Source organism: Mesoplodon densirostris, chromosome 3 (genome assembly GCF_025265405.1).
Source record: "Mesoplodon densirostris isolate mMesDen1 chromosome 3, mMesDen1 primary haplotype, whole genome shotgun sequence".
Taxonomy (NCBI): domain Eukaryota; kingdom Metazoa; phylum Chordata; class Mammalia; order Artiodactyla; family Ziphiidae; genus Mesoplodon; species Mesoplodon densirostris.
Genome location: NC_082663.1, coordinates 16606057 through 17182772, shown reverse-complemented (window position 1 = coordinate 17182772; position 576716 = coordinate 16606057). Strand labels below are relative to the sequence as shown.

Genomic DNA, 576716 nt, shown 5'->3' with positions numbered 1-576716 from the left:
TACACATAGTCTTGACAAAATTGCTTTCCTTCATTAGAAAGCAGCTAACCTGCAATGGTATTCATCAAAATATGATTTTACTAAAATAATATATATCAGTAATTTTTCTTATCTTATCTTTTCATACTTTGTTTCAGAATCATGTATCTTTAATGTTAAGGGAAATATGTTATTATTGCTAAGGAATTGGCTGTGTTTATATATTTAGAGAGTCAATATAGGTTAAGAGTTTAGTGTCTGGAGTTAAAGACTTCTCAAGTTGAACTCAATACTCCACCAAGCCTGTTGACTTGAACGAGTTACTTAACCTTTCTTTTAAAGGGAGAATGAGAGTCAAACCTACCTAACAAAGTCTTGTGAGGATGCACCAAGTTATTACATGTTAACTATTTACCATGCTACCTGGAGCATATTTGGGGAAAGAATTCTATATTAGTCTCTCATGTTTCTGTACATCTTCTGAGCAAGAAAACATTAGCATCCATGTATAAACCACAGATCAGAGATAAAATAGAGATAGAACTATAGATAATAAAGATCGAATCTCTCTTCAAGAAAGAGAAAATATTTATTTCCTGATCAGTATAATAAAGATAATATCTCTATCCTGGGAGAAGACTGAGCATGTCTTCTAGGAGCTAGCTTTCAAAGATTGGGGTTTTCTAAACTTGGGTCGTTTAGTATGTGTATGCATGTGCAGCATACACATGAACTGTTTCATATGGTCCCCATGGCATCTGTGGGGCCAGGAGAACTAATCTGAACATGAAGCTTATGCAACCTGCTGAGTAATGATGCCTTTTGTCTCTGAGTTGGGAATTCTATGTCATATGCCACTATTTATAAAAACTCATAAGCAGGTTAATTTAGCTTACAAGCAGGATAAAATCTTAAACTCTTCAGTTATTGATTACCTGATTAACACTCAATAACCACTAGTAGTTGTTTTTATGACTATAAATTCTAAAGAAGTCATAACACAAGATATACTCAATATAAAACTCCCAACACGATCAAGACCAATAGTATGCCAATTAACTACAATAATCCTGCAGCATTCTATTTAATATTTGTTTTTCTGTAATGAGTGAAACAATTTTCAGGTTAATCAGATTATGGTCTAACCATTTGTTTCCTTCATTTAAATATGGCCTTATTTATGCATATGTTTTCTATTTTGAAAATAAAATTTAATTTTATATCATTTTTTAAAGAATTAATTTGATTCCTAGGCATGAAATTTTGAAATCCCTAGGCATCTCTTCTCGAAAAGAGAAACAAACAAAAATACAGGAAAAAAAAAAACAGTAAGTAAAATTTGGAAATTGAATCACTGATTTTCATTTTGGTAGCAAAAGAAAGCCTCATGCTATACCAAATCTTTTGTAAACTCATTATATAGAAAATAAAGCAATAAAATCATACCTGAGAATAAATTTTATTACCTATAATTTGTATAGTCATTCAATTAGAAAAATGATACTGTTTTGATTGATAATAAAAGTTGAAAACCAGGGCTTGTGAACAAAAATATTTGTCTTATATTACCTTCAGGTTCCAAAGTATCCTTTTGCTTTGTTTTGTTCTGCTTTTGCAAAATTTAGAAAATTGTGATTACCTAACATAACTAATTACCTGTCGTCAGTGTTTTAAGACCATACTTTGCAAACTCAGGATACTCTTCAATTAAATGGGGATGGTTGAAGGAGCTTTATTCTGAGGCCAACATAAAAGTGAGTTAACAATTAGTTTACAGTGAATTAATGGTTGCCCACATGCTAACTTGGTATAAGATATATTTGACATTTTATTTTCATTACAGTTAAAAAAATTTTTTAAATATCTTACAAATGAAATTAAGAGCAAAGATTTATTGAGTCCCTAAAGTTTCTCCAAGTTTTGGCAGAATATATTTTAAATAGAGAGAGCCAAATAGAGCATATGGGAAATATTTGAGATGTATTTCCCTTGAGGAGTGTTGACTGGTTGCTTTTAGATTCCTAGGTTCTGCATGGGTTCCCCAGTTCTTTTCAGTTACCTCTGTTCTTTTATGCTCACCAGCCACCTTCATCTATGTTACCTCTTTTTTTTAATAATTAATTTATTTTTGGCTGTGTTGTGTCTTCGTTGCTGCATGCAGGCTTTCTCTAGTTGCGTTGAGTGGGGGCTATTCTTCGTTGTGGTGCGTGGGCTTCTCATTGTGATGGCTTCTCTTGTTGCGGAGCACAGGCTCTAGGCACACAGGCTTCAGTAGTTTTGGATCACGGGCTCCAGAGCACAGGCTCAGTAGTTGTGGCACACGGGCTTAGTTGCTCTGCGGCATGTAGGATCTTCCCAGACCAGGGCTCGACACTTGTCCCCTGCATTGGCAGGAGGATTCTTAACCACTGCACCACCAGGGAAGCCCTATGTTACTTCTTTGCTTCCTATATTTAGCTGGATTTTAACCTTATATTAGATGATTCCTAACATCCAATCAAAATTGAAAGTGCTATAACTTCAAGAATGTGAACAAAAGGAGAAAAAAATAGAAAACAATGCCAGGGGATATTTTGAAAATAGAAGGTAAACCTGAGTAGGGGAAGAAAGGAGGGGATATATGCTGGATTGTTGATTTAGGGAAAATAATCCAGTGTCAAAAGAACATCCTTCTGGAAGCTTACTTACCTCTCTTGTAATTGTTTCTATCATCAACTAAAGATATTATTTTTTACTGTTAGTAAGTGTTACAAGGTCATGTTTGAAAATACATTGTATTTATAGATGTACTCAGTGTATGAAAGTTATGTTCCATAGAATAAAATGTAAACCAACTATGGCAATGCCCCCAAGAAAATAATTATTTTATAGTTTCACTATAAAACACACTCTTCTTGCCTGTTCAGCACATAACAAAACTCTTATAGCTCCTGTGTCTCACTGGGGGCTGGTGTGTCACTTTTGATCTGCACCCAGTTTTCCATGAGAGGTGAACAACAGCTTTAGGTGCTTATCAGAATTTCTGCAGTCTAAATATGAAACTTTCACAAGCTGTCCTTTTGAGAAGAGTACATTGTGATAGAATAGGAAATCCTTTAAGTCTGGTTTCAGATTTATAAAGGGTTTTGATCATGATATTTAGGGCTTTACAAATAACTGCATTGTCAGTTATATACTATCCAGTTCAGCTCTTTGGCCCGAGTTAGATATATGTGATAAAGAAGTACAGGGAGCAAAGACTATCCAGCTTTTTCATGATTGTATTCTTATATTTTTATTAGAGTCCAGAGTCTAGAATCATAGGCTGGGTTCATCTGGGCCTGTCAGTTGGAATGCCTGTACATGGCCTTGTCAAGTGACTTGGGCTTCCTTACAATATGGCAGTCCAAGGATTTACATCAAAGGGCTTAAAGAGCAGAGAGGAAGTTGCTTAGGCTCCTCAGAACTAGACTTGTAAGTCAGTTCCACTGTACTCTATGGGTTAAAGCAACCAGTCTGCCCAGAGCCAAATGGAGGGTACTTTACTACTGAAGAACTGCTACAGAATTCATATTAAAACTGCCACCCAATCTAAATTAAAAAGAAAAAAAAATGAGAAGGGATAGCTTGCCAATGTCTCAAAACTATAGCAATATATAATTAATTTGGGGTAAATCAGTTTTCTCTTCTTCCTCTAAAAGTATCTCACAATGAAGGAGTATCTTGGGTATTTTTAATGATATAAAGAAAAAGATGTATAATGCTTTATTTATTTATTTAATATTGCTCAATTTTTTGATTCCTTAATAATTATTCATGTATTCTTTAGAATAATAATGGTAAGTAAATGTTTCAAAGACTAGTAAAATTAAACACAAGGAGTTTAAACAAATTGCCCAGGGTGAAAGAACAATTCCCAGGTAGAGAAGTAAGATTAAATGTAAATTCACCAAAGTAGTACATAGCATCTCAGTGATTTTACATTTTTCTATCACAAATCAACAAGGATCTCGTGAACAACAGACAAAGGGAGGAGGTTTGGGTTGATTTTTATGTCAAAAACTTAGATCTGCCAGGATCAAAGATATAATACTAAGCTTCACAATAGCATCTGATGCTTATGACAGGCTTGATCTCCTGTAATAGCCACAAAATTCTTTAACTGAGAAAAGTTTGTTGCTTCTATATTTAGCATTTGGGAACATTTCAATCATTTTTTAAAAGCACCATTTTGTAGTAATTTCAAGCTCATTTAACCATATCACAACCTGATGGAGAGAAGTATTAGTACAGCCTTGGTTGACTGAGCTAAAGCAGAATACACGTGAAAAATGAATAGAACAAGAAATGTTTTTGTTTATACTCCCTTGTTGAGCTACTTCCATTGGCAGTTTTATATTAGACAAATATGATTAATTACTATGAATGAAAAAAAAAACACTCTCTCCTTTCAAAGTGGGATTAGTTGTGACAGTTCACTGAGAGAAAAATTGTTCATCTGTGAAACTGTGTTAATTCAGCAGTACTCAACATCTTCCACCCTTTCTACCTTCACACTCCTAGAAATGACCTGTCATTGGTATTATCTTTCTCCTTAATAAGAGCCAGAGATAAATAAGATACACCTTTACTCTAGCCAAGGGTTTTCAAATGTTTTGGTTTCAGGACCTTTTAATACTTTTAAAAATTATTAAAGGCTCTAAAGAACCTTTCTTTGTATGGGCTTTATCTATTGATATTTTTTGTATTAAAAATTAAAAGTGAGGAATTTTTATATGGGAATTTTTCTTTTCACATTTTATTACCAACATAGTTTTGAAAAATTATCTTTGCCCATTTAATAAGTGAAAAATCTCTTGTAGTTTTAATTTTGAATTTTTCTAATAATGACTGAAGTCCCATGTCTCCTCATAAGATTCTACATTTATTTTGTGGCAAAATCTTTATATTCTTTGCATAATTTTATATTGAGTTTTGAATTTTTCCTTACTTTTTCAGGAATTTTATATGTTTTAAGATAGTTAACAATTTGTCCATGAGATGAGCTGCAAATGTTTCTCTGGTTTATGTTTTTACTTTGACTTTATTTTGTGTTGTTGCTTTTTATGCATATTTATCTTTTATATACTTGGGTTTATCAGTATTTTCTTTTGTGTTTTCCAATTTATAATCATTATGTTCTTTCTGACTTCAAGCCACAATAGTTTCTCCTTTTGGTTTGTTGAGTGCATTTTTTTTATATGTCTAAATTTTTGGTGTCTCCAGAATTTATTTTTGTATCATGTTTGAGGTAGTAACTTAATTTTTTTCTAGATGACTAAACAGTTATCACAACATCATTTTGAAATGATTTCCCTTTTCCCCATTGCTTTGAAATGATATTTTAGTCTCTCACTGAATTCCCCTATGGTTGTGTGTGTATGTGTTTACTTTGATTTCTGCCCCTTACTTTCAGAGATGAGAAAAGTATGGTTATATATCTTGTCTAATATGTATTATTTGATAAAGACCAGTTTTTGTGAATATACTCTGGACAAATGGTGATTTTAGAGGAGGCAGTGGTAGTGACAGCAGTGGTATTAACTGTATAGCTAGGACAAAGACTGGTGCCTCTTAATATCCAGTCTATAAGCTATACTTGTTCCATGGTACTCCATGAATTGGCATCTCTTTCTATTTCTGCTTATTCAAAATGGCTTAAGTCAAATGATTAGTTTTCTTGTAATTTCTTATATCTCAATTGTCTAATGCAAATCAGAGGCAAAATAGGATTTTCTATAGGATATCATGAATCATAACTTTCAAATTTCAAAAATAGCAAGATTTTTAACCAGAGAGTTATATTATGGTACTGCAAATATCATGGTATAGAAAATATTTTCTGATATTGTGCCTGTAATTACTTTAGAATGGGTTTTGAGAAAGAAACTAGAATCATAAAGTGACCTACCAATGCAGAATTTGCTCTTTATTAAGCCTCATCATTCACTTATAATATAGTAAATACTGTTCTCTGAATGTAGTAGCAATAGGAAGATAATTAACACAGAGGCACTTCAGTATGCTTGGTCTCTTGTAGGCCTATTTCTTCTTTCACTTTTTTGTTTGTTTGTTTCCATTTGTGTATTGGAAAACATAACCCAGATAATCAGTTATAAGTCTATACTTTGTAATGATCTCCTCATCTTTATATTCAAACCACCATTTTCTTTTCTCATATTGGATCAGAACTTCAAATATGTAGTCAAAGTAGAAATGAGTGTCTTGTCTTCCAGCAAACCACTTGACATCTGAAAAAATTTAAATAGGATAACTAGTCTACCACCACAGACAGAAAATTTACTTAACTTAACTAAATAATGCTTTTGAGGAATGCCCTGATTTCAATAAAGTAGTTGTAAAAAAAAGTTAAAACTTCTCACCTCATTTATTTAATTGTAAGATTTGTTCATTATCTATCTTTATTTTGGAGTTGATTTTTTTTTTTTGAGGACATAGTGCAGCTCTTAATGTACTACTGAACGAACAAGTGGGATCTCTGTGTTTGTGGAAGGACGTGAGCTCCGTGTCCTTCTATTACGCCATCTTGATCCCAGTCCTCGGATCTCTGTGATAATCCATGACTATGAGTCTTGATACATTAGGGTAAGGCTTAAGCACATGTCATGATAGATTATATTTACTTACTTACAGAGAAATTATTGTGGCATGAATTCTTCCATAGGTTTTATGTAAGCTAACAGAGTTTTAAACCCTTATTTCTTATATATGAAATAACTTTGATGGTATTAGATATTAGAGTGCAATAATATCTAATCAGTAAATGTTTCATCATTTTTTAAAGGTAAATGTGGATTCACATTATTTAGGAGTGTATCAACTTGCAACAGTCAAGTCATTGTCTTATTGGAAGTTATTTATTTTCTGAAATCATCCCACTTAAAATCAGACAGTCAGGCTGACACCAACATATTTTGACAGAATATATTCATGCCCTCGTACACATGCAAGTTTTCATCCATACCTAAAATTCTCTTTATTTGAAAGATGATACTAGAATATTAAGGTGCACATCATTTTAGATAATTATGATACAGCCTACTTTCCTATACAATTATGAGCTCCTGAAGAATTTCTCGTACTAGTATTTCTTTCACTTCTTACTTCTCTCTTTCAACTACCCAAGGATTAATATATATTAGTACTTGCCCATCATAGAGGCTTCATTCAAATTTGTTGAGTTGCAACAAAGGGCTAAATATGAAAAATGGAATTTTGACCACATTATGTAATGCATTATAGTTCAGCAAGTATTTTTTTTTATCAACTTGTACAGTCTTTCAGGTAATTAGGAAATGTGACAATAAATAATATAGGACCCTTCTTTCAAAGAACTTATAATACTAAGTTCTTGCCTTAATCTGATATGTATTAATGTGCATCTGTATCCATTGGTTCTTGTTGACTCATGAGAGATAAACTGAATGGATATCCCTGGCTGCCTTTATATAAAAGAATTTGCAACTCAGAGACATTTTCCAACACTCATGGCCATTAAGTGGGGGCAGAAAAATGCAAAACCAGGCCTTTTAAATCTTAAACTAAAGTCTTTCTGTTCTAGACTAGCTCACAATTAGGAAGCTGAGCCCTCCAGTTGCTTAACATTGTTTAAATCTTTAGAATCATTATTCTAAAAGAACGTGCCAATGTGATTTTTAAATCCTTACTGCAAGAAAAATGAAATGAGAAAAACATGAGAATGATGAAAAAATAAGAATGAAAAAAAGTCCAGAATTTGACACAGGATTCCCTGTTTTTTAAAGCACATAGAGAAGTGAATTCTAGTCACGGTGTCTCAATTTTCTTTTAAAATCCACAGTGCATTTGCGAACTCTTAAAAAAAAAAAGCAATGATAGTTGTTAAATGTCACCATGAATCAGTTCGATGAAACTGAAAAAGAAATGTTATCATGGGCCTAGTAAAATGAAGTTAAAATGCAGACATAATATATGTTGAATTCAGTCATGCAGCTGATGGATTTTCTTAAAATACTTTGGGGACATTTTAAAGAAATGTGGATTATGATTTTCCTGATCATTAAATATACTATTTTAATAGAATATTCATTAAAAAATTGTTTACTGGAATGATGCCATCTTGATTAACATGTGCATGGTACATAGCTCTATACTTGTTCTTAGCTGTGAGAAACAGAATTCTTAGCAGCAAATTCTGTTGAAACCATGTATGTAAAATATCCAAGTTAAACAAAGTTGCCAGGTTTGTCTTATATATTGGATAACAAGATCAAAAAATCAAATGCCCTACGTAGACTTGAATAATTATAAGAACTTAACAAAATTGTATAAGAATAAATGTGGAATCTGGATTAAAAAAACAAACAAACAGATACTGTGTGTCTAAGTTTCATGCACTATTTCAGGGACTTAGGCTACATCAGTGATATATAGGGACATCTGCCCCTATATTCATGAACCACGGATCTGCTCTTCTACCTGGCAGACACAGAAAATAAACAATAAGCATATCATACATTATTTTGAAAGTGATAGATAGTGTATGGGGGAAATGTAGAGAAGAATAAGGGGATCAGGATTGCTCAAAGGGTGAGCTGTGGAGATGCAGGCTGCAGTAGTAAATACCAGAGTCAAGAGGTATCTCACTGAGAAGGTAGGGATTAAGCAAGAACTTGGACAAGAGGAAGAAATAATCCCATGTGACTATCTGAAAGAAAAGTTTTCTAACAGAAGAATAGCTGGAGTTGGGCTTAAGAGAAGGAACATATACCTGGTGAGTCCCAGGATTTGCAAGGAGGCACGTGGGGTGGGTGTGGAGTGTATGGTGGGGATTATAGCAAGACAGGTTGTCAGAGAAGCAACAGGAGGTCAGATCCTGTAATGTCTTGTGGGCCAGCGTGAAGGACTTTTGGCTTCTGATGGTCTTCAGCTAAGTAGTGATCTGATCTGATTTATGATTTAAAGGGATCCCTGTAGCTGCTGTGTTAAGATTAGACCAAAGTGGACACAGTGGAAGCAGGAAAATTAGTTAGGAAGCTACTGGGTTATGTGAGAAAGAGATTAGTCAATGATCCCTCCCTCCGATACTGTGGCCTGAGCAACTTGAAGGATTTAACATGGATATATCCATAAATCATTCCGAAGTTTAACACAGGGAAAGAGTAGTTTGTGGAGTAAAATCAAGTCATTTAAAATATTTTTAAAGAGATTGCTGCATTTACCATTTGAGAGTTCCAGGAACAAAGCTTGGGAAACAAAAAGGGCAGGAAGTAAGGACAATATTTGAGGCAATTTGAACTTCTGAAAAGGTCAAATTTAATTGCTAAAAAGGAAAGAGGGCAACTGAAGTGGATCTTGTGCAGACAAATAGAAGGGAAGTGGACTGGGGTCTCATACTTTGCAGGAGAAAGAATTCAAAATTCTATAATGAGAGAGGGAAGGAGGTAGATAAAAGAGAGTCAATTGAGAAAGGATGGGAAAGACCAGTGGAAGATACAGCATTTTTCAAAAGAAAATAAATAAAGGAGTCTCTAAAGGGACTAGGAAATCAAAGGCAGACTTAGGCAAAAATGCCAATTTTTTTTTTCCTTAAGAGAAATCAGTATATTTTAGAGCAACATCAAAGCTCTCCTCTACCACTGATTTTCTAAGAGGGTGTTTTCTATCCTTTTAATAGGCATATATGTTTCTTTCCTTATGGGACTCTATGACACAGGGCATATAAGCAATTTTTATGCGTTCCTTCAGATAGGAAAAAAATATCCATTAAGACTGTAGTAGGGAAAAACTAATTTCAACAATATTACCATGAAAAAAATATTAAGTGACCATCTTCAACTACTATAGTGCTCATTTTTGGCAGAAAATGGGATTATGTCTGTGTGCGTGAGTGTTTCTTTCCAGCTATTATGAACTATTGACTTGCTGTTTGTTGTTTCTTGTGGCAAATTCCTGAACACTAAGGAATCCTGTATTGCTATGTGCTTAAATAAGCATAAAATTCAAGTTGTTTTTATTGTTTCTGATATTTTCCACTATCTTACTATCTAGCCATTTACATTTTTAACTGCTTTTGCCAACAACAAATCATACAAAAACTGCCAGAAGAGTTAATAGTGTGCATGTAGATATAGTTAGATAGATGGATATACCTAAATAAGAAAATAAGCAAACATATCAATGTCATGCTGATTGCATTTTCTTACAGGGAACATGGGGTGTGACTGGGCAGAGTATATAGCTGTATACAATTGATTTGGGCCCAGATAGTTTACATTACTCTAAAACTATAAAAGTTGGTATTCTTTTCTTCCCCACTGACTATACAGTTTCATGTTAGTTTGTATTTATTTTGAACCAATTCAGTCATCAGTTTGGTTCCCTCATTCCTGAGTTAAGTAAATTTTGGCACACGTTCAGTATTTGAGAATAATTGGTTACATGGTTATTGAGTTAATATCTATCTTCACCCCACCATCCAGACCATAAGGACCCAAAAGAGCAGGGTATTTCTCTAGTTGGTGCATTTTCCACCTCCAATTTTTATGACATTTAGTGGACCTTACTTAAATACTTTTGAGTTAAATGGTTATATCATGTAGTGCCTTTAGACATGTTTGTATTTTTATTTGATTTTTGTAGTATAATACATCCTTAGAATACTTATTTTTTCTCCCAGTTTCCTTCCCATCATGCTTATAAAGTTTAATTAATTATTAATATAAGTAAAGGAGTATTGATTGATTGCCTAGAACTATCTCTGACCATATCCATTTGTGAATCCGTAATAAGTGAACATATATACAAGAATGCAACAATGAGAGTCAAATTCTAAGATAGGAAAAGCACATAAATCCCCACCACATCAATTTATAATACAGAGCTTAATAGAGCACAGGCTCCTGCTGCTGTGTCTTTAAGGAAAATGTGTTTGTTTTCACTCTGGGGTAATCTAAGCCTGTGCAGATTTGCTTTTATTTAGGTAGCTGAGATACTTTAAAAGAATGATTGTGGTGTTGCTGACTAATTTGGGTTCCAGTTCACTAAGATATATTTCATGGTATATTGTATTTCCTCAATAAATGTAAATAACACCAATTTGCAAGCAGCACTTTTGTATATTTCCTCCTTATTACATCCCATTTTGGCCACAGTTACTGAGCAACACCGAGACTGATTTATTTCCTGAGAAGAAAATAAACTATCCACATTGTGAAGGTTAAATGATACATTAACAGGAGAGAAAAATCTATTTCGTGGACCCCTGAAGGATCTTTGACACAGCAAGAATGAACTCACAGATGGAACCAAAGTCCATGCTGATGCATAAAAGAGAAGAGGAAAATGGCATACAATTCAGCACACATAATTTCAGTTTTAAATTGTAGTAATTACCCTCAAAAGGAAAACAAAAGAAGGCACTAGGCCTCCTCACACTGTAGCTATTTTATTTGGATTACTGAATACATTATATATTTCCTGTCCTAAACTATATAGGAAGGGAGGGTGTATGTATATGCTAAGAGTTGTATAGAATGATGGTAGTTGGGGATGATGTCTTTCTTTCTTCTGTTACAATGACTGTTTACATGAAGGCAAGTTCAAAACATGCACCAAATAGGTGTACACTTCTATTTTATTCGAATTGTTTTCTGCAAACCTGAAGTAAAAGTTAAGTACTATGGGCAGATATTAACACGTGTGTTTTCTCTTGTTTTTGCCATTTCACCTACTGGTTACCTTTGGCATCATATTTCTAATGCAATAATAATGAAAATAAGAATAACATTTACCAAACAGTTCCAATATAACAGAAATGTAGGAAACCACTTCATTTGCTTGTTTCATTTATTTAAGTGGCTGAGATATTTTTTTAAAGATTGTAGAGTTGCTGACTAATGAATTTCAGTTCCCTAGGATAGATGTCATTATATGTTGTATTCCCTCAATAAATGTAGGAAACAGCAATTTCTCTTCTCTGCACTATTATGATTCTCATTTGGTGGTTAATAAAGCTGAAGCTTCTGAGGTGAGGAGATGTGCCCAAAATAACAACACAGGGCTCAGACACAGCTGAGCCAGGCTGTGAACCCAAGTCTGACCAACTGACACCAAAGATTGCTCTTACCTACTGCACTGATCTGCCTCTTATCATAAATATTCAACTTAATAACCAGACATGAATATTTGTATTTCATTTTGGACTTAGGGAAACACGCTCTTGAGCAAGCATATTTTAATATTAGATTATGTGTTAGCATTCAGGGCTCATAAAATATAATTAAATTTACCACTGTAAATGATTGTCCTTATACCACTGCTGGCTTGGAATAAATGGAAATCTCACCTCTGATGAAAAGAGGTCATACAACTGGTCACTGGCTGCCAATGTCTTTGGCATGCATGAGCAGTGCACTCTATCAGGAAGAGCTGTCAACAATCTGGAAAATCATGAATAAATTCTAGAATTTAAAAAAATATATTTCAATAGTCTCCAACTGCTAGAAAGCAAAGTTCCTGAAATTATATAAATTTATTTTAGAATAAAATTTTTACTGTAGAAAATATTAATGTTCTTTAAAACGATTTTAGATTCAGGTTTGTCTACATTTTCCTTAATATGTAACTAACATATAAAATAAATATAATGTTTTATCCTGACTTCTCATAGTACACACATAACTTTAGGTTAAGATTATAGAAAATGTTTATACCATAGGAAAACATTTGTAATTAAAATTTTCATGTGTAAATCTAAGATACATTGTCATTGTTCTGATGAATTCTAATATGGACAATCTTGCTTTGAAATGTGTAAGTACTTGAATTTCACTTTTCAGTGAACATTTAATCATATTAGTTCTATTGGCTTTTATCCTTATCAGAGTAAGTTAAAAGCGTGATCAGGTATTTCTGAAAAATTTTATAGTGATAGTAAATAAGCCTTCTAAAACAAGATTTTTAATTTCCTTATCAAGAAGAGCATAATGCAAAGAAAAGACTAGGCTATCATTGTTGCTAGGATACATCACTGAGAAATAATAAAGGCAAATTGTATATTAGTAAGCCATTTCCAATTAACTCTTCCTCATCTACATTCAAAGACTTTAAAGCATATATATCAGGTAAGTAAATGATGTTACCTTATTTTGACTCAAAATTTAAAATATTTCTTTTAAATATTGAGTGAATAGTTGTTGAAAATTATATCTATGAAGTTAAAGAAAGTAATCTTTGAATTTAGTGAATTCACTACATAAATTAACTAAGGCAAAGTACAGTGATATAATTGTATAGAAATTCATTTTGAGAAAATGTGTTCCTGATTTTTTTATAACAATTGGCTGTAGTTAAGAAACAAAGAAAATTATCAGAAATCATAGTAGAGCAAACATCAGTAAAAATATATTTATCATCATGATTTCTTAAGCTTTATAAAGTTATTTAAAGTTTTATAATACTATGATTTCTAACCAAAATGCAAAGTGTATTGTTTATCAATCTACAGAAATGGGTTGAGTGGATAGCATTTCTCAAACATATATATCCATGGACTATTTTTTTTTTTTCTTTAATGGAGATATCTTGCTGTACTGGTATTTTTAGGAGCCTATTAGTGGAAGGTTGCCTGTTTTGGAAAGGTTGCCACAAAGACAAACTAAACAAGAATCTATCTTTGACTTAATGAACAATTTTGAGCAGTTGTCACACTCTGTTTACATTTCAAGCATGCAGTGGTAGACAAACCACTTTTAACTTATGATAAATCATTAAACATTGAAAGTCTCTTTTTTTCATTGGTCTTTGTCTATAAAGTGATGTATCAGTATGTTTTAGTTACCAACTTCTGACACCTGGTGTATATGATAGCTTAGAGAAATAAAGAGAAAGGCAGACTGACTTGAGCAGATGATTATTGGGTTTTGGTAAGTTGTTGGTTTATTTGTCTTTACTTTGGCCCAATCATCAATATATTTATATTCTCAAATATGCTGTCTTTAATAATTGATCTTACAATGATGTAGTATTGACCACATTTTCTTTTTACATGGTACCATGTTATTTTGAGCTGGGATAATTTTCTGTTTATCTTATTTTCTTTTTCAACACCTTTATTGCAGTATAATTGTTTTACAATGTTGTGTTAGTTTCTGCTGTATAACAAAGTGAATCAGTTATATGTATACATATATTCCCATATCCCCTCCCTCTGGCATCTCCCTCCCACCCTCCCTATCCCACCCTTCTAGGTCATGGCAAAGCACGAAGCTGATATCCCTGTTCTATACAGCTGCTTCCCACTAGCTATCTATTTTACATTTGGTAGTGTATGCTACTCTTACTTCGTTCCAGTTTACCCTTCCCCCCACCCATGTACTCAAGTCCATTCTCTACATCTGCATCTTTATTCGTGTCCTGCCCTTAGGTTTAACAGAACAATTTTTTAAAATTATATATATATATGTGTGTTAACATACAGTATATGTTTTTCTCCTTCTGACTTACTTCACTCTGTATGACAGACACTAGGTCCATCCACCTCACTACAAATAAATAAATTTTGTTTCTTTTTATGGATTAGTAATATTCAATTGTATATATGTGCCACATCTTCTTTATCCATTCATCAGTTGATGGACACTTAGGTTGCTTCCATGTCCTGGCTATTGTAAACAGAGCTGCAGTGAACACTGTGGTGCATGCCTCTTTTTGAATTATGCTTTTCTCAGGGTATATGCCCAGGACTGGGATTGCTGTGTCAAATGGTAGTTCTATTTTTATTTTTTTTAAGGAACCTCCACAGTGTTCTCCATAGTGGATGTATCAATTTACATTCCCACCAACAGTGCAGGAGGGTTCCCTTTTCTCCACGCCCTCTCCAGCATTTATTGCTTCTAGATTTTTTGATGATGACCACTCTGATCAGTATGAGGTGATACCTCATCGTGGTTTTGATTTGCATTTCTCTAATGATTAGTGATGTTCAGCATCCTTTCATGTGTTGGCTGGTAATCTGTATGTCTTCTTTGGAGGAATGTCTAGTTAGGTCTTCTGCCCATTTTTGGATAGGGTTGTTCTTGTTGTTGTTGTTGTTGCTTTTTGATATTGAGCTGCATGAGCTGCTTGTATATTTTGGAGATTAATCCTTTGTCAGTTGCTTCATTTGCAAATATTTTCTCTCATTCTGAGGGTTGTCTTTTCGTCTTGTTTTTGGTTCCCTTTGCTGTACAAAAGCTTTTAAGTTTCATTAGGTCTCATTTGTTTATTTTTGTTTTTATTTCCATTACTCTAGGAGGTGGGTCAAAAAGGATCTTGCAGTGATTTATGTCATAAAGTGTTCTGCCTATGTTTTCCTCTAAGAGCTTTATATTGTCTAGCCTTACATTCAGGTCTTTAATCCATTTTGAGTTTATTTTTGTGTATAGTGTTAGGGGGTGTTCTAATTTCATTCTTTTACATGTAGCTGTCCAGTTTTCCTAGCAACACCTATTGAAGAGGCTGTCTTTTCTCCACTGTATATTCTTGCCTCCTTTATCAACAATAAGGTGCCCATATGTATGTGGGTTTATCTCTGGGCTTCCTATCCTGTTCCATTGATCTATATTACTGTTTTTGTGCCAGTACTATACTGTCTTGATTACTGTAACTTTGTAGTATAGTCTGAAGTCAGGGAGCCTGATTCCTCCAGCTCCGTTTTCCTTTCTCAAGATTGCTTTGGCTATTTGGGGTCTTCTCTGTTTCCATACAAATTGTGAAATTTTTGTTCTAGCTCTTTGCAAAATGCCAGAGATGGTTTGATAGGGATTGCATTGAATCTGTAGATTGCTTTGGGTAGTATAGCCATTTTCAAAATGTTGATTCTTCCAATCCAAGGACATGGTATATCTCTCCATCTGTTTGTATCATCTTTAATTTCTTTCATCAGTGTCATAATTTTCTGCATACAGGTCTTTGCTCTCCTTAGGTAGGTTTATTCCTAGGTGTTTTATTATTTTTGTTGCAATGGTAAATTGGAGTGTTTCCTTAATTTCTCTTTCAGATTTTTCATCATTAGTGTATAGGGTTGCCAAAGATTTCTGAGCATTAATTTGTATCCTGCTACATTACCAAAATCATTGATTAGCTCTAGTAGTTTTCTGGCAGCATCTTTAGGGTTCTCTATGTATAGAATCATGTCATCTGCAAAGAGTGACAATTTTACTTCTTCTTTTCCAATTTGTATTCATTTTATTTATTTTTCTTATCTGATTGCTGTGGCTAAAACTTCCAAAACTATGTTGAATTAGAGTGGTAAGAGTGGGCAACCTTGTCTTGATCCTGATCTTAGTGAAATGGTTTCAGTTTTTCACCATTGAGAACAATGTTGGCTGTGGGTTTGTCATATATGGCCTTTATTATGTTGAGGTAAGTTCCCTCTATGCCTACTTTCTGGAGAGTTTTTTTCATAAATGATTGTTGAATTTTCTCGAAAGCTTTTTTATGAAGCTATTGAGATGATCATGTGGTTTTTATCCTTCAATTTGTTAATATGTATCACATTGATTGATTTGCATATATTGAAGAATCCTTGCAGTGCTGGGATAAACCCCACTTGATCATGGTGTATTATCCTTTTAATGTGCTGTTGGATTCTGTTTGTTAGTATTTGTTGAGGATTTTGTATCTATGTTCATCAGTGTTATTGATGTGTAGTTTTCTTTTTTGTGTGACATCTTTTTCTGGTTTTGGTATCAGGGTTATGGTGGCCTCGTAGAATGAGCATGGAAGTGTTTCTCCTTCTGCTCTATTTTAGAAGAGTTTCAGAAGGACAAGTGTTAGCTCTTCTCTAAATGGTTCACAGAATTCACCTGTGAAGCCATCTTGCCCTGGGTTTTTGTTTGTTGGAAGATTTTTAATCACAGTTTCAATTTCAGTGTTTCTGATTGGTCCGTTCCTATTTTCTTTTTCTTCCTTGTTCACTCTTGGAAGGTTGTGCTTTTCATAGAATTTGTCCATTTCTTCCAGGTTGTCCATTTTATTGGTATATAGTTACTTGTAGTAGTCTCTCATGATCCTTTCTATTTCTTCAGTGTCAGTTGTTTCTTCTCTTTTTTCATTTCTAATTGTTGATTTGAGTCTTCTCTCTTATTTTCTTAATGAGTCTGGCTAAAGATTTATAAATTTTGTCTATCTTCTTAAAGAACCAGCTTTTAGTTTTATTGTTCTTTTCTATTGTTACGTTCATTTATTTTTCACTTATTTCTGATCTGATCTTTATGATTTCTTTTCTTCTGCTAATTTTGGGTTTTTTTTGTTCTTCTTTCTCTAATTGCTTTAGATGTAAGATTAAGTTGTTTATGTGAGATTTTTCTTGTTTCTTGAGGTAGGATTGTATTGCTATAAACTACTCTCTTACAACTGCTTTTGCTGAACCCCATAGGTTTTGGGTAATCGTGTTTTCATTGTCATTTGTTTCTTGGTATTTTTAATTTCCTCTTTGATTTCTTCAGTGATCTCTTGGTTATTATGTAGGGTATTGTTTAGCCTCCATGTGTTTGAACTTTTTTACATCTTTTACCTGTAATTGATAGCTAGTCTCATAGCATTGTGGTCTGAAAAGATACTGATACAATTTTGATTATCTTAAATTTCCCAGTGCTTGATTTGTAACCCAAGATATGGTCTATCCTGGAGAATGTTCCATGAGCACTTGAGAAGAAAGTGTATTCTGTTGTTTCTGGATGGAATGTCCTATAAATATCAATTAAGTCCATCTTGTTTAATGTATCATTTAAATATTGTGTTTCCTTATTTATTTTCATTTTGGATGATCTGTCCATTGGTGAAAGTGGGGTAAGTCCCCTACTATAATTGTGTCACTGTCAATTATCCATTTTATGGCTGTTAACATTTGCCTTATGTATTGAGGTGCTCCTGTGTTGGATGCATAAATATTTACAATTGTTATATCTTCTTCTTGGATTGATCCCTTGATCATTATGTAGTGTCATTTTCTTTTATAATAGTCTTTATTTTAAAGTCTGTTTTGTCCGTTATGAGAATGGCTACTCAAGCTTTACTTTGGTTTCCATTTGCATGGCATATCTTTTTCCATACCCTCACTTTCAATCTGTATGTGTCCCTAGGTCTGAAGTGAGTCTCTTGTAGACAGCATATATATGGGTCTTGTTTTGTATCCATTCAGCCAGGCTGTGTCTTTTGGTTGGAGCCTTTAATCCATTTACATTTAAGGTAACTATCCATATGTATGTTCTTATTACCATATTCTTAATTGTTTTGGGTTTGCTTTGTAGGTCTTTTCCTTCTCCTGTGTTTCCTGCCTAGAGAAGTTCCTTTAGTATTTTTGTAAAGCTGTTTTGTGGTGCTGAATTCTCTTAACTTTTGTTTGTCTGTAAAGGTTTTATTTTCTCCATCAAATATGAATGAGATCCTTGCTGGGTAGAGTAATCTTGGTTGAAGGTTTTTCCCTTTCATCGCTTTAAATTTTTTTTGCCATCCCTTCTGGCTTGAAGAGTTTGTGCTGAAAGATTAGCTGTTAACCTTATGGGGATTCCATTGTATGTTATTTATTCCTTTTCTCTTGCTGCTTTTAATATTTTTTCTTGTATGTAATTTTTTGTAGTTTTATTAATATGTGTCTTGGGATATTTCTTCTTGGATTTATCCTTTATGGGGTTTTCTGTGCTTCCTGTACTTGACTGACTATTTCCTTTCCCATTTTAGGGAAGTTTTCAGCTATAATCTCTTCAAATATTTTCTCAGACGCTTTCTTTTTCTCTTCTTCTTCTGGGACCCCTATAATTCGAATGTTGGTGTGGTTAATGTTGTCCCAGAGGTCTCTGGGACTGTCCTCAATTCTTTTCATTCTTATTTCTTTATTCTGCTCTGTGCAGTTATTTCCACTATTTTATCTTCCAGGTCACTTATCTGTTCTTCTGCCTCAATTATTCTGCTACTGATACCTTCTAGAGAATTTTTATTTCATTTTTTTGTGTTTTTCATCATTGTTTGCTCTTTAGTTCTTCTGGTTCCTTGTTAAATGTCTCTTGTATTTTCTCCATTCTATTTCCAAGGTTGTGGATCATCTTTACTATCATTATTCTGAATTCTTTTTCAGGTAGACTGCCTATTTCCTCTTCATTTGTTTGGTCTGGTGGGTTTTTACCTTGTTCCTTCACCTGCTGCATATTTCTCTGTCTTCTGTTTTTGTTTAACTTGCTGTGTTTGGGGTCTCCTTTTTGCAGGCTACAGGTATGTAGTTCCCTTTGTTTTTGGTTTCTGCCCCCAGCAGGTGAGGTTGCTTCAGTGGGTTGTGTAGGCTTCCTGGTGGATGGATCTGGTGTCTGTGTTCTGGTGGGTGGGGCTGGATCTTGTCTTTCTGGTAGGCAGGGCCACATCTGGTGGTGTGTTTTGGGGTGTCTGTGAACTTAGTATGATTTTAGGCAGCCTCTCTGCTAATGGGTCATGTTATGTTCCTGTCTTGCTAGTTGTTTAGCATGGTGTGTCCAACACTGTAGCTTGCTGGCCATTGGTGGACCTGGGTTTTAGTGCTGAGATCTTTAGTGGGGATATCTCTGGGAGAGCTCTCACTGACTGATATTTCATGGGGTCAGGATGTCTCTGGTGATCCAATGTCCTGGACTTAGCTCTTCCACCTCAGAGGCTCAGTGCTGACACCTGGCTGGAGCATCAAGACCCTGTTAGCCACATGGCTGTTAGTGTTGGAGGGTCTCCTCCAGAGGTGAAGTGTGGCTGTCCCTCACCATGGGGACAAGGACCTTGGCAGCATAAGTTCTGGAAATACTTCTTGGTGTGAGTCCTCTCAGCATCTGCCATTAGCCCCACCGAAGAGCCTGGGATACTTTTCTGAATATGTTTCTCAGAATTCAACAAGTTGGAATAGTACTTCAGAACTATCTTGTATAAAGTCTTGGAATTTCGATACTGTGGTTAGTTTATTTTGATGCTAATATTTGCAATAAAGTGTTGCAGTGGGTAGGTTGTCAAAGTATAGAACTTCTCATTAATATGTATTCTGATGAGAATTACCTTTAATATGATAAACAATTATTTTATATATTTTCTATGTATACCTATAAATATATATATAGATATCTACATATAAATGTAGATATATGTATAGATAAATTCAGGTTAATAAATTACCAATTCGTCTTGAGGTATTTTGCATGAAAGTTTAAACTTTAACATATATTACACACTTAAGCCTAATGGGAAGGATAAAGAGGTAGACAGTGTTTATTTGAAGTTTCTTTTTTTTTTTAATTTTGGAAATAATATAGTTAATGCCTATGGATTAAATTTGTTAGTCATGTGAAATTCCTGCTGTCATAGAATTTGTATCAATTTTCATTAATTATTTTCACTAATAATTATCACTAGATAATTAGTGATAATTTAAATAAAATTAAATAATATTTATCACTAGATAAGAGAACTACTGACATCCTGTTTTCATTTTTTGAATCATTAGCTGTTTATTAATTAATGAATTCTTTCTTCCACTAGCTCTAGGGACTATTAAATCAAAGTTTAATTTCTGAAAACACACATTTGTTGAGGAATATATTAATGACTAGAGGAAAAAACATGTAGCTTGCTGATTCTTACAGATAAGTATTAGCTTCAGAATGTAATTGTTTAAAAAATCTAAGTGATTAAGGATGACTAGTCTTACTGCTTATATCTTGAGTTTCCTCTATTTGGAAAAAAATTTTTAAAAAGTACAAATTGCAGAAAACTTATATAAATCTGTTACTTGTCAGTTTTTTCTGGGTTCTCTGCCAGCCTTAATTTTTTGATAATTCACAAGTCCTATTAATTCTAATACAGTTGTTTCATCGTCCAAGATCCATTTGGTCTGTGCTAACTGACACTTTCTGACAAACTTTTTTTTCAAAAGTTTTAAAAAAGGATATAGAAACTAACATGTTTTTTAGGTTACCTATTGCTAGTGTTAACCAATTTTTTGATAAAAGATGATCAGAAAATGTTCTAAAAAGAATTGCTGTTACACTAAACTGCAAGTCATAAATATACATTGAACTTCTGTAACTTTATTGTAAGTATGCTATATTTCTAACTGTTCATTCCTTTCCCAAAATTTTTAATGAACTGTGAATAAAAATAAAAAATTATGTCATTCCCGAATTGCAGACAGGTTGTGCTCTCAAGTTTATTTATAAGCCACTGTTAGAATTTGAAACATATTTCCCCATAAAACCTGTGTGATGAATGTGGTTAGGACAGGAAGCCAACCTGCAAGATTCTACTTATATCAAAATGTAATTAAAATGTAGCACCAGCATTATTATAGAACCTAGCCATTATTTATCTGTTGAAACTGTTTCCTGTTTATTGAAACAGTTTATTCAACTATTTATTGAAACAGTTTCCAATTTCTAACTTGGAAATTGGAGCACTTGAACTTCATCTTTCTTCTTCATATCTCCAATTGTTTGCACAATCCTCCCTGCCTTTCTCCAGCCCCACCGTCCAGAAGCTCCCTCTTCAGTAATATAAATTGAGGTCGTTTATCAGTACGGAGAAACATCTCTCAGCCAGAAACCATTTGCAGTTACAAGATCTTCATAAATCCTATAGTTATCTCTCAGACTTGCCTTTAATGCTGTGTTCTGTTTTTTTTGTTTGTTTGTTTTTTTGCGGTACGTGGGCCTCTCATGGGCCCAGCCGCTCCCCGGCCTGTGGGATCTTCCTGGACTGGGGCACGAACCCATGTCCCCTGCATCGGCAGGCGGACTCTCAACCACTGCACCACCAGGGAAGCCCCCTGTGTTCTGTTTTGTGGTCCTTTCTGTGTATCTGCATTTTTCAAGAAAGCAGATCCTCAATTATCATATTCTCAAAAGAATCAAAAACCTCCTCCACAATACAAAAATATTGTTTATATAAATTCAGGAAAGTAATACAATATCATAATCAAAGTATCTCTGTGGTTATTGAAATGTGATAGAATTGATCATAGGAAGATATTTCAAGATAATAAATTCAACAATTGTTTTTCAGATGAGAAAAGCAAAAGTGGTACTCATTTAGCCAATTAACTTAAGTACACAGCTGGGGAGAAAGAGCAACTATGTTTTATCACATTATCTGAAAACTTTAAGTATAAAGAAATGTGTGGTTTTTTTCCCTCTGATAATATTTTCCTAAGATAGATGTATATATTGTATTATGCCTTCAAGAACCTGCCCAGGTTCTCAGTCCTGACAGGTTTTGACCACTTGTGGTCACACATATAAATCCTTCTGTTTTCCTATATTCTATTAGATTATGCCCTATGCGGAGTAATCTCTTTCATAAAATGGAACCATTAAATTTTCTAGCACAAAAAGCAGTGCAAGAATCAGGTATTTCAACTATCCTATTTGGCAAGTAACAAAAAGATACTTAGGGAGATTGTAACTTTTTCCAGAGCACAGCCCACTTTGTCAGTGTGCAGTTTGGAAGGAACCCACTGTATTTTCTGAAGGAAGGGGAGGAATGAGGACATTCTTTGTTTCTCTCTTAGAGACAAGCAGAATCTTCTTCATAAGCCTGGCTGAATGCTGTCCATGTATTGCAAAATTCTATTCAGATGATTTAAATGCACAGTCCTTCAAAACAAACAAGAAATCCACACCCACACAAACAAAAGAAACTGCTTGTTATTACTTAAAAAACTAGCATGAGGGCTGAAGCTCCTGATTCCATCTTTAAAACTTTCTCTAGTGAGTCACTATTTTGAGTGTTAACTACCAAAATAGTGAAATGTTGCTCTGTTCATAAGACACATGAACTTTTTTTTTTCACCTGCATTGTCAAAATAACTTAGAAGCTAGGAGATAACAAAACACAGTCTTCTCACCATTATTTGGGATGGAGTGGAGAGAAAGGGTGCTATTCCAAATATAAGGTTAGTCACTGACAATATAAAAATTCTGACCTTTTGGTATTAGAAATTCTGAAGCTAAAAATGTTATGACAGTACTTTGTCTTTTAATTTATAACTTAAAAATGTCTAATGCTTTACTATAATGTGTGGATGTTTTACATTCTATGACTCGATTTATAGCTCCTTTTTAGCTTGTCTAATTTTTGTACAGGTTTGAAAGCTATATTATGATTATCCAAGCCAAACCCTAGTTAGGTAAACCTGTTTGTAGAGATATTTAGAAATGATTTCAAGTAAATTCTATTCTTTAGTTCTTCTTTGTTACATATTTGAACAAAAAAAGTTAAAAAGAAGATATTTGAAATAATAATAATAAAGATGGTAAAATCATAACATATACTATTTATTGATTACTTTCTGTATGCCCATTTACTTGATAAATACAGGATGCTTGATAAGAGTTAAATGTCATAACTACTCTGCAAGATACAAATAAGTAAGTTCTGGTTTTGAGAATGAGAAATTAAAGTTCTGAGAGACAGAGTAACGATATGCATTAGCATCTGGGCATCCAGCCAGTGATGTCACCAAATTCTGTATTCTTCCTACGTATATTAGTTTTCCTCAAATTTGGCAGGTTAAGACAACAATTATGGTCTCTCACAATTTCTAAGGACCAGGAATTTAGGAATGGCTGAGCTGGGTGATTCTTGCTCAGGGTCTCTCTCAAGATGGCAATTGGCTGGGTCTGCATTCATCTCAAAGCTTAATTGGGGCTGGAGAATCCACTTCCACCATCACTCACATAGTAACAAAAGCCTGCACATGACTTTCTGGTTGTTGGAATGAGGTCCCCAGCACTTTGACACATGGGCTTCTCTGTAAGGCAGCTGATGCCAGAACAGCTGAGTCCCCCAAGAATGAGTGATCAGGAGGGAGGGAGGGAGGAAGGAAGGAAGGGAGAAAGACCCAAAACAAAGGTGCAGTGTTCTTATCACAATCTCTAAAGTGATATGTCATCAATTCCACCATATTCTATTATTAAAAATCAGCCACTGAGACTAGCCTACACTAAAAGTACGGGAGATGAATCTCCATTATATTGATAGGGCAGGATTAGAAATTTTGTGGTTCTATTTTTAAGAGCACCACACAACTCTTATAGACTGTTTCCATCTATGTTTTGTCACAGGTAAGATACCACCTTTTTTCCATGGAAAATTATGAACATGGTAAATTTGAAGTCAGGAATCCCTTATTAGTTTTATAAGGACTAGAAATGAATTAATAACATGATGGATTACTGTACAAGTTTTGGTTGAATCAAGAAAAATTAGTTGCAAGGTAATGATACGTGTGGTAAAAATTAGAGTATCATGATGTTATTCTGAGACAGAAGCTAACTATTCCTTTAGATTAAAATAATTCACATGTTATTTATTTGGCTTTTGATTGAGATACTGGGATCTAGACCTCAGTTATTTTATGGTTCAAACACCCTATATGAAAAAAATACTTATTCAGTGATTGAGTGATAATGGCCAGTTACCATTTATTTTAAAAAATGCCATAATATTAACTACAGAAAATTTCAATATCAGGTTTTTTTTGTCTAACATTTTATTTATAAATTATCTACATCTACTATTTCAAATTATATCAGGCAGTATATTCTAAATTTAGGTTTCATAGATATTTTAATGCATTCTTATATGAATTTAAAAAAACATTGAATATATTTCAAACACATACTGCTTCATACATGAATAGTTATCTGTTCCAAATTCAATGAGCTGTCCAGCCTTTCTGAAACTTGGAACTATCCACCCCACGTTTAAGACTTATTCTCAAAGGTCACTCTGCTTCTGATGCAATTAATGTAGGGGATTCAAATATAAGTAGATAAACTGAAGGTTAATTAGTGTGGCTCATGTTAAGATGAAGAAAGATTTCTTGAAATGAGTGAACAAAAAGATAAAGTAACAAAAATGAAAATGCACAATTATATATTTTCTTTATTATAAATTTAAATATACACAGTTTTGAAGCAATTTCCTCTTAAATGATAAAGTTAAAAAGTAATTATATAAGAATGAAGTAAAATATCTACTTTTAGAAATATGTTTTGATTTGTAATTAGAGGTGATCAACAGTGAATCAAAATATAATGCCCAAGGGTTTCTCCAGTATATTAATAATAATGACAGTAATCATATAACTATAATTTAAGATGAGACAATAGTATACTCACCAAATCTTATACGATTATTTTATTTTACAATTTTATAGAGGAGATTGTCACCCAGAAGTTAAATAATTTCCAAAGGCACAAGTTTTTAAATACCAAGCCAGGGTTTTTAACCTACTCTGCTTGACTCCAGAGTTTGTTTTGATTTTTCCACTTACTCAGAAGAAATTTTTGGAATTCCTCTCTAAAACAAAGCCTTTATCAATATTTTTAAAATGAATATTATTCTTAGAGGAGAAAAGGCACTATAAACATAATTGTCAGTAAGATCTTAGCGCAGTCGGCCCTCTGAATCCAGGAGTTCTGCATCCTCAGATTCAACCAATCACAACTTGAAGATATTTGGAAAAACAATTTTCCAGAAAGTTCCAAAAAGCAAAACTTAGCTGCACACTGGCGACTATTTACATAGATACTATTGATGTTGTATTAGGTATTATAAGTGATCTAGAGATGATCTAAAGTATACAGGAGGATGTGCATGGGTTATACACGAACACTACACCATTTTATAGAAGAGACTTGAGCATCTGATGATTTTGGCATCTGAGGGGCATCCTGGAAACCAATCCTCTATTGACATCAAGGGACAACTGTACTAAAGGGTATATTTTTAAAATTCAGGAGAACAGGTAAAAATAATTAAACAAAAGTGATCATAGCCACAAGACTAATATATTATTATTGTCAATAATTAGTATGTGTCCCTTAAGACTTTTTTCCAATTACTTATATTTAATTTGGCTTACCCCACACATAACATTTATAACATGCTATTTCACTTAGCAATGATTTCTTCTCATTTCCCACATAATTAAATATTCATACACTACATCATTTTTATTGGCTCATTAATTCTTAACATGGTTGTACCCATTTTACTTAAGCAAGATTTTATTAGCAATCATTTTCCCTAAATTTTCAATAAGCAGCACTGAAATACATCTCCATAAAGCTCTGTATTTACACAATCCGTGCTCGATTTTATAGAATATATTCTGAAATCTGGAATATATTTCCTATATATCATTATTAACCAATTAGAAAATGTGCTAAGTTGAAATGTTTTCTTTACAATAGCAACAGTGATTGATATACATGTAAAATTAAGAAAATCACCTCACAAAAAATTCATATGACCTATGTAAAAAAGAAAAGCAAGTCTGAAAAACTTTTCAGAATGGACTCAATCCTGAATAAATGTAAAGCTATAGCATACTCCTGGATGTTATTATACAAAATAACAAGGATAAAAACAATTCCTGAGTCTATAAATTCAGTGCTATCCTTTTTGTATATTTTCTGGAACTAAAGTTCATCTAGAAGAGGAAGCACAGAAAAATCACATGTTCTTTTCAAATTAAAGTGTGGTGTATATGTATAAATATATATATGTAAAAGAGTAAAAATCTTAAGTACCTAGTTCATTGAACTTTAATGAGGTGTAAACTCACTCCTGTTCCCTTCACCCAGATTTAAAAAAAAAAAAAAACAACAGAATTGCATCAAAATACCAAAATAATGCTGGGCCCCTACTAAGCACTGCCCACCCTCTTCAAGGTAACTACTTCCTAAGTTTTAATTCCATGACCTAATTTACTATATTTTGAAATTTTTATAAATAGAATTGTTCATTTTGTACTCCATGTCCTTTTTTTCCCTTTAACATTCTTTTGAGTGATTTATCCATGATAGAATATATAATTGTAATTATTTAGTAATTTTTGCTCTATATTATTACTCTGTAGGAATGCAAGAGTGCTGAATGATTCAAACATAGAAGAACATTTGGGTTGTTTTAAGTTTAGTATTATTATGAGTAGTGTTGCTCTTACATGTATGTACCTTTTGGTGAATATATGTACTCATTTTTGTTAGACATAAATATGAGTGGAATTACTGGATCATAGTGTGTATAATTTAATCATTGTTTAATGTTCACTGGTTATCTGGATATGCCCTCTTGTGAAGACATTCCATTTAAACTTTTTGCCCATTTCTTTTCTCATAGTGGCTTTTGAATTGTTTTCTAGGAACTCTTTACATAGGAGTAATTTATCACATATGTGAATGGCAAATATTCTTCCATGCTGGATTGCCTTTTCATTCTCTTAATGGTGTTTTTACAGTTACATCTTACATTTCTTAATTTGAATGTATTTTCATTTAATGTATTTCGTATAATTAACTTTTTGTGTGTTGTATTTAAAATACTTTTGCATACCCTAAGGTATTGAAAAATATTCTCCTGTTTTTTTTCTTAATAGTTCTTAGTGAAACAACTCTGCCTCTGTCTCCCCCATTTCCACTCCATCCCTAATCTATGACAACTACTTAGTGTGCTCTCCATCTCTCTATTTTTGTCATTTTGACAATGGTATATGAGTGGAATCACGTACTCTATGACTTCTGGGATTGGCTTTTTTCATTCAGCATAGTTTCCTGGAGATTTATGCAGGTGTTGTGTTTATCAGTAGGATATCCTTATTGATGAGTAGTTTTCTGTGCTATTGATATACCACAGTTGGTGTAACAATTAACCTATTTAAAGAAATCTGCATTGTTTTCCAGTTCTAGGCTATAACAAGCAACCCTGCTAACAACATGTGTTTGTGGGTATTTGCGTGAACATAAGTTTTCATTTCTCTGGGATCAGTTACATTCCTGGGTCATTTGGAACTGCTAGAGGTTTACAACTCTGTCATTTTAAAATCTTGGGCCCCGGGCTTCCCTGGTGGCGCAGTGGTTGAGAGTCCGCCTGCCGATGCAGGGGACACGGGTTCATGCCCCGATCCCGGAAGATCCCACATGCCGCAGAGCGGCTGGGCCCGCGAGCCATGGCCACGGAGCCTGTGTGTCCGGAGCCTGTGCTCCGCAACGGGAGAGGCCACAGCAGTGAGAGGCCCGCGTACAGCAAAAAAAAAAAAAAAAAATTAAAAAAAAAAAATAATAAAATCTTGGGCCCCTTGACACTTGGGGTTTTAGAGCAGAGAGAAATTCAAATATATCTAATGCTTTCCTTAGATAATCTACTCCCTTAATAAGATCAAGTTCAGCATTTATGGCTTTTTTTCCCAAGAAGTTTCATTAAGCTCCCTTCAAACAGACTTTTATTGGGGGCCAGTTTGCATGATATTCTGTGAAAAATCTATCCATTGCAACTAAAATTCTTTCTCCAGGAGAATCTTCGTTTTATTCTCCCATTGCCACTTCTGCTATATTTTTCCCACAGGTTCAACTGACATGCCTCTACTCTGACAGTGAACATAGTTTAGACTGAAGCTAAAATATCTACTGCCAAGAACGATGAACTAAGTTTCCATTAAAATGAGGATATTAAATAGGCTACCTAAACCTAAATTTTGGCAGTGAGAACAAATATCCAGAAGCAAATCTTCAACAAAGACAGAATTATCTGTGTACATCAAAGAGAAAAATTCACCTTCAGAAACTCTCAGGGCTTAAATACTAACCTCATCATTCTTCTTGAGCCCCTAAGAAATTCTGCAGGCAAGTGTGACATAGTGATAAATTACTTTTTGGTGTTCACTAGTATTGGGCAAGTCTGAGAGAAGATAGAAATAGTCAGAGGTCAAATTTCACTGACTTTCTAGCTCCTGAATGTTCCCAAGAACAGTTGTGAAGATAAATGGGAATTCATTTGGAAAATGATGTATGACAGCACAAAAAATTCCAATTTTTTTACAGCTGACAATGCATCTATGGTTTCTTTATTTTCTCTAATAATGGAAAACACCTCCATAGTAAACATAAAGAATAAGTTACCATAAGGGAATTTAAACATATGTGTTTTAATAATTAAAAACTCAAGTTATACATTTTGAATCCCCCCCCATTATTTTGGATGTTCCCAGCCATGTACTTAATCTTAGACACCTAATATTTTGTCAGTACTATGTCACCTTTTAATATATCTATTTTCTTAATACTATGTCACTTTTTAATATATCTATTTCTCATATTAAATAGGTAATCAGAATACTAAATAGACATGAAATATATTTATTTATTTTACTAAAGTGTCTTGAATTTTTTAGAACCTATATTCATATAAAATATTAGTTTCATTTAATAATTATATATAGGTATTAAATAGTTACTAATTTATATTTTTATGTGCATACATTGAGATCTGTCATTTTTTTTCAAAAAAGAGCTTAGTAAAATTTAAATAGATCCAATTTGAAAATATCAGTGGATCTCCTTCTAGTGATTTCTGATTTTTATATTAATATGCTTTAGGATGATTAGAAATTAGAGAATCCTTACATCTCTCCTTTTATAAAAATAAAGATAAAATCTTACCCCATAATCAGTACAATTAGTCTATCTTAAAATCATTTTTAAGAATACAAGAAATTCAACATAATAGTTACACAACACAAAACTGAAAACCTTCATGATGCAAGTTTGTGCTGTAAAATAAGAGAACAATTTTTCCCACCTCTGGCCCTTATTATAGAAGTTTTCAATATGAAAACTTGTGTGTGTGTGTGTGTGTGTGTGTGTGTGTGTGTGTGTGTGACCATCTCTGCTTATAAACTATGGATACTTTTAAAAATCATTAAATTTGGTCAGTATTTCTGTGGCCCAAAATATATAGTTTGCTCTTTCTTTTTAAAGTACCCCTGTGGGATTCAGTAATTTGCCATGTCTAGGAATAGTGTGGATACTTGCAAAGGCTATTCAGGGAAGAAGTTTCTCACTAAGGTACTAATTCCGTGAACTGATTAACATAATTTACATAAATATTTGCATATTTACAAAAATGTTTTATGTTTTCAATTACCTATTGCTGTATAACAAATAACTCCAAACTTTAACAGCTTAAATATCAATAAATACTTAATACCTCACATAATTTTTGTGTGTCAAAAAATCAGGAGCAATTAAATTGGGTGGTTCTAGCTCTGGTTCTCTGATGAGGTCACCTTCAAAAAGTGCTGGCAGGGGCATCCATCTTCTGAAATCTTGACTGGATCTGAAAGATGGACTCATCTGTATGCTGTTGGTGATTGGCAGGAGACCTCAGTTTCTACCTATCTGGGCTTCTGCTTGAGTGTCCACATGATATAGTAGTTGACTTCCCCCCGAGTGGATAATCCAAGAGAACACAAGGTAGAAGTTTTCTTGAAAGTCACACTCCATAATTTCTACAATATCCTGATCATTTATACAGCTTGACCCGCCCCACTCAATGTCCAAAGGGAATACACAGGTACATAAATACCAGGAGACAAGACTCATGGAGGTCATAGATCATTACAGACAAGATCTTAGCTCAAATGGCCAATTCTGTTAAGAATTTAAGACAATATAATTGATAATTGTATGGGTAAAAACATCACAAAGCCTGTACCCTACACAAGTGTTTGTTTCCAACCCCTTTACATCCTGCAAAAGTAAATTTAAATTTGATTATTATTGATCATTTTAATATGCCAGAAAGTAGTGGTACTGTATACCACAGCATTAAATTTCCTTACTAAGGGTAAACTAATGTTAACTACAAGACTTTACAGATACTCTTGTCCATTGTATTTCTAAGTAAGTGGAATTCTAGTTGTATGGTTATTTTCAGCTGAGTCAGACAGTGTCTTCTAACTTTTGTTTTTGATAGAGTTAATCCTTTTTTATTCCTAACATTGACTATTGTATCAAATGTGCAAATTGAATTTAGTTTTTATTTTGCAGTTTAAGCTCTCTGATATCCACCCAGTTGTTCATTTTCTACTCATCCTCACTTCCCACAAAGTGCTGGGACTAGGAGAACAGAGAAGTCAGCTAGAAACACAGTCAAATAAACTGTTGGCAGAACAGTTCCCTGTAAGGCATTTCATTTGTGGTAACCCTTCATTTTATCTTTCTTTCTTCTTACTAAGAGTCCCTCTCTCCTACTTTGCACCTAGGCAACACTTTTAAAAATGAAAGTTGTAATTACATTCCATTCTCTTGGTGAACGTGTGAGTCAGTTAGAAAACAAGTGTACATACAACAGGGAGGAAAGATCTGTCCAGGCTGGAGTTTGTATCTTTTCCAAAGCTGATATTTCTATTCTGAAAACAAAGCACCTAAGCTTTGGGAGAAATTCAAAGGTTATATGGACCTCACACCAACCTGATGCTAGAATATTCTCCATTGTCCTGCCAAATATAATCCAGTCCATGTCATAGGGCATTTAGTCACAGGGAACTCCATTATTTCCTGAAGGAAGCTTGAACAAGTTGTTTTGTGAGTTCTTCCTTATACTGAGTTTTAGAATTATAATATTTTTCAGTGTAATCATTTTTCATTTATATGTATAATATACCTCTAAACCAGTGCCCATTCAGATTGAATGTCTCTAGTTCCTATAACTGTTTTTCATAAGAAGTCAGGATTATGCTCCAGATTATGTATCTTTGATTCAGGAAAGTCTCCCACCAGTACTTCAGGCCTAGCCCCATTCTTCTGCTGTTCCAGCTAGGAATTCTGAAATAAATGAAATTATATTGCCATTAGAAATTGAAACTATAAAATCACTCATTTCATAATGAAGATGTACTGTCACTTTAATGAGATAGAAGGGTACATGGGCTAGTAGGTACAAGCATATTGAAGACTATCATTTAAGAGGAATTGGTGAAACGAATGATACAGAGAGCAGACCCCAAAGGCAAAGGCTGCCAATGACCATGTTAGAAATTCAGGAGGCAGAAAGCATCTTTGGTAATTAACCTTGGATATTGTGGTCTTATTACGGATGCTATCCACTTTTGTGGAAATAGATGGTTCACTGTGTTTTTCCATTAATAGTAAAGCTTCCTCTCATGTAACTAAATCCTTTTCTGATTCCACACTTACTCAGAAACTATGATTTTTAAATTGGTTTCCTGTGTAGATCCAACTCTAAGAAATGACTGTAGTAATTATTCTGGAAAAAGTATTGCAATCTACATGATATCTTAAGCACATAATTTGGTGTTCTGGAATAACAGTATCCTGAGTTTGATTAATGTGAGTTGGTGACATTTTCTGTGTAATGTCAAAATTGTTGTTTCTCAACAATCCAGCACCCACTGGACTGAGCTAAGCCACTGAACATTTATCTATTTAACAAGTTTATTGTTAGAGGCTGAACAACGTTTGCCCAAAGATGTCCACATTCTAATGTGTAAACACACTACTTTATATAGCAAACAGAACTTCACAGGTGTGTTTAAGAATCTTAAAATGGGGGAGAATATCCTGATTATCCAGGTGGGCCTAATGAAATCACGCAGGGCCATGTAAGAGGGAAGTAGGAAGATCAGAGTCAGAAGAGATGTGAGAGTAGAAGCAAAGGCTGGAACAGTAAATTTGAGATGCAGGAAGGAGCCACAAGCCAAGGAAGGCAGGCAGCTTCTAGCAGCTAGAAAGAGCAAGGGAGCAGATTCTCCCCAGTCTCCAGAAGGAATACAGCTCTGCCAATAAATTGATTTTAGCCTGTAAGACTCATTTTGTACTTCTGACCTCCAGAACTGTAAAATAATAAATGTGTGCTGTTTTAAGACACCAAGTGTGTGGTAATTTGTTACAGCAGTAAATGGAAATGAATACATGATTCATCTTTTGAAGACTCTCAGATGGTACCCAGTTGACCTTTTCTTTTTAACAGCTCCATCTTGCATTGAAAAATTTCTTCTTAAATGTCTGCATATATATCTGATATCACAAGTAATTATCTTCTGGAAAGAAAAAAAAAACAACTTTTTGGACAGTTTGATATCTTACATTCCTTTTTATTAAATTCTATGTTTTATGTATGCATTTTTAAATCAGATGAAGAGCGTTTAAACTTATTTATTGGTAAAATAATAAAAATATTCCTGTTAGTCATGCTTCTCCAGAAACAGAACAAATATAAAGACATCATTCACTGTAACCCTCAAGTAGAAGCAATGCAATGAACATCAATAACAATATGAATAAACAAATATTGGTACATATATCAAGGCAATACTGTATAGCATTGAAAAGATCAAACTACTGCTATACATTATGGAATGAATATATATATATATATATATATATATATATATATATATATATATATGTATGTATAATGTTAAGTAAAATAAACCACACACAAATGATAACATCTCATACCATTTAGTTATGTCAAGTTCATATGCAGCTGAGGAAATCCATAGAAATAAAAGTAAAAGGTTATTTTTGGTAGGGAATCAATGATCTGAAGAAAACATGTGCACAGCATGTAGAACACTAGTAGTGTTCTAATTTTTGAGCTGGGCGGTGACTACACAGATGATTTTACTTTATAAACATCATTAATGTGTATATTTAAAATGTATATGCCCTGCTACATGTGTGTTATATTTCAATGAAAATTTATTACACAGACGGATACATTTTCAAAGTAATGCAAATATCTAAAGGAGAAAGATCGATGGTGAGGAAACACAGCCCCTCTTAAGAACATCCTAAATCAGGAAATACGGTTGAACTGGTTCATGGAAACTGAGACTGGATGTTAGTAATCAGGGTTGCTTCTTCCTATTTGGCAAGTAAACTGATTGCCTCTTGTCTTTGTTTCTCTTTCCATGACCTCTTCATAATTTGGGTTCTTTTTGCCAACTAGCTTTCTTTGCTTAGTCATGCTATTTCCACGTCTGCATAATTTTTGTGCTTGTGCCTGGCTTTGGTTCACCATGTCACTGACGTTAGATCATATACTAGGTTAATTTTCACTTTACGTACCTGCAATCACCTAATATACTTTATCAGTCAGAATTTACATTCTAGATTCCTAGGACAATATGATTAGCCAACTTGATTCAGGTACCTATCTTGGGCACAGTCTTAGGTAATGAAGATTGTGATAATTAGAGTTGCTTCAACCAAGGTATGTGAATTAAGCAGTTTTTGTTGTTTTTTTAAGAAGGAACATATGATTGGGAAGAATTAATTGAAATATCTGTTGCACTTGCTACCTCTGTGGGTGACTGAAATAAAATGGTAGCATACAGTGTTTCTCAAACCTTTTGTTCTCCTATTGTACAATCTTAATTTATTGATAACACATTGTTTTTATTTACATGGTTTATATCTATCAGTATTTTTCATATAAGAAATTATAAAATACTGCACTTACCTCTATAAAGTAAGAATAACATTGCATATTAGCATGTCACCTGTTTTATGAAAAATAACTATACTTTCAAAAGCACAAATATGTAGTAAGAAGAGTGGCATTGTTTCCCATTTTTGCAGATCTCTTTAATGCCTGATTTAATAGAGGAAATTCATTTCACATATCTCTTTATACTTTCAGTCTGTTGCAATATCACATGTCTTGTAGTCTGGAAATCTCCACTGTACACTCAAGAGGGAATGAAAGTGAAAAAGGAATTAACATCTTAGTAGTGTAATAGAAATATTTTTGATCTTCCAGGTGTCATAAAAGAATCTCCAGCATCCCCCCACCCCAAGATTCCCTGAACAACTTTTGCTGATGTGCTGGAGGAAGGGTATTTTGGGGGCCAAATAGACTCAAGTTCAAATTCCAGTTGAATCAGTTATGGTTTTGTCTCTCTAAATCATAGTTCCCTCATTTGTCAAATAGTTTGGTTAATACCTCACACAATTATTATTATTATGGTTTTGAAGATGACATGAGATAATATGAACTTATTTACTACTAATAATAACAATAACACTATCAATAGAGTTTTTCTTTCATTGAACCTTCACTGCACCTCAGTTTTTTTTGTATTTGTTTTACACAGATTAACTCTCAACAGACCTACGAGTTAAGCTTAATTTAGTTCCAGTTTATAGATACAGAAACTGAGACAAAAACATTACTAGCTTAAGATAACACAGCTAGTCAGTAAAGGAATGGAATATGAACTCAGGCCTTAAAATGCAAGAGAACTTTTTCTTGGTGTTGATATGCTATCTTTGAAATTACAGCTTAACGAATGTTAGTGTGTTTTCTTAACTAACATACTTTACTCTAATATAGAACCTAACATGTTGTTTTATTTAATCTAGTTAAGGTCAATAATGATTTCAATTCTACGTCTTTCTTGGACTCATATAAAAGCATGTAAAAGGACAGATTTACTCTCCTTCTTAGGCATCATGCCATATGCAGTTCTAATTTGTTTCATAACTAATACTTTAACATCACTTAAAATGAGGTAGATGCCATTCTAATTTAATGCTCAAAACAACCTTCCAAAGCACACACTGTTTTTATAGATATACATTTTACAAGTGAACATGAAGGAATTGGAGACTAAGTCACTTGTTCTCTAGAAGAGAGTCAAGTGAGGATAGAGCTAGAATTTGAACTGACATATTCTAGCACCAGAGTTCATTCACTTAACCACTGACTTATACTTCTCTGTTCACCTATAATATTGTATAAGGTGGGAAAAGAAGGCAGAAATGTAGTATAAATTTATTGCTCTTTAGTGATATTTTATTATTTTATTTGAACCATTATATCATAAAACATCAAAATCACACAGCAAAAATGTACAATGTCTTGATAGTGTATAATATCATTGTTGCAAATTACTTCTTTCCCCAGTTTGCTTTTATTTATTTTATTGAAGTATAGTTGATTTACAATATTGTGTTAGTTTCAGGTATATACAGCAAATTGATTCTTATTTCATTATTCATTATTTCATTCTTTTTTATGGCTGGGTACTATTCCATTGTATATATGTATGTATGTGTATATATATATATATATATATATATATATATATATATATATATACACACACACACACACACACAAAATCTTCTTTATCCATTCACCAGTTGATGGACATTTAGGTTGCTTCCATGTCTTGGCTGCTGTAAATAATGCTGTTATGAACATTGAGGTGAATATAAATATCTTTACAAATTAGAGTTTCCTCTGGATATATTCCTAGGAGTGGGATTGTCAGATCATATGGTAGCTCTATTATTAGTTTTTAAAGGAACCTCCATTACTGTTTTCCACAGTGGCTGCACCAATTTAGAATCTCACCAACAGTCTAGAAGGGTTCCCTTTTCTCTACATTCTCTCCAGAATTTGTTATTTGTAGACATTTTAATGATGGCCATTATTATCGGTGAGGTGGTACCTCATTGATTTACATTTCTCTAATAATTAGCAGTGTTGAGCACTTTTCCATGTAAATGTTGGCCATCTGTATGTCTTCTTTGGAGAAACATCTATTTAGGTCTTCTGCCTGTTTTTTGATTGAGTTGTGTGAGCTGTTTGTATATTTTGGAAATTAAGCCCTTGTCAATCATATTATTTGCAAATATTTTCTCCAATTCTATAGGTTGTCTTTTCATTTTGTTTATAGCTTCTTTTGCTGTGCAAGGTTTTTAAGTTTGATTATGTCCCATTTGTTTATTTTTGCTTTTATTCCTATTGACTTGGAAGACTGACCTAAGAAAACATTGGTATGATTTATGTCACAGAATGTTTTGCCAAGGTTCTCTTCTAGGAGTTTTATGGTGTCGTGTCTTACATTTAAGTCTTTATGCCATTTTGAGTTTATTTTATGTATGGTGTGAGAGAGGGTTCTAACTTCATTGATTTACATGCAACTGTCCAACTCTCCCAGCACCACTTGCTGAAGAGGCTGTCTTTTCTCCATTGTATATGTTTGCCTCCTTTGTTGAAGATTAACTGACCGTAGGTGTTGGGTTTATGTCTGGGCTCTCCATTCTGTTCCATTGATCTATGTGTCTCTTTTTATGCCAGTGCCATGCTGTGTTGATTACTGTAGCTTTGAGTATTGTCTGAAGACTGTAAGGGTTGTCTGTAAGTGATGATGATCAATGACACTGGAGTGCTATGTTTAGTTATATTGAACTGCTTTCATGGTAAAAATCTGTTGAGAGAGGGAGAGAGAGTGGAGGGTGGAGGAGCAAGAGGGTGCGGGAGGGAGATGTTGTTAGAATTCAGAAAAGATTGAAATTCCTTACTGCAATTTCCTAGAAATAACCCCCTCCCCTCCCCCTCTCCCCCTCCCTTCCCCCTCCCTCCCTTCCTCCCTTCCTTCCTTCCTTCCTTCCTTCCTTCCTTCCTTCCTTCCTTCTTTCTTTCCTTCCTTCCTTCCTTCCTTCCTTTTATAATGGTGAGCTACTCCAGAACCTTTGTATTGGGGTTAGTATTCTTGGTTTGCCTCTGCTAGATATTTACTTACACAAATATTTTTTCCAAATGCGAGTTCAGGTTTGTTGTTTTAGTTGTTGTATCTGTGTTATAATTTTGTCAAATATGGGAATTAGGGATATATTCATTTCTAAAAATAGTATCTATAAGTTTTATTTTTTTTACTTGAGATATTAGTGATATATAACATTATATTAGTTTGAGGTATACAACATAATGATTCAATGTTTGTATAATAATGATCACCACAATGTCTAGTTAACATTCATCATCACACATAGTGTCAAATTTTTTTCTTGTAATGAAGACTTTTAAGATCTTCTCTGTCAGCAACTTTCAAGTATACAATACAGTATTATTAGCTATAGTCACCATGCTGTACATTACATCCCCAGAGCTTATTTTATAACTAGAGGTTTGTACCTTTTGACCCCCTTCACCAGTTTTGCCCACCCCAACCTTCTCTTCTTTCAATTGGAAATGAAATGACAAAAGCACATAGAAAGTCACTCACACAGAAATTATTTTATTAAACAACATGTTGTCATAGGTGTTTTTGAAATTATGTGAGTAGTTTAGATTATTTACATTATTCCTTTCCCATGTATCTTTTTTTGAACTTATGTATATATTGTTAATTCATATAAAATAGTAATAATATACAATATAATTATTTCTCTTTAGATGGTTTTATTTATATTGTTAGGATTTTTATATTTTGTATAGGAACTCCCAGTAGTAAGAAACAAAATGATATTTCAAGTTAAAATAAGAAGTAGCCTCAAAGGAAAACAGTTGCTATGTTAGGCAGAATTTAATAACTTTTCCAATTTTCTAATTTTTTTCAGAACTGTTTAGTTTTCTTTTCATTGGTCTCTGTTCAATTAATAGGTCTTAAATTTACCTCAGGGTAAACCTCATCAAAGGTTTAGTGAAAACAATTTTGTTAACAGTCTTTTTATAACAAGGGATAATCTGAAGAAGGCAACCTTGTGGTAGAATTTATTTTCAGACTTTTTAGTAGTACATGGCCTCCAACTGTAGCTGTAATTTTAACTTTCCATTGACCGTCAGTTGAACATATATAGAAAAAGACATGCTACTTGCAGAATTCTTCATAAAAGGTTTAAAGATTATACGCTTCAACATATTCAACTGGCAACCCATGCTTTACTGCACATAAAAATAATCACACATTGAAAAGAAAATAAACACTTGACGAACTATAGAACATGTAGAACAAGTTGTATTCCTTAAACCATGTCTCAGAAAGTCAAATTTAAACAAAGATGACATAAATAAGAGCTTAATATTATATATTATAATGATGCAGCATAATATTAAGTGGTAGAATTATTTTAATACTTTAAAGAGTAAGCACATTCCTTCAGTTAACTCACTAATCTATTCATATATAACTACAAGTTGAGATTTATTTTTGCATTTAGAAGTAAAAACAACTACAATATGTTTTTGGTCTTAAAAACTGAAAATTAAAACCCTTTATTTTTCAGATTCCAGTTCATGTGGTATTTTCAAACCCTAGTTAATGTTCAAATTTAATCTTTATATAAAAGATATTACATTGAACTTATAAAAGGGAATTACTTTTTTTAAATGATATAAAATTGTGAAATAAATAAAAATGATTGATTCCAAAACAATAACTTGAGTAAAATGGTAACCTGGATGTTTGTGTCACAATCTATAGAAACTATGTCTCTCATTAGATATAGTAAAATTCTTGTAAATTCTGAAAGACAAAACAAATAACTTCAAAAATGTAATACTGGACAAAACAGTTATGACTCTTTCTCTAAATCATTAGAAATGAAAGTGCAAAAGTCAGCCTTAGAATAAATAAATCACAAATACCTAAGGGGAAAAAAATGAGAAATTTGTTGGTGTAATAAATGATTAGTGGATTCATTATGTGAGGTTCTCAATGCCCATGACTTGGTTTTGGAGTATAAACTGTTCTTTTCTTTTCTTTTTTTTTTTCTTTTTTCTAAATTTCATTGAACACTTTAATGGTATAGCAGAATTTTCCACAATAAGATCTCAAACCTAGCTTTAAGTAATAATTTATTCCATTGCTCAAGAACAACAACTGCAAACATTAGTTTTCAAACCTTACATTCCAAATGTTCATATGGATCAGTTGAAGAGCTTATTTAAAATGTAGTTCCTAGACCATATGCCCAAAGATTGGAATTCTGTAAATCTAGATTGGGGCTCTAGAATCTGCATTTTGGGCCATCTGGAGCATTTAGTAAGCATGGCATGTTTATAGTTTTTTTTTTTTTCTTTCTGTAATTAAGGGTTAAACTACCTTGAAAAGCCCAAGCATCCAAGCACACATTTTCTTTTTAAGGATTAAATGCATTTGATAGCATGTTACTACTGTTATCAATTTGAAAACACCAGGTATGTAAATTATTGTAGTTTTATAAAGTTGATAAAATACATTCAGTGATATCTTTATAACTGATAGAGTTAAATTTCACACTCCCTTCATTCCTTGCTTAAAGAGGGCTTATATATAATAAAATTCCTCCATAATTATGCATATGTATATTTTCTTCTGGAATTGTCATAGGGCATTATTTCTAAGACGGCAAGATCACATACTAATTAATTTTTCTTTGTTATTTCTTTCCATGTTTTGTTATCTTCATTTGTATCAAAATGAGTATATATTGATGCCATGCTATTAGGCATTAATACTTCAGGGAGTTAAGATACAAACTATTTTTGAAATTAAAGTGAAACTATGAAATGAATCTTTATATTTTGTATGTTTAGTACATAATTTCTACTTAGGCCATTTATATCAATAATCCAACCTATTATTCTAGTTCACAAAGTACTCAAAATACATACAACTTTTTAATGTGTATGAGTTTATCTTGTAAGATTCACTTTACTTAAGTGTACTAAGAAAATTAAATGTTTGATGTAACTTTTGAAATAAAACATCCAAAGGAGGAGTTGGTTTACACTTTATGCATATATTTTTTTAATAAATATGTATTTATTACTGATTGTGCATCTACAATGTTATATACAATGGAGGATGGAAAATAATGGGATCTTCTTGGAATAATTTCAAAGTGAATTCATGAAACTTAAATTCAAAAGAACAGTTAAAAAATTTTTGTGCATCACTTTTGAGTGTGCAATTATTTTCTCACAGGTGAGTAAAATAATATTGTAAGACTTCTTAAGGTGAGCTGCACATATGACTTTTAATCATATGTATTAATGGAAGGAGATCAAACATGGACAATCACAATGATGATATATCATTAAGAATTTTAATATTCACCATAGGATATGGTATCCCCTAAATTTAGATATTTGAAATGTTACTAAATAATAATAGTACACCATGAAGTTTAGTTTCAAAACTACCAAAAATTTATTCACCTTCATTTGCTTGCTAGGGTACAGACCACCTTGACTATCATATAATATAAAATGAGCATGTATAAAACTTGATTAAGCTCATCAGTGAGAGACACAACAGAATAATAAAGGTGATTCAAAAAGCACTTGAAGATGTGGGTATTTATCAGCATTTAAAAATTGAATGTTGAGCTGAAATAGGATTACTTGGTTAGACGTAAAACTGATTGATGTGCTTCAGAACAATTACCTTTGATATTATCTTTTCTAATGGACAGCCATTTGTATTTGATCTGACAAAAAATCTCCACGTTATCCTGTAACTTACACAGTATTGAACTTTAATCAATAGTAGAGAGCACATAAGACAGATATTTTTTCTATATATTTAGATAATCTTTGAGTACTCTATTAAAATAAGGTTTTGAAAGGGCAAGGCATCTTCCTGTTGCCTTGTTTCCAAGCTTTAGATAACTTTTAACATTTCTTCTGTCATCTCCTTTTATACACATCTCATCTATAATATTACTGTCTACTTTATGGCACCATTTAATAAACTCTTCCCCTCTCCTTTTGCCAGAATAGCACTTCCCTGGAGAGAAGGAAGTGATTCAGTGTGTGAAGTCAAAGGGGCTCCCTGCAGGGCTATAGGCATCATGCTAAGTAAGAGTAAATAGGAATTGTTTGAGATGTCAACAATTAGAGCAGACATAGTCAATGAGAATTTAGAGGTACGATTAGCAACGGATAAGCCACTATATAAGAAATATTTCTTTTGAGAGTTTATGGAATCTTTATTTGGAAAGTTCTGAGAGTCTTAATGTCTCTCTGTGAGCATACAAGTTTTTCAAACAGATTTTTCATTCTAACTTTAGATATTTTGGATGTTGCATTAAAAATACCTTCATGTTTTGAAAAGATATAATTAAATGTTATTTAATATGCCCTTCAAAATGAGACACTTTAGTAATTTACTGTACTTTATACCACAGTGCTTAAGTCCAGAGCAGTGATTACACCAAATTGATCTCTTGACATTTTTCACAGCACTTCATTTTCAAAGTAGTTGGTCTTGTACACATGCATTTCAACCAAAAATATTGCAATTCAGAGGAGCTCTTCAATAAACTGCCAGATAAACCTATCCTTCTTCAATGCTTCATTCACTTGAAAGCTAAATCCTATAGGTTTGATGGTTACCTAAATGAGTGTAATTACTCTTCATTTTAGGGCTTCTAAAAATGCTTATTCTTATTTAAAATTACTCAATTTGCATTCACCTCAGTATGTGTGGATGTTATTTGTTATTTGGAAGCCTAATTTAAATAAAATCTAATTTAATATATTTAAGTGCCTAATATAGCTAAGGCTTTGTTGTGATAGCATGGATTTTTTTTTCTTTTAACTTCTGAATTGTTTCATCTCTTGTTACCACAGAATGGAAATTAAGTGTCTGGCTCATGGGGCAGTTAAAAAGTAGAAAAGAAAAGAAAAGAAATAGAAATATATTTAGAAATTAATCTGAAGGTGACAATTTATTTGGTCAGTTCCCCAAAATAGGAGCTTTGTCCCTGCCCTTTAACACTCTCGAAGGCAGTGTATTAAGATTTGACATTGTGTGGATTATTTTCATTAACTCACCTGGTAAAATATAATGGGGTTCCAAGAAAAAAATTTACGATGTCACTTTTAAAATATATAGAAGATGACAGAGGAGTAAGACGTGGAGATCAACTTCCTCCCCACAAATACATCAAAAATACACCTACAGGGCCTCCCTGGTGGCGCAAGTGGTTGAGAGTCCGCCTGCCGATGCAGGGGATACGGGTTCGTGCCCCGGTCTGGGAGGATCCCATATGCCGCGGAGCGGCTGGGCCCGTGAGCCATGGCCGCTGAGCCTGCGCGTCCGGAGCCTGCGCGTCTGGAGCCTGTGCTCCGCGACGGGGGAGGCCACAACAGTGAGAGGCCCGCATACCGAAAAAAAAAAAAAAAAAATACACCTACATGTGGAACAACTCCACCAGAACGCTTCCTGAATGCTGACAGAATACCTCAGGCTTCCCAAAAGGCAGGAAACTCCCCACATACCTGGGTAGGGCAAATAAAAAAACAAAAGAATAAGGATGGGACTTGCACCTCTGGGAGGGAACTGTGAAGGAGGAAAAGTTTCCACACACTAGGAAGCCCCTTCACTGGTGAAGACAGGGGTTGGGCAGGAGGGAAGCTTCAGAGCCACAGAGGAGAGCAAAGGAACAGGAGTGCAGAGGGCAAAGCATAGAGATGCCTGCACAGAGGATCGGAGCCGACCCGCACTCACCAGCCTGAGAGGCTTGTCTACTCACCCACCGGGTTGGGTGTGGGCTGGGGGCTGAGGCTGGGGCTTTGGTCGGATGCCGGGAGAGGACTGGTGAACACAGACTGAAGGGGCTAGTGCTCCACAGCTAGCTGGGAGGGAGTCCAGAAAAAAGTCTGGACCTGCCTAAGAGGCAAGAGACCATTGTTTTAGGGTGTGCAAGGAGAGGGGATTCAAAGCACCACCTAAATGAGCTTCAGAGATGGGTGCAAGCTGTGGCTATCAGTGCGGACCTCAGAGATGGGCATGAAACACTAAGGCTACTGATCCAGCCACCAAGAAGCCTGTGTGCAAGCACCATCACTATCCACACCTCGCCTCCTGGGAGCCTGTGCAGCCTGCCACTGCCAGGGGCCCGTGATCGAAGGACAACTTCCCCAGAGAACACATGGCATGCCTCAGGCTGGTGCAATGTCACACTGGCCTCTGCCACTGCAGGTTCGCCCTGCATTCCGTATCCCTCCCTCCCCCCAGCCTGAGCCCCCTCATCAGCTTCTCCTTTAACCCCGTCCTGTTGGAGCAAAGAACAGATGCCAGAGGGTGACCTACTTGGAGAGGCGGGGCCAAAACCAAAGCTGAACCCTAAGAGCTGTGCAAACATAGAAGAGAATTGGAAATTTCTCTGTGCAACCTCAGGAGCAGTGGATTAAATCTCCACAATCAACTTGATGTACCCTGCATCTGTGGAATACGTGATTAGACAACGAATCATCCCAAAATTGAGGCAGTGGATTTTGGGAGCAAATATAGATTTGGGGGTTGCTGTATGTGACTGTGTAGTTTCTGCTTTTTATGTTTATCTTAGTTTAGTTTTTAGTGCTTGTTATTATTGGAGGATTTGTTTATTGGTTTGGTTGCTCTCTTCTCTTTTATTACATTTTTAATTTTTTTAATTTTAATGTATTTTTTATTGTTTGTATTTTAATAACTTTATTTTGTTTTCTTTTCTTTTTTCTTTTTTTTCTCCCTTTTCATCTGAGCTGTGGGGCTGGCAGGGTCTTAGTGCTCCAGCCTTGGGTTATGAGGAATGCTTTTCCAGTTTATGGTTTGTCTTGCCAGTTGTCTCTCTTGGTTTTTTGTTTATCTGTTTGCTTGTTTTTGATTGTTTCTTTGTTATTGCTTTTTTTTTCTTTTTTTTTGCCACTGAAGAGCTAAGCATTACCATTCTGTATTCTAGCTCTGGTGTCACACTTAGAAAATCAGTGTCTACTTCAAGACTATGTACATATTTACTAATAGGACATCATTTTGTACATCTCTTTTTGAATCCAGCTGGATTTTCCTTTCAAATAATAAAAACAAACAAACAAAAAACCCTCAGAGGCTCAGGGTTTCAGGCCTGAGCCTCTGAGGTGGGAGAGCCAAGTTCAGGACATTGGACCACCAGTGACCTCCTGGCCCCACGTAATATCAATTGGTGAGAGATCTCCCAGACATCTCCGTCTCAATGCTAAGACCCAGCACCACTGAATGACCAGCAAGCTCCAGTGCTGGACACCCCATGTCAAACAACTAACAAGACAGGAACACAACCCCACCCATTAGCAGAGAGGCTGCCTAAAATCATAAGTTCAAAGACATCCCAAAACACACCACTGGATATGGTCATGCCCACCAGAAAGACAAGATACAGCCTCATCCACCAGAACACAGGCACCAGTCCTCTCCACCAGGATGCCTACACAGCCCACTAAATGAACCATAACTGCTGGGGGCAGACACCAAAAACTACAGGAACTATGAACCTGCAGGCTGTGAAACAAAGACCCCAAACACAATAAGTTATGCAAAAGGAGAAGACAGAGAAATACGCAGCAGATGAAGGAGCAAGGTGAAAACCCACCAGACCAAACAAATGAAGAGGAAATAAGCAGTCTACCTGAAAAATAATTCAGAGTAATGATAGTAAAGAGGATCCAAAATCTTGGAAATAGAATGGAGAAAATACATGAAATATTTAACAAGGACCTAGAAGAACTAAAGAGCAAACTAACAATGATGAGCACCACAATAAATAAAATAAAAAATTCTCTAGAAGAAATCAATAGCCGAATAATTGAGAAAAAGGAATGGAAAAGTGACCCTTAAGTTAAAAGAGTAGAAATAACTGCTTCAGAGCAGAATAAAGAAAAAAAGAAAGAAGAGAATTGAGGACAGTCCCAGAGACCTCTGGGACAACATTCAAATTATAAGGGTCCCAGAAGAAGAAAAGAAAAAAAGAAAAAGGGAATGAGAAAATATTTGAAGAGATTATAATTGAAAACTTCCCAAATATGGGAAAGGAAATAGTCAAGTCCAGGAAGCACAGAGAGTCCCATCCAGGATAAATCCAAGGAGAAACATGTCAAGACACATACTAATCAAACTATCAAAAATTAAATACAAAGAAAGAATATTACAAGCAGCAAGGGAAAAGCAACAAGTAAACATACAAGGGAACACCCATAATGTTAACAGCTGATCTTTCAGCAGAAAGTCTGCAAGCCAGAAGGGAGTTGCAGGACATTTCTAAAGAGATGAAAGGGAAAAACGTACAACCAAGATTACTCTACCCAGCAAGGATCTCATTCAGATTCAATGAAGAAATTAAAATCTTTACAGAAAACTAAAAGTTAAGAGAATTCAGCACCACCAAACCAGCTTTACAACAAATGCTAAAGGAACTTTTCTAGGCAGCAAACACAAGAGAAGGAAAAGACCTACAAAAATAAACCCCCCCAAAATTAAGAAAATGGTAAAAGGGACATACATATTGGTAATTACCTTAAATGTAAATAGATTAAATGCTTCAACCAAAAGACATAGACTGGCTGAATGGATACAAAAAACAAGACCTGTATATATGCTGTCTACAAGAGACCCACTTCAGACATAGAGACCCACACAGACTAAAAGTGAGGGGATGGAAAAAGATATTCCATGCAAATGGAAATCAAAAGAAAGCTGGAGTAGCAATTCTCATATCAGACAAAATAGACTTTAAAATAGACTATTATGAGAGACAAAGAAGGACACTACATAATGATCAAGGGATCAATCCAAGAAGAAGATATAACAATTGTAAATATTTATGCAGCCAACATAGGAGCACCTCAATACATATGGCAAATGCTAACAGCCATAAAAGGGAAAATTGACATTAACACCATAACAGTAGGGAACTTTAACACCACACTTTCACCAATGGACATATCAACCAATATAAAAATAAATAAGGAAACACAAGCTTTAAATGACACATTAAACACGATGGACTTAATTGATATTTATAGGACATTCCATCCAGAAACAACTGAATACACTTTCTTCTCAAGTGCTCATAGAACATTCTTCAGGATAGATCATATCTTGGGTCACAACTCAAGCCTTGGTTAATTTAAGAAAGCTGAAATCTTATCAAGTATCTTTTCTGAACACAACACCACTATGAGACTAGATATCAGTTACAGGAAAAATAACTGTAAAAAATAAAAATATATCAAGATGAAACAATACGCTACTAAATAACCAAGAGATCACTGAAGAAATCAAAGAGGAAATCAAAAAATACCAAGAAACAAATGACAATTAAAACATAACAACCCAAAACCTATGGGATGCAGCAAAAGCAGTTCTAAGAGGGAAGTTTATAGTAATACAATCCTTCCTCAAGAAACAAGAAAGATTTCAAGCAACCTAAGCTTACACCTAAATCAATTAGAGGAAGAAGAACAAAGAAACCCCCAGAGTTAGTAGAAGGAAAGAAATCATAAAGATCAGATAAGAAATAAATGAAAAAGAAATGAAGGAAGCAGTAGCAAAGATCAAGAAAAGTAAAAGCTGGTTCTTTAAAAAGATAGAAAAAATGATAAACCATTAGCCAGACTTAACAAGAAAATAAAAGGAGAAACCTCAAATCAATAGAATTAGAAATGAAAAAGGGGAAGTAACAAATGACACTGCAGAAATACAAAGGATCATGAGATTTTACCACAAGCAACTATATGCCAATACAGTGGACAACCTGGAAGAAATGGACAAATTCTTAGAAAAGCACAACCTTCCAAACTGAACCAGGAAGAAATAGAAAATTCAAACAGACCAATTACAAGCACTGTAATTGAAACCGTGAGTAAAAAATTCCAACACACAAAACCCCAGGGCCAGATGGCTTCACAGGTAAATTCTATCAAATATTTAAGAAGAGCTAACATCTATCCTTCTCAAACTCTTCCAAAATATAGCAGAGGGGGGAACAGTCTCAAGCTCATTCTATGAGGCCGCCATCACCCTGATTCCAAAACCAGACAAAGATGTCACAAAAAAGAAAACTACAGGCCAACAACACTGATGAACATAGATACAAAAATCCTTAACAAAATACTAGCAAACAAAATCCAATAGCACATTAAAAGGATCATACACCATGATCAAGTAGGGTTTATCCCAGGAACGCAAGGATTCTTCAATATACACAAATCAATCAATGTGATACACCATATTAACAAATTGAAGGATAAAAACCACATGATAATCTCAATGATGCAGAAAAAGCTTTTGACAAAATTCAGCACCAATTTTTGTTACAAACTCTTCAGAAAGTAGGCATAGAGGGAAATTACCTCAATGTAATAAAGGCCATAAATGATATACCCACAGCAAACATCATTCTCAGTGGTGAAAAGCTGAAACCATTTCCTCTAAAATCAGGAACAAGATAAGGTTGCCCACTGTCACCACTATTATTCACCATAGTTATGGAATTTTTAGCAACAGCAATCAGAGAAGAGAGAGAAATAAAAGGAATCCAGATTGGACAATCTCAAGGAAAACAGTCACTTCTTGCATGTGACATGATACTATACATAGAGAATCCTAAAGATGGTACCAGAAAACTACTAGAGCTAGTCAATGAATTTGGTAAAGTAGCAGGATACAAAATTTGCACAGAAATCTCTTGCATTCCTATACACCGATGATGAAAAATCTGAAAGTGAAATTAAGAAAACACTCACATTAACCACTGCAAGAAAAAGAATAAAATAGGAATAAACCTACGTAATGAGACAAAAGACCTTTATGCAGAAAATTATAAGACACTGATGAAAGAAATTAAAGATGACACAAATAGATGGAGAGATATACCATGTCCTTGGATTGGAAGAATCAACATTGTGAAAATGACTCTACTACCCAAAGCAATCTACAGATTCAATGCAATCCCTATCAAACTATCACTGGCATTTTTCACAGAACTGGAACAAAAAAAATTCACAATTTGTATGGAAACATAAAAGACTCCGAATAGCCAAAGCAATCTTGAGAAAGAAGAGCGGAGCTGGAGGAATCAGGCTCCCTGACTTCAGACTACACTACAAAGTTACAGTAATCAAGACAGTACAGGCACAAAAACAGAGATATAGATAAATGGAACAGGATAGAAAGCCAGGAGATAAACCCACACACATATGGTCACGTTATCTTTGATAAAGGAGGCAAGAATATACAATGGAGAAAAGACAGCCTCTTCAATAAGTGGTGCTGGGAAAACTGGACAGCTACATGTGAAAGAATGGAATTGGAATGAAATGAAACTCCCAAACACCATACTCAAAAATAAACTCAAATTGAATTAAAGACCTAAATGTAAGGGTAGACACTATAAAACTCTTAAAGGGAAACACATGCAGAACACTCTATGACATAAATCACAGCAAGATCCTTTCTGACCCATCTCCTAGAGAAAGGAAACTAAAAACAAAAATAAACAGGTGGGACCTAATGACACTTAAAAACTTTTGCACAGCAAAGGAAACCATAAACAAGACGAAAAGACAACCCACAGAATGGGAGAAAGTATTTGCAAACAAAGCAACTGACAAAGGATTAATCTCCATAATATACAAGCAGCTCATGCAGCACAATATCAAAAAACAAACAACCCAATCCAAAAATGGGCAGAAGACCTAAATAGACATTTCTCCAAAGAAGATATACAGATTGACAACACACACATGAAAGGATGCTTAACATCACTAAACATTAGAGAAATGCAAATGAAAACTATAATGAGGTATCACCTCACACCAGTCAGAATGGCCATCACCAAAAAAACTACAAACAATAAATGCTGGAGAGGTTGTGGCAAAAAGAGAACCCTCTTGCCCTTTTGGTGGGAATGTAAATTGATACAGCCTCTATGGAGAACAGTATGGAGGTTCCTTAAAACACTAAAAATAAAACTACCATATGACCCAGCAATCCCACTACTGAGCATATACCCTGAGAAAATCATAATTCAAAAACAGACATGTACCACAGTGTTCATTGCAGCTCTATTTACAATAGCCAGGACATGGAAGCAACCTAAGTGTCCATCAACAGACGAATGGATAAAGAAGATGTGGCACATATATACAATGGAATTTTACTCAGCCATTAAAAGAAACGAAATTGAATTATTTGTTGTGAGGTGGATGGACCTAGAGTCTGTCATACAGTGTGAAGTAAGTCAGTAATGGAAAAACAAATGTAATATGCTGACACATATATATGGAATCTTAAAAAAATTGGTTCTGAAGAATCTAGGGGTAGCACAGGATTAAAGACACAGACATAGGGTATGGACTTGAGGACACAGGGAGGGGGAAGGGTAAATGGGACGAAGTTAGAGAGTGGCATGGACATATATACACTACCAAATGTAAAATAGGTAGCTATTGGGAAGCAACTGTATAGCACAGTGTGGCCAGCTCAGTGATTTGTGACCACCCAGAGGGTTGGGATAGTAAGGGTGGGAGGGAGACACAAGAAGTAGTGGATATGGGGATATATGTATATATTTAGCTGATTCACTTTGTTATACAGAAGAAACTAACAGAACAATGTAAAATGATTATACTGCAATAAAGATGTTAAAAAAATAATAAAAGGAGAAATAAAAATTAAAAAAAAAGGAATACAAAATCTCTACAGTGCATTTATTTTAATGATTGTAATCTTCTCCATATACAAACCCTATTTATGACATAATACCTTGTGATGTAGGGCTAGTAGATAGTGAATAATTTTTTATTGTTTAAAAAATAAAATAAAATAAAATGTATAAATAAGTCTTTATGTAAGTCTTTATTTAAGACGTAAATTGACATGCAGTCAAATGAAGCACTGGAAAGAGACCATCATTCAGACCCAAACAAGGAGCTCCAACTAGGTTTGAGTGAAACATCTTATTGAACAAATCAAATACATTTCTTACATATGTGTCTGATCTTTCACTGATGCGCACAACTTTCACTTATAGAATGTTTAATATTCTAGTATTTTGAACATGTCAACTACCATTTACCAAATGATTGCTACAGACATAGCATTACTCCAGTAATTATAGTAAATACTTTATATTTGCTGTTCTAATTCTACTCACAACAATCCCAACTAAGTAAATAACAAAGCAGATATTTCAAGAAATTCACCCACTGTCACACAGGTAATAAATGGAAGAACTGAGTTTTAAATAGTGACCTAGGACTTTTAGACCCATCTTTTTTCTATTTCATCATTTTCTTTACAAATATGGCAGTTGTTGTAAGGTCAGTTTTCAATGAAATTCCTCTCGGGTTAAGAAAAATAAGTTAGTTGGCACAAATATTTTTAAAGAGCTACAAGTCTTCTTACTTTAAGAATTCACACAATTTTTCAATTCACTTAGGGCATTATTATCACTGTATAAAAATCTCTCTTTACAACATTACACTTGTTTTTTTTTTCCAGTTGACTCTGCTTTGATTAAAGCACTAATGCATTAAGCCAGATAAACTAATTTTAGTTAAAAGGATTAAATCAGAATATCATTCATTGGGTGCAAAAGGAACATTAATATCATATCCAAGTTTATATTTCTTTAGTTTATCAAAATGGAAATACATATAATGGTGGATATTTGAATTCATGAAGAAATGAATAAATACATAGTAATAAGACAGAGAATCATGTTTCTTTTAAATCAGATCTTCTTTGATAGTATTTATTTAAAAATTTAGATAATTTGAAAATTAATTTTAAGAGAGAATTACTTTTTTGCCGATTAAAATTTAAGCACCACAAATAAAACTTCACAATTTTGTTTTAGGTATGAGACAGTATTTATTATAGACCCTTAAACAAAATAAGCTCTTATTTGTTACATCTACTGTGCTACTTATGAGATATAATTGTAGTTAAGTTACTTAATGCTTCTGAGCCTTGATTTTGTTTTCTTTCATGGATAAAATGAGTGTGTATTATACCTTCCTCTTTGAACAATTTCAAAGCTGAATGAGAGAATGAATATAAATTGTTTAACACAATGCCAAGCACCTAATAGGAACTCAGTACTTGTTGGGTCTATTAACTTTTTCCTTTCCATCATCAACAGAAATAACTTGGGAAGCATGACAGTATTCATAACTCTTTCTTCCAGTGATAGAGCCATTGTATAGGCAGCATGGAAAGTTGTATTGCCTGAGTTTCTTGTAATATTTTTACGTGCCTCGTTTTTATGTTGTGACACTTTAACAAAAACTGAATTCATTATATGAGTACCTCTAATTAGTATGTTATAGAATTATGGTTGAAGCACTGCCATTTTGTGTACTTAAAGCATAAGAGTTTTATTTAAAAATTAGAAATCTAATCAAAATATAATGTTTGATTCTGTTTTTCTTTTTCAAATATACTGGCAATTGTCGATAAGTTAAACAATTAAAATTTTTAAAAAAAGAAATAAAACGAGTTGAAATCCTTCCAATTTTCCATACCAAAAGGGAAGAGTATTTTAGAAAACATCTTTTATCCATCCTATACAGCTAAGTTTTCAAAATGGGAACATACTTCATACAGTGCTCTGTAGCCACCTTTATGCACCTAAGAAATTAGTATATAGTATTTCCATGTCAGTAATTAAAGTGATAACTAATCATCATAATAACCTTAATGATAAGTCTTTCTGAGCATCTAATGTATGTCATATACTGCAGGGGTCCCTAAACCCCCAGGATCTAATGCCTGATAATCTGAGGTGGAGCTGAGGTAATAATGATAGAAATAAAATGCACAATAAATGTAATGCTCCTGAATCATCATGAAACCATCCCTTCCTCCCCCGGCCCTTGGAAAAATTGTCTTCCACGAAAATACTCCCTGGTGCCAAAAAGTTTGGGGACCACTGAATACTGTATGCGACACTTTGCATGCGTTATAAAGGTATTCAGAATGATTTTGAGAACAGTTATTATCCAGTGAAGCATTTTGTCCTAGATTTCATTTGAAGCAGGTAGCAGAACCTGTCCTCAAACCCTTGCCTCTTAGGACCAAAGACGATGCTTCTAATTCCCTACTTTGGTGACTTCATCTGACACTGAAATTCCCTGTTGTGATAGTCAGCGTGAGTCTATTTGTTCTAGGTGTTAGCCTAGTCTATTTGTTCTAGGTCTAAGCCTAGTCTCTTTGTTCTAGGTCTAAGCCTACTTGTTCTAAGCCTACTTGTTCTAGGTTTTACATCCAATCTATCATGTTCCAAAAGAAAAGGGGTAATATCTGTTTTTTCAATCTATGCTACTACAAACACACGTGCCTTGCACATAGGCAGTTTTGGACAAGTCACTTGAAAGAAAATACACAATGATTTTAGTAGCTTCATTGTATTCCTTTGTGTGTACATGCTGTGAAGTATTCCACTTTAGCTCCTTTTGATTTATACTTTTGGGTCCTTATAAACTCTACCACCATGAACATCCTTCTTGTTTACATTGTTGCACAGTTGTTCAAGTTTTTCTTCTTTGGAAGAAATCCTACAATTACAGTTGCTCAATCAAAGCATGTACCCATTTAAAACTGAGGCATACTGTATGGTACTTCTACCTAGAAAGACAGTCCCAGTATTGCTTTCATAGAAGTGAATGAGAGTGACTATTTCCCTCACTTTTATTTTATTAGTTTCTGCTTTATAACAAAGTGAATCAGTTATACATATACATCTGTTCCCATATCCCTTCACTCTTGCATCTCCCTCCTTCCTACCCTCCCTATCCCACCCCTCCAGGTAATCACAAAGCACTGAGCTGATCTCCCTGTGCTCTGCGGCTGCTTCCCACTATCTATCTACCTTACGTTTGGTAGTGTATATATGTCCATGCCTCTCTCTCGCTTTGTCACACCTTACCCTTCCCCCTCCCCATAGCCTCAAGTCCATTCTCAAGTAGGTCTGTGTCTTTATTCCTGTTTTACGACTAAGTTCTTCATGACATTGTTTTTTAATTCCATATATATGTGTTAGCATACGGTATTTATCTTTCTCTTTCTCACTTACTTCACTCTGTATGACAGACTCTAGGTCTATTCACCTCATTACAAATAGCGCAATTTCGTTTCTTTTTATGGCTGAGTAATATTCCATTGTATATATGTGCCACATCTTCTTCATCCATTAATCCAATGATGGACACTTAGCTTGTTTCCATCTCCGAGCTATTGTGAATAGAGCTGCAATGAACATTTTGGTACATGTCTCTTTTTGAATTATGGTTTTCTCAGGGTATATGCCTAGTAGTGGGACTGCTGGGTCATATGGTAGTTCTATTTTTAGTTTTTTAAGGAACCTCCATACTGTTTTCCATAGTGGCTGTACCAATTCACATTCCCACCAGCAGTGCAAGAGTGTTCCCTTTTCTCCACACTCTCTCCAGCATTTATTGTTTCTAGATTTTTTTTTTTTTTGATGATGGCCATTCTGACTGGTGTGAGATGATATCTCATTGTAGTTTTGATTTCCATTTCTCTAATGATTAATGATGTTGAGCATTCTTTCATGTGCTTGTTGGCAGTCTGTATATTTTCTTTAGAGAAATGTCTGTTTAGGTCTTCTGCACATTTTTGGATTGGGTTTTTTGCTTTTTTGATATTGAGCTGCATGAACTGCTTATAAATTTTGGAGATTAATCCTTTGTCAATTGCTTCATTTGCAAATATTTTCTCCCATTCTAAGGGTTGTCTTTTGGTCTTGTTTATGGTTTCCTTTGCTGTGCAAAAGCTTTGAACTTTCATTAGGTCCCATTTGTTTATTTTTGTTTTTATTTCCTTTTCTCTAGGAGATGGGTCCAAAAGGATCTTGCTTTGATTTATGTCATAGAGTGTTCTGCCTATGTTGTCCTCTAAGAGTTTGATAGTTTCTGGCCTTACATTTAGGTCTTTAATCCATTTTGAGCTTATTTTTGTGTATGGTGTTAGGGAGTGATCTAATCTCATACTTTTACATGTCCCTGTCCAGTTTTCCCAGCACCATTTATTGAAGAGGCTGTCCTTTCTCCACTGTACATTACTGTCTCCTTTATCAAAGATAAGGTGACCTTATGTGCGTGGGTTTATCTCTGGGCTTTCTATCCTGTTCCATTGATCTATATTTCTGTTTTTGTGCCAGTACCACATTGTCTTGATTACTGTACCTTTGTAGTATAGTCTGAAGTCAGGGAGGCTGCTTCCTCCAGCTCCGTTTTTCTTTCTCAAGATTGCTTTGGCTATACGGGGTCTTTTGTTTTTCCAAACAAATTTTGAAATTTTTTGTTCTAGTTCTGTGAAAAATGCCAGTGGTAGTTTGATAGGGATTGCATTGAATCTGTAGAACGCTTTGGGTAGTAGAGTCATTTTCACAATATTGATTCTTCCAATCCGAGGACATGGTATATCTCTCCATCTATTTGTATCATCTTTAATTTCTTTCATCAGTGTCTTATAATTTTCTGCATACAGGTCTTTTGTCTCCTTCGGTAGGTTTATTCCTAGATATATTATTCTTTTTGTTGCAATGGTAAATGGGAGTGTTTCCTTGATTTCACTTTCAGATTTTTCATCATTAGTGTACAGGAATGCCAGAGATTTCTGTGCATTAATTTTGTATCCTGCTACTTTACCAAATTCATTGATTAGTTCTAGTAGTTTTCTGGTAGCATCTTTAGGATTCTCTATGTATAGTATCATGTCATCTGCAAACAGTGACAACTTTACTTTTTCTTTTCCAATTTGGATTCCCTTTATTTCCTTTTCTTTTCTGATTGCTGTTGCTAAAACTTCCAAAACTAAGTTGAATAATAGTGGTGAGAGTGGGCAGCCTTGTCTTGTTCCTGATTTTAGTGGAAATGGTTTGAGGTTTTCACCAATGAGGACGATGTTGGCTGTGGGTTTTTCATATATGGTCTTTATTATGTTGAGGAAAGTTCCCTCTATGCCTACTTTCTGCAGGGTTTTTATCATAAATGGGTGTTGAATTTTGTCAAAAGCTTTCTCTGCACCTATTGAGATGATCATCTGGTTTTTCTCCTTCAATTTGTTAATATGGTTTATCACGTTGTTTGATTTTCGTATATTGAAGAGTCCTTGCATTCCTGGAATAAACACCACTTGATCATGGTGTATGATCCTTTTAATGTGCTGTTGGATTCTGTTTGCTAGTATTTTGTTGAGCATTTTTGCATCTATGTTCATCAGTGATATTGGCCTGTAGTTTTATTTCTTTGTGACATCCTTGTCTGGTTTTGGTATCAAGGTGATGGTGGCCTCGTAGAATTAGTTTGGGAGTGTTCCTCCGTCTGTTATATTTTGGAAGAGTTTGAGAAGGATAGGTGTTAGCTCCTCACTAAGTGTTTTATAGAATTTGCCTGTGAAGCCATCTGTTCCTGGACTTTTGTTTGTTGGAATATTTTTAATCACAGTTTCAATTTTAGTGCTTGTGACTGGTCTATTCATATTTTCTATTTCTTCCTGATTCAGTCTTGGCAGGTTGTGCATTTCTAAGAATTTGTCCATTTCTTCCATGTTGTCCATTTGATTGGCAGAGAGTTGCTTGTAGTAATCTCTCATGATCTTTTTTATTTCTTCAGTGTCAGTTGTTACTTATCCTTTTTCATTTCTAATTCTATTGATTTGAGTCTTCTCCCTTTTTTTCTTGATGAGTCTGGCTAATGGTTTATCAATTTTGTTTATCTTCTCAAAGAACCAGCTTTTAGTTTTATTGATCTTTGCTGTTGTTTCCTTCATTTCTTTTTCATTTATTTCTGAGCTGATCTTTATGGTTTCTTTCATCCTGCTAACTCTGGGGTTGTTTTGTTCTTCTTTCTTAACTGCTTTAGGTGCAGGGTCTTGTTGTTTCCTTGAGATGCTTCCTGTTTCTTAAGGTGGGATTGTATTGCTATAAACTACACCCTTAGAACTGCTTTTGCTGCATCCCATAGGTTTTGTGTCGTTGTGTCTCCATTGTCACTTGTTTCCAAGTATTTTTTTTTATTTTCTCTTTGATTTCTTTAGTGATCACTTCGTTATTAAGTATTGTATTTTTTAGCCTCCATGTATTTGTATTTTTTACAGATCTTTTCCTGTAATTGATGTCTAGTCTCATAGCATTGTGGTCAGAAAAGATACTTGATACAATTTCAATTTTCTTAAATTTACCAAAGCTTGATTTGTGACCCACGATATGATCTATCCTGGAGAATGCTCCATGAGCACTTGAGAAAAATGTGTATTCTGTTTTTTTTGGATGGAATGTCCTATAAATATCAATTAAGTCCATCTTGTTAATGTATCATTTAAAGCTTGTGTTTCCTTAATTATTTTCCTTTTGGATGATCTGTCCATTGGTGAAAGTGGGGTGCTAAAGTCCCTTACTATGAGTGTGGTACTGTCGATTTCCCCTTTTATGGCTGTTAAGATTTGCCTTATGTATTGAGGTGCTCCTATGTTGGGTGCATAAATATTTACAATTGTTATATCTTCTTCTTGGATTGATTCCTTGATCATTATGTATTGTCCTTCTTTGCCTCTTCTAATAGTCTTTATTTTAAAGTCTATTTTTTTCTGATATGAGAATTGCTACTCCAGCTTTCTTTTGATTTCCATTTGCATGGAATATCTTTTTCCATCCCCTTACTTTCAATCTCTATGTGTCTCTGGGTCTGAAGTGGGTCTCTTGTAGACAGCATATATATGGGTCTTTCTTTTGTATACATTCAGCCAATCTGTGTCTTTTGGTGGGAGCATTTAGTCCATTTACATTTAAGGTAATTATCAATATGTATGTTCCTATTCCCATGTTCTTAATTGTTTTGGTTCATTATTGTAGTTATTTTCCTTCTCTTGTGTTTCTTGCCTAGAGAAGTTCCTTTAGCATTTGTTGTAAATCTTGTTTTGTGGTGCTGAACTCTCTCAGCTTTTGCTTGTCTGTAAAGGTTTTAATTTCTTCATGTAATCTGAATGAGATCCTTGCTGGGTAGAGTAATCTTGGTTTCAGGTTTTTCTCCTTCATCCCTTTAAATATGTCCTGCCACTCCCTTCTGGCTTGTAGAGTTTCTGCTAAGAGATCAGCTGTTAACCTGATAGGAATTTCCTTGTATGTTATTTGTTGTTTTTCCCTTGCTGCTATTAATATGTTTTCTTTGTGTTTAATTTTTGACAGTTTGATTAATATGTGTCTTGGTGTATTTCTCTTTGGATTTATTCTGTATGGCACACTCTGTGCATCCTGGACTTGATTAACTATTTCCTTTCCCATATTAAGGAAGTTTTCAACTATAATCTCTTCAAATATTTTCTCAGTCCCTTTCTTTTTCTCTTCTTCTTCTGGAACCCCTATAATTCGAATGTTGGTGTGTTTAATGTTGTCCCAGAGGTCTCTTAGACTGTCCTCAGTTCTTTTCATTCTTTTTTTTTATTCTGCTCTGCAGCAGTTATTTCCAGTATTTTATCTTCCACGTCACTTATCCATTCTTCTGCCTCAGTTATTCTGCTATTGATCCCATCTAGAGTATTTTTTAATTTCATTTATTGTGTTTCTAATTGGTGCTTGATTCATCTTTAGTTCTTCTAAGTCCTTGTTAACTGTTTTTTGCATTTTGTCTATTCTATTTCCAAGATTTTGGATCATCTTTATTATCATTATTCTGAATTCTTTTTCAGGTAGACTGCCTATTTCCTCTTCATTTGTTAGGTCTGGTGGATTTTTATCTTGCTCCTTCCCCTGCTGTGTGTTTTTCTGTCTTCTCATTTTGCTTATCTTACTGTGTTTGGAGTCTCCTTTTTGCAGGCTGCAGGTTCATAGTCCCCGTTGTTTTTGGTGTCTGTCCCCAGTGGATAAGGTTGTTTCAGTGGGTTGTGTAGGTTTCCTGTTGGAGGGGACTGGTGCCTGTGTCCTTGTGGATGAGTCTCGGTCTTGTCTTTCTGGTGGGCAGGTCCATGTCTGGTTGTGTGTTTTGGGGTATCTGTGGCCTTATTATGTTTTTAGGCAGCCTCTCTGCTAATGGGTGGAGTTGTGTCCCTGTCTTGCTAGTTGTTTGGCATAGGGTGTCCAGCACTATAGCTTGCTGTTTGTTGAGTGAAGCTGGGTGCTGGTGTTAGATGGAGATCTCTGGGAGATTTTTGCCATTTGATATTATGTGGAGCTGGGAGGTCTCTTGTGGACCAATGTCCTGAAGTTGGCTTTCCCATCTCAGAGGCACAGCACTGACTCCTGGCTGCAGCACCAAGAGCCTTTCATCCACTCGGCTCAGAATAAAAGGGAGAAAATGTAGTAAGAAAGTATTAGTAGAAGAAGGAAGAAAGAAAGAAAGAAAGAAAAAAAGAAAGGACGGAGGGAAGGAGGAAGGAGGAAAGGTAGGAAAAATAGAAAGAGAGAAGTTAAAGTAAAATATAATAAAGTATGATAAAATATAATAGCATTATTAGAATAAAAAATATTTATTAAAAAAGTTAAAAAAATAAACTGATGGATAGAACCCTGGGACAAATGGTGGAAGCAAAGCTATATAGAGAAAATTGCACACAGAAGCATCCACCTACACATTCACAAAAAGTGGAAAAGGGGAAAAAATCGTAAATCTTGCTCTCAAATTCCACCTCCTCAATTTGGGATGATTCATTGTCTATTCATGTATTCCACAAATGCATGTACATTAAGTTGATTGTGGAGATTTAATCCGCTGCTTCTGAGCCTGCTGGGAGAGATTTCCCTTTCTCTTCTTTATTCTCACAACTCCCGGGTCTCAGCTTTGGATTTGGCCCCACCTCTGCATGTAGGTCACTGGAGGGCATCTGTTCTTCACTCAGACAGGACGGGGTTAAAGGAGCAGCTGCTTCGGGGACTCTGGTTCACTCAGGCTGTGGGGAGGGAGGGGTACGGAGGCGGGGTGAGCCTGCAGCGGCAGAGGCTGGCGTGACGTTGCACCAGCCCGAGGCGCACCATGCACTCTCCCGTGGGCGCTGTCCCTGGATCCTGGGACCCCGGCAGTGGCAGGCTGCACAGGCTCCCTGGAAGGGGGGTGTGGACAGTGACCTGCGCTCACACACAGGCTTCTTGGTGGTGGCAGCAGCAGCTCCAGCATCCCACGCTCGTCTCTGGGGTCCCCGCTGTTACCCAAGGCTCGCACCCGTCTCTGGAGCTCCTTTAAGCAATGCTCTTAATCCCCTCTCCTTGTGCACCAGGAAAAAAAGAGGGAAGAAAAAGTCTCTTGCTTCTTCAGCAGGTCCAGACCTTTTTCCGGACTCCCTCCAGGCTAGCCGTGGTGTACTAACCACTTCAGGCTGTGTTCACGCCGCCAACCCCAGTCCTCTCCCTGCGCTCCGACCGAAAGGCGAGCCTCAGCTCCCAGCCCCGCCCATTCCAGCGGCCGAGCAGACAAGCCTCTAGGGCTGGTGAGTGCCTGAGGGCACCCATCCTCTGTGCGGGAATCTCTCCGCTTTGCCCTCCACACCCCTGTTGCTTCGCTCTCCTCCGCTACCCCGAATCTTTCCCCCTCCACCACCCGCAGTCTCCACCCACGAAGGGCCTCCTAGTGTGTGGAAACCTTTCCTCCTTCACGGCTCCCTCCCACTGGTGCAGGTCCCGTCCCTATCATTTTGTCTCTGTTTATTTTGTTTTCTTTTGCCCTACACAGTTACGTGGGGAGTTTCTTGCCTTTTGGGGGTTCTGAGGTCTTCTGCCAGCATTCAGTAGGTGTTTTGTAGGAGTTGTTCCGCATGTAGATGAATTTCTGGTGTATCTGTGGGGAGGAAGGTGATCTCCAGATCTTACTCTTCTGCCATCTTCCTTTCCTCACTTTTAACCATATAATATTGGGTTTTTCTGCACTTAAATTATTAGCCAAATTCAGTCCTTCCAAAATGGTAGCACACTTGCTTTATATAGTGAACTCCCAATGTCAAGCAACGTTGAAACCATGCAGTTCAGATGGGACTTGAACCCTTGGTCTTTAAACTGATATCACACACCTGGTCTCAAGACTTAATGAAGCTCAGGTTCTTGATGTCTTGTAGCAGAAAGATTTTGACAAGAGACAAAGTAATAGGTAAGAAGTGGATTTATTTAGAGAGAAACACACTCCACAGACAGAGTGCTGGTCATTTCATAAGGCGAGAGAGGTGCCAGTATATGGGGTTGTCAGTTTTTATAGGTGTGGGTAATTTCATAGGCTAATGAGTGGGAGGATTATTCCAACTATTTTGGGGAAGGGGTGGGGATTTCTAGGAATTGGGCCACTGCCCACGTTTTGATCTTTTATGGTCTTCCTTGGGACTATCTTGGCGCCCACAGGTGTGTCATTTAGCGTGCTGATGTATTACAATGAGTGTATAATAAGGGTCAAGGTCTAGTGGAATTTGACTTGTCTGCTGTCTTGGATCTAGTTTTTGTCATGTCCTATGGCTATGTCATTCTTTTAAATGTCCCCCTTCCCCCCTGTTTCAGCTTCACACAGGTAACTATATTTCTCACTCATCTGAAGTCTTTGGGAGCATTGAGGGCCTCTGCTCACATAGTCCTTCAGGAATTAGTTCCTTCTGTCTTTCTCTAAGGCCTCAGTGTTTTCTCTGTTCATCCAGGAGACAGTTTGAGCAAATGGAGGATTAATCACAAGGGAGGATTTTATGGGTCATGCCTGGGAGTGACTTAATCATTTCCACCTGGATTTCATTGGCCAAAACTGAGTCATCAGGCCACCTTTAACTTTGAGGGGGACCACGAAGTTAGTACAGCTGTGAGTCTGGGAAAACTGGAACATAAGTTTAGTAACCAATGAGCCAGTCTCTACCACAGTTTTCCCTTCTTGTCACCAGATATGTTTCAATCTTCATCTTCCATGTAAAGATTGAAGGCATAGTCATACCATCTCAAAGGAGACAGTCATACATCCCAGCTATAAAATGTCCAAAATGTCTTGATGGTTGTGTTCTCCAAAAGATCAAGGTCCAAAAGATAATCCCACCCACCCACCCACCCTATACCCGCACCCAAAGTCAAGGGTAGGACTTGGATAGGATCACCATAATAAAAATATTCTCTCCTGAGGAATAAAACAGAAAGGGAGGCAAGCAGAAGTTCCCAGTCCATATTAATTTTGAAATACTACTGGGGATGGGACTCAGAATCTACCAAATGAGAGATCTTTGGTCCATTGTTCTGTATAAGGCACCAGGTTTCACTTTATAAGTGATAATTTCCTTCTCTGTGTTCTTTCCTGACTACATCTAAAGCAGACACTGGTAACCCTTCTCCTCACCTGAGGACTCCCTCTTACAACCTGCTACCTGTATGCCAGCCTCAGGGTCCAAAGGTTGGTTTGAGTTTCAAAGTGCCAGAACATTTTAGTCTGATCTCCTTGTTTCTTTAATTAAAAGATTTCCTCAAAAACTGACAGACTTCTGATCAATTTGTTTCTAACCTTTCCATATGTCAGTAAGTGCAAAGTTATTACCTAGATGAAATTAATCTCTCCTTTATTTCCTTACATCTCACCTCTATGCCCCTTCCTTCCTCAGATCAATTTTGGCTACCTTGAGGTGATCTGGAACCAAAGAGTTGAGCGTGGAGGTGAAATTCTTAATCTATTTGTGCAAAGCATGTCATTTTGTTCAGCTGACACATCTCAACAAGTTGTTTTTTTTTTTTTAAGTCAAAGATATTTTCAAACCTACATTTCAGTTGTTGGGGTCCATATTGCAGTCAACTTTTACAAACTTTTAAATCTCTGGACTATCTCTATTCCCTTTTATCTCTTACTACTTAAATACAAAGAAATACTCACTGAGCTAATCTCATTCTCATAATACTTTTGTGAAGACAACCATTAATAACCATCATTGACTTGTCACTTAGCATGCTGTCAGCCTTACAAGTTACTGCAGATGATAATTCTACCAAAATTTGCTACTGCATAACATAACAGGTCCCAACTACAAGGTACTGATACTAATTTTGATATTAGTTAGAGGAATACTAGCAGCTCGAACAGACAAACCCCACAACATTAGTAGTTTAACACAGTAGAAGTTTATATCCAGCTCAAATAAGGCTGGATTGGGACTAAGGGTAATTCTGTTCCACAGTGTCATTCAGAGACCAGGGTCCTTCCATCTTGGCTGTCTTACTCTACTCTAAGGGTGTAGAATACTGTGGGAATCTTTCATGGGCTAGGCCTAGGTGTAGTTTTTACCACTTTCAGCCATGCTCTATTGGCAAGAACTTAGGGAACATAGCCACCCCTGCAAGAAAGGGAAGGAGATATAACACAGCTGAATGTTGAGGAGGAAAGAGAAAATGCTGGTAGACATAAGCCAGTTGTTTAACTGCTGGGAAAAAAGAAACACTTTAAGGAATAACTTTAATTTTAGCTGCCTTGTTGAAGTTGGGACATAGTCTGAATAGGAAGAAGGATAAAGTTACAATATGGTTCTTTTTAAAGTTTATTTTACTAAGGTATGAAATGAAAAGTGAATAGGAAAAATGTATCTTCATGAATACTTTTTTCAATGAAAGTGATTAAACTATCATGTGACTAAAATTTTAAAAATACATGGAGTTGAAATATATTTACACATAGTATACCAATTTAAATTAAAAGTTAAACATGTTCTTCCACCTTGATTTAACAACTTGATGGATCCAGTTTTATTTTGGTTATTTGAATTTAAAAAGAAATAAGATGATTATATATACATATATCCTTCATGGAAGAAAAAGCACAAAGTATTTTCACGTACACAATGGCAATTCCCCAGTTACACTAGAAAAAGTCAAAATTGATGAATTGGGAGATTGGGATTGACATATATACACTAATATGTATAAAATGGATAACTAATAAGAACTTGCTGTATAAAAAAATAAATTAAATTAAATTAAAAAAATTGACAGACAAAATAATGTACCTCTTTCCATAGTTGAACTTCCTGTTAATTTTGACCCCCATCCAAACCCATTAGCCAAGTATTATTATGTCACAATGCCAAACCCTAAATTCCTTCAATAGTTATGCATTAAGCATCTCTCATATGTGAGAAATGATGCGATTTAATAGGAATTCAATAATAAATGACACACATCTACCTTAAGAGGATTACAGTTGGGTGTAATGGTTATCAGATGTTATTTCTATGATAGGCAGAATCAGGATCACCTGTGAACTCATTAGATGAGCAGTCTCAGGCTCCACCAGCAATCTGTTTCTAACAAGCCTTCTGGGTGATTCTGATGGAAGCTAAAGGTTGAGTGTCACTGGTCTAATGAGATCCTCTAGGGGCAGTTACCATGTATCAGAGAATACACTTGCCTTCCCACCCTGTCTTGTCCTGAGTATCTTTCTAAATTACAGCAGTAAACAGTCAAACATGTAAGAAGAGAGCTTCAGTTTTATTTACCTGTATTATGTCCTATGCACATTATGAAGGTAAATATTCCTATCAGTAAGTGACAGCAGAGAAAGCCTTGTGTGTATTTGGTAAGCAGATTCATAAAATAAAATATATGTATATTGAGTATATATAAAATAAAATTCAATTCAACAAGCAGGCTTTTACTTCTCTTTATATCAAGTCTGCCTTTTTCCCCTGGAAAGTGTATAAATATATAGCTAATGGGGAACAAATCAAAAGGAAATATCAAGACACTAAAAGAAAGAAAACTAGTCTGTTAACTATGATAGTATATATAGATGGTCTGACTGAGAAAGATTTTGTTCTTATCTTGATTTGAGCTAAGATTAAAAAGAAAGCATGGGCTTCCCTGGTGGCGCAGTGGTTGAGAGTCCGCCTGCCGATGCAGGGGACACGGGTTCGTGCCCCGGTCCAGGAGGATCCCACATGCCACGGAGCGGCTGGGCCTGTGAGCCATGGCCGCTGAGCCTGCACGTCTGGAGCCTGTGCTCCGCAACGGGAGAGGCCACAACAGTGAGAGTCCCGTATACCGCAAAAAAAAAAAAAAAAAAAAAGAAAAAAAGAAAGCATGATTAGTTACATTGAGATTGTTACTGTAGAGACATGTAAAATGCTTTGTTGTATTTTCATAAAGATGTTGTGGAAGATATTATTAAAGACATTAAGAGATCCTAAACTCAGTAGCCTAAAGGCAGCAGGCAGATAACTTAAATAAGCAATTAGGACTTGATGAGATGAAAAATGAAGTAGAGAAGGCTCTGGTGACCTGGAGGTGACGAGCCACTTTAAAGTGAGCATGTGCCTCTCAGCTCACAGAGATCTTGCCAAACTGAGTAGACACCAAATTTCAACAGATCTCCAGGTTTTTTGAAAGAAGTTAGAAATTTGCATTTTTAAGTAAAATCTCACAGAGATCTTGCCAAACTGAGTAGACACCAAATTTCAACAGATCTCCAGGTTTTTTGAAAGAAGTTAGAAATTTGCATTTTTAAGTAAAATCTCTAAGTGCTTTAATATTTCAAAATAAGTTATATTTCATACCATTGTGTTGGAGAAATGACATGATTCTGAGTGAGAATATGCCCTAGACCATCTACTGGTTTACAAATTGTGTACTGCATCATATTTTTTTCAAATTCAAAAGAATTATTTCTGAGTTTTGTATCAGGAAAGATAATTTGTTTATATTTTGACACTATGAAATTCAAAAAGTGAAAATGCATCCTTTTGAACTTGGGTGCCCAAAGTCTTCAAGTCTTTTTTTTTTTTTTTTTTTTTTTTGCGGTACGCTGTCCTCTCACCGCTGTGGCCTCTCCCATTGCAGAGCATAGGCTCCGGACGCGCAGGCTCAGCGGCCATGGCTCACAGGCCCAGCCGCTCCGTGGCATGTGGGATCTTCCCGGACCGGGGCACGAACCCATGTCCCCTGCATCGGCTGGCAGACTCTCAACCACTGCGCCACCAGGGAAGTCCGGCTTCAAGTCTTTATCTTCAATTTTCAGTCAAATACCAGGAAATATGTAGGCCATTTAGGATTGCATTTTATAAAAGCCTTTATTTTCAACATCTTGTTTTTCCTATACCTCCATTTAGTGATCATTCCATTTTAATTTTGTTATATCTTATTTTATGGTATATAAACTCAAATATTCCTCTGGCCTCTTAAATTGGTAAGTACATGGGCAATTACATTTAAATACAAGCCCCTGTTACAGAGGCTTCCATCCATATTTTGAACAGGAAGTTCAGATTCTGAAAAGATTACACTCATAAAATATTTCTGAGATTTCTTAGTGTGCCCATCAGAAAGTCTGCATCCTCAGCCCATATTCCACATGGCAGGTGCCAGAGAGCTGCACCTGTAAGACTCTATTACCTAGAACACAAGCATCTTATTGCTGGACGTGAAGTAAAGTTGCAACATGATACAGTCATGCCAACGTACCCTGTGTCCCTGAGAGTTCTGGAAATTCCGAGGGTTCCCAAAGAAATATGTCTCCCAGTGACTATGCCTGCAAACTGTAGTGCTTTACTTGCTTGCTGTTGCCACCACTGATGAACTATCACTTATTCAGTTCCAGTGTAGACTTTCAATGATTTACATAGATCAGGACAATTATGGTACTTTAAGGTAAGGGGAAAGATTTTCCTTCGCTCTGAGCCATGCTTCGGCTTTTGTTGGTTGGTTCGTTTGTCTTTAATAAGATTACTGCCTGAATTCCAAAGTTAAAGTCCTTTTCATCTATACACATGGGCTTTTCCCCCAAATTCCCATGGAGTGACATCATGCCTGGATTGATAATCAAAATCAGCTTTGATCCATAACCAGAAAGACCACTTCTCTCCAGAAACATGTTAGTCCTTACCTTAAGTCCCCAAGACAGATGCCCCCTTCATGCTTTATGTGATTTTTTTTCTGAAAACTTTGTCCTTTAATGAAATTTTACTTCATTGACATCTCTCCAATTCTTTCTTTTATGTTCTTATATCTTTGATTACCTCAACAACTGATTAGGTACCTCAATTAAACTTGAAAAATCCTTTAACTTTTACCACGTAAATGAACATTTGTCATCACTTATTGACTAGAAACAAGTCACAGATTGTGCCTGTATTCAAGGGAGGAAGATGATACCAGTGCATGACCCAGAGGGGTCACCTTAGGGTGTGTCTGCCACAGGGAGATTCTGAGCTCTACCTGAATGTTTTAATACAGGTGAAGACTGACTTCCCCTGCCAATAGAATCTCAGTAGAGGCTCTTGATCATCTATAACATAATGTTTCATTTATATTTGAATAAGACATTTAAACACTCTATGCTATATATAGGGTGGGAATCAAATAAGTAATTAATTACTCCCATACACTCTACAAAAATATGAGACAATTTCCATTAAGGACTTAGCTCACCAGTTTCTAAGTGTAGGCAAAATTTCTGTAACATGCCCTATCTCCTTTTACTTTTACAAAAACCCAATATAGTAGCTTTTCATGTTGTAAATATAAAGAGATCACAAAACATATCTATGCTTAGGAATATATTACATCCTAGAAACGTGTTTGGAATCCAAATTTCTCTTCTCTGGAGTCGACATTCAATTGTTATGTTCTGTTTCCTTTCTTTGTGTTATACTGATTTCAGTGAGAAACTGAAGAGGTCAGGAATAGAGGTTTATAGACATAAAATATATGATAAGTTTATGAACAGATAGGAAATAAACTTTAGAGTATTACATGAATTGAACTACAAAAGTGTTAAGCTAAAATAGGCATGGGACCAGATCTCTATTTGCTATTTTAATAAATAAAATTTAAATATTAAAAAATATTTAAAAATAGTTTTTAATTTTAAAAATATTTAAATGATATTTAAAATAATAATATTTAAAAATAAAATAAAATTTAATAAAGTAAATCTGCGAGCTGCTTGTATACCAAGCAGCACTTTAGGTTCTGAGATTACACACATGATATATTTCTTACTAATGTTGAATTAAAAAAAAAAAGTTTAGGAACCTGAATTTTGACTTTTGGAGCCATGTGATCCTGGGACAGAAAGACAGATCTTCCACTCACAAATTACAGAGCTTTGGTAAGTTATTTAACGTTGCTAAGTCTGTGGATGATATATTAGTACTTATCTCACGAGATTGTTATAAAGATAAGAAAAAATAATTTATGCCCAGTGTTTGGTACCCTGCATATGATACAGTAATCAATAAATGTCAGCTAAAGAAAATGATGACAGGGAAGAGGATAATTATAAGTATAATAATAAAAATGAGCCCAAAATATGAAATGTAGTGCTGTGTGAAAGAAGCATACAAAGGAAAGCTGACTAAAATGTATAATGTTGATGACAAACTTATGGTAATTCCATAAGAGTAAATCTGGCCCACGGATGTATATTTCTGGGCTAGCATCATTTCCACACTTGGCAGAGCAGAATGGACTGAACACTTGGACTAGGCCACATCCAGCTTTCCTCAGTCTGTATTCACATTGTGTACTTGTTTTACTGTATCTGCCTGGGCATTTAAGTGTTATGAGTCATTAAACTTGAAGTAAAAGTGATGGTTTTCTCGCATGCCTGGACTTCTAGCACAATGAAAACATAAACTTGCCCAGGGGAAGATATAGCTCTAATCGAAGAAATGTTATTCTGTACAAACATTTGAGGAAGTCTTAGAATCTTACAACACTGGAATACTCCAAAGCTGAGTTAACAGAATATCATATAAGAAAATCAAAATGAACCCTGGCGTGGCTGAAAATCTTATATTATCAAAAGGCGATGGTAAAGACACTTATGAAAAATATAATATGGATAAAAAAAAAAGCAACATCTGATTTTGGAATATCTAGAAAAACCTATTTTCTCCTCAAATTACATCAGAATAGCACAGAATAGACCACGTTTAAAGCAACAAAGTGTATCCCTCATTTACCACTTATAACATTTATTTGGACAGTGAAATCCACTGGCTTTTTTGACAAGAGCTACAGAATCTCTAAGGGTCTAAAAAGACGTTGACATTCCTCACAGAATTATGAAACCAACTCAGAGTTATGGCATGGTGTGTCGTGGTTATCAGAAATCTCATTCCTCCTACCTCCACTTAAGATTTCATGTGCTTGTACAGACAGGACATATTTTTATGTTACTAGTATTGATATTTCATTTGATTTATCAGAGGCTTGTATGAACCTGTCAACTTTTATTTAGAATACTAGAGTTTAATATTAAAATATTTTGTGTGCTGCTTAAAATCTGAAGGACTTTCCCACATGAAAAATTTAATGGAAATAACATTAACAATTATTATAACTCTGAAATTGCAATATATGTTTAGCAAATCTCATAGGAACTACGTCAACTGGTATGAAAAATGACCAGAGATTTATTTGCTCATTAAAAACTGGGGAGATTGTATAACAGAGTTATCTAGAAATGTGAATTTAAATGGAACTTCCCATCAGCAATTCCAAACACCTTAGTCTGGATAATGTAATTATAGTTTTGACTAATAACAGTTTTAGTGAAGCTACTAATGTCATATATATATATATATATATATGTGTGTGTGTGTGTGTGTGTGTGTGTGTGTGTGTGTGTAAACTACTTCTGTGGTTTATAAAATGGATTATTTTGTTTAATCCTCACAGCCTCCTCTAAGGACAGAAAGACATAAAGTGAGATTGAAAGTTTTACTTTGGCAATTCTGGATAGAGTTATTTTTCATTAAAATCAGAGAAAATAAATATTTTACAAAGAAACATTGTTAGTGTTTTGGTAGAGAAAGTAAAAACAACTCTTTGTACATTGTAATTATAATCAAAAGATGCCTATAATATTCATTTGGGTGGATCATCCTAACAGGTGAAATTACAAGATGCTTATAATCAGCCCTTGATCCTCCAGAGTATATAGAATGAAATTAACACTAAGGAGTCTGGGATATGGCCTATCACAACTTTATTGAGTAGAGAATTAATGAAAGAGAAAGGGACCCAACACATAACTTCTTATTCTAACAACTCAGATTATTTTTTGAAAACTGGCATGTTGCTTAATGTGTTTACTCCTTAAAAATAGGGTGACACTACTATGTTTTAATGCCTGTGATTAGTTAACAAATTAATTTCCTGTTTATTTTCAAAAAGTGCTTAAGAATGCATACTAATGTGTAAATTACATAGTTCAATAAACTAAACAAAAATCATTTTTTAAAAATGTTTGTTTTACCTTCTCCATAATCTGCCTTCACAACCACTTTGCCATTTCTAACTTTGTTGTCCCTTAATGATATTTCTGTCATATTTTAGAATTTTTCTGGCCACTTACAGTTACAAAAACTTTTTTTTAAAGAAGTCTGGTAGAAAATATTAAACTTAAAATCCAATTTCATCCATTTCTATCCTTACCCCACTCTTGCCCCTCTTATTTCTTCTCTTTCCCCTCCTGTATTCTCCATGCCTGCAGTGCCAGCAGTAGCTGGAACCCTCATTTTTTGATTGAAAGGGATGAGGTGCAGTCATTTATCCCCTTTTCTAGACTCTGGCCTCCAAGATTGGGTATTGGGGAGGAATGGCAATGGAGATAGGGCTCATTTTATGGAGATGGGCAGATACTTGTGTTGGAGGACACTCCTCACTTTGTTCTGGTTCAGTCCATTTCCATCAGAGGACTCTAAAGATACAGTGGTCTCTAGTCATGTGACAGGTATGATTTTCATGAGGTGATGGATTTCTGCCTGACACCACACTACAATTTGTTTTTAAGTCAATGTACATTGATTTAAATAAGTGGCAACCCCAGAGTAAAATACAGTAAAGTCAGTTTTGTGTGTGTGTGTGTGTGTGTGTGTGTGTGTGTGTGCCTGTGTGATCTAGTATGCATGTCTGAGGGCCTGGATTATGACAGATTTTTATAATATATCTCTGAGTGGTGATTCTCTGCTTTTTAAAATATTAATCATCCTGGCTTCTCTAGTTCTCTTCACTTGGGTCAGTGTCCAAGTAATCATAAATAAAACTTACGAGCTGGGTCTGTCTACCCAGAGATAGGAGATGGTGTTAAATTTTGGGAAAGAGATGGAGGAAAATTTGTGGAAAATCATCTGTCATTAATTTTTGTTCCTTCAATACATATTTGAAATGTAGTAATTTATCTATAAAATAATTAAAATAGCACAACTCTAAATATGTATTTAGATAAACTGATTATTTTATAATCAGTATATATATGTTAGCTGTGTCATTTATATATATATATATATATATGTGATACAGTGATATATATATATATATAAAAAATCACATTTATATGTATATATATATATATCACATTTAGTGTCTTGTAAATAAGACCCTTTCTAAGTAAATCATATTTATAGAGTAATATGCTATTAATAAATATGCTATTAATAAAATCAGAAAGTAAGTCATTATGGAATAGCCTGTATTCCAAGCTTTTGATTTACACAAAGTCTTTTAGGTACATAGCAAATGCCACATTTTTCATGAGGCATCCAAAAGTTGGAGAAAGATGGATGAATAAATAGATATTTATATAGATATTCAATCTTTTTTTTCCTCACTTCATTGTAAGTTTCTTTACTTTCTAATTACTATCTTATACCTGTATATTTAATTCCATTCAATTCAACAAAATTTTGTGTTAGATGTATTCCTGGCAGGGTCAGAAGGGGAGATTATTTAGGTCCTCCTAACTAGTCCCACATATTATTATTAAAAAAATAAAACTGTCGAGCAACATGAAGTAAATAAGAATCTGATTTTTTCTATGATATCAATTTCAATACACCTTTAGAATTATTAACTCATATTATGGAAATGTTTTCTCTGAAGGGATCGTTGGAAGGGATGAGTGCACATAAAAAGTACACTCTTGGGGGGCTAAGAGTGTACTTTTTATGTGCTAAGTACTTTCCTGGATTGCCTACAGAGTAGAAAGACTCTATTACCCAAACCTAGACACCTTTAAGTATGAAAAGTGTAGACACGAATAGTCATGTCAGGACGACAGGGATAAAATGAGACCTTCCAAGGCAAACTGGGATGTGGCTACCTTATTGAGAAATCTGGCACCAAAAATAATAGGTTCTTTCCTGCACCTTTCCCCTGGCATCTTAAGTGCTGCTCTGATTACTTGATACCAGATGAGTTCTCCACACTTTTGCATTTTATGGATCTTGACTTTGCACCTGCCATGCTCTCCTCCCTTTCTTCGTTATTGGACAAAACTTAGTTGAGTTCCCTGCTGCTTCTCTTCCCCTTCCCCTCCTGGTGCCCTCAATGACAAGACTGCCTTTCCTCTGTATCCAGGCTGAACTGAGCAGTCACTAAGTGCCTGTCAGGTTTCCCTCGATGCTGGGTTTCGTAAGGACATGTTTCCTTCTTGACAGGATAATAATTTGATTATACTGATTATGTGTTCTTCATGCGCAATCCCCATTCCAGGCTGATTGCTCTCAGAGTTTTATTATAGAAACGCCTCAAGGCATAGTTGGTTTTGTGGAAAGGAAATGCTTTCTGCGTTTTAAGAGACTTGGTTTTGTTTTCGAGAGCAAAACTGGAGAACTCTAATCCACAAGTTTATGCCTTAAACAATGAAAAGGGTTTTGGTTTTGTTTTCCCCACATAACCAGATTTGTCAAAGATGCCTCTGGTTGTGGAGGGGAGAGAAGCAAACAAAGAAGCATTAATCTGGAAACTGGTGGGGTCTCTGAAAAGTTATCATGGTCCCTGTCATCCCTGAACTTTGTCTAGGGAAGAGGCAGCTGAAAAAGGTGGACACATTTGTTGATTCAAAGGCAGAAGTGACCTAAACTGTTTCCTAGTTGGATCCTGGGGAAATAAGTTCTGTCCCTTTATAAATACCAACATGCCTTAGTGACAATAGAATATAAATGGCAGCATTGCATAAACAGCAAAAAAAATATGGGAGTCAAGCCTGCTCTCCCCGCATCTCGAGCAGCCCTTGAGTGATGTCAGAATGAGCCAGATTCCCCATATCCTTGAAAGAAGCAAAGTGACAGCCCAGAGATATTGATGAGCATGGAGAGACATTGAGGACATGGGGAGATCCTCTAGGAGAGAGAGCCAGAGACCCACGGAGACCGCAGGATTCTCCTTTGGAACAAGCTGGGATGATTGCCTCTACCTGACACTAGGTCTTCCTCCACCAACCCCATCTGTCACCTTGAGAAGCGTAAAATCCAGAAAAGACGATTTTCATTTGCATAGACAGAATTTCCTAGGATTTGACTAAATTCAATCTTGAAATCGAGATTGAGTTTTTGTTTTTGTTGAAGTAACAAAAGCTATAGTTTATACATCTGGCTGTAGATTATACATCAAGCAGTTTCAAATTGAGAGAGAAAGGATCAGGAACTCAAAGACAGTAAGTAGTTGTAATTGGACAAGTCCTGTATTTGGTATTTTACATATATTATCTCATGTATCCTGCAAAATAACTAATATACTTCCAAGAGTTCTTGCAAAAGTGTGTCTTTATTCAAGGGCTTATAAGTAGATGGTTTATATTGAGATGCCATCCTAAGGAACACATGTGACCAGTTGGACATATGAACCCAGAGCAGAAAGGAGGGCCAGTCACAGCTTGTCCTCTGGAGTCGGTCATTGTGGCCAGCTAGGGCTTGATGCAGCTGGGTTCTGAGGGATTGTGGAGAAAGTACTTCAGACTTGTCTGCCCAGGGGCCCAAAGATGGGAATATCTGCCCATCAGTTAGCATTTCCTCTTTGATTGTACACTCCCTTGCACTTCAAAGTTTGTGCATGCCAGAATGGCTGAGTTCGTTCCCATAGTGTCTGTGTGCAAGAGTAGCAAGAATTCCTGGGACAGAAAATGGGAGGTATGCTGAGCATTTAAGCAAGGCTCTGCTTAGGTTAAGTTTGAGCACAACTGGTTGCCACACAAAAGTCAGAATAGTTAGGTCTAGAGGACGTGAAATAGGACATAAAAGTTGTCTCCTGGATCCAGAGCTGATTTCATGAGTGTACAACCAGGGCAGGCACACAGGGCCCTGTGCTCAGAAGGGCCCTGCACTGGGGGATTAATGCTCCGTGAACTTCTTATGAATGTTAGAAGTGTGTTTTCTAAGTGAAGTCAGATGGGGCAGTGGAACACCCATTGGGACTTGGAGTATCACTTCACGTCGGATCCCATGTCCCAAAGTGTCCCTATGTTTTTGGCCACTTGGTTGGTGGCTGCCCTCTGGTACCCTGAGCTCCATCAGGCTTCGTGCCCCTCTTTCCCATCCTGAGACTCCTGCTTCCTCTTCCTGGGACAATGACCCAGTTGAGTGGGCAGATAGAAGAGGGAGGACCCTGTTCTGTCATTGCCCTCTGTCCCAGTGGGAGCCTTGGCCTGGCCCCAGGGAGGTTCAGGGTCGGGCCCACTCCATGCGTCTTGGTGAGGGGGAGACAAGGCAGCGGCCTTCCTTTCTCCAGGGCAGAGCCATGGATGGGACATATGGCAGGAGACTCAGATCTCCTGAACACCTCCAAGCCAGGCAAGCGTACCTCAGTTTGGAAGAGAAGGCAATCCTTTGAGATTTACCATCTGCAGTGGGTTGCGGGTGTGGGAACAGAGATTGGCTTGCCCACTGTATTAACTAGTTCCTAGTTTCCAGAACTGTTTTCTAGTTTCTACATCTGACGTTTTGACAACTGGGACCTTGCTGACTAAAAAAGGGACGCTTCTCCCAAGGCTAGTGCATTCTTAGAGAAAGCAAAGGGCTCTCTGTTTTTCAAATGCAAAGTATACCAATGCCAAGTTCACACCTCCTCCCCCACGAGCCTGATCTAGCTCTTCTGCTGTAGGATGTATTGATTCTCCTGCCCAAATCACCCCAGGGGGAATCCTTCTACAACTGGGAGCCTACTGAATTCTTTCAAGGCACACTTATTTAGCTTATTTACCCTACCTCACCCATTATTTCCCTAGAAAACCATCATAAAGCCTTTCTAGCAGTTCCCCTGGCTCACTCTCTGCCTTGCTCTCTCCCCCCCGCCAGCCTCTGTCTTCTCTCGTGGTGTGCTGTGTGTCATCGTCGTACGGCACATTTTTCCCACTCTTAAGTACTGTGGGTAATAAACTGTCTTTTCTTTCTTTTTTTTTTTTTTTTTTTTTTTTGCGGTACGCGCTCTGTCTGTCTCTCACTGTCATGGCCTCTCCCGCTGTGGAGCACAGGCTACGGAGGTGCAGGCTCAGCGGCCATGGCTCACGTGCCCAGCCGCTCCGCGGCACGTGGGATCTTCCTGGACCAGGGCACGAACCCATGTCCCCTGCATCGGCAGGCGGACTCTCAACCACTGCGCCACCAGGGAAGCCTAGGAGAGAACCTCTTAAAAAGATAAATGATTTGGGGGCCATGGACAGTTCAGAACAAGCCAGGGATTTGAGGATGATAGCCTGGCAAGAGCATCTCAGAAAGCTCTGAGAATTGTTCCCCCTGTTCGACGTCAAGGCACAGTTACATACGTTGTTTTTGAGACACACGGCTATACATCAAATGATATAGTATTGACAGTTTACATAATCCAGTTCTAAGCAGCATCGTGGTAGCCCCTTACAAGATGAAGAAGGAATGCTTCTTTAAGAAGTTGTCTTGTTGGTGCTATGAGAATGTTGCTCTCTATGGCCGAGCAGGTATTCCTGCTGATGCGGGGGCTTTGGTCGATGCAGAATGCACACACACAACGCACAGTAGAGGGGAGAGAGGAGACCAAAGGACAGAGAAGCATTTTATGTTGAAATTTTTCTTGGCTTTCCATAAAATACGAATAAGTAAAATTTAAATTTATTTCACAGTTTTCCTCTTTTATGGGCATAAAATAGTATATATGAGATAATACAATATAGAACAAAAAACTTTTGTGACACCTGACACCTTTTCTTAGCATCTAGGAAAATATCTGTTTTAAACAATTGATTATTTTGAATGATTCTGTTATTTATTTCATTTTAAATATATAGTAATAATTTAGTCTTAGGTCATCAGATTAATATCAGCTTTTGAAAGAGTGAGTGCTTGTCTCCTCTGTGGGTCATGCTCTTCTTGGGGCCTCTAGGCCACCACATTCTACAAGTTTTTTCTTACCTAGCTAGTTTCTCTACCTCAAGCTTCTTTGATGGTGCTGCTGCATTTCCTATTCATCTAAATATTCGGGATCCAAGGGCTAGTTTCTTTCATTCATTTCTATCTATACTTGTTCCACAGATGATATTGTCCGGCTTCAAAGATTCAAATATCATCTTTATTCTGACAACTCACAGCCTGGAAATCTTTCTGAACTCTTAGCTTGAATAGCTTTCTGCTCCCTCATCATTTCCAAGAGCTGATCAAATAGGCACCAAAATTTCAACGTGCAGAAAACTGTCCTCTTAATATTTTCACCTATACACCATTAAAAAATGCTGCATCCTTAGAAACTTTACAGTAAATGGAAACATTTTGTAAATGAGAATGTGACCTTTCTGGTTGTTCAGCTCAAAGGTATTGGAGTCATCTTAGAGTTACTTCTTTTCTTTTTCTTTCTTTCTTTCTTTTTTTTTTTTTACACTCCATATTTTAATTATCAACGAATTCTCTTGACTTAACCTTCAAAATATATCCAAATACTGACCTTTCTCAGTATTTCAAGTCCAAGATGCTCTCATCTCTCCCCTGGCCTCTGGTCGCCATGTTTCTGCCTCTGTCCCTCTATAGTCTGTTCTCTACAGAGTAGCCACAACGTTCCTGAGGAAAAGCAAATCATGTCCTTCCTCTGCTTTAAGCACACTCCACTCAGGTTCAAAGCAAAGTTCTTACTGGGATCCTTACAGGATCTACCACTTCCTCACCTACCCACCTTTATCTCCTTACTCATCAGCCACCTTCCTGCTCCTGGAAACAAGGCTCAGGGCCATGAGGCCATGCAAGTCCTGACCCTGATTCTCTTCCCTCAGATTCTCTACAACAAGCATGCTCATCTCCTACAGCACTTAGATTAATGTCAAAAAGGAAATTTAAGCTCAATAGTTAATTTATGCCTATAATCTCTCTGTCCAATGGGAGGCAATTACTACTACTTACAAATTTATAAACAAATGTATGAGGCACTGAGACCCTCAGTTGCTAAGAATCTAGGTTCTGTCTGTGCAAAGATTTAATTACATTCTATAGGATAGTATATGTTCCTTTTTGATATGATGAAATATATATTTTTTATAATTGGTTATTTCCACCCACACATTGATATAAATTAGAATAAAGTCTTAGTCCTGATTTCAGATGGAACCAGCATTTAGTTTTCATCCAGACCTACTAGCCAACCTGACAGGTATTTAAAAAAAAAAAAAAAAAAATATATATATATATATATATATATATATATATATATATATATATATATATATATATAGATGAGCTAAGAAGAAAGAAGCAAATACTTTAAGAAATATTTTTTTTAAATCATATTATAGTAAGGTTATTAGAAGCTGTTTAGAGTGTATTGTGAGTTATGCAAATGTAAACACTTTTTTCTCCATACTGTGAAAGAAAAAGCAAATTGGAGTCAGTGTTGTTACGAGCTTTCTCTAAAATGCAGCCAAGAGGCCATCGAGGAAGTAGGACTTATGAACATTTCAGCCTGGATGGAGTCTGTACTTATGAACATTTCAGCCTGGATGGAGTCTGTACTTTCGATTGCTTATTATCTTAACATAGGCATCCAGAACATCTGTGCAATATTCTAGAAACTCAAAGTACTTATAGGACTCTTACCCTAAATAACTCATGACAGTGTATCCTTTAAGGACAAATATATATATATATATATATATTGCATCAGAACCAATCCTAATTCTTGCAAGAAAACTTTTAACAACCTTTTGGCTTTTGCCTTTATAAGCCCCTGACTCTTTCTCTTTCCCAAATCACTTGTTTTTATCTGAATCTGTGTCTCCCGTATTGCAGTTCCTAAGACCCCAAATAAAGCTGTTTGTTCTTTTGTAACGTCATACTGATTATTCAACAGCATCTATGTCCACATGGATCATGTTCAGTGGCAATCATCTTTATAAATAAGCTAATTTCTTCCTAAATTACAATGAGCTATTTTTGGATAACTTAAGCTCAAATAACACTAATATTCAAATATTTATCTAAGTCTTTGAAAACTTTTCCTACTTGGAAAATGAGGCACATAACCTTGAAGCATAAAATATACTACATACTTTAAAACATGCTGTGTAATGAGAGGGACAAGTCAGACCAATAGAAAAATGATATGTTTTTTGAAAAGCAAATGATACAAAGTAGAATAAAATTATCTGTAAATATGTGAAAATTGCCTTAAAAGTGCTATAAAAATTAGAAAGAAAAAGAGGCCAATGAGAAATGAACATGGAGGCAATTTGCTGTGATGGGACTTGGGATAATCTTTGAAGGACTTGGATATGTACAAGGAACAGAAGATGAGGAAACCACATGGGCAAATATGTGATAGTCGAGGTGATCAAAACTTGCCTTAACAATATTGAATGCAATGGAACAAGCAAAGCAAAGGATCTGGTTGAGAAATATTAGAAAATAAAGCTATTCTTTGGTGGGTTGTAGTGTAGAGATTCTTGAACCCTGGCAGGAAATTTCAAATTGCTAATGGTTAGAGCCGTTTAAAATTTTTGAATGATGCTCACAAGCAGATTATTATAAAGTTGCAGTAAGAAGTTAAATATGAGAGACACCTAACTAGCATATTTATCCATAAGCATGTCAAACAAACAAGGGCTTTTTTCTCACTCAGTGATATTGCAACAATCTTTTGCTTTTAGCCAGTTTAGAGTCTTAAGTTGGAGTTTGGTTTGAGGTGCAATTTCTAAACATGAGACATTTTGTTAAGTACATTTCTAAGTTGAATGTAGTGTATTGCATATGAGATTGAATTGTTTTTAATTTGTTGTTTTAATGTTTGCATAGTTTGTCCTTAGTAATTTCACTTTAGAGTCAAGAAAAATGAGAGGTCTGTTTATAGGCTTTTTCTTGGTTTTCTTTTTTGCCCCCTCCAGTTTGGTAACAATAATGGTTAGATTTAATGTAATTTAAAACAGGATCAATTAATTTTGATAAGTCCATCAAACTTTAACTCTAGTTTCTCATCTGGGACTAATTATTTTGCTACTTTTAGAAAAAAAAAATTGAGTTAGTAGCTGTATTAGTTTTCTAGGTCTGCCATAACAGAATACCTCAAACTGGGTAGCTTAAACAACAGGAATTTGTTTTCTCACATTTCTGGAGACTGGCAGTCCAAGTCAAGGTTCTGGTAGGAGCAGGTGGCCACCCTCTCGCTGCCTCTTCACAGGGAAAAGCAAATTTCCTCCTTTTTAAAGGACATGAGTCATCTTGAATTGGGGCCCCACTCTCACAACCTCCTTTTAACCTAATCATCTCTTGAAAGAAATTGTCACCAAATAAAGTTACATTCTGACGTACTGGGGGTTGGGACTTTAACATGAATTTCACGGGGATAAAATTCAGCCTGTAACAGTGGTCCTTCAATAGCCTTTGTATCCATCACCCTGATTTTGAATCCAATATAATTCACAGGTATTTAGTGTTGGAAAGATGTGCAATCTACCATCGTTAGAAATGACAGTACATATTTACATGTGTGCCCAGTCTTTTATTTTCTTATAGGAAGATTGCTCATGAGTTTTTTCTAACATGGGAGACGGGATACACTGTCATTTCAGATGCATAATACTTGGGGGCAGTACTTCTTAAACATCAGTGAGGATCAGAATCACTTGTTGAAACACAGACACCTGGCCCCATCTTGAGGAATTTACTAGATGTGGGGAAGGGGGCTTGGGAATTTTCATGTCTAATCAGCTCATAGTTGAAGCCAATGTTGATTGTGTATGGAGCACAATTTAAGTAAATACCAAAATTCTAAGACAACCCACTGACTCAAGTAAATGTCATTAACTCATTTAGCATGTTTATTGAAACCAAGTGAAAGCTTCAGACAATTAGAAAGTCTTTTGCTGTGATTCTTTTGGCTTTACCCAAGCAAATGTAATTCCTCTCAATAAAGAAAAGAAAAACTTTGCCTTCTCCACCATTATCCCTAAATCCTTCTCTTTGTCTAAAAATCACCTTGAAAATATCTTCAATGAGTTATCAGTTGAAAGACTCTTTTTTCTCGTTTAAAATCTGGCTTCCCAAATATAGCAACTTTTTTTTTTTTTAAAGAAGATGTTGGAGGTAGGAGTTTATTAATTTATTTATTTATGCTGTGTTGGGTCTTTGTTTCTGTGAGAAGGCTTTCTCTAGTTGTGGCAAGTGGGGGCCACTCTTCATCACAGTGCACGGGCCTCTCACTGTCGCGGCCTCTCTTGTTGCGGCACACAGGCTCCAGACGCGCAGGCTCAGTGGTTGTGGCTCACAGGCCTAGTTGTTCCAGGGCATGTGGGATCCTCCCAGACCAGGGCTCGAACCCGTGTCCCTGCATTGGCAGGCAGATTCTCAACCACTGCACCACCAGGGAAGCCCAACAACTTCTTAATCTACATACTAGTTGATGAGTTCTTATTTGTTTTAGTGGCATTAAATCAAAATGCAATTTTATCTGTTGTAGCTAAAATGGATAATAATTATTAAAACATTCCTACTGGAAAACATACTGTGTTTTGAAGATCAAGCACAGCTGGGAGCTGCATACTACCTCTAGCACCAGGTGCTGTATCTGCTGTCATTGACTTAGAATTATTTACACACATGAGCAGAAGAGTGGGGCAGTACCAAGTATTCTCATTACTGCAAAATTTGTTGTTTTTCTAGATAATACATTTATATGGCTTAAAATAATATAAAAAGGAAAAATAAAATATATACAAGAAAATGTCCTTTCTATCCAGTACATTCCACCTGATTCCACTCTTTTCCAAATAGGAGGTATTATAAATTTATCATATATTTTTCCGAAGATTTGCATGAGGAAGTAAATATGCATGCATATTTTGTTCCATTTTTAAAGAAACATTTAGTAGCCCACTAGATACACTATTCTGAAACTTTTCCTCCTTTAACAATGTATCTTGGAGATCTCTCCATATAGATACAGAAGGAGCTACCTAGTACTGGGGGACCTCTCATAATCCCTTCAACTAGTCATCTGTGGATAGATATTAACAAGTAAATGTTAACAGGTAAACTTTGGCTGTAACAAAACATTTCCTTTTAACATGGTGTTAAACATTGCATAAGTTTTACATAGATGATTTTCTGGGCCTATGATTAAATCTTATACAAGGTGTTCCTCATACGGCATGAAAATAATCTGCTGACTACCTTCTTTTCTTCTTTTCAATTTTAAATCACATGTTTTAACAATCTGTAGGACAAATTACTAGCGTAAATTTATTAGTCAAGAATAAGCTTTATAGGGCTTCCCTGGCGACGCAGTGGTTGAGAGTCCGCCTGCCGATGCAGGGGACATGGGTTCGTGCCCCGGTCCGGGAAGATCCCACATGCCACGGAGCGGCTGGGCCCGTGAGCCATGGCCGCTGAGCCTGTGGGTCTGGAGCCTGTGCTTTGCAATGGGAGAGGCCACAACAGTGAGAGGCCCACATATAAAAAAAGAAAAATAAATAAAATAAATAAGCTTTATAATTTTTGTGGAAACTGATGATTATCCTCAAAGGGATGCACCTATTTTATATAACCATAAGTAATGTGTCAGTAAAGTAATGTGGCATGTCTCCTCCCACAGGCTTACCAAAGGAGTTAGCAAAACTTGGGATGGATTGATTGATTTACAATCTATTGAGTGAAAAATTGGATGTCAGTGTAGTTTTAAAGTTTTAATTCCCATGTCTTTTATTATGAGTGAGGTTGATGATTTTCTTAACACATTTGAAAGTTTTCTTATGTTTTCTTCCTGAGAATTGTCCATTATGTCCCTTGCCAAGTTTGGGGGGATGGAATTATTGAGCATTTTGCCTCCTTTGCTTATTATGTTCAGGCCATGTAGACATATTCAGTTTTTATAAATTGTTCTTTGTTTTGTTTTGAGTTTTTTGGTTTGTTTTAGATTTTATTTTATTTATTATTTTTAATTGAAGTATAGTTGATTTACAATGCTGTGCCAATCTATGCTGTACAGCAAAGTGACTCAGTTATCATACATATATATATATATATATATATATATATATATATATATATATATATATATATATACAATTTTTTATATTCTTTTACATTATGGTTTGGATATAGTTCCCAGCTATACAGTAGGACCTTGTCATTATCCAGTTTAAATGTAATAATTTGCATCTACCATCCCCAAACTCCCAGTCCATCCCTCTCCCTCCCCCTTGTCAACCACAAATCTGATCTCTATGTCTGTGAGTCTGTTTCTGTTTTGTAGATAGGTTCATTTGTGCCATATTTTAGTTTCTAAATATTGGTATAAGTGATATCCTATGGTAGTTGTCTTTTTGACTCACTTCACTTAGTTTGATAATCTATAGTTGCATCCATGTTGCTGCAAATGGCATTATTTCATTATTTTTTATGGCTGAGTAGTATTCCACTGTATATATGTACCACATCTTCTTTATCCATTCATCTGACATTTAGATTCTTTCTATGTTTTGGCTATTGTGGATATTGCTGCCATGAACATAGGGGTGCATGTATCTTTTTGAATTATGGTTTTGTCCTGGTATATGCCCAGTAGTGGGATTGCTGGACTTTATGTTAATTTTATTTTTAGTTTTCTGAAGAACCTCAGAAAACCAACTTACATTCTCACCAACAGTGTAGGAGTGTTCCCTTTTCTCCACACCCTCCTCCAGCATTTGTTATATAAATTATTTTTTATCAATTTTTTCTTCTTTTATGAGTTCATTGGAAAAAAAAAAGAGGTTTCCCACATTATAGCCTAATACATTAATAGGGGTAGCACTACGATGATCAAGATTAGTTGGCTCATACAATTCAACTTCATCTCTCACTAGAGACAGATGACTTTCGGAATATCTGCTATTTGTATGATTCTGGGTACAGTCTTTCTTCCTCTGCTTTGCTGAACCATACTGGGTCCAAGAGGGTTTTTCTACCAACCTGACACCTTCCTTCCCCACTCAAGATCTCATTGCAGATAAGGTGTTACCCCAGGGTGTGCACCCTCACCCTCTGAAAGTTTATTTTGGCTGAGATTCATTACTAATGGCTCCACTTGCTTCTGTGATCTCTCTTCAACGGTTCGGTTCCTTGCCTCCATTCCCTTCTATGTAGCTCATGGAAAGTACTTAGGTTCATTTCTATGGTTTTCGGAAGCCCTTACATATAACTTAGGTTATAGGGATTAAATGTTGTTAAGGAGTGGGTGTTAGTGTTTCCCAAAATTCACATGTTGAAGCCCTAACTGCCAGTGAGGCTGTATTTGGATCTGGGCCCTCTAAGGAAGTAATTAAGGTTAAGTGAAGTCATAAGGGTAGTGATCTGATAAGATTACTGTGCTTATAAAAGTAAATAACAGAAACCTCTTCTCTCTCCCTCTCTCCTCACATGTGTGAACCAAAAGCTTGAATTCTAAGACAGATAATGAGAATTAGAAAATATATGAGTTTCAACATAGCTATTAGAACTGATGTGAAACAAAAACATTTTAGGAACACATGTCCCTCCTATTTGGATGTATGTACTGACATGTAAACCCACACGGTCTAGCCCTGCAGCAGATGTTTCACAACTGGCTTTTCTCCCCAAAGGAATTCAATAGAATGATCATCGTTTTACTGCCAATAATAATATTGTTACTAATTACAGTTGAGAGATTTACACATGCCAGGCTCTTGGAGATTTGATCTCATATACTAATTGTATTATTCATGCTGGATGCTGTTATTATACTCATTTCAAGCATGTGAACTCAGAATCTAGTGGAAGTATATCTTGCTTAGTTGACCCAGTTTACTAATGATAAGTGGCAGAGCCAAGACTGAAACTCAGATCACCCTGACTCCAAAGCCCTTTGTTTTCACGTGGTTAATCCATATAGTCTCTCTAAGGACAAGGTGAATCATGAAGATTTGCTCTCTATTTTGATAATTTATAAAGTTAACATGATGTAGGTGAAAAAGTGTGGACAATCCTTTTTTTTTCCTATTTCACCATATTGTAAATGAGCTTAGTTATCTACATTTGCAAAACCATGCTAATAAAAACACATTGCAGAAACAGACTGCTTTTTTCAAAATCATGTAACATAGTTTATTCTATCAAATAATAAACTAAAAGCCTGTTTGTTTTTTTCTTGAAGATTTTACATCTTTTGGAGGAAAAAATGTTGTCTACTGATTTCAAAGAGTGTATGCTTTTTGATGGTTCAGTATTTGTATGTTCATCAATAAGATAGGGAGTATTTAAATTAATGTACATTCTTACAATTGTGATTTGTGGTAGTTAAAATTAACTTTGGGGACTTCCCTGGTGGTCCAGTGGTTAAGACTGTGCACTTTCACTGCAGGGGCCTTGGGTTTTATCTCTGGTTAGTTGGGGAACTAAGATTCCCACATGCTGTGTGATGTGGCCAGAAAAAAAAAATTAAAACAAATAAATAAAAATAACCTAAGGGCTATAGAAAACATCAAATGCATTTACTATTTGGGCAAAAAGCAATTTCAAACATTAGTATAATATGATTCAGTGTAAAAATATATCAATTTAATACTCTTCTTTCATTTATCCTCTGTTGCTACAGCTATTATTATGATTTATCTTCAGGACTATATATGGATATTAATTTTTATATATGGAAAGTAGAACTTAGAATCAAGTGAAGAAAGAGGGTTTTTTTGCGGGGTTCTTTTTGTTTTGCTTTCTTTTTGTTTTGTTTTTTTTTTTGCTTTTCTCTTTATACCCAATTGTATTGTTCTTATTTCTTTATTTTCATACCTTGAGGAGGTAACACTTTTATAATATGAGGAAATAATAAAATCATCATCATAATAAATGCCTCCAGGATAAAAATCTAGACCTAGAGAATGTACTTTTAATTATTTGGAAAATGGATATAAATGCCTTCTAAATATTCCCAATAAAGATATATCAGTTAAAAAAGGCTTTATTTTTATGGGACCACAAGATAGCAATTAAGTTGATATTAACAATGTGGTAATTTCCACATGTAAAAATATCAGCAAGTTATCTACTAATACTCTGGAGGACATTTTACAGTTTTGTTGTTTTGTTTTCACCATAGTTCAACAAAGTTATACTTTAGCTGCCAACAAGAATTCACTGGAGTACCCACAGGGACTTTATTACAGGAGACCCTTCCTTATATTCAGTCTCTTGAATGATTTTATTATGCAAGCATATTACCTGCTTAATTCTCTAATTGCTAAAAGCTATAAAATAGCATATACAGGAAATTGCAATAACTAGAGATAAGAACACCAAATTGCAAATAAGAACTCTGAGATTTCAGAACGTAAAAGTAAAACCCTTTACTTTCTTTCTTTTTTTACGGTACATGGGCCTCTCACCATTGTGGCCTCTCCCGTTGTGGAGCACAGACTCCAGACCCACAGGCTCAGCGGCCATGGCTTATGGGCCCAGCTGCTCCACAGCATGTGGGATCTTCTCGGACCGGGTCACGAGCCCGTGTCCCCTGCATCGGCAGGCGGACTCTCAACCACTGCGCCACCAGGGAAGCCCAAACCCTTTACTTTCTAAGCTCCCTCAAAAAAACAAATATTTAATGTATCTCCTATTAATACATCAAAATTTAGTAATGCCTTGAAAATTTTAGGGTTAGTTTTCCTTTTATAGGTCTGAGAAACTAGTAACAATATAGATGATGAACGTCTTCTACAGTTTCCCTGTGTACTTTTTATTTACCGTAAATCATCTCAAAAGAAAATTTTCCTACCATTAAGGGAAAACCCACCTATGTAGAGTTTGTTCCTCGAGTTTATCCTCATTTGCAAGGATAGGAGAATCAGACTCATTTAAACCTTAAGCTCCTTATCTTATTGAAGATATTAGAAGACATTTGAATATGTATGACTTTCATTTTTCTAAGTTGGTAGAAATATAGATCATGGTAATGTGTGAGAAAACTCACATTTATCCTAAACATTATGTGTAGTTGAGTATCAGAGTGCACACATTTACTTTTTAATTTTAGGATAGTATTTAGACATAAAAAAAAAAAGGCCCTCCTTATCTTTATATTTAAATTTTGTGGATAGAAAAAGTAACATGTAATAAAAATAACTATGAGTCAAATGCTTAAATGGAATATCTATATAACAAAAAATTATAACATTACTGACTGACACATTTCAAGGGCTTATTATGCGTTAGAAAGAGTTCTCAATGCTTTATCTTCACTTGACTCATATAATACTAACTACAACTTATGGGATAGGTACTACTATCATACTCATTCAACAGCCAGGGAACTGAAGCTTTGAAATATCAAATAATTCTCATCTCAAGGACCAACGGCAAAAAGACAAGCATAGTGATTCAACCCTATGTCTATTTAAATCCAGTGTTAGAGAAAGACATTGAACTCAAATAGAACTGGCTTCAAATTTCATCTCTCAAGCAAGCTATTTAGATGCTGTGAGTCTTAGTATCTTCAAGTAGAAAATGATCATGAAACAATTTAGTTAAATAAGGTAATGGCTTTAACATATAGCTCATTACATAGCATGTAGTGTCCATGTTTAACATGCTAACTTCTGTACTTCATTCTATAAATATATTAACATAAATTCAATGTTAAGGTAGGCTGATGGTCTCTGAGTCTTGTTTAAAATATACTGTTTTAATTAGTTGTGTAATTCTTCCCCCCCCCCAAAAAAATACTTTATTCTCTAGGTTTCTATGGTATGCCACCTACACCCTACCACCACTACCATCACACTGCATATTTCTCCTCTTTTTTATACAGGCTATTGATCTTCTGCTTTTAACTCTCAATGTTGAATGCCCAGTACTGAGCCCTATGCCCTGTACCCTTACTTACTTTAATTTCTTCCAACATGACTTTATTACCCCGTGGCTTTAACTTACCTTAGTATCCTGCTGACTCTTATGCTAATACCTTTAGTCCTGATCTCTCCACTGAGTTACATACTAGTTTAGTTGGCTGCCCCCTTGACATCTTTTGGATGCCTCATAAGTAGCAGATACTAAGTTTAAAGACAAAAGTCTTAATTCCTACCTTGTTACTCTCTACTCCTTTTAATTCTTTTTGAATTTTATCTTCTAATCCAACAATTATATAGTCTAACACATAGTCTTAGCTTATCTATCTATCTTTATGCCCCCTTTGCTAGTAACTTATTCTTAGCTACTATCAACTTTTTTTTAAGGGAGTATTTTAGTTTAATTAATTTATTTTTTCTTCTTTTCTTTTTAAATTGAAGTATAGTTTATTTACAATGTTGTGTTAATTACTGCTGTACAACAAAGTGATTCAGTTATACATATATATATTCTTTTTTATATATATTCTTTTCTATTATGGTTTATCAGAGGATATTGAATATAGTTCTCTGTGCTATAGAGTAGGACCTTGTTGTTTATCCATTCTATATATAATAGCTTACATCTGCTAACCTCAACCTCCCTCTCCATCTCTCCCCAACCCCCTCTCCCTTGGCAACCACCAGTCTGTTCTCTATGTCCATGATTCTGTTTCTGTTTCATGGATAGGGTAATTTGTGTCATATTTTGGATTCCACATATAAGTGATATCATGTGGTATTTGTCTTTCTCTTTCTGACTTACTTCACTTAGTATGATGATCTCTAGTTGCATCCATGTTTCTGAAAATGACATTATTTCCTTCACTTTTGTGATTGAGTAGTATTCCATTGTATATATGTACCACATCTTCTTTATCCATTCATCTGTTGATGGACATTTAGGTTGTTTCCGTGTCTTGGCTGTTGAGAATAATGCTGTCATGAACAATGCTGTTATGAACATAGGCTTGCATGTATCTTTTTGAATTATAGCTTTGTCTGGATATATGCCCAGGAGTGGGATTGCTGGATCATATGGTAATTCTATTTTTAGTTATCTGAGGAAGCTATTATCATCTTTAACCTGCACTTCTGAAGTATGCTTCAAACTCTTTCTTTATTTAATCCTGTTGGTTTCCCCATATTCCATTCTTCCTATGAATGGTAGAGTGTTCTTTTAAAGCAGTTTATGTTATGCACTCCTCAAAATATTCCACTATCTTCTCATTTCAATTAGCAGAAAATCAAATGTCCTGAGTGATGTCAGCAAGATGGCAGAATATTAAGCTCCAGATCCTCCTCCTTCCCATGTAGACACTGATTCAACAACAATACACAGAAAAACTCCCATTATGAGAAATTCAGAAACTGGTTACAAGGCTTCTTCACTCCAAGCAAGTGTGAAACCAGACATATCAAAGTCAGTAGGAAAATTTGTGGTGCTCTTTCACCATAATCCCTCCTCCTGGAAGAGTGCCATGCAATTGGGAGGAAACTCTAAGCTGTTGGCTTCTCCCTGAGGAAGGACAGAAAAGACTGGACCATATGTCTATTGCTCTAAAATTTTTAGGACACTCTCAAGAGAATGGCCTCTATCTTCTGTCTTGGAATGTTGACAGGATGCACAGTAATGCCTACTCTCACCACATCTATTCAACATAGTACTGGAAGTCCTAGTCTGAGCAATTAGGCCAGAAAAAGAAAAAGGTGCCCAAATAGTAAAGGAAAATATAAAATTATCTCTAATCACAGGTGACATGATCTTATATATAGAAAAACCTAAAGATTCCACCAAAAGCAAAAACAAAAACAAAACAAAACACAACCCCCTCACAAAAATAATCCTGTTAGAACTAATAAACAAATTCAACAGTTGATGAATACAAAATCAACCAACAAAAATCAGGTGTGTTGCATTGCCGTAGGCTTACAAGCAGCAATCTGGAAAGGAAATTAAGAAAACAGTCTCATTTACAATAATATCAAAAGGAATAAAATACTTAGGAATAAATTTTACCAAGAATATGAAAGCCTTCTACACTGAAAACTATAAAACACTACTGAAAGAAAATTATACACAAATCGGAAAGATATGCCATGCTCATGTGTTGGAAGACTTAATATTGTTAAAACTTCCATAGCATCCAAAGCAATCTATAGATTCAATGCGACTGATACCAAATGACATTTTTTTACATAAATGGAAAAAAAAATCCTAAAATTCATATGAAACCAGAAAGAATTCTGATAATGAAAACAATCTTGAGAGAGAACAAAGCTGGAGGTATCACACTTCCTGATTTCAAAATGTTACAAAGCAGTACTAATCAAAATAGTGTAGTCCTTGCATAAAAACAGGCATTGAACATAATTGAGAATGCAGAAATAAATACAACTGATCTTCAAGTGTGCCAAAAATATGCAATGGAGAGAAGATAGTCTCTTTAACAAATTGTGTGGGAAAACTGAATATCCACATGGAAAGAATGAACTTGGATCTCAGTCTTGCACCATATAAAATATCAACTCAAAATGTCTTAAAGAGCTAAATGTAAGATCTTAAACTACAAAACTCCTAGAAGAAAACGTAGAGGGTAAACTCCTTGACATCAGTCTTGGCAAGGACTTTTTTGGATATGACACCACAAATAAAGGCAACAAAAGTAAAAATAAATAAATGGGACTACATCAAGCTAAAAAGCCTCTGAACAGTTTCCAACAAAATGAAAAGGTAATGTATGGTATGAGAAAAAATATTTGTAAATTGTATATCTGATAAAGGGTTAATATCCAAAATATATTTTTAAAAGCATACAATTCTAACAAAAAACAAAACAAAGCAAACATTCAATTAAAAAACTGGGCAGAGGATCTGAATAGGCATTTTTCCAAAGAAGACATACAGATGGTCAACAGGCACATTAAAAGGTTCTCAACACCCTTAATCATCAGAGAAATGCAAATCAGAACCACAGTGAGATATCACCTCACACCTGTTTGAATGCCTCTTGTCAAATGACAAGAAATAACCATTGTTGGCAAAGATGTGGAAAAAGAGTCCCGTTATGAACCAGTGGACAAGTAAAATGGTCCAGCTGCTATTGAGAACAGTATGGAGGTTTTTCAAAAAATTAAAATAGAACCACCATATGATCCAGCAATCTCATTTCTGGGTATATATCCCAAGGAAATGGAAACAGGATCTGAAAGAGATATCTGCATTTCCATGTTGATTGCAGCATTATTCACAATAGACAAGAGGTGGAAACAACCTCTTGTTGTTATATAAGGTATTTAAAGTAGTCAAACTCATTAAAAAAAAAAAAAAAAGAATGGTGGTCACCAGGGGCTTGGGGAGGGGGAAATAGAGAGCTGTTGTTCAATAAGATTTCAGTCATGAAAGATGGAAAATTCTAGAAATCCGTACAACATCATACTTATAGGAACAATACTATATGGTTAAGATTTGATAAAAAGGAGAACTCATGTATGTGTGTTTTACATTAATATAATAAACCACATGTTCTAAATGACAGGGCTATACTGCCTCAGAAAGCTTAAAAAATAAATAAAAAATAAAAATTTCATTATCTCAGAAGCTCTTAGTGCTCTTCCTTCTGTCAGTCTCTGATGCTGTAGCTCACCTCTTCCCCATCTCAGCTCCACTACCTTTGAGCACATCTGGGTTGCACTTTTTTGTTCATTATAAGCTCATCTTGAACTAAGGACCTTGAAGTTCACTGTTTTCTTGGCCTGGAATGATTTTCCCTTACATCTACATTTATTTTTTCGTGATTCAGGCCTATTCTCAAATATCAGGCCCACAGGAGAAGCCTTCTTTCTGAGCACTCATTTCGAACTTCCCTAAATTCACTCGCCTTTAAAACAACAGGTTGGTTTTCATTTGGTTTTCCTTCCATAGTATATATTTATACCTAAAAACTATTTGTATATTTGTTTACTTTTTAAGCATAATATAATAATTAACATAATAAAAAGAACATTCTTTTTTTAGTTAATCGTCCCCAGCTTTAGAGCAGTGACTGACCCATAATAGATATTCAATAAATCTTTGCTGAATATTAAATGAGTTTAATATTTGAAATCAAAATCCTTAGGTGAAACCCTTGAAAACCACATGAATTGGTATCCTCTTCTAAAACTTCCTTAACTCTTTCAAATATGGAAGATGCTATTTCTCATCTCAACTCCTTTTGCATGTTATTCACACATTTTAAAATATATTTTCACTTTCCAGTTACCTTACAGGATTACTGTGAAAATCAAATAATAAAGAATATGAGAATGAACTTACACATTATAATGTAGCATACAATTCTTTTACAGCAATGTGGAATTTAAGCTATTTATATATGTTCTATTTCTCTTGTCAGTCTCTGATTACTTTAGGGGCTGCCTTCATTTCAATTTTTAAAATCTTGCTGTCCTGTAAATCCACAGTACAGTAAATTGCATGTTTTGGAAGTTGATTAAAAAATTTTATTGGATACAAAACAGAGAGGCAGCAAATGTCCCTGCAGTATTGGATCTGCAATAGTTTGGTTCATATTGGCATTAGTGAGTATACTATAAATTATCAAACAATATCAAAAAACAGTTTAAATTGAAAACCTCGATTGCTGTTTGAACCTCTTAGGCCATTATTTTTTAACTATGTAGTAAATTAAGTTTATGTTTCTTATTAGATGATTCAGAAATTCATTCAAATGTATTTCTTTATGCCCACTCTGTTCCAATTATTTGAGAAATGACAGTGGATATCCATCTTGTTTTTAAAAATTCACAGTCTAGTTTGAGAAAACAAGAAAATGTGATAAATTTTTATAGAAATAAAATGTGTTATGTGTGGGTGCAGGGAAGAGGAAGTGGTGGGGATTTCACTTTGGGGAGACATAGAGTGAATGGTGCTTGTGTTTAAAGGATGAGTATAAAATTGTTAAGGGCTAAAATTGTTAAAGCATCCAAAAGAATGTGGGCAAGCATTGCGCATTCAAAATACTGTAATTATTAAACATATGGAGTATAGAGTTTTAGGGGATATGGCTTATGATAAAGTGTCTTCTTGATCTGTATTTTTGATCTTTGTGTAGGTTGTAGAAGTTGACAATTGGGTTATAACTAGAAAAATTGTACAGACAACATGGTTTATGACATGCACTAGGATAAAGGAACACTGAGAACCGTTCATGGTTGGAGATTATGAATCTCTGGTGACACCAGTGCACAGATCTGTTTGATTGTCTTCACCATGCAGATGGCATATAATGGGATAGTCTTAGGGTATAACGGGCTTATAATGAGATGTAAAATTTGGCTGTATTGGTAAGAGTATGATTGTAATGGTAGAAGGTAAATTTGAACCTGAATAGAAATATAAAGTTTTATTAATTATCAGACCATTTGAACATAATATTTTATGTATATGTAAAAACATCACACATGGCTTTTTCTGTGCAGGACATTTTATCATATTTTCTCATTAATTAAAATTCAGAAGTGCAATATCTCAGAGTTAAATGATATTATGACTCCTATAGATTTACATTTCCTAAGGAAAAATATCTGGAATACAGTTTTAAATTCAAAGTTGTGGGCTTCCCTGGTGGCGCAGTGGTGGAGAGTCCGCCTGCCGGTGCAGGGGACACGGGTTTGTGCCCCGGTCCGGGAAGATCCCACATGCCGCAGAGTGGCTGGGCTCGTGAGCCATGGCCGCTGAGCCTGTGCATCCAGAGCCTGTGCTCCACAACGGGAGAGGCCACAACAGTGAGAGGCCCACGTACTGCAAAAAAAAAAAAAAAAAAAAAAAATCAAAGTTGGTTTGACTCCATATTTTACAAACTTTGACATATATGTGGCATGCTAGAAAAATTTAGCACTTTATTTTCTTATAAATTGGAATCAAGATGTTATATTTTAATTAAAGCAACAAACTTTCATATAAGTTAAAGAAACTGAAATATTTCAAAAAAGGGAGGATCGTATTCCTACTTTTTATAGGAAAAGATAAGCCAGTTTACTGTGGAAATAGTTGAAGAAAATATACTAGAGAAAAGCTAAATTCTTTCCATTCCATTGTAGATTTATTATACCCACAACTAAGTATCTTTTTGGGTATGCGTCAATTTGAAGCACTTATGTAGTTACTTTATAAAATGTGTGTTTTCAAAAAGTTTTTCGGAACATATGGGAAACTGTTTTAAAATTACACACACACCATACATTATATGAATAGAGAACCAGAGCTCTAAGAAAAGGCACACAAGTATTAAATATTCATTATCAAGACATTATGCAAGTACTCTTGACTCTTAATGTTTAACTTTAATTTCCTTCCAAAAAATATAAAGTCCAAAATATAATTAAAATACTTTGCTGTTATCTGAATCATGGGAAATAATTCTAATAATACATGCAAGTTGCATGTATTGTATCATGTAAGGTGTATGCTACTGTTGCTTTTAAGAGACAGACTTTATTTTCTCAGCAGTGATGGTAGATTTTGACTGAGTCATCCAGGTAGTCTTGACTGCATCCCTACCTCTGATTAATTCTTACAGAGCTTTCATGAGTTATTAGACCTCTTTTACATATGAGAAAATTTGGCTAAGGTCACATGACTAATAAATAGGACACTCAAAACTGATAGAAGCACAAACCTGGTTTTGTTTGTTCATTCAACTGACTCTTGACTGCCTACACAAAGGTATTCTAATCATTGAGGGTATGAAGATGACAATTAAATTCTGGCAGGAGGTTGTAGTCTAGTATGGAAGACAGGCAAGGAAATGTGTAGGTCATGTGATAAATATCACTATAGGGGAAGAAATACAATATTTCCTTTTACCTTTTAGGTTCTTGACTGGGGCTCCTGGAATAAGACCAGTTAATAAGAGAAAAGCATACAGATTTATTTAATATGAGTTTTGTGTGACATGGGATCCCTCTTAAGGAAATTAAGACCTGAAGAGGCAGTTTGAGGCAGACACTTCCATACTGAGTTGGATAAAGGGCAGAAAATCATGAAAAAGTGACAAGACAAAGGGGCTTGGGCCACTTAATAAGGTAGAGAAGTGACTACAAAGATATGAATAAATTTAGCAAGGTTTCTTTATACAGATTTCTCTTGGTCTCCATTTGCCATCTCTGGTGAGAATGTTTCTTTCCTTCCAGAACAAGGAGAACATCTATATTTGAGTTTTATGTCCTGCTTTTAGTAAGATTGAGGTGCCCTTTTGCATCTGATGATTTTCAAGTGTCTTTAACTTAAAATCTGTACACCAGGTGGTGTATTTTGGGGTGGCAAGTTCTGAACTCCGTCATGATGGTAGAGAGAACAGGGGACCTTGGGAACAGAGTGATGGTCCCTGAAAACTCACTTGGGAAACTGGTGATGTGCTGGTTATTAAAACAGAATAATGAGCTTTTCATTTAGAAGAAACAATGTATACAGAGGCATGAAGGCTAGTTTCCCAGGCAGACAGCAAGGATGAGAGGGGAAGTGAAAAGCCACTAAATATTGAAAAGTCAGGAATTTCGTGTGAGTTTTTTCTTCTCTTTCGCAGGTGAGGCAAAGACATGAAGGAATTTCAAGCAGAGGGTTGAGGAGATGATAAGTAGCTAGAGGGTAGATTTCAAAGGGAGAGTCATTGAGGGAGACCGTTGTCAACCCTTCTGTTTGCATTGTGTAGTGGTATGTGCTGGGGTTGACACAGTTATAGCATAAGATATGGCTTCTGACTTCAGAGGAAAAAGAGGGAGAAAAGCAAGACCTGCACATTTTCATATTTGTGATAAAAGCTGCAGAGAAGACTGTCATGAAAAATAAGTTCTCTGGAGTTTAGAATAGCTGTCATCCAGCATTGTCCCATGTTTTTATTCTGATTTTCCTTTCCTTCCTCTGTATTTTATTTCCCAAAGCCTCCTTCATCTCCAAAGTCATGGAGGATATACTGTTTCAGCTCAGTGGTTGTTAAATCAGGGTTATGGTCAGCTCTGAGTAACAGAAGCATGAAATACCTGTGGCTTTACAAAGACTGAAATACTTTCTCTCTTAACTGAGCTCAGAAAGGCAGCCCAGGGCTCACATGGCAACTCCGCTCTACAGTGTTCTCTGGGATAAAGTTTCTTGTTCCTCTGTCTCCAGGCTATGACTCTCATTCTCACGGTCCAAAAGGGAGCTCCAGCCATCACATTCAGGATTCTAGTGGCGAGATGGAGGGAGGGGAAAGAATAGGTCAGACACATGCCAACAGTCTTCTAGGGAAATTTCCTGGAGGGTTAACAGACAGTACTTCTACTTGTATTCCATTGGCTAGAATTTAGGAATTTGACCATGCTCAGCTACAAGTGAGGCTAGAAAATGTAGTCTTTATTCTGGGGGAGTGAGGTACAGAGACTTACATGTGACATCCAATAGTGAGGCCACTAGGAGTCTCTGTACCAGTAGAATGCCTTTAGTATTTTTTCATACTTTAAATTCATTCAAATAATCCTTTTAAAAATAATTTTATGAATCCTATCATGTGAAATACAGACACACACACACATACACAAGAACATAAAACACAAAAATAGTGTGATAGGTAGAAATATTTTTGGAAGACATGAAGAAATTCAAAATATTCATCACTCTGACAAATACAGATAATCAAGGAAATATTGTATTTGATACCATCAGTTTCTTTTTCTATTTTCATTTTCTAATTTTTGGAATAATGTCCACTAGGCATTATGAAGATTAGAATCAGCAACATGAAAATTGGGACTAATTCTATGATATTAGCTGTTGTAGCCAGATCAAACAATATTGTGAATATCATCTTGTGAATACATATACTTTCAGGACATTGCTTTTCCTACTTCTATGTATAATTTCAGGAATATATGAAACATTAAAATAAAACTCTACATAAGCATGTTTTGCAATAATCTAAAAATAAAGTGTATCTTGAGACAGAAGTATAATGACAGTGTGAATGGTCTCTGTTTTATATATATATATATATATATATATATATATATATATATATATATATATATATATACACTTACAAACACACACACACACATGCTTATGCCAACATAGTAGGAATGTTCATACACGTATTTCATCTATCTATATATGAATAAAATATTACTCATAATGGCATACAGTATGTCATTTGCAAAGTTTACTCATGCATATTTGGCTCAATATTTGAACGGCTTCCTTAATTTTCTCTGTGTTAAAACAAGCAGTGAGAAAGCAGGATTTGATTGATGAAATGAAACTTTGTTATGCAGTACCTGCACGACTTTGATTGTGACAGGCTTTTTTTTTTTTTTTTTGTACGTGGGCCTCTCACTGTTGTGACCTCTCCCGTTGCGGAGCACAGGCTCTGGACGCGCAGGCTCAGTGGCCATGACTCACGGGCCCAGCCACTCTGCGGCATGTGGGATCTTCCCGGACCAGGGCACGAACCCATGTCCCCTGCATCGGCAGGCGGACGCTCTCAACCACTGTGCCACCAGGGAAGCCCGTGACAGGCTTTTAAGTAAAAAACAAAGTATAATGTTAACCACATCAAAGCATGCTTTTAAAAAAGTTGTGTTTTGTTTTTTTGTTTTTTGTTTTTTGTTTTGTAACACATTCTTAAAATTAAATGTTCTAAATTGAAACTTGGTATTTTAACACCACTCTTGCTACACAAACCCTGAATTAGTATGTCTATTTCCCATGTATTTATCCCTTCATTCAACAAATAATTAATTAGTTATTGGCTACAATATGAAAAGTACTTCACAGACCAATACAGGAAATGGAAAATATATAAGACACAATGTGAGAACTCTAAAAAATCTGACACAAAGAAAAATTAAATAGCACCTATATAAAAAATTAAAATGGTGGTCTGCCAAAGTAAGAAAGAATTAGAAAAATGTTATAGTAATTCAGAGAAGCAAGCAGTTACATTGAACTATGTTATCCAAACATTCAAGTGAAGAATTTGAGATTTTATTTTACCATGAATCTAATAAGTTAGGTTGCAACAGTTTTATAGATGCTGGCAGAACACACAAAACTCTGGATCAATGACTTTATTATCCACAGCACAGCAGGCAGTGTGAGTTTCCCTTGCCCCTCACATGCCATGGGGGGACAGGAAGTAGCCAGGTACATGCCACACACATAATATATTTGGATCACAGCTAAAGAACCCTGTTTTTTGAATCCCCTGTCTTATACAGGTCTGCTAGCACACCTCTCCAACCTTTTTTGTAGAAAAATACATTATCTTTATGATCCAGTCAGAAAACAAGTCTACCCACTTCCCCCAAAGGAGAGGGAAGTATCTCTTTTTCCCAAGGCTGTTTGATATACAGACATCCTTGGAAAGATAGTATGAAACAAAGCTGTCAGTGCCTCTTGCTCAGAAAATGTGCAGAAACACAAAAGACCCGAAGAGAATTGTCTCCCAAAATAGAGGAGTCTTTGTAAAGAAACACCCTTTAGTCCAGGCCTCAGAGGATAGGTTTTACTAAATAGAGTTTGGAGAATAAGGCTTTTAAGGCAAGCAACGTTGAATGAGCCATGTCAGGAAGTAATGCCTACAAGTACACGTGTAGTGTTGTTGTTGTTGTTGTTTTTTAACATCTTTATTGGAGTATAATTGCACATGTAGTAGTTTTATCACCATCTCTGTGAAACTTAACATTTCCAACAGAAAAACATTATGTAAAAGTTAATGCTTCTTGTTTTATGTATGTTATTATTTAGATATTTCATTATATTTTAAACAGAGCCACATTTTCAAATAATATAAAGCATTTTACCTTTAAATTCATATGTTTTAAATATATAATAAATATATATGCTTTAAGTGAATGCAATTGATTATATGCAAATCTTGGGACTATAAGAATATCCTAAATGGTCAGATTGAAATAAAAACTATTGATTTGAGAGTCAACCTGGAAATAAAACTTGCAACAAATTTAGGTGAAGCTCCCTGCAATTTCATGTGATTTATGAGTATTTGCATTTTGACTGTAAGCAAGAGCTGTTTAATCCAATGGAGAAGAGTAAAATGAATTATTAATCAGATAAATTATCAATTAAGGAAGAATAAAACACTAATGAAAAAAAATAGTAAAGTTGAGAATAGAGAACAGGAAGGTAAAGCCAAAATTTAGAAGCCAGTATCATTGGAAATTGAATAAGAACTAGACTTAGAACAAGAGAATGATACTGATATTATCCGTAATTGGATCTGAAAATGATGGAAACCATAGTTCCAGGGTCAGATATATACCTGAGAATGCATCTTGCCAGCAATAGCTATTATACCTGTAAACACCAACCTAAAGGATAACTTAAGATTTTAGAACACAACACCCTGAAAGTAGGTAGTAAGTACACACATACATACATACAAACACACATACATACACACACAGATAGATAGTAGTAAATTTATTTTTATTAAACTTAAAAAAAAAGCTTTTGTTCAGTATTTGTAACTTTTTCTTTATATATGTACCCCAGAATTCAAATATAATATAAATTTTCTTATATTTAAATCTGCCTGGCAGTATGATGGATTTTAATAATTTACCATGGAAAAATTAAGTTACATCATTTTCAAGATGTATCACCCTCTCATGAAGAACAGATTTCTCATCCAGTAGATTTACAGGTTTGACATTTGGGAAGACCCCTTCTGTGCACTGGGTATCATACTACCATTAACACTTATTTCCCCACACAAGATGTCCTTATATATCTACAATGAAAACATTCCAAAAATATGAACTTTCCATCATACTTTATCTTCTTTTGACATTTTCTACTTTAGCTAAGTTTGCTCTATACAAAGTCAGGTCAATTCCAACCAATAATATATAATGCTAAAGTTTAGAAGTTGGTAGCAATTATAATCCTAGGCTTTTTGAACTTGTGAAATAGTATCTTACATAACCCCACACATATGGAGAATGGAAAAATACATTCATAAAATGAAGTTGACAGAGTATTTTTTACAAAGAAATTTTCAAAACAAGCAAAAGAGCAGAGAAATCTTTTTTTAGAAAAACAAACAGAAGACATTCTCTAGACCTCTTTGGATTCCCAGTTTTATAAATTAAGAATGAATCAGAAAGAAAATCCAGTCAAAGGCCTAAGTTACAAGCAATACACTTGGAGTGAATATGACAGTATTTTTGAGAATGGTGCTTACTCAGAGCCCTTTGAAGGAATGACTATACTTATAAGCTATAAATGGCTGCTCATTGAACCTTGGGTGATGTTCACATAAGTCAGCATAAGGAAAGTCTTAAATGATACACAGTTACTAAATCATAAATTCAAAGAATTAACTGAACATGCTTAAATATAATCCAATAAAAAATTTTATTCATAAATGAGAGATGTGAAGCTCAGAGAATAAGATACTCATAAAGCGACATTTTCTACAGAATGAGCATTTGAGGTCATGTCTCTTAACTCAGTACAGTGTCATTAATTCTACTACAGAAGAGGAAGTAGTTACAAAAGCAAGATGACTAGTATCTGGAAAGCAGCATTGAATCACTACAATTAGGTACTGCAACGGGGAGAGAGGTCTGCATTACACATTAGTGCAGGTAATGCATCATTGGGAAAGAATTTTGTGTTTAGAGTATTATGGGAGTAATGCTTTTTATAAGAGAACATTTTCATTTTCAAACAGCAAAAGACAACTTTGGCCAAGAAAAGCAACAAATCAATTTATTGGAAGAATATTATGTAGCTGTCACTATTGGTGAGAGGCCTTAAAAATCAGGTTTGACAAGAAGTAGGAACAAACAGAAGTTAGGCAATAAGAAAAAAATGTCAGGTACTCGCCACTGAAACTGCACGTGCAAAGTGACCCTTAATTCATGCAGCTGCCACTGAACTCTGTCCATCATGGCTGCTGAGCTCACCAGGGCTACATCTGGGTCTTAAAACCTTTACCGCTGCTGTGAAAAATGTCTCATCTTTGCCTACATTCATCCATCATCTGCTCCGGGGTATGGGAGCCTGTAATTAATATGCATATGTCATTGGTGCAAGTTCTAACTAAAAGGTTAGAAGAAGAAAGTATCTGGTCTCTAGGTGTTATGCTTATGTCTCTGTTTATCAGAATTCATATATTTCCTGGAGTGTTCCAGGAAAGCAGGAAGGGTGTTTGAAGGCTGCATGCTGCTTAGTTTAAAAAAAAAAAAAAGGAAAATGGCTGTATCATATTTTTATTATGTTATTCTCAACCAGTGGTTTATTTTATTATTATTTGCATTTTAATTCTAACCTATACAGGGATGGATTTCTTGAAATAGAGCAGACAATTTTCACATTTGGATTTCTGTCCTCTCATTATGTAGTATATCAAATTGCTTTCAAAAGTACAGTAGTGACATTTACATTTGCTCTTTTGTTCTACGGAGCCTTACTTACCACTTCTCATAATAGAGATTCATAAACATATAATGCATAGGTAGATTAAAATGCATTTATGTATTTTGGGGATGCCATTCAAGATCATTTTTGTAAAGAAAACACTCATTCTACATATCTGTAATGCATTACAAAAGCCACTTTCTTCACCTTCTACTCATGAATTATGCTTTGTTAAATAACTTGGCATAAAGGGTAAAGATGTTAATTTCACTTAAAAATCACACCAAATGGTGTGAAAGTATTAAGAAAACAACACCTTTTATATATGAATCAACTTGACTTCTAGGAAGAAAGGCTAGTTAAAGTCTCTTTTTTGAGATCTGTGACTTGACAATTAAGTAATTTTTGATAAATTAAAAATAAAACTTTAAAAATATCCAGATAATTTATTAGGTGAACTGGAGCAAATATTAACATCAGTTATTCATCACAAATGAGAAAACTGAGACTCAAAATTAGATGTTTCACATAAGTGCATATTGTAAATAAATTGTCAAAAAAAAAGAGAAAGCCTCTGTTTTCTGACTTTCTTTCCATTGCTCTTACAATGTTGGAGCTAAAATGGTATTGCTCTTTTTTTATGTTAGAAAAGTTTTTGAGTCATTTTAATTTAAATCAATCAAAAATGTATCTTTGCCCTTAAAAATATTATAAATTTTAATTTATATTTGCCAGCTGACTAAAATAAAATCCCAGTTCAAATCCAGTATAATTCTTACACAATTGGTGAGGTTAAGTATTATTATTAACCCTAATTTATGGGGAGAGATACTGATGGAGAAAACCACCTTGCTCTGGGTCTTGTGATTTTTTTTTTTCATCCCCTACTTAGTTTTCTCAATTGAATAGAATAATTATACTATGACTGATTATATTCACTTTTTAAGATCATTTATATTTTCATGTCAACCACCTTGCAATTCATTTAGATCTAGTTTCCATTTGTGCTGATTTGCAAGGGTGAATTTTATGGAGTGAGAAAGTGATTCATCTAATTTTTTTTAGATGGAATATCTATAATCTTGAGTCATTATATATTTTTTTCTAAACACATGTTGAAATGCATATATAAAAATACAGCAAAACATGTTACACAGTTTTATGTGTTTTCGATAAGCTAATAATCTTAGTCAAGCTTTTCTGTCCCAAATCCTGTCTTTTGTCTTCCAGAAATGTTTCTCAAGTTTTAATTTATTGTCCAGTTGTACTAAAACCTAAGTCCAAGTCCTCAGCATTCCTTACTTGAAAATCAAAATATTTTCCCCTCTGTTCTTTTTGCCACCATCCTTTTCTTCCTTATACCTCTCTTGGCCTAGCTGCTAGAATTTTGTGTAGTGTCATTCCCAAGCTTGAATCACTGTCTTGCCTGGAGGTAAAGATCAAATCCTAGCACATCATCTACAGGCCTATTAAAACCCATGCAAGCTATGATTCGGTTGTTAATATTACTCATGTTCAATTGTGCCAATCTTATCCTCAAGCGTGGAGTAACTTTCAGTGACATACAATTTTTTCAGCCATCTTCTTTCTTCTATTTTACTTACTAAACAATTTCTGTACATACTTGATTGCTGTGATGGTTTGTGAAAACTTTTCAACCCTAGGGAGTATTTTGTTGAAATTGTGTGAATCATATGTAGTAGAAAATTAATGTACAGAATGTGCAGTAAGTTGTATCACATCTAACAAAGGCAAAATAAACACAAAAACAAATAAAAATTTTGCACTTACAGTGGAGTCCCTAATAGATCAGGTAGTGTAAGAGATCATACTAACTCAGTTCTATGCACATACTCGTGGTCAATATTTGAGCATTTTAACACTCCCTAGGGCTTCATTTTTGTTGTTTCTATGTATATATTATTTGAAACTATATATATATAATATATATTGATATATATATTCAATTATATATATACATATATAATTGAGAATTAAAAATACAAGTATGTATGTCCCTGTAAAAATGCAGCATGCAGGATTATGCCTGGATATGTGTATGTATGCTTGTGTTTATTTCCAAAATAACTTACATGTGTTCTTTTCTTATCATCATCACCCTTCAAAACAGTATAATTTGCATTTAGAGCAAATACTTAAAACTGCCATGTTTTGTAATGTATATAATTTTCTCTCTTTCGATTAGGTACAAAATGGTTGCCCCTGTTCACCAGTTGTGAAGACTTAGGATCACACAACTACAGCTTTGATTCTTCAAGTGTTTCAGGATGTAAATGTAGTCTGACCTTTCCCTGCTGGACAGTTAAATCATGGACACACTAAACAATTTAATTTGGACTGTCCTTCCAAAAGATGCTTTGGCTTCTCTCTCGAATGCTCACTAAGCATTTGTAGCTGACAAGGAAAAGGAAGAAAACTGTGAACTGGAAAGTTATCTTACAATGAAAATTACGAGCACATCTTGCATCTGTCCAGTCCTCGTGTGTCTCTGTTTTGTGCAGAGGTGTTATGGAACTGCTCAACACAGCTCCATCAAGGGGACAAGAAACCAAACCAAACACAGCGAAGGTGAAACCGAAGTCCACCACCGTCCCAAAAGGGGATGGGTTTGGAATCAGTTCTTTGTTTTAGAAGAACATATGGGACCAGATCCACAATATGTTGGAAAAGTAAGTTTTTCTTTATTGGTTTGTTTTTTTCCTCTCCTGGGAAATTGGGAGGTGGGATGAGGATGGAGTTGCAGTTGGATTTGAAGAGACATGGAACTTTAAGTGAATTATGTTATAGAATGCTATCTCTTATTTTAAACATTTTAAAATAATAATTATAAAAAAATGAACTTCGCCAATCATGTCACATCTCCCTAAACATCGGTTCATACAGACTAGACTGAATGTTCTTTACCAGCATATTACTCTGTCTGTTCTCTCATGTAAAATGGAGACAGTTAATTAAACACACAATTCAGTAATTTTGTCTTTATTACCATGAAGATATATTAGAATTCACCGTGTCATTTATTGGTATGTTGATACAACTTTTTTTAATCTATTGCTATTGCACATGAGGCTAAAAATAAGACACTATATACGACATCTACTATATTTCTGCTAATTGTTACAGAGACGGTATTTGAATTTAAGTCAGCCTTTAAAAACACATGGATATTTCTCCAATCCCCCAAATTAATTTCCATACAAATATCGATCTATTTAAATATAGATTAAATATAAACTGGGTGTACAGGTTTTGTTAAAATTCCAAAAGAATGAAGTTGACAAAATGATCAGTAACTTCAGACCAACTTCCCTTTCTCTCAGAAATGCAGACAAGACAATTTAATGGCTTGTCAAACCCTTTAGGAAATTGTACACTCAGTAATAAGGGACAGTTTAAGCACGTGTCAAGGCTCCAGGGTAAAGAATAGAGTGGGAAGTAGAGAGACCTTCTAATAGATTACTGACTGTTGGAAGCAGCCACAGTTAGGTTTGTTCAGTACCTATGGGAAAAGCAGCAGTCACAGCAGTAGAATCTTTATGACTTGCAGGCTCAATGACTTCTGCCTTGCTGCTTGACTATTTATTTTCACTTTAGCACTGTTAGTACTAAAAAAAAAAAAAATAGTATTCCATCCAAGCCACAGCACTTCCCTAATGTGTAGGCAGTACAGGAGCACAAGCCATCTGTTCTGCCCCTTTTCCAACAGGGACTGGGTTGCAGCTATATTTTCCATACAAGGCAGGAGTTATGAAGTCAGAATGTGAAACACAAAAGAGATCTGAAACAATTCTATAATTTTCTTATGTGCATATTAAAACAAGAAGGAAAACCCCTCATATTCGTCCTGTGCTTTTTTTCCTACAGACTGTTCCATGAAGTAAATGTAGATAAATGTACTAAAGTAAAAACATAATATATTGAATTACTATAAAGTTATTTTTGTTATGAACTTCAAAATCCTTTTTCTATAATCCTCTCAATCCTTGAGAAGGAGGGAGAAAAAAAGGAACAGAAAAGTGTTTCTTTTGTAGAGTACCAAAAGGAAAAATTATATATTATTAAAAAATTATGAATATTTATTGTCACTTAAATTTAACTAAAAAAACAGAAACAAAATTTGCTAGAAAAGGTTAGGGAAAGATCAGATAGCTTCTCATTTTTTGGTGGGTCACCTAGTTTGAGTGAAAAATAAAACCTCAATCAGTAGATTAGTTGCAAACAGTCTTTCTGGGCTTGGGTGCCAATGAACATATGGTTGAGAGCTTGTTAGCCATCAGGAGGTGGTGAGGGCTGTGAATCTGTTCCTTTGTGGAGGTTCTGCGGAAATTGGTATCCATTCTGTTGTAGTATTGACAGACAACTTTAAAGGGTCACACCTAAAGTTGTGGCCCTCCTATTCCCTATCTGACCTGGGGCCCCTCACTCATACATAATCTTTCTACTCAATATTCTTCTGCCTTTATGAGCAATTCTAACTTGATTGTGTGGATTCATTCCCCTCATTCATAACCCCCTGCATATGTACAAACACATGTACATACATACATACATATACACATACATATATATATGTACATACACAACTGTGACAGTTCAAAAAACCCTGCAAAGTTCAACAATCCACATGTACTTATAATAACCTCCTGTTCCATTATTTTTTTTAGAGAAGATAATTTATAATTCACACTTATAAATACATTCATAATGAACGAGAGCCATATATTTTCAAAGTGTTCCTGAATAGAAGATAGAATCATTACAGTTACTATAAGCATGAGAGGGGAGTACCTCCAAGGAGCTGAAAATTATCTCCTTTACTCCCTTCTGTCACTGAAATTCCAGCAGGAATTTTGTCAACAGAAACAAAATAATAATCACACAATACAAAATAATAATCATATAATACAAAATAATAATCATACAATAATCCAATGCAATATTTATTATTAAAATAATATATTTTCTACATGCATTATATACGTTTCTTTCCAGTCATCCTTGAGCTCTGGATAGTAATTTTGTGTATCTATAGTTATATTTCACATTATAAAACAACATCTGAAACTTTTGATAAGAGCTTAAGCCAAACTGTTTTGATACTTACCAATTTCTTTTATATTGTTTATAATAATTTTCTTTGAATTTTCTTAGTGATTGAGTTTATTATGAGGGAATTTATTTTGTTGACATTGGTCAATATGCATTATTCACTACTAAGAGATTTTTTTTTAATGAAGCTAAGGCCATGAACACAAGGTAATTTTAATGGTACATAGTATAACTATATGTACATGTATAATACATACACCATCTCACCATTAAAAAATATATATATATATAATTATACATGTATACAGATAAATATAGTTGACAATCCATAATTTTTTTTAAGACTGTAAAGGCCATGAGAAATCACATACCAAAACTAGTGTATGAATATATCTCATGGATTTAACCACATGGACTTATTAAAGATCTTTTTAAATACTTGAAAGATTAGAGTAAGGAAGCTATAAGTAGTAAGTAAGTCCTTTCTTTTTGGAAATACAGGACTTTTGTTTGCAAGTAAGTCCTTTCTTCTTGGAAAAAAATATGGTAATGTCATTATAGTTTTACAACAAAAATGTTCTCTCTTTTCCAAAATGTATGTATAAACTAATATAGACCATTTAAACTGTTTTTATTTTCAAAATTGAACAGAGCTGAATGAATTCCATTATAAGAACATAATTTTGTATAAAATATCACACACATCCTAAAGTGCAGGCCATGTATCACACCTAGCATTAGAGTAGACTCATTGCCTTCATGAGATAGTAATGATTAGTGAGTAAAGAGCTGAGTTTGAGTTAAGGCTTCTCTGCTTATTATCTGTATTACAACTAGCAAGTGTCTTAATTCCGTGAATTTCTGTTTCCTTACATGTAACGCTGAGAAATACTGTCTGACATTTGTGTTACTAATTCATGTGTGTTATAAAGTTTGGTTTATAGTTTAGATTATGGGTTAGTTAAACCACAGCCTGTGTGCAAACTCATCTAGTTGCATGTGCTGGTATTGCTTGCATACTAAAAAAATAAAACAAAAAAAAACAAACAAAAAAACCCAAACTATTGAAAAAATTTAAGCAATAATGTTTTGTGATACATGGAAATGAAATGAAATCCAAATTCAGTTTCTGTAAATAATGTTTTATTGGAATACAGCCAGACTTACATTTACATATTGTATATGGCTGTTTTCAATCTACAATGGTAGAATTAGGTAGTGGCAAGGGAAATTAAGGTCCACAAAGTATAAAATATTTACTAATGAACATTTACAGAAAATATTTGGAACCCCTCCTTAAGATATCTACCTTACCTAGTAGACTGTGAATGCTATGAAAGCAGGTTCTGGGACTACTTCATCTTCCATTTGCACAGAATCTACCTCAGCGCCTATTGTAATGATCAAATGTGGTAATTCACTGGAAAGGGCTCTATAAACTATAGCCTTTTGTAGTCATGTTAATGGTTGTGATAATTATTTGAAATTATTGACACAAAAATCTCTGTTTATAAACTCTCTGTTAATCTCTGCTTATTAACTTGGTGTTTTTGTTTTTATTGTTGTTTTGTTGCATTACATGCAGTAGTGTATTGAATGTTCTTTTACACACATCATTTAGCATACATATAGGTGTATCTGTGGGAGAGATTCCCAGAGTGGGATTCTCATTTAAAAATAAATAAATCTTTAATTCTGGTACGTGTTACCAGATCCTCCTCCATAGGTGGTGGTGTATTTTGCACCTTTTTAATGTATGAGAATAAGTATTTCTCTGCAGCAGTGCCAACAGATGGGATTGTAAAACTTGGAATTTTACAAATATTATAGGTGAAAAATTGCATCTCTGTGTACTTTCAATTTACATTTCTCTTATTATGAGTAAAATTGATCATCTTTTCATAGTTGAAGGGATATGAATATTTCTTTTTTACTAACTGACACTTCAGGCCCTTTTGTTAGTCTTTTTAACTTATACTTGTTGATATTTACATAATAGATGAAATAATTTTTTGCCAGTGATGTTACCAATAATTTTTTCACAGTTGCCGTTTGCCTTTGTTTATAATTTTTGCTTTATAGAAATGTATTATTTTAATTTGATCATTCTTAACATTCCTTTGACTGAAACTACATTTTTATTTGGTTTGGATTCCTCTGAAATTTGAGGATTTTGGTGTTCAGAATTCGTGACAGTAGATTAAAAATGCATTCTTCAGGTCTTAATATCTACAGTTTATTACATATACTAGAAAATATTACTTAATGAATAAAAAAGATGGTGTAAAACTGGAATAGCTTACTTTAGAGATCAGAAATTATAATTTAAAATACACATGATTTCTTATTTTTGGACACTAGTTATTGGCTGTATTGTATATATGTTTCATATTTACCAGTAGAATATATCCTAGTGTGCAGGTTGTAACTGCAAAGTATATTGACTCTTACTCGTACATGCTAGGAATATTTAAATATGTGTAACTATTAGAATTTAACTAAGGACATACTTTGGAAATAATGTCTTTTAACACACAAGTGCTGGAAATGAGCTTCATATATTTCAAGCGATAATTGCTTGTGATTAGCTAGGTGTTCTGCTCCATAAATACATGTTATTTTCATTTTAAGAACATTGTAGATGACTTCTTTATCCAAGAATTCTTATATGAGAAATAAAGGAAACTCTCTGTTTACTTCAGTATATCTTTAAGTGGATATTATCCACATTTCATTATTTAGTAATTAAAGAGAATAGAATAAAAAAATCATAAACAAGAAGTAAGACACCAAAAACTGTGTCTGTACTTAGTAGCATGTTTTAGGCTAAGATATCTAATCTATTAACAGTGTTACATTAGGGTTTGGGCTATATTGACATTAAATATATACTTGACCATAAAAGTTAATAAGAACTTAGATTTTTTTCAAGATAAACAAATTATAGTCTCTGTCTTCACTTCCCTTCATTTATGGTGTATGTTCTTATAACTGTTAGAATTTTTTCTAGATATAAACTGTAACATGGAGAAGATATTGCTTACATCTATGAAGAATTTAGTTACTAAAATTCTACCTCTCACTCCCCTCTTTACCCATGTCCTATATGTGTAAGTAGCTAAGTGTAGACTCTAGGCAATTATTCTCAATTTGCTTCATTAAAACAACAACAAACATATAGAGGGTAAGAAAGGAATTCTAGCAGTATAAAGGAACTAAGAAAACATCTTGCCAAATTCCTCAAGTAATAGAAGGCAATGATGCTCAAAACAGTTAAGTGATCTCTTCATGGGAAGGGGGATTAGTTATGACAGTGCCAAAGAGCAAATTGTAAGATGTCTGATTCTTTAATGAAAGTCAGTTTCTAGTATACAGTGCATGAAATTCCCCCTCTCATCATCACTATTTTTGCCATTAGTTTATATTTTTTACTTTCTTTAAAAGAGCACCTTCAAATCTCTTTTAATATGAAGTACTGTAGCTTCAAATTAAATAAATGATTTTGAGGTTGAAGAGAGACTAAATCATGTATGAAGGAATGGGAAGGCTCAGGCTTTTCAGAAAAAGAAAAGATAGCTTTAATGTCATCATGAACTCTGAATTAAAAATTAAACACACAGCAAGAAAAGGTCCCAATTGTCATCTGATATTGTAAAGACAATAATTTTATGAATATTTTTACCATAACTTGTTTGAAATGGAAAATGTCCTGTATTAAAACATGACATTTAAATTTTACACAAGTGACAATGTGATGACATGATGTCATTTGAAATTAATTCATGGCATACAGTTCCATTATGGATATAGAAATTTCTCAATAGTCATCATGGAAATTTAACTCTTTAGATCCAGTCCTAAAAGAAATTGGGTGCATAAAAAAGATATTTGATTTTGTATATACTTTATTTAATTTGTAGTGATATAGAACCTGTTTTTTTTTAAAGAAATCAGATTTCACTAAGTTTAATTTTACTTTTAGAGAAGAGTGACATTCTATCTGAACTGTTTAAAAATGTTGAAATTAATAGCATTAACATTCATTATATATAGTGTTTCTCAATGCTACGCCAGAAAATTTTTAAACATCATCAATACAAAGCAATACCTATTATGGACACAATGCATGCATTTATTCACCTGGTGAACTTTTTATCACTATGCAAATGCACCCACCTGTGTCTGTGTGTATGTGGACTTGAGTGTTATCAATGGTGCTAAGCCAGAGGTGACTTTAACCCCTGGGGGTGTTTGGCAATGTCTGGACGCATTTTTCGCCCCTGATAAATTGTCTGTTCATTTCATTTGCATAATCACTATGATTACGGCTCCTTACAGGGTTCAGGAAAATGTCATAATGTGTTTTCAAATCAGAATAAAATATGAAAATGAATATAGCTGTCTATGTTAGTCTTTATATAAGTGCAACTGCAAATAGAATTTATCATTTTAATTGAAAAACAAAAACAAAAAGGCCCACAAAAGCAAAAGGGCCAAGGGTCCCTGAAAGTTGTAATGTGGACCTGATTTTTTGCTGTGACAAGTAGGGATGTGGTGTTACTGGAATTTAGTTAGTAGCGGCCAGGGATGCTGCTACACATTCTGTAACACACAGGACAGCCCCCACCAACAAAGAATTATCCAGTGCAAAGTGGCAGTAGTGCCAGCCTTGATCCGACATTGACACCAATAGAACACGTTTTTCTTGATCAAAATGTTTTTGAATATATTGTCCATACTATTACATCACTATATTGACATTTTACATGTCATTTATAATACACATACGAATGACTTTTAAACTTAAATTTTTTAATGCAATCTGATGATTTATTTTTCTAAGCAATGATTTTATTCCATTGTTTATTTTGATTTCTAATATGCTTGGACTTATTACTACCAATTTATTTTGTATTTTATGGGCACTATGTTTTCTGTTTGTTGTTGTTGTTGTTTTTTCTTCTTTTATTCTACAATAATAACTTCTCTTGGGATTTTTCTCTGCTGGTTTGAAAGTTTTATGTTGTATGTTTTTGATATTTGTGCTCACTCTTAATTTTTTGTGCATTCTTGACTTCACATCAAAACTTAGTGTCTCTATCAGCCTCCTACACAATGACGTAGAATGACCACATTTTGATTACATTATTGTATTTTCTACTTTTTACATGCCTACTAGCCAAACTGTTTTTAAGCCGCCCAATCACTCATTCTTCTTCTTATTGTTATTGTTGTTAGTATTAATGTATAAAGTATATAGTTATTTATATGTTTAACATATTTAACAACTTTTTTACTCGCCATTGCTTCTATATCAAACTTCTTGGGTTCAGTTTACTTCTTACTGAAATATGACCCAATTTCTTTTTAACAGGTATTTTAGAAAGCTTAAATTTGATGCCATTACAGTTACCCTAAACAATATGAATATCTTAGGATGTTTCAACATTAATCACTTTCTCCTTTTTCATATTATATTTGTCTAGCATCTTTTTTTCTCATTTTTTAAAAGTAATTTCCAGATTTTTTAAATTATTATTAAAGTCATTTAAACATTGTCTTGCTTAGATTTACCCAAGTTTACCAGTATCTTTGTTTGTTACTGTGTCTACCACTGTTCTTTCTCCTGGTTTGATTTACTTATTGCCTATATATGGCCTTTATTTATTTATTTATTTTTCTATTTAGCATGAAAGCAGTAAAAATTTCCTTTCTTTATTTGAAGCATTGTTTTTTTTTGTGTATAGGATTCTAGGTTGAGTTTTTTCATTATCATTTTATTGAAGATATATTTTATTTTGGACCCTATGTTTGATAATGAGAAATCTGCTGAAATTCCATTTTAAATTTCATCTCTTTCTCTTAGGATGATTTCAGGATTATCTCTATGTCTCTTGTGGTCTGTAGACTTACTAATGTGTTTAGGTGCTGAAGACTTTTTTTATGGTGAGAGGGGGCTTTCTATTTTTATTGGTCTATGTATTAATTAGCCAGAGCTTCCATAGCAAAATACTATAAACTGAGTGGTTAAACAACAGAAATTTATTGTCTCAGTTCTAGAGGCTGGACATCAAATCAAGATGTCGGCAAGGTTGGTTGCTTCTGTAGTTTTTGAGGGAAGGATCTTTTCCAAGCCTCTCTCCTTGGCTTGTAGATTGCTGTCTTCATGTTCACATGGTGTCCTCACTATATGAGTATCTGTGTCCAAATTTCCTTTTTCCATTAAGACATCAGTCCTCTAAAAAGATCCTATCTCCAAATAAGGTACTGGGGTTAGAATTTCAACATGTGAATTTTTTTGGTACAAAATTCAATCCATAACAGACTGAAATCAGTATTTTTGTATAATTATTAGGATTTTTATACTTTACAGAAGTATGGCATCCCATCTATTTTTTTTTTGAATTTTCTTTTCTCATTTATTGTTTCATTCTGAAACTTCTATTTGATATAATTTCTCTCAGATTCATTTCTAGCATTCTAATCCTCTCTTCAACTAAGTTGAATAGTTAGTATATTCTTTGACTTAAACTCGAATATTACCTTTAATATAAATTTAATATATTTTTAAATTTTTAGCTATTTTTGGTTCCTTTTCTCCTTTTTATATGTGACCTCTCCTTTCATTTTGACCTCTATTTCTTCTCTTATGACTTTAATTATTGCAAGCCACCTATTTCAAAATCTTGTTCAAATTTTATTATTCTTTTTGTGCTTGATTAATTTGCATATTTCTTTTGTCTATCCACAGTCATGGAGATTTGATCCTGGTATGCCTTTTAAAATTTTATATTCACTTGTCTTCAATAGTGTGTGATAAGTGGGAATGAGGATTTTGATGGGATTTCTCTAAAGTATAGCTTGAGGAATATCCATAGAGAGTCACTTATTTCTTTGTTTCCTGACAAAAAATTGGTTTCATAAATCTGAATAAATTTTATTTTTATTTAACATTTTTTTAATCTTTTTGTTAGTTGATTTACAACATTGTGTTATTTTCAGGTTTACAGCAAAGTGATTCATTTAAATATATTTTAATTTTTAATTTTAACTATTGATTCTTATCCATACCTTTAATGAAAACAGCAACAAAAGAACACTAGCAATACAAAAATAAATATTGTATACCTTTCTTCTGGGCCGCAAGTTTGGGTTTCAATTTATCACAGGAAACTTTTTTCTACCAAGAGCTCTTAACAGACCACACGCTTCCTTGTTATTTTTTTAAGCTAGTGGGTAGATAGTCTAATTTTCATTTCATGGAGTTTGTTTTCAAGTAGTCTTGCTTTGTTCAGATATCTCCTTTCTAATTTTATACCTTGAGGGACTGAAAGCCATAGTTTCCAATCTTTAGGAGATGTAAAACCAAATCTTCCTGCTCATGGCCTGTATCCAGTTTAATTTCCCCCAAAGGCATCTGAATGTCTGCCAGTTACAAATGACTTTCCTGGTAAAAATCTTCTCTTCCTTCCTTTCTCCAGTGAATTACCTTTCACTGTTTATATCTCAGTTGTATTGTACTTTAAATTTATAATTGTTTATAGTAAGAGACGTCTTTATTAGTTTTGTCTGCCACTTTTATTGTCATATGTTACCTCAGGTTTTTCTTTGCATAAAAACAATCTTTGAATTAGGTAATCTTTTTAATATTTCTTCTATATATAAATAATAATATTTTTTTTTACCATGATTCACTATTTTCATGCAGAAGTAGAAATGAAAATCCAAATACTCCCAAAATGGGAAAGAGTAGAAATATGCATTCCAAAAAATCATATTGCACTTCATAACTAATTGTGGACTGATTTATTTCAACAGATATTTGCCCTAAGGAAATGAATAGTTTCAACATAGGTATTAGATTATTCTCAGGAAATGTTTCATTATTTTATTGATTTTTATCCAATGAGTATTTGAACATTTGATTGCACCAGACCTCACATAACAAAAGCATTTAGTTTGAAGTTGAGCCTAGACAGTCTTCAAATACATCTACTTTTTACTTTTTTTGAATTTCATACAGAAAATACCAGGCAATTGTTACAAGAATCAGAGTGAAATATAATGAATTTCTTTCCTCTAGGATTATTTATGTTTCACACACACACACACACACACACACACACATATATATATATAAATGTTTTAGCCATCTCTGCTTTTATTTTTTATTATTTATTTATTTATTTGGCTATGTCAGGTCTTAATTGTGGCATGTGGGATCTTTCGTTGCAGTGCTTGGTCTCTTTGTTGCAGCACACAAGCTTCTCTCTAGTTGTGGCACATGGGCTCTAAAGTGTGCAGGCTAAGTAGTTGTAGCACGTGGGCTTAGTTGCCCTGCTGCATGTGGGATCTTAGTTCCCTGACCAGGGATTGAACCCACGTCCCCTGCATTGGAAGGTGGATTCTTAACCACTGGACCACTAGGGAAGTCCCTATATATGGTTTATTTGTCACTATATTTATAGACATTAGAATGGTATATGGTGTGAAATCCTATTCTATGCTAAAAAATAAAATAATATAAAATATTAAAAAAATTAAAATATACTAACTTTATATAGTCTTCTCTTTGGTTTGCTTTGTTTGGAACCATAGCTTGATTTCAGTTTATTTATTTATTTTTTCAAATTTTTATTGGAGTATAGTTGATTTACAATATTGTGATAGTGTCAAGTGTACAGCAACGTGAATCAGTTATACATATACATATATCCACCCTTTTTCTTGGTTCTTTTCCCACATAAGCCATTATGGAGTATTGAGTAGAGTTCCCTGTGCTATACAGTAGGTCCTTATTAGTTATCTATTTTATATATAGCAGTGTGTATATGTCAATCCTAACCTCCCAATTAATCTCTCCCCCCCCTTACCCCTTGGTAACCATAAGTTTGTTTTCTACATCTGTAACTCTGTATTGTAGATAAGTTCATTTGCACCCTTTTTGTAGATTCCTCATATAAGCAGTATCATATGATATTTCTCAGCTGAGTTTATTTTGACAAAGTTTGGAGACTAGGTCATATTCATTCATTTAAAATTTATTGAATACCTCCTCAGTTCTCGTCACTCTACAAGGCATTGTGTATATAGTGGTAATGAAGCAGGTATCTTGGGAGACATTGACATTAAGCCAACATTCATACAAATAAATATTCAACTATAAACTGTGATGCAGATTATGAAAGTATGTTGTACTTGTGTGTAGTGTTAAACCTAGATTGAGGGTGAGGGAAGAACTCTCTGAGGAAGAACAGGCCAGCATCAAAAAATGAATAGGAGCTAGTCACACCAAGTTGATGCTATGCTTGTGTATGATGTTTGAGAATGGGGGAGTGTCCATTATAAAGGAGTAACACATATAAAGATCCTGAGATGGGAAGGAGTTTGTGTATTTGAGGGTCAAGGAAAGACCAGTTAACTCCAATTTAGGGGATGAGAAGTACAGAAGAGAGAGATGAGGCTCATAGATGTTACAGGGTCTCTGGAATAAAGAAATGTGGGCTTCATATTTAGAGAAATGTGAAGACATTGTTGACTTTAAGAAGAAAAGGATGTGGCATCAATATATTTGTTGCTAAGCAATCACTCTTCTATATGAGCAACGGAATTGCAGGGAAAAAGAATTTCAGGAAAATCAAAAGTAGGTTTCTGTAAAGGAGCTAATATAGCATAAAAAAGGGGGTAATAAATCATAGTTTGCTTATTTATTTTTCCATAATGATTTAAGGGATACTATATTTATGGACCATATAATGTATTATCGACTCAGGGCAACACTTGACACATACTTGCAACACATATATAAGTAGAAAGAAGTAGCAGAAGGAACAATGGACAGGTAGCCTTGATTTTTCTACTATATAATTTTTTAACCTGGGTAAATCCAAACTTTCAGAACAAAGTTTTATTATGCACATTAAAGAAGTGAATGAATGAGATGATTGCAAGAATCCTATTTCACTTTGAAAGTTATTGCTTCAAAATAAATCCATCTGTTAAAATAATAACAGCATGCCATACACTGTGCTAAATGTGGAGATTATACTAATGAAAGATACAATCTCAATAATTAATGAAACGAAGGCAGGAAGAGATGATTTCAAGAACAAATGTTAACATCACAGTGCTAGTGGTGCAGTAGAGGTGTTAAACATAGGAGATGATGGTGCAAGGGGTGGAGTAATATACTTGACTTAGCTCCATTTAGGGAAGGCTCCTCAGAAGAGGAATAATTTGAACTAATATTTGCCATCATTAGAAAATGGGACAGGTAAACTATATTGGTTAAGAGAGACCTGCACTGGAATTTTAGGAATGACATAACAAAATTATATAAGTATGGCTTCCCTGGTGGCGCAGTGGTTGAGAGTCCGCCTGCCAATGCAGGGGACACAGGTTCATGCCCCAGTCCGGGAAGATCCCACATGCCGTGGGAGCGGCTGGGCCCGTGAGCCATGGCCGCTAAGCCTGCACGTCCAGAGCCTGTGCTCCACAACAGGAGAGGCCACAACAGTGAGAGGCCCGTGTATGGCAAAAAAAAAAAAAAAAAAAAGTATATAAGTAGAAATTAAGGATATACAAATACAACAGTTGGAGCACAGATCACATGTTGAGAAGTGGAAGTGGGGAGGAAGCCAGACAGCATGACAGGCCACCGAGGGCCAGTGCTGGTTGGAGATTCAAAGGAGAATATAGCTTATCTCCAAGTGTTTGGGAATGAATTGAAGGATTTTCAAGTGTGAAGTGACATGAGACCTACAGAACAAGTTTGAAGGCAGAGAGGATGCTTTACCATTGCACAAATCTAGACATGCATTTGGAAATTGCAGAATAATTGGAGAGAGTAAATAGATTAAAACTTTTTATTTTAAGATGTAGAATTGACAAAATTTTGCATCTATTGAGAGTGAGAAAGGGGGATGCAGGGCTGTTTGAAGATGTTGGGCAGGCTCCTCCTTAAATTTGGGGGTGGCAGCTAAAGAGTAAAGGAGGAGGATCCCGTCTGGGGGTGATGGTGATGGAGCTAGGTTTGGATAGTCTATGTCCCAGGTGCTTCGTGGGCATTAAGGTGGGCAGGTATGGAGATATGCAGAACACTGGAGGAAGGATGCAGGCTAAAGGGTAGAAATGGGAGTTACTGGGGTTTAAGTGGTGATTGAAGCCCTGCATCAAAATTTAGGGAAACATACATAGACTTCTGGCTCAGAATGGAATTCTGTGGAACAAAATGTTATAAGGGAAAAGAGAAAACTTGGTCTAAAGTTTACAAATAAAATTCAAGAGGACTTAGAAACAATGGAACAGAAATGGAATCAGAGTTGATAAATAGGGAGAACAATCTCAGGGAGGAGCAATTCATCAACGAAATCTGAAGCATGAGTGAGAATAAAATAACACTGTATTGTATACTTAAAAGATTGCTAAGCAGGTAGAATTTATGCTATGCTCTTATCACAAATAATATAATAACAACAACAAAAGAGGGCAGGAGGAACCTTTTAGAGGTGATGGATATGTTTATGGAATAGATTGTGGTGATGGTTTCATGGATGTATAATTATTTTCAAACTCATCAAGGAGTATGCATGTATAAATATGTATAGTCTTTGTGTTTAATCATACGTCAATAAAGTGGCTTTAAAAAACTGGTAACAATAAAATATTTTTAAAAAATGAGGATTGTATTTCCACAGCTAAGTTTTTACTCAGGAAGTTATTTTCTCTGATGAACCTTATTATTTACAGGAGGCTGGTCCATATTCAAGAGGATCCAGTAGTGATAGAGAAGGAGGCTATAAATTAACATGAATCCATGTAGTCTTTACTTATTTGTAATAGAACTGTTCATCTTCTTCAGAACTTCTCATTGTTGCCCTCTAGCCATTACTAATCCATAGCATCTAAAAATGTAGGTATTCCTCTATATGGTACACATCCTGAACTGTTCTCATCTGCCTTAGTGATTGACATGTCTGTGTTGGTTTGTAATATCCTGCTGGCTGTTGAAAGAAACTATCTGATACTAGTGTAATAGGGGAATTGATTTACTAACTTGCATATCTGAAGAGTAGAACAGACTCCAGGCAAAGGCAGAATCAGAGATACAAATGATGTGATTAGGATTCTAGCCAATTCCCTACAGCTGCACACTCAGAAAATATGTGAAGCCCAAGCCCCAAAATTGGCAGGCAACAGTTCAATCAGTTTCTATGCTCTGTTATAGAAGGGATTCCCTTGCTTGCAGCTAGATAGAGAGTGAGTTTAAGTGCCCAAATATTTTTCAAATCCACATTTTAGGTTCTGTCTTTTAAAGCCTCCCATTTCTAGGTACTACTTTCTCTATGAATCAGAGTCTTATTGTTGAAAAAAAATCTACATTAGTTAACAAATATATATATATATATATATATATATATATATACATACATACATATACACACACACATACATATAATAAGATAAATTCATTTTATGGAGAAGGCATAATTTCTTTGAGCCTTATTGGACTACTGTTCAAGCACATACTGAATTAATGGCAGCCAAACTGTGCTGAATAACTTAAGTCTGGATTTCTGATTTAACCATGGAGAAAGCTGAAGTATCATAATGTGGTTAGACCAGAGCTGTCCAACAGAACTTTCTGCAGTTATAATCTCATTTTATATTTGCACTATCCATTATAGTAGCTACTAGCCACATGTGACTGTTGAACACTTCAGATGTGGCTATTGTAGTGAAGGTTCTGAATGTTTGTTTTACTAATTTAACTTTAAATAGCTACTTGCAATTTTTGATTAAAATGTTGGACGATGCAGGTTTAGACTGATTAGATAGGAAACCTAGCCCCATATTCATAATATACACAAAAATATGGGTCTGTGAAGGTCACATAAAATTATAGACAGACAGAATGAAATTAAACACCGTGGATCTAAAAGCTTGACTGGAATATGTAAAGAAGGTTATGAAGACTGGGAGGGTCAAGCCTGGCTCTCTTTCCCTTGGTTTCAGGCATCAGGCATTTTTATTGTTCAAATCGTTTGTATCTGTGGAGGTGTGAGTAGGTGTTGCACTCAAAGGCATGATTTAGTAAATCATTTCCTCGACTGCAACAGAATGTGACTCAATAACTTAAGTGTAAAAGTAACTTTCCAGATGGATATTGGCTAGATCACAGAACTGACAGAAAGGCCAGTGAGTCAGTGTTGAATCAGAGCAGGAACCAAGGGAAGTTTAGTGGCTATAAATGAAGCCAAGTTGCTACGCCAGGGACAGTTGAGTCATAAGATTGCTGTTGACACTTGTGCCCTCAATATGCACTGCTACTGTTCTTGATAACACAACCACAAATAATACCAAATCTGTCCCTTGGTCTTTTTGTCACTTGGTCACGTTTCAAAGCTCCAGACAAGAGAGCATATGTTGCCTCAGCCTAAGTCACGTGTCAGTGGTCTGGCTGCCCAAGTGGGGCAGATGCAGTCTGGCTCCTGAAGTTTACATAATTGAGGCAGAAATGTCTCCTACCAAAGCCTCACAATGGGGTACCAATTCTTGCAAAATAAGATGGGGTTCCATAAAAGATACACTTAAACCCACATGCACACACACATTTGGCACACTGTGTGAGAAAGTTTAATATATTTGACTTTTGTTTTACTTCATTATTTAATTTTACCTATTGTGTCACCAAGATATATTAAATGTCATTCATTCTATTTAAAAATAAACAGAGACTCAGAATAATTATAGATCACTCTTTCCTTTTTGAAAAAAAAAGAAATGTCCACCAACTTTGTATATGTATGTTTGTATATGTGTATATTTATATATCTGTGTATGTGTGTATAAAGCTAAAAGTAATGATTCATAAACTTGTTCTAGAACATCTTGTATGCTCAGTAATTGCTTGTTCAGTTCATTAGCTGCTTTGCATGCATGGGTTCTTTCTATTGTTTTATCAAAATTATAAGAAATAAATCTATCTATAGTGTTCAAAGCAATAGAAACTACTTTTAGTTAAAATAGGAGGACACTAAGCAGAAAGGAAATACTATAAGAGAGACATATATATTTTACTTGAAATTACATTTCTCTCTTAAATATGACCTATGTTATGGTCCCATGCCGTTTTTTTTTTTTTTCTGGCATTGCCATTGTTATTCTTGTTCTTTGAACCCTGTTATTATTGTTCCATTGAATTAAATTGACCATGATGAGTTTTTAGTTTTATTACTATTTTTATAATCATTGAGATGAGGAAGGGTAAAATAATATCTAATTACATATTGATTATCGGCACAAATAACACTAAGTAAATATTTATGTTTGGGGGGGCTGGAGTGTCAGTGCAGTACAGCTGTGAGGGAGTAAAGACTTTCTGGAGAACTGTTAATTTGCATAGAAGTTATTTCTGTTCTGCGCTTTGCAGCTGCACTGTCCTTAGTGTCTGTAAGAAATGTTAAAATAACAAGAATGAAGGTACAGAAAATCCTACATTTGGGTTAATGTATTAAAAACAAAGCTTTGATCTGGTATATATTACTAGAAGACAAATATTCATAAGATAGATACCCATAGTTTTCAGTCTTCTTTGAATATTAGAATTACATGGGAAGTTTTTAAACATCCACAAGCCCAGGGTGAACATCCGATCAATTAAGTCAGAAAATCTGAAAATAGAACACTGATATCAGTATTTATCAAGTTACCAAAAAAAGACTAAATTATCTTTCAGAACTACTGGTCTTTAGGTTCGTTTTCCTAACGATACATGAGGATACCTTGAATAAAGTGACAAGAATCTTTAATTGTGTTGTAAGTTGCCACTTTGTTTAAAAATTGACATCTATAAATGAATGCTTAATGTAACATATATGTGCTTAGTCTCATGGTCTTGAATAATTCCTCTTTTAAAAAAGAGGAATTAAATGAGACGAAGTATTTTTTTCTCTACATATATGTCTTCTTAACACCTTTATTATTTTAATATGTTTATTTTTATTTGTACTGATATATAATACATGTACATAGGGAAAAAGGCAAATAGTACAAAAAGCTATCACAAAATTGATATTCCTCTTTTTCCCTTCCATTCCCTTCTCAGTTTTTCTTACAGATAAAAAGCAATCTGTAATATTTTAGTTCTTTTATTTTAACTTGACTAGACTTTATCTTGATTTCCTACTGTAGTATCAACATATGAGGATCTACTACTTTAATATTCCTACCTCTTTTCCCGTTTCTCCCATGTCATCTATCATTAATTATATAGTTCTTCCCTTGGTTGTCTTTTTATTTAAAATATGTAAAATACCGACATGTTTATTCCTACTCTTGTTAACTATAGATAGGCTATAATTACTTCCCACCTTGTAGAATGAAGTACAGAAAACCCTACCATTGTAGAGAAGACTTTGAGATAGATGATGAGAAAGACCTTGAGACAGATGATGAGAGTTTGAGCTAATTTCATCACTATCTCCTTTTGTTAGTTGTCCCAGACATCTTAAGTTTTTCTTAAAAATTTCTTACATTTAATTTTTCCAAGAATGTGCACTTTTGTTCAGAGAGGTTAATGGCTGGCTGTTGAGTATTCTGCTTGAAGACATCTAGTACTTTTCTATAATTTTTCCATTTGCCTTTATGTTCTAGAACTCCATCTCACCCCTACCCTCCATTATACTTAGCATTTTTGACTCCTAAACTTTTCAGGAAATATGCAGGACAAGGCAAAATCCTGCATGGCAGGGCTCTTCCACACACGTGTTTAAGGATATAGTTTCCTTTGTCTTTCAATATTAGTCATCATTGTTTCATTTATAATTTGTCTTTGAGGGACTTACTAAAATGTCTTTTGTTTTGGGAGCAAAACTTACCATCTTTAATTTGCAAAGTATTTATATATTTTAAATATTTCTTATAGTTTAATGAGACTTCAAGAAGAAGAAATAAAATGTTTTTTTCTCAATCCCTCATCTTGAGCAGAAAGACCTCAGGAAACCTCACATAAAGGAAAATATGTATTGTCTGTGCTGTAATGTTCCTTGAAAATGATAGGTGGTTTGCAAACTTTACATGTGCTAAATATTGGGGTTATACAAATGTGTGAAAGATACATATATCAGCATTGCTATCAAAGCCAAATAAATAGTAACCGATTTTAACATATTGACTTCATTGATTTCCATTGTGTTAGATCTTAGACAAGAGGGGAAAAAAAAAATCCCCGGGACAGTAATGTAGCAGTGAAGGTATTATCATGCATTTTCACATCAACAAATAATTGTGTTTACATATGCTATGTAATAACTCTATATTCTACTCCACTTTTCCGTAACTTTTAATGATAGCTTATCATTTAATGTATGTTTTATAACATATTTATCTAAACATCCAAATTATAGAATTTAATTAACATCTGTATTTAAAGAATTAGCAGAAGTAGAGCTTTAAAAGACCCTAAGGTTTATCTGTTAGTTTTGGAATGAGTGGAAATTGATTCTTAACATCTGATACAGTTTACACTTAAAATTCTGATAAAAGCATGGAGTCAAATTTGATGGTCTTTAGAGATTTCTTCTAGACTTTCATAAGACTTATGATGAAGACTTATTCATGGTAGTAAGCAGAGACTCTGTTCATGCCGCCTGCTCCCACCTCAATTACACAACAAAGATGTTAATCCATTAAGAGTATTGCCAAAGTTCTGGAAACTCATCAGGATTATTTGGGGTTTTTTCCAAATAAGTATACCTATTTTAAAATTCAAGAGATAACTATAGGTCCACATGCACTTGTAAGAAATAATACAGAGAGATATCTCTTGAAAATTCTGTCTGTCCACTTCCTCTTAATGGTAATATTTTTGCAAAACTAGAGCATATTGTCACAGCCAGGATACTGACATTGATACAATTAATAAATTTTGTTCAGATTTCCTAAGCTCTCCTTATACTGATGTGCGTGTACGTGTGTGTGTGTGTGTGTGTGTGTGTGTGTGTGTGTGTGTGTGCGTAAGCTTTATAAAAACGTTGTCTGTGTAGCTTCATGTATCCCCACCAGGACAGTTCCACTACTGAACACTTGCAACACCACATTATCCCTTTTGTAACCACACCAATTTTACTCCTGCTACCACCTCATTTCCCTCACTCCCCAACTTTGTTTAACCCCTGACAAACAGTAAAAATTAACTTCCTTCTTCTCTACAATTTTGCCATTTAAGACATATTATAGAACTAGAAATAGAAATATATGACATACAATATGTAACCTTTTGGGATTGGCTGTTTTTCGTTTGATGTAAGTCTGGAGATTCACTCAATTTGGTGCATGTATCAATAGTTTGTTCCTTTTTATTGCTAAATAAGACTCCATGATAGACCTGTGCTACCAATTGGTTAACCATTCATCAGTCGGGGGACATCTGGGCTGATTCCAGTTTGAGCTATACAGTGAATCTGCTATGAACATTTGTTTTTAGCTGTTTGTGTGAACATAAGTTTTCATTTCTTTGGGAAAAACGTTTTTAATTTCAACAAGGTCCAATTTATGAATATTTTTCTTTTATCCATCTTGCTTTGGTGCCAAATCTAAGAACTCTTCTCCTAGTGCTATGTGCCAAAATTTTCTCCTCTTTTTCCCCCACCAGTTGTATAGTTTTAGGTTTTACATATATGTCTACAGTGTAATATGAGATAACTTTGTATACAATGTGAGGTTTAGGGCAAGGTTGTTTTTTGTTGTTTGCCTGTAGATATCCCGTTGATCCAGCACAATTTATTAAAAAGACTATCCTTCCCTCTTTGAATAATTTGTGCACCTTTGTTAAAATTCAGTTGAGCATATTTGTGTCAGTCAATTTCTGGTTCATCTTTTCTGTTCCATTGATCTACAAGTCTTTTTCTCAACCAATATCATATCTTCTTGGTTACTGTAGCTATATGGCCTGCATTGATATCAATGATAGCAAGGTTTCTTCTTTGTCAAGATTGTTTTAACTAGTTAAGAGTCTGTGTCTTCCCATAAAATTTTGGAATAAGTTTGTTTATGTCTATACAAGATCTTGCTGGAATTTTGATAGGCATTATATTAAACCTATAGATGAATTTGGGAAGAACTGACATTTTACTATGTTAAGTATTCCAATTCGTGAACATGATATCTTCATTTAGTCTTTGATATCTGTCATCAGCGTTTTGCAGTTTTCAGCATATGGTACATAAAATACTTTGTGCATATTTTATCACTGTGCAATTTATTAAATTTATGATTTTCTTTGGCGTGATTATAAATGGTATTGTGATTTAATTTTAGTTTCTGCATATTCATTGTTCCTACTGATTTGTGTTTGTTCATCTTCTGGCCTGCAAACTTGCTAAACTCATTTATTCTAGGAGATTTTTTTTTCTTCCGTTGGTTTGTTTGGTACATTTTCTAAATGAATAATGATGTCTTTTGCAAACAGGGAAACTTTTGATTCTACTCTTTGATGTGTGCATTTGTATTTCCTTTTCTTGTCTTAGTGCTTCACTGGCTAGCACTTAAGTACTATGCTGAATTAGAGTGGTAAGAGATGGCGTTTTTGCCATGTTCTTATCTTAGTGGAAAATTATTCATGATATGAATATGATGTTAATTGTAGGTTTATTATTTAGATGCTGTTTATCAAGTTGAGTTAATTCTTCTCTATTTCTAACTTGCTGAGAGTTTTATCATGAACAGATAGAGTTTGCCAGATGCTTTTCTGCATTGATTGGTATGACCATGTTTTTTCCTTCCTTATCTTATTGACATGGTGGGTTACATTGATTGATTTTCAAAAGTCGTACCAGCCTTGCATACCTGGACTAAATCCCACTTCATCTTTTATACATTGATGAATAAATTTATTAAGATGTTTTTGAGGACCATTGCATTCAATTTCATGAGAGATAATAATAGGTTGTTTTTGTATTGACTTTTGTTTTGGTATCAGGGCAATATTGGCTTGTTAAATTAATTAGAAAATGTTCCCTCTTCTTATGTTTTCTGAAAGATATTTTGTAACATTTATATTAATATTGATATTTAATATTTGGTAGAATTACCCAGTAACAACTAGACTTCCAACATAACGCTACTGTCTGGAGCTTTTAATCGTGAATACAATTTCTTTGATGGTCATAGACAATTCAGATAATCTTTTTCACTGTGGTAGTTTGTGGTTTTCAAGGAACTGATCCATTTCTTTTAAGTTTTCAAATATGTGAGCATAAAGTTTTTCATAGTATCCCCTTATTATTTTTTAAAGGCTGCAGTATCTGTAATGTTATCCATCTTTGATTCTGAATTCGTGATTTTTGTATTCCTGCTTTTTAAAAAAAATATATTTTTCATTCTTCCTAGAGATTTATCGGTTTAATTGATTTTTTGAATAATCAGAATTTTGTTTCACCAATTTTTCTATATTTTTCTTGTCTTCAATTTTATTGACTTCTGCTCTTATCTTTGTTGTTTCCTTCCTTCTATTTACTTGAATTTATGTTTCATTTTTTTCCCTAGGTCTTGAAGTAGGAACTTAAGTTATTGATATGAGACCTTATCTCATTTCTAATGTAAGCATATAGCTATAAATTTCCTTCCTAGCACCACTTTAGTTGCATTCCACATATTTTGATATGGTGTATTTTGTTTTCATTTAGTTATAAATATTTCTTATTTCCTTTGAGACTTCCTCAAATGAAATAATTTGTAAATGTCTTTTAAAATCTTTATGTATTTAGAGATTTTTCTGTTTTCTTTCTGGTGTTCATTTTTAGTTTGATTCTATTAAAATCAGATAACACATTTCATATAATTTCAATATGTTTTTAAATTTTTGGAGTTTTGTTTTGTGGCCCATGATATGGTCTATCTTGGTGAATGTTCCATGGGTACTTGATATATTATACTGTTATTTAAAAAGAGTGTTTTATATAGGCCAATCAGATCCTTTTGGTTTTTCCTATAGTTCACATATGTATCCTTGTTCATTTTCTGTCTATATTTCTATCAGTTGATGAGGAGGGGGTGTTGAAGTTCCCAACTCTATCAGTTTTTGTTTTATGGATTTTTGAAGCTCTCTTGTGCATCCATATTGAGAATTTAATGTCTTCCTGATGGTACTTTTTATCATTATTTTTGTCTCTTGTACTTTGCTTTGCTACAAAGTCTATTTTGTCAGATACTAAGATAACCACTAGTTTTTATTTTAATAAAATAATATTTCCATGCTATATCTTTTCCATTCTTTTATGTTCAACATCTACCTATGTAATTTAAATTGAATTGAGTGTTTCTGTAAACAGCATATAGTTGGATTTTGTTCCATTGTTCAGTCTGCTTTCTCTATATTATCATTATTGTATTTAAGACATTTTCATCTAAGGTAATTATTGATATGTTAATCAATAAGAGCTCAGTTTTCTTTTTTTTTATTTTACAAATTTAATCAGTTATACATATACATATGTACCCATATCCCCTCCCTTTTGCGTCTCCCTCCCACCCTCCCTATCCCACCCCTCCAGGCGGTCACAAAGAACCGAGCTGATCTCCCTGTGCTATGCGGCTGCTTCCCACTAGCTATCTACCTTACGTTTGGTAGTGTATATATGTCCATGCCGCTCTTTCACTTTGTCACAGCTTACCCTTCCCCCTCCCCATATCCTCAAGTCCATGCTCTAGTAGGTCTGTGTCTTTATTCCTGTCTTACCCCTATGTTCTTGATGACATTTTTTTCTTAAATTCCATATATATGTGTCAGCATACAGTATTTGTCTTTCTCTTTCTGACTTACTTCACTCTGTATGACAGACTCTAGGTCCATCCACCTCATTACAAATAGCTCAATTTCATTTCTTTTTATGGCTGAGTAATATTCCATTGTATATATGTGCCACATCTTCTTTACCCATTCATCCGATGATGGACACTTAGGTTGTTTCCATCTCCGGGCTATTGTAAATAGGGCTGCTATGAACATTTTGGTACATGTCTCTTTTTGAATTATGGTTTTCTCAGGGTATATGCCCAGTAGTGGGATTGCTGGGTCATATGGTAGTTCTATTTGTAGTTTTTTAAGGAACCTTCATACAGTTCTCCATAGTGGCTGTACAAATTCACATTCCCACCAGCAGTGCAAGAGTGTTCCCTTTTTTCCACACCCTCTCCAGCATTTATTGTTTCTAGAGTTTTTGATGATGGCCATTCTGACTGGTGTGAGATGATATCTCATTGTAGTTTTGATTTGCATTTCTCTAATGAGTAAAGATGTTGAGCATCCTTTCATGTGTTTGTTGGCTGACTGTATATCTTCTGTGGAGAAATGTCTATTTAGGTCTTCTGCCCATTTTTGGATTGGGTTGTTTGTTTTTTTGCTATTGAGCTGCATGAGCTGCTTATAAATTTTGGAGATTATTCCTTTGTCAGTTGCTTCATTTGCAAATATTTTCTCCCATTCTGAGGGTTGTCTTTTGGTCTTGTTTATGGTTTCCTTTGCTGTGCAAAAGCTTTTAAGTTTCATTAGGTCCCATGTGTTTATTTTTGTCTTTATTTCCATTTCTCTAGGAGGTGGGTCAAAAAGGATCTTGCTGTGATTTATGGCATAGAGTGTTCTGCCTATGTTTTCCTCTAGGAGTTTGATAGTGTCTGGCTTTACATTTAGGTCTTTAATCCATTTTGAGCTTATTTTTGTGTATGGTGTTAGGGAGTGATCTAATCTCATACTTTTACATGTCCCTGTCCAGTTTTCCCAGCACCACTTATTGAAGAGACTGTCCTTTCTCCACTGTACATTCCTGCCTCCTTTATCAAAGATAAGGTGACCATATGTCCGTGGGTTTATCTCTGGGCTTTCTATCCTGTTCCATTGATCTATCTTTCTGTTTTTGTGCCAGTACCATACTGTCTTGATTACTGTAGCTTTGTAGTATAGTCTGAAGTCAGGGAGCCTGATTCCTCCAGCTCCATTTTTCGTTCTCAAGATTGCTTTGGCTATTCGGGGTCTTTTGTGTTTCCATACAAATTGTGAAATTTTTTGTTCTAGTTCTGTGAAAAATGCCATTGGTAGTTTGATAGGGATTGCATTGAATCTGTAGATTGCTTTGGGTAGTAGAGTCATTTTCACAATGTTGATTCTTCCAATCCAAGAACATGGTACATCTCTCCATCTATTTGTATCATCTTTAATTTCTTTCATCAGTGTCTTATAATTTTCTGCATACAGGTCTTTTGTCTCCTTAGGTAGGTTTATTCCTAGATATTTTATTCTTTTTGTTGCAATGGTAAATGGGAGTGTTTCCTTGATTGCACTTTCAGATTTTTCATCCTTAGTATATAGGAATGCCAGAGATTTCTGTGCATTAATTTTGTATCCTGCAACTTTACCAAATTCATTGATTAGCTCTAGTAGTTTTCTGCTAGCATCTTTAGGATTCTCTATGTATAGTATCATGTCATCTGCAAACAGTGACAGCTTTACTTCTTCTTTTCCCATTTGGATTCCTTTTATTTCCTTTTCTTCTCTGATTGCTGTGGCTAAAACTTACAAAGCTATGTTGAATAAGAGTGGTGAGAGTGGGCAACCTTGTCTTGTTCCTGATCTTAGTGGAAATGGTTTCAGTTTTTCACCATTGAGGACGATGCTGGCTGTGGGTTTGTCATATATGGCCTTTATTATGTTGAGGAAAGTTCCCTCTATGCCTACTTTCTGCAGGGTTTTTATCATAAATGGGTGTTGAATTTTGTCGAAAGCTTTCTCTGCATCTATTGAGATGATCATATGGTTTTTCTCCTTCAGTTTGTTAATATGGTGTATCACATTGATTGATTTGCGTATATTGAAGAATCCTTGCATTCCTGGAATAAACCCCACTTGATCATGGTGTATGATCCTTTTAATGTGCTGTTGGATTCTGTTTGCTAGTATTTTGTTGAGGATTTTTGCATCTCTGTTCATCAGTGATATTGGCCTGTAGTTTTCTTTCTTTGTCACATCCTTGCCTGGTTTTGGTATCAAGGTGATGGTGGCCTCGTAGAATGAGTTTGGGAGTGTTCCTCCCTCTGCTATATTTTGGAAGAGTTTGAGAAGGATAGGTGTTAGCTCTTCTCTAAATGCTTGATAGAATTCGCCTGTGAAGCCATCTGGTCCTGGGCTTTTGTTTGTTGGAAGATTTTTAATCACAGTTTCAATTTCAGTGTTTGTGATTGGTCTGTTCATATGTTCTATTTCTTCCTGATTCAGTCTTGGCAGGTTGTGCATTTCTAAGAATTTGTCCATTTCTTCCAGGTTGTCCATTTTATTGGCATAGAGTTGCTTATAGTAATCTCTCATGATCTTTTGTATTTCTGCAGTGTCAGTTGTTACTTCTCCTTTTTCATTTCTAATTCTATTGATTTGAGTCTTCTCCCTTTTTTTCTTGATGAGTCTGGCTAATGGTTTATCAATTTTGTTTATCTTCTCAAAGAACCAGCTTTTAGTTTTATTGATCTTTGCTATCGTTTCCTTCATTTCTTTTTCATTTATTTCTGATCTGATTTTTATGATTTCTTTCCTTCTGCTAACTTTGGGATGTTTTTGTTCTTCTTTCTCTAATTGCTTTAGGTACAAGGTTAGGTTGTTTATTCGAGATGTTTCCTGTTTCTTAAGGTGGGATTGTATTGCCATAAACTTCCCTCTTAGAACTGCTTTTGCTGCATCCCATAGGTTTTGGGTCGTCGTGTCTCCATTGTCATTTGCTTCTAGGTATTTTTTAATTTCCTCTTTGATTTCTTCAGTGATCACTTCGTTATTAAGTAGTGTATTGTTTAGCATCCATGTGTTTGTATGTTTTACAGCTCTTTTCCTGTAATTGATATCTAGTCTCATAGCATTGTGGTCGGAAAAGATACTTGATAAAATTTCAATTTTCTTAAATTTACCAAGGCTTGATTTGTGACCCAAGATATGATCTATCCTGGAGAATGTTCCATGAGCACTTGAGAAAAATGTGTATTCTGTTGTTTTTGGATGGAATGTCCTATAAATATCAATTAAGTCCATCTTGTTTAATGTATCATTTAAAGCTTGTGTTTCCTTATTTATTTTCATTTTGGATGACCTGTCCATTGCTGAAAGTGGGGTGTTAAAGTCCCCTACTATGATTGTGTTACTGTCGATTTCTCCTTTTATGGCTGTTAATATTTCCCTTATGTATTGAGGTGCTCCTATGTTTGGTGCATAAATATTTACAATTGTTATATCTTCTTCTTGGATTGATCCCTTGATCATTATGTAGTGTCCTTCTTTGTCTCTTCTAGTAGTCTTTATTTTAAAGTCTATTTTGTCTGATATGAGAATTGCTACTCCAGCTTTCTTTTGGTTTCCATTTGCATGGAATATCTTTTTCCATCCCCTTACTTTCAGTCTGTATGTGTCTCTAGGTCTGAAGTGGGTCTCTTGTAGACAGCATATATATGGGTCTTGTTTTTGTATCCATTCGGCCAGTCTGTGACTTTTGGTGGGAGCATTTAGTCCATTTACATTTAAGGTAATTATTGATATGTATGTTCCTATTCCCATTTTCTTAATTGTTTTGGGTTCGTTATTGTAGTTCTTTTCCTTCTGTTGTGTTTCTTGCCTAGAGAAGTTCCTTTAGCATTTGTTGTAAAGCTGGTTTGGTGGTGCTGAACTCTCTCAGCTTTTGCTTGTCTGTAAAGGTTTTAATTTCTCCATCAAATCTGAATGAGATCCTTGCTGGGTAGAGTAATCTTGGTTGCAGGTTTTTCTCCTTCATCACTTTAATTATGTCCTGCCACTCCCTTCTGGCTTGTAGAGTTTCTGCTGAGAGATCAGCTGTTATCCTGATGGGGATTCCCTTGTGTGTTATTTGTTGTTTTTGCCTTGCTGCTTTTAATATGATTTCTCTGTGTTTAATTTTTGACAGTTTGATTAATATGTGTCTTGGTTTATTTCTCCTTGGATTTATTCTGTATGGGACTCTCTGTGCCTCCTGGACTTGATTAACTATTTCCTTTCCCATATTAGGGAAGTTTTCAACTATAATCTCTTCAAATATTTTCTCAGTCCCTTTCTTTTTCTCTTCTTCTTCTGGAACCCCTATAATTCGAATGTTGGTGTGTTTAATGTTGTCCCAGAGGTCTCTGAGACTGTCCTCTGTTCTTTTCATTCTTTTTTCTTTATTTTGCTGTGCAGCAGTTATTTCCACTATTTTATCTTCCACCTCACTTATCCGTTCTTCTGCCTCAGTTATTCTGCTATTGATCCCATCTAGAGTATTTTTTATTTCATTTATTGTGTTTTTAATCGATGCTTGATTCATCTTTAGTTCTTCTAGGTCCTTGTTAACTGTTTCTTGCATTTTGTCTATTCTATTTCCAAGATTTTGGATCATCTTTACCATCATTATTCTGAATTCTTTTTCAGGTAGACTGCCTATTACCTCTTCATTTGTTAGGTCTGGTGGGTTTTTATCTTGCTCCTTCTCCTGCTGTGTGTTTTTCTGTTTTCTCATTTTGCTTATGTTACTGTGTTTGGGGTCTCCTTTTTGCAGGCTGCAGGTTCGTAGTTCCCGTTGTTTTTGGTGTCTGTCCCCAGTGGCTAAGGTTGGTTTAGTGGGTTGTGTAGGCTTCTTGGTGGAGGGGACTACTGCCTGTGTTCTGGTGGATGAGGCTGGATCTTGTCTTTCTGGTGGGCAGGTCCACGTCTGGTGGTGTGTTTTGGGGTGTCTGCGGACATTTTATGATTTGAGGCAGCCTCTCTGCTAATGGGTGGCGTTGTGTTCCTGTCTTGCTAGTTGTTTGGCATAGGGTGTCCAGCACTGTAGCTTGCTGGTCGTTGAGTGAAGCTGGGTGCTGGTGTTGAGATGGAGATCTCTGGAAGATTTTTGCCGTTTGATATTATGTGGAGCTGGGAGGTCTCTTGTGGACCAGTGTCCTGAAGTTGGCTCTCCCACCTCAGAGGCCCAGCACTGACTCCTGGCTCCTCAATTTGGGATGATTTGTTGTCTATTCATGTATTCCACAGATGCAGGGTACATCAAGTTGATTGTGGAGCTTTAATCCGCTGCTTCTGAGGCTGCTGGGAGAGGTTTCCCTTTCTCTTCTTTGTTCTCACAGCTCCTGGGTCTCAGCTTTGGATTTGGCCCCGCCTCTGCGTGTAGGTCGCCGGAGGGCGTCTGTTCTTTGCTCAGACAGGACAGGGTTAAAGGAGCAGCCTCTTCGGGGACTCTGGCTCACTCAGGCCGGGCGGGAGGGAGGGGCACGGAGTGCGGGGCGAGCCTGCAGCGGCAGAGGTCGGCGTGACGTTGCACCAGCCCGAGGCGTGCCGTGCGTTCTCCCAGGGAAGCCGCCCCTGGATCCCGGGACCCCGGCAGTGGCAGGCTGCACAGGCTCTCGGAAGGGCGGTGTGGACAGTGACCTACGCTCGCACACAGGCTTCTTGGAGGCGGCGGCAGCAGCCCCAGCGTCCCACGCCCGTCTCTGGGCTCCGCTGAGCTCAGTTTTCTTATACATTTTCTATTTGTTTTCTCTGCTTCTCATTTGTCTGTTTCTTTTTACATGCCACTATGTGGGTTCCATGAACATTATTTAGGAGTCTGTCAATTTATTTATAGTGTTTTTGTGTGTATCTCTTTGAATAGTTTTTACTGTGGTTGATCTAGTTGTTACCATATATATGTATGTATGTATATATATATATATATATATATATATATATATATATATATATATATATACACATATATAATATGTGGCTTATGAGAGTCTACTAATGTCAACATTTTACCATTTTGAGTGAATGCAGAAACTTCATTTTCATATTGGCCCCTTTATTTTCTTTACTTTAAAATATTATATTCTTGGATATCAGATGATGTTATAATTTTTGTTTCAATATGTAAATATGATTTTAAAAATTCACAGGAGAGGAGAACCTATTGTATTTATTTGTATTTCTCTTTTTTTTCCTTATTACTTTGCCTTCCTGATGTTTCACAATTACTTAATCTGTTATTTCCTTTCTGTTTGAAAACCTTGTTTAGCCAATCTATAAGATTAGGTATAATGTCAACATATTCTTTTCTTTTTCCTTCATCTGAGAATGTTTTTACTTCACTTCATTCTTGAAGGATATTTCTGCAACATAGAATTCATAGTTGACTGTGCTTTTCTTTCAAACTTTCAAAATAGCATACCACTTCCTTCTAGTCTCCCTTATGTCATAGGAGAAATCCACTTCATTTGAATTGTTTTTTCTCTAAAGGTAATGCATCATTTCTCTCTGGCTGCTTCTAACACTTTACCTTTCATTTTCAGAAGATTAATTATAATAAATCAGAGTGTGGATTTCTTGCCTTTAATTTGTTTGGTGTTTTCTCAGCTTCTTGGATCTGCTGGGTGTGTTTTAACCAAATCTGGGAAGTTTTCTGTCATTATTTCTTCATAATTCTTCCAGCTTCAGTCCTTGCACCTCTCCTCTTATAATTGTAATAATATATCTATTAAATCTTTGAGTTCCTGAGGCTTGGTTTATTGGGTCCTGAGGCTCAGTTTATTTATTTATTTTTTCCAGACTATTTTCTCTCTATTTTTCACACTGGGCGGGTTTCATTCTGTCCTCAGGTTAATTGATTCTATCCACTGTCATCTCCACTATTATGCCTATACAGTGATTTTTTTTTTCTGTTTCTACAAATTCCATTTTTAATAACTTCTCTTTCTTTGCTGAGATTTTCTATTTTTCTTATTTTTTAATTTGTTTCAAGATAATTTGTAATTTGTTATTGAAGGATTTTTATAAAAGCTACTTTAAAATCCTTGTCAGATAATTCCAACAATTTCTTCATCTTGGTGTTGGCATCAGTTGATTGTCTTTCATTATTCAGGTTGTGATTCTCTTGGTACTTGGTATAATGGGTGAGTTTTTATTATTTCCTAGACATTTTTTTTCCTATAATTATTGGAGACTCTGAGTTCTGTTTAAATGTTCTATTTTAACAGACAGCCACCCAGTTTAAGTTTAGCATGTGGATCTTGGGTTAATTTTATGGACTGTGGTTCAAATGTCAGTAAATATTCAGTGCTTTGTAGTAATATTTTGGTCTGCTTGGTTTATCTAAAGTCACTGGAGTCCCCCATTATCCCAAATGGTACTCTTGCAATGGCCAAATGAGTTTTCCCAAGGCCAGTCTGCTAAGTGTCTCTTGGTAGTGGAGTGGTGTGGTGGAATTCCCCTACCAGTGACCTTTGGCTTTTTTTGCATCCTTGGACAGGGGTAGAGAATATTGCAACCATGAAGTCAAAGATATTTCTGGGGCCAGATCAGCTAGTATTAGGTCTCTCCAGCAACTCTACCCCCAGTCTCAGTAGCTCTTGGTAGAAAAAGGGGAGTCTCACATTTTATGAGGAAACAGAGTGCTTCCACTGGCTATTTATTCTTGTTGGGGCTCCCAAGCAATCCCCCTTATCAGTGTTGTCTGCTTACCTGATGTGGTCAGAGGGAATTCTGTTTGATCCAGGGAAGAAATGAGCCTACTCAGGTAGCTTCTTTTCTCAGGGTTGGGAGTCATGGAAAACGAGGTCTGGATGGCATTCCCGTGTTGCTGTCCTGTTCCTCCAGACCTAGGGTAACAGACAAGCTCTCCTTCTTTCCACCTTTCAGATTCCCTGATGATTGTCCCCAGTGCCATTTCCAGGGTCTATAATTGTGCTTATGAGGAAGGAATGGGAAAATTGGATCTACACCATCTTTTCTGAACTAGAAGTCTAACACATATTTTATACATTGAATTACCTTATTTACCAGTGTGAATACCCTATTACCAATTTATCTTGTTCTATAAGTGTGTTTCATGCATGTTTTTTAACAATAAATGCCATTAACATATGCTATTAAATCTGGTTTAATTATAGTGAGTCTTATTTCATAACAAAATGTTATTTACAGCACTATTTCAAACAAAACCGAGTCCATCAGGTTGTGGCTGAATCTTGGTAATTCCATTTGGATTTTGAGAAAGAACAGTTTGTTCTTTTATACATAAATATTCAAATGTTTTTCAAGAAGATACATCTTTGAATCTGGATCACTTTTCCAGTTGTAGCATCTGGGAACTAATTTAAGACAGGGAATAATTTATTACCAAACTTATCATTTCCTATTTAGGTGATGGCTTTCCATATATGCAGAGGTATGGCTAGTCCTTCTCCCAAAACCTGTATTGCAATGAAGCTTTACCTTCTTCCAGAATACATCCAAGCCAGAGCTGGTTTATCAAGTCTTCTTCTATAACCCTCTCCCTCAGACTATATCCCAACGCTCAAGAATACAGCACAAAGACCCTGTTTTTTTATCGGTTTTCCTCACCCTAAATTTTCTAAGGCTAAATTACAGACAAATTATGTCTGCTCTCTTATCCTCCTAACCTAAACTTTCACTCATAAAATTCTTTTTTTTCCTGTTGCTGATACCAGAAAAGTCCACAATGAATGTAATGGGTTAAAAGCAGCTAAGATTTTATTCTAGGATTGTTCTAAGTCAACCATCCTTCTATTTTCCCCATTGGGCCTGGTTTGTACTTGGTTTACACACTGCTATCCCAAAATAAAATATAGGGAACATTTGATGATAAATTTTATGATCACCTTAGCTCTGGGGCAGTAAATAGTAATTTTTGATACAGTCCCAATTATATTAGCTAAATGACTTAAAACACCCTTAAAACATTACACCCAGTTACATAAAACTCATTTAATAATTTACTTATGTTAAATATTTTGAAATTAGTACAATGTCAGTAACAAGTGACTAGTTTAGAGTAGGCTCAAGGTAGGTAACAAGTTCAATCTATTTACCACAAATAACAGCCACAGGTCACTATTTGAATGCTGCCTACTTTATCCAAGTTATATGGTTTGTCTGTAGAAGAAACCAGCAAAATATGAGTGGGAATGTAGGTGAAAAAAATATAGAATCATGGGATTTTCTTTCATAGCAAATGGAGCAATAGCAGTAGTTGTTGCAGAAGTATAGTATTATTTATTGATTGCCCAAGCCAGACTCTAGGCTAATCAAATGGTTTTATTGTTCTTAATGCCATGCTATAAAGTTTGTCAAAACAACAGGGAAATAAAATGCAAGAACCAGGCTTATAATCTGATATATTCAAGATTGCCTCTGTGCATAGATGTCTAGTGTCTTTCTCTTGAAGGAGAAGTAATATTTCTACCATAACTAGTTCATCTTTATGAAAGTGTAAATATAATTTGTTCACATAAATTATAGTTTTTGCATGTTACATATAAGTCTATATGATAATGTCTGTTGTCATAATTTTTTGTAGATATATAACAAATAAATTTGTACTTTATTGTGCACTTGTGCCCCAGCTTGCTTCTCTCAGTAAAGTGACAATACTTCTAAAAAGCCTGTGACAGAGACTTCCCTGGTGGTCCAGTCGTTAAGACTGTGCTTCCACTGCAAGGGGCATGGGTTTGATCCCTGGTGGGAGAACTAAGATCCTGCATGCTGTGTGTCCAGAAATAAAAAATAAATAAATCAACAAACACAATAATAAACAAATAAATGGTGCATTGCATTTCTAAATAAATAAATTAATTAAAAGCCTGTGACAGAAAACTATCTTTAAGTTCCATTGCCTAAATTTAGAAACCAAATAATGTCTGACATATTACTGTTTACCTGTCATATGTGGTTAAAAAGAAATATATACATTTAAATTCCTTAATGATCCTGTAAAAGTAGTCTGATGTAGAACACCACGAAATGAAGTGATGGAACAAGAGCTGTGGAAAAGTGGGGACCGTCTTGCTGAATTTTTCAGAGTATTGACTTCAGCAGCGGTAAATGAATAAGTAAATCTATTTATTTTCCTCCTGCTTCTATCACATTTCTGGTGAGAATCTGATTCACATTCAGAGTTTGAAATGGAAAATAAAAATAGAGCACTGTTTGGCTTCTGCTGTGTCAGATAATTACTTTCAAAATTCTGTAACTGGAAGCCAGTTGGGATAGGAACTGTGTTTTTATTCTTGTGAAACAGAAATTCTGTCATGTGCAGCTACAGGATTTGACTGATACCTCTGGAAGTTACCTCTCTACTGAGTGAGACTGAGTGACTATCTTATCAGTTACAAGTGATGGGAAAGCTGTTATAGGAAAGATAATTCCAAAAAGTTAATGTGTTTTCACATAATATAGATATTATTTGTTCAGTACATTTCTTATTTTGAATATAAAGAACAATGCATACAACTTTTATTAAGGGAAATATTTTTTCTTTCTGCCCCTATTAAATATATGTGGAACATTACATATGTGTGTATGTATGCATGTATACACATATATATTTTTGAAGGTGCAGGAATATCATTAGGCTCACACATCCTCTGTCTGTGCCCAGTGTTTTGTGCCTGGCATTTTGTACATGTTCATGTTCTTTTTTTTTTAATATTTGAAATATTTATCGTTGTAATTATTAACTACATAATAAATTAGATTATATTTTACATACTGCTTTGTAACCTAATTCTTTTTTCAGTCAATGCTTTCTATCTTTTTTTTAACGTCTTTATTGGAGTATAATTTCTTTACAATGGTGTGTTAGTTTCTGCTTTATAACATAGTGAATCAGTTATATATATACATGTTCCCATAACTCTTCCCTCTTGTGTCTCCCTCCCTCCCACCTTCCCTATCCCAACCCTCTAGGTGGTCACAAAGCACTGAGCTGATCTCCTTGTGCTATGTGGCTGCTTCCCACTAGCTATCTATTTTACGTTTGGTAGTGTATATATGTCCATGCCACTCTCTCACTTTGTCACAGTTTACCCTTCTCCCTCCCCATGTCCTCAAGTCCATTCTCAACATGATGGGAATAAAGACATGTTCATGTTTTTTGTCACACACAGTGCCATCCTCATTTTCAAAAGAGGACAACTGTTGACGATATAGACATTGATATATTTCTAACTGAAACCTCTCTTCTGTGCATCAGACTCCTATAGGTAACATACATTTAATATATATGTTTGGAGGCTTTGCTGGCACTGAAGAAATTAACCAGTACAAAATTGAGCTCTAATACTCTCTCCTCCCATTGGCTTGTCTCTGGTTTCCCTGCAGAGTCCTCTTTTCAATAATTATACCTCCATCCATTCAAGTGTTGAAGCAAGACACCTGAGAATCATTCTTGACACCCCTTTCACGCTCACCTCTCCCTCAACCCAGTCTGTTACTGAGTCCTGTCAGCTCCTCATCTAAAATGTAGCTCACATCTGCCTGATTCTCTTCATTCCACCTCTCTCCTCCCTAATTTATTTTGCCATCATCTCTCACCTTAAACACTGCAGTAACTTCCTAATTGGTACCCACTTCTCTTTCTGGCACCATCTAAACTCCTCCCAATCCTTTATAAACAGAAATCTGATCTCATCATTCTAGGGTTTAAAATCCTTCTGTGGCGTCTAAATGGATTTAGATTAAATTCCAAATCTGTAACACAGGCTGAATGGCATGGTCTGGCCTCTGGGTGCATACCCATCCTCGTCTATTGCTACTCCTTCTTCTAGTTCTCTCAGCTACACTTGCTTATTTTATCCTCTCATAGCAACTTCTATTGTTCCTTTATAGAACTTAGCAAATTGGAATTCTTTAATTTTAATTATCTGTGTATTAACAGCTGGCTTCATCATATATAGATTCCAAACTCCTTAAATGTAGGTACAATATGTCTTTTGTTTACCACGTACCGCTGGGTTGTCAGCAGATAGCCAAGCATTGGCATATAGTAGATAATCTGTAATCATTGAATAAAGGAAAGCTGAAGGAAATAAAATTTTAGAAATTACACACAGAGTAAAAGGAAGAACCAGAATTGAAACATAGGCGTCCTGGTTTCCATTGTTTCATCTCCTGTAACATAGTGACTAGAAAAGTTTAAGATTAGGTCTTGAAAAATTAGGGATTTTAAGAAGAGAGTAAAGAAGATTCAAGGCATAACAGGGGTATTTTGATCAGATATTTAGCCCATGAAAAGCCTGGAATATGGTTGAAACCCAAAATCGTGCAATACGCTTGGTGATGTTGACATTTATGGTATGGTGTATATGTTACATATATAGAAGAGTCATAATAATAATGGTAATTATATATAATTTTGTCAAGTGCTTTTATCTGCATCAACTGAGATGATCATGTGATTTTTCTCCTTCATTCTGTTAATGAGATGCATCACATTGATTGATTTGCATATATTGAACCATCCTTGCATCCCAAACTCTTTTCATGAAGCCAGTATCAACCTGATACCAATACCAGAGGGACATCACAAGCAGATAAAATTACAGTCCAATATTCCTGATGAACATGGATGCAAAATCTCTCAACAAAATATTAGCAACTTAATTCAATAGTACATTAAAAGGATCATAAAACATGAGTAACATCTTTCTGATTACAGTAAAAAAATATGAGAGCCACTATTAAGAATCTGAAAATTGATAAATAGGCAAGAGATGACACAATATGAACTTCTTCCAAATGAACATATGGGAAAATTTCAGAAAAAGCTTATACTGGGCTGGCCTTTTCCCATTCCTTCAACTGTGGAATTTGTTGCCTTAGAATTGGTGTTTTCCAGTAGTACTGGTTTCAGAGTTCTATGTATGGTTGTAAAGTAGCAACATTAGTAAAAATAATAAGCAATAACAGTAATTACAAGCATTTATATATAATATATATGTCTATATACAAACGTATTTTACAATTGCATATATTCTATATATATATATATATTTCATGCTATATGTATACCTCTGTATATATAATATATCCACTATACAGTGTATATTAATAACACATTTATTAGTATATGCATATATTATATATGATGTCTTTATATATATAAGACATATATAAGATTTCTTATATATAATTTCTTTAAAGATTTTAAACATTCCTCACAGATTTTAAAAGAAATACAGTGTAACCCAAGTTTGTCTTCTCTCCCTCTCCTTCTATTAGATATTTTTGGTACTCATGCTCTTTCGAAAAACATTTTAAAAATATATACTATGAACAGTTTTTATAGTGTTTTGCATATAAGAAGTAACAAAGTTGTTTTCATTTCTTTTTTTAATTGCCCTTTGTTCTTTGCTTTCTAATTGACTACTGAGTTGACAGCTTTCTAACTGATGTCTTAATTGACTACAGAGTAGCATAAATGAACTAGAATTATAAATGTATTATTAATAACCACTACAATTATAGTGTCTAATATTTTTAAGTAATTATTAATGCTACATATTATTCTAAATGTATGTATCAACTCATGTTTACCTCATTGCAACACTCTAAGGGAGATAGTACTATTGTTTTCACTTTGGAGACAAAATAAAGGCAGTGAATTAAATACCTCGCCCAAGATCATATCATCAGCGGTTGGAAGTCAGCATTTGCAGATGTGATCCTCCTGCAGAGTTCTGAGAGATTAATATTTGTAAAGGCAATTATTTTATGACAATTAGGGGGGACAAACTATCATTTTAATGTTAGCGCAGTCCAGACTGTTCCCTCAGATGCCTGAGCTCACTCAGAACCCAGGGAGGTGAGGTGGAGAAAATAACACAAATGGTTCAGATATAGGTGGCCCTTACCCTTGAATGTACATTGATTGACACTCTCACAGCTAGTCCTTATCATTAGGTAAGCAGTCAAAAAGCAGCTAAAACCCCCATTTGGGGGAACTGAAGAGAAAGACCATGGTGAATGCAGAGATACAAATATATTTTTTAAATTGATTCCAAAGAGTTTAAACTTCTCCATTAACAGCAAGTCATGATTTCACATCATGATTAAAATATATTGGAAGTTGGAGTCATTACTGTGAAGGAGGTACATGATTGCCCTTTATTCCATTGAATGGTGTTGATATTTTGATTATACAAAATTATATGTCATGTCACTTACATACTGGACACCAGTCTTGTCAATGACAAAGCACTGATACATAATCTAGTAAGAAGCTCGTTTTGCTAAAGCCAATGCAACAAGTGAGGTGAAGATGCTAAGTGTAAGTTTGAATGGATATAAATTCCAGTAAATTAACAACATCCATTTCACAGTAAAGCAAAATGTGGAACTAACCCCAGAATATATTCTTAGGTTAAAATGTTTGAAGAATGACACATTCCACCAGTTACATGTATTTATTTATTCTCCTTTCTCGTTAAGCACTTGAAATGAAGATTTTATTTTTATCATGGAGAATCTAATGATGTAAATGAATTAGCTGACACAAATTACAACAAATATTTTGTAAGAATGAAATCTCTCTTTTCATCTCAGGTCGTTTCATTTATGGCCTTCTTGAAAGTTCTATGTGTCTCCAAAGTAGACAAATTCCAGCCTCTGCTGCAGTTGCTTGGTACCAGTTCTCAGCATCCAGAGAGTAACATAGAATATTTGAGCATTTGAAAATAACAAAAAGGTTCAATTTTTCTGTGGCTTTTTCATATCCTATTATAAGTAAACTGGTAAGCAAAATCTAACAGATTTTTCCTTTGGCATTAGTAGATTATAGGCAGTGAGTGGTAGAAATTCGACAAGAATGGGGGGAGCAAGAGAGAGATTCCACAAACTGGTAAATATCAATAGGTGCTTTATCCAATAAAATAAGTATTACTTATCTGACATACTTTGGAAATATTTAATTGTTTTATATTGGTTTTAAAAATAATTTTAATGGAAGTTACTACTATTCACTGCACATTTTAGAGGTGTCTTTAAATTCATTTAATTTGCCACTCTACCTTGAACTTTTGTCTGATTTTTGCTATTTTATTTGCTCTCTCTCTCTCCTCTCATGCTAGATTTTTTTGATTGCTCTTTGAAGGTCTCACATCGGACTTTCATCTTTTCTGCTTTGTCACGTGGTCTTAGATTCCTTCATTTGTCTTTTCTCACTTCTTTAGCTTTATTTCACTCTTAGAGGCGTTGTCATGCAGCGGCAGCACCATTCAGGGATTTGGGAAAAGCCATTTTAAATAGTAATCACAGAACATAAATTTACTATTAAAATACAAAGTACAATGAAATATAAATTAGTGTTAATGTATGATATAGAATGGATATATTTTTACTTTTAAATGTTAATAGTATAACATATGGAAGTTATTGATACCAATATTTCAGTATGTAATGCACTGTTTTGATTTTCAACTATGCTAAGACAATGGTTGATGATATCCTTTTAGAACACATACAAGATATTTTCTTAAACATACAAAATCATTTATTTATAATCTTATTGTTTAAAAAATACTATATTTATTGCATCAGTGAATTTGAAATAATAGCTTATAAAATATGGTTTATTTCAGTTTTCTGGCAATATATGTATTGGAATTCTGCTCTTTTAAGTATTAATATTTGAAGAAAGGCTTTGGCATTTTTACATCTTGGATCACCGGAGAGTATCATATCATTTTAAAATGATACAATAATTGCCATACTGAGACTACAAAGATTGTAGTGAAATTTAAAAACAAATAAAAATAGCAGAGACCCAACACATGGGGAGGAGTAGTGATTAATGTAATGTGTGTTGCATGATCCTTAAACTTTTCAGCGGTTGTAACTTTCTTGCATCAGAGCTTCCCCTCTTAAACTTTAGGTTTTTTGGGTTTTTTTTTTAACTATTTCTATCATTGGGAATTACAATACTCTATGGCTACTATTTCTTAGATTATCCTGCCTTGTTAATTTTGTAAAAACTTATCAAACGCTATGTTTTATTAACATGACACTTGTCACAATTTACATTTCTACAAATATGTGTTTTACACTCTGTAGGTTTTTCTCAAGTAAGCTATTTGTCTGTTTTAAAAACTAAATTTGTTCTTCCATTGTTTACTATTGCTTACCATGCAAATTATTCCTGAGAATATTTTAAAACTTCCAGAAACATTTGCCTCAGGATATAGTTTATATTTTATATACATGTACTTTAAAACATGCTATCATTGGGCTTCCCTGGTGGCGCAGTGGTTGAGAGTCTACCTGCCGATGCGGGGACGCGGGTTCATGCCCCGGTCCGGGAGGATCCCACATGCCGTGGAGCGGTTGGGCCCATGAGCCATGGCCGCTGAGCCTGCGCGTCCGGAGCCTGTGCTCCGCAACGGGAGAGGCCACAGCGGTGAGAGGCCCGTGTACCGAAAAAAAAAAAAATGCTATCATTGACTTGCTATTTCAGATTTTATAAATATTGTTTCCTTCAGTATTTCACGAATTTTTTTCTTTTTGTTTTATCCTTTAATGTTGCTTTTTCTAATTATCCTGAGAGATTATGCATTCAGGGATACAATTATAAAAAGATAACTGAGAAAGAATGAACCTTGTGGTTCCATTTACACAGTTTACCTTAGTCCCCAAATTTTTCCCCATTATTTATTCCTTAAATGAAAAAAAAAAACCAAAAACTCTGCTTTTTAAAAAATAAATTTTGATTTTTAGTGCCTATTTTTTATTAGTGACAATTCTACATACTACTATGTAGCATTTTTTTAAATTACCCTATATGTGAATTTAAGTCTCTGTGTGAGATAATAACATGCAAAAAAAAATTAAAATTTTGCTATTGAATCAATGTGAAATTTTTGAGAGCCTATAGCAACAAGTTGCCCTAAGTAGTATTCTGGTAGTTTCCAGTGATCTCAATTGGTATTTACCAATATCTATTGCTACAGTAAGTAGTAATAGACAGATATCCATAATTTTGACAACTAATACGAATAATTATGCTCCTTTGCATTCCAAGATTCACTCATTCATTAAACAAATTTTGCAAGCTTTGCCATGTACCATCCTAATTTGGTATATTCAAAAATGAACATCTCTCTCCAAGAGGTCAGCCTAAGGTGAAAAGATCTTAGATTTGTGAAATGGTGCATGCCAGAGTCAGCTAGCTGCCCCCAAAGATTCTTGCTCTCCTTCTATAGAGGTACCCCCTCAGTGCCTACATTTCCCAGTCCTAATTCCATTTGTATCTATTTCCCTCAAACGGAGTAAGAATGGAAAGGATAAATTTACGCTCCATCCACAGGGGATCTGTTCTCCCTATTTTCCTTCTTTTGCCTGTGGGATGCTGAGGGTCCAGCAGAGGGCCCTGAGGCCCCAGGTCATGTCAGAGCTGCAAGCTGAAGGAGCTAGAATAGAATCCACTCCCATGGCTGCCGTCTGCCTCCAATGACTACTACACCGAGGCTGAACTTCATGTGAGCTGAAGTATATCTCTCTCAGGGTAACCCGCTGAGATTCTAAGGGTAGCTCTAGATGTACCTTAACTAATCAAATATCCAATGTGTAATGTATAGCATGCTGAGTGTCTATAGAGAGTGCAGTGTGGACATGGGGAAGTTAGAGTTCACGTGTATAATATCAGGAGCATCGCTGAGGGGTTATTTTGGAACTGACAGGAGCCTATACCATGCTGCCCTCTTCTGCTCACTTGAATTTCAGTTTTTGGTTATTTCCCTTTTTAGGGTTAGAGTCTGTGTATTCATGGAGACTGACTGGAAATACAGGTCAATATCTTGTAGAACTGATTGACTCACCACACTGACATAGCAACCCCAAACCTCATTAACAAACCAGAAGATGTTACTTTTAATTTAATAGGTTTGCTTTAAAATATGGAGGTGAAGCAATTACTCTATTTCTCTAAAATCAAACACAAAGTAAACTAATGTATTATATACCAATATGGGGTACTGAAAAGAGCACTCAGTGCAAACTAAGAAATCTGTCATGTTGACATTTTTACATCAATGTTGAAACAGCAAGGCCATCTTAATTTAGAAATAATTGAAGGCCTATTACATTATTTTTAGCATGCTTTATTGACTTTTTTGTTTTCCTTAATTGATTATTCTAGACTACTATATTCTTAATAGTGTACCATGAAGAGCTGGGACCTAAAGATTTTTTCCCCATTACTTTTGTTGTGTTGATGGTGGCACTGTTACATAAAAAAATACTGTTTGCCCATCTCTGAATGCTGAGCATTTTTTCTCTTCTGAATTCATTCTAGTTCTGAACGTTTTAGAACGGTGCTCCACTCATAAATGTACCCAGTGTCCATCCCATGCTTCACTGTATTTTACACTGCTTTTTGAAATACAAAAAAAGACTTGAATGTTCATTATTGCTGGGTTCCTGAACTTTAATGAAAGAAGATCACAGTGTGTATATAAGATGATGTTAGTTATGGCATGTTATAATGATTATAGATACATGTTATTCATTTTTATTTCACAAGTAATAAATGTATTCATTGTAGGAACATTGAAAATGTAGACAAAAGAAAATAATCATTTTAAAATCACCTTTTGTACTATATTTCAAAAAATTTTCCCATCAACACTTTTTTATGCCATTGTAGAACTTTTTCTGTACCTATAAAATACATTTATGTGGAAAAAATAGGGTCATTCCTGTCCTAATTATTTCTAGGATTTTATTACATTTGAAAACTTATATAATAAGTTTCCATCAATAAATGTATTGATACAATAGCATTCTTAATTGATAGATAAGATTTCACTTTCAAATATACCATAATTTATCTAACTAGTTACTGATATTCAACATTGTATTTGTTTTCAATGATTCATTATTATATAGAAAGTTGCAGTGAACCTCATTGTGTACCCCATATTATAAACTGACTTTGAGTAAAGTGAAATTTCTAGGTCATATGGTAAGTGTATGTCTAACTTTATAACAAACTACCAAACTATTTTTTTAAATGTTATATATTTCACATTCTCACAGTGATGTATGTCAATTCTTATTGCTCTTTATCCTCACTTGGAATTACCATTTTTTTATGTTAGCTATGTTAGAATGTGTGAAGGGGTATGTTATTGTGGTTTTAATTTCTCTGCTGACATCTTTTCTGGTACATATTCTGTATATATCTTCTTTTATGAAGTGTCTGTTCACATATTTTGCATATTTTTTATTAGGAGGTTTACCTAATCATTTTTGAATTAAAAGAATCCTTTATATATGCTGGATATAAGATCTTTGTAAGATGTATATGTTAAAAATATTTTCTCTTAGATTGAGGCTTACTATTTCATTTGAATAATGATATCTTAAGAGAAGGTTAAGTTTTGATAAAAATCTAATTTATATACTCTTCTTTACATAGTAGTGGTTTTTCTTTCTTTCTTCCTTTCTTTCTTTCTTTCCTTCCTTCCTTCCTTTCTTTCTTTCTTTCTTTCTTTCTGTTTCTTTGTTTGTTTCTTTCTCTTTCTCAGAATTATTTGACTTACAAGAGCCTCAGAATTTGACTGTATATTTTCTTTTAGATGGTTTACATTTTAGCTTTTGAAAGTCTATGATCCAGTTTGAATTGAATTTTGTATCAGATTTTGTTCATTTTTTTTCTAGACAAATATCTAATTGTTACACTATCATTTGTTGAAGGAACACCTTCTCTATTAACTTTGTCTAAACTGTGACCACATACGTGTCTCTTTCTGAACTCTCTTATTCTATCTCACTGACATATATTTGATTACTGTAGTTTAAAACTAAGGCTTGATGTCATGTGGTCCTGATTTCCAAGAGCTTAAAATTTGTTCTTTTCTTTTTCCCAAATGTTTTGGCTAATCTAGGTCTTCACATTTTCATGTGAAAATGTGAATCATTTGTTGAAAGAACATCTTCTCATTAACTTTGTCTAAACTGTGACCACATACGTGTCTCTTTCTGAACTCTCTTATTCTATCTCACTGACATATATTTGATTACTGTAGTTTAAAACTAAGGCTTGATGTCATGTGGTCCTGATTTCCAAGAGCTTAAAATTTGTTCTTTTCTTTTTCCCAAATGTTTTGGCTAATCTAGGTCTTCACATTTTCATGTGAAAATCAAAGATTTTTATTTGGATTCATAAATATGTAAAGTTTTTATATATATGACATATATATATATATATATATAGAAAAGATATTTTACCAATGTTGAGTCCTCAAATCTGTTAACATGGCATAATTCTTAATTCATTTGGGTCTTCTGTAATTAGATTCTCTTTGTAATATTTTATAATTTTCAGTGTAGAGGTTTTACACATTTTATTAAATTTATTTCTAATTATGGTGCTTTCTTGATGCTATTGTAAATAGTATTTTTAAAATATGGTTTTATAAGTTTTGCTGGAAGGTGGAAATGCATGTTTTAAAATATTGATTATTATTTTGTTACTTTATTAAATGCACTTAATTTTGGCGATTTTTTTGTATATATTTAGTATTTTGTAAATAGACTCTCATGCTCTCTGTGAAGATTGCCAGTGAAGTTTTGAATAGAAAGAATTAGAGTGAATATTCTTACCTTTTTTCTTAACTTGAGGAGAAAGCATTAATTTTTTTTATCATTTAGTATACTCTTAACTGTGCTTTTTAGTGGTAATTCATTGTCAACATGAGATATTTATTTCTGTTTCTTTTTATTTTTTTGACAATTTTATTATGAGTGTGTGTTGCATTTTTTCACCCAATGTTTTTTTTTGCATCTATTGAGTATTCATATGATTTTTATTCTTTATTCACTTAATGGGATGACCTATGTTGATTGAATTTCAAATTTTGAACTAATATTCCATTCCTGGGATAAACCTACTTAGTCATTTTATGTTATCCTTTTCATTTAGTGGTGAATTTTTGTTGAGACTATTCATGGAGAATATTTGCCTATAATTTTCTTTTGTTTAATATCTTTTTCAGTTTTGGAAATCCAAGTAATAATTATACATAGAAGTTGTGTATAATAATATTATTTCTTCTTTGAATGTATTAAAAAAGCTTAACAATGAAAACCACTGAGTCTGGCATTTACATTTTTTTAAGAATTTTGAATTCAAATCAATTTGTTTTTAAAATATCTTTTTGTTTCTTCTTGAAGCAGATGTGATATGTTATTTTCATATTGAATTTAACATGAGTATTGATGTAAAAATCTTCATACCTTTAGTATCTTTATTAAAACCACTTTATTGACTTGTAATGGACATATAAAAAGCTGCACATATTTAATGTATATTGGGTTGGCCAAAAGTTTCTTTTTTTTTTCCATAAGATGGCTCTAGTAGCACTTAGTTGTCTTTAACTTCATTCCAAACAATTTTGTTAGACTGTATGTGACAGCTGTCTTGTCAGCGTGCATTTAAAAAAATACTTACCAAAAGACTTTTTGTGTAACCATTTTAATATTGAAGTTGGAAGAAAAAGCAATATTTTTAGCATATTATGCTTTATTATTTCAAGAAAGGTAAAAACGCAACCAAAACACCAAAAAAGATTTGTGCAGTTTATGGAGAAGGTGCTGTGACTGCTCGAACATGTCAATAGTGGTTTGCGAAGTTTCATGCTGAAGATTTCTCACTGGACCATGCTCCATGGTCAGGAAGACCAGTTGAAGTTGATAACTATTAAATCGAGACATTAATTGAGAACAATCAACATTATACCACACAAGAGATAGCCGACATACTCAAAATATCCAAATCAAGCGTCAAAAATCATTTGCACCAACTTGGTTGTGTTCATCACTTTGATGTTTTGGTTCCACCTAGGTTAAGTGAAAAAACCTTCTTGACCATATTACCACATGCAATTCTCTACTTAAACGTAATGAAAATATTCCATTTTTTTTTTTTTTTTTTTGTGGTACGCGGGCCTCTCACCATTGCAGTCTCTCCCATTGCGGAGCACAGGCTCCGGATGCGCAGGCCCAGAGGCCATGGCTCACGGGCCCAGCCGCTCTGTGGCATGTGGGATCTTCCCGGACCGGGGCACGAACCCGCGTCCCCTGCATTGGCAGGCGGACTCTCAACCACTGCACCACCAGGGAAGCCCCAAAATATTCCATTTTTAAACCAAATTGTGACGGGTGATGAAAAGTGGATACTGTATAATGAGGTGGAATGGAAGAGATCCTGGGGCAAATGTACCACCACCAACCACACCAAAGGCCGGTCTTCATCTAAAGAAGGTGATATTGTGTATATGGTGGGATTGGAAGGGAGTCCTCTATGATAAGCTCCTTCCAGAAAACCAAACGATTAATTCCAACAATTACTGCTCCCAATTAGACCAACTGAAATCAGCACTCAACGAAAAGCATCCAGAATTAGTCAACAGAAAACACGTAATCTTCCATCAGGATAATGCAAGACTGCGTGTTTCTTTGGCGACCAGGCAAAAACTGTTACAACTAGGCTGGGAAGTTCTGATTCATCCACCGTATTCACCAGACATTGTACCTTTGGATTTCCATTTATTTAGGTCTTTACAAAATTCTCTTAATGGAAAAAATTTCAATTCCCTGGAAGACTGTAAAAGGCACCTGGAACAGTTCTTTGCTCAAAAAGAAAAAGTTTGGGGAAGATGGAATTATGAAGTTGCCTGAAAGATGGCAGAAGATAGTGGAACAAATGGGTGAATACGTTGTTCAATAAAATTCTTGGTGAAAATGAAAAATGTGTCTTTTATTTTTACTTAAAAACTGAAGGCACTTTTTGGCCAACCCAATACAATTTGCAGAGTTTGGAAATAAGTATATCATAATCAGTGCCATAAATATATACACCAGCTCCAGAACTTTCTGAAAGACCTCTTTATTTATGTATTTTTGTGTGTATGATAAGAATACTTAACATAAAATCTACCCTCTTAGCAAAATTTTCAGTATATAATACATTTATTTTTAAGTTTAGGGATGAGGCTGTACAGTGAATCTCTTATTCACCTTGCATAACTGAATCTCTGTACCCTTTGACCAGTACTTCCCTGTGCCCCTTCCCACCCCCAGCCCTGGTAACCCTCCTCTCTGCTTCTGTGAATTTGACAATTTTAAATTTCTCATCTAAATGGGATCATGTAGTATTTGTTCTTTTGTGTCTGGCTTATTTAACTTAGCATCAATGACTGAGTGAGAAATTAAAAGATGTGACTTGGATCAAAAATAGGCGGCATATATGCAGAGATAATGATATTTCTCACTTTCAACATTTCAGGTTTTTGTCCATCATCAACATAATTTTAATAATTATACTGGGAAAGTCCAGGTAAGATTTTATCCCTAACTGCTCCCTTCATGAACTCTCAATTTCAGACCCAGTGGGTCCTTCTTTATGTTTCCAAAGGAGCATTATTACTGCTGCTTCAAAGTTCGGTATTTGGCCTAATTTCCAAGTCCCTAAGTAGTCCAGTAATACAACAAAATTTTATTCAATACTCACTATATCAAAACAGTTTTGGAGTTTAGAGATTTTGATAATAACTACCATTTAGTGAAACCATGGCTTATAGGCTCAGATATATGTGTACACACATACACACACACACACACACATTTTATTACATGTATCAACTCATTAATCTTCATGAAAACACTATGATTCATTTATTCTGCATTTTACAGGTGAAGAAAATCAGGTTGAAATATTTGTGTTTCATTTAGTCACAAAATTCCTATGGGATGGTTACTATTTTGTGTTTCATTTTATGTTCTGATAGAAGCAGGCGATACAACACTGAGAAAGAGAAATATTCTCTCTGAGTTAATGGAGTAGTATGTCAGAAAATAAGTAAACAGGCAAAACAACAATAACAACAAAAAATATGTACACACACAAATTTTTACTATGGAAGTTTTAAAATAAGTCTGAAAATGCTTTGACATCCTTCTCTTTAAGAGATGATTGATTCTAAGCTGGCTTTTGTGACTCACTCAGTCTTGATGTTATGCTGGCCTCTGTGACTCAGTCTTAATTCTAAGGTGGTCTCAGTGCTCACTTATGACTAATGAAAAGTGGTGAAGGTGATGCTGTGTGATTTCTGAGGCCAGGTCAGCAGAGGCCACACAGTTTCCTCCCAGTTTTCTTGGGTCACTCACTCTAGGAGAAGCCAGGGACCATATAAGAAGGCTGAGTCCTGAGACCACTATGCTGAAGCCTACTTTTTTTGCAGGCTTCAGCTAGATAATCATGTGCCCAGCTAAAACCCAGGAAATATAACATTAATAGGAAGAAGTAAGAGGGCATACTGGAAGAAATTTAATAGTCTTTCCCCAAATGTGAATACTTATAGCCCAGGGTCAGCAATCTACGGTTCTCTTAATTCCTTATTTGTACTTATTAGTCCCCTGGATATCTTCATTTTGCTTTTTTGAAGTTATTTGGGTTCAACATGTCCTGATATAAATTCATATTACTCCAAAAGCTTGAACTTTTTCATGGTTATTAAACATATGTATATTAAGCAGCTACTACATGCCAGGAACTATGCTAAATATGCAATAAACTTTATGTTCCCCAACTTGAAAAGTACCATATTGATCACTCAGTCATGAAAGTTGGACACATCCATTCATTTGTGAAATTTTAATTTATGCCGTACTCTATGACAGGGCACTATTCTTGCTGTAGTGGTTGCAGCAGAAAACAGAAATACATTCCAGTCAGATGTAAGTTTCATAAAGGCATCCTATGTTTTGATTACTGCAGTGACTACTGTAGCAAGAATAGTGCAACATATAATGGTAATTGAAATGGAAAAATATAAAGCAAGGTAGAGAGTTAGGGAGTTCTAGGACTATGGATACTATTTTTATTACAATGGTCAGAGAAGAACTCATTAATAGATGACCTTTGCACAGAGACTTGAAGGTGGAGGCATCATGCTTATATATGGCATGAGAGCATTGCAAGTGAACCAGCAGAATATGTAGAAATCTTGAGGCAGGCAAGATTCCTCCTAGGGAGGTGTGAACTGATAGAAAATTAGGTTCGTGAGGCTGTGCAGAATTAGATCACATAAGTCTGCTGGAAGTTATGGGAAGAAGTCACACCCATCTAAACTCTGTAATTTGGCTGAGAGCTTTCATTCTTCAACCTGTTAATTTCATAGTTCAAGGTTCACCTTTATATAGTACATGTATCACAGATCTTCAATGGCTAGTGGGAAAAAAAGAAGGATATTCAAAGAAAGAAAAGGTATTGCAGTGGAACAGTAATTGCACAGTTTAAAATACAAACTGAAAAGGAAAACCACTTTTATCACATGGATGATGACCATAGACAGAGAAAAATAAATGTGAACTCAGAATGTCTCTGAAGTCCTTGACATTTCTTTTTTCATACTTAACACGTAATTGTACAATAAATAGTTTTGTCAATGGTCTGATAAATGGAATTACCATAGTTTGCTAGATTATAAATAGGGAATGTAAATTGAGAAACCGCTTTGGTGATCAATTTGGGCAATATTTCATAAAGTTAAAGGTTCTCCTGTTCTATAAGCCACTTAGAAGGAAAATTCACATGTGCAGATATTAAATATGCAAATATATTTAAACATTTTTTGTGATCAGTTCCTTTTTTTCCCAGCTTTATTGACAAGTAATTGACATATAACATTGTGTGAGTTTAAGGTGTACAAAGTGTTGATTTGATACACTGATATATTACAATATAATTATCACCATAGTGTTAGCTAACACCTCCATGACTTCACATAATTACCATTTCTGTTTTTGTGGTGAGAACATTTAAGATCTACTCTCTTAACAAATTTCAAGTATATAATACAGTATTATTAACTATAGTTACCATAGTTACCATGCTGTACCATAGAACTCCAGAATGTATTTACCCTGCATCAGTGAAACTTTATGCTCTTTGAACGTCTCCCCATTTCTGCCATCCTCAAGCCACTAGTAAACATTATGCTACTATTCTGTTTCTGAGTTCAGCTATTTTAGATTTCATATATAAGCTATATCATACATATTTGTCTTTCTCTGTGTGATTTATTTCCTTAGCATAATGTCCTCAAGTTTCATCCATATTATTGCAAATGGCAGGATTTTATTCTTTCTCCTGGTGGGGGGAAAAAAAATATATATATATATATAGATAGATAGATAGATAGATAGATAGATAGATAGATAGATAGATATAGATAGATAGATAGATAGATAGATAGATATTGTGAATATATGATTTGTCCTCCTTTGAGCCTTGATGATGCCCCATACATCTCTTCAACTGCTCTCTCTCTTGCTCATCTTGTATTACACCATATTTTCCATGAAGGCTTCATGTCTCATTCATCAGTGTGATCCTCAAAGTTCAGTGCCTGACCCACGGAAGGAATCCAGTAGATGATCAGGAATTTCAACTGGGCAACTGCTCAGAAATGGACTCTGCCATTCCTATAAGCTTCTCTGGTGCAGGCATCAGATGCAGGGCTAGCCAGTGACAGAAATTGTTCTTGCTGCAAGTGCAGTTGGATGCCATTTGAGCATTGTTGTTGTTGTTGTTGTTGTTTTGAGCATTGTTTTAATAGCTAAAAAACTGAAACAATCTAAAGTGAGAGAAAAGGCTTCAAAAAATATGGCGATCTTGCGTGATGGAATGCTGTGTAACAGTCCTGTCATATTAAAGTTAATATCAAATAATCTGATTTACACGTCTCAAGAAGATCATTCATCAAAAATAATGTTAACTGAAAATTTCTAGTTATAGGATGGTACATGGAGAATGATGTCTTTTTAATAAAAATACTTGAGCACAAGGAGAAAAAGTGCTGTATTTTGCTTGTAGATACATACATATATAGAAAAAAAGCATAAAACATTCATGAGAAAGTTGCCTATATTTAGATTCAGGAAGTAGAAATTAATCTTAAAAGGATTGCAAATGTACATGGTAAGACATTTCATTTGTTAAAATTGGGCAGCGAATTCAAAGGTGATCATTATATTATTGTCTCTACCATATATATATATATATATATATATATATATATATATATATATAATATGGCATTTCATAATATAAAATTAGGTAAACATAAGAACATACTTTTAACTAGGCACACTATATATGTATACGATATATAATACATATCTTTAAATAAATTATATGTAATATATAATGTATAAACTATAGTTTACATATCTAAACACGTTTGAAATGTATGAAATGAGTTTCAATATATATATTAACTTATTATATAGTATACAAGTATAATATATAATATTCATTATATAGTATATAAATTAATTATATATGCACATATATATATAGTTGCAAATAATAGTTTATCTTTGCATTCCAGAAAGAAATAATACAAGTTGAAGAGAGATATTTGGTCATTAAAAATGTATGCAGAATATTTTCTAGAGATATAAAATAGCTCAAAATATCACAAAGTATATTTTAAAAACACTAGTTATGTTATATGCTACACATATCCATGTGATGTATGGTTACGTCTGCAAATAAGTGAGGGAAATATTACATTAAATTTTATTCTCTTGATTCCCAAAAAACATAAACAAAGTTATTTTATGTCCTTTGTCTCATCAAATAGCATGTGGATTTACTCTGTCACCCAAGGTCAAAACATTCATTGATTTACAAACTTTTCATCATCATATACTATATCCCAGACTTTTAGCTCTTCAGAAGGTGTTAATTTGATGTAATCACTTTGCTCCAAACCTATTGGTCAAAGGACATTTTTTCTTTAACTCTTATCTAAAAACAGTTTAACCCTAATTTAAACATTTTTAATCTCAACTAAAAAAATGCACTTATGAAATGCTGAAATATAAAATATTTCAAAATTGGCACTATATATTTATTTGTGATTAATGCCAAAGAATTATAAAATATCACTAAATCCACAGTCTACCAATTAACAGCCCACATGACTTCATAAATATTTGAATTTCTATTGTACATCTACACATGAGTTCCTTATCAAAATATTGTAAGATGAATGCCTGGCGTGTAGAGAATAAAAATCAATAACTTTTCTAAATGATTCCTAATTATTTGTCTGTACTATAAATTTTGGAAATAGTCTAACACTTCTCAAATATTTATGCTCTTTTAAATATAGTTTTGTGTATATTTTTCTCCATTTAAATATATCATAATCTACAAAAGACAGACTATGCATTTTTAAAAAAATGCATACATTTGTTTAAAAAACAGCACCATGTTGTGCACATGGAACATAATTTAAATGGATATTGAATGAATAAATGAATAAACTTTTTTAATACAATCCTAGAAGTATGTTTCTACTTCTCTATAAAATGAAGAAAATATTAGTAATAACTACCTGTATGATATTTGTATATAAAGGACACCAGATTATATCTGGCAAAGAATGTACAGAACATTTTAATGTTAGTAATGTATAAATAATTTAAAATGCATGAAAGGCATATTACTTACAAAAAAAGTGTATCATTCTCAAATCCTCTAGTAAATGTCTCATAAAATTCAAGTACGTTTTAATTATTTGTACTCAATGCCATGACATCAAACAATGTGCCACGGTTAGATAAGACACTTATAGGCTCCAACAAATGAAACAAAACTATTCCTGAAAGCATGTGGAGAGGGGCAGAGGGAAGGGAGACAGAAGTGCATGTAGCTCCATTTGGTGAATGAGCTTTCCTCAATAAAAGAAATGTTTGTCTTTATTATCCAGAAATTCCTAATTGAAATGGCATTTCATTTGAAATGTAAGAGCAACAGCCCATGCCCATGGGTTATTATGAGAGGTTGTTATTTAAAATTAGTCATGTTCCCCCCTCACTCTTGCTGCTTTGAAAGTTGAACATAACTAAAATAATAATATATAGATATGAGTTTTATGAGTGTAATTTATGTCTTTCATGGTCTTATTTCATCTGATACATTATTTTCACGTCCATAGCTCTCTATAGAACCTATTTCAGAGAGGTTAAGAGACTTCTTATCTAAGTGTGCCTTACTAATAAATGGTGGAATTGGGATGTGAACAGAAGCTCATCAGATTCGTAATTTCATATTCTTTCCACTGCGGACTCCTGCATTCGTGCTATGAATGGGAGTGAGCAGATTAATTTATAATTCTGAAGTATAAACCAGCAAAACCTTCTAAAAGATTTTATCAGGATCTGCCCCTACTAATTAGGCAGAGACAAAGTCAATGAAGCTTAGAGTAGCAAAGAATGTTTATTCAAATAATTTGACATTCGTGAATCAGATGTCATATTCACAAGTCTCAGACTACGTGAAATATTAATACTAAACTACTCCCAAGAGAAGAGAGGGGTTTAGTGAAATTAAATATTTTATACAAACAAATATTGATATATTATTTCTATATGTAGGCAACACAAAGTAAAAATCTATTCCTTATAAGGTTTCCTGATAAATTCAGTAAGGTCTGAAGTTATAGAAAGGTTAACTGTGCCTTCTCCATCAGTTTTATCAGAACTAGGAGAAAAATAATTTATGTCATTAGGAATGGAGTTTGATCCAGTACACCTAGCAGTTAGGGAGAACTGTTTTCATCCTTATTTTACTGTGGAGGAAACTGAGGGACGGAGAGGTTAAGTAACTTATTTCAGATCACAGAGCAAGTGAGTATAAGCATCCTCCTGAAAATTCAGAAATTTTGCCCCCAGAATTATGTTCTTGACTGTCATTCTGCTATGTTGCCTCTGCTGTAGGTAATATAGTCTTAAGAATATGGCTTTTATTATGTAAATTTGGATTTGCTCCTTTCTGCATCATAACGCACTAATCTAGGCTATGCTACATGGAATATCCATTTTGTCCTCACTCATCTCTGGGTAGGGTGGGAGTGATCCTTTTATTTTTTCATTTATATGTCCCATGCTAATCTAATACTTGAATTGAAAATATATTTTAGGCCAGAATATACATTATCTCTGCAGAAAATAATTCAGCTGATTATAATGATAAGGAGAAATATATTTACTTGTTAGTAGAGGTCTGACACCTGTGTGCATTAATGAAGGATGCCTTAGATGTAGTGAAAAAAAATGCAGAAAATACCAAAAGTTATGGATGTGAAAAACTTACCTCTGTCTCTTGCTTTTCATTTAAAATGAAAGAGAGCTAACCATTCTTTCCTCCTCTGCTCCCATGGTGTTTTCCATTTTCACCTACAATTCTCTCTGGACTCAGTCTACTATGAGTTTTTTAATTTATATGCTAGAAACTCTAATGTTTTTTAAAAATGTAAAGATATCAAAATAACTTAATCATTCTTCACTCTGTAACGCAAATGATCTTAAAGCAGTTTTAGTAAAACCTAATTTTATATGAGTAAAAGATAAATAACCTGACAATTAGTTAAAATGTATTCATCAATCCCCTTGGCAATTATACAGAGTCCTGTATTAGAGAATTTTGGTACTGCTTACATTATCTGTCTTTTTATTACTTTGTTTTCTATAATGGTCATAATTAATTTTTCAAGAAAGTTCCAGGTCATAGCTACATTTCTATTTTCCAGTATCTTCTATGCGGTTAATGGTACCTATTTTTCCTCTCAAATGTAAATTTAAAGACTTTCCTGATATGTGCCTTGGAATAACACATTTATTTGTGAGGTTTTTTTTCCCTTCAAAAGGCATTTTAAATTTTTAATTTGCTCGATTTACTTCTATATCATTCAATAAGAAAAACACTCAACAGGCCTGATTTGATCAGTTAGAGCATTTATTCTCTTATAAAAAGTATAAGTTCTTCCACTTGTGCCACTATAGTTCCCACGACCAAATCTTTGTCCAAAGCCATTATAAAATGTGAATTGAAAGTAACTCTAGCCCATATTTTTAATTTAGGAGGCATTATTAACAATCTCAAAATAAATGTGGCCATATAGAAATAAACTTCAAAGAAAGAAAGAATTTACAATAAAGCTAGAGAGACTATAGGTAAATTTGTCCCTAGTGAATTTGCTGCTGGTGATAGAAAATCATTTCATTCTTCAGGGAAGCTTTTGAAGCAGAAAGGAAAAAAGAGTCGGCATGAACCAGGCTGTGATGTTCTGGTATTTTGTAGATTAGATATCTAAGAAAAAAAAAGTATCGACAAGCAGTATAAGGCATTTTCAAGGTAGAGATTTTTTCTTTTCTTTTTTAGGATTGTAAACTAAACAGATATATGTAAATATGTTATGAAAATTAATGTAGAAGATAAGGGTGATAGAATTTAATGTATTGATAAAATCAGAACAAAAATAACTCATGAAATTGAGACACTCTATTGATTTACGAAGAATGGGAAAATTGCATCATGAAAAGTACTAGCATAATAAGGATTCATTGTTACTTTTTACTAACAAAAAACATAGATATTTATTATGTACAATTAGTCTTAAGACTTAATACAGCAGGTTAGTTTGGTATCTGTAACTATGCTGAGCTAAATGATGAAAATCTTCTGTATTTGTGAAAGTGTGAGTAATTCATGAAGATGTGTATGACTTTGATTGATGGTTAAAAATAAAAACTATAGGGCTTCCCTGGTGGCGCAGTGGTTGAGAGTCTGCCTGCCGAAGCAGGGGACACGGGTTTGTGCCCCGGTCGGGGAAGATCCCACATGATGCGGAGCGTCTGGACCCGTAAGCCATGGCCGCTGAGCCTGCGTGTCCGGAGCCTGTGCTCTACAACGGGAGAGTACACAACAGTGAGAGGCCTGCGTACCGAAAAACAAAAACAAAAACAAAAACAAAAAACAAACAAAAAAAAACTATAGTTACACATTGACAATTAGAAGGGGGATGATGATAATGATGATGATGATAGTAGAGAGATGATATCTGGGTACAAAAATAAAGGATGCCTTAGAAATAATGAAGCAATGCAGCTTATTGACCTTCCTATCTTGGTGATTATGTAACAGGAACTTCAAGCTACTTTCTGCTGATTCACATTTCCTCTATATAGAAGCAAAGGTTCCCAGTTGTTAGGAACAGAGGAATTAAAAGAAATCTGAGGGATTGTGGTTAAGGCAGAGTTGGAGACATGAAATCTTACCCTCCTGATCTTACTTTCAGATGTCAAATGCACACTCTAAAAATTCCTCTCTGGAGGAAGACTATTATATATGACTAAACAGATGCTGCCCAATTCCCACTTCTGAAACTGGTAAGCTGTCAAGAAGATTATATTTAAGAGCACATTAAGAAAGTGATATAAGAAGAGGCTTTAGGAGTTCCTTTCTACATCTTTCTCAAGAATGCCTGAATTCTTGGCATATGTATAATTCATAAGTTTCCACTCTTCTATGGAAGCACCTCTATATCTAAGTAGAGAATAAATACACTGTGCACAGAACTAAACTTTGTAGTCTATGTCATTTTGTTGGGCAAAAATAACTTTTGAAATCAGACAAAAATATTCAATTCTATGAGCCACGCATTTTTAGCTATATGATGATGAGGATAGCCTGCTAGTTGTACCCTAATATTTGATCACCTGTTGTACAATTTAGTGATAAAAATATCCCTTTTGCCTGTCTGCCAGCTAGGGAATACCTTATTCATTATATTTTATATGGCCATGATTAAATTTTAGCAAGCTGGAAATTAGTACGGTGGTATGTGCAGCTCTCCTACAGAATCTTAAGGAGGAAACTGCATGCATTCTTCCCAGTTTCTCTTTACTTTCCCCCCTTGGTTGGGACGTGCAAATACAGGAATCATAATTTTGGACCCAGACATGGAAGCTATGAATTGAGGATGGCAGAGTTGCCATGCTAGAAATAGATTGTTTACCTCTAGAGTCAATAAGACAAAGTACTCTGATACTGTATTTTACCCCTATCTGTTTGTTACAGTAATTTATTCTCTACTTAAAACAATGACCTTAAGCAAGTTTCTTAATCTCTCTGATATTAGGTTCCCTCATTAGACAAAGTGGTAACAGCAAATTTGTAGGGGTGTTGTGACAATTAAAATAACCAAAGACATTATTCAACTTCTGTTTAGCGATATTATCCTATGAAAGTTAAGGTCATGGACTTCGGTATTTTACCAGCCTTTGTGTGAGTCTGTCTTAGCTATTTGCTGTCCTACACAAGTAAGATTAACTTTCCATAACCTCAGTTTACCCTCTATTAAATGGTATAATGCCTACCTCATAAGATTTTTAAACTATGTCCATATGTATTATTAAACTTACTGTGAAACATGAAAATTTAGTATTTTTTTTCTAGCCTAAAGGGAGAACATCTTTTGTTTATGCAGAGACAAAATTTTGGATAAGAGTATTGAATATGATTTCTGACCAGTAGAAGACAGCTTTGGATCCAGTGGAAGGAGGTTGTATCTTTATATAACACAAGTAGATAAAGACGGGATGGGCTGTTCCCTAAAATCCATTGGCTGGAGATGAGATACCAGTAAGAGAAGATGGTACCTTATTGGCCACAGCGTCCATGAGGGACTTACGGAGAACAGGGAAATATATTTTTGTTTCTGTGTTTTGCAGTGTGTCTGTCTTTTGGTGTACTGTCTTTTGAGTTTCCAGGTGATTCTTCATAGAGAAAGTTTCCTGAGCTCTGTGTTAAGACAGGAACACAATAAAACCAGAGGTTACCCATGCAAAGACAGCTCATATAGGTTCAACTATTAAAAACAATACATTAATACTACTTATTGCAGAACTGGAATAGCAGTTACTCAAAAAACACCTACTAGTTATGTACTATTATGTTTATTTTTTTAAGCTTAATTACTTTTTAAAAAAAATTATTTATTTTTGGCTGCATTGGGTCTTCGTTGCTGTATGTGGGCTTTCTCTAGTTGCGGTGAGTGGGGGCTACTCTTTGTTGTAGTGTGTGGGCTTCTCATTGTGGTGGCTTCTTTTGTTGTGGAGCACGGGCTCTACGCACATGGGCTTCAGTAGTTGTAGCATGCAGGCTCAGTAGTTATGGCACACGGGCTTAGTTGCTCTAAGGCATGTGGGATCTTCCTGGACCAGGGATCAAAACTGTGTCCCTTGCATTGCCAGGTGGATTCTTAACCACTGCACCACGAGGGAAGTCCCTACTATGTTTATTTTTAAATGTGAATAGCTTATGTGAACCGAGATTTTGCTTCTGTGTTCAATACCATATGCTCAGAACATAGATGACTACAGAGAGCATACTCAGTAATATTTCTGAATGAGTAAATAAATAACAAATGAGTGAATTATTAAATGTATGATTACGTGAATAAAATAATGGACAAATGATGACTGATTAAATAGATAGATGAATGATAGTTATCAAGATGTCATTTACATAGTTTCTTAAATATGAGGAATTTATGGTCTCATTGACATTTTTGTTGCTCTTTTGCATTTTATCAAGGTGTAAGTGACATGTAATAAGCTCAATTAAGCATGTGACTTTGTAAGGTTTGTCATACATATACATAGTCAAAAAGATCAGAATATCCACCACCCCCAAATTTCCTCATGGCCGTTGAGAATCCTTTCTGCCTGCTCCATCTATTACCATAGATAAGTTGCATTTTCCAGTGTTTAATATAAATGACATCATGAAGGAAGTGCTCTATTTTGGCTGGCTTCTTTTAATCAGAATAATTATTTTGAGATTTATCCATGGTGTAACATATATAAATAGTTGTGGTTTTGATTTTTTGCTGCAAATGATTCTACAGTGTGTATATAATGTGGTGTGTTTATCCACCCACCTGTTAATGGAGAGAGACTAGAGCTATTTCATGGTTTTGGCTATAACAAATAAACTTCTAAGAACATGCGTGAACAACTCTTTATATGAACACATGCTTTCCTTCTTCTTGGAAAAATACTTAGGAGTGTCAAGCCTGGATCATAGAGTGCTGTATGTTAATCTTTCTAAGAAATGGGCAACTGTATCATTTTACATTCCCACCAGTAGTGTACGGGAATCCCAGTGTTCCTTCACATCCTTGCCAGCATTTGGCATGGCCAGTCTTTATTATTATTATAAAAAAAATGTTGTGATATCTCATGACACTTTTAGTTGAATTTCTCTAATGACTAATAATGTTGAGTGTTTTACCTTGTGCTTATATTCCTTCTTCTCTGGTAAATTGTTTCATCAAATATTTTACTTACATATTTTATTGGATTGTTTTTTATTATTGATTTAGTTTCTTAAATATTCTGGAGAAAAGTTCTTTATGACATATATGACTTATACAAAATTTCACCCAGTATACAACTTATTTTTTCATTCTCTTAACAATATTATCCAAAGAACAATTTTTAAAATTTTGATGAAGTGCAGTTTATCAATATATCCCTGAATGGATCATGCTTTTGATATTGTATCAAATTTTTTTTTTTTTGCCTAACTCAATGTCACAAAGTATTTAAATATTTTTTCCAGTTTTACACTTTTAGTTTCACTGTTAGTACTATGGTTTATTTTGAGTTAATTTGTGTATATATGTGAGTTATTGAAGGATGCTTACTTAACTGTGCATTTATATCAATATCTCCTGCTTCATTTGCTGAAAAGAATATAAATTCTCCCCTGCATTGTCTTTGCATATTTGTTGAAAATCATTTGGCCATGTATGTATGTATATATTCAGGGTCTCAATATTATTTTTCAATAATGTATCTGTCTGTCTTTGTGCAATACTATACTGTCTTGAGTACAAAAACTTTATAATTAGTCTTGAAATGGGGCAGTGTTAATCCTACTGGGCATTTAAATGACAATATGTTAAACCTATGGATTAATTTTGGAGGCTAAACATCTTAAAATATTGAGTCTTTTGACCCATACACAGTTATTTCTCCTTATAATTATGTTTTCTATATTTTTTCTTAGCCATATTTAATTTCTCTTATTCATGTACAGGTACTTCATATCTTTTTAACATTTGTTCCTAATTATATATAATAGTTTTATACTATTTAAATAATATTCTTGGTTTCAATTTTTGTTTTTTGGTTACTCGTATACAGAGATAAAATTGATGGTTGATCTTATATCCTTTCATCTGGCTAAACTGACTTTTATGTTCTAACAATATTTTTGTAGATTCAATAGGATTTTTTACATAGATAATAATAATATCTCTGAATTCACACAATTTTACTTCTTTCGAATCCAGAGACCTTTTATTTACATTTTTTACCTTATTTCCTAGGGTAAATATTTCAGTAAAATGTAAAAACAGCTGATGATAGCATACACTTTTGTCATGTTCCTGATGTTAGGAGGGGAAGCATTCCATCTTTCAAATTTAATCATGAGGTGTTAGATGTAAGTTTTTCATAGATGACCTTTATAAGATTAATATGCTTCCTTCTGTTTCTAGGTTGCTGGTAGTTTTTTATTTATTTGTTTTTATTTTTTTGTTTTCTTTTATCAGTAATGAGTGTTGGATTTTGCTAGTGTTTTGTTTTATGTCTATTGAAATGTTTGTGTTTTAATTTTTAGTTTTAGTTTAATATGGTAAATTGCATTCATTTTTAAAATGTTAAATTTGCATTGCATCCTTGTGATACTTGCAACTTGGTCATGATGTTTTGGTCTTTCATATGTTGCTGGATTTGATTTGCTAATATTTCTTTAGAATTTATCTGTGTTCATGAGTGATATTTACCTGTACTTCTATAGTAATATTTTTGTCTTATTTTGGAATCAGGTGGAATTACAGAATGATTTGGAAAGTATTTTAGTCCATCCTCTTCTATTTTCTGGAAGAGATTAGGTAGAATTGCTTATTATTATTATTATTTTTTTAACGTTTGATTGAATTTACCAGTTAAGCCCTCTGGGCCTGAAGGCGTTTTTGTTCTTGGAAAAGTTTAAAATACAACTTCAGTCTTTTAATAGATACAGGGCTATTTGTATTATCAATCTTTTTTGAGTGAAGTAGAAGGGTATTACTTGGGAATAACAGAGAATTGCAATTAGGACAAGTAGGCTCTGTTGAACCATAGGCTGGTCCATGAACAGAGGAGAGGGGTTACTTTTATACAGGAAAGAAAGCACTTGGGGAGGGCTGCAGTGGTTCTTCACAGGCTAAAGGCAGTGGACAGCTGGTTGTTTCTGGGTCTGGGGAAATCTTTCTTCCTGGTGGGGTCTGCAAGCTGTGGTGAGTGATGTGTGGGTGAGAGTTGCCCCTTGGGACCTCACTACTCCTTTTTTTTTTTTTTTTTGAGGTACGGGGTCCTCTTACTGTTGTGGCCTCTCCCACTGCAGAGCACAGGCTCTGGACGTGCAGGCTCATGGACCCAGACACTCTGCGGCAGTTGGGATCTTCCCAGACCAGGGCACAAACCCTTGCCCCCTGCCTCGGCAGGCGAACTCTCAACCACTGCACCACCAGGGAAGCCCTCACTACTCCTTTTTAAATGAGGTTTCCTTTACTCATTTTCACACCTTCAATATGCATTGTGTAGGAAGAGAGAAAATAAAGATATCCACATAAACCTTTTTATAATTTAATATTTGCATTTCTTCCAATACTTGTGTAGAGATGTGAACATTTAAGTGCAGTTGACCCTTGAACAACTCATGTTTGAGCTGCTTGGGTCCACTTATATGTGTTTTTTTTCCAATAAATATACAGCTGGGACCTCCATATCTTTGGCTGAAGATTCAATCAACTGTGGATGGTGTACTGTGTTTAAGATCCACAGCTGGTTGAATTTGGGGCTGTGGAATCCACAGATATGAGGGCCTGACTATGGAACTTGTGGTCTGTGGATTTTGGTATCCGAGGCAGGTCATAGAACCAATCCCCTGTGGATACCAAGGGATAACTGTGTTATGTTGTATAATATTTTATTAATAGCATCTACTCTTGAAGGACTTGTTTTTGGTTACTAAGCATTCGAATATGTGATTTACTGACATCTCATGACTCTTTATCCCTGTGATTATCTTGACTGTTAGTTATTATTACTTATACTTTTTAAATGAGAAAATCAAAACTATGGAATATTTCCATTGTTTAATACTACAAAGATGTCACACTCCAAAGCACCCACTTTTATTGTCATATTTTAATGTGGTGTCAATCAGAAAAAGAGTAACAGCCTGTCATGGCTACATGAAAGAAAAGTCTATGGGCTAACTTAATGTAAATATAGCCCAGTAGATTGTTCTAAATCTACTCATTTTCTAAAATAGCCCATTGACAATATGTGATGCTGTTTGTTACTCCATTTTTCTTCCATTTTAATTTGAGCATAGTATTAGCATTGTGCCCTGTATGAATATTTCCTCTTTCCCCTTCCCTTCTCTCTCCCTGCCTCAATCCATTTCTCTTTCTTTCATTCCTTTCTTTCTTTTCTTCTTCAATATTGAGTACCTGTGGACAGATTATTTAAATAAAGAAGAAATAAGCCATTACCAATGCTTTGCATCTCTCTGAATTCCTACTGTGGTCAGTGATCCTTCTTCCTTTTGCATAAATAATGACTCTGGTAGAATAAAATACATTATGCTGGAATGTACGAATGCATTTGGGAGGCAGAAAAGAAAATTAGCTTTTGTCCCCCTTTGTATTCGTACTCTTACCTTCCAATTCACACATGTTTCCTCTATGTTGTCAAATCCACTGATAATTCACCCACTAAAAAACTTGATTCCTATGCTATTTTTTAATTTCCAGATGGTATTCTTTCAGATGTCTGTTCATTCTTAATGGCTTTTTGTTATTCAAGCATCTTTGTAATTACATCCTTTATTCCTATAATCAGTTTGTGTGCAGTATAATCTTTTTCCTATCTGATTGTACATCTGCAGTTTTTCTCAACTTCATTTCTCACTTGTGCTTGTCTAGGCGCCTTTTCATGTATTTCATTTTTATTGTTGTTGTGAATACATACTTAGTTTTCATGGGTAGTATTCCTGTGGGCCCCACTTAATGAAGCTTTCTTCTATAGAGCATGTGCATCTACCAATATCTCATCTGATAATAGGATCCTGTCCCTGTCCCTGGACTGCTTCAACTCAACTCTCTTCCTATAATTTTGTCAGAGAGATGGTGTAGTAACCATTCCAAGCATCTTCATCTTCACAGCCTGGTTGTCATGGGAGTTTACCTGTTGTTCCAGTCTGAATCTTTGCCCTTTCTGGTTCGTGGTCTCTCCCATTCACTGTTGCTCCTGTCCAGTCTCCCAGCATCTGCTGCCTCAGCTCTGAGCACCACTTTGGTGCCCAGACATTCCAAGGATTTTGGGCCCTGGCTTTTGGGCTCTGAAATATAAGCATTTGTCTGCTTTAGCTTCTCATCACCTCCCTACCATCCTAAACTCTTGTGGCTTTGGAGGGATTCTTGAAGACCAGCAGTATCTCCAAGTGATTGATACCCTGGATCTTGTTGAGTAGAGAAAGGGTTCCACAAAATGATCCAAGAAGTTCTTTCTTTCTTTCTTTTTTTCTTTTCAATATACGTGTATGGGAGGTGAGTGTTTATTGGCTTTTCCTTAAAATATTGATGTTTATAGAAGTGTTTTTGGCTCTCTTACCTGTTTTCTGGATTTAATTACCATCTATGAGAGTCTTTAGATTTATAGTCCATATCTTTTATTTTCTGATGTGCCATTTATCTCTCTACTGCCCATATCTACTTATGAGTTTCCAGATAGCTCAATACTCATTTTCCCCAACTATTATCATATTTGTATCTTCTCTTTTAAAACCATCGCCTACATTTTAGTGTCTCCTGCATTACTTTTCACCTGTAAAATACATAATCCTCCCAGTCTCTAAGTTAGTAAACAAATTGCCACCCATGACTCTACCTCTTCTTTCTTATGTTATAAAATCAATCTATTTTTAGGTTTTGAATATAATGCCTATTTACTGTCTCTCTAATGTGTCCCTGTGTTGCATCTCGAACCTGTGTGTGTGTGTGTGTGTGTGTGTGTGTGTGTGTAGCCTCTTAAATTGTCAGGCTTTCTGCAGTCTGCCCCTTCTAAATCAAATTCTACATTGCTTTATCACTCTAAAATTCAATTTTGCTTCTGTCATTTGCTCTCTCTCTCTATATATATACACCTCCCTTCCAAGGTCAACATAATTGCTCAGAGTTTTTTTCTTTTTTCAATAAAAACCTTTAAACTCCTTGACATGTCATTCAGGAACCTGACCCCTACCAACCTCTTCAGACTTATCCTGATCTGATCTTGTATTGTAGGCTCTAGAACTTAAGCACGAATGTCATTTTATTTGTCCTTGAATTTGCACTTACTTTTATATTGCCTAGTCCTTAATAGTTGTTAAAGTTAGTTGGTGCTTAGTAAGTGTTCAATATATAGCTGCTGACATATAAAATAGACAGATGAAGTCACTTTTATGTACTCTCCAATCATGTATATATAGATGGGATCTATGTAAATAATATAGGATACATTAAGAATATCAGAAGAAAAATATAATAGAAATATTATACAATTTATCAACTTTGTTCACATTCAAGAGGAGACATATAATTAATGTTTAAACTTAAATAAGTTGGATATTTAATGTATGACTATTGCAGAAGATGTGAAAATGTATCTACAATTTAGGACATTTAGACTTTTCATTAACTATATATGTGTATATGTAATAATGTCATTTGGCTAAAGTGTAAGAGTCCAGGTTCTGAAGTTAAAGGATTCAAAAATAAATTGTCTTACTTAATAGCTTTGTAACCTTGGGAAAAATTAATTAATGGCCACTTGATTTGGTTTGTTAATTTAAAAAATAGGGGTGTAAAAATAGTATTTAACTCATCGCCTCATCGAGTTACTGTAAGAAAATAAATGTCAGTCTTTTAGCAGGATATATGACGCAGGCACCTGTATAATATTCCTACTGCTGCCATAACAAATTATCACAAACTTAGTGGCTTAAATAACATGAATTTATTGTCTCACAGTTCTGGAGGTCAGAAGTCTTAAACTTTAAGTGGCAACATAGCTGCATTCCTTTTGGAGGCTCCAGGGGAAAATCTGTTTCTTTCCAAGCTTCCAGAAGCTGCCTACTTCCCTTGACTTGTAGCCCATTCCTAAATCTTTAAGCCAAGCAGTATAGCATCTTCAAATATTTCTCTCTCTGTGTCTCTCTCACTGACTTTTGCTTCTGTCATCACATGTTTTCTTTTACTCTCCTGCCTCTTTCTTTCTCTTATAAGAACACTTATTACATTGGGCACATGGGGATAATGCAGGACTATCTCCCCTTAATTTGTTCACATCAGCAGAGTCTATTCTTTCATGTATTGGGGTGGCCAAAAAGTTTGTTCCAGAACATCTTTGGCCAACCCAATAAAATGACATTAATAGGGCATGGGCATTTAGAGAGTATAGTAACTGCAAAATAAATGTGGTTTCTATATTGTTTGTAAGAAAAAGAGTGACAGTAGGGTTCTATCAATCCAAAGTTGTCTCCAGATACTAATTAATTAATTGTTGAATTTAGTTTTATAAGATCTTGGAAGGAACATTTTAAAGGAAGAGTAGTCAAATAGATCCCACAAAGAGAATACAGAATGGAAAAGAATCTGAACATTTCTTTATCTAGTAAGCTGTAGAAAAATTATAAACCTTTACTTTTGAAGGTAGAATTTCTATTTTCAAGCTCTAAGTTTTAAGTCCTACAAGGCAACTTGAAATAATTCATTGTTCTTACCAAATTTCTAAGTATTCTTTTTTCTTACCAGGCCTAATATAATTAAGAACAATGTCTGGGTATAAGTGAAAAGGGTCATGTTCAAAACCTTATTAACATTGCACCTGAAATGATGGGTCATTTTACCTCACTCATTTGCCAAAATAACCATTAGTAAGTTGAGGAAATTTTGAGGTAGGCTTTACAGCATTCTTGTTGTATTTCATTTTAGATTGTAAGCTCAATGGCAGGGATACTATATCAATGATTATGTTTTTATGTAGTAACCATTGCAGTATATTCTTGATGGTTAATACATTTTTATAATTGTTAATAATAAGAAAGAGTTACACTTACATGCAATATCAGGGACGTATTATAAGTGCATACTTTGAAGATATTTGAAAACTCTGTAAACCATCCCAATCAAGATAATGAAAACATTGCACTCAATCACTTGCACCCCTCATTCTGATAACCACTGATCTGATTTATCTAACTATAACTTAGTTTTATCTAGTCTATACTTTTATACAAATGGAACAAATATATATGCTTTTTTGCACTTGGCTCATTTTATTCAGCATACTGTTTTGAGATATAGCCTTATGCTTCAGCAGTGGATTAATTATTTCCCCAGTGCTCAGTGACTTAAAACCATAAAGATTTATTGTCTCATAGTTTCTGCAAGTCAAGAATTCAGGCTTGGCTTCTCTAGGTGTCTCTGATTCAAAATCTTTCATAAGCCTATGATTAAGTTGTCTGCTGGGGCTGCAATCATCTTAAGGAAAAAGTGTGCAGAAAATCCACATCCAAGTTCACTCACACATCTGTTAGCAGGCCTCAGGTCCATGCTGTGTACTGGCAGGAAATATCAGTTTTTTGCCAGGGATTCTTATGCATGATAGCTTGCTTCCCTCAGGGTTCCAAGAAGGAAAGAAAGTAACAAAGAGTTGCACATGACAAGAATGGACACACATGACAGAAGCCAATGTCTTTTTATAAATATTTTTTCAAAATGACATCCTATCACTTTTATCTAATTAGAAGGAGTTACTGTGTCCCATTCATACTTTAGAATGGGGATTATATAAGTGTGTAAACAGCAGGAGATGATAATTATTATGGGTAATTACAATAGCTGCCTATCACAGTCTGCTCACTGACACCCCAGAGATTCATGTTTTTCCTACAAAATACATTCATTTCCACACAGGGTACCCACAAGGATCATCCCATTACAGTGTTATCTCAACACCCAGCATTTTGTCATCTAGTTCAAGACCAGCTGTAGATGAGGCTCCTTGGGTGTAGGTCCTTAAGCACATATCCTCCAGTATAGTTCTTCTTGATCTGCCATTCTGTGAAAATCTAAAGATGTCATTTGCCCACCACATACACAATGATGGGAGAGGCATAAGAAAACTAATAAATATTCAGAAAGGACAAAATTGGAGACACAAGGGAGTACCTGGTCCATAGCAAATTTGAAATTCTGTCAGGCAAATACTGGCAGTTCCTTAATTAGGTCTCAAAGTGTAGGAATAATTTTCATGACACCACCCTCAGGATTCTCTTTTCCGCAGGCCATGTCATCCTTCCTCTTTTTGTATAAAAGTTAGAATGTGTTTGAGGTAAGTCATTTTATTAGCTGGCATCTTGCTATTAGAATTTTGGACATCATTAGCTTCTTTTCCTTAAATTTTTGAAGAAATGTCCCTATTAAATTACAGTGTTTCACTAAATTAAATTATGAAGTTTTGTTATGACCTTTGTTGAAATTTAAGTTATAATATATAAGTATGTGGGGTCTATTCTTTGACTCTCTATTCTGTCTCTTTAACCTGTATGTCTGTATTTACACCAATGTAGTTTTCTTTTGAGACCTGAAATCAAATAGTGGAAATCTGCCAATTACATTTCTCTTTTCCCAAACTATTTTGACTATTATAAGTCATTAGTAATTTCCATATATTTTTTAGAATCAGCTTGTCAATTTGTACAAACAGGCCCATGGTGGTATTGATTAGTATTTCATATACCCTATAGATCAATTTTAGCAAAAAAATATATATATATAATTTTGTGGACACTTCCAATCTATGAATATGCTAGAGCTTTCTTTTTGTTCTGTTCTAAAAAAAAAATAATTAGCAGTAGTTTGTAGTTTTCAGTAAAGAGAACGTCACATATCTTTAAAAAAAAATATTCCTGGTCTTCCTTGGTGACTCAGTGGTTGAGAATCTGCCTGCCGATGCAGGGGCCATGGGTTCGTGCCCCAGTCCAGGAAGATCCCACGTGCCGCAGAGCAGCTGGGCCCATGAGCCATGGTCGCTGAGCCTGCATGTCTGGAGCCTGTGCTCTGCAACAGGAAAGGCCACAACAGTGAGAGGCCCACATATCGCAAAAAGAATAAATGAATTAAAAAAAAAATCCTAAGTATTTAGGCTTTTGGGTGTTTTCATAAATGGTATTGCTAAATGTTTTAATTTTGTTTGTTGCTAGTATGTAGAAATGCATTCAATTTTTAAATATTGTCTTTGAATCCTCTGACTTTGTTAAATTCACCAGAAGTGTACTCTGTGTGTGTGTGTGTGTGTGTGTGTGTGTGTGTCTATGTGTCTATATACATAGATTCCTTAGTATTTTACAGGGAGATGAACATATTATCTGTGAGTACAGGGAGGTTTACTTCTTTCTTTCTAATCTGTAGAGTTTTTCTTTTTGTTTTTCTTTTGATTTATTGTAATGTCTAAGACTTTCAATACAATTCTGAATATAAGTAGTAAAAATGCATGTACTTACCTTCTCAGTCTTAGCAGGAAAGGTATTTGTATATTTGTCTTTCATGACGAAGTCTGATGGTTAGCTTTACCTGTTTAAGTACTGATTATGAGGTTGACAGTTTCCTTCTATTTTTAATGTGTTTAGTATATCATGAATGCACATTGACTTCTGTTGAATGCCTTTTGTGCATTCATTGAGATAACCATATAATTATTCCCCTTAATTATGTTAAAGTGGTTAATTTCATTTCTTGGTTTTTGAGTGTAAAACAATCTTTTCATTAATGTGATAGACTTCACTTGCTCATGGTATGCTACTCATTTCATATAATTCTGAATTTGATTTGCTAATTAATATGTAATGACAAATATTCCATTTATTTTTACAAGGGGGTATTGGACTCTAACAGTTTCTTGGTTTAATATCAGAATAACATTGTTTTCATAAAATATATTTGGAAGCAGTCTCTATTTTCTAGAAGGAGCTATGTCATGTTGGTATTTTCTTTTGCCTTAAATGTTTAACATTGCCTTAAATGTTTAAAAACATCCACTGGTGAAATTGTCTGTGGCTCAAGCAGGTGTTCTCAACTGGTGATAATTTTGCTCCACAGGTAAAATTTAGGAATGTCTAGAGACTGGAAGAAAATGCTACTGGCACAAAGTGGTATAGGCTAAGAATTCTAGTAAACATCCAACAACATGCAGGATGGCCTCCCTCAGTAAGAATTATGTGGTCTAAACTATCAAAAGTTTTGAGTTTGTGAAATACTGGCTTAAAGTTTTCTTTATGGCAAGGATGTAGATTATAAAAACAATTACTTTAAAATATAACTAACTATATATCAGATTCCTTATGTGGCCTTTTCTGACTTGGTTGTGTGGGAAGTTCTAAACTAAACTTCATATTTAATTGCTTTAGCAAGATTCAACCAGGATTATTTAATAGCATTCTTTCTCTCTTCCTTTTCTTTGTAATTTTAACCTTTCTTCTTTATCTTTTGGCTCTTCTATTTATTGGACCCGAAGTTTTATTGTAAGTTGTCTCAAATGCTTTTTGAAAGTCGATGAATGTAAAAAATAATGTAAAAAAATAAATATGTAAACTAAAAAAAAAAACCCAAAAAACCAAAAAAAAACTTTTTTTCCATTTTTTTTTAGTCAGTTTTGATGAATTGTGTTTTTAAGAAATTTGTCCATTTCAAATGAGTTAACATTTTTGGTAGAAACTTATTTTTATTTATTTTCTTATTGACATTTTAATGCTTGTGTTATCTGTCATGGGATTCCTGATACTGGGAAATTTCTTTTTCTTTATTTTAAAAATTTTATGTTTTTGTCTTGCTAGGATTTTGTAAATTTAAGAACTTTTTGTAATAACTAAATTTTGACTCTTAAAATATTCTTCATTTATCTTTTTTTTCCCTTTTAAAATGTCTTTTCTTAACTGTATTTTTTGTTTTTTAGTCTACATTCCTGAAGTTTAATTTTCTCTTTTTTCTATCTTCTTGATGTGGAAATTTAAATCACTGCTTTTGGGCACTTTCTGTAATACAGTGGACCCTTGAATGACATAGGTTTTAACTGCATGGGTCCACTTATACACAGATGCTTTTTCAATAAATACTTACTACAGTACTACACAATACATGGTTGGTTGAATCCATAGATACAGGACCATGGATATGGAGGGCCAACTATAGTTATCTGTGGATTTTCAGTCCCCCAATCCCATGTTGTTCAAGGGTCAATTGTATATACAGTTAAACCATAAATTTCTCTCTAAACATAGCTTTAGCTGCATTCCATACTTTTTGATATATTGTGTTTTCCTTATATTTCAATTCAATGTGTTGTTAATTCTCTGTGATTTTCCTTCCAGGTTTATTGAGATATAACTGATGTACTGCAGTGTATAAGCACAGCATAATGATTTGACTTACATACGTCTATGAAATGATTATCACAATAAGTTTAGTGACTACCCATCATCGCATATAGATTCAAAACTAAAGAAAAAGAAAACAATTTCCTTGTGATGAGAACTCTTAGGATTGAGTCTCTTAACAACTTTGATATATAACATACCACAGTGTTAATTATATTTATCATGTTGTACATTACATCCCTGGTACTTATTTATCTTGTAACTGGAAGTTTGTATTTTTTTTTAACCTACACGGAAGGTTCTGTGTTTTTATTGATTAGAATTGTGTACAGTTGTAATCCTTCCATCATACACATAATATACAGTAACTCTCAAATATCTGATACTAAAATAACTTACTGACAAATTCTAATATTGAACACAGAATATTTCTATCTCTATTAAAAATTAAAAAAAAACCACTGAGTATCTTGGAAAATTTAAATTCAGACTGTTATTTCACAATTTAGAAATCCGAGTAATCCAACTTTAAGATGACTTTCTCATTGTTGAAGCTTGCTCTGTCAGTGTGCGATTTGGGACTTCCTCTTGTCTCAAGCCATTCCTGCATATGATGTACTTTGGAGGTGGGGCCTTGCAATTGTCCTTGTACTGTGCCCTGGTCAGTGTTCTGGAGCCAGCCTACTAATCTGAGCTTTTTACTCTCAGCCTGAGTGTACTTGCGGAAAAAGTCACCTTGTACTTTCCCAAAAACTTCAAAATCCACTGATATCAGGGTGTACCCTTCTGCCATACTCATGCTCAGACCTCGTCCTCCTCTCTGGTGGACTACCCCAGAGACCACTAGGCCAATGGTTCCCCCGGTTGCCGGAAGTTTGTATCTTTTGTTCGCCTTCATCCAATCCCCACTCTCCCTACATCCACCTCTGGTAACAACAAGTTGGATCCCTATTACCATGAGTTTGCTTGTTTGTTTTCTTTGAAATATAATTGACCTTCAACACTATGTTAGTTCCTATTATACAACATAGTGATTCAGTAGTTCTATACACTTCAAAATGATCACCATGATAAGTCTAGTTCTATGTCACCAAACAAAAATATTACATTGTTATTGACTATATTCCCCTCACTGTACATTTTATACCTGTGACTCATTTATTTCACAATTGGACGTTTATGCTTCTTAATCCCCCTCACCTCATCTTCTTTCCTCTCTCCACTACCTCCCCTCTGGCAACCACCAGTTTGTTCTCTGTGTCTATAACTGTTTTTGTTTTGTTATTTTTGTTCATTTGTTTTCATTTTTAGATTCCACATATGAGTGAAATCATTCAGTATTTGTATTTTCTGTTTCACTTATTTCATACCATAATACACTCACGTCCATCCATGTTGCTGCAAATGACAAGATTTCATTCTTTTTTTTATTGCTAATATTCCATTGTGTGTTTGTATATACACCACGTCTCCTTTATCCATTCATCTATTGATAAGCATTGAGGTTGCTTCCAATATCTTGGCTATTGTAAATAGCCAAGAACATAGGGGTGCATATGTCTTTTCTAATAATGTTTTTGTTTTCTTCAGATAACTAGCCAGGAGTGGAATGACTGGATCATCTGACAGTTTTATTTTTAACTTTTTGATGAATGTCTATATTATTTTTCATAGTGGCTGCTCCAATTTGCATTCCCACCAACAGTGCATGAGGGTTCCCTTCTCTCCTCATCCTTGCCAGCACTTGTTATTTGTTGTTTTTTTGATAATAGCTATTCTGACAGGTGTGAGGTGATATCTCATTGTGGTTTTGATTTGCATCTCCCTGATGATTTTTGATGCTGAGCATCTTTTCATGTGCCTTTTGGCCATCTGTATGTCTTCTTTGGAAAAAATGTCTATTCAGGGCCTCTGCCCATTTTTTAATCAGTTTTTTTTGATGTTGAGTAAAATGAGTTATGTATTTTGGATATTAACTGCTTATTGGATATATAGTTTGCAAATATCTTCTCCCATTCAGTAGGTGACCTTTTCATTTTGTTGATAGTTTCCTTCTTTGTGTAAGAGCTTTTAAGCTTGATGGAGTCCCATTATTTTATTTTTGTTAAGTCTTCTTCTGACTTCTTTATGGCTTATGGTTTATTTAGAGGTGTGTTATTTAACTCCAAATATTTGTCATTTTCTATATATCTTGTTTTGATTCATTTGTATTTTTCCATTTTCATCAGATAGCACAATCTGTAAGTTTATATCCTTTTGAAATTTATTGTTACTTGTATAATCAAGCATGTGGTCTCTCTTGGAGAATGTTCCTTGTGAGCTTGACAAGAATATGTTGTTGAGCACAATTTTTGTAAGCAATTTTGTTAAATTGATAGATAGCATAATCAAGGTTTTCTCCCTCCTTTATAATTTTGTACATTTATTCTATCAATTACTGAGAATGAGGTGTTAAATATATCACCTTTAATTGTATTACCCTATTCCTTCTGTTAATTATGTCAATTTTTGCTTCATGAATTGTTGTGTTCTATAATTAGGTTTATGCACATTTTGGATTTGTTTTTGCTCTTGATAAGTCATGAAGTGGTCTCCCTTATCTCTTGTAATATACTTTGTATTGAAGTATAATTTGTCTGATATTCATAAGCTTTGCTTTTTTATACTTATAATTAGTCTGTATATCATTTTTCATCTTTTACTTTCAACCTTCTTATGTATTTTCATTTAAAATACATTAGTGCAGGCAGCATGTAGCTGAGTTATTTTTTAACTCCATCTAACAGTTTCTGCCTTTTACTTGGTGTATTTAGTATATTTATGTAGTTTATTAGTTTTTTATTGAGATGTAATTCACAAAATATAATATCTGTCTTTTTTAAAGTGTACAGTTCTTTGGCATTTAACATATATGCAGAGGTGCACAACCATCACAACTCTCTAACTCCAGAACACTTGCATTGCTCCAAAAAAGAAACCTCATACTCATTAGTAGTCACTCTCCTTTTCTCTTCTGACCCCCCAGTCCCTGGCAATCACATTTCTTTAGAGATTGTTTGAAATTTGTTTTCTAAGGATGACTAGAAGTGTCAAGAGTGGACATTTGTCTTGCTTTTGATACTTGGAGGAGAGCTTTCAGTCTTTCACTGTTAATTATGATGGTAACTGTTGGTCTATTGTAGGTGTATGTTATCAGGTTGAGTATATTCCCGTCTATCCCTAGTTTATTTATTATTTTTATTGTGAAAGGGTGTTAGATTTTGTCAAATGTTTTTTTCAGAATCTGTGAGATAATCATATAATATTGGTATGTTTTATGATATTGATTGATTTTAGTATGTTTTAAGCAACCTTGCTTTCCTGGATAAATCACACTTTATCATTGTGTATAATCCTTTTTTTGTGTGTTGCTGAATTTGATTTGCTAGTATTTGTTGAGGATTGTTGTATCCTATATTTATAAGGTAAATTGATGTGTAGATTTCTCTTTTTGTGATATTTCTATCAGGTTTTGGTGTCAATATAATGCTGGACTCATACAATGAGTTGTAAATTATTTTTTTTGGAGAACTTCACAAAGAAGTGATGTTAATTATTTCAGTGTTTGGTGGAAATCACCTGTGAGGCTATTTGGCCCTAGACTTTTCTTTGTGGGTTTTCACTGCAATTTCAGGATGTTACTTTCCAAGACTACTGTGGAGCTGAGGTGGGGGGGGAGGATGAAAGGGGGGGAAATTGAAAGACCACCAAAGCTAACAGTTCACACAAAGATTCAGCTGTTTTTCTTGCTTAGATTCTCCCTGGAATTCTGTAAGTTTTTGGTTAATTTCCAGAACTCTGAAAAAGTTGATTCTTACAACTTTTTGCCAGTGTTCTCATTGTTTTTATGGAGGAGAAATTTTTAGTTGTCCTTACTCCACCATTTTTGCTGAAGTCTATGGTATATTTACATTTAATATGATGATTGATAGGGTTGGTAGACATTGGCAATATTGGTTTTGTTCCTACTTTGTCTTATCAGTTTTTATTCTCTAACATTCCTTTCTACCTTCTCATGGTTTATTCAATTTTTTTTTATAATTCTGCTTAATTCTTCTATTGACTTTTAAGTTGTGCATCACTTTATTAAGTTGTCATGTTTGTTCTAGTGCCAAACAATGTACATTCACAAAGTATAAAAGTCTATTTGGAATCAACATTGTACCACTTCACACCTGACACTTCATGTTTGCTACACTATTCCCTCTGCCCACTTCACACATGATACTGCCTGCTTTTCAACTTCCACTTCACCCTTCAAATTTTCCCCTTCACAAATTCAATACCTTCATGACAGTGTCTACTGGAACAAAAGCACACAACATAAGAGCTATGAGTTTAAGTTTTGTTCAGGGTCTTACTGAAGACTGCCGTGGGATACAGCCCCCCAGTAACCCTTCTGAGGGGACTGTTCCAAAGGGATATTGGAGAAGCCAGGATATATATGATTTTTGGCTAGGAAGTAAGTTCAGTCAAGCATAAATCTTAGAAATAGAGTTACAGATGTAGAACATAAACTTATGGTTACCACGGGGTAAGGGGGGATGGATAAATTGGAAGATTGGGATTGACATATACACACTACTATGTATAAAATAGATAAATAATAAGGGACTACTGTAGAGCTCTTAATAAGAAACTCTAGTCAACACTGTGTAATGGCCTATATGGGAAAATGATCTAAAAAGGAATGGATATGTGTATGTATAACTGATTCATTTTGCTGTACATCTGAAATTAACACAACATTGTAAATCAACTATACCCCAATAATTTTTTTAATGCATACATCTTAGTAAAAGATTACTGTTACAAAGAACAGATATCTCAGGTAATGTTTTAATGCTTTTCTATATATGAAAAAATGCAAGAATCTGGGTACATTAAATTTCTTCCTGAGGTATACACCAAACTATCTAAGGGGCCTGTTTTTCCAAAGCACAGAGTGCCTCATCCTGTTTTTCATCCTGAGCTCCTCTCAGGGTGCAATGTCCGTCAGTGGCTGCAGTGGCTAATGCCTTAGTCCTTGTAGAACTGGGTGGTGAGCCACATTCTTTATTTTACAACAGGATAATTGTGTTTATCTGCCCATTCCATTTTTTTCTACTTCCGTCATATCTTTTAGTCAAATAACCTTATAAAACCCATCTTACAATGTTATTAATCTTGCTTTAAATAGTCAGTTGTCTAAGTTGATTTTTTAGGTGTTTTTTAAAAAAATGTTTACCTCTCCACTCTCCACTTTTAGATCTCTTCATTCCTTCCTGTTAAACCAAGTTTCCTCTTGGTATTATTTTAATATCTTGACTCTATTTTATAACTTTGTAATTTCTTTATTTCCTATTTGGTACACTATAATGTATCATGAAATTATTTGTGAAAATGTTAACAATCATATTTCATTCTTTGGTAATATTCATTGAAAAGATGTGTGTTGGGTACTGGAAACATGAAAACAAATGAAATGTGGCTCTTGCCCTCAATGAGAGTCAAGTAAATTGGGAGAGCTGGGGAATTTCATTGAAAAAAAGCAGTAAGTGCTGAATGACAGGTAAACAAAGGGTTCTTTGGCATCACAAAGGAATGGCAGCTTATTTGAATGAAAAGTTCAAAGGATACTTCACAAAAGATAGGAAACTACTTATCTCTGGGCAGATAAATAGAAAATATTGAGTTTGAAGGGGATCAGCTGTGGACAGTCTGGCTCTTTTGGAACTAGATTATCTAGTTTAATTTGACTGAAGTTTAGTATCCATGGTGAAGTGTGAAAAGATCAAGTTGGACACACAGACAGGAGCCAGATGGAGGGGAATTCCAGCTGAAGGCGGTGGGATGCTCTAAAATTGATTATTCAGGAAATGACCAAATTCAAATTTTATAAATAACACACTGAACTGTAGTGTGAATAGAACGTGGATGGAACAGAAACAGAAAGATAATAGGAACATTTAGGGGATAACAGCAATAATCAAAGTTAGTGTGAGAGCATGAATTAACTCAGTGGTAACTGTGATGGAGAGAAGGGGGTGGAGGGGTGGGAGGTTTTAAGGAGATGGAATCAAAGAATTTAGAAAGTTTGAATAAGGAGAAATGAAGAAAGAATCAGTATTAACACATAAAATTTCATCTTGAGTGACAGGAGAGTAGGATAGCTCTGGTTATTCAATCTGATGATAAACACAACAGAAGATACAGAAGATACAGAATGAGTTCAGGCTTGTAACTGAGCAACTTGGATTTTATGGTTTAAAAATTTCTGAATATCATTTCTATCCTTAGCAAGCTTAACCGAGAGGAAAATCTGTGCATAATTGTACACCACATAATTTTTATTTCAACATGCAGAGTTATGTGGGCTCAACGCTGTGTGGAATAACTTCATATTCCAGCACAGAAAAACTTAGCAAGACAGCTCGTACTGTCTTCCTCATTGATCCTCAATCCACAGTTTATTCCATTAAAACAAAAACAAAAACAAAAAACTTCACTATTCCCATTTCTGCATTTCCAGAGTGAACACTCAATATTTGAGAGTTTTGCACTCTGTGTCCTGTGTTGAATTAGCATCATCTTGTTCTTAAAATGGCCCTTTCCTTTAAAAAATATGTTATTCACTAACATATTCAATAACCAGGATATGTTTGCTGACCTTAGAACAATTTCTGTTGAGTGTTAGGGTTAAATCCAAAATGCAAATGCTTAAGGAAAAAGTTTGATGAGAATTTTTTTTTAATTGAAAATCTTTTTCATCTTTTTATAGAAATGGAGAAATACGTCTATAAATTGAGAGTCAGCACCCTTTGGGGAAAACTTCCAGCAACAGAAAGTTGGTTTCAACTCATACCTCTATCAGAACGTTGACTTCTTTGTGGGTCTGATGATCTTCATTGCTCACTGTGCTAAAAATCTTTATAACTTTATAGCTCTCTATGATTCGTCTCAGCATACTGCTTGCTACATAGTGGGGTTGCAATTAATTTCTCCCCTTTAATTACATCAAATTGGTTTTTAACCTAGAATAAGCACAAGGCCAGAGGGATAGCTAAATAGAGTTGTAGAAATAATAAAGCTTAGGTGAGGGACATATGAGATGGGAAGGGATACATATCCAAAAATTTCAAGATGGACTAAACATGCAGACATTTATTAGTAAGCTTTAGCTAGCAATGCTGGGCAACTTAATACCGTAGACTGAGAGATGTGGCTGAATTCAGGACAGAATTTAGCACCCTGAGGCATGGCCATAAGAAAGACCAAATTCTTAAACATCTCAGAATGAGAAGTAAACAAAGATTAAAGGCTATGCATGGAGACCAAATGGTACCTGAGATTTTCTAATTATTCTTACTGTTTTGAGAAACGGCTGCAATATATTATGGCTTTACCACACAATTGGCCTTAATAAAACCCAGAATCCTTGTTTAATAACAGCAGCAACATTTATACTAAAAAGTAATGGATACTCATTCAATAACTTAAAACTATGAAATAAATATAAAGGAAAATTGACTAGCTCACTGCAGTGTAGCCTCTTTTTCTGTCTTCCCTCTAGTGTAAGATTCCTGGATTATATCTTTCTCTAATTTTCTACTTGATCATGTTAATAAATAGGAATATATTATATATGTAGTTTTATTGTTATTTATATTTTTTCTCTAAATAAGATCTTGTCTTCTGTATTATTCTACAATATGATTTTCTCAATGAACAGCAAATTATGGATAGTTATTCAGAGCTAATATATTCACATTATTATTTTAATAATTCATAAGTTGTAAAGCTATCTCACTCCAGCTGAAACCTCAGATTTCTTTTGCCTCTAAAATAATCAATAATTATTATTTTTATATAGTTATCATTATACACAGGTGCTAAATTTTCCATTTTATTTTCTCCCCCAGGACACTAACATGCTTTATTGATTGTTCTTTCTCAGTATCTTCTGGTCCCTCTACCTTTTGAATTTTGAAACCCTACAGGTTTCAATCATCAGCCCTTCCTTTTTTTCTCCATTTATTTCATTGATAATATCATACTGTTTCATCACTCAAAATACTACCTTTGTCCTGATACCTACCAAGTTTATAAAGCCAACAACATTTGTCTTCTGAACTCCAGGCTGCATATACAAATGACTTCTTGGAATTTCCACTGTTATCTCTAGTAGAAATATCTCATTTAGCATGTCTGAAGTTGAATTCCTAATCTTCTCCTTTCAACTTCCTGTGCCTGGATCCTTTCACATCTCAGTTGATTGCAACTTCATACTTTTAGCAACTGTGACCAAACACCTAACATTTGTGCTTCACTTCTCCTTTCACTTATACCCCATATCATCTTTTTTAGGGAATCTTTGCTTGTTCCCTTTCTTTCATTTTTTTCCAGCTTTACTGAAATAATCGACATATGACGGTGTGTAAGTTGAAGATGTTCAACATGTTGATTTGATTGTGTATGGCAAAACAATTACCACTGTATCCTTATCTAAATCCTCCATCCCATTATATAATTATCATTTTATTTCTGTGGTGAGAACATCTGAGATCTCTTCACTTAGTATCTGATAGGCTCTTATTAGCTATAATCATTATGTGATGCATTAGATTCCCCAGAACTTGTTCATTTTATAGCTGGAGGTTGGTACTCTTTGACCAACATCTCTCTTCCCACACCCCTCAGCCCCTGGTAACCACCATTCTAGTCTCTGTTTCTATGAGTCCAGCTTCTTTAGATTTTACATATAAGTGATATACAGTATTTGTCTTTCTCTGTCTGACTTATCCCTTTTAGCATAATGCCCTCCAGGTCCATCCATGTTGTCACAAATGGCAGGATGTCCTTTCTCATGGCTTAATATTATTTCATTGTATGTATATATACCACATCTTCTTCATCCTTTCATCTCTTGACAGACACTCAGGTTGTTTAGTATCTTGGTTACTGTGAATAATGCTGCAGTGAACTTGGGACTGTCCCTATCTCATCAAGATCCAGTTTTCATTTCCTTTGTATATATACCCAGAAGGGTAATTGCTGGATCATATGGTAGTTCTATTTTCAATTTTTTGAGGAACCTCCATACTGTTTTCCATAGTAGCTGTAACAATTTATGTTCCGACCAATAGTGCAAAAGTGTCTTTTTCTCTACATTCTCACCAATGCTTAAATCTCGTCTTTTTAATGAGAGTTGTTCTAACAAGTGTGAGATGATGTTTCATTATAGTTTCGATTTGCACTTCCCTGATGAGTAGTGATGTCAAGCACCTTTTCATGTACCTGTTGGCCATTTGTATATCTTCTCTGGAAAAATATCTTTTCAGTTACTCTGTCCAATTTTGAATTGGATTATTTGCTTTTTTGCTATTGGGTTGTATTGCTTCTTTGTATATTTTGGATATTAAGCCCTTACCAAATATATGAGTTGCAAAGAATTCCTCCTATTCCCTAGGTGGCCTCTTCATTTTGTTGATGGTTTTGTTTGCTGTGCAGAAGTTTTTCAGTTCAGTGTAACCCCACTTGCTTATTTTTGTTTTGGTGTTGTTTGCTTCACTTTCAAAATATATTCATGATATATTATTTCCTACTATTTCCTACCACCTTCACTACTACCCCTGGTCCATGCTGTTGTCATCAGTCATCTTGTTACTGCAGTAGCATTCTGTCAGTGCCCGTTGCCTTCACTTTTGTTCCTCTATTTCCTGTTCTCAGTAATGAAGCCAGCAGGATCACTTTGAGATGTAAATTGATGATGACACTCCACTGTCATAACCATCCAGTGTCTCCATGTCATACAGTGATCCTTCATGATCTCACTTCCAGTAAGTTCTCTGATGTCTTGTCCACTACCCTCCTCTTTGCCCATGCTGCTCCAGTTATACTGGCCTCCTCCTGGTTTCTGGAACCTGCTAGTAATATTCCTAACCTGATCCTTTCACTCTTTGTTGCCCCTGCCTGGGATGCTCTTTCTTGAAGTATGCATTTGGCTATCTCCCTCACCATCTTCCAGAATTTGCTAAGATGTCATCTTTTTAATATGTCTTATCTGACTCCTTTATTAGTTTCTCATTGCTGCTATAACAAATTACCAAATTAGTGGCTTAAAACAACACTTTTTTTTCCTAATAATTATTTCGGTCAGTAGTTCAACATAGTTTTCATGTGGTTAAAATCAAGGTGTAGGCAGGGTCTCGTTCCTTCTGTAGGCTCTGGGGAAGAATCCATTTTCTTGGCTTTTCCCGCTTCTAGAGATGTCTCTTGGGAGTTACACAAAGTCTCTTACATTTCAGACCCAGCAATGAAGCGCTGAATCCTTCTCACACTTCCATTGCTCTCTATCACCCAGCTGGGATGGATTCCTTCCCCTTTTAAGGACCCAGATATTCAGATCTGTCCCATCTAAAAGAAACCAAGGTAACTTCCTCATCTCAAAAGACCTCAACTTCAATCATATATTTTTTTCATGTAAAGCAACATATTCAAACACTCCCAGAATAAAGACATAGACATCTTTGAGGGACAAATATTCTACCTACCATATTCCTTTATTTAATATCACCACTTCTATTTACCACCTGACCACTTCTGATATTACTTCATTTTTTCTCTCTTTCCTTTTTAACTGTGGGTCTTGCATATTGTGTATTGTCATGTTTTCTGCTTACTGTCTGCTTTTCCCCAGTGGAATGAATGTAGGCATTACCCAGGCAGGGATCTCAGCCTGTTTGTTCAGTGATGGATTTAAGTACAGAGTACCATGACTGGTACATGGTGGACATTCCAAAAAATGTTTGTTGGATGAATAAACTCCTCAAAGTGATTGACAGATCAAATGAGACTCTTACATTTTATTGTCAGATGAATTTTCCAAAAGACTGAAGCTATTCACACTTCCATTATCTTTCTTTGCCCTCCCTTCTCAGTGCAATTACTGCTTTCTTAACAAGGAAAAGGGGCTAAAATGAAGAGTGATGGACAAATTTAAATGGGGATAAAATCGTAGCACACTGGAATGTGTGGGCAGTTGTTTGGGCCAGTATTTTTATGGAATTATAATAATGTTTAGTATTTTGTGAGGTTTTTTTTTTTTCTTTAAAACCAGCTGCCAGAGCCACCCCTTTCTCAACTAGACCTTGACTGGGAGACAAAAGAAGACATGAGCTCTGACAGATAATAGGTAGTCCTGTGTCTTATATATATCTCCCTTCAATTCTAATCAATTGGTCACTTTTTGAGGCTTCCCAGAAATTAATAGCGAAATTCTCAACCACTGAATGCCTCCTGCACTGCCCAAATATTTGGCGCACCTGAATGGGGCTCTCTGAAGTAGAGCTGATGCCTACAGAATTAAAACCACCTCAGACTTTTTAGAGGTATTTTGTAGTTTTCCATCTTGTGTGTTAATAGCCCTAAGCTGCGATTCAGGTGTTATAATAGTTAAAAAATGTGTTCCTTTCTGCTCCTTTTCCCTTCCTCCTTTTCATTCACTTGTTTCCTTTTCTAAGAATACCAATAAAGCAGTTAAAAGCTAGAAACTAAAATTCAACATGTGACCTTTGCATGTTTGCAAAGACCTTGGATGTTTATAGTTAAACAAATGCAAACCTTATTTTCTTACCCTCATCTAATTTCTTAACCTTTTAATTGATTAACATTAGCTTTGTGGTTGAACACAACGCTTTACTGTTACTGTTTTTAACATACCTTTTTACGTATTGATGCATAATTAAAACTGATGGTTATGTATTCCTTTTTTTTTGCATGAAGAGGACGATGTGTTAATTACCAATAGGCTGTTACTCTTCGATGTGTTTTTCCTTTGCATCAATTACTTATTAAGAGTTCAATTGAATTTTGTTTTATCTGCTTATAGTTTAAAATATAACACATTCTGGAATGAGAGATGCATAATAAGTTTTAATGGCATGCCTTTCCTATGATCCTCACATAGGTCTCACATTGCATCACTTGTATTTTATGTGGTGGAGAAAATGATTATAATGGAATTACCGTATAATATTTCTGACTGTTTCTACTGGAATTATTATTGTAAATAGATTTCCTACTCATAAAAATGCATAAATTATGTAGTCCAAAGTATCACAATTTTAAGTTAGTGACCTATCTTTATAATATAGCTTGAAGTCCTAACTAAAAGCAACTTTCAAAATTAATTGCTTTGACACCATCTTCTTAACCTTTTAGAGTTATTCGTCCCCAAAGGATAGAATATTATCTCAGTGAGGAATTCTGCATTAGAGTAAAAGATATACATTTTTAGATCTGGATCCTAATGTGGTCCAGGGTGAATAATTAGTCTTCTGAGGGGAACTCATGTGTGTCACATTAACTTTCTAAGTGCTGTGGGTTACTCCTTAATACTAAGGAAGCGATAATTTATTCAAAGAATGTCAGAGAAATGTTCATTTTGCTTCACTTGAGTGACTATGTTTTCTTTCTGCATTCTCCTCCCCTTTTCTGTTCTTTAAAGAACAATTAATTATCCCTATGTTTTTATGTGATCAGATACACAAGGATTTTTTACTCTTGCTTTAGGACAGTATAATAACTCTCCTTTAGCATAAAAATATCACTCACTATGCAAAATCTCATGACTCTAAAAGTACATTTCCACCACTGTGTGTTACAATAACACCATGTTACTATTCTCTTTGTAGTATTTCTGAGCTATATATGATGAAAATCAACTTTATCTTCCAAATATTTTTATATATTTAATGTAAAAAAGATAGAAATCTCTCAAATCGTCTAGTAGCTAGTTAAATTTACAATGTAATAGTTTACTGGTTACTAAGTCAGTACCATGTTTATATCCAGAGCATTCCTACTTTACATACTAGACTCCCATTCCCTTTCATTTGATGTCTCATTGCTGCCCACCCTCGAAGATAGCACATTTCTAGTCTGATTATCTGTATAACTTGATTATTTGTATCTAAAAGTTTTCTCTCCATGTCTGAAGATTTCTACCTCTACTGCACTCATTACTGCTCATCCATTTCATTCATGTATTCATTCATTCACTCACTCATTCATCATGTTTTGCCTTACAAAACCTAATACAAAACATGTGTTCTTCCAGAATCTTAAAACCTACTTGTTAAGGAAAACAAGACAGTGTAGCCAGTGTTTCCCCCAACCTCTGTTGCAGAGTGCATGTTGTAAATAGAACTAAAGATTTGAAAATAGGTCCAATGGAAAAGAGGTAATCCTGAGGGTGGATCACTGAGAGGTGGGACGAAGTGGGAGATTAGGAATCACATATATACACTACCATGTATAAAATAGAGTCTGTCATACAGAGTGAAGTAAGTCAGAAAGAGAAAAACAAATACCGTATGTTAACACATATATATGGAATCTAAAAAAAAAAAAAATGTTTCTGAAGAACCTAGGGGCAGCACAGGAATAAAGACACAGATGTAGAGAATGGACTTGAGGACACGGGGAGGGGGAAGGGTAAGCTGGGACAAAGTGAGAGAGTAGCACTGACATATATACACTACCAAACATAAAATAGGTAGCTAGTGGGAAGCAGCTGCATAGCACAGGGCGATCAGTTCAGTGATTTGTGAGCACCTAGAGGGGTGGGGTAGGGAGGTTGGTAGGGAGACACAAGATGAAGGGGATATGGGGACGTATGTATACATATATCTGATTCACTTTGTTATACAGCAGAAAGTAACACAACATTGTAAAGCAATTATACTCCAATAAAGATGTTAAAAAAAAAAAAAGCTAGTGGGGACACACTATAAAGCACAGGAAGCTCAGCTCGGTGCTCGGTGATGACCTGACCTAGATGAGTAGGATGGGGGTGTGGAAGGAGGGAGGTCCAAGAGGGAGGGGATATATGTATACATATAGCTGACTCACTTTATTGTACAGCAGAAACTAACACAACATTTGGAGTAAAACAATTATACTCCAAAAAGATTTTTTTAATTAAAAGAAAATCATATAAACTACTAATCAATTGACCTACTGCTACTGTGCTGGGTTTCCACTAGTGTTACATGGTAACTCTCATTTCAAGATTCCAGCAGGCCAGATGAGAGATTTAAAAAAATCCATTAATAAAGTGATCATCTACCTTAGTAAAACACTCAAACTGAGTATTATCAACAACTTATGTAATCCAAATACATAGTTAAAATATTTTGATGTAACTTTGACTGTGTTGTAGAGTAATATAAATACTGGTGAAAAATACAGTTCACTGATTGTATTGCACATTTATTTTCTAATTAGACATAACTTCTGAAATATGCTAAGTTATATGTTAATTCTCAAAACTTTAAAAATGTGAAGTCAGCTTCAAGTTTTAAAATCTAAAGCCATAAAGCTACTGACATTTATCTTTTATTTGAATTATTTAGCATAATCAGTATAAAGCACAGAACATATAATTTTTTAACAGATGCTTTAGACTGACAACTTTACTACTTCTTTTACATATTTCTGTTTCTGGTCTACATCCATATGCTTATTTAAAAAAATATATATAGTTAACTCTTTTTAATGTGAACCTTTAATCCAAGACTAAATAATTTCAAATTTAGCTCGCTAAAAATATAAAAGAGTATGCGAATATATCCTGAGGAAAAGAGTTAATTGTCACCATTGTTTTGTCTTTCAAAAATTAGCTGTTAGAAGGCTTAAACCTTGCCCTCAAGTGTTTTTAATTAATTATATTTATAATATATAGATTTATAAGTTATATAAAGTATAGCAATAGCTATTAAAACGATCTCACCTTTTGTTAATTTAATAACACAAAAGTTCCAGAAAAGGTTTTAGAAACATTTGTTCAATGAATTTGTTGCTTTACTTTGCTGTGCTTTGGTCATGGATAGAGGCAAAGTTGGAGAATGTGAAACAGACTGTTCTATCAATGTTGCATAGATGTCTACTGCATAAATGATAAATCTTTTCTTGTAGGTGCTAAAATGATGTGTCAAGAGACATAAATAAATGAATAAATTCACTTTCATACATGCATGCAACTGTCTCTATGCAACTCATTTTACTGCTTCTTTTAGTAGTTAATTTACTAATGAAGTGTGAAACTTTGAAAGCTGTGTTTTTCATATTTTGCTAATGTATTTTTACTCCTTTTTAGAAAAACTCCAAAAAAGCAGTTTTGAAATGATTTAATTGGTTGAATCTAGCTGAGTGATTCCCATCAGAATTTTGTCCCTGATTATGTCCTATGTGTTTTCAAGAAATAAGTTAAACTTTTCCTGATGTACTATTATTTATGTTTCAGGTGCCTTCATTTTCCCATAAGAATAGTTCTTTCCTTATATTGTCTTTTTCTATATTTTATATGTATTTATTTATAGCTGCATTGGGTCTTTTAAATTTTTTTAACATGTTTATTGGAGTATAATTGCTTTACAATATTGTGTTAGTTTCTGCTGTATAACAAAGTGAATCAGCTATATGTATACATATATCCCCATATCCCCTTTCTCTTGTGTCTCCCTACCAACCTCCCTATCCCACCTCTCTAGGTGGTCACAAAGCACCAAGCTGATCTCCCTGTGCTATGAGGCTGCTTCCCACTAGCTATATATTTTACATTTGGTAGTGTATATATGTCAGTGGTACTCTCTCACTTTGTCCCAGCTTACCCTTCACCTCCTGGTGTCCTTTTTTTTTTTTTTTTTTTTTTTTTTTTAGATTCCATACGTAAGTGTTAACATTTGGTATTTGTTTTTCTCTTTCTGACTTACTTCACTCTGTGTGACAGACTCTAGGTCCATCCACCTCACTGCAAATAACTCAGTTTCATTTCTTTTTATGGCTGAGTAATATTCCATTATATATATATATATATATATATATATATATATATATATATATATATGCCACATCTTCTTTAACCATTCATCTGTCAATGGATACTTAAGTTGCTTCCATGTCCTGGCTCTTGTAAATTGTGCTGCAATGAACATTGTGGTACATGTCTCTTTTAGAATTATGGGTTTCTCAGGGTATATGCCCAGTAGTGAGATTTCTGGGACATATAGTAGTTCTATTTGTAGTTTTTTAAGGAACCTTCATATGTTCTCCATAGTGGTTGTATCAGTTTACATTCCCACCAACAGTGCAGGAGGGTTCCCTTTTCACCACACCCTTTCCAGCATTTATTGTTTCTAGCTTTTTCATAATGGCCATTCATTTCTGATGCAGGCTTTCTCTAGTTGTGGCGAGCGGGGACTACTCTTCACTGAAGTGGGTGGGCTTCTCATTGCGGTGGCTTCTCTTGCTGTGGAGCATGGGCTATATGGCACGTGGGCTTCAGTAGTTGTGGCATGCGGGCTCAGTAGTTGTGGCTCATGAGCTCAGTAGTTGTGGTTCATGAGCTTAGTTGCTCTGCGACATGTGGGATCTTCCCAGACCAGGGATCGAACCCCTGTTCCCTGCATTGACAGGTGGATTCTTAACCACTGTGCCACCAGGGAAATCCCTATATTTTGTCTTTTAAAATATATCTTCTAAGAGTTCAGAGACTTTAACATAAACCTTGAAAATTTTCACTTTACTGTGGCTAGAAACCAAAATGCTATGTGAACAAGGTTATATATTTTCAATGTTTGCAAGGGTCAGAAATGTGCAAAAAGTGAGTAGTTGAGGTTATGTGATGAAAAAGGTTTCATATGAAGGATAACTGTTCAGATCTCTTGGGAGAAACCATTCTTCAGGTATGTGTTTGCAATTTAAGAAAATACTGAGGTTGTTCTTAGCTAGAAATATAGCAGTAGTATTCATAGAAATATTTAACTGAACTTTGATGTTATAAGTTATAGCAAGATATTAAGTGTGAACCATAGGCAGTTTAAAAGAATTTGCTAATATATATATGATAAAAAGAAGCTTATAATTATCTTACCGTTATTTATCTTTCTTGTTGAAATCCTCTGCTGAAATATTACTCTATAATGTCTATTCAAAGAATATTCGATCATTTTAATTTAATAAGTGAAATTTTTTAGTGTATCTCAATTAATTAAAAATTAGGAGGCTTCCCTCATGGCGCAGTGGTTGAGAGTCTGCCTGCTAATGCAGGAGACACGGGTTCAAGCCCTGGTCTGGGAGGATCCCATATGCCACGGAGCAACTAGGTCCGTGAGCCACAACTACTGAGCCTGCGCTCCACAACAAGAGAGGCCGCGATAGTGAGAGGCCCGCACACCATGATGAAGAATGGCCCCCGCTTGCCACAACTAGAGAAAGCCCTCACACAGAAACAAAGACCCAACACAGCAAAAATAAATAAATTAATTAAAAAAAATAGGGCCTACTTATTGATTAAATCTATTACTGTTATTTAAATTTTGAGTTAATGTTTCATAAATTTTCAAGAAAGAAAATATTCTACCACAAGTATTTTTAAAATTCTAAATGTAAACAATTAATCTAGAAAATATTTATTTTTCTAAATTATAAAATTAATGCTTCTGTGACAAATAAGTGCCTCTTTTGTGGAATTTTTAATAAATAGTTTGAATGTCAATTTGTCTTACAATGTTTTAAAAAAATCCCTACAAATGTGGAAGGCAGCAGTGATTTACTGGTAGTTTCTTTTTTCAGTTCTATTCTATGTAGGTAGTAAAGTGTGGATTTAGTAGAATGACCACAAGGGTTATTGTTTTTCTTTTAATAAGTATTGCTTATTAATTTTTCTTCCATCAATAATTGTATCTTAGGCAGATCATAATAAAAATATCCATATTAATACCAACTGGAGAAAAACTGCACTCCTATAGATGATTGTAGCAACCCATGGGACACTGTGGAGAGAAGAAAAGTCACAGTCAAACTAAGTATTAAATTATAGATTTAATAGAGAGAACACCATGTGAATGAAGTTGGAGTATAATTTCGTGTTAAATTATTCCATCTTTATTTACAGCTGCACTCCAATTCTGACAAAGGTGATGGATCTGTGAAGTACATCCTTACTGGAGAAGGTGCTGGGACTATATTTATCATTGATGATACCACGGGTGACATCCACTCAACAAAAAGCCTAGACAGAGAGCAGAAGACCCACTATGTGCTTCATGCTCAGGCTATTGACAGACGAACAAACAAGCCCCTTGAACCTGAATCTGAGTTTATCATCAAAGTGCAAGACATCAATGACAATGCTCCAAAGTTCACAGATGGACCATATATCGTAACTGTGCCTGAAATGTCAGATATGGGTAAGAGAAACCATTTTTATATTTTGGCATTTAATATATTTTTGGTGATCCAAAAATCATCTTTTGAAGACCAGTTTTTAAATTTTTTGGGGGGAGTGAAGAAATCTGAAGAAGTTCCAAAATATTTTCATAATTTTCTATGGCCTAAGGTATTATAGAATATTTGGCCTAGCTATTCTAATATTTATTAAAACAAATTTCTGAATCTGTAAGTTTAAGAAACAGCTTGATCTCAAGGTAAAACAGCCATAAATGAGAAAACACTTGCAATTCTTGCTTAACTGGCATAATTCTTTGACCATACCAACACATTCAGTGACAATTTGTATAGATACATATAATATAATGTTGGAAATCAATTGCTATGTCTTTTATGCTTGCAGGTTATGATTAAATTATAATAGTATTAATAGTACAAGCAATAGCTACATTAATCAATAAACTTTGCTGATACTCCTAAGCATTTACATCCCTTATTTATTTTAAAATATATGACCACCCTGTGAAGTATTTTGAATACCGCTTTAAAGCTGTGCAAATTGGTGTACAGTATATAAGTAACTTTCCAAAATTCTTTCCTAAATTGCTAGAAGAAATTGACTCTAGGCTGTCCTGAATGCAGAGCCTGCACTGCATTTGACAAGTCGCGATTGAGGTCTCCAGTCTTCTGATCATCTGGGGTTCTCCCACCACTCACAGATTTCCATGGTTTAGCTATTTTAGTTTATTTTCATCTCAGATGATAAATTTCCTAAATATAATTAAAATAAAGTTCAGCTGTGATAATAATATTTTTATTACCTCTGTGAGGCTCTCAGTTTGAATTTAGAATGTATATTTTGAATAAACGTTTTACATATTTAAGTTTTAAGTTACATATTTAAGTATATGTATGGGTTTTAAATTAGGTATTATAGTCACGAATCAAATCACTCTGTGCAATTGGATATATATATATATATATATATATATATATAGTTTTTTAATTTTAATTTTTTTCCAGTTTTATTGAGATATAATTGACATACAGCACTGTATGAGATTAAGGTGAACAGCATGATGGCTTAACTTACATATATTGTGAAATGATTACCACAATATGTTTTGTTAACATCCTTTGTCTCATATACATAAGATTTTTAAATTCAAGATTGCAGTTTATATTTTTTTCCACACATCCACTCATTTTAGCTCTCCTGAGATTAGCAGATAGCTTCTGAAGCCATTGGGGAAGCAGGTTAGAAAGAGAGTGTAAGTTATCCTTCTTAACCAGAATCTCAGGGGAGAAAGCCATTGCTAATATGGCTCCCCAGGGACCAGAGTAGAATGCAGGGTCCAGACTCAGAGAGCCTGTGGAAAGGTCCAGAAGACACTCATGCTCATTGGTCTCTTAGGAAAGTTGAACAACTCAACACTATTATTTCTGGCAGGTGAGAGTTTGTGAGAAAACTCCAGAACAGACTTGCTCCTAGCACCTTGTCAAGGGACTGACAGCCCATCTGCCAGTCCTCTTCTCCTATAAAAGCAAAGAGCTCTATGACTCCACCACTTGTGAGAATGCCACTGGTAAGGTACTGCCAGGGGCCAAGTAAGAACCCCAGGGAGTGCAAAGGAAATGACGGTCACCAGTGCAGGCAAAGCACCATAGAGAGAAAAATGGGCACAGCAGTCATTACCAAGAAAGAGTATTGAACGGTAGATAATCAGAGCACTTAGTGTTTTAAGCACACTGCAGAGAGATTTCCGTAACTCAAAGCCATGTTTTCTATAAACAAGTAAACAACAAAAAAATCAATGTATGTATTGAAGCATGAAGGGTCACTGATAAGACCCAAATTATTTTTCTGGAACTTAAGAACATCCCAGACTGGAAGAAGGAGCTAAAAATCAGAGGACAAAAATACAAATATATGGCAATTGTGAGAAATAGATGAGACATAGAGTTTATGTTAATTAGACCTAGCATGTGAATAACACATGTTTCCAGAGAGCAGGAAACAGCAGATGAAGGAGAGGGTTATAAAAGTGTTATAAAAAAATAACACTTTTTCCTGGAGGTGAGGAATATACAGAATTTACATGTTTAACAGACTTTCTGAGTTCCTGGAAAGGGTAATAGAATAAGAATCAAACTTAGGCTTTAGGAACTTTGCCAGGATTCAACTAAGGATACAGAGAAAATTTTTACAAATTTTCAGATATTTAAAAATTACCTATTAGGAAAAAACATTTTCACATCATATTTATCACTTGAAATATTTGAAAGTGGTTAACAATTGAATACCACTGTCAGCCTACAGAGAAAAGACTGAAACCCCAAATCCTTCATTCAGGCAAAACATGATTCATCTGTTAGCATGAAATAAATATGTGGAGAAGGATCCAGAAAGTATATCATCCTCCCACCTTATCTAGAAAAATATTTAGGAAAACAGGTGACATTGAAAATAGTTGAAATGAATCAGAATAGAGATTGAAAAGCCAAGGAAAATGACAAGGGGAGGAAAAAAAGTTATCAGAAATGTACCCTGAAATATATACGTGTGTGTGAACACAGTGAAAGCTAAGTGGGTACATGTGAGCCTGTTAAAGAATGCTGGACATTTAGGAAGCATGAAGCCTAAAGGAATCATTGCAGCAAAGGCTGGAGGACTTAGGAACAAGCCAAGACATTCCAGTCCTCATCTAGGACTTGGAGAGAAAGGTAGGAATGGGAGGGAAATACTAGTGAAGCTGACCCTTGAACTACACGGGTGTGAACTGCGTGGGTCCACTTATATAGGAACCTCTTACACAAAGGCCAACCGTAATAGGTTATCTGTGGGTTTTTGACTGCACAGGAGGTTGGTACCCCTAACCCCCAAGTTGTTCAAGGGTCAACGGTATTCTTAAGTTCTTTTATGGAGACAAGTATGGTTGAAGGAGAAATATTTAATGCCTGAAAGTAGTGGAGAAAGGGGACAAAGCAGAGTAGGCTTTCAGTCTCTTTTGTACCACAGTTCCACGCATGATTTCTGGTGTATGGCAAGAAAGAGTATGGCAAGCTTTAGGCTGAATATTGGAAATCATATTGTGTGTGTGTGTGTGAACTCACTGTGGAAAAACAAATACATAAAAATCATTATAATAGCATCAAATGCACATTGTAATATGAACATATGGAAGGTGATATAAAAGTTAGTGGAGTGAGAAACTCACCTTACATTGTGGGCTTAAGAGTGAGTGGTATTTGCACTGCTTCTAATTTTAGAAATCAAACAAACAACAACAAAAAAACTAGTAATGTGGTGCAGGACAAAACAGTAAACCATGGCAGTGGAGACAAATGCAGCCTGCTCTCTGTTTCTGTAAACAAAGTTTTACCAGAACAAAACCATACCCATTCATTTAAATATTGCTATGGTACTTGGGCTTTGCGTAGCAGAGTTGAGTTTGCAGCCAACACTATGGCTCACAAAGCCTAAAATCTTTACTATGTTGCCTTTGTTTGTTTGTTTCTATTGGGTCACCTTTATTTCAACACTTGGGCGGAGTCTAGGTCAGAGGGCTTTTATATTTTTTTATTTTATTTTACTTTTTTTTTCTTCACTGGAGCATAATTGCTTCACAATGGTGTGTTAGTTTCTGCTTTATAACAAAGTGAATCAGCTATAATTATAAATATTTTCCCATACCTCTTCCTTCTTGCATCACCCTCCCTCCCACCCTCCCTATCCCACCCCTCTAGTGGTCACAAAGCACCGAGCTGATCTCCCTGTGCTATGTAGCTGCTTCCCACTAGCTATCTATTTTACGTTTGGTACTGTATATAAGTCCATGCCACTCTGTCACTTTGTCACAGTTTACCCTTCCCCCTCCCCATATCCTCAAGTCCATTCTCTAGTAGGTCTGTGTCTTTATTCCTGTCTTACCCCTAGGTTCTTCATGACATTATTTTTTCCTTAGATTCCATATATATGTGTTAGCATATGGTATTTGTCTTTCTCTTTCTGACTTACTTCACTCTGTATGACAGACTCTAGGTCCATATGTTGTCTTTTACAGTAAAAGTTTGCCAACCTCTATTGTAAGGGATTTTAGAGAATGACCCTCTAATACTCTTGATAGACAGTCATCTGCTGATCCAGGGCAGTTAGTGTTCTGACAGCCCAGCTGACTATATACACATATACAAAAACATGACATTTGTCACAAAAAATAGGATCATGCTTTTTCTTCCCTTTAGGTAAATGCTGTTAGTTATCCAATATTCAGCTTCCCCTTCCCTATTACTAAGAGGACTGAGTTTTGATCAGGGTGACACTGTACAGAATTAAATATTCACCTCCTACCATACCTTTTCATCTAAGAATGACCATGCAATGTAATTCTAGTTGGTAGGATGTTAAGCACAGGCAATTAGGTAGAACTTCCAGGAAAGATGTAGGTTTCCTGTCAAAAAATCACACCCGGCATAGTTCACCCATCACCATTTTCCTTTCAATTGTTGCCTAAAGCAGACGTGGTACAGAAATGTAGCAGCCACTTGCAATCATAAAGATGAAAGCCTGTTGCTTAGTGCAGAAAGATAAAAGGGTCCGGAAGAATGATCCATTACAGAACTGATGCTCCTGTTCTGGTCTGCGAATCCCAAGAGCCTTCTTACGAAAGTAAATCTCACCTTTTAAAGCTACCGAGTTGGATTTCAGATACATGCAGCTGCACCGAATCTGAATTGATAGGTGGACAAATTCTAGGTTTCAACATGAACCTAATAACCAAAGAATTGAAGCTAATACTGATCCAAAGGAGTGGTGAGTAAGGTTTTAGCATCAGAAAAGAAAAAGTGATGCCAGTTTCTATTAAGTGGCTTGATTTGGGAATGATACAGAAAATCATCCCTCCTTTCCATTTCTACTATGTAATTGTGATGCTAGATGATTTTGCTATGGCACCAATATTTCTTTCTGTATTTGTTGAAGCTAACAGTTGGTTTAAAATGTCGAAATCATGTTTCCTATCAACTGTAGAATCAATTGGATCCATAGAAGTTCTGATGAGTGGATAAAATGACTACAATCAAATAAACATGGGGAAATTACATTAGCAGAAGATTCTTAGGAAAAATAAACACATGTTAATTATACAAAAAAAATCTCAAATTTAACTAGTAATTTAAGAAACCACGAAGGAGAAGGAGATAGCAATGTTCACCTACCAAGTATGCAAATTTGATAATTCACAAAATTGTTAATGTGCAGAACCGTTAGCAGAAAGGTTGATTTTCATAGTTTTTTGGAGGGTAATTTGGCAATGTCTATCAAAATTTTTAAAAGAACATATATCTATTGTAGAAAACTATTTTTTAGATATACTGACATGGATATGCAAAGATATAAAAGGAAGGATGCCCATTGTAGTATTGTTCACAATAGTGAAAAATAGAAAACACACTTAAAGTACGCTGATAAAGAAGTTCTCAAATGAATGATTCTTCATATACTGATACCCTAGGCAGCCTTAAAATGAATGAATTTAAACGGTGTATGCTGACATTCAAAGATCCAGAGTATTTTAGTGAGAAAAAAGTTTTCAGAAATCTATGTGGAATAGAAACTACTTTATTTTTAAAAATAAATATGAGTTACAGAATATGCATACTCATACATAAGAAATATCTGAAGGAGACACACACACACGTAAAAGTGATTACTTCCACAAAGAAGGCTGCAGGTTTATTTGGTATGAGAGAAGTACATTCTTCTTTATTAAAATAATATATACATGGTATTTATAAAATGATAATGAAAAGTAAAATGTAGATTTGTGAAAATAGACATTAATAATATTTACATTTAAAACTATACCAGTTCCCAATACTAATAATAGCTAACAATATTGTGATAGGTGACAACAAAATTTTCACAAGAGAGGGTGACTGATAAGATCATTGTTTTTACCATATACACATTAATTGAGTTTTGAATCATCCAGTCATTAAAAAAACAACTGTATCCTTTAATCTCTCCAATTCTTTCTGGAAAGAAGGAGAGAGAGAGTGAAGGCATTTAGTGTGCCAAGAAATGTGATAGTGGCTAGTAATAAAATGGTAAATAAAACAAGACCCCTAAATTTAAGCAGGCTGCAGACGTGTAAACAGAACATTTCAATATGGCGTTTGATAAGCAAAAAAATAGAGGGCCCATACAGTTGGACTGGGAGCCCTGCTTGCAGACTAGAGAAGACATCCTCTGAATCTTATATAATGTATGTGGCTTTTTCAGTTAGACAAGGAGAAAAAAGTGCATTTTACATAGAGGACACATGATAAAAAACACTCCTCTCTCTTCCCTGTGGGGTTGTATAGTTTAGAGTGTGTGTGTGCATGTGTGCAAGTGCACCTGCTTGTGTGATTAAGGGGGCATAGACAGGATCATCATGCAAATGATGGATTCCCTATAGAGCTATGCAAAATGTGATATGAGAATACAGAGGGGGCAAGAGAAGGCAGTACTAGGGACCTCTTATGTATGCACGTTTTTATCAGATGACTGTTTCTTGTATATCCATTGCTAAGAAATGGTCGTGGAGCCCTCCAAGGAGTTGCTGGGTGTTATATTGCCAGTGAGAAAAACATAATGTGGTAGTATATTTCTGTCAGTGAGTAACAGAAAGCAGACAAAGTCTGTGGCATTCTGGATGTTTTCAAAAAGAAAGATGCAAAATAAACGGAAGTGGTTTTTGATGCATGTTTTAAAATAAGGTTTTTCTTTATCTCTTAGATTTACATACACCATGTAATTTCAACTATTATCTAGGGAATCATATCCCCTTAGAAGAGTTTTGCAACCTTTCCACTATTGACATTTGGGACTGGATAGTTCTTTGTTATGGGGGCTGTCCTGTGCATTGTAGGATGTTCAGTAGCATCCCTGGTCTCTCTACTTATTAGATTTCAATAGCATCCCTCCCACCGCTGCCATATCGTGATGTCTTCAGACATCGCCCAAAGATCTCTGGAGGCCAAAATTGCTCTCAGTTGAGAATCAGTGCCCTAAGAAACATGCAAAATAAAAGAATTAAAAGATTTCAAAATAGAAACGTGAATGGGAGAAAAGATATTTGTTAAATTTCAAGTCACTTCCGAAGAGAATCCCATAGTGTTGAAATGCTCATGCCATATATTTTGTGACCAAAACAAATTCTATCTGCCCAGGTAAGCAATTTTCGTGTTTAAGTATTAGTTGCCATATTTAAATGGATAACATTATGAAAACAGTGAGGAAAACCATTGAATAAAGTAGGGATATTTGTGCTCACAGAAAGAAGAGTAACAGTGTGGCTACATGACAGTCATCGTGGTGCTCATTTAAATCTGCCTGTTTTTGTAGCATTGATTTAGAAAAGGACAATTTGAATTATGATGGGTGTCTAGTAAGCTACTGGGTGTCACATTGCTTTTTTAAAAACTTATATAAAAATGTGATTGCCTTCAACAAAGTGAACATATGTGGACAGAATGGCATTATAATATTCTGGAGGGCAAATGTAACCTGATAGGACTGTGAAGAGACTGGTACATATTTTATCAATACACACTTAACAATTTTTGTTTTCTTTTATTCTCTGATATGTGGTTTATTATCATTCCAATCTTGATGACTTTACCACCTCCTACCGATTATTCTATAGAAGTGCTTCTTTACTTTGATTTTCCATAATTTTATTAAAAGTCTGTGTTTTTCAAAGAGGACAATAACCATGAGATGAAATTATTCCCTTTTTGGAGTCAGTGTTCGGGTGCATGTGTGGCTTTTTGAAAATGAAGATAGAATGAATAAAATATTATTTGTAAATAGCATTGCCATTCTCAGATGGAAAGGGAACAATTGTCTTAAGACTTTTAGTGATATTATGATAATATATATTATTATAAAAAAGCTAGCAAAGGTTTATTTTTAATTGTGTGTATTGGTAAATCTCTTTTTTAAAAAATAATAATTTTGTCTCTTCTATTTGTGTGTAAGTATACCCACATTTCTTCAATTCTAATATTACTTTTGCCTGGAATCGAAAGTACAAATTTAAATTTGGTTGCATTGCAATCACCTTAAATTTTCAAAAAATTGCTTTATATAGGGAAATTGTTTCAAAGAAAACCATGCCAGATCACAGTCTAATTTGCTTGAAAATAAATTTCACATCTTCTTTTTTTTTTTCATGGAAACATATTTATAAGGAAATATATAAATCTCTACCTATTCTCTTCTATATGTTAATAAAATATACCAATAATTAAACATTATTTAAAAGCATTTTTAAATTGTAAGAGATTATAGGAATAATTGTTTTTAATTAATTGGAGAGAGAATAGAATATACTTTATGAAAATTATGAATATATAATTTATGAACTCTAATTTCAGTGGAGTACTAAAACTTAATTTGGCATATCAGGAGAAGATACAAAGTTTTACTCTATGACCCTTAAATTCTGCAAGGTTCTTTGTCTTTGGAGATGTATTAATACATCCCCAATCTTTTTCATGTTTTCTTTGTTCCCTTCCAACCTCTAAACCCCAGACCTGTTTCCATTTGCAGCTGTGTTCTTTGTTGCAAAGCAACAAGAAGAGACACCAGCTGTGCTTATTTTATTGTGCTGTTTGTTGGGGAAATAATTTAATTCTTCCCAAGCATCTTGGGAGCTTCACCTGGATGTCTTCCAGGATTCTAGTAGCCATTTTATAATTATTACCCTAGGGCATAACTTCAGAATGAGATAATTTCAGTAAAGTGAAGCTGACACTGCAATTCTACATAGTAGATTAGAGTGCATATGAAGAATCATATAGAGCAAGTGGTGAATCATACATTGGACAAAATTTTCGAAGATTCATAAGTTTTTTTCTTCTTAACTTCCTTCTCATAACTTTTCTTCTGTATCAGTTAGCTTTTGTTCTGTAAAAAACCAAACCACAATTTACTGGCTCAAAATATCATCCATTGTACATGGACCATCAGAAAGAGAAATTAAGAAAACAATACTGTTTACAATAGCATCAAAAAGAATAAAATACTTAGGAATAAATTTAACAGAGGAGGTGAAAGATCTGTACACTGAAAACTATAAGACACTGAGGAAAGAAATTGAAGGAGACCAAATAAATGGAAAGATAGTCTGTGCTCATGGATTAGAAGAATACTGTTAAGATGTCCATATTACCTAAGGTAATCTACAGATTTAATAGAATCCCTATGAAAATCACAATGGTGTTTTCCACATAAATAGAACAAACAATCCTAAAATTTGTATGGATCCTCAAAAGACCCCAAGAAGCCACAGCAATCATGAGAAAGAATAAAACTCGAGGCATCACACTTCCTGATTTCAAACTATATTATAAACGTGTAGTGATCAAAACAGTGCAGTACTGGAATAAAAACAGACACATAGATCAATGGATCAGAATAAAGAGCCCAGAAGTACCCATGTATATATGGTTAATGAATTTATGACAAAAGAACTAAGAATATATAGTGAGGAAAGTATAGTCTCTTTGATAAATGGGGTAGGGAAAACTGGATAGCTACATGCAAAAGAATTAATCTGGATCCCTATCTTACACCATACACAAAAATCAACTCAAAATGGATTAAAAACATGTTGAATGTAACACTTGCAACCGTAGAACTCCTAGAGGAAAACATAGTGGATAAACTCCTTGACATCAATCTTGGCAACGACTTTTTAAATTTGACTCCAAAAGCAGAAATAAGCAAGTGGGACTTTAGAAAGTTTCTACACAGCAAAGGAAACCATCAACAAAAAGAAAAAAAAAAAAAACTTCATGAAATGGGGGAAATACTTCACATTCATTCTTAGGGCAGCATTTCAAGAGAGTGAGAGCAGAAGTTTCAAGGGTTTTCGAAGAGAAGGCTCAGAAGTTCTACTACTCTAATTTTGCTGTATTCTATTACTGTACATCACTTGAAACAATGTTCTGTAAATATTTATTGAATGATAATATGTCACCTCTTTCCACCTACACTTATGTTTGGAGGAAAGAGTTTGTAAAAATACAGCCTCTTAATTTTTTGAACATCATTGTTTGGATATCTGGTAAAACAGTTTTATTGCTTTATGGAGTAATGATTCTTTTTTATTTTCTTGTAAATAATTACATTTGTTTTTTTTCAAGAAGGACCAGAAAACCAATTTATTTTCTCACTTTTATTCAATGATTGATATGATCTACCAGATTGCATTTTATGCTACTTCAGATTCCTTAGTTTCTCCATTTACTTTTTTAGAAAGTATACTAGACTTGGAATTCCCCAATAAAACTGATCAATTCATAATAGAAAGTACTTCACTGGAATAGATAAATTATTTCACCATAAGTTGGACCCAAATTTACAAAAATTAAATCTCCACATTATGTTTTTTTGTTTGTTTGTTTTTGGACGCACCATGGGACTTGCGGGATCTTAGTTCCCTGACCAGGGATTGAACCCAGGACCTCTGCAGTGAAAGTGCACAGTCCTAACAACTGGACTGCCAGGGAATTCCCAAATCTTCATGGAATGTTTTAAAAAATATATTCAAAAATGATTTTCATGTATATGCTCCTCAGTGTAGGAAATGTGAATACAAAGCAAATCAATCAGTTTTGGCAATTCTAGATACAACTTATGTTCAAGTAAATGTAAAAAATATAATGGGTGAAATTTTCATAATGGCTAAAGGAACATTCTGGTGTATAAATTAGCCTTGGAACTTAATACTTCTCTTCATGGAGATAATGTCTTTTTTAAAAAAAAATACAACTAAAACTTTTTACTACACCTGACCTTAGGGCATCCTGGGCTTATTACAGTGGTCCCCAACCTTTTTGGCACCAGGACTGGTTTCGTGAAAGACAATTTTTCCATGGACGGGGGGTGCAGGTTGGGGGGGTTAGGGGATGGTTCATATGGTAATGTGAGACACGGTTCAGGCAGTAATGCAAGCAGAAGCAGTTAGCAGCAATGGGGAGCGGCAGATGAAGCTTCATTCTCTCGCCCACCGCTCACCTCCTGCTGTGCGGTCCGGTTCCTAACAGGCAGCAGACCAGTACCTGTCCATGGCCTGGGGGTTGAGGACCCCCAGCTTATATTTTATTGCTCACTACTTTATATTATACATTAATTTGAGCTTATCTGATATTTTACTGATTTGTAGGTCCTTCACATTTTTTATTATTTTATTTCTGTGTCATATGCACCTAACAAAGTATCACAAATATAATAGTCAATAAATAAATAGACTTTATATGGAATAAAGACAAATTATACTTTTTATAGAGGTGAAGAGCTATTATTCCATGTGATTTTTCCCTGTATACTTATCACATAAATGTATAGATATAAAATTTTCTTATTAAAATCATTCTTAATATTTACCAAAATTTACTGATATTTTATATAAATGTATCCTAATTATGGCCACTTTTGTTGTTTTTCTCCCTCTCCTCTCCTTTCCTCTTCTTTCCTTTCTTCTTTCTTTCCTTTCTGGAGAAATAGACCAAACCAAAAATCGCATATTAGACACTTGCCATTACTTAATTATCACCGATAAATTATAAAGTGAAAAATATGGGAATTCCCTGGTGGTCCAGTGGTTAGGACTCCGCACTTTTACTGCCGAGGGCCTGGGTTCAGTCCCTGGTTGGGGAACGAAGATCCCTCTAGCTATGCCAAAACAAAATGAAACAAAAAGCCTTGAAGCAGTCTTTCTGTCACTAAGCCTCTCTGAGTCTAGAATCACTGTCCTAAAATGAAGCAGCTATACATTCCCATCATTATATATATATATATATATATATATATATATATATATATGTGTGTGTGAAATCATTGTATTAGAGCACATACTGCTGAAATTTCATTCTAAAAACTCATGTGCAATAAATTCAACCTCACTTTTTTTGGTAGTTTTGCCATTTTCTAGGAGTCAGTTATAGAGTGAAGGCATAGCAATCAGGTGTGGGGTGAACGTTCTGTGTTCAAGTATACAGAGAAGGCTCAGCATGAGGTATAGGGAAAAGACTCAGCAAAGAGGACTAGAGTGAATACACAGTGCCCAGCAAACAGGTACAGAGTGAACATACAGGGATCAGGACCAGAGGAAGTCATTGTGACCACTTGTAGAATGAAGACACAGTGATTAAGTATAAAGTAAAAACACTGCATTCAAGTATAGCAAGAAGGTATAGTGCTGAGGTGTGACAGAAGGCAAAGTGATCAGGTAGAGAGAGATGGCACAGTGAGAAAGAGGAATGTCTGTGCCACCGTAGATTCCTGCTGCCATCTACCAGATGTCTTTATTCCCTCTGTTTTTCAGGGTTCAGTCCTTGAGAGTCATAATTGCCTGCCGTCTGTCTTAATTGAGAGTCCTCTTGAAGTCCGTTAAGTTTCTCTCAGCTAAATTTCATTTCCCACCTTAGTAAATGGAAAATATTTTCTTGCTCCCATACACTGGTAAGGAGAAAACTCTGTGAAGGTTAGTCTAGATCTTTTATGCTTTCACATGTTAAGCGGCCCCCTTATTATTAAATATCTTATGGTCTTTATTATGCTGAGGTATGTTCTCTTTATATCTACTTTGTTCAGATTTTTTTAAGATAAGGGAGTGTTGAGTTTTGTTAAACACTTTTCTGCATCTATTCATGTGACTTTTATTCTTCAAATTGTTAATATGTTGTATCACATTGACTGATTTGCAAATATTAAACCATCCTTACACTCTTGGGATAAATCCCACTTGATCATGGTGTATGACCCTTTTAATGTATTGTTAAATACATTAAAAAAGGGCAGTGCTGTGTGTGGGTGTGTGTGATTTTCCTCTCTGGTTTTGGTATCAGGGTGATGTTGACCTAGTGGAATGAGGAGTTCAGAAGCACATTTTCCTCTTCAATTTTTTGGAATAGTTTGAGAACTATATACCTTACTTCTTCTTTAAATGTTTGGTAGAATTCACCTGTGAAGCTATCTGGTCGTGGATTTTTGTTTGTTAGGTGTTTTTTTGATTACTGATTCAATTTTGTTACTAATGATTGGTCTGTCCATATTTTGTACTTTTTCTTGATTCAGTCTTGGAAGATTGTATATTTCTAGGAATTCATCTATTTCTTCTAGGTTGTCCAATTTGTTGGCTTATAATTATTTGTAATAATCTCTTATGATGCTTTATATTTCTGTGGTGTTGGTTGTAACTTCTCTTCCATTTCTGATTTTATTTATTTGAGCATTTTTTTTTCTTCATGGGTCTGGCTAAAGATTTATCAATTTTCTTTATCTTTTCAAAGAACCAGCTCTTAGTTTCCTTGAATTTTCTATTGTTTTTCTAGTCTATATTTCATTTGATTCTGCTCTGACCTGAATATTTCCTTTCTTCTACTAACTTTGGGCTTTGTTTTTCTTCTTTTTCTAATTCCTTTAGGTGTAAGGTTAGATTGTTTATTTGAGATTTTTCTTGTTTCCTGAGATAGGTCTTTATCACTACAAACTTCCCTCTTTGAACTGTTTTTGCTGTGTCCCATAGATTTTAGAACAGTTTTTCCATTTTAATTTGCCTGGCTGTTTGTGAGGCCTAGACATGACTTCTGTAGGCACGTTAGTGGGCAGGGCTGGTCCCCAGCTTGGCTGGTTTAGAAGTGTGCTTCTAAGTGTGATTCAGCTGCTGCGAGAGTGGTGATGCACTGGGCTGGCTCCAACATGTCTGACTGTGAGGCACCGCCACAACTGCTGGTGTGCTAGGCTAGACCGCAGAGTGGGAGCTGCTTTAGAAAGCCTCTGGTGGCAGCTGGGGACACGCACTGGATGGGGTAGGGTGGAAACTGCTTTGGAGGGGTGCTGGTGCCAGTCCTCAGGGGAACACCAAGGCAGGGCACATGGTGTTAACTAGTTAATGCAGAGTGACAGAAATGGTGCCCAGCAGTGCTGGGCCAGCTAGGTGAAAAGAGAGTAAAAAAAAAAAAAAAAAAAAAAAAAGAAAAGAAAACTGGCACCCACCAGCACTTCTCTCCCTGGAGAAAGTTTCACCTGCTTCCTGCTCCTTCAGTCCGTGTCCTAAAATTAGTCAATGAATCTCCTTCTCACATGACCCAGGCACATTTTAAGCTGTTTCCTCTGCACTAGGGCTTGGGGTGAGTAAGTTTGTATGTAAGGCCTTCGTTAGTGATGTATTAATTTCCTCTGGCTCCCCTAGACGTAAGCCCCACTGATTTTCAAATCCAAACATTATGGGAGCTCGTCTTCTCCATGCTGGTTTCCTAGGCTGGGGAGCACAGTGTGGGGCTCAGGACTCAGGGAGGCCTCTGCAGTTGTGATACCCTTCCCACTTGTGAATTGTCACACCAGGGGTATGGGTTTCATTAGACTGCATCTCTGCCCCTCCAATAGTTTTCATGTGGCCTTTTCTTAAATCCTTAGCTGTAGAAATTCTGTTCTGCTGGTCTTCAGGTTGTTCTCAGAGATTGTTGTTCTATATGTGGTTGTAGTTTTAGTGTGTCCATGGGAGAAGGTGAGCTGAGGATTTTCATCCTTTGCTGTCTTGAACTGGACTTGGAGTTATCTACTATTAAATTTCGACTAATCAATCCTAATCTGACTTTGCTATTGACTTTCTTCATGGAAGAAAATTAGTATTGAATTTTTGATAGCACACTGAACAGTTGTTGGCAAAGGAGTCATACAAGCCATGGTTCCATTTAACTAAGGCCATCAAAATGGAATGTTTCCCCAGTCTCACTGATGCGTTCATTAGTGTAAGTCTAACTAAATGATCTCAGTAAATCTTCCACTGCTGTATCACACTGAAGTGCCATGAAATATTGGAAAAATAGTGCTCCTTCTGAAGGGGACACTGCTTTGGAAGTTTATCACAACATGGCATGTATATATGGCAAGGAAGAAGCAAACAGAAAAATAAGAACATGGGATGGCCTTTGTTTTACCCAACTGTTTGTGGTAAGTTGTTATCGGCAACAGAAAGAAACTCAACTAGAAGAATCTAAGTGCACATCAGTAAACAATATGGACCATCATGTAGCTGTGAAACTTATATTTACAAAGATGACATGGACATTTCCATGCCATGCTCTGTTATTACAGAAAAAGCTGCATAGAGTTCAGTTTAGTATGTACATGACTACAAGACAGACCTTTGAATGAGTGGAGAGAGTTATGAAAAGACATGTAAGACACTGCTATGATTTCTTTTCTTAAGGGAAATAGGACAGGAGGTTTTTTTTTTCTTACTAAGATCATGCTTGACTTATTTAATTTAAAATATTCTGTAAGATAAATACAATTAACAAAAAGAGATTGCTTTGAGTAGGAGTATTTCTGTATTGTCCTCCCAGCAAAGAGATGTAAGAGCACCAGTCTTGGAATTGCTTTGTAACTAAATTTACACTTTGTGTGATTAAAGCAGTTACTGACAAAGTCACGGAAACCTTGGCGATTCCAAGCAACATTTCATAAACCTCTTCCACCAGGTTTAATTTTCAGTCTTAAAAACATATATATACACATACATATATATGTGTATATATGCACACACACACACATACACAAAATGACACATACACATTTTATAATAAAATTATGTATAATTATATATATATATATATACATATTTACATATATGCATATACACAATAATAATAATATAGCCAGCCTAATGAGGCAATAAAACTCTGTGGTCTATACTTTGATTTACCTGATTGAGTGCTTTGCAAACACCTGTATGTACAGAACCAAAGTAGCACGCATGTGATATATTTATGTTTGTATATTTTAAATAATCTAGATCATATGTTTAAATAATTTGATCTCAGGAATTAGTTTCGGTATACATCAAGAGAGAAAACAGGAAGAAACATTGAATATAGATGAGCCAAAGAGCAAGAACCATAATTATGAAACATTTTATGTAACTGTATCATAAAGGCCATTTTCCCCAAACATAGTGTAGTATTTTTAATTCAAAAGAGTCATTTTCAGCAAAGTTCCACAACAACATTGTAGAGGGTGGCAGTTAAGTAGACAGTGCCCTTGAAGGAGGATAACTTGATGCAAAGTAACACTAGCTCAACCATAGTTTGCAGTGTGAGTGAGAAATCAACTTTTATTGTTTAATGCCTCTGAAATGTAGGGATTGTTACTGCAACATAATTTAACCCACTCTTTCTGATATTTCTCCCCTTGACACGTCTGAGAGGATATTCCAAAAGTATTTTGAAATACATAAGTATTTCAAAAAGAAATCATAATAACAAGATAGGGTGCCAACAGTGGATAAATCCAGAGAATCCAAAAGTTCCAGAGCATTGAAAACATTAAAAATTAATTAATGGGGTAAAAGAGACAGATCAAATTTACAGGCCTAAACACTAAAGGTGAAAACTGTTCTGCTCCCAAATCCCCTGTAAATACAAAAATAACAGAGGAAGTCACTTGGGCAACTTATTAAAGATTTCAAAGCAAGAAAGAATTTTTTCAACCTATTCAGTACGTACAAAGAAAATGTGTTTTTATTATACCATTAAAGCCTTTGATTTTGGTTTGGTTTGATTTTCCTAAGGATGGCTCACAGAGGGGTATTGGGACATAAGGATGAAGCAGAAAATAGCTTCCAGTAAACCAGAAAACCCACATAAGAGAGAAACAAAAAAGAATAAAAGAGCTCTTACCAGTAGGTGAATATCACAAAGCCCTTTCTTCTGATGCAAACGACTCCTCCCCCTGGGGACACAAGAGTCCTTGATCTGTCTAGCAATATATGAACCCATTCTGCCACACTTATTAAGATGGAACACTCCAACTTAACAGGGGAAACATCAAATCCATTTTTAAATTTTTTATTTTAAATTTTATGTTTTCTGCTTTATTGAGGTATAATTGACAAATAGGAATTGCATATATGTAAGGTGTATAAGTTGATGTTTTGATGTATGTGTACATTGTCAAATGATCACTATGGTCAAGCTTATTAACATATCTATCACCTCACATAGTTACCATTTTCTTTTTCCCTTCCTTTTTTTAATGTATGTGTGTATGTAGTGAGAAGACTTAAGATCTACCCTCTTAACAAATTTCAATTATGCAATACGGTATTGTTTACCATAGTCACTTTGCAGTACATTACATCTACAAAACTCATTCATCTTGCATAACTGAAACATTGTATCCTTTTCCAACATCTCCTCATTTTCTCTCTCCATGTCCTACCCCTGGAAGCCACTATTGTATTCTCTGTTTTAGGAGTTCGAATATTTTAGAGTCCACATATAATTAAGGTCATGCAGTATTTGTCTTTCTGTGTCTGGCTTATTTTCCTTAGTATAATGTCTTCCAGTTTCACCCATGTTGTTGCAAATGGCAGGATATCCTTCTTATTTTATGGCTGAAATATAGCTACATCTGTATCACATTCTCCTTATCTATTCATCACTCCGTGGACATTTAGGTGTTTCTAATGACCTCAGATATATAAGTGAAAAAATATCAAAGATGAAAAGATGATGAATTATATATGTTTCCTCAGAAATCATTACAGGCACAACATCTGCTGCCTAAAATCAATGTAGCAAGAGATAGGGATTTAAACATTTTATCTATAATAATAAAAGTAATGCTACCAAAACTAAAATTAATAAGTAATTAAAATTGCATGGTGGGGGAGATATATTGGGAGGTAATGTAGATGCAGTGCATTCTTCATCTTTAATTATATCAATGACAATTTTCAATTGTGATACAATGAGAAAAATTTAAATTAAAATGAAAGAACAAATATTAGGGCAAAGAAGATGTTGTTACTTTTAATAGTAGATCTGGTAAGAGTAGGTATGGGACTAAGAAATAAAGAGGATTTTAATTTTATATCTGTATTGTTATGTTTTATTTTTGGTTACTGTAAAATATGGAGACTGTGCTATTAAAATATTTAAAAATCAATTTTTCAGCTAACTGGTGAATAAGAAATTGAAATTATTGTATTTATTCAATGATTGATATTCATGACTGTCAGTTGTTTATGTGAGTGGATATGTACACATATATTTATATAAGTATGTATATATAACACGTAGCATATACTTTATTATCTTCTATTAAACACTTCTGAAAAATTATTGCAACTTTTGTGAGCAAAGAAGGACAAAATATTTCTGTCCCTGGTATTCTGTTTGGTAGTAATTGTTTCATAGTTTACTGGTTTTGATTTTATTTCTGCTTTTGTTTTTAGCATTGAATGAAAATTCAGCTTAAATAATAGTGTGTTATTCAGAAAAATGCTGAACTTGTTAATAACTTTTATTTTTTAAATGGAATACTTTGTAAAGCATGAGCATTAAAACAACTTATAGATACAAATTCTAATTTTCAATAAGAAATTGATATAAAATCAGCAATTATGCAGTGCACTTGATTATCACACATGTTAAACTAGGGAATACTTTAAGAAGTATTGAATTACTATTCCTCTATATCTGTAAATAAATAGATTGATAGATAGAGTATATATATGTATGAATTTTCCTCCACGTTAAAAACATTCTCCCCGAAATTCTCATTTTAAAATTTTGCATAAAATAGACAGCTCTCCAAATGATATATTTGTCACTTTCCAATATGTTAAGTAATTTCAAGCTATTGAATGTAAAGAACACCCAGATTCTCATTTGAAAGTAGTAACTATATTAGAGTCAAGTACAGAACCTAATCTTTATATTTGGTAAAGTAGTCATTATCCAGAATAGAAATGAAGGATACTTGGGGAGAAACGTGTTAATACCTTCTTTATGCATTGGAGCTTAATCAGGAAAATCAAATCCACTGTCATTTAGTTCAATAGAAGGGACTGTGTCTGTGGAACAAGTTACAAAAATGGTAGGAGAAATGAAAAGCCAAATGGTGAACTGTGAGGCAACCACTGAAGGAATTGAGCATCCTTATGGTTGGGAGGGTGGTGTTACCTGACCCCAGGAGCTGGATTTTAGTGAACAGACATGGTAAGCACTAATTAATGTCAATGACAAGTGTTAGATTCCTACAAATAGCAGAACAGGATAGGAAAGTAATGTGAAAGCAACATGCAAGTGGATTTAGAAGATATGTAAGACTGGTGGGGATATGATAGTCAAGTCACTTTTTACTGCAACCATTTACTCTGTACAGAAATCAAGAGAATTGTGAGCATTCTATCAGGCTACAGAAGAGTACATCACTGTTGTCGGTACTTGGAGATTTCTTCCCCCTACGTATTTTATATACAGACTCAGCTGACAAAATATATTTACTGACTTGGCCTTTGGCTATGGTGTGTATGTGGGGTGAAATATAATTCTACCTCTCTACAAGTAGATGAATCTGGACAGGAATTACATACCACCAAGGAAACAGACAAGAACAAAGCAGAAGATCTTGTAACTATTAACACTCAACAGATCATGACTGAATGTAGCGATGGCATATATGGGAAAGAACATCACGTAAAACAGAGAGGACCAGCTTGAATTCTGCCTTCTCAAATTGTTAACTCTATAACCTTCATGTACCTCGATGCTCCCATCTGTAAAATGGCATTGGGTGTAATTTTCTCAATAGATTTATCTTATTATTAAATTAAATGACATATAGCAGAGGGATCCCACATTACTGGCACTAAATACATATTTTTTCCTTAATTTTTTCATTTATGGAATATGCTAAAAAGTTTACTTGAGTAATGTCAAATTTCACATTTGGTAGTTCCATAAAAAGGATCTAATTGAAAGAACACAGAAACTAACAATAGCTGTGATTGAAAATATACAATTAGAATAGTGAATTCTGCTCTGTTACCCAGATGTTTCATAAGTGTACTTGCAGAGGATTTTTTTTTAATCCAGTGACTCTTGTGTGAATACTCAAGGCTTTATAAAATTACATGATGACTGGAATACTGTGTTATTTCTCTGATGGTGAAATTACAGTCCTCCTGTGAGGAATGAAATTTAAGTTGTACCTTGATGACTATTACTTTTTCACAGTCCCTGGAAAAATCTTCTGGGAATTAAGCCCTAAGAGATTCCTTCAGAGAGATACTCTCAGCCTTCATAAATCTCCAGCTTATTTTTACTTAGAGTTCTTGCTCAATGTTAATTCACTTGAGATTTTAACAGAGCTGTGAACCCTGACAAGTCATGCATAATGATTTGCAATCCCAGAGAATATTTGTTTGGTACTAAAATGCCTTATTAAATATTTCAAATTGATCTTCTGAGACTTTCAGGAAAGTCCCCTTTGTTTCTCATTGATATGTAATGTTACAAAATGTATGCTGTTTATAAAACAGTAGTACAAAAAGAAACCACATGGAAAGACTGACACAGGGCAGTCCCAAAAGGAAACAAGACAAGTTTTATTGTAGAAAAGAGATCTTGAAAGCTTTTGTATGTACTTGAATCTTTTCAGATTTGTTTCAAACATCACCTGAGAGGCTCTAATCCCTAGCACGGGATTAGCTAAGTGTGCACCGTAGGAAATATTTAACGTGAAAATATTGTACACTAAATAGCTGATGAAACTTTAACTTTAAGATGCAATGTTTCTGTGGTTATTGTTTTTAATGAAAACAGTTGTAAAAATTTTTTTTTAAATGCTTATATAGCATTTTTAAAGTTTTCTTTGATTGGAAGCCAGTTATGTAGGGAAGGGACTGTTGATTTAATACCTATTGACCAAATCCATATAATAATTTCCAGAGAAAATTAGATTCTTATTTTAATATTTTAGTGGAATAATGGACTTTTAGGTATCTTTACGTCTTTTTCTTGGAAATCTAGCACTTTAGAGGATAATAATTTTCTCTTTTCTATTATGTACACAGTTAGGACCCATAGCATTAATAAAGGAATTGAATTGTCCAATGTGGGATACTTTTCTCAGACATAGATATATCCATACCAATAATTTATTTTTCACTTAAACTTTTAACCAGGAATAAAAAACGTCTTTATTAAAATGACCAATGTAACTAATTAATTTACTTAGAATGCTAATAGGTGGATCACTAGTAATGCCTAATATTCAGAAAAAAAATCAAATACCATTAATTCCTACCTAATTTAATTTTATCTACTTGTAAGATTAACTTTTGATTTTATCTCCTTTTTGATGTATCTGGCATCAAATAGTCTAGGATATTATCAATCATTTCTTTTCTTGGCTTGTAACTTCAGACTCTTGTCCAGAGTCAAAGAACAACCATAAATTCTGAGAATAAATGTCACTTCCTTCCACTGCAGCTGTAGCACAATGTATCAGTTTGCTAGGGTTGCTTGCACCAAAGGATCACAAACTCGGTAGCTTAAACAACACAAGTTTATTGTATCACTGTTCCTGAAGCTAGATGCCTGAGGTCAAGGTATCAGCAGGGCCATGTTCCCTCTTCAAGCACTGGGGAAGCATCTGTTCCAACTCTCTCCTCCAGCTTCTAGTACTTTGCTGGCAGTCTTTGACTTACCTTGGCTTGTGCAAGTATCACCTTTATATCTGCCTTCATCTTCACATAATGTACTTCCTGTGTGTGTATGTGTGTGTGTGTCTGTCTGTCTGTCTCCCTCTAAATTTCCTGTTTTTATAAGGACAGCAGTCATATTAGGGTAGGGGCCCAAACTACTGCAGTGTGACTTCATCTTAATTAATTACATCTATAATGATCCTATTTCCTAATAAAATCACCTCTTAAAGAACTGGAGTTCAGAAATTCAACATATAAACTTTGAGGGAAAACAATCCAACTCATAAAACACACCCTAAGGCGCTTTATGTTTTTATTATTTATATATTTCTAATTTAAAAAAGCCATTTTTTTCCTTAATGTAAAAGAACTTCCAAAAGCACCAATGGTTCTTAAAATGTTCCCATCAAACCTTCAAATAAACAAGAAAATAAAATAAGTATAATGTTTTCCTTTTGGTTTAGAACTCCTTGGTAGGTAATCTTTGAACAATTTATTTTCCACCCCTGCTATTTAACTCACTCCTGCTGTATTCTGGGGCAGGTTGATTTTTGGTTGAGTTGTGTTGTACATATACCTATGCTCCCTTCAACCAGCAATCTGTTTACTCAAAGTGGCAGACTGATACCTTCAGATGTCACCAAAAACAACGATAGAGATAATTTACTGTTCTTTGCTTTACACACAAATAGAATTGACCACTACCCTTGAGACCAACGGTACAGAAGTGTGTGTGATTGATAATGACCATACTTTTTGACCACGGTAGATAGAGAGTTAGTATATTTTCTTTCTCTCCTCTGGAACTCTTTTCTGCTCTGCCCACTTCTTTTTGGTACTTTAAACCATCACTTAGTCAACACCACCATACTACTTTTATTTCTTTTCTTCCTCCTTTTCTCCTTTTTGTTTATTTCATTTGTCACTCCACTCATGCATCTCAGCTTTCACTTAACAAGCCTGGGTTTTTAAAGACAGCTCAAGCCAAGAAGAGCACTCTTTCTTTCCTGTGATGGTCCATCCTGTCACAGTAAATGATGTGTGATCTTGCACTATTTGCCTTTCCCAGTTTTCTTCATGGAATGGTTACTTTGGGGCTACAGTATAGACATTAAAATTATTTAGACCTAAATCACTATTGTAAGGCCACAGCAAGTTTTAAAACCTGAGTATTTTATAACTGTGGTTTCTTAAAAGATGGCCATTATTTTACTGCTTTCTATCTATACTGCTTTTTTGTTGTTGTTGTTGTTTTCTTTTTTGAATCCTAGTAATTCTTGTATGCCCGGTATGATCAGCATTTTTCCTATAAGTTCAAATACTTGACTGGTATAATTTTATAACATTTTAACCATAGTATGGGCTTTTTTACACATTTTAGAGTCTGACGTAGGTACCTACTACAGATTTTAGTTTCTTCAATGAGGTACCAAATGAAAATGTTTCCTTCCTAAACCAACATTTTTGGGTAAATATCTACCTACTGGTATTCTCTGAACAAGCTGGAGATATGAGTATGGGTATGGAACAGGTGTTGAGATGTCACAGAAGAAGTCTCTAATGTTCTATAGTAATTATTATACTTAGTCACAGAAGAGGTAGTCTACAGGTGATTAGCCCTGGAAAGTTTATCAAGCCAGCAATCATAGTGATATAATAAGAAAAATTATGGTACACATCCAAGCCCAAATAAGGCTCTCTAAGAATGGACTAACAGTGAAGCAAGAAGATATAGATTTTAAACTTTAAAATTTGAGGTCATCATAGATTCACATGCACTCATGAGAAATGATATAGATTTCTTGTACCCTTTACCCAGTTTTACCCCATGCTAACATCCGGCAAAATATCCAATATAAAACAATATCATAACCAGGTTATTGAAATTATTTACCAATTTTATTTAGATTTCCCTAGTTTTACCTGTGTGTGTATGTATGTGTTTAGTTCGCACGTATCCTTAATCAAAATACTGAACAATTCCAGCATCATCATTATCTCTCATATTGCCCTTTTATGACCAAACCCACCCCTTTCCACTCCTTCTTTCCCAAACTCCGGCAACTACTAATCTGTCATCCAGTTTTAAAATTGCATCACTTCAAGAATGTTAAATTAATGGAATCATAGATTATATAGCCTTTGAGGATTGTCTTTTTGCCTCCTGAGTATGATTCCCTGAAGATTTTATCCAAGTTAGTGCCTATATTAATATTCTGTTCATTTTTATTGCTAAGTAGTATTCCATAGTAATAGTGTACCATGGTTGGTTTAACCATTTTCCCATTGAAGGATATCTGGGCTTCTTCCAGTTTGGTGCTACTAAGAATAATGTTGCTGTGAATAGTTGTAAATAGACTTTTATGTGAGTGTATATTTTTATTACTTTAGCATAAATGCCTAAGAGTACAATTTGCTGGATTGTATGGTAAATGTATGTTTGTTTATTTAAGAATTTTATAAAATTACATTTCCACCAGCAGTGTATGAGAGGCCTAATTTCCTGCCAGAATTTGGTGTCACCATTATGTTTTATTATCCACAATTAGAAATTTCTCTTAGGTATAACACAGTCCTTTTCTTTTGAGTGTGCATAATTACTAGTTATATTTTTGCTTAGCATCTCAATGTAAAAATACTATTTAGAGGCTAAAATCATAGCATTTTATTAAAAATCTATATACAGTCTTCCTTCAGTATCTGCAGGGAATTGGTTCCAGGACCCCCATGGACACCAGAACCTGCAGATATTCAAGTCCCATAGCTGGCCCTCCATAGCCATATCTGTGGGATCCATATCCAGAAATTCAACCACTGCAGATCATAACATAGTACACAATCAGCAGTTCGTTGCATTCATGGATGTGGAACCATATAAATGGAGGGTCAACTGTACATTTATGTTCTACTAATAAGGATTGTCAAATGAAGTTGGCATACTAAGTCTATTAACTTTTCTAGGATCCTTTGAAGGTACAGAAAAAGTTTTGCTTAAAGTTGTGTCTGAATTCCAACATAGAAGTAAAAACTTTGTAGTTAAGTAGATATTAGACCCTTAGTAGGTGTGTCAGACCTAAATTATAGACTTAACTACTAAAATTAAAAACTGAAAATTGTCAGTACCCCCAGCATTGTTCAATAGTCAACTGTACACTCTCAAAATACTTTTGATTTTTATCCCCAGTTAACACCTATTTGATTCTTGAGCATTGACCTAACCCGACACTGATTATGTGAGGGTTAAAAGAGACTCTTTATAATGGTATCAGCATATAAAGAATCACATTAAACTATCTGAAACCAAACACTCCATTCTGGGCTCTCATTTAGGACAATTAGTGGCACGGAAAGAAAGCAGGACCGTGTTTGAGAGATAAATCTAAGAAATACAAGAAATTATCACTCTCCATAAGTATTTCAGCATTACCTTTTTCTGTGTACAAATTAATCATGTGTTTAGTACCATCACACACTAAAATTTGTTTTCCTGAATGCACAGGTACCTCTGTTCTACAGGTGACAGCCACTGATGCAGATGACCCTACCTATGGAAACAGTGCTCGGGTGGTTTACAGCATTCTCCAGGGACAGCCCTACTTCTCTGTAGACCCTAAAACAGGTTAGTGTTTTTTATGGATAATTTGTGTGAAGATGCATGCTACACTAAAAGAAAGCAATATTTTCATGTCTGTGTACTCTTCTACATTAGACATTGTTATTTTAGCACATTAAAAAATGCCCTCGCTTTTTCTAAAACAATGTGATTGAATAATTGAAGATAAATTAACTGTTCTCCTTAATATTTAATTATCCATCATTTATATCCATACCAGTAAAATGCGTCTTATCTTTGCATATTTCTGTGACATTTAAATAAATGCTATTTAAAACAGAGGTTGCATAACGCTTCAGCCCTCAAGTATTGTGTTACGTAAAACAAATTAACTGAGAATAAAGCCAAACGTATATAAGCATTTGTTAAGGAAGAATATGAATTCGGCTCGACTTCTTCTCTTTTCTGTAGCCGAAATAATCATATCATATTATATTATGTGATGCCAAAATGAAAATGAAGGATACTCCAAAATTCATTTTAGGGCTATACTATAGCATCATCGTCTAAAAACCACAAAAACTTATGGCCTTATTGACAAACAATTTGTAAATAGAAACTTGGCTAAAGCTAAATATAAACCCATTTTTAATGTAGCTAAATGCTCAGTATGAAATGTTTCAAGCTTAATAAACAGTTGCAAGAACGTATATAATCAGGAGACACAGATGGAGCAGAGAGAGGTCCAGGATGTTCCAGCAGCTTCCTGGATCCTTTCTGGTCATGTGAGATGAATTCTGAATCAAGTTAACATGTGGGATCTTTGAGTAAAGGGCACTGTCACATAAGTAACACAGAAGAGTCATATTTGGTCATAAATATCCCCTTATCCTCATATTGTTACATAGCGTACAACAGAGTTTTGGGGAACCCTGCTCAGTACGTCTACAGATTACAGTTTATTAACCATTGTCTCAGTCAGTGAGGTACAGCAGCCAAAATGATGCTATGGACAATCATATTCCAATAGTTAATGTCATTAGATTGCTAGGAGGATTGTCATTATCATGTTTACAAGAAGGTGCCTTCTCTCTTTCCCTGGTGCACTCCAACACAAAGTACACTGGGCAGGAAGAGATCTCAGACATACTGCTTAACCCCTTAAATTTCTATAATTTAAGAAGAAAAGAATGAAAAAGGTGTATATAGATATGTAAATAAAGAATATACACATATTATATACATTACAATTATAAAATGAATTATAATATTTAATTAAGTGAAATAAAAAATAGGAGTTGGGAGATAATAGAAATAAACAACATAATGTAACCTAAAGTGAGTATGAGATATATAAGTTCTTGTAGTACTAAGCTATTACTGAATAGTTAGAAATAAAATTGTTTATTAACCGAATAATCAAAATTCTGGGACAAAAATTATATATATATATATATATATATATATGTATATATACATACACATGTATATATATGCATATGCATATATATATATGTATATATATATATATATACATATATATATGTACATGTTGTTTTGGTTGGAGACTTTTAAATTAATTGAAAATATTTTTTATTGAGGTGTATTTGACATATAACACTGTAAATTTCAGGGTTACAAAATGTTGATTTAATGCACTTATATATTGTAATATGGTAGCCATTGTAGTGATAGAAAATCTTAAGCCAAATCTTTATTTGATAATAGCATTGCTCATTTTGTGGTACTTTCCCAATAACCATGGTTCTTTTTTATATGAAAGATGTGTATTTCTCACTTTAAATATGCATCTTCCTGAAGGAAAGAAATGAGGAGACCATTCCAGTTACCTTGTTTTAGGATTGCACACACAAAAACACATGTTCATACATGCACACACGTGCACACATACATGGATTTACTCAACTGTCCTTATAGAAAGCCAATTTTTTATTTATACATAAATATTATATTTACTTAATTGAACATGGCTAGGATATAGACATCTTATATGGATTTTAAGACTTTCCACACATTTCTTGATCTCCTTTAATACCAAATACCAAATTCTGTGTGTTAGTGTATGTTTGAGTTATCTGTCTGAATGCATGTGTTGGTGTGAGCACATGCAGGTAGGTGTGTGTGTGTGTGCATGCATATTTACTTTGGACAAAGAAAACAGGCCATTGAGGAGAAGATTTGACTAGTGTTAGACTCTGCTGTAGCTTGTGTTTTAGTGAAGCAAATACATCAAACACAATATTCCAATAAAAATTGTATTTGGTTGTACATATATATTATGGGTTAATTAAGTACTTCAGAAAAAAAATAATTATCTGAAATATAAATAGGCTGCTATTCAGGTACTGTTCTATTGAAATGATCTTTGCTCCTACATTTTTTTTCTTCCTTTCTTTAAGCAAAATGATTTATTGAATGAAGTGTATGCCTCCACGCTGATGTTTTAATTGCAATATTGTATTGTCTGAAGCATCATGGGAGTCTATGGATATATACTCTACTACAAAGATTGTTTAAATATGCAAATATCTTAGCTTGTTGTCTGTAGAAAGTGCTAAGAGCGATTAGAAAACAAAATGCTGAGTATTCTCTTCAAAGCTAAGACTTTTTTGGTAATTTAAGCTTAAAAGACCTCTTACAATGCAATTAAACATCCTTAGAACTAATGAATTTAGTGAAAATTGTGCCTTAAATAACTGGAATAAAATACAAACATACTTAGAACTAAGGAATCAGTTGCTATAGATGAGATGTTATATAATAAATGTTGGGATAGTAGTTACTTAAAAATGTACATTTTAATAATAATACTTTAATTCTATCCTCTCATTTGACATGACTGTATGATAACGTTTCCAATTAGTACTTTCGATGAAGACAACTTATAATAAATCAGAAATTTTGTGCCCAAATAGAGTTGTGAGTGATTATGGTTAAAATCAGGACTTTGAATTGCCTTGTTTCCATCATGTTAAAAGGTACATCTTGGTACTTAACCTGATTTTCCAATGACAAGCTGCCAGTGAGGCCTTGCTTCCTATTATATTAACTATGTTTGAATTGCTGTATCCAGAGAAAAGAATTTTGTGGCTCTTGAGTCACTATACTATACACAATTTGTTTAATAAGGTATGTATTGTTTTCTACTGGAATCCCATTAATCAATATGATGAAACATAAATCTTGTGAATAACTTATTGTTTCAAATAAGTTTTGTTGTGGAAACTATTTCATGATGTTTGCTTAATGTATAACAACAAAAGAGGAATACCCATTAATGAGTGATTTAACATTAACTACTATTTGAAAGATACAGAAGACTATGAAAAAATAACTCAGATGATAATGAATTGTAAAAGACATATAATATTTCCAGCCAGACTCATGTAGAAATCATGTTAATGTAGGCTTTATGAGGATAATTCTACTTAAATATATTCATTTTAATTCAGCAAGAAAACACTTTTAGAGTTATTATATGGAGGAAACATTTCAATGTTCATGAAAACTACTAACCCTAAGCAAGGTAATTTGAGGAAGGCAGCTGAGTAAGAAAGCCATATGAAGTGGTTAGAGAACTGAAGTGAAGATAAATCTGGGCTTATGGTTGTTTATTAACACAACTCAAATCTCAATTGTACTCCAGTTAATACACTGTCAACTGCTTTAAAAATAAATCTATATGTACAAGAACTCTTTGCTTCTTTAGAAACTACAAAATTTAGGTCAGGAGGTGATAATAGAAGCTTGATGATTGAGTTGTTATAAAATAACTACTTCCCTTGACTTAGGTCGAAGACAAAACCAGAAACCTACCATGTTTCTTTCCAGGGTCTTAGAATGGAGGATTCACAAAGAGCAGGTATGAGGTTTTTAAATGAGAATGCATATCTTTTAATGGTCGTGGTATTTATAGCCACTTGATGATTTTCTCCACTAGCTGTTTCATAGTCCACAACTTATGAATTACTTCTTGTTATTTTAGCTGGTACATATATGTTAAAGTATGCCTGTACCTATTTCACATGGAAATGTGTTGAATCTTCCTTATGGTCAATTCAGGAAACATGAAAACCTGAATTAAGACCTGATGTCAGGGAAAACAGGGTATGCAGGTTTACAAAATCCGATTTATTATTTATTTACAACAGCTTACAGTGCTAGCAGTGGTGAATACCAGCTCTTTTGACCATAATTAGTATGAAACACAAATCAGTGATAGTCAATGATGGATTCTGCATAAATGGCACTCATAGTGGTTTTTTGCCACACACCTAATAAAGACTATAGAAACATTTATGCAGTTTAATATAGATGCACTTACATTTTAAATTGTGAATCATTTTTCATACAATCTTTATTAATTTTTATTTATTTAAAATGAATATTTAATTATAAAATATAGTAGCTTAAAACATTTCTGTTGATAAATTCTACATTTAATTTTCAGATACATATGAATAGTAAGACTAGAAAGACTACCTTTTAATTATATATTGATACAAAGAACATACCAGATTTTTTTCAACACTTCTAGTTCACTTTAGTACTTGAATGTTTCTGTGACATGATGTTAAAAAAGGGTAGACATTGGGTTTCAAATCTCTTGTCTGTCAAACTTTTCTGCATTAATGACATGCATTCCACAAGGAACAGGGCAGTTGACATCAAATAAAATGCACTACACCTAGTGATGCCTATTGGTTCTAAAGGCACAAATAATATTACTACTTATTTTTTAAAGGCATTGTTGTAAATATAATAAAGAAATATTTAATTGGCCTTCCTATGAAAACAAATATTTTGTCATGTTATAGTTTAATTAGTATAGTAAAGTAATTCATATTTATTATTTTTTTCCAAAATACCAAGGGTTATTCCAAAATGACTTGGGAATACTTCATGGTCAAATCTTAGGATGTACTTAGTATCATAGTAAATTGATCAAGTTACTTAAATTTTATGTTCTAGTTTCCTTGTATATATATTTATAATGATAATGCTGATTCCAGTGAGGAGGGTAATGCAATGCTGTTACTTAATCCAGTCATTGGAAAAACATAGGTACTCAGTAAGGTTATCTCATTTTGCTCTCTTTCCTTTAACATTGACAAGAATTTCCAAAATTACTATATAGTTCACCATGATGAGTTTGAAAGAGTCCATCTAAAGTAGGAAAAAAAAAAAAGATTTCATTTGGAAGATTTTTTTTAGTCCAAATAACCACACAAAATTTTAAAAAGTAAGAGTTCCACTATTAAATCTTAGGTAAATTCCTTTTCTGAAATTTCAAAGAAAGTTGTCTTTATAAATATAATTTTTCTTGCTTATTGTAATTTTTTTTTTTTTTTTTTTTTTTTTTTTTGTGGTATGCGGGCCTCTCACTGTTGTGGCCTCCCCCGTTGCGGAGCACAGGCTCCGGATGCGCAGGCCCAGCGGCCATGGCTCACGGGCCCAGCCGCTCCGCGGCATATGGGATCCTCCCAGACCGGGGCACGAACCCGTATCCCCTGCATCGGCAGGCGGACTCTCAACCACTGCGCCACCAGGGAGGCCCTATTGTAATTTTTTAATTTAGTTTTAAAATTTCCTTTTTTATCCCTTTTAATTCTCCACTGAAATTATTAATCTAGTCTTTTCTTTTTTAAGATGTTTCTTGGAGTATAATTGCTTTACAATGTTGTGTTAGTTTCTGCTGTGAATCAGCTATATGTATACATATATCCCCATATCCCTTCCCTGTTGAGCCTCCTTCCCACCCTCCCTATCCCACACCACTATGTGGACACAAAGCACCAAACTGACATCCCTGTGTTATGCAGCTGCTTCCCACTAGCGATTTTACATTTGCTGTTGCATATATATCAATGCTACTCTCTCACTTCGGCCCAGCTTACCCTTCTCCCTCCCCATATCCTCAAGTCCAGTCTCTATGTCTGCATCTTTATTCCTGTCCTGCCCCTAGGTTCATCAGAAACATTTTTTTTTTTAGATTCCATATATACGTGTTAGCATACAGTATTGGTTTCTCACTTTCTGACTTACTTTACTCTGAATGACAGACTCTAGGTCCATCCAACTTACTACAAATAACTCAATTTCATTTCTTTTTATGTCTGAGTAATAGTCCATTGTATACATGTGTCATATCTTCTTTATCCATTCATCTGCCGATGGACACTTAGGTTGCTTCCATGTCCCAGCTATTGTAAATAGTGCTGCAGTGAATATCGTGGTACATATCTCTTTTTGAATTATGGTTTTCTCAGGGTATATGCCCAGTAGTAGGATTGATGGGTCATATGGTAGTTCTATTTTTAGTTTTTTAAGGGACCTCCATAGTGGCTATATCAATTTACATTCCCACCAACAGTGCAAGAGTGTTCCCTTATCTCCACATCCTTTCCAGCTTTTATTGTTTGTAGATTTTTTGATGATGGCCATTCTGACCAGTGTGAGAAGATACCTTATTATGGTTTTGATTTGAATTTCACTAATGATTAGTGACGTTGAGCATCCTTTCATGTGTTTGTTGGCAATGTGTATATCTTCTTTGGAGAAATGTCTATTTATATCTTCTGCCCATTTTTGGATTGGGTTGTTTGATTTTTTTTGATAATGAGCTGCATGAGCTGCTTGTATATTTTGGAGATTAACCCTTTGTTATTTGCTTCATTTGCAAATATTTTCTCCCATTCTGAGGATTGTCTTTTGGTCTTGTTTATGGTTTCCTTAGCTGTGCAAAAGTTTGTAAGTTTCATTAGGTTCCATTTGTTTATTTTTGTTTTTATATCCTTTTCTCTAGGAGGTGGGTCAAAAAGGATCTTGCTGTGATTTATGTCATAGAGTGTTCTGCCTATGTTTTTCTCTAACAATTTTATAGTGTCTGGCCTTATGTTTAGGTCTTTAATCCATTTTGAGTTTATTTTTGTGTATAGTGTCAAGGAGTGTTCTAACTTCATTCTTTTACATGTAGCTGTCCAATTTTCCCAGCACTACTTATTGAAGAGGCTGTCTTTTCTCCATTGTATATTCTTGTCTCCTTTATCAAAGATAAGGTGACCATATGTGCGTGGGTTTATCTCTGGGCTTTCTATCCTGTTCCATTGATCTGTATTTCTGTTTTGGTGCCAGAACCATAGTTTCTTGATTACTCTAGCTTTGTAGTACAGTCTGAAGTCAGGGTGCCTGATTCTTCCCGCTGAGTTTTTCTTTCTAATGATTGCTTTGGCTATTCAGGGTGTTTTGTGTTTCCATACATATTATAAAATTTTTAGTTCTTGTTCTGTGAAAAATGTCATTGGTAATTTGATAGGGATTGCACTGAATCTGTAGATTGCTTTGGGTAGTATAGTCGTTTTCACAATGTTGATTCTTCCAATCCAAGATCATGGTATATCTCTCCAGGGTCTTATAATTTTCTGCATACAGGTCTTTTGTGTCCTTAGGTAGGTTTATTCCTAGGTATTTTATTCTTTTTGTTGCAATGGTAAGTGGGAGTGTTTCCTTAATTTCTCTCTCAGATTTTTCATCGTTAGTGTATAGGAAGGAAAGAGATTTATATGCTTAACTTTGTGTCCTGCTACCTTACCTGATTCATTGATTAACTCTACTAGTTTTCTGGTAGCATCTTTAGGAATCTTTATGTATTGTGTCATACCATCTGCAAACAGTGTCACTTTTATTTCTTATTTTCCAATTTGGATTCCTTTTATTTCTTTTTCTTCTCTGATTGCTGTGGCTAAAACTTCCAAAACTATGTTGAATAATAGTGGTGAGAGTGGGCAACCCTGTCTTCTTCCTGATCTTAGTTGAAATGGTTTCAGCTTTTCACCATTGAGAATGATATTGGCTGTGGTTTTGTCATATATGGCCTTTATTATGTTGAGGGAAGTTCCCTCTATGCCTACTTTCTGCAGGGTTTTTATCATAAATGGGTGTTGAATTTTGTCCAAAGCTTTCTCTGCATCTATTGAGATGATCATATGGTTTTTCTCCTTCAATTTGTTAATATGGTGTATCACATTGATTGATTTGCATATATTGAAGAATCTTTGCATTCCTGGAATAAACCCCACTTGATCATGGTTTATGATCTTTTTAATGTGCTGTTGGATTCTGTTTGCTAGTATTTTGTTGAGGACTTTTGCATCTATGTTCATCAGTGATATTGGCCTGTAGTTTTCTTTCTTTGTGACATCCTTGCCTGGTTTTGGTATCAAGGTGATGGTGGCCTCATAGAATGAGTTTGGGAGTGTCCATCCCTCTGCTATATTTTAGAAGAGTTTGAGAAGGGTAGGTGTAAGCTCTTCTCTAAATGTTTGATAGAATTCACCTGTGAAGGCATCTTGCCCTGGGCTTTTGTTTGTTTGAAGATTTTTAATCACAGTCTCATTATCAGTGCTTGTGAGTTGTCTGTTCATATTTTCTATTTCCTCCTCGTTCAGTTTTAGAAGGTTCTACTTTTCTAAGAATTTGTCCATTTCAACCACGTTATCCATTGTATTGACATATAGTTGCATCTAGTAATCTCTCATGATCCTTTGTATTTCTGCAGTGTCAGTTGTTACTTCTTTTTCATTTCTAATTCTGTTGATTTAAATCTTCTCCCTTCTTTTCTTGATGAGTCTGGCTAATGGTTTATCAATTTTGTTGATCTTCCCAAAGAACCAGCTTTTAGTTTTGTTGATCTTTGCTATCATTTCCTTCAATTCTTTTTCATTTATCTCTGATCTGATCTTTATGATTTCTTTCCTTCTGCTAACTTTATTTTGTTGTTGTTGTTGTTGTTCTTTCTCTAATTGCTTTAGATGTAAGGTTAGGTTGTTTATTTGAGGTGTTTCTTATGTCTTGAGGTAGGATTGTATTGCTCTAAACATCCCTCTTAGAATTGCTTTTGCTGCATCCCATATGTTTTGGGTCTTTGTGTTTCCATTGTCATTTGTTTCTAGGTGTTCATTGATTTCCTCTTTGATTTCTTCATGATCCCTTGGTTATTTTGTAGCGTACTGTTTAGCCTCCATGTGTTTCTATGTTTTACATTGTTTTTTTCCTGTAATTGCTATCTTGTCTCATAGCATTGTGGTCAGGAAACATACTTGATACAATTTCAAAATTCTTAAGTTTACCAAGGCTTGATTTGTGATCCAAGATATGATCTGTCCTGGAGTATGTTCCATGAGCACTTGAGAAGAAAGTGTACTATGTTGTTTTTAGATGGAATCTCCTATAAATATCAATTAAATCCATCTTGTTTAATGTGTCATTTAAAGCCTATGTTTCCTTATTTATTTTCATTTTGGATGATCTGTCCATTGGTGAAAGTGGGGTGTTAAAGTCCCCTAAAGTCCCCTGTGTTAGTCAATTTCCCCTTTTATGGCTGTTAACATTTGCCTTATGTATTGAAGTGCTCCTATGTTGGGTGCATTGTAATTGTAAACAAATATTTACAATTGTTATATCTTCTTCTTGGATTGACCCCTTGATCATTATGTAATGTCCTTCTTTGTCTCTTGTAATAGTCTTTTTTTAAAGTCTATTTTGTCTGATATGAGAATTGTTACTCCAGCTTTCTTTTGATTTCTGTTTGCATGCAATAACTTTTTTCCATCCCCTCACTTTCAGTCTGCCCCTAGGTCTGAAGTGAGTCTCTTGTAGACAGCATATATACATGTTTTCTTTTTGTATCCATTCAGCCAGTGTTTGTCTTTTGGTTGGAGCATTTAATACATTTACATTTAAGGTAATTATCAATATCTATGCTCCTATTCCCATTTTCTTAATTGTTTTGGGTTTGTTATTGTAGGTCTTTTCCTTCTTTTGTGTTTCCTGCCTAGAGAAGTTCCTTTAACATTTGCTGTAAAGCTGTTTTGGTGGTGCTGAATTCTCTTAACTTTTGTTTGTATGTAAAGGTTTTATTTTCTCCATCAAATATGAATGAGATCCTTGCTGGGTAGAGTAATCTTGGTTGAAAGTTTTTCCCTTTCATCCCTTTAAATATGTCCTCCCACTCCCTTCTGGCTTGCAGAGTTTCTGGTGAAAGATCAGCTGTTAACCTTATGAAGATTCCCTTGTATGTTATTTGTTGCTTTTCCCTTGCTGCTTTTAATACTTTTTCTTTGTATTTAATTTTTGATAGTTTGATTAATATGTGTCTCACCATGTTTCTCCTTGGATTTATTTTGTATGTGATGCTCTGTGCTTCCTGGAATTGATTGATTATTTCCCATGTTTGGGACGTTTTCAACTATAATCTCTTCAAATATTTTCTCAGTCCCTTTCTTTTTCTATTCTTTTTCCAGGACCTCTATAATTCGAATGTTGGTGCATTTAACATTGTCCCAGAGATCTCTGAGACTGTCCTCAATTCTTTTCATTCTTTTTTTCTTTATTCTGCTCTGAGGCTGTTATTTCCACTATTTTATCTTCCAGGTCACTTATCTGTTCTTCTGCCTCAATTCTTCTGTTATTGATTCCTTCTAGAGACATTTTAATTTCATTTATTGTGTTGTTCATCATTGTTTGCTCTTTAGTTCTTCTAGGTCCTTTTTAAGCTTTTCTTGTATTTTCTCCATTCTATTTCCAAGATTTTGGATCATCTTTACTATCATTACTCTGAATTCTTTTTCAGGTAGACTGCCTCTTTTCTCTTCATTTGTTTGGTTGGTTTTTACTTTGCTCCTTCATCTGCTGCGTATTTCTCTGTCTTCTCATTTTGCATAACTTACTGTGTTTGGGATCTCCTTTTCTCAGGCTGCGGGCTCGTAGTTCCTGTTGTTTCTTGTGTCTGCCACCAGTGGGTGAGTTTGGTTCAGTGGCTTGTGTAGGCTTCCTGGTAGAGAGGGCTGGTGTCTGTGTTCTGGTGGGTGGGGCTGAATCTTGTCCTCCTGTTAGGCATAGCCATGTCTGGTTGTGTGCTTTGGGGTGTTTGTAAATGTAGTATGACTTTTGGCAGCCTCTCTACTAATGGGTGGGCTTGTGTTCCTGTCTTGCTAGGTTGGCATGGAGCATCCAGCACTGGAGCTTCCTGGCCATTGGCTGATGCTGGGTCCTAATGTTGAGATGGAGATCTCTGAGAGAGCTCTTGCTGATTGATATTACATGGGGCCTGGTGGTCTCTGATGGTCCAATGTCCTGGACTTGGCTGTCCCACCTCAGAGGCTCAGGCCTGACACCCAACTAGAGCACTAAGACCCTGCCAGCCATACGGCTCAGAAGAAAAGGAAGAAAAGAAAAGGAAAGGAAAGAAAAGAAAAGAAAAGAAAAGGAACACATAAGACCCCAAACCAAATGGTAAAATCATAACTAAACAGACAAAATCATAGGAAGAAACATACACACACACTCATAAGAAGAAAAACAACAGCAACAAAAAAAGTGAACAGTCAGAACCCCAGAACAAATGGTAAAAGCAAACCTAAAGAGACATAATCATACAAAACAACATACCTATACACACTCACAAAAACAGAAAAAAGAAAAAATAATAATAATAAATAATAAATTTAAAAAAATATTAAATTAAAAAAATTAAAAAAAGAAGAGAGCAACCAAATCAATAATCAAATGCACCAGTGATAACAAACACTAAAAACTAAACAAAGATAAACATAAAAAACAGAAACAAATCTGAGACAGAAAACAAACCCCAAGTCTACAGTTGCTCCCAAAGTCTACCACTTCAATTTTGTGAAAATTCATTGTATATTCAGGTATTCCACAGGTGCAGGGTTCATTAAGTTGATTGTGGGGCTTTAATCTGCTGCTCCTGAGGCTGCTGGCAGAAATTTCCCTTTCTCCTGCCCCTGGGTTTCAGCTTTGGATTGTCCCTGCCTCTGAATGTCAGTCACCTGGGGGTGTCTCTTTCCCGCCCAGACAGGAGGGTGTTAAAGGAGCAGCTGTTTAGGGTGCTCTGGCTCACTCAGGCTGAGGGTAAGGAAGGGTACTCTAGTCATAATTGGAATGTGGGGTGAGCCTGCAGCAGCAGAGGCCAACATGACGTTGCAGCAACCTGCAGTGTGCCGTGTGTTCTCCCGGGGAAGTTGTCCCTGGATCATGGGACCCTGGCAGTGGCAGGCTGCACCTGCTCCCGGGAGGGGACATGTGGATAGTGACGGGTGCTTGAAAACAGGATTCTTGGTGGCTGCAGCAGCAGCATTAGCATTCCATGCCCGTCTCTGGGGCTGAAGCTGATAGCCATGGCTCACACCCATCTCTGGAGCTCATTTAGGCAGTGCTCTGCCTTCTGTGGGCAGACAGGGAAGGAATCTCCTCTCCTCACACATCCTGAAACAATGGTCTCTTGAGGCAGGTCCAGACTTTTTCCCAGACTCCCTCCCGGCTAGCTGTAGCACACTAGCCCCCTTCAGGCTATGTTCATGCAGCCAACCCCAGTCCTCTCCCTGAGATCTGACCTCCGAAGCCTGAGCCTCAGCTCCCAGCCCCCACCTACCACTGCGGGTGAGCAGACAAGCCTCTCAGGCTAGTGAGTGCTGGTCGGTAATGATCCTCTGTTCGGGAATCTTTCCACTTTGCCCTAGGCACCCCTGTTGTTACACTCTCCTCCATGGCTCTGAAGCTTCCCCCACCCCCACCCCCGTCTCTGCCAGTGAAGGGGCTTCCTAGTGTGTGGAAACTTTTCCTCGTTCACAGCTCCCTCCCAGAGGTGCAGGTCCCATTTCTATTATTTTGTCTCTGTTTTTCCTTTTTTTATTTTGCCCTACCCAGGTACGTGGGGAGTTTTTTGCCTTTTGGGAAGTCTGAGGTCTTCTGCCAGCATTCAGTAGGTGTTCTGTAGGAGTTGTTCCACATGTAATTGAATTTTTGATGTATTTGTGTGGAAAAAGGTGATCTCCACCTCTTACTCCTCCACCATCTTGAAGGTCTCCCCTATAAATATTATTAATAAGAGAAAAGTGTTTTAGAAAATGTGGAATGGTAATTTAAAGGGAAATAAAGTAGGTAAAATAACTAGCCTTTTAGCTTAAATATGAATGTCCCAACTCAGAATAGTGTCTCTAGATGAGGCAAAGTGTCATGCTTACTGTGAAGTAATTGTCTTAAATGCTTAGGTCTTAACCAATAATAGATTTGATGCTCAAAAATGAGATTTTCTTAACTTCTTGTAGTAGACATCAATCAGCTATTAAAAAAGCACTTAGTGGAGGGCCTCAATTCATTTCTTAGGATGTAACTGAAAACAAAGTTTGTAACATTCTTCAGTCTGCATGATGTATTTAAATACATCAACAATTTTGGTTGTATTTAATCTCAGTATTCAACTTCAGATGTATTTCATTTCAAAAATGAACAAAAAATGTTTGTAGAAGATCATTATGTATGTTTGGTTAAAAGATGTAAAGCCTCTTTAAATGTTTTATAGATTTCAATATTAATTTTTCATAATTCTATGTGAAAATCTACTTGCATACAGTTTTTCCCCAAAACAATATTTTATATTTATTAATAACTAAGAAGTTAAAACATTTAATTATGGCCCATAATATCTGTAGAAGGTAGAGTATTCCACAGTAGAATATGTTTTGTCAGTTTTTCTCCTTCATAGCCCATCCCTAATTCCTATAATAACAATAATAATAATTGCATGCACAAAATTTTTCAAATAATTTTCCTATGATTGAGTACATAACACACAAAAATGTTAATTGGTAACCCCAATGCTAAAAAATTTGCCTCTCTTAGAGAAAAATGCAATTCAGAAATTCAAAGCTGTGTCATGTCATCAATTTGCTGAAAGAAATATTGTCATGCTTTGTCTTCTTTAGGAAATAATTCTAAAGAGTTCCTGAACTGCAGCAGAGTGTATGGGGATTAACAACCCAAGAAGTCCATTTTATATAGCATTTAAGAAATAGTTAATGCACTATGGTAGACACAAGTGGTTGTCCACTCAGTACTGATTTCTTACTCTGCTGATCCTATCAGAACTCTGATTTTCTGTGTAGTGACATAACTCAGTTAAAAAATTAGATTTCCTAGCCTCCCCACAGCTTCTGTGACCCAGCTCTGGTCAGTGAGATATAAAGGAAAGACCACTGGGGTTTTTTAGGAAAATATTGTTTTCTCTATATAGGTGCCAGTGCTTCCTCTTTTGGTCTTTCAATCTTCTAGATTTAAGTAGCATTGACATATATACACTATCAAATGTAAAATAGATAGTTAGTGGGAAGCAGCTGCATAGCACAGGGAGATCAGCTTGGTGCTTTGTGACCACCTAGAAGGTTGGGATAGGGAGGGTGGGAGGGAGATAAAAGAGGGAGGGGATATGTGTATATATGTATATATATGGCTGACTCACTTTGTTATATAGCAGAAACAAAGACAACATTGTAAAGCACTTATACTGCAATAAAGATGCTAAAAAAAAGTAATTGTTGACAGTACGGTAGCAATTTTGTGATCCTGCAACAAGTACACAAGATAAAAGTTACATGCAAAACATTGCTGAACAAGAGGCTGTCAGGGTTGTCTCTCTGGATATGTTATTTTTAGGTACAGGCACATTCAATGCTGAGAGCTGGATCTTTGTGAAAGGTGCTTTGCAGGATGATAAATCACATTGATAACACAATGCACTGCCCAGGCAGGTGTAGAGCAGGCTCCCTGAGATGACATTCATTCCTCCCAATCCAAAATCCATGATACACAGAGAGCACTCTGCTCTCTGTGTATGAGTAGCCATTTTACAGTTCTCCTACCAGTACTAAACTGGAAAAGGAAGTTTGACATACTGGCTTAAGTTAAATATCAAAAGTTATACTAAAAGTTGATATTTGTGACATCAGAGAATAGAACCAAAGGCAGTTTACTCTGATACTCCATTGAGAATGCATATTTGGAAAAAGAAAAATACTGTCGTCTTGAAGTAGCAAAGTATTTTAAAGACACTATAGATGTCTGATAACTCTCCTTCTCGGTAGCAAGGATATCATCATGTCCTATGACATGAAGAAATTTCATAATATCTATTGAATTGAATTGTTATGGGTATAGTTCTCATGAAACAAAATTATAGATTAGTATTCTGAGTTAGTCAGTTAAACTGCTTGTTTTAGCCTTAGATGGATTCATATAATTGAATGGGTTTAAATTGGACACTTAAGTGAATTTCATAATATGTAAATTAAACTTAAATAAAGCTGTTGAACAAGCAAACAAAGAAATGAAACCAATTGAATCTGCCTTTTCACAAATATCAACTTCTTGTAACAAAGTTTACTAGCTGTTACCAGGAAGGGAAAACAATAATTTCACTGACTGTAAAATAGAAGTGATAGGAAATGATAGGAATCACTGTTGGTTAATTAGGACATGTTTTATACTATTTCTTCCTGGTAAAAAAAAAAAAGCACATAGATTTATCTTCTTTTGTACTTCACTCTGTGTATCCTGCTCCTCAATAGCGACTGTCTCAGAAAATGCCAGGTATTAATACATTGGTATCTTGAGTCCTATTAGCTGCATGATAATTAATTTTTGAATACTGAATAGATGGATGACAGGAAATATTCCAATTGTATTGTTTAGTCTTTAAACCTGATTAAGCATCATCTGTGGAATGCAGTCTCCAAGCAATTCAATTTTTCTCCATATACTTATATTTATTCTAAGAGGCTATTTCTTCCCCTGAAACGTGCTACAATCACGTTGACTTCCTTAGATTTTCCCCTAATCAAATATCTTAGATATTTAGAATGAAATCTAGACTGAATTAGGATAATATTATTTCTTTCTATCTATTTATCTATCTATCTAGTATCTATTATAATATGATTGCTAATGTAGTGATATCACATTATATAAATATGGTACAGGATTATCTATATTCACTATACTGTGCATTGGATTTCTAGGGCTTATTTACTACTTGTTACAAGTTTGTATCCTTAAAGACGATCACTCTTATCCCCTCAGCCCCTCCATCCCCTGGTAACCACCATTTTACTCCCTGTTTTTTACAAGTTTAATGTTTTTAGATTTACACATGTTATGTTATGACAACTCCTTTAAGATGTGGACATAACTATGTTTTTGTTGCCCTCCAAATCAGATCCCACATAGTGACTTACACCTGGAAATATGTTTCTAATTTTCTATACTCAGGGGATATATTATCTAGCTTTAACTACAAAATTGTGTCTATACGGGCTTCCCTGGTGGCGCAGTGGTTGAGAGTCCGCCTGCCGATGCAGGGGACACGGGTTCGTGCCCCGATCCCGGAAGATCCCACATGCCGCGGAGCGGCTGGGCCCGCGAGCCATGGCCGCGGGACCTGTGTGTCCGGAGCCTGTGCTCCGCAACGGGAGAGGCCACAGCAGTGCGAGGCCCGCGTACAGCAAAAAAAAAAAAAAAAAAAAAAAAAAAAAAAAAAAAAAAAAAAAATTGTGTCTATAAAAGTTCTGTAGAAAAAAATGATTTTTTATTACAAATTTGATGTTATGTCATTGTTATTTTTATTACACTTTCTAATGTGTGCCTCATCTTTGTGCTTCTATAAACATCCTTTTAAAATTTTCCTATTTCTGTCAGTCATCTAACTTTATAGTTTAGGATCTTTCTTAAATGAATGACAGAAAATTAGTATCTAACTGCTGTTAGAAAACTAAGAATTTGGGGGGATCATCACAAAAAAGTCATTAGTGAGTTGCAAGATCGCAAAGAAAACTATTCCTGACAAATAAAAAAAAACATATTTAATATGTATATAGTTGAAAAATGAATTCCTAGAATGCAAACTCCTTGAGAATTTCCATTACTCATCTTTATATCTTCCATAATGATTCGTACATTGTGTGACATATACATGAGAACACTATATTTATAGAAATAAAATGTGATTCATGGAGGGTGGTTTCCAAAATAACATGAGTTTCTAATATAACTCTCATTTTATGTTATTATCATAATTTACCATAATTATTTCATTTTTCAAACATTTTCCTCTTATTGAATTTAGACAGGTGGAGTGTCTGAATCAGAAAAGAATAATGAAGTTGTAGTCTTGAGAATATTTATTTTTTCCTCTCTCTCATTTTCTTTGGTCTTATGTACCTAACTCTTACAACTTTATACAATAAGCCTGTCTTTTAACTTTTACATAAATTGCTGAAGCTCCCATCCCATGCAGTTTGGGAAGAAAAGTGCTGTCCCCTATATATATATATATATATATATATATATATATATATGGTATGTGGGTCCCTCACTGCTGTGGCTTCTCCTGTTGTGGAGCACAGACTCCAGATGCACAGGCTCAGCAGCCATGGCTTATGGGTCCAGCCGCTCCGTGGCATGTGGTATCTTCCCGGACTGGGGCACAAACCCGTGTCCCCTGCATTGGCAGGTGGACTCTCAACCACTGCACCACCAGGGAAGAACCCCCCCACACCCAGTATTTTTTTGAAGGTTCAAGTAGAAACAGGGAGGAAGATTCTCTTTGGTTTGCCAGGTCCCAAGTCCAATTTTATCTCTTAGGGCTACTATCTTCAGTCTGCCTCTGCTGGAGAACAGAGTTCCTATTCCTTCAATGCCCAAAACACTGCTAACACAGGGTCCTGGAGGAACTAGAATTTTTTGAAGGTTCAGGAAGTGTGGGAGGTAATTATGACTCATGCAGAAACAAATCAACTGGAAACAGAAAAATGTTCCAAATTCTTCATTAATCTGTCTCATTGGAAATTTGAAACACCATTTTATTTCAATGAGGCCCCCTCTCACTCTTTGCACCACTTTTTCTTGTTTCCATCTTCTCAACAACTTCCAGAATATTCTACAGAAACTCAATTGTTATTATGCAGAGAAATATGGAACTTCTTTTACTTCTCTTTGTTCACCTGACACCTACAAGGGGGCTTTCCCCTTCTCCAAGCAACAATACAGTACGAGTGTTTTCTTCTAAGAGTAACTGTCCTTCCTTCACAGAGATAGATGCATGTCAGCCTTCTTTTAAAACACATGAATTTCCCATTTTGTTAACGGAATATTTCCCCAAAATTCATGGCTTAAGCATTTCAATAACTCAGCCATATTTCTCATCCTTTTCTGTATCTCTACTACCAGTTATCATTTTTATTTACAGTAATTTATGCACTACAAACACTATTTGTTCTCTTTGTATTTCTTGACCCTGGCTTGTTTTTCTTCTTCACCTTTTTTTTTTTCTCACTGTATTGCCCCACTTTAGTCACTAAAATTCCATATGCTTTTTTTTTAAAGGCTTTTCTATTTTTTCTCTAAATCTGATGATAACTAAGGAGTTTCACAGAATGAGAATTATAAAAAACTGCTATGATATTGACAAAGAATATGGGCTATCCTTGTGGGAAAACAAACAAACAAACAAAAAACTCTTCCTACTGGGAATGTTCAGGTACATGAATACATGCACAGCCCTGGGCATCTGCCAAAATGTATGGACGGCAAGCTTTGGTGTGGGAACACCTGTGCTTGCAAAAGACCCATAGGAGACTGTCATTCTTAGTTTGTGAAGCATTCTTCCAAAGCAGGAGTAAGTTAAGTATTAAAAGATGAGGTCTTTGTGGTCCCAATCCTTCCCTGTGCAGAAGCTGTGTGTGCAAACCTCAGAAAACTAAAATAAAAGCAAATGTCATAAATAGCTTTGAAAAGCCCTCTGCTATCTATCAACTTATAATGTTATATGTATTATAAATTGTGATATACTTATTAGAAATTATGTGTATGTGTGTGTCAGTATCATACACAGTTATGGCCCACAATTGACATTTGTTCCACATTCTCAAAGCATTTATTTATGTATTCATTGTGTGAATAAATATATATGATGCCTTATATGTGGCATTTCCTCTGTTAGCTGAACATTTATGGTTTTACTTATGGTTTTGCTGACACGGCCTCTACCCACTCAAAATGCTTAGTTCCCTCTAATATCATCACTTGAAAACAAATCCAGAAACAGCAAATATGCCTGTCAAGATGGTTCATTGTTGTTCACATTCCTTCAGTCCTACCAAACACTGGTGAACTGCTCCCTCCAGCTGACTGCTTGATTGACTGCTAGATGTAGCTGATTGATAGGGGTGGTAGACCCAAAGGAATAGTCTTTTGTTTAAGGCACTTGATAATTCTATGTAAATACAGTCAATAATGTTAACACTTTTGCTGCATTGAGTTTAATTAAAAGCCAGGCAAGTTGAATGACTCATGGAAACTGATTTGATTTTTAGAATTAATTGTTCTCTACCCAGTACTTCTTAAGTATATGACTTTTTATCTGTAGCTGTAGTTCTCAATCTTTATGTTGCCTCAACATCTTTCAGTATTCACATTTGTAGCACATTCTCTTCAGGAATATTAAAAATGATGATTCTCAATGGACAAAAGAGAGAAAGTATTGGACAGTAGGGCAGGAGCATAGAATACTCAACAAAATAATTTATTGAAACATGGAGGTTAAAGCTTTTAATTTTTTTCAATTTATTTTTTCATTGCTTTCTCAATGAACCATTCTGATATACTATTTGTGGGCTACCACAATCAAATCATGACTTTCAGTAACTACATTTATGTAAGAAAATGAGCATGGTATAGTGGAAAGTGTTAGTGGTTGTGACTTCAGAAAAGTAATTTATTCTGTCTGAGTCACTATTTTGTCTTCTATAAAATGAGGAAACCAATGAGTACCTTACATGATTATTTTAGAGATGAGAGACAATATATTCATGATACCCTGGATAACTCCGAATGTTTGCCTGCAGTTATGATTTATATACCCATTTTGACTAATGTAGTCATTGTTTGTATTTTTATGTTATATATGTGAATACACTATATTATTCTTGAGATGAAACATGCCTATCTTGCTTTTGTTTAAACACACCTCCTTGCATACAACATTACATTATGATAAGTGACTAAAACATGGCTGTTGCCATTTTGTGTTATGTGTATTTTACCAGAATAAAAAAAAAGAAGCAAATGTCTGTTGCCTTAAATTTAATTTTCTCATCTCCATAAAACTTTTCTTACCTTTGATATGGTTTTCCAACTGTTTAGATATGTGCCACTGAAGAGCACTGGTGTTGTTTGTTCCATGCAAGTGCAGCATGGTATTCTAAGCAAGCAATTGGAGCTTGATATATAACTCTCATTCATAGGATAAATTGTGCAGAGTCTTATATACTCAGAAGCTAAATAATTTTGATGAGACATAGTTTAATAAGTACTTTAGACAAATAGTAGAATCTATTTTTTTCAGAAGGTAAAATAGGACAGGGATATCTCTGGGAAAAAACATTGTAACAGTACATTAAGTAATATCTAGAATAAATTGAACATACAAAACACTTTTGGTCTAAAGGTGTGTCTTCATATCAAACATACAAAGAAGAATGTTTGCCGATCCTTCTCAAACTCTTACAGAAGATTGAAGAGGAGAGAACACTCACAAAGACATTCTATGAAGCCACCATCACCCTGATACCAAAATCAAATGAAGATACCACCAAAAAGGAAAATTATAAGCCAATATCTTTGATGAATGTAGATGCAAAAATTCCCAACAAAATACTAGCAAACTGAATCCAACAACACATAAAGAAGATCATACCCCATGACCAAGTGGGATTCATCCCAAGTTCACAAGGATAGTTCAACATATGCAAATCAATCAATTTGACACACCATATCAACAAAAGAAAAGAAAAAAAAACATGATTATCTCAATAGGTGCAGTAAAAGCATTTGACAAAATTCAACATCGATTCACGATAAAAACTCTTACCAAAGCGGATATAGAGGGTATGTATCTCAGCATAATAAAAGCTATTTATGACAAACCCACAGCCAGTATAATACTCAATGGTGAAAAGCTGAAAGCCATCCCACTAAACTCTAAAACAGGACAGGGATGCCCACTCTCACTTCATCTAGTCAATATGGTACTGGAAGTCCTAGCCACAGCAATCAGACAAGAAAAAGAAATAAAGTGTATTCAAATTGAAAGGGAAGAGGTAAAATCATCACCATATGCAGACGACATTATACTATATATAAAAAATCCTAAAGACTCCACACAAAAACTACTAGAACTGATAAATGAATTCAGCAAGGTAGTAGGATATAAGATTAACATAAAGAAATCGGTTGCATTTCTTTACACTAACAATGAAATAGCAAAGGAATGTAAACAAACAATATCTTATAAAATCTCACCAAAACAATTAGAATACTTAGAATAAACCTGACTAAGGAGGTGAAAGACTTATATGTTGAGGACAATAAAACATCAATAAAGGAAGTTAAAGATGATCCAAAGAAATGGAAAGGTATCCCATGCTCTTCGATTGAAAGAATTAACATTGTTAAAATGGCGATACTGCCCAAAGCTATCTACAGATTTAATATAATCCTTATCAAATTACCCATGACATTTTTCATAGAACTAGAACAAATAATCCTAAAATTTATATGGAACAATAAAAAACCCAAAATTGCCAAAGCAATCCTCAGGAAAAAGAACAAGGCAGGAGGCGTAGCCCTCCTAGACTTGAGAAAATATTACAAACCCACAGTAATCAAAACAGCATGGTATTAGCGGAAAAATAGACATGTGGATCAATACAACAGAATAGAGAGCCCAGAAATAAACCCACACACCTATGGTCAATTAATTTTCCACAAAGGAGGCAAGAATATACAATGGGGAAAATAAAGTCTCTTCAGAAAATGGTTTTGGGAAAGTTGGACAGCAGTATGCATATCAATGAAGTTAGAACACACCCTCATACCATACAAAAAAATAAACTCAAAATGGCTTAAAGACTTAAATATAAGACACGACACCATAAAACTCCTGGAAGAGTTCATAGGCAAAACATTATCTGACATAAATCATATCAGTGTTTTCTTAGGTCAGTCTCCCAAGGCAATAGACAAAAATAAACAAATGGGACCTAATCAAACTTACAAGCTTTTGCATAGCAAAGGAAACCATAAGAAAAAAGACAACCTATGGAATGGGAGAAAATATTTGCAAACAATGCAACCAACAATTGCTTAATTTCCAAAATATACAAACAGCTCATACAACTCAACAACAAGAAAAACCCCAAACAACCCAATTGAGAAATGGGTAGAAGACCTAAATAGACATTTCTCCAAAAAAGACATACAGATGGCTAATAGACACATGGAAAGATGTTCAACATTGCTAATTATTAGAGAAATGCAAATCAAAACTACAATGAGGTACCACCTCACACCAGTCAGAATGGCCATCATTAAATAGTCTACAAATAACAAATGCTGGAGAGGGTGTGGAGAAAAGGGAACCCTCTTATACTGTTGGTGGGAATGTAAATTGGTGCAGCCACTATGGAAGACAGTATGGAGGTTCCTCAGAAAACTAAAAATAGAATTACCATATGATGCAGCAATCCCACTCCTGTGCATATAACCAGACAAAACTCTAATTCAAAAAGATACACGCACCCCTATGTTCATAGCAGAACTATTCACAATAACCGAGATGTGGAAACAACATAAATGTCCATTGACAGATGAGTGGATAAAGAAGATGTAGTGCATATATACAATGGAACACTACTCAGCCATTAAAATAATAATAATAATAATGTCATTTGCAGCAACATGGATGTAACTAGAGATTATCATGCTAAGTGAATTAAGTCAGAAAGAGAAAAACAAATACCATATGATATCACTTAGATGTGGAATCTAAAATATGGCACAAATAAACCTATCTATGAAATGGAGACAAACTCACAGACCTAGAGAATACACTTGTGGTTACCAAGGGGGTGTGGGGGTGGAGGAGAGATGGCCTGGGAGTTTGGGGTTAATAGATGCAAACTATTACATAAAGAATGGATAAATGAGGTCCTACTGTATAGCACAGGGAACTATATTCAGTATCCTGGGATAAACCGTAATGGAAAAGAATAGAAAAAAGAATGTATATATGTGTATAACTGAGTCACTTTGCTGTACAGCAGAAATTAACACAACATTGTAACTCAACTGTATTTCACTAAATAAATAAAGATATATCTTTAGAATATGGATTATGATCCTTAGTGGAAAGACTTGGAGTCAGCATACTGTGGTCTGGATCCTGATTTCACTTCTTATTTTTGAAGTATAATTTGGAAACCTTATTTAACCTTTCACAGACCCATTTGAATGACATTTGGAAGCATTGAATAAGACAACATAGATGAGCATATACAACCCAGTACAAAATATGAGCATGTTAAGAGATTAAAGATGTGTATATAATCAGTGAGCATGCCTGTGCATGCAACTGTATTGAATAGATGCTGAATTAACCTGTTAAAAACCCTGATCATTGAAATATTTCTGTATTAGAAAAACAAAGACAAGTATCAGCTGGAATATAACTCATGTAGTATTTCAGGACAGAGGGGATGCTGATTAGGGTCCAGGTAGTGTGGTGCTCTACTCTGCAATTGTTGGAAAAGAGGGCCCTCAGTTATATTAGGGGTCCTGTAGATAAGAAGACTCAGTCATGTTTGGGACCCTGTAGAGAAGAGAAACAGACTGACTTTGACTATCCTAAGGAATACATTTGATGGAAACTACGATTATATCCTATGCTAAGAGCATCCAGTTCCTAGTCGTGTCCTGCTCTTTCACCTTCAAGTCAAAGTTGGTGAGCATTCCTCTGGAGTCCAAAGGGTGTAATCACCTATCATGATCTCTTCAAGGCACATAAACATTGAAACACATACATTCAGAACTCTCTCTTTCCTTCTCCCATTCCTCTTTTCCCAAAATTGTCATTTATATAGATACATTGTTTTATTTTAATTTCACACACATTTATCAAAAACTACAACTTTTTTATGGATGGAAATTATGCCTATTTTCAATTATTTCTATACTGTTTCCTATTTACAATATTCTCCTCATGCAATAACTTTGGATTTATGGTTATTTTTAACTCGTCATAATTTCAAACACATAGGTATTTAAAAGATAACTTTTAGAAATATTTTATTATTTATTGAGTCAAATTAGACACATGCAATATAGAAAACCACTTTCTTGACCTTTGGATTCCAAGGATTACTATCACAGATCTTATTATCCTATATATCTACTAAGTTGTAATACAATTAGCTATAAAGAAAACAATAACAAGTCTTTGATCTCAATGTGCAAAATTATAAAACGGTAGTGATGTTCTTAAGAAAAACAGATGAAACTAATAATTCTCAGAAGACTTCCATATTTGAAAATATGGGTTCATATCAATTATTTCACCAAAATAATCTCATTATCAAGAACATGACCAACTCTGGAATATAGACTGGAATTGCTGGTTCCCAAATGAATACAGCTCTTCACAGAAATGATAAAACAGCCAGAGTTTGAAAAGACAGGCATATATAAACAGACATAGAATTTATCTGCCATTGAGAAGCTGCAGCATTTACAGTATTTAAAAATGTTCCCACTTGCCAGGGACAGAAAGAAGATTCCATGTGGATTTCCATAAGGCATCCCTGACTAAGAGACCTGGAGCAGGCAAGACTAGAAACTACTTCCCTAGACGAGGCCCATGTTCATCTGAGGAAGATAGAGGCATCATAAAGGCTTAGATGGATTGACTCTACTTTCTCTCTCTCTGGGAACTCATGGAGCACATTCAGGGCTGTCCACATTGCTTTTCTCTTTTCTAATATTGATGAAGCCTTTTTTTAAAAATTATCATGCCCATCATGTGGGTCATTGGAATGAAAGGTTTTTAATCTTTCTTCTTGTGACTTGAAAAAATATATATATTCCCTTATTCTAGAAATATAGAACTTTCCTCCTTGTATTTTCTTCCTTTGTTCAAAAGCTAAGGCCTTTTCTCAGGAGTATTCAATCATACCACTGTGTCAATTTTCTTCTGATGATTTTATATAGTATCGTGAGAAGATATTGTCAGATTTATGAATAATCCTTATGTACAACTATCCACACTGTATAGCTTGCTAGTACCCTGACTAGTAAAATGGAATTTTTAAATCCATACATTAAGGATTTAAATATAAACCACTTAACTAATATGCCTACAGCCAAAATGAATACATATTTAATATACAATTTTGCATTTGGAATACAATTTAAATAATTATCAGTTTTATGTTCTATTAACATGAATTATGTGAAATATGCCTCTGAGATTGATCTATAGCTGATTATTCTCATTCCAATAAACCATGAGATTTAACTTTCTTTTGTATTTGAAAAGTCAGAGAATCACCTGCAGCAATTGCCAAATATTGGGATATATGTGGGAGGAGAATCATATTTTTAGAACATAAAACAAGTGTTATTTTCTACTTCTCTGGATATTTTCCTCTTTTTAAAAGTAACATGTGTTTCAACTAAAGCTTCCATTATTTCTATAACTCATATAAAAGGAAAATCACTCATAAGATTCATTTCAACTAATTCGTTCATTCAGTCAGTATTCGTTGCTTACCCTGTATGTGTAAGACTCTGAAATGTTAACTTTTGTTCAGTTAATAGAATAAAATCAGGGTCTAAATTGCTGACTACATCTTCCTTCTCTGATTTTAACAAAATACTACCAGGAAACAAAAATGAAGCTTCCAAACTGGCAATTACAATTATTTAAATTAACTATGCCCATAATATTTTCCCTGTAGAATGAGACGGATATGCCCAATCTTACTTGAAGCCACTTTTATAAAAAATAAATACGTTGTCTTATTGAGAACAACTGGGTGTCTCCTGTGCTCTCTTTGTAACTGATAAATCATGTTCAAAACAGTATTCAACTAAAAAATGTTGTCAGTGGTGACAGCATTTAGACAAATTCAGATCTCTGTCACTAAAGCTTATGTTGATTATGCAATATGCCTGTATCCTGTGTAGCATATCTTTGCCCATAAAGCACACTGACACAATTCCTTCTAAGATTATCATAAATGTATTTTTAACCTCCAAATAAAGACACAAGTTTTAAAATGAGTGTTTAGAGAATTATTTACATGAAAGCTTTAGAGAGATGAAAAAAATCTATACTTAAGCTAATGTTTTTTATTAAAAAATATGAATAATCCACTACAGTTATCTGAAACACAGTTGGTCTATAGTTACCTAACTTTTGAAATCTATGAAATAAAGCAATTGATTTGCTTTAGTAATTAAATTGTCTTTTCTGTGCGGACATGCAAAACTATATTGGGTAACAAAACTCCCTCAAATTCTAATCAAAATTCTAGGTTTTCATTGGCTTTCAGGGCTCTAATTTAAAGAGATAGTTATTTGAATGGGATGTAATATTGCATTTTCTTTGAAATCCAGACATGATCAGAAAAAAAGAAAAAAATTACTGGTGAGCTCTGGGAAGCAAATTTTACAAGGGAGTGAACAGTGGACCCAGATTCAGATGACAGAGTTGCATTTCTGCTCCGACATATACTCCTCATGTGGCCCAATTAAATTAGTTCTTGACCCTTAGCATCAACTTTCTCCTGTATGAAATGTGAATAAATATGTCTCCCTTAATTTCCTGTCAGGATAGATATGAGCATTAAAAATCTTACACACTTGGACACACACATGCAGAATCAGACACATGTAAAGCTTTATGTGTTCTAAGGAATTATTAATATAATTTAATTGCAGTAAAGTGGTGCTGCAATGTATATTATAAGTAAATAAATGTGGAAATGCATACTCTTATTTGACAGTAGGTAAACAGCAGTGCAATCAAACCTATTTTGACTTCTATGTTTGAGCTTTTGATTGGTGATGTTGAAGATGAACTCACTTCTGGAAGCTGTTTATCCACCTCACACACTTACGGAAATTCAACTTTGGTTCTAATCAAAGTTAAAGGTTGCTATACCTGGTGCTTGCAATAAATTCTGACTTTGACTCTTAGAGTTGAAGTTATCCAAAATGTCAGCTTGAAGAGCATTAACCTGGTCCTGATTGCAGCCCCCAGGATGCTGATTGCCATGGGGAAAGCTGTATAAAGGACAAGCCCATGTGTCACTGTCAGGGAAGGAACAATAATTGTGATTTTATGACTAATTTTATAACTGATTGTATGTCAGGCAAAAAAAATGCTATTACATTTTTAGGCTTTGAATGTGTTCTAAACTTTACATGGAGTAGACAAGCTATTTCTGCTGTATGAGCAGATCAGCGATCATTGATTTGGTCTCTTTCTGGCTGGCGAGATGATATTTAACATGCAAGAGCCCTGCACGCTTAGAGTTAACACTGCAGTGATATTTTAAAAACGTATCCTTTGTAGCAAAGATACAACATGACCACAATTTATGCCCCTAATGTGTACTTGTTCAATAAAAAAAAAAAAACTAACTAACAAAAAAAATTAGTTTGGAGACAGAAGGTCAAGGCAGGAAAAGAAAATAATTATGAGTGTATCCTTCCAACAAATTGTGGCATTGTTCTATATGCACACACAGTCCTAGAACTATAATTCTACTACCCATCCATTTCACACATGCATGCATGAATGTGTGCACAGAATCGCACACTAGGAAAGAGGTATTTTATTGCACCGCAGGCAATCAAGTGAAATAAAGGACAAAACTCTGGGTTCAGTCAACACTAATTACCTGAGACCCCCTCTGTTTCAGGCCTTGTCCTAGGTATGCACTACTCCCAAACTGTAGCAAGATTGCCTCTCCTCATGATATAATTTCTCTTCTAGATATCCTTCTTGAAGTGTCACCTAAGCCTCTGACCTTATTACATTATGTGATTCACCTTACATAGCTGACCTTGTCATTCATTTCTTCAACAAAAATTCATTAACATTCAATAAGCACTAACATTCATCTCCCACAAAATGCCAGAGACTCTAGTAGGCAATAGGAATAAAAGTTAAAGATTACTCATGCCACACACATACATATGCACACAGAGATTAATTATAAATTAATTATACCAATAATTTCTTTGGTATTTTATTTTAAGATACCAAGAATTTTCAGGAATGGATATGGAGGGAAGTACAGATTACTAATTATATAGAAATAATAAAATCCTTCCCAATTAGAAATTCCCAAGAAAAATGCATTAAATTATTTTAGATTGTTTTAAAAGTTTTGTTTTTTTAACTTTTCAAAACATAAATTTGATTTCAATTCTTTTACATAATTTCTAAGAATATTTATTGCTTGAAATTGAAAAATATGGTTTATCTTTTACTAATCCTGAAAGTGGAGATTTAGAGTTAGTACGAATTTAACAAACAGTAAGGTAATTGCTATTGAAATAGTTATATGTTTTGAAACTTAATTTTAAAAAGTGTTGTTTCTAAACTTCACTGTCTAAACTTCAAAGAAGGTTCAGATGTTGTTTTATAGTGCCCTTGTTTCTTTCTGAGTGTTCTTTGCATTTTCAAAGAATTTTATGCAAATACTTAATAAAGCCCTCTGTAGTTCAGAAATGTAGGTATAAACTTAGAATCTACAATACTTAAGATCATATAATCAACTCCTTTGGTATTACAGGTATAATCACTTGACCAAATTACACTTAAAGAAACACGAAAGCTACTTTTGTGTATACTGAATCACTTTTCCATCTTAGGTGATTGTCTTTGATGAGTTGAAATGGACAAAGTTTTCCATTTTTTTCAAATAAATTTAAATTAATATAGAGTTATTACTACTTTATTTAATATATCTACAGTAATGGCTTAATTAAAATCACATCATTTTTGAGACAGACTATACAATTTATTTTTGTTCATTCTTTGTAATAATATTTTTAATCCCCCAACAATTTTCTCCACATATTCTTATCACTAGCTTGAGGTAGTCCTTGATTGAGTGTTCACAGTGGAGAAAACATTTATATCTCTAGTTGTAATTATAAGCCCCCTGGGGTATTTTTTTGCAACAATGCAAATAGTAGTGATTTAGTGAATTTCAAATACAGTGAGTTCTGTTATAAAGCCTGTTTTGTAGACACAAATGTATTCCAATGTGATAATTTTTGCATAATGCAAATTTTGCATTTGTTTATGCACTATTTTATCCATAAGAAACACTAGGTGAACACAGAAGAATGTGTCCAGCGGAAAACACAAAATGTGCAAAAATGCACATTTCACACTTCTACTAGCTACCTCACTGCATTTGTAATAAGCCCCACACCTCCCCAAATCAGGTGATTTCAGAGAACCCTCCTGCCATCACTTGACTGTAATTCAAGTTGCAACTCTTGCAACACCCATTTTCACATGCAAATGTCAGTATTCTTCAAGGAAAAGTTCTGTATTTATTGCAGTATTCATGCATTTCTTAAGCATTTAACGGGTGTAAACAATTATCATTAAGTTTCTAATTTGTTACTGACAATCTTTCTGTGTATTATTTTCCCATCTGAACAAAGATATAATTTACATATTTCTACATTTTTATTATTCCTATTAAAATATTTAAATATATATATATAATAATGCATATAATTAGTTCTATAGCTGAATGTAATTATATTTTATTATATTAAAACATGGTTCTATTAATGGTTTTATTTTTTCTCAATACTTTTGTCTTGTAAATAACACCTTGATCAATATATATTTATTCATAGACATTAATATATTGGTTGGGGGGGATGAGAGAAACAGGTGAGAGAGATTAAGAGGTATAAATTTCTATTTACAAAATAAATGATTTGAGGATGATTTTATATAAAAAGCACAAAAAATATATTTAAATAATATTTTCATCCATTTATTCATATTTCCTGGGTAGAAAAATTTGTTTGCAGATTAAGTTGTTGCTATTTTTAATAAAATTATATATTTTACAGTATTTTGAATATTATAAACTGACATCTGTATAAAATGTAGGCTATGTTACTTTCTTAATTTCTCCTGATAAGTAAAAGCAATAGAGCAATGGGTTTATAGAGATGATTGGAAGAGTTTCTCAACTGGAAGGGAAAATGATTTAAAAAGGAAAACTGGGGAAAACTGTCCCAGTTGGGTGGGAAACTCTGTCTCAGGAAAACTGGGACAGAGAAGTTGATAGAAATGATGAAAAACTATAAAACAACTCTCTAGATCAGAGCAACTCCTTTCTCTTTCCTCCCTCACTCACTATGTGCCATTCTTAGCTTCTAGGTGCTCAAGGCTATTTGAGCATGCAGGCATTGCACAAATAAAATGGAGAGTTGTTTGAGCAATAGTAAAACAGGGGACAATGTATAGACAATGCCCAGAGGGAGGAAATTTGAACTATCTGGGAGGAAGATTAGAAAATGTGCCCAAGTAAAATTTTAGTGAATTTATATATCAGGAAGACCTTCTTACAGATGACACTTTGAGTGGACATGGAAGATGAAGCTAAATGACAAATAATTTTAATAGCTATCATCTGTTGTATTCCTAAATTATGTCCACTTCACTACTAAACAATAATTTAATTTAATATTAACAGAAACTCTATGAGATAATGATAATGATCAGATTATTGTTAAATAAACCAAGAGTTAGAGTTTAAATGACCCCTTCAAGATCATAATCTAGCAAGACTGAAAATTGGCTTTCTAAAACAATCTCTAACATTCAAAACCCATGATGTTAACCAGTATGAAATTCTACTATCTTTTCTCCCAAGCCTGCCCTCACTACACAACAATCACCAATATAGAGTAAAAGAAGAGATAAAGGAAAATTACATTACAAGGATTAAACCTGATGGATATCCATGAACCTGCAGAAGTGGCCACATGGATGAAAATAGTGATCACGTTTCTAAAGGACCCAGCACATACTAGGAAAATAATATATGAGAAAATTATTAAACTACTATAGTACAGTTTCTGATTATATAGAGTATAGGGCATACATAATTGCTAAGAAAATATAAGAGATTTCTTTAAGCAGCAATATCAGGTTAAGCTCTTCCTTAAGGATTAGTGATCAACAGCACAACACAAATCCCAGAAGGATTAAAGAGTCAAATGTATATGAAAACAAACCTTATAAAATGGAATAAAGTATGTGAGTACTGTTCAAATATCTAAAAGGGAAAAAGCTTTCTAAACAGTAAAGTATTGGAAAATATGACAAATAATAAACATATATAAGAGATAAGTAACTTCCATAGTAAAAAAATACATTATGCTTTTGTTCACCTATAAACTTATAATACTTTCACCTATCAACTGAGTTAACATGATGCTGCTCAAGAGGGCTTGATGAAACTAACAATTCCTATCCTGCTTATATAAAGAAATGTGGTACTATCAATTTACCAGTCAATATCTTGTCAGAAAAAAATGTTATTCTGCCAGTTATTTTAACAGAGAGGAAATAAGGAATCTTTCAAAAATGTGTTAGAGAACAGTAAATACAAAAATAAAAAAAGACACTGAATAACTCAAAGATAGTAACTGCCAGGAAGCACCTACCCTCTGCCCCTCCCCATCTAGGGCTTGGTAACAGAGCGGAGAGACTGGAGTTAATAGAACGTAGAAGTTTAGAGAATGGGACCCACCTAACTCTGGTACTCTGAAATGGGGAAACAGGTCTCTGAGGAAGAGATGCTGTCCAGATGCTATTGGCATTTCAGAAGCTTGGAAGAGGGACCTCATGGAGACATGAGGGCTCTCTAAGGAGTGATTCTGCATTACTGGGGCTGATACCTTTGAGGGATACACAAGCTGGTTCTGGAAGTTCCAAACAACAAAAACTGTATCAGAAAGGGAGACAGGAGCAAAGTGATGGAGCCAGGGGGACAAATGAAAAAAACAAGAAGGATCTTGTCCTTCTCCCTCCTCCTGCCTTCCTACTCCCTCTGGTGTCCCTATTGATAGAATCTAAAAGGGAACAGCTGTTAAAGCAGATCTGTCATTTGCAGTGTCTGACCCTTAGCCTCAGGAATCAAAATGTAAAAAAGTTGTAAATAAAGAGAGATGTGGAGTTGAGAAACAAGAGCTTTAAAACGACCCCATGTCTCAAGGATCTTAAATCCTTTATATCCTTCCTCTAGGACTCAATCTTAAGGGGATGATCAGAAACTTAAAGAAAATTTGTGAGTAAAGATGCTGTCTATGGTATTGTGTATAAGATCATATATTTTAAACACAACCTAAATCTTTAAGAATAAGAGAGTGGAAAAATAATTTATCATCATTTGATAGGATAGAATACTACGTGGTCATTAAAATGATAAGAGCAAAGCCTTTTTATGACACACAAACTGTTTAAGGAAAATGTGGATATTCTAGGTTAAGGTAATGTTAGTGTTGTGTGGCATAGAGAGTGAAAATATAGTAATTAAATAAAATAGAGGATTATTTATCTCTCAGAAAAGTAGCCCAGCTTGTTTGGGTTGGCGAGGCAACTCAACTTCATATGGGTATATAGGGTCTCATATTCCTTTTATCTTATTACTCAGCTCCTTATGAAGATATTTTTCTTGCCTGCATTTCAGCTAAAGGAAAGTTAAAAGATGCTTAAGCCCTGGAAATGCAACTGATCTTTAAGTTATTTTTGAGCTATTGCCACAATATAAGGAAGTAGTTTTGAATGATTAAAGTAAATACTATTTTGAGAGCATTGCATTGGTAGCACAATTGCTCAACTCTTTAGTGATGTTAAAGAGGAATTTTTGTGTCAGAAAAGTAAATGGGTAAAAAGACTGTCGAGTATCTTTTTTTTTTTTTTTTTTTTTTTTTTTTGCGGTATGCGGGCCTCTCACTGTTGTGGCCTCTCCCATTGCGGAGCACAGGCTCCGGACGCGCAGGCTCAGCGGCCATGGCTCACGGGCCTAGCCGCTCCGTGGCATGTGGGATCTTCCCAGACTGGGGCACGAACCTGCATCCCCTGCATCAGCAGGCAGACTCTCAACCACTGCGCCACCAGGGAAGCCCTGTCGAGTATCTTTTTAAATTTGTTTCTGTGATCTCATAAATTATAAAATATTATTATTTTGGAGGCTTTTTAACTTTTCAAATTTATGACAAAATTTTATTTACATGGACATTTGCAAACTAAATTATCAAAGCATTTAGCTATATTTAATTCAGGTTTATTTTTGATATACTTAATATCCATTTTACCCCTGTGTTGCATATATAAAGTTTATGATAATAATTGACTGGTGACATATAGTTAATGTAATTAAGAGACAATCAACTAGTGACTCATATAGTTAATATAAAGTTAAGACATGCAGGTACAAATGATAAAAACCTCCATCTGAAGAAAATCATTTGTAGAAAAAAAATCATAAGCACTATTAAAAAAAGGTAGAAAAAGAGAAATAAGATAGTTTGTTATAGAAGTCAAACTTTTAAACAAATTATGAGTGAGCACTTACTGATGTTCTTTCTTTTTTATCTTTCTTTGGATTTTATTTTTTGTAACAATGTTTGGATTTTTAAAATTAAATCCTTAAGTGAAAATCAGTTTTTATGTAGTTCCTTCATTTTGCAAAGTCAACTTTTAAATGTGCTGAACTCTTAGGTTTGCAAATCCTTGTGAAGAACATGTCTTATTTTCTTACTATTAAGTTGAGCCCTCTTCTACTCACCAAATTCACTATGATGCAAACTTATGAGTTTAATGTTATCTCTTCTGCTGCCACATCAGAAAAATATATAGAAGCTGTAATCTAAAAATTTGTTCCTTTTCCTCTTCAATTCCTATTCCGTTTGTGAGGACCTTGTGAAATTTGATTTGTGTAAATGAATTTCTATGTTAAATTATGATTTATATAATGGTTGAGAGGTCAGAATGCTGGGACCCTAGTGTGACTTCACACTTTTTGTCTATGTGAACCTGGCAAAGTCATTTAAATGGAAAATATAATAGCAGCTCTCTCACAGTTTTATTGCAACAATTACATGTGTTTATAATTGTGGAATTTATTGCATAGAAAACTACCATAGTGTTTTAAGCATTGTTATTCCAATTACAGGAGTAAGATAGATTTATGAAATTTAAACAATGAAAAAGTAAAATACAGAAAGCTGATTGAAGTTATGTGAGTCAATTAAAATAAATATTTCAGTAACACATTTTCTAGAGAACCCTGGATTCAGTATCCAAAGAAACAGCCACAAGAAATATCTGGAAATTTATATTTCTTCTCAAAATTCTGGTTTATATTAGTTTATATGTGGGTTAAGAAAGGCTTAAATTTTCCAAAATTATAGATATAAACAAGAACTAAAAACTTTCTACATTATAATCATCTGGTTTTATCAATAAAATACAGTTTAATTGCTAAAATAAATAGCTAGAAACACATAAATACCTACTTCAAAAGACTATTGGGACTTTTAAAATATTTCAGAAGTGATACAATATTACTCCTTAGTAAATAATTTTGTTGCTGCCAATATTCGATCTAACGATATTGAACCTGACAGTTTCTAGTAATTCCTAGCAGTCTAAGAAAAGCAAAACAAAGAGGAAAGAGCAAAGTATAGTGAAAGGACAACTCTTTATTGTATATTACATATAATAATAGAGTTTGAGTCTAAAAATCTTGGCTTTTAAAATACCCCTGACCAGCAGATTATAAACAAATACTTCAATCAAATATTATCACTGATAGTAACCCCATTCCCAGTAATACTATACTTCTGTTTTTCAATACAGGTATTGACAAAATACTTCTCACAGCCTCTAATCTTTCTGTCAGATAATACCTATATTTTTATCATATTGCTTTTTTTCACCCATATTACTATTCCTATGGGAGTGGTCTTTCAAAGTAAGCTCTCCTGAACTTTAAGGGATTGACACCCCCATCCAGTAAAGAAAATTGTACTAATTTACTTGGTCCTTTATTAATATTTCTGGGGATTAAAATGCTTATGGGAATCATATAGAGAAAAATGGTGAACACAGGTCAGTTTATTTCAGAGAAAATGAAGAGGTATGATTCGTTTTCTCAAGCGAACCTTCTCAATACCAAAGACTTCAGTAGGATAACATGAGAGAAATTGTCCAGTCCTCTGAGTAAAAGTAGTAATCATTGATTTACTAAGCATTTTTCCAACCACATTACTTTAATTCCCATAGAAGCTCTATCAATGCTACAATATTATTATCTGGATTTTATAGATGGGTAAGCCAGAACACAGGAAAGCGAAAATACTTCCTCAAGGTCACACAGGTAGCCAGTAGTGAATATGCAGTTCAAACTCTGCAGGCTGGTGCTTTACCAATACGTGATGTTGCTATTCTATCAGCCTAAGGGTTGTTCGTGTATCTTGATGCAGCTGTGGAATCAGATTCTACAGTGGCTTTGTTGAACACAGTTCCAAACATTGAGGTCTTAACATATATTTTATGCTTCTCAATCTTTTGCAAAACAACATTTTGTTTGGTTTTTGAGGGGAGGAAATCTAGGTGTACACTATACAATAATAATTAATTATCTGCTTGTGTTTATTGAAAAATATTCAGGAATTGGTCCTACATGCCAGCATTCCTTTCTCCATCCTTGGTGGTGACTATTTGTGACATAAAGAAATCATCATGTATGTGCATTAGGGTCTACTCAAGTCATGCTCTTGATCCGTCTTTGGAATTGAGCTAGACACATGTCTCGTTACATTTACATGCATTTAGGTTTCAAAATTATGTTTCTCCATTATATACGTGATTCTTCTGTCTTTACTCTGTTCCACTGTTTATTTTTTTCTTTGTTTTCATGATCGTTTATCCACCGTATAATTTTCTGTTATGAACTAAGACAAACTTTGAGATTGAGTTAAATTTAAATTGATTTACTTAATAAAATTCTACTTGACAAGGTCTCATGTCAAAATTCTGTAACCTAACACTAAGACCATAAGATTTCACCAATTTTCATCAGGCAAACTGCCCGCTTTCATAACTCTGAATGGGACCACAGAGGAGTCAGATGTGAAAAGCACAGTTAACCTAATATCAACCCTACAGTAGTCTAACTCTAACTCTAATAGAATATTAGGATGTGAAAGGATCTGCTAGATTTGATGAAACAAGCACAGAAGGTTGTGACCCGAAAGCACATTAATTCTCATAAGTTTTCTCTGACTGCTCAGTGTCTGAACTTTACCTGCTTCTTACATTGATAAATTACATAAGATAATTTACTCTTCTTTTTTTTAAGCAAAACCTTACCCCTTGTCCATAAATTTCAGATGAATTTCAAGCTGGTGTATCTAAGTGCTTATCAGGAATTTCTAGTTGGATATAAACCAGTACTACACGCTGTGATATGCCCTTACAGTTCTCTATTTCTTTTCTTTTCTCATCACTCATTCATTTGGATCAGCCAGATAGTAACCTAGACATTCTTCTAGAATTTTCCTTTTATTTCACCTCCTGATAGTTAATCTTTCTTCATGGAATTTTGATGTATTCTCTGCAATACATTTTGATTTTGTCAACTCTTCTTTATTCCCATTAATGATACATAATCATTTGTCATTTTCCTCAAAAGTGCTACAAAATCCCCCAGTTGGTCTGCTGTTTCCCAGTTTGTGTTGCCTGGATTCTCTCATACCTGTTGAGCAGAAATCCTGGAATGGGCTTCAAAAAGTATATGAATATCTTGAAACTTTTTGTAAATATTGCTATCCCCATCCAATCATAGACTTCTGCATATTCATACAGAGTGAGAATGAGCTTTTTAATGTATATTTTTCCATATTATGAATCTGCTTACAATTCTTCAGTATCTCCCAATCCTTAGAAATAAAAGTTGAAATTGTCCTAAATGTCACAGAAGCCCCTTTGTGTCCAGATACTTGATTCAATCTTTAGTCACACATCTAACTATCCGTAAGTGCAGCAACACAAACTTTGGCTTTCATTCTTTGCCCTCCCTCATAATAAGTGTTTATGTTCCTTAAAATCTATGCTGATTTACTGATTTCAGGTATTTCTTCTCACTAACAGAATTTGCTTACTTAAAATTTCTATATTGAAAACATAACTAATTTGCACCATTTCTTTAATTACCTTAAGCCATTAAGGCCTTTCCATATTTTATCTGAAAAAAATTTAGCAATTTTTAACAAAAGACACTGCATCCATATAAATAAGTATTTCAGTAATCTCAATTGCTTTAAAACTAGTCTATTTTGCTTTATTAAACCATAATTGTTTGTGAGGCTATATTTAAATAAGGAATAAAATAATATACCAAAAACTGAAATACTAAATATGATTCCATTCCCAGCCAGTTTTTCACAATGCCTTAACTATAACACACGGTGTTTATATAGATATTCATAGAGTAAAATTAATTTTCAGGAAATAATATTACATGAATTTTGGTTTGTGCTTTCTTTATAATGGACACTTTGCCTGAGAAAAGGAGAGGAAAATATGTATTACTGGAAAAATCAATAGATCTCAATAATGTATATATAGATATGTATATATAGGTATGTAAGTATATCTATATCATCTATCTATGTAACTATCTATCATTCATCTATCTATCTATCTATAGAGGGAGAGAGAGAGAGATCAGTGTAATGATGTTATAGAATAAGAAAGTCAAGGGAAAAAAAACAGAAAAGATTTCACCTGTGTTCAGCAAATATTTACTCAATGCAAGACCTTGTACAAGTAAAATATAATGGTTAACAGCAACAACAACTAAAAACAAAACAATTAATGTCTATGTTCTGGATCTTAGTATATGTAGGGATCCTGGGGTATATATAGGGCTATATGTATGGGTCTGAGTGCGGCTTGAGAACGTGCATGTGAACAAGTTCTCAGGCAATGCTGATTCTTCTGGAATCAGCTTTTCCAGTGTTAACGCAAGGAAACAGATGTTTGTCCTGGTAAGACTGTTTCAGGATTGAGGTGTCATTCAGTCAGGGAACATAATACCATGTAGTGACCTTCATTTCTTATTTTTGACAATTAAGAAACATCATTCATTACAAGACTGTGTTCATTTATTGTAAAAAATCTCTTTCATTCATACATCTTTGAAACCACACTGAGCTCTTTAACTTTCATTTATTTTATTCAAAACTGAGCTAAGCTGATAAGTCTTTTATTATTTTATATAATAGTGACTAATTCTCTGCAGCCATTCTTGATAGACAGTTATCTCTTATTAATTAAATGGATAGCATTTACATTTTAAATTACTATAGCAGGTCTTTTATGATAGTGGTCTAATGACGTAGAAGAATAAAGAAACATTTAAAATAAGTGGAAGGTCATTATCATCCTATTTGTTTTTTCAAAGCTAATGAGAATCATAGAATCTAATAGAATATTAATGAGGGCTTTATGTCAATTTAAAAGTCTGGGTGAAAATATAACAATACACATGCAAATGCCTTCGTAAGTGCATGCAAATACCACAAACAGCCTCACAGAGAATATCTAGTATTGTCTCATTCAAAAATGCATAGGAAAAATAAAATGTAATTGCATAAAGAAATTTTTAATTAGTAACTACCCATGCATTCATTACAGATGATTTGTCCCATTTTAAGTTTTCAAATTTATACTTTTACATTGAGAGAGTCCTTGTTATTACAGCAAAGAAATCAATAAACCAACCACAATTTTAAGAGAAAATGAGGGAATATTTTGTAATTTTTGATTACATTTATTATTATTGGTACAACTAAATGCCCCAAAACATGTTTAATCTTTTTTTTATTATTATGGTACATGTCACATGGCTAGTTAGGAAGAAGAAAATACAACTAAAATGGTGCTTTAGTATCATAAGGAAATTCCTATTGTAAATGGCATTTGTTTGGTATATCAGCCACATTAAGGTGAGAACAAATATCAACTGGATTTTAATATAAGCTTAAAATAATTCATCAATGTGAGGACATTCATATCTATAAAACCTTATAAAACAGGACATTTGAGTAAAAATATATTTGATGCTTTGATAAAATAATAAAAATGCATGTATGAGTTTACCCGTTGTTTAAAATGACAAATATTACTGTATAAATTATTTGTAATGAATAGTATTTAAATAGTCTGTTTAATTACTTTGAATATTGCTCCTACATTTGAGTCACTCAAGATTAGTAAACTAGTTTATGTATATATGTATATATACACTATTTCTTACCTAACATACACTGTGGTTATAAGTCTCATGAAAAATATTTGATTTTAAAATTAGAAAAGATGCTTTTATGGCTTTAGGATAAGAACAATACATAATCTATTATAATGAACTGATTAAATATTAAATATAGTTATTTAAAAATACAAAATAATATTGACAGTAAATTATCAAATGTCTAATTCATCAAACTGTTATTTTATATAGTTAGAGAGTTTGATCTATTCTGTCCAGATAAAGTATGAAATACTTGAATTCATCATCAACTTGACCTGTGTACATAACATTTCTTTACTTCTGTCATTATCAGTTTAGTTTGGGGGCACAAAATTATTTTCTTGGCAAATTTTAATTTCTAATTTAAAAATGAAAACATGTTTTATCCAAACACAACACATTAAGGAATTGGGATTTAATTCAAAACTTTATTAAAATTGATGATTTCAACATTTAAAAAAACACAATTGAGTGTCAATTCATACCATAATTTTATTTTATTTTAAATTTTTATTGGAGTATAGTTGATTTACAATGTTGTGTTAGTTTCAGGTGTACAGCAAAGTGAATCAGTAATACTCACATATATATATATATATATATATATATATATATATATATATATATACATATATCTACTCATTTTAAAATTATTTTTCCATACAGCCCATTACAGAGTATTGAGTAGAATTCCCTGTACTGTATAGTAGGTCCTTATTAGTTATCTATTTTATATAGAGTAGTGTGTATATGTCAGTCCTAACCTCCCAATTAATCCCTCCCCCCGCTTACCCCTTGGTAACTGTAAGTTTGTTTTCTACATCTGTAACTCTATTTCTGTTTTGTAGATAAGTTAATCTGTACCCTTTTTTTAGAATCCACATATAAGCAGTATCATATGATATTTGTCTTTCTCTGTGTGACTTACTTCACTCACTATGACAATCTGTCTATCCATGTTGCTGCAAATGGCATTATTTCATTCTTTTTTATGCCTGAGTAATATTCCATTGTATATATTTACTACATCTTTTTTATCCATTCATCTATTGATGGACATTTAGGTTGCTTCCATATCTTTGCTATTGTAAATAGTGCTGCAATGAACATTGGGGTGTGTGTATCTCTTCATTTTTATTTGATACATTTCTTCCTCTTTTTGCATATCCTCCAACACAAACTTTGACATGGGCACAAGTAAATCTTTTATTAAATATAATGGCCTGTACAAGCTCTTAATCTCCTCCCTCTTTCCCAGGTGTGTGCCCTTACTTCTTTATGTCTTCCGCCATTCCTCTTGCAGGTTTTGTGACATTGAAATATTCTAGTTCTCTTTAGATGCAGAACATTTTGCTAAAACACAATTTGCTCTTGGGAGATTGATTTAATCATATGATTTTTGGAAAACTGACCTTTATCTATTTCTATCTGCCTACAAAACACTTTCTTAAATTTTTTACTTGTGCACAAATTCAACATGTTTAGATATAACAGAAATAATTTTTTAGTCATGTGTTCATTGGCTGGTGTCATAGAATTTCATCTATTTTCCCAGAGCAGACATTGGAAGATATATTTGATTATTCTTTTCCATTTGTCATTTAGGATGGGTCATCTAAACATCATTTATTCCTGAAAACCTGTCATGGATATTCTTTGTTTTAGTTCTGTTAAAGATCATTATTACATTTTCCTTAGCTTTTCTTACTAGGCTAAATAAGTTCAACTTGAATTTATATACCTTTTTCTCAATCCATCTTGCAGAACAGTACAATGTTCATACTAAATCACTGCTCTGTGTATCACATATTCTGACCAATATCTTATTGCAAGTAATTAAAATCTAAAGTTCCATACTATCAAGACATTGCTTAAGCTCTCACTACCATAATAATAACTCTTTTATGGCATAATCACACTTCTTTCTTAGGTTAACTTCCTTTCTGTTCCCTAATCTAATATCATATTTCCATGTGCAAATGATTTCTATTTTCAGGAGTATCCCTGTTTTTCATGTTAATATCCTGATCCATTCTCCCTTTCCATTCATAACTTACATGTTACCTGAGCTTCAAAAATTTAAAGATCAAAACAATTTGCTTTTGTTAATGAGGATCTATAATGACTTAAGCAGTAGCATAGAATTTTATTCATGTATGCTATTGCCTAACCAACATAACTGAAAGTTGTTGATAAGAAGAAGCACTTATTTAATTTCCAGGTGTCTTTTAGTCTCCCATCCTACAAAGAATAACACTGAACACATAGCAGCTGTATGGATATTAATCAATAATTTTAAAGTTAAGTATTTTTAGGCAATAAAATGTAAATATAATTTGGATATTTGACAATTCATTCCCCAGTTTATTACTTATGTAGAAAATAATTTTTAGTCCAGAAACAAAAAAAATGTATCTAATAATTAAAGGTGTCTAGAATTGTTTTTGTTTATTTTGAGATAGTTTATATAATTTTATAATGTATTATTTCATCCTTCATAAAATTACATGAATAGTATTGATACCATAATATAATAATTTTATATGTATTCTTTCCACAACATTCGAGATAAGTGATAATATAGGTCTAAGGTTTTCTTCTTCTTCTTTTTTAATGTTTATCTTTATAAATATGTCAAGAAAGTTTTTTATGGAAATATTCTACCAATTATTACTTATCATGGTTGTTGTCTAACCTGTGGAAATCTTCTTGTCTATATTTCCTTAAGCCATTCAGTCTTTCTTTCAAACATATTTATGAATACTCAACTCTATGTCATTCATTCTTCTACATATGGATATACAGAAAAAAATAAAACTGATATGATTCTTGCCCTCAAGGAAAATTACAGAAATTCTTCATGCCTTAGTTTCAAGAGCTGTGAAATGGAGGTAGTGGTACCAACCTTGGGTTTGTTTTTCGAATTAACTGGTTTAATGTGGTGAAGTGTACAGTACTGTGTCTCACACATAGGATACAGTCAATAAATGCTAGCTTATTTCAATGCAACCTATGCTGCCATCACTCTTTTTGATGGACACATCATAGAGGGGACTCAATTTGAGCATATATTTAAATAAACATTCTAAATATCTTTGCACATGCTTTGGGGCTGTTTTTTAAAACATGCAGTCGATTTTTTCATCCTTAGGTTTAGAATTTTACATTATTTTTCATCCTTTCAGTTATAATCGGTTTTTCTACCTAGGTTGGATTTTGTTTTAATGAACCTGAGTTTCTCTCAATTTGGCATAGTTTGTACATTTGATCAGCTTTCCACCTATGTCAACATATTAATCACAAATACAATAATAACTTACAGAACTGATGAATCATCTGAAGGCCTTCTAAATGCTGCTACAAATATCTTGAGTTTCAAACTAATTTTGCCATAAGAAAATTGGATCATAGGAGATAAATTTAGGATATTTTGAGTGTCCCTAAGCATTAATTCCTTCAGAATAAATTTTTCTATTTGTTTAAAAGGCTAGTAGAGTGATTATGTTAAAAACATTATAATCAAAGTCACTATATTTTTTTAAAGATTTCAGGATATATTGTATTTAGATTAACAAGTCATGACTTGCTGTTGAATGCATGTTACTTCACAGAGATTAATGCATTTCATCAAAATTCTTGCACACTGTTTCTTGAATAATTTATTCCATTGTTCAGCATTCATTTTGTGGAATCAATTTCAAGAAATAAACTTGTCAATATATTAATTAAAAAACTTGGACTTCCCTGGTGGTGCAGTGGTTGAGAGTCCTCCTGCCGATGCAGGGGACACGGGTTTGTTCCCCGGTCCGGGAAGATCCCACATGCCACGGAGTGGCTAGGCCCTTGAGCCATGGCCGCTGAACCTGCACGTCCGGAGCCTGTGCTCCACAATGGGAGAGGCCACGAAAGTGAGAGGCCCGCATACCACACACACAAAAAAAATCTTATAAATTCTAAGTATCTTTTTTTTTTCTCAACAAATCTATGAACTATATGCAAAAGTTAAATACTGGAGTATCTAACTTTGTTTTCTTCCTTTTTTTTTTTTTTTTTTTTTTCTTTTCGGGCCTCTCTCACTGTTGTGGCCTCTCCCATTGTGGAGCACAAGCTCTGGACGCACAAGCTCAGCGACCATGGCTCACAGGCCTAGCCACTCCGCAGCATGTGGGATCTTCATGGACCAGGGCACGAACCCGTGTCCCCTGCATTGGCAGGTGGACTCTCAACCACTGCGCCACCAGGGAAGCCCTCTTCCAGTTTTCAAAGTTTCTATTGTTCAAGGCTAAAGAAAAACTCTCTGAGAATGAATTCCATTCTGTGACATAGAATTTCAATTCTCAAAACATTTCCTGTGAAATATTAATAGAGTCATTGAAAATGAATAAAATGAAGAAATGTTCACTGGTCAAGTAAACTGAGAATTGGAGTTACATAGGTTTATTCAGTGCAAAACTTATCAATGTGTTTAGCACATAACAAAGTGAAATAGCCCAGAGGGAGATGGGGTAGCTTCCATTTTCTTATTGATTAAACAATTATCTCATTTTCTTACCTTTAGAGATTATCTCTGAAGCTTGTTGTTCTACCAAGTTAACTTGAAAAGTTTTGGCTTAGGAGCATCTTAGCTTAAAACTTCTCCCAGACTCATCTAGCAGGCTAAGAATTTAAGATTTAGGTGTAGAAGTACTCAAAATCAAATGACTCCCTTAATCAATGTCCATGTACTTGAAAGGATTTTATCATTCTTACAATACTTGAGAGTATAGGGGATGATCAAGTTCATATTTATTTGTAAATGTCAGATATAACCAACACATATTTTGTATATTATGAAGTATTGAAAAACATTGTAAATTATAATTTTGCAGGAGCATAGAACCATTTTATTTCCTCGCTAAGGCATTTTCTCCTAATAAAATTCTGTCATTATTTGAAGGGTTCCCAAAATGCCCAAATTGCCATTAGCAATATAAAAGGAAATGTTTTTGAAAGCATTAATTTTGTTACTTTTAAGACACAGTTGCATTATTGTAATATTTAAATATCTTCAAACAAAAACTCCTCAAAACTGTGAGATGAGTACTTTAGTGTAATTTCCAGCTTCATTGTAATTTCCAGAGTTTTATGTGACCTTTTCTCATTTGTGTTAAAACAAAATGGGGAATTAACATAGATACATTCATTCCCCTATTTTTATACCAATTTCCCCAAGTCCTCTTTGTTCATTCTGCATTTTTTCTAAAATTATACCAGCTAGATAAGCCTACCTACTTATTCTCACATACATAGTATTTTATTTGCTATGGAAATGAAAACATAGGTGCATTATGCTATAATTTTAAATACATTTTTTCCTGCACACTTTGCATCCATTTCACATACCCTACATGTCATGAGTAAAACAAAAGCTCATAATAAATGCATGGATGGAGAAAAATAATAGAGATATAATAGTATGCCATTTACAGCTTATCACACTGCCATGAATTGTATAGGAAAGGTGGAATAGATAGTTAATGGAAAAGACATTTTAAGTGTTTTATTAAACAGGATGGGGGACCCCAAGCTTCTAGAACTAAAGCATGGAGATAATACACGCTGTGCAATTATGTACTTTTCAGGTGTTAAACTACATCTCTATGGCATTGAAGCATAAAATCACAGCAAGAATTCTTGTATGGCGATATTTACCTCTATTACGCACAGTAAGAAACAGCACACTGGGAAACTAGGTGACCCATTTATTCTTTCTTTTCCTCAAAATATCTATGTGACATTTCATCAGAACCACTGTTCAAATGGGTTGCATATGCTCACTTGAAATAAATGCTAGAATATCAAGATAAATTCCAAAAGCTGAATAGCATCTTGAACATTCTGGGTAAGAGCTTAGATATATTTTCATATGTAAAAGAATGAACAGTTTTTAAAAGAACATGCTCCCTTGTATGAGATTTAAAACATCTGTAAATAAGTTATATGTAAAAAAAAAAAAGTCAGTATATATATTTTTAAATGTTAAAAAAAGTCAGTGAAAAAAGTAAGCCAAACTGGTGACTGCATTTTACTAGATCCCACATATTTTCTGTTACCCAATGGGCATGAGAGTCTCAAAAAACATGAGTTTGAATTTGAACTGAGACGAGTATTATGAATTATTTTTTTCTCCTGAGGTGAAGTAAATGTAATAGCTGACTTGTTGTATCATCCACTTTGGGTTTTGGCTTCACAAAAACCTGCAATCTAGCCCCAGATTCTAAAAGGGGGGTGGAGTGGGATGGAGAGTGTCAATCATTAGGTGACCCCTAAACTCAAGAGCTGATAGCAGAGGGTAAATTGAATACTCACTGTCCATCTGGGCTTGAGTGTATGTGAGTCAGGCTCTTAGAAAGGTCTTATTTCTCCTTGTAAAATCCTTCTCATCTCCAAAATATTGTATTACATTTGATGAAATCCTTTTATTCCAAACTCCATTCTACAGGTCATTCTGTGTATTTTATTATATCTTTATCTTGTTTTACAAAGTATTTCCAAAAATGTAATTACCAACATGAGACTTTGCATTTGAACCTCACTTTACTGATTGACTTTTTGAGTCTGTTCTCTCACTAGTTTTGTTGAAAGGGAAATAAGTAAAAAGTAGAAGAAACTTAAATATTATTTTATTTAAAAAGATATATCCTCTGGTCTATGAACCACCTTTTATAAATGCAACATATTATATTTCTTTTTTGGTTACCAAGTTGACTAAAGGATGCTGTAAGCTATCATTCATATTTTGCCTTTTTTACAAAAGTACATTAAGAAATAAAATTTGTTCAAGAACCTCATTTCTGATCTTAAAATAACTTGTATGTAATATGTTTGGGGTATTTAAAAAATTAGAAACTAAAAAGGAAAAGGAAATTTAAAAGATTAGAAAATAGGTGCTGTTCAAATTGAATAGATATGTGAATGTAATAATAACTTTTCTTTCAAAGCCTAAAGGATAATTATATAGTCAATATGCTTCAGAATTCCTACTGTTTTGTTTTCTGTTTAAATTTTTTTGCCCTCCCACAGGAAAATACGTTTGCATCCTCAATCCGCTCTTTCTTCTCACCATTACTACATTAGTATTAGTTTTCTGTGGCTGTTTAACAAATTACAATTAAGAGGCTTGAAACAGTAGCACTGTTATCTCACAGTTATCTCACAGGTGGGCTACACTGGGTTGTCTACTAGAGTCTCACAACGCTGAAATCAAGGTGTCAGCTGACTCAGTTTTTACCTGTATCCTGAGGCTCTGGGGCTCTGTGAGGGAGCTCTTTCCACTTGTTGGCAGAATCCAGTTCCAAGCTTTTGTAGAACTGAGATCCCAGTTCTCTTGCTGCTCTGAGGCAGGGGTGGACACTCGCCTCTCTAAGAGGCTGCTCTGAGTTCCTTCCACAGCAGGTGCCCCTCAGTCTTCAAATCCAACAACACAATAGCTCTTTTGAAATGAGATGAAAACTGGTACAAGTGTATTGGAAAGCAGTTTGACAATTTCTTCCAAAACTAAACATCCTCTTACCATCAAACCCAGCCATTGTGCTCCTTGGTATTTACCCAGAGCTGAAATTTTATGTCTATACAAAAATCTGAACTTGGATGTTTATAGCAGCTTTATTCATAATTGCCAAACACTGGAAGCAACCAAGACGTCTTTCAGTAGGTGAATGGGTAAACTGTGGTATATCCAGACAATGGAATCTTATTCAGTGCTAACAAGAAGTGAGCTATCAATTCATGAAAAGACATGAAGGAAACTAAAATGTGTATTACTAAGTGAAAAAAGAGAATCTGAGAAGGCTACATAGGATGTGATTCCAACTATATGACTTCCTGGAAAAGTCAAACTGTGGATGTAGAAAAAAATCAGGGATTTGGAGTGGGGAGATGGAGAATAGGTGAAGCACAAATGATTTTTAGGGCAGTGAAACTATTTTGTTTATACTAATATGGTGGATACATGTCATTATACATTTGTCCAAACTCACAGAATGTAAAATAACAAGAGTGAACTCTAATGTAAAATATGGAATTTGATAGTAATGTGTCAATGTAGGTTTACCAATTGTAACAAATATACCATGCTGTTGGCAGATGTTGACAGTGGGAAAGGTATGTATGAGTAGGGACAGCGGTATATGGGAAATCTTGGTACCTTCTACTCAATTTTGCTGTGAAACTAAAAGAACTCTAAAAAATAGTCCTCTAAAAAATAATAATACAATAAAATATATGATGAATTTGAATGTTGTGAAAACTTTATTTATCATGATTTAAACAGTCTAAAAAAAAAATCTGAGTAATATTGGGTTGACCAAAAAGTTTGTTCATTTTTTTTTTCTGTAAGATGGCTCTAGTAGTACTTAGTTGTCTTTAACTTCATTTGAAACAATTTTGTTAGACTGTATTGTGACAGCTGTCATATCAGCGTGCATTAAAAAAAAAAAACTTAGCAAATTTGGTGAATTTTTGTGTAGCCATTTTAATATTGAAAATGGAAGAAAAAAAGCAATATTTTCAGCATATTATGCTTTAGTATTTAAAGAATGGTAAACACACAACTGAAATGCAAAAAAAGATTTGTGCAGTGTATGGAGAAGGTGCTGTGACTGAACGTGTCAAAAGTGGTTTGGGAATTTTCTTGCTGGAGATTTCTTGCTGGAAGATGCTCCATTGTCTGGTAGACCAGTTGAAGTTGGTAGTAGTTTAGGCTTTAGCTATAGATCTATGACCTGATAATTTCCTTCTATTCCTAGTTTGCTAAGAGCTTTTGATTATTAATTGATATTGAATTTTATCAAATGTTATTTTTCTGTTGAGAGGACCATATTGATTTGATTTTTTAATCTATCAATAGATAGATGATTCTATCAGTGATGATTTACATTTGTTAATTTTCAAATGTTTTTTTGGCCTTGTATTCCCAGTTAAACCTCCATTTGGTCATGATGTATTATTCTTTTTTATATAGTGTTCTATATAGCTTACCAAAATTTTACTGAGAAATTTTATATTTATGTTGATATAAAAAATTGTCTCTAGTTGTGTTTTCTGGTAATATTTTCATTTGATTTGATGTCACTCTAATTTTATTTAGTAAAATGAGTTGGAAAACATTCCTTACTTTATTTTCTGGTTGAATTAGTGTAGACTTACTATTATGTATTTCCTACAATTTTGATAGAATTTGTCAGAAAAATTATTTGTCCCTGGAGTTTCTTTGATGAAATACTAACTACATATACAGTTTGCTTTAATAGAATTAGGACTTTTAATGTTATCTGTTTTATCTGGAATGATCACTGGTGGTTTGTGTCATTCAAGGAACCTTTCCATTGTATTGAAATTTTTGAAATAAACTTGTTCACATATTCCCTTATAATCCTTTTAATTTCTGTAGAATCTGGAGTGATGTTCATATTTTATTTATTGTATTGATGATTTATATATTCTCTCTTTTTCATGTCCAGTTTTACTAGAGATTTATTGATTTTATCAATCTGTAAAAAAAAACCCTTTATTTTCTTGGTTTTATCTGTTGTTTTCCTTTTTCTAATTTCATTCAATTTGCTTTGTGTTCTTTCTTTCTCCTTATTGTAGGTGTGATTTACTCTTATACTTCTTACCACAAGACAGAATCTTAGATCACTAATTTGAAACTGTTCTTTCCTTTCTAATGTAATTATTTATTGCTATAACTTTCTCTGTATGCATGCTATAGTTGCATTACCCAAATTTTCAAATATTGCGTTTTGATTTTAATGCAGTTCAAATTATTTTCTAATTTCCCTGTGGCTACTTTTTTTTTTTTTTTTTTGCGGCACGCGGGCCTCTCACTGTTGTGGCCTCCCCCGTTGCGGAGCACAGGCTCCGGACGCGCAGGCTCCGGACGCGCAGGCTCAGCGGCCATGGCTCACGGGCCCAGCCGCTCCGCGGCATATGGGATCCTCCCAGACCGGGGCACGAACCCGTATCCCCTGCATCGGCAGGCGGACTCTCAACCACTTGCGCCACCAGGGAGGCCCTGTGGCTACTTTTTTGACCCCCAGCTTATTTAGAAATGTATTGCTCAATTTCCAAATGTTTTGAATATTTCGCTATTATTAATTTCTAATTTAATGTTGCTAGTGTGAGATCATACTCTGTATGATTCCAGTTCTTGTAAATGTATTAAGATTGGTTTTATGGCCATGTTATCTGCTCTACCTTGTTGAGTGTACCACGTGCCCTTGATAAGAATGTATATTTTCTCTTACTGAGTGGAATGTTCTATAATGTAGTTCGTTGCTTGATAGAATTGTTTAGATCTTCTAAATCCTCACTTATGTTCATCTGAAACCTTTAGTTTCTACCTTATAGTTAGCCTTTGCAAGCTCAGCTGTCTGAAGTGATCCAAAAAAGGTATTATTTCTTTGATTAGCCAATTTATGTTGTTTTCATTGTTATTGTGTTTTGGTGATGGCAATGTTGTTCCTAACTTTCAATATCCTAAGTGGAAGACAGAAAACTCAATTAGAATTTTAGAGAAAAATGGAAAACAGTTATCAGCTCTGCCTTCTGTACTTTGACAGGTTTTTACATACTGTTTTAGGGGAATCCTTACTAATCCACTGTCAGTATTTTACTATGATAGATAAGAAATGCTCATAATGAGGCAAATATTTGTCTTATTTTATTTACATTTTAAAACAACATAAAAACTGAATGATAGATTAGTAAATATGCTACTAGAATTCTTCTGAAAGTATGACATGAAATCACTTAGAAATTGAAAACTAGTGTTTAATCTCTATCCACATTGCTTTCAGGTGTACAACATAATAATTCAATATTTGTATATATTGCAAAATGATCACCATGATAAGTCTAGTTAATGTTTTGAATTCTATTATAGTGATTATAGTGATTAAACAATATCTTAAATAAGACAATAAGAATAAGAGTAGTGGGAAGTTGGAACTGCCAATGTTGAGAAATTAAATTCCCCCATGTCTTAAAAAAAATAAAATAACATTTTACCTTGTGATTTTGTTATGAGTCCCAAATTCTTCTAACATGATATTGACATCATCAACAGCTTAAGGAGTAACAAATTGGATAAAGAGTAAGTGTCTCTATGGTACTGGACTGTCATACTTTTCACCAATGTTTAAAATAGTTGGAATTTGTTCTGTAGATGCAGTTCATCTTATACTGATCAAGCTGCTAAATATTTTATGTTTTTCTCATTCACTATTTATTTAATATGAGATCCACACATAGTAATTTAGCTATTTTCATAGTTATTTTGTTTCAAAGAATTTTTGATCCAAAGCCATACCATAAAAAAGACCAGAAAGTGTTTACTATAAGGTAATTTAACAGCAAAGCACTGAGATAGACAGCCCTGTTTTTTTCCCCCAATTACTTCTGATTGTGTGGACAGTCACTCTTATTTAACTATAGAATTTGGAAAGACAATTTAATTTGACCTGACAATATTAACTTGATTTTCTAAAAGATAGATGTTAAAAGAAGCTGATAACTATCAAATAAATGTTCTAGGCACAATAAATTTGCTTATATTTAGTACTGTTTATCAATAGCAATTGTATAGTTAAAAGTATTAATTATTACCACCATGGGTGCCCCCTATATTACAAACAGTTTCACAGACAGTTTGTATACTCTATATAAGTAAATAATACTGAAGGCTTAGAAAATAAATGTTTTATTCTCCTTTTAGAATTTGGGAAACCGGATCCTATTAATGAACTTTTCCAGAAATACAGTTTTTAACCTGTTTTACTCAAAAGTCAGTGTTGCACTAAGTTAACTCTTTGACAAACCATGAGATATAATATAAAACTTTCCTATGTGTTGACATGACATGTACATGCTGTCATTGTTTCATGGGAAGAACATAATCTTTTAAGCTGCTAAGCCACATATAAAAATGACCATATCCAGATAAAAAAATGCAAATGTGGATGCTAAATCTCAGTACAAGAAAACTGAATAAAGCAATGGCAAAGAAATAACTTTGATACAGGAGAATAATCTTATAAGAGTTTCTAAATATTTTCAATAGTAGCTTCAATTTTGAATGAAGTTAATTGTCTAGTGATCAGATTGACTAATTCTAGATACAAAGCATCCTCAGTTCGCTCTAATGTCATTTATCCCTGGGTAGGGCTTTTATACAAGGGATAAGAGTTGTACATTGTAGGAGGCCTTTCTGCTCAGAATCTCAGCTGGCAGGCACAGCATCCCAAAGGGCAAACTGCAAACTTTCTGTTAAGAACCAGAAAAGACCAACTCCTACAGGGAAATTGCTATTCCTCACCGAGTCCAAAATATATGAGCTTCCCAGAGTAAGAATAGTTAACGATTTTCAGTTTGTTTCAAAGCACAATTCTCTTGAAAATAGAGAAGATGTTTTATGGAAATGAATGATACTTTGTTTTTCAGTTGGAAAATGCATCTAAAGCTGATTCAGCAAAACTAAACCTATATTTTAGATCAATTATTTTAAACTTCACAATATTTAAAACAAATGGAAACCTTTACATTTCTTTAGAGACCATGGATTACAAAAGATCTAAATATATTTATTGAAATGCATTGATAAACAGTTATATTAGAAATTCAAACTGTATATAAAATAATGTCTTAAAAATAGTGTTATTTCTAAGAGTATATGAATACCTTATAAGGCATTTATATAAAGGCATTGATGATACCAAGTCTTGAATGTGGGCTTTATTTTTCAAAGTTTTATTTAAGAGTTAATATTATTGAAAACTGGCATCTTTTTCCTTTCTTTACATATAATACAGGATAATTTATTTTAAAATTTATAATTTTATATAATTGTTTCTAATTACAAGTTATCATCTTCCTTGTTTGATACATTACCTCCCAAGTAAAAAAATCATAGATATGCACATATATTTGATCTCTAGTTCGGTAGGAAACTGAATATTGATGACAAGAGAGTACTGGTTCAACTAACTAAATTCTGATCTAACATTTATACATTTCACAAAAAGGATTACTGCTGTCATATCCTTGACTTTTAACATGTTATGTATTCTTCAGGACCGAAGATCAATGTTAATTTCTCCAAACCTCAAAATATATTTAATTATCTTTCCTGTTCAGCCCCATACCATGTTGTTTGTTTTTCTATTGTACAAACATCTATTATACAAATAATAGATGTTAGTATATTTCTATTATATAAACAAGTACGGTAATCATCTTAAGCCCTACTTGCTATGAGGTGGTTGTATGATTTAATAGCCACACACAGGTTAAATTGTCCTCTATCTTTTTTTAAGCTTCATTGAGGTAATGGGCATATAACATTGTGTAAAATTTGAGGTATACAATGTGATGATTTGATACACACGCACATATATATATATATATATATATATATATATATATATACACGTGTGTGTATATATATATATACTGATAAATGATTGCCACAGTAGGGTTAGTTAATACCTTCATCATCTCCTGTAATTACCATTTTGTTTTGAGATCAGCCAAGGTCTACTCTCTTAGCAACAGTTAAGTGTATAGTACAGTATTGTTAACTCTAGTCACTATGCTGTACATTAGATCCCCAGATGTATTCATCTTATTAGCTGGAAGTTTGTACTCTTTTGACTGACATCTCCCCATGCTCCACCTCCATTTTCTGGCAACAGTCCTTCTCCTTTCTTCTTCTATGAGTTTGGCTTTTTTAGATTTTTACATGAACATGATACCATAGAGTATTTGCCTTCTCTAACCAACTTGTTTCACTTAGCATTATATAATGTTCCCAAGTTTCAGCCATATTGTCACAAATGTCAGGATTTCCTTCTTTCTCATGGCTGAATATACTCCATTGTATTTATGCGTGTATACACACCACATATTCTTTACCCATTCATCTGTAGGTAGATACTTATGTTTTTTCCATATCTTGGCTATTGTGAATAACATTGTCCTGAACAGATCTTGATTTCATTTCATTTGGATATATATGCAGAAGTGAAATTGCTGAATCATATGGTAGTTCCATTTTTAATTTTTTGAGTAACCTCTATACTGTTCCATAGTGGCTGTATATTCCTGTTAACAGTTCATAAGATTTCCCTTTTCTCCACACCCTCACCAGTACTTGTTATCTCTTGTCCTTTTGGTGATAGCCATTCTAACAGATGTGAGGTGATGTATCATTGTGGTTTTAATTAGTATTTTCTGATGATTAGTGATGTTGAGCATCTTTTCATGTATCTGATGACCATTTGTATCTCTTCTTTGGAAAAATGCTATTTAGTTCCTTTTGCCATTTTTGTTTAGAATTGTTTGTGGGTTTGGTTTTTTTGTTTGTTTGCTTTTGAGTTGTATAAATTCCTTAATATTTTAAATATTAACCCCATATCAGATATTTGATTTGCAAATATTTTCTCCCATTCTGTAGGTTTTTACATTTTGTTGACTGTTTCTTTTGTTTTGCAGAAGCTTTTTTAGTTGATGTAATCCCTCTTATTAATTCTTGCTTTTGTTGCTTATTCTGTTGGTATCTTAACTAGAATATCATTGCCAAGGTCAAAGTCAAGAAGCTTTTCCCCTATGGTTTCTTCTAGGAGTCTTGTAGTTTCAGGTCTTATGCTTAAGTCTTTAATCTACTTCAAGTTAATTTTTGTGAGTGGTGTAAAATAAGAGTACTATTTCTTTATTCTGCATAAAATTATACAGTTTCCTCAGTACCATTTATTATTGAAGAGACTATCCTTTTTCCCATTGGCTCTGTTCCCATTTTTCCCTTGGCTCTGTTGTCAAATATTAGTTTACCTTTTATACAGGGTTTATTTTGGGGAACTTGATTCTGTTCCATTGGGCTATACATCTATTTTTTATGTCAGAACCATACTGCTTTTGTTACTATGGCTTTCTAATACATTTTTATGAAGAAGTGTGACAACTTCATCTTTGTTCGGGATTGCTTTGGCTAGTTGAGGTCTTTTGTAGCTCTGTAATAAAGTTAGGAATGTTTTTTCCTATTTCTGTGAAAAATGACATTGAAAATTTGATAGGGACTGCATTGAATCTATAAATCTCTTTAAGTAATACAGATATTTTAACAGTATTAATTCTGTCAGTCCATGAACACCAAATAACTTTCCATTTGTTTGTTTCTTCTTCAATTTCTTTCATCAATATTTTACAGTTTTCAGTTTACAGATTTTTACCTCCTTGGTTAAATTTATTTCTAAGTGTTTTATTGTTTTTGATGATATTGTGAATGTGAGTACTTTATTTCTTTTTCAGATATTTTGTTGTTAGTATACAGAAATGCAACTGATTTCTGTATGCTGATTTTGTATCCTGCAAATTAACTGAATTTGTTGATTAGGTCTAAGAGTCTTTTAGTTAAGTCTTTAGAATTTTCCATATATAAGATCATACCATCTGCAAACAAACACGGTTTTACTTCATTCTTACCAAATTGGTTGCATTTTATTTCTTTTTCTTGCCTGTTTGCTCTGAATATGACTTTTAGAGCTATATGTAATAAAAGTGGTAAGAAAGGGTATTTTCGTCTTGTTCCTGATCTTAGAGGAAAATTGTTTAACCTTTCATTGGGTATGATGTTAGCTATGGGCTTGTCACATGTGCTGTTTATTGTGTTGAGGTAAATTCCTTCTATACCCAATTTGTTGAGAATTTTATCATGAAAGGATGCTGTATTTTGATTTTAATCTTTGAAAATTTGCTAGGTTTTGTTTTGTGACCTATCATGATTTATCCTGGAGGATATTTCATATGTCTTGAGAAGAATATACATTCTTCTGCTGTTGGAGACAATGTTCTGTATATGTCTATTAGGTTCATTTGATCTAAAATATAGTTCAAATCCAATATTTCCTTATTGATCATTTTGTCTGGATGATCTATCCATTATTGAAAATGAGGTATTGATGTCCCCTACTAATATTGTATTGTTGTCTATTTCTCCATAAAATTTGTTAGTATTTGCTCAGTATATTTAGGACTAAGATGTTGGGTGCATGTTTATTTATGATTATTATTTCCAGTTGATGAATTGACTCCTTTATTGTTGTATAATGACCTTCTTTGTCTCTTGTGATCATTTTTGGCTTAAAATCTATTTTTTTATGATATAAGTATAGCTATCCCTGCTTTCCTTTGGTTTCCACTTGCATGGAATATCTTTTTCCATCCCTTCACTTTGAGCCTATGTGTGTCCTTAAAGCTGAAGTGAGTCTCTTATAGGCAGCATATAGTTGTTTCTTTGTTTTTCTGTCTAGCAACTATGCCTTTTGATTGAAGAATTTAAATAATTTATATTAAAAGTAATGTTTGATAGGTAAGAACTTATTAATGCCATCTTCTTGTTTTTGGCTTTTTTGTGGTTTCCTTGTTTTTCCCTCTCTTCCTGCCTTCCTTTGTGAATGGATGACTTTCTTTGGTGGTATACTTTGCTTCCCTTCTCTTTATCATTTGTGTGTCTACTGTAGGATTTTGCTTTGTGATTACCATGAGGTTACATAAAATATCTATTGCTATATTCCTAATAACAACTAAACTATAGTCACATGCAAAATTACTATCCCGTTTGTGTTTTTGATGTCAAAATTTACCTCTTTTTATATGTGCATTCATTAACAAATTATTGTAGCTGTAGTTATTTTCAATACTTTAGTCTTTTAACCTTTATACTAGAGTTAGTGTTTAGCACGCTACCATATTATAGTATTAGAGTATTCTGAATTTGACTGTACACTTACCTTTACCAGTATATTGTATATTTTTAGATGTTTTCATATTACTAATTAGTGTCCTTTTATTTCAGCTTGAAGAACTTCTTTCATCATTTCTTGTAAGGCAGTGCTGGTGGTGATGAACTCCCTCAGCTTTTTCTTTTCTAAGAAAATCTTTATCTCCCCTTTATTTTTGAAGGACAGCTTTGTCAGTTAGAGTATTCTTGCTTGGCAGTTTTTTTATTTCTTTCTTTCGGCATTTTGGATATACCATCCTATTCTCTCATGGCCTGTAAGAATCACCTGAGAAATCTGTTGATAGCCTTATGGTGTTTTTTTTTTTTTTTTAATTACAAGCTTTTTATTTTTTCTAAAGATTCTCTCTTTGTTTGTGATTTTTTTAATTACAATGTGTCTTTAAGAAAATCTCTTTAACTTACATTTTTTGGTGACCTGTGACCTTCATGAACTTGCATTTACAAATTGCTCCATGTATTTGAGAAGTTCTTGGCCATTATTTCTTTAAATAAGTTTTCTGCCCCCTTCTCCCTCTCTTCTCCTAAGACTCCAATACTTCAATGATTATTTCTTTTGAGGTTATTCAATACATCACATATGCTTTTATTCTTCCATTCTTTTTTCTTTGTTCTCCTCTTACTGGATAATTTCAAAGTTATTGTCTTCTAATTCACAGATTTTAAAATTCTTTTTGATCCATTCTGCTGTTGATTTTCTCTGTTGCATTTTTCATTTCATTTATTGTATTTTTTTAGCTCCAGAATATTTTTTATATGATTTCTCTCTTTTTGTTAAACTTTGTATTTTGTTCATGTATTATATTCCTGATTGCACTGAATTGTCTTTCTGTATTTTCTTGTAGCTAATTTAACTTCTTTAAAACAGCTATTTTTAATTCTTTATTGGGTAAAATGCAGATGTTCGTGTCTTTGGGGAAGATAATTATGATCCCTTAGTGGAGTCAAGTTTCCTTGATTTTTGCATATTTCTTGGAGTCTTGAGATACTGTTTTTGTATTTTTGGTAGTGGTCGCCCCTTCCAGTTTTTACTAACTGACTTTGGGAGAGAAATATCTTCTGGAAGTCCTGGTAGGGATTCTGAGGTTTTCTCAGACCTTCTGTAGAGATGCCCGCTTCACGCTTCTTGCTCCCTCTTGTGGCAAAATTTTTAGATTTGTATGCCTTCTTTTGATCATGCAACACATCAGGCCAAGTGCTGACAGCCTCTTTTCACTTTCCCCAGAGTGCCCTAAAGCTCATCTCTGTGGTTTCTTCCTGGCCCGCATAGCCAGGCTGGCTTTCAGCACGTGGTCACCAGCCATCTGCCAAAGCTCACTCTGGACAGTTTCATGAGTGTGCAGAGAGCCAGCCACAGGGTGGGAGTGAGGCGTGTATAGTAATGGGGGTGCCTGTGTGCCATTTGTGGGGAATCAGCAGGCCAGGCATCCCCAGTGGCTCATGAGCTGGCGTCTTGATGGAGTCTGTGATACCTTTAATAGGATCTGTGTCCTTTGAATGATCTTTGACAGTCCTCTTTGTTGCTCTCCGGTTTCTTCTCACCTCCCATTCATAGAGCTCACTACTCAGTACTCTGGGTGGGGCGAGAGATAGTTGGGCCTCTTTGGCAAAGTCCCACACAGCTGGGGCAGCCAGGCATTCACTCACATGCTCTCACTTTCCCTCAAGGGTAAATCATGGGTCAAAATGGTCTCAATTGTCACTAAGCTGTGCCACCTCAGGGGGAGATGACTCAGGTAAAGTAAAATGGCTCCTCTTACCCTCTCCAATGTATTAAGTCTCAGATGTTTTTGTTCCAGTGATGCACTGGAACTTCTATGCTGGAAATCTGGACCTCCACATAGAAGCCTTGGGTGATTATCTAAGATCCTTTTCTCCAGGGGCTCTTAAACAGCAGTTGAGAAGGCCTGAAGCCAGTTATTGGCCACTGCAGAATCCATAGCTGTGACTGAGTTCTCTGTGAATATTACCCCATGCATGGGTAGGCGAGACTCTTCCCAGGTCCCTTGGCATATGGTGCAGGATCCCATAGCTCCCACTAAAGCATTTTTGTCCAAGGATGGATGCCAAATCTTTGTTGTTGAGGAGGGATGCTAACTATGAGAGGTGACTTATTCAGCTGTGTTGCTGATGTCACCCTAGCATCTATCTTGAATTGAGACATTAGTGTTCTACTTGGAACCTGAACTAGCACTAGGTACTCTATAATACTGTACGGAAGTTAATTCCATTTGTTATTCTCTGTACAAATGTCAAAAGAGTGGTCAGCTTGCATGCATATATTTGTCAGCAAAAATTTAGTGTTTTCTATAATATTTCATCAGTCTCCGTTTTTGTTTGATTGCTTGTTCCTTCTCTTCCTTGTTAACATTTGGTCACTCCAACATGCAGTTTATATATTTGCACATCTTTAGCAATTTCTGATTCAGTTGCAATAATTATCTTCTATTCGTCACATATCTGTGCTGCCCAAAATGAGGAAGAAAATGTGTTCCTATATCCACACTTTCTTTATAGTCAGCCTCAATAGAACTTGTTTAAGTGGCAGCATAATCCACCTGTAGTTGTTTTCTTGTTTGCAAATCGTCTTAGCTCAGTTTTAACATATCTTTTTCTATTTAAAAATTATATTTCAAGAAAAAGTTTATTAAAAGAATTTAAATGCTATTTCTGAATTTGTTCAATTCAATTAAAGAAAAAGACAAAAATATTATTATCACTAGATTATGGGAGATATAGTAAATTAAAATTGAATATGATATCCTGGCAATAATTTCAGTAAAATGTTAGAAAGAGTTGCCTTATTTTTTAAAACATGCTCAAAGATAAGTATTCAAAAATAAATTTCCTGCCTACTTGCATGAAGGTAACTTTAAGGGAAATTGTATTCTTGTTGGTTATGCCTGAATATATTTCACAGTCAGAATTTCAATTACTAAGGACCTTACATTAATGAGCCAGGAGAAATCTGTCAGTAAAAAAAAAAAAAGTAAGTAAGTGAGTAGACTAGAAGTATCTCTTCTCTTGTGCTTCTTCTGTGTATGGGAAAAATCAATTTGCTTTCATCGTAATCCCAAATAGAAGAAGCAATTGACTTTGGGGAAATCCTGTAAAATTTATTGCTGACACCATGTTAGAGAGTACTTTCTAAGGATGACAGAATACATGAATTGATTTTGCTTCCAGTGACACCGGGATAAATGATTCTCTCAATCACATAGTGTAGCTCTGGGGTTTGTTGTCACTTTTCCCTGCAGTTTAAAAGGTTTATATCAAATATGTGGGAGGACAGTCTGAAAGGAGATATCTAATATGGTACTTAATTAATATGATATATCCAACTGCAATTGTCTGCATATAGATACTATACAGAGTTAGTTACTAAATATATAGGAAAGGAAATATTGACTTAAATATAACAGCAGGGTTTAAACATTAGCAAATATATTAAGGGATTAAATAATGTACTACACAAAATTAATTGAAATTCAATTTAAGAAAGATATAATTTAGAGAGAAACTCTCTTATTTAGAAATATATTCCCTTATGCATCAACTTTAATATTTATAGTATATAAATGCATATAGTTGTTAAATACAGTGGTTGATTTTGGAAGACTTCATGGAATTCTTGAGTAAATAATATTTATATCTTGCCACCTTCACAGGGTATTTGTGAGGTATAAGGACACAGAGTGTGTGTGAGTATAAGACAATATGGTGTACATAGACATATGCATACCTGTATGTGTATGTATTTTATTAGTATACATTGAAACCTACACACATATACATTCACAGACACTTATCCATTCACATGTACACATACAGACATGCATCAGAGATATTGCGGGTTCAGTTTCAGACAACTGCAATGAAACAAATATCACAATAAATTGAGTCACATTTTTTTGGGTTTCCCAGTGCATAGAAAAGTTATGGTTACAGTATACTGTAGTCTACAGAGTATGCAATAGCATTATGTCTAAAAAAAGTACATACCTTAATTTTAAAATACTTTAAAATTGCTAAAAATTGTTAACCATCATCTGAGCCTTCAGTGAGTCATAGTACTAACATTAAAGGTCGCAAATCAGCATAGCAAGTATAATAGTAATAAAAAAGTTTAAAATATTGTTAGAGTTACCAAATGTGACACAGTGACATGAAGAGAGCAAATGTTTTTGGAAAAGTGGCACCAATAAACTTGCTCTACCCAGGGTTGCCACAAACCTTTATATCTGAGAAGCCCAATAAAGCAAAACATGCTAAGATGAGGTATGCCTGTAATCAATTTAATATATGCACATGTAATTTACATATTATAAAGTATTTTCAAATACATAGGGTATAAGCAGATTTTTTGAAGCTATGCAATAGAAGATAAAAGAACAGAATATTATAGACGTTTTGTAACTTCTTTTCCTCCTCCCACTTATGCCTCCCCCATCTCCAAAAAGAACCTCATGGGAGTCAAAACCAGGATTAAAATACAAACATTCTATTTTTAAAGGCCTATGTGACAGATTGCAAGTTAGCCCATCCTATTCTCTCATCAGTTCCACAGAGGGCTCTAAAGAAAGGCTGAGGGAAAAACAATATGACTATTTCATCTCCCTCTGAGGAGAAGTAGGAGATGTCTATCATTACTTCCAAAGGGAAGGACTCAAGTGTCCTTTGGGGAATATTAAATAGTCACACACCTGCCTCCTTTAAGAGAGGTAGTGGTCAAAAACATGGAAGATATGACCTTAACAGAGGAAATTGGCAGCAGACTGCCCATCAACCACTTCCACGAACCCCTTCTTGGGCAAAGGCACGGAATACTTCCCTTCATCTTAAGCCAAGTAAAGGAGGTTTGAAGGTAAGCACAGCAAGAGTGTGTCATATGTTCATTGGGGTTTGATGACCAGAGAGGCCAGCAGAAGAGACTATACATCATAGGCTAAGGTGGCAGCGAGAGAAAGCCAAACCTTTACTTCTAGCAAGATGAATGTGCTCCACACACAGCAAAATAAGACAACCTTGGGGATTCTGCTCAAGAGCACTGCCTGAAAGTTTAAAATAACTCTCAGTGACAGAGTGTTAGCTTCTTTTGACACAAAGGAGGAGAAGTGGTAAGTAAGATGCTGGAGAAGTTTTGGACATTGTCTACATCAAGATGATTGTTATTGCAGGTCCACAAAAATGGACCCTGAGAAAGATCCAGCAAGGGTGCCTCAGTGATGGAGAGGACACCAACCCAAGATCATAGCTAACTCTGTCATGTATGATTGTGTTGCCTTAGCAAATCCATCCCTTCCTTTGGGTCAGATTCTGGAAGGGTTTAAAATTGCAGCTGAGTTGAGAGTAGAGAAAAAATGATATCTAAAGAAGAAACAAACTAGCCCATGTCCCACTGGAGGCTTACAGGTCTTAAGCAGACACAAGCTTGGGATCTGCTGTTATGGACCAGATTGTTGTTGTGGCAGGATTTAATGAATATCCTATCTGGAATTTTTATGCCAAAGCAAGGAACTATTTATATTGTATATTATGTGGACTGCCTAAAAAGCTAGTGGGATTGTCTGAGGTTTTATCCAGGAGCATAAAAAAGGATTAGACCCCAAAGCAGATATAAAGGCAGGAGTAAAAGTAGTTGGGTTTCTCATTACAAGCCAAATCTAGGTCATTAAAAAATCCAGTGTTCAAAGGTGTGAAGCTATTTCGATGTCTAGTAACTCTCCTTGTAAAGAAACACATCCTTTTACCTAAACTTAAAAAAAACATGTATTTCCTATCTTAATTATAGATGTATTACAATTTGTCCCTGCTTTGCCACTCCTGATACCCCCTTAGCTCATATACCATCATGCCTCCATGGTCCCTCTGAATGGTTTTGCTACCTGTGGTCTTAGAATTCTTAATGTATACTCAACACTTTCTCCAGCTGGTATTTCAAAAAATCAGAATCCAGTCATTTCAATTTTTGCTTCATAAACTCCAATCTTCACCTCCTCAGCATCTTCAGAATAAAAGCCATATTTTTTTATCAACACATATCAGACCCTTTTGTGATCTGTCTCTTATCTTGCCTTTCAAGGATCATGTTTTCTATCACTACATAAACTCCCTTTGCTCAAATATTTCCTCAAAAATATGATGCCTGCACATCTGTCTGTAAAATGTCAGTATCACTGCCTCACTCCCTCCACCATTTTTGTAACATGACTAATGCCTACTTTTCCATCAAAATTAGTCTCAGAGACACTTCTAACTGGTGATTTCCTTAAAAGCCCTTCCTAACTTTTTTCAGCTACGACTCTGAGCTAAACCTCTCTACCCTGTTATGTTAACCTCCCACAAATTTCTGTCCTAGCACTAGGTCTGTCACAAGGAGGTAATAAATAGATACTGCTAATAACATAAAAAATTGTCAGTAAAATAAAACTTCTAAAGAAAATCATATTCTAATCATTTGTTTCCACCAACATGTGAATATGATAAAAATGATACAGATTAAATGAAATTTAAATAATAAAATTGATGGTAAATCATACCTACCAAATAAAAGGTTGGTACCTTGTATGAAAAAGTATATAAAAAGTTAATACGAATAGTATTGATAGCTACTATTTATTAGTGCTAACTTAATCCCAAATAAGTTTTATAACCTTACAAAGAACATTATATAAGTTAATTAAACTTCAAAAATTTGTAGGTTACTCTTATTTTTCCATTCTTTATATGAGGAAACTGCTGTTCTGAGAGATTAAGTAAATTCACAGAGCTAAAAAAGAGCAAGACAGAGAGAGAACCCTATTCCTGTCTGATTCTGAAGTTCTTTCAGTTAACTTCTAGTTTTCACAAAAGAATTCTTATGACCCATAATTCTTGTTTTTATTATATCTGCTTATCATAGATATATATCCCTTTAAATAAAAACAGAAAAGCAAGTTGATACTTTTAGCTTGGTTCCTAAGTGTGTTCAAGGGATAAGGGAAGAAAGAAAGAGTTTTGTCTTATGGTTTCGATGAGACTCACATAGAAGTTCCATTCTGGACAATCTTTTAGATTAAATCCTCTCTCCGGTTAAAGGTTTCTTTTCTCCTTTAACATCTTTTTTTGGACAGAACTTGAATTCTTGTGTTCCTGCTTCTGATGGGGAAACTGTTGTGATGCTGATGCTGAGAGGCAGGTCTTTCAACTTTCAACTTTATGTCTCCATATTTTAAATGTATTTTTAGAATTATATATACAACTATCTATGAAAAAAAATGTCTTTGACAAGCAATTCTGTTGAAATACTTTTTTTTTTAATCCAGATAGACATTCTGGCAACATTATTCCTATAATTTTGTCTGGAAAATATTTCCTTCATGTGTTCATTGTTCCCACATTGACTTAAGACACATATACTATAGGGATAAAATAAACGGGGGTTACATATTTGTCAGTTAGTGTTAATTTTTACTTAATCTTAATTGGAAGACTTTTTTGTTTTACAATGACAAACATTGTAATTGTAAAAGTAAAATTGTAAAAAGTCCTAAGCAAGGACTTTTCTATATGGATACCCACAGATTTCTAAGAAGCTGATTTAATATTAGAATTTATTATGTGAAGTTTTTAATGTGTAGTTCAGAACAAGTGGTTTATAGATTTCCATGACATGTGCTGTTTCTTCTTGCCTTGATTGAAAACTCTTGAAAAAATCTGTAGATTAAGCATATGTTCCAGGGTAGGGATAAGAAGTAATTCACTGGGAATTCCTTATTTAGCTTCTGCCATAAAACTTTCCTTGCTGTAAGAGTAAGAAAAATATTCTGTAAGAGTAAGCAAAATATGCAAACACATCAAAAATATATACTAGGGTCACAAAATAAGGTGAATCTTTTCATTACATAGAAATAAATATATATTTTTTCCTAATTTAAATTAAAAATATCCCTTCATGTATAAAACTTAATTCATCATGAAGAATATGAGAGAAGAAGATTTGGAGTCATAAAACTAAAAACGTTATAATATTAGTTGAAATCTAAGTTTTTTTCTTTAATTCATTATTAAAATTACTGGGGAAAATTGACACCTGATTATAAATAATTCATAATCAAAACAGAGATTTTATGTACAAAATTATGTGAGCATCAGTTGAATAGCTAAGGGGTGAAATACAAAAGAGGAACATTTAATTAAGCAGCAAGTAGTATTTGGTTCAAAAGTTGAGTCTGAAAACAAAAAACAGCGTAAAATTGGAAATTGATTAGTAATATTTAGTTACTTACAAGACCTTCCAGAATGTCTAATCTGACTTCTTCCCTTTATATTAAGACATTAAATGTACAAGGCATTTAGCTGAGATATGTTTAGATCTGTTTCTAGAATAAGACTATCCCAATGGATACTTTGATAGTTCTACTCTTAAGTATCTTTAAAACACATCGTATCATTTTTTTTTCCTGCCTGTATACATCTGTTTTTGAATAGTTGGTGTTTTCAGATATTTTCAATTACAAATGCATACCTAAAGTATCTAATAAGAATAGTTTATTGATTTCCTCACTTTTCTTATATGGTAAGTGAAAGTAGCATTTTCAGAAATGATGGCTGAACACCCTGGTCTCCTGATGGTATATCACCATCAAATACAAAACTAGTAGAAGAGAACGCAGCAGCAGTATAAGTGGTCAGTGATGCATCTGGGGCTTGGCTGAGTTGGCCTAGGCTTTTAGGCACACTGACCCTCCAATTTACTGGACCTGTTCCCTGTGTAAGTATTGCTGCAGAGAAGAGATTGCTGCTTCTAAATTGTCTCTGCCTGCTTGGGGCTGGCCTCTGGGACTCACTACAAAAACCTTTCTTAAATTGCATTAATCGCTAATGGCCTAAGGGATTCGAAATTTTGCATTTCTTGCCCTTAAGTTAGGAATGTCAGTGAGAACCATAACTCCTCTAACTTTATCTTGTGAGACCACACTTCTTTCCTGGGGCGGTGGGGTGTAAATATGCCCAAATCTTCAATTAACCTTGAAATTGGAAAAAAAATACAGAAAAACAAAAGAAACAAAATCCTTGCATCAATACCTTTCAATGCTATTCCCTTTTATTATAATTCTCTCTTAACTGTGAGCATTTTGATCTGAAAGTTCATTATCTTCCAGTCAGAAAAATTCCCCCCTTCACCTTATCCTCATTTGTCATTTCCTCCCCTCCCGGTCTTCTATCTTTGATCAATGCATGTGTTGTATTTTATCATTTTTAACAACTTTGTTGTCACTTATTAGATACTGAAGTTTATCCCCTGTATTGGCTTTTCTCTCTCTCTTATCTCTTATACTTTTTTTTCACTCTTTTCTATGAGAAAATTTCAACATGTTTTCTACATCATTTATTTGATATGAATTTTTCAGTACTGATGCTGTAGTTTATTGCTTCTAAATTTATAATTTAATTTAAATTCAGTAATAAATTTTGTGGGGTTTTAAATGTATTTTTTCTCATTTAGGCCACATTTAAATTTTTATTCCGGTTTCTCCATCTCAGTAAATGACAAATGCATTCTTCTTGTTGCTCAGGTCAAATCAAACAACAACAAAATAAAAAGTCATCCTGAGTTTTTCCTTTCTCCCACATCTTACAGCCCATCCATCAGCAAGCCTCATCAACACTACCTTCAATATATAACCTCAATTAATCACTTCATTTCTCCTCTGTTTCTAATATCTTAGGTGGAGACTTTATCACTTTACATAGAAGACCTCAATATCATCTGATCTCATCTCCCCAATTCTATCCTTACTTCCACATAGTGCATTCTCCACAAAACATCCACTGAAGGATCCTTTTACTTTATTTTATTTTATTTTTTAACATCTTTATTGGAGTATAATTGCTTTACAATGGTGTGTTAGTTTCTGCTTTATAACAAAGTGAATCAACTATACATATCCATATATCACCATATCTCCTCCCTCTTGCATCTCCCTTCCACCCTCCCTATCCCCCTCCTCTAGGTGGTCACAAAGCACCAAGCTGATCTCCTGTGCTATGCAGCTGCTTCCCACTAGCTATCTATTTTACATCTGGTAGTGTATATATGTCCATGCCACTTTCTCACTTCATCCCAGCTTACCCTTCACCCTCCCCGTGTCCTCAAATCCATTATCTATGTCTGCATCTTTATTCCCGTCCTGCACCAAGGTTGGAAGGATCCTTTTAAACCTCACCCAATCATGTTAATGTTAACAAACGGTATTATTGTTCACAATCACCTGCTTCTTCCTTTTTCTCCGGTATATGTTCTTCCACACCTGTTATGTTGAGATTTTCAGGAGAAAGAGTACATATCCTGACGTCATCCAGAGGCTTGGCAATGTGACTTGTGTGGTAATTTGATGTGAACGCAGTGATCTGGGCCAGTTCCCAGCAGAAGTAACTCCATCTCTCTTGCTCTCCCCGTCTACCTTGGCACATGGTTGTTCAGCCTAGGCTCCAGAATGGAAGGACACAGAGGAGAGCTACAGCTGACCTCTATCCTTGGATGTGGAACATGAACAAGAAATAAATCCTTATTGTTTATGTCAGAGCTCAGCCTATCCAGGCAGAGTCCTCTACCTTCTCTACGAAAACCATCCAATGTTTCCCACAAACTGGAAGACCAGACCCTTTCGAGGGCCTGCAGGGCCTTCCTTGAGTTAGTCTCTCCACCTCCCTGCTCTGATTTACTTTCACCGTATAACCTCTGCTCCAGCCACACCACCCCCTAACGCTCCTGCACTCCTCCAGCTCTCTCTAGCTTTGCAGTTTGCATTTATTTTCACTTCTGCCTGCAAGGCTTTTCTTAAATTAGCCCATGGTTCATTCCCTCCCTTCACTCTAAGATCAGCTCTCACCTTTCATAAAGGTCTTTTCTAACCAGTCAGGGAAATATTCAGACCGAGTCAACTTCTTGTTTCACACTCTGCTTTGTCTTCATACAACCTATTGCTTATATCTTTAAAAACAACAGTAACAGCATTTATTGAGTAGTTATCACATGCAAGCACTGTTCCAAGTCTTTTCTGTGTTTTATCTCATCTTATCCTCTCAATAACACGATGAAAAAGGCACTGTTATTATCTTATTTTACAGATTAGGAAACTGAAGGACCAAGAGGTTAAGTAACTTGGCCACATTCACAGAGAATTAAGTGAAAAAGCCTAGGCATTCTCATTTTAGAGAACAGGCTCTTAGTCATTATGCTAAGCCTGAAATTTTCTCAAGTGTGTAGATGACTTCTCCTTGGGGCTACACACTATTCATCTAGAAGCTGTTGAGAGATCCCTTGCCAAGATCAGAAGTTGAAAGGTGGCGTGATGTAACCTGGCATTATTATTTCATAGGTTCAGCAGCCTTAGAGAAGCAAAGATGCTATTGGGGCCATACCAAATCCCAGCAAGGGGAGCAGACATTCTGTTAATTCTGTCCCTGTTTTTTAAAATTTTTCTACTCTTTATTTTTGTAATTTTGGGGAGGATCCACATACAGAAGATCAGTTTTTCAGTATCTAGCTTATTTACAATATCCATGGAATAATTATATCAAAACTTCTTCCTAGCTATGACCCAATGTCAGGGAAAAACCTTGAACTCCACTGTATGGGGAAAAGGAACAGCAGTTCTAATGAGTCATCTGCTTTCCTTTTATTGTTACTTTGCTAGCTCTAGTCTTCCAGATATAGGTGATTCAGAATGACTTAGATGCACAGCACAGGAAACAGGCTTTGAACACATTGCTTTCATCTCTTATAGCCCCTACTCATTTGGGTATGTTGGTGAACTTTGATGGTGTTTTTGTGTTTCCTGTGACACAGCCACAGTATTAGAAAAAAATGTACACTTCATCCCTAGAATATTTCTATCATTTGGTTTTCCAATCCATGACCACCTGGCTTGCATTCAATTTGTCCAGGGCAGTGAGGAGGAAACAGATAATAAACAATAAAAACATAATAAAAATAAAATTACATAGAATGTTAGAAGCTGGTTACTGCTGTAGAATAAAAAGAGCAATTAGAACAAAGGGATTAGGAGTGCCCAGACTAGGACAAAACAAAACGTTTGGTATTAAATAAGGAGTTAGGGTTGGTGTGTTGGCAGTAATATTAGTACGTCCAATCTAAATGGATAAAAATCTACCTGCAATTTGTAGAGTTCCAAAGCTCTACTTTAATCTTCCCCAGAGGAGTAAAATTCCATTAAGAAAAGAGATACAGATGATTTTCATTCAGTCTTTTCTCTCAGGTTTCCTTGAGAGGTGATGGTATTTACTCTGTCATTTCTGGCTGAGTCATATTGCTTAGAAAAGGTAATTCCATCGTTACAGAAGTATGATACAAAAGAAAATCTATGCTTGCAAAATGCCAATAGGAGTAGAGATTTGGCTAAGAACAAACATCATCATGATTTCAGCTGTTTTTCTTTTCTTGTTTTCACTATCTGAATGATATACTATACTAATATGTTAGTAACTGTGAACGTAGCATGAGAAAATTCTGACAAAAGATGAAAGAATGCATAGAATACAGAGTAGTGTTTTTTTTTTTTTAATAGTGACTATGGTAATTCCACAATTTTATATGGAGAGTTTTGTCTTTATAAATGAAAATAGTTTGAATTTAATTTATATTGATAATATATCTTGGAGTTTAGAGATAGCAGTGTATGTGAAAATTACTAGTCCAACGTTTTAAAAGTAAATAATTAAATTTAAATCATAAATGAATTTCTTTATACCCTCAAGATACATCATGTGAACAAAACATTTACAAAACACAGAAATAAAGCACTTTTGTTATAGAAACATTTGAATTAAAAAAAGCATGCATCTTGGAGACACGGGTTCGTGGCCCAGTCTGGGAAGATCCCACATGCCACGGAGTGGCTGGGCCCGTGAACCATGGCCACTGAGCCTGCGCATCCGGAGCCTGTGCTCCGCAACAGGAGAGGCCACAACAATGAGAGGCCCGCGTACCACAAAAAAAAAAAAAAAAAAATCATGCATCTTTAGTTGGAAATATGTTTGTGCATGGCATTTGAACCATCAAAGAGGTGATTAATATTTATTAACTATGCTCCAGAACTAGGTGTATTTGTAAATCCACAGCTTATAATCCTATTCTGTAATGTTTATTGCCCTGAGTGAATCAGACTCTATAAAAATCAGGGAAGAACTTTTTAAATTAGTAATTGAAAATCATCGATTGAACCAAGCCTGTTTCAGCAAATAGTGGTTTTACAGGTAATATTTCACAATTCATTGGCACTTTACTAAGAGAAAAATCCCACTTTACTTTTAGGAAACTTTCCCTTGCTGCCATCACCTATAATAAATATACAGTTTTGACTAAAAATTAATGGGAATGCCTATTTTTCCTCTGCCAAAGCACATAAAAATGATTGTAACTCTTGGGAATTTCTTTGGAGAATTCTATTCTATACACCATGTCAAGCTTGTTAAACATACCTTTGAACTTCCCTTTCAAAATCATATTCAGAGACAGTTTGTAGTGCAAAAGTAAAATAGAATTTAGATAGATAAATACATATATGCATACATATAAATACATAGGTTCTGCTTTCTAAGAATTTATACTCTTTTTTTAATTCAAACACGTCATAATCATTTTCTTTAATTTCTTATTAATTAGATTTAGATTTAAGTTGCTACATGTATTTCCAACCATCAGATGCAACTTCCGAAGATGAAGGACTTTATTATTAAGGGTTTACAAAGCAATACTTTCTTCTGGTCTTCCAGGAGTGGTTCCAAAAAAAATATCACAATAGCAACATCTTTGACATGAGAATTAAACCAAAAGAAGACAACTTTTGGAGTTCCCATATGTATTTGCCTATGTAAATTTTGGTTTTATATAATTTAAGAATTACATAATGATCAAAATCACCTAATGATCAAGCATCAGTAAAATTATCAAATATAGACTTATGTCAAAAAAGTTGCCTACAGTAAAATATAAAGTACTTCCATAGGCAACTCTGGTTAACTAGGCCTACTAATTTATGAAAGGAACATCCTACATTCATTCATTTGCTCTGGAAAAACAAATCTGTCATCAATGATCAGTAGAAACTCACTAAACACTTATCAGCTAATCCAGATGAGTCATGTAATATTTTGTGTCTTTCTCTTCATCAATGAATTAAGAATAATGGAAAAATTTTTTTCCTGTCATGTCACAGGGCCATATGGAGTTGAAAATTAGATTGTTTATGTTACAAAACTCAGTAAAGGTTGAAATACTATATAAAAATTGTGAGAACAGTGTTCATCTAAGCATATTCTTTGGGAGAATATTATCTGACCTTCCTGACACATGAAACTATATAAAAATATTAAGAAAAATGTTCAATTTTGCTTATGATTTTGCTTGTGCTTTTCTGGGCACTCTTCCATGTTGTGCACATGCTATTTTATTTAATCATTATAGTAGCCTTATGACAAGATGAGAACATATGATCCACATTTTCTAAAGGAGGAAACTGAGTCACAGAGAAGTAATTTTCTTAAGGCCACACTGTTAATCAGTGAGAATAGGATTTGAATTCCATCAGCCTGTCTGCAGAACCCATGTTCTTAAACCATACACTGTTTTCAACATTGTCTAGATTTCCAGTGTGGAGGAAAACATCATCTTGCTCGATTAAATAACAGTGTTGTTATGTATCAAAATTTAGTTATTTACAGCTTTTTCTTTCACACATTATAAAAATAGTTCTGCAGAAATAGCTTAATATGACATTAGATGAGAGAAGAATAGAATTTTTCCTTTAGCTTAAATTCCCATATGCTATTACAAGCATACTTCAGGGAAAAAGAATTTGTCTTGCATTTGACTGATGTTTCTAAACTTCTAACAAGTTACTGGAGTAGTATAATTGCACCCAAGACCTTCTCATTCATTTCTAACCATGGCCTACATATTTTGGTAGCCAGAAAATAATTTAAATATTGATTAGGAGATATCCCACACCTCAATGCCTCATTCTCTAAATAAATTTTTTAAATGTTTGAAATAATCCAGGTTGAACTAACTTGGTCATACAGCGTTAGTAAAAGCTCATTCTCTTTAATCTGTAAGCACACGTGTTTAGGGACTGTTTTCTGTGCCCCTTTGTAGTCTCAGCACTTAATATGTGATAACACAATCAACTCTCACTGAATTATTTATTTCATTATATGAATTAACTGAATTATTTTGGTGATTTCCAATTTTTTAGAAATTGATTCTTTTAACATGTGAAATGGAATTGGAGGAAATGGGCTGTGTTGTATATCTGTTGAAATATGGAGATTAGGCTGATGTCTTTGTTTTATTAATAATTCTGTTTAATGGCAGGTTTGCAAAGTAAAATCTGAAGACAATATATAGTAAATCTACTGTAGGGAAAAGATACATTACAGGGGTCCAGATATACAGAAATTTTATGATTGCCTTTATTTTCAGTGAGGTGCTAGGTAAGCAATTGTGCAGTGTAGTTGAATACACTGCATGGGGCACCACTTACAACATCATACGGTGTTCTCGACTGAGAGGGTTCCAGCAGTCAGAGCAACCTTTGCAGCCTGTTGGGAAGAAGGGAGCCACAGCAGGCAACTGGAGAATGCATGCAAAAGCACGGGTGCGATGCTTCAATGGAAAGCTTTCACCTACAGAACACAGGGAGGGAGGGACACAAACGGTAGATTTCATCTTCTTCACCTAAATGATGATGCCCCAATTAAAGAGAAAAGATGGAAAGCAGTTTCTATAAGCTTAAGTTTTGATTAGTAGGAACTGGGACCTCAAGATAATTAAGTGAACTAGCTGCAAAATCATATTTAGCATATTCTTGGCACATGGAAAATTTTCATAATTATATATATATATATACACACACACACACACACACACACACACATACCGAGAGATAATGACCATCCTGACAGTATATAGTAAAAACTTGCTAATATAATTGGGATTGCAGGAAACTCTAAAGAAAGGGATAGCCCTGGATTTGGGAGTAACAATGTGTCTTTAAAAGCATCAGGAAGAAACTCAGAAAGAATGAAGGGAAAGTAACTCTATATTCGGATAAGAGATGTTCGATGTAGTCAACCTGTCGAAAACATGGTTATAAGAAGCATTTCTAATTGGAATTGCAAGCAAAAACAGGCAAACCTCTAGAACTACACATTGAGATATTGCCAATGCCTAGGCAAACAAAACAAATAGCTCACCATTCTAAATTCACTAGGGGAAAAGAAAAATCAGAGAACAGTTTAGGAATTGTGAGGTTTCCGACTTGTATACTAGGTTTGGAAAAAATATATATACCCAATTTGAATAAAACAGGAAAAAAATGCCTTCAAATTAGATTATAAGTATATCGATCATTCGATATGTGATATGCACATTTCTAAATGTTTTCATGAATTTACTAATGTAATTTCACATAAGTAACATATGTAATATTGGTGTTTCCATGTACAGTTGAGGAAAGTTAGACAAGATAATGGTGGAACTGAGATTTGAGTGTAGGCAACTGGCTGTAAACCCAGAGGCCTTCAACCATATCATGTTGCCAAAATATGTCATTTTTGCAAATAGTCTACCCATGTAGCTAGGGGAAAATTCCAATGCTTAAAACATGCAATTAATGACCAAAAAGTGAAGTTAAAAAGGAAAAAATGATACAGTAAATCTCTTAAAATATTCATGTAGAATAAGAGATATTTTTATTTTGTACTGAGGTATAATTGATGTATAACATTATATTGGTTTCAGGTGTACAACATGATTCAATATTTGTATTATATATTGCAAAATGATCACCTCAATAAGTCTAGCTAACATCTGTCACTGTACAGAGTTACAGCTTTTTTTCTTATGAAGATACACCTCTCTACTCTCTTAGAACTTTCAAGTATGCAATACAGTATTATTAACTATAGTTACCATGTTGTACATTACATCCCCATGACTTATTTATTTTATAACTGGAAGTTTGTACATTTTGACACCCTTCACCCATTTTGCCTACGCTCCACCCACACCCTGCCTCATATTTTCTGTATATATGAAGTTTTAGGGTTTTTGTTTGTTTTAGGTTCCACATATAAATGAGATCATACAGTATTTGTCTTTTTCTGTCTGACTTACCTCACTTAGCATAATGCTCTCAAAGTCCATTCATGTTGTCACAAATGATAAGATTTTATTATTTTCTTAGCTGATAATAGTTTTTTAAAATAGCCCATTATAAATATAAATTTTAATGATATTAATAGTCTGCAGTACTTACCTCTGAATGACTTTAAATGTAGTATTGGATGCTGGTTAGCTATATTTCTTCTGTATTTCAAAAAGACAATATTATCTTCAATTTTTGTGAATAAAATGTGAATACATTTCTTAAGACAGCTCATAAACACTTTAACAAAGCTCTGAATATTTTTGTGGTATATAGCAAAGTCTCTTGACCCAGTCTGCAACTTGAAAATAGCCCAAGAGTTCGAGAAATGGCTGGTCCAGTGACCTTGCCAAAGTTACTACAAGCAGAGTTAAGAAGTAAATATATATTTTTAAATCAAGGGCTTGAGTAAAAAAAAAAAAAATCTGTTACAAAGCAAAGCAAAAATTGACAAACTGAGAATCAGTTTGGATCTCAAATGACATAATGAAGGAGTAAAATTGGAAAGAGTTATGTCTATATATATATATATATATATTATGCTACTGCTTCTGAACTAATGTCAAATATGTCAAAATTCCTACTTAATACACCTTCTCAATTGTCCATATGCATGAAATATCTCAGGCTTATGACTTACCTTTACTCACATTTGGTGCTCTCTGTTTAGTTAATTCCTTTTAGAATTATTTCTGAAAGGGAAATACTACAAAGCAAGATATATAAACCCTTGCTTGGTGAGCTCATGCAGTAACTTTGATAAGTGGTTCTTGAGGCACTGGAGAGACATCTATAGGTTCCCTGGAACCCTAAGAGTGAAAAGCATTAAAATAAGCAGTGAAAAGTGCTAAATCAACAAAAGTGATATGATTTCTGGGTTTATTTTAATAGAAAAAGTCTGTAAATAATTAAATCAATGTCTCATTTAGCCTTTCTTCCTCAGCCATTATTTGCCATGTTAATTCTCTTCCTGGTTCAATCCTTGTTCCACAGTCTTATCTGATTATTTTCTTGTTCTCTAATATAACTCTCTTCATATTCTAAATAAATCTTTATGAAGAATTATCAAATATTTCCAGCAAATCAGATTGTTATATTCAGTCTGTAATATATTACATTGATTCATACAGTATTTGTTCTACTTACTTCTTAGGCTACCTTAAGTTCTTTTTTCTGCCTGGTCTTCCTACTAAGAGACAAAATGAAAATATATTGAATGGCAAGTGATTCAGTGAAAAAAAAGATCTTGATATGAAAATTAGAAAGCAGCCACATCCAAACTGTAGAATTCTTGTCCACCTCACAAAACACAAACATTCTTAGCTACAAAACAAAGACAAAACACATACATATGCACAAAACAAAAAAACAAGAAACAATGGATCCACACTAAGCCTATATGCTACTTTAGGGAATTTAGAAATGACATTAAAAATATAAAGCTACAACAGGGCAGGTTTTATATATTATATTAGTTCTAGTTGCCAGTTATCTTGTAGGACATAGCTTGTCAAAGGAAGGGCCACACTGGTAACTAATTAATAAGTGACAGAAGGAGGCTATGGATAGACAGTTTAAATTAGTGACTGAAAAAAAAAATCTACTCCCCACTTCTTAAATTATTTTTTTCTACGAATCTTTTTTCTTCCACTTTTGGGGGCATGTTGTGTACTTTCCTAAGTATCTCTAAATGATCTTTATATTGTGCAAGAAAAATCCTTCAAATTTGCTAGAGGAAAGTTCAGTGTAGTCAAGCTGTTATAGTACTTTCTGACTACACTTGAATTATACCTTGCTAACATAAAGGACTAATTCGGGTAATTCTATCCATCCAGTAGTCATTTTATAGAAGGAACAAAGTAATGATATTTTCAGTCAAAATAGTCATTTATTGTTTGACATTCACTAAGATTAGATACATTGATTTTATCTCATTTGCCTTTTTTTTAAGTAAATTTTTTTCTGTCCTGATTGGTAATTTTTTAGTACATGATACAAGGAATAAAGATTCAATAGAGAGCAATTTAAGTCATTAATTATAATTAGTGGCACTCTCTTCATTATGTTGGGCAAGAGTGAGTTTATATCCATCTGTCTCTTTATAAGTATCATTATTATCCTGAATCGCCAACCCAGACCTTTCTACAAACACCATGTGTTCAACTACCCATGAGTCTTTTTCACATAGATAGTTTATAAGCACATAAAAGTCAATAGAGCCATGAATTAACACTCTCTTCACTGATCTTTATCTTATACTCTTAATCTTGTAGAGGGATTCCCCGCTGACCAAGTTCTTAAGCCAAATGCCCGAGTGTCATCAGAATCACTTCCTTTCCCTCACACCCTACTTCCAATCAGTCATCTTGTCCTTAAAAATGTCCTTCAAAATGCCTCACATATCCTTTTCTTCGTTTCATATCTACTGTTAAGTTTCGAGCTGGCCACCACATTCACTATTATGATGTCCCTGACATCATACTTGACTTAGCAACAGCATTTGTCAGGCTGGATCCATTTCTCTTCCTTGAAATACTTTTGCCAGGATGCCACACCCTCTTGGTTTTCCCCCTGTCTCAAGGATCATTGCTTTTGAGTTGCTTCTACCTTTTCTCCTAAACTCACTGGCCTGTGGCAGTGTTCAGTATCTGAGCCTCTTTTATACACTCATTCCTTTGCTAATCTCATCAGTCTTAATGAGGTATAAATATATTCTTTTTATGTTGAACACATTATGAGGAGAGTCTGAACTGCTTCCCTAAACACCAGCATACTGTATGCCAACTGAAAATCTCTGCCCAGGGGGTTGAAGATACATATGACAGAGTATGTCCAAAACCACTTTCTGAAACTCCATCTACCTACCCACAAACAGTTTTTCTAACAGTTTTCTATGTCTCCATCCAAAAAGCTTGGACCACATTCTGTTTCTATTTTTCTTTGATACAACACATCTATTTCATCAGCTAACATTACCTTCAAGACATCTCCTCACTTCTGTTTTAACAAACTTTATTGTAATTATCTCTTCACCTATGTCCTTAATTCCACCCTGTTCCACCTAGTCTATTGCCAACACAGCAGCCAAAGAACATGTTTTTGTTTTTCAGCCACGGCACACAGCTTGTGGGATCTTAGTTTCCTGACCAGGGATTGAACTCAGGCCCTTGGCAATGAGAATGTGGAGTCCTAACCACTGGACCACCATGTGAAAATATGTCAGATCACATCACCCCTTTGCTCAAAATCTGCCCATGTCTTCTCATCTCTTTTATGGCCAAAGTCAAAAGCACTACAACAATGCACATGCCTGTAAATGATCTTACCTATAATGTCATTCTGATCTCACCTCCTCTTCTTCTTGTTCTTTTTGCTTTAGAGATGCTGGCTTCAGAGGTTTCCCTCCAACAAGCCAGAAAGTAGCCACATTAGAACATTTGCACTTGTGACTCTTTGCCTGGAACTCTGTCAAGTCTATTTAACGCTAGTTATCAGTGGTGTGCTAGTAAATATTTAACAACCAAAAGTATGTAAGCATGTAAATAAGCAAATTTCACTGATTAAAAAAAGATATGTAGCACCCCATTTACAAACAATTATAATGCATACATTAATCCTTATTATAAATTCCACATAGCCTATTGTTTCTTACAGAATGCTTGCATTGATTTCTGCCAAATGCTTGCATCCACACACAACCTATTGTTGCAATCCAATGAATATTGACTAAATCCTACTGCAAATAAATGCGTGATTACTATCTGATTCAGCAAAGAAGTTGCTCAGGTCATTGACAAATGAGTTTAGTTCCAGCTTGGGTGCTGGTTGATACTTTTGTTTACATTAGCCTGTAGATAAAAGATGTTTGTAAAAACTTCAGTTTTTCATCAATTATATAAGCCACTTTTTTTTCTGCTAAGTTGAACAATAGGTTTCATTAGTTAGAATAGTATTTCTTCATTAGTTAGAATAGTATTTCTTCAAATTTTGTGTTATTTGAATGTAATAGCTACACACGAGTTTAATATGCTTTATTTATGCTTTCTCCTTTACTTTCTCAAGTCCAGACAATCACTAACTAAATAGATTAAGCCTTGATTTAGTCAGCATTTGCTGACTCTCATAATAAAAATATTTCCACTGCCCATGATTTTCAAATTACCAAGATGACACCACTGAACATATCGTTGGGAAAGGATGAGCAGTAGTACAAAATTCTGTAGTATTTCTACCACACAGATAAAATAAACAAATAACAACAAGAGTATATATAATAGTAAAATATAGTAATTCACTTAGAAATAGATGTTTTCAGATACTTTTAAAGATATGATGTTGAATTATAAATTTATATAATTTAATTATTAGCAATGGCTATATTTACTAACCAGCTGTCCAAATTCTTTTTTTTTTCACATCTTTACTGGCGTATAATTGTTTCATAATGTTGTGTCAGTTTCTGCTGTACAACAAAGTGAATCAGCCATATGTATACATATATCTCTATATGCCCACCCTCTTGCATCTCCCTCCCACCCTCCCTATCCCACCCCTCTGGGTGGCCACAAAGCACCAAGCTGATCTCCCTGTGCTATGCAGCTGCTTCCCACTAGCTATCTTTTTTACATTTGGCAGTGTATATATGTCAGTGTCTCACTTCATCACAGCTTCCCCTTCCCCCTCTGTGTCCTCAAGTCTGTTCTCTACATCTGCATCTTTATTCCTGCCCTTCCACTAGGTTCATCAGTACCTCGTTTTTAGTTTTCATATATATGAGTTAACATACGGTATTTGTTTTTATCTTTCTGACTTACTTCACTCTGTATGACAGACTCTAGGTCCATCCACCTCACTACAAATAACTCAGTTTCGTTCCTTTTTATGGCTGAGCAATATTCCATTGTATATATGTACCACTACCATATGACCCAGCAATCCCGCTACTGGGCATATACACTGAGAAAACCATAATTCAAAAAGAGACATGTATCCCAATGTTCATTGCAGCACTATTTATAATAGCCAGGACATGGAAGCACCTAAATGTCCATCAACAGATGAATGGATAAAGAAGTTGTGTCCGAATTCTTAAAATTTTAACAATCAACTCTTGTGAGCCAGAACTAGCTAACTCCAACATCCCACTATTTTAGTCCTAATTAAAACTGTAAGCCCAAATTAAATGCTTCATTTTCCCCCCTAACCATTAACACCACCTAATCTGCTGTGTATCATATAGATAATTATCTTGTTGGTGTTTTTGTTTGTTTGTTTGTTTTCCTAATCTGCCTTTTTTAGAATGTAAGCTTTTTGAGGGCAGTGATTTTGTCTGCCCATAGGACAGTATCTGGATTTTAGTGCACTCTATTACACTCTATTACAACTAGTAATTGAAGGAATGAATGACTCTTTACAGTTCACATGATAAAGAAATTCAAAGCCACTCTTCATGATCATACATTTGTATAATACCTAGTCTTTGAGCCCTGAGACTACCCACACAAAGTTCTTTCTCCATCTACATCTTTTCCGTGACATTGTGTTCTTTCACAAATTTTTTTTTTCATATTTTGTGTTTTTTTCTTAGGGTGCCTTCACCAGTCCCTTTCTGGTCAAAGTAACTTTTATGATTTAATTTAAAGAGTTTCCTATACAGGCTCAAAGAAAAAGCTCACATATTCAATATGTATTCATTTTTTTGGTGCAATATATTATTTTACTTAGTGTCATGGGTTGAACTGTACTCTCCCCCCACAATTTGTATGTTGAATTCCAAACCTCAGGATCTCATAAGGTGACCTGATTTGGAGATAGGGTCTTTACAGAGGTAATCAAGTTAAAGCGAAGTTACAGGGTGAGCCATAATACAACATGACTGATGTCCTTATAAAAAGGAGAAATTTAGACATAAAGATATCACAGCGGGAAGATGATTTGAAGATACAGGAAGAGTGTATTGTGGGCATGAAAACAGTCATCTGCAAGCCAAAGAGAGAGGCCTGGAACAGACCCATCCCTCACAGACCCCAGGAAGAACGAATCCTGCCAATACCTTGGTTTCAGAATTTTAGCTTCCAGAACTGTGAAACAATGAGTCTTCATTGTTAAGCCAACCAGTTGGTGGTACTTTATTACAGAATCCCTAGCAAGCTAATACATTTAATATACAAAGGAAATAAATTAAATTTAGTAACTTATTTGTTTTATATTGATTTTAGTTTTATTCTAAACTCCAAATTTAATGCTATGATGAATTCCTATGGGTTTTGTGGCACTTCATTCATTCAGCAAATATCCGTTGAGGACAACTATGGGTTGGGGATGGTTTTAGGGCAATGGGATACAGCAATGAAAACGCAATGAACAAAACTCTTTGGCCTTGTGGAGCTTTTAGTTTAGTGGGGAAGGACGAATAGTTGCCAAAATAAGTAACTTGGCATAATGATAAGAAAGAAATTCGTGTGATGGCAATACAGAATATAAGAGGGTAAAATTGAGAGAAACAAGACAATGAGGTCTTTGGGAAAGGTAGGAATAGTATACTGTGGCCAGTTTGCTGCAGATGAGATGAAAACAGACATTATCCATTGGATCAATGATAGGATTGAAGGGAAGATCACATGAGCATTTTTAATAATTTACATCTTCAATGGAGGGGCTTGAAATGAGGGAGAACAAAGTAGGTTCCCTGTGAGGTAGACCCAGATGCACGTCTCCTTTAAAGAAGGACTTGCAGCCCAGCATGGGGAGTAAATTCATCATCTCACTCCCAGATGACAGCTCCTTCAAGGTCTATCCCGAGTGATGATAAACACCTTGCAGAAGCCACGTCATTTCTGGGATAACCCTCATCCAGTGACTGAGCGTGGTGGACACTCAGGCAGTATACCCCAGCTGCATTTGCCTAAACTTTGTCAGACCTGCATCCCGGACTAATATCCCCCTCTCATCATTCATGCTCCTTCTCCGCTCCCTTCACAGTGGCTCCTTAGTAAATATCCTGCACCTAAGTCTCCACTTCAGCAACTATTTCATACTATATATAGACAACTGTTTTTTTTTTTGTTGTTGTTGTTTTTTGTTTGTTTATAGAGATTTGGCTTCAAGAATTGCAGAAATTCGGGGATGGTATATTTTTTTCATTTTTTATATGACAGGTACTATCGCATGTGGTATGCAAAGATTATAGAGATGTTTACATTGGTCACAGTGCAGGGAGAGATATAAGAATCCCTATGCCTGTTCACTTCTACTCATCTACCATTTTATCATCACTGGAGAAACAAAGTAAAAGTTAACATTTGGATGAAAGTTTCTATTTGATCTGTCTGATTTTACTGTTTGGTGTTTCACATCTCTATTCATCATAGGCAAAATAATGACTTTTGAATTTTTCTACCATGGAGTCGATTTTTGATAATTTTTTAAATGCAAATTCCTTTTTTGAGCAACATATTAAATTATTCGATATTCTCAGAAATCAACAGAATGACATATTTATCAGTTTCCAGTCATTCCTTCTCTTTCCATAGTTGTCTTCAATGTTTGCTCCTCAGCTACTTTTTTCTTTCTTAGAAATCCTTTTCTAGAAAAATATTCATGTACTGATTAAAAGCTCCACTTGACAAAGCATATAAGAATAATCATTTCCAGTTAATCTTTCCAGGGTTAAGGGCTTTCAACTCATTCTCTTAATCAAAGGAACAAAAATCTGTTCACATATTGATGCATCCAGCTTCTGTGCCTTGGGTTATCAAATAGTAATGAACACTATGCCATTTTTCTATCACACAGCAAAAAAACACCAGAATTTTACATTTACATAACTCAACAAGCACTCAAATATTTTGTCAATATTTAACTTAGAATGTAGTACCCTTCTGCGTTCTACGTTCTGTTATTACCACTTAGCTGATAGTTAAACAGGGTACCAGATTATTCATTTATGCAATACTTACAACTAGTAAATGCTAAGAACGTTCCCAAGCTACTATCATTGCTCACTTGAACCTTTGAAGAGTGTGAACAAATAAAGCTTTAACACATGAGTAAACCTCTCTCCCAGGAATGAGACTCTATAAAACTTTCACCATTTTTGAGCCACTTAATGTTCCTTTTATTTTATGTGACATGCCACTATGCTTGTAAGTAATATTCATAATTAGTTTCCCTGTTCATATGATCTTACCATGTTGCCTCTCAGTGATACTGAAGCCACAATGGATACTCATTAGTTAATAACAAATGTATCTATAAATTAATGACTATCAGACATCTAAAGTTGAATTCTTTACTAGTCAAATTTATACTATCGGTATAATCTGTCTCCAAATACTGTCAAACATGTTAATCTCTTATCATTTTTTAAATTTCCAGTGGATTATAGGGACTGTCATAGTTAAATGATTGATTTTATGTTTTCACTTTTTTTTCTGTTTTATATTTTTTTTATATCTTTATTGGAGTATAATTGCTTTACAATGTTGTGTTAGTTTCTGCTGTATAACAAAGTGAATCAGCTATACATATATCCCCATATCCCCTCCTTCTTGCGTCTCCCTCCCACCCTCCCTATCCCACCCCTCTATAGGTGGCCACAAAGCACCGAGCTGATCTCCCTGTGCTATGCGGCTACTTCCCACTAGCTATCCATTTTACATTTGGTAGTGTATGTATGTCAGTGCTTCTCTCTCACTTGGACCCAGCTTCCCCTTCCACCCCTGTGTCAGATCCGTTCTCTACATCTGCGTCTTTATCCCTGCCCTGCCACTAGGATCATCAGTACCGTTTTCTTAGTTTCCATATATGTGCGTTAGCATACAGTATTTGTTTTTCTCTTTCTGACTTACTTCACTCTGTATGATAGACTCTAGATACATCCACCTCATTACAAATAACTCAGTTTTGTTCTTTTTATGGCTGAGTAATATTCCATTGTATATATGTACCACTTCTTCTTTATCCATTCATGTGTCAGTGGACATTTAGGTTGTTTCCATGTCCTGGCAATTGTAAATAGTGCTGCAGTGAACATTGTGGTACATGTATCTTTTTGAATTATGGTTTTCTCAGGGTATATGCCCAGTAGTCAGATTTCTGGGTCATATGGTAGTTTTATTTTTAGTTTTTTAAGGAACCTCCATACTGTTCTCCATAGTGGTTGTATCAATTTACATTCCCACTAACAGTGAAAGAGGGTTCCCTTTCTCCACACCCCCTCCAGCATTTATTATTCATAGCTTTATTTATTTATTTATTTATTTATTTATTTATTTATTTATCTTTGCCTGTGTTGGGTCTTCCTTGCTGCATGCAGGTTTTCTCTAGTTGCATCGAGTGGGGACTACTCTTCATTGGGTTGCATGGGCTTCTCATTGTGGTGGCTTCTCTTGTTGTGGAGCATGGGCTCTAGGTGCACGGGCTTCAGTAGTTGTGACACATGGGCTCACTAGTTGTGGCTCATGGGCTCTAGAGCACGGGCTCAGTAGATGTTGTGCATGGGCTTAGTTGCTCTGTGGCATGTGGGATCTTCCTGGACCAGGGCTCGAACCCATGTTCCCTGCCTTGGCAGGCAGATTCTTAACCACTGCACCACCAGAGAAGTCCCTATTTGTCATTTTTTTTGGTTTGTTCTTTTTCTATTTTTGCGGTATGCGGGCCTCTCACTGTTGTGGCCTCTCCCGTTGTGGAGCACAGGCTCCAGATGCGCAGGCTCAGCAGCCATGGGTCATGGGCCGAGCCGCTCCATGGCATGTGGGATCTTTCCGGACTGGGGCACAAACCTGCGTCCAGTGCATTGGCAGGAAGACTCTCAACCACTGTGCCACCAGGGAAGCCCTGTAGGTTTTTTGACGATGGACATTCTGACTGGTGTGAGGTGATACCTCATTGATATTTTCACTTTCGACTTATCTTTAAAAGATCAAAGGCAGTAAGAATGCATGAGCATTCTTGAAAGCCTAAAGACAACTTTATCATATTTTTCAATTATATTGGCACTTTTTTATGTTGCTCCTTGAATGTACTACAATCATCCTGACCCCATTCTAATTCTTATTCTAAGACACTTAATAGTCACTTGAGTTCTCCACAGGTGCCTTAAGGAATCAACCATGAATTATGTGCCAAAAAAATACAACACATATTACAGGCATACTCTTGAAAACTTAAGGCTAATTTTATAGATTGGACACATAAGTTTGTTTAATACTGCTATTTGCTCTATGAAATATGTATAACGTGTAGATAATATATATGCATATATATCCATAGGTATAGCATGCATATTGTGATATACAGCTTACTGTAAATGGTAATGGCTTCTTAGATTATTAGATTATGATAAAATGCATCATAAAATAAAATCATTCTCTAAATGAAAAAATAAAACTTTGAAAATTCAAAAAAGCAAATGACACAATATGTAAATTGGTATTACAAGAGGAATTGTCAATTTTGAGTTACTTACAGGTCTATGTTGTCGACTAGACCATTACTAATAGAACTGGTTGGTCATTTGTATATGTATATTTTATAAAGCAATGTTTTAGTATTTTCCTTAATTAAATGCCTTTAAGTATAGTTGTCTCAAAAACAAATATTCCAAAGTTTTTTGATATAATCACATTAAGTACCATTTCTTAAATAGCATCTGTGACCCAAAAAATCCTATATAAAGCATTTTACCTTTTAAAATTCATTTTAACCATCTAATGATAAAAACTAAAAAAATTAAATAAATTGTAGAAAAAAGTAAACAAAGTAATAGAAAAATATATCAATATTTAAACAAGGAATATCTACATAATAAACTTAGTATCCTTTTTTTGTGTTTGTATTTTTAGCCCCTAAGTTTGTAATAAGCCACATGAATAAGCTATTTTGGGAAAATTATACTTGACTACTTCTAGATTTCTAAATTTCTTTCTTATTATTTCATTATTATTTTCCATGACAATACATTTATATTTAAGTTGGAGTATATCTGGATTCAGTATCTTGTAATAAAATATTTTATCTGATATTATAAATATTTGAAATTACATTTATATATAATTCTCTTAATTAAAAATATCACATATAATTTTATTACTCCCATAGAGTACAAATTACCAGATGATAATAATCTTAATAATTTCAGATTTTACAAGAAGTTTTATTCCCTGTGTTCATTACACATCAGTTATATGAAGGTCAGTTTTATTTTCCCTCTTCTCTTTATCTTCCAAATACTATGTTTACCTGAACTCATGAAATATGTATACATGTACTATAGCTGTAGTACTTTAGACATAGGCTTTTCTGTATAGTATATGTACATGCACTCCACCTCTGGAGAGAAGGGTGGGGTGGGAAGAAGAGAAGGAGGGGAAGGAAGGAGAGAGAAAGGGAGAGGGTAATGGAGAGAGAAGAGAATATAGTATTTAGGGAACACCTAGTCTTGGTTTAATGGTGTTAAGGGTAGATCTAGAAAGCCAACCATCATTTATTTCCCTGTGAGGAATATATGTGTGTGTGTTTGTACATATGTGTGTATGTATGTATGTATGTATATGTGTGTATACATATGTGTATGTGTATGCATAGGTGTATGTATATATGTATGTTTGCAAATTTCTATGTGTGTGTCTGTGTGTGTATTCCAAATTTGAATGCCATTGCAAACTACCCCAAATCAGAGCTTTGAAAACAACAGTGATTTTGGAAGTCAAGAAGTTGAGCAGGAGTTATCTGGGGAATTTCTTGATCCATGAGACACTGACTGTGTTACTTGGTAGCATTCAGCTGGCACCTGCACTCATTCAAAGATGAGTTCACTCATATGCCTAGTGCTTCAGTGGGAAGAGCTGGGGAACTGGGCTCAGATGCATCCCTAGCCCTTTCCATCTCACGGCATCTCTCTGTGGCCTCTAGCAGGGTAGTTAGACTACTTATCTGAAGGCTCAGAGTTCATACATACCAAGGTAGAAGCTTCCAGTCGTCTTAAGTCCAGGGCAGAAATTTTCATACTATCACTTCCACTGTACTGTATTTGTCAAAGCAATCATACGCCAACCACAGTTAATGGTGCTGGTATTTGATACCCTGCAAAAAGACCATAAACAGGTAATGGCCACTTGCAGCAAGATGAATCTTAGGTTTCTAAGTTTCTCACTCTTTCTCCTGTTGAACAAAAGGCTGAAACCTCATTTTTTGGAGTCAGATCATTTGGTTACCCATTATATCCACCATTTTCTGGACATTTCCTTGATTATAATCAGAGCTATGATCCCTATGCCATTAGGACCCAAACTGGCCAAGAGAAACAGATATTTCTTCTGATACCACGTTATTAAGATGCAGACATTCTCCCAAAATCTACTTCAGGTTCTTTTGCTGTATTTTCCTCTATTTACTCACAAGGAATCAGAAGCTCAGAAGGTAGTGATTGTGACAGCAGGCTGTGAATTCTAATTACATGGATTAAATACTGACTGTATGATACCTATCTGTCCTTGGGCACTTTTCTTAACCTTTCTGTTCTTGAAATCCCTCTTTGATAAAAAAAAAGGGGATAATATGAATAGCATCCATAATCAGTTGATGTGAAGACTTAGTGTGAGGATTTAGTGATTTAACATAAATATCCCTCATTACGCTTAACAAATACTTCATAACTGTCAGTAGTTCTATCATGGTCATTATCATCATCACCACTGGAATTTCATCACCCAGGGAAGACTTTTTTGAAGTTTATTATTTACTTTTCTCCCTGCAGTGCTGTCTCAGTACATTTTTGTTGACCAGTGTTGTTAAGCTGAAAGCCTGCAAGTCTATAGAATATTTGGCCTTCACAAATGCACTGGCAAACCTATGATTTTATCAGTGTGGTTATTAAATATATTGACTAGAAAGACTGGTCTTTGGAAGTTGTAGATCACATTGAAACCTTAATAACAGATATAAATATTAAGCATAATGCAAAAATGAGAAAAATATTGAAATAAAAGCTTCTAGGTCAGAAGCATATTTATTGATGCATAAACACAACTACATTCTCTTTGAATCTGTCTGATCTATGTCCCCAAATCCATAGAAAAGGTAATGCCCATTTTTTATAATACTGTTCCTCTTTCCACTTCCTCTTCTCTTCCCTCTCTCTCTCTCCCTCCACAAACACACCCCTCCCTGTCTCTCTCTTTCACAGTACTACAAGCCTCTCCTAAGGGTCTACAAGGTTAAGGACTTCATTAGTTGAACTAATGACACTGTGGCATTCTGATTTTACTGTCAGGAATTCCTGGGTTATATTTCAGCTTCTGCAGATTTCTGATCTGGAGAAAGTTATTTAAACTTTGAGCTTTCTCTCTCATGAAGAATATGGTGGAAAAATATGAGTTATATACCTGAAGAGAGTGCCTATGTCACAGCCCATACTCAAAACCTGTGAACTCGCCATCCTTTTCTCCTCACCAGAAATAAAACGTTTCACCGTCCATTTTAATGGTAGGAAGAAAAAAATCTAGAAGAGGAATAATTGAATCTTCCTACTAAATCATAAAAACGTCTACATTCATGAATTTAGGATCGTTAATTACATGAGTCATAGCTTGAAGTTAAATATGTTTCTTTTTTTAATTCTGGGATGCTAGTGTTTCATATATCTTATATTTTTTCTTTAAAAATAAAATATATAGTATAGTGAAAATATAAATAAAATTCTGAAGTTTAATCAGTTATCCACTGAAGCTTTAGAGTCTGAAATGTGCTAAATTTATCCGTAGAGATAACCATGCATCTGCCCAACCACAGCCTGTAACAACTTACCAGTAGTGAAGTGTAGTGTCTTGACTTTCCACAAGGGCATCAGTGGAGCTATTCAAACTTTCAGTCACTTGAGGAACAAAACCTAGAATTATTCTGAGAGTATTAATGAGTACCTAATCTCTATTATTCTCCTACAGCTATTTTCCAATGAAGCCAATGTTGTCGATACAGCCATGCACATTCTATATCCACACCTTTGTTCATGTCAGATCCCCTTTCCATGGATTCTCTACTTCTCCATCTATCTTTCCATATCCTACAAACTTGTCATTGTCCCATAAAGTGCTCCTTGGTCATGTTCATCCATTTTGATAACTAAAACCTTCCAAGTCTGTGTTTTGTCTTCCATTTAATAAAATCTATTTGCGGTATTACTTAACTTTCCATATTTGAATATTTATTTCCCTGTATGTAAACACTCTAATCATGACCTTCTAAAGTTATAAGCTCTATCCTATATGTCTTTGTATTCCACATTTTAAATAGAGGAGAGACACATTCAATATACATTGGATTGGTGACAAATGAAGAAAAAAGGTTTCTGAAACTGTGGTAATGTTGCATATATATAGGTTCAATGTCTGAATGTTTTTGATTTCAATGTAGACAGGAATTTATGGAAGCCACATTATCTTTACAAAGTTAGTAGGGAAAATTCATAATGTGTAGTTGAAAAGAAGTAGCATATAATATACCAAATGTTGAAACAAATAGCAATTTAATATATAACATAAAAAATCTCCCAGGTACCTAGATCATCACAATTAGGTAGTTGGAAAGGTGAATTAATCCTGCCATGATATTAAGTGTCATTGTGTAGAAATTGAAACTTCTAAGCATTTATAAACCTCTCAGTGTACATATTAATTATTTTAAATGAGCAGATCCTCCAATGAAATATGAGCACCTTGAGGCCAGATATCATATGTTCTCAACTGTAGGTGGATATCTCAAATTGGACTGCTCATGATAATCACAGAAGGGGCTTATCACAAATATTGATTGATGCTGGGCCCAATTCCCCAGATTCTGATTTAGTAGGTCTAAAATAGTGCCCTTGGAGTTGCATGATAATTGTCACTTCATGTGATTTTGTTAAGTGGCCCTTGTGCCTCATTAGAGAAACACTAGGACTCCAATACATTTTAATAGACATTACAAAATGACATAATAGACTTTAAGTGAATGAATGAACGATTGAACAAATTCAGAGGCAAAGCAAGCAATTGAGCCAAAATGAGTATGTGTAGTTAAAACCTGGAAGAAAATCTACCAGTTCCTCTTATAAATGCATATATGTACCTTGAAGGTTTTTGTAGGAATTTGAATGTCATGCTTGTTTATTTGTTCCGAACTTTTAGGGGTTTTATTTTGAAGTCTTCTGTGGTATTATCTAATCAACTAGATTTGTATATTTCCATCTTAAACACTTTTTAGTGGGTAAAGTACAAGAACAATTTTGGGAGGGTCTATTGTTCTATATGAATATCATCAGTCAGGAAACAAAAACACAAAGTGGGTTAGTGAGTCAGGTTCATTGAGTAATGTTTATGACCACAGACGAGTTTCAATGTTATGAGCCTGTATTGAGCAGAGAGTCATTCCCAGTTACAGGCCCCTACATAACAACGTGATTGGGAAACAGTAGTCAAAAGGTAATTTGCAGGCAGTGGGGCACCTACAATTGTTTAAAAGGAAAGTAATAAGAAACAAACAAAATGATACAAGGGTAAGGACATCCTGTTGATTCAACCCAGCATCAGAGGAGAATAAGAGGAACAATTTCTGTTAAAATTTTTGAAGTAAACATTGCTAGTGAATATATCAAACATTCAGAATATGCCATTACCAGTTACCTAGCATTTACTGAAAAGAGGAGAGTTTTCCTTGTTTTTAAACAAACAAACAATGCAATAATTTATGGTGATTAATTTAGCTGCTCTGAGTTGTTTTCTTCACAAATTTGCTTAATAAAAAGGCCATGTGGTAAGTCCTTATTATGTTTATTTGGAAGACAAAAATAAGTTATATTACAATTACTGGGTCCTTGGGTACATGGCAGAAAAGCCAAACAAAAAAAAAACAAAATATTAGTTCTTATTTGGACTGTGTAAATATAGTTTATCTTAGTCTTGTACATGAGTTTAGGCTTCACAATTTTGAAAAATGTATATTACTATTGCATATTTTTTATTGTCTGTGCTCATGTGTATATCCTCACATGTGCTTTTATTGACATGAGAAGATGGCAATAAAAAGTGAAGAAACGTATAGAATGCAGAATGGCAGAACTTCGTCTTTCTAATTGTGGTTTTTCAAAACATAGTTTTGACCCACTTACGCTGGAATCACCTGTAGTAGTTGTTAGGGATATTGGGGGAGGTCATCCAGAGAATGTGAATGCCAGTTGACCAGCAAGCTGGACCCAGGCAATAAGAGACTCCGCATCCCCTTCTCTGACCTTGGAATGTGCGTTCTGCCCACATTTCCCACAGTGGGAGTTATTTTCAAGGATGCAGTCTTGAGCGAGCAAGGTTTCAGGATGCAAGGTTAATATATAAAAGTCAATCTCTTTCCTATATGCCAGCAGTGAACAAGTTGACTTTGATTTAAAAACACAATATGATTTAGGTTAGCTTCCCCTAGAAGAAATCCTTGGGTATAATCTAACAAAAAAAAGGTATGAAATTGATATGAGGAAAACTACAAAACTCTCATGAAAGAAACAAATAAGAAGTATTGTTAAATAAATGGAGATATATTTTGTGTCCATGGATAGGTAAAACTCAATATTTTCAGTTCTTCTCAACTTTATCAATGGAATATCAATCAAAATCCCAAAAAGTTATTTTGTAGTCATTGAAAAACTTGTTTTAAAGTTTGTATGTAGAATCAAAAGACCCAGAATAACCAACACAATATTAAAGGAGAAGAACAAATTAGGAAGACTGACAGTACCCTGATTCAATATTTACTATAAAGCTATAGTAATCAAGGCAGTGTAGTATTGATGAACGAATAGACAAATATACCAATGGAACAGATTAGAGAGCCCAGAAATTGTTTCTCATGCATGTAGTCAACTGACCTTTGACAAAGAAGTAAATATTATACAATGGAGACAAACTTGCTATTTCCACAAATGGTGCTGGGATAAATTGAAAACCACATGCCAAAAAAATGACATAGATATTACACTCTTAGCTAAAAGTAACTCAAAATATGTCACAGACCTAAATATAAAACTATAAAATTCCTAGAAGGTAACATAGAAGAAAATCTAGATGACATTAGCTATCTTAGGTATCTTAGGCTGTGACTTTAGGTATAACACCAAAGTTGTGATTGATGAAAGAAATAATTTATAATATGGATTTCAAAGTAATTAAAAACTTCTAAACTGTGGAAGACACTGTCAAGAGAATGAAAAGACAAGTAATAGCCAGAGACAATATTTGCAAAAGACTTATTAATAGGGGACTGTTATCTAACATATACAAATAACTCTTAAAATTCAACAATAAGAAAACAAATAACCTGATTTTTAAAAATGGACAAAAGACCTTAACAGACACCTCACCAAAGAAGACATACATATAGACATAAACATATGGAACAATTTTCATCATTATGTGCCATTAAGGAAATGCAAATTAAAACATCAGTGAGATACCATTATACACCTAATACAATGGTGATAGTCTGAACACTGACAACACCAAAACCTGGCAAAAAGGTGAAGCAACAGAAATTCATTCATTGTTGGTGGGGATGCAAAATGGTACAGCCACTTTGGAAGACAATTTGGCAGTTATAAAACTAAACAGACTCCTAACATAATATCCAGCAATCACACTCCTTTATATTTACTTCAAGGATTTGAGGACTTATGTCCACACAAAAACCTGCACACAGATGTTTATAACAGTTTTATTCATAATCACCAAACCTTGAAAGCAACCAAGATGTCCTTTAGTAGGTGAATGAATAAACATTGGCACATCCAAGTAGGGGAATATTATTCAGCACTAAAAAGAAATGAGCTATCAAGACATGGTAAGACGTGGAGGATCCTTAAATGCCTTTTACTAATTGAAGAAGCCAATCTGAAAAAAATTGCACACTGTATGAATCCAGTAATACAACTTTTTGGAAAAGGCAAAATGTGCAAACAGTAAAAAGATCAGTGATTGCCAAGGTTGAGGGGAGGAAGGGTGAATAGGTGGAATAAAGAGGATTTTTAGGGCAGTTAAATTATTCTGTGCAATACTGCAATGATGAATACATATCATTATGCATGTGTCCAAACCCATAGAATGTACAACACCGAGTGATCCCTAACATAAATTACGTACTTTGGGTGGTAACATGTCAATGTAGGCTCATCACCTGTAAAAAATGCATCATTTTAATACAGAATGGTGCTAGCTGGGGAGACTGTGTGTGTCAGGAGGAAAAGGGTACAGGGTAACTGTCTGTACTTTCTTAATTTTACTATGGACCTAAAACTTCTCTAGAAAATAAAGTCTACTTAAGAGGAAAAAATGTGTTACTGTGCATCAGCTGTGTTCTAGACTACCCTACTTACAAGCATCTGGGACACATGTTTGAATAAGATTATTGTATACAGGGATCATGTTGCTATGGCAATTTGCCTGAACATTCCCCAGTTACCTATGTGCCTTCAGGGGAGGTCATAGCTAAGCACATGCAACTGAACCATTCTCAAGAGAACAGAGAGTTTAAATGAACCCTTAAACAATTGTTTCTGAGAAAGATGTGTCAATTCTGGATATGCTCTTTTCTTTCCATAGCAAATTTAGCTGACAAATTTCTTCCCATTTCATGTCAGAGTAGCAGTATTATAAAAGAAGGGAGATAATGGCAATTGCAATGAAATTATTAAGGTCCATGCTGTAAAACAGGGGTTGTGCTAATTCGTCTTCTCTGATCCTCTGAAATGAATTACATTCAAATTGCATAAAACTATCTATCATTCACTTTTTTAATGACAGATTTTATTTTCACATATGTATATTCTTCAAATATCACTGTAATGATTTCATTGTAAAACATCCTGGGCAGTAATCTCATACTTCTACACATCAGAGGCAAGTCCCATTTCTAGTGTATTCTTTTTAGAATGGCATTTTTTTTCAAATATCAGAGAGTATACATTTCTTTCATTAAATATTTTCATAAATTCTTAACTTGTTCCTTTCTGCATCTATTTAATTTTTTTCTTATATAATTACCATATGTGATAAAACATTCTATTTAGTAAGGATGCTTGAGGCTTTTTCATATGCATGAATTAGATGAATCATTTATCATATTATTATAATTTCTTTTGATAAGAATAATTTTCATTCTTATTTAGCTTCAGGAAAGTTCTCCTAAATTCCCTCAATTATATGTTCACAAGTTTTGAAAGTAGGGGGATCTCTTTTCCTGGGGCCCGTGGCTCTCCTCTCAGAGCATCGCATGTGCAATCAATTCAGTGGAAAAAAAAAAAAAAAAAGGAAGCGGTTAAGTGTTCTACATTCAAAACAACTGATTGACTAATCCTTTCCACCTTTAAAAGACTATCTTTTCCACTTGGATATACAAACCCATTTTCTCCTATTATATCAGTATATTGTCTGCAAAAGTATTTGTCAAGCTCTATAGTTGGCAGTCATTATAAATGGCACTGTCCCATGAATTAACTAATCAAGTGTGAGTTTAATTGAAGCCATTGGTGTCTTTCTCAAAAGTGACCTGATCCAACTCTTTTGAATAAAAGTAAAAAGATGGTTGTTAAATGGTAACCTATGTTTGGAGTAGCAAATATATTTATATTGTACATTTATATGAATATAAAATATAAATATAAACACATGTATGCTTATATATTTATATGCTTGTGTTTAATATGGCTCATGTATATGAGGACAATTTTTTTTATTTTAAGACATATTTGATAGTCCTTGCATAAACTTGACCTGCTAGAAAATGTGTTCCAGTTTCTAAATGTAAGGCTTTGTTGACAAATCTATCTAATTTATGTGTGTGTGTGTTTACCTACACAAAACTACATATGTATATATAACATTTTGTATCTCTTTATTGAATCCAGTATTAATTAATGAGAAACGCATTAAATGTCTTTTTTGGTACTACAAGAAAAAGAATGTGGCTTCTACATGCAAGTCTTGGAACCAATCTCATCACTTTATTTTGCTTGTGTACTTAGATCTAGTTCTTATTGTAGTTGTTATTTCCTGACAAAAAGTCAGTTTCTTAGTCTTGATAAATGTTAAAATCCCTCCTGCCTGTAATCTTTGTTCAAGTGTCTACACTCCGCCAATGTTTTTCATCATCAAATTTTGACAACCCTCTCAGAAAACTAAGTAAATTGTTCTGTAGGGAGGAAAATTAACCACTCAAAACATCTCAGCTGACACTTGCGAGGAGAATGAGTTGTGAAATATTCAGGCCACCAGCAGAAGGAAAGAGCAGGGACTGCAGGGCTGTCCTCTAGAGGCCAGTGACCCCAAAGACCACCAAGAGATGGGTATCTTCATTTACCTCTAATAGATTGGTTTGGGATGCATGGTTATAAATAAATATTTCGATGAGACAGTTTTAATAACATTGTCAAGGTACTATTTGTCTCAGAAGCCTGGTTTTCTCTCAAAAGAATTTCAGTTAAAACTACTTTTCTTAAAAGAAAAAAATAAAAAAGAGAGAGATACCTATGTTGCTTCTCATTTAATGTATAATCCATACTGTTTTGTTTAAAATATGTATTACAGGAGTTATTAGAACTGCCTTACATAATATGGACAGAGAAGCCAGAGAACATTACTCAGTGGTCATTCAAGCCAAAGACATGGCTGGGCAAGTTGGAGGGCTGTCGGGATCCACTACGGTCAACATCACCCTGACAGATGTCAATGACAACCCCCCACGGTTTCCTCAAAGTACGTACCTGTTTCTTCTGGTTTGCACTTATCACTATTCATTTATGTAAAACAGATTGAAATACAGTTGACCCTTGAACAACACAGATTTGAGCTGCAAGGGTCCACTTTTACATGGATTTTTCTCAGTAGTAAGTACCACAGGACTACATGATCAGATCTGTGGTTGGTTGTAACTGCAGATACTGAGGAACCTGGATACAAAGGGCCGACTATAAGTTATATGCATTTTTGGACAGCATAGAGGTTGGACGCTCCTAAACTCCATGTTGTTCAAGGGTCAACTATACTTGAACATATAATATCATGTTACTATTATCTTAAATGGGAATATTTTGTTTTGCATGGTTTTCCTTTTATACACAAGACTAAAGAAATCACTCCATCTGTGGTCTCCTGAACCTGGCAGATAATTGTCACTGTGTTAGATAGCCATTTCAGTTGGCATCACAGTTAAATACTAAAAATAAGATAGTGGACTAAGGAATGATATCCTGCATTTGCTGAAGTAGTTATGTATTACTAAGGAATTCATGGAGATATTCATAATACACTTTGATACGGGCATTCTACTCTTGCAAAATAGTCAAAAATGCATGTTTTGTAACTGAAATTTAAAAAAAATCCTGCAAGTTAGGAATGAACACTTTTCACATACACACACACACAAACATGCCATCCAACCACAGGGTACGGCTAATATAATAAAGTCTGATCTCAAAGTAGAATATGAACCTTGTGAATACAGAGCACAAACTCTCAGGCAATTCAAGGGAAGAGAGTGTTAGTTCTGTGAGCTCAGAATGAAATTGTGTTTATGACACCCTCAGAAAGGGAAAGAAACATATTTGAGTATTTCTAATGTGTCAGAAACTGTGGATGGCATTTTATAGAATAACCATTAATTATCATAACAGTCCTGTAGGGGAGCTGTCCTACTTACACATGCTGTTTAAAAACTGTAACAAAGTAGACAGCATGGGATGTCAATAAAGACTCTCCACAAGTCAGTATGAAAGGCCGTCCCCAGGCTTATCTCTCAGCATCATTCTCAGTACACTCCATACACGATGGAATACTGCCTGTTCCGAAAACATAACAGTTTGTGCATCCTTAAATCAGCCCAGAATTTTCCACACTCACGTGCCTTTGTTTAAAAGCCCACTTACTGGGCTTTCCTGGTGGCGCAGTGGTTGAAAGACCACCTGCTGATGCAGGGGACGCGGGTTCGTGCCCCGGTCCTGGAAGATCCCACATGCGGCGGAGCGGCTGGGACCGTGAGCCATGCCCGCTGAGCCTGCGCGTCCGGAGCCTGTGCTCCGCAATGGGAGAGGCCACAACAGTGAGAGTCCCGTGTACCGCAAGAAAATAAATAAATAATAAATTAAAAAATAAAATAAATAAAAGCCCGCTTACAAGTTTCTCTGACCTCTGTTGCAGAATTAGCAGAGAGTTAATTAACCCTCATTTCCTGTTATATAGCACTTTCCCATGAACGTTTATGCTGTGTTTATTTCCATAGGTGCATATCTCCCCTACTGTGAGTCCCTCTAAGTAATAATGATGCTTGACTTGTCTTTGTACCCTTAAATATTCAGATCATTGCCGAACCCTTGATAAATGATTACTAAATGAATGAGTAAATTAGTCAAATTTAAATACTCTATCAAACTACTATTGTTAAAAGACAATTTAAGAAAAAAAAAATGTCATGAAGAACCTAGTGGTAAGACAGGAATAAAGACACAGATCTACTAGAGAATGGACTTGAGGATATGGGGAGGGGGAAGGGTAAGCTGTGACAAAGCGAAAGAGCGGCATGGACATATATACACTACCAAAGGTAAGGTAGATAGCTAGTGGGAAGCAGCCGCATAGCCCAGGGAGATCAGCTCGGTGCTTTGTGACAGCCTGGAGGGGTGGGATAGGGAGGGTGGGAGGGAGACGCAAAAGGGAGGGGATATGGGAACATATGTATATGTATAACTGATTAAATTTGTTATAAAGCAGAAAAAAAAAAAAGACCAGTGTTAAAGAAATGCAGGACTAATTCATAGTTAGGTAAAGCCACTTTAAAATATCGATTCTAAGGATAAGATTATGTGACCTGGTTCTTTTATGTGGCTTTTGCTCCATGAAGAAAATATGTTTGAAAGAAAATTATAAATCATAGATAGGTCCACATTATTAAGCCATGAAATATAATTAAATTTCAAGTCATTTTACAAAATTATAGTGCTTTTTTTTTTTTTTTTTTTTCCCCGTACGCGGGCCTCTCACTGTTGTGGTCTCTCCCGTTGCGGAGCACAGGCTCCAGACGCGCAGGCTCAGTGTCCATGGCTCACGGGCCCAGACTCTCCGCGGCATGTGGGATCTTCCCGGACCCGGGCACGAACCCACGTCCCCTGCATCGGCAGGCGGACTCTCAACCACTGCGCCACCAGGGAAGCCCTACAGTGTACTTTTGTATTCATTTTATCCCTTATTCCACACAATATACATATACACATATTTCATTATGAGAAAAGTGCTGTTGAACTCAGCTGAATATAAACTTTATTATAATTTACAACACCAACCTTATTTTCAACCTACCTTATTTTCAAATAAATTCTACCACCACTATTTTAAAGATATATATTAATATCATGACCCTTATTGTAATAGAATGAAAAACTCAAACTCTACACAGTAGAGGCTCAATAAATGCTTGATCTTGGTACAAATAACATCTTCCATTCTTTCTCTCCCTCCTTCTCTCCATAAACTGATTTTTAAATTGACAAGTCCATTAAAACTGATTTTAGAAATCAACAGAAGATTGTAATGGTGATGAATATAGAAAAGTGTATTCCTAATTTATTTTGATTGGTGATAGTTGCTGAAGCATCAGTTCATAGGAAAAACAATTGTTTTACCTGACAAGGACACAGAATAAACGTACATTCATTGAATTAACTCATTATATCCAATGGGATCTACATGTCTTCCATCTGTAGCAGTCTGTGCATAATGACTGACAACTGTCAATCCTGCCACATGTTGAGATACTCTTAGTGTTTTGAAACAGAGGCAGTACACACCCGGAACCTCACACTCTGATTTGTTTAAAAGGTATTTTATTGTGCACACATATTGCACTAAACACATTGCTGCTTTCAGAATGATTTGGTGTCACCATGACAAGAATAGCTTGCAGTAAAGTATTCTTTAATTTTCCCACAAGCATTATAACTCACCAAGTGGCTAGATATATAGTGGGAAACTTTGCAAACTGCATGGAGGAAAAAAATGTGATGTGCTATGAGGACTTGCATTCATGAAGCACCATGAAATGCACCAGGAAATCTATAAACAGTTCAAATTCTATAAAGATCAGTCACCAAACAGACCCAGTAGTCTGTTTCCTTAAGATGTTTTTGTTTTGTTTTGTTTACAGTTCTCCTTCTGACTTTTTTTTTTCTCTTCACTTGAGAAAGCCATATTTTACCATAACTGACTGACTCAGGTTTAAACATCTGGCATGCAAAGCTTTGCAAAATATTCCCTCATAGCATTTTTTACAATGTCTTTCTCTTCCTATCAATTTGCTATGGCCTGCGAAAATCAGCTTGTTACATCTTGTATCTTAACTTAAAGTTATCAGTGTACCTTAATTTAAGGTAAATGGGTTTTGAGTAAGCATTTGAGAGTTACACGTGAACTAGACTAATAATTTGCTTTACAAAGACTCTCTACACTAAGCAGATGCAAACTCAGTGGCCTGGAATACAAGGCAAACGAAAGTCCAGGTGGAAGCGGGCTGCCTGTCAGTGTCAGGGAGGCTATGGGGGAGAACAGACATTGGATGGTACATGTCCAACTACACATGACAAATTAGAAAAGGGAACTACTTGTCAGACTCACAGTGAAAGAGAACAAATCAGCCCATCTGTGGCTTGAATCCTTACTCAAAGGACACAAGTGATGCCTGGTTCTTCTTCAGAGACAATATCTCAAGGTGTAAGTTCCTCAATATTAGTACTTTTATTGAAAGGAATCTATTCTAATTCTGAAGATTCTTGCTATTTCCTTCTCTGGTTTTAACTATGCTATGGTTATTCCATAATTGATTCTCAGACAGATAAAAAGTCACTGAGGTCTATTATTCTGTGTAAAGAAAATGTGCATAAATATCAGTAACCTTCATGAAAGCTCATAAAGCAAACCTTCTATACCCTAAATGAAGGAAGTTGTATTTGAGAATTGTCCTCATAGAGTAAATAACCAATCTGGGGAAACAAGAAGAACACATGTCAAATAATCATTAATTAAAGAGCAGAAATTTGATCGTTTAACAAAAATTCCCCTAAGAACTTGAAATAATTGCAAAATTAAGTCATCCAACAACTTTAGCCTGTTTGTGACTCGAGTTGATATAGTGCAATGTTAATATTGGGAGGCTCAAGTCCTAAAAGTTCAGTAGATGGCAGTATTTCCCATAAACCTAAGAATGAGAAAACTAACTGATGTGGGTAAATTTAATGTTAGTAAAAGAGGTAATATCACTGATGGAAATATTGACATTGATGTCATTTTGTTGATGGTAAAATATTTTAGATGAAGGCCTGTTGTTTTAAAGTTATTATTTGCATTTTCATGAGAACAAATCTAAATGGCATATAATATATTCAGCATTAATATTTGATTTGAAACAAATTAAAAGAAACAAGCAAGCAAGCTTCTCCTTTGATCCATCAAAATGTGAAGTACATATTTCAATTACCACCAAGTTGGAGTTTTTCTAGCATACTTTAAAAAAAATACCTAGTTTATTTTACCATGGTTACAGGCATATATTTTGAAACTTCTTGAGTTTTTTTAAGTGTCAACATGTACTTGATTTAAAAGAAGGTAAATTCCACAGCTTCATGGTTAGTTTTCTACATATATAAATTAGTTCAAGTTTATTCATTATGTCACTGCAATTTTCTATATTCAAACAGAAGTTTTTTTTTGTCAGCTCTTGAGAGATGTATGTTATTATATCCCATTATGATACTGGATTTTTCTATTTTTTCTTCTATTTTTTATTAGTATTTTTTGGTTTTGTTTTATTTTGGTTAGATATAGTTTGAAATCATGTTACCAGATGCACACAGATTTAAGGTATGATATCTTCTTCTTTGAAAGTATGTCATTGTGAAACATCTCTCTTTAATAATGGTTCATAAATTAAAGTCCAATTTATCTGACATTAATATAACTATTCCAGATATTTTGTTTTCCTTTTTTTTAGTTAACAGCTGTATGGTATAATATTTTTCATCATTTTACTTTTTTACTATATTGTTCTTATTTTTTTTAAGTTTCATTTAAGACACTAAGTTTTTGTTGATTTGTTTTAATCTGGTTTCACATTTCTGTTGTTTATTTTTATTTACTATACTTATAATTAATTACTGGTACATTTCTATTTAAGTCTACCATCTTGCTACTTTTTTCTTTTATTTCTTTTCTCTCTGTCCTTACTTTCTATGAATTATTCTTGTATTTAATTTTGTTCATTTTATCCTCCATCAATATTTTTTATTTTACTTTCTTCTATTTTTCTTTAATGTTTGCTCTAGATATTTCAATTTATTTCATTCCACCTTAAAATATAATTTATCACTTGAAAAATGGAATAACTTTAAACTTTAAAAATCTTTTATTTTTGCTATTTTTGTCATCTTATAAATTAAGCCTTATGTGAAATTGTAATTTTGTTTTGTTTTGTGTTGTTAAAGAATCATGTTTTAAGTCAATTATAATTTATCCTTCCTGGTGCTATTTATTTTCTTTATTTTCCGTTTTTCCTTCTATAGTCATTAATCATTTTAAAAGGAAATTCTAAATTTTCTTTAAAAATCCCTTTCTCTTCCTTTAGTGCTAGTCTACTATCAATGATTTTTTTTCTTTTTAGTTTTTGTCATAAACATTCTTTTTCCTACATTTTTAAAAGGGTAATTTCCAATGGAAATGGAATTCTAGCTCGAAGGATATTTTTCTCTATTTCAAAAATTAATGATGTAATGTCTGCTGACCACCATCTTGTCTGTTAAAAAAAAAATCCGTCTCAGTCTTATCATTTTACTGTAGTTTATTCTACTTTAATGGATCTTTCTTATTTTAAGATATTCTGTGCTTAACTTTCCAGAAGTTTAACTATGTTGTACCTAGGATGTATTTACTTTTTTAAGAATCTGCTTTTCAATTATAAGGCATTTTAAAGCTATCTTTTATTGAGTTCCAAGGAATTTTGGTCAGCATTTACTCAAATATTTCTTCTATATTATTTCCTCACTTCTTAACTACTGGTTCTGCAAAAGGATACATGTATGCTCTTTTAAATATGCATCATCAGTCTACTTTTCTATATATATATTTGTTGTTGTTGTTGTTGTTTTGTATAGATATGTATGTTTATGGACATGGGCATATATTTCTTAGAAATAATTTGATTGTTACTAGTTAATCTTTACAAATCAATTTCTAATTCTTCATAGAATGCTGAAAAAAGTAGGAATGATTTTCATTTGGGATTTATAAGTTTACAGTTTTTTCAGTTTTTTATGAGTCATGCTTATGATTAAAAGTGAGAGAGTGTTAAAAAGTGGCCCATTGTATCATTACTTTGAAGAAAATAAATTTGTACAGGAGAATCAGCTTTGCAATGCTGCATGTTGACACATGATAACACAGAATGTTGGTTAAGCATATTCCCAATTACAGTGAATATTCTGATATAGGACAATTGTCCTTTTAATGTGTGGCATTTGAATGGCTGTAGAATTAGTCTTTTATTCATGTATTAAAAATATTGCAGGCAGAGCTTAACGTAATGCTTAATGATTAGTATTCAATACAATTGTCTTAGTTTCAGGGACATCCCAGATTCTTTGTGTATCTTTTTTTTTTTTTTAATTTGAATGTAGCATTTCCAATGTATACTCTATCTGCATAAAACAATTTAATGTAGAGATTTTGAAACTCTCTGGTTAACCTTATGATGTCAGACATCCTGTATAAATCATAGTACAGTATCTTAACCACTTATGTGTCAATCAACTTTCTCCCAGAATCATCTATAAATAGATATGTATCTTGTGTAAAGGTGGTCACTTTCCCAAGTAAATATTTTTCATGTAATAAACATATTAACTAGTCAGAATAAATGTAATGATCAGTTGATTACAGTTCTTATAGGCTAGGGCATGCGGTTAATCTTAGGAAATGACTTATTTGCTCACCTGGTAAAGCTACTGAAGCAAAGGTACGAGGTCTTTTAAAAATCAATTAGAATCGAGACTATCCTGGGAAAAAAAAGTATATTAAAAGGGACAAGCTTCAATGAACTAAATTCTCTTTTATTATTCCCATGAAGTCTTCCTTTCTTAAAGGTTCTTCAGTTAATCATTAACATTTTGTGATGGTGTCTAAGAAATTATTTGAAAAGGATCACATATGGCATATGAAATTATGGAATATTCAGAAAAAATTATGAAATAATATCTGTATCTCTGTCACATAAAATTATGTACTCTTAACACCAAAATAGGTAACATTGGCACTATTTAGAGGTATATTTAAAACTTGCTAATGAGGTAGAATATCACTTAGAAATTATTCACATATATTCAAACTAAGAAAAAAAAAAAGACACTACTAATGTACTATAAACCATTTGATACCTAAAATTCAATAATACACATTACACCACCTCATGGCTCAACAAGTCTAAGTTTCACATCCAGCCATTTAAATCATAAATGTTCCAGTATATTTAACTTTCCCAGATAAGGAGAAATTCTATCTTAAAATAATTTAAAGCATCAAAAATGCTATAGACTCTGTAGTAGACATTTGGTGTAACAGACGTTTCATTCATAGAAAAAATTCTGTCTACACACTTTCTAATTTTTTTCCATGGAAAATATAGTTGCCAAGAGTGAACCAACCTTCATGATATTTACAAAAAAAAGAAATGTAAGTGTATACATAATCAACATTTTGACAACAATTAGGTAGCTAATATTAAAAAGGAGCTTAAATTTAGAGGAATGAAGAAAAACAAGTTGAAGACTTGTTTGATATGACAAGTCTAGTCTCTATAAGCTGGCACCAGCTATAGAACTCAGAGGCTCCTTCTTTCCAATATGGCCACCTCTTCAGCTAGGGAGCTTCCCCTCTTACATATTTGCCTAGGTGCTGTAGTGCTCTCTGTCTCCTGACTTTGAAAATATAGAGAACATTATAGGAGTGGGAGTTCCTTTCTATGGGAGCTCTGTTGTAGAGTTCTGTGAAGCCTAAATGTCATACTCTGGACAAATAAGAGTTTAGGGAATTATGTGCATTCTGCTACTGATGTAATTATGTTTTCCCTCAATAAATTTTAATTTATATTTTCATGTGGGTGTAGTAGTGTGAGTGAATCTGCACTTCAAGTGGGAAATTTGCAAGCTGATGTTGTGAGAGCCCAGAGAGAGTATAAGGCAGGATGTATGCATTGGAAGCTAGCATCTTAGCTTGTTAGCCCTGGAGAAAGGAGGAAGTATATAATTACAGGAACTTATTAGAGATGATACTAGAGTTAAGTGTCTGGCATGAAACCAGAGCTTGCTCTGAAATGAAAAACGGAAAAACTGTACTTATCAATCAACAGAAGATGCAACATAGACACTGACATTGGGGGAATAGATTAGACACAGCTGAATACAGAATAAGTAAACTGGAAGATATGTTTGAAGAAAATTAACCAGAATGCATCTGAGAAGCTGAAGATTAGAGAGAGAGTGAGAACGAGAGAGAGAGAGAGAGAGAGAAATATGTACCAAAGAAAATAAGCTTCAATGTACAATCATAGGACTTTCATATGAAGACAACAAAGAAAATGGTGAGGCAGTGTTCAAAACACAAAAACAAAAAAGTAAACTAAGAGTTTTCAAGAATAAATACTGACATGAAACCTTAGATAAACAATTATTAGAAGATCCAAACAGAGTGGAAAAATATTATCACGTAGATGTGTTATGGTGAACTTTAGAATTCCAAAACCAAAGAGAAAACCATTTAACTCACTATGAACTTATCATCAACAAAAGCAGAGTACAGATGACAATAGAGACTTGTCTTCAAAATTGATGAGAAGGGGGAAAAACTGTTACTCTAGTAATCTTTAACACGCTAAATTGCATTAAAAGTGAAGATGATATAAAGATACATTAAAACAAAAAGAATGAATTCATTGTTCAGAGAACCTCATTGGAAAACTACTTAAAATGTTTGTCTCAGAGGCTGCAATCTTTATACAACATTCATTCTCATTTGTCTTCCTCAGAGAATTCTGTTTGGAATAGTATTTTACTGACTTCTCATCCTCAAATACTTGGTGTCTCTCTTACTTTCCCTGGTAAATTTAATTATTCTCTCCCTGTCTCTGTCATGCTTTCCAGTGATTAGAAGATATTTTCCCATTGAATTTAGGATTCACCAGTTAATTTGACCAAGACACCAACAACAATAAATTATGTGGATTTGTGTTTGAAGAAGAACAAAGTATGAAGTAATGCTTATAGGATGCTAGAAGGTGACTGTGTTTTGCTTTGATAAATATTTTCCTAGGATAAGTTGGAAGGCAAAAAATGTACCTAATGAAGCTATGGCTTTAGGAGAAGAGATATTAAGAGAGAATGTCTATAATATGAGTTGATTTTTATTAGCTGTATTTGATAAGATACTACAAGAAAGAGGTCAGCTCAGAAAAAAAAAATCGTGTATTTGCTAATAGGCATGAAAGAGAAGAGGAAGAAATTAGAAATTTCATGACTTTTAGGGCTAAAAATGCAAATGTAAAGGGTTCAACAAATAAATTAGCCTTAGAGCCTTAGGGACAGAAACACATAATGATTGCAGACAATAATTTCTGAATTGCTATGAGCCACTGACATATTTTCCCTTTTAAACAGGGTGTTTATTTCAACAATGTTGTCCTTATTCATCCCCAGTTATATATTGAATTTTTGGTGGGCAAATAATGTGTCCTAATTCAGTGGTCTCTGGAACAAGAAAAGCCACATTGTATATGATTATATCAAAAGGTCTTGAAATCAAGACTGGTGCCATGTTTTAAAGAGATTTGGGGGTTTCAGGGAGCAGGTAAGTGGATTTTACCTCTAAGGGGCACATAGTTATTTGAGTCTAGAGAGTGGACAGTGAATAGATTGTATTATTTGTTCACAATTATTTCTTTCCCTCCCTTATCATGCTTTCCTGTAGGTGGTATATATGTCCCTGCTACTTTTTTTTTTTTTTTTTTTTTCTTTTTGCGGTATGCGGGCCTCTCACTGTTGTGGCCTCTCCCATTGCGGAGCACAGGCTCCGGATGCGCAGGCCCAGCGGCCATGGCTCACGGGCCCAGCCGCTCCGCGGCATATGGGATCCTCCCAGACCGGGGCACGAACCCATATCCCCTGCATCGGCAGGCGGACTCTCAACCACTGCGCCACCAGGGAGGCCCGTCCCTGCTACTTTAACTGTGCTTTGCCAATGACTTTGTTTTGCTAACAGAATATGAGAAGACATGTCATGAGCCACTTTAAATGCCTTTAAGTGGTTTCATTCTGTGTTCCTGATCTTGCCTTCCCAATGACTGCCTTTTCAGCTCATATTCTGAAATGAAAATTTACTTGGAATTGAGCCTAACCTAGTAGTTGTAGCTTAGTCATAGTTCTCATATAATGCAAGATAGAATTAAATATTTGTTTTTGTAAGCTACTGAGATATTTTGGTGATTAATCAACACAGAAACAGCTGATTAATAAACATGTTATATCTGTCATATTTAGCATTATCACAGCATAATATACTGTATAGTTTTGTCATATATCTTGCCCATTTTCTTTCTCATAAGAATGTACACTCCATAAGGATGAGGATTTTTGTCTGTTTTGTTTATTGTATACTTAGTACCTGAAATTATGCTGGCACACGTAAGTAACATTTACTGAATGAGTCAATAATCTAGACTGATCGAAAACTTCATGTGGAAGAGTGCGTATTCATAAATAATCAAGAACTCTTAAGGGAAAATAATGGGGGAGAGGCTGATGAAACAGATATCAACATCCATTTGGTTTGGAAAATAGGTCTAGTGGACTTTGTGGAGCCCTTAGGAAGCAGTGTAATATATACTGCAGAACTTGGTATAGGTCCAGATTGGAGTTACAGATTAAAATACATTAGGAAATGAAAGGCACTGGCACCACAGGTCATCATTGTAAAAAGTAGATAAATTGACATCATAAAGGTTTACCAAATTGATTAAAGTCATAGGCTATTTATGCTTTAAAATAAAATGAGATTATTTTATGGCACTAGAAGAGGGGAAGATTAAAAAAAACAAGGACATTAAACATAAAATGATCAATCAATATTACTACATAAACATTAAATTTCTTTAAGCAAAATATATAAATAGGGAAAAGACAAATTAAAAAAACATAACAGTCATAATAATAATTACATATCATTAATGAGATTAGAAGCTTTTAAAAAACCTTTTGTATTACAATACCAGAAAAGTTAGGAGCATTACTGCAATCAAATGGAAGATAATCTTACAGATATCCAGAGATCTGAGGATAAGCCAACTATAGGCAACACATTTTCTTTTTAGAAAACTAATTATCATTTTTAATATAATTGAAACAAAAATAGTTTCAGTATAATTGGTAAAGAAGTCTTGGAAGTTTCTGATATAGATACATTGTTGTTCAAATAGTTAAGAAAAAGAAAAAAAAAACAGGCACCCTGATGATGTGTAAAAGGAGATGTAGGAAATAAATTAGGAGTTCTAGAAAATTGAATATGCTTAATTAAGATCAGTCTTGAAAGCAGTAAAACTCGAAAGAACCAATAGTAATATAAAAACAGTGATATAAAAATGAGGGAAGGGCCTCCCTGGTGGCGCAAGTGGTTGAGAGTCCGCCTGCCGATGCAGGGGATACGGGTTCGTGCCCCGGTCTGGGAGGATCCCATATGCCGCGGAGCGGCTGGGCCCGTGAGCCATGGCCGCTGAGCCTGCGCGTCCGGAGCCTGCGCGTCCGGAGCCTGTGCTCCGCAACGGGGGAGGCCACAACAGTGAGAGGCCCGCATACAGCAAAAAAAAAAAAAAAAAAAAAAAAAAAAAAAAAAAAAAAATGAGGGAAAAGAGAAAAATCTTTATACAATAAGCCCAATAGTATTTTATATGTAGGGGAAGACAGAGAGAAAAATTATGAATGCAAAAATATCCCTTCAAAAACAAAAACCACAAAAAAATAAACGTTTTGAAAGAAAACTTTCATGACTAGGGAAAAAGAGACTCAGAACTCAGATTAAAGCATCTCAACATATTTTAATATAAAAATACTACCAGAGCTAAACACATCTTGGTGATATTTGTTTATTATAAAGACAAAAATAATCTCAAAATGGTGGATGCAGGAAAAAAGCTTTCCTAACAGCATTAAGTCAGCTGGGTTATTGTAGTTTTCTCCTCCACCAAAATATATCCCATCTCCTCACAATATATACGGGTTCAAATGTGGACACTGTAGTTGGTTTGGGGGGAGTTTTTTTTTTAATTAATTTATTTATTTATTTATTTATTTATTTATGTATTTATTTATGGCTGATTGGGTCTTCATTGCTGCATACAGGCTTTCTCTAGTTGCAGTGAGCGGGGGCTACTCTTTGTTACAGTGTGCAGGCTTATTTCAGTGGCTTCTCTTGTTGCAGGCTCTAGGTGCACAGGCTTCAGTAGTTGTGGCACATATGCTCAGTAGTTGTGGCTCACAGGCTTAGTTGCTCTGCAGCATTTGGGATCTTCCTCGACAAGGGATCAAACCTGTGTCCCCTGCATTGGCAGGTGGATTCTTAAACACTGCGCCACCAGGGAAGTCCTTGAGGGTGTTTTTGTGTTGCCATTTTACAAGTCATTACCTACTTCAACCATCAACCAAACAAAAAATTTGCTTTACCATGAAGGATTTTTTTTCAGTGATTCTTTACTGCTACACAATTCTGCTAGAATACCCTTCCACAGTTGATGACTGTCATAACAATAACCAGGGCTGTTCTGTTGTAGCCTGTGTATATGACAACCAAATTATTTACTATGAGTGTACTGGGGCAGCATAATTATTAAATATGATTTTTTTTTTACAAAAGCAGAGAGACGGGTTAAGAAATGTAATGACTGTTTTACTTACTAAATAATGTGAAACATAAATTTCTGTATCTTTAAAAACATGTTAAATGATTTGGGTTTTTATTTTTTTAATCCATAACCTATTCTATAAAAGATATTTTTTAAATCAATTCCTCTGTTATATCAACTAGATCTATGATTATATCTATGCCATTATGAGATTTTAAAATAAATAAATATGTTCTAGCTATGAAATTTATATATTTCACATATATAGTTATATGCATGACAAGTTTTCTCTAGTAAACACTCAAGAAAATGAAACTGGGAAAAAAATAAAAATCTCTCCCCTTAATTTTAACATGGAGAATTAAGAATTAAGTCTCTTGTTTTAAATTTGTGTTTGTCCTTATGGACATAATTATAAAATTTATTTCTGGGAAACGAATACATGATCTCTCTCTCTCTCTCTCTCTCTCAAGCTTATACATAAATGGTGATACTGGTGATACATAAAATCTAATACATAAATGATGAAACACACACTCAAGTAATATGTTGTGTGTATATATACCATGTGTTTATGTGTGTGTGCTTATATGTGTCTGTGTGAAATAAAAATCTCAATGTGAAAAAAAAATCTCATTGTGTGTTTTTTTTTAAGTCCTCCTTTCTCCTTTTGAAAATTGGATAACACTTATACAATATATAACCTGTTTTTGAGCTCAGTCAGAGTACTCTAAGGATTTTTTGGCAACTATAGAAATGCTGATTAGACTGTACTCTAAAATTATCCAAGATAGTGTCTTTTTATTTTTCCCCAGAGAAATTACTGATTAAAAATAACATGGAAAGGCACAAGATCATTTACCATGTATGCTAAGATTCTATGAGTTATGACCTTTGTTAATCTTATTTAGATAAGAGTACATTGTTTTCTAAATAATAAACTGACTCTTCCTATGTGATTGAATTATATCATGAATAGCAAGGCAGAACTTTAGACTATTAGTCAAAGATTTCTAAGTACATTTTGAACCATATATTTTAAAGTTTCTCCCAAGTGTTTTTTACTCCTATAGGGAATGCCAGGTTTCATAAAATAACAGGTAAACAAAAGTTTGTGTATTATAATTATTATTCAAAGGTGATAATACCTAGTTATTTATGGACTATTGAATCTCAGTTGTCAGAATTCTTAAAGGTGATTCTACATGTTATATGTCTTCAGGATTGATAGTTGCATGTTTTTTTGTTTTTTGTTTTGTTAGAATTAGTGTTTAGAGTAAGTTTTGTCTGATATCTTTTGTTATTTTAGGATAATTTTATATATTTCCTCCCATAGTTAATCATATTATCCTAAAAATGTGATAGAACATAAAGGTATTAAATTTAGGATTAAAGTTTCAAAGGTACATGTGAATATTTATGTTAAACACAAATACTAATAAAATATTTGAGCATTAAATGCACACTGGGCTCTTTAGAATATGCTTTCTACTCTAAAAAGACCCGGTCCCAGAGCCCTTGGTTTCCTTGAAATTATTTAATTCAAAGTAACTCTTTTTATATACTTAGTGATCTTTATTGTCAGAGACATCAAATGCTCATTGAGTTCATCTCCATTTATCATAATGTCTCTGTTTTTTCTAATTTCCTCTTTTAGTAATCCTATAATTATCTCACTAGAATATCATATACACACACATACATACACGCTCAGTAGTTTTATTTTCCAAGTTGCTGAAATTTTTTATCTTATTAGACAGACTCTTTATTCATTATTTTTATTCATTTGCCTATCAATGGACACTCAGGTTGTTTCCATATCTTGGCCATTGTAAATAATGCTGTAATGAACATGAGAATACAGACATCTCTTTGAGATCATAATTTCAATTCTTTGGGATATATACCCTGAAGTGGGATTTCTGGATCATATTGTAGTTCCATTTTTAATCTTCTGAGGGACCTCCATACTGTTTTACATAGTTGTTACACAATTTTACATTCCTACCAACAGTGTACAAGGATTCCAATTTCTCCACAACCTTGCCAACACATTTTATCTTTTGTTCTTCAACAATAGCCAGTCTAACAGGTATGAGGTGGTCTCTCACTATAGTGATAATTTGCTTTTCACTGATAATTAATAATGTTGAGCATCTTTTTATATACCTGTTGGCTATCGGTGTGTCTTCTCTGGAGATACGTCTGCTCAAATACTTTGCTCATTTTAAAAATTGGGTTATTCATGGTCTTTGTTTTGTTTTGCTATTGACTTGTAGGAGTTACTTATGTATTTTGGAAATTAACCCCTATCAGATATATGGTTTGCAAATATTTTCATGCATCCTATATGTTGCCTTTTAATTCTGTTGATTGTCTCCTTTGCTGTGAAGAAGATATTTTTTAGTTTGATGTAGTCCCACTAATCTACTCTTGCTTTTATTGTCTATGCTTTGTGTCATAGTCAAGAAATTATTGCCAAGACCAGTGTCAAGAAGGCTTTTTCCCATGTTTTCTTATAGGAATTTTACATTTTCACATTTTACATCTAAGTTGTTAATTCATTTTAAGTTGATTTTTGTGTATAGTAACATAGGTATCCAATTTCATTTTTTGCATGTATGTATCTACTTTTCCAATACTATTTGGTGAAGAAACTCAGTTGCCAATATTCTTAGTCTTGGCACCCTTATGAAAGATCAATTGACCTTATATGCATGGGTTTAATTCTGAATTCTCTGTCTTGTTTTATTGGTCTATATGTCTATATTTATGCCAGCACCATACTGATTAATTACTGTAGCTTTGTAATATATTTTGAAATCAGGAAGTATAAAACCTTCAGTTTTGTTCTTTTTTCTCATGATTATTTTATATATGTTGGGTATTTTGTAGTTTCATAAATATTTTAAGATAATACTTTTCTATTTCTGTGAAAAAGTGCCATTGGAATTGTGATTAGACTAGCATAACATTAAATTTGTAGATTTCTTTGGGTAGTATGGACACTTTGACAATATTAAGCCTTATAATCCTTGAGTAGAGGATGTCTTTCCATTTTTCATGTCTCCTTTAATTTATTTTGTTTTATCAATGTTTTGTAGTTTTCAATACACAGTGATTTTATCTCCTTGCTTAAGTTTATTCCTAAGTATTTTATTCTTTTCAATGCTATTGTGAATATGATTTTTTTCTGAATTTCCTTTATGGATTGTTCATCATTAGTGTATAGGAACACAACTGATTTTTGTGTGTTGATGTTGAGAACTGCCAATTTTACTGAATCTGTTTCTTCATTCTAACAGGGTTTTTATTTGTTTATTTGGTTTTGTTTTTGTCTTATGGAGTCTCTAAGATTTTCTACCTATAGATCATGTCATGTGCAAACAGAGATAATTCTACTTCTTCCTTTCTCACTGTATTCCTTTTACTTTTTCTTCCTTATTTATTTGGCTAGAACTTCCAGTACAATGTTGAATAGAAGTAGGTGAGAATGGGCTCCTTGTCTTCTTCTGGATCTTTGAAGAAAACTTTTTTATTTTTTAACATTGAGTGATATTAGCTCTGAGCTTATCATATATGCTTTCATTATTTTGAGGTATCTTCCTTCTATATCTAGTTTGTTTTGGTATATATTCAATAATAATGGAATATTATTCAATACTGAAAAAGAATAGAATTCTACTATATGTGACATGTATGAACCTGGAAAACATTATGCTAAGTATAACAAGTCAGTCACAGAAGGACAAGTACTGTATGATTCCACTTATATGAGGTTTCTAAAACAGTCAAACTTGCAGAAGCATATAATTCAATAGTGGTTGTAAAGAGCAAAAAGAATAGAGGAAATGGGGAGTTGTTGTAAAGGTTCAGTTATGCTAGAAGATTAAATTATAGAGCCCTGCTGTACCACATAGTGACTATAGTTAACAATGCAGTGTTGTGCACAGCCAAATATGTTAATAAGGTTGATCTCACGTTAAATATTTTTACCACAAAAAACAAAATAAAACAAAAACATGCAAGGAAACTTTGGAAAGCATTGATGTATTTATCACCTTGATTTTGGTGATGATATTGCCAGTGTTTGCATTTGTCTAAACTCATGAAATTGTACACATTAAATATATACAATTCTTTGTATATCAAGTGTACCTCAATAAAGCTATCAAAAAAAAAAAGATACTCACTGCAGTTATTCTCCTGTAATATAGAGTAATTTTAAGTATCTGGTTATTCATTCAGTCCTTGGACATTCTGCAGAAATATTCTAAACCTCTCTTGATTTATAAATAAATATTATCTATCATCTATTTTGTAGTGATCAGTAGACATTTCATTTTGAATACTTTGGTATTATACATTTTAATAGTTTGAATCAGATGGGCATTATACACTTTTTAGGATATCCACTATACTTAGAATTACCCTTTTGAGTTGTATAATACCATCTTTAATTTCATGTCTAATTATTATTTCTAAAATATAAGCCTCTTTTATAAGGCTTTTTTTAAGAGGATTTTTTGATTTACAACAAAATTGGGAGGGAGATGCAGATGTTCCCCATGTATCTTCTGCCCCTGCACTTAAATAGCCTCCCCCATTGTCAACATCAATCACCAAAATTGTACTTTTGTTTGTTAACCAAGGATGAACTTATATTGACACATAATAATCACCTAAAGTCCATAGTTTAACTTAGGGTTTACTCTTGATATTACATATTTTATGGGTTTGGACAAATGTATAATGTAGAATGACCACCATTATAGTGTCACACAGGATGTTTTCACTGTCTTGAACATCCTCTTTGTTCTGCCTATTCATCTCTCCCCATCCCACCCCTGGAAACCACTGATATTTTTATTGACTCCATAGTTTTGCTTTTCCAGAATGTCATATAATTGGAATCATAGAGTATGTAGCCTTTTCAGATTGGCCTCTTTCATTTAGTAACGTGCACTTATTGTTTCTCCATGTCTTTACATGCCTTGGTAGCTCATTTCTTTTTTAAAAATAATATTTCCTTGTGTAGATGTGCCACAGTTTATTTATCTATTCACCAACTGAAGAACATGTTGGTGGCTTCGGAGTTTGGGCCGTGATAAATAAAGCTGCTATAAATAGTCTTGTGTAGGTTTTTATGTCAAAAGAAATTTTCATCTCCTTTGGGTAAAAACCAAGGAGTGTGATTACTGGATGGTATAGTATCCTCTAGGAGGATGAGCTGAAAATTTGAATATGACAAGTGGTTCATCTTGAGCATTGGCCATAACAACAATAATTTATTTCTTTATAAAATAAGATGTGGAGATTAACAGACATTTAAATACATTATTCCAAGAATAAAGTTTATCATGATTTTTGTTTGTTTGTTTGGATTTTTGTTTTGTCATGACTTTGGTTTAAATTTCCCCAAACATTATGCAAAGTGACACAGGATGACAAGAACTAAAATGGTCCTTTGTATTTTGCAAATCACTGACAACTACAGTGCAGTTGTATATGGATTATCTATTGCTGTATTGCAAACCAATCCAATTTAGCAGCTTAAAACAATGAATATTTATTATCTCACTATTTCTGGAGATCAGGAATCTAGGTTTGACTTAGCTGGGTGCCTCGGGTTCAGGTTCATGAGATCCCAGTGTAGCCAGCAGCAGAGGTTATGGTCTTATTCAAAGGCTTGCCTAGGGGGAGGCAGGGATGGTCTTTGCTTCCAGCTTACTAACATGATTATTGTCAGTTTTCAGTCACTTGTCATATGGTCCACTAGGTAGGGCTTCAATACAACCTGGTAGCTGGATTCCCCCAGGGGAACAATCTAAGGGAAAGTGAGAAAGTGTACCCATGATAGAAGCCATAGTCCTTTCATAACCTAATCTTGAAAGTGACACCTCATTAATTTTGCTATGTTCAATTTATTAGAATTGAGTCACTATACCTAGCCAACATTTGAGGAAAAATAATTACTTAAGGGCATGAATATCATAAAGTAGGAAACATCAGGGGCCACTTAGAGACTGCATACTAAAAGTTGTTTCACAGTTTATAATTCATAAATTCTCAACCTTATGGAAAGTGTATAAAATGTTAAAGTACTAATCTTAATATACTCCATTTTGTCCAATGGGGCATGGGGAAAAGTTTCTATACTTGTAATACTTGGTGTATCAACAAGTATCAATTCTTCCTTTGCACTTGATCTTCTTCTTCCAGGGATGTGCTTCCTCTTGTAGGACTCTACCAAAATGTTTTCTGGGCCATGAATCTTTATGACATACTGGTACAGATTTTTGCAACTTTCTTTGTGGAAACAATGTGCTTTGTAATACTACTATCATAATAGTTCTGTGATTTACTTATTTATCTCTGTGTGCTGACTTTTGTTGTTGTTGTTGTTTATTTTACAAGTGTCATCATCCTAGTTTTAGCTAGTTGAAAGTCCTTTGTGAGGCTTACTGAATTATGGGAAGTTATAGTTTAGTTGGAATTTATAGACTTTAGAAACCAGGAACTTGACTTCCTAGACTACCTCAAAAAGTTATAGGTGATATGTTCTAATTTATTTTGCAACATTTCTATATATTTTTTCATCAGAACAGTGTTCTATTTTGTATGTAACTGCCTAGGAACATCATAATATTTTTAAGGATTCTGAAAATTATTATGGCCCTTAGATTAGTTATTTCAACATGAATTTTGGAAATATGGCCATTATCAGAAGCCCCTTACAATGTTTCACAGCCTTGCCATCAAAGAGGGACTGACGTTCTTTCCTAGTTCCAGTTTGAATATTTCAGGAACATACTCTTTTTGTTAATCATTGTGAATCAGCTGCCTATCCTTTTACCCTTCAACTGTGAAGGGAAAGGTGCAGTCCTGTAAAAACGCGGGTCTCATTCTCTTCTCAGGTCAATTAGCTTTGTCAGGAGGGATAGAGCCTTTAACAATATGACAGATCCTGATAAAAGCACGTGATTCAGCTCAGGGGATCATGTGTTTCACAGAAGAAGGTGCTCTACCCATGAAATGTTATGTTGGTGAGGTCTGTTGAACTAAAAAATAACATTTGAAGTCAAGTAGTGTAAATATATTTATAGAGGAGAACTGGGAAATATCTCTGTTGAATAATGAATAAACTCAGACACACACACATACACACACACACACACACATGTCGATGTTCAGTAGCAACATATAGCACTTTAAAACATACAATTGTACCTTTAGAAGCAAATTAGAATACTCCATACATTTACCAGAGGCACTAACCTAAAAAAACTTATTATCATACCACAACTAAACAATTATTACCTCAGAGAAATTATTTTTATAGATGTTTTATATTCACTTATCCATGTGGTCTAATTGTATTTATGTATAATGTTAAATCACCATTAATTTAATCATGGTTGAAAATCTTTATAAAATTACATTTTAATTAAAGATTTATGTTATTTATATAGCTATTTGAGATTTGCTAAAATAAATAACTTGCCATAATAGATATGATTCTAACTTGACAATAAAACAATTGGTAACAACATGTCCATTATGCTTAATGTCTAATTCATAAGTGTCTATAGGGAAATGTGAACATTTGTGGAAGAGATATAAGCATAAATAGATGTATGGTCTAAATATTTAATGTCTCTTTCTTATGATTATTATTTTATGAACATTATTATCATTAAATAAGTTTAATATGAAATATTTTTCAGAGCACTATCAGCTGTATGTTCCTGAGTCAGCTCAAGTTGGTTCAGCTGTTGGGAAAATCAAGGCAAATGATGCGGACACTGGTTTAAATGCGGATATGACATACTCCATTCTTAATGGTGATGGTGTTGGGATATTCTCCATCTCCACTGACAAAGAGACCAGAGAAGGGATCCTTTCCTTAAAGAAGGTAAATATATATATATATATATATATATATATATATACTGTTAGTGATTTAAGCAATTCACTCATTTCTCCATGAATGGAAATTTGGCAGAGGTATGAATAATGTATATTGTCATGTCATTAAAATGATCAAATATTTCCTCTTTAATATGTAATTACATTTTAATTATGACTATGTCTAACTGTCTAAATCCTCTCCTAAGAAATGTATTTTAGTAGGGTGGGAAGATTGGATATACAATACACTATGAATGTGTCACCCCATCTTTGTTTTCAGATAACAGATTTATCATGAATGCCTGTTCTATTAATGTCATTATTCTATGCTGTACTAATCAGAGTAGCATTAAGAGACCTTCTAACTAATGTAAAAAACTTCATCATGTTGGCTAACAATATTTAGACGAGTTTGCTTGACGGTCATGGATCTTTTAGTGAAGCCATTAACCTTCTTCCCCATTCTTTTTTATTCCTAAGAATTTGTCATTGGACTAAATCTATTGCTTTTTGCTTTTAAGAGACAATAATGCTCATGTCCTTGTAAAAATGAAGTGGAACACAGGCAATTAGCAAAGAAGGATTTAAATGTAATTCCTAATGAAGTATGTCTCAGTCTTTAAATGTTTAACAACTTCAGCTTGTAAATCTAGTAACATTTAGGTCCCTAGGCCCTTCCCTCCATATTTTGATTCAGAAAGGATGGGGTGGGGATAAAGAATTGGCCTTTTTAACAAGTACTCCAGATGATTCTACTGTGTAATATGTTCAGAGCACAGGCTGAGAAATTTTATTCTGATGTGCTACTGTAATATCGAAGTGAATCAATCAATCTATCTTTCAATCTATCAATCATCTATTTATCTATTTGAATCTAGCTATCTTTCATCTATCATCTAGCTATATATCTAGTCATCTATTTGTGTATTTTGTATACACTTTTCACACTGCGTAAAATCTATTTATTCTTCTAATAATCACAATTTTATATTGATTTAAAATTGAGGATTAATATGCCTTTTGTATGTTACAAAAGGGGCCTGCAAAGTAGAGCTTAAAGCGTGTAAATACTTAAGAAGTAGTCATCACTGGTGTATATAAAATATTGATTCTTCACCTAAAATATCTGATTTTCATCTTTCTGAGATTGTCAAACTTGGATCAAAAATGTGTTAATAAAAGTAGTCAACTTCCATGTCTTTATTTAACAAATATGTGAGCTTTGAGTGTCTCTTATGTGCCAGTAACTGTGCTCTACTAGAGTCATGAGAGCCTGAGCAGAACCAAAGTCACTGTCTTCTTGCATAGAGCTTCCAATCTATGGAAGTGGAGAGATACCAATCAAGTATCACATGCATTCTTAGATAGGTAATAAAACTGTTCTATGAAGGAGAGTTATACAGTGCTGTTGGGAAAACAAAATCTAGGGTGTTTGATGCTGTCTGATAGTCAGCAGTGATTGAACAGAGAACTGAAAGAAAGTTAGGAGGTAGTTAGGTAAAGAGAATTACAGGAAGAGGAAAGAAAACACAACAAGAACCTGAATAGAATAGAACATGATAGAGTAAGGACCTAAAGAACTTCATTGATCCTGGAGCAGAGAGTGAGGGAGTTAGTGTATAGGTGAACACTCAGGGCCCTGTTAAATTTTACCCAATGGAGAGCCATTGAAGCTATCTAAGCAGGAAGTGATAAGGTCTCATTTGATGTCAGTATTTCTAATTAATTGTTAATATAAACTACACAAGGACAAGACTATTTTTTAACTCATCACTGAATTCCCAATGTCTCGCATGTTTTCTGACATTGAGCAGGCATTCAAAAAACATTAGAGTATTTAATGGATATACTATGGATTAAAAAATGAAGTGAGGATTGTCTGCTTTTCATTCCTTGGATGGCTTCTTCACTCAGGTAAATCCAAGTAAGCAGATGAATAACTCTTTCTGAAAGATGAGTCTTGAACCCTAGGGAATACCAGTATTTAAGAAACAAGCAGAAAGCAGGAAAGAAATAGTCTTTGAAGAAAATATCAAAAAACAGAAGTGAATTTTAACATTGAAAATTCCCAAAGGATGCTGAACAGGAGGAAGATAGTCATTAAAAATGTGAAGGATTCTAGAACTGAAACACAATTTAGGATTACAGATTCATTCGATTTGGCAAAAGGGAGCAGGGTGACTGTCACGAGCAGTTTTCAGCTCTCCATCCGCATCCGCATCATCATTATCATCACAATAGATAGTAACAGCAGATAACATTTGTTAAGTGTTTCCTCTGTGTCAGGATGAGTTTTAAGAACTTTTCCCAAATATTTATTGAGCTGGTACACCTATTATCATTCCTTTCAATCTAAATGGAACATTATGATATATAGGGAATATTATTATTCTCACTAATAAAACAAACTGAATCACAGAGATAAATAATTGTATCCATGTAGAAACTGATTGACAGAAAATTGAACTCAGGCATCTGTCTCTTCAGAGTCTGAAAAGTTACCCATTTTACATACTTGAACGAAATATATATATATATATATATATATATATAATTATTATTATTATTATTTTCTACAATGAAGAGAAGAAGAAATTTAGTATGGTGGAGAGAAAATTAGAGGTAAAGAAATGGGAGAAAAAATTAAAAGAAAAAAAAAGAAAAAACAACACTATCCCCTTTGATAAGCTTTGTAGTAAAGCCAGGGAGAAACTTTAAAAAGCGAATAAATGAGAACATCATAAAATGGAGATGTTAATTGTAAGTTGGGAGACTGAAAGTGTGTTTATAGCAGATGGATAAAAGGTCAATAGAGACAAGAAACTGAGGATACTAAAGAGAGGGTAATTGAATTTAAAAGATGCTCTGAGGTAGAAATGGCCCTGTTTAGGATCTTGATCACAGGTGGAAAGAAATAACCTATGATAATATTCTTCCTTCTTTGACAAAATCAAACAGGAGGGAGAAATAAATGTTTGCAGATAAGTTTGCAACGATTTAGCTGAAATATGTGTGGGGTGTGAGGGTAGTGGTGGATGATGTGAATACACACATAATCCAAAATACAAGCATATATTGTGGGGTTAAGGACAATGGGGATCTTACCACCCTGCATGGCCTCAATTAATTTGATGCTGTTTGTGAGAAATGAAGGCAAAATTATATATGTGCATATGTGTGTACATATATGTAGTTAACGTTCTGTATTCTATATTATATACACATATACACATACTCAATAGGTATTTTGAAGGTAAGTGTTTCAATTGCATAAATGGTAATGACTATGTACCGAAAATAACCTTGATAATGAGTCCAAATTATCTTTCTCTTTTTTTCCTGATTTATTTTCTAATGTACTCTACACTTCCTCTAAAATGCATTAATATTTGCATTGATCTATTTTCTTAGTCCTTCAGATTAGGATTATCAGTTTTAGAGTTATTCCATTGCTGTATATTTTATGTTATAAATAATTACAATTTGAAAACTAAACTGTATAACTCTGTGGATTTTAACCTTTAAGAGGCACTCATTCAGATGACAGGGAACAGTAAAAACAGTCCTTTCAAGCCTGTTCCTTATTTAATCTCTAAGGCAGCTCACTTTAGCCAGCAAGGCAGAACAGCTAATCTTCCCAAAGATCAAAATCAGCACTGCTCTATAAATCAGCTTGCAAGAGCATCTGCACATTCTTGTCCATATCATGCCTTCATCAGAAAATTGCCAAGTTGAATTCACCAGTCCATGGTGTGGTACATTGTAAATACCCTTGGATAACTTTCATTTATTGTTTAATGGAACCTGACTGGGTGGAAAGGGGGAAAAAATGATATGGATGAATGCAACTTGATGTGCTCTTTCCTCTGACATAAACCCTGTAGCTAAGGATGGGCTTCATAGCAGTCTCTCTCCGATTCTCTTCTTGTGGTCCATATGCCAATTTCTTTCTTTATAATAAGCAGTTGTTCCATTTTTCTTTTTAATTCAAGGCTCCAATCCTATTTGCTTTCCTGACTCTCAGCAAATACTGTCTGTAGTATCACTTTTCTTCTTCAAGTGTATTTAACTGCAAATACAATGCCTAATATTTTAAGCCAAAAATCTTAAACTTGGTTTTCAAGTCAATGAAGGGTGGTGGAAAATACAATCTTTACTGTCAGATGAAATATAAATTTTGGTCTTGCCATTTAAGAGATCTATGAATTATCTCAAGTCTTTTAATCTTCAGCTTTCTTATTTAACATTTTATGAAGTGATAATTACAAAGAGATAAAATAAGGTAAAATAGTACTCTAGGCTGTGTCTGGCTAATAAGTACAATAATACCTCAATATCTTTTGGAACTCCAAAAAAGAGGGGATATATGTATATGTATAGCTGATTCATGCTGTATAGTAGAAACTAACACAATATTTTAAAGCAACTATACTTCAATAAACATTAATTTTTAAAAATAAAAACAAAAGTTACCATAAAAAAGTACAACAATACCTCAATATCTACAATTCTTGTCTTCCTTTCTTTTTCTATTTGCACCAAATTTTAATTACACTTTCCAGACCTCTCCATGTGGTTATTTTACTGCCCTCCTTTATTTCATGTTATCCAAATCACTTGTAATCACACAAAGAATTACACATCCTGTGTATATATTTTGAATGATGTCAATATTTTCTTATTGAAGCATAGTTGATTTACAATGTTGTGTTAGTTTCAGGTGTACAGCACAGTGATTCCTATATATCTCTATCTATCTATCTATCTATCTATCTCCTTTTTCAGATTTTTTCCCTTATAGGTTATTACAAAATATTGAGTATAGTTCCCTCTGCTATAAAGTAGGTTCTTGTTGGTTATCTGTTATATATAGTAGTGTGTATATGTTAACTCCATCCTCCTAATTTATCCCTCCCCACCCCCCTTCCTCTTTGGCATCACATGCACATGCTGCCACTCATGGCTCTTCGTGATCTACTTCCCCCTCTGTCTTCTGTAAAATATTTTTATCAAAGTTCAAGTTTAATTTTGTCTTTGCAGTGCAACATTTCCAGGGATGTTTCAGTCACAAATACTTTCTTTGAATTATCTTCTCTGTTTTATGTATCAAGGTAGGCATTTCACTAATTTTTCAGTGTAGGAAACACAGCAATTCCATATCCCTCTTAAATCTGCTAGATCTAATAGAGTAGAAAGAACTTATTCTAATTATTCATTATGAATGTACTGATAATTTCCATGAATGTGTATCTGTGTGTGCTACAAGTGTATCTCTGTCCACAGTAGTTATTAAACATTTTTGCAACTGGGTACCTTCTATTTTTTTAAATTTTTATACTGTAATGTGTAAAATATCTTTATACAACTTTATTTAACAAAGGATCAGAGATGGATGGTGAGAGTAAACATAAAAAGTTATACAAGTATTTTTTAAGTTTAAATTAATCCTAAGAGAAAGTATATGAAATGTTTCCAGTTATAGCCATACTAGGTCCATTCCAAATAGCCACATTTAAAAATTTTTAGTGGATTGCATTTATTGAAATTTTTTTTATCATTTCTTTGACTTGTGTTGAGTGACAGAATAAGAATCAGGACTTTCTTTGCTATTGGGTTGTAAAGTTTGGGGATTGTGAACCACAATGTGCAATAAAAAAATAAGGCATCCCAACTTATTATAAATGCACACACAGGCAAACACATATGCACAATTTGTATATAAGAAGAAATAGGTTTCTAATGCTAATGAACTATTTACAGAAACTAAACATTCATTAGAGATTTTATTATTTAAAAAATCAGCCAAGCTACTACTTTTATTCTTATAAGATTCTAATATCTGGAAAGTGGTCCTCCTGCTCAGCCAGAAGCTGAAGAGGAAAGTCCAACTTTCAATTCAATGAAATCTATCACTATATTTATAATACCTTTTGATAGATGATGGCTTTGGGCAAACTTTTGTTCTGGCTCTTCATCTATGGGCATGGCCATGGGTGATAGATCCACTGAAACTATTTTGAACATCAATTAACAGTTTTTAACACATATTCCTACAATATAATTTAGTGTACTCATTGAAATAGCCTGTTGAGTTAAGCTATCCACACCCATGGGTTATTGGTAAGTTTTCATATGTGTGGGGCTATTGAAATATCTACACACATAACACACATGTATATGTGTTAATATGTAAATATATATAAATAATATAATATAGAATATATAAATATACTTCATATATATTATGTATGTGTATTTGTTATTTAAAATATTTTAAAATATTTAAAATATTTTCATTCATTTCTCCAGTCTTCAAATGAGAGTGAGTTAATATGTAAGATTTATTTGTATCAATAACCTTGGAATTATACACATTAAATGATCATGACACTCTTCTGCATAGAGAAATTTATAATATAGCTTATACACGTGTTCCAGTCTTCGCAGAATGTCCACCATCCAGGAGAGGACTTTCACAAGGACCACGAATCATGGCATAATAAGAAAGCCTAGCTGATGAAACATTTAACCTCATGCAATTTTTCTTATGTTTTTGGCAAACTACTATCATGTAAGATATGCCATTTTTCAGAAAACAATAATTAATAATAATCTCAGTCACTATTCCAGGATTTGGCCACTTTTTGCATAATTGAAGTGACTTTTTTCATGTATTAAAATGTTGATATCTGTCCTATTATTATCCTCCCATTCATGCAATGGAAAACCAGGATGATGATGCAATATAGAAACTGGACCAAGGAGAGGTTCTATGGAGTCTCTTCTCTTATTATTTAGGAAAATATAATTTTAGGACTTTCTTAAACTCCAAGAAGAATTGAGTCATAGATCAACTTGGCTAAATGTTGTTTTCAGTATCCATCTATTTATGATGGTTATATAGTTCCAGAGGAGGAGTATATTAGTGTGATTTAATGAATAGTAGAAGTGATTAATGAGAAACAATTAAGATGTTCCAAATATGTAAAGCTGGCTAGAAAGATGATAACTTATCTACAGGAATATGAAATGTGTTCATATTAAAGAGGGAAAATTATGATTTTAAAAGTTAGAAAGAGCAATAATATGTGAAAGTAATTACTAGGAGTAATAGGATAAAATTAAGAAACTAAAACTTAAGATGAAAATTGGAGTCAACTCAGTGACAGTGAACTGCATTAGGACATTAAACAGTAACTAAAGAAAAGTAAGAGGAGCCCCACTGCCTGGGGAAGTTAAAATTACACCAGAATAAACACATTAAAAAAAATTAAAATTGAAGTTAACTAGTTAATTTCTCATTTCAGATAAATGATTGTTTCCTAATATAACTATATCTTATGTGATAACTGACACATAAATTAATAAAAAAATAATTTTAATTTACTAAATTTGACAACAATAATCATAGCATTTGTTAACTATGGGCATCAATGAGTTGGTAGCTTTGTTTTCTGACTCTCAGAACTTGGACCACAAGTGAGACTTGTCCAGGGAATTAAACCCAAAACAAATTCTATAAAAATGAATAAAGAATCTGATGGTGTTCCAGGAATATTTCTCTCTAAACATTAATATTATGTTAGTAAACTCCAGGAGAACACCTTTGCCTTAGGATCATCTACTTCTTGTCTTAAACACTGAACTCGTAATCCAAATTTGCAGTTTTTAAAAAAAGAAAAGGAAACTTGGCATAGTTCTGAAACTTTGTTAAATGAAATAAACTATGTTCAAATTGTAAACACTCACTCCCCCCCCAACCAAATACCTTGGTGAGGCCAGATATATGGAGTAAATAATGGTGAACATTATCAAAGACTGGAGCCTATTCTTTCCAAGAGTCTGCAAGTAGCTCAAAAGGGAAGAACTCTTTTCACAGATCTTTTTTTCAGCTTGATTGTTTTAATCATCTGTTCAATCCAAATGATTATTGTCAGAATCCAGCCCAAAAAACCTATAAGCATGGGCAGTTGAAATTTTAATATAGTATAGCTGGAAAAAAGCTATTTATTATGCTCATAAACAACCTCTGGCTCTATAATCACCCTTATCGAGTTCCTACTGTGCCTCATGTTTATGGAATTACTCTGTATCCACTTTTGTTTTGTTTTGTTTTAAGGCAGGAGAAGGGTATGTTTTGTGTTATGTAAACTCATAGCCAGACATTTCATGTTTTTGCCTTCTTTGGTACTCTGCAACCTGAGTACATTACATTTTCTTGTAACTTTTTTCCTCCACCTTTTCATCAAAACCAGGTTTTAGATGAATAGGTCTCACTGTTCTTGGTATACTGTTTTTGATAGACTATTTTAGGTAATAAAAAAAATCTGCTGGTAACTATGGGAGGTGAAACCCACAGGCAGAGTTCTAACTAATTTCCCAGGAGCAAAAGATTACTAGGAAATTACTGGGATATCTCTTTACAATGTATGAATGGTAAGTATTTGGAAAGTTTTACCAGGTTTTACAGTAAGAGGAAAAATAAGAATTATAATCCTAATCCAATCTCTATATACTATTGTAGTTTTAATACAAAACAAAGAATTAACATACTTTATATTGTATACAAAATCCTGCAATCTCCAAGAATAAATAGTGTAATTTCTTCCCAGTTTTTCTATACTTGCAATTTAGCACTGCCATGTTTTCTTCATAAATGGGGTTGTTAAAAATATTTCCATCTACATTAATTCATCTGCTTCTAAATTCCTGTCCCAACCTGAAATAATCCTCCTCTTTCCTTAGTGATTCAAGATGGGTCCTATCCATCCATCTGCCTGAAAAACAAGTCCTCCAAAATGATTATCCTTCTCTTGGGGTTGTTAAATATACATGAGATAATCATAAACATGAAACCATGTGTTCACATTAACAGCCCATACATTTGCAGTAGGTAGGTGAGTGCTAAGAAAAATGGCATCTAACTTGCCAGGGGACCTGATAAAAATGGAAAAAGAGATGCCTGTCATATTGGATGCACAGCTTGATAATAATATCTGATGGGGTAGAGGTGGCCAAAAATATCCCCACAAATTTCATTGAGAGTCTTTCTCTCAATGAACCTTAATCATTATAAAGTCTACCAGATGCAGCAAATTGAGTCTAAAAAATTACACTGATATTAAACAAGTAGTAAACCTACCAAGTGTGTTGCTTTCCATGAGCAAAATGCCTGGATTCTGACAGTCCATGCTCCTCTGCACCAAGGGGACCACACCTGTGCACCTAATTCTTTTTTTTTTAATTTAATTAATTAATTTATTTTATATTTATTTTAGGCTGCGTTGGGTCTTTGTTGCTGCACATGGGCTTTCTCTAGTTGTGGCGAGACGAGGCTACTCTTCATTGCAGTGCATGGGCTTCTCACTTTGGTGGCTTCTCTTGTTGTGAAGTACTGGCTCTAGGCGCGCAGGCTTCAGTAGTTGCAGCACATGGGCTCAGTAGTTGTTGTGCACCTAATTCTTGATAGGCAGAAAGTGTGTACCATTTCTAGAACAGGTGATTTAAATTTGGATGAAACTTCTTGAATTAACCTAAGACATACTTATTTACTAATGTTAAGGAGAGAGGAGTCAAGGAAAGAAGTACAATAAATCTGTGGGTCCAACTGAAAGTAATACAATCTGCCAAACACGATGGATTTTAGTTACTTTGGCAATTCATTTCTAGTTTTAATTCCCTGAGAAGAAAATGAATCCCACTTGGTGGGTTATAAACTTCAGATCAATTAGACCTTCTTTAAAGTAAAAAATCTAAAATACATAATATCTGTACCATATATAAATGTATATGTATTGTATATATGGTTCATATTTAAGAATTTTAGTTTTAAAATTATTTAAAATTGTATTTTGTCTTATAAACACTTGTAAAATATTGTAATGACCCAGTCTCATCCATGTCCCTGAGAAGTATTCTAGGTTCTTAGTATCTGGTTTGGAAATTAAATGGTTGTTTTTCCTTCTATGCAATCTCCAGTCTCTGGGAAGGCCAATTTTCTAAGGCAATTCAGAAAAAAATAGGGGAAATAATCATCAGTAGGACTGATCTTCTGTTTATAAGATCCCATTAAGGATACTCTACAAATTCCCCTTGGCTTTTAGGGTAAAGGAACATATCTGAGTTCCTCCATAGGGAACGATCATACTCTGATCCTGCTAAGAAAGAAGGCTGCAAGATTGAAGCAGGCTACTGAAAAATCAGTGAAAGAAATAGGGATGAAAAAGTATCTATTGTTTCTTTTCATAGGTGGTAATCTATAGGTAATTCACAATGCTCAAAATAAAGGCTGATATCTGTATCACCTGCACTAGCATCAACATGGAGACTTTTGATGTTGCTAATCCTAAATCTAAGCTCATTTTAGGTCACAGAGCCTATGTGCGTCATGTTTAACACTTTCAAAACCTTCAGTTCTTACCTAAAAAGGTACTTCCCCTTGCAAATATTACCTACCTGCTCACACACTTCTGTATCTATGTTTGTATCCTTATTATTTTCATAATACCTACTATGTCTCATAACACTAAATGTACAGTGCTATAAATGTCTATAAATCTTATAATAGACTGTGTATTCCCTGGGACAAAACACTAGACTGACTTTATTCTTATTCATTATTGTATGCTAAGCCAAATTAATGATTCCTGACATATATGATTAATAGAAAAAAAAATTGGCTAGGTGATTTAAAAAATAAGAAAAAAATAAAAAATTATGAAAAACTATTAATGTAAATTCAAAGCTAAAATGTAAATGTTAAAAATGAACAGAATACTGTAATAAAAAATAAAGTTGATCAAAACATAATAAAGGGAATGAAGAAACAAAACTAATACATGAAATGGTATTAGCAGCAAAAAAGAAAGTAAAAAAAATACAATTAAAACAACAAAAATTAAAAAGTCTGTATAAAATCTTTTGCTAAAATTTCAAGAAAATATTGTTGAACTGAAAATGTAAACATTTATCCAATTTTAAAATAAGATACCAAGTTTAAAACCAGCAAGGTGAAAATAAGATAATAGATACAAATCAATGATGAGAGATAAATTGTTTAAATGCAAAATAAAAAATGTATTTTTTAAATTTAGCAAATTAGTAGCAAATATTTTAAAAATTAATAATTTAAGTTGTAGAGGAGATAGAAAGAAGTTACCAGAAGGGACTAAGAATGAGTCTGCAAAAATCAATATTTGTTTGACTGTGGGAAATTTCCTTTTGTTGCTAGTTATCATCGCATTTATGGCTCTGAAAAATCACAATTGATTTAGACTTGAGTTTCCATGATTTCTGCTTTAGGTGTTACTGTTAAGATAAACTTCATAGTTTGTTTATAAATGGAAGTAGATTGACCTAAACTTACTCATGTTTGTTTGTCTGTTTCAAAAAAAGGAAAAGAAAATATTTGTTTGACAAGTGATGGTAGTCATAATATTGGAAACTTTATTTTTTTTCCCACAGCCACTGAACTATGAGAAAAAGAAGTCATATACCCTCAACATAGAAGGAGCCAATACACATCTTGATTTTCGCTTTTCTCACTTGGGTCCTTTTAAAGATGCTACCATGCTGAAGATCATTGTTGGGGATGTAGATGAACCACCGCTATTTTCCATGCCTTCCTATGTCATGGAAGTCTATGAAAATGCCAAGATTGGGACTGTTGTTGGCACAGTTTTGGCACAAGATCCCGACAGTGCTAACAGCTTAGTAAGGTATGGTATACTTCCACCTTTTAGACATATACAGATTTTATTGACTCTCACAGTAATTTAAAATGAATTAAATAATATTTAAAATATTTCTTTTCTATGTTATTTTCTTTTTTTTCCATATATACCATTGTATTATTTTTTAACAACTTTATTGGAGTATAATTGCTTTACAATGGTGTGTTAGTTTCTGCAGTATAAAAAAGTGAATTGGCTATATGCATATGTATATCCCCATAACCCCTCCCTCTTCTGTCTCCCTCCCACCCTCCTTACCCCACCCCTCTAGGTGATCACAAAGCAACCAGCTGATCTCCCCGTGCTATGCAGCTGCTTCCCACTAGCTATCTATTTTACATTTGGTAGTGTATATATGTCAATGCCACTCTCTCACTTCGTCTGAACTTACCCTTCCCCCTCCACATGTCATCAAGTCCATTCTGCCTCTTTATTCCTGTCCTTCCCCTAGGTTCATCGAACCTGTTTTTTTTTTTTTTTTTTTTTTTTAGATTCCATATATATGTGTTAGCATATAGTAATTGTTTTACTCTTTCTGACTTACTTCACTCTGTATGACAGACTATAGGTCCATCCACCTCACTACAAAAAACTCAGTTTTGTTTCTTTTTATGGCTGAGTAATACTCCACTGTATATATGTGCCACATCCTCTTTATCCATTCATCTGTAGATGGACACTTAGGTTGCTTCCATGTCCTGACTATTGTAAATAGAGCTGCAATGAACATTGTGGTACATGACACTTTTTGAATTATGGTTTTCTCAGGGTATATGCCCAGTAGTGGGATTGCTGTGTCATATGGTAGCTCTATTTTTTAGTTTTTTTAAGGAACCTCCATACTGTTCTCCAGTGGTTGTATCAATTTACATTCCCACCAACAGTGCAAGAGGGGTCCCTTTTCTCCACATCCTCTCCAGCATTTATTGTTTCTAGATATTTTGATGATGGCCATTCTGACTGGTGTGAAGTGATACCTCATTGTAGTTTTGATTTGCATTTCTCTAATAATGAGTGGTGTTGGGCATCTTTTCATGTGTTTGTTGGCAATTTGTATATCTTCTTTGGAGAAATGTCTATTTAGGTCTTCTGCCCATTTTTGGATTGGGTTGTTTGTTGTTTTGATATTGAGCTGCCTGAGCCACTTGCGTATTTGGAGATTAGTCCTTTGTCACTTACTTCATTTGCAAATATTTTCTCCCATTCTGAGGGTTGTCTTTTCATCTTGTTTATGGTTTCCTTTGCTGTGCAAAAGCTTTTGTTTCATTAGGTCCCAATTGTATATATTTATTTTTATTACTATTTCTCTAGGAGGTGGGTCAAAAAGGATCATGCTGTGATTTATAACATAGAGTATTCTGTCTATGTTTTCCAGTAAGAGTTTTTTATTGTCTGGCCTTACATTTAGGACTTTAATCCATTTTGAGTTTAGTTTTGTGTGTGATGTTAGTGAGTGTTCTAATTTCTCTCTTTTACATGTAGCTGTCCAATTCTCCCAGCACCACTTATTGAAGAGGCTGTCTTTTCTCGATTTTATACTCTTGCCTCCTTTATCAAAGATAAGATGACCATATGTGTGTGGGTGTATCTCTGGGCTTTCTATCCTGTTCCATTGATCTATATTTCTGTTTTTGTGCCAGTACCATACTGTCTTGATTACTGTAGCTTTGTAGTATAATCTGAAGACAGGGAGCCTGATTCCTTCAGCTCTGTTTTTTCTTTCTCAAGATTGCTTTGGCTATATGGGGTCTTTTGTCTTTCCATACAAACTATGACATTTTTCCTTCTAGTTCTATAAAAAATGCCTTTGGTAGTTTGATAGGCATTGCATTGAATCTGTAGATTGCTTTGGATAGTATAGTCATTTTCAAAATCTTGATTTTTCCAATCCAAGAACATTGTATATCTCTCCATCTGTTTGTATCATCTTTAATTTCTTTCATCAGTATCTTATAGTTTTCTGCCGACAGGTTTTTGTCTCCCTAGGTAGGTTTATTCCTAGGTATTTTATTATTTTTGTTGCAATGGTAAATGGGAGTATTTCCATAATTTCTCTTTCAGATATTTCATCATTAGTGTATAGGAATGCAAGAGATTTTGGTACATTAATTTTGTATCCTGACACTCTACCAAATCCATTGATTAGCTCTAGTAGTTTTCTGGTAGCATCTTTAGGATTCTGTAGGTATCTTATCATGTCATTTTCAAACAGTGACAATTTTACTTCTTCTTTTATGATTTGGTTTCCTTTTATTTCTTTTTCTTCTCTGACTGCTGTGGCTACAACTTCCAAAACTATGTTGAGTAATAGTGGTGAGAGTAGGCAACCTTGTCTTTTTCCTGATCTTAGAGGAAATGGTTTTAGTTTTTCAACATGAAGAACATTGTTGGCTGTGGGTTTGTCATATATTTCCTTTATTATGTTGAGGTAGATTTCCTCTATGCCTACTTTCTGGAGTGTCTTAATCATAAATGGGTATTGAATTTTGTCAAAAGTTTTTTTTTTCATCTATTGAGATGATCATATGGTTTTAAACCTTCAATTTATTAATATAGTATATCACATTAACTGACTTGCATATATTGAAGAATCCTTGCATTCCTGGGGTAAACCCCACTTGATCATGATGTATGATTCTTTTAAAGTGCTGTCGGATTCTGTTAGCTCATATTTTGTTGAGGGTTTTTGCATCTATGTTCATCAGAGATACTGACTTGTAGTTTTCTTTTTTTGTGACGTCTTTGTCTGGTTTTGGTGTCAGGGTGATGTTGCCTCGTAGAATGAGTTTGGGAGTGTTCCTCCCTCTGCTATATTTTGGAAGAGTTTGAGAGGGATAGGTGTTCGCTCTTCTCTAAATGTTTAAGAAAATTCACCTGTGATGCCAGCTGTTCCTGGGCTTTTGTTTGTTGGAAGATTTTTAATCACAATTTCAATTTCAGTGCTTGTGGTCAGTCTGTTTATATTTTCTATTTCTTCCTGGTTCAGTCTCAGAAGGTTTTCCTTTTCTAATAATGTGTCCATTTCTTTCAGTGTGTCCATTTTATTGGGATATAGTTGCTTGTAGTAATGTCTCATGATCCTTTGTATTTCTGCAGTGTCAGTTACTTCTCCTTTTTCATTTCTCATTCTGTTGATTTGTGTCTTCTCCCTTTTTTTCTTGATGAGTCTGGCTAATGGTTTATCAATTTTGTTTATCTTCTCAAAGAACCACGTTTCATTGATCTTTGCTATTGTTTCCTTTATTTCATTTTCATTTATCTCTGATCTGATCTTATGATTTCTTTCCTCTGCTAACTTTGGGGTTTTTTTGTTCTTCTTTCTCTAAATACTTTAGGTTTAAATTTAGGTGGTTTGTTTGAGATTTTTCTTGTTTCTTGAGATAGGATTGTATTGCTATAAACATCCCTCTTAGAACTCCTTTTGCTACATCCCATAGGTTTTGGGTTGTCATGCTTTCATTGCCATTTGTTTCTAGGTATGTTCTTATTTTCTCTTTAATTTCTTCAGTGATCTCTTTGTTATTTAGTAATGTATTGTTTAGCCTCCATGTGTTTGTGTTTTTACAGTTTTTTTTTTCCTGTAACTGATATTTAGTCTCATAGTGCTGTGGTCAGAAATGATACTTGATAAGATTTCAATTTTCTTAAATTTACTGAGGCTTGATTTGTGGCCCAAGACATGATCTACCCTGGAGAATGTTCTATGAGCACTTGAGAATAAAGTGTATTCAGTTGTTTCTGGATGCAATGTCCTATAAATAGCAGTTAAGTCTATCTTTCTTAATGTGTCATTTAAAGCTTGTGTTTCCTTATTTATTTTCATTTTGGCTGATATGTCCATTGTTTAAAGTGGGATGTTGAAGCTCCCTACTGTTATTGTGTTAATGTCAATTTTCTCTTTTATGGCTGTTAGCATTTGCCATATGTATTGAGGTGCTCCTATGTTTGGTGCATAAATATTTACAATTGTTATATCTTCTTCTTAGGTTGATCCCTTGATCATTATGTAGTGACTTTCTTTGTCTCTTATAATAGTCTTTATTTTAAAGTCTATTTTGTCTGATATGAGAATTGATACTCCAGCTTTATGTTGATTTCCATTTGCATTCAATATCTTTTTCCACACCCTCACTTTCAGTCTGTGTGGGTCTCTACGTCTGAAGTGGGTCTGTTGTAGATAGCATATATTTGGGTCTTGTTTTGTATCCATTCATCCAGTCTATGTCTTTTGGTTGGAGCATTTAGTCCATTTATATTTAAAGTTATTATTGAGATATATGTTCCTATTACCATTTTCTTAATTGTTTTTGGTTTGTTATTGTAGGTCTTTTCCTGCTCTTGTGTTTCCTGACTAGAGAAGTTCCTTTAGCATTTGTTGTGAAGCTGGTTTGGTGGTGCAGAATTCTCTTAACTTTTGTTTATCTAAAGGTTTTAATTTCTCCACCAAATCTGAATGAGATCCTTGCTGGGTATATTAATCTTGGTTTAGGTTTTTCCCTTTCATCACTTTAAATATGTCCTGCCACTCCCTTCTGGATTGCAGAATTACTGCTGAAAAATCAGCTGTTAACCTTATGGGGATTCCCATATATGTTATTTGTTGCTTTTCCCATTACTGCTTTTAATATTTTTTCTTTGTATTTAATTTTTGATTCTTTGATTAATATGGGTCTCAACGTGTTTCTCTTTGGGTTTATTCTGTATTGTACCTTCTGTGCTTCCTGGACTTGATTGACCATTTATTTTCCCATGTTAGGAAAGTTTTCCACTATAATCTCTTCAAATATTTTCTCAAACTCTTTCTTTTTCTCTACTTCTTCTTGGATCCCTATAATTTGCATGTTGGTGCATTTAATTTTGTCCCAGAGGTCTCTGTGACTGTCCTCAATTCTTTTCATTCATTGTTCTTTATTCTGCTCCCTGACAGTTATTTCCACCATTTTATCTTCCAGTTCACTTTTCCGTTCTTCTGCCTCAGTTATTCTGATATTGATTCTTTCTAGAGTATTTTTAATTTCAGTAATTGTGTTGTTCATCACTTTGTTTGCTCTTTAGTTATTCTAGATGCTTGTTAAATGTTTCTTGTATTTTCTCTATTCTGTTTCTGAGATTTTGGATCATCTTTACTATCATTACTATGAATTCTTTTTCAGGTAGGTTGCCTATTTTATCTTCATTTATTTGGTCTTGGAGGTTTTTACCTTTTTCCTTTGTCTGTAACTTTTTTTTTTTGATGGGTGGTGCTGTATTCCTGTCTTACTGGTTGTTTGGCCTGAGACGTCCAGCACTGGATTTTCTAGGCAGTTTGATAAAGCCGGGTCTTGGTGCTGAGATGAGGACTTCTGGGAGGCCTCAATCCAATTAATATTCCCTGGCATCTGAGGTTCTCTCTTAGTCCATTGGTTTGGACTCAGAGTTCCCACCACAGGATCTCAGGCTAGACCTCCACCCTGGGAACCAATATTTTGCAAGCGCCCATTCCCTAGTTTTATCTCTTGGCTCCCATCTAGTCACTTCACATTTTTGGCATCTTTAATCAGAGAGCCTCTTCTCCTGAAGCCACAAAGACAAACTGTCACAGCCACACATCCCAGCCATGTTATTTTCTATTAATATAATTCAACTATAATCTTAGCTGATTCTTTAACTGAATAAATAACAGATGGGTTTCTGTCAAGTTTAGCATACATGTAACTATCTCCATGAATATACTGGTGACTACACAGATGAGGTTTTTTTTTTTTCCATTTGACTTAATAGATGGGAGCATAATTGACTGGAAATATTTAGAGAGAAATATTTAATCACAAAGAAGAGAATCTTTGGTATCTTAGCAATAGGAAGTATAAATACACACACACAAAAAAATGAGGGTTTGGGAATAAACATTCAGCTCTGACTCCTTGTTCTGCCACCATGGCTATAAGCCTTTAGGAAATTACTTATCCTTATTTGTGAAAGAACACCACAGATATCTATCTCTCAGAGTTACTGTGAGAGTGTTTCAAGCTATGTGCTTTAAGTGTTAAGCAGAGTGGCCTGCACCTAATAGTCATTCAATAAATTCTAACTTGTCCAAGGCAAGTTAGAGGCTCACTTCTGAAGACAGGAAGACCAATGTGGGAATTCTGGTGATTTGATTTACTAACTGTGTCATCTTATACAGTCATTCAACCTTGTTGAGTTTTGATAGCAAATATATGAACAAGGAATAATAATGTTGCATACATATATTGAGGGAATTAAATTAGACTGACAGAAAGTACTTAGCATAGTCAGTAAGTGCTCACTGACTAATATTTTATTATTGTCATATGTCATGCAGAGATAATTAAAGGTTTCCTTGCATAATAAGAAGGGTGTTTGGGTTTTTGTTTGTTTGTTTGTTTGTTTATGTCTCAATTATGACAAAATCAAAGAATTGCATAATGTATAAAACTCTTTAGCTACACTGTATTTATACCCTCAGATAATCCTAAGGCCCTAGAAAGTCTGAACTCTGAAACAAATATTTCTGCTTTTTCTGAAGTTTGTCTTCTCACTTTCTTTAGTTCTCATCTATTTTAACAAAAGCTAATATGATAAGTATTCTCCTTGATATCTATGTAAAGTGTTTCCATTTCCTTTTATATAAGCATGATTGTTCTTAAGTTTTTAAAAAATGGCCACAGCACTCATGCCTGGAAAGAAACAATTTTCCAAGCACAGAGGTATATATGAAACAATTCTGCTTCAACTGTGAATGCAATAACATTACCTTGTTAGTTGAGAACCCTTCTGTCACACTAAGAGCAAGAGTTGGGCATTGCTTGAAGCAGGATAGATAAAGTATACAATATAATAGGCATAAACCCAGTTGTGAAAATTGATCTTTAATTAAGTGATGCAAGCAGAAGTTGATATGCTTACTTGTCCAAGCACAGAAAAGACCACGATGCTTCATCATTCCATAGAATGCCATATTTTAATAGCATTTTTGACACTTAATAAGGAAAATGTGTCTACATTGAAAGTTAACATTATAAAGATATTTATAAATGTGGCCATTTACCAAAAGGGTCCAACAGCTTTTGATAGTAAAAATATTTCATGTTGTGAGTTTGATGTGGAAATATTTGATAAACATTGATGAGACTTTTTAAAAAAAATCTAAAACTTGATATTAATGATGCATTCTATATTTTTAATTAAAGGAGGTGGGAGGTACATTGATTTTTAAAAGTGATATTTAAAGCACCTTATTATATGCAAATATTATGATATTCCTCAGGATAAAGAAATTAAACACATGCACACACACAGAGCAGCTTGAAGTCCAGTGGAAAGAAAAAAATTTATATCCTTTGATAAGGGTGATAAAAGTCTCATACATATGTAGGGAATAAGTATGCCTGACATCTTCCGGAGGGAGTGAGTTGAGGAAGATTGAATTGAAGCTCAAAACCCAGGTTAAGGATTAGACAGGTGAAGAATAGAGAACATAACTGCAGTTTGTTGTGTACACAAGGAGCTTAGTTTACCTGTGCGGGAATAGCAAATAATGAGGTTGTAAAAAGATGCTGTAGAGAGATCATGAAAAGGCTTTGCACTTGGAAAAGGCTTTCCAAGATGACATCTTGGAAATTTATCCTGACAGCAGTGTCAGTGGGGGGAAAAGATAAATCACAGATGCATAAGTGAGTTTAATAAGAAACAGTGATAGGAAGATTGCATTTCAAAATAAATAATAATGAAATTTCAGAATGCTGTAAAGGGTGGAATATATGTTCCAAAAAGGTAGGCCAAAGGAGGAAAAATTGAGGTCAGGGACAAACTTGTTTCAATGTTGCTCTATATATCCCAACATACCAAAAACAACAACAAACAAACAAACAAACAAACAAAAACACCTATTCCACATAAAACAGTGGTCACCCAAGGGCAAATTCCCCCCTACCGGGGGACATTTGACAATGTCTGAAGACGTGTTTGGCTGTCACAACTGCATGTGGAATGCTACCATCATTTGTAGGCAGAGGTCAGGGATGGTTCTGAACATCCTACAACTCAAAACTGAGTCCCCACAACAGAGAATTATCTGGTCCGGAATATCAGTGGTGCTAAGTTTTTAAAACCCTCACCCAGAGTACACCAAACAGGGTAGTACATTGGTAAAATGGGGGTGCTAATTATACTCATGGAAAGAAATTTTGAAAACATATTTTTGGGAAATGCATACCAGCATGTATGTTTCACATATATGTGTATTCATGTGAATGTTTCAACATACGTTTCATTTAGTAAAAAACTACAAAAAATATGTTTATATATAATGGTTCCATTATATTGTTAATTGCCTCGGTAATTGCTCTATATCATTGGGAGCATTTAATTGAACACCAGCTATGTTACACACATTCGCCCAGTTGTTGCTCTGCAAAAGTGACGGGTATATTGTCTTTACATGCAAATATTGAGAAGCACAAATCCATTAGCATGTACATTATCCTTTCTGCTTTGTTTTGGTTAGACAACTAAAATGAATCCTTCCAAAGCTGCCTTAAAATAATCAGACTCCATAGCTGGTGTTTGGGGGCATAACTTATGTAATATTTTTTCTTGATTTTAACAAAAGTGTGTCATTTACATGGGCCTCTAGGTGCAAACAGTGAATAAAGCAGAAAACATTAACAAATACAAAAGTAATGTTCATACTTCCACCTTCCCCAGGGACCAAATATTTGTACTAATTAAGGAGGTGCACATTGAGAGATGTACCTTGCCATGTGCCCTGAAATGCAATTAACTCCAAGTCGGTAGAATTGATAATGAAAGGGAGTTTGAGTCTCACAGGCATTTGTGAAAAGCTTTCTGACTTGTCTTTTGTATTTCCATTTTCTAAACTATTAGTAAGATTCTTCATATTTCTAAGAGCATATCATGTCTAGCTTTTGTCTTTTTTAACTCAAAACAAGGATATGCAATTTACAGCAATATCATCATCAACTTTCTTAAAAATAAAATCAGAACCAGGCTATTTACCAGTAGTGAAGAAACCTTGATTTAAACTGGCTGTGCTCACTTGCTGGCATACTGGAAATGGAATTCAGGAATTTGCTGAGTAGCTACTGACAGATGAGCAGTCCTATGATGGACACAAGAAGCAGGAGAGTTTTCTGAAAATGTGGCTATTAAAAACAGTGACCATTTGCTGCTTGTTATCTGTGGGCCAGGGTTTTGTAACAGCATGCCCCAAACACTTGTAACAACCCTAATAAGTCTGCAATATTAGTCCCATTCTATAGATGAAGAAGCTAAGGTACAGACAGGTAATTTGGCCAAATTTACATAGTGATAAAGTGGCAGATCCAGAAGTTAAACCCAGTTTTGCTTTACTACAAAATCCCTGCTTTTTTAAAGCCCCTAAATCTGCCTCTTGTATATTTCAACTAATAATAGTAGTAAACTGCATTTACAGAAGTCTGATATCACAAAGTAGGAAACGAATGTTTCCCATGTTCAGATGTGTTTCATATTCTGGGAAAAAGAGATGCTGAAGAGAATTCCATTTTTAACTCTAGCATCTCACGAAAAAACCTGTTCTTTATTTTAGAGTTTCTCCATATTGTAAAGTCAAAGACTTATGCCACTTTTTTAGTGCAACATAAAGAAATTATTGAAGCCCACAATTAATAATTCTCATAGGATGAAGAGCCTTAGTATGAATTTATATGAGTAAGTATATCCCCCTATCTTTACTTCTTTTCTACTCTGATTTATAAACTGAATTTATCTATACATTTACTTATTGGTAAATATTTTAATATTTTCTTTGTATAGAAACTTTAAAGCCATCAGAAAGAAATATTAAAAATCTTGCATATTTTTTTTTCAAATGCTTACCTTGACATTATTTAGGAAACAATAGCCAATATATATGCTAACATAAGAAATAAAATTGTGATCAGGTTTGGAAATATTGGTTAAATTTAAAAAAAAATCTTTCTAAAATATTTTTTTAAAAAATAAAGAATAGTTGCAGAGAATTAGAAGTCATTACTCATCTTGTTTTGAGTTTAATTGTAGCCTCAGAGAATAAATGATTCCAGTATATTCACGGCATCCTTATTAGTGTGTTGTTTTCTTACACATTTCTGAAATTTTCACATAGCTCATGATGAGATGGCAGTTAGGAATATCTCATTAATTTGGAATGTAATAACAGCAAAAAATAGATATTTCAAAATAATGACAAGGTCATGGTAAACTTGAAAAAGAAAGTTAAAAATTTTGATTAAGAAAGTTTAAATACAGGATTCAAACTTCTGAAAAGAAAGACAAGAATACTCAGAAAATATGTTTCAAAATATATTCATATTAAACTGAGATTTTATTCTGTAGACCAAATTGACTTATAAAAGTTTAGCTTAGTGAAAGTCAAGAATATCTTAATTGGAACTTTAATAGAAAGCCTTAATATACCCTCATCAAAACTGTCATAGTCTTCTGATACAAAGGAGATAACTCATTAAGGACATTTTATGCAAACTGAGTTCAGCTAGAAAGCAGGCTTCCATTTAAAACGGGAAGTCTGTCTTTGACTTGTGTTTTGTCATTTATCAATCACATTGCAGATAACAAAGTTAGCACATTTAGATTGACCATTACTTTACTGTTTGTAAACAGTACTGTTTACTGTTAAACATCATGTGACTATGGCATTTGAGAATGTGAAGGGACCTAAAGATTACCGAGACAATCCTGTTCTTACAGAGATGAAGATATCATAGACTAAGATGCCTGAGTGACTGGATCCCAATCACACAGCTAACTAACCATAGAGATTGGATAGAATGTGGTCATTTTTACCATGTTTCAATAAAGATACAGAAGACCCCTGAACATTTTTACATTTGGGGCTCAAATTTACCTAATGGCCTAGTATGTGACGGTAACCACCCCAAATCAGAGTCCTGACACGAGAAGGAGAACCTATTTTCAGGGTGAGCATGTGTAACTCATTTAGCCCTGGAATGAATGCCTAAATCCAGGCTTAGTAACATCTTTTAGTCTACTGACAGGAGACTAAAACATCCAAATAGCTTTCATGTAAATTTTTCAAAGAAATTTTTAAAAATACTTAAAATGGTCAATAGCATTTCCAAAACTCAAGATTACTGGAATTTTTAAAACCTTAAGTACTAAGAGTCATAAATAACAGGCAGAAACATATTTTCTTGTGTAGCGATTTTACTTCTTTATGTGCTTTTGTTTCTTTGGATCGAGGTTTTGGTTCAGGAAGTTAAAAAGCTTTCCAAAATATCTATGTGCTATGTGTGCTGCCCATTTTATTAAGCACAATACACTATCAAGTGACAAATGATCCCTATGTTCTATTTTTTTGAGAAAGATTATTTTCTGGATGCATGACTTGTGGAATAAATTACATCCCCAAAATGAGCTAAGGGAATCTTAAACTTTTTTTAATGAATCTGAGCTATACAACAGGTGTGTGACTTTTTGTTAAATTAAAGATGACGCCAAGCTGCTGTAATATCCCAAAGGGTGTATATTGATTAAACTTTATCCCATCTATTGATCATAGTCAATAAAACTTACAAAAACTGTTTTGGAGGCAAAATCTCAAATAAATTTGCTTAACCACTCACATTCTCTATGTACAAGTATCAAAAGTGTGACAACTGAAAGACATCTACACTTTTTTTTTTTTTTTTTTTTTTTTTTTTGCGATACGTGGGCCTCTCACTGTTGTGGCCTCTCCCGTTGCGGAGCTCAGGCTCTGGACGCACAGGCTCAGCGGCCATGGCTCACGGGATCAGTTGCTCCGTGGCATGTGGGATCTCCCTGGACTGGGGCATGAACCCATGTCCCCTGCATCAGCAGGCAGACCCTCAACCACTGCGCAACCAGGGAAGCCCGACATCTACACTTTTAGCCAAGTGATGTTTCTCAAAATAAATCACTGTAAAAATAGATTTCCATTACATAAGTTTTAAATTAATTTTTATGGTGAAATGGACAAATTATAATGAAAATAATAAGTGCTTCTGAGGACTGAAATTTTGTTATCAAAGTGAAAAATAACTTTTCTAATGTACTTTAACATGACTGATAATTATCTTGAATCTATGCCTATATAATCAAAGGGAAATTGAGTGTCAAATGATGAACTGGGTAATTTGTTTAAAGTAGCTTCTGTTGAAGAAAATACTTGAATAGAGGTAATCATTACTGAGATTGACTGCTTCCTGTGATCATAACTTGTCTGCCTATTTGCTCACAAATTCTAATTTTAACAATAAATTTTCATTTTATTTCAATGTAATGCATTTTCTTTTCACTTTGCCCATTGCACTAAAACATATTTACTAGAAATATGAAATGGTGCATACATTGAATGACAGAACAGACAGTAGTTGTAGGAATAAAAATTGTAACCCAGGTTTATAAACTATAGTGGCAACTTCGCAAGATCTCCTGTGTTAAAAGGACTCATTTCTCTGCCAGCGTGAAATTAGTCAGGGTTTGAATATGGAATTGTCAAATTACAGGGCTCTAAAGGACTAGTGGACAAATCTGAGCTGGCACAAGCTTAATTGCACTTCCTCTGGTCTATAGCCAGGAGATTATCAATCCCCCATAGGTAACATCTTACTGATCATTGATCATATAATTTTCTAAGTAGCATTTAGTATATTGGGTTGGCCAAAAAGTCCATTTGGGTGTTTCCCTTAAGAAAAACCCAAGCGAACATTTTGACCAGCCCAATGGATATTATCTTGACACCTACTTCATGGAGGATGTGGTGAGATTATAGTAGTGGTCGGGTTATAATGTGCTGTAATCATCATATTAGAGTAGCCCTTGAATCTGCCTCACTATTTCCACCCTCATACTAACCCTTTTGGTCACATATGTTGTAGATTCGTCTAAAGCATCAGCTAGATGTACTATGGAGTGGCTCTTTTTCTTAGATTCAACATGAGGTCTAAAAAAATTGGGCGTTAAAAATGAAAATTGTATTATAACTTAAAATTAGTTTGAGAACTATAAGTTAAATGAAATACTGCAAAAAATGTACATTTATTTGTCCTTTTTGCAATGTTTAGATATCTCTCAATGAAAGGAAAACACAAACTACGTACACACTGTAAAAAAAAAGTTTATTTCCTGAGTTATTATAACAAATTTCAAACATAATATTAAGAATATGTATAAAGGATAATGTTAGGAATCTATAACATCATAATCTCTATATGAAAACATACTTCTCTTGGTAAGTAAAGCATATAACTTATTGGGCTGATTATTTCCACCAAAATATTTACAAAAGAGGTAAAGGCTACAATGAAATGCCTTACTTAATTTTACATTAGGTATTAACAGGTTCTTCTTTATATTTGTTGAATGCCTGGTTAGTTTATTCATTCGCTTATGAGGCAAAGTCATACACCTATGCTATTCAGGTGGAATAACTTTATTCTCATAAACTTTCCAAATGAAAGTTGACTCATGTGCATGGAGAAGGAAATTAAAAATAATTTAGTTTTCTGACAGATTTCTTTTTTTTAGAAATGGACAGCAGTTCATGCTATTTGTATGGAGACTCTTGTTCATTCAGTAGTAACCCTTATTCAGATCCCACTGTGTTCAGATACTTTGCCAGAAGAAAAAGACAAACAAAGAAATGAAAAAAAAATTTACTATTTTTGAAGTGTCTCAACAAAATAGACCCATGTTTTCCAAGTAAGAAAAAAAAAAGAGAGAAAACCATCTTAAGAGACATTAAGGCAAATAACAGTTATCGACTGAGGCATATCACTTGATATTCAAGCATAAAATACTTTCATATATTACCTCACTTTATTGTCAAAATAAAATTATGATGTAGGTGGTATCTCCATTATGCTAACAAAGAAAGCTCAGAGAGGTGACACATTCCTTAGGGTCATAGGGTTAATAAGTGGTTTTATCTGTGATGAACATCACGTTTACTTGGTTTCCAATCCTGTGTTTATTCTTACTATTGATCCATGCTATTTTCACAGTATGATGGATCTCTTTTAGAAACAAATTTCCATAGAATTCATCTTTACGCAGTGAATGAATCAAAGCCAGGATCTACAGTTTATTATACACTGAGGAAAATAATATAGGAGATGTTTTTCAGTGGCCAGAAGAGGTTATTACCTCTATGATATCTGAAAATTGGAAAATTTGTTTTGGGTAAACCCTCCTTGGCATTCTTTTTGTCTATTAATCTTTGAAAACCAACCTATGCAGAAGTGCACTGTGGGTTGCATTTTTTCCCACTAACCACCTCTAATCTCTCTCTCAAGCATTCTCTCATTAGTTTAGTTGATGATATGATTGAATCAATATTCATTCCATATCAAAGAATACTTTATTTTAAAGTAAGTTCTTCTACTCTAGTGTAACACTGTGTAGGGGTAGTAATGTTGACTGGGGCATTAACGTGGGAGTGAAAGAGGGAACTTCTGTCTGTCTCCTACCTATATTCTCAACATGAAGCCTCTCTCTTTGTTCCTCTCTTACTAGTCTAATACCAAAATAATAGTTCTAAAATATGCCACCACACTTCACAAACCAGAGCTAAGATATCTGTCTCTCTCTCATCTGAAATTACTAAATTTTATACTTTCTAGATAATCTCTAATGCACATCTCTCCTGTTACTTATCCTTCAAGACTGATCACACCCATGTTTTCCCTGAAGACTTTAATTGCTTATAATTTTACTCTGACCTCTGATTTTAAACTCTCTGAGCATCAATCAGTATTACCTTGCAAACACTTCCTTTTTCTTTTTTGCCTACTTGTTTTCCTAACTAAATCATGTCTAAATAATTCTCAGGTCTTGCTATTTCCTCTCTTTTACATATTTCTTTTTCCTTTCTTGTACTTCTTCAAATAAATATCTTTTGAATGAATGGGTAAATCTTCAAATACTTTCTACTTTTAAAAAATCTTATAAATATTTCTTAATTTTTTAAACTTGTTTTAGGAACAAGTGTTTGTTTTGTTTTTTTAATGTGCTTGCATTTATTTATTTATTTATCTATTTATTTATTTTTGGCCATGCCCTGCAGCATGTGGGATCTTAGTTCCCTGACCAGGGATCAAACCTGCAACTCCTGCAGTGGAAGCGTGGTATCCTAACCACTGGACCACTAGGGAATTCCCAATATTTCTTAATTGACTGTATTGATTTTTAATCTCTTGCACTAACTAGCTCTTTTATGTTGAATAAAATTCTCCATCACCCTGTGTATCTGTTTTCTCCTCTATAAAAAAGTGTCTATTAATAGTACCTATCTCATCCAGTTGTTCTGGGTATGTAATAAAATAATGTTTAGAACACACTTAAAGCACAATATAGTACACTATAAGGGATCCATAAATGTTAGCCTTTATTATCTCATATCAGTTTGCTTTTTTAAATGACTTATAAATGTGTATAAGTGTTTCCTCCCATTCTCAAATATCATCTCTATATAGTCTTATGTAAGGGGGAAAGTAGAATGTAAAGAATATCTTTAAACATCTTATCCAGTTATATACACTATAGCCTCAATTTACGTAGGTTCATTTCTTATAGCTATGAACTAAGATATTAAAAAAAAATTCTCAAAACTAATTCATTAGGCTTCATGATCAATCCCGATTCAGAACCTATACCACCTAGGCAAATGGTTACATTATTTTATACTTGCTGGATATATCTAAAAATGTCAAATTAACATTTTCAAAAGACCTTTATATATATATATATATATATATATATATATATATATATATATATATATATATATATATATATATATATTCATGAAGTAGTAATATGTTGTGTTTACTTTTTGAAAGTTTGTGAAGGAAATCAATGTATTTTATTACAAAAATATTTTGAAAAGTTACCTACTGAGAATATTTTATCTTTTTTTTTGATAAACAGTTTTATGGACCCATATAACTTCTTAATTTTACATAATTAACATTGAGTCATTGTAGATATAACTGCCCACCACCCCACCCCAAATAGTTTTGAATAGTTTCTTTCACATTTCTCTTTTCCCTTTTTCTGTGTTTTTATAACTATGGCTAGGCAGAACTCCAAGGGTACTTAAGCACAACTATTTAGTTCTACTTGAGTCGAAATTCAATTGCAATTCCATGAATAAGACATTTTGGCTTAAAGCATTGCCCTAATATCTAGCCCTTATGTTGCAGATTTCCCAAGAGAGTTAGGTCACATAGAAAACTAAGAAGTAAATAACTTGAGTCTGAGGACACGTGCCTCACATTATACCTACCATTTAAACATAGGTTATATATTTTTCAAATTCAAATAAAAAATATATGTATTCTAAAAGTATTTAACCACAAGTACTAGGACTTAATGTTAGAAAGCTCAGTGTGAAGTGCCTAAGAGAGAGGGGATTGTTCTGGTGAAGAGGCTGTACATTTTCAAAATCTTAATTTAGCTTATAAACAAAGAAAACTCATTTTCTTCCAGATTGACAGCTATGAAGTGATCAGATTACTAAAATGAGGCATGTTCTTCTATACTACACAGGGTTGCATTGATAGCAATGTAATCTGAGCTTTGCTGAGAGTTGCTGCAGGAAACATTGAAGTTGAATAATATTTTTTAATTTCAGGTCCAACTTTAGAATACAGGAACCATTATACTTAAACTACCGCAAAATGGAAAGTATCTTGAAGACAGGTTACTTTAGATGATACAATAACAAGATTGCCAACTGATTACATTTTAAAGGATGTTATTCCTTTCGTGTGACAAGATTTCTCACATCTTGTTATCAATTCAGCTTTCATCAGCGTCAGGCCCCTGTGGAAGGATATTATGAGACCGTTTTTTTTTTTGGTGATATAAACTCAAGTCAAAAAAAGTAAATCATCTTTAGGATTCTCTATATATAGTATCATGTCATCTGCAAACAGTGACAACTTTACTTTTTCTTTTCCGATTGGGATTCCTTTTATTTCTTCTTCTCTGATTGCTGTGGCTAAAACTTCCAAAACTATATTGAATAAGAGTGGTGAGAGTGGACAACCTTGTCTTCTTCCTGATCTTAGTGGAAATGCTTTCAGCTTTTCACCATTGAGGACAATATTGGCTGTGACTTTGTCATATATGGCCTTTATTATGTTGAGGAAAGTTCCCTCTATGCCTACTTTCTACAGGGTTTTTATCATAAATGGGTGTTGAATTTTGTCGAAAGCTTTCTCTGCATCTATTGAGATGATCATATGTTTTTTCTCCTTCAACTTGTTAATATGGTTTATCACATTGATTGATTTGCATATATTGAAGAATCCTTGCATTTCTGGAATAAACTCCACTTGACCATGGTGTATGATCCTTTTAATGTGCTGTTGGATTCTGTTTGCTGGTAATTTGTTGAGGATTTTTGCATCTATGCTCATTAGTGATATTGGCCTGTAGTTTTCTTTCTTTGTGACATCTCTGTCTGGTTTTGGTATCAAGGTGATGGTGGCCTCGTAGAATGAGTTTGGGAGTATTCCTCCCTCTACTAAATTTTGGAAGAGTTTGAGAGAGATAGGTGTTAGCTCTTCGCTAAATGTTTGATAGAATTCGCCTGTGAAGCCATCTGGTCCTGGGCTTCTGTTTATTGGAAGATTTTTAATAACTGTTTCAATTTCAGTGCTTGTGATTGGTCTGTTCATATTTTCTATTTCTTCCTGGTTCAGTCTCAGCAGGTTGTGCATTTCTAAGAATTTGTCCATTTCTTCCAGGTCGTCCATTTATTGGCATAGAGTTGATTGTAGTAATCTCTCATGATCCTTTCTATTTCTGCAGTGTCAATTGTTACTTCTTATTCATTTCTAATTCTATATGATAGTATACATAGAGAATCCTAAAGATGCTACGAGAAGACTAGTAGAGCTAATCAATGAATTTGGTAAAGTAGCAGGATACAAAATTAATGCACAGAAATCTCTGGCATTCCTATACAATAATGATGAAAAATCTGAAAATGAAATTAAGAAAACACTCCCATTGGGCTTCCATGGTGGTGCAATGGTTGAGAGTCTGCCTGCCAATGCAGGGGACATGGGTTCATGCCCCAGTCTGGGAAGATCCCACGTGCCACACAGTGGCTAGGCACATGAGCCATGGTTGCTGAGCCTGCACGTCTAGAACCTGTGCTCCACAATGGGAGAGACCACAAGAGTGAGAGGCCCGTGTACTGCAAAAAATTAAAAAAATAAAAGAAAAAAAGGAAAAAAAAAAGAGAAAACACTCCCATTTACCATTACAACATAAATAATAAAATATCTAGGAATAAACCTACCTAAGGAGACAAAAGACCTGTATGCAGAAAATTATAAGACACTGATGAAAGAAATTAAATATGGTACAAATATATGGAGAGATATACCATGTTCTTTTTTCTTTGTGGGGGGGGCGTTATGTGGGCCTCTCACTATTGTGGCCTCTCCGGTTGCATAGCACAGGCTCTGGATGTGCAGGCTCAGCAGCCATGGCTCATGGGCCCAGCCGCTCCATGGCATGTGGGATCTTCCTGGACCGGGGCATGAACCCGTGTCCCCTGCATCAGCAGGCAGACTCTCAACCATTGTGTCACAAGGGAAGTCCTATACCTTGTTCTTTGATTGGAAGAATCAACATTGTGAAAATGACTCTACTACCCAAAGCAATCGACAGATACAATGCAATTCTTATCAAATTACCACTGGCATTTTTCACAGAGCTAGAACAAAAAAATTTCACAATTTGTATGGAAACACAAAAGACCCCGAATAGCCAAAGCAATCTTGAGAACGAAAAATGGAGCTGGAGGAATCAGGCTTCCTGACTTCAGACTATACTACAAAGCTACACTAATCAAGACAGCATCATACTGGCACAAAAACAGAAATATAGATCAATGGAACAGGATAGAAAACACAGAGATAAACCCACACACATATGGTCACCTTATCTTTGGTAAAGGAGACAAGAATATACAGTGGAGAAAAGACAGCCTCTTCAATAAGTGGTGCTGGGAAAACTGGACAGGGACATGTAAAAGTATGAGATTAGAACACTCCCTAACACCATACACAAAAATAAGCTCAAAATGGATTAAAGACCTAAATGTAAGGCCAGAAACTACCAAACTCTTGCAGGAAAACATAGGCAGAACACTCTATGACATAAATCACAGCAAGATCCTTTTGGACCCACCTCCTAGAGAAATGGAAGTAGAAAGAAAAATAAACAAATGGGATCTAATGGAACTTCAAAGCTTTTGCACAGCAAAGGAAACCATAAACAAGACCAAAAGACAACCCTCAGAATGGGAGAAAATATTTGCAAATGAAGCAACTGACAAAGGATTAATCTCCAAAATTTACAAGCAGCTCATGCAGCTCAATAACAAAAAAAAAAAACCAAACAACCCAATCCAAAAATGGGCAGAAGACCTAAATAAACATTTCTCCAAAGAAGATATACAGATTGCCAACAAACACTTGAAAGAATGCTCAACATCATTAATCATTAGAGATATGCAAATCAAAACTACAATGAGATATCATCTCACACCAGTCAGAATGGCCATCATCAAAAAAAAATCTAGAAACAATAAATGCTGGACAGAGTGTGGAGAAAAGGGAACACTTTTGCACTGCTGGTGGGAATGTGAATTTGTACAGCCACTATGGAGAACAGTAGGGAGGTTCCTTAAACAACTACAAATAGAACTACCATATGACCCAGGAATCCCATTACTGGGCATATACCCTGAGAAAACCATAATTCAAAAAGAATCATGTACCAAAATGTTCATTTCAGCTCCATTTACAATAGCCAGGAGATGGAAGCAACCTAAGTGTCCATCACCGGATGAATGGATAAAGAAGATTTGGCACATATATACAATGGAATACTACTCAGCCATAAAAAGAAATGAAACTGAGCTATTTGTAGTGAGGTAGATGGACGTAGAGGCTGTCATACAGAGTGAAGTAAGTCAGAGAGAGAAAAACAAATACCGTATGCTAACACCTGTATATGGAATTTAAGAAAAAAAATATCATGAAGAACATAGGGGCAAGACGGGAATAAAGACACAGACCTACTAGAGAATGGACTTGAGGATATGGAGAGGGGGAAGGGTAAGCTGTGACAGAGTGAGAGAGTGTCATGGACATAAATACACTACCAAACATAAAATAGATAGCTAGTGGGAAGCAGACGCATAACACAGGGAGATCAGCTCTGTGCTTTGTGACCACATAGAGGGTGGGATATGGAGTGTGAGAGGGAAGGAGACACAAGAGGGAAGAGATATGGGAACATATGTATATGTATAACTAATTCCCCTTGTTATAAAGAAGAAATTAACACACCATTGTAAAGCAATTATACTCCAATAAAGATGTTAAAAAAAATAAAATAAATTAAAAAAAAGAAAGTCAGTCAGTTTCTGTGCACCATGGTCTAATGCTTTAGGAAAGCCCAATGGCATACGTCTTTACCACTATTCTTTAGTTTCTGGATCGTGTGTCTCTTTGAATCAGATTTGCTTCGTACCCCTATCTTTTGTCATTTAAATTGATTTTGCATGTTGAATTTTCTTTAATTAACATATATTTATTATTAGAACAAATGGTACACAATATAGCCAATTCCTTGTTTTGATCACACAGTTTCAGGTGATGTGTTCTGTTTCTGTCAGGTGTTATTTTCACTAAATGAGCTCCTAGATTTCTTGGGATGCTCTATAACTTGGATCTCTGTGGTGATATTAATATCTTCTGCTATGTTTTTGCATGTGTGTCCACAGGTTGTTATGAGGTTTATACCTGAGCGATATGTTCTAGGTACCCTGTTAACACCGTATGCCTATGCAAGGCACAGGTTGTAGTTCAGTTATGCTTATACTCTGTTCTAGAAAGTATGATGAAGTTTGTAATATTTCCATCACCACAATCAACTATCTTCTGAGATTTTCCTCATGTTAAAATGGAAGAAGTGTCTCTGTTACTTTCAGTGGAAATCCTTATATTTGTGCTCTGGAACACAGTCTGTTCACATTCTCATGAATTTTCTCTTTTTAGATATCCCCCCCTTCTTTTTTGTGGCTGCACCACATGGCATGTGGGATCTCAGTTCCCCCATCCCCCCAGGGATCGAACCCCTACCCCCACGTTGGAAGTGTGGAATCTTAAACACTGGAATGCCAGGGAAGTCCCCTTTTTTTTCCTCCCTCTTTCAAAATTATTATTTTCTTCAGCAAAGACAGTGACTAATATTTCCCATATCAGAAAAAAAAATAATTTGTTGAACCCACTTCTCTGATGACATAAGCCACCATTTTTCTCATCTTTACTTCAGGTACTGTTATCCGATAAAATCTCAGGGCTCATGGGCTTCCTATATTCACATTCAATATACCTTTGAATCCACTACAGTAAAACTTCCATCCTTTCATATTTTATTGAAACTACTCTTTTCAAATTAGCCAATGATGTCCATCCTGTCAAATACAATTCAGCCTTTACTAACCTCACTCAACTTAATAAAATTTACCTCAGCTGTCCACTTAGAACACTCTTTTCTTTACTTCTGTGCCTCCTCTCCCTCCCAGTTTTCCTTCTCCCTTGGGCTGTTCCTCTCCTTTTGCTGGTACCTTCTCCTATTCAGATGCTGGACTGCTTTAGACTCAAAAGTTTGGATGCTGTACTGCTCAATCTTTCCCTTCCTTTTCTCTTACAACTCTCTTTCAGATGAGATTGTTCCCATTACTTTACATTTAGTCTGATCTATCTCAAATTTATATTTCCTGTTCAGAAAGTACACTTGAACTCCACACCCATTTCTAATTTTTTTTTATTCCATATGTTTATTTAATTGACATCTAAGATATAACATGTCAAAATCATTGATTTCTCCCAAAGGGAATCTTTCCCCTAACTTTTTATCCAGCTCCATGAATGGGCTTATTAATTACATGCTAGATCAAGTATATAGATACAACACAAAAATTGAGTCGTTTGTAATTTCTTCTTTTTACCAATGCCACCACAACGAAAAGCTTTATAGGTTATAGTCAATATATAGCACTATTTTATACACTTCTTTTTCTTCTAATTTTTCCACTTTTGTCCATGATGACATCATTTCTTTTCAGAATTGTTTTTAACATTCTACAATCCAAGATTGAATGCAGCCACTGTTATTTTTCCAGAATCTAAATAGATCCGTTATTTCCTTTGTTAAATATGTTTTCCCATCGATTTTATTAAAAAAAAATTAAAACTCTTTACCATGTGCTATAGGATTTGCTCATCCTATGCCCTAGCCATCCACTTCATTCATTCTGCCAGGTGCACTGAAACACCTATCTGTTTTTAAACCAAGTCAAGCTTTTTCTTTAATTTAGATCTTTGCACTTTAGTTCCCTATATTCAAACATTCTGCCCCTTGCACTTTTCATGTAATAGTTCATCTTTTTTTCTTCAGGTGTAGATGAAATGTCACTTAAGCTAAGATTAATGATGAGGGAAGAAGTATTAGAGGTTTGAGGAGAAAAAAAACACCTCATTAAATTGTTTTAGGAATAGTTTGGAACATTTCTAGAACATATGATGATTGTTGACTATATTATTTATTCACATTTATGTTAATTAACTATTGCTGAATAATGTAAAACCCCAAAACTCAGGGTATAGGAAAAAGTCATGTATGACCATGGTGTATGTGTCTTTGGGTTAGCTGAGGATCAGCTGAACTAGGCTGGCTTCTCTTTGCCAAGTTTGCTCATCTCCAGGGGATTCATTCCTACATTTGCTCATTTACTAGGTAGCTCTACTCTAGGATGGGAAGCTGGCAATTCTGCCCTGGGGGTTCATCTTTCTTCTGGGAACCAGTGGACTAGCCCTGGAATGTGCTTCTTATGGTAGTGGCAGAGCATAAGAGGAAACATTTAAAGTCTCATGAAATCTAGACCCAAATGTGGAACAGAACACCATCACTTGCAACTCATTCTATTGCCAAAGTAAGCTGGAGGCCAAACCTGATAGAAGAGAGCCCTACAAAATTACATGAACTAGTGAGGGAAGAAGATTTGTGGCTGAGGATGCAAACTACTTCCTGTTTATTTTCTCATTCTTTGACTAAACAAGGTGCTAGGTGATGGAGACACAATGGTAATTATCTAAAATGTTTTGTTTTCCATTTTGTATTTATCTTCAAGCCTCAGCTATGATGAAATTCTAAGATAAATTAACCTTTGACATCTGTTATCCTAAAAACATTGTACATATAGCAATGAGAAGTTTCATTAAAGGTTTAATTTTTTCCCCAATGTACTATGGTCTTCACAGAGGCAGTTTTTTTAATCCTTCCCTTATTAATTACTATGTTTTTGCTATCTACTACCTACTATTCTATTCATGGAGTTTAGTGTTTTGTTTTTTAACTTTTTGAATTAGTAATTGAATTAAACCTTAATTAAGGACTGACAGAAAAATAATTGATATCATTTCTGTGCAAATATAAAACGGGTGGGCAAATCTTAAGGGCCAAATATGGGAAGCAAAAATACACATTTCAATATTTGAGTATATTAGATTTAATACCTCCCTTGGTTCAGTTTTCTTTTCTTCATTATAGTATCAAGTAAAAGAGTATCCAATTTTTTTTATTTTTCTCTAGATACTTCATTGACTACAATGCTGAAGATGACAGGTTTTTCAACATTGATGCCAACACTGGAACGATTAAGACTACCAAGGTTCTTGATAGAGAAGAAACTCCATGGTACAACATCACAGTTGCTGCCTCAGAAAATGGTAAATTTCTTTACATTATGTACCATAGGAAAGATGTCACTTATACACGAAGATTTATGCTGAGACTTTCTCTGGAGCAGGGCTTTCATGATTTCTATTTTTTATGCCATTATCTAACAGAGTGCACAGAATGTAATCGATAAAATTACTCACTGTCAGATACAGTGAATAAAGATTATACCTTTTTCTTTACTTTAATCCCCACAAAGTGGTGGAAAATTGGCATCACAGAACACTTAGTCTGCATCACTGAGTCAAAATATTTGGTTCTCTTCTTAATTGTGAGATTTGCTTTGTCATGTGCTTATGCCTTACTTAAGTAGAAGAAGAATGCTTCATATACGGTGGAGCAGTTTAGGAAAATAAGGAGAAGAAACAAAAATCTAACATTTTACTTGAATAATTTTATCAATATAACTCCCTTCCTCAAGCTTCAATTAACACTTAGAAATTTTATAGCAAAAGAATAGCTCTTGGAATTTCAACAGGCAGGTCTAAGTTCTTTTCAAGAGACGTACATGGTATACAACTGAGGAAGTCCATTGTTCCATCCTCATCCAGAGCATTGCATTGTGCTAAATACCTAAGTTTTCTTTTTTAAGCATAAATATCAACAATTATCTCTGAGTTCAAAAAGATGTACCTAACTGTCTTCAAATGAAATTAGAATAAAGCTTTAGGAAAATGGACTACTGTCAAGAAAATGAAGTTTTTCTTTAAATGTTGAGAAATAAATGAAAGGTACAAATTGCCCCACGTTTAGTATTATATATACTATACTAAAATTTAGTATAGTATGCCCAGCTTCCATATACATTTTAAAAGATTCCAACACACACATGAGTGAACTATAAATGTTAAAATTTAGGAAAACTTCATGTTAGAAAATAAAGCTATGTAAAATGAATTTATGTTCTCTCTTTCTTTTGCCCTCCGAAGGTCTAAGAAAATTTTAAAATATTAAAACTTCATTTAGAAATAGTTTACATACCATACCATTCACATTTTTAAGGTGTATAGTTTAATGAGTTTTAGTAAATTCAGAACTGTGCATCAATCACCACAATTGATTTTAGAATATGTTCATTACTTCAAAAAGAAATCCTGTACCCCTTAGTCATCACCCTCTACTCCCCCTTCCCTATGTCTCAACCCAAGAACCGACTAATCTAGTTTTTATTTCTATAGATGTCTTAGTCTGTTTAGGCTGCTATAACAAAATAGCATAAACTGAGTGCTTTAAACAGCAAAGATTTTTTTCTCACAGTTCTGGAGTCTGGAAATCCAAGATCAAAGGGCCAACAGATTTGGTGTCTAGTGAGAACCCAATTCCTGGTTCATAGATGGCTGTCTCCTAGTGGTGTACTCACATGGTAGCAAGGGCAAGGAATCTCTCCGGAGTCTCTTTTATAAGGGTACTAATCTCACTCATAAGTGGTCCACTCTGAATTCTGGGGAGACATAAACATTCAGTCTATAGCGATAGATTTGCCTTTTATTGGTATTTCATATAAAATAATCAATAACACATGGTCCTTTGTGACTGGCTTATTTCACTTAGCATGATATTTTCAAAGTTCATTTACATTGTAGCATGTATCAGTGTTTCCTTCTTATTGATAAAAAAATTTCCATTATATGGATATACCACATTTTATTTATCCATTCATCACTTGATAAATGTTTGTGTTGCTTCCACTTTTTGCCTAATTTGAAGAATGCTGTTAAGAGCATTAATATGAATGTTTCTGTGTAGTTGAGTTTTCATTTCTTTGGGATATATACCTAGGAGTGGGATTGTGGGGTCATAAAGAAACTGTATTTAAAATTTTGATGAACGGCCAGATTGTTTTCCAAAGTGGCTAAATTTTACATTCACAACAATACAATATGGGGGTTCTAATTACTCTATATTATTACCAGTATTTATTATAACATACTGGCCATAACCATTCTAGTGGGTGTGGGCTGATAGCTCATTGTGGTTTATGCTCTTTTATAATGTCCTTTATCACAAATCAATAATTAAACTACTCCAGTCTTTTCTATTCCACCTGAAATTTTCATGTTTCGTATCTGAAAAATCAACTCAAGTGGTTTCCATTTAGATATTTTTTCAGCACAGTATTTCCCTTTGAAAATAAGCATTTTCAAAGGGAAATACTGTGCTGGAAAGTTACTTTTAAATGAGTGTTATAAAGAATACATGAGTGGGTTCATTTGTTATCATTCTGGTTAATTTTCATTTTCAAAATAACGAGACTAGGTCTAGATTTGCATGTTCTTAGTCACCCAAGGACAATAAAATGGCTGTCAAATGATAAAGGCTCATTTAAAATTAGTTTTAAAATAAAAGAATAAATGGATTGATATACTGAAGTAGTTGTGATGGAGACACTGAAAAGTCTCCAAAAATATTGTGTAGTTCTTGAGAACAGGTTCCATGTACAGAAGAAGAAAGGGAAGAATCCCTGGAGAGAATGATATTTGCTTGTCAGAAACAATAGGAACTTATTTTAAAATAACATCAACTTCAACTCCAGAGGTATTTTGATCAGAAGCCATACCTCAGATAACTTCTAAATCTCACCTCGGCCCAAATAATATTTGTATCAAGTAGAAGCTAATTTATAAATATACATGAGTTCAACTGTATCATGAAAATTATATTATTTGCAATCATTACAAAAGGAAATGTTCATTTTTACTAAAGTAACGTCTTAAATATGTACTTAATGCATTCTTTTTCTTTTGTTTCCTTTTTTTTTTTTTACTATCTGCTAGTATTCCATATGGGAAATGAGTTAATACACATCTACTAAGTAAAACAGTACAGTAAAGAGTAACATCCTGAATTTTATAGATGGTAATAAAGAAGCCTTAGAGACTCCTCAATGAGCACTACTAAAATATAACTTAATCCTAATCATAAACAGGTATGTAGAAAGAATGAGCACTAGTTAAGATTTTATAGCCATATTGGGAGACTGTGTCTGGAAAAGCTCACATTCACTTACTGATTGCTTGGCCTAAGTGCCTATTAAACAGAGTTGGGAGCCCTTCTGTGTACAATGTTTGTAAGCATTTACTTTAACATGAGCCATGTCATCAAAGTATTTTCTATTTTGGATACTTTTTCAACAGGATCTTTTTAAAGGCTTTTTTTTCTTTCTTTTTTTTTTTTTTTTGGTGTTACGCGGGCCTCTCACTGTTGTGGCCTCTCCTGTTGCGGAGCACAGGCTTCGGACGCGCAGGCCCAGCGGCCATGGCTCACGGGCCCAGCCGCTCCGCGGCATGTGGGATCCTCCCGGACCGGGGCACGAACCCGTGTTCCCTGCATTGGCAGGCGGACTCTCAACCACTGCGCCACCAGGGAAGCCCTTTTTTTTTTTTTAATGCAGTTTTAGGTTCATAGCAAAATTGAGAGGAATGGACAGAGACTTCCCATATATTCTCTGCACCTTCACATGCTTAGCTTTCTCTGCTATCAACATTCCCTCAACAGAGTGATACATTTGTTACAATTGATGAACCTACATTGACACATCATAATCAACCAAAGTTTATAGTTTAATTTAGGATTAACTCCTTATTCTATGGCTTTGGATAAATGTATAATGGCATAAACCCATCAATATAATATCATACAGAGTAATTTGAGTGCACTAAAAATCTTCTGTGCTGCACCTGTTCATGTCTCCCCATCCCTACCCCTGCCAACCACTGATCTTCTTATTGGCTCCATAGTTTTACCTTTTCCAGAATGTCATGTAGTTGAAATCATATAGTATGTAGCCTTTCAGGTTGGCTTCTTTCACTTAGTAATATGGATTGAAGGTTCCTCCATGTTTTTTATGTCTTGATAACTCATTTCTTTTTGTACTCAATAATATTCCATTGTCAGCATGTACCAGAGTTTATCCATTCATCGTCTGAAGATGAATTCATCTTGGTTGTTTCTAAGTTTTAACAATGATGAAATAAAGCTGCTATAAACATCCATGTGTAGGTTTTTGTGTGGCCAGAAATTTTCAGCTCCTTTGGTAAATACAAAATATATACTCCTTAGATCATATGGCAAGAGTATGTTTAGTTTTATAAGAAATTGACAAAACATCTTATGAAACAGCTGTGCCATTTTGAATAGTCACCAGATATGAATGATTAAGAGTTCCCATTGTTCCACATCCTAACTAGCATTTGGTATTGTCAGTCTTCCCTGGATTTGGGCCACTCATAGATATTAGTAGTATCTTGCTTTAATTTGCACTTTCCTGATGAGGTATATGTGAAGCATGTTTTCGTATATTTATTTGCCATGTGTATGTTTTCTTTGGTGAAGTATCTATTAAGGTATTTGGCCCATTTTTTAATCAGGTTGTTTGTTTTCTTAACGTTTAATTTTGACTTCTTTGCATGTTTTGTGTAACTAATTTATTAGATGTGTCTTTTGCAAATATTTTCTCCCAGTATGTGTCTTATCTTCTCATTCTATTGACATTGTCTTTCAAGAGCAGAAATGGGATTTTCTAAAATCTTAATGTAACAGTTTTGAGGAGACTGTTGTTCTATGGAATTAAAATTAGAAGTTAATGTTTTAAAATACTAGTTTAGCCTACCTAGGGCTTAAGAGAAGAGAAATTTTCCTTCTCTGGGCAGATGAAGCAATGCACCAGGATTTAAGAGAAAATAAGAGCAAAGCACCTCTGTGCAAAAGAAAACAAAAACAAAATATTGGTCTTTCCTTCAGGTGAACAGGCCTCCTTCTAGAGGACCAATGTGAAAGCTGAGGGTGTCACAGCTGAAGTGGGCATCCTTTGTGCATTCAGGTGGGGCTCAGATTCAATGCAGCTGTTAATTACATGATGTTTGGCTCTGCTTTTTTCATCCTGTTCTAGGTCAAAGTGATTATTCAGCTGCCCAGTCATGCAGGAAAGGCAGAAAACGTGGGTCTGGTCTGTGATATCTTTTACTGCTGCAGCTAAACATAACTATCAGCTATTTGCACTTGTATGGTGTGTTTTACAGCCATGTCATCCTAACAAAAATGTTTTGTGAAATAGAGAAGACAGATATTTTCTCATTTTATAAGAGAAAGGAAAGTGAGACTCACAAAAAATATGAATCTAAATATTTTGGTTCCTAGATCTGTGCTTATTCTAATATGATCCTCTGTGGCAGCTGATGTCCATTGAACCCAAGTACTGGTCAAGTATTTTAACTGATTGAGGTTTATTCTATTATTTTAAAAATTCATTCTGATACATAAGATTATTTTCACAATTTTAAAGAATACACTAATAATCAGATAAATTCAATATGTGTCTTTGGTCAGGGAAATAGAAAGTGGTGTCTTATTATCACATATAAGAGTTCTGGTGGAAGGGTACTTTCTCAGTAAATACCTGTGGAACATTTATGTTACATGTAACAATGTAATCCATAATGGAGCTATTTGGTAACTTCTATTACTTTTCTATTAATGTGTAACAAATAATCATATGATTTCTTTAGGTCAGAAGTCCAGGAGTGTTCAACTGAGTTCTCTGCTTTAAATCTGGAAAGACTGAAATCATGTATCAGCTGGGCTGGGCTCTTGTCTGAAGGCTCCAGGGAAGAATCTGATTTCCCGCTCATTTTCCTTGTTGGCAGAATCCACTTTCTTGAGGATGAAGGTGTGAGGGCTTCATTCTTTTTCTGGTTGTTAGCTGAGGCAGTTTCCTCCTCTTAGAAGCTGCCTGCATTCCTTTACCTTCTTCAAACAAGCAACAGTGTGTCAAATCCTTCTTATGCTTGAATCTGTTCAATTTTCTCTTCTGCTACCATCTGGAGAAAGTCTCTACTTTCAGTGGTTTTCACCCAACTGGGTCAGGCCCGCCCAAATAATCTTTGTGTTTTAAGGTCACCTGACTTGGAACATTAATTACAACTGCAAAATTCCTTCAAAAGAGTACACAGATTAGTGTTTAGTTGAATAACCAAGGGACAGAAATCATGTGCTGGCACCTTTAGAATTCTACCTACCATAACCCTAAAATATCTGTAAAATTTGGGGGTATTATTTTTTATAGGATAATAAATATTCTTTCAAACTTATATGTCATCACTTACTTTTCCTTTTATATGACTCCTTAGTAAAATAATAGCACTAGTAATCACTCAATAAGTAGTTCTTAATATATTTTTCAAGTGACTAGCTCTCATCTCTCTCAATTTCCATGTTAATGTCTCAGCTCAGATAATGTATAGTTTTATTCGAAGTGCTTTTCAGAAACTGCCAATGTGTTCATCACTTCCCAATAGCTAAACCAAAGAGTACTTTTCATTTCTTATCTCCCCTGGTTCATTTGTGATGTTTGAATATATTAATCAACATCTTTCCTCTTGGAATGTTCCACTTCTTTGGCTACCATTCCAGTACTTTGGTATGGTATACTTTATAATCTTGGTCCTAAAGTATACCTTAACTAACTCACTCAGAATACATTAATAAATTATATTTGCTAGGTAGTGTAGTATTTTAGGCACTAATGATATTGAGGGTATTATTTTGTCTTTGAGGAATTTGAGTCTAATGAAAAAGATAAGTTAAGCAAATAATTGCATTATGGATAATTACTGTGATGATTTCTTTTTTTTAATTCTTAAATTTAATTCTTTTTTTATACATCAGGTTCTTATTAGATATCCACTTTATACATATTAGTGTATATATGTCAATCCCAGTCACCCAATTCATCCCACCACCATTCCCCCACCCCCCGTGTTGCTTTCCCACCTTGGTGTCCATATGTTTGTTCTCTACATCTGTGTATCAATTTCTGTCCTGCAAACCAGTTCATCTGTACCATTATTCTAGGTTCCACATATATGCGTTAATATATGATATTTGTTTTTCTCTTTCTGACTTACTGCACTCTGTATGACAGCTTCTAGATTCATCCACATCTCTGCAAATGACCCAATTTCGTTACTTTTTATGACTGAGTAATATTCCATTGTATATATGTACAACATCTTCTTTATCCATTTGTCTGTTGATGGACATTTAGTTTGCTTCTGTGACCTGGCTATTGTAAATAGTGCTGTAATGAGCACTGGGGTGCATGTGTCTTTTTGAATTATGGTTTTCTCTGGGTATATGCCCAGTAGTGGGATTGCTGGATCATATGGTAATTCTATTTTTAGTTTTTTTAGGGAAGCTCCATACTGTTCTCCATAGTGGCTGTATCAATTTACATTCCCACCAACAGTGCAAGAGTGTTCCCTTTTCTCCACACCTTCTCCAGCATTTGTTGTTTGTAGATTATCTGATGAGGTCCATTCTAAGTGGTGTGAGGTAATACCTCATTGTAGTTTTGATTTGCATTTCTCTAATAATTAGTGATGTTGAGCATATTTTCATGTGCCTCTTGGTCATCTGTATGTCTTCTTTGTAGAAATGTCTATTTAGGTCTTTGACCTATTTTTGGATTGGGTTGCTAGTTGTCTTGATATTGAGCTGCATGAGTTGATTGTATGTTTTGGAGGTTAATCCTTTGTCTGTTGATTCGTTTGCAAATTTTTTTCTCCCACTCTGAGGACTGTCTTTTCATCTTGTTTATAGTTTCATTTGCTTTGCAAAAGCTTTTAAGTTTCATTAGGTCCCATTTGTTTATTTTTGGTTCTATTTCCATTACTCTAGGAGGTGGATCAAAAAAGATCTTGCTGTGATTTATGTCAAAGAGTGTTTTTCCTGTGTTTTCCTCTAAGAGTTTTATAGTATCAGGTCTTACATTTAGGTCTCTAATACATTTTGAGTTTATTTTTGCATATGGTGTTAGGAAGTGTTCTAATTTCATTCCTTTACAGGTAGCTGTCCAGTTTTCCCAGCACCACTTATTGAAGAGACTGTCTCTTCTCCATTGTATATCCTTGCCTCCTTTGTCATAGATTAGTTGACCCTATGTGAATGGGTTTATCTCTGGACTTTCTATCTTGTTCCATTGATCTATATTTCTGTTTTTGTGCCAGTACCATATAGTCTTGATTACTGTAGCTTTGTAGTATAGTCTGAAGTCAGGGAATCTGATTCCTCCAGCTCTGTTTTTTTCCCTCAAGACTGTTTTGGCTATTCAGGGTCTTTTGTGTCTCCATACAAATTTTAAGATTTTTTCTTCTAGTTCTGTAAAAAAATGCCACTGGTAATTTGATAGGGATTGCATTGAATCTGTAGATTGCTTTGGGTAGTATAGTCATATTCACAATATTGAATTCTTCCAATCCAAGACCATGGTATATCTCTACATCTGTTTGTATCATCTTTAATTTCTTTCATCAGTGTCTTAGAGATTTCTGCATATAGGTCTTTTGTCTCCATAGATAATTTTATTCCTAAATATTTTATTATTTATGTTGTTATGGTAAATGGGAGTGTATCCTTAAATTCCCTTTCAGATTTTTCATCATTAGTGTACAGGAATGCAAGAGATTTTGGTGCATTAATTTTGTGTCCTGCAACTTTACCAAATTCATTGATTAGCCCTAGTAGTTTTCTGGTGCCATTTTAGGATTCTCTATGTGTAGTATCATGTCATCTGCAAACAGTTAGAGTTTTACTTCTTTTCCAATTTGTATTCCTTTTACTTCTTTTTCTTCTCTGATTGCCATGGCTAGGACTTCCAAAACTATGTTGAATAATAGTGGTGAGAGTGGACATCCTTGTCTTGTTCCTGATATTAGAGGAAATGCTTTCAGGTTTTCACCATTGAGAATGATGTTTGCTGTGGGTTTGTCATATATTGCCTTTATTATGGTGAAGTAGGTTCCCTCTATGCCCACTTTCTGGAGAGTTTTTGTCATAAATGTGTGTTGAATTTTGTCAAAAGTTTTTTCTGCATCTACTGAAATGATCATATGGTTTTTATTATTGAATTTGTTAATATGGTGTATCACATTGATTGATTTGCATATATTGAAGAATCTTTCCATCCCTGGGATAAATCCCACTTGATCATGGTGTATGATCCTTTTAATGTGTTGTTGGCTTCTGTTTGCTAGTATTTCATTGAGGATTTTTACATCTATATTCATCAGTGATATTGGTCTGTAATTTTCTTTTTCTGTAGTATCTTTGTCTTGTTTTGGTAACAGGGTGATGGTGGCCTCATAGAATGAGTATGGGACTATTCCTTCCTCTGCAATTTTTTAGAAGAGTTTGAGAATAATGTGTGTTAACTCTTCTCTAAATGTTTGATAGAATTCACGTGAAGCCATCTGGTCCTGGACTTTTGTTTTTTGGAAGATTTTTAATCACAGTTTCAATTTCATTACTTGTGATTGGTCTGTTCATATTTTCTATTTCTTCCTTCAGTCTTGGAAGGCTCTGCATTTCTACGAATTTGTCCATGTCTTCCAGATTGTCCATTTTATTGGCAAAGAATTGCATGTAGTAGCCTCTTAGGATGCTTTGTATTTCTGTGGTGTCTGTTGTAACTTCTTTTTCATTTCTAGTTTTATTGATATGAGTCCTCTCCCTCTTTTTTTGATGAGTCTGGCTAATGGTTTATCAATTTTGTTTATCTTCTCAAAGAACCAGCTTTTAGTTTTATTTATCTTTGTTATTGTTTTCTTTGTTTCTATTTCATTTATTTCTGCTCTGATCTTTATGATTTATTTCCTTCTGCTAACTTTGGGTTTTGTTTGTTCTTTCTCTATTTCCTTTAGGTATAAGGTTAGATGGTTTATTTGAGGCTTTTCTTGTTTCTTGAGGTAGGCTTGTATTGCTATAAACTTCCCTGTTAGAACTGCTTTTGCTGCATCCCATAGGTTTTGGATTGTCGTGTTTTCATTGTCATTTGTCTCTAGGTATTTTTTGATTTCCTCTTTGCTTTCTTCAGTGATCTCTTGCTTATTTAGTAACGTATTGTTTAGCCTCCATGTGTTTGTGTTTTTTATGCTTTTTTCCCCAGTAATTGATTTCAAATCTCAAAGCTTTGTGGTCAGAAAAGATGCTTGATATGGTTTCAATTTTCTTAAATTTACTGAGGCTTGATTTGTGACCTAAGATGTGATCTATCCTGGAGAATGTTCCTTGTGCACTTGAGAAGAAAGTGTAATCTGCTGTATTTGGATGGAATGTCCTATAAATATCAATTAAATCTATCTGGTCTATTGTGTCAATTAAAACTTGTGTTTCCTTATTAATTTTCTATTTGGGTGATCTGTCCCTTGGTGTAAGTGAGGTGTTATAATCCCCCACTATTATTGTGTTACTGTCAATTTCCTCTTTTAGAGCTATTAGCAGTTGCCTTATGTATTGAGGTGATCCTACGTTGGGTGCATATATATTTATAATTGTTATATCTTCTTCTTGGATTGATCCCATGATCATTATGTAGTGTCCTTCCTTGTCTCTTGGAACATTCTTTATTTTAAGGTCTGTTTTACCTGATATGAGTATTGCGACTCCAGCTTTCTTTTGATTTCCATTTTCATGGAATATCTTTTTCCATCCCCTCACTTTCAGTCTGTATGTGTCTCTAGGTCTGAAGTCGTCTCTTGTAGACAGCATATATATACATATATATATATATATATATATATATATATATATATATATATATCTTGTTTTTGTATCCATTCAGCAAGTCTGTGTCTTTTGGTTGGAGCATTTAATCCATTCACGTTGAAGGTAATTAGCGATATGTATGTCCCTATTACCATTTTCTTAATTGTTATGGGTTTGTTTTTGTAGTTCTTTTTCTTCTCCTGTATTTCCCACTTAGAGAAGTTCCTTTATCATTTGTTGTAGAGCTGGTTTGGTGGTGCTGAATTCTCTTACCTTTTGCTTGTCTGTAAAGCTTTTGATTTTTCCATCGAATCTGAATAAGATCATTGACAGGTAGAGTAATCTTGGTTGTAGGTGCTTCCCTTTCATCACTTTAAATATGTCATGCCATTCCCTTCTGGCTTGTAGGGTTTCTTCTGAGAAATCAATTGTTAACCTTATGGGAGTTCCCATGTATGTTATTTGTCATTTTTCCCTGGCTGCTTTCCATAATTTTTCTTTGTCTTTAATTTTTGCCAATTTGATTACTATGTGTCTTGGTGTGTTTCTCCTTAGGTTTATCCTGCCTGTGACTCTCTGCACTTCCTGGACTTGGGTGGCTATTTCCTTTCCCATGTTAGGGAGGTTTTCAACTATAATCTCTTCAAATATTTTCTCAGGTCATTCCTCTTTCTTCTCCTTCTGGGGCCCATATAACGTGAATGTTGTTGTGTTTAATGTTTTCTCAGAGGTCTCTTAGGCTGTCTTCATTTATTTTCATTCTTTTTTCTTTATTCTATTCCACAGCAGTAAATCCCACCATTCTGTCTTCCAGGTCACTCATCTGTTCTTCTGCCTCAGTTATTCTGTTATTGATTCCTTCTAGTGTATTTTTCATTACAGTTGTTTTATTGTTCATCTCTGTTTTTTTGCTCTTTAATTATTCTAGGTCTTTGTTAAATATTTCTTGCATCTTCCCGATCTTTGCCTCCATCTTTTTTCCGAGGTCTTGGGTCATCTTCACTATCATTATTTTGAATTTTTTTTTTCTGGAAAGTTGCCTATCTCCACTTCATTTTGTTGTTTTTCTGGGGTTTTGTCTTGTTCCTTCATCTTGTACATAGTCCTCTGCCTTTTTACTTTATGTGTCTTTCTCTGAATGTGGTTTTCATTCTGCAGGCTGCAGGATTGTAGTTCTTCTTGCTTCTGCTGTCTGCCCTCTGGTGGATGAGGCTATCTAAGAGGCTTGTGGAATTTTCCTGATGCGAGGGACTTGTGGTGGGTAGAGCTGGGTGTTGCTCTGGTGGGCAGAGCTCAGTAAAACTTTAATCTGCTTGTTTGCTGATGGGTGGGGTTGGGCTCCCTCCATGTTGGTTGTTTGGCCTGAGGTGACCCAACACTGGAGCCTACCTGGCTTTTTGGTGGGGCTAATGGAGGACTCTGGGAAGGCTCAAACCAAGGAGTACTTCCCAGAATTTCTGCTGCCAGTGTCATTTTCCTCACAGTAAGACAAAGCTACACCTCACCTCTGCAGGAGACTGTCCAACACTAGCAAGTAGGTCTGGTTCAGTGTCTTGTGGGGTCACTGATCCTTCCCTTGGGTCCCAATGTGCACACTATTTTGTGTGTGCCTTCCAGGAGTGGAGTCTCTGTTTCCCCCAGTTCTGTTGAAGTCCTATAATCAAATCCCTGTAGCCTTCAAAGTCTGATTCTCTAGGAATTCCTCCTCCCGTTGCCAGCCCCCCAGTTTGGAAAGCCTGACATGGGGCTCAGAACCTTCACTCCAGTGGATGGACTTCTGTGTTATAAGCGTTCTCCAGTTTGTAAGTCACAGACGCAGCAGTTATGTGATTTGATTTTATTTGTGATTGTGCCCCTCCTACCATCTCATTGTGGCTTCTCCTTTGTCTTTTGATGTTGGATATCTTATTTGGTGAGTTCTAGTATCTTCCTGTCGATGATTGTTCAGCAGTTAGTTGTGATTGCAATGCTCTCGCCAGAGGGAGTTTTAGTGATAAATTTTTTAGGGACTAGAGAAACATGAAAACATGGTGACTTAATCTCTCTAAGTGGACCAGTGAAGATTTCATAGCATGGATAATTCATGGATTCAGCCTTGAGATGAGTAAGGATTAACCTGCATTCTGCTGTCAACTGTACCTGTATTATTCAGGGTGCTACAGAGAAACAGAACCAATAGGATTCAGAATCAATAAGGTGATTCAATTTGAGGAATTGGCTTATGTTGGCTCCTGCAGTTTTGGAGGCTGGCAAGTCTAAAATCCTCAGATCCCATGTCCTAGGGTACATCTTAAGGCCAGAACTAGGGAGAGCCATTGCCTCAGAGGACATCAGGCAAGAGAATTCTCTCTTATTTGAAGGAGGATCAGCCTTTGGTTCTATTCAGTTCTTCAGGTGACTGGATAATGTTCACTCACATAAAGGAGAACAATCTGCTTTACTCAGTCTCCCAATTTAAATGTTAATCTTATCTAGAGACAGGCTCACAAAAGCACACAGAATAATGTTGGACCAAATATCTGTGACCCCCATGAATTAGAAACTGGTTGTGGCCCAGTGTCCTGGGTTTTATCAGGCCCTGCACATGATTCTTATTCATGCCAACGTTTGCAAAAACACTGACCTTTGTGATTCTAATGTAAATTAAGTTTAAGAAACATTGTTTTTAATAATAATTTGATTTATGTCATAGTTCCATGTAGTGCTACTCTCATGGGCATGCACACATGTGCATGCACACACACACAGTCACTCACACACATACACATGTCCTGTTTGCCTGAGAAATAAACTTCATATGTGACATATGTGGGTTTTCTTTATAATATTTTGCCCTCTGTTCTCAGCTTAATCCTGTGAAAAATATATATCACGCTTTTAGTCACAGACCTTCAAACAGGTCACATTCTTTAAATAAGTTTATAATCCTTTCATCTCTCAGAGCCTTCTTCTCATTTTCTTCTGCTTTACAAACAGCTATTTTCATTCAAGAACTTTTTCAAATGTCACAACATCTGTGAAATTTTTCTCAACTTCTCAAGCAAACTTTACAGCTCCTTCCCTTCTGTACTCTAACTTTATGTGGGCCTTAGAATAATGTCCATCACTTACTAGTCTTGAATATAGCACTTATCACATTTTATTGTGGTATTTTTCACCTTTACTACATTGTGAACATCTCAAGTCTAAGAATCAGGTCTGTTTTTTCTGTGTTTATCAGAGTATTCCCAAATTCTTCATAAGTTTTTGGACAGGACTGGGTTAATAAAATTTTGTTGAATTCATGAATATTATTTGCTCTCATTTCTCCACCCACCTTAATTACCCAACAACTTCATCATTCACTACACATTGCAATGATCACTGTATATTTCCCATTTTACCTAAAATATTCAATTTCTCCTTGTTCTATGCACTGAATGCGAGAATGTATTCTATCTGATCAATACACCAAAATGGGACTCTCTTTAATAAATTGCTTGCATGACAGTTGTACTTCCAAAGGAGTCAAAGTCGAAAAGATGCTTGTTTATTCATACTTCTAATGAGTCCAAAAGGTACTGCTGTCTCTAGAGTTCACAGTTTAAGCAACAATAACAACAATTGCATGTTTGTGCACTGATACGAAGATTTGCCTCAGCTCCCTGCTTCATTTTTTCTCTCAGATTATATGCATAATTCAAGTCCAGAAACCAATGCATACATGTTCTTTATTCATTGAATCTTTCTCCTTTTTCTCCCTCAATTCTCATGCAAACATATTCAAAGATTAGGATCCACAAATTTCAAATTTAGTCCAATTGTTAACTGCAGGCAATGGAAATTAAATTTAGATTTTCTGAACTCATTCCTTGTTGACTTTTAATATGAAATTAATTTTTGTTAACAGCTGCAGCTAGCAATATAAACCGTCTTACTGAAGAGTGAGTGGTTTTAAGTCCATTTGGCTTCTACACATTCTTTTGTTATAGTCAGTGTGCTTATTTTGATATATAAAGTGTGTCTTCCACAGTGTGTTCATATCAGCAATTTCCCTATCACACAAACGTTCCCAATGGGCCTTTTTTCCTTGGCACACAAAGGGAATAACACACAAAGAAACTGGCATTGCTTTAACCAATAATCAAAAGTAATACAATAAAATACTTTTCTGAAATTTTTATTTATACATGCATGGGCCAGTGTATTAGTTACCTATAGCCATATGACAGATTACTCCAAAATATCAAAAAAATAATTCAATTTGGTCTGATTTAAAATAAATTTATTGGTTCATTTACCTGCAAATTTCATAGGTGAAGCGGGCTTCAGGCTTACTTAGATCAGGTATCTATCTCCATTTCTCTGTGATTTTTCCATTTCTGCATTTCTTTTTATCTCATGTTTTGCTTTAATGTTTCTATATTATAGTAACAAGCAACTAGTATTATGTTAACTTTTAGTATATTAACAGGATGAATACCACCTTAGGCTGGGATACACTCAACCTCATTCACACCCAGGGTGAGATAAATTGTCACTTTGGATAACCATTAAAAACATTGCTCCGATTAAGTCATTTATGAACTAACCTTCATTCACTGTCTTTAAAAATAATATTTAATGCATGAAATGTGCCCACAATTTAATTACTTAGTGTAGCAAAATGTATGGGATTGTCCACATTGGCTCAGGACCTTTGAGGTTCATATTTTTATCTTCAGTTGCAGTCAATTCAATTCAAAACTCTTGGATTCTACACACAAGGAAGAGTTTGATCCAACAATTATAGTATCTAATACATTCTATTTTTATCATTGTTTACCCAATATGTCAACACATCCCTAGAGGGATTACTAATTGCACTGTCCCAATCTCAGTATCAAATTCTAAAAGAATTAGAACACATTTGTTTATTCAAAAGAAGCTCGGGCTTCCCTGGTGGTGCAGTGGTTGAGAGTCTGCCTGCTGATGCAGGGGATATGGGTTCGTGCCTCAGTCCGGGAAGATCCCACATGCCGTGGAGCGGCTGGACCCGTGAGCCATGGCCGCTGAGCTTGTGCATCCGGAGCCTGTGCTCTGCAATGGGAGAGGCCACAGCAGTGAGAGGCCCATGTACCGCAAACAAACAAACAAACAAACAAACAAACAAAAAAACTCAAGTAACTCAAGCAATTATATACAGTCCTGCTAAATATGTATTTTTATTGTTTTTCCTCTCTCTACAATTTTTCAATACTTTTTCAAATTCCCTTACATGCATCAGATAATCTTGCTTCTCTAGTGACATAAAATAAGACCAGTCAGAAAAGAGTGTCCACATTTTCCTTCTATCATATCTACCAACATAACTAGTACTGTGGGCAATAATCCCTGTAAATCTGACTTTGTCAGGTTACTGTGAATGAACTCTTCACGCTATGCTTATGGCCACCCCACTATGTGTGCCTTGAATCCTGTCCTTCCTTGCTCACTCTGAGACATTGCACCATTAATAATTTCTCCTCTTTCCTGTATTTTTATTTTGCCTTATCTGGTACATAATTCCCCTGTCCTCAAAAACAGGCTTTATTTTCTATCTGGAAATAAAATCAACTCAAGCAAGCAAAACCCAAAAACCTTCCCTGATGCAATGTTTCCCTCCAGATACACCTCTACTATTTCATTCCCTTGACTGAAAAACTCCTTGAAAGGATTGCCTATATCCACAGTCTGCCTCTTCTCTTCTCTCAGGCTCTTTCAACCTCAATCTAAAGAGTCTTATCTTTATTACTTCACCAAAATCACTCTTTTCCTTCATACTGCAAAATCCAATGTATAGTTCTCATGCCTCCATTTGCTCAAAAAGTTTGCAAATCTGACACAACTCCTTCAAGAAACAAGTTCTTTCTTTAGCTAAAGAAAACAACATTCTTATTCCTTCACCGATTCTTCTTTCTCAGCACGCTGCTTAGTTCCTCCCAATCTCTTCATTCATTGAATTGTGGTGCCTCCCGATTTTCAGTCCTCAAACTTTTCTTGAGTTAATGCCCAAGTAATCTCATTCAATCTAATGGATTTTGTTAACATCTACATAGAGATAACTCTTGAATTTAAATCTGCAGCAGCTTGGTCACCTTTCCCCTGAATACCATACTAGCCACCCTGATGTCTTTTCTCCGAGGTCTCAAACTCAACATGATCCAAGTAAAACTTTTCCTCAAAATCCAATTTCTCTGTAAATTTGCTCCTCCAGAGACCTTATCCATCTCAACAATGATAGTCATAGTCTTCAGATCGTTATGTAAATCACCCAGGGTCATATTTGACTCTTCTATTTCTGTCATGCTGCACTTCCAGTTCATCAGACATTTCTGTCAGATATACCTTAAAAAATATCCATGAGGCGACCTCTTCTTCCTACTTCTACCACTCCCACCCTTGTCTAAACAACCATAACTCCCACTGGATTAGTGCAATAGCTTTCTAAATAGTCTAAATAGTCTTTAACACTTGCCTCATTTAATCTGCCATAATGTTCCTTTTAAATCATAAGTAGTACAACGTAGTTATTATTTTCAGTATGACAAAATAGTCCCAAAGAAATTAAGGCTCCAAAACATGACAGTCATATAGAGTGAACCAAGATACACACACACACACACAAACACACACGCACATTCACACTCACATCCTGCCAAACAAAGCGTAAAGATAAGGCATGTTTTCTGTTTTCAACTTCGTTCTGGGTAGAGGAAGTGAAAATGTGAAAATATTACCTATTAGAAACACTGAGTACATGACAGTTCTTACATGTAATTTCACATCACCTTGGCCTCAATGACTCTTTGACAAGTGTGAAACAGAAATGTTTTCAAACAACTAAAGTTGAGGAGGTTAACATTTTTACTTTGGAAGTTCTTAGAAAGAAAGAAAATTATCTCAGAAGGAAGGTTTAAGATTCAATAGGGAATGATGGCAAAGCAAATGGTACACATGAGGACACTGACCCTGTAATAACATAAAATGTCAAATTTGATGGATTAACAAAACCTCAAGCATCATCATCATCACTGTAACTTATAGTCATAAACTTGCAAGACTTGATAGGAATTAAAGCATTTAAAAGTTCTTATAGGGCTTCCCTGGTGGTGCCGAGGTTAAGAATCTGCCTGCCAATGCAGGGGACACAGGTCGGAGCCCTCGTCCAGGAAGATCCCACATGCCAAGGAACAACTAAACCCGTGTGCCATAACTACTGAGCCTGCACTCTAGAGCCTTCAAGCCACAACGACTGAAGCCTGTGCACCTAGAGCCCATGCTCCGCAACAAGACAAGCCACCACAATGAGAAGCCCATGCACCACAAGGAAGAGTAGCCCCTGCTCTCCTCAAGTAGGGAAAGCCCGTGTGCAGCAACAAAGACCCAACACAGCCAAAGATAAATAAATAAATAAATAAAATAAAAGTTCTTTAATGTTCAGGAAGAAAGTGAAGATGCCCATTGTTTTTAGATTTTCCAGAGTTACACAAGCATGTTAACATTTCTAGATTAAAAAAATAAAAGAAATTCAGTATATGGATGTAAAATTAGAATGGAAATTTAATAAGAATAAAACCTTAATCTACCAGAAAGTAATATTACAAAGGATTAAAAACAGAAAAATTAGGACAAATTTGAAGCACACAATAAAGTGGTAAAAATATATATTAATAACCAAAGTGGCATAAATGAGATAAACAATGTTACCATACTGTAGTGAAATAAGAAAAAAAAAAATCTTTATGCTATTCCTAATAGGCACATGATAAGATATAAAGATATAAATGTTTTAAAATAATAGAACACAATAAAAAAATAGACAATACTAACCAAAAGAAATCTGACTGAACTGTTAGTATCAGACAAAATATACTTTAAAACAAAAAGCTATCATGATGATAAGAAAGTCACCCAGTAATGTAACCATTTGGAACTTGTATGCACCTAATTAAATGCATTCAAAACAAACAAAAAATATAATCATGCAGGAAAACGGTAACAGATCTCTCTCAGAAATATTTTATTAAGCAGACTAAAAAGTCAATAATGATAAAAGTGTTTCAAAGAACAAAAGAAAAACACGAGTTTAACTACATATATATGTATATATATATTGCGGTAAACTTAAAGAGTACATATCATTTTCAAACAAACACATAAAGCAAAATATACTAACATTGATGACATATTAAACCACGTAGCAATTTTGAAAAAGAAATGTGTTAATACAATTTGCATCCTTTGAAAACCATGCAAATTGCTAAAAGACAGTGTTATTGGCAGGCCAGTGGGGAGAATGGACAGACGCTGCAACAAACAGTTGAAGACACAGGTATGTCATCTGGCTCTGAAAATGAAAGTACACTTATTTAGCTACCTCACAACTATAAAAAATAAGCACTTCCAATTTGTGGAAGAAAAAAATTAATCCTTAAATGAAACATAGGATAATATGACTATGACTTAGGAAAAGAGAAAGTTTTATAAAAATACAAATTGTAAAACCCTTAAAGGAAGACACTGATAAACAAAACTATGAAAATTGTGCTTAGTTTGTAATTAGAACATAACTTGAAATAATGAATGAAGATATGTATATGTATGTATATATACACACATATCTCTATTAATATATGGATACATTAAAATAATTGGACCAACTATTTTTCAACTGGTGGTGTAAGATATATCAAATATTGATGGGCTTCCCTGGTGGTGCAGTGGTTGAGAGTCCGCCTGCCGATGCAGGGCACACGGGTTCGTGCCCCGGTCCGGGAAGATCCCACATGCCGCGGAGCGGCTAGGCCCGTAAGCCATGGCTGCTGAGCCTGCGCGTCCGGAGCCTGTGCTCCGCAACGGGAGAGGCCACAACAGTGAGAGGCCCGCGTACTGCAAAAAAAAAAAAAAAAAAAAAAAATATTGATATATTGATATCTTAAGTATATAGTCAGTTTAAGTAATAAAATAAACACTAATTTAAGAGCCACCCACCTTGAAGAAATAAGATTTACATGTGCCTCACTGTGACATTATTCTCCATTCCACCCAGAGCTCATCAATATTGAATTTTGTATTATTTGTATATAACTACATCTTTGTATTTATTGACTCATAGGCATTGTAAATATTAGTGGCCTAATATTATATGCAGTTTCTGTGAATTTTTTTTTTTTGGTTCTGTGTTTTAAAGATTCATCCATGTAGAGAAGTACAGCAAAAATTTATTCATTTTCACTGTGATGAGAAAATAAATGTATTTTAACTAACTAATGCATACAACTTCCAATGGCTTTGGGTTGTTTTCTATTTTTTATAGCTTCAGGTATTATTAATATTGCTGATATTACTTGTTTTATACATGGTTCTTATGGCATGTGAAAAACTTCTCTAGGTATATACCAAGAGTGCACATACTAAGAGCATATATTTCTAGAAGTATTCTCAAATGTTTTTCAAAAAGAGAATGTTTAACATGTTTTTAATAAATATGTAACTATATTCAATGATTGACTCTGAAAGTAGTGTGTATGTTTAATATGTGAGTTAAAGATCTTAACCAATAGATTTCATTTTATGCAGAAAAATTCCACTCTAAAATGTTTTTATTCAGTTGCAAAATTACACTAACTGTCCTAAGTCTCACCTTTCTTGTTCCTTGAAATTGTAAGAATTTAAAGGTTATAGAAAATATGTTTTAATATCTTGTATATGAATCTGGACACATTTTAGATATTTTTTATAAATGTAGACTGCTCTGGCTTTTTTATTGTTTTCATTATATATACTTCTCCACTTTTACTTCTATATTCATGAAGGGTATTGATTTATATCTAATTAATTATCATTGTATTATCAATAAAGTCCTTACATTTTCTAGTAGGCAGTAATGCATAATACTTAAGAATACTAAATCTGAATTAAGGGATGCTCTAGTTAGATTCTGCTTCTGTTCATTATAAGTAGTTGAAACTTGGGGAAATTAACAAAAATACTACATATTTTCTTACCTATAACAAAGGATTACAGTAAGGATTAATTGAAGTATCTTTACTCAGTATCTGGCACATGGTGTCATAATAAATGTCAGTTCTTATCATTATTATAAATATGACTGAACTATATGCTAAATTAACATCAGTCATTACTTGGTACATCTTCATGGGGCTTAGGGACAAAATTACATTTTGGAAACCACTAAAAAGTAGCACACAGATCAAAAAGTTGGAAATACATTTTTATAAATTATTATATATAATGATAAAATATTCTAACACCTATGTCAACATTTAGAAAGTGATTTTACATTGGAGCCCTATTAAAGTACATTAATTACACTCTCTTAACTATGACTGATTTTGTGTAACACTTACTTAGTTTATGCCCACAATCAACTGTATGCCAGTAATTAGAATAGGATTCTGTTTGGATGTATGAGCATTCTATTCTTCTTAACTAAGGGTTTTTTGTTTGTTTTAAAAATGACAATATTTACATTTACTAAAACGTACAGATCTCCTTACACTTCAATAGATTTTCAAAGGCACACTTCCATGTAATCTCATCCTTATCACGATACAGGACATTTCAGTACCTTCAGAGTGGTTCTCCTTTACAGTCAATCCCCTTACCCTTCATTCCTCAGAGGTAACAATATTGTGATTTATTCTGTCATGTTCAATTTATAGAATTTCATATAAATGGAATCAACAAGTGTATAAGATTTGGGGCATACAGTATATATATATTTTGGGCTGCTTTTGAACAACATAATATTTTGAAATTAATCCATATTTCTTAGTAGCAGTAATTTATTTCTTGTTATTTATAAATAATATTCCTTTATGAATATAACATAATTTGTCTATTTTTCTGTTGATGAGTGGTCAATTTGTTTCCTGTTTGGGGCTATTATTTGTAAAGCTCCTATAAATATTTGTACCCCAGTATGTGTATGGCTATGTTTTCATTTTTCTGGATAAATACCTATGAGTTGAATGTTTCCATCACACAACATGTGCACGTTTAACTTTATGAAAAATAAACTATTTTTCAATGTTGTTGTAACATTTGTCATTGTTAGAGATTTCAGTAATTAAAATGGGAAACAGAAGCTTAGGTTATTTTCCTTATCAAAACTATGTTCCTTGGAGCTGCAATATTATGGTGGTTTTCGTGCTCTTGTACATTGGATGTCTTAAGCTGAATGTAGTTTAGGGGATCCTTTCTAATTACAGGAAGGTACTTCTTTCCTTCAACACTGTTATCTGACCTGGGACAAATCTGTACTATACACTATGTAAATGGCTAACAAGTCAATTGCAAACCAAGTGAATGTACAAATCTTAGTGCTGGTGCTGAAATCTCTTCAGGATAGTCATCATGATCTCAAAGTTTGTTTCAAAATTTGCAAGCATCAAGCGTCAATCATAACTGAAGATGGAACACTAATGAGTGTTGAATTCTCATGCTTTAGGTGTACTTCCTTATTAGAGTTTTTGGTTCTCTGTTACTTTTACCATACTGTTTCATTTAAATTTCCTACATGCTAACTTCCTTTGTGTGATTGAAATAAAATTGCAGTATATAAAAAAATAAACATAAATAAAATAAAAAATAAAAACATGAGAATTCTGGCTTTGTGCCTCATCATTTGAAGTGGATAATCTCTTTAAATTTTAGCCATTAATTTGGGAGTGTAGTAGAGTTACATTGTGTTACTAATTTCTGTATCTTTAAGGATAAAATATGCTAAACACTTTTTCACATTTGTACTGGTCATATGTATATATTACTCTGTGATAGCATTTTCCCACTTGTTTTGAGTTGATTTCTTAAAATTAAATATTGTAAGAATTATTTTTATATTCTGAGCATAAATTCTTGGAGATATAACATAATATGACTATTTCAGTCATGAGCCTTGATGTTTTGTTTACTTAACTGTATTTTTAGAAGAACAGAAAAATTTAATTATCATGAGTTAACATTATCAGTTTTTCTTTTATAATGTCATCCCTTTGTCTTGTCTATAACATGTTTGTCTACCCAGGACTGTGAATATTTTCTTCTAATAGCTTTGTATTTTTAGGTCTTAAATTTAGGTTCAAAACTCATCTAGAATTGTCCCTCAGTGATGTAGGGATCGTAGTAGATTATTTTCCCATACAGGAAAATGACTGAATCACTTTGGAAAATTTGACAAAAATCAATTTACCATATATGCCTGTTACTATTTTTGGATACTCTTTCCTGTTCTATTGATTTCTCTGTCTATACTATTATATGTGTCTGTATGCCAGTGGTACATTATCTTCATTACTGTAACTTTACAGAGAATTTTGAAATCAGGAAGCAAAAGATTTACAACTATGATCGTCATTTGCACAATGGATTTAGAATTCTGGGTTTTTTGTGTTTTGTTTTGTTTTGTTTGCATTTCCTTATAAGTTTTAGAAACAGTGTGCCAATTTCTACCAAAAAAAAGAAAAAAGCTACTGAGATTTGGATTGGTATTGGATTAAAATTTATAAATCATTTGGGGAGAATTGACATTTTAATAGTGTCAAATCTTCTAATCCATGTATATGGTATATATCTCCATTTAATTATTCCTTGATTTCTCCTAGCAATGTATTGTAGTTTTCATGTGGAAGTATTATGCATCTTTTGTAAAACTTCTCTCTGAGAATTTTGTGATTTTTTAGGCCATTTTACACATTTTTAAACAAATATTTATTAATTAAAGCTTTATTTCCATAATATTTAAATCTAAAAATATAATATCATTATTCATAATATAATTAATATCTAAACTAAGTGATACTATTTCTCGGCTCCAAGGAAAAAATCTCAGAATATACCATTGTTTTGTTTAAAAGTCAGATTTATAAAGGAGTAATTTACATAGTAACATCACTTTTTTAAGTATAAATTTTGGTGAATTTTGCAGAGACATCTAGTCATATGAGTAATGCCACAAAAATTATATAGCATAACTCTATCACTTTCAGAAAGTTCACTTTGAAATGATTTCCCTTCCCCTACTTCCAAATCTTAGAAACTAGTGATTGATTTCTGAGTCAATAGTTTTGCTTTTCCTAGATGTAATAAAAATGAAAGGTAAAACATATAGACTCTTTTGATTGGCTTTTTTTTCATGTAGCATAGGCTTTTGATATCTGTCCATGACATTATCAATAGGTAATTACCAGTTATTCTCTTATATGTATGTATACCACACTTTATTTTTAAATTTTTGATGGAAATATGACTTGTTTCCTCCTTTTAGCTATTCTGAATAAAGCTTCTATCAATATTTACCATCAGATTTTCTGCGGACATATATTTTAGTTTACCTTGGGTCAAGAGGTAGAGGTGGGATTGTTGGGCCAAATAGTATGTTTAAGTTACAAAAATATTTCTAATTGTTTCCCAAAGTAGCTATTACCATTGCCACCAACAGTTACTCCTCAGCCTTGACATTGTCAGTGTATCCACACACCCCCCATTCTAGTGTGGAGGGACATAACATTGTTATTTCAATTTGCATTTCACTACAGACTAGTGATGCTGAAAATATTTTTATGTGCTTACATCTATATATCTGCTGTTGTGAAATTGCTGTTAAAATTTGTGCACATTTTTATAAAGTTGTTTAGCTTTTTAGAATTTAGTTTTGAGATTTTAATATACTATGGATATATGACTTTATCAGGTATCTTCTTTTCAAAATTTTTTTTTATATTATGTGTCTTATCATTTCATTTTCTTAATAAACATTACTTTACAGTGCTGTTCGAGGAAGGGTAAGTTTTTGGAAAAAGTATAATTGTATATTTTAGGTTTATTTTATGATTCTTGACTTTCTTGGCATTATCTAAGAAATGTTTGCTAAAAAATAAGGTAATAAAGCTTTTACCATATTAGTGATTATATATTTAAATGTAAGGTTTTATGTTGTAGTCTATGGTTTACTTTGAGCCATGTTTTGTATATAATGAGTGGTAAGAATCAAGATTAATTTACTTTACATATGAATTTACAACACAACCACAATTTGTTATAAATGCTAATATTTATCTATTTAATTATCATGACAACTTTGACCATAAACACTGGACTCCCTTCCATGCATACGAACAGTTTTATATATATATATATATATATATATATATATATATATATATATATATATATATATTATATTATATTATTATATAATTATATATATTATTTAAAATAATATATATTATATATATTATAATATATATTATATATAATATATATAATATTATATAAATTATACAATAAACATATTATAAAACTTCAGGGAATTTCATAAAAAATGTTGTACTTAAATTATTTTGAATTTATCTTTACGTTTTCCTTCATTTGGATTAAATCAATTTTGGATTCTTCAATGAGGCAGTGCATGTGGTTTTTACAGGATTGATGACAGTAACCCCAGCAGCCCATCCATTCTCAGAGATAAGACTTTATCTCTACATCCAGAGATCTGAGATTGGTGAATGATTATGTAGTCAAATATTTTAATACAAATAGTTAAAATATATATGTATCTAATTTGTATTAATGAATTATTTTTAGCTATTTTGTTATAATTAACAAAAGCACTTTGAGTTGTTGGCTGTATATGATAAGAAAATTTTTATTATCCTTATATTGTTCACCCAGAAAATGAAAAAAAATATAAAAGTATTTATTTTATTACTGAACTTTTAGGCAGCATAAAAGTATGACTGCAAATATAAGCTCAAAGGACAGAACAATAGTTGATCACAAGCTGAATTTTGGGAACCCTAACAAAGATAAAAGCTATAATAGTTCATAGGCATTATGGAGGAATAAACCAAGATGGAAAATAACTGTTAAAACTGAATTATTACTTAAAACATAGAAAATAAACATTACATTTGTTAGATTCTTTAATATAATTGAATGGGCCAATTGTGACATTTTAATAGAGTTTTTTAAAATATATTTTTAATTATTTTTATAATCAACAGAAAATACTTAAATTGTCCATCCCAATGTAATGATTTTCACATCGAGGCGAATTATTTTGACTACAGTTCTGATTTGTTGAACAAAGACAGTGTTCATTCTTGAAATCAAAGATATGACAAAGTTTGGAAACCTCCAACTTACACTAGTCTCAGGCAATAACACTAAAGACATATTAGAAGTGTTGGAGGATCTATGGGTAACTAGGAAAAAAATAATGTCCTTAAGGAAGCTGAGATTTATTTTAAGTAATTCACTCCAACCTGGGATCTTTATTGATGATCAGGGTGTTAATAAGATTTTATATCATAAACTGACAAAAAATTAAATAAGTGCATGGATTGAGTTTTGAGTGATGCATTTCTAATTGCCTTATAATTTTTGAAGGTGCTTCTAGGTAAGTATTAGTTTTCTTTAACTATTATGAAATAAGTGATCTAAAACATGTAGGGTTGCTTTAGTTTTCTATTGTATAATAATCACAAAATGTTTTATTTTAAACCATTTTGTCTGACTACAGGAAAGATATGTTTAAGGATTAATTTACTAGATATCAGATATATATTCTTATCCATTATAACAAATTATTTTTATTACAATATTTGATTTTTCAACTAATATTTAAACAAGATATAAAGAAGGGAAAGAAGGAGAGAAAAAAGGGCATATTAGGGACACCAGGCACATACCAGATATTGTGATAATTTTATACATAAAGTAATTCTTACATATATTAAATGTATATTAATGATTTTGTATTACTTATTAACTATTTTATCTTATTTTTTGCCTATATATTAAATGACTTACATATACAAGATTTTAAAAAGTCAAGAAAAAATATCAAAACTACCTTTGTTTTCAAACAAATATATCATGTGGAATATATGAGATTCACTTGAGCACTTACTTGTTTGCAAAACTTATGTTTATATAAATTGTTTAAGGAAATGGTGGAAACATGTTTGTTCATAAATAAAATATTAGCCAAGCACGTTAAAATGTTCTATCACCTGTGCATATTAACTTTTGAGAGTGCAGACTGTTTTGGTTTGTAGATATTTGCTTATAGTGAAATCTTTTCATAGATATCAAAGAAGCAGACCACAAAAATAAAAATTTTTAATTCATTGTTATAAGTGTGGACATTTCTGAAATTTAGACAGTTATAAATGCAATCATCTAATTAAATTTGTAATCACTGCAGTTTAGTATTTTAGTAGTATATAAGGTTTTTCATTGTGAGTGAATTTTCATAAAGAAAAAGAATGAAACCACATTTTCAGAAAAATAATCTACATCATATAAACAAGAAAATTTAATATATTTATATATTTTCCAACTATTTAATACTAACTTCAGAATATGAATAATTAGAAATCTACTGAATTCCCTAGTAAACCTTGCTACATATACTAATGAATATGATTTAGGTTTTTAGGAGGACATATTTAAGTAATAATGGCTTTGGAGTAAACCTATATTACATACATAAGTCACAATTTCAAAAAAGACAAATTGAGAAAATACTATTACTGTATCTCCAATCCATATTGACAATGAGAAATCTAGAGGGGGGCATATTTCACTGTTTCTGTGTCCTCTAGAGCCCAACATAGTAGCGAGTACATATCAGATTTTCAAAGTAACTCACTAGATAAAATAGATTATTCTTCAAGTTATTGTGAATCCTCTACATATCTTTATTCATTTATTTATTTTTATTTTTAACATCTTTATTGGAGTATAATTGCTTTACAATGTTGTGTTGGTTTCTGTTGTACAACAAAGTGAATCAGTTATACATATACATATGTTCCCATATCTCTTCCCTCTTGCGTCTCCCTCCCTCCCACCCTCCCTATCCCACTCCTCTAGGTGGTCACAAAACACCAAGCTGATCCTTCTGTGCTGTGCGGCTGCTTCCCACTAGCTATCTATTTTACATTTGGTAGTGTATATATGTCCATGCTACTCTCTCACTTTGTCCCAGTTTACCCTTCCCCCTCCCCGTATCCTCAAGTCCATTCTCTAGTAAGTCTGTGGCTTTATTCCCCTTTATATATCTTAACATGCAGTTTGCATTTGCACTGGGATACAACCTTCACTGCATCCTTATCTCCATAGAGGGCTGTCTGCTGATGTGAGCTCCTGTTCCACCTGTATTGCATAAAACCTGGATGATTTGTACATAGTTCAGGATCGTTTGTGCTGAAAATCACATGTATAGGATTGTCAGTGTGCCATCTATTTTGTTCTCGATTCTGGTGTGTCCTTCATTTTCAGAAAGGATTAAAATTGGTATTCTGCTTCGTCCCAGTGTTTTAAAGTTTACATAGCTTCCTTAATTGTTTCTCAAAAACACAGTTTGGAACATTACATGATTCTTATTCTTGTTTACAGATTAAATAATTAAGGTATAGAAATAACAAATAACTTTCCAAATTTCATGTTCCTTAAGAGTTCTGGAAAGGTCCTCCTACTGATGTTTGTCTAAATATGGTGTATTTTATTTACTCTGCCATCAAGAGGACTGAAAACTGATTTTTAGAAATGAAGCATGGACCTAAAAATAATAGTAGCAATAACAGAAATGTTGCATTAAGAATTCCAGGGACATTATCCATTTTTTGCCTTAGGAAAATGCTTCTCACACACATGAATATGTTCACATTTATAGGTAAAGTGATTGGCATTCAAAGGGTAGAATACTAACCCTAGGACTGTGGGATATAATAAATAAAAACCCAAAGGAACTTGCAAATTTACTAATATAGATTTAGCTAATTTCATTATTGAACAGAAAATACTAGAATGAGTGTAGGTAGGCCAAAAGTGGTTACAAAACTATAGTGAGTTTTCAGCTCTAATTATCTGGAATTTAAAGCTACAGGTTTTATACACCATCCTACTTTTAGGAAATAGACAGGAATTATTCAATTTGCATCAGTAATGACGTTAAGCTTACTCTGACATTCTGTTTTTCATAACTCTTTATCCGTATCTTCTGAGGTTCCCCTGACAGTACATGTGCTGCAGATCATTAGCTGCATCTACAGTAAGGTTAGATTCAGTTTAACTTCCCCACAGAACATAAAATGGTAGTAAGCCTACAGACAAATCAATACCTGTTTGATCCCAGCCCTGTACTTTTAATCCTTAAGTGATGGAATAGTAATTGTACCCTGGAGATATACAATAATATTGGAGCAACATGGAGAGAGTCTGTTTCCATCCAGAAGGATTTAGTTTCCTGTACCCAAGTATGGAATGTGGCCAGGCTATGCCAGTTCCAAAGGACAGCGTGAGCGATACAGAGGTGGGGCAGTGAGAAGGCGATGCTTGAAAACAGTCAAATGCTTAGGTGTTTTTTTATTCTAGTCCTTCCTCACGATACAGTCTTTCCAGAATCCTCTCTTACAAAACAGTTTTCTGATACGCCAAGGTTACTTCTAACCCTTCCTTTTCAGAAAAGGAGCAGAGAACTATTTACGCATTTTAAGGCTGCTGATACCAATGAATAAAACTAATAATATTATTCTTGCCTCAAATTTCTGGAACAGATTGCTTTTGTCTGCTCTTAAATGTAAGCAAATACCTGGTTGAGAAATATAGGACTACACTAACAATGGTTACAATAGAAAAGATATATTTATATAGTGGCAGTAGTAAGGCCCGAGAAGTAAACCATAACCTTGGCTTTGCCAAGATATGTCATTTAAACAGTGTCAATTTCAATTTTGTAATTTAGAAAATGAGATTTCAGGCTGAATATTCTCTTTCAGGTTTTAGCTTCTAGAAAAGCTTAGCAATGATTTTTCATAATAAGTAACTCTAAATAAGCAAATATTTAAATTAGCATTTTACTAATTTTAATTTCATGGATCTATTTATCTTTATAATACAAAATATTATATTAATTAATTATCTAATATAATACATAGGCATCTCATTATCTTTCACTGTATAGTGACAAAAATTCATTAATGCCAATTCTATTAGCTAGTATATATTAAGCAATCTACACAATATATTAATTTTAAGATGTTTTGTAACTTTTTTTCTGTATACTTAATGTAGTACTCAACACTTACAAAGAAGATATTGCAAAACATAATAATAAATAAATTTTAACATATCACTGTACTTAAGAATTAGTGTTATTAGGAACATATCCTCAACAATATATTATTTCATTCTGCAATCAGTTATTTAGTTTTGGTTTTTTTTCCAGCTTTGCAAAATTCTACCATATTTGAATACAATCTTCTGAGACTTTCTGAAAAAATATTTCAATCAACATTTTGTTTCTAAGATTGTCCCTAATGTTGTAGCTATGTTGTTATTTATTTATTTTCTTTATGATATAAATAATCACATATTGCATCTATTCAGCCGTTGTTGGACATTTGTAATGTCCTGTTGTTGTTCCTATTAATTGTGCTGGTGGTGTATGTTTTCAAGAGATTTTCCTTCGGATATGATCCAAGGAAATGGCTGGATCTTGGACTTGAGTGTATATAACCGTATGAATTATTACATGTGGTTTACTTTAATTTGCAGTCATTCCCATTGGTCTATCTCAATCCAGCACTTGGAGAATCTTGTCAAGCTTCTTGATATTGTGTCAATATTGTTGTGATGATTAAATGATAACTTATTTTGGTTAAGCTGTATTTCTTTAAATACTATTGATGTTGGAAACTTTTTCACGTTTATTTGTCACTTATATTATTTCTTCTGTGAAATGTTTGTCCTTCGTTTTACCCATTTTTATATTGAGCTATCATTTTTTTCTTATTGATTCAATCCATTGCATTATATATTAGAGATACAGATCCTTTGTCAGTTGTGTGTGCTGCAAATATTTTTACTCATTTTGTGACATTGTGTCCTCTTTGTGGCATATTTGGAGGAAATGAAAAAAGTCACATTTCACTGTAATCAAATTTATCAATGCTTCCTTTATGATTAGTGCCTTTTATATTTTGAAATCTTTCATGAGCTTTAATATATTACATGCTAATATTTTTCTAAAGTATGTATAGTTTTTGCCTTATACATTTAAGTCCTTAATTATTTAAAATGTATTTTTGTGTATAGTGTAGTTATGGCCCATTTTATAATGATGATAATGGCGTGGCAACAAGCTTTACTAAAACTATTTCTTGATCAATCTGTACTTTCCCCATTGATCTGCAATAGTATTATTACCATATATTAAATTTCTATATATAGTGGATCTATGGCTGTGTTCTGTTTTCTGTTTCTGTTTGTCTATTGCTTTGACTCTGTCAAAGTGACCTAGGTTCTAACTCCAAATAATAAAGCTTGATAAATGGTAAAACAATTTTCCTTTATTGTACTTCATTCAAGTCTGGACAATCTTAGTACTTATAAATTTTAGAATCAGCTTTCATTTCTCATTGGATGTCTATTAGATTACATCAAAAATACACATCAATTTGGAGAGGCTGGCTTTATTTATGATATTTTGTCTTCCAACAACATAGGCAACATACTTCTTAATTACTTTAGATCTACTTTAATGATATTCAATAAAATGTTTCGCATATGTCTTTCATATACTTTGTTAGATTTATTTCAAGGATCCTTATAGCTTTGTTTATTAATTCTTGTTAGTTTTTGACCATTAAGAATGATGTTGTACTTTTTATTGTTGTTTGTTGAATGTATCCTTAATCAGCTTGAGAGGATACATTCTGCTCCTAGATTGCTAAGAGCTTTTTTTTTTTTTTTGATTTTGATTTGCTTTGTTTAGAATGTATGGATATTAATTTTTTTTCTATGTGTATTAAGATAAGCATCTATGTGTTTTTTTGTCCCTCCTTTAATTCATTAACTTTTTGTATAACATTTATGCTTTTTAAAATTCCTTTCTCCATTTCTTCTCTCCCTCCTGCCTTCCTTCCTTCCTTCCATCCTCCCTCGCTCCCTCCCTTCTTTCTTTCCTTGGTTTAATGCCAAACTATGCAAGCATTCCTAGAACTAAACTGATGACAGACTTTCATTTCCATTCCAGTAGAGTGGGTTTGGTATTATTTCGTTTAGTCCAATGACAGCTAATATCTCTCATGAGTGGGAGCATATGGTATTGATATTAAAGTTTTACTGGCCACAAAATACAAGTTGTAGAGTATTTCCTCCTTACTCTGTCTTCTGGGGAAAAGATGTATAAGACTGAAGTTACCTGTATCTTTAACTGTAGATAAAATTATCTAGGCCTGATTTTTTACCTAAAAATTTAGTTTCTTTAGTTATTGTAGTACTACTCTGATTTTCTACTTCTTTTAAAAATACCTATGGCATGTCTAATCCATCCATTTTCTTAATGGATAATTAAATAATGGATAATTTAAAAATCCATTATCTTTAATAACTTCTGTGTGTGTATATATATATATATATTCCCTTTTTCCTAATGTGTTTAGTTTTTGCTTTCTCATTAATTTTTCCATTATGAATTCTTCAGTTTTAGCTTTGATGCATAAAATAATCAAACATTTATCTTTTCTTATATCTCAGAACTAATAAACTTACTGAAATATGAGAAGACTGCACTCAAAAAGTATTTTAAAATATTAACTGTAATATTTTGATGTTTACCAGAGTTATATATGAATTCCATGTTAAGTTCTAATTTAAATTATTCTTTATTTTTCCTCAAGTATGACTTGACACCAGAAACTGCATATATTCTCCTGTAAGAAAAATTTTACCCTGGTGTAAAGAACTTTACCTTCCATTTTCTCCTAGTTGATTTAGACTTGAAACCTTGAATGTTTTAAAGATTATGTGATTTTTTTCCAGCTACTCTGTTTTTCTTAGATTAATGATGAAACCAGTTGTTCTTCCCTTAGACTCTGACAGCATACAATGAATTCTGACAACTTTCTCCCATTTCAGTTCCTGAATAACATGTAATTTCCTTGATATGAAAAAATATCATTTTAGCATTCATGTCATGCCTTGGTGTTCATTTTTCTATAAGTTAATGAGTTCTAACAAAGAGTGCCATCATAAAGTTGTCTTTTGTCAAAAGTCCTGCTGCAGCATATGGGGCTAGTGACAAGCTACAGTATTAAGGAGATTGGTTTTAAACCAAGCCTCTAAAGTGTGCATGGAAATACTAAATGCATCTCTATGTGTTTTGCAGACAATCCAAGTTTGCTGAGCCATGTCACAGTGGTTATTAGAGTTCTGGATGTCAATGACAATCCACCCGAACTTGCCAGGGAATATGATATTGTTGTCTGTGAAAATTCTAAGCCTGGCCAGGTAAGTTAATTTTTTCCTTCCTAACATTTGAATGGAAGAAAAATAAGCAGCTCTATTATTTATTATTCTTAGGTATAGTCCTCAAAGATCCCCCAGTGTTATTTTTGTGCTTAGTAAAAATAATTTTATAAAGCTTCATTTTAAGTACCAAGTAGATTTCTTGAGACTCATAGAAAATACATTTTCTCCAGATCCCAAATGTAATTAAACAAATGAACTCATTCATGTATGTTTTTATTATACCAATAAAATGATATTGAATTATTTGGGTACAGCCTGTATTAAATAAGGAGGGAACAGTGAACTTTTCCTGTCCTAATGAAGCTTAGAGACTAGAGTGGGGAGGAGAGACTGGCCTGGTCTACATATTTTGGAGGGAATGAGGGAGTCACATACAATGGCCATTGAGTGATATTGATACTAGAAGATGATTAGGTTTTAACCTGAAGAGTGTGAATGATTGGTGGAGGTGGGGAGAGTGAAGGATGGAGAGAAGAGCTTAAACATAAGACATGAATCTGGATGTAACATGGCAGCCAGTTAAAGGAGCATGACAATTCTGAAAGGAGGCCAGTGTTTTGACTCCCATAAAGCAAGTGGGACATGGGAAGGGAATGTGCATCTGTCTTCTCTGCTGTGTAACAAATTACACAAGCTTAACAGCTTAAAACAACACATATGTATCATCTCATAGTTTCTGCAGATCAGAATTCTGCTCATGGCCTAGCTAGGTCTTTGCAGGGGTCTCATACAATGTAATCAAACTGAGTTCTTACCTGAGGCTTGGGGATCTCTTCCGAGCTCACATGGTTGTTGGTGGCATTCAGTTACTTTCAGCTGCAGACCTGAGAGCTTCAGGATGTTCCTTGTCTCTTCAGTGTTCCCCAGAGTTCTGAGATGCCACCCAGAGTTTGTGTGTGTGTGTTTGTGTGTGTGTGTTTGTGTGTGTATGTGTCATATGGGTTCCCCAACATGGCCACTTACTTCATCAAACAAGTAAAGAGAGTCTCTCTGGTGAGTCTGACAGTCTCATATAATGCAATGTAATCAGTGTGATGATATATCAACAATTTTGCCACATTCTATTGGTCAGAAGCAGGACGCAAGTCACAATGACTTTAGAGGAAGGGATTACAAAGAGGCATGCATTCCATGATGTACAACTTGAAGTCTGTTGGCCACAGATGAATTGAGAAAAGTCAAAAGGGTCTAGGTCCAGCTGAGTCAGATAACCCCTTTTACTATCTTTGGCAAACCAGAATAAATATATCATCAAAAATTATTTTAAATCATTTTGAAGCTTATGACAAAATTATAGTCCTGAGAAACATTGCCTTGTGTATGAGGGACAATCAATTATGGCTTGCTAAAGTTATCATTGATTTTATGTTTTTTAATATTTCCAGGGGAGGTATTTACATATATATAAATGGAGGGCACTTTATGTAAAAACATGAAATTTTCTCGTGTTCATTTCTCACAAGAAAATTAGAAAATATGAATGAGGACAAAATGCCTGAAAATTATATTTGAAAGTATTTACAGGTTATCTGGTTTACTCTTAGCAATGTATTAAGATTATCACTTCCAGTGCTTAAATATTTTTCCATATCACCATTTCAAAAACAGTATTTTATGGTACAGATATATAATGATTTACTTCCCAAATCATACTTCAATTGTGTTAGCAATGGATGCCCACATGCTAGAATTATTTTCTTAACATATATTATACAAGTACAATTGAGAAAAATGTTAAACATGCAAATAGAAAATTTAGATTTAAAAAAATACAGCCACTTAATATAGGATTTCAAGTTTGGTAATAACATCAGATTAGACATAGCTGAAGAGAAAATAGTGAACTGGAAAGTAGGTTAGATTAAATATTCATGTTAAAGCATGGAAAGACAAGAAGATAGAAAACATTAATAAGAATATGAAAGATAAGGAACATGAAGGTCTAATACACAAGTTATCGAATTCTCAGAGGGATATTAAAAAAGTGAATTGGGCAGAAGTTATATTTGAGGAGATCATGACTGAAAAAATTTCCATACTGTTGGTAAGCAACAAGTCAAAAATTCAAGAAGCATAGAGAAAAACAAAAATCTAAGCAACTGTTTACAAAAATAACTTTACCAAGATGAATTGAAATAAAATTTCAGAAAAAATATTAAGTTTAAAATTTAAAACATCTAGAGAAAAAAGACATAATACTGTTATGGGGGAAAAAAACAGATGTAGTGTCAGGCAAAGAGTTCTTGGATGACACCAAAAGCATAATCCATAAAATAAAAAAAATTGATAAATTGGACTTGATCAAAACTAAACATTTTTGCTTTCTGAAAGACCCTGTTAAGAGGATAAGAAGAAAAACCACATAGTGGGAAAAGATACTTGCACATCATTTATCCAATGAAGGATTAGTATGTAGAATATAAAAATAATACACAAAACCTTTAAAAGAACAATTTCAGAACCTGATTATTTAATCAGGAAGAATGAAAGATTAAAAAAAAGAAAAAAGAAAAAAAAGATGAAAGATAAATCCAAAGAGCCAGAGATACTATCTGACAACCATGAATTCTTTTGTGTACCAAAAATTGTCTTTAAAAATGCAGACAAGAAAAACTCGTATTTAGACAAAAACAAACAACAACAACAAAAAAGTGACAATTCCTTGCCAATACACACATTAAAGCTGTTTTTGGAAAAAGAAAAAGGAAAATAATCAAATTGGCATCTTGGAGTGGCAAGAATCCGTAAAGACCAAAGCAGTCAGTAAATATATTGTTAACAATAAATTATTAATGAGTGAATAGAAAACAAAGGAATATTTTCTGCTGTTTAAAATATACATAGTATAGGGCCTCCCTGGTGGTGCAAGTGGTTGAGAGTCCGCCTGCCGATGCAGGGGATACGGGTTCGTGCCCCGGTCTGGGAGGATCCCATATGCCGCGGAGCGGCTGGGCCCGTGAGCCATGGCCGCTGAGCCTGCGCGTCTGGAACCTGTGCTCCGCAACGGGAGAGGCCACAACAGTGAGAGGCCCGCATACCGCAAAATAAATAAATAAATAAAAATAAAAAATAAAAAATAAAATAAAATATACATAGTATATATGGGAACAAGGTGTCAGAAGGAAGGAGACAAAGTTAAAATATTCTAAACTCCTTAAATTTGGGGTAATTGATAAACTACTAATATAGAATAGATTTTATGTGTAAAGAATGAATACAGTAATTTTTAGTTTAAGTAATAAAATAGTAAAAGACTATGTAACTAACAAGATAATAGAAACTGGAATGGAAAATACTCCTAAATAAAGTGATGTTTGACAGTTTTATTTCTTGACCTTTATTATGTTTATTAAAATGTTCATTCAATTAAATAGTTTACACATTTACAAAATTGTTGCATGTGATATTATCCTGCTTTTTTATGTTTTATGATACAAAGATAAAGGGAAAAAATCTTTTATATAGGACCTATTTTCAAGGATTCTAGAAGGGCATATTTCAAAACTAAAATGTAAACTTAATAAAATATGAAGTGTATAACCAATTTAATATTTCCAAAATAACCCTGTGAATTTCTGTGAAGTTTTTAAAATTCAAAGTTAGAATGACAAATTTTCATATTTGCTCTTGAGATATAGTTTTGTTTTATAACACAAGATAGGCAAAATAAAAGAGAAAGGCTTAGTACATAAATTTATAATAGCTAGGTTGAAGTCATGGTAATTTTTTTAAAAAAACAAGAAATAAGGTAATATATATGTAACAAGTAGAAAAATAAAAAGCAAACAAATATAATGTAAACTTAAAGAAGTATATGTCAATATTTATGTTAAAATAAAATCACCAAAATATTTAAGAAATGTCTACTGAGATTATTGTGCTGAGAGTTTTAGTATGCTTTTGTCAGAAACTGATAGAATAATCACATAAATTTTTATTAAGGAAACTGAAATTTGAATACCACAATTAATTAACTTTACTGTTTAACAAATATAGAAAAATGCATTGAACAACTTTGATTACGCATTCTTTCAAAACTTACACAAAACATTGACCTAAATTTACCATGTTCAGCACCACAAGGCAAGTTGTAATAATTTTCAAATAATTGGCCTCATTTGTATTACAATAAAATAATGCAAATAATTCAAAAATATTGCCAGAAAAACTCCATCAGAAATGAAGAAAGGCGCTTCTAAATAAGCCATGAGCCAATAAAGTAATAAAAATTGAAAATAGTTAAATGGAATGATAATCAAAATATACTGTATCAAAAAGGAAATAAGGACAATCAGTTTTTTTATTCATTTTATGCTGACAACAAATGTTGAAATCAAAACCTGAAAAGAAAATAATTTGAATTATAGATATTCTCTTTCATGAACATAGAAATATCATAAATAAAATATTGTCAAAGCAAATCCAGAAAAATAATTACTTTAAAATGAAAGGAGAAAAATTAAAATTCATTTTGATAGGTGAAGCCAAAGGTTTTGATAAAGTTAAACGTTCATTAATAACAATACTACTAATAATAGTGGTAATACTACTATACAGTAGTTGAAATTGTGAATATAATTGATACTTGTGCTAAATATAAGGTCACTATAAACGTATTTCTTCTTTTTCTTTATAGTAGAAACAATTAGAAAATGAAACTTAAAACACTATACCATTTAATATCACCTTAAGAAAATAAAATATCTAGAAATAAATACTGCTTTTCTTAGGTATCAATCACCTAATCTATAAATAACAACTTTTATTAAACTTAGGACATTTCCCTCACTGAACCTTTGTTTCTTTGGTTCCTAGGTTATTCAGAGAATTTAAACTTAGATCATTTGAAATGTGACCTAAAGAATAAAAAATCATCAGCTTATTTTAGATGTTTTCTTTTTAGATTATTTCTTCTAAAATTTTTGTTTTAATTAACTAATTAATTAATTAATAATTTCACTTCAAGGATAAAGTGTGGTCTTGTATTAGGAGCAACTTACAATACCAGTTTTGTAGGTGTAGGTGAAATTACTGAATTTCTGAACAGATGACACTCAGCCCTTGTTCTTGGATCAGCCAGTCCTTCCCCTGTGGATGTAAACATCTTCTCTGTAATCGAAAATGCTAGTCTCAGGTTTCTGGCTTGAACTCTCCTCATATTGGCATATGACCTTGACTTTTTCCATTGACCTCGTGTGTTGTCCACTTTTTGCTCATGAGCAAGTCCATTCAGGCATTCTCACTGGCCATGTTCTCCTCTTAATGTCACATTGTTAGCCTGGGTCCTTCTGTTTTACCCTCTACACTGACCACCTAAACTCTGTAGCCTTCCCAAGAAGTAATTTAATGTGATGTTGACAAGTGATCTCTTCATCTCTAAAATGGAGAAAATTGTCAGAATTTCAGGGCCCTTCCAAGCCTGAGATTCTATGAGTATATGACTAGATAAGTCTTAAATTCCTTTAAGTGTGGGTTGTCCTGTTCTCCTCAGGTGAAAAGTTATTCCATTTTTTAGAGAGGGTTAAATCTGTGACAAACCGTTTCTTTTGTGAGTCCCATTAAACATTTGTATAGTATTTATCTTTTTTTCATATAACTGTTACTATTTTCAAGACATAATTCCTAGACCTAGCCCCCCAAAGTTCTAATATATTTTAAGTTATGTGATTACTTCTTATTCTTTGTAAATTATATTCACATTTAGCATCATTGCTGTCTTTAGTATTGCATGATTTTAGATGTCACTGTAAGAGAACTGGATTCTTTATGTTATCTGAGCTTTTGTTTCCAACTCTTTAACCAAAATGAATTTAGACTTTTAATTGAGGGAATAAAAGCATCATTTTAAAAGTATTGCTTATTACACCTGCATTTAAACAAATCATTACCCATTCATGTAGTCAATTGTATGATTAACCCATTACAGTGGAAAATTGTCTGAATTTTTCTATTATTTAATTTTGAGGTCTTTGTTTCATTTACTCTTATGATTGTAGCATTTCTGGAGAAACTATATTTTGATGCAGTGTTGGAATAGGAAACTATTTAAATAATGATTTGTGAACTGGCTTTTCTGAAGCATATTTTTATTGTCAGAGTTCCTCTTTCTATGACAATTGTTTTTAGAATCACAACACTTCTGTTATGGATGTTGTGCATTTAAATGTAACAGCATGTGGCTACAGTAAAGAGACTGGTCTTTTCTGAAAGCAGAGGTTCAAACCACATGTAAGAGCAGAGTTCAGGTCGATTCAGGTATCAATATAAACTTCAACAATATATTTCTCTGAGTTAATATATTTTCCTCTTCTGAAAAAAAACCTTTTAAGTACCTTACATTAAAAAAAATTACGAAAAAGAAAATCATGCATGCATGAAATTTTAACTCAGTTCCCAAAGAAGAGTGAATTCAAAATAGTTGAGATGTGCCTGTACCTAGAAACTTTGAGAAATAACAAAAGGAATGCTTTCTGTCTTATTCGTATTGACTTTTGCCTCTGTATTTTTTCTTTTTAGAAGTAAACTTAGAAAACATAACATATAAAATAAAACATTTTATTACCTAACACCAGCCTCTGGCCCCATGATATCCATGGTATTATTGATATTATTAACAATACAACTTTGTATGAAAATAGTAAACTAGATCAGTAGAGATTTTACATCTTATCAAAGATAAACCTCAGCTAACTAAGAAAAGTTGATATTATTATCAAATGAAATGATCATTTGAGATCATATTATAAGGCAAACTCTATTAATATGCAATGCGTACCATAGAATTTCCTTTTTAATTTGTTTTAGTTAGGGTTAGCTCATTTACCAAATAGAAGACTATGTTATCTGTATAAATTTCTGATACTATTTTTCCTAATTAAAGTACTCTAGAAGTGATAGATTTTAAATATGTTTTAAACACATTTAAACAAGGGCATACCTTTATTTAATAAAAGGAATATAAAATTAGTTTTAATTATTTTCTAACAAAAGTGAATCCTTATTCATGGGCCTTATCAAAAAATTCTGCTAGTAATTATTTATAAATACCATCCATCAATTTGAGTTTTCTCTCCCTTTGTTAGAGTAAATCTCAGATATTTCAAAATAATCAAATACTTGATGTACTTATTGCATAATGTGCAAGTGATAGAAAACATTTGAGTCCAGTTAGAAGGAAAGAGAATCAGAAAATGATTTTTTTTATGGATCATACATCACCAACTAGCTGCACAAACAGAGAACACAGGTAGCACAGTGTAGATAAATAAGTAAGTATGAAAAAATGGTAGAAAATATTGATGAATGGAAACATGGCAATTATCTGATATCTGTCAGAAGTTTAAATCTTCTAAAAATCATAACATGTTAACTTCTTAGGTATGATTTCTATTAAAAGTCTGAGGAAGCAAATGGAAATCCCATTTCCTAACGAAAGAGAAAAGGTGATTAGTAAAACAACCAAACAATAAATTGAATATAACTTCTCTCATCAAGAGAACATCTAGGAGTTCTAAATTAAAAAAAAAAAATAGACCGACATACTAGGGTTTTTTAGAATCATCTCTCAGAAATATTATGGGAAAATATTTAAGTACAGATGCATGTCCAACAGTTCTACAAAAGTTCAAGATGAATCATTCACTCTTAAACAAAGTGTGGTAACCAACTTATCATTTATTATGTAGATGAGACTGAGAACCCTTTCTGAGGAAGAAAAATTTGCCATAAGTGAGCTTCCTGGTAAATTGAGATTAGAAATTACCTGTATAAAAATGGAAGGGATATTTATATTTTAGAGATAACAAAAAATAGTAAACGTAATATAATATGAATTATATCAGCGTTTAACAAATTGAATAGGCTCATGTTTGTAAAAATTTAAGAAAATTTAAAATAAGTGATAAATTAACTTTGAAATGAGAAGAAAAGAAAATTGTTCCAAAACATTGATAACAGAAAACATAAATAACTCAGTTTATTTAAATTAATTGTTCTTTACCAATCCCCTCCAGAGTTACATTCTCGGATAAGAAGTGAACTTGCAAATGTGTCAGTATGTTATGAGGTATCATTGAGGAAATAGGGTTGTAAATTGGAGAATCACAATGAATGAAGAATAAGAGTGAGAAGACATTTATTTCCCCAAAGAAAAATTTATATGGCTGTCCCTTAGAATCTGTGGGGAATTGGTTCCAGGACCCCACGCCCCTCAGGATAACAGAATCCACAAGTGCTCAAATCCCTTATATCAAATGGTGTAGTTTTTGCATATAACCTACACACATCCTCCCATATACTTTAAATCATCTCTTATAATATCTTATAATACCTAATACAATGTGAATACTATGTAAATAGTTGTAAATACAATGTAAATGTCATCCTAAATAGTTGCCACAGCATGGCATCAAGTTTTACTTTTTGGAACTTTCTGGAATTTTTAAAAATATTTTTGGCCCATGGTGGTTGAATCCACAGATTCAGAACCACGGACATGGAAGGCTGACAGTATTTGTTTTATTTAACCCTGAAAAAAAACCTTAAAAATTTGATATTTTATTTCAATTTGATACTAAGTAACTAACATGTAGGAAATGTAGTTGTGTTCTTCAGATTTTGCACGCTCTAAATGCTATGGAGCTTTTCCTGTACTTGAGAAAAATCATAAAGATTGCTTCAGATTATCCATCAGTTTATTCTATTTATAGTCAAAAGGCAATAACAAGAAAAAGAAAAAAAAAAGATCTGTCCAGATACCAGTTGTGCTTTCAATGAAAAAAAAAATCAGCAGCTATGTAAATTTTCAGTTCATAGATAAATAATATGGAGGGAAATAATGAAGAGAAGAAGGATAGAAATTTCTTGGAATATGTATGGGGAGGGGCTTTCACCAGGATCTCCAGCTGAGAAAGTAAATTCTGAATGGTGATGGGAAAGGGCATAAGGAATGAGCCATGGAAATATATGGAGGAAATTGATCACTTCTATACCCTGAAGCTCTTTCTTCACTTTCACTTTATGAAAACACATCTCTTCTGCTCCTACTCTCCCTGACCACTCATTCTCAGTACCTTTATATTCCTCCTCATCTCCCACACAAGCTAAGAGTCTCAGTACCTGGAGAGAAATTTAGGTTTTAACTATGATGCATTTTGGTGGATTATCTCATGGTAAAATATGGTGAAATACGTGAAATATGGTGAAACTGAGTAAAATGTTCTTAGAAATCATATCCATTTTTGAAATGCACATACTATATTTCATATGCAGGAAATACTATTTTTCTGGCTCGACTTTCTCTCTGTTTTCAATTTCTCTAAGGAAAAGCTGGAAAGAGGACACTTGAGCATTAGGATACTATTTTTTTTCAAAAGGAAAATATCATCTTGCTTGTTTGTTTCAATGTTACTTTTAAAGATTGTAATGACTCTAATGATCGGAATGTGTATGCTGTTCTTAGGCTACCTGCGATATTTTTTTTATATATTCTAACTTTCTCTGTTCTTAATGTGCGTAAAATCCAAATTTGGGTATTGCTTTCTCTCAACCACTAAGGATTAAAAAAAATTCCTAAATCTCTGGGTGATCTAGTTTTACCTCTGCCAGATTTTTACAGATTTGAGGCACATCACACTACTTTTGGGACTCAGAGTCCTCGTCTCTAAAATGCAGGGGTTGGATCATGATCTCAAAGGTCTTCTAAAACAAAAATTATGACTCTAGTGCTTTTGCATTTGCTGACTGAGAACAACACGTACAGAAAGGCTGTTTTACATCAACACTGGGATATTGGTATTTGTACAAACCATATTTCACGTCTCCCCAAACAGCTGTTCACACAAAACCTTACAACTAATTGGATCCAAGGTACTGTGGGTAATAAAGGAAAAAAAAATGTGCCATGCTAGAAAATAAAGTGTGAATGATTATATGGTGTGCCATAATACATTTCTTAAAGTGTAATGCAAGGGAGAGCAAATTAGCTGATACTTTTACTAGAATAAGAATTTGAAAACACTCAAGTTGGTTATTGAAAATGTTATAATTAAAATCAAGGGAAGAAGCCAAATTAAATTTACTGTTTAATTTTGTCTTTTCTTTAGGTTATTCATACCATCAGTGCCACTGATAAGGATGATTTTGCCAATGGACAAAAGTTTAACTTCTTTCTTGATGAACATCTCTCTATAAACCCAAACTTCACTCTGAAGGACAATGAAGGTGAACATGAATACATATATTTTTTGATCTATGTGGTATCTGCTTTGACTTGATATGGAGTAGGCCTGAGCAGCTTTGCTTTAGTCTTATATACTCATGAACAGCTTGCAAATCAACATTTAAAGTCAGTTTGATGTTAATGTGTTATGATCCGTGAATAGCTTGTGTTTAAAATTGAACCATATGTACAAATAACTTTCAATGAGTTTATTCAGAAGCATCCTTTAAACAAGAAATGTTCATGTAATATGCTCTTGGGCAAATTTTAAGAGAAATCTTAGCTGACAAACATGTTTATGAGAACTGCTGCAACTGCTAGGAGGTGGAAAAATTTTAAATTAGGATAAATGAAAAATATGTCCTAGGGACAATTAGAAAAGGAACTGCAATGTTTGAAATCATCTTGCTTTAGCAAGGCTATCAAGATGTGCTGTACAAATTATATTTCCCCTTGTTATTATGAATATTTTTCCAAAATATGGGTAGATACATATGCATAATTACAGAGCATTGTGGAATTTTTTGAATTACTTTTGTTTAACCTTCTTAATGTGTAGAGAAAAAAGAACATAATAACTAGAGAAGATTCACCATGATTTAGATTCCTGATTTGGTAGATTCCTCAAAGTTGTGTAAAAGTCATTCTTCCGTATGGAAGGGAAACAACAAGCCACTCAATATGTACACTGTTCTGACTGGCATCAACTTTCTTCTTCTCAAAACTAGTTTTTGATCACATATATCTGAATATACTGTTATTTAGGATTTAAGACGTGCCTCAGAATCACATGAAAGAAACAATAGCACATACATTTTGAAGTAAATAGTTAATTCCTTCTCTGTACCCTTCATGGAGAAGCATTTTCAAGTTAAAGCAAAAATAAAATCACTAAATGACAACCCACTAAACATTTTTTCCATTATCTCTAAGCTTCCTTAAATAATAACAGGGATACTAAATTGTGTATGTGGCCATAAGAAAATTCATATAAAAATACCAAGCTTGTTTGTCTCTCTCAGTTTAACTATCCCTGTGGTCAGCTGTACTTATGGCAATACATATTTATCCATGTTTGTGTATGACAAATTGTATTTAATTGACTATTGAACATTTATTTACATATGAACATCCCACCCTACAATCCCAAATATATTTAAATATTATAATTAACTATGCTAAATATCTGAAAATCAATTCATATTTTCCCATATTCAAATAATCGCATAATTTGGAGAGCATTCAACTTTCTGCTTTAGTAAACTGAAATTTACTATATTTAGAAACACATATTTAGAAATCATATTTCAGTTGAACTTTTTCCATCCCAATAAAAATTTTATTTACATTTTAAAAGCAGTTTTAATTTGATGATATTATAAAGAAAAATTGACTTATATTTGAAGATGTGCTGTAACCAAGCTATTTAATGTAAATAACTCCCGAAGTATTTTAGAAAAACAAGAGAATTTTACTGTTGTTGAAACCCACATTAGTGACTAAAAGTCCTTCATTCAAGATTATTATGCTTGGAATTTCTCAATTTAACTAATGAATATATTCAAAAGGTCTCATTTTAGTTATATGACAACATTACCAGTGCTGGGAACTCACATTCAAAAAATTCCCCTCAAATATGTACACACTTTTGAAAGTGTTTATAATGCTGATGTAAATTTTTTAACATTTATTTTAACCATATATATGAATGCTTTAAATCAGCTATGCCATCTCAAGTATGTGATGCTTGTGGACAGTTGTATGGGAGTAAAGATGTTTTAATTTATTTTTAAATTCATTTAATTTATTTTAAACATTTTTGGGAATTGATGAAATTGTATATAACACAAATAATTTCTTTCAGATAGAAAAATCATCAATGTTCTGAAAAAAAGATACTAGCACATAGGTGAAACCACATGCTTGAGTAAACAGCCTTGTTTATGCTAGATAAGACAAGCCACCAAACTTCTCTCAACCTCAGTTTTTACATCCATTATGTTTTGGTTTGAAATATCTACTTTGTAGCATTGGGGGAATTAATGATGCTGTATAAAGATATTAGAGTCAAGATGGCTTTTTTCTCTAAACAGAAGGCAGTTGTGGATAATAATTTATAAAGATGAAATTTAAAATGGAATAGTCATACCAAAATGAATATATACATATATTCATGGGTACATAAACACATCTCTGGCCAACAACCAGAACAAACTATAAAGAGTAAGAGTCAGCAAGTCCAGGCCTACTGGATCCTGCAGCTTGGTCATTGCATTCCGAGTTAGTAAACATTTACATGCCCCCAGAACATAAAGAAATCTAGAAGAAAAAATTAAAACCATTGTTCTTCTGTGCCCCCTGCTTACATGAATATGAATATTCAAGGAAAAATAGAAACCACACAGAGACTTCAAGCCAGGAAGAGTGATCAGGAAGCCATTGGTTTAGTGGCATCTCCAAAACTTTTATGGCAAAGAGTGAGTAGAGACAAAAAGCTGTTTCTAAAATTAGACAGAGAGAAATGCATATTGTGTATGATAAATCTGAAAGTCAAAAAATTAAAACATAGTCAATAAATAATAAGAAATAAATCAGAAAATGAATTCACTCTGAATCATGCAAAATACATAAATGAACAGAAAAATACTTGAATATTAGCATATTTAACATTTTCAAAATTTAAAAAAAGATTTTTTTTAAAAAGACCATGAAGTGAATACATGAAATGGGACAACAATGAAAGAAAATATTTATATAAAAATAACTTTAAAATCCTTATTAAAATAAAACTAGTTTTTGCATAGATAGAAAAGTATATAAACTGACATGAAAATATATAGATGTTTAGTGTTATATACATAATTATATATAAACATATATACAGAAATTAAAATTTTAAATTTTGTTTATATATATATATGTATGTATACATGTCATGTATACATAAGATATATATTAAAATATAGGTATTAAAGATATAGAAATGTATATAGAACTCTATCTAGAAATTACATACATTTAGTTATACATATAGACTATATAGAGATAAATTATTCATACATTTCAAATTTATGTGTAAATATATATGTATATATACATGTATGATGTATATATGTATATGTGTATATATATGTATACGTTGTATATACACACACAGAGATACAAAGAGAGAACAATAAAAAAACTGCATTACTTCTAGACTGGACACAGAGAGATTTAACAAATCAAGCGTAAAATCCATTAATTCAAGCAAATGAAGTTCAGATACATCAACATTTTTAAAAATTGTGAGAACAATTAACAGATATGGAATATAAAATATCTGGAAGAATTAGAAAGAAATTATAGCAACAAGCAATATATGTAGATAAAATTGCATGACAATTTTTCAAAGTTGAAAATATGTGGACCCTCACGATAAACGTGGACTTCCCTGGTGGTATAGTGGTTAAGAATAGCTGGCCAATGCAGGGGACATGGGTTCGATCCCTGGTCCGGGAAGATCCCACATGCCATGGAGCAACAAAGCCTGTGCACCACAACTACTGAGCCTGCACTCTAGAACCTGTGAGCCACAACTACTGAGCCCACATACCACAACTGCTGAAGCCCATGCACCTAGAGTCCATGCTCCACAACATGAGAAGCCCACGCACTGTAATGAAGAGTAGCCCCCACTCACTACAACTAAAGAAAACCTGTGCACAGCAACAAAGACCGAACACAGCCATAAATAAATAAATAAATAAATAAATTTAAAAAAATTAGCTATTATAAAAAAAAAGAACACCCAAAGGCAAGCAGGAGATCAAATCTATACTTGAATATGCCAGTTTAAAAGTGCTAAACTTCAAAGATAAAGAGAACAAAATATTTAATCAAAAAGAAAAGGCAGAATATTCAAAAAGCAATAATAATTAGATCTAAAGTAGATGCCTGTTAAAAAAGAAAAAAAAAATAGATGACAAACGTTGATAACAATTATATGCACAAATCGCTAAAGGAAAATAATTTCCTATTGTCAACATTCTCTATATTTAGTTAACAGAGGTAACCTATCAGCAATTAAGGGAGGACAGTTATTAAAGACTTTTTTCCAATGTATAAGAAAAGAAACTTTTAAAATTTTAGCTACTGACATTTTGGCAAATTGTATTAATCTTTGCCTTCAGGATCTCTGCAAGAAATAATAGACAAAAAAGCCTTGCAATTAACATTTCATTTCAAATGTTAAAACTTGAAGAGTTAACACTAGAATAATAGAGAGTTAATAGAAGAAGAGTCTGTAATTTCCAAAGCAAGAAGAGATTTTTAAAAAGTTAAATAATAAAACTTATTTCGTCAGTAGAACAAAGGTCAGAAAGTAGAATAAAAGATGCAAAATAGAAGCAATGACAATTTTATTTGAAGTAGAAAGTAGTTCAAATATACCATAGTCACAGATTAAATATCATGTTTAAAGATATTTTATTTTAAAAATAGACTGTTATATGCTGCTTACAAGAGATATGCCAAATTCAAAATGTGGTAGGAAATTTTACATAAAAAGTCAGAAATATTTAGCTATTGGTTAAAAAAACAGCTACTGCTGAAAAAGAAAACAATTCCCAAACTAGTTTTCTTAAAATAAAGCACATTTATTTAGCTCACATTTCTAAGAATTAACAATTTCTGATGGGTTCAGCTGGACAATTCTGCTAGTCTCAGGATATTTCAATCACTACAATTAATCAGCAGTGTACTGAATGTTCTCCTCAGTCCAAAAAGATAAAACACAACAAAAATAGAACAAAAGAACAATAATAAATACAAACAAAACATAAGATTATCATTGTTAACAAATGAGTTGCAATTGTCTTTCTGAAAATTTAAAAGAATCCACAGAAACATCTTAAGAGACAATTGGATAGATTGCCAACTTTTGGAATACAAATAAATGCCCCAAATGGCTAGATTTTCTATATGTAAAAAACATGAATAAATAGCAAATCAGATAAATTTAAAATGGTAAAAAGAAATCAAACAAATTAACAAAAAACTCTTCTAAGATCATCAGAGAAAATATATCCAATAAATAATGTTCAAGTCAGCATTATGAAAGGCAATGTTACTGAAAATATTAAAAAAACATAAAAATAATATATTTACCCCATTAGTAAATCAACACTCAAATTTCCAAATTAATCTATAAGTTAAATATATTTTTTACCATAAACTGAATATAATAATCTGTTAATAAAATGCAAATGGTAAAGGGTTGAGTAAAGTAAGAATGTAGGAAAAGAAGAAAAGGGATGTGTATAGTTAAAGGAAAGAGAAGAAAAGAGGGCATATCCTAATGTATCAAGATATTATAAAGATGGTAAAGATTTACATCTCTATAAAAGGAAGAAATGGCTATCAACTAAAGCAGTGGGTGTTTGGAGTACCTTTTCTTTGAATGGATGTATTTGCTTTGATAGATAAGACTCTTGCTTTCTTGAATAGAATGTTAGCTCAAGGAATAATCTGTTAATTGTTTCCTCTACTTATTATGAAGATGATATTAGGTAGTGTAAACCCTGACAGCTGGCTTTTCTTTTCTTTTTTCTTTTTTTTCTTTTTTTTGTAATGTAACTGCGTGACTAAAATTTGATTGATTCACAGGGATCCATTTCAAAGAAGCAGCCACTTCAAAGATGGCTGTCTTGAATAAACACATTGTCAACCATTAGTAGATAGAAAGACAGCTCCCCCATTCCCTTTTGTTCTAGATACTTTTGGGTGATTTCAGTAACTGATCATTTGGGCCTTTTTTTTTTCTTCTCTTCCCCAACTTTAAATTCCTGTTCTTATGTTTTAAATTCATCTGTAAAGAGTGAACTGGAGAAACTCTAGGCCTCTACCCTTGACCACAATAAAAGCTGAATCCCAGAGACATATACCTTAATAGTGTTTATGCCTGGAATCATAGCTAATGTCCTCATATCAACTAAGAAGATTTTCCACCATCTATACCCTGGTGGGATTCTCCTATTCACAGCCCAGATCTGCTTGATAAATACTTAAATTTAAGGTAATGTTTCATGTTGTTCCAGTTCTTTGCCATCTTTGTTAGATCTTTCCTGCCCTATATTTTATCCCTCATTAATTTGGAATCTGCTAATTTATCTGAACATTAGTGAACAAATGTCTTCTTAAGTGTTCCATCCTACCTATATAAAAGTTTCTTTATTTGGGGCCTATTTTTGTTTATTACTCACTGTGACATATGTTAGGAATATACTGGTAGAAAACACCAGCATGTAACTAATATTCTGCTCAAGGAAGCAAGTGTCCTATCAAATCAAATACATGCACTCAAAGAAAATGTTGTCTGCTCACTGCTTTGGTTGATAGCTGTTTCATATTCCTTTTTTTCTTCTTTTTTTTCCTTTTATAGAGATATAGATCTTGTGAAATTCTCTATAATTTCTTTTATGTTTTCTATCTTTTTTTTCTCCCTCTATTTTCTTGAACATATTAATCTTAATGATTTTACAATCACTGTCAGCTAACTCTATTTTCCTAATAAAGTGATAAATTTTCCTTTTGTTTTTCATCAGGGGGACTGGGGAGTCAGTACTGGGATATAATGGTCTTGTTTCTTAATATATCTAGCAATTTTTAGTTGGGTGTCACACATAGTGTCTAAACCTAGAAGAGTCTCAAATCGTAATATATTTCTTCAAAGAGTGTTTGCTATTTTCTTGGATGAGCAATTAGAGAGGGGCATCATTACAGGTGAACCTCAGAGACACCTTGGGTTCAGTTCCAAACTGCCACAATAAAGCAATTAGCATAATAAAGTGAGTCACATGATTTTTTTATGCTTTCCAGTGCATATAAAAGTTTTGTTTACACTATACTGTAGACTATTAAGTGTGAAATAGCATTATGTCTAAAAAATGTACAAACTTTAATTTAAAAATACTCTATTGCTAAAAAATGTTAACCATCTTCTGGGCTTTCAGCTAATCAGTGCTGAAATACTCATTTGCAAGATTACAAGCTAATAGTCCATGGACCTTCTTTTAGTGACGTTTCAAAGAAACAACTACAATAAAATACATCTCTGCCTATTTAAGATGACAATCATATGACAATTAGGGAAGGGTATTTTAAAATACTGAATGCCTCAGAAAATATAAAAACCATGTGTCAATTATAGGAAAATTCTATTGACAAAATATTTGGAGCTATAGTGAACAAATGAAAATAAAATAAAAATAAATTTCTGAAAAAGTAAGGAGAGTATAAAACAAACAATATATGATTAAATATCAAACAAAAATAATGATTTGAGTAGCATATATTCTCATAGAAAAGCAATAATGATAATATGATAGGATATATAATATTTCTTAAGAAATGTCTATGAAATGCACTTTGAATATTTTCAGTAAGAATATACTTATGTATTGTATTGAATTAAAAATGAAAAAAAACACCTGAAATACACACACACACACACACACACACACACACACAGACTCAGCCCTATCCCCTCCCCTGACATTTTACATGGGGCTGTCCAGTGTGTTCTCCAGCCTCACACTATATTGCTATTCACCACCATCCTTATTCTCCTTTCTTAGAATGTTTTCCTCTAAAAGAAATTCTATAGTTAGCTCTTAAGTTAACATTGTTTTTTTCCTTCCATTCAGTCTTCAAGGCATTATCTGCTGTGTATGAGACAGTGATCTAAGCTGTCCAAATACAAGGAAATAAAAGACATATCTCTTGCTTTTAGGTGTCTCTCCATCTATTTGGGAAAATAAAGATGAAATGAAATGTAACTTGCAATTGAAGGCAGTGAAATGTGAGTTACTTTAGAGAGATCACTGAAAGTCCTATAATTTAAAAAAGTGAACATGATTTGACTTTACAGGATAGAGTCCATACCCTCAGGTAGAGTGGATCAGAGAATACTTTTCAATGAGGTGGGGAATGAAGACAGCATAGAGGTGACAGAATGCAACATTAGTCCTAAGAATCTAGCCAGGGAGATGTGGCAGAGCAGAGACATGAGCATTTTAATTCACTATTAAAAACACTAAATATTAAACACTGTGCTGTATTTTGTGCTCCCTCCAAACAAGTAAGATATTCTGCCATTAATTCTTTATTTGCTGTAGTACCAAACTGTAGCAGATAGAAAAAATTTTGCTAACCAACCGTCTTCAATATTTATCTGGAAAATTATGATCTCTTACCTATTAAATAAGAAACATTTTGATTTAGAAAATAGCCAAGTGATGGATTTCTATTTTTTTAACAACATATACAGCAAAACGTATATTGTAAATACGTTTTTTGATAATGACCTTACTTTTATCATTAACTAATATACTGGTAATAACACAATTTTATTTAAAATTAAAAACTGGAGTTCAGATGGTAATTTTTAAGTTACAGCATTTAAAAATTATATTACCTTAAAAAAACAATGAAAGAATGACATGTTTTCTGATTAAAATGTAGTTTTTTCTGCAACCATCTTCTCTTCAAATTGTGATAGGTAAACTTTTCATCTTGGCATCAAAGAAACCCATTGTATAATTTCAACTTTTTAACCAAATATCTATAATAAATGAACTAAAGCCATAATGTCATAAAGTCTGTGAGTCTAGGCTTACCCCAGGAGGGTCTGTCCATACAGTACCTTTGTTCATTCATTTTGTAATAGAAAAGTGTAACCTAATCCACCAATGTAAAATCACCATTAGTCTACAAGTCTGTTCTGCTTCATGATCTTCATGATGCCTCTTGAGGGACTAGGTTTTATTTGATGAAAGGAGATTTGCCAGACTAATTCCTAGGCTTAATTCCGACTGTCAAGTGCATTTGTAAATCTTACAGATTTTAGTCGGAGAAGAGATTATTTTTAACTATGTATATGCTTGTATCTCTGTTTATTTTCAGGATTCTAAATCACATTTCATGTGCCTTTCAGATTGAAAATCTTTATCATAATTTAATTGATAATTTGCTATCAAGAATATCTACTGCTCATATTTGTCTCTAAGTTATCTTCTTTAGATACATGTTTTCCACTTCTGTAGACATTTCCAGTCTTTAAAAATGAATGGGTTTGGGCTTCCCTGGTGGCGTAGTGGTTGAGGGTCCACCCGCCGATGCAGGGGACACGGGTTCGTGCCTCAGTCTGGGAAGATCCCATATGCCGTGGAGCGGCTGGGCTCGTGAGCCATGGCCACTGAGCCTGCGTGTCCAGAGGCTGTGCTCCGCAACGGGAGAGGCCACAACAGTGAGAGGCCCGCATACCGCCAAAAAAAAAAAAAAAAGGGTTCACTAACACAACATTGCAAAGCAACTATACTCCAATAAAAATTAATTTTGAAAAAGAAAAAAATGAATGGGCTCAAATAGCACATTCTTTTTAAAATAGTGAGTGAACTGCACCAAAAATGACCATTTTAAATCATATTAAATGGAAGATTCTGTAGACTGTCACTTTCACCTTGTTGCAGAATTTTGAAGATTCTTTTTCCCTTGGTTTTATTACTTTTTATTATTTCCTTGTAACATTACTTTTAAAAGTGAAGGTCTTATTATTTATGTTTTATCATTTTTGACAAAATACTAATAACCATTGTCAGACAATACTGATTTTCCTTGTGGCTGTTTGGGTTTGGTGAAGGAATATCTAAGTTTATGTTGCATTGATTTTAAGATAAGGGATATTTTCAAATTTGACTATGAGCTGTTAAAAAGATGTCTTTTGGGGCATTTTCGTCCAGATTTCATAGTCCACTGATAGTGAAATGCAGTTTGTTAGTTTGATACATATTGGAAATCATGAGAAATTTTACGTTTATTTTGTACTTCTTTGGCATTGTAAGATCCCTAGTAGTTGATATCCCTATCATTTATTTTTGTCCTTCAAATGAGAACTCACAGCTGGTATTGTAATGTGCTTAATGTCTCTATAGATTATAACCATCTAAAATTCTGTTTTTTTCCACAAGGCTTCAAGAGACCATTTAGCATTTTTTCTCCCATTCCTAAATAAAATAGCACATGCACAGTCTGTCCTGAGAATATAGTTGCAAATGATGCCTCAAACAGCCCCTAGGGGGTGTGGGAGCACCTGTGCCCCAAGTCACTACTGTCAGTGATGAGGCTGAGACACGAGACACGATGTTTTTGTTCAGCTAGGAACTTCCTTTCTCCTCCGGGTCAAGTCTCAGTCTTCACTTACTAGCATTTACCCAGTCATACTTGATAGACTCCCACTATTCTTTATGGAAAGGCAAAGATTCAAAGCTTGACTAGTGAGAAGACAAACAGTCTGTAAGCCATCATGACCCCAATATGGGAAAGGGTGACTTGCAAATGTAGTGGTTTGTTTTAGTGAGTCTTTTGCTTTAGATAGAAAAATATGCTTTTATTCTCTCCTTAGTGATTTTAACCTCTGTTGACTTTTTTTTTACTTTAATGTATTTTTTTTCTAATGGGTTTGTCAGCCCACACCTTATCACCTTCTTATATTCCTACTCACAGTGACAGAAAAAAAAAAAAGAAAACAGAACAAAACAAATAGCTGACACATATTCTAAGCAATAAAAATATGACCAGTTTTGCCATTCTGTGCCCCTTTGTTTTGCTTTCCAATTGTGAAAATGTAGATTACACATTTTTGCCTTAATTCCTTCCTTGCTCGGAATCACATAAATGCTGCAGGAGTCATCAACTCTACCCTCTGCCTTAAGGGGGTAAAATTTATTTTAAAACAGATTTTAAAATAATTTTAAGAGCAGGAATATGTGTTTGCTTTTTCAGTCTCTCTAAGGATTAATCTTTAGAGTTTCTGTCAGTGTTTATAAATATAATGACTCCATAATTTATTGTACTTGACTCATCCATTTCCTACTAAAAATGTAGTATTTATTAAAGGTATGTGATAAATATTGGGTAGAGGGTTTCTGTTGAAATTCATATACTTTATTTTTTAGTTTTTTGGTAAACCATTGTTCTCTGTACTTCTACAGTTTCTGCAATTATTATATTATTGTGATATGCTTATGAATTATTTTAGATTTTGGGTAGGGTTTCTACTTAAAAAGCTATTTTTCAGGGCTTCCCTGGTGGCGCAGTGGTTGGGAGTCCACCTGCCGGTGCGGGGGACGTGGGTTCATGCCCCGGTCCGGGAGGATCCCACGTGCCGCAGGGCGGCTGGGCCCGTGGGCCATGGCCATTAGGCCTGCGCATCTGGAGTCTGTGCTCCGCAACGAGAGAGGTCACAGGGGTGGGAGGCCCGCCTACCGCAAAAAAAAAAAAAAAAAAAACTATTTTTCTTCTTTATTTCCCTATTCATCTAAACTAACACTCTTATGCAAATTTATATGTGTTTTTCATGAGCAGATTTGCTGATATTCTTCAAGATTCATATTTTTGTTTCATACGTATTCATGTATTTTTTTTACATCACAGAATCTTGTATACATAGACATAATTAATAGCAAAGAAGGTTGAGCAGTTTTCAAATGTGGTTTTCATATGTTGATAATAGATGGTAGCTTCTTTTTAGAAAAAGCTGTTTTCCTGCTGTGAGTGGAGGAATAGCACTTAAGAGAAAATGGCAAAATAAACTTAGAATAGGTAGCTAGTCTATGGCATCTGATGAAATACGGATATTAATAAATTGATTCCTAACTTCCTTTGAGAACTTAGAGTTACCCTATATACTTATTGGGGTCGCTTAAGATGGAAACAACTATTTACAAGCATCGTTTATGAATCTGAAAGCAGAATCTTTAGACAATGTATGGTTGTATTTATCTGGGATTTAAAATGCATCAAGAAGGAGTGTGACAGGTAGTCAAAGGGGTGACATTCCAGGGTGCAAATAGGAACATAATAACATATTGGATCATGCATTTGTGGTTTGGCAGAAACACAAGTGAGGCCAGGAGAATGTTTACAAACTCAAATGAACTTGCAGAATCCAGTTGAAAATTGAGATTAGGGCAATTCTAGGATTAAAAGAATGGAAAGTCAGGAAACAGGAGAAAAAATCAACCTTCAGCAGAGAGCATGAGGAGATCATGATAGATTAGTTCATTTTGGTTTTAATTTCTTAATACATGTCAATATAATGAGGAAACTGTAACAGAAGGCAGGCTCCTGCTGAGTGTAGTTCAAATCATTATTTATCAAGTACCTGTTATGTGAAAGATACTTTGCAGGAAAGCAAAAGAGCGTTGTTTCCTGCATGGGCTCTGATGAGAGTTAAATTATAAATGGATCTTATTGCTGCTGGAAGACCAGATAAAAATGAAATGCTATGAAGCCATACATATTTATCTTTTTGGTAGATGTTAAGTTTCTATCTCCCATCTTTTTCTTCAGCTTTAAAAAAAAGTTTAGTCCAATTATAGAGATACATCTGAGGATCTGAAATGTTTCTGCTATTGTGATAGATTTGGAAATATTATTTTAATAGTCTGCTAGGCTATACTTGAGACAAAGTTGACCTTTATGTCTGCATGATCAAATAAGGAATCCGTTGAAATGGCAGGGAGGGTATAGGCATCTGATAATTTAAGAGTTTTGAAGAACAGGTGATTTTTTAAAAATCAATTAACTGTAAACATAATGGTTTATTGCTCAATTCTATTCCACTGGTCTCTATGTCTATCTTTATGGCAGTACTACAAGGTCTTGATTACTATAGCTTTGTAGTCAGTTTTGAAATAGGAAGTGTGAGTCCTCTGATTTTGTTCTTTTTCAGGATTGTTTTGACTATTTGAGATTCATTGCATTTCCATTTGAATTTAGGATGAGTTTTTTCCTTTTCTGCAAAAAACACCATTGGAATTTTGATAGGGACTACTTTGAATCTACTTTTGGTAACATTGTCATCTTAACAATATTAGGTCTTCCAACCTATAAACATGGGATATCTTCTCATTTATTTAGATATTTAATTTCTTTCCATGAAGTTGTGTAGTTTGGGGTATACAAAGCTTGTGCTTTTTTTGTTAAATGTATTAAACATTTTATTATCTTTTATGCTATTGTAAATGAAAAATTTTTATACAACTTTTTTTGGAGTATAATTGATTCATAATGTTGTGTTGGTTTCTGTTGTACAACAAAGTAAATCAGCCATATGCATACATATATCCCCATATCCCCTCCCTCTTGAGCTTCCCTCCCACCCTCCCTATCCCACCCCTCTAGGTTGTCACAAAGCACCCAGCTGATCTTCCTGTGCTATGCTGCTGCTTTCCACTAGCTATCTATTTTACATTTGGTAGCGTATATACGTCAATGCTTCTCTCACTTCTCCCCAGCTTCCCCCTCCTCATCCCATGTCCTCAAGTCCATTCTCTATGTCTATGTCTTTATTCCTAACCTGCCACTTTTATTTAGGTTCTAATACTTTCCAAGATATAAGGTAATTTTGGACTTTAATGTAGGATGTGTTTTTGCCCAAGGGAGTATTTTAAAAGCATGCCTTATTTTAACTTAAACTGTACTACAGTTTATGAAAGTAGCACAGAGATTAGAACCTTTCAAGATCTTTCAAACTATTGAACAAAGAAATAATAGAGCACATACTACTAGTTCAAGTAAATTATATCTGAATTTTAGAAGCACTGTGTTACTTGTATTATACTGTTGTATTCTGTAGCCTTCTGTCCCTATAGAAATGTAGAAGTTGGAAGTGTATCTATCTAGCCAACCATGTATTTTACTGTAATATTTTTTGTGTGAAAGATCCCCCCCCAAAATTATCAATTATGAAGTCCCTGGACTTCCTATAGTTGCAAAAATAAAATTTTGTTATTATTATTGTTTGTCAAAGGACTCAAAATTTCAATTATTTCACAGTCATCACAATGATATTTGTAAATATCTCTATGATTCAGCTATTGTATATCTGTGTGGCAGTCTCCCTGTTTCTCCTATAGGTGTCTATATCATTTTCTGAACAAAATGGGATATGCAACAAAATAAATACTACATTGTCATCGATTTTGAAAGACTAAACCATGTTCAAGGCTATTTCCACATTGCATCAAAGTTATAGTTGCTGGGAATGTCAGGAAAATATTGATTATATTCAGAAAGACATTAATTACTGACAGAGTTTCCCAAACTTTTCTTTAAATTTCTAAGTCATTTCAGGCCCCTAAATTCATATAAGACATGTAGAATTATTATTATTATTATTATTTGTGTGTGTGTGTGTGTGGTACACGGGCCTCTCACTGTTGTGGCCTCTCCTGTTGTGGAGCACAGGCTCCGGACATACAGGCTCAGTGGCCATGGCTCACGGGCCTAGCAGCTCTGCGGCATGTGGGATCTTCCTGGACCAGGGCACGAACCCATGTCCCCTGCATTGGCAGGTGGAGCCGCAACCACTGCACCACCAGGGAAGCCCAGACATGTAGAATTTTCACACTGTTTGTTTCAAAGATTCTTCAAATGACATACTTTTCTAATGCTTTTATCACAGTCAAGGTCTTCTAAACTGGGTTAAAGTATCACTTTTAAGATAGTAGACCCAAATTTATGTGCTGTATTCTAATGAAGTCTTCTCAATAAAGATATGCATAAAAATTCCATATAATTATTGAATCCTTCTGAGACTGTTTTAGATCTATTGCCTCATTGCTGCATTCAGATAATATATGTATTCGAAAATAATAGATGTTGCTCAAAATCTCTCCCATATGATACTTTTCAAAGTTTACTGTCTAACACATATCTTTAGTTCCTGTCTTCTTTTTAGCTTAAGGTCTTTGTGCTAGCTGTTCAAAATCTCCTTAAATCTTAATCCAATATGTTAGCTATATTAGCTTGGCTTCCAAGTGTTCTATAATCTTCTGTCTTCATCCAAACTCTTGACAGTTAGAATTATGAACCAAACTTGGGTACACATTATTAGAGATTGTCCTTTATTTGACATTGATAATTAGCTCTTCTCATCCACAGATTCTACATCCTGCTATGGGTTCCCTTTATTCAGTTTATATTAGTTTTTTATCCAGTTTAAAGTAGTTATGCAAGACTTTCTGTAGTACTTGGTTTATTTTTTAAACATTATATTTCAAGTTTAGAGATTTTTTGTTCTTCTTGTCACCTAATATTTCAGTTTCAGCAAAGCAAAATTTGTTCTCATATGTATATGTATATTTATGTGTGTGTGTGTGTGTGTGTATGTGTGTATATATATATATATATATATATATATATATATATATATATATATATATAATGTTCTTATCCCTTTCATTTTATTTCAAAGTTTTCTTGTTCAAGTTCAGTGAGCCTATTGCCAAGTATATTTTTTTGCAGTTCCATGGTGATACACAATATCCCTTGTCAAGAGTTCATTATTCTGCTGTGATAAGCCTTTCTGGGTAGGAAGCTCTTTGCTTCGTGAATCCTCTTTTCTTTTCAAAAGTCAAACCTTAAGCTGGAAAAATGAAAGAATATTGTCATGTCTCCATGTGTGAGAGCTTTCTATTTGAGAAATTAAAATGCACTAGAAACATATTCAGGCTTTCTTCTTGTTTCTCATCATGTTTCTGATTGCATTTCCAATAATTATCTTGAAAAAGAACAAGCTTCCAGATTAAGAATGTAAAGTGGACACGAGGCTAGAGACATAAAAGACAGTCCCCATCTACCCCTGCATGTTATCATGTCATTCCACACATTATGATGTTTACTGAGACCAGGGACCAGTGTCTTACATCTCTTCTTCAGAGGATCGGCAGTGAGATTCTCAAAACGTGTTTGTGCCTATGAGCTCATGTTCATACCTTTTCCTTAGGCTAAGGGATTGTGCATATATGCAAGTTTATATTAATCATGAAGCAACATCCTACACCTGATACATGTGCTTACTCAAAGGTCAGGTTTCCAGGAGAGTACCTGTGACGGCTATACTCTTAAAATCACACGTGACACAGTTTCTCCTCCTTTTTTCCCCATCATTCTGAAACTTGCTTCAGAGTATGCAATCGACACACTTTTCTTTAAATTTCTCTTCTTCTAGGTGAGAAAATTTTTTAATAACTTATTAGATTACTTATTTATGTTCTATAACAAATTTTCCACAACTTATACATATGTATGTGCATATATGTGTGTATATAATATTAATTTATGTATATAATGTGCATTAGTCATGTTTTATTACCTGCATTATATTGAATATTTGAAATATTTATTATCTTTCTATTGCATTAGTTTGGCAATGTACAACCAAGAGAATATAGTTGTAGGGTATTGTATCATGACTATTATAAACATACTCATAATTAAAAATGATCAATTTTCAGAATAAGAGAAATTGATAGGAGAAAAAGAATCCCTAAAAGTAATTGTCTAATGATTTACTGACTTTTTAGTGAAAAGTAATTAACTCAGATGTGTAGTCACAGGTTGGATGCTCTGGGAAGCAGGCTCTGGATTGGAGTTTAGGGGGCAGGATGTTTATTGGAGTGTGCTCTCATGATCGACATCTGTGGACCACAGTGGGAGTGGAAGAAAGAAAGGCAGAGTGAGCAACTGAGCTGCTATGCAATTTGAATGTGTCCATGGCTGACCCCATGGGAAAGCTCTGGAACTAAACTTGCCCTTCAGTATTTTCTTCATTCAGCAGAAATGGCTTGACATTTATAACTTTGCAGCAATGAGTCATTAGTTATATGTCGCTCCAGAAAAGTATAACCTTGGACCAGGTGGCAATCTACAGTCTGGGCAACAAGTCACTTCATGCAAGGGTTCTGAGCAGCACATCCAAGTGTGCACCAAAAGGATCTTTTAGCTAACAGACATGGAAGGGGGACTAACAATGCTAATATAAACATTTCCTATGTGCGCCTGAGGCAACAATGCCAATTGGAAGTGAACTGGTGGAGAAGAGGCAGTATGACATCCTGGCTTTGAGCAGGGTTCTAGAATGCATTGGTGTTGTAGCTTGATTATTCACTAGCTCTGTGATTTGAGGCAATTTATTCTCTGGGACTGAGGTTATTTATTTTAAAATTATTATTCCTAATAAAAATGATTTTCCCTAAAATGTAAGTAATTTAACATCCTCTCCCTTATAGGGTTGTGTGGACTGATCAAAATACATCATGCAATCATTTACTATAGTACATAGCATTTTAAAAGCACATAAAAAATGAAATTAACTATTTTATTCATTATTAACTTACCCATGGTGTGCCCACTATAACAAGAATGCTTCAAATCACAAGTTTAAAATAGTTTATCAATTGATCTGGTGTCTCCATAAATACATTATCTGTACCAATGATTCTTAAACATTTTTGTACATTAATCTCACCCGAAGTTCACTAAAAATATAGCTGTCTATTTCTATCACTTATATTCAGAGTCACCAGGTTTGTGGTAGGAACCACTGGCTCACCCCAAAGTCTGGTATCCATGTATCCTTTTCAATCCTTTAGCTATTATGCCCATTTCCCAAATGCGTATCGCTTCCTTCCTCCTCTGTAATCCACTATTTCCCCTCCCCTTTGGTCCAGGCCCTATTAACTTTTCACATATGTTTCTCCATTTGAGAATGAGTTTTAGTCCCTGGTTAATAATCTCCCCTTCACATTCCTTTATCCATTTCATAAACGGAAAAGAAATCACACATGCCCATTTTATCCATTAAAGGAACTGTGAATCTTTAATGGCGGCTTTACTAAGTCCATGTTGTTCTGCTTATGTCTGTCATAGATAACACAGCCAGCATTCTGACAAGGCGGAGGAGATTTAGTCGAACTATTCAGGATGTGTATTACCTCCCCATTATGATCTCTGACGGTGGAATCCCCTCTCTCAGCAGCAGCAGTACCCTCACCATCAGGGTTTGTGCGTGCGAGAGAGACGGGCGTGTGCGGACCTGCCGTGCAGAAGCCCTCCTGTCCTCGGCTGGCTTGAGTACAGGAGCCTTAATCGCTATTCTACTGTGTGTTGTCATTCTCCTAGGTAAGTCATTCTAAATTTTAGTGTGTGATGACGATTCTGAGTGTACCATACAATGGCGCGTTAGAAAAGAGAGTGAAAGACACACACATACACACACACACACAGAGAGAGAGAGAGAGAGAGAGAGAGAATCATATTGACAAAACTTTGGAATTAGTAGCGCTTTACGTGATAACAAGACATGACTGTTTATTTTAATTAACTTTCTCAATACCATAGTTAATTTGGAAATGATTTGGTTCAAATGTGATGAAAGAGTTGAAATATTAAAAGAAGGGATACAATAAGAGAAATGTTTTTGGAAAGGACCTATTTTAGAAAGAATTGATATTAAATATTCTAAATTTCCTATTGAAAAGGCATTTACATTTTTTTTCAAAGAACATATATGACATTACTCTGCAATGAATCTAACCACCAAATAAAAGGAATAAATTTATTGTAGAAATTTCTATCAGTCTAAAATGAGTTTATCACCAATCTTAGCTGAATTTTAAAGGACTAAATATAAAATATTTTTTGCCTCAGAGATATCAAATTTTATTAAATTAAAACTAATACATTTTTAGTTTATTTTGCATTACATTTTATTTTAATAGAAAATAACGTACTTTCTCTAATTTATGTTATATTTTTAATGGTTGGAATCTTATCACAACTGCATTTGAAAGTAATATTACTATAATCTCTTTATAATTGCTATACAAAACAAGAAAGGAAATCCAGATTTTTTTATAGGAAAGGCAGATGTAAATAATCTTTTGCTTTATAGTTTAAAATGGGTACATATATATTTTTTCAGTGTGTCCTCTCCCTCTAGTTTTCTCTTAGGACCCTTATCTTTTGTTCTTTTCTTGCTACTGTACATATATAAGGAAAACAAACAAACTATGTACTTTGAGACACAGATATTTTTGCAAAGAATATCCCTTGTTTTTTTCCTGGGTTAGAAGACAAATTACCCGTACAGAAGAGTGGAGATCAAGGTGGAATAAGACTGAGTAGAAAGGATGTTTAGGCAGGGTCGAGGCAGGTTGGGGTAAAATGGCAAAAATTGTGGGCTTTGTTCTAGGAGTTTAAGGAGAAGTTGAAAGCAGGCGCATCCCATCATAAAATTTGCATGTTGAAGAAAGATGATTATGAATGAAGTGGAGAACAGATCTTATGCCTGTAAAGAGAGCAGGTAGGCAAACCAACCAGGAATATGACACATTTGTCTCACTCAGATATAGCATAATTTGGACCAGTAAACTTAAAATGGAGATGAAGAAAGATTGATAGTACCAAGATGTTTTAGGTGAAATCAGAAGTGGTCTTGGGTAATAGGCTGCAAATCACAGGATGGAAATATTTACCAAAATCTTTACTGAATGCTTATTGGAAGTACCTGAGATTCCATTTGAAAACTGCAGTGTTAATTATTTCAGGTCAGTGAACAAATATTTAATGTTTATGACATGGTGTCTTTTCTTGGAACAAGTTTCCAAAGGCTAAAAGTAAAGTAGCCAAAAATTAAAAAAAAATAAAAGTGATCTTGGATAAACTGGCTATGAGACTGAGTTAGAACAGTATCCAAGAAGACTTTTCATCTCTTGCTGAATGTGGGCCCTGATCTTCCCTGGGTTGGGGGACACCAGAAATGCATTTTGTTGATGTCACCACAGCAAGAGTCTATAAAGAGAGAGAGGATAGAATAGGACTGAGCTGCGATAAACTCCAGTGTGATCGCTAAATCAAGAAGGATGCGATAGCAGAGAGCAAAGGAAAAATCACAGAACAAGGAACAAAATTAATAAGATATAATATCCTAAAACAAAGAAAATAAGTGCATCAAGGAGGACAGAGCATTCAACAGTGTTCAAAGCTGCCCAAAAGTTAAATAAACTGAGTAGCAAAAAGTATCAATTACACTTAGCAACTTGGAGTGTGGAGGTTTGATTCACCATAACAAAAACTATTTCACTGCAGTACAGTCTTTTGCAGAAGTGTGGTAGAGATGGTAGCTGGGAAAATCAGGCTTTCTTGATTTTATTAATTTATATATTGATTATTTATATATATTTTAACAGCTATTTTCTTTAGAAATTAACAAATTAACCTTTTTGTCTTTGAAAATGAAAACCGAAATATCACAAACCAAAAAGGAAAACAAAACAAGAACAAAACCCCGAAGAATAAACAACCATAAACATTGAACCCTCTAGGGTTCCTAACTGAAACTGAAAAGAATAGAACTCAGTGACTTTTCGTAAGTCAATTTTACTTCAATTAAATCAAAAACGAAAACAAAAACAAAAAAAAACACTCTGACATTACTATAAGTTCCTCCAGAGACCGTATTCTAAAAGATATTTCAACTGGTGGAGGCATGTTACCTTTGGCTATTGTTTTAATTTATCATCATAAAATTATTTTTGCATACTAAAATTAAAAATCTTTAAAATTGAAAGATGTCAATATAAGGTACATTTAGGTATACTATATAAAATAACATTTTATTATTTCATGAAACAATACATCCCTTGAATTGACTTTATGAAAATGTTGTTTCGCCTTTGGGGTAAATAAGAGAACATTTCTATATTTTATGCTGTACCTCAGGGCTAATGAAACAAAGTTCCTATTTGATATGTTTGTTCTTTCAATTTTTATTGAAACTCAAATGTGTCTTTACAGTTTTATGCGAAGGTTGCAGAATTTTTTAAGCTTAGATTTAAGCAATCACTATTTATAATGTAATTTAAATTTTTCATGGCATTTTAAGGGTTTTTATCATTATTCAGAAAATATCTGACCCACAGACTTGGATGGAGTCATTTGTAGTTATGAAATAATGTTGGTTAATGTGTGAGCTCATAGGTTTCAAGGAAAATATCAACAACATCAGAGCTAGCAATACATTTAGAACTTGTAATTCTGAGATAGCATTCAACCTAAACAGCTAAATAAATCATGAAGTTAATCTTTTAATACTGAAAAATGTTTTACTTAGTAGCTGTTTGTGAACATGACTATGATTGTGGAAACTCAGTCCCAGTTTTGCCACTAATTAACTGTGTGATCTCAGGACCCATGAAGTCTCTTGTTTCTATTTCTGAATCTACGAAAATAAAGTTTCAACTAGAATGACCTTAGAGTCATCTGTAAACTTTTTGTGGTGCTTATTTATGTTTTATTATAGGTTAAATATGATTCAATATTTTACAGTTTGGTCAGACTCCATCTATGTGTATATTGATTACCAGAAGATGGTGCTTGAAAACTAAAGGGCCTAACTTTAAATGGTAAATGTAAACCCTGTGAGTTGAGTTATGTTTTGTCAGGATTACCTTTTCAGATCCATTTCAAGGAATGGATAGAAAAGAATTTAGAGTGAGCCATCATGATGCAATCAGAGTTTGGTGTCAGAGGAGGGGATTGTCAGACTCCTCTTTCCCTCCCAGGGATCTGACATTTCTTTCTCAACCCACCCTATTACTTGTCAGAGGGACCAGAACTGTTGGCAGAGTGAACCAGTGCAAGAGACCATTGAATCAGGATCTGCATCAGACCTCTTCCAGCTACCTTTGTAGTCCATGCATCACATATGATCTGCCGACCTAGATGAATCCACCACATAGTTTGCTCCTATTCTTGGATGTAAATTTCATCATAAATCGGGATCAAAGTGGGTGTGATGGGAGGAGAGTGAGGAACTAAGAGAGGAGGTGGAACTGATGAGAAGATAACTGCCAACCTGTTTGCCATGAAAGCTATTTTAAATGACCTTGTGGGATCCCCTGAGTTTGAAAAATTGTTTCAGTGAGAAGTGTCATTACCAATTATGGCTACAGAAGCTAATCAAAATCATCTCCCTGACTTGGGCCACCTCATTCTACCAAGTTTAGTACTCACATATGATGGTATAAAAAAAAGAAGTGATATTTAGGGGTAAACAAATCTGCTATGAAAAGTAGTTTGGGGGAGTATGTTAGGAGTCAGTACATAATGTATTCAAGTGCAAGTTGTATGTCAGTTTTAGTTATGAAAACTCAAAGCCCCTTAGTACTCTAAGCACTGGAATGATAATATAAGTAAGTAAATATAATATAGGAGAAAACAAAGAGAAAACTGTTTCCACAAATCTGAATTCTTTTACGAATAGAATAAATTACTGACACAATAAATTCATTATAATTTTCTTATATAAAAAGAAGCACTTGGGTTTAAAATCTTGGCCAGACTTAAAGAGAAGAAAAAGAAATATACTAACCAAGAATAAAATATTCATTAGAATAAAGACATTTCAAAAATACTACAATTAATTCATTTTATTCCAGACTATGTAATCAAACTTGAAAATACCAGAAATCATTTATAATATAATTTTGAACAAAGGACAAGCTCTGTACCCCCCCTCTTTTAATAACACCATGGCTCTATCATATTATATATTCCCAGATGAACCACTGAAAGAAGTACTACCCTGTTATACATGTATGGTTTGATATACTGTGGGAGACTCATTTGAATATACTTATTTGCCTGCCAGTTTGCAAATAGGGATTTAACTCTCAAATTTATATGTATGATTATTATCTTCACTTATTCTCTTCAAATAAATTTGGCCTTGGGATTTGGGGGGAAACATTTAGTTTGTTTATCAGACTTTAAAAAATATTCTCAAGCAAAATTAGGTGTTTGGTATTATTAGGAGCAGTAAGTTGATTTTTTAAAAATATGTAAAAATGATTTTCCTAGTGAGACTATTACTATTCATGAAGGTTCACTTAACCCAGTGCCACATTATCACTGTCACAGAGATTATTCTTTTGTTCATCCACATAAGAATTGTTTACAAGGGCTTCCCTGGTGGCGCAGTGGTTGAGAGTCCGCCTGCCGATGCAGGGGACAAAGGTTCGTTTTCCGGTCCGGGAAGATCCCATGTGCCATGGAGCGGCTGAGCCCGTGAGCCGTGGCTGCTGAGCCTGCACGTCCGGAACCTGTGCTCTGCAACGGGAGAGGCCACGACAGTTAGAGGCCAGTGTACCGCAAAAAAAAAAAAAAAAAAAAAATGTTTACGGAGTATCTGCTGTGTGCCATTTGCTCCAGAAACCTCTACTGAACAAATATGATTGTAAAGAAATTCATTAGGAGTGTACCTTCTCATTCATGCTTCCACATTCTTCTCTGAATTGATTTGAATTTGCCTTTGACTAAAGGGACCATATGTCCATATTTGTCCTGATATCCTGATGTCATTATAAAGGAAATCCCCTTCCACCCTTCAAAAGTGTCCCAGATTGTACAGCTATTTATAAATTAATCTTTATAATAAATAGTTATGTAACAAATCTAGGAATCATTTGTCACTGGCAAGTAACTCTTTTTGTCTAGAAAAGAGATCGATGTAAAACTCTAAATTCAAACTTACCTAGTATCTATATTTTGAATCAACACATAAATATCAGGAATATTTTCTTAAATTAGGGGGAATAAGCAAATAGAAGCTATCATAATAATAAACCCAGCATTATCCACTGTGTTTCATTAGGCAAATATGATACTGATATTGGTGAAGTTTGCAAATTACCTCCATACTTCGATAATAGTACTGATCACATTCTTCCTGTTATACATGCACATAAAGTCCCTTGGCATCAACTACTGACCATTTCAACATAAGGAAAATAACTTGATTTATTGACAAAAGTAAGAAATTTTACTATAATAAATTAGGCAGTCTGTAGAAATAGATGTTTTGATCTAGAGCAGCCTCCTCAGTTAATCATAAAAATGAGCAGAAATATATAGTAGATGATAAATATAAACCTCTGGGTAGAATGGAGTGCATTACTTGAGGATACTGCTTGGGCCACTGAATTAGAAAGCTGTAGGCTGGATTTACACTAAAATAAACAGTGAGGTATTAAATGCATATTGATGGCATTCAGTGAAATGTTTCTTTGTTGTTGTTTGTTTGTTTCTTTTTCCCAAAAAGAATGTATAAGCAACGTGAATGGGAAACTACTGTATTCTGTAGCAGAGCATTTATGAAGCAGAGCCACATGCAGCATCAGCATTTCATTTTCTGCTTTTTCTGTAATCACTCCCTTTCTTAACACAGTGACTCACTAATTCTCCATGTCTACTATAATCTCCCCATTGCATTTCCTCATTACTTAGGCAGTATCCTCTTATTCCATGCTTTTCCAGATGATTCCCTGACCCTCCCTAAAGATGTTTTATCTCTTTTTTCTTTATTCCCACAGGTTCCCACGTGCTTCTTGTATGCAAAATTAGCTTCTTCCCAGTACACTGTGACCACCTCTTTCCACATATAGTAGATTTCCCTCTCATAATTATCCTTTCCACTTCTGGCTTGAATATCTATTCCTCTTTCTCTCTATATTTTCAAGTCTTAAAATCACATATACACTATGATATCTAGTTCAAATACAGGCAAAGCTTATCTCTATTGTGTATGGGTATACATAAACAGGGGTTAAACTATAAAGAGCAGCAAGGAAACAATAATAAAAAAAGAAGAATAGAAGTTAGTTTTTAGAGGAGAAGGGTAAAAGTGTGGATTCGAGGGTGTCAGGTATGTTCTTTAGCACAGAATAGGTAACCCGGTATTTTTGCTTTCTGACCATTTGTTAAAGCTTACATATAATCAGTATTTCCAGATAAAATACAGTTTACAGACATAAATAAATAAATAAACAAAATACAGTATAGAAATGTGAATTTTATATAAAGAATATATATCTGTAGGAGTTTCTGCGTGTGTGTATGTATACACATACACCTACAGATATATTACATGGGACATACTTAAGCTATATATATGTATAAGCTATAATATTCTTTTGAGATATATATATACACACTTATGCTATAATATGTATAGCATAAATATATCCTATGCATAATATTGGGATAAATATCTACTATATATACTTAATGTGTTCATAAAATATTTGCACATTATATGAGATATGTGTAATTGTACATTACACATATATATGTATGTGTATACATACACATATTATATATAGTATGTACTATGTATGTATACATATATTATACATGTATTTTTGTTGTGTTTCATCTCATATTATACATATATAATACATGTATGTATTTCTTGCTATTCATATCAAATTTACATTTGATTAAGTGTCCTGCATTATTTGCTAAATCTGACAACCCTACATTCCATTTGAATATACCTCTCTGATTATTATATTATAAGGAATGTTTTAAATACTAGTGAACCTTATAATTATTATCATAAAGCCTAAATTATCAGCTAACCAAGAAGCAAACAGTCTGTAGAGATGAAGTAAAGGGTATTGGGCCTAATGACATAAAGTAAACATATACTTCTATTTAGTAATGTTTTAATACCATCAAATAGAGTAATCTGAAACTATTGAAAAACCACCAATGCAAAATACCCAAGACCTATTTCTATTGATTTATTCAACAGCTACAACATTATTGATAATAAGAACCTATTAATTGCTTTTGGCTAAGTTGCCCTAAGACACACGGCCAACAGGTCACTCAGTTCCTTGTTCTATATTTTTAAAATAATGAAGTTGAATATGGTAATGGAAACATCATCATCTTTTGTGTGAAAAGTCATAAACTACAGCCCAAGGTTTCCCACCTGCCATTTGTGTGGTCTTACGGTTACATGGTATTTACTCATGTAATCTCTACTGAGTCTCAGTTTCTTCATTTTAAAAATGAGGAAATCCCCAGCTCTGCTTTGAGGATTAAGTTATAAAGTTATGTAAAGAGCATTGTGTAAACAAAAAAAATTCCTATGAAACATAAATTATGTACAAATAAAATAACATCTTTGCAGCTTGATAGATAAGTGCAATAATTAATGCCTGATAATATTATTCTAAAGAATAATGAACAAACGAGTTGTACATGTAAAATATCCCTGCTTTGATTTTCTACAAAACATCAAAAGGAAAGAGTTAAAGATAGGGGTTCCTTCTTCCTATTTTACAAAAACTTAAAATATCCTGCCTTTAGTGTACTCCTTAGAAGGATAAGTATCTGTAGATTGACTCTCACACAGAATTATTTTTTCAGTCAAAATTTCATATTGCTTTTCCATCATCTGTTTCTCTGACTGAATGATTAGACTTCATCACCGCTCACAAATCCTGAAGCCATAGGCTGGCAACTGAGAATATCACAGAGTTCTCCAGAAGATCAGCGATTCCCAATGTTTTGTAGAGATAGATAGTCATTTTCTACATTCTTCAAGATGTTAAAAATTCTTGTGGTGGTATTCACAGAGTGCAGAGATCAGGGCTGTGTTACAACGTAAGCCTAAATGGAATGTAGCTGATGACAGTGGCTGGGAATTGCTGATGTCCAATCTCCAAGAATGTCCTTCTTCTTTTTCTAACCCTTCATCCTCTTTCCGTTTTTCCTTAGCAATTGTAGTACTTTTCATCACCCTGAGACGCAGCAAAAAAGAGCCCCTGATCATTTCAGAGGAGGACGTGCGGGAGAACGTGGTCACCTATGATGACGAGGGGGGCGGCGAGGAAGACACCGAGGCCTTTGACATCACAGCCTTGAGGAATCCATCTGCTGCCGAGGAGCTCAAGCACCGGAGAGATATCAGACCGGAAGTGAAACTCACCCCCAGGCACCAGACGTTTTCCACCCTGGAAAGTATAGATGTTCAGGAGTTTATTAAGCAAAGACTGGCTGAAGCTGACCTAGACCCCAGCGTCCCGCCTTATGACTCTCTGCAGACTTACGCCTATGAGGGTCAGAGATCGGAAGCTGGGTCCATCAGCTCGCTGGATTCAGCAACCACACAATCAGACCAGGATTATCAGTACCTTGGAGACTGGGGACCCGAGTTTAAAAAGTTAGCTGAACTCTATGGAGAAATAGAATCTGAAAGAACAACTTAGGGGGTCAATTCTTGCAACCTTCTAGAATTCGCTTCCTGAGCAAGTGGAGATATAACCTCAGCAATGGCAAGGAAGAAGCTTGGAAACAGTACTAGGAACTGAGCAAGCAGAGCACAGCTACTGTAGAAACAAGTGCCCTTTTCATGATCGAAACTGGGTTATTTAATCGGAAGAAAGTCAAATTAGAAAAAAAAAATACAGAGAAAAAGCTATTGTTCCTTGTGTATATTTTCAATTGCTCAATAAAGTCTGTGTACTGTTTAATGAAGAATACCTGAATTAAGCCAAACAATGATATTTGTTTCAATATTTTGTGATTTATTTTCAAAAGCAAAACTGAACAAAAAGTTTCCAAATCACTTATGACTCTGATTTCTAGGGGTGGTACACTGCAAAATGAAACTGGGAAGTTAGTCACGACCTCTTTTACCACTATTTTGGGTGGACTCTTGAGACCCACACCCTGTTTTTGTGACACTTCTCATTAGCTTTGTCTTGTGTTGAAATGACACGAGGTATTTCCAATATACCAGGCCACTTTGTCATGGACTTGTATGTACCATTATTCTTTGCCCTCCCCACTTCTTTTCTCCATATGAAATTGATGGAGCATGGGGATTTGCTGCTTGCACTATGATGTATGCAACTTCTGTGCACCAGTTGTGCACTGCTCTGAATCACGGAGACTACTGTCTCTCTCCTGCCTGTCCCCCTTTATTTTAACAGGAGAACCCCCTTTTTTAAGTGGATAGAATGAATGTTTTAAGATATACTCAGATCATCTCTGTCAGGGAAAGATTTAATTAAAAAAAAACCCCTACAAACCTTATCCTGTACAAAACCTTGAGGAACTCTATACTTTCCCCCCCATTTGTTTTAGTGCATTTACATCAGCAATTCTGATCAGTCCTGTACCTAAAATTGGTTGTCAAATATTTGATGATTTGTTTATACTTGTCTAATTTGCTTATTTTTAACATGGCAGTCATTTAAAAAAAAAAGAACCTCATATGAGACTATCCTCCAACTTACATAAACTTCATAAACGTATGATTGACTTGTTTTTATTCCTCACAGAAGCTCAGACTTTCCCTCTCTCACTGATTGATTAGCCCTTTATGTTTGAGACCCACAGAAAATGTGTAGGGCTTGGAGCAAAAAAATAGGAGTTTCCCACTTATTCTCAGACACGTCTCTTAAAGTCAGAGTCCAAAACTACAAAATAGAGATGGCAAAGACTTCCCTGCTTAACTTACAGGGTTATGTGAAGATCAATAAGCATCTGTAAAAATGTTTTGCCAACTGCAAAGTGTTCTGTTATGTAAAGGCTGGTAGACACTATCATTTTCTAATTCCATTATTTCATAATTATAGAGTTATATACATTTTGAATAAAATACTATATTACCATGGGGGAATTTCATGAAACCTTCAACAGTGAAGCAACTGCTAACTGGAAATATAATATGAAAGTTTAATTCTTTGATATTTTCCCAAATAGGCTAATTTTTTCAGAATGTCTAGGGTTTTCCCCCTAAATTGCTTAGATAACAGTTCGCTATTGTTGATATTGGTCGTGAAATAAAAATTCATAGCATAACGATTCTACTCTCTAAAAATGACCACATTTATGTATTTTAGATTAATTGTAATTTTGAAACCCTCAAATTAAGATTTATTTTAAGGGGAAGTTTTGCCTTTTCTCTTTAAACATATTATAATCTAGAGTCTTCAAAAGTTATATGATATTTTCTGTCTGATTCTACTGATGTGCAAAATTTTGAATTTTGCCTCTGTTCACAATTGCCCTGTGCTATTATTTTTCAATTTTGAGGTATGGGAAGTAAGTAAATTTAATTTGAAAATTTCTCAATTTGTCTTTGAAGCCTGAGGAATAAAATGTAATTTAAGTTTTTACAACATTTTAGCTTTCCAGATGCTGCTTTATCATTTTTTATATCATAATAGTATGCATTCCAGTATAAAGCTAAATCAAAAGAGACACTCAAGGGTTTTGGAGAACAACCTCTGGAGACCCATACTCTGATTATGCAAATGCTGGACTACATTCACCCTGACAGAAGGGTCCACCTTTGAAAAATGACTGTGGATGCTGGTGCTTTGACTTTCCTATGCAAAGAGGACCAGAAAAAACAGGTTTTGGATGTCCCGTAGGTTTTTGGATTTAGATTTTTGATAAACTATTCACAACTTTTGTTTTGTTTTGTTTTAATATTCATCTGGCAACTTTACAGGTAAAAGCTTGAAAGAGGAGAATACATGTATAAACCATTTAAATGTAAAAGCCAAGGTCCTCTGCATGGTTTTGAGTATGGAAACATTTCCCTGATTTTGTGGAGAAAACGCCCCAGATCCATCTGATTTTAATTACACATTTTAATGATAATGGATTACTTCTAAGCCCCTGATATTAAATCTCATATAGAGGCAAAATGGAGCTTCTGTAGTATTGAAATAATATGTTCCTATATTGATTTATTTTAGAATTTTGTTAAGGAAAGCATTCCAAATATTATTTTATATAAATTCTGAAATGAGCAATTATATCATTATTATAAGTATGGCCTGGGTCTCATATTTTTTACTGTGCTACTTTGGGTCAAAAAACCAATAATGATATTTAAATGCTCTGCAAATGGACTGAAGTCATTTAACATTCAATACCTTGTTTTAAAAACTTCAGTTGACTAGTGTGAAAAGCTAATTCTCAAAGAGTTTAGTAGGTAAAGAGTTTGCACATACTCTGAACCCTCTCTAGCCACAGATAATCAGCTATGGAATATGTGATTCCATATGGATTCCACTATGGAATCGCTAATGTGTCTCAGCACATTTTGTAAGCCTTGGTTGATATTTACAGAAAAAAAAAATATAACTTTGAAATCAATTTACTTATTTCCAAGAGAAGAATTTTCCACAGACAGACCTTATACAATGTGGTGGCTGCTAAATTAGAGGAAATACATACAGTTATAACTTTTTTATCCAATGGATTTCTTAATAGAATTTATAAATTCCAAGTAACCTTTGTGCAGATGTAGGTCTTGGAGAAATTACTAAAGACCTATCATCGTAAATTCTTTCTATGATAAATCTGTACATACACGGATTTGAAGGGGAAATTGAAGAGGAAATTATCCCTAAGATAAGGCTCTATGCAAAGTTATGACTTTCCCATAACCAGGTATAAGAAGGAAAATATTCTGAGAAATGGCATTCATGTAACCACACGCCCATGCACACACATATGTCTTCTTGAAGAATATTTAGAGAGTAAAAGAATATTCAAAATATTGACTTAGATATTGATATGATCCAAATATGTGATGCATACAAAATTTAAGTACCCAGCATATGGAAGATTCAGTAAGAAGTTAACAAACATTTTGTTTTTTGGCTTTTATTTTGTGTCTAGCCTCAGCCTAACCTTCAGTGTTGTCCATGATTGAAGCTGGTTTCACAGAGCAGAAAAAACTATTAATAATAAATCAAAATTTTAGAAATGATGATTTAATGAACTCAGTGTGGCTATTAAATACTAAAAAAGTGATTTGACTTAGATTCTTAGTGTACTACAATGTAGTCAGAAGTCTGGATCAAAGAAGGGCAATGTACTAAGTACACCATTTTCAGCAATGTTGAAAGCTTACATAAACGATTAGTCATTGTTTTATTTGTTCCTACAAACCTGCATCCATAACTTTGATTCATTATCCTTTTGGTTTAGCTGAATATATAGGGAAAACACACAGAAATTCAGGTAGACTCGTTCATGTCAGCAGCCGTCAAGAAGTTCCAGGTACACTGGAACACTGGAACATGCATAGATCCAATAGGTACACTGGAACATGCATAGATCCAATATTTTTGGGTAAAACTTCATCTGCTTTTTAGTGTGGGCAGTGCTTGATCAGCTATTCAACAAAGCAGAACTCTAAAGCCGATCATTCTGGAAAGAGGCAAGAGCCCCATTTTTCAAACTCAAATTGTACTTAGCTTCAAAGTATGGTTACATTCAATTAATTTACTTGCCTTTCAATTTCAAGAATAGAACAAATCTCAGAACTGTCCTTGGTAGATATGTGATTCAAATTCTCTCTCTTTTTTTACCCTTTAGGATTAAAGGCAAATCAAATATTATCTGAAGGAAACAAAACCACTTCAACTTTTATTTTCTACCTCATCAGCAGAAGGTAATTTTTTTTGTAATATAGAATTAGAAATCTCATAAACCCCACAGTCAAAACTAGCTCACAATCATTTGAAGATAACACTAGCACAGAACCCACTCTTTTTTCAAAGATTCCAAATACATCATTTCAAAATGAAAATATTAATAGCAACAGTTTTTAACATGTCAAAAGATGTATTCTGCCTTTGGCTTCTACCAATGAAAGAAGTAGTGAGGAATTTGTTTTGTTTTTGTTTTAATTAGAGATTAAAAAAACAAGTTGTGTTCTTATTTGAAGCTTGATAAAAAAAGCTTTTAGGCTAGTAAGGAATGATTACATTTATCTTATTTGCTGAGTCTATGGAAATGAAGGATTTTTGCCCTTCTACAGAGACATCAAACTTATTTTAGTAATAATTTGTTTTTAAAGTCTTAGGTGAAAATAAATGGGAAAATAGGAATTCAAAGACTCCTGAAATGATATTCTGTGAGGAAGGCATGTGTCATTTACAGATGGAAGAGGATTCATCTGATGATTTTGTCTTACTGCCCAGCAATATTACCTTCAGAAATAAAGAAATGGGTCATAATATTTAGTGTCACCCTAATGATTTTATCAAGGCAAGTTTTCTTGTGTCATAATGCATCAAATTCTTATTCTAAAATATTTATTGCCATTTTCAAAGTGTCACTTCAAATGCCTTCATTTCAAACAGGAATTCATACAATCTAACATTGTGATTTACTGAGTAAGCTCTTCTAAACATGCATCATATGTAAGATACTATTCCAGGCACTGTGAAGGCTGTAAAAAAAAAAAAAAGTGTCTTGGTGATAGGTGTTATCATCAATGAAATGAGAGTCTCACTTGAGAGTTAAGACCTACATATAAAAAGCTATAGACAATATAATATAAAGAAAAAAGTGGCAAATGTTCTAAAATAGGCTCAGGTATATCTAGAAAAGGTTTTAGGGTCACATTAAAACTGTGTCTGTAGTATAGAATCTTGAGGTACTCCCCAGGACTTAGGGAATAATACATGTCCAGAGGGAGCGAGAAGCAGAGGGAGCCATTTCAACAATTGTCCAAAAGTAGATCATTCAACATGGGGTAGAGGACTCATGCAAGGCAATAGTGATAACATAAGGTGTTAGGAGAAGTTAGACTTAGGTTTAAGGTGATTCAATGGCACTCATCCTTTAATCAATGTCAATGAGTTTATTTTTCTCCTAAACAGAAAAATGACCATGTCCAGACATCTCTTTTAAGAAACTCAGTCTTTCATTAATGTCTATCATTCAGTGAAGATATCTTAAAGAAAGATTACAGAGTCATTTGTGCCTATAGCAGGAATATTAGATTATTTTAATTATTTCCAAAACAGAATATCTATTTTAGGAATATATTTTGAGAAGGCAAAAAATGAACAAAAAGGCATAGGTGATTTACATTTCAGGGTTTAATTGTTGGGCCATTTAATTTGATCAATTTATTCATCCTAATAAAAATAAATTTAAATGAGGACAAAGGGGATACTTTTAAGAACAATATTTATTCATATACATTTATTCTTAACTGGACAAATGTGTCCATCTTCTATAATCATTTTTTTAGGTATAAAAATATTTTTGGACTAAAAAGAAATAATAACCAAAGACCAAACTGATGCCCTATTAAAGCTGCATCAGTTAATTTTAATTAGTCACAAACTTTAATGTTTGCGACACTAGATGTCTCATACTCTAGTGTTTCATTTTATTTAAAAAATTGCATTTTGATTTGTTTTCAAAAAGTGACTATCATAAACATGAAGATGCAATGATAGAGGTAGATTTCTTAAACTTAGAAATTCCTACTTTTAAATCTTGTTTCTCACTTTTTCTTTTTTCACATTTACTTGCTTTTTTAAAAACAACCTTTGAAAAGCTATATTTGAGCAATTTCTATATCTCATGTATTTTTCAGAACGAATTCAAGAAAATGTTTTTCAGAAATAGAAAACAGTTATCAGGTTGTTTTCAAGGTTTAGATTTTCATCACATTTTCTCTCCCTCTGTCACTAATCATGCCCTTCCTCACCAAAAAGTTATAAAAGAAAATTGCATTCAGAAAAATACTCTGTGACAGTCACTTTCCTGTGAGCCTGTTTCCTTCCATGATGTGTTTTTTTGTTTGTTTGTTTGTTTGTTTGTTTGTTTAGCTCTTTCGGTCAGCACTGTGTATTTCCAATCTCCTGGAAGTCATCATGTCTTTTGGCTTCCAAAGAGAGTTGGGGGAGAAGTCATTTTTGTTCATATGAAATATGTTTCAAATATTTCAGATGGCTTGGATGATCCCTTTCATAAGCCATTGAAATTAAAAATGAACTTGAAATAGTGCTTTCCTTCTTTTAAGCATTTTTAGTATCATGTTTTAAATGTTTAAAGTACATTTTTTTTAAAAATCAGTATAATTTTATTGATACAATTTCCTTTACTTCAAAGAGACATTAGAAAATTGTTTTCTCAGAAAAACTAACACTGAATAAGTCTCCCAAATTTCATCACCTAAGTGACATTTTTCTCTTTTCAGTTGCACATAATTTCCCATTGATTCCACAATGATGATAAATGGAAGTTAGCATATCAATAAAATACTTCATGAAAATTTAGTTTTAATCATATCTTCTCATTTTGGTTGTGATACGATGCTTAAGCTTCTTTTAATTTGTATTTCACTAAATTCCCTGCAGAATATGATTTCCAAGGCATGGAAAGATTAACATTCCTTCCCTACCTCTTACTGACATTTGTCATTTCCTTTCATTGTCCCATCTTATATTTGCTGTCCTACCCATCCTTAGCTGTCTCAGATTCAGTTTGAGAGAATGAACAATTCAGGGAAATGAAAGATCTGACTGGGACAAATAACTTTTTTTAAAAAAAAAGGTCAGAACTCAGCTTTCTTGATTCCTAATCAATGTTTTGAATTAAAACATGAAACTGGAAAACATTAACAGAATATATCTATACTTAGATTAATAAGGGGAAAAAAAAAACAACAACCAAAAACCTTAGGACTTGGAGTCCAGGATTGAGAACATGTCAGGAATCTGCGACTACAACTACTTATATAAGTTTAAATGTCATTTTAAACATTGTTTAAATTCCCCTTCCATTTGAAGCAGAAATAATAATATCTTTATATTTACCTCACACAACTGATATGAATACCAGATGTAATCTTGTGTTTGAAACACAGAAATGAGTAAAGTTTTGGCAAATTATTTTTTTATTATCATGTTTTTTTTTTTGCTTTCTCAACATTCCCCATTTTCTGGCTTCAGAAAATTGTGACTTGGGCTATAAATTACAGGTATGAAGGCTTTGCAAAGTTTCAACACAGACTAAGCATGGTGATGTATTCCCCACCCAAGCAGGCAAAGAATATAACCATCTACTATAGCCATTTGATCCTTCTTTTCACCATGCAGAAGACAAAGGAAATTATTATTTCTACTTCACTATGTGTCTTTGATTTCCTTTAATAACTTTAGTACATAAAAATTTAAATATGATTTAACTAATAAATTAGAATTGTGTTATAACTTATATTTAATACTCTTCTGTTTTTCAGAATCTTTTTTGAATGAAAATCAGTTTCTCTTGTTGATATAATTATTTTAATTTTTTTAAAAATAATTTTTCTGATTTTTTAAGAAATAGAATTGAAATGTTTAGAGGTTTGGAGGTTCATAAAAACTCTGAAAATCCAAGAGAAACAAAACTCATTAGCATAGCCATGAAGAACATTTTTCATTATTAAGGAAACACACTTCTATGATATGTGAGAGCTCTTTGCATGGTGTTACAGGGATTCTATCATGAATAATAACACCATATTATTATATAATAACTAATAAACACCAAAATATAATAAACACTCAAGTGTCATGTTGTGCTTGGAAATTCTTAAATAGAATAGACGTGATGCAGGATCTAGAAGAAAACCTGGCATTTCCTTCAAATTTCATTTTTTTCCTCCAATTTATCCACAACCTTAAAATACCAGGGTGTTAATTTTCATTGAAACGTTATTTACTGTGATAGAGTTATATTTCTAATAGAGAAGAAAATCTATTCTCTAATTTCAATCAAAGAAGAATGTTCCCATTTTAGGAAGCATTGAACAAAATAAAAATGATTTCTTCAGAGGCTAATCCTTCACCTGCGAGACAATAAAACTTCATATTCCACATACAGGAAAAGAAACACTTGTTTTCATAAAACATAGCTTCCTTTTGAGGAAATTGACATCAGTAAAATTTTATTAACACACAGTAATTTAAGAATATTAAGACAGATCTTGGACTTCCCTGGCAGTCCAGTGGTTAAGGTTTCATGCTTCCACTGCAGGGCATGCAGTTTCCATCCCTGGTCAGGGAACTAAGATCCCACATGCTGCGTGGCATAGCCAATATATATATATATATATATATATATATATATATTAAGACAGGCCTTATTGGAAACAAGAATACATTTTGAGAAAATTTCTTCTTTTCTCTATATCCCCCTCACATGCCAGCCCACTTCTGTTAAGTGTCAGTCTAATCTCCTTGTTTACTGACAGGGTAGAAATCCCTGCATAAGTCAAATAACAGAATTCCACAACTTTCCCTTTTTCTCTCCCAAATCTTATTTTGTTTCAACAAACAAATTTGAAATCTAGGACTCTTCATCAATCCCTTTGAAGTCTACATCCATAGCTACTTATTTTTCTGTCAGTTAGTTAAAGGATTGTTCTCTCAAATTTTCATTCAGCCTTTACACAAAAAAGACTGTTGAAGAAGTTCCAAAAAAAAACAACGGACCAAAAAAAAAAAAAAAGAAAGTTTGTGTCGGTGAAATTGTACAGGTCCCTAGAGTGTTACTCCCTGGCACAACCACTGCTTTCTTGCCAGTGGTTTCTTAAAGAGGACCAACCAACAACCTAGGCAGATTGCACTTAATTTCTGGAAGAAAAAATTAAATGAGGGGAACTGAATTTCTTTATCTCCAAAGTGAAGGTTTTGATAATATTACTTACAATAGAACAGATCCTTACTCTAGGGAAAGGGAAGTAAACAAGGGATTGTTTTATAAAATGCTAGTGACCACATCAAGAAGATTAAAGCCAGAGGTACATAGAAAGAGGTTACAATACTTGGAGTTGGAGATTTTTTCATATGGCTATGGGGGAACTAAGACTCCTTAGGCAGCGTTATAGAGCCTGACGATGAGAATTTCATTTTGCTCAGTTATACTTTTAAATAAAAGCACCTGCCTACCACTATGCACAGGGGCTGAAAAAGGGCAGTTTGGCAAATCAAATGAAAAAAGAGGCACAAACCCCCAACATATTTGAGGAATGAAAATGCCTCAATCATCGAAATTATTATAACAAAAGACTTTAGTGAATTAGGACAGATAGCTAATGGCAGTCGCTTTTAGTATGACTTTGGAAATCAAATTCTTGGTAATAAGAGAGGTACTCAGTGTAGGGGTCTCCTTAGGAAAGCCTGCCCTGGTTACATTTTCAGATAGAAATTGGAAGGAAAAATAAAGCTACCCCAATTTAAGACACAGGGAGAAATTTCAGGAATCAAAATCAAATAATTAAAGGAGGCATAAACCATCAGTCTGAGTACATACAGTTTACAGTTGTTTCTAGATCCAGATCACAACTCACAATAGACAAGATCTTACAAGCACAGAGAGAACTACACAGTTTACCAATTCCTTATGAGTATTGGATGTATCCCATGAGAAGTTGCTATGAAACATTTTTTCCTGCATTCCACAAAACATTAAGATTTTCCAGGAAAAGATGGTTGAAAATTTCAACCCTGAGCCATGACTACCCTGATATAATTCAATATATTTTGAACTAGGAAAACAGCAATAGAGAAACCTTATCACAATGAATAATGTATGAATAACAATCAACAAACAGGTGTCCCTGGGTTGTGAGTAGAATGGGGTGGAAAATAGACTTTGGAGGAGCTGCCAGGTTTTCTTCTATATTCTGTACCGTATCTATTCTATTCAAGAATTTCCAAACACTGGGTGATATTTGAGTGTTCCTTACATTTGGGTGTTTATTAATCATTGTGTAATAACATAGTGTTATGATATTGATAGGGTCCCTGTAGTTCCCCCAAAGAGCTCTCAGATTTGAATGGTGCCCCCTGAGATTACCAGATACATGTATTTTTACCTTACAAAATAGTCCAATACCCTAAAGCATGAGTGCTACTGAATGTATTATCAATAAAATCATTAAAGAAAAAGAAAGAGACCGACTTTAAGAGGCAAAAAAATAAAATAATAAAATAAAACACTGTCATTGATGGAGTCAGATTTAATAGTTCATGACAATTTTTATTGATGAAATATATACATAGATTTTATACATAATTATTTATACATGGATGAATAAAGAAAAATAAAGAAATAATATAGTCTATTTAAAGCTCCCCAGGAGCATATGCTCAATCACATTATCTTCTACCCTCCAAGAGATAGCCACTATCCTGATTTTTACTTTCCCTTATAATTTCAACAATATGTATCTTTGTATCTTATATGAATATAATAATAATTTATTCTCTGAGTTTCCCTTCCTGATATATATTTTTGAAAGCTCACATTTTATCATTGGCCAAAATTACTGTCAGTAATACTGGTGTGGGGAAACTTTCTGGAACATAAACCATGACAAAGAATTGTCCTCAGTTGAAGCAAGTGTTCCTGTGTTCCTGGCTTTTATACTGTGGTATTTGTGATTTGCTGCTCAGAGAAATCTCTCAGGAATCTCCCAGAAAGGTGGTTCTTGTCAACCAAGGGAGATTCTGCATAAAAGACACTCAGAGCAGCTTGGATGGGGCTACTAACCAGTAAAGAGGATCCAACTGGGTACCAGCAGTGTCTACCCTGTGAGTTCTCCTCTTCTAGTCTGTTAATTGAAAGTTTCTTAGTGTTAATAAACTTTCTAAAAGAGATCCAAATTGTATACATTATTTTTTATAAAAATTGATGGAATCAGTTTGTTAATATTTTGACTGAGTTTTCTGTAGCTATGCTCACAAATGAAATTCGCTTACTGCTTTATTTTCTCATATTGCCTTTTCGAATTGTGGTGTCAAGGATATTCTAGTATCCAAATAAAAATTAGGAACTTTACCATATTTTTATTTTCTTGATTATTTTATAGCAGATTGGGGAAACTTGTTCTTTGAAAACCTGACGGAACTCATCTGCAAAATTATCTGTGCCTATAGCGGGGGAGGGGAGAGTGGAGAAGAGTAAGACTTAATGCTTGACTCAGTTGTTTAATGATTATAGAAATATTCAGATTTTCTAATTCTTCTTCAGTTAGTTTTAATAAAACCACACTTTTCTAGATATTTACCTTTTTAAAATATTTTAAAATTTTAAGAAGATATTCTTCTTATAGTCATATTATCTTACAATCTTTGTAATATCTCCTGCATCTGCATTTATCACCCTTTTATTCTAAAATGTTTTTCAGCCTCTCCCATTTTATTTTTATCAAATTTGAAATAATTTTGTCAATTTCATAACTTTTAATGAATAATTTTTAATTTTCATATTTCTTTCTACAGCATTTCCTTTTTATTCCCTAATTTCTGTTCTCAGCTTCATGCTCTTCAAATTCCTTCAAGTTTATTTGGCTTTATTAATTGATCTTTACTTAACATTTTAAGTTTGCAACTTAACTAATTTAAATTCAGATTGTCTTATCTTCTAATACTAGCCTTTCAAGATATAAATCTCTCTCCCACCCTCATCACTTTTCTATCTACATTTATTAGAACAATACTATGTACTATAACAGACAACAGTCCAAATCTCATTGGTTTATCAGAATAGAAGTTTATTTCTTACTCTGGTAAAGTATAAGTAAGTGTTCCTGATTTGTAGCTGGATCAACCCATATTAAGCAATGATCCATAAAGCAATGATCCGTAAATCCAATCACCTTCCATTTTATATCTCTGATATACCTTAGGTCTTGGAGACAAATGCTGGACCCTCTGCATCCAATTGCCTCATGGAAGACAGACAGATTCATTCACATTCTACTTGGTGAAGTCTGGTACCATGGCTCACCTAGATGCAAGAAAAGGTATGAAACATTGACTATTGCAGTGCATTAGAGTTCATTGCCCAAGGTGGTCATTGGAAACTTATGTAAACATCCTCTGCCTACACATGTCAAAATTTCAGATACTCAGAAGTAAAGGAAATGTTCAAAATAAACCATAATTTTTGCAGTTTTGGTATCAAAAACCATGGTTATCAGTTGGGGAGCAATGGGAAATGTCCTAAAATCTAAGTTTTCAAATACCAGCCAAGGGCCAAATATTAAGCAGGCCTTTGTAAGGAAAGCTCTCTTAGGTTTACTATGCTAATTATTTTCTGCAAACTTGCCTTGTTTTTTGAGGAAATGTGTCCAGTTTCTCACCATTAACTATGTTAGATTTAAGGTTTTGTCATAGATATTTATCAAGTTGAGGAAGTTCCTAACTATTCCTAGTTTGCTGAGGGTATTTATCATAAATGGGAGTATTAATCAGGGTTCTCTAGATAAAAAGAACCAGTAGGATGTGTGTATATATATAGAAGGGTATTTATTATAAGTAATTGACTGAAGCATTATGGAAGTTAGCCAGTCCAATATCTGTGGTGTGGATGGCAAGATGGAGGCTCAGGAGAGCCTATGGCACAAATGAAGTCCAAAGGCATTCTGATGAAGAACTACCACTTGCTCTAGAAGGCTGGTCTTTTTGTTCTACTCAGGTCTGTAACTAATTAGATTGTGGAGGGAAATCTGCTTGCTCAGAGTTCACCAATTTAAATGTTAATCTCATCTAAAAACATCCTCAACTTTGACACATAAACTTAACCATCACCATGGGTACCAGATTTTGTCAAAGGCTTTTCCAGATGAGTTGATATGAGTACATGGCTTTTCTTCTTTAACCTGTTGATATGGAAGATTCCATTAATTGATTTCCAAATGTTGAAACAATTTTGGAAAATAATGATAAATTCCACTTGGTCTTGGTGTGTAAGTTATTTGTACTGCTGTATAATAAAGACTTTGTCTAATCATTGTCTTGTGTTCCTGGGATGGAGCTTCTAAACCTTTAGCATATCCTGAGTGATAGGAGTGTCTTTGTTATTCATGGTGGGCCCCTGAAATCATCCCTTAGTTTATGCTAATGAGATAACTTATGGTGGATCCCCAACAGTTTCAAGATGAGTAAAGGGTGAAAGCTGACCATGCCAGGAAAACCAACTATGTGATTTAAATGTTGGATCTTTGAGCCAGGTGATTTCAGCCCAAACTCAGAGGTGTAGATGGGGGCTAGAATGAAGTACAGTCATTTAGACAATAATTCAATCAATCGTACCTGCATAATGAGGCCCAATAAAACTCTGGACATCAAACTTCTTTGAGCTTTCTGGTTGGTAAACCCAGGGATGGGTCACGAGGATAAATTTTTTAATAGACATGTCTATTAAAATTGTTTCTTTCTCCTTGTGTCAGTTTCAGTAGTTTATATCTTTCAAGGAACTGTTCATTTTATCTAATTTGTTGAGTTGTTTACAATATTCCTTTATTATCTGTATAATATCCATGAGATTTCACTCAGCTTACATCACTCTTCTTTTCTTGCATGTTGTCTACTTTTTCCATTAGTGCCCTTACCTATTAATTATAATTATTTCATATTCCAAAAAAAGTCATCTTTAAGTCTAATTCTGATACTTCCTTGGTCCCTTCAGGCTGTGTTTTGTCCTTGTCTTTCAACATGTCTGTAACTTTCTGTTGAAAGCCAGATATGGTTAGTCAGGTAAGTGGGGCTTATATTATGAGATTTTATGATCATCTAGCTACAATTTGAACACTGTTTAAAGTTTGTGTTACCTGCACATGCCAGAGAATTCATAATCCTCTATTGTCCTTGTTTTTGTCTTTCCTGTTGTCCTGAACTCCTCCTTCAATAGGTCTGTGCCTTACAGCTCTTTTGGCTGTAATCCACAGTTTCGGTTGTATATAATACACTGTAGCCCTGTTGATATGGTGGTAAGAAGTGGGGAAAGGGAAGTGCCCTATAATCTCATGATTAAATCTATGCATTTTACTTTTCCTGTGTCCTTGGGCTGTGATTTTTTTTTTTCACAAGTGCTTCTCAGTTTACACCCTCTCTAAGCCTTAGCGTAGAGGTGAAATCTCTTCCCTTAGGTGGAATAATGATGTGATAAAGCCTTTTTCTCATTTCCCTTGTTACAAAGAAAAAGCTGTGTTTATTTCTCAGTGGTTGATTTCCCCTCACCTTGCCGGAGCCAGAAGGAAATCTTTCTTGACTCTTTGATGCAAGAACTTGATGGAATTCTTCTAAGTAAGAACTTAATTGTGGACACCCTCGAGCTTGAGGCCCCAGGATTTCTTTATGCTCACACTAGTCCACAATGAGCCTCTAGCAATTTCTCAAAATTACCACTCAACTGTCCCTGTCAGTTTTGACTCCAATGACCACTGATCTAGGCAAGCAAGTCTTGGCTGTTATTCTGTGTATTTGCGTTTCTTTCTAGATTTCTGTGTGGCAGTTCTTCCTAAGGCCTCATTTCTCTGATAGGTTCAAGAAAATTCATTGATTTTTAGTTTATTGAGTTTTTTCCTTTTTTCTTCTTCTTGTAAGGATGGGATTTGTGACTTCCAAAATTTTCATACGTGGAGGCTGAAACCAAGAATGAATGGTCATTTTTAATACATTCATTCTATTATCACACATTTAATAAGCCCTTTTATTTAGTTTAATATATTGATTCCATATGTTCATTCATATCTTTTCTATTTACAGAATCTTTCATCTTCCAGTCTTTGAGGTGACCCTGCTAATATCTGAAGAGCAGGGACAAACTGTCACCACAAATTCTGACCAAATTGCAGAGTTGTGAGTAAAATAAATGATCGTTGCTATTGTAAAACACTGACTTTGAAGTGATTCATTATGAATTAGTAAAAAACTAGAATACGTAGGTTAAGGGAAGATTTTTGTCATTGTTGTCTTATCCAGTAATAGAATTACTATCAACTAGGAACTATCTCAAACTAAATAATCTGATGACACTTGCATTTGGAGTCCTTTTTCAGCCTTGTATTATGGCTAGAATGTATTTACCAATTCTTAGAGGAAAATTGTCATTGATCTTATTTCGTCCTCTTAGATCCAGACCCCAAAGTGTGATGGGCTGCTCTCTTTTCTGTCTCCTTTTACAGTGTGATTGTCTTAATTCTCACCTTTATTGATGTTTCACTTTTCTTGCTTCTAGATATATGAGGAGGTTTCTAATCTGAAGTCTCAACTTTCATGAGCCCGTAAGCTTTTTCTCCTGTCTCTCTCTCTCTCTCTCCATATATATATATATATATATATAATTTGGTTTTTTTAAAATTTATCTTTGGCTGCATTGGGTCTTTGTTGCTGCACACAGACTTTCTCTAGTTGCGGCGAGCAGGGGCTACTCTTTGTTTGCAGTGCATGGGCTTCTCATTGTAGTGGCTTCTCTTGTTGCAAAGCAGGGCTCTAGGTGTGCAGGCTTCAGTAGTTGTGGCACGTGGGCTCAGTAGTTGTGGGTCGTGGGCTCCAGAGCACGGGCTCAGTAGTCGTGGTGCACGGGCTTAGTTGCTTCACGGAATGTGGGATCTTCCCAGACAAGGGCTCGAACCCACGTCCCCTGTGTTGGCAAGCAGACTCTTAATCAGTGCACCACCAGGGAAATCCCTCTCTATAGTTTTTTTTAAGCATAATTTCCAGGTCAGAAAGCCCATAGGATCACTGCTGACTAGACAACTTGCTTTCCTTTCTGGATTCATGCTTTTTCATTGTTTGGGACCCGTGAAAATTCCCTTTATATAATTGCCTGCTCAGCGGTATCTTTTAAAAATATGTCTTTGTATTTTATCAAATATTTGAAGTGTTTTCCACAAAGAGGCTTTCTTGTTTTTTTTTTAAATATCATATGCCCGTGTTGCCAGAAAGAGAATTATCTTGCATTTCTACACTCTTCTTAAGTTCTTATTTTAGAACAATTCTCTAAAGGCTAGTAGCCAATCATGCCAGATATATCTCAAAAAAAAAAAAAACCCACAAAAAACACACACACAAACAAATCAGTTGTTATTGTATTACACCTCAAATAAAAAGAAATAAGTGAAAAGGATACGATGAACCATGTTCAATCATTTTTAGCTTGAGAATATATTCACTGCCATCCCTTGCTTCTGCTTTTATTTATTTATTTTTTTGGAACGTTCATTTAGTGAGGATCTTCGGGGGTCACGAAGCAATTTGTGTTTGCAGAAGTTTATTGCTATCACTCATAGGAAAAATTCGTATAGCTCACATATCTCTTGGGTGTATTCTCTTTACTTGAGAATCCATGTAAATTTTGCTTTCACAAAAGGAGAGTGAAGGTTCAGCTTTGAACCCCCTCTTATTCCATCCACTTAATTTCTTCACGTGTTGAATATATATGCACACAGACACACACACATATAAAATTAAAATTACTATTTTCAACCACAAATCCCTACTAAACCATAGAAATAAATACATTTGTATTTTCATTCATTAAAATAATTCACAGAATTACCTAGTCATGTATTTTTAATTTCTAAGTATTTAATATCTTAGGACACATTTTTAATATCTTAGGTCACATTTAATATCTTTAGGTCACATTTTATAAATTATATTTATAATTTACTATATTATGATCTGGGAATATGACTTTAATTTTTGAATATTTAAAATATTATAACCGAATGGTCCGATAAATATTCTTTTAAATATTTCATGGCTATGCAAGAATATTTATTCTGAGTTCAAAGGATGCAATGCTTTATATTGAAAAGAATTCTGATACCAAATAGTTTATTATTTTCTTCATGTTTTCATAGTTTATTCTGTCTCTCTGACATCTTAGATTTTGTTGAATTCAAGATGTTTTAAGGAATGTCTAAGTTTTCATTGTTTTTCACTGTTCGAGTTTTTCAAACTGAAGACATGGGTATTTCTCAAACTTGTCAGTATTGCCTTCTATTATTTAACTGTTTCTCTTCCATCTGTCCTTTTCTTATCATAACAATATTTTTATTAATATATAATTTATTGAAACTCTTATTCCTCATACTTGTCTCTCTTTGTATTTTCACTTTGAGTTTTTAGATATTTCTTTGATTTGGTATCAGAGGTTACTAATTTAGAGATTGATGGTGACAATCCATTCTCCAATTTATCCACTTTTGTTGTGATTTGTTGTTTTTAAGATCTAGATATTTATCGGATTCTGATTGAATTTCCTGAAATATCTTCAACTTACTTGAAAATGCAGTCTCTTTCCTTTAGTGACTGTGTTGTTGGTTTAGACACCATATTTAGTTCTACCTTCTGTCTTTATACTGTTGTTATCCAATAGAAATATAATGTGAGATAAAATGTTAGTGTAATATATAAATATGAGTATATCATAGATTATATAAAATATGTAATTTCACATATTTTTAGTTTTCACATTAAAAACAAGTAATAAGAAAATGTAAAATTAATTTGGATAGCATATTTGATTTAACTCAATATATAAAAATATGAAACATCAAAATATCACTATAATATACAGTCAATATAAATATTAATAGGATACTTTATTTTTTGTTGTATTTTTTAAATTGGCTCTATGTTTTACTCTAAGCAGACATCTTAATTCAGTCACCAAATTTTCATCAGTTACAATGAAATGTAGTCTCATATATATATATATATATATATCTTTTTTTCAGATTCTTTTCCCTTATAGGTTATTACAAAATATCAAGTATAATTCCCTGTGCTATACAGTAGGTCCTTGTTATCAATCTATTTTATATATAATAGTGCATATATGTTAATCCCAAACTCCTAATTTATCCCCCCCATACTGTAAATGCTTTAATCTGGATTTTTAAACTTAATATGATATCAAGAGCCTTTTTGTTTACTGTGCTGTACACCTGAAACTAACATGATATTGTAAGTCAACTCTACTTCAATCAAAAATATTTACAGTAAAAGAAAAAATGAAATGTCTCACTCATGGGAGCCACATTTCAGGTGCTTAATAAACATAGGTATCTATTGAACAGTTCAGTCCTGGTACTTGGACACCTTAATGTCTTGTTATTTGACAATTTTTCTTTTATTCAGTTCTGGCTATTAAAAAATACAAAGGATAGAATACAATGCTTCTCATACTATACCAGTGTTAGGACAAGGGAAACCTTAGCTGACCTATTTTCTTTCTTAGCATCTTTGAGACCAGAGGTAATAGGGATTATGACATTGACAAAATCTTGGGTCCCTTAGGGCCAAGTCATGAAAAGATACACATACAGGTACAAGCATGATAATCTCAAAAAAGGTATAAGGATAATTTGATGAACTTAACAGTCCTGCATGATTAGAAAAACTTTAACAGAAGAAACAAGAAGAGAAGACACATAACAATAAAAATTCCGGGCTTCCCTGGTGGCGCAGTGGTTGAGAGTCCGCATGCCAATGCAGGGGACATGGGTTCATGCCCCAGTCTGGGAAGATCCCACATGCCGCAGAGCAGCTGGGCCTGTGAGCCATGGCCGCTGAGCCTGCATGTCTGGAGCCTGTGCTCCGCAACGGGAGAGGCCACAACAGTGAGAGGCCCATGTACCGCAAAATAAATAAATAAACAAATAATAAATAAATAAAATAAAAACTCCTTATTGAAAATGAAGGTAGATGTAACTATTTTCATTGAGAAATTTATTAGGAACAAGAGTAGGGCACATTATTGAATCTATTATTCAATATATGGAAGATCTGATCAGAAAAAAAGAAAGAAAAGAAAAATAGACATTTTTATGACAAAAATTTCAGAGAAAAAAAATGCCTTTATTTGAGATCATGTGATTGTCCAAGTAGAACATCTGATAAAGTCTAGAAACAATTTATCAGTGGTACAAAGAGATTAGTAATATTGCTAGACACAAGTGTATTGGGGATAAATGAGTACCTTTCTTTATAAAAATAAAGTTTTAAAGTATAATACAAATAAAAGCAGTTATTATTATAGATAAAAACAAGAACAGTATGGAGGTTCCTTAAAAAACTAAAAATAGAACTACCATATGATCCAGCAATCCCACTACTAGGCATATACCCTGAGAAAACCATAATTCAAAAAGAGACATGTACCAAAATGTTCATTGCAGCTCTATTCACAATAGCCCGGAGCTGGAAACAACCTAAGTGTCCATCATCGGATGAATGGATAAAGAAGATGTGGCACATATATACAATGGAATATTACTCAGCCATAAAAAGAAACGAAATTGAGCTATTTGTAATGAGGTGGATAGACCTAGAGTCTGTCGTACAGAGTGAAGTAAGTCAGAAAGAGAAAGACAAATACTGTATGCTAACACATATATATGGAATTAAAAAAAAATGTCATGAAGAACCTAGGGGTAAAACGGGAATAAAGACACAGACCTACTTGAGAATGGACTTGAGGATATGGGGAGGGGGAAGGGTAAGCTGTGACAAAATGAAAGAGAGGCATGGACATATATACAGTACCAAACGTAAGGTAGATAGATAGTGGGAAGCAGTCGCATAGCACAGGGAGATCAGCTCGGTGCTTTGTGACCGCCTGGAGGGGTGGGATGGGGAGGGTGGGAGGGAGGGAGATGCATGAGGGAAGGGATGTGGGAACAGATGTATATGTATGACTGATTCACTTTGTTATAAACAGAAACTAATAAAAAAAAATGTAAAAAAAAATAAAAAAAATAAAAAAATAAAACTCAGTTTATTCACCCAAAAAGAAAAAAAAAAAAAAAGAATTATAAACCTTACTTTTATTACCTGAAATATGGATCAATTGCATTTTATATTTAGATTATACATAGATGTGACCTTCAACAACATATTACAGCAATCAATGTTTACGGCCAGACAATTCCATATGATACTATGCAGAAGGATGACTTCTGGGACATTGTAGCATGAAGTCAGCATATCATCCACTGTCAGATTTCTGGTCTGTCTTCTAAACAGTTTTCCACAAAATGTATTTAACATTTTATTTCTTAGCAATGTTCTTACTAGGCTTTTGCTGTCAATTTTTGGACATTGCCTCAGTGGAAAGACAGGTGCTATACCTTAGGATTCTTTACTTGGTAGATAAATTAATATGATTTTCCTTCTAAGCTACAATTTCAGATGTTCTATGGCAATGTATCACAGTAACCAAAAACTGTGATAGTTTGTTTCTGGATAGTGTGTCATAGTACTAATCAATATGATACTCAATAATAATGGAAATTTCTATAAGCTGTGTTTTCCAATATGGTAGCCACAGTCATATATGACTATTGTGCAACTAAAAAATTGTTTTAATTTTATTTAAATTTAATTGATTTAAATTTTCATAGTCATGTTCAAGGCTAGTGGATAACTATATTAAATAACACAGCTATAGATCACAATTGTCATTAGAAAAAGATGTTACCTCTAAGTGTATTTTGTGTTTAAACATCAATATAACATTTAAAAATATGTCCTGTTTTGAACATTATGGACGTAATTCCATCATTCATAGAAGAAAGAAGGAAGAGTTTTCTTTCCACCTCAACATATATTGAGCTTGACTACAGTATCCTCAAAGTACTCTTACACAGGCTCACTAAATAAATGAGCCAATGAACTCATTAAGGACAAAAATAATTTTGTTTATGGGAAAAGCAGAACTTATTTGGCCTCATTTAGAGCATACAAGCATTGTGTGTTGCTCTCTACTTAACAAGCCATGATGTAGATCTGGATAATCTCCCAAAACTAAAATTTCAGAAAAATGAATAAGTATACACCATGCCTTCCTTTTCTTCATAATAGGAATAAATAATGTGATACCATGTGTGACTAATTTTTAGGCCTACAAGGTAATCTAATTTATGTTTATAGCATCTCCAAATATTCTATGAATTAAAGAAATCACTTAGGTTAAAGCAAAATAAAATGCTATGTTCTGGTTTTTGTTTGTTTGCTTTGTTTTGTTTTTCCCTAACAATAACTGTCATGAGAACCTTAAATTCACATGGATCCAAATGGCTATAAAACTTTTAAGTATACCATTTTATCAAGGCATAATTAACATAAAATAAAGTTCACATATTTAAAATATTCATTTTGATAAGTTCTGATGTATGCATATATCCTTTAAGCCATTATCACAGTCAAAATGCCAAAATTTTCTACTAGAGTTGAACTGCATATTTGACAGAAAAACAAACTGAAAGAAGTCAGATATTTCACAATTTTATATTCTACATGGAATAAGTAATTAATATCTCTACTACCAATGGAAAATAATGTCAATAAATAATATTTCCACTGTCATCTTTAAGATCTAAACTTTAGAATAAATACTAAATCACCACAGCACTTGGAGAAGACAGAAAGTAATCCCTTGTCAACCAATGCTATTTTCATTTAGAAATAGTCATCCTTCATGATTAGCTTATGCTACATAAGCATTTGTAGAATGGAATTCAAGACACTTGAATAATGATAGAATAAGGAACTTGGCCCCCTTCTCAAAGAAGTCAAACTTTTATAAGATGTCATTTTATGTGTCCCCAAGGAAACAGTGTCAATATTAATCCACGTGTTGGAAAATTACCAATCTGAAGGAAAATGGGATTTTATTTTATGAAATTACAGTGGAAGTGTGCAGTGAGAAGTGTTAATATCTGTTGGAATTTCATGTAGACTCGTATATAATTCAGCCGATGAAGGTTTTAATAGACGTGTGTGTTAGAGATTTCTCACAATATTCCATAATTCATTTGTCTTTCTAATACTCCAGCTACTTCTTCCATTATTTTATAATAAGTTGGTATATCAGTCTTATGAAATATGATATAATCACTATACAGCAAACATCATTGTTGTCAAGGTTAACACTTGTCTAGCCCCTTACAACTTGTAAAATTATCTTTGATTAAAATTTTTATTTTTTTTTTCAATTTTACAAGAGAGGAAACTGAAAGTCAGGAATAAAACAATATATAACAGTGATTGGGCTAGAGAAAAATCTTTTCATTCTCATATCAGGGACTCTGTTCTCTACATGGTTAATTCAATTTAAATTTAACTTAGTTTCTGAATATAAATAGCAGCCATATGTTGTAAACAGCTGAAGGCCTAATGACTGATAGTATCTTGCCAAATAATCAAACAATAATGTGAAAGTGGCATGATGCAGTAAAAGAGTATCAAACTGAAAACAAGAAAGGAGACTGTATGAAGTTCTATCTCCCATATGACAAGTTGTATGCTGTGACATGACTCTTAATATTACTGGGTGTAAGTCTACTCATCTTTAAAATGGCAATAAGACATGGGATCTCTAACCTTAGTTCACACTTCGAAAAGTAGAAAATTCTACATTATTTTTCCTTTTCTTATGTGATTTCACTCAATTTAAGGCATTTTATTTTTAACATTTAATCATCATTATCATGGAAGAGAATGGATATTCCATTCCTAAGGGTGCACAAACAGAAATTTCAGTTCTTTCATTAATTTACTCAGTTCCAGATTTCCTGAAAACAATTTCTCTGACAAAAGCCTTGAAAATTCAATGTTTGTACTACCTAGTCAGATGCAGGTATTTTATCTATGATTCCTACATGCTAAAACTTGTGAATCTGTTCTGAAATTTTGACCTTATTTTGCCGTAATTGTTTCTGATTCTTTTGTATCTGTGACTATTTTTAGACTGGGCCAAAAAATGATTAATTGCTCATTGCCCTCTGTGCCACCCAATATCAAGTATAATTCCTTGAAATAATAAGTGATGCTTACCAATGTTTCAGGCTCAACATCTTGACTGGATTACGAGAGCATTAAACTAAAACTTATGTGCCAATGGGAGTATTCCATTTAAGTTTTCTCATAATTCCTTAATTCCAAAGAGTCTTTCCCAACCTTTCCATGATAATTATATGATCACATTAGAAAAATGGAAGTGCGTAAAAATCTAAGGACTGTGTGAACAAACAGGAAAATGAAGACAACTGATAAATTCTTCCATGGTAACATTGAAAAGAACTATTTATTAAAATGCAATACACAAATTTTAATGAGGAAAAAACAAAGAAAGTGGAACACAACCTTCCCTTGAGTTTACCTTGATTGCACTGATGAAGGGCTAACTGTTTCTCAATTGGGAGTATGTTGTTTTTGGTTTTCAGCACAGATGTTCCCTTCTGCAGGAAGTAAACTCCAGTTTTTCACATATATACTAAAATTTGTGCAATTTTTAGGTAGGCGTCAGTCAGCTGTTGGATAAATGATTGCACGTCTGTGTTCACGTGTATTTCACAACTGAATTTCATTCTCAAGTCTGGGAAAACGTTAATTTAATAACTCACAGCCTGTATCTTAATTATTTTTGATTTAGTCCCAGGTAGATATCACTAACATATGTGGCAGTGCCAGTTTTACAGTTCTCATATCTAAACATAGTATGTTTTATGCCTCAGACATTTCAATATTAATTTTATTTTTCTCACCTGATTAATTGAATATTTCTTAAACTTGATAACACTGTGATGCTAAGAATGTAGCCACATAGTCTAGTGACCCCAGGTAAAGAATACTAGCTCCATTATTGTAATTGTAATTGTGAGGTTTCAGACATGCTAGCACTCAACACCGGCTACCAATGTTTGAAGGCAACCACATTCTTCAAGGGTTTTAAATAGGGCAAAATGCACATTCCTAGGACAGCTAATAGTCTAGGTACTCTCATACCAAAATTTAGTTGTAAATATTAATACTACCGGTTAGATGGGACATTTGAAGCATTCTGCTGTCAGGAAAACTAATTAAGTACTAGATGATGTAGAAAGATGGCCTCATTTAATCCTCATTATGATTTGATGAGTTAAGAATTAATATTTAGTAAAAAATACTGCTAAAATCCCATAGCTTTTTCCTGGCAAAGTTGAGGTTTAAGAGTTGGATTTCTAGATACACCAGAAATACAAATACACGTGGAACAACTCCTACAGAACACCTATTGAACACTGGCAGAAGACCTCAGACCTCCCAAAAGGCAAGAAACTCCCCACGTACCTGGGTAGGGCAAAGCGGAGAGATTCCCACACAGAGGATCGGTGCCAACCGGCACTCACCAGCATGAGAGGCTTGTTTGCTCGCCCGCCGGGGCAGGCAGTGCTGGGAGCTGAGGCTCAGGCTTCAGTTGGAGCGCAGGGAGAAGACTGGGTTTGGCGGTGTGAACACAGTCTGAAGGGGCTAATGCACCACAGATAGCTGGGAGAGAGTCTGGGAAAAAGTTTGGACCTGCCGAAGAGGCAAGCGACTTTTTCCTCCCTCTTTGTTTCCTGGTGCATGAGGAGAGGGGATTAAGAGCGCTGCTTGGAGGAGCTCCAGAGATAGGCGCGAGCCACGGCTGAAAGTATGGACCCCAGAGACAGGCGTGGGACGCTGGGGCTGCTGCCACAGCCACGAGGCCTGTGTGCCAGTGCAGGTCACTGTCCACGACCACTTCCGGGGCGACTGTGCAGCCCGTCACTGCTGGAGTCCCGGGATCCAGCCACGGGTTCCCTGGGAGAACGCACGGTGTGCCTCAGGCTGGTGCAACATCACGCCGGCCTCTGCCACTGCAGGCTCCACCCACACACCATGTCCCTCCATGCCCCCCGGCCTGAGTGAGCCAGAGTCACCGAAGTGGCTGCTACTTTAACCCTGTCCTGTCTGAGTGAAGAACAGACGCCCTCCTGTGACCTACATGGAGAGGTGGGTACAAAGCTGAGACCGGGGAGCTGTGAGAACAAAGAAGAGAAAGGGAAATCTCTCCCAACAGCCTCAGAAGCAGCGGATTAAAGCTCCACAATCAACTTGATGTACCCTGCATCTGTGGAATACATGAATAGACAAGGAATTATCCCAAATTGAGGAGCCAGGAGTCACTGCTGTGCCTCTGAGGTGGGAGAGCCAACTTCAGGACCCTGGTCCGCAAGAGACCTCCCAACTCCACATAATATCAAACGGCGAAAATCTTCCAGAGATCTCCATCTCAACACCAGCACCCAGCTTCACTCAACGAGCAGCAAGCTACAGTGCTGGACACCCTATGGCAAGCAACTAGCAAGACAGGAACACAATGCCACCCATTAGCAGAGAGGCTGCCTAAAATCATAAAAAGGCCACAGACACCCCAAAATACACCACCAGACGTGGACTTGTCCACCAGAAAGACAAGATCGAGCCTCAGCCACCAGAACACAGGCACTAGTCCCCTCCACCAGGAAGCCTACACAACCCACTGAACCAACCTTAGCCATTGGGGACAGACACCAAAAACAAAGGGAACTACGAACCTGCAGCCTGCAAAAAGGAGACCCCAAACACAGTAACATAAGCAAAATGAGAAGACAGAAAAATACACAGCAGGAGAAGGAGCAAGATAAAAACTCACCAGACCTAACAAATGAAGAGATAATAGGCAGTCTACCTGAAAAAGAATTCAGAATAATGATAGTAAAGATGATCTAAGATTATATTTCCAAGGTCCAAAATCTTGGAGAGAGAATAGAGAAAATGCAAGAAACAGTTAACAAGGACCTAGAAGAACTAAAGATGAATCAAGCATCGATTAAAAACACAATACATGAAATGAAAAATACTCTAGATGGGATCAATAGCAGAATAACTGAGGCAGAAGAACGGATAAGTGAGGTGGAAGGTAAAATAGTGGAAATAACTGATGCAGAGCAAAATAAAGAAAAAAGAATGAAAAGAACAGAGGACAGTCTCAGAGACCTCTGGGACAACATTAAATGCACCAACATGCGAATTATAGGGGTTCCAGAAGAAGAAGAGAAAAAGAAAGGGACTGAGAAAATATTTGAAGAGATTATAGTTGAAAGCTTCCCTAATACAGGAAAGAAAATAATTAATCAAGTCCAGGAGGCACAGAGAGTCCCATACAGAATAAATCCAAGGAGAAATACGCCAAGACACATATTAATCAAACTGTCAAAAATTAAACACAAAGAAAACATATTAAAAGCAGCAAGGGAAAAACAAGAAATAACACACAAGGGAATCCCCATCAGGTTAACAGCTGATCTCTCAGCAGAAACTCTATAAGCCAGAAGGGAGTGGCAGGACATAATTAAACTGATGAAAGAGAGAAACCTGCAACCAGGATTATTCTACCCAGAAAGGATCTCATTCAGATTTGATGGAGAAATTAAAACCTTTACAGACAAGCAAAAGCTGAGAGAGTTCAGCACCACCAAACCAGCTTTACAACAAATGCTAAAGGAACTTCTCTAGGCAAGAAACACAACAGAAGGAATATACCTACAATAACGAACCCAAAGCAATTAAGGAAATGGGAATAGGAACATACATATCAATAATTACCTTAAATGTAAATGGACTAAATGCTGCCACCAAAAGACACAGAGTGGCTGAATGGATACAAAAACAAGACCCATATATATGCTGTCTACAAGAGACCCACTTCAGACCTAGAGACACATACAGATTGAAAGTAAGGGGATGGAAAAAGATATTCCATGCAAATGGAAATCAAAAGAAAGCTGGAGTAGCAATTCTTATATCAGACAAAATAGACTTTAAAATAAAGACTATTAGAAGAGATAAAGAAGGACACTACATAATGATCAAGGGATCGATCCAAGAAGAAGATATAACAATTGTAAATATTTATGCACCCAACGTAGGAGCACCTCAATACATAAGGGAAATGCTAACAGCCATAAAAGGGGAAATCGACAGTAACACACTCATGGTAGGGGACTTTAACACCCCACTTTCACCAATGGACAGATCATCCAAAATGAAAATAAATAAGGAAACACAAGCTTTAAATGATACATTAAACAAGATGGACTTAATTGATATTTATCGGACATTCCATCCAAAAACAACAAAATACACATTTTTCTCAAGTGCTCATGGAACATTCTCCAGGATAGATCATACCTTGGGTCACAAATCAAGCCTTGGTAAATTCAAGAAAATTGAAATTGTATCAAGTATCTTTTCCGACCACAATGCTATGAGACTAGACATCAATTACAGGAAAAGATCTGTAAAAAATACAAACACATGGAGGCTAAACAATACACTACTCAATAACGAAGTGATCACTGAAGAAATCAAAGAGGAAATTAAAAAATACCTAGAAACAAATGACAATTGCGACAAGACGACCCAAAGCCTATGGGATGCAGCAAAAGCAGTCTTAAGGGGGAAGTTTACAGAAATACAATCCCACCTCAAGAAACAGGAAACATCTAGAGTAAACAACCTGACCCTGCACCTAAAGCAATTAGAGAAAGAAGAGCAAAAAACCTCCAAAGTTAGCAGAAGGAAAGAAATCATAAAGATCAGATCAGAAATAAATGAAAAAGAAATGAAGGAAAAGATAGCAAAGATCAATAAAATTAAAAGCTGGTTCTTTGAGAAGATAAACAAAATTGATAAACCATTAGCCAGACTCATCAAGAAAAAAAGGGAGAAGACAAATCAATAGAATTAGAAATGAAAAAGGAGAAGTAACAACTGACACTGAAGAAATACAAAAGATCATGAGAGATTACTACAAGAAACTCTATGCCAATAAAATGGACAACCTGGAAGAAATGGACAAATTCTTAGAAATGCACAACCTGCCAAGACTGAATCAGGAAGAAATAGAAAATATGAATAGACCAATCACAAGCACTGAAATTGAAACTGTGATTAAAAATCTTCCAACAAACAAAAGCCCAGGACAAGATGGCTTCACAGGCGAATTCTATCAAATGTTTAGAGAAGAGCTAACACCTATCCTTCTCAACCTCCTCGAAAATATAGCAGAGGGAGGAGCACTCCCAAACTCATTCTACGAGGCCACCATCACCTTGACACCAAAACAAGGCAAGAATGTCACAAAGAAAGAAAACTACAGGTCAATATCACTGATGAACATAGATGCAAAAATCCTCAACAAAATACTAGCAAACAGAATCCAACAGCACATTAAGAGGATCGTACACCATGATCAAGTGGGGTTCATTCCAGGAATGCAAGGATTCTTCAATATATGCAAATCAATCAATGTGATACACCATATTAACAAATTGAATGAAAAAAACCATATGATCATCTCAATAGATGCAGAGAAAGCTTTCAACAAAATTCAACACCCATTTATGATAAAAACCCTGCAGAAAGTAGGCATAGAGGGAACTTTCCTCAACATAATAAAGGCCATATATGACAAACCCACAGCCAACATCGTCCTCAATGGTGAAAAACTGAAACCATTTCCACTAAGATCAGGAACAAGACAAGGCTGCACACTCTCACCACTCCTATTCAACTTAGTTTTGGAAGTGTTAGCCACAGCAATCAGAGAAGAAAAGGAAATAAAAGGAATCCAAATTGGCAAAGAAGAAGTAGAGCTGTCACTGTTTGTAGATGACATGATACTATACATGGAGAATCCTAAAGATGCTACCAGAAAACTACTAGAGCTAAGCAATGAATTTGGTAAAGTAGCAGGATACAAAATTAATGCACAGAAATCTCTGGCATTCCTGTACACTAATGATGAATAATCTGAAAGTGAAATCAAGAAAATACTCCCATTTACCATTGCAACAAAAAGAATAAAATATCTAGGAATAAACCTATCTTAGGAGACAAAAGACCTGTATGCAGAAAATTATAAGACACTAATGAAAAACTTAAAGATGATACAAATAGGTGGAGAGATATACCATGCTCCTGGATTGGAAGAATCAATATTGTGAAAATGACTCTACTACTGAAAGCAATCTACAGATTCAATGCAATCCCTATCAAACTACCACTGGCATTTTTCACAGAACTGGGACAAAAAAATTTCATAATTTGTATGGAAACACAAAAGACCCTGAATAGCCAAAGCAATCTTGAGAATGAAAAATGGAGCTGGAGGAATCAGGCTTCCTGACTTCAGACTATACTACAAAACTACACTAATCAAGAGAGAATCGTACTGGCACAAAAACAGAAAAATAGATCAATGGAACAGGATAGAAAGCCCAGAGATAAACCCATGCATATATGGTCAACGTATCTTTGATAAAGGAGGCAGGAATGTACAGTGCAGAAAGGACAGCCTCTTCAATAAGTGGTGCTGGGAAAACTATACAGGGACATGTAAAAGTTTGAGATTAGATCATTCCCTAACACCATACACAAAAATAAGCCCCAAATGGATTAAAGACCTAAATGTAAGGCCAGAAACTATCAAACTCTTAGAGGAAAACATAGGCAGAACACTCTATGACATAAATCACAGCAAGATCCTTTTGGACCCACCTCCTAGAGAAATGGAAATAAAAACAAAGATAAACACATGGGACCTAATGAAACTTCAAAGCTTTTGCACAGCAAAGGAAACCATAAACTAGACCAAAAGACAACCCCCAGAATGGGAGAAAATATTTGCAAATGAAGCAACTGACAAAGAATTAATCTCCAAAATTTATAAACAGCTCATGCAGCTCAATACCAAAAATCAAACAATCCAATCCCAAAATGGGCAGAAGACTTAAACAGGCATTTCTCCAAAGAAGATATACAGACTGCCAACAAACACATGAAAGAATGCTAAACATCATTAATCATTAGAGAAATGCAAATCAAAACTACAATGAGATATCATCTCACACCAGTCAGAATGGCCATCATCAAGAAATCTAGAAACAATAAATGCTGGAGAGGGTGTGGAGAAAAGGGAACACTCTTGCACTGCTGGTGAGAATGTGAATTGGTACAGCCACTATGGAGAATGGTATGGAGGTTCCTTAAAAAACTACAAATAGAACTACCATATGACCCAGCAATCCCACTACTGGGCATATACCCTGAGAAAACCATAATTCAAAAAGAGACATGTACCAAAATGTTCATTGCAGCTCTATTCACAATAGCCCAGAGATGGAAACAACCTAAGTGTCCATCATTGGATGAATGGATAAAGAAGATGTGGCACATATATATAATGGAATATTACTCAGCCATAAAAAGAAACGAAACTGAGCTATTTGTAATGAGGTGGATAGACCTAGAGTCTGTCATACAGAGTGAAGTAAGTCAGAAAGAGAAAGACAAATACCGTATGCTAACACATATATATGGAATTTAAGAAAAAAAAATGTCATGAAGAACCTAAGGGTAAAACAGGAATAAAGACACAGACCTACTTGAGAATGGACTTGAGGATATGGGGAGGGGGAAGGGTAAGCTGTGACACAGTGAAAGAGAGGCCTGGACATATATACAGTACCAAACGTAAGGTAGATAGATAGTGGGAAGCAGTCGCATAGCACAGGGAGATCAGCTCGGTGCTTTGTGACCGCCTGGAGGAGTGGGATATGGAGGGTGGGAGGGAGGGAGATGCAAGTTGGAGGGGATGGGGGAACAGATGTATATGTATGACTGACTCACTTTCTTATAAAGCAGAAAGTAATAAAAAAAAATAGACTTGGATTTCTTACTCAGTGGAAAGCTATGATTACAGGTGCTCAGCATTTCCCTTAGAAAACAAGATAATAAATATTTACTAACTTGGAATTAAAATATTAACTATACATCAGCTCTTAATTCATAATTCAGACAAACTTTTTGCAAAGAAGACTTATTATGAGTGTCTTTGTATGTCAAGGATTGTAGCATGGGTTTCAGGATCATATTAAAATAAAAAACTATGTTTTATTAAGGCCATGTATTTTACCATTAGTCTGTATTCATAGCAAAATAGTGAATATATTTCATAAAGTATTTTTTACTGTGTTGTTATTTGTCAGAAATTATTCCCCGAACTTGACATTTGAAAAATTCGGGTAATTATTTTCTTTCTGTAATGAGGAACTTTTCAACTTTTAGGACAGACCTCAGAAAGGAAATTACCAAACACATCAATTGACTTAAATTCGCATCTTGCCTTTAGAACAAGGATGGTTTTTAATGTTCCTTCATTATTAAATTTAACCATAGTAAAATATACACATGTTTATTACTTGATGTTTTTAGAAAGGTGGCTAAATAGTGGTACTATCATTATCAAATAAAATCCAGCAGAAAAAAAAAAAAATAAATCCTAAAAATAGAGTATAGGTACTAAAAATGAAATGTTAAGGAGTTACCAAAATATCTCCACAGTATGCTGAGTTGAAGTATTTGGTCTAATAGCAAAGAGTGTTAATACCCTACATTTCCCATAGCTATCCTTGCTACAAGGAATATGCAGTGTTGTTCTCATACCAAATCCATGTTTGTGCTCCTGTATGGAATTCTTCCATTCCTAATATCACATGAAGGATTTTATTTCAACCTTCTTTGAAGTCATTCTTACCCAGTGCTTTATGTTCTGCTCTCCCATGTGTTACACTGTTAGAGCAATTCAAAATGTAATGATCATTTCCTTGAATCATTCCCTCTGTATTAATTAAGGAAAAATGATATTCTCTTGAAATTCCTCAGGTGATGTTGCAAATGTGCTTCTGTTGTCCATTACTTTTAAATATTTTTACTCTAGAAATGAGTAAACATGTCATTATGGATTTGCTCTCTTCCCATTGTGAAGGATCTCACTAGCTCTCTTTACATAGGTGTAGGCTCAGGGCTCACACTCTATCAGAATTACCAACTTTGAGGATTTATAAAGGTTGCAAGTTTTTTTTTCCAAGGAGAAAGCAAATTTAAACTAAGTAAAACATGAAAAAAAAAAAGCCATCTCTGTGTATTCCTCACAAATATCCTCCTGTTTCCAGCAGCTGAGGATCTATTGGTTAACCATTTTCTACCCACCACATTAAGGCAACAGTAGTTCCATAATGATAAAGACTCTCAAATTATCTTTTTATTGACTGTAATTACCTCAATTATAGTAAAGCCTACGGACAACTAGGGATACATAATTACAACACATTTGTACTTAAAAATGGAGTTCCAATACTTAAAGATCAGTATTTAATGGGAACTACTTTGAAATAAACTGCCACAAGTGGATTTATGCTAAATTATCCACAAACCTACAAGATGGTTAAAGATGTTTCAATTTTATTGTACAGAATATCAAGTGCAAAACTCCAAATGGCATGGCGAAATTTAAAAGGAAAGGAAATACATGTTCAAGACTTTCAGAGTAATGCTCAGCCTGTTTTACAGTTCTTGAAATTGATCTTATTCAACCAGATGAACTTTATGTGAAAAAAATTCTAATCAGAATCATAAATAGTTCATATTCATAAAATTGAATTTCAAACCAGTTGTTCCACCAACAACCTATTGAATTTAAATAAATTTTCCAATAATCCTATTTGGAATTCCATAGATTCAGTCTGCAGGGTGCACTTTCTTCAGAATTACTTCTATTCTATTGCTCTAGTAAGACAAAAGCAAGTCACACATGGATTATAGGAGCTTAATTTAAAAGCAAAAGATACAGTATGGTTTTGTCATTCCAAAATGAGCAAAACAATTATGATTTGTAGTTCTTAGATGACAGACATATTTCTAAGAGAATCAAGTGGTGTATTTCAGACATCCATTACTGGCACTCTTTCACTTAAGAGTATATCAAATTTCTGTGTATTAGGCAGAAATGATAGTGGCTACTCCACGGTGAATTACTTTTCCTAGATGTTTCAGTTGGAGGCTATTTTTGGGTAAAATAGCTTCTCATCCAGCTGAACCCTTTGATAAAATATCCAGTAATGGTCAATTATTTTTATAACTTGACCTGTTGTAGCTAATATGCAGAAAGCCACGTAGAAAAAAATGAGGTTAATGAAAGTTCAGGATCCATGATTTTGCCATGTTGTACCTAAGTTTCTAATAAAATTTATCTACTCATCATGTAACTCATCATTTCTTCCCCACTCCCATACCACCCTACTACCTATAACTTGATTCCAATCAGCTTACCTTTTGTTTCTGCTTTATCCATTTACATGGGTTTTGTCTAGCACTGTGATTCCTCAGTTTTTCTCTCTTTTGTGTTTGGCATCCTTTTTAAACCATAGCTTAACTGATGGTGGCTTAGTTGTCACTGTTAATTTCTCCTCCATTTCAAATAAGCAATACTTCATCTTAACAAATCTGCATAGTAGAGGCAAAATGAACCATGCATGCTTAGACCCAGCTACTTTTCAGTGCTGCACAAAGTAGAAAAAAAAATGTGAAATTACATGTTAGAAAAGAATGTTTTCCCTCAGTTTAAAACCACAGAGTGGTTAAGAAGGCAGTGTTTTTCTCCCATTATCCTTGTGGCAAAGTTTTATTTCTATATGGGGTTTTAGCACTGAGGGAAAAAAGCCGAAGGTGTTAGAATCATCTTATTAAAATGACTACACAGCATCCTTTGTCAAGTATTCATTTAGGATTTTAAAACGTATTGGAATTTAAAGCATATTAAGAGGTCACATATGGATTTTACTATGTACATGATTCTGAAATTTAGTTAAGTTCTTGAGTACCTAAATTGAGAGAAAATCGTCCCAGTACCTTTTAAAGTGGGATTTTTCTAATGCTATATATATATATATATATATATATATATATATATATATATATATATATATATATATATATATATATCATCCACTGTGACAGAAGTAAGATGTTTTAAGACCACACCTCTCAAGGACGTTACTCAGGTTTTCTCATCCTGGGCACTAGAATCTTAATAAAAATAATTAATTACAGTCTATTTTCCATAGAACTTAGAATGATTCTGGCTTTCAAATGGATAATAAATGCTCAATAAATATGTGGAGAATAGATAAATCAAGGCACTTTATGAGGAAAAAAAATTATGGGAGTTGTATAGAGATTGTTAACAAAAAAACTATAATTTTATATCACATTTATATAAAGTGGGTTGAATTTTAACTGCCAAGCCCCCTATACAAAGATTTAGCAAAAATTATTTTTAAGGTGCTATGTACTGATTAGGTACATGTGTTTTCCTCCTTTTTAGTCATTCTGTGCATTATGGATCTTCTGTTCCACCCTCTATACCTCCAGGAGCAATCTCCATCAGAATGGCAACTTTAATTTAATGTCAGGGTTTTAGACCTCAGTCACTGAAATTTTTCCATCCTTACTTGCTCAAGCAGTGAATTTTTATTAACACTTTCTATATCACACAGCTTACTGACGTTTAAGAAACTACATTCTATAAAATGCGTGGTTTCTCCTTTTGGGTGGAAATTACTGTTTCTATGCCTCTTCTCCTGAACTCCTTTTCTTTCACTCTTTAATTTTCTTCAGTATTCTTGAAATTTGCTGAATTGTGAAATAATTTAATTCCTTCTTTGGTAGGAAAGAGGCATTTCTTGACTGAGTATGACCCGACTTAGAATTTTTTTTTTTTAATAATAAAAACTTGGGACTTCCCTGGTGGCTCAGTGGTTAAGAATCCACCTGCCAATGCAGGGGACATGGGTTCTGAGCCCTGGTCCAAGAAGATCCCACATGCCATGGAGCAACTAAGCCCGTAAGCCACAACTACTGAGCCTGTGCTCTAGAGCCCATGAGCCACAGCTACTGAGTCCACACGACACAACTACTGAAGCCCATGTGCCTAGTGCCCATGCTTTGCAACAAGAGAAGCCACAACAATGAAAAGCCCGCTCACTGCAAAGAAGAGTAGCCCTCGCCTCCTTCAAATAGAGAATGCCTACCTGCAGCAGTGAAGATCCAACACAGCCAAATTTGTTTAAAAATAATAATTAGTTAAAAAATAATGATAATAATAAAAACTTACTTCTCATACAACAGGCTTCCCTCCACCAAAACCCAATTAACAACCTGCACCCTACAGTTCAGGATTTTAATCTTTAAGCATGGCAATCATTTGTTAAACTACAATACTGCTTAGCCTTTTCGTGTATGTATGTGTGTTTCATTAGTTATGTAAATAGTTTTATGTACATCCAAATGGTTATATATATATATATACATATATATATATATATATATATATATATATATATGTATATATATATATATTAGTTACTGATAAATGGTAATAGCAGCCTGCCTACATGAAAATGAGTATTTATTCTTCTGGATCATGTATTTTATTACAGTCTACTGAGGTTGCATCTATAGCTGGTAAGATTTGGAGATTTAATAGCAAGTGTATTACATCTGAAGCCATTTGATATAGTGTTCCCCAGCCTCCTTGCCTCAAATCTGTATCATCCATAATAGACTTTTATTGAAGAAAGGATGGTGGGAATAAGAGATTGCATCCAAATTCCTGTGACATACTCCCTGATTGAAACCTCTGGCAAGAATGGCTTTGATTTATTCTGGACTTGAGGACACGGGGAGGGGGAAGGGTAAGCTGGGACTAAGTGAGAGAGTGGCATTGACATATATACACTACCAAATGTAGAAGAGCTAGTGGGAAGCAGCCACGTAGCACAGGGGGATCAGCTTGTTGTTTTGTGACCACCTAGAGGAGTGGCATAGGGAGGGTGGGAAGGAGACACAAGAGGGAGGGGATATGGGGACATATGTATACATATAGCTGATTCACTTTGTTATACAGCAGAAACTAACCCACCATTGTAAAGCAATTATACTTCAGTAAAGATGTTAAATAAAAAAGAATGGCTTTGCTTCAGTTTTGGATTTGTTGAGTCTTCCTTGTAGAAAGAACTGAAGGAGTGGAGAACATAGCTTTTCAACACCACACTTTTCCTCAAGCAATTCTTCAAGCCAGAGTCATAGTTTTGCGAACCTCTCTTATTTTGAAATGGGTTGGCTCAAGCAGGCTTTTACATTTTATTCAATGTTATATCACATATTGTTACTTTCCTTTAGTTTCAGTATTTTCCCCAACTTCCAACTCTTCAGAAAGCTATTGATCTCACTGGGTGACATGAGAGATTTCCCATCAAATGTTGTCTTTTCCACAGAAAGTAAGGAAAGTTAACAATTGTTCAAAACTATATTATCTTACCTTGTGGAAGGTAATGTTTATCTTGGTATTAAATGCTGCCTTTCCAAAGATCAAGTGCTACTTTGAATAGCGGACGTTTTACTCACCCGTGTGACTGAGGATCGTTGTTAAATAATTGTGAATTTCAGTTTTCTCACCTGGAAATGGAGTGACAGATCAATAGAAATTACTGTACGTATATACATAATGCTTTTGAGCCTTTTTTTTTTTTTTCCTGATAGGCCATCAAGAGTGGGGAATATATGTACAGTCCTAACTGAAAACTTTCTGCTGAGTCCCTGGCTTATCTAACAAATTCAAAGTGGATCTGGGGTGAGGTGAGATGGAAATATAGACCTTGCAATGGTTCTGGCTGTCTTTTCACTTCCTACTTCTCTTTGTGTTTTTGTTTTATTGTGTTATGTTTGTCATTCTTCTGTTTAAGGTTTTGTTGACTTTTCCAGTTTTCTTGAATACACTATCTTTATTTTATTCATTTATCTTACCCAGATAACCTCTTTTCTCCAATACAATAAATTTTCCCCTCTAGACTGTCTCTCCAGTTAATTTTGCCCACACAGCAAAAATCTCTCCCATTAAGATGTCATTTGTGGTATTTTATTCTATCATACATGAGAAGGGCAAAGAAAAATATTTCAGAAATTGAAGGACAAAGAAAACGTAATTGGACCCCGGAGGAAGATGGCGGAAGAGTAAGACGCAGAGATCACCTTCCTCCCCAGAGATACATCAGAAATTCATCTACACGTGGAACAACTCTTACAGAACACCTACTGAACGCTGACAGAAGACCTCAGACCCCCCAAAAGGCAAGAAACTCCCCACATACCGGGGTAGGACAAAAGAAAAAAGAATAAACAGAGACAATAGGATAGGGATGGGATCTGCACCAGTGGGAGGGAGCCGTGAAGGAGGGAAGATTTCTACACACTACAAGCCCCTTCGCGGGCGGAGACTGCAGGTGGCTGAGGGGGAAAGCTTCGGAGTAGCGGAGGAGAGCACAGCAACAGGGGTGCGGAGGGCAAAGCAGAGAGATTCCGGCACAGAGGATCGGTGCCCTCAGGCACACACCAGCCCGAGAGGTTTGTCTGCTCGGCCGCCAGGGCGGGCGGGGCTGGGAGCTGAGCCTCGGGTATCCGGTTTCAGTCGGAGCGCAGGGAGAGGACTGGGGCTGGCGGCAGGAAGAGAGCCTGAAGGGGTTAGTGCACCACGGCTAGCCCGGAGGGAGTCCGGGGAAAGGGTCTGGAGCTGCCGAAGAGGCAAGAGGCTTTTTCTTCACTTTTGTTTCCTGGTGCGCGAGGAGAGGGCATTAAGAGGGCTGCTTGGGGAAGCGCCGGAGACAGGCGCGAGCCGCGGGTAAGGCGCGGACCTCGGAGACGGGCGTGGGAGGCTGGGGCTGCTGCCGCCGCTGCTGCCGCCGCCGCGGGGCCTGTGTGCGAGCGCGGGTCACTGTCCACCCCGCCTTCCGGGGGGCCTGTGCACCCTGCCACTGCCGGGGTCCCGGGACCCAGGGACGGCTTTCCCGGGAAAGCGCACGGAGCGCCACGGGCTGCTGCAATGTCACGCCGGCCTCTGCCGCCTCAGGCCCGCCCCACACTGCGCACCCCTCCCTCCCCTCTGCCTGAGTGAGCCAGAGCCCCCGAATCAGCAGCTCCTTTAAACCCGTCCTGACTGAGCGAAGAACGGACACCCTCCGGCGACCTACGCGCAGAGGCGGGGCCAGGTCCAAGGCTGAGACCCGGGAGCTGTGAGAGCAGAGACAGGGAAATCTCTCTGTGCAGCCTCGGAGGCAGCGGATTAAAGCTCCACGGTCCATTTGATGTGCCCTGCGTCTGTGGAGTGCATGAATGGACAGCGAATCATCCCAAATTGAGGAAGTGGACTTTGAGGACAAGATTTAAGACTTTCCCCTCTTTTCCTCTTTTTACAACGAATTATCCCAAATTAAGGAGGTGGACTTAGAGAGCATGATTTAAGACTTCTCACCCTTTTCCTCTTTTTACAACGAATTATCCCAAATTGAGGAGGTGGACTTGGAGAGCAAGATTTTTGATTTTTCCCCCTGCTCTCTTTTTGTGAATGTGTATGTGTAATCTTCTGTGTAAGATTCTCTCTATATAGCTTTGCTTCCAACATATGTCCCAGGGTTCTATCGGTCCGTTTTTTTTTTTTCAATAATTACATTTTAATTTTAATAACGCTACTATATTTCATACTTTATTCTATTTTACTTTACCTGCTCTTTCTTTTTTTCCTACCTTCCCTTCCTCCCTCCCTCCCTCTGCTCCTCCTTTCCTTCTTTATTTTTCTTTCCTCCCTCCCACCCTTCTTCTTTCCACTTTCTTTTTCTTTCCTTCCTCGCTCCCTCCCTCATGTCTTTCTTTCTTTCTTTCCTTACTCCCTCCCTCCCTCCCTTCTTCCATTCACTCTTCCTTTTGCTTTCATTCCTCCCTCCCTCCCTCCTTTCTTTCCTTCATTCTTTCCATCCTTCCTCCCTCCCTCCCTCCTTTCTTTCTTTCTTCCTTCCTCCCTTCCTTTCTTCCTTTCTTCCTTTCTTTCCCTCTCTCTTTCTTTCTTCTACTAATTATTTCTTTCTACTTTTCCTCCCTGTTATTCTGAGCCGGGTGGATGAAAGGCTCTTGGTGCTGCAGCCAGGAGTCAGTGCTGTGCCTCTGAAGTGGGAGAGCCAACTTCAGGACATGGGTCCACAAGAGACCTCCCAGCTCCACATAATATCAAGCAGCGAAAAACTCCCAGAGATCTCCATCACAAAAACAGCACCCAGCTTCAGTCAAGGACCAGCAAGCTACAGTGCTGGTCACCCTATGCCAAGCAACTAGCAAGACAGGAACACAACCCCACCCATTAGCAGAGAGGCTACCTAAAAACATAATAAGGCCATAGGCACCCCAAAACACACCACCAGACGTGGACCTGTCCACCAGAAAGACAAGACCGAGCCTCAACCACCAGAACAGAGGCATTAGCCAACCCCCAACCAGGAAGCCTACACAACCTACTGAAACAACCTTAGACACTGGGGACAGACACCAAAAACAACGGGAACTATGAATCTGCAGCCTGCAAAAAGGAGACCCCAAACACAGTAACATAAGCAAAATGAGAAGACAGAAAAACACACAGCAGGTGAAGGAGCAAGATAAAAACCCACCAGACCTAACAAATGAAGAGATAATAGGCAGTCTACCTGAAAAAGAATTCAGAATAATGATAGTAAAGCTGATCCATGATTCTATTTCCAAGATCCATAATCTTGGAAATAGAATAGAGAAAATGCAAGAAACAGTTAACAAGGACCGAGAAGAACTAAAGTTGAGTCAAGCATCGATTAAAAACACAATAAATAAAATGAAAAATACTCTAGATGGGATCAATAGCAGAATAACTGAAGCAGAAGAACGGATAAGTGAGGTGGAAGATAAAATAGTGGAAATAACTGATGCAGAGCAAAATAAAGAAAAAAGAATGAAAAGAACAGAGGACAGTCTCAGAGACCTCTGGGACAACATTAAACGCACCAACATTCGAATTATAGGGGTTCCAGAAGAAGAAGAGAAAAAGAAAGGGACTGAGAAAATATTTGAAGAGATTATAGTTGAAAACTTCCCTAATATGGGAAAGGAAATAGTTAATCAAGTCCAGGAGGCACAGAGAGTCCCATACAGAATAAATCCAAGGAGAAATACACCAAGACACATATTAATCAAACTGTCAAAAATTAAACACAAAGAAAACATATTAAAAGCAGCAAGGGAAAAACAAGAAATAACACACAAGGGAATCCCCATCAGGTTAACAGCTGATCTCTCAGCAGAAACTCTACAAGCCAGAAGGGAGTGGCAGGACATAATTAAAGTGATGAAGGAGAGAAACCTGCAACCAGGATTACTCTACCCAGAAAGGATCTCATTCAGATTTGATGGAGAAATTAAAACCTTTACAGATAAGCAAAAGCTGAGAGAGTTCAGCACCACCAAACCAGCTTTACAACAAATGCTAAAGGAACTTCTCTAGGCAAGAAACACAACAGAAGGAATATACCTACAATAACGAACACAAAGCAATTAAGGAAATGGGAATAGGAACATACATATCAATAATTACCTTAAATGTAAATGGACTAAATGCTCCCACCAAAAGACACAGATTGGCTGAATGGATACAAAAACAAGACCCATATATATGCTGTCTACAAGAGACCCACTTCAGACCTAGAGACACATACAGATTGAAAGTAAGGGGATGGAAAAAGATATTCCATGCAAATGGAAATCAAAAGAAAGCTGGAGTAGCAATTCTTATATCAGACAAAATAGACTTTAAAATAAAGACTATTAGAAGAGACAAAGAAGGACACTACATAATGATCAAGGGATCGATCCAAGAAGAAGATATAACAATTGTAAATATTTATGCACCCAACATAGGAGCACATCACTACATAAGGCAAATACTAACAGCCATAAAAGGGGAAATCGACAGTAGCACAATCATAGTATGGGACTTTAACACCCCACTTTCACCAATGGACAGATCATGCAAAATGAAAATAAATAAGGAAACACAAGCTTTAAATGATACATTAAACAAGATGGACTTAGTTGATATTTATAGGACATTCCATCCAAAAACAACAGAATACACCTTTTTCTCAAGTGCTCATGGAACGTTCTCCAGGATAGATCATACCTTGGGTCACAAATCAAGCCTTGGTAAATTTAAGAAAATTGAAATTTTATCAATTATCTTTTCCGACCACAATGCTATGAGACTAGATATCAATTATAGGAAAAGATCTGTAAAAAATACAAACACATGGAGGCTAAACAATACACTACTCAATAACGAAGTGATCACTGAAGAAATCAAAGAGGAAATTAAAAAATACCTAGAAACAAATGACAATGGAGACACGACGACCCAAAACCTATGGGACGCAGCATAAGAAGTTCTAAGGGGGAAGTGTATAGCAATACAATCCCACCTAAAGAAACAGGAAACATTTCGAGTAAACAACCTGACCCTGCACCTAAAACAATTAGAGAAAGAAGAACAAAAAAAAAAACCCCAAAGCTAGCAGAAGGAAAGAAATCATAAAGATCAGATCAGAAATAAATGAAAAAGAAATGAAGGAAACGGTAGCAAAGATCAACCAAACTAAAAGCTGGTTCTTTGAGAAGATAAACAAAATTGACAAACCATTAGCCAGACTCATCAAGAAAAGAAGGGAGAAGACTCAAATCAATAGAATTAGAAATGAAAAAGGAGAAGTAACAACTGACACTGCAGAAATACAAAAGATCATGAGAGATTACTATAAGCAACTATATGCCAATAAAATGGACGACCTGGAAGAAATGGGCAATTCTTAGAAATGCACAACCTGCCAAGACTGACTCAGGAAGAAATAGAAAATATGAATAGACCAATCACAAGCACTGAAATTGAAACTGTGATTAAAAATCTTCCATCAAACAAAAGCCCAAGACCAGATGGCTCCACAGGCGAATTCTATCAAACATTTAGAGAAGAGCTAACACCCATCCTTCTCAAACTCTTCCAAACAATATCAGAGGAAGGAACACTCCCAAACTCGTTTTACGAGGCCACCATCATCTTGACTACAGGCCAATATCACTGATGAACAGAGATGCAAAAATCCTCAACAAAACACTAGCAAACAGAATCCAACAGCACATTAAAATGATCATACACCATGATCAAGTGGGGTTTATTCCAGGAATGCAAGGATTCTTCAATATAGGCAAATCAATCAATGTGATACACCATATCAACAAGTTGAAGGAGAAAAACCATATGATCATCTCAATAGATGCAGAGAAAGCTTTCGACAAAATTCAACACCCATTTATGATAAAAACCCTGCAGAAAGTAGGCATAGAGAGAACTTTCCTCAACATAATAAAGGCCATATATGACAAACCCACAGCCAGCATCGTCCTCAATGGTGAGAAGCTGAAACCATTTCCACTAAGATCAGGAACAAGACAAGGCTGCACACTCTCACCACTGTTATTCAACCTAGTTTTGGAAGTTTTAGCCACAGCAATCAGAGAAGAAAAGGAAATAAAAGGAATCCAAATTGGAAAAGAAGAAGTAAAGCTGTCACTGTTTGCAGTTGACATGATACTATACATAGAGAATCCTAAAGATGCTACCGAAAAACTACTAGAGCTAATCAATGAATTTGGTAAAGTAGCAGGATACAAAATTAATGTACAGAAAAATCTGGCATTCCTGTACACTAATGATGAAAAATCTGAAAATGAAATCAAGAAAACACTCCCATTTACCATCGCAACAAAAAGAATAAAATATCTAGGAATAAACCTACCTAAGGAGACCAGAGAACTGTATGCAGAAAATTATAAGACACTGATGAAAGAAATTAAAGATGATACAAATAGATGGAGAGAAATACCATGCTCCTGGATTGGAAGAATCAATATTGTGAAAATGACTCTACTACCCAAAGCAATCTACAGATTCAATGCAATCCCTATCAAACTACCACTGGCATTTTTCACAGAACTAGAACAAAAAATTTCAAAATTTGTTTGGAAACACAAAAGACCCCGAATAGCCAAAGCAATCTTGAGAACGAAAAACGGAGCTGGAGGAATCAGGCTCCCTGACTTCAGACTATACTGCAAAGCTACAGTAATTAAGACAGTGTGGTACTGGCATAAAAACAGAAAGATAGATCAGTGGATCAGGATAGAAAGCCCAGACGTAAACCCATGCACATATGGCCAACTTATCTTTGATAAAGGAGGCAGGAATGTACAGTGGAGAAAGGACAGCCTCTTCAATAAGTGGTGCTGGGAAAACTGGACAGGGACATGTAAAATTTTGAGATTAGATCATTCCCTAACACCATACACAAAAAATAAGCTCAAAATGGATTAAAGACCTAAATGTAAGGCCAGAAACTATCAAACTCTTAGAGGAAAACATAGGTAGAACACTCTATGACATAAATCACAGCAAGATCCTTTTGGACCCACCTCCTAGAGAAATGGAAATAAAAACAAAGATAAACAAATGGGACCTAATGAAACTTAAAAGCTTTTGCACAGCAAAGGAAACCATAAACAAGACCAAAAGACAACCCTCAGAATGGGAGAAAATATTTGCAAATGAAGCAACTGACAAAGGATTAATCTCCAAAATTTATAAACAGCTCATGCAGCTCAACAGCAAAAAAAACAAACAACCCAATCCAAAAATGGGCAGAAGACTTAAATAGGCATTTCTCCAAAGAAGATATACAGACTGCCAACAAACACATGAAAGAATGCTCAACATGATTAATCATTAGAGAAATGCAAATCAAAACTACAATGAGATATCATCTCACACCAGTCAGAATGGCCATCATCAAGAAATCTAGAAACAATAAATGCTGGAGAGGGTGTGGAGAAAAGGGAACACTCTTGCACTGCTGGTGGGAATGTGAATTGGTACAGCCACTATGGAGAACAGTATGGAGGTTCCTTAAAAAACTACAAATAGAACTACCATATGATCCAGCAATCCCACTACTAGGCATATACCCTGAAAAAAACATAATTCAAAGAGACATGTACCAAAATGTTCATAGCAGCTCTATTCACAATAGCCCGGAGCTGGAAATAACCTAAGTGTCCATCATCGGATGAATGGATAAAGAAGATGTGGCACATATATACAATGGAATATTACTCAGCCATAAAAAGAAACGAAATTGAGCTATTTGTAATGATGTGGATAGACCTAGAGTCTGTCATACAGAGTGAAGTAATTCAGAAAGAGAAAGACAAATACTGTATGCTAACACATATATATGGAATTAAAAAAAAAATGTCATGAAGAACCTAGGGGTAAAACGGGAATAAAGACACAGACCTACTTGAGAATGGACTTGAGGATATGGGGAGGGGGAAGGGTAAGCTGTGACAAAGCGAAAGAGAGTCATGGACATATATACACTACCAAACGTAAGGGAGATAGATAGTGGGAAGCAGCTGCAGAGCACAGGGAGATCAGCTCGGTGCTTTGTGACCCCCTGGAGGGGTGGGATGGGGAGGGTCGGAGGGAGGGAGATGCATGAGGGAAGGGATGTGGGAACAGATGTATATGTATGACTGATTCACTTTGTTATAAAGCAGAAACTAATAAAAAAAAAGAAAACGTAATTTACTGGGTGAGGAAAATAATTGAGATGTTGGAAAAAACCTAGTCAGTATAACAGTAAATCTGAAGAAATCTTAACAGAGAGGGGGAAACCTTTGCAAAATAATAGTGAACAAAGGTGATATATTTTCAGTTAAACTTAATGAAATTATACAGTAAGAGTTTAAGCTGAAATCTAAGTATTACAGAATATAAATTAAAAACCTTATTTAGTTTACAAATATAATAACTAATTTTCTTAACACATGAAAAAGTGCTTTGGAGAGCTGGAAGTAAAAGTTATTAAAGTCTTTTCTTGACAGGCATGGTCATTATTTAATTTGGCATTCTGATAAAAAGTATATAAAAATTCTATCACATTTTAGAAATGGAGGAGGTATAGACATTTTAAACTTACTTGCTAGATCAAGAATAAAATAGCGAAAAAAGAATAGTAACAATAAGGAAAGCATATTATATGGTAAACATACAACAAATATTGAGTAAGAAATGGTTGGAGGGAATAGATCAAGATAGTCCTAAAATGTTTTAGTTTTGATTAGGTGACAATCAAAAACCTAAGAAAGTATATTCAAGATAGATGCTGTTTAAAGCAAATCTATCTTAAACAAAAAGATAGTGAAACTATGCAACAGGTAAAAATAAAGGAGTAGTTTTATCTGAATATTTTGAAATAGAGTATTTACCAAAGTAACATATTACTCTTTGAAAAGGCAATTAGTAGTTTTATACTATTATATTATAAATATATAAAATATTTTTAAAAAGCATTATAAAAAATAGAGACTTTCACACATACAGACATTCACATGTTTAAATACCAATGCATATACATAAATAAATGCAAGAAATAAAAAGCTTAATATTGATATATCCTAAACTGCTTGTAGAAATACAGGAAGGAAGACAAAAGGGGGTACCATTTTGGCTCTAAACACAGCTTTATTCTTATTTTTCAGTGTGCATTCACGTGCATGTTACTTTCATATTTGATAAAAGTTAATTTATACAAAAAAGATGTTAAGGGCGATTATAAGTGTTGGACTTTACTGTTTATGTTCTAGTCTTATCTAATAATGCCCATCTATGGGACTGTAATTATATCCTTTGAATTTGGGTTTATATAATTTAAAATGATATGCAGGACACAAGTGGAAGTTCACTCGTATCTATCATGTCGTTCTTGGTACTAGATAGTTTGAGTAATAATGTCATGATTTATTTAAACACTTCTAGTCACACGTGTAGACAACTATAAAGAGTTTGAATGGTAGAGGAATTGATCTCATTGGTCCCAAATGATACAAAGGAAGGTGGAAACTATTGGACAAATGTCTCCTTGAATCTGATAAAGGTACTTTTCTAACACATCTTTGATATCTTCCATTGAGAAGGCCAGAAATATATGGTTTACCACAGTCCTCAAAAAAGACACATTTGGATTAAAAGGAAAAAAATAGTAAACAAAACTAGAAAAAAATTTGGAACATAAGTGGCATATTACAGCATTGAGTAAAAATACATTTAACATAGAAAAACAATTGTAGAATAAGAGAGTTTATCAAAGTTTTGGTAATAGACCTAATTTATGAATAGAAAATAAATTTCTGCTCATATGTTAACTAAATTAAAACATGATTTATTACTCATATAGTATATGTATAGCTGATTCACTTTGTTATAAAGTAGAAACTAACACACCATTGTAAAACAATTATACTCCAATAAAGATGTTAAAAAATTAATATAGTTTAAATTATGATTTTATTTAGAATAATTGTATTATTTACAAACCCTCTTTTTTTTCCAAATAGGGTTAAAACATTATACAAAATGCATATACTATATCAAGGTAAAAATAGTTCAACAAATAGGGATCAATGAAAGAAGACATCAATGGAATAAAGACAGAAATGGTAATATTTGGCCAATATATTATGGTAAAAAGTTCAGCATCAAATCAATTATATAATTGTAGTTTCCAAAAGTCAAAATAAAGGACAAAAATCACCACTGGTTATGTGAATTATGTTTTTATATGCAAAAAATATCAATCAAATATTTATTTTAAGACCACAGATATTCTTAAAAAGGAGACCCCTACGACTGCATCATTAGATGCCATTATATAATCAGTAACTAACACATAAACTCCTTGCAGTAAGTACAACAAGAATTTGCATACTTTTGTCTAAAATCCCTCAGTGTAGAATAATACTACAAAGTCAAAACATATTTCAGAAAATGTTGGTTTTTTTATGGTTGGAGCAAAAAGTGTGGAGGATGTTGATTCATATAATTCAGATACACAAGCCTGATGGTTTGACTTAATTCTTAATCTAGATATTCTTCTGTAAACGTGGTTATGAGTTGAATGTATCACTGAAAATTCATATGTTGAAGTTCTAAACCTCAGTAACTCAGAATGTAAACTTATTTTGAAATAGAGACATTGCAGGGATAATTAGTCAAATTAAAATGATGTCATTGGGGTGAGCTCTAATCCAACGTGACTGGTATCCTAAAAAGGAGAAATTTGGACACAGAGACAAATACACATAGAGGGAAGACAATGTGAGGAAACACAGTGGAAACACAACGTGACAATGAAGGTAGATGGAGTGATATTTCTACTAGCCAAGAAACCAACCCTGCTAACGCCTTGATCTTGTACTTCTAGACTTCAGAAATGTGAGACAGTATATTTCTCTTGTGTAAGCCACCTTGTTTGTGGTAGTTTCTTATGGCAGCCCTAGAAAACTAATACAAACAGTGTTTCTCTTTACCATGCTTTTGATAAATGTTGTGCTGCTATGCTTTTGAGGATATAAGCTTTTAGAAATACCTGGAGCTGAGTGTTCTGTGTTGCAAGACCCCGTGTGTTTTGTTTAACTTTCTGCAGCCCTACTGATAGGCTTCACAAGGGCAAATATTTTTGTCTTTTTGCTCACTGATATAATCTAAGCCATCTGAATTGTATGTTTGGCATATGGTCCACACTCAGCAGATATTTGTTGCATGACTGATTGAATTCTCTTAAGAGAGTTGAAGGATCTAACTACTGCTTCTCACTGAATAGACTGGTATTCAACAGTATCACAGAAGCGGACCAAGGGAGTACTTATCAACAGATCCAAAAGATTTCCTCAGCAAATAATTATGGATTAGCTCCATAAGGAAAAATATTAAGTTGAGCCTCTAAATTCTCATATTAAAGAGAATACAAGAATGTTATTTTCAAGCTTGTATTTCCAAATATCCATCATTGAACCCTGATGTAAGAAGAAGTGAGAAATAAAATCCACAGTGGAAGGTAAGCCTGGAAAATCTCTGAAAGTACCTTTTTCTAATCTTTTAGAAGAAGCCTTTAGACAGACTTTTTATTCATCAGTCTCTCCAGAAGGTTGAAAAATGATTGGACTTACACAGTCTGGCAAATCATCAAGAGGTACATGTAAAAAACAACTGTCATTATCTCATTCCAAAAGAAAAGTATGAATGCACCCTACTTTGGCACAATTGCTAACCTGAAAACAGAATAGCAGTCCACATGTTCGGTTTCTGCAGTTGCACTATTTTAATAGAACGAGGGCAATGAAAGTAGTTAATTTGATCTTCCATTGTTGGCTATAAAATAATCTTGAAATCATCAGGGCGAGTGGTGACAGCTCAGTTTTTACTGTGACTCTGCCCAAGCTTAAGGACATGTCTAATGGAAAGAAAACCCATCTGTTGTTTTACTTGTTATCACCTAATTTTCTGATTTTTAAGGGACTATTTCTGATAATTCTGATTCATTATTTCACTTTAGAGACACATCTATAAGAAATCTATGCTGAATGTATACAACTTAACCCCAGTCCTGCAAAGATCAATACATACTAAAAAGAATATTATATATATATATATATATATATATATATACACATATATATATATGTATATATATATATATATATATATTGTGTGTGTGTGTGTGTGTGTATGTGTGTGTGTGTGTGTGTGTGTGTGGTACGCAGATCTCTCACTGCCGTGGCCTCTCCCATTGTGGAGCACAGGCTCTGGACGTGCAGGCTCAGCGGCCATGGCTCACGGGCACAGCCGCTCCACGGCATGTGGGATCTTCCTGTACCGGGGAACGAACCCGTGTCCCCTACATCGGCAGGTGGACTCTCCACCACTGCACCACCAGGGAAACCCAGAATATTATATTTTTAATGTGATTCTTAGATCGTAACAAAAAGAAATTAAAATGATCTGAGTTGGATTAGGCATACTGAAATCTAATCTGCTTCTCAATTAAAATAGTATTGATGATATTAGAAATGTATTTTATTTGATTCTGAGTAAAGGTTCCTAATACTTTAAAATACTGTTCAGAGCAAGAAATAGTCTACTGACAATGGAAATCATCAATTTGTCTTGTTTCTGTGTTAATTTGAAAAGTATTTTCAATTTGTGTGAGGCAATAGTCTGTAATTAGATATTTTTAATGTGAAAATACTATGAAAAATATCCAAACATATTTGGAAAATAATTATCAAGACTGTACAATCTTTAAATATACAGAAAAATAAAACACACATGTAATTGTTTACCATTTATGGATAGATAAAAATAAGAATAAAGATATTAGTGAGGATTGTTATAAGTAAGCATATGATTTAAAATTAGGCAGATCTGAATTCAAATACTGGCTCTCTTTAGGAGTAATTTAACTTGGTCATATAATTTTACTTCTTGAAGCCTCAGTTTTCTTATAAGAACAATGGAGGCAAATAATGTTTTAGTTATAGGCTTTTTCCTGATTATTAGGGACTTTATGCCCTGCTTGGTGTCTTAAGGTCTTCAATGAATAGGACTCTTCATATTAGAATTAATATTAATACTTTGAATCTAGGCCCAAGAGAGTTGGAGTTACTAATCTAAGTGGGTCTACAGCTTGGAGTAATGACTTTACATTTGGATATGGGGACAAACCAGATTAGCTATTCCATGGAAAAATAAAAAGTGATATCAATACAGAGGTAGATCAAATGCAAAGTTAGTTCTTAGAGAAAACACATTTTAATTTTTATTTTTATTGAAATATAGTTGACATAAAATATTATGTTATTTTCAAGAATGATTTGACTTTTAAGTACATTATGAAATGATCACATGGTAACTCTAGTAACCATCTGTCCCCATAGAAAGTGAAATTATTAGAGTGTTATTAACCATATTCCTTTTGCTGTATATTACATCTCATGACTTATTTATTTTGTAACTGGAAGTTTGTACCCTTATTTCCCTTCCTCTATTTCACGCAGCCCCAAGTCCCTTTTCCTCTGGCAATTACTCACTTGTTTTCTGTATCTACGAGCCTGATTTTGTTTGGTTTGGTTTGCTAATTTTATAGTATAGAGTCCATATAAAAGTGAGATCATAGAGTATTTGCTTTTCTCTGTCTGGCTTATTTCACTTATCCCAATACCCTCTGGATTCATCCATGTTGTCACTCCTTCATTTGGAGCATATTCCTCTGTGTCCTAATTTTGCCTAATTCTCTGTGTTCATTTCTGTTTTTGGTAGGTCTATTATGTCTCTGAACCTCAAGGAAGTGGCCTTATTTAGGAGATACCACATGGGGCCCAGCAGCATGCCTTCCTCTGGCCACCAGAGCTACATGCTCCAGGGACGTCCCCTATGTGGGCTGAATATGGCTTTCTATGGTGGCTGGGCTGACTTCTTGGGCATGCTGGTAGGTGTGGTTAACCCCTACAGGGTTGGCTGCAGTGCTTGTGAGGCCGGTGTGGCCCTGCAGATGGGCAGGGAAGGCTCGCTGTGATTTAAAAAAAGAAAAAAAAATCTTTAATATAAGTAAAATGACCATATAAGAATAGCAAAAAAAAAAAAGGTTCATTTTAACTCCATCCTTGATATATAAAATATATATAGATCAGGATAGTATAAGTAGCTAATCTAAATCAAAAGAAATGGAAACATCCAAGGGAATGGATCTTTGAAACAGGAAGCCTGAGAGCAGCTTTTAGAGATGAAATAATAGGAAAGATCTATGGCTTGAGAATAAACACCTGGCCACTGTAACATATGTTGAATAATCAGCAAATGGGAAATATCCCAAGATAGAATATCAGGAATCATCTGTTACTGTAGCAAGCAAAGCCTATATGATATATAGTAGATAGGAAAGGATGCTTCATTTTTTGGGTTCCATTAGACTCATGGAATTATGCAGCCACAGGAGAATTGTAAAACACTGCAACCAGTAGAAAGTGTGGATCCTACTGCCAACATTATATTATTGTCTAGGTCCAAAGTTATAGATGTGAGGGAATGAACTTTAATTTGAATATATATTTAAAGACCAAACCCTAATTTCCATCACACTTCTGTCTCCGGAATTTCCAGTTCGCTCCTCCTATTAAGAAACAGAAAGAAAATAAATTAATACATTCAAATTGTGGCAACATTTTGTGAGTCCAGACTCTTTGCACAGTCATCTTCCATCTGGAAGGATAGAATCAAGGACCTTTAAGAAGATATATTGCCAAACTAAATTGTGTAAACTCCCTGATATTATTTTTATGTTCTTCTGGCCACTGAGTCCTTGGGAGAAATGTGCTATGAAGCATGTGGGGAAATTTAGAATTTCTGATCAAAGGGGATAGATACAATTTACAGCACCTCTTCAATTATATTCTATTCTTTCTTTTACCCTGAATGTAATAACTCATCATTAGCAATAATCTAGAGAATATGAAGTAAAGATAATACTAGAATCATTAAGTGAGCTGGCAAGCTTTTTCCTCTTTTATGTACAATAGAATAATTTTATAGCATAAAATTATCTTTTTCTTGATCATTTCATAAAATGGATGATGTATATGGTTTTTTCAATGACCACAATTTAATCTGTTGATTCAAAATTGTAAGTATTGATAAGGAAATTCAGCTTTTATATGTTTATTGAGAAAGTTTTAGAAATTATATATCCCTGAAAATTACCCATTCATCTATATTAAATTTTCTTTACAAAGGTGTATCTACTTAACATCTATTTAACTTGTAGTCCTGTCTATTTTATAGTCCCCACATTATTTACTTTCAGCCATACTTTGTTTTTGAATTTGTCTTGAAGTTTTAAAATCTTATTAATCCTTTCAAAGAACCATATTTTGTTTCTCCTTCTTCTTCTCTTCCTCCTCTTCTCCTTTTCCTTTCATCTCCATATTCTATTTTATTTATTTCTTCTCTGATAGATTTTCCCCCTCTGTTTTCTAAGGGTTAATTTATTGCTTTTATAAACTTTCAGGCCTTTTACTTTCAATATTTTCTTATTTTCTAAATTTTACACTTAAGGAAAAAAAATATTTTCCAAGTGCTGCTTTATTTGTATCACACTAGTTTTAAGATGTAGTGTTCTCATTGTCATTCACTTCAAAATAGTAATATTATAGTATTATTCATCTTTTTTATTGTTTAACAGACATTATTTTCTTTACTTTTAACAATTCCTTTCACTGTCATAAATGCCATGTATTTCAAGAAATAGCATGCTTCTAATAATAGTGCTAAATAATTCCGAAACATCCTGTAGGTGGTAGAAGTTCTCAAGAATTCCTTTATGGTGGTTTATATTAGACAGTTTCTCCATATATATTTCCCAAATTTACAGAGTTATTTTGAAAAGTAGATGATATGAAAAAAAGACAAGCCATTGAGTGTCAAAAAACACCAATTATTAACTCTATGTCCCTGGATATGTTGTTGCTACATTTTTAGTCCCATTGTTTTCTTATCAGATACTTGCTTGTGATAATATTCCTCAGACTTTAGGAGAAGATTAATTAGATTATTTATTTAAAGCTACTTCTTCAGTTATAAAACACCATGCAACATATTTTTGTCTTTTTTTTTTTGATTGGAGTATAATTGCTTTACAATATTGTGTTAGGTTCTGCTGTACAACAAAGTGAATTAGCTATATATATACATATATCCCCTCCCTCTTGGACCTCCCCCACGTCCCCCAGCCCCCCTCCATCTAGATCATCACAGAGCACTGAACTGAGCTCCTTGTGCTATACAGCAGCTTCCCACTAGCTACCTATATTTCACATGTTAGTGTATATATGTCAATTCTAATATCCTAATTTGTCCCACCCTCCCCTTCCCACCCTGTGTCCACATGTCCATTCTCTACATCTGCATCTCTGTTCCTGCCCTGCAAATAGGTTCATCTACCATTTTTTCTAGATTCTACCTATATACATTAATATTCACCATTCAGTATTTGTTTTTCTTTCTGACTTACTTCACTTAGTATGACAGCAACTTTTAATATAATAAAGTGACATGTTTCAGAAAGATGAAAAGCTTGAGGTCTCAGTAAACACAATAGTTTAGTGAATACTGAACTCTTGGTATCATGGTTAAAAATAAAAAACTGAACCCCCATCCTTCTTGTTATATAATGTGGTTCAGAAATTATAGTTTGAGACGTAAAGGAAATGGTATTTAGCTCCTGTCTTCACTAAAGGGAGTTGTCAAAAACTATGAACAATTTGAGGCTCTATCTCATTTGCATGCTAACAAGTTAGCTTTCCAGTTTCAAAAGTAGTAAGAAAACCCAGGACATCTGGGTCAGAGACAAAGAACGTTATTACTCACGGAGAGAAGCATGAATTTCAATGTTCGCCTACTAAGGTGAACATTGCCTCTGCCCCAATTCCCTTAGGGCAATGTAGAGTAACCCAGTTGAAAGCCATACACAGGGTGGATTGGGTCACAAATGAATGATCCCCAAGTTTAGATAAACCCCAATTTATAAGGGGCTATGAGCAAACCTGTCCAACATTTCCCTGGAGAGAAGCATTATTTTTATTATCCTGATCAGACAGCAAAAATATACCTTTTGCTCCAGATGGAGATACCCTATCTTTCAAGGCTATTTTCTATGCAAACATCCTTGAAATAAATAATCTGGAAACCCAACGTATCAATGCTTCTTCATGAGATTTTAAGAAATGCAAGAGATCAATTAAGAATTGTCTCTCAACAGGATAATTCAGTACACATTTGTGCCCAAAAATAACACTGATTATTTTTATTGCAAATTTACATGTACTTTTTCTGGAAAGCATAAAAATTAGTACAGATTCTATAAGAAATATTTTGGGAACTAAGATTTTGACATTTAGTTCTGTTTACTAATAACTCTGATGATTTTGTATATGAATTAAATGATTGAAGAGTCAAGAAGTAATCACATGATTCATGACAAAGAATGACATTTATTTGTAATTTCTAAATTAAATGACATATCCTGAGCTATGTTTTCATTTTGAAATAAGATCACATCATCTGTGATATTTCATCTCTCAAAGATGGAATAAAAATAATCTAAATGAATGTCTTCTACTTGTAAAATCTGATAACAAGTACTAGATAATATGAATTACACATTTTCAAACAAGTATTGATGGCTTAATAAAAGCATTTTGGACAAATCTAGTACATAAATGATTCATCCATGTCAAAATATAAATTACTGGGCCTCCCTGGTGGCGCAGTGGTTAAGAGTCCGCCTGCCGATGCAGGGGATACGGGTTCGTGCCCCGGTCTGGGAGGATCCCACATGCCGTGGAGCGGCTGGGCCCGTGAGCCATGGCCGCTGGGCCTGCGCATCCGGAGCCTGTGCTCCGCAACGGGAGAGGCCACAACAGTGAGAGGCCCGCATACCGCAAAAAGAAAAAAAAAATATATATATATATATAAATTACTGACAAAAGCATGTGACCAGTCAGTATAGTATTGCTAACTGCCCATTTCAAGGAATAATCTATGTGTAAGAATTACCCCGACATTTTCCTCAGGCAAGGCAATTGAGAGAAATATATTTAGTCTCTTAGCCATTTCCCTTTTATGTATAAGAACTTCATTTACACCCTCTTTACATAGTAATCCCACTGATTTTCAAGCTGGCTTCCTTCTGTTAATATGAAGTTAGAACTTCATAATTTTGCTTTCAAGATTACTATCTGGCGATTCTCATTTATTTTTATCCTGCCTGTCTTCTAGTTTTGTTTCCACATGAAGAAAGAGATGCAATGAAAGTTACCTGAATAAAGAATCTCTGATATGCTTTCAGGGTGCAGTTCTGGGTATGCATCTAGACTTGACCTTGTATGATTTCAGGGTCTTAAACTGAAAAGTAAACAAGGTTGGTAGCATATTCAAACTTGAATGGGCTGCACACTTAAATTATTAGAAAAAGGGATCCATTGTGAATAAACAGCCTCTGAAATGTGCCATGGCATGAATGTCACCCAAGATTTTAAATTATAATTTGAATGACAATATTGATGGCTGAAGCTTTCAGATATGTATCATGAGCATAATCTGAATATGGATTTATATAACCTCAGATTTTAATTTTAATGTGAATCTATAACAATGTTATTTATAAGAGATATGTTTTAAATTTTTAAAACAAACTGCTCATGCTCAAGAACATTATAAGTTATCTCAATGGTGATTCATGTAAAACAGATACCTGGGGCATTTATTTGTCAGAACTAATTTGTGCCAACAATGTGTTGAGAAACAGAGTCTGTCTAATTGAAACTGACATATCATTGTTGAAATCATAATGTGTTGATAAAAGATTTGATAAATCTCCAGTGGTCACCAACTCTTGGAAACAATATTATTCTCAATTCCTAGTATTACAATTTTACTTGTAGAGAAAGTATGCAAAAAAGTCTTACCTTATAGTATCTGAAGCCAAAAGTAAGGAAAAGAGACTAGACCCTCTTGAGAAAAATAAGGAAGTTATACAGAAGCAGTTTCCAACTAAAAATTACAAAGATTATTGTAATGGTCAGAAATCTTATCATTATAACTATGGAATAGATTACTTACTTAGAAGTAACCATCGGCGGAATTATCCAATATATACTGAATTATTGCTCACAAACAACAATCTCATGATTTGTTGGCCATGAGAATGGCCCTGTGGAAATTCCTATACAACACGGGTGTTCTGTAATGCTGTGAGCACTGACATTTTAAAATTTCCTTCTTCTTATTTTTTTTTCCTTTTGACAGGAACAATATAAAGCAATATTTTTTTTCAAAACACAGCTGAAAATAATGCTAATTAGTAGGAGAAGTATATTAACATAAGTATGGTCCAAGAGGAGAGATTATTAAATTAATTCACTCTTTAAACTTGAATCTGTACTCTTGAAAGACACTACGATTGCATTTAAATGGTTAAATTTCAGTCAATTTTTGGAAGAATTCACCAAGAGAAAATTAAACTTGTGGAAGATAAAGGTTTTTCAGAATGAGTTTTACATTTTGGTGGGCAATATTATTTAAAACTAATAATCTTCAAAGAAGTTTGAATTCGAAAGGATGAGCCAAGAGGTATATAATGCTTCTTGCATATCAAGGTGTGTTCTCAGAGAATAATATCTTCCATATAGCCTCTGGTGTGGCATAAATTCTTTTACCTCTCTTATAGAAGAAATTTCCTGCTTGTCTCTGCAATAGCTGCTTTTCTTCATGCACAGCTCCTGGTCCTATAATGATGTTAGATCTATACTACATTGTTCAAGTTCCCATAGTCACTAGCTATTTATCAGAGAGCCAACTAGTGAACACTGAGAAGAATAGCAAGTAGCAAAATCAACATAGTTTCTCCTAAATTGACACATCAAAATATCTTTGTTTTAATTGATGATTGTATGTTTTATCTATTGCTGCATAAACAATCATCTCACAGTTTAACAACTTAAGACAGCAGCAAACACTTATTATCTTCAATTACTGAGGGTGGGAATCCAGGTGTCATTTTGTTTGTTCCCTCTGTCTCAAGGTGTCTTATGGTTTTGTAGTTGTACTATTGGCAGGGGGTATGGACATATCTGAAAGAGTAACAGCAGGGAAATTATCTGCTTCTAAGATCACCCTCATGATTGTTGGCTGGCTTCAGTCTCTTGTTACCTGGGTGCCTGCTCGAGGCTGTTTCATGACATGTCAGCAAGCTATCACACAGCATGGCAGTTAGCTTCTACTAGGGAAATAATACAAAAGAGAACGAGAGAGACAAACCAAGATGAAACAACAGATTTTTTAGCCTAATCTCAGAAGTTGTATGATGTCACTTCTACTATATTTTATTAGTTATAGTAAGTCCAGGCCACATTCAAGGGGCGGGGAGTAAACAAGACAATGAATATCAGGTGATAGGAATTAATGACAGACATCCTAGAGTTTGTTCACCACAGTGGTCTTCTATTTTTTATTCTCTAGGTTCCTACTCAAAATACTCAGGATCTATATACAGGAATACACGGTTCTCAATAAAATCTGTTTTGTTAGCAACAAGGGAATCACTACTCACAGATTCTTCCTCAAGGATATCATGGCCTCACCACATTACTGGTGTTCAAGCAAACTAATAAGTTTAAACTTCTCTTATTAAGGATGCCCTATGTCATTCTCTGATACTATTTGATAGAAAACCAAAATTGGCATTTGATAAATAAAGATTATACTTTAATTAAAAAATAAAGATTCATTTTAATATTAAGAAAATGTACTGTATTAATTTGACTATTTTCTTGAGTATCTGTGACAGAGAAGAACAAACCTGACTCCTTATTGGATCTATTCTGTTAGCTCTAAGCTTTGTGTTCTGTGCTTAGTCATGCTGGCTCTACACCTTTGTAAAAGAATGCTGCCATAGCCTGAAATATACCCCATAGCACTTTCTCAATGCTCTGTCTCCCAGCCTTGATCTTCAAAGGTATAACACTTTTCCATTCACACCGAGATCAAAAGTTACAGAACAGAAAATAGTAATCATCTTATTGGAGGTTTACAGGAACATTGTGACCAGACCTATGCAGATGGCTGCAAAAACATAGTATTTGGCACCAAGAAGTCTACAAAAACCAACCACTTCCCCTCTCCTTTTATTATAAAAGACGGCTGAATTCTTACTTTGGTAAGATGGCTCTTTTGGACACTAGTCCATCATCTTCTCAATCTGTTGGCTTTCCAAATAATGTTGCTATTCCTTGTCTCAACACCACATCTCTCAATTTGTTGGCCTGTCTTGCAGTCAGCAGTAGGAGCATGGACTCTGTAACAGATCTATCTCTACATCATTTTTATTCCCATACTATTGAAATGCATTTCTATCCCTCTTTCATTATTAAGTTCACTCTCTTTTCAAAGAAATGGAAGAATTTAAATTTATCAGAGGAAGACAGTTCTTCACATTCTCAGTTTTTCTGCTGGTCTCAATCTCATTTTGGTCCCTGAGTCTAATAACCTGTACCCTCACACCATGTACTTCCTTGTACCCTACATCTAGTGTATGCTACTTTGGTTTGATATTTACCTTGAATTCCAAGTCTTTTGCTTGATTTATTACCTGCTGTTAACTGTTCATCTATGATGTACCTTTACCTGACTGGTTGAATTCCTATCTTTTGATTTAGAGATGGACATACTTTATTTATTCTACATGTACCTTAGAAAGTAGAATATTGCTGCATGTTTAATAATATTGCTATTAACTGTATCTGTAAATATTCTTATAGTCTGCAAAGCTTTATTTAATACTTCTCATATTTAATAATTATAATAACATTGCTAGTTACATATTACAATTTTATGACTGAGTTAATTGAAATGAGGTGAAGTGATGCCTGTATTGTACAGTTATTTAATGGCAGAACTAATACTTAAATACAGATTTTGTCTACTGTATACTTTAAAGTCCATATACAAAAATGGTTACATTGCATAATATTACAATAAAAATTATAAAACAGTTGTATAATTAAAGGGGACGATTTTTTTCTTTTAATAAACCAGGAATAACTAGGAGGAAACTTGTTTCAGAGAAATTTTGTTTTAAGTAATGTGCTTAAAATGATATATCCTTGTAATCGTTTTGGTAAGTCTAGGTCTTACGTTCTGTACTACCAAATGCAAGGAATGTTACTTTTGGATATTTGGCTGATTTTTGAAATGCTGGCTCCCTTTAAGTGTTTGTCGCACTGCTTCTTGTCACACTCTGCCAGAAATCTTAGCATGCCATCCACTAATGATATTGCTAGAAAGAACAAAAGCTGAGGCAGAAGCCCCAGGATAAAGATTAAGGAAATGAACTTATATGGCGAGCAGTAAACAATTTAAATTGCTGTAATCAATTCAGTAAAATGGGTATTAGAATGTGGTATTTAAACACTAAATGATTTTTTTAAATGTTGTACATACATATCTTCAACGGATTTTTTTTTTGATGCAGAGAGATGATTCTATTTTATTTAGAAAAGAAAAAAAAATCTGCACCACTGTATTCATTTAACGTTTTTATCCCTGAAGCTCCTCATATACAAAATAACATTGCCAACATTTCAAATCATTAATTTTATTTCTTTGATTACATTACATTAAAAAATTATAGTTGTCGAACATTGCAGAGGGAGATAAAGGGATCCATTTATTATCAAATATCTTCCCTCTCTCTTCTCTGTGTTATTATTTTCAATACTAAAATATTGGAACTAGACAGAGTTTCTAAAGAAGAGAAACTATTTAACCCAAGTTATTTCTATAAAGGAATAAGAAAATTAATCTTCATTTAGGATTCATTCTTTGCCCAGAGTCCTACATGAGTTATTCCATTTTTTCTTGTCAGTAGCTTTGCCACATGGTTATTATTTTACAGGTTAGAGGAGTAAAGAGTGTTTGAATAATTTATTTATAACAAGGGTAACAATGAGTAAACCTAGGAGCTCAATAGCTTCTTTTAATTTTTTCTTACAGTTTATAGGCGAATACTACAAAGAGGTAGTGGTGGTAGCCATAGAGAGAGATCCATTGCTTAAGTTCTGTGGGATGTAGCTTGTTTGCTTTTTCCCTAGTGAAAGACTCATTTTTAAATTATGGATTCATCTACAAACTATGGCTTGCTAAAGTAATATTAATTATTACAAGTTAAGCAAAATGTTGAGACAGCAAAATGTTAAAATTAAATTAACATTATTTACTGTTTCAAAATCTACCTATGATGCTGCTTATGGCTGGTTATGGCTAATGAGATAATGTAAGTTAAGTAGAGAATAAAATAGTTACATATTATTTATATTTGAATGATGATTTGAATATTCATACATTGATTCATTTTATAGGAGATGTTTTACTCAATCTGCCTTAGTCTCAAATGACTCATCCTTCCTTGTATACACCTAATTCCTCTACCCTTCTTTTTATCTTAATAATGTATCAAGTCCCAGCATTATCAACTCTGAAACACTTCATTATTTTTGAAGGTGGATTTTGCTCTTCTGTGCTTCCTTAGCATCCTGTTCACATGTATACTTCCATCCATCACATCACCAATAAAACTGTTATCTTCTCATCACCCTTGTAAAAAATAAAAAAAGGAGGAAAAAGAAAAACTAACAAACAAAGCCCCTACATTTTAATCAACATCCAGCCTCTCCTACTTCTCTTTGTATAGAATTAGCCATATCTTGGTATTAGGCTAGTCAGCTTCTGTTCTGTATACCATATTTTCTACTTCCTTATGAATTATTCCTTTATTTCCTTGAAAACCATCAACATTCTTTCTCTCTTCCATCTTGTCAAAAAAAAAAAAAAAAGAATTACATTTTACTTGATTCCAATGCATCTCACAATAATCCCCAGTCCTTCTTCTCTCCTTTAAAGCCAAGTTTCTTGAGAGGGTAGCATGTACTCACTACACATTCGTTCTTCAGATCACTCCAATCTGAAAATTGTCTCCACTACTCCATGAAATAATTCTCACCTAGGTCACAAATAACTTCCTCATTGCTAAATATTAATGCCAATTTTTATTCTTCATATTAATGAAAGTCTTTGCATCATTTGACATGCTTTTCCCTTTACCATTATTCTCCTTTTTGTGTGTGTGTTTGTGTGTGTGTGTGTGATTTCATATCATCCCTGATTTTTTTCTTCTACTCAAATATTTTTTTCTCAATGTTATTGATTTTTGTGTATTGTGATCTCTCTTGCTTGTCACAGTCTAACTTCAACTGATATGACACCTCATATTTAGTTTTAGGAACTTACAATTGCAAGCTTCCATTTCCTCCTTTCCAGTCCTTGAACTCTTTTTTATGTTTATTTCTGAATACGTTACACATACTGCACAATACACTATCATTTCTTCTAGACAGTCAATTATTTTCATACACTTAAAATAAGAAAATAAGTATTCTATGTTTACCCAACTTTCTAAAGTATTTTCAGGACTGCTACTTTATTAGCATATTTCAAATTTCCATCTGGTATCACATTTCTTCTTCTGGAAGAATTGTCTGTAATATGTTTTTGTAGTGAAGTTCAAGCCTTCTGATAATGAATTCTTCTGAATTTCTAAATTTTGTTTTGTCTGAGAAGGACTTTATTTAATGTGTGTTTAGATAAATATGATTATTGAGACATACATAAAATAAACTACACATATTTAGAGTTTAAATTTTAATAATTTTTGCCATAATTATTGTCAATGAAACTATCATCAAAGGAAAAAATAAGCAGATTTATTACCCCCATATACTTAGGCAACTACTGTTCTCCTTTAGTAACTATATTTTTTAAGTGTTTATAAATTCTGATATATCACTTTATTCATTTATAGATTGTACTTCTGATGGTGTGTTATCTAAAGAATATTTGCCTAATCCAAGCTCATCAAGATTTTCTTATATGTTTTTATATAAACTTAAGCTTTAAATTTAGGTCTGAGATTAATTTTAAGTTACTTTTCACCCCCTGGTATATTTTTTCTTCAATGTCAAAGATCTCCAAGTGATCCCAACATCCACCCCTTCCTACTCTTACATTCACGCATCTGTAAGATAGTTGGCTAGAACAGGTCTAAAGTTAATTTTTATATGGCATAATCAATGGATCAAAGTTTTTACTCTGTCATAAGGATACCCAACTTTTTCATCACCATTTGTTGAAGAGACAATTCTTTCTTCATTGAATTGCCTTAGAATATTTATCAGTTGTCTAAATATGTGGGAACCTCATTTTTTGGGTTTTCCATTGTGTTTCCTTATTCTATTTGTTTATCTTTAAATGAATACTATATATAAAAAATAAGTCTAGAGGTCATGGAATGTTAGTCCTTCAACAATTGTTTTTCTTCAAAGTTGTTTTGTTTATGATAAGTTCTTTATAGCCCATATGGATTTTAGAATCAATTTGTCAATTTAAAGAAAACTAAAGATAAAATTATGGAATTCTGTATGGGATTGAGTTGAATCTACAGATTAGTTGAAGGAGAATAGACATTTTAACTCTCTATATATACATCTTTACTGGAGTATAATTGCTTTACAATGGTGTTTTAATTTCTGCTTTATAACAAAGTGAATCAGTTATACATATACATATATCCTCATATCTCTTCCCTCTTGCATCTCCCTCCTTCCCACCCTCCCTATCCTACTCCTCTGGGTGGTCACAAAGCACTGAGTTGATCTCCCTGTGCTATTAAGTCTCGTCAGTATAGTTCTCTGTTATTTTAGGTAACTGATTTCTTTTATCAATAATTTGTCATTTTCAGGGTAGAGATTTTACCCATATTTTACCAGAATATTCCCTAAATATTCCAAAATTTTGCTGCCATTATATTTGTGTTGTTTAAGATTTTTAGTTTGATTGTATCATGCTGGTATTTATAATATAGTTAAATTTGTACTTTCATATTTCTACCCAGTAACACTGCTACACTCACTCATTAGTTCTAGTGTCTATTTTGTAAATATCATTGGATTTGTTACAACAATCCTTATATAATCTGTGAATAACGACAGCTTTGTTACTTCATTTCCATTATAATTGCCTTTTGTTTCTTTTTCATGGCTTATTACATCTGCTGAAATCTCCAGTACAAGGTTGATTAGAAACACTCCCAAATTCATTCCAGGAGGCCACCATCACCCTGATACCAAAACCAGAAAAATATATCACAAAAAAGAAAATTATAGACCAATATCATTGATGAACATAGATGCAAAAATCCTCAACAAAATACTAACAAGCAGAATCCAACAACACAGTAAAAGGATCATACAACATGATTAAGTGGGATTTATCCCAGTGATGCAAGGATTCTTCAATATATGCAAATCAATCAATGTGATACACCACATTAACAAATTAAGGAATAAATACAATATGATTATCTCAATAGATGCAGCAAAAGCTTTTGACAAAATTCAACACCTATTTATGATAAAAACTCTCCAGAAAATGGGTAGAGAGAGGACCTACCTCAACATAATAAAGTCCATAAATGACAAACCGACAGAAAGTATCAGACTCATTGGTGAAAAAGTGAAAGCATTTCCACTAAGATCAGGAACAAGACAAGGATGTCCACTCTCACCACTCTTATTCAACATAGTTTTGGAAGTCCTAGCCAGGGCAATCAGAGAAGAAAAAGAAATAAAATAAATACAAATTGGAAAAGAAGAAATAAAACTGTCACTGTTTGTAGATTACATGATACTATATATAGAAAATCTTAAAGAAGCCACCAGAAAACTACTAGAAATAATCAATGAAGTTGGTAAGGTTGCAGGATACAAAATTAATGCACAGAAATCTCTGGCATTAATATATACCAACAACAACAAAAAAATCAGAAAGAGAAATTAAGGAAACACTCCCATTTACAATTGCAACAAAAAGAAGAAAATACCTAGGAATAAACCTGCCTAAGGAGGTGAAAGACTTGTACTCAGAAAACTATAAAACACTGATGAAAGAAATCAAAGATGATACAAACAGATGGAGAAATATACCATGTTCTTGAATTGGAGGAATCAATATTATGAAAATGACTATGCTACCCAAAACAATCTACAGATACAATGCAATCCCTATCAAACTACCAATGGCATTCTTCACAGAATTAGAGCAAAAAAAATTTATAATTCGTATGGAAACACAAATAAGCATGAATAGCAAAAGCAATCTTGAGAAAGAAAAATGGAGTTGGAGGAATCAGGCTCTCCAACTTCAAACTATACCACAAAGCTACAGTAATCAAGATAGTATGGTACTGGAACAAAAACAGAAATATAGCTCAATTTTACAGGATAGAATGCCCAGAGATAAACCCACACACGTATGGTTACCTAATTTAAGACAAAGGAGGCAAGAACATAAAATGCAGAAAAGACAGCCCTTCAATAAGTGGTGTTGGGAAAACTGGACAGCTACATGTAAAAGAATAAAATTAGAACACTACCTAACACCATACACAAAACTAAACTCAAAATGGATTAAAGACCTAAATGTAACACCAGACACCATGAAACTCTTAGAGGAAAACACAGGAAGAACACTCTTTGACATAAACCACAGTAAGATCTTTTTGACCCACCTCCTAGAGTAGTGGAAATGAAAACAAAAATAAACAAATGAGACTTAATTAAACTTAAAAGCTTTTGCACAACAAAGGAAACCATAAACGAGGTGAAAAGAGCACCCTCAGAATGGGAGAAAATATTTGCAAATGAAACAACAGACAGAGGATTAATCTCCATAATATACAAACAGCTCATGGAGCTCAATATATATATATATATATATATATATATATATATATATATATATATATATATATATATATATATATACAAAACAAACAAACAAACAAACAAACAATCCAATTAAAAATTGGGTGGAAGACTTAAATAGACATTTAACCAAGGAAGACATACAGATAGCCAAGAGGCACATGAAAAGATGCTCAACATCACTAATTATTAGAGGAATGTAAATCAGAACTACAATGAGGTATCACTTCATGCCAGTCAGAATGACCATTATCAAAAAGTCTAGAAATAATAAATGCTGGAAAGGGTGTGGTGAAAAGGGAACTCTCCTTCACTGTTGGTGGGAATAAAATTGATAAAACCACTATGGAGAACAGTATGGAGGTTCCTTAAAAAACTAAAAATAAAACTACCATATGACCCAGCAGTCCCACTACTTGGCATATACCCTGAGAAAACCATAATTCAAAAAAAGACATGTATCACAATGTTCATTGCAGCACTATTTACAATAGCCAGGACATGGAAGCAACCAAAATGTCCATCAACAGATGAATGGATAAAGAAGATGTGGCACATATATACAATGGAATATTACTCAGCCATAAAAAGAAACAAAACTGAGTTATTTGTAGTGAGGTGGATGGACCTAGAGTCTGTCCTACAGAGTGAAGTAACTCAGAAAGAGAAAAGCAAATACCATATGCTAACGCATATATATGGAATCTAAAAAAAAAAAGAAAAGCAATACTAATGAACCTAGTTGCAGGGCAGGAATAAAGATTTAGACACAGAGAATGGACTTGAGGGCATGGGGTGGGAGGGGGAAGCTGGGGCAAAGTGAGGGTAATGTTGACATATATACACTACCGGATGTAAAATAGCTAGTGGGAAGAAGCAGCATAGCACAGGTAGATCAGCTACATGCTTTGCAATGACCTAGAGGTGTGGGGTAGGGAGAATGGGAGAGAGGCTCAAGAGGGAGGGGATATGGGGACATATGTATGCATATGGCTGATTCACTTTGGTGTACAAAAGAAACTAAGTATTGTGAAGGAATTATACTCCAATAAAGGTCTGTTAAAAATATGTGGTGAGAGAGACATATCTGTCTTATCCTTAAGCATTCCCTCTTTATTCTTTCATATTTAATATCATTAAATGTGGTATTATCTGTAGTTTTTTTTCTCAGATGTCTTTTATCAGGCTGAGGGAATTTCTATTTCTCATTTGCTGAAAGTTGCTTTATTTATTTTTTAATCAGGAGTGATTAAAATCAGGAATGATTTCTAGATTTTTTCAAATGACTTTTCTACATCTATTTAATTAATTGTATGGATTTAAATTAGTTGTTTGAAATGAATTGCATTCATTAATTTCCATTATATCAACCTTATATTCTTATGAAAAACTACACTTTGTCATGATATATTATCCTTTGTATATGTTAGTGGATGTAATTAGCTAAGTTTTAGAAAATGATTTCCATCTTAGTTTTCACAATGGATATTGATGGAAGTACTGAATACATGTACTTTTAGAAATAAGACTAAAATATATTCTCAAATATCCAAATAAAATAGTACCTATAGGGCTTCCCTGGTGGTGCAGTGGTTGAGAGTCCCCCTGCCGATGCAGGGGATACGGGTTCATGCCCCGGTCTGGGAAGATCCCACATGCTGTGGAGCGGCTGGGCCCGTGAGCCATGGCCGCTGAGCCTGCGCGTCTGGAGCCTGTGCTCTGCAACGGGAGAGGCCACAACAGTGAGAGGCCCACATACAGCTAAAAAAAATAAATAAAATAGTACCTATATGCATTAACTTTATAGAAATGATGCAATTGCCAAAAATATAAGGAAAAGTAGAAAAAAAATATTGATTAGAGGCTCTGCAATAACTAGAAATCAAAAGATATTGTTTTATTTTGAAAAGACCAGGTAATAATTATCATAGTATTAAATATTATGTTAATGTAAAGGTGAAAATTATGACATATAATGTAGCTGGATTAAAGATTTGTTATTTGCTCATATCAGGGAACTAATATAGATAACTTAATCCTAATGAATAAAGTTATTTTATAAAAACATAATTGGAAAGTTAAGCACGAGAAAACATCACAAAAGTTAAAAAAACAGAAAAACAGAAAACATAGCATAAAAGTGCAAAAGGAACTAAGATCAAACACATATATTGTCATATCAATAAATATAAATGTGTTTAATTCACCTATTGAATTTCAATTCAGACTGAATACAAGACAAATCTGAAATGTTTGTCCTAGATAAAGGATGTACCTAAAACAAAATGATGCAGAAAATTTGAAAATAAAAGCATAAGCAATGATCTATTAAATATGGACAAAGTCATAGTGGAAAACTGAATATTAAAAAAGGAGAAATAGTAATTTTCATATCAGCCATCTAAATGCAAACCACAAAGCATTAATTAAAGCCAAGAAGACTTGTAACACTGACATTTTGCAGCAAGTGCAAACAGCAAACTACTATACATTTATAAAGTAGAATAAGAGAGCCCTCTATGCAACTTTTTGTAGTAGCTCCAAGAAATCATTTTAGATGAAAAGGATCTTGAATCACAATATGAATAGGAGGCTATCTTAGGTAACATTTAGTAAATGCACCATCATACTCTTATTCAGTGATAAATATTTGTTTTAAGAGATTAGCATACCAAATTTTAGATTTACACATGATTATTTTCTTTTTCAAGAATAGAATTTTTAAAATGCAATCATTTCATTTGGGTTGAAGCATGACTTGAAATAACAGAAATACATAATGTATGACATACATTTAATATGTTAAAATTTGAAATGAGCTTCAGTTTATGAGAATCAGAAATTCCCTCTACAGATAAATACAATATTGTGTTTGATATTTCAAAAAAATAATTTTTATTATGTTATAAAAGCTAGTATTCCTTTGTATTTAGCTATTTGTACAGACATGATGATTGCTATCACTCAGTAATTCTAGACTGGCAGTTTAGTATATAAAGAATATTAAGTCTGTTCCAGATTATTATTAACTTCCAGTTCAAAACGGTATCATATAGGTGAAAGAATTATTTGTTTTCTTGAATTTAAGCAAAAAGGATTATTTTTCAATGTTTTAAAATAACACCAATAGATGTTTGCTTTAGCTATATTTCTTTAAGTAATTATTTATTCAATGTACATTACTTATGTTACCATTTAATTAATCAATGTATATTATTTTCCTAGTATAGCTAGATGCAGAAAATATTAACTGGTATTTTTGTAAATTAAAAAGATGGAAGTCAAAATGATGATAGAATCCAGAAATTGTGCAGGATTTTTAATATTTAGACTGTATCCTTTATTGGGTTACCTTTGAATGCAATACTTGCATTTACAAAAGGGTAAAAATTGATGGGATGACCTTTCTTTAATTTTGCTTCATTCAAAGCTTGTGTGAATGTGACTGAATCAAAAAGGATTAAATTATTTGTAAAATCCAATTTACCACACTGTAGCACATTCCCAGAAACACCAATCCTGAGCCTTTAAAGTCATTTAAGAGGCTGTGTAGTTTGGGTCTAACTACAGTTGAATAACTTAAAGAAGGTAGTAAAACACTTTGAAAAAATATATATGCGTGTATAAAATGAAATCCTCCTGGGCACACTCAACCCACCTTCTTTCCACCCAATTTTTTTCTGAACTCTAGTTGGTTGAATTCAAACTAGTTCTTCCTGCCTTCTACCATCTCTCTCTTCCTTCCCCTCCCTCTCTCCTCTTTTCCTTCCCTTCTGTTCTAGGCCATGGGCAATACATTGGCATCAAATGGTGAACAAGTGGGAGATGGTCCTCATCCTTGTGAGTCCTTTTTATTTTGATCCAATATGGGAACCGATCTATATTGATGTATATATGAGTGTGAATGTTCCTGAGTGTGTGTGTGTGTGTGTTGTGGTTATGAAGAGAGAAACGGAGACAGAGACAGAGAAGAGAGAGAAAGGTTTGAAAAGAAGAGATTATTTACTTTAATATTATTTTTGTGTGATATGACACATAAAGTAAAAAGCAATTTTACAAAACCTTTATCTCTAAGCTACTTGGAGCAAGGTTAAGATTTTGTTTTCATTAAAGGAAGTGAATAGATGTGAGTCATTTAAAAAGGCAAGGTACTACTAATTTCAAGAAAGCATTCCCAAAGTTCTTCCTTTAATTTTTGAGGACCCTATAAAATTATGAATATATAATCATATTTAGTAGATATTTTCAATATAAACTATGATGTCATTAATAGAAGATGATTGACAACAGAATAAGTATATATTTTCTACCAGTGTTAAAATGAATAATTATAAGATTATAAGTAAAAGTAATTTTATTAATCTAGAATTGTAGCCTAAAAGCAAATTTAAAAAATTTTAACAGTTCGAATTATTAAGCATAGGTTAGGTAACTTTACTATAGTGAACAAACTCAACATCTCATTTCTTTCTCACACATTTCCATCAAAATTAGCTTGGGGAGGCTCTGCTTTACCTCTTTATTCCTGAAGGACCAAATCTCAGGGTGCTTAACACTACGTGCATCTGTGATTTCCTAGGCAGGAGAATGGAATCATGACAACTCAACAGTGGCTCCTGAAGGTGCCGTCTGGGAAATATACCAGTCATTTCTTCCGACCTTTCCTTTGTCAGAGCAAATCACCTAGTCACACCACACTTTGAAAGTGAAGGGAAGTATAATCTGACCATGCCCATGGAAGATGGGGAGCCAGAAATATATTTGAAGAACACAAATGACAAAAAGTGCAATAACATACTGTAAATGCAAGCATTTGAGTATCAAAAATTCAATGCACAGGTGAGGCACACATTGCCAGTAGTTGATGTGAAAAATTCAGCTGAAGACAGTTCAGCAATGTGAGACGTGGATTGAACAATCCCTATGTATTTTGGCTGCATTAACAAATTATTGTCAAAGTGAGAAGTGGTAGTCTTGTAGTCTCACTGTCCTTCCCAGCTCTATCAGCTGTCAGCCAACAGCCTTCAGTATAGATAGAAATCGATAATCTCAGACTCAGGAGCCAGTGGCATTCTTTGTCTGGGATTAATCTTGCATCTTAAAACATGCATTTGTGTTGTCAATATTCCCTAATTTTGTCTTTATGAAAGAGCCTCTGCTGTGATTTTGTTTGCATGACAATTAGCCTGGGAGGCAGAATCATTCTAAATTCATCTGCACTAATGGCTTCTGATATTTTATAAGGCTTGATAAATCTCTCTTCCCAAAGCATTGTCCTTAAACCTAAACCTTAGCAATAGGCAAGGATACTACTTCAAATTGCACCTACACATGAAAATTTCCCTATCTTTCCCAAGATTCCAGCATCAACTCTGGCAATGAAACATCTTGTCATTGCTACAAAATGGGATTTGTCCTATTTGTATATTGATAAGGTCCAGATTGTGCTTGAAATTAGTATTATTTTAGTTAACTAATATTGTTTTGATAATCTTCCATAGGAACCCATTCTTTCAGGCCTCTTTTTCTGTCTGAGTCAAAGCTCTCTATTTTCGGTGGATGCTGTAACCAGTTACCACAAACTTGCTGATTTAAAAGAGAAGAAATCTATTCACTCAGTAATCTTCTGCAGTTGAAGATAACTCTTGGTTAAAATGTGAACATGAACTCTTTAATTCCATGCCTCTGACTCTATTTCTATTGAAATGATCATAAACATTTGAGAAAGAAGGTACTATCAGCATTAGAAATCAAACAAAGAATGGTGTTATCCACAAAGAGAAATGTATTCTTGAAGGCCAAAATGAAGAAGACACCAGGTTTTATTGCTGGTGAGGACCAAGATCTTGATGGAATTAAAAGGGAGTCTTGCAAAGCAGAAACTCACAAACTTTAACTTCTGAGTCAAAGCACTTGGGTTCAAGGACTGGTCAAAGAAGATGGCATAGGATTGCAACATGGGAAAAGACATTTGGTAGAGTCCTGTGTGCAGTTTGCTGCTGAGCTCACTCCATTTACATTCTGTTAACAACTGACATGGGAGATGTGCTCTGACATGGGTCACTTTGGAGGCACTGCCCAAGTTGATTTCCAATGACAGAAAAAATATGATTTGGGAAAATGTGCCCTCCGCAAACTGATCTGATTTTAACAAATATGTAATACAAGTCTTCATTTTGAACAAACCCACTCCTTGTGGACCCACAGCCTCCAGCAATAATTCCCTCTGTCTTTCCCTACAGTATTCACCCAACACTCTAACCTTTTAATGTCACTTTCGAATATTAAACCAATTCAAAACTTTCTTGTGAAATTTTATCCATGTATTTCTGTATTTTATTAAAATAATGGATTAATAAGTTCACCAAGATATCAGCTACTTCTTCAAGCTTTAGCTAATTAACATGGTTTCACTTCTACAATTGTGTTCATGGCACTGAAGTGTTTAGCGGTAGTTAGGTGCTACAATGGAACATTTCCATCCTTCACAAAGACATAAACATATTTCACCTTGTATTTTTTCAGTTATTACTTAGTTTTGATACTATGATACAAAGCTGCTTTGAAATAGCAGAAATTCATTCTGAAAATGATGTAGAGTTTCATTCTGTGTGGTGAACCATTTCAGTAGTCAATGCCAATTTTTAGTCTTTATCATGTACACACTTATTATTTATATATTTACAATATCTTCATAAAATTATTGCATATGTAACATTTATTGGAACTTCATAATGATATGGTCATCCATTATTCTATGGTAACTTTTTCTTTTTTTACCTTTGATAATTTACACATTAACTCAACTCAAGTCATTATATTTTTGGTAAACCATGTCAACACTTTTTTCTCTGTACAAATGGAGATGTAGGAGTAAACATGGTATCATTCTACAGTATCTTCTCTTAACATTATATTTTTCATTTAACAGAAGATCATGAAAATGCTTCCAAGCCTTCTGCCAATATATATATATATATATATATAATTATATATATAATTATATATATAATTTTTAATAGCTGGATAATATTCCCCATTAAAAAGTACCATTGTTTGCTTAACCATTTCCTGTTGACAGCTGTTCCATATATTCCCAGGTTTCTGCTGCTGCGAAAGATATCAAAATAACCACTGTATAATGTTTACATAGTGATGCTATCACCTCTATAGATCCTTGTATAAAGTGGGGTTTTTGAGTTAAGGATTTATACTTTAATTTTAATTGCTATTATCAGATTGCTTTAAAGAACTACTTTACCAATGCACATTTCTAACAGCAGTATGTGAGAATGTCACTTTCCTTATATTTTTGCAAAAGCAGGTGGTGTTTATTCAACTTTTCCTAATTATAAGGAGTCTATTTCATTGTTTCTTTTATTAAATTTCTTTGACAACCTCTAAGATTGAGCATTTTTCCTTCAGTCTATTGGAAGCTTGGGGATTCTCTTTGGATATCCCATTTCATGGATTCAATTACTTTGCCAATTTTTTTTATCACACTCTATCTTTTTTCTTAATTAGTAGCAGGTGTTTAGACAATATAAATATCAATTTTTTATCTCTATTAAACATTGGCTAATTGCCTTGCTTTGAAGCTATGTAATGGTATAATTTTAAATTAAAAAGTGTAAAATTTTGTATAGTCAAATATTATATATGTTATTGCTTCTCGGTTTCTTCTCTTATTTCTGTTTCCCTTTCCCTAGTGCATGCATTTATTCCACTAACATTCATTATTTACTCTTGATTCTTTTTAAAGAGTTTTGCATTTCATACAATTTACATTGATTTCTCTACAATATGAAGCAAAATTTCAAGTATATATTATATATATTATATATATATATAATATATTATTATATATTAAATTCCAAGGCATCCTAGAATCTAATATTGGACTCTTCATTCTGCATCTTTTTAGGAAACCTACTTTTTATTACTATTAAAACACATTATTTTTTAAGTTGCTTAAAAGTATGGTTTAATATTTCATGACAAAACTTTTTCTAACTATTGTACGTTTTCTGTATTTTTAAATATTCTTCATTATTTCCTTCCACAAGACTATAACATTATCTTATCTAACTTTTAAAAGTCAGTGAATTTCCAGGGATACACACTAAAAAAATCTATGTGTTTATTTTAACTTTAGAATCAGACAACAAATATTTCTCCATATTTTCTACTAAGAAAAATGAAGAGCCCAGGGAGACCTTCCAGACAGCGGAGGAGTAAGACATGGAGATCAGCTTCCTCCTCACAAATACATCAGAAATACATCTACATGTGGAGCAACTCCTACAGAACACCTACTGAATGCTGGCAGAAGATCTCAGACTTCCCCAAAGGCAAGAAACTCCCCACATACTTGAGCAGGGCAAAAGAAAAAAGAAAAAAAATAAAAACAGAGACAGAACAATAGGGACAGGAACTGCACCTCTGGGAGGGAGCTGTGAAGGAGGAGAAGTTTCCACAAAGTAGGAAGCCCTTTCATAGGTGGAGACAGGGTGGGGGGGGTGGGCAGGGGTGAAGCTTTGGAGTCACGGAGGAGAGCACAGCAACAGGGGTTCAGAGGGTAAAGTGGAGAGATTTCCTCACAGAGGATTGGTGCTGACCAGCACTCACCAGCCTGAGAGGCTTGTCTGCTCACACGCTGGGGTGGGTGGGGGCTGGGAACTGAGGCCTCAGCAATCAGAAACGAAAAAGAAATACAGGTATCCAAATGAGAAAAGTAGAAGTAAAATTGTCAGTGTTTCCAGATGACATGATACTATATATAGAAAATCCTACAGATGTTACCAGTAAACTACTAGAGCTAATCAATGAATTTGGCAAAGTAGCAGGATATGAAACTAATGCACAGATATCTCTTCTATTCCTATACATTAGTGATGAAAAATCAGAAAGGGAAATTAAGGAAACACTCCCATTTACCACTGCAACAAAAATAATAAAATACCTAGGAATAAACCTACCAAAGAGACAAAAGATCTGTAGGCAGAAAACAATAAGACACTGATGAAAGACATTAAAGATGATACAAACAGATGGAGAGATATACCATGTTCTTGGACTGGAAGAATCAACATTGTGAAAATGACTATACTACCCAAAATGATCTGTAGATTCAATGCAATACCTATCAAACTACCAAAGGCATTTTTCACAAAACTAGAACAAAAAATTTCACAATTAGTATGGAAACACTAAAGGCCCCAAAGAGCTAAAGCAATCTTGAGAAAGAAAAATGGAGCTGGAGGAATCAGGCTACTGAACTTCAGACTATACTACAAAGCTACAGTAATCAAGACAGTATGGTACTGGCACAAAAACAGAAATATAGATCAATGGAACAGGACAGAAAGCCTAGAGATAAATCCATGTATATATGGTCACCTTATCCTTGATATAGGAGGCAAGAACATACAGTGGAGAAAATACAGCCTCTTCAGTAAGTGGTGCTAAGAAAACTGGACAGCTACATGTAAAAGAATGAAATTAGAACACTCCCTAGCACTATACACAAAAGTAAACTCAAAATGGATTAAAGACCTAAATATACGTCCAGACACTATAAAACTCTGAGGAAAATACAGGCAGAACACTCTATGACATAAATCACAGCAAGATCCTTTTTGACCCACCTCCTAGAGAAATGGAAATAAAAACAAAATCAAACAAATGGGACTGAATGAAATTTAAAAGCTTTTCACAACAAAGGAAAGCAAAAATAAGACGAGAAGACAACCCTCAAAATCGGAGAAAATATTTGCAAAAGAAGCAACTGGCAAAGGATTAATTTCTGAAATTTACAAGGAGCTCATATAGCTCCATATCATAAAACAAACTACCTAATCCAAAGATGGGCAGAAGACCTAAATAGACATTTCTCCAAAGAAGATATACAGATTGCCAGCATACACATGAATGGATGCTCAACATCACTAATCATTAGAGAAATGCAAATAAAAACTACAGTGAGGTAGCACTTCACACCAGTCAGAATGGTGATCATCAAAAAATCTACAAACAATAAATGCTGGAGAGGGTATGGAGAAAAGGGAACCCTCTTGCACTGTTGGTGGGAATGTAAATTGATACAGCCACTATGGAGAACAGTGTGGAGGTCCCTTAAAAATCTAAAAATAGAATTACCATATAGTCCAGCAATCCTACTACTGGGCATATACCCTGAGAAAACTACAATTCAAAAAGAGTCATGTACCACAATGTTCATTGCAGCTCTATTTACAATAGTCAGGACATGGAAGCAACCTAAGTGTCCATCGACAGATGAATGGATAAAGAAGATATGACACATGTATTCCATGGAATATTACTCAGCCATTAAAAGAAATGAAATTGAGTTATTTATAGTGAGGTGGATGTACCTAGAATCTGTCATACAGAGTGAAGTAACTCAGAAAGAGAAAAACAAATACCATATGGTAACACGTATATATTGACTCTAAAAAAAAAAAATGAATCTGAAGAACCTGGGGCAAGGACAGGAATAAAGACGTAGACAGAGAGAATGGACTTGAGGACATAGGGAGGGGAAATGGTAAGCTGGGACAAAGTGAGAGAGTGGCATGGACATATATCCACTACCAAACGTAAAAGAGTTAGCTAGTGGAAAACATCTACATAGCACAGGAAGATCAGCTCAGTGTTTTGTGACCACCTAGAGGGATGGGATAGGAGGGTGGGAGGGAGACTGAAGATGGAGGAGATATGGGGAAATATGTATATGTATAGCCAATTCACTTTGTTATAAAGCAGAAACTAACACACCATTGTAAAGAAATTATACTCCAATAAAGATATTTTAAAAAAAAGAAAAGAAAAACAAACGTTTTTCAAATGGCTACTAAAATCAATATACCCTACATCTTTTGTTTTTCTTTTAAAATATTTGTTTAATTTTGCATGAATTCATAGAGTGGAATAGTATAATTTTTAACTGTTATCTAATAGACTGTAAGGAAACTCTTTATAAAACAATTATTTCCAGTATTTTGCCATTCCCATCAATCTGTCATCCATTAAACCAAAGACTGGGACTTAGTTTTGGCATTCTCTGTTTTGTGCTCCTTTTTCCATTTTCAGCATTTATTCAGAAATCATCAATTAGTTCTTCCAGCTTATAATTTTTATTAGAAAATCTCCCAGAGTGTGGAGTGTCCATTTTTTTCTGGAGCAAAACACACTGAGGTACTTTGATTTTATTGGGATTTAAATCAGGACATCAAGAGATAGGGACCAATCAATGAGTTTCACAAACACATTATTATCTTTCAACAGTAATTCTCAACAGTACTGAGGTATTTTCTGCATTGCCTCAGTCTTTTGCCTGATGATAAAGAATTTAATTTTTTTCCCTTAGTTTTCTGGAAGTTCTTGAAGCTCAGAGTTGCCATTTAACATTGATCAAGATGTTGCTGGGGTAGGAGCTATTCAAAGGTGACTTTCAAGTCTACAACCAAGTCCCTTTAAGGAACACTGGGCAGCAATTCTCAAAAATTAAGAGAATTGCAGACCATGTTATTTCTTGTACTGTGGCATCACCTTGAAACTCATAAGATGAACATTTACAAACTTCTTTTGAGAAGAAAAGATGTATATATTTCCAAATCTACAAATATTAAAAGGATCAAGCACAGCTGATCCCTAGAAAATGAACTTAAAGAAAAACAGATCTCTAGATGTTATCCATTAGGACAGGTAGGGAAAGAACAGTGTGTGCTTGGCTGCTTGGCATACTTTGTTCAAAAACAATCATCACTGTGGTAAAGTAAAATTGACAATAAAACATAAGAATTGCATTTGGCTTCAGAGATTACTTCAATATATTAGAAGGAAGCAGACCTTATGATCTAAAAGAAACTATTTGTCTTTAAAAATCAGAAATATTCACCAACATATAAGACAGCTTGCTTTTAGCAGACTTTGTCATCAGCAGCATGTGTATTTAATATTTTCAACCACAGAAATAAATATGGTTTTCTTTCTTGTGGAAGAAAATTTACTAGCATTAAGTTTAACAATTGCATACAAGACTGTTTCATACACCCAACCATTCATCACTATAGTGACATGGTGTTATTACAGATTGACAGTAATTACTAAAATGGTCTCTTGAAATAAGAATGGGGAAGGAACCCCTATGGAGCTCTGAGAGATGGTAGTTTTGAGTTTCACTGTTATTTTAGCAACTCACTGTTCTAATCATTTCACCTGTTACTGAAGACAGGGAGAAATGAGATGGCTGAAAGCAGAGGACCAGAGGATAACTGTCAATAATCATGACTTACTAGTCCCATTTGTTCTGGTGAAAAGGAAAAATCAGTATATAGTGTCAGGACAGATCTGAGGTCCCATGGATTTTCCATACCAATTACCTTGATGTTAGAAAGATATTGTTTTATGAATGAAAGATTAGTAAAATTGAGCAGGAACCTGTGGGGCCCTCCCAGGTACAAAAACCTTTGTATGTTCTCCATTTTTTGTTTGTAGTAATAAGGCTTCAGCCTCCTCACTTTCCCAGAGTTCCAAAGGGCAGATTCAAACAGCTACTAAATAGGGAGAGGAGGGAATGCAGAAACCAAGGAAAGGCAGTCAAGAACAACAGTTTTATCTGTGGTATCCTTTGCTGTGCAAAAGCTTTTACGTTTCGTTAGGTCCTATTTGTTTACTTTTGTTTGTAGTTTCATTACTCTAGGTGGTGGATTGGAAAAGATCTTACTGTGATTTATGTCAGAGTGTTCTGCCTATATTTTCCTCTAAGAGTTTTAGAGTATTTGGCCTTACAGTTAGGTCTTTAATCTATTTTGAGTTTATTTTTGTGTATGGTGTTAGGGAGTGTTCTAATTTCATTCTTTTACATATAGCTGTCCAGTTTTCTCAGCACCACTTATTGAAGAGACTGTCTTTTCTCCATCGTTTATTCTTACCTGTGTTGTCATAGATTAGGTGGCCATAGGTGGGTGGGTTTATGTCTGGACTCTCTATCCCACTCCATTGATCTATATTTCTGTTTTTGTGCCAGTACCATACTGTATTGATTACTGTAGCTTTGTAGTATAGTCTTAAGTCAGGGGGCCTGATTTCTCCAGCTCCATCCTTCTTTCTCAAGATTGCTTTCTCTATTTGGGGTCTTTTGTGTTTCCATAGAAAGTGTAATTATTTTTTATTCTAATTCTGTGAAAAATGCCCTTGGTAATTTGATAGGGATTGATTGCTTTGGGTAATATAGTCATTTTCACAATACTGATTCTTCCAATCCAAGAACATGGTATATCTCTCCATCTGCTTGTGTCATCTTTGATTTCCTTCATCAGTATCTTAGAGTTATCTGAGTACAGGTATTTTGCCTCCTTAAGTAGGTGTATTCCTAAGTGTTTTATTCTTTTTGATGTCATGGTAAATGGGATTGTTTCCTCAATCTCTCTTTCTGCTCTTTCACTGTTAGTGTATAGGAATGCAAGATATTTCTGTGTATTGATTTTGTATCCTGCACCCTTACCAAGACAACACTCAGAATGGGAGAAAATATTTGCAAATGAAGCAACTGACAAGGGATTAATCTCCAAAATATACAAATAGCTCATGCAGCTCAATATCAAAAAATGAAATCACCCAATCAAAAAGAGGGCAGAAGACCTAAATAGAAATTTCTCCAGAAAAGACATGCAGATGGCCAAGAAACACATGAAAAGATGCTCAACAACACTAATTATTAGAGAAATGCAAATCAAAACTACAGTGAGGTATCACCTCACACCAGTCAGAATGGCCATCATCAAAAATTCTACAAACAATAAATTCTGTAGAGGGTGTGGAGAAAATGGAACCCTCCTACACTGTTGGTGGGAACGTAAATTGCTACAGCCACTGTGGAGAACAGTATGGAGTTTCCTTAAAAAAACTAAAAATAGAGCTAACTTATGACCTAGAAATCCCACTCCTAGACATATATCCAGAGAAAACCATAATTCAAAAGGATGCATGCACCCCAATGTTCATTGCAACACTATTTACAACAGCCAGGACATGGAAGCAATCAAGTGTCCATTGCCAGTGGAATGGATAAAGAAGATGTGGTACATATGTAGAATGGAATATTACCCAGCCATAAAAAGGAACAAAATAGTACCATTTACAGAGACATGGATGGACCTAGAGACTGTCATACAGACTGAAGTAAATCATAAAGAGAAAAAACAAATACCATATAATATCACTTATATGTGGAATCTAGAAAAAATGGTAGAGATGAACTTATTTGCAAAACAGAAATAGGGTCACAGTGTAGATAAAAAAACTTATGGTTACCAAGAGGGCAAGGGGGAGTGGGATGAATTGGGAGATTGGGATTGACATATATACACAACTATGTATAAAATAGATAACTAATGAGAACCCACTGTATAGCACAGGAAACTCTACTCAGTGCCCTGTGATGATCTAAATGGGAAGGAAATCGAAATAAGAGTGGATATATGTATACATACAACTGATTCACTTTGCTGTACAGCAAGAAACTAACACAACATTGTAAAGCAACTATACTCCAATAAAAGTTAATAATAAACAAAGGAAGCAATACTACAGTGACAGGGCAGGGTCCCCATTCCTCTTGGGGGATGTGCATAGCAATCTGGTACATATCATTGAGTTCTACAGGAGCTGGGCCCCACTGGAGAATGGTAACTTTAGGCTGAGCCAAGAGTAGACCTCATACTGGTTGGAAGCAGAAGGCTGATGACTGAGATTCCTGGAACACAGCACTGTTACCTCCCCACAGACCAATCAGAGGAAGATCACAGGCCCTGCAAAATCCTTCACCCCACCAAATTTACCTTTCAACACTCTTCCCTAAAGCCCATTGGGGAGTTTGGATTTCTTGAGCATGAACCACCTGTTCTCCATGTTTGGCCCTTGCAATAAACCTTTCTCTGCTCCAAACACCACGTTTCGGTTTGTGTGGCCTCACTGTTCATTGGACACATGAACTTGGGTTTGAAAACATTAGGACACTTGTGGACAAAGATTAAGTTTAACAACTCTATTAAGTACAAAGTTGATTCATAGATGCTCCCCTGTTCTCTACACATCCACCCACACTCTATACCATCCATTCTAAAGAGAAGAAGACCATACACAGAGATACACACATACACAAATATGCCAGAGGCTGCCATAAGCTGTGGTTCCATCATCCATTTTCCATTTATTTTTTATACATGGAATATAATTTTTCTTACTTATTGACTTAAAAAATGGAGGTACAAATTAGAGTTGCATAGTTTCACTTTCTGTCAGGTTTTTATATTTACTGCAGCACATATGTTATTATATGTTTTATGATCTTCATAAGACCAACCCTAGGCTTACTTTTACTTACACTCTGCAATTTAAAGGTAGTGTTTTCGGTTTCTATTTTCGGTTTCTCCAGGTGGATTACGTATACAGGAAATGTTTCTAAAGGAGAGGTTTTCAAATTTCTCTTCATCACTTTTAATAATGGCTGTATATTTTTTAACAATATACATAGTAAAATATCTGGGTCCCCATGGCAAATGCATTGTCTATTTGCTTGGTCACAAGGAAAATGAGCAAGCTTTGCCTCAGGCCAATTTCAGTGGGAGAAATTGCTCCCAGGTTCCCATTTCAGTGCTTTCCACTTCTGCCCAACCCCTGTGGTCCCTCATTAAGCTCCTTCTACACTCCGCACTCTTGTGACTCTTTCTCTCCCTTTTCCTTGTAATTGCTCTAAGGGAACTGAAATGAAAAAGAAGACAGGATTCATTTTGTGTGTGGACATTTGCAGAAGAGCAGCATTTCACAGAGCTCAGAGCCCAGAGGTACAGGTGGAAACACAGATTCAAAGCTGAACATGATCTGAGGAGTTAAATTATTAAAAAAAAAAAAACAATTGTCTTTCCTCCTTCAATGGAGAGAAGAATGATTTTCTAAATTATAGGAAATATAGAATAGAGAATTTTAACATTTATTTTCCCTTTGTGAGGACTTGTGCCTCAAAATGCAACAATCTCTTTAATATATGTGTCCATTTTCAGTACCTTTTAAATTAGTAGTTTCTTTAATTTGCCAGGTGTAAAATATCTTATCCTCATAATGACCCCACAATATGTTATTTTGGAGCCAATAAATAAAGTGGAAAATGATGACAAATACGTGCTGACTTTGAATCATGGACTCCAAGCAGATTCCTCTACTGAGTCACAGACGTTCCTTGGCTGAACATTTCCAACAGCAATTCCTTCTGGGCATTTCAAATATAAAATTTCTAGAGTGATTTCCACTACTCATGTTTCCTCCACCTTTTTCCCATTCTCTTTATCTTTGAAACTCATTCAGAGGTCAGCATTGTCTGACTAGTTTTATCAAAAGCTGTTAAGAGTATTTCATAAAGGATCAGTTTCCCATGAAGGCAAACAGTTACAACAACCCATTAGGATTAATACAACTACTTTAAAGAATGTGCAGAACAGACTAAATAGAACCCATAAATGGTTATGAACGAAGAGAGGTGATGGAGAGACAAGCCCAGTAGGCCCCTCCCGGGGCTTTCTCATTTAGATGTTATTCTTGGACATCAAGAGTTCTGAATGTTGAACTATATAATAGTTGATAATAATCCTCTTACTTCAAACTCAGTATTGAATAGTTTTGTTCAACCATAACCTCAGATTTGTATATATTTTTTGAAGTTTAGAATTATTCCAGGAAGTTTAGAAGTAGGTTTATTAATGTGTATATCAGTGTGAGATCATTTCATGAGAAGTTAGAGAAGAGACATGCACTTTCCTTCACAACATTGAAGTACCTATAAATATTCCCATAAACGTACTTTGAAAGTTCATTCTGTGGAGGTGGGAGTAACTTGTTTACAAAAATCTGGCACACAGTGCTTCCCTGGTGGCACAGTGGTTGAGGGTCTGCCTGCCGATGCAGGGGACATGGGTTCATGCCCTGGTCCGGGAAGATCCCACATGCAGTGGAGTGGCTGGGCCCGTGAGCCATGGCCATTGAGCCTGCACATCCAGAGCCTGTGTTCCACAACAGGAGAGGCCATAACAGTGAGAGGCCCATGTACCGCAAAAAAAAAAAAAAGAAAAAAAAGAAAAGGAAAGAATATATACATATTTTGTAAAATAGGAAAATTAAAGCCTGATTAATAGACAATTCAAAGGAGTGGTTATTACTGAATATGGGTGAATGAAATCAGATAGTGGCAAACAGAGAGTTTCAAAATTATTAGTAATATTCCTTTCCATATTTTGAGTTGTGGACATGACGTGTTTAATGAATAGACCAAATCTGGAGCTGTAAAAGATGAAATAAACCTTTGATTACATACTTAATGTACATCAAGAGATATTTAAAGCTATTAAAAAGAAAATGAATTGAAAAAATATATTTATGAGGTGTATGGAGATGAATTTAATAAGATATGCAAACTGAATAAAAAATGGGTGAACGATTAAACAGGAAATTCAGAGTAACATCAATCAAATATCTAATGATCTAGAGAAAGTTGCCCATATTCCTAAATCTGAGAAAAAAATAATGAAACAAAGAGATATACTTTATTACATACCAGAATGGCAAAAATTGAAAACAAACAAACAAACTGACTTCTTGAAGCAATATGGGAAAATGAGGAAGAAACATAAAACAATAAAGTAACTTTGGAAAGCCATCTAGCACTATTTCATTAAATTAAAAATCCAGCAAACATTATACTCAGTAATCTTACTCCAAGGAATCAAATCTTAAGAAATAAATCTACTGGTTTATAATGAAAGTGAGATAAAGCATATTGTGCTTTTTTTTTAGAGTGCAGATTCTGGAATCCAATATTGGCTATTTGTTTGTCCTTGGAAAATTTACTTAATTTCTCTGTTTCTTAGTCTTCTTATCTGTTAAATAATTATAGTACTTTGTGAAATAATTATATTATGTCCTTTTAGTGTTGTTGAGAATACCTATAAAGGAATTGACTGTATACACAAGGTTCTTAATGTTGATCATAGAAATGGGGAGTAAATCTATAAAACTGTGGGCATTAAGGATTGTTTAAAAACACAGCATGTGTGATATTTGAATATGTAGCATCCATGAATGTTATATATTCAAGTATCATATGTGCTTATCTATACACATGAAGTGATACAAAAGGGATTGTCTCCAAGAAGGAAAAAAGCAAAAACAATTGACAGTTAAAGCAAAGTAAATAACTAAAAGTTGAAAATTAAAAGATAGGGAAGAAGATCCAAGCTAAATCTACTTCTTGAATGATGTGTTTATTATCTGTTATTTTTTTATTTATTATTATTATTTTTTTTGCGGTACGTGGGCCTCTCACTGTTGTGGCCTCTCCCTATGCAGAGCACAGGTTCTGAACGCGCAGGCTCAGTGGCCATGGCTCACAGGCCCAGCTGCTCCATGGCATGTGGGAACTTCCCGGACCAGGGTACGAACCTGTGCCCCCTGCATCGTCAGGCAGACTCTCAACAACTGTGCCACCAGGGAAGCCCTATTATCTGTTATTTAAAAAAAAAAATTCCTTAGATTGCAACATTTTTTTTCATTTAATATATAGTTTACTAATATATAGCAATTTTTTTCCTGGATCTGTTCTTCCACAGCTCAGTTTAACCAGATAAACACATCATTTAAGTTCTACTTATATAACTTCTTTAAGAAAGTCCCTTATTTTTCATGCAGTGTTTTTTTTTCTTTTATGACATCATTTTTAAAAGAAAATTTAGAAGGATATTTAAGAAATAGGTGAAACGTAAAAAATTTCTATTAAAAAACATGTAATAGTAATGGTCTAAAAGTGTGCTGAAACTGACTCATAATGGTTTGTGAGAGTGAGCAAATTGTTAAATTTTCAACATTCCATGTTAGCAGTCTGAAATCAGACATAATGAGTGTATTTGTTGTCTAAGGCTGTGGTAATGAAATAGCACAAACAGACAGGATTAAACAACAGAAATCTGTGGTCTCACAGTTCCAGAGGCTAGAAGTCTATGATGAAGTTACCAGGGCCATCCCCCTCTAATGGTGCTGGGGAAGCAGTCTTTCAAGTCTTCCTGTTACTGAACGCAAGTTCATGTAGATGGCGCACAGTGAAGCCAAACAATATGGAAATGTTGGATTTTGGAGCAGAGAAAAGTTTATTGCAGGAACATACAAGGAGATGGGTGGTTTGTGCCCCCAAAACCCAGAACTCTCTGAAGGGTTTCAGCAAAGCATTTCTAAAGGCCACGTGAAGGAGGGGCGTGGTGGGTTGTTGTACATTTAGTGCAGGAATCCTTTGTTCTTGCAGCTGTCCACTTAGGTCAGGTCACTACCTGTCCAACAAGACAAACATATTGTCTGTTCTGCAACTTTTTATCTCTATATGGATGGAAAGTGTTATACCCTTAAATGTCACAGCCTTGCAAATTGGCTATTCTGTATATTTCAAGCTATAGGCAATATCCTGAACTCAAAGCAAAAGCAGTAGAATATAAGGGTTAAAGTAAAAGAAACAGATCTAATATGGAGTCAGAGTTGCTTTTCCTTATGACATTCTCACCAAGCCTCTGGTAGTTCTTAGGCTTGTCTCAGCATAATTTCAGTCATGACATGATGTTCTCCCTGAGTACCTATCTGTATCTAAGTCCAAGTTTTAAAGTAATTTTAGAAAGCCATCAAGCACTGTTTCATTACATTATATATCTACTAAACATTAGACTCAGTAATCTCACTCTTGAGAATCACTATTGTTTTTGAATTAGGGTTCACCCTACTGACCTCATTTTTACTTGATTACCTCTGCAAATAATTTATCTCCAAAAAAGTTCAGTTTCTGATGTACTGGAGGTAAGGACTGCAACATATCTTTGGAGGGGACACAGTTCATCCTTTAACAGTAAGAGTATTTGCAAGATGAAAATTGGCCAACACTACACATGCTTTTCCATTCCTAAAGCCAGGTAAATTTACCAGCACACTACTTATGTGTGTCATATCAGATAAACAGACATTATTAAGTGTTGGTTTCCCTCTTGGGGAGAAAATATGAGAAACAGAGAAAATATAAGTATTAAGAATACAAAACCACTGGACTCACACTCACATTACTTAGAAGTACATTCTTTTTGAGTAATTGGGGAATCAAATCTCCAAGCTTAAATAATTATCACACAATTCTTGTGTACCTAATGATCTTCTAGACTAATTTAAAGGTAATTATATCTTATTTTAAAGTATTATATATTGGCCCTGAACTTCAACAATTTTATTACCTGTTTCCTATTTTTGTTTGTTTTGTTTTGTTCTTCTAGCCGTTTTGGATTTTTAGACAGAGTATTACCAAGTTTATTAAGCTTGGAAGTAATAATGATAGAATAGTGGAATAGAAGAGAATAAAATAGAATTAGCATAATATAAATTAGCATAGCAATAAAGTAGAACATTGCTAATTAGAGTTATATTTGTATTAAGACTTATTTTGAATAGTCAAACACTTTTTTAACTAAGTATTTACAAAATAAGTTGCTGATATATAACAATCAACACAATCCTTCTTCCCCCATAAAAAGTATTTTTTCCAGATCATCTGAAAATATCTCATTTTCCTTGATTTCCTTCAACTTTTGTAGTAGTGAAAAGGTTAAACGTATTAATACTGATTACACTAAAAAAGGTTGCATTTTCTAGATTACTTCTTGAGATAAACATGTAGAGTAGTTAAGCTAGCCGGAATTTTTTTTATTTATGAAAATATTCCTCATACACTTTCAAAAAGGTTTGCAACTGGGCTTCCCTGGTGGCGCAGCGGTTGGGGGTCCGCCTGCCGATGCAGGGGACGCGGGTTTGTGCCCCAGTCCGGGAGGATCCCGCGTGCTCCGGGGCAGCTGGGCCCATGAGCCTGCGCGTCTGGAGCCTGTGCTCTGCAGCGGGAGAGGCCACAGCAGTGAGAGGCCCGCGTACCACAAAAAAAAAAAAAAAAAAAGGTTTGCAACTAAGAAGTGATTGACACAAACTCTATTGTTTGTTGAACTACAGGAGAAAGAAAAGAAATAAAATATATATTCTCCTGTGGAGAGTGAATTTTAAGTATGAGTGCCAAAGTTTCCTAGTGGATGGAAAAGAAAAAAATAATTTTCTGATATCTGTTTCCTTTTCCATTTCATTTCTTCACACCCACGTTTCTATGGATGACAATCAATTTTTTTCCATCAGTGTAAAAATTACTATATTTTGAAATAAATCCTCTAGAAAATGAGAATATATAAAAATGTGTTAGTAAATTTACAAATAGAACAAATTATTTATTTATTAAATAAATATTGAATAAGCATCTTACATTTGTTCTGCACACACCAAAATAAATGAGATCATCCTGTCTGTGAGAAACATACCATCAATTTATAAAGATAGAAAATAATCAAATGATCACAATATTATCCATAAAGAGATAACTACAATTAAGTATAATCATTTTTATAATTTTTATATATTGAAATAAATCAAGGATTCAAAAGGAAGCAAAGAAAGTAAAAAGCAGAGTTCTCTTTCTTAAGTCAAAAATAAAGGTTTATACCTGTTAACATAGTGTTGATCATGGAGGCATGTATTCTTTTGCAAAACATTTTAATAAGTGATGCCTTATTAAAATGATTTCCCTTGGATACTATTTTAATTCACTTGGGCTTCTCAGTTTTGGATTCTAAAAACCCCAACACAAAACACAAAATATTTCTTAAAATGACTCTTATTCTTCTGGTAAGACATTTTCCCCCTAGTTGCAAAAACACAGATAGACTCAGGCAGTGCTGAGTAAAAGATGTTTTATAATCTTTTCCCTATAGAAAGTCATAGAAAAAAGAAGGCATCTCTAGGAAATAGCTGAGCCCTTGCTCTCCATCTATCTCTCCCCTTCATTCTCCCCATTTTCATGAGAGTCTTGACATTCCTTTACTGAATTTACAATTTCTCCCTTCACTCCAACTTCATTGTCCTCTCTTTACTTAATGCCCCCCCCAACCCTTCATGTTGATGGGCTGTGAATTTTCCAAAGTATATTTTGCACAAACCTGTAAAGGTTGCTTTGTTCTCTCAAGATATCAAGACTATTCCATTCCATCTATCACTGCCAGGACATGCCCCCTTTATATTGTAGGTTAGATTTCAGGAAAAGGGAACACGAGTTATCCAGGCTTTAACCAACCATGCCACTTTTCAGTATTTCAGCAAGATTTCTGGACTGAACAGTTTCATTATCATGTAATGTGGATCTGGAAACAAATAGATACAACCCTAATGCAGTCCTGCAGTGTAATTTTACCCACCTTAGAAATATAAGCAAGCACACATAATACGATATGCATGAACTTAAAAAAATTTAAAATTACAAGGCATGTCTAGGGAACTTCAAACATATTTGAGAGAGCATACATTCTTGTATTTAAAAGTTTCTACAGGACCATCAAATCGACATCAGTGGACCTAGATTTAGAATTGATCAAAGATTCATTGATAATCTTCCTTACACCAGTTTAGTTAGATTTAGACAATATAAGGAAGCAAAGCAACTCAGAGAAAAAAAAAAAAAAAAAAGAGTTGTATTGGGTAGTCCCACAACATGTCAAGCACAGTTTCTTAGGCACTTTACTCTACTTCTCTCCTCTCTTGTCAAAAAGAGAAACTTGAAGCAGGCACAGACTCCTTCAGCTCAGGGAAGTCACCTCTCCCTTCTAGACTTCTGTATATACCATGCATTTCATGTGCCCTCCCCTGGGCACATGTGCGGAGATTATACCTACCAGTGAAGCTGCAACTCCTTAATCAGGAGTGTCCCTTTGAAGAATTCTGAAAACCAGGTAAAAACTAACAGTTATTATTTTGTACATTTTTTTCAACTTGTATAATCTGTACCTCAGTGCTGCAAGAATGGAAATCCAGTCATTCTAAGCATCATGGGTCTGGAGGCAAACTTCAGACCAACAATTAACCATTTGCCTGAACAGGTTTGAGAAACAGTTGAAACCACCATATCCAGGATTTCTCTAATGATGAAAAAGTCCAGGATGGACTTCATGGGTTTTTATGAACCCCCTGAAAATACCTGTGCAATTGTCTGTCAGTATGTCCATTTTAGCTGGGAAAGGATAAAAAGTTTCATCAAACTTTCAAACTTTGTGATTAAAAGAAAAAAAAAAGCAGAATCCTGCATCACATGCAGCAGGATTTGATAAAAGGGCTTATATTAGACAGCCTCAAAGAAGCAAAAGAGCAAACTAAAATGTCCACAGCACTTATCAGAGACATTGCTTTCTGGGAGAAATAGAGTCCAGCATAGTAACTAGAAAACACTTCTTGTTTCCTAAATGCTGATGCAATGGCTCAAAATCCCTCTGGAGTTAACATTGCTGTGTTCAATATTAATGTGATTTAATTGTACTTCAGAAGGATTTGCCTATAGTCCAGACTTTTTATTTCTATAAATCTGCCATTTTACTATGAAGGGGAAGTCTTTTCGAGAGTAAATTCATCCATTCACAAAAGACTCATTAATATTTACCTCTCCCATGTTCATACTAAAGCATGATTTAATAATAATGTTTATATTTTCAGAATGTTCTAGTGTCCTGTCAAAAAAAAACACATCTATCATATTGATTTGTTTCTAACATCCACAGGTTAGTGATCAGAGGCACCACAGGCGATACAACATCTCGTATCTTTGGTTGCAACTATATTTATTGAGGACTGTTAAGCAACACAGGTTTTGTCAATTTGAGTTACCTGTAAATACATAACTCATTTTTCTTCAATTGACTAAACTCATTTGGGGAAATTTATAAAGATAAAGCCTGGCAAAAATGATTGATTACTTTTTATCATGGGGAAGATATGTTGATGTATTTCATGAACAAAATTTATGTATATTTTATAGAGCACGCTTGTGATTTTAGGGAAATATTTTCGATTTTTCCTTAAATGGTACTAATCTATTTTTATTTTAAAACAAATTATTAATAGCTATTGAAGCCTTGAAAACTAATTTATATATCTAAAGTTTATAACACTTCCATTTATATAGACATGTTGAGAATCTCAGTTAGAGCATTTTATATTTTTAGATAAATTTTATTTCAAATAGTTTTGTGTGTATGTATATTGTTTCGGCAAAGTATAAATTCATTGAGTGATTTTTACAAAGAGACTTCTCCTATTTCATTAGGCCAAAATTTGCATGTAGACTTTTCTCTAAATTTGTGAATGACAAATTAGAAAGAGTTCACGAAAATGCATTTAGCATGCATGAGGAAGTGTCCTTAGGCTGTGACTTGGTTATTTCTTAAATCAATGTATTTTAAAATATATTTTTATCATTCTTGAGATCAATAGCCCTTTCCTAAAATTTTACCCTCATAATGTAGGCAATACGAGATATTACAGCTGCACATTTAATTAAATTTAATATAAATAAATAAAAATGTAAACTAATTTTCAATATTTTATGTGCCAGCACTGTGTCATAATAATACCAAGCTTAAGAAGGAACTGTGTAATATGAGCTCTGTCCAGATTTAACACATCCATCTTTGAAATGATGAATTCACTTCAAATTCAGGGAATTTATATGATGGCCATAAATTTTATATACACTTATCTTAACTTAAAAAAAATGTTCTCTGTCAACTTTTATTGGCTGAGTTATGCTATGACAAATAAAGAAATCTCCAAATTTAACAGCTTAAAAAAAGTTTATGTAGCAGTTGTTCTACATGCCTATCACAGGTCATCCAGGGATGCAGTATATTGAAATTCATAAGGGTCAATGCTTATGGGACTCAATGTGAATTCAGGCTTCCATGATCACAGAAGTGGAAGTAAGAAGACACAGTCAGTACTCCACACGATGGATCATAAGGCTCCTTCCCAGAAGTGGTATAATATCTTACAACCATACGTATTTCATAGACAAAAATAAAATACATGGTCAACTGAACAGAGATGAATACATTTCTCTAAAAAAAGGAACATATGGTAGTTTTTTTAGTTGAATAGAAATATAGTCTCTCTCAGATAAATTAGTTTAGAAATTGTTCAAAATCTTTCTACTTAGTTAAAATGTAAGCTTTCATTTTCCTCTTACTAAGAAAAGATTATTGTAATGATTTCCATGAATATTTATCAGTAGTAAAGAATGTGACTAGAACTACAAGTAGACCTAAAAATATCACTGACTTTCATATGTAATTCCCTATTTGGGTTATAGATTGTACATACATTCCATCTATCTATCTATCTATCTATCTATCTATCTATCATCTATCTATCTTGCATGATTTAAAAATGCGAGTTAAATTCTATAATCCTTTGTTTTCTTATTTCTGAAATGGTGCTACTTGTATCTATCTTATAGAGATGTTGAGACCACATGACCTAATGTGTGCAGAGCTAGGAATGCTACAGACGTATACAAATTTTAGGGATGGTGGTATATTTTACTATTCAGATAATGTGATTCTATTATTATATGCATCTATAAGAATAAAACCAGTTTAACTTGAAAACTTGAGAATATTTAACTGAATACTATCAGAGAACAAAACTGTATTTCCACCCTTAGGAAATATATAAAATAAAATAAAAAAATTTAATCTGCCATGGTGTGGTCCATAAATCATTGCTTTATATCATAGAAAAGCATATCCAGATCTTATTTTACCAGTTTATTTCTCTACAGGGGCTAAAATCCTAGTGAAGGAAGTCTTCAGAATTCTGTAATGAGTGATTGGAAGTGAGTGATTGGAGTGATTGGAGGCCCCAAAGACTCAGAATGACACTGAATGATAAAGAAGAAGCAACTGAAGCAATGAAGAAAATCCTTCAGAGAATGTAATATTTCTTCATGTCAGTTGATAATCACTTCAGTGAGATGTATACCTTTCATACAAGAAAGGATGATCAAAAAAATAAAATAAATCCTGTAAAAAATATTTGTAGGCATACAGTATCAGAGAGACTAGCCAGCTTTATTTTCAAAGTATAAAAGAAATTAATTGAACTGTGAAAATATTATCTGGATGTGGAAATACAAATGACATCAGATATGTGATTCATGGTCACTGACATGAAAGACCTTGAACTCCACATATGAAGATACCGTTTAAACACATCTAAATTGAAATAAAATGCAACATTAATATTCAAGGTTTGTTTTAATACAGTGTTAATTAATATTGAGTCTTGAGTTGTGTATATTAATCACACATATTTGTATATGAGAAACAACAACGTTAAAGAGAGGATTCTTTCAATCATGATTACTTTGACAAATAATTTTGCATATCTGCTACATAACTGTTTTAGGCTTTAGGATCATAGTGGGAACAGTAGTCCACGTCTTCATTGAACAAGTGGCTTAGTGGGTGATACAGTTAAAATAAGAAATACACAAATGGATAAAATATTTATAAATCTGGGTGAGAACTACACCTAAAACAAACAAACAAAAAGTTACAAGCTAATATGACAGCAAAAAACAAACAAAAAATCATCATACAGGGTGGTCTATAAGAAAGCTGTTTTTGTAGTAACAGACTCTGTGGTTATAGTCACACTTATCTTTCACTCTTGATTTGCAAATTGGCAGTGACTCTATTTGGCCCTGCTCCTTATGTCTTCATATTCTGAATATCAGGTGAAAGAAGCAAACCCCTTTTGATGGCTGAAGACAAGAAAAAGAGGTTGTATCAATCTACAGAGGCACATTGAAGACTTAAAACATATGTATAATCCACCAAGGAAAGTAAAACACATAGCCAAGCCCTACAATGGGACACGGCAAAGATAAGACATAAAATAGTCTTACAGGGGAAGGAGAAAATGATAGGAAAAAAACCCTCTGATTTGGCACAGTCTGTTTTCTTCGTCTTAAATATTCATTTCTCTCCCAAATGAAAATATAACTCTTCCTCTCTGCTGGGAATTAATCCCTAAAACCTCTTTCCATCATAATACGAGGCTCAAAGTCCAGGGATTTTTAATATACTTCAGTTCCAGATGAAGTTTCTCCTAATTTAGGTGGCTAACAAGTCAAAATACAAGTTACCTAACTCTCCTCAGATACAATGCACAATAATCCAGAATAGCCAAAATGAACCCATTCAAGAAAGAATAGAACATGCCGGCCAATGAAATTTTGGGCCAACCCAATAGTAGTCAGAATAACCTGGAGATGAACAAAGTTCACTCAGTGGTCTACAGATCTTTTGCTCAGACAGCTCTTGGCCAAATTTGTACCTAAGAGCTTCTACCTCCTAATGTTTACAAAATTCCTTTTTCAAAATATATTTATTCAAACTAAAGGAGGAAGAAGAGGAGAATTTTAACAAAAGTAACTTTTTATTTATAACAACAAAGTTAATATTACTAAGAAGAAATTTCATACTCTGATAAATGTGAAATATAATGTTTTCCTTTAAAATATTGATTTTAAAGATTATCCATTAATATATTTACAACTATGTCCAGATTTGATTTTTAACCATGGAATAATTATTGAGAAATATTTAGATTGTGCACCTCAAACTGGCAGAGACTGTGCCTCATATCATTGTATTTATCTTTGACATTATGTACCTAGTACAGTGCTAGGCCTTATTAAACATTTATTGATTGGTTGGACAATAAAGAAATTGCTTTGGAAGGCAGAGAGCATGGCCAATTGCTTCTGAATGTTTTAACCTACTTTAAAATTCATTTCCCCCTTCTTCTTAGCAGATTTATATTGAAAATTCCCATGGCAGGTGTACAAAAGACAACCACAGAGGTGCTGTCTGACCCTTACATCTTTAGCAATACTGTTTGCTGGTACTTGTGTTGGCCCTATCACTACGTTTTTTTCTCTTTCTATGATTCTGGAGCTGGTGAGTTGGGCTAAGTGGGGGACCCCTTAGCCCAACTAGCTAAGTGTCATGGTTTGGAGCAAAATCTTGGGTCTCTGAAAGCAATGTTCACATCCTAGCTGTGTCCCTCACTAGCTGTTGACCTCGGGCCAATTATTCTTAGCTTCCATATCTCTGAGGATCACTTTGCTTGACTGTTAAATGGATATAATAACACCCACCTCATTGGGTTGTGAGGATTAAATCTCTCAAATATTTGTATGCCTTCCTCTATGTTTCTGCCCCAATTACATATGTATTTATTTATGGAGAGCAGTGTGGCAGAGGTTTTCAAAGTGAGAAGGGAATTAGTTTCTTCATCTGAACAGGAGTCATTATTGAACAAGGAATCCGATGGTGTAACAACCTTCATAGGGATGTCTCCACACACTTTTTAGGGTGCCTCACCTGCTAGAGTTGTGGGAAGACTTCAGATACTTGGCAGAGATAACATTTTGGGAGAGGATGGCATCAACTGCAGCTTTATCCACCTCAGCCTTATTTCTAATCCTGCCTGCCATCAGCTCAGGAATGTCTTTCCAATGGAGCTCATGCCCCTTCTCTTAGGTAATGGTCACTATGATATTTTGCCGGATGCCCTGGTAAAGCAAAATTGTCCTTTAGTAGGGCAAGCCTGTTGTACAGTCAACCACAGATGGGATATACTTTCCAGTAGGCTCCAGTTCTCTGATCTCAAACCAAAAGAGAAGTATATACATGCTCATGCTGGGTTTAAGGCTGGTTTTGCTCAGGGTAGTTAACTTGGTGGCTGGAACTGGCATGGAGAGTGGCATGGGTGCAGGGAAGAATCATCAGGATGGCTGAGGTGGACTCTTAAGCTCAGGTCCTTGCAGGTGGAGTAGGGCTAATAAAGACCAAAGACTTTAAACACAATGGGCTTGGTTTTGATGTACTCCACAAGTGATTCAGTGACCTTCACGGTCTTGAATGTAGTCAAGTTTCAGGCTTTCAAGACCCTCCATAATCTACCCCCAACTGACTTTCCTTTTCTATTAGAAATAAAGCTCCTAGAAGACAGGGTTTTTGTTTGTTTGTTTGTTTTGTTTTGTTTTAATTTATTTATTGTTTATTTATTTTGGATGTGTTGGGTCTTAGTTGCAGTATGTGTGATCATTGTTGTGGCACTTGGGATGTTTAGTTGCAGCATGCATGCAAGATATACTTCCCCGACCGAGGACAAAACCCAGGCACCCTGAGTTGGGAGCATGGAGTTTTACCCACTGGGCCACCAAGGGAGTCCCGGCAGGGGCTTCATATCTTTTTATCATTGTATTTCAGTTGCTTACATAAGCACGTCGGATATTATAGGCAGGCAGGCAGTATTTTTAAAAATGAAAGAAAGCAGGAAGGAAAGAAATAAAAAAAAAGCAGGAAGGAAACTAAAAAAGAAAACTAAATACATTATTGAATTCAACTGACAATTTTAAAGTTTATACAGAAAAATAAGTTAAAATATTTTAACACTTGAAAATATTATTAAAAAAGTAAACATAAATTGGATTTTATTATATATTAATATTACAAAATATAATTTAAATGATTGGGGATTAGCTAAAAAGCTGAACATGTTGAACAACCAGAGTCAAGAAATCCTAAAATAACATTATATAATAGTACACAATAAAATAAATTATATGTAAGTATATAACAGTCAAATAATTATTTTGTTAATACAGTCTATTAGAATATCTGTTTATATCACTAGCAAAATTTAAGAAATATATTTGTAATACTTTTACCTATAAAAAATGACAGGTATCAGTAAGACTTAAAACTTACAAATCATAGCAATACATATGGAGGTGGGTAACTCTCAAAACCATGCAGGACAGGAAATTTTTAAATGACAGAAGCAATAGAATAACCTAAAAACTGTAAGAAATAATAAAGAAGAGACAGGTCAATGAAAACAAAATACTATGTTTATACTGATGAAACTAATGGAAGAATATGTCTGTAGGTCCTCAGTTAAATGGGTTGTTAAAATCTGTCAAATTATGATTAGTTCTGCACAAGAACAACATTTCTGTTCTGAGTGGACTAGAATATAAAGATGACTCCAAAAAAAAGAAATCGGAGGAACTGAAATTATATGCTGTAGTTCTTCTGCCAAACTCGTATCTTGGAGAAGATCATTAGGGGTGGGGGTATAGAGAATCTGGAAAGTCTTCTGGAGTCTCAGTCCAGAAGAATGGAAAAATCACATGACTATAGAAGCATGGGTGTAAAATATGTGTTTCTCTCTAACCAAAAAGTTACATTAGGAAGACAAATATATAATGACCCAAAAGAGGGAAATAAAAATTTAGCAAATAAATTTTAGAAATGTTATTTCTGAAACTATAAGTGTGTAAATCATTCTTTGTACTTTATCTAGTATGATAATTGCATCTAAAATAAATTATATGTGGTGTTGAAAGTTTTTAGTTTCTATCTATTGGAAAATCATAGTACAAATCCAACACATCCTAAAAAAGTACACTAACAGAGCTAAATATTGTGTGGTTTTAGATGTCTAATATTTAAAAGAAAATGTATTTGAAGAACATCATTTGAGCAAATTAAAAACAAATTAAAAAAAGAAGAAACTCTTAAATGGAGACCCTAATAAAGACCTTGTACATAAGACAATAAATTGACATTCCAGGGTTAATTTTGTTTTGATAATTTTATCTTTACATTAAGTTGCTCTAATTTCCTTGATTGAGAAGACAATTGAAAGACAACTGAAACACAGACTTCCTAATTCGATTGTCTTAAACATTGTTTTAATGTAAATTAAACTGAGTGGCTGGAATAGAGATGTGGAATAGAATTTGTCTGACTAAGTGTACCACTATTCTAATCCTATAAAGAGAAGGAATGGGACTTAATTTCTGATAACATAGCCATCACATAAGGACTTATACTTCCTGTTAGCTGTATTCCTGCACAGAAAGCATTCAAATTTTGACTTAAAACTTGTCTATTTAATACTATTAATTAAGACTTATTGTACAGGTTCATTTAGGATATCCAACCACTAGATTTATTTTGGCTTTTATTTTACTTGCAGTAGCTACAATACAAAAATCTATTAATCTGAATGTTGTAATTACAATATATTCATGTTGTTTGAATTAAAAAATGATCAGGAATGCATGTAGTTTTCCTATTTGTCATGACTGGTTATGCAAATCCATTTTATCTCAAATATTCTTAAATGTAGGTTCATATTTTAGATCTCATTAAATGAAAAGTAGAAAGGCACAAAACTATCAACCAAGAATAATGATTTTTTTTTTTTTCAGTACACAGGCCTCTCACTGTTGTGGCCTCTCCCATTGCGGAGCACAGGCTCTGGATGCACAGGCTTAGCGGCCATGGCTCACGGGCCCAGCTGCTCTGCGGCATGTGGGATCTTCCCGGACGGGGGCACGAACCCGTGTCCCCTGCATCGGCAGGCAGACTCTCAACCACTGCGCCACCAGGGAAGCCTGATGATTTTTTTTATTCTCTAGTTTCATCTTAATCATAGACATTTATTGTTCAGTTTCTGTTTTAAATTATAGTGTGCTGACTTGGTTCTGATAATATGCTTCATTTAATTTGGTTATGCATTACCAGAGGTAACTATAGGCACATTCCTTAATATCAACTCAGATAGTTTCTCATATGGTGAAACTTTTATTCTTAGATCAGCATACTATGAGCCAGGTGCTGATGCAAAGATCTTAAAAATGGAAACTAAAAAAAAAATAAAATAAAAATATAATCCTCATTAGAATTCAGGCAAAACCATCCCACACAATCCTAACAGTATATAAACAGGCAAGTTATAAATACAATATAATTACAGCAAAGTGGGATAACTGTATCAAGAAAGACTTTTCTATTGTATTGATTCCCATCAAATTTGTCACTAGATGTTAAACTTTAATTAAAAGGTAATCATTGTCAGTCACTATTTCCTAGTTTTAAGTAAGTGTATTATCATTTTCAATGAAGTTGACATTATTCATTGTCAAGAACACCTTTGGAGGAAAATAAACCTGTGTTGTTAATATTCATTCTCTGGGAGTCAGGTGGTAGAGTCAAGTCATGGGAGATGTTCTATCAATGTCACTATGAATAGAGCAGAAACCTGGGGAATACCGATTATTGGAAGAAATTTCAAGAACTTCTTTGGGTTGAAAATATTTGGTTCTTTCATCATTTCATCAGCTGCATTAACTCAGAATCAGGGAAAAACAGCAAAGTAGTTATGAGAGACAATTAAAAGTAAGCAGTGTTCTCAACTGCCAGGGTTAAATATAGGGAAAATTTTGAAATATATTAACATAAAAAGTAAACTTAATATATGGTAGAAATATAATTATTTAAAATAAATTATAGTTTTCAGAGTACTGGTATTTTGTCTCCTTAGGTAGGTTTATTCCTAGGTATTTTATTCTTTTTGATGTGGTGGTAAATGGGATTGTCTCCTTAATTTCTGTTTCTGCTCTTTCATTGTTCATGTATAGGAATGCAAGAGATTTCTGTGTATTAATTTTGTATCCTGAAACTTTACCAAATTAATTGATTAGCTCTCACAGTTTTCTAAATTTCATCTTGGCCAAATACCATTTTGTGGATAAATGATATTTGCTTGCAATGTTTTTTTTTTTTGAAAGTTTATTGAATTTGTGTAAACAATTTTGGACTAATTAAGTAAGGCAAAATGGAGGTTTTATATATGTATATGGCACCATTATACATATATAATGATTTACAGTATTAAATTTGTTTACTATTTACAAAATCCCTCTGCTAGTCCCTGAGTCTGGTGGAATGGAAGCTACTTTTAACTGGATGTGGCATAGCATTTCTAGATATATTGACATGGACAAAATTAGATCATCCTTATAGCTAAAATGTAAAAATAACCCAAAAAATTTAGAACCTATCCTAGATATATTCAAGGTTTGGGGAAAGAATAAAACACCTTACATATAGGAAAATAGTGTTTGGCAAAGACTAAATCTGTTTTCCATACAGTACTGCATTTTGTTCATTCTCTACATTATTAATATTTCTAAAGACAATCTTAGATGACTGGAAATAGGATTCTTTTAGGATGACTTCTGTACTGTTATTCAGTGAGTGCATATTCCCAAAGAAAAAATATATACATTGTTTTTCTGGTCTCATTTTACAGGGAAGCATTTTCACCTGTAGCATTGCTAAGTTAGCAACTATTATAATTACCCATGTTCCTTGGGTACTAAGGGTTAATAAGTTGTCCTCTAAGAGAGAAAAAGGAAAAAAAAAATTCAAGATGCCAAAAACTCATATTTCCTTTTTAGTTGGTGTCTTGTGGGAAGGTACTAAAGAAAAGAAGAAAATGAATTTTCTTTTCTCTGATTCCTTCTGTTCTCGGCAAAATATAGCTTCCCCAGGGGAAGTAATTCTGGAGTATTATCCCAATGAGGAAACCGCTGTTCTGATGGCACCAATCAAATGTGCTTTATTTCGGCCACATTTAGCTCATCTAGATCATGTGTCATTTTTCAGTATCAATCATTCTGTTTCCAATAAATCTCTTCATTTGCATACATCTTAAAAGTGCCAAACTTAAACTTTTATGATTATATATACATTCCATATAGATTTTTTCACTAACATACAGCTAGATTGTGAGCTGTGTTTAGTCTATTTTAAATTAATACACTTCTTCACAGGTTTCAGATGATTATTTTTTAATTTAGATGTGATACAATAAAAATTATTCCAGATAATCATACTAAAAATTGAAAATGTGTTCTGATGAATAGAATATATTTATGGTTGACTGCTTTATGTACTAAAATTGAAATGTTTTTCCCAATCATCTATACTTGTTTATGCTTTGCTTGATTATTCAAACTTTTATCTAAAAATATCTCCATAAACATAAAGACTATGAGTGTCACAATTTATTATAATCCTGCCTTATTAGTCTATTTGAAAAAAATAAACCTGAACAAAAACTATTCTGTAAGCAAAATTGGTAACCTCCAGTGTTGTCTCTTTTCTGTTTTAAACTTTTAATTTTCATTTATAGTTTATTTTAACTAAGTCTGTACAAATTTCCTTTATAATCAGTGTCCCCTGCTATAGGGAATTTGTTATCTGCTCTACATAGTTCCACACTTTGCTAAACATGATTTAATCAGATGTCTTAAACCCTGAGTTAACATCTAATAAAGAATTCTTCCATCCTTGATAATGTATTGCTTCATTCTAATTAAAATAGGCAACCTATTACTTCAGGCAGTTTGGTGGACAAGGTATAAAATGGAACCTGACATAGTACACTGTTCCAGATTAAACCTCTCCACTCTGGGCTGAAAAGCTATTTTGCATACATAGTGATTTTACTTAAAAACACAGTCCCATGTATTATGTAATCGTAACTCCACAAATTTTGGAATCTGACCAGTATGACCTGTCTCCTTACTGTTTTAACACCTTCTTCACTACAAAGACCCTATGTTGTACTTACACATATACTAAATTTAACAAAGTGCTACATTTACACTTAGAGATAAACATATATGTAGTGATTGCTCATAGCTCATAATCTTAGCTATGTAACAAAACAAGGAATTTGAAGGAAGCAATTTGGACCAGAAATTATCATCAAATCTGAGAAATGTAAACACATGAATTTTTAAGTATTAAATTAATGTAAGAATTTTCCTGAAGGATTTTTTTTTGCAAACAATTAGTGTCTTTTAGACTATTTGTACATTCACAATTAACTTTGGAAGTCAACTTCATATTTTATATTATTTAGAGCATCACTTCATTTTGTTTGTATATGTATTTAAATCAGTGTGTGTATCTATGTGTGTTGATATGTCTATATGAGTCTGTGTATTTGTTTGGGTGGGTGTGTTTTGTGTGTCTATGTGTGTATTAGAATTATTTGAAATAGATTCCAGAAAAAAGATATGCATATTCTATTACTAAAAGAAAAAAAAACTAATTTTAAAGATCAAAAAATGCTCAAAATTAATTTTCAAATGTTCAAAAAATCTTTGTATACTCAGATTCCTTTGTATAAAAATATTCACAAATTAACAATTTTTACCTCTTTTGTGCCTATAGTATATTTCTTGGCAGAATGGACAAAATAACACCAGTATTCTATGTTGAAATTTTCTTTAATTTCCATAGAATGACAAATGATAAAAATCTCTGCAGAATCATTTGGAATGTGATATCAAATATAGATACTTTATGAAAACTGCCATCCCATCATGTAGCCACACTTCTTTTTCCTTCAACTTGAACTTTGTGTGGCAGATAAAAGCCTGAAAACTAATGGGATTTGCACTATGGTTGATATCTCAGAGCACTGCTTTTAGAATTGACATTTGGTGGAAAACGTGCACAAACTCATTATGAAACAGATTATACAATTAAGTAAAAAGGTAGCAGCTGGACATTGCAAGGATTTTATATGAAAATCACAGCAAACATTGCTTAACTTTATGGAATCAGATTTCCAATGGATTTGTTGTCTGCTGCGGAAGATTCACAGTGGCAATTCAATTACTGCTACTCACAGGGAACTTGTATTTCTGCAAAACTTTTATCCTCAGCTCACCTCAACTATGATAAAGCAGTAGAACAAATTCATACATTTAGGAGGAAAAAAATATATTACAACCTGATAATGCACATTTAAAAACCTGCTGCTAATTGTTATCTATTGCAATTTAAGTAGTGTATTATATGAGAATTCAAAATTCAACACAACCTCTTCATCATTAAAATGTCATTGAAATGTGAATATTTACTTAAGATTAGTTGACTGTATGTAATATACACTTCATGTATTTGCATATGTATAAATGATTATAAAGATAGCATATCACTGCCTTTGATATACTTCTGATTTGAAATATTTCATGTCAATGTTGCTATATGTACTTATTATTTCTAATAACATAACTGATTTTCTTTTATTTGAAAGGGGAGCATACAAAATTAGATTCTACATTTGTTGAATAAAACTCACTCCTTTTCTTTCTTTTTTTTTTTTTTTTTTTCCTTTTTTGGAGGGGAGAGGGGCAATCCTCATGACATAAATAACTATAATTTGATTCTAAAACAACCATTTTCTTCATGTTTTAACATTTCTGAAATCTGAATCTGTTTGCAGTCAATTGCTTATAACAATTATAATTGTTGGTGTTTCCTTTTTTCCTTTCATATTATAAAATGATGGCATAATACAATAAATATTGGATTTTTTCTTATTCTAAAATGAGGGAAAAATAATAACACATTTGAAAACACTTTCATATACATTGTCTTTAATTATTTAATTCAGAAGCTATTTACTGAATATCTAGTTCATATGCTGCACTATAGTTAGCAATAAATTTGGTACAAGCCCAGCCTTTATGGAGCTCTGAAATAGTGGGAAAAACATTCAAGACAAATATTCAATATACACTAATGTTGCAAGGTTACCTAAACCATGCGTGGAAGGTCAGAAAATAATTTTGGAGAAAAATTGTGCAGTTCTCAGAATAACTATGCTTTAGCAGTTTAGGGATTGAAAAAGTGATATTCCAAAGAGAAAGATTATGAGTCCAAAGGCTCAGAAGTGATAAATGACCACTTAAACCAGCTCAGAAGAACTGAAGATAAGGTAAAGGGAAAAAATAATACCAGAAGGAAAGAAGGAAACATAACACAAAGATTATTTAATGACAAAGAGATTGGACTATACTCTTAGGACAACTGGGGGCTGCAAAACTAAGTCACCTATTTCAATTGAGAAGTTTTACTGGATCTTTGTTCCTAAGAGAATTTTTCAATTTTATCTCATCATGTTTAATAGATCAAGACAGGCAGTGATTCCAGTCTCCTAAGGCTTTCCATCTCTGGAAACTATTTTCTTCAATTATTGTTCAAAAACTAGCCAACTCTTGTCTGTGCTCATCTCTATCTTGTAATAACTAATAGCAGTCATTTCACACTATTATTTTCAGGTTTAAAATCTCTTGACCAGTATCTAGAGGTTTCAGAAGCTTCAGGTTACCATTTTTTCAACTTCCTAACTACATGAATCTTTAACTTTTCAAACTCCAATTTTATTTTATTTTATTTTATTTTGGCCTCACATTTCCCAAGTACCATGCCATATATGGTAGGCTTTTGCTGATGGACAAACTCAGCAGTATGTTGATAAGTATTTAACAACCTAATATAAAAAGTAAATAAATAAGTAAATAAAACACATAAAGCCTTGATTTGTAGCATTTGATTAAATACTTCCACCATAGATAATTTGAGACTATCAACTTCCTGGCCATGAGCAGAGCTGAGCTTTCTTGAACCATCAATAGGAAGCCCAATACAAGACACCATTTTTTGTGTAAGTTAAGGTAATAATAACAGTAGATACAATTCCTAATCCAGGTTGTGTTTGTTGATTGAAAATCATCTTATTGTTTCCACATTCTTCAAAATGTAGCTTTGCAGTTTCTTTCATGAAGAGGGGGATCTAGTTAACAGGATTCACTTGCTTTGACCAAGAGTATGTGGCAGAAGTTACTATGACACTTCTGAGTCTAGGTCTCAAGAGTCTTTGTACACTTTCCTTCTCTACTTTACCCCTCTGCCTTCACTATGAGAGCAAGCCCAGAGCAACCAGCTGAGGGACACAAGAAGGAGAGTTGTGTCATCAGCTAAGAAGAAGCACAAACAGCCAGCTCCCACCAAACCTGTCACACCAAAACAACAAGACTAACTGGGACCAGACTCAGTCTAGATTAGCCAAACCATCAGCCAACTTATAGATCACTGAAGAATAGGGGTGATTATTTTTCAGCAATTGACCCATTATGGGTTGGCAGCAATTACAAGAGTGATATATTTATCTCATACTACACTGATCCTGAACTGAAGCTTCTTCTCTCTTTCTCTACACACACACACACACACACACACACACACACACTTCAAAACTTTGTTGACAAATTGAGGAAGATGATGGCTGTTAGAAGTTATTTGTCTATCAACCACTCCTATTATTTAAAGTGTTTGAACAATATCCTTGCCAGGCATTTATATATATAACATATATTATACATATGTATATTCTTTATATGTTAATATATAAGACAAACATTATGTATAGTATAAAAATATATATAATATATATAAAAATATATCATTTCTACTGACTGTAGACTGGAGTAGTGATCTAATTTCTCACCCTCTCCTTGGTTCCATTAATTGCCTTGCCATCTATTTTCTTCTCAGCACTTTGTCCTAAATTTATTCAAATGATTTTCCCAAATATGCAAAAAAGCAAAGTGCTAATGGAAGCCCCTCTTCCCAATTACCCCTTCAGGTTCAGTTTGCAGGTGCTCAGTGAAGAAGGTGGAAATTAGTCCCAGGTTACACTGAACAGAGGAGTTCATGGGAAGTGATAACATGGCTGCAGGAGGAAAGACAGTTTGAACATTGTTGGCTTGAAAAGAGAGCAGGTAATTATGATAGCCAGGGATTAGTTGATTGGTGATTGTTTTTGTCCCCCTACCACCTTGTTTAAGATTTTTTTGATATAGGCTATTTTCAAAGTCTTTATTGAATTTGTTACAACACTGCTTTTTTATTTATGTTTTGGTTTTTTGGCCACGAGTCATCTGGGATCTTAGCTCCCTGACCAGGGATCGAACCCACACCCCCTGCTTTGGAAGACAAAGCCTTAACCACTGGACTGCCAGGGAAGTCCCTGTTTTTTGCCCTTTTAATAAGACATATTTGAGGATAGTTAAAAGGCAAAAGGAAAGCTCCAGTCTGAAGAAAAAGTCTGAAAATTATGAAGTCAAAAATTCTTGAGAAGACTGAAGAAGATTAAGTCTAAAGCAAACTTTGAAAGTTCAGAATCCAATGAGAATCATTGGTTGCTTTAATGGATATTTGACAAAATTTTTCTGTAGAGTGTAAATATTTTAGACTTTGAGGAACAGATACTGATAAAACTACTCAACATTGTCATTTTAGGATGGCAACAATAAGTAAAAGAATGGAAATTGCTGTGCTCCAATAAGATTTTTTTTCAAAATAGGCAGCAGGCCATGGGCTCCAGTTTGCCACCATTGTTTTAATGGAAGAAAAAACAAAGGAGCAGAGGATATTGAAGCTGTAGGAATGCTTTTGTGTAAGTAGTTTTTGTGAATTGAAGATGGGAGGGTGTTAACCTGATACAAAAAGACTACTAGATATTTCTCATCCAAAGATGGGTTTATTCAGGATCTAGAGAAAATTACAATTCTGTGTCTCCAACCATGGTGAGTCCTGTGCAAGTCCCTGCACAGCAAGGGAAAGAGAACACTGTTATAGAGGGAAAGGATGATGGGAAGTCTATAGTAAACAAAGGGTCTTTGGCTTTTCATTGGCTGAGTCCTTGCCAGGAAAGAAGAGGAGTCTTTCATCTTTCACAGGGCATGAGAGTTCCTCCTTCTGGTCTCCCAAGTCTATTTACTTGAGGGCTTTATTTATTTATTTATTTATTTATACAAGGAGTTGGCTTTTTCTGATGTTGTTATAATATCTGTAATTTAGGTGACAAAATGATTTGTTGATTTTATGTGTTTGGGAGGGGTGATTACCAGAGATTAGGACATTTTTAAAAAGTACTTTCAAAGCATGAGTTGATCTGGGAAAATGAATAGAATCCTTTGGAGTGTTAGGAGCTATCTGAGATTTGTCATCAGAACTTTGCCTGCTCGGTTGAAACTTCCTCCAATAACTCTCACCTGGAGAAAATAGAAAGTTGAGTTCAGCCATAGTCAGGCCACTGACAGTCAAGTGAAAAACAAATGGAAAAACAACCAAACAAGCAAAAAATACTTTTACCTCCCTGCCACCTTTAAGGTAAGAAGGAGTAAGGGTGTGTGGGAGTAAAAGTATTTTCAATACTGTTAATGAGCTTGCAATTTGTGAATCTGAACTAGCTAGGAAGAGAAGAAAACACTGCCTGATTAGGAAGTGTAGAATGTCCATAGACTTAATGTACTCATAAAGTAGAAAAGCAGAGCTTGTGGTGAAAACTGGTAGAAAGTAAGAAGTCTGTGGCTTATAGACAAATTATTGGGGGCCCACAAGCTATCTACAAAGGTTTTAATTCATTTTTATTTGAAGAATAATTTAAATATTACCTTGAGTGTATTTTATATGATTTAAGTAAACATCTTTTGACCAAATACTGTCAAGCTATCTTTGTATCCTTTGATACATGTTTAAGATTATGTTGGCACCTTCAAATAGCAGTGCTATGGCCACAAAAAAGAAAAATCAGTCAGACTTAATTCATTAATGAAGATTTTGTGATGAATGAAATACTAGTGGTACAAGGTCAGGCTGCACTAATAAAAGTTTCACAAAAGATTCACTAGAGTAAAGAAGTGGAAATTGAGAACTCATACATTAAACAAGGCTTAATTAACTCAAAATAATCTGAAACTAAAGAATGATTTCTTTTTAATTAAGTAACACAAGCTACTATATTAAATTATAATTAATTTAAAATTCATTATTTTTGTAGTTTAGTTTATATTAATATGATTATGCATATTAGTATGACAATGTGATATATGGGTAAAATTATACGGGTAAAATTGTTACTATAATTTTGATTACACTTACCTCAGTGATGTCATTAAAATAATTTAACAAAAATAAAAGGGTCAAGTTTGAACAATGACATTATAGGTGCTATACATATTTTTGATAATTTAAATATATTAAGTATTAGTTTAGAATGATAATTATGATGGGTCATATGGCAAAGATGCACATGTTTATGTGAATTGGAAAATAAACCCTAAAAGAATTCAAGTCAGCTTTGGTGTGTTCCATCATTCTGGCTCCGTTCAAATCCTTTTGGAATGCAAAAAGCCCTTGTGAAAGCTATGATTAACTAGTTACATTTTCATAACTGAGGTCTAATTATAAGTTTAGACATATCCTTGCATAGCAAAGAAAAAGCCATAGCTGCTGACAGCTGCACAAGCTATAAACACTGGGAACAAAGTAAAGGAATTTGAAACAGCTGTGACTTTGTCAGGGTAATACCCTGCCGTTTCTCTTCTGTGAGGTGAGAGAAGATATATCATTAAGCACACAACAAAACACATCTTTCTGGGAGAATCACTGGTCCTCATAGGTTGTAAAATTATAACTGCCAATTTTTTAAACAAAGCCTACAACTATCAGAGTTTTAAATAGAAAACAATGTACTGCAATCACAAAACATTCACAAACCTTTTCTCAGAAAAAATTGTCTTCATGCTGTTTTTGATTTCCTTATGATAGGATGAAATTCTTTCAGTTTGCAAAGACAGTATGGTGAAGAGCAGAATTTAGAGAGGTCTCCGGCAGTTTGAGAAGGTAAAATATTTTATAACATTAAACATTAACCATTAAATTTCTAATTTTTGATTGAAATATATGTGAAGAATTTTAATAAAATTATACATCTATTTTTCTATGTATATTTTAATCTACATACCTAAATATACATAGATAAAAGCATATATTATAGTTAAATGTAGTCAAATAGTCGTGTGGGGGGGCACGTGTGCATGTGTTTGGCATTTTATTATATACAATACTTGACAATTTGGTAATATTTGATTATGAAATATAATTATATATATATATATATATATATATATAGAGAGAGAGAGAGAGAGAGAGAGAGAGAGAGAGAGAGAATTTTACTATTTGGTTTTCATATTAAACTCTTATCACTAAAAATTAACTTTTATATAAGAAGATCAGAATTCCCAACGTTGAAATAGTTTCACTGTAATAAGTGCTTTTTGCTAATCTCACAACATAAAATAAACCAGCAATTTGTAGAGGTTTTCCACTATGTGGCCTCATTTATACATTCATTCAACAAATGTATGTGGACAGTTAAAATGCAGCAGGCACTACCTCGGGCCTGTGGTTCAAGGTGTTACTGACCAGGGTCCTTGGATTTTTAATCAATAGAAATTGCTAAGAGGCCAGAAGAGAAATTCAGAGAAGGCTTTTTGGCACTCATGATGCAGCATGAGGAAGCAAAAATAAGTAACAGGTGCCCTTGCTTGTTCTCCGAGTAGGGCAGCCTTGTTCCTTAAATGGGGTGAGGGTAGAGAGGGGCTGGTGGGTTGGGCAGGCTTAGATAGTCTGCCTGCCCCCTTCGTGGTGCAGTGTGCAGGGATCATGCACAGTACTCTGCTTTTGCTCCTGGTATCTCAGAAATGGCAATGGATTTGTGGCTTTTCTGTATTTTGTTTATTGTTGATAATTGCCTCAACTGAACATGCATGTGGTTATTTTTAGTCCCTTATACTTTCTCAGTTCTGTTGCTGGAAGAGATATTTGTCAAGATGAAAGTGCAAGCACTCCAGTAAAAGGTCCTAGGTCCTGGCCTACCTTAAAGCTGGTGAACAAAATAGACACAGCCTCATGCACCTTTCAGTCTAGAGGGGAAGTTGGCCAATGAAAAATGTCAACAATATATCATCTATTTTACTAATCCAAAAATGCAGTTTTCTTTTCTTTTTTTTTTTTTTTTTGCATTTTAACAACCCTCAACTGATAATGTAAGAGAGAAGAACAAAGCTGACTCTCTAGTGGATCTATTCCTTTAGCTCAAAGGTTAGTGCTCTGTTGCTTGTGCTTAGTCATGCTGCCTCTGTTCCTTTGTAAAACAATGTTGCCTATAGCCTGAAATACACATAATAGACACTTTGCAATGCTCTGCTTTCAAGGCTTGACCTTTAAAGCTATAACAGTTTTTGATTCATATAGAGATAAAAAGCTGCAGAATAGAAAATAATATTTGTCTTGTTGGAGGTTTACAGGAACATAACGACCAGACTTACATGGACAGCTGTAAGAACAAAAGATTATCAAAACCCCTCCAGGGTCTGGCCAGCAGCAAGAAGTCTGCAATGATAAGCCACACCTCCTCCCTTTTTAGTATAAAAGAAGCCTGAATTCTAACTCAGTTAAGATGGTTCTTTGGGACACTAGTCCACCATCTTCTCAGTCTGTTGGCTTTCCAATATTCTTTGCCCCAACACCTCGTCTCTCAATTTAGTGACTTGCCCTGTGGCCAGCATTAGGAGCTTGGACTCAGTAAAATGACATTGTCTGATTAATTGTGTCTTTCTCTTGCTATGGTGCAGACAGTAGTCTTTGAGTAGTCTAAGTAGAATTAATTGTCATTGTTGGCCAGTAGGCACATTTAGTCCACTAAATGTTCACATGTCTTTGTTTCAGTAGAGTCAGGTGTTTTGTTCAACAAAATTTCTCAACCCTTAGGAGAAAGGAATTCATAGGCATAACAGTGTCTTGTTAATTAATAAATTAGTTAATTAATTAGTTAACATAAAAGAAGGGGGATTTCCCTTCAACTTAATAATGATGAGAAAAGATGTCTGCAGGGCTCAGGGGAAGAGAGAAGGATTGGATCTGCCAATAGTTCATAGAAAGTGAAAGTAAAGGGGCAGCATGATTTGGTTTTGACCCAGGTATGTACAATTACAGAATAAGTACATGCATAAGCCTATCTAGTTGCCACTGCTAGTGGTGGTTCTGGAAAGCTTCCCCCATTGATATTTCACTGAACAAGATATTTTAAGACTATTTGAAGAAGGAACAGGAGTCCTGGTTATTGATAATGTCTGCTGAAATTAAGAAAATGCCAACACCAAAACTTGCAAAATGTGTGCCAGTAGTTTAGTTTACAACCTAGGAAACAATGGTAAAGTAATCTTTGCTTACTTTAGAAGTATTGTTTTCTTTCTCCACATTTGTCAATTTTCTTAATAGCATGTAGTACAATACTGCATGGAAAACATGAACAGCAGTAACAGTGAATCAAAATACAAAGTAGAAAAGTTAAACTTTTTGAATTCAAGGAATTTAAGGAAGGTTTAAGGATACCTTCACTAATTTATTTTGATTATAATTACATTTTTAATATGTAAAAAGGTGATAAATGTTGAATAAGATTCAAAGTGTTATTTTAGGTAGCTTAAAATGAAAATTCTGACTGATAGAAAATCAATATATCATAGTTTAGCAAAGTTGCTGCTTTCCTAGCAGTATATAAAATGATTTTGTCTTCCATTCAGTTACAAATTTAGTGAAATAAATGATAATTAAAATATCTGCTTAAAGGAAACAAGATAAGGGCTAAGACTGTAAATTGGGGAATGCTTTTCATTGGATCATCAGAAGGGACAAGCTTAATAATTATGTTGAGATTGTATCCAGAAAATCCCAACTATGTTAGAATTGTATCCAGAAAACTTGGCATGTGCATGGTCATGCTAGACAGAGTAGGGGAAGACTGCACAAGGTGAAGGACAAAGTGAAATAGTGAGAAAAGTTTGGCATGTGGGAGTAGAGTAAGGATGTTTGCTTGGACTGTAATAGACTTGAAGAGAGTGCTATTGAGATGAGGTGCAAATGGTAAATAGAACAAGGTAGAGTCCACATTTTATTCTAAATGCAATAGGAAAGCATTTGGGTTGAGAATAACATCTGATTTTTAATGTAGAAGTATTATTCCCATTACTCTGTGGAAAATAGTTCGAAAGCATGAAGACAGGCATCAGGGGATGAGTTAGGAGTCTACTGCAATAACCCATCTGGCAGAACAACCAGAGCAGGGACAAAAGAGAGCAGGAAAAGCGGACATATTATAGATTTTTTAAAAATGTGGGGTTTTTTTTAATACATAGGAAGTATTAAGTTTCAGATATAATAAATGAGGGAGAGAAAAGAGTGAAAGATGGCTCCAACGTTTCTTGCCTGAATAGTTGTTTAAATTCTGGCACAAACACATGGTAGTTCAAGGAGAAATGGATTTGGGGGAGATAATTCAGGATTTCTGCCTGGTACATGTTTACAACACTTAAGAGACATCTACATGGGATATCAAGTAGGAATTTAGATAAATGGGACTGAGGCTCAAAGAAGAAGTCTACATGGAAGAGATAAACTTAGAAAACATCAGCATAGCATGTTCACTGAAGAAATATGATGCTTATTTCACCTAAGGAGAAAAACTAAAAAGATAACAAAGATCTGAGGCATACCAATAAGATATGGAAATGAAGAAAAGGATCTGGCAAAGTAAAAAGAACCACAGATTTAAGTGGAAAACTGAAGCCCATGTTGTCTGGGAATCCAAGAGAGAGTATGGCAATAAGAAAGAGTGGTTGAATACATGACTTGTTGTGGTAACATTTCAAAAGGTGAGAGCAGAGGAATTGCCAAATGATTTGGCAATAAGACACTGAGAAAAATATATGGAAGCAGCTGAATCCAGCCTGGGGGGGGACAGATAAGTAAAAGGCAGATTCAGAGGATGCGGGAGGAATACTCTAAAGAGGTATGCCAATGAAAGGAACTAGATAAATGAGGTATAAGATGGAAATCAATTTATTGTCAAGAGGGAGAATCATATTTATTATTGTTATTATTACTTTATTTTAATGATAATATCCTAGGAAGACTGTATATTCTTGGGTAAGAGGTAAGCAAGATTATTAGGAAGGAAGAACTTGATTGAATATATGGTAGCAAGAAGCCAAGTCCTTGAGAAAGAAAGAAAACTCAGTATAAAAGCAGGAATTGCTTTCAGATTGCAGAGACCCTTGTAGTGTGAGAGTGAGAACAACCCTCACAGGCCTCCAACTGTGGGGAACATAACTGAACAACTGGGTGATAGGGGTAAAATTAGAAAGAAAAGGAAAATTAGTGAGGACATAAATGTAAAATTTCAAAGAAAATATTTACTGTCATTATAATGAACGAATTCCAGGAACTGAGGTTGCTAACAGCTGAGCATACAAATAGCTTTTTTTTTTTGAGAAATTAATCTCTGAGAGAAATTAATATTATCAATGAAAACTAAAAGATTTTGAAGAACCCGAAACATTGGAAGAGTGGATACTGAATGGTGGTGGTGGTGGTAGGAGGGTGGTATTGGTGAAAATTACTCAATATAAGTAACAAGTTTATGACTCAATCTAAATATGCCCATTTTCTAGTTATTCAGGAGCTCTGCAGAAGAAGATGTTGCATCTATTACCAATCTACCTACCAGTGTGCCATTTCACCCCTCAGTGAGTTGGAAACCAGAATTATCCATTGATCATGTCTTCACAAATTCAAGGAGAGAATCTCTCCCATAAATTATCACAGTGATATTAGCAAGGAAAATGAATGTAGGGCATATAGAAGCCAATTAATATCCCAAACAATTAATATCTAATGTTAAAATAAACCTGGAAATGGAATATTATTCAGCCATAAAAAAGAATGAAATAATGCCATTTGCAGCAACATGGATGGATCTAAAGTTTTTCATACTCAGTGAAGTCAGACAGAGAAAGACAAATATCACATGATATCACTTATATGTGGAATCTTAAAAATTGGTACAAGTGAAAAAACCTACTTACAAAACAGAAATAGAGTCACAGATGTAGGAAACAAACTTATGGTTAGAAGCAGGTAAAGGGAGCTAGGGATAAATTGAGAGATTGGGATTGACATATACACACTACTATATATAAAATTGTTAACTAATAAGAACCTACTGTATAGCACAGGGAATTCTACTCAATGCACTGTAATGACCTATATGGGAATAGAAGTTAAAAAGAGTGGATATATGAATTTGTATAACTGATTCACATTGCTGTACACCTGAAACTAACATAACATTGTAAACCAACCATAGTACAATAAAATTTAACTTAAAAAAACTAAACCTGGAAAAACCAATACCTGTTGGAAGGAGAGATGTAGAAGAGTTGGTGAGTATTTTAGAATGCTTTACAAGCAATTCTGTTACAGCCTCACCTCTCATCCTGGACAGCTTACCTCATTTTGAGTAGTTTAGCTCATGGAAGGCAACAGCACTTTCTTACAAAGTGTACCTGATTGTTACTGTCAAAATGAACAATATTCAAATGCTGCATTCCAATGCACAATGGTGTATTTGACTCAGTTGTATCGTCTATCTTCATTAAGTCTTTGACTTTTATATTTCTACTGTATAAGCAAGGATACTGATCTACTATTACAAAGCTAAAACTTTTGTCAAATGATAAAAGTAACACTTCCTTAAAAGACACAAAACTTTTCCTTTAGCTATAGTAATAAGCCACTTGTCACAAATTCCGTCAGTACAGAATGGATCTGATTCAGTGGTTAAGACTAAAACAACCCCAAAATTTCAAAGTTAATTCAATTATTTCCACAATCTTAAATCCACTAAATTGGATTGCACTTACTTATTTAGGTTAGGAATGATCAATTTCAAAGCACTTACTATTATTTTTATTTGAGATGGAAATTAATCATTTGTGGGAACTCATCCTGAAAACAGCCTTTTTGAAAGGAAGCTGATATTGTCCAAAATTACTTATTGATTTGCTCTGATTTAGAAAGTTGAATAGTGATAGGTGAACACTATAGGTTTTTAGAATTGTTAATTATTTTATTGTGGTTAACAGGAAAACATTCAGATAATTTGGTTATGCAGAAAGGTTCTCAAAGTGTCTATTGTCTGGAAATAAGACAGTAATGCAGAAATAAATCTGTCCTGCTATTTTCAATCAGATGCTCTCAGTATTGTAATAAAATCAAACAGTAATGATTGTTATGTATACAAATAAAACCCCTTAGATTGTAATCATGAAAATGAATATTGACTTGTCAAACAATCGCCCATGTTACCATATGTGACAGTGGGAGATTGCAGAGTTTACAATGTACCTTGACTAAGTGAAACTCAATTTAATTGGAAATATGTGCAAGTTTTATTATATTTTATGAATATTTTGAACTGATAATGATGAAGCTTTTTGACCTAACTAGAATTAAATTACAACAGCTGTGATATCTCCATTCCAACACATGTAAAATGAACACAGCACTTCGAACATCTGTTCTGCAATAAAAGAGGGCTAACTGCTGCAATCTCAATGACAGTCGTGTAGAATTGCCAGATTCCAACAGAGAGCAAAGAAAGAAGAAGCAAGTTGGAAGAATTTAGTATTCACTAAAGTAAAAGACAATTTTTTTCAAAAAGAAAAATATTGAAGAATTTTGCAGTGAACTAGTTTATAAGTTTAAGATGTTTAAACATAGATGGAGCATTTATTCCTTAAATACATAAGTATATCAATGAATGAATAAATAAATAAACAAGCACAGTTTCTAGAATTCCTCAAAGTAGAATTAGAGGGCCTGGGTACACACCACTTTGGAAATCTTATGCAAGCTATAAACCTTTTCCAAAGGGAATATAATACATATTCAGAAAATGATTTCAAGGCATCCATTTATTCTCACATTCCCTCCTCAAGTATCTAAGTTTAGAACATCTGTTCAATAGGTTGGGTTTTATTTGTTTTTTTGTGTGTTCATGTTAAGAAACAAGACAAAGAAAAAATGATAAGTGAAAAATAGCCATATTAATATCTGTAATTATCATTATTATATTGCACATTAAAAATCTCTAATTGAAATTGCAAGTAAAAAGTAGAGAAAACTGATTAACCAAAAACCTTGAGACAAGTGGAAATTGTTCATGTGCAACATAAACGCCGTGTGTTCATTAAAGCCATTATGAACCATATATATGGCATATGTTACATAATGTATAGTTTCATGATATTACAACTATCTCTTTAAAATTTTCTATTTAAAGCTATTGAGGGCTTCCCTGGTAGTTCAGTGGTCAAGAATCTGCCTTTCAATGCAGGGGAACACGAGTTCAAGCGCTGGTTTGGGAAGATCTCACATGCTGTGGAGCAGCAAAGCCCGTGCGCCACAACTACTGAGCCCGCATGCCTAGAGCCCATGTTCTGCAACAAGAGAAGCCACCACAGTGAGAAACCTATGCATGGCAACGAAGAGTAGCCCCCACTTGCTGCAACTAGAGAAAGCCCACACACAGCAATAAAGACCCAATGCAGCCAAAAAATAAATTAATTAATTAAATAAAAAAAAATAAAGTCTTGAAATTTTGGTGCTTTAGATTCAAGGATAAATCAAAATGTTGTCAGACATGTTAGAACATAACACTGGATGTTGAAAAAAAGAAGTTTGAGGTAAATATCAAGAAGAGAGAGCATAAGATGTGCATCTAAATCATGAGTGAAAGGAAGAAAGTAAGAAGCATTTAAGAAAGTTTTTAGTAATCAGTAGGCACTGCCTTTTTTTAAAGAAATAATCAACAATGACTTATAAAGAATTAATATCAGAAAAAATGGGGTTTGGTTTTAAAACTATTAAACCAATTTATTGAGATATAATTGATACACAAAAGTTGTAGATAGTTAACGCATTGGGTTGGCCAAAAAGTTCATTCGGGTTTTTCCATAACATTTTATGAAAAACTCAAATGAAATTTTTGGCCAACCCCATATATGACTCAATGAGTTTGAAGATAAATAGGCATTGTTTTTATGATAAAGCTGTTTTGAAGATTTAATGAGGAAGAGGATTCAATTTTCCTCCTTGGCATCTGTAGGGTGTCTCCATGATACTGGCCTGATTCTGCTTTGCACTCAGGATGCTCATGACCAATAATACCCTGGTCAACAACACCACCACTTTGCGATGTCTCTCCCTGGCTGCCTCCTAAGTGCCTTCTCAGCCACTTGTACCTTAATTTGAAAAGATATTGAGTCTTCTCCTCAATCTTGTTAATTTCTCTCTCCCATTTGAAAGACACAATTCTTGGACCTATTTTCATCAATTTTGAAATTGAAACAAAATCATACATCTCATCTAAATACAAACATATAAACATTAGGACAAATTCTGCTTTATTTTCAAACTCCTGCAACAAATTCCATCTTTGATACACAGCCTTTCATAAAATTACTTTTTCCCATCACTACTAGGGACTCACTTGCCTTGAGGAAATAAGAAAAGTCTTCAGCCCAACATAAAAGAAACTCTGTGATCAAGCTTAGGCTAGCCATTCAGGATTAATTGTTTGCATGGCATCACATTACAATGCATGATTCCTTGATTCTGACTTCCTATTATTACTCTGTATATAGCATACCATTTCTCTGTCCCATGCTTTCTTCTGAAGTTCCTTTGTCTATCTTCCACCCACAATTGTCATATCATGAATCACATTCTGCTAAAATAATTCTCCTAAACCTTCTTTCCCCAGAGCCTAAGTAAGGTCATTCACATCTTTTATGCCATGTATAAATGCCTAAATTTTATCACTTACCACTTTCTTTTGTAATTAGATTCAACAATTACTTCCATCTCTGCCAGTTGACTATAGTCTACTCTTGAGCAGAAACTGTGGTATTCCATTTTGTGACCTTAGCACCCAGCATAAAACCATGTAAACCATGGACAAAGCATTTGTTTATTACATGAAATAATTCAATTGAGAAGACTCTTGGTGTGGTGGTAAAAACATACATGCTTTGATATTAGACCGTTCTGGATTAAAGTTTTAACTCTATCAGTTATCAGTTCTGTGACATTAGGTAAGAAAAATTATCTTCTGATTCACAAACATTACTCATCTGGAAAACTAGATTAACAGTGAATGGAATTTTGTAGTTTATTGAAAATCAGGATAATGTATTTTAATGTAACAAATAAGGATTAAAGCATGGAGAAAATAAGAAATTATTTTCCTTCTATCCCCATTGCTAGTGTTAAATCTGTTTATTGAATTTTTTTAAAGGACTTTAAAGGGAGATCTGACTTCTCAAAAATGAATGGACAGAAATAGGTAACCAGAATCTCTCTCCAGTGGCCTCAGTTTATGGTTATTCAATCCCTGCTTTGGAATCTCTTGAGGACAGTTATAATTCTTCATTTAATAAAAGTGCATATACTTATAAAAGTAAAAATATTTGTAAGTTTCCAACCTTAAGAGATTTACTTTAAAATGCATTTAAATGTATGGCTATTGAAAAAAAAAAGTCTTTGAGCCCTTTTGTTTTATATACAATTTCAAGAGACTCTAAGAAATCAGTAATAATGTACAAAAATAATAGTACACAACATAAAAACATTAATTTTATTTTAAGAAGTTAACTTTTAAATTGAGTTTGGTAAAGATTGATCAACAATATAAAATCTTTGTCACACTAACACTTTTGCAACATCTTTAACATTTAAGGCAATACAGAACTTTGGCCTCACATATGATGTGGCTGTTTATAAATAATTTTCCTCACTGTTGGATGCCGATAGACTCAGGGCCACTCAGCCAAAAAAATTACAAAATTACTACCTTTTGTGATCATTTTTGTCATTTAGGTTTTCAGAGGACCGCAGCAAGTACAAATGCTATTTTGACAAAAATGTGTGTTTGGCAGAAGCCACCATCTTAGATTTGAAACTCAAAGTTTCTTCATTGATTCTTTAATTTTCTTTCTTTTAAAAAAATTCATAAGTACATGATAATTGCTATGGATGACTGAAAATGTTCTATAAAGTTTCTTGGAAAAAATATTCTGGAGATTTTTTGAGAGAGTGGTTTCATTTCTCTGTAATTTTTACAGAAAGAAATTTGGTCATAAAAAGCTACTCCTATGTTAAATACCAATACCATACGAGTCAGTAATTCCATTCCTATATATCTACTCAAGAGAAATAAAAACGTGTCAACACAAAACTTGTACATGAATGTTCTCAGCAACACTATTCATAATTGTCAAGAAATAGAAATAACTCAAATATCCATCAACTGATGAATGTATAAATAAAATATGATTATATACATGCAATAGAATATTATCTGCAAATAAAAGGCATGGAATACTGCTACATGCTACAAAGTTATGCCATGTGAAATGGGCCAGTCACAGGATACTACATACTGTATGATTCTATTTATTTAACATTTCCAGATTTTATTCATATAAAATAGATAAATCTATAGAGACAGGATGTAAAGCTATGGTTGCCAGGGACTGAGGATTAGTGAGGGGAGAGGGAGTGACTGATAACAGATGTGAGATTTCTTTTTGGGGTGATGAAAATGTCCTAAATGAGCTTGTATTAATGGTTGCACAACTCCTTAAATATAATTAAAAAACCAGTGAATTGTATACTCAAAACAGGTAAATTTTGTGTTATGAAAATTATTTCAATAAAACAGTTTAAATACATATTTTTCTCAAAGATTAAAGGGTTTACTATACTAAGTAGTAAAATTGTTTTATATTTTAACAAAAAATACCATGAAAAAGTAATATTAGTTTCAAAAGATAACAATAAGTCACCTGCTTAGACATATTTATTCTAAAATATTCAATATTCAATATTTTTCATGGACCTATCCTTATGAATATTAAAACATAACAACTACAAATAAACAGTAATGACTAGTTTGAAAGATATAGAAATGTAAAAGCTTCAAATTTTACTTAAATCTACTTCTTAACATACTTTTATTTGCTTTTTTATTTTTATATATACAAAGTATCTAAGTAGGCTTTTGCTTCATTGTAGTAACTATTAAAATAAACTAACAAAATTCAAGGAAAGATAATTGTCTATTAAATAAATTTTTGTGTCTATATCCAACCACATCTCTTCAAAGATTTTTATATACTGTCATTCTTTTACTCTTTTCTTCTATGGCAAGCTGGTTTTGTTCCTATCACATCACTGAAGTTTATGTCTACATAATCACATACAGCTTACTAGGTCCATCAAAGACTAAATCTTTTCAGTTTTAGCTGTAGACATCTTAACCTCATCTCTATCAGAGGCTGTAAGATACTTTTATTTCCTATGAGGTCATTGTTTGTGGCTACAGCTAGTTCTAATTGTCAGTTGCCTAAACTTTCAAGGACATCAGTTCTGCTTGTCAGCTGCATTCAGTTTGGATGCTGCGTGCATGGCATCCTTCTTGTCTTGTAGTTTTCTAACCCCAGGTGAGAGTTTTCCCTCCAACATGATGATACCAACACAGTGAAACCAATGTCTCTCTTTTCCACATTTACCCTATCAACCTGAGTTTTCCTTACTATTTTTTTTCCATACAGCCAAATTATTTGTCTCCATGGAAATTCCTTCCACTGCTGATTTCTTACCCAACCACGTTATTGTTCATAACTTCTTACCTACTGTTCACCTTTTTTGATTTAAAATATATTTCATAGGTAATTATTCTCACACCAGGATCACACATGATATGGAGGCCTCCCAGGTTACCGTAACCAAATAACTTCATAAGAAATAGTACTTCCAGCAGAAGCTATGTGTAAAGCTTGATCCAATAAAATTTCCTTGAGCTTTCAAGAGAAGGAACTCTGTGGTGAAAGTCGGCTCTTGTTAAGATTACATTTTGGCTCAGCTATCTACAGGTTTTAACATAAAATGAATTATCAAATAAATTTTTTTAAAATTTTTAAACTACTTTTTCAACAAGTTATGTGAAACTGGAAGCACAAGGCTTTGAAAATAGTGAAACACCAAAGCTGGAGAGTGCTTTCCTCTCTTTCTTTTTGGACTGAGCATATTATTTTACTTTAATGATGCTAATACATCACCAGGGAAAAAACGTACTGGTCACTTAGAGTTTATGCTATAGAGCAGTGAAAAGTTGGTGCATAGATACAATGTTTTAACAGGATCCAGATTAGGAATAGTCATAGGTAATAGAAGATCATGCATTTAAGCAAAAATGACACTTTTAGAATTCATAAAATTGTTGAACAGTAAAATTTTAAGACCTCTAGACCCTGAGTCAGAAACCTGCTCTTTGAAGTATAATTGCTGCTCTGTTTTTAAGCCTAAAGGCTGTTAAAAATAAGGATTCATAAAGAACCCACAGAAACTCTGCAGTCACCCAAGAACACTGCATTATATATAAAAATATTGTAATCCAAAATTGGAAGGCAATCAACTCTCCCACACCCAACACAAGTCACAATGAGTTTGAATAGCATTCTTTTTGCCTCTTTCAAAACACAAAGCTCTCTTTTCTTTTTTCCTTTTGTTTATGGCATCTCGGTGTAAAACAAAAGTCAAGTACTCTTATTTGACAAGATTTTGTGATCTCTTGGTCACTGCTACTCACTTTCTTAGGTTTTGAAATAATACATACAATATTGTATTTGTGTTTGAATGGTCATTTGGATGGTACATCTGCTGTAATCACTTTGTATTGAAGAAACAACCTCAAAAATCACAGTTAAACAACACAGCTTTTTTTGAGATTGCCGATGAATATAGCATTTCGGGAGCCTGCACTTTAACCTCAGTTCTTATTCTTGAACCCAGGCCGAAAGAGCTGCCCACATCTAGGATATGCTGTTCTCATAGGTGAGTGAGGAACAAAATGAAACAGAGCCAAATCACACAAGTACATTGCATGCTTCTGCACAGTTGTGGGGAAAATTTTGTCTGCTTACACATCCCTGGGCAAAACAATATATGTTGGAGGCCCAGTCAGCAACACATTTTCAACCTCTAGGGAGGCATGGCAAGGGTGGGGAGAGAACAGAAACTGTGAACAACGAATACATTCTACCACAGTTGACCCCCTTGGTGAGAAACATTCACTTTCCCTTAGTGCGATTAAATCCATCATCTCCAAGAGATTCCAAATGCCTCATGCAATTATTCCTTCAGACTTAAAATTTGGGGCCTCATGGTCTGCATCAGGTCAGAATGCAGTTTTGCTTGATCCAGATCTGTGAACTGAAATAAGATATCTCTTCTTCCCATCACACACACACACACACACACACACAAACACACACACACAGAGTATAGAATGGTGAAACAATAATAAGACAAATATAGTAAATTATCACATATAGAATGGAGGAAAGACTAAACACCTACAAGTCACTGATCAATAGCATTTCTGAAGATAAGACAAAATGTGTGAAGTCCCCCAATTTTTTTTTTTTTTTTTGTATGTGAGCCTCTCAGTGTTGTGGTCTCTCTCGTTGTGGAGCACAGGCTCAGAGGCCATGGCTCACGGGCCCAGCCGCTCCGCAGCATGTGGGATCTTCCCGGACCGGGGCATGAACCCATGGGCCCTGCATCGGCAGGCAGACTCCCAACCACTACACCACCAGAGAAGACCCCCCCCAATTCTTGACATATGAAATATTCCTTGATTAGGTTCTTGTTCATCCAAGGAGGAGCTCTCTGAAACGTTGTTCTCCATGGCCCTTGGTTCTATCTTTGGAAACTTATTCTATCAGTTTCCTTGGATGCTTTTGAAGAGAAGTGAAGACTATTCACTTTGGGGTGATTAAACAGTTTTCTAAGTATGTTTCCTGTACTTAGTAATTTGGGATCCCAAGAGTTATCTTGAATAGTCACAATATTTGTTACTCCAAACTGGCAGGATATTAGGCAACTCAACACACTCAATTTTTAAAAACATTTTACTAACTGATTCCATTCAACTCCAAATGCCCATCAATAGAAGCATGCCTCTCTCTATCTGATTACAACCACCTTGATTTCTCAGGCTTCCATAGAATAATATCCTTGCTCTCTTTCCTAGAGCCATTCACTTTAATTGAATGAATTTCTAAATGCACTATTATTAGTCTAATCATATATTTTGACAAAGGATATGATGACTACATCCTTGATTTTTTTTAATTTTCCTGAGATTCCTTTACTGGCTAGAATTGAGGAGTTGTTTCTTCAAATCCTTGTAGTCCTGATATTCTGGATTCTTTCATTTTCTTTCTTTCTTTCTTTCTTTCTTTTTTTTTTTTTTTTGTGGTATGCGGGCCTCTCACTGTTGTGGCTTCTCCTGCTTCGGAGCAAATGCTCCGGACGCGCAGGCTCAGCAGCCATGGCTCACGGGCCCAGCTGCTCCATAGCATGTGGAATCTTCCAGGACCAGGGCATGAACCCGTGTCCCCTGCATCGGCAGACGGACTCTCAACCACTGCGCCACCAGGGAAGCCCATTTTCTTTTTTTTAATGCTGACTGTAAACAAGCTTTTTTGTTTTTTCTGAGCCAACCTAATTTTTGCAATATTTATCCAATGCAGCTATTAATAAAAAAGATATGCTATCAATAATCTCTCTTGGGTGAAACCTCATTTCCCAAAGCTACAGTTTTATTTGACAAATTTTGTGTCTTCCAAGTTACTACAGGTGGTAGTCATAAGCAATATTTTTCTGAGACATAATATGGTTGCAAACTTCAATAGTGTTTTCCTCACTAGTCGGTATCCAGAACCAAAGCTTATGCACATATTTTAAAGGTTTGCTGCGGCAGTTTGCCACTTTTGTAGACATTTCTTTTTCAGTCAGTGCTTGCTGTGGAAGCAAACAACACTAATATTCTAGAACTTATACAAACCAACATGTTTTTATTGTTCATATTAAATGATGGCTGCAGATTCGATGTTGCTCAGTTAGCCTGGCAACACTTGGCTTCACCTGCCTTCTCATTCAAGAATGCAGGCTGAGAGAGAAATCCATATTTAGGACATGTTGTGGTTGTGGCAGGGGGCAGAATTTCAAGAGGCAAAGGCAGAAGGCACATGAGTGCATTGAGACATTCTGTTTTGGCGTCCATGTAATATATTTCCTCTTCCTGCCTTCCATCGGCCAGGGAAGTCTCATTGTTAAAGTCAGTTGGCAACACACTCTTACAGGGAAGCATGGCAGGATGTAAGGGTAAATACTTGAGAATCATAATACAACATTTTTCAACATCCCATACGGGCTGAACTGTGTCCCCCACTCCAAAAATTTTATATGTTGAAATCTGAAACCCCGGTACCTTGGAATGTAATATTTACAGACAGTTTTTTTTAAAAAGGTAATTAAAACAAGGTCATTAGCGTGGGCTATCATCCAAATAACAAGTCCCTTAAGAAGAGAAAATCCAGACACAGACATGCATACAGGGAGAATGCCATATTTTAGTTTGCTTAGGTTGCCATGACAAAATACCACAGACTAGATAACTTAAACAACAGAAATTTATTTCCTCACAGTTCTGGAGGCTTGAATTCTCAGATCAAGGAACCAGTGTCTTTCAGTTTTGCAGCCTCTTTCTGATTGACAGTCAGTTGCCTTCTTGCAGTTCTCATAGGGCCTTTCCTGTGAGAGAGTTCCTGTGCCCTGTCCTCTTCCCACCAGTGCTATTGGATAAGAGCCCCCATTTATGACATCATTTTACCTTAAAATTATATCCTTAAAGGCCCTGTATCCAAATATAGTTACATTGGAGCTTAGGGCCTCTACTATGAATATGGCAGATGGGGCAGAGTTTGGGTCATAACATGCCAGATGAAGACCCAGAGAGAAGAGCCAAAGACAGAGGTCTGGAATACATCCTTGCTGGCACCTTGATCTTGGACTTCTGGCTTTCAGAACTGAGAGAAAGTAAATTTCTGTTGTTTAAGCCACCCATTCTGGGGCACTTTGTTATGGCAGCTGTAGCAAATGGATACATCATCCAAAGCCTCCCACCCTCCCCTGCCTCTCTGTCACAGTTCTTCAGTTATTACTCCTTTGCCCACAGCCAGGATACTGTCAAAATCGGACCCAGCTCAAAGTCGAAACAGTACATTTCAATATAGAACCTCTAACAATAGGTTCATGTGCCTCCAGCCCTGTTTTTCCATTACTTTCACCACGTTGTACCTTCTTTATAATCTTGTAAGACTTCCAGACTCTTGATTATTTCCTAATGCATATAAAACATTGCTCATGTATTAACTTTCTTGCCTAATTAAGCAAATCACTTTAGGGCAACATCAACCTCGGTGAGAGGAAATATCCATTGTTTTCTCTCTCCCTTGTTGTTCTGCTGCATTTGTTCTAAATAGGACCAGTGTGGTTTAATTCTTAGTTAAGTAACTGAATATTTGTAAGACTAGAATTCTACTTAAAATGATTTAAATGAAAGTGGCTGATTAAAAGAAACCTCATGGAATGTAAGAAGTGGAGTACTAACTTCTTCAGATGGAGTGTTAGATCTAGCCACCTAGAATTGTTAAATGGTCCCCATTAACCCCTATTTCCCTCCTTCTACTATTATTTCTCTCAGCCCTCTTAAAACAATAAAACAAGGAGACCATTATACTGAGGTGGCTCTAATGCTGTGGTGGCTTACATAAGCAAGCCAAAATCAGTCTGTAAATGCGTCAAGGTTACCAAATTGAACCCTCTGGACAACCAATCAAAAATAGGCAACCAACTAGGCTTTAAGCTACAGCCAATCAATAACCTTCTTGTTTTGCCTCTGGCTTTTCTCTATAAGAGTGTTTTCCCAGCTCCTGCTGGTGGAGCATGTCTAACCACTTCTGGTTTGATGGTGCCTGTTTCCAATTGATTTTTGCTCAAACTCTTAAAATTTTACCATGCTTCTGCTTATCTTTTAAAAGCCCATATTAGCATATAAACTTAGAATTTAAGTTCATCAAGACAGGGTTTTGTCTGTTTCATTCACTGTTTTATCTCTTGTGCCTAGAACTCCAAGAGGAGCAGGGTAAGTGCTAAATATAAATGAAGACAAGAACTGAAGAATACAGGGCTAGCCAGAGACACGGCCCATGACAATGGCTAATATAACTAAAAATTTCCAGTTGAGAGAAAAAGTCAGCACTGACCATAGGCTGAGACTAGAGAGCCTAGAGTCTGTCTTCCTTGCTGAAAGACCCACTAGGTAATAGCTTTTTATTCAGTGTATAGTTCCTTTTGCCATTGTCTTGCAGGTAACAGCTGAATGAGAAGGAGAAATACTGGGCTACAGAGAAAAAAGACATTTACTCATCTCTCCCCAACCCCTGTGGTGCAAGGGACCAGCGTACATTGTTGGGAAAATGTAGTTTGAAACAAAAGCTCTTCTCACCTCAGAGAACTTCCCTGCAAAAGTAGAGGAGAAAAACAAATAGTTTTATTATTCAATAAGGCTTAAACCAGAATGTGATACATATCATCTGTGATCTTCTAACAGATTGCAAAGATCAAATAAAATCATACCCATTTATACAGACAAGCAGATACAACACTTTAAATACATGTTACAAGGACTTGATAGTGACATTCATCACACAGAGATTATCTTAAATTCACACAGTGATTGGAGTGATCACCTGTTAGCTAATTGTCTCTATCCAAAGAAATAATAAATTTCTCATACTGTTATGATAGGAAATATGTTTGCAGCATGAAACGAGGCTCCTGCAGAAGTTAGTTTCTTCTCCTCCCACAGGAAATGGGGCTCCATCTTCCTTGATGATGGCATTTCAGAGATGGTTGCCAAGTCATTGAGAAAGACATTCTTGGGTCATAAATCTGATGAGAGATTATTTAGTTTTTAAAAGATTTACGTACATTTAGATGAGACAGAGAAAAATCTTACAAGTTTCCTAAAGCAAATGCCCTAAGATAAATGGGGGAGTAAGGGGTGGAATCTCTCCTTATTTTCAACAGGTAACTACCCAGTCACGTTGTCTCTATGAGACAAAACCACAGTTAATTGTTAAATGCTTAGAAGGCACTTTTGAGCAGACAATTCATGGACTTAGACAAGATGAAACTGTCCTTTGGGATCCCAGTAATACTTTCCAAACCCAGATACAACCTGGTGGCTGTGATTGGAAATCAGATGATTTTATATTTCGTTACAGTAGAAGAACTTGGTGATAAAAGACTAAGCAATGCTTAAGGAAAATGAGGAAAAGGACCTCTGGCTTGGATTTATTATAAAATGTTCATTTATTAGAGGGCTTTGGACTGAGAGAGGAGATATACACTCACTTGGCTGGAACATGGGTCATGTTTACCATTTTAATCACAACTCAGGTCCCACTTTAACTCTCTGAAATACAATTTTTATATTTTATTCCTACTTGAAGTTTCCTGATTGTTAGTTCTCAAATTCTTAGTTGTGTTACGTTCCAACTGCATCTGTAACAATGAGAGCTCCACACTAAAACAGGTGCCTCAAAAGAGAACAGCACTTTTGAACACAATCTACTTTAATTACTAGGATATTAGCTCTTCTACCAACGATGGTTTTATTTGCATGAGACAGTCTTGGAAATTGTAAGGTATGATAGCAATCACCTAACTCCATCTCCTCTACAATGCAATTCCTCTCTAACTTCTGGCTGTTCCCAATACAGGAATAATCTCCAAGCCTCCCAGGCTCCTTTACATAGAGACTGCATTAGGTTACAGCATGGAGGTGATTTACTTTGGGAAGATTCCCTGACTCCTTAAGGTTAAACTATGAGCCCTTCCTAAGTGCTATCTGCTATCTTTCTTCAGTAAGACTGTCTTACAGTTGACTCTTTTATTTCAGCATTGCCTGCTAGACTAATTTCAGGTTCTATAAATAACCTTTATTGATCATGTTCTTTATGGTAATGAGCTCTCAGCACAGTGTATCTCATATAGTAGATATACAATAATTTTTTTGACTTGGTGAATGAATAGTCATATAATATTACCTGTGTCAACTCTAAAGATATTTTTGAAGACATTATGATCATCCTAGGATAAAATTTCTGAATTTTGAACTAAGAATAATATCTTTACCCAATTGGCATGATTCATTGTGGAATTAATGAAGTTTTCTAATTTAGCTTAGATTCTTAGAAGGTTAGAGTTGAACATTTGATTCCCGCATAAAATATGATTGCATCCACTTTACAAATGGGCTCTCTTATTTTTCTTTTTAAAATATTTCACAGAAATTCTCATGTGACTCTAAGTTATTTTGGCATTAATAACTATCATACATCATCACAAAGCACCTGAAATTCATTCTGAAATAAACACAGAATATCATTTAAAAATTTTTAGAAAAACTATAATGCTAGAAAAAAATTCATTTTTTACAACAAACCCAAATCTCTTTCCTCTTAAAAATCAGAATGGTTTATGAGGGATTTTACATTATTCTAAGGCACTCTATCTTAGACATTAAAATATATTACAATTTCTAGATTTCACTCTTCTGTATATACGCAGGATTACCTGGTATTAAGCTATATGATTCTTTGATTGTGTGGAAGAAAATATTAAAATTAATACTGATTAAAGTTAAAACTGACCTTTATGGAAGAAATAAGCTAATTACAGATTACTTTTGCTATTGAGAGGGGAAAAAATCATCTTTCTTAGCTCAAAGAAATTCTTTAGATATAAAGCAGAGCTCTAAAACCTTAGCTGGCTACAAAAATATATTAATCCATTCATGCTCATGTTTATAATATTCCTAACTTAACTTGTAAAGCAAGTTGCTTGGAAAAAACTCAAAAAACAAAACATCTGTGCACAGAAATAAAAAAGACGCCAAAGTTCACCTAATGTACTAAACAGCCAAATTCCCATTTATTTAACTAAATAAACAGTTTGTATTGCAAAGTAATTTAAATATTCTATTAATTTGTATAATCTATGATGTTAAGAAAACAGGTTGTTGAAATGATTGTATGACTTGAAATGTCCATCAACGGAGGAATGGGTAAAGAAGATATGGTATATATGTGTGTGTGTATATATATATATATATATATATATATATATATATATATATATATATATATATATATATATACACAATGGAATATTTCTCAGCCATATGAAGGAATGAAATAATGCCATTTGCAGCAACATGGATGGACCTAGAGACTGTCATACTGAGTGAAGTAAGTCAGACAGAGAAAGACAAATATCCCATGATATCACTTATATGTGGAATCTAAAAAGAAAAAAAAAGGTACAAATGAACCTATTTACAAAACAGAAATAGACTCACAGATGCAGAAAAACAAAACAACAACAACAACAACAACAACAACAAAAACACTTATGGTTACCAAGAGGGAAGTGGAGTGGATCAACTGGGAGACTGGGATTGACAGATACACACTACTATACATAAAATAGATAACTAATAAGAATCTACTGTATAGCACAGGGAACTCTACTCAGTACTCTGTAATGACCTATATGGGAATAGAATCTAAAAAAGAGTGGATGTATGTATATGTATAACTGATTCACTTTGCTGTACACCTGAAACTAACACACATTGTAAATCAATTCTACTCCAATAAAAATTACTTTTAAAAAACTTTTCAAAAAAGAATAAAGGTCAATCTAATTTCAGAATTAGCCATTTATTATAGGTTAATCTGTAATCCCCCAAATGTATGTGTTGAAGTCCTAACCCACAGAACCTCAGGATGTGACCTTATTTGGCAGTAGCATCATTGAAGATGCAATTAGTTAAAATGAGGTCATACTGGAGTAGGATGGGTCCCTAATCCAATATAACTAGTGTCCTTATAAAAAGGAAAAATTTGGACACAAATACACATGCAGAATCTCAGACAGGGGCAAAGCCATGTGAACATGAAGATAGAGATGGGGGTAATGCATCTACAGGTCAAGGAGTGCCAGAGATTGCCAGCAACTCACCAGAACCTAGGGGAGAGACATCCAATTCTCAAATGGAACTAACCCTGCTGACACCTTGATATTGGATTTGCAGCCTCCAAAGCTATCAGTCAGTTAACTGTTTTTGCTTAAGCTACCCAGTTTACTTTTGACGGTGTCTTAGAAAATGAGTACAACATGTGATTCATTTTTTCCCACTGTTCTGCAGTAATCAACTCACTGCTTAAAGACAAAACACCAGCTACACACTGATCATGGACTTTACATGACATGTCTATTGTGATAGATTGATAATCACATATACTATATTTGCATACTTATTACTCTATTTTCTTTAACTTTCATATACAGTGCATGGCTTTCTAAGCATCCTGAGTCATGACTGATGTATCTGAGCTGATCCAAAGATATTTGAAGTGGATATACATTCTCAATTTTGCTATTACTGAAGTAAACATTCTAAATTGCATGCATATTATTTTTAACCTGAGATGTTTCATGTTTTAGTGACATTTACTGATTCAGTCACCTCTGATACAGCTTTGCCCCCTTTTTACTATAAATACTACATTTGATCCAGTACAGAATAGTTCTTGGAAGACGTTAAGATGAACTTTCTGTCATAGAATGTCCCACATTATTAGCTAAAAACAACCAATGAAATATTGATAACAAGAAAACAGTGTTTTCCTATGGTTTATAGGTTAACAAGTGATAGATTAGTCTATAGTACTTTTTTTGGGAAATTTAAAATTTAAAGTGATAAGTGATTGATAGCACTCATGTGAAAAAAAATACATATATGTTTTTATTCAATAATCCCACAAGTTTCTTAAGTATTTTGTTCTTACTAATTACGATGAAAAAAATGACTCCAGTTTGTGTATCACCATTTTGTTTTGCTTGCTTCCACAATATCACATTATGTCTTTTTAACCAGTGGATTCCAGAAGATAAACCATCTCCTACCAAAGTATTCAGTGTAACACTCAGTGACCTTGAAAATCCTTTAAATAGCCCAAATTTTAATATGAAAAACATACTCTTTCATTGCTTTTATTATTTTGTGAGAATTTTCAATAGTTGTTTTATATATATTTTTACATAATTCTGTATTGGACTATGCAATATACTTTGGGGCATGATAAGGAAAAATACTTATGGTCTTTCAGGCTGGAAGTGGCTCGTTCTATAAAACAATAAACAGAAGGTAGAGGAATGACCTCTCATTGCCTACTTAAAATGGAAAGCAAGCTATTAGAAAACAGTTACATTATACAGTATCACCTAGCATGTATTCATAACATCTATTTCCTTCATATAATATTATCTATCTGACTATCTTAGGCTAAAACTCTCACATGATTCATTCTATTGTTTTTAGTAACATAATGAGAGCTTTTAACAAACTAAATGATCCCCCGGTGGCAACAAACACATCTCATGCCTAATCTTTGCTTGTAATACCATTTTCCAATAAAAGGAACTAGTGCTTCTTGAAAAAGTGCTGATTCTAGGTCTGGGGCAGGACATTTACAACATGTACCTAGAATATCTTATAATAATAATAAGTAAGGAATTGCTTAAACACACACACACACACACACACACAACTAATGTGGTTATGTCAGAGAGACAGAGATATCAACTTAAAGAGCTCCCAATGGCTAAAGATGGAATAACTTGAGCTTCAAAGTTAGTACAATTTTATTGGACTAACCCAAAGAATAAAATAAATATCCGTAAGTCCTTATTTTTATAAATGGTCAAATAAGTAAACAAATGAGCAGATGAGAATAGATTAATCTTCCTCTATGCAGAATATACCAATCAATTTATATGGATACATCATCCTCAGGGAGATGAAACAGAACACACACTCTGGAAGTGTGGGCTGTGTGTAGTGGTTTCCTTACAAAAAGTACAGTCTGGAAAGGGGGAAAATGGCATAAGTCCACAGTGAAGAAACCTGACAAACATGTCCTCAGCAAAATGATAATGGTTAACATCAGCAGTGCTCATGCCTGTTGACTGTGTGCACCATTGACATGACATTATGAGAATGACATTTTCATTTGTGGTCTTCTTCCCCAAACCTCCACAACCACAGCTGAATGATGAAAAAAAAAAAAAATTAAACAAATCTCAGTTGAGGAATATTCTACAAAATATCTGACTAGTTCTCTTCAAAACTTTCAAAGTCATCAAAAATAAGCAAAGTCACAGTTAAAATGACCCTAAGGAATCAGGAGGACTCCATGTGTTGTGGGATGCTGAAAGAAAAAAGAACATTAGCTTAAAATTATGGAAACATGAATAAAACATGGACTTCAGTTAAAACAAGAGTATTCATATTGGATCACTTATTGAGACAAATGTACCATACTAACGTAAGATGTTAATAATAAAGGAAACTGAGTATGTGGTATCTTGGAACTTTCTGTACTATCTTTGCAATTTTTTTATTTTTTTATTTTATTATTTTTTTGTGGTATGCGGGCCTCTCACTGTTGTGGCCTCTCCCATTGTGGAGCACAGGCTCCGGACACACATGCTCAGCGGCCATGTATCATGGGCCCAGCCGCCCCACGGCATGTGGGATCTTCCTGGACCAGGGCACAAACCCGTGTCCCCTGCATTGGCAGGCGGACTCTCAACCACTGCATCACCAGGGAAGCCCGCAATTTTTCTGTAATTCTAAAACTACTCAAAAGTAAACAGTTTATAAAAATATAAATAATGAGTTGGCATTTAGAATTAAACACTGCATGTAGAGGTCGTAAGATTACTTGCTTTGGGCTAAGAAAAAACTGACGTGTTTTCAATATGACATGATATTTTGGTTTTATTTAGAGCTAAAATTAGTAATAGAACAAGATAAAATGCTTAAAATTATTTATTATCCACACAAGAGATAAAACTTTTAATAATAAAATTCATCAAATTTTAAGATAAAAGAAATAATTTTTTGACACTTATTTTCACAATTAAGATTATAGAGAAATAAACATAATATAATTGGGCAAAGAAATATAGAACATAGATTAAATGACCATCCCCAAACTGGATTTGATATTATTGGTTCATGAAAAATAGCAATATTTTATCCACCCTGGAATGAAGAAAATACAAAGTCCATATAAACCCAGTACATTTTTGGCATTATAAATAAAAGTTGTATAGATTTGGAAAAGAGAAGATGAGCCACCTTTCAGCATGGAAACTATGAAAAAATCAGTTTACTTGTTTTATTGTCAAAAATTTAAATTACTAATTTACTTCACCCGAACACAACAAATTCACTTGAAATCAAGTTGAGTTCTTTCTGACAATCAACTCTACTCTCAAAATCAAAGGTTTTTCTCAGAATGAAAATATGAAAAATAATGTTTCATAGGATTTGAATTTCATCCCAAAGAAGAATACCATAATCCTTCTGAACATGGCACAATTGTTGTGTTTACATATGCTCTTTTATGGAGATTTTTATGAGGAAGTCTATGTATTTGGAAGGGAGTATTATATCATGATTTTAAAAATAAGAGCTTACCACATATTAATACTTTGTGCATCTGTTGTGAAAATAAATAGCACATAATAAAATTTTAAATTCAGGTCGTGTCCCTTTCCTGCATAAAGTGAAAAGAAAATACACACTCCAGTAACTCAGCTGGTCATAATGCCTTGCTATTACAAATATACTTTTATCTACTTTATTCAGAACGGGTGGGCAACTAGCTTACACAGACTGAGAAAGATCTCAGGACTATTTTCTGAGAATTATTTTTCTCTTATATTGGGATTCTTTTATGAGACAAAGGAAGTGTGGGCTTGGTTATTTTCTGACACTGTGGTGACTAGCATAGTGACTTGAGCAAGCTATCAAAGGTTCTTTCTATGGACTGTTTATATTTTTTGTGAGACTATTCTGTATTAAGGTAGCTACACTTAAATGTATGGGCACTAAAAAAAAAAGGGTACTTATAATGGAGTAGGAGTAGCTTGGTCTTTATCATTCTCCACCTTGTGACTCTTTTCGAGTCTTGTAATTTATGTAACAATTTGTAACATTTGGTATGGCTCCTTGTAGAAATTAACAGTGGGTTTAAAGAAAATATAATTGATTCCTGGATATGCTAGCAATCAGAGAATAGCAGCTATCCACCACCATACTGAAAAAGGAGACAGTTGGGGTGGTGGTGTTTGCGTGAGGAATGGGGGAGAATTGTCTTCCTAACAAAGCAATATTAAACCGGGACAGTTACAAAATAAAAGCTGCTAAATATCCTATAGTAAGTTCCCACCTGTCCCTCTGAAAGTAGAACGTTCCTATGAAAACTTTTGTAAGTCAAAATGACATAAAACAAAGAAGCACAGAGATAAACCCACACACATATGGTCACCTTATTTTTGATACAGGAGGCAAGAATGTATAATGGAGAAAAGATAGCCTCTTCAATAAGTGGTGCTGGGAAAACTGGACAGCTACATGTAAAACAATGAAATTAGAACACTCCTTAACACCATACACAAAAGTAAACTCAAACTGGATTAAAGACCTAAATGTAAGGTCAGACACTATAAAACTCTTAGAGGAAAACATAGGCAGAACACTCTATGACATAAATCACAGCAAGAGCCTTTTTGACCCACCTCTTAGAGAAATTGAGATAAAAACAAAAATAAATAAATGGGATGTAATGAAACTTAAAAACTTTTCCACAGCAGAGAAAAACATAAACAGGATGAATAGACGACCTTCAGAATGGGAGAAAATATTTGCAAATGAAGCAACTGACAAAGGATTAATCTCCAAAATATACAGGCAGCTCATGCAGCTCAATATCAAAAAAAAAAAAAAAACAACCCAATCCAAAAATGGGCAGAAGACCTAAATAGACATTTCTTCAAAGAAGATATACAGATGGCCAACAAACACATGAAAGGATGCTCAACATCACTAATCATTGGAGAAATGCAAATCAAAACTACAATGAGGTATCACCTCACACTGGTCAGAATGGCCATCATCAAAAAATCTACAAATAATAAATGTTGGAGAGGGTGTAGAGAAAAGTGAACCCTCTTGCACTCTTGGTGGGAATGTAAATTGATACAGCGACTATGGAGAACAATATGGAGGTTCCTTAGAAAACTAAAAATAGAACTATCATATGACCCAGCAATCCCACTACTGGGCATATATCCTGAGAAAACCATAATTCAAAAAGAGACATGTACCACAATGCTCACTAAAGCACTATTTACAATAGCCAGGACATGAAATCAACCTAAGTGTCAATCAACAGATGAATGGATAAAGAAGATGTGGCACATATATACAATGGAATATTACTCAGCCATTAAAAGAAATGAAATGGAGTTACTTATAGTGAGGTGGATGGACCTAGAGTCTGTCATACAGAGTGAAGTCAGAAAGAGAAAAACAAATACTGTATGCTAACACATGTATATGGAATCTAAAAAATAATAATAAAAAGTTCTGAAGAACCTAGGGAAAGAAAAGGAATAAAGACACAGACATAGATAATGGACTTGAGGACATGGGGAAGGGGAAGGGTAAGCTGGGACAAAGTGAGAGAGTGGCATGGATATGTATACACTACCAAATATAAAATAGATAGCTAGTGGGAAGCAGCCACATAACACAGGGAGATCAGCTTGGTGCTTTGTGACCACCTAGAGGGGTGGAATAGGGAGGGTGAGAGGGAGACGTAAGAGGGAGGAGATATGTGGATATATGTATATATATATAGTTGATTCACTTTGTTATAAAACAGAAACTATCATACTATTGTAATGCAATTAAATGCCAATAAAGATGTTAAAAAAAAAACCCGAAGCAACAATTACTTTAGACACATCTTACTAATGGATGCAAAAAATAAAAGAAATTGAGATGAAACAGTTGCTCACACAGTTCAAAGCTGTGGCAGCTTGATGCTGAGGTGTTGAATGTGAGTCCAGGGAAGAAGCTTGGTTAGGCCACTTTGGGGGTGTGCTGTTGCCTTTATAACCAGTCTCTGCAAAACAAAGGCTGAATGCTATTTTTGCTTTTTGCCTTTTTTCATAAAAGCGAAAATCCTCCTTGGGTTTCTTTCAATTGGTGTAAACAGGGTACTAATGTATGTCTTTCATAAAAGCAAAGCAGTTATAAAGTTAACTTTTAAGAAACCAGACATACCTCTATGCCTTAGTGGATTCTCAGCCTCAGTCATAAGCCCTGATGTTATGTTTGCGTGTCTGTCCTCCAGCAGGTCTTAGAGAAGAGATGCACCTGTGGTTTACACTTAGTCTGATGTGGATTCATAGAATAACCCTTTCCTCCTCTAGACTAAAACTGTTACAGGGAAGTATAAAATAAGGTTTCCCTTCTAGACTTTTGAACCAACCTTGAAAATCTTTTTTTTTCTTAATTTTTTTTCCTCCTACTTTAGAATCCTAGAAATTTAAATATAACTTTTAAGTGACATTTAAATAATGTTTGATTTTATGACCTAATACATTTCTTACAAGGTTAGGATTCTAAATAGAAACAATTCCTCAATTTTCAAGTTTTTGTCATCTAGATGTACTCTAAAGAATGATTTCATTTTTGGTCTATTAATTTAAATTGTAAGAAATTGTTATTATTAGGCCTATACGACCTATAAATCAGCTATTTCATATGGTCAAACTAATATTTCCACTTACTCAAGTGTCCCATATCTAATAGACAATAACAGTACCCTTTGCATTCTGAGTTAATGATTCTGGGTCTTTGCTGAGAACACCTCAAGAATCTAAAGTTTGTCAAATCACCTTGAGAGAGGAGTTTCTCCCTCAGAATGCTTCATGAATATAGGGTGACTTTGAATGGCTACGAGGAGGATCAGAGGAGGTGTGAACACCTCACTCACCTGCCCTTAGTTCCTGATTAGGTGTTTTTATTAGAGCTAAATACATGTGTTGGAGAACCCGTACAATTTAAGGCCATCTCTTGTATTTCCATTCGTGAAAAAACCTATCTTACAGAGCAGGACCATCATAACAATCAGGCACTAAGCAGGAGTGGTCAACTTTTGCAAGGAAAGGTGCCTATATTAACTTGATCTAGCCTGGAACAAAACAAAAGCAAAACAAACCTTCTCCTAACAGAAATGGAGATAGAACAATCAACGTAAAAGAGGGATAGCAGAGAGGAAAGACAGACTAGCTCTGTTTCTGATCCCAATGGAAGACAACAGAGCCTATTTTCTGCTCACTGGTGTGCGGTAACTTACAGAAAATACTGTTTTAAATTTAACCTGAGGATTTTATCGCAACAACATAATGCACTACCAGACTCTAATTCTGGCTGAGAAGATAGAGAGTGAGTAGTACTGGTTGAATATTTTGGGAAGCAAGAGTCCAAATAGAGATCAGTTCAATTGTAGACCAGTTGTTTAAAAAAGGAAAAAAAAAGATGGTAAAGTTTTGAGGAGAAACAAAAAGTGGGCAAGACTTCATTAATTTCCAGACAAAGACTCGGAAGTGTAGAAGTTTTAAATAGATTAAAGTTATTCTATAAAAGGTGTTAAAAACCAAACCAACAAGTTCTTTTTTTTTTTTAAGTTAACTTAGAAAGTTGGAAACAAGCTAGGTATTTCTTAAAGGTTTTCTCGGTTCTTATTAAAATGACAAAGAGAAGGAAAAAATGGAAACATGATAGAATATGAAGAGAATTTCACTCACTGCCCTGAGGATGAAACTGCAGTGAATATATTAGAGTGGTTTATTCCTTGGATGGAACCTTCTAGGAGGTTAGAATTTTCCTCTTGTTATCCTCTAAATGAGATGATACATTCGCTGATATTTCTGATTCTAAAACTAGGGTCCAGTGTGAACACTACAAGTACATAACTCTCCATAGCTTTCCCAGGTAGTTATAAAAAAGTTAACATTTCTTTATGCTTATCTGTTTTTTAGACCTTGTCTCATTGACTTAACACACATTTTATTTTCTGTTAAACAAATCTTACCAACTACATGTACACTTTTTTTTTTTTTTTCGGTACGTGGGCCTCTCACTGTTGTGGCCTCTCCCGTTGTGGAGCACAGGCTCCGGACGCGCAGGCTCAGTGGCCATGGCTCATGGGCCGAGCCACTCCACGGCATGTGGGATCTTCCCAGACCGGGGCACGAACCCATGTCCCCTGCATTGGCAGGTGGACTCTCAACCACTGCGCCACCAGGGAAGCCCCATGTACACTTTTTAAGAGTAACAATTGAGCTTTATATTTCTCCACAGTTTATTGAACATAAAAGGACCATGTTAAACTTTTCTGAAAAGCAATTTATTTTTATCTCTATGATACCTTCGATAAATAACAAGTAGATTACTTCTATTTAATATAATATTGACATCAATTATAGCAAGAAGTTTAATTTATCTTATTGATAAATAGTTACAGTGTTTTTAAAAATGAAATAACAGATTGGAGTGCTCTTCAAGGGACTTGAACATCGGTATGAACATTTAGCAAGAGTTTTGGAATTCTAATGCTTTTCCAGATCATTTATCTTCATCCTATCCATGCAAATTGTGCATCAAGATGATTATAGGTACTAGAAGCAATTACATGTGTCTAACCTATTAAGAGTACTCTAAGTTCCACATAAATTAAGCCAAATTTCCAAGAGTTAATTAACTAAATGTATGAAAACTTGATTATAATTTGGCCTCTGGCATTTTGAAAATTTTTAATCCCCTTAAATTATCTTATTTTATTGCTTCCCTTTTACAGAAATTCTCTAAATACAGTAAAGTAAGAAATCATATCACCAAAAAAAAAAAAAAAAAAAAAAGAAAGAAAGAAAAAAAGACAGTTTGCCTCTCCTGGATTTGGAAATTACACAGTTGCTTTCAACTAAAAGTACTTACAATCCAAGAAAATCAGTTAATATCTAAAAGGCAAATTTGGAGAAATCTGTATGTGAGGCTTTAAAAACGGAACTTAGGGCTTCCCTGGTGGCGCAGTGGTTGAGAGTCCGCCTGCCAATGCAGGGGACATGGGTTCATGCTCCGGTCCGGGAAGATCCCACATGCCACGGAGCGGCTAGGCCCATGAGCCATGGCCACTGAGCCTGCGTGTCCGGAGCCTGTGCTCCACAAGGAGAGAGGCCACAACACTGAGAGGCCCGCATACTGCAAAAAAATAAAAATAAAAAAAAATAAAAATAAAAACGGAACTTATTTTCACAAAAAGGAAAGCAGTGTTTGTTTCCAGTTTTACAATTATAAGTTTTGATCACACAATACGGTTTGAAAAAATGTCCAAGGCAGGAGAATGGGGAGCCTTAAGAAATGGTAACTTGCAGGAACATCTTCTATATTTCATAAAGGGAGATTCTTGGAAAATAGACCTTAAATTATCTCTGTTGCACCTCATCAATTTATGAGCAAGGACATAGAATAATCTCCCATTTAAATCAGGCCATGTTAAATTTAGGAATTGTAGTTTATTTTCTTCTCTCTCTTTTTTTTTTATGGGGGACTTGAATGATTTGCACCTAATTAAGGCAGGTTAACTGCACATTTGATATATTTCTATCACATCTATTCATATTGAAAACATCTGTGTAATTTTACATGTCAGTTATATATGATTACAGAATTATATTCAAATAATATTATGTGACCCCTTTAAATTTGTCTTACAGTCATTTTAAATTCTCATATTTTTATTGCTTGTTGACCTCTTACAAATCGTGATTATGACCAACTAAAGAATGTGGAATACCCATAATCTCCATCACCCAGAAATAACACTTACATGAGGTCATACTGTATTACAGTAGCCCCACACAGACACAGAGGGAAAACATTCTATGATGATGGAAGCAGAAATTGGAGTGATGCATCTACAAGCCAATGAACTCCAAGGATTTCTAGCAACCATTGGAAGCTAGGAAGAGTCAAAAAAGGATTTTTTCCCTAGGGCTCAGAGGGAGAGTGGGTCTGAAGACAGATTGATGTAAGACTTCTAGCCTCCAGAACTATCAGAGAATGAATTTAAGTTTTTTTAAGACACCTAATTTATGATACTTTGTTTTGGTATTCCTAGGAAACAAATACTTCATAAATGTCCTTCTTACCATTTATGAACACTACAGTCAATGGTATTTCACACCTTGACTTGTTTATACCTTGATATAAACAGAATGTTTGAATCCCAAAATCATATGTTGAAACCTAATTCCCAATGAGATGGTATCTGGAGGTGGATTATCTGGGAGTTGATTAGGTCATGAGGGTAGATCCCTCATGAATCAGATTAGTGCCTTATAAAAGAGACCCCACAGAGTTCCTTAGCCCCTTCTGCCATATGAGGACATCTCACCAGACACCAAATCTGATGATACCTTATCTTGGTCTTTTCAGTTTCTAGAACTGTAAAAAATAAATGTCTGCTGTTTGCATATCACCTAATCTATAGTATTTATTATAGCAGCCTGAAAGGACTAAGACATACATATACCATAAATACTACTCGAGGTCATCAAATATTCTTCATGGAAATAATTGTACATGATGACTAGTTTAACATAAAGAAGTCCTTCTGTAGTTATATGACCATTACCCAGTCATAAAATTTTAAGTGTTTTTTTTTTTTGCATGCATTTTATTAAGTACATGTCTGATATTAAAGGATGAGTCTTAACATTTGGGGAACTATTTGTTTTTGGAAAGAAATTGTACTAAACTAAATTGAAAGATGCTGGTTACTGATTATTGACAAATGCATTTGGCTTTGAAATTAAATTTAGTTATAATAGCCTGTTCAATTTTATTGTAGTGATTACTTATACATTTAATTTTTGATTATTTCCTTTTCCTGGGAATTGTTGATCATTTCATCTATCCAATTCTGAAAGAAGTTTAGTGAAATATCTGACTATTATTACAATTTATTAACATTTTACATACTTATCATTTCCCTTTATACATTTAGTTTCTATGTAGTTTTGTGCATACATGATGTGATGCATATCTTAAAGTTCCTTATAAACAACATAAAAATGAGGTTTTTAAGAATTATTTGACATTATTTTTAATTTTTTAGGGGATTTAGTAATTACTTAAATTAATCACATGGAATGTTGCTTTGGCTTTGGCTTACTTTAGGCTTATTATTTATCTTACATTGTTTCTTTCTCCTGTTATTATATCCTATTATTGTTGATTGGATCAACTTGCTATTTATCTTATCTCTACTGGCGATTTCTTCTGTACCTTTCTTTTGATTTGTATAGTGCTCTCATTTTCCAGTTGTCATAATGAAACATATATTTCTATATATTATAGGGGTAAAAAAGGTAACTAATATCCTCTCTTACTTTCACTCTCCCCAGCACACCCCAAGCCACCACATAAAATGAGTTACTTAAAATGTTTCTCTTTGACACTTACTTACCAAAGAGATTTTTAAGTTAATTTTTCTTTCTCTTTTTTTCCATTCACATATCTCCAAGCTCAAAGGCTTTGCTAAAATATTATATGTATTTAGCAAGCCTTGACTAGGAGGTACTTTTAAGATATGTTTTCTCTGTTTCAAATGTTTTAATTAACACTAATTACACAATTATATTCTTTCTAGCACTGCCCGTTTACAACACCTCTATTGTTATGTATTGAATGTTTGTGTTCTCTCCAAATTCATATGTTGAAGCCCTATCCCCAAGAGTGGCTGTTTTTGAAGATGGGGCCTCTAAATAAGTAATTAATGTTAAATGGGGTCATAAGAGTGGGGTCCTGATCTGATAGGTTTAGTGTCCTTATAAGATGACATGCCAGAGAGCTGTCTTTCTCTCTTTCTCCACCAACACATGATCCAAGCAAAGGCCATATGAGGAATAGAAAGAAGGTGTCTGTCTGCAAGCCAGAAAAAGAGACCTCATCAGAAACCAACCTTGCTGGCCCTTGATCTGGGGCTCCCAGCCTTCAGAACTGAAAAAATAAATTTCTGTTGTTTAAGCCACCAGTCTGTGATATTTTGTTATGGCAGCACAAGAAAACTAACACATCTATGTTCCAGACTCTGTTAAAAAATAATAAAAAAATAAAATCATAAGATTGCTAGCTGGGCACAGGATTCTTGGCATTTAATTCTTTATCCTCCTTACCAGTTATTTGAAGATGTTCTGCTCCTCTCAAATTTCCATTGTAACTAACAAAGTCAATCTGCATAAATAAGCTTATTTTCAAGACAAAAACATTTTACTCTAATAATAGAGCTGGCTTTTACTCCACTTTCCGGAATGCTTTTTGTTAAGGTTTATTAATTCTGGTCTCCAAACCTCTGATGTTTTGTTTTCTTTCAAGATTTTCATGGCTTTGATATGTTTATTCCTTGTTCATCTAGTATAGGGTTGGTAATCTACAGCTCAAGGGTCAAATCTGCCCCTTGTCTTTTTGTGTAAAGTTTTATTAGAACATAACAATGCTTATTAATTTTTGTATTGTCTATGGTTTCTGTACTGTCTACTGTTTTCCTTAGAGTTGAATAGTCATGACAGAGATCTTATGACCAGCAAAGGCTGAATTATTTACTATCTGGCTCTTTACTGAGAAATGTCCTACCCCTGATCTAAATCACTAATTATATTTTATACTCATACCTTCTTCTCCTTCAATGCAAGCAAAATAATCCTTCAGAAATGGATTTCCAAATCTCTCAGAAAGCTCTTATTATTTTAATTTAATATTGTTTTTTCCCCATCTGGCTCTACTTCACCAGGACCTAATATTACATTCTGAGAGATCCATTTATAATTTCTCTCTCACTTGACCCTCTTAAATGTCTTAATTTTTCTTTTGCCTACCTTTAGGCTCAGATGAAGCTGGTCATATAGTTTAACTAGCAACACACATTCAAACAGAGGCGAACTTTGCATACAGCAGCTGCTGGTGATGTGTTGGGTGATCAGACAGTAGGGAAGAGTTTCTAAACTGATTTTGGGTAGGTAAAAAGTATTAGAAGAATGCAGGATTTTAGGAATTCAGAATTAGTGGTGGGAGCCCATGAGTTTCTGAAGATGATAAAGGGATTTATCACCTTTTTCATGAACACAGTGCTGATGGCAGCCCACTTCCTTCTTTATTTCTGAACTTCCTTTAAGACCCTAGATTGTAATGTTGGTGTTTACAGAATACTACTTTTAAGGCTATAGAGTTTCCTCCTTAGTTATAACTGAGCAAAGCACTGTAAGGTTTTTCTGAGATATCTAAGGTTTATAAAGTCCATGCAAACAGTAGCATACATTTTAAACCAAGATGTGTTTGGTCAGATTTTACAAATTGCAAAAAATGGATGGAAGCAGACGGGATTTAATTTTCAAAAATTAGAAAGAGCTGACACTTGAAGAGTGAGAGGTGGTTCTAGAAAGATGGTTGCCCCACTCTCCTGCCCATCTTCCTAACTTCCATCTGTAAGTCAACTACAGAATACCTGACCCGGAAGAGGACCTTCTGGGAGCAGGTAGAATCAGAGTAGTACACGTTCTTGTACTATCTGGGGTTTGGACAGAAAGCGTGAGTGTAGGAGTTTATTTTCTTCTGTGTGAATGTGGGATTTGGTCAGAAATCCCTAGTGCAATGATCAGAATTCCACAATTCACAAAGGGAACTTCACCTAGAGATCCATGAATCCCAGACAATGAAAGTACACCATTGT

The 576716-nt window shown here is 34.3% G+C and overlaps 2 protein-coding genes across 3 annotated transcripts; one reads left to right on the top strand and one right to left on the bottom strand.

Annotated features, from left to right (window-relative positions):
• The first annotated feature begins 102288 nt into the window (after positions 1–102288).
• On the top strand, positions 102289–436231 carry CDH18 (cadherin 18). Of its 2 annotated transcripts, XM_060091599.1 has the most exons (11): positions 102289–102516; positions 190106–190400; positions 215434–215553; positions 309278–309445; positions 330392–330579; positions 342039–342292; positions 366038–366174; positions 398925–399046; positions 409171–409288; positions 427041–427292; positions 435741–436231. In XM_060091599.1, the coding sequence occupies exons 1-11, from the start codon at positions 102289–102291 to the stop codon at positions 436229–436231; spliced, it is 2373 nt and encodes a 790-aa protein (XP_059947582.1). The 2 variants fall into 2 exon arrangements, with proteins under 2 accessions (XP_059947582.1, XP_059947583.1); XM_060091600.1 differs by lacking the exon at positions 215434–215553 and having other exon boundaries at positions 102448–102516.
• Positions 172634–172927, bottom strand: LOC132485124 (acylphosphatase-1-like). The gene has a single exon (XM_060091601.1). It carries the CDS (start codon positions 172925–172927, stop codon positions 172634–172636), a length of 294 nt encoding a protein of 97 aa, XP_059947584.1.
• Positions 436232–576716: the final 140485 nt, after the last annotated feature.

Excerpts from the sequence above, each read along its gene's own strand:
- CDH18 (XM_060091599.1), top strand. The coding sequence starts at position 102,289 with ATGAAAATTACGAGCACATCTTGCATCTGTCCAGTCCTCGTGTGTCTC. Across the intron at positions 215,554-309,277 it reads CTCTGTAGACCCTAAAACAG|GAGTTATTAGAACTGCCTTA; the intron begins GTTAGTGTTTTT and ends TATGTATTACAG. Across the intron at positions 409,289-427,040 it reads CACTCTGAAGGACAATGAAG|ATAACACAGCCAGCATTCTG; the intron begins GTGAACATGAAT and ends TGTCTGTCATAG.
- LOC132485124 (XM_060091601.1), bottom strand. The coding sequence starts at position 172,927 with ATGAGTATGGCAGAAGGGTACACCCTGATATCAGTGGATTTTGAAGTT.